The following is a 576,716-nucleotide window of genomic DNA, read 5'->3' on the forward strand; positions in this document are numbered from 1 at the left end:
GGGTTCCATGGGTTGAAAAGAACAACTTATCATCGATTCAGTCATTTCTAATCAAGCATATTCCAAAAAGAGGAACTTATTTACTGCCTTCATTGATTACAAGAAGGCCTTTGACTCAGTGCCGCATGAATGGCTTATAGATATTGAGAATATATAAAGTCGATGATAATATAGAGACCTTTTTACAGCATATAATGACAGAGTGGAAGACTAGAATTCTCCTTCAAATACCTGTTGAAAATAAGATCGAAACTGAAAATATCGCAATCAGTCGGGGCCTGTTCCAAGGAGATTCCTTAAGTCCACTGTGGTTCTGTCTAGCTATGAACCCACTATCTCAGCTATTGAACTCCACTGATGCAGGTTTTAGCATCAAAAATAACAACAATGTGGTGGCGAAGCTTAATCATCTCTTGTATATGGATGATCTGAAGTTAATGGCTTCCACTCGAAACCAACTAGATGAGATGCTAAGAACTGTAGAATCCTTTTCAAATGACATTAGTATGCATTTCGGACTAGACAAGTGCTGTGTTTTAAATATAGTCAGAGGAAAAGTACAGCCCGGAGGATTCGATATGCAAATTGACCATAAGCAAATGAAAACTGAGATAACTGCGGAGTTTGTGCGAAGGGTAAAACAGCTGCTTCGTTCACACCTTAACAGTAGATATTTGTTTAAGGCACTAAACACCTACGCAATGTTCGGCGCTTAGCTATTCGTTTGGCATTGTTAAGTGGACAAAAACGGACATAGAGAATCTTCAGCGAAAAGTAAGAAAACACACCTCACAAAGGCAGAAAAACACCATCCTAAAAGTGGAGTAGAAAGAACGACATTACCACGGAATCTAGGAGGAAGAGGACTTATGGATATAGGTGAGCAATTAGATAAACAAATTGCTAATTTAAGAAGTTATTTTCTACTCTACATCGCGCTATCTGTGCAGTAGATGACACAACACCGATCAAACTGAGGGAACCAGGAATGTGCATAAACCACCTCACTAAAGACGAAAAATGCGCACCTGGATGGGTAAACCTCTGCACGGGCGACATCCTAATGAGGTCAGCCAAGACTATGTCGACAATACAGCGTCAAACTATTGGTTGACATCAGGAAATCTGTTCCCTGGAACGGAGGGTTCATTACTAGCCATTCAGGATCAGGTTATACCAACCAGAAATTATCTGAAATATATCGTCAAAGACCATCAGGTTCAAAACAACAGATGCCGATATGGATGTCAAGCCCAAGAAACCATCCAACATATTACAGGGGACTGGCAGGCATTTGCTGCAATTGATTACAAGGAACGGCATGACGCAGTGGCAAAAATCCTTCATCAGGAGATAGCTATCAAGCTGGGACTTCTCCAAACGGACCATCTCCCATATTATCAATACGTCCCTGAGAGTATGTTTGAGGATGGTAACTACAAGCTATACTGGGACCGCACTGTGCTCACAAACCAAACAGTGGCACATAATACACCAGATCTCGTACTTGTTAATAAATTAACCAGACAACAACACTAATTGATGTGGCGATACCTAACAACAATAATCTACGTAGTAAATTTACTGAAAAGATCGCCAAGTACAGAGAGCTGGAAATTCAAATACGAAGACAATGGAGAATGCAAAGTACCCAGACGATACCTATTGTTATGTCTACTACTGGAGTCATTCCGAAGAATCTCCTCGAAAGTATAAAAAGGCTGGGTCTAAATGAACATCTTTAAAAGACCATGCAGAAAACTGTACTACTTGCAACGGCCAGATGTGTACGAAAATTTTTGGGAGATACACCTGCATACCAAGTCACCTAGGGCTCGATAACAAGGAAAGAGTCCCACCAGAGCTCAATCATTTTGATACCGTAGGTATCTGGGATGAGTCAATTTTCCTCTTAGAGAAAGTGTGAGCCGCATGGCTAAATCTGGATATTATTATTAAAAATAAAACTTTATTAGAACTGATCTTATTAGGGATAACCAAACGTGCAAAATAAAAAGAAGATTAACTCTTGCTTGGGCAGCCTCCTGAGTGCTGAGAGACATATTTAAGAGCAGTATACCGATCAGTTTAAAAAGACGAGTGTTTGATCGATGTGTGCTACCGTTAATGACATATGGAGCAGATACACTGACTCTAACCAAGGCAACAGCGTCGAAAAGGAGAGTTGCTCAAATGCGTATATAAAGATCCATGCGGGTCGTAACCCTACGGGATAAAATAAGAAATGAAGATATCAGACAAAGAACCTGTATCACAGATGTTAGAGAACGTATCGCCAAGGTCAAATGGAACTGAGCAGAACACGTCGCCAGGCTGAAGGACTCAAGATGGACACGAAAACTAATGGAATGGAGACCAAGAGAAGATAAACGCAGTGGAGAAAGGCTGCCACACGATGAATAGATGATATCAGGCGGATTAATAAAAACTGGCAACAATCAGCACAAAACATGGCCAGATTTAAGGGGTGGCAGGCTGGGCAGCTGTCCGGGACCCCCACATTCCGGGGGCCACCACAAAACCCGAAACTTAAAAGAAGTTGCACATTATTCAAATATAATAATTTTTGGCAATCAATTAACTCTGATATTTCGTTACATGGAAGGTTTCTCTCCTGTTGAAAATGTATTTTTGAGAAATCACGATCATAAAGCAGAAGATATATTTAATTCTCTAATTCTTCTCTTTCAAGAAGACGATATCGACTTGAAAAACTGCATGGGACAGTCCTATGACAACGCGTCAGTTATGAGTGGAAAATATTATGGTATTCAGGCTGAAATTAGATAACATAATATTTTGGAGTTGTGGATTCCGTGTGCCACCCACTCTCTAAATTTAGTTACAAAAGGTGCAACAATGTTGTCCTGCTGCCATAGCAGTCTTTGATTTCTTAGAAGCACTATATGGACTATATGTATTGTTCACTTCCTCTACATATAGATACAACTTTTTAATCGAATATTTTAAAGCTGCGTTTTTAAGCGAGAGCAACGGCGACCGTGGCAGACATATTATTGTTCCTACAGGAGTAAATACTACTAGATGGTCATCTAGAAGTGATGCTGCAGAAGCACGAGTTATACGTTATAATCAGATTAAAGGAGCATAATCCAAAATTTCAGAAGACGATGAGAAACAATTTAAAACTCGTAACAATGCGAATTGTTTGTATAATCGAATGTGTTTAGAGGAAACAGGAATATTTGCAATATTTTGGAATGAAATCTTAGAGAGGACAAACAGCACAATAAGTATTCTCCAATACCTATCCAAATGTTGACCTTAATTCAGGAGTGGCGGCACTTAGATCACTTAACGAATTTATGTTCTTTTAAGGAATATTCGATTGACTCCACTGGATTGTGGAACATCTCTAGAGGCTGAAATGACAAAATCAGAGAAATTTAGGACTCAAAATTTTATCGCTATTATAGATCACTTCATTTAGTCTTTAAGTCAGAGGCTTTCTGCATATGAATTCATTTATTCCAATTTTGGATTTGTACATCATTTGGAAAATTTCCCAATGAAATTGAAGCTCACTCACTGAAGCTTACCGACTCGTACAACAATGATTTAGTTGAACACCTAGGTGTCGAACTGGTATAATTTGTAAAATTTTCCAATTCATTTAAAGAGGAGGTTGGCTCATCAATAATAGGTAAGTAAAAAGCTTCAAATGTACCGACTGATAAAAGAAAAGAATGTGAATGATGCGTTTCCAAACGTTGAGGTGACACTTCGTTTATATTTAGTTCTGATGCTAACTAACTGCAGTGGAGAAAGATCATTCTCAAAACTTAAGTTAATTAAAAATCGACTTCGGTCTGTGATGAGCCAAGAGCGTTTGAATCATCTCTCTATAATAAGGAGCATTGAACACGATGTTTTAAGATATCTATAGACATGTTCGACATAATCAAGCCATTTTCAATTAAAAAATCTCGAAAAGTACCGTGACTTTAACCATGCATCTTAACTTGTTTATTTTTAATATTTTACTGTAACAAGATAAGGCCTTTGTATTTTTTATTATTTAGAAATATATTGATAAAAGTAGATCAACATTTTTTTAATATTGTTCTGAAGCTATTTGTTTGTGGCATTTATGTAATTTACTATTCTAACTGGGAAATAAGCCACAATTTAACTTGAAAAATGAATTTACTGACGTTTCGGCTTCCACTTCGGACGTCATTATCAAAATACAAAATATTAATTTTATGTAAATAAGTACATTAATATTTTGTATTTTGATAACGACATCCGAAGTGGAAGTCGAAATGTCAATAAAATCATTTTATCGTAGCTGAATGGGTCAAGCATTCCAAAGCCAATAAGAAAAGAAAAAAAATAATCTTTCAATTTAATTTGTGGTCTATTTCCCAGTTAGAATAGTATTTTTTTTAATTTCTAAAAGGGAAAACCCTGTAATTGACTATGTAGGTACCATATAACAACAATTTTTTTAATGGCAAGATGTAGGACCCCACTCCAATTCTACCCAGGGGCCCCGCACTGCCTTAAATCCGGCTCTGGCACAAAACCGTGAAGTGTGGAAACAATTGGGGGAGACCTATGTCCAGCAGTGGACATAAATTGGTTGAATGATGAGAACTAATCTTCTGGTTACACCATTCGTGGCTTCTGAAATTTGCAAGCCAATTAATTGTCGAAGATTAGAAGGCCGAGGGAGATCTATCAGGTTGTATCTCACTACACGCCTGTCAAGCACGGTAAAATTCCAACAAAGATTAGTTCCCAATATGTGTTCAGAACTTTTTTTATTTTTTTTATGCAGAATCGCTCCCTGGTGTGTGGCACTAATTTACTAACACCTTGTATAATAATTGGCATTGCATATAATTGACAAGAAAACTATGTATGTTTAAGAATGTTTAATAATAATAATAATGCATATATTTATCATTATTATTTCTTTATCCTTTCATTGATTAACTGACCGCGATATAATCAAATTTTGCACATCCCGTATGAACAGGAAGCACGCTGATTATATCGCTACATCTAATTAACTGAAAACATTAACCCATAAACAAAACACGTCTAGCATTAACAGTCAGTGAATTAAAAGTCAAATTGATCTGACAATTAAAAAGTGCACGACCTTTGAATACCAAAACCTAATTATTTTCAAATAAAACCGAAACCTGTTTGGTAGACGCCGTCGAAAAAAACTGCAACCATGCCTCTTCAGCGATATAACCCGGAAAATCCATATAATAGCCAAAGCTTCATCGCGCAACTGCGACAGCTAGCTTTGGAAAAGCTGCGAAAATATCGAAAACACTTTAGTTTGGATATTCGTCGAGTATGTTGCGTTGTTTCGCGCTAGTTTTAGCTCTCCTGTCAGCACAGAGCTTCCAGTTTGAGTTTAAACATCACAACAACGATGATCTGGTCGCTGTTTTGCAGGATGTGAACGCGAGATGTCCGAATATCACTAGGATCTACACTTTGAGTGAGAATTCAGTGTTGGGGTTGCCGCTTTATTTCATCGAGTTTTCCACTAACCCAGGGCGTCATGAAATTCGTAAGTAAATTAGATATTTCGAGTTAAATATGAATAAAACTATGTATGATGTAGCCTCTGCTACATCTTCAATAAATTAGTGATTAATGGTACACTTTATACAGTTTTTTTAATACAAGTACCAAAAGATTAATGGATCTTATAAAATTGAACTACAGTCAATTTATAGTAATAATGTCTTTGTGCCAATATGTTTTTTGCTTTAAAATTTGTTCTTTCCAGTTTAATTTAAAATCAAGATGAAGTCCCAAGTATTTGACGATATCCTGTTGGGGTATGTGGACTTTATTTGGGATATTTGGGCATAGGTCTTTCCTCAGTGTGAAAGTTATATGTGTTGACTTAGTTTCATCAGCTTTTATCTTTCATTTCTTTAACCACTGTCCGATTTGGTCTAGGTGTTCTTGAAGATTTAACACTAAAATTATTGGTTTCTCTTCCGTTGCAAATATTGCTGTGTCCTCAGCGAAAGTTCCTATGGTGGTTTGTGGAGAGGTTGGTAAATCTGACGTGTACAGCACATAACGTACTGGACTCAGTATATTACCTTGTGAGACTCCTGACTGAATTTGGTTACGATTTGATAGTTCAACGTCCACTTTAGTTTTAAATTCTCTTTGATTTTGATATGATTTTAATAAGTCAAAGTATTTGTTGGTAGAGATTTTTTGATTTTATAAAGTAATCCTGGGTACCATACCTTATCAAATGCCTGGCTGATGTCCAGAAAGGCTGCTGAGCAATACTGTTTAGTGTCCAAGGCTCTATTAATTACATTGATATGCGATGGCATTGTTACACTGTAGAATGAGCTTGTTGGAATGGTGTTCTGGACAAAGGCGCCCATATAAAAATTTTTAGGGGGGGGCCAAACGTGAAAATGTTGCACATTACATTTTGTATATTTCGGATGACAATATATACAGTAGACTCTCTCTATAACGAACACGGATATAACGAGGTTTCGCTTATAACGAGGTATATTAGGTGTCCCATGAAATTCCTATTGAACTATAACGCTCTATAACGAGGCATATTTGGTTACAACGAGGAAAATTGAAATCGAAGAATACGTGTCGTTACCTGTTTTTAGCGTTGTAATGGTCATAAATAAATAAATGCCCCAACTGCCTGTACATAGAAATTCCCAACATCTGTCTTATTATCGAGGCCAGTGCTGTAATAAACTCGGCCACCTGTAATAAACTTTTGCCATTCTGCCTGTTTATCGACCGATATGAATATTGTAGGAAATTTGCAATTTATGATGGCGAAGTCTCATTGTTCACTGTTCAGGTTGACCATCGATACCTAATAAACTACGTAAGAGGCATCAAAACATTTCAATATCATTGTTGTTTGATATAAACCCTCTTTAAAACCCGTTTGAAAAGAATACAATGCTTGCAAAGCGCTGCCTTCAACTTTGGCGAGTAGACTAACCATGAGTATGTGTCGAACCAAGTTTTTACTTTAAAATCTTAAAAAGGAGCCCCCTTTATTTTTGCAGATTTAAAATCCTTATGAAAAATAAGTCACATATATTCCAAACATTTTTAGAATCGTTGATAGATGGCGAAAATAAATCGCATTTTCCGATTATAGCGCCATCCTTCAACAATTCTAAAAAGAGTTTCGAATAAATGTTACTTATTTTTTGAGGAGGAAACTCAATCTGCAATAAAAAACGGGGGTTCCTATTTAAGATTTTAAAGTTAACTCTCACCCCATCTCCAGAGTGTGGAATGAAAAATCCTGTTTGGTGTCATTCTATAGATTTTTGAAAAATATTAAAAACGTGTTTTTTAGTTTTTCATTTGGAAGTATATTTCTCGAGATATTAGACCGTTTCTATAATTTTGCTATGGTATCACGATATATCGTTTTTTTCGAATATAGCGCTATCTATCCACAATTCGCAAAACGGCTCGAATAAAATTTGCTTATTTTTACAAGGAAAATTCAAATCTGCAACAAAAATTAGGGATTCCATTAAAGATTTTAAATTTACCCCCCGCTCCACACACAGGGGTTGAAGTGGTGAACTTGTTTAGTGTCATCGCACAGATTTTTGAGAAATATTTAACACATATTTTTCAGTTTTTCGATCCGATGTTCATTTCGCGAATTATTCGACCTTTCCGCTACTTTTGGGACACCCTGTATATAACACTCATTCATCATGAAAGATCACCTGTTTTTCATTTAAATAAAATTGTTCTGTTCATCATAATGTACACTTTAAAAATAATCTACTTACTAAAAAAATACTTTTGCAAACTAAAATTTGACTAACTATGTTCAATAAATTTTAAAAATTATTTTTCAATATGAATTTATTTCTGCTTATGAAGATGGTTCTGTTCGGTGTACACAAAACTTAATAGAAAACAAATATAATCACTTCACAGATTTTACACTTTATCTTTATAGTGCCAGTTCTCAAATACAAATGGCTCATTAGTGATTATCGGTCAGAGATCGGATTTCTTGCTGATATGAGTTTCTTTGCAGTATTATAAATGATAAAATGATTCATTTAATTTGTAATTTTGGGTGTCAATTACGGTATATATTATGTTCCCACGTTTCTAATCTCTTTTAATGTTTTTGTTAATAGCACACCGTGACTGTGCGAAATGTGTATTATGCACATTCCATATAGACCGCTGTCGCAGACACACAGACACACAGATTTTCTGTTAAACTATTAATTACCCAATATGTGAATTTTTTTATTAATAAATATGTTGTTTCCAATTTATCTCTCAAAATTATCCAATAATTTTTTGACAAAAATACGTTTATGTAATATAGGTTTAATTTTTGTTCTTTCCCGAAAAGCTAGGGGGGCCACGCCCCCCCCCCCCCTGCCCGTGTGTATGGGCGCCTATGGTTCTGGGATCCAGTTTTGGAATTCTAGGTCGCTTATAATTCTTTTAAGTAACAGCTGTTCAAGAAGTTTTGATATTATTGTTAGCAGACTAATAATAATTGATGCCTATTGGAAAAGCCGTGAGAGTATCGAAAACACTTTATTTTGGATATTTGTCGAGTATGTTGCGGTGTTTCGTGCTAGTTTTAGCTCTCCTGTCAGCACAGAGTTTCCAGTTTGAGTTTAAGCATCACAACAACGATGATATGGTCGCTGTTTTGCAGGATGTGAACGCAAGATGCCTGAATATCACCAGGATCTACACATTGAGTGAAAATTCCATTTTGGGGTTGGCTCTTTATTTCATCTAGTTCGCTACTAACCTAGGGCGTCATGAAATTTGTAAGTAAATTATATATTTGGAGCTAAATATTGAAAACTACTTATATGCTATTGCTTCTTCTATATATTCATTAAATTAGTGAGTGGTGATACAAGTTTACAAGTCATAAGATTAAAGGATCCTATAGAATTGAACAATCTATAATCCTAGGATCTTTCTGTATATATGTTTAGCCATATACAGGGTGTTTCATTAATAATTGTCCATATAGTAACTGGAGAAAGCTTAGCACAAAATACGAAGATTTAACCTAAAACTCTTAAATAAAATGTGGTTCCTTACTGAGTTACAGGGTGTTTTATCTAAAAATTTAAAAACTATTTTTGCTTTGCATTTTAAAACTATTCGACATATCCTTTTCATACTTGGCAGAAAGTATAGGTACTGTACAAACTACTAAATTATGTTAAGTCAACGTTTCTGGCTATTACCAGAGGCGTACGATGGGGGAAAGTGAATGGTTGACCCTTTCTATGCCACTGACGGAATTGCTATTTTAGTTCAATTATTGGATTCTCCAATACTTTCTATGAAAATAATATACTCTTTATTCGTAACGATGAAGTCATTAGTATTTGAGATCTTTGAAGTTAAAAATGAAATGACAGGGTTATTTTGATTAATGGATTGTGTCGCTTCATTTTTAATTTCAAATATCTCGAAAACTAATCATTTTATCGTTTCGAATGAAGAGATTATATTATTATTCACATAAAAAGTACTGGAAAATCAAAAAATTACACTAAAATAGCAATTTCGTCAGCAGCGTAGAATTTGGGAAGGGTCAGCCAGCCACTATCCCCTGTCGTACGCCTCTGGTAGTAGCTAGAAACGTTTATTTATCTTAATTTAGTAGGGTATACAGTACCTACACTTTCTGCCAAGTATGATAAGGATACGCCAAATAGTTTTAGTACTGGGTACAAATAATTTTTAAATTTTAATCATATGAATCATATCATAAATTAATCAAAATAACTGTGCCGTTTCATATTTAACTTAAAATATATCTAAAACTAATGACTTTGTCGTTACCAATGAAGAGTATATTATTTACGTAGAAAGTATTGGAAAATCTAAAAACGGCACTAAAATAGTAATTCCTCCAGTGGCGTAGATTTTGAGAAGGGTCAACCATTCACTATCCCCTGTCGTACGCCTCTGGTAGTAGCTAGAAACGTTTGTTTATCATAATTTAGTAGGGTGTATAGTAGTCGCACTTTCTGCCAAGTATGAAAAGGATACGTCGAATAGTTTTAAAATGCTGAGCAAAAATAGTTTTTAAATTTTTAGATAAAACACCCTGTAACTGAATAAGGGACCACATTTTATTTAAGTGTTTTAGGTTAAATCTTCGTATTTTACGCTAAGTTTTCTCTAGTTACTATATGGACAATTATTAATGAAACGCCCTGTATATTAAATACCATAAATTAAAAAGTGTTATACGAACGAGAAAACTCATTATATAAAGATATCAACATAATTGTTATCTACATTATATCAACCATTGAATTTTTAGTTTACTTTCTTTTGCCAAAAAATACTAGGAGAGATAAATCTGGTGACCGAGGTGTTTATTCGATGCTGCCTTTTCTCGCAATCCAATGCCGTGAAAAATTTTGGTCTACTGTGCTGACTGTACTTCTTACGGATACCCCTCTATAATTTTCACATCATTTTCTGTAGCTTTTTTTATATACTGGTGTTATATATGCCATTTTGCATTCATCTGAGATGGAATGTCAATTAATTTTCAGGTTGAATATTGTTTGTTATCCTACTAAATAATATTTAAGTTTAATTTTTCAGAAATTCATGTAATATCTTCAGGTACACAACTTTTTCATTTTTCGGACCCTTTTTAGGGTTTTTGGCTATATCTCCGGTAATTTCGCCTTCTAGAATATATCCTTCCTCTTTTTATGAACATAAGCATAATACCTATGTAAAATATAATGTCACTCAAATGAAATAAAAATTACATGAATAGATTGGTCTTGAAATTACACTAATTTAATATCATTGCGCCAACTCTGTATTTTGAATAATAAGAGCGTAAATTGATAAAAATAAATCTAAAATCAAATGTAGTGTACTTTTATTCAAAGAGAGAAAAAAGATTTTCAAAAGACTGACATTTCGAGACCAATCTCTTTACCTATGTAAATTTTATTTCATTTGAGTGATATATTTTCCATAAGATGTGTGCGGTGTCCTTTATTGCTCAATAAACTTTTTTGCATGTCATTTATAAATGATCGAATACACCTTTGAGAATTTATTGATTAAATAATTATTATATTATTATAAAAATTAACATTTTTATTATGCCATAATTTGCATCGATAATTATTATAAATTAATTAAAAAAAAGCTATACTTTTATTCTGAACTAAAATAATTGGTGAATATTAAAAACATTTTGCTTTAAGGGGATATGCGCAAAATTTTGGTTCTATGCTATTTAAATACATTCATTATTTCGAATCCTGAGAAAACTAATAAATCTTTTTGAAAAATTGAAACGCAGAATAAAAGATTACATTATAGGTCTGGATCCCGCGTATGAAAAAAAAAGTTGATTAATAGCAAGCTGAAAATTTGTTAATAGCTTAAGGGTCTCTAGTCGGACAAACTTTAATATATGGGAACACTGGAACAGGGGAAGTTTTAATTGTGGAACAGGTTAAAAATTTGGAACGGTCAGACCACGAAAACGTCACATGTATTTTGTCCGACAGAACTTCCAACTGATTTGTTACCCTTTCATTAAACTCTCATGCAAAAATCAGGCTGCTATTTATCACCAAAGGGCATTATAATGAGTGGAACACGTAGAACATGTCAAATGACAGGAATTATGACAGGTGATAAATAGCAGTCTGATTTTTGCATGAGAGTTTAATGAAAGGGTAACAAATCAAGTGGAAGTTCTGTCGGACAAAATACATGTGACGTTTTCGTGTTCTGACCGTTTCAAATTTTTAATCTGTTCCACAAATAAAACTTCCCCTGTTCCAGTGTTCCCATATATCAAAGTTTGTCAGACTAGACACTCTTAAGCTATTAACAAATTTTCAGCTTGCTATTAATCAACTTTTTTTTCAAACGCGGGATCCAAACCATTACCGAGGGCCGACAGTGCCTGAAAACTTTCATGTTTATTTACAGGAGTGAAAAAATAAAACAGAAAATTTAGTGTGATTTTTAATTTCAATAATTTCATAACAAAAACTTTTCGATTATTCTAAGAGACTTTCGACCCTTGGTAATAATGTAATCTTTTATTTGCGTTTAAATTTTTCAAAAATGTTTATTAGTTTTATTATTATTTATCCAATAGCATTGGAACATTTTACTTCTACCTCCTGTGATTCATATAATTTTTGTTATTAGATTGTATTTTCTGAGTGAATACTGTCGTTTTGTCTTTCTAATAATTATAAAATGTCTATTTTTATTTATGAGGTTTTATTTTTATTTTTTTTTATTATCTTTAGTAATGTATTGTTTCACTATTATACCATGACAGGTCTAAAAATAAACTTCGCTTCAAATTTTATTTGCATTTTTATTAGTGTTTTTATTTTTATTCTCAGACGGGCAGATGAGTTTATGTCATCGTAAAATATGTATTAATAAAAATATGTCATAACATTCATAACATTCTTTAAAGGGGCGGGGAGGCATATTAGGTCTTTGAACGCGGGCGTTCAATCCCCTTTATCAACATGTCCTGAATTAAGCATCTCCCCTCTGGTTTTCCTATCTTCCTCCTTTTTTTCCTCCTTTTCTTCCAGAAACGTTCAAATCAGCAATTTGTCATATTGGGTAATTAACGTTTTGATGTGGAACATATACGAGCTATCTTAACTCAAACTCTCTCATTTTTGAATCAATTTGTGCCACCCCTAGACTACCCCTATCCATTCTCTCTTTGCCTTATCCCTATGCGGAGTCGTCTTCCCTAATTGCATTTCTCCACACAATTCTATCTTGGGTCATATCAATGTTAATCCCCTTTACCAACATGTCCTGCCTTATCGTCTCCCCCCAGGTCTTCTTTGGTCTTCCTCTCCTACTCCTTCCAGGAGTCTGCACTTCAGCTATTCTTCGTATTGGGTGATTAACGTCTCGACGTTAAACATGACCAAACCATCTTAACCTATGCTCTCTCATTTTGGCATCAATTGGTGCCACACCTAGACTTCCCCTAATACCTACTCATTTCTAATTTTATCCTTCTTCGTCACTCCACTCATCCATCTAAGCATTCTAATTTCCGCCACATGCATTCGTTGTTCCTCTTTCTTTTTCACTGCCCAACATTCAGTTCCGTGCATCATAGCCGGTCTTATGGTTGTTTTATAGAATTTTCCCTTCAGCTTCATTGGAATTTTTCTGTCACACAACACACCACTATCGCTTCCTTCCACTTCATCCATCCAGCCCTAATTCTACTGCATGCATCTCCATCTATTTCTCCATCTATTCTCTAAAGAATATATTATTAGTGTTTTTAGTAAATATATTTATTATAATTTTTATGTCTGTGGGTTTGTCTTCCTCCTTATAAGTATTATTGAAAATGTTTATTTTCAATTAATGTATCTGTCACCGTGATTGTAATTATGTCCGAGAAATGATCGACTGAATACAAAAGCGGTGGAAGCTGATCGGTAGAGCATTCGCCTAGGGATCGAGAGGTCCCCTGTTCGAATCCTGACAAAGTCATACCTTTTTTTTAATCTTTGGTGTTCTTTTTGTTCTTTCTAAAATTAGTTTAATATTTAAATACAATACAAAAAAAACTGTTTAAAGTAGATAGGTATGTGGTACATTGATTTCGTTGAAATCATAATATGAAGCTAGATTATATTATAATAGAAGTATAACTTCTTACGTGCGTACAAAGTACACACATACATTCTTTTTTTCTTCTTGTTTCCCCGCTTCAAACCCAGTCTTTGCGGGTAATTCCAAGTAACAACTGTTCCATTCTCATTTGAGACACTCTGAGTTTGGTTGCTGTGGCCTGGGTTAAAGAAAGTGTTTCGGTTCCGTTTAAGAGCTTATCCAATATTGATTATTCTAGACAGTAAAAACGATCTCAAAGTTTATAGAAACCATTGCATAATCATTTAACGGAATAATATTTAGAATTTAGAACCTAGTTGATAATTTTAACATATTTGTGCGAAAACTAACAATGACATTCTTTGCATGCAAAATGACCACAAATAACTTAACTATCAGTAATTGTTATATTACTTTGCATTTTGCACAGTTTTGAAATAATTGAAGTACAAATACATCAACGCTACACTTATACAGGGTGTCCTAAAAGTAGCGAGACCGTCGAATATTTCGCGAAATGAACATCCGATCGAAAAACTGAAAAATACGTGTTCAATATTTTTCAAAAATCTATCGAATGATACCAAACACAGCCCCCACTCGACCCAATGGAGGTGGGGTGGGGGTAACTTTAAAATCTTAAATAGGAATCCCCATTTTTTATTGTAGATTTGGATTCCTTACGTAAAAATAAGTGGGCGCCGCCCGATTTATCAATGACTCTACCTTATCGACTCTACCTTATACAGAGTGGGCCAAAGAAAACAGTCCACCTCGATATTTGGCAGTATTTATTAGATTTTAAGGAAATGACGAAACAGGTCGATTTTTGATCTAAGGGGGACACATTTTTACGGTACACACATCTGTGATTTGTCAACCCCCTCCCTTCCACTTCCCCCACCCCTTATTTTTAAATAGGGGATGTGGGTCGTGTGCTAGCTCATTTAAAAAGTTATTCAATTCTCTATTCAATAATGTAAACATTAACATAATTATTTATACAGGGTGTCCAAGAAAAAATATTTTAATTAAATTAATTGACAAAAAAAGAAGAATGTATGTAATTTATTTAATTCAAAATACATTCTACTGCTGTCAAAAAACAGAAAAAAATCAACTAGTTTCAAAGGGAAATAAGCCACAATTTTACCAAAAAAAAAAAGATTTTATTAACGTTTGGACGCCTAAGTCGGGTCAAAATACAAAATATTACTAGTATTATTAATATATTATACAGTATTATTATATTTTGTATTTTGACAACGACACCCGACTTGGGCGTCGTCGAAACGTTAATAAAATAAATTTTTTTTTTTGGTAAAATTCCCATTGAAAATAGTTGATTATAAAAATGCCACAAGGAAATAGCTTCAGAACAAAACAGAAAAAAATGTTTTTTGATAAATAAACATTGCTTTTCGCTAAATTTCAATGTTCAAGCTGCCACCCATCTGCCTCTTGGTAGGTTGAATATTGAATTTAAGCAACAAACAATATTTATTTGTCAAAAAAAAACATTTTTCTCTGTTTTCTGTCGGTAGTAGATGTATTTTGAGTTAAATAAATTGCATACAATCTTCTTTTTGTCAATTAATTTAATTCAAAATAATTTTTTTGGGCACCCTTTATAAAAATAACTTTGTCAATGTTAGTATTACTGAATAGAGAATTGAATAAACTTACAAATGAGGTAGCACATGACCCCTATTCCCTATTTAAAAATAAGGGGTGGGGGAAATGGAAGGGAGGGGGTTGACAAATCACAGATGTATGTACCGTAAAAATGTGTCCCCCTTAGATCAAAAATCGACATGTTTCTGGTACATTCCATGTCAAATCACTCAGGCAAAAAATTTTGGATCTCCGATTTGTCTGAAAATTGGTATATAGCTTCTGCGGGACAGAATTTGTCTTTCTCTGTAGTAAGATAATAAAAAATAAGATATTTAAGGTCAAAAAATCTTCTTCTTTTTTTCTCAAAATGTTATTTTATGCGATTTTACAGTGATTTGGTGTTTATTTAAACAAATATGCATTTTCTGTCGTAAAGTATCATGAAAAACATAATATTTTAATAGAAAGGACTCAAAAATGTCATTATATGGCATTATAACAAGTTATTTTGAATCAAAACAAGGTTTTGATCAAATTTTTCCGCATTCCCAAAATACATCATCATCAATTTGGCTGAAAATTTGCCCACAGATAACCAAAAGATAGGATTGGTTTTATTTTATTTTTCTGATCTTTAGGGGAGTCAACAGTAGCCTAAATTTAAAATCACGAATGAATTCCTCGGTTACGTTAGCCGCCATCTTGATTTTAAAGGAGAACCTGTTTTGCTCAATATCTCCGCCATTTTTAACTTTTCGACAAAAATGGTAGGAACTGAAATTGTTCCAAATAAATCGTATTTACAATTACTACAATTTCTTTTTAACAATTTTTGTCGTGAGGTCGATATTTTCGAGTTAATTGTACTTACAGTAGACGCCTATATTTTTGACTATAATATTGCATGTAACTTTTTTGGTATTGTAATATAATTCAAATCCTTCTCACCACTTAAAGTCCTATGTTTTGTCTATCTGTGGGCAAATTTTCAGCCATATCGATTATGATGTATTTTGAGAATGGAGAAAAATGTAAAAAACAGTATTTTAACGTTTTCTACACTATAAAATTTGATCAAAAGCTTGTTTTGAATCAAAGTAACTTGTTATAATGCCATATAATGACATTTTTGAGTCCCTTCTATTAAAATATTATGTTTTCCATTGATACTTTACGATAGAAAATGCAAATTTGTATAAATAAACACCAAATAACTGTAAAATCACATAAAATAACATTTTGAGAAAAAAAGAAGAAGAAGATTTTTTGACCTTAAATATCTTATTTTTACGTCCCGCAGAAGCTATATACCAATTTTCAGACAAATCGGAGGTCCAAAATTTTTTTGTTCCCAAATTGAGTGATTTGAAATGGAATGACCCTTCTTTATTTCCTTAAAATCTAATAAATACTGCCAAATATCGAGGTAGACTCTTTGGCCACTCTGTATAAATATTATTACTATTGACTATTTTTCATTTCGTTCGAAGGAAACCATATATACCCCTCCGACGATCCCTAATAAGAGTGAAACCTACGTAAGGGCGTTTATGGTCCTCTCTGAACGAATTGAAATGTGAGATGTCTCTCATTTTCATTTTGCAGCGAATTATTTTATACCTTATCCCTTCATTAAATTTTAGGGGTTACTAGGCCATATTCATGTAAAATGCGTATCGAATTGTAAATTTTTAACTAATTATTAATCACCGTCATTAATTTTAATCTTATTTCCAGTTAAACCGGAGTTCAAATACATCGCTAATATGCACGGAAACGAGGTTTTGGGCAGGGAATTGCTGCTCAAGCTGGCAGATTTCCTCTGCGATGAGTACACGAAGGGAAATAAACAGATTAGGTCTCTAATCAGGACGACGAGGATCCATCTAATGCCGAGCATGAATCCTGATGGATGGCAACTGGCAACGGATACTGTAAGTTAATTATAATAATAAATGGTCTCATTATAGGATCAGTTTAATCCAAGTACATTATATTTTAATAGTTAATAATCATCTATAAAAAGGTATTGAATTTTATTTAATTAACTAAGTATAATTGAAATCTGGTTAAATATCTACAATATAATAAGTAATTTTAGTGTCTGTGTATATTACACAAGAATAAAAAACCGCTAAACGTCGTAAAAAAGAGTGGCGCATACAATATTCCAGCTACAAAAGATCTGATATGAATATTACGTGGCGCAAACATGTATTTTTGTTTTGACGGAAAATAAAATTCCAGTTTTATTTTGCAAGAATTTTCCATAGCATTTGCTAAATTTGAAGTGAAACTCGCCACAAACTGAAACTGAAAAAAGAGCCTTAAACTGAAAACTTTATCAAAGATACTCTTTTGTGGCGCGTTTTTGCTTCAAAATACAGCAAATACTATGGAAAAATCTTAGCTGGAATATTGTATGCGCCACTCCTTTTTACGGCGTTTAGCTGTTTTACCGTTGACTGATAAATTTACTGGAAGATACGAAACTAAATGAGCGTTTATGTACGACACCAGTGGTTTTAGAAATAGATGGCGTTAGCAGCTTTCTAGGTGCGAGATTGAATTTACCTGAGACAACGATGAGACGTATTCAGGTAGCTTTGGTTATAGGAATTTGGGGTCGGTCGGGTCGGTCGGGTCGATCGGATTATAATAAAAATTATTTAATTCTTTTGATGCTTTTAAATTTGAGTTCTCATTCAACGATAACAATGGCAATCTTTAAAATAATTATTGGAGTGTACCTATGTATTACTTTCTAAACTCGTTTTTAAATTAGTAAGAATAATTTTGTAGTTGTAATTTGTCTTCTAATTTGAATTCTTGAAACAAATCATTAAATATTATAAAGTTTATTTAATAATTTTATATAATATATATAATAATATAATTTATTTAATAAAAAAATTATTTAACGAGAAAAATACTCACTGGGTGATTTTAGATATTGTACATTTCTTATTTGCCTCATAATCTCGATAAAAAAAAAATAGGTAGTTATTTTCGTTAATTACAGTCTCTTCTGATAATTGTATATTTTGTTTGGATATATTGCAAACGTATTTACTTAAATGAAATTGACTTAGTAACCCGCTCGGGCACTTTAAACTCTTCGGGAGAAAAAGGGTAAGGACTCATGAATTGTTGCAATCGCGATTTCCAACAATTTCTTCCAAGTTTTTTCGTGCCGTCGATATTTTCCGAGTTAGGGGGAAAATAGTGACTAAGTATTGAATTATTTATTATTAACTTTACTTCTTAAAGGTGCCGTGTATTTCTGCGTAGGCATCCACTGTGCATTGTATTGTCAGGTGAGATATTAGATAGTGACGATTACATTATTCTATTACGAGTAATTTCATTAATATTATTTGGCGAATATTACCCAGCCATGACATCTTTTTCTAGACCTCTCTTACCCTCTATATTTCCTTCGAGTTCCAGTTGCCGACAACTATATCGTTGTCCTCGCAATATGTCCCTAAGTATGTCCATGATATTTTAGCACTCGGTGCAGGCACCTTATTTCAAAGACTTCAAGTTTGTTAGTGGAGCTGGTCTTTATTATCCATGCTTTCATTACATACAAGAGAACAAGCCAAACGTAACACTTTAGCGTATTGTACAGTAGAAAAAATGAAAGAATGAACCCATGAACGAACATATAAAACACGCTGTATTTTCCTGTCACCGTGTCAAAAAATTGGCCAGCACAGGTACACGTAATAATTATTATTACATGTACTTGCGCTGGGCAATTTTCTTTGCGACATGTTGACAGGAAAATACAGCGTGTTTTATATGTTCGTTCATGGGTATTCTTTGATTTTTCCGACTGTATCTCAGGTTGAAACCCAAATTTCAGTGAACAGTCATAAGAGTCTGGACGTCGACATCCCATTGTTTATGAGAGATATTTTTCATTAAGTTAAGCCCGTTTGAGCTGACAGTCGGAGTGAGTGTATATTGTCTTACCAAGATAGACGATTATCCAGTTTTATTCCCAAGAAGTTAATCAATTCTGAATAATTTATTGTAAACTCTTTAGGAACTACTTATTAACTTTTGCTCTCAGAACGAATTTCGAATAAACAATACGTTCTTCAGACACAAAGATCAAGAAAAATATACATTAAAAAATACAAGAGCACACATATCCGATATTGATTATATGTGTATTGACAAACAGAAACATCCATCATTCTCAAGTACTAGACATAAGATGTTTAAGTGCAGCTAATATCGGAAGTGATCACAACCTAGTACTTGGAAAAATCAGAATACATCTACAAAAAACAGGAAAAAAGACCCTATTGAATGTGAGACAAGAATAAAAGTAGAACAGCTACAAGACTTGTCAACACGAGATCTATACCAGACAAGACTGCAAAAAGTACTGAACGAAAACTACATAACACCAGATGAAGACATAGAAGAAAGTTGAAGGAAGATTAGAGATAATATCAAAATGGCAGCAACGGACGCACTTGGAGAACTTAAGATAAGTAAACATATACGAAAGAAAAGGAGAAACCCCATGGATCTGTGAAGAAATAAAAATAAAATGCCAAGAAAAAAAGAAAATCTAGCTAGAATACAAATTCAAAAGAACGAGACAAACATATGTGAAGAATCTAAAAGAGTTTGAAATGAGTTAAACTCAATAGTAAGAAGGAAGAAAACAGAACATTGGTAAGCATTTTCAAAAGAGATGAATCACGACTTATACGGGATGCAAAAGGAAATGTGGAAAATGATAAGAGGTCAAACAGCAGAGATGAAGGAATTGATAGAAGTAAAACATATTGATACAAATACATGGACAACTTAACTAGAAAACCTGTATCAAACAGCTAATCATGAAGAACTGGAAAACCAGGATTAGAATCGGATGAGCAAACAGAAATTAAAGAGGAAGATATAACGAACGCCTTAAAACAGATGAAAAATCGAAAAGCACCAGGGAAAGATGGAATAGCTAATGAACTTTTAAAATACGGAGGAGAGAGACGTCACAAAGAACTGAATATCCTGATAAGTAAAATAATAAATACAGGAAGAATTCCAGAAGAATGGAATACCACTCAGATGATAGCGTTATTAAGAAAAGTGATAGGGCAGACCCCAGTAATTTTAGAGGGATAAATTTACGGAGCACTATACTGAAACTCCCAACAAAAATACTGATGAAGAAAATAATGGCGTGCATAAATATATCGGTTGAACAACAAGGATTTAGAAGGGGAAGATCATAACGATGCAGTTTTTGTGATAAGACAAATAGCGGAGAAATTATTAGAGTATAACAAGCGAGGGTTTTTCTGTTTTATATACCTAGAGAAAGCGTTTGATAGAATACAATTAAAAGACGTGATACACCTACTATATGACAAAAATTTACCACTGGATATTATAAAACTGATAGAAAACATTTATGTACGAAATAAAATAGAAATGAAAGTCAATGGAATAATAACAGAACCCATATTATAGAAGCAAACACAGGAATCAAGCAAGGAGATTCACTAATCCCTCCACTTTTTAACATAACGCTGGATGCAATAATAAAACAAGTGAAGAAAAAAAGAGGGTAAAAAATGGGCGATAAAGAGATAAAAATACTCTGTTACGCTGATGACACCGTGTTAGTAGCAGAGTGCGAAGACGACCTACAAAGATTACTGCACGAATTCAACATTAACGCAAATGAAATGAATATGAAAATATCAGCTTAAAAAACAAAAAGCTTAGTAATATCCAAAGAACCAATAAGATGCAAATTGAACTTAGACAATAAAAGTAAATACCTGGGAATTAATCTATCAGCCGACAATAATATCGAAGAAGAGGTTAAAGACTAATAATTATTAAAGCCAGTAGAACGGCCGGATGCCTAAACGACACAATTTGGAAAAACAAATACCTTAGAGTGGAAACAAAGCACCGAATATATAAGTCATTTGACTGAAGTTATTAGACCAGTTATGACTTACACTGCCTAAACAAGATCAGATGCAAGCAAAATACAAAGACGTCTGGATACCAACAAAATGAAGATCTTAAGAAGGATTGCTGGAAAAGGACTACGGGACAGGGTAAGAAGTGAGGAAATCAGATGCATATGTGGGGTAGACAATATAAATACCTGGGTAAAGAATAGAAAAGAAGAGTGGAATCAACACATAAGCAGGATGTCTGAATCAAGGATAGTAAGAATAGCCAGGGACAAGTCACCGTTAGGCCGAAGAAGTATAGGACACCCAAGGAAAAGATGGAATGACAATTTAGGGACAGAATGAAAGGCACCGTTGAATAAAAACAGGCAGTACTGCCTATATAAAAGAAAAAGTAGAAGAAGAAATTCTTTAGGTAGATTTTTGGTAGTATAATGTGCTTCTTTGGAGTTTTACTGAAGATTATTGTTTTCGTTTTAGTGGGAGAAAATTCTAGGCCAGTAGTGTTTGACCAATTCTCTAATTTCTAAATGACTAGTGGGTTAAGTGATTTAGCGATGTCATTGATGGCAATAAGGAAAAGTGCAACGAGTAGACCATTGAGGAATGTCGTTTAATTGGATTTTTGAGTCTAAAAGAACGTTATTTATTCGAATAAGTTTCGTCTATATAGGAAATTATTAATAAATTTTATATTTCCTGGAATTGACCAACTTAATAGAATTTTTATGTCTAATCCCCAAAGGGCACGCGTTATAAAATATAATAAAAGATAGCCATAAGCCAAACATACTTTATCACATCCAAATGACCCATGAATTACAGATTCAATATCCACTAGGTTGTCTAATGTAGATGTGGACTTTCTAAATCCACTTTGTATAAGGCTAGGTAGCTATAATATCAATAAGTCTAATACTATCTAGTATCTATCAAGTAGATAAACTGATTAATTTTTTTTGTGAATTTGATGGCCTTGGCCAAGCCAATTAGCCAGACATTTTGTTATTTTAAAAACAAACAAATTTGATTTTTCAATCAGAGGAATTTTTTCTGTACTTACTAACTCTAAATACATAACAAACTAACATTATTATCTACAATTATCTAAATAATACTCTGTTTTGGTTGTTCATTTTTTTTGTAAATTTTTTTTTTGTATTTTTTGTTGTATTTTTTTTTGTATTGTTAATTTGTTTTTTTTTTATTATTTTTTTAAAATTTTTTTTACTGTTATTTTTTATTAATTGTGGCAAGTTTTGTTCCATCGAGTTTTTTCAATAAGCTAATATTTTTCGAGTTATTTGAGAGTGAATATGTTCGTTTTTTAACAAAAAAAAACACGTTTTTAGACGGTTTTACGCAAATAACACAATAAGCAAGTATTTTATCGAAAAGAGTATTCAATAAAAATATACTTTATAAAAAATTAAAAAAAAATGTCTGTATAAAGTCTTTATACTCAGTAGAAGCAGAGTTGTAGCTAAAAAAGTAAGTTCTTATTCGTCAAATTCCAAATCGAATATTTCAACGTGAAATAACCAAAAAATAAAGCACATTTCTGGGAAAACTCATCGCAACTTTTTTAAAGTGTTTAAAAAAACTTTGTTTTGGTTTTTAAAAAAGTTTCTAGCATTAAAGTAAGCACATTACGCTGAAAATAAAGTTGGTCCTTTTTTGTAAAAGATAGTTTTAAAAAAGCGTGAAAATCACCCTCTAAAAAGGAACTTGCATAACATTTTCATTTCGAAAGAGATGCTATAAATTTGCTAACTCTTTTGCTGTTTCTAGCATTAAAGTAAGCACGTTACGCTGAAAATAAAGTTATTTACCTCCCTCTAAAAGGGAACTTGCATAAAATTTTTATTTCGAAAGAGATGCTATAAATTTGCTATAAATCACAACAGAACACGATTTAAAAAGAAAAAAAGTACCTAGTTTGTGTTTTTCGTTTGGCCCCTCAAGACGAATAAAATCAAATTATTGTTACCGCTTCACAAGTGACTTTACTTATGTATTGTTTATAATACATATGATCTGTAAGTTTAATCGTAAATTTAGTTTTAAAGTACTTTTTTTATTTTGAAAAAAAATGCCTTTTTTTTAAATAATTTTTTAATTATCAGTGATACGAAATATCCCAAAGTGTAAAGGTTTTGGTTTTCTGAATATTTTGTTTTACTGTAATACAAAAATTGGTTAAGATATGGCTGTTCCGAATTTGCATATACTCGTGTTTAGTGACTCATTGAAGTCCTTTCAACTACAGCCTTTCAAAAATAAGCACTTTGAACCGATGAAACTTACAGATCCTCTATAATAAGCATACATACGTAAAGTAACTTATGAAGCGCTACTGATTAATTTCATTTGAGATGCTAATTAGGAGGTGATTTTTAGATTTTTTTACAAAAAAAGGGATCAACTTTATTTTGTGCGCAACTTGTTTACTTCTGATACTAGAAACTCAAAAAAAAAATAAAGCTGTTTTTAAACTTTTTAAAAAAGTTATGATGAGTTTTCCCCGAAAAGTTCTTAATTTTTTGTTATTTCATGTAGAAATATTCAATTTTGAATTTGACAAATAATAAGAACCTACTTTTCATTAGCTACAACTCTGCTTTTACTGGGTCTACGACTTCATAATATGTCATATTTATATAAAACATTTTTTTCACTTTTTGATAAGCTGTATTTTTGCTATGAATGTTTTTTTGGTGAAATACTTCCTGTTTTAGTTATTTGCGAACATCCGTCTAAAAACGTACTATTTTTTGAGAAATGAATATATTCACTCGCAAATAACTCGAAAAGTATTTACTTGTGAGGTCAAGACTAGTGAAAAAAACTCTATAGTCAATTTATATTTCCAACATTTTTGCAGAAACAAAAATAAAAAAAATAATACAGATTAATATGATAGTGACTGCTGCGTTAAAATTTTGAATACGGGCCATGCAAAATAACCGCGTGTTCTTGGCTAGTTCCTTGAGTAGGGGGAATTTTACACTTCCCTCTAAGGCTAGTTCCAACAAATTTAAGCTAGGCGCGCCACTATACAGGCAGGTTTTAAAGACAACAAAATAATACATAGGCTTTCGTATCTTTCCGTATTTATCAATCAACGGTTTTACTTTATCGTACTATATACGTAGTATAATATAATAGATAAAGTTATAGGATCGTGCAAAAAAAATTTTTTCAGATTTCACTTTTTTTCGACGTTTTGAGTCCCCCTGAGTCTAAAAAGCAAATAAAAAAAACATGTCGGAAGTATGTACGTACGTACGTACGTATGTCGCTACCGCACAGCAAAAACTACTGGACCGATTTTGATGAAATTCGGTATGAGTAAGTTTAAGAGAATTTTGTCGAGAAACTAAGCTTTTAAAAAAAACCTCTCAAAGGGGGGCCGAAATAGGGGGGTTATTTTGGGCCCATTTTTGCAAATTTTGACCGAAATGAATGAAATTCAACTCAAAGTAAGCTCATCGATAGGTAAATAAAAATACGGAATTTGACATTTCCAAATTCAAAATGGCGGCCAAAATGGCCGACCGCCCACCCGACACATTTCCCTATCTATCTAAAAACTTGTTGAAGATAAGTTTAATTTGAAAAAGTGGTTATATAGTCTAAAGATGGGGCTATAAGAAGGATGTTATCGTTTTTCAGAAAAAGTTACGGGTTGCCTATATTTAAGGGGTCACATTTTGACATAAATTTGAACTAGATTTTCTCAAAAATGGCTCCAAGGAATTTTTTTATTTTTTGATATATCTTTGATATCCTATCAGTAAATTGAATGACATTAGTCATATATCTTAACTTCCCATAGGAGGGGAGTTATGAATTTTTTATAAAAAAATATTCGAGTGCCAGTAACTTCCTTCTTAATAGAAACTAAAATTTGAAATTTTGCAAACATATATGGTACTTTATTATCTATTATCACAATAAATTTTAACAAAAATATGGCTTCCGGTTGAACCGGAAATGAATAAAAAATCTTAATTTTTTTAGATACGCCCTGTATATTTTAATGTATTTTGAAAGAATGCAAAATTACCTTTCAAATGACATAAAACTCATTGCTGTAGCTCAAAAACTCGAAAAGTTACGGTAAATAGAAATTTTGCTATAATCTTATGTGTGTCCTCTCTCACGCGTTCATAGCAGAGCATTATTGTAGGGCAGTCAATGAGGGTATTTGGCTCCGAATTCCATCCTACTACATTGATGTACTTGATATTTTCACAGTAAGTAGGGAATAGCTCAAGAAACATAATCTACCCTATATACTATGGCGCTTTTATCTTGGGGCGGTTCCCACTTCTTCAAGGGGGTGGAAAATTTGTTGGTCAAAATAAGCACGAAAGTGGCTAAAGAACCTATTTCTAAGCAAAAATTGGTCTATACTTTTTTTTTTGGAACTCAATACTTTTTGAGTTATGCGTAGTTGAAAATTGGCCATTTTCATTCAAAAATGACACCTTTTCGGACGGATTTTTTGTGAATACCTTAAAAACTATGCATCTAACTAAAAACACTATATAAAACATTTTTTAGATTATAAATAATAAAGAGATTCGTTCCTTCGTAAATGTTCTATTTATAATACAAAAAGAGATATGGTAGGTGAAAATAGTTTGTTTTTTGGTGCATGCTCAAATTGGTGTATTCAACTTGAAATAACAGAGGAACGGTAGGTTTTAGGTGTATAATGCTACCAACACCTTTTGTAGTGTTTGAAAAGGCCTTTAAAACGAGCACCGTTAAATGTCGGTTACTTACAAACTAAGCGAGATATGGTGCAAAAAAATATATGACTAATGTACTTTAAGGAAAAATGAAAAGTATATACATTTAACTCCCCATCTACCATAATTTAAATGCATTGTTTTCCTTCTACAATACCTTTTAATATATATATATATTAGTGTTATTTCTACTTTCAAAATGTTGAACGGGTTTAAAATGAATGGTTTTTGTAAAAAATGTGATCAAATTATAGAATGAATTTTTAAATTTTCTTAAAAATCTTCCTTTTTCTCCATGTAATTCGAAAATAAAAATATTTCACCCCTGAGAAGTGGTGGGAACTTCCCCCATGATAAAAGCGCCATAGTATATAGGATAGACTTTGAATTAGGAGATTGGGCTACTCCCAAAATTTCATTAAAATCCATGCAGTAGGATAGAATTTGGAGATAATATCTTGTTCTTAATCTCGCGCATTGACTGGCGTAATCGAAATAGAATGAAATGCAAATATTGTACACTATTAATTTCTCAGAAAAATGAACTAATTTGAAATGAAAGTATGACTATAATATTCTATTGATTTATGCAATAATCTACACATCTATAGTGTGTCCCCGAAATATGGCATCGAACATTTTCTCAAATGCAGGAATTAATGATGCGTAGAACCATAAAATACTTTTAAGTACAGTAGGTGTTTCTAAAATATCAAAATAACGAGTAACTTTGTTATTTTTATAGAATTCCAGTATCTAGTACCATAACGATAATAGATCGGTACGATAAAGTTCTCGGGCGGCCCTTCCGTCCAGCGTTTTTTATTCTGGTAACAGGATTTTTTCAAAGTTTTTTATAAATTAAATGTTTGAACTTGAACGTAATATTTTTCTATTACACGATAAGTGTTATAAATGCCTATGCATGCCACATTATCGCACTAATGACCTAGTAGTAATAACACTAAACTTGTGATAGGGATAGGGCAATCCAAGTTCATATCCCAGCCATCCCAATATTTATTTTTTCAATATGATTCTTTGTCTCTCTCTGGTCGTTTCCCCATTACTGAGGATCGTGATTTCTTCCAATATTCCTAACAATGTTTCTCCATTGGTCTCTATCTTCAGCTGCTCTAAGAGCTTCGCAGAATGAGTTTCCAGCTGAATTCATAATTTGGTCGGACTATTTAGTTGGTGATCGTCCTCTTAACCTTCTCCCCGGAACGTTTCCAGAAACAATTAATGTCTCCAAACTATCGTCAACTCTGCAAACCACGTGATCGAAGAATTGTAGAATTCGTTGCAGACATATTGTGGACAGCCTCTTTTTAATCTCGAGTTGGTTTAGAATGGAAACGCTTCTCCCATGAGCTGTCCAAGGTATACGCAGCATTCTTCTCCACCACCACATATCAAAGGCATCAATTTTTTGGCGTTCGCGCGAAGAGTCCAAGTCTCTGCCCCGTAAAAGAAATATTGAGAATCCAAGGGCATGATTCTTTGTGTCCATCGAATATTTTTTTTCTATTCGGAAAAGATTAAAAAACAATATGGGGATGGATGGAAAATGAACCCGGATTGCCCGATAAGTTTAGCGTCGTAACCCCTATAACCTTATAGACCATTTCGGTGATAATGGTTAAATGGGTTATGCTTTGGAGCTCGATGACTTCTAAACGGTTTAACCTATTTTGATTACTAAACATGAGTTTGACAGGTATTTACAAGTAGTATCTGATGTACCCAAGATCGAATATGATATCTGAGGGTATTATAGGATTTAGGAAACCGTCTTTCCCATCGGAAATGGATTTAATCATACTTTTGAGGCCTATAACTTAAAAATTCGAATTTTCCCAAATATGAGGTATACATCGTTAGACGCGTCTGGAGTCCTCCTACAAACGCTTAGTTATTGGCGTAATTCGTAAGTGGAAATTTTGAGTAGTTGTTGAAAAACAAAAATTTCCAAAGTTCAATTGCCCAGATTTTCGACTATACTGAGCCTTGTTTATGTCCGATCCTGACCATTCATGCGCCATTTAAAAGCTAAACTCAGGCGCTACCGATTTGGTGTATTTACGGTTTTCCTATCTGTCTTTGAACCTGTCAAATCCGTTTTATTTATCTTCAGCAAAAATCCACGATTCACGATTTCAAACTTACAAACCCCAGAAAGATCTAGACTTTTAGGGTGTGGTCTAGGTTTATAGTGTGTGACCTTATGCTGTCATAGACTGGACCATTGGCTATCCATTGGGTATACGAGATGAAAATAATAAAATACTAATTCACGAAAAGGATGTCAAAAAGAGATGGAGAAAGTATTTTGACAGTTTATTAAATGAAGAATTTGACAGACAGCCTGTGGAGTTAACGGAGACAGTAACAGCAATGGTTACCAGAATAACAAACGAGGAAGTGGCTTAATCGCTTTAAAAAATAAAGAAAGGAAAAGCAGTCGGACCAGATGATATTCCTGGGGAAGTATGGAGAGCATTAGGAGAGACAGGAATAAGTTGGCTAGCAGGTCTATTTAATATAATTATGGAAGTTGGACAAATGCGAGACGAATGGAGAAGCAGTATATTAGTACCTGTCTACAAAAACAAGGGAGACATACAACAATGTACAAACTACAGGGCTATAAAACTACTTAGCCACACCATGAAGATATGGGAGAGAGTAATTGATAGACGGATACGTGAAGAAACCGAAATATCCGCTAATCAATTTGGCTTTATGCAGGGCAGATCAACAACAGATGCAATTTTCATTGTAAGGCAACTGATGGAAAAATACAGGAATAAAGAGACCAACGCTCATATGGTATTCATTGATCTTGAGAAAGCATATGATGATAGAGTTCCTCGAGAGATTCTGTGGTGGGCACTCAATAAGAAAGGAGTCCCTGGCGAATATGTAAAGATTGTGAGAGATGTGCATGGGGGAGTAACGACTAGTGTTAGGACAGGTGGTGTGGGGGAGACTGATAAATTTCAGGTGAAAGTAGGATTGCACCAAGGCTCGGTGCTTAGTCCTTATTTATTCTCATTAGTTTTGGACCAGATAACAGCAAAACTACAGGGTAGCATTCCATGGTGCCTAATGTATGCTGATGATGTATTGTTAATAGGAAAGAGTAAAAAAGACTTAGAACAAAAACTGGTACAGTGGAGACAAGCTCTGGAGGAAAAAGGTTTAATACTTAGAAGGACAAAAACAGAGTATTTGGAATGTTCATTTAAATATGGAGTTACTACAAATAAAATGGTATCTTTGCATGCAGTAGAATTAGGGATGGATGGATGAAGTGGAAAGAAGCGAGTGGTGTGTTGTGTGACAGAAATATTCCAATGAAGCTGAAGGGAAAATTCTATAAAACAGCCATAAGACCAGCTATGATGTACGGAACTGAATTTTGGGCAGTGAAAAAGAAAGAGGAACAACGAATGCATGTGGCGGAAATGAGAATGCTTAGATGGATGAGTGGAGTGACAAAGAAGGATAAAATTAGAAATGAGTATATTAGGGGAAGTCTAGGTGTGGCACCAATTGATGCCAAAATGAGGGAGCATAGGTTAAGATGGTTTGGTCATGTTCAACGTCGAGACGTTAATCACCCAATACAAAGAATAGCTGAAGTGCAGATTCCTGGAAGGAGTAGGAGAGGAAGACCAAAGAAGACCTGGGGGAGACGATAGGGCAGGACATGTTGGTAAAGGGGGGGGATTAATATTGATATGACCCAAGATAGAATTGTGTGGAGAAATGCAATTAGGGAAGCCGACGCCGCATAGAGATAAGGCAAAGAGAATGATGATGAGGAGACTGGACCATTGGCTGTCGAGTATATATATATATATATATATATATATATATATATATATATATATATATATATATATATATATTGGCGATAATCCAAAACAGTCGCAAATTCTTAAAATAAATTATACACAATCTATATCATTCGTAGATCACTCTTTATAGTTAACTTGTATAGTTTATACAGGGTGTCCAAAAACTCTACCGACAAACGAAGACAGGAGATTCCTTGGATAATTTTAAGACAATTTAACCAAATTCACCTAGTCCGAACATGCTTCCTAAGGGAGCTAGAGCTCTTTGAAGATGGCGTCTTTGAACTAGTTTTTCTTAAATACCTCCAGAACGCTTCTAGTTAGAAAAACGAAAATTGGTACACACATTTATCTTCCAGAGCTAAATCGATTCCATCTATTGTGAATTTCTAGTACCAGTCATAGGCGTCCGTTTTTGGTGGGGCAACGGATATTTTATCGCATAACTTTTTTGTCTTTAACTTTAAAGCATTTTTGATACTGGATTATTAAATTGTGAGATATTCTAGTACTAAAAGGTACTCTTGCTTTAAATCGGTAGGACACACCGTTTTCTAGAAAAATCAATTTGAAATTTTTCGTTTCTTGAATTTGATAAAAAAATTGAAAAATCTTTTCAAAAAATAACGGTGTATTTTACCAATTTAAAGCAAGAGTAACTTTTAGAGCTAAATAACCGTTGGCCTACCCAAAACGGGCGCATATGACCGGTATTAGAAATTCGCAATTAATGAAATCGATTCATCTTTGGAATATAAATAAACGTACCAGTTTTCGTTTTTCTAAATAGTTTTTTTTTTAATTTTTTTTTGATATTCACAAAACAAAAAGTTTTCAAATCGATTTTTCTAGAAAACGGTGTGTCCTACCGACTTAAAGCAAGAGTACCTTTTAGTACTAGAATACCTCACAATTTAATAATCCAGTATCAGAAATGCTTAAAAGTTAAAGACAAAAAAGTTATGCGATAAAGTAACCGTTGCCCCACCCAAAACGGACGCCTATGACTGGTACTAGAAATTCACAATAGATGAAATCGATTTAACTCTGGAAGATAAATATGTGCACCAATTTTCGTTTTTCTAACTAGAAGCGTTCTGGAGGTATTTAAGAAAAACTAGTTCGCCATCTTCAAAGAGCTCTAGCTCCCTTAGGAAGCATTTTCGGACTAGGTAAATTGGGTTAAATTGACTTAAAATTATCTGAGGAATCTCCTGTCTTCGTTTGTCGGTAGAGTTTCTGGACACCCTGTATATGCAGTAAACCATTCTCCTTCTAGTTTATTGACCGTTACTAATCGTTGGATATCATGTTGGCTACCATACTCGCTATCGTGACTTTATTGATAACAACTCTGAATAATGTAGGTAATCGATTTTCCGTGCCATTGTCTTAGATATTTTAGCCATGATGTTCTTCTTCTACCAACACCACATTTACCTGGAATCTTTCCCTGAATGATCAGATGTATAAGTTCATATTTTACAGGGTGTCTTTATAATGTTACCGAAGTATTCCAGCTGTAAACCATTAGTATTTAGATTTAAAATGCTACATCACGCATATCAAATGCAAACTTGGAAATTTTTGAGATACCTACATAGTAACCACAACAAACTTACAAATTATTATGTAAAATATTATGCAATATGGTTATGATAATGAAATTTGCTATCTGGACAGTGTGAAAATAATCTATATGAGACCATTAAGCAAGTTTTAATTTATGAAATCGGTGAATATATCAAGATAAGATAATGAATGACATGAACTGCACAAATACTATAACAGTTTCAGTTGGGATTGTAGATTTTTACTAAAATGAAAATGAAACACATGAAATAATAACAGTGTGAAATTGATCATATTGTCATATTTGACCACAAAGTTTGATTTTTGCAGACCAATATTCGGCATAGAAAGAGAACGGTCAAAAACCTCAAAACTGTAACATGGAATATAAAAATAATAAAGATGCTATGCCATATAATCTGCAAATCGAAAAACGACAAAATAAACATATTTTCAACTGAAATTGTGGTTTATTCCCATCACAGATAGTACGTAATAAAATTCCTAAAGCGCCTTAGTTATTTTTATTTATGGTTTTTCTTTCATAGTCAATAGCCTAAGTAGAAAAATGGGATTTTCATTATTCAAAATAAAATTATTTTTCACTTAAACAAACCTCTTGTGACATACCAAAAACTATACTGCAATCACAATAAAGATGCACTAGAAATAAACAAACCAATACAAGTTGAATGTTACGAGGAGTACTCCCAAATCATGATTTACCATGTTTATACACTATTGATTTTGGAGTGCTCCTCGTAACATTCAACTTGTCTTGGTTTGTTTATTTCTGGTGAATCTTTATTGTGATTTTATATAAAGCCTTATATATCTTGACCTATTTCTAGATTTTTCGTAGTTTTGTCAATTACCGTGTTGAAACTAATTAGTATTTAATACTTAATTCTTAAGTTCTTAATATTAATTTAATTTTTATATCCAGCTATTAAAAATGATTTACTATCTTCGAAATGCCTATTAGTATATTTTAGGTATTTCTCCGATTGGGTCACAAGATACCCTGGTTACCCTGATATCCTGTTTATCAATTTATATAAATACATATAGCTACAGTGCATACGCATCTCAATATAAAAAATTATTTTTTGTATGCTGGATTGGCCCATTCTAAATTTACTTCTAATATTGTTGCGTTTTCGTTTTGTCAACCTATTTCTCCATTTTTTCTCCTTCTCTTGATGTTGCATCTAATACAAAACTTGCATTCACAATAAATATATTTTTAATTATATGTACTACAAAAAAGTTGGGGGAGAAAAGGTTTGAAGACGCCCTCTAAATATCTAGAAAATTCGAGAAAAAAATATTTTCGTTACTTCGGTTTTATTGGATACAATAGATATGTGTTAAACATTTTACAACTTTGTAACATATCGACAAAACACATTTTCAAGAGGCAACAGTAGCGATCAACTTGTAGCAACAAACGCGGTCCAAGATTGAGGCTGTAATTTTGAATATTTTGTCGAGATATTTGGCACACAATATTCGTAATAAAATAAACAATGGCGGTACAGAGCCCAATGAGAAATATGTTAGTATGTGGAAATTACTCTATAACTAAATAAAATATTGCAAAAAGAAGCCTGTACCGCCATTAAGAAGAACAAAAAAATAAACTTTCTTCAAATAAACTTTTTTATCCCATGCCTAGATTTTGTGTCATATTGGACCTAATCAAATTTTTTATCTTATCCATCTTATTCACCAATGTCTGTAGCTCTTCAAGTGTTTGTGCGATCAGAACGGTGTCATCGGCAAATCTCAGATTGTTTAATCTAACACCATTTATTTTCATTCCTATGGATTGCTCAGAGAGTGTTCTATTCATTACGTCTTCGGAATAGAGATTAAACAGGTTTGGTGACAGTATACACCCTTGTCTCACACCTCGCTTTATTTCAATTTCTTCATCTTTTAAATTTTTATTATTATTCCAAATGTTTCAGGGTGGCCAGGATTATTTGACTGGAAGAACAAACAACAACTCAGTGGATTTAAATAGGAACTTTCCCAATTTAGATAGGATCATTTTCACGAACGAAGAGCAGCACCTTAACCATAACAACCATTTGCTAGAAGATCTCACACACCTGGATCAACCAGTAAGAAATATTTTATTACATTCACTATATAGGTCATTTAGGTCTGGATCCCGCGTATGAAAAAAAAAGTTGATTAATAGCAAGCTGAAAATTTGTTAATAGCTTAAGGGTGTCTAGTCGGACAAACTTTGATATATGGGAACACTGGAACAGGGGAAGTTTTAATTGTGGAACACGTTAAAAATTTGGAACGGTCAGACCACGAAAACGGCACATGTATTTTGTCCGACAGAACAGACTTAAACTCTCCGAACAGATATTAAACTCTTATGCAAAAATCAGACTGCTATTTATCACCAAATGGGCGTTTTAATGACTGGAACATGTAGAATATGTCAAATAACAGGAATTATGACAGGTGATAAATAGCAGTCTGATTTTTGCACGAGAGTTTAATCTCTGTTCGGAGAGTTTAAGTCTGCTCTGTCGGACAAAATAAATGTGCCGTTTTTGTGGTCTGACCGTTCCAAATTTTTAACCTGTTCCACAATTAAAACTGCCCTTGTTACAGTGTTCCCGTATATCAAAGTTTATCCGACTAGACACCCTTAAGCTATTAACAAATTTTCAGCTTGCTATTAATCAACTTTTTTTTCATACGCGGGATCCAGACCTAATTATACAGTTCAAAAAAATTTCTAAATCATGTTTTTTTGAAAATGTTGGTTGGTTCCGTGAGTACACGGAACCAACTTTCTTTGGAATTTTTACCTAGGAGCTAGACTCTAGACGGAAGCACTAGTACGGAAGACTAGTACGGAATGTGAGTGCATATTGTAGAGTCCATTTCGTATCCTTTATTCGTCGTATTCTCGCCATGTAAATTGTAGGATTCAGAGATTAGGGTTGTACCAAGAAATTGGTTCCACAGTACAGGTCTTCACATTTTTAGATCTCAGACTGTTCATTTCACGTTTTTTTTTTATTTAAATGAATGATGAATCTCTCGGTGGTGAGATGAAATATACACTATAATTGTATATGTATTAAGTATTGAGAAGATACAAGAGCAAGACAAAAGTTTTTTAACATTCTTGTCATAGGATGATAATGCTATCAATAAAAATACTCTTTGTTATGCGAGTAGGGATGCTTCAAAACTGTATGAGCCGTATTAGTAAACAATCATTTTATTACTCTTTGAGATTTTTGGTATTACTAATAATTTTTAAGTTATTTTGAACAAAAATTGGAATTTTTTTCAAAACTAAAAAAAATTTTAAATTCAAAACCAATTTTTTTCAAAAAGGAGCACTTTGAACCAATGCAACTTATAGATCATATAAACAATACATAAGTACAGTAATCTGTGAAGCGGTAACGATTAACTTTATTTGGGATGCTAATTAGGGGGTGATTTTCGCGATTCTTTTTACCAAAAAATAAAAGTGAATAACAATATTTTGAGCGTAACTCACTTACTTTTAATGTTCTAAGTTTTTTTAAAAAAAACAAAAATAAACATTTTTTTTAACACTTTAAAAAAGTTGCAATGAGTTTTCCCGAAAAGTGCTCCGTTTTTTGGTTATTTTACGCTGAAATATTCGTTTTGAAATTTGACGAAGAAGAACTTACTTTTCATTAGCCACAACTCTGCTTCTACTGAGTCTACAGACTTTATGCATACACCATTATTTTACTTTTTTATAAGCTATATTTTTATTAAGAATATTTTTCGATAAAATATTAGCTTTTTGAGTTATTTACGAAAAACCGTCCAAAAACATGTTTTTCTTTGTTGTTGTTGTTTGTTTGGGTTTATATGACTGCGGACACTAAATCCATTCGCCAATTTTACTATTTTTTATTTTATTAGTAATTTTTTCGTACCTATGTTATCCTAAAACTAATACTAATATTAATCTCTAATAAACAATTCTACTAATAAATAATTATTTTTGTATTTTTTTTAATAATTTTTTGTAATATATATTTTTTTTATTTATTTTTTTTTTCTAAATGATGTTCTCAGAGTTCCACAGCAAAAAGTGCAACATTGTTCTTTGTTAAAAATGAACATATTCACTCGCAAATAACTCGGAAAATATTAACCTACTGAAAAAACTGTATAGAACAGAAGTTGCTTAGAATTAGTCATTTTATCCAATTCCGGACTTATTTTGAATGTATATTTTTCACCCCCGAGAAGGGGGCACATCCCCTTCATTTCTGTAAAATGCAGGGGATGTAGAATTGTAAACTTTTTTTATATAATAATATACAATTTCAACTACATATTCCCAAATTTTCATCCCTCCTTTATTTTTTTGGGTCAGATTGTTATTTGATCGGGCTATAAAGAATATTTTATGTTTTAGCTCCAGCCAGAAACAAAAGCTGTGATTCGTCTTATAATGCAAGTTCCCTTCGTACTATCTGCTAATTTACATGGAGGGGATCTTGTAGCTAATTACCCCTATGATGATAGCAGATCTGGCAGACAAAATGGAGAATATACTGCCACGCCTGATGATGAAACCTTTAGGTAGATATATTCGAAATTTTATTGACATAAATTAATAATGATTATGGAAGTTGGAATTTGAGGTTAAGTACTTCTGTATTTTTAGACACTTAGCATTATCGTATTCCTCTTACCATGCCGATATGGCAAACCCAAAAAGAAAAGGCTGCGGTGACTACGAAAGCCAAGATTTTCCTAAACAAGGTGGTATAACAAACGGTGCCAAATGGTACGCACTACAAGGAGGTTAGTATACTTTAACTATAAAATTTATGAGAAAATGAAAGATAGTTTATCGATGACCTATAAGCAATACCTCGTAAGTACCAAAAATTCAAAAATCACGCTTTTGGTCCGCAATACTAATATAAACTTTTTCTACCAATCACCGAAAGTATAAAGGCCCAAAGCAATGCATATCCTACTTTTCATCATGTGCCAAAACCTCGCCTAAATATTTTGCGTGCAATACCTCGTGTGTTTATTTTGCTGTGGTAGTTAATGGCGATTATAATGTAAAAGATTGTTAATGGTGATTACTAGACGGGAAAGACTGGTGATTGCTTGAAAAGGTGTATATCAGTATTGCGGCGTCAAAAGCGTGACTCTTGAATTTTTGGTACTTACGAGGTATTGTTTCTAGGCCATCGATAAAAAGTTTTTTGCTAAATACCACAAATTATAACAGATGCACTTACGAGGTATTGCTTCTCGGCCAGTGTTATATTTCATTCTGTTTCAGAGGCGACCATCACCCTCTTACGTACATTTCACTCTCTTTTGCTCTTCAGATAGGCCTATGGTCTGTTTTAATTCAAAAAGAAAATAAACTGTCTCTCCCTAAGCAAAATTATACAAATAGGTAATTCGCTTTCAGACGCTGTAGCGATATCTATATTAACACAACGAGAAGTCCTAGATGCGAACATCTAAAGACTTCTACCGTGAAACCAACTTTAAATCAAATTATTTGTATCATTTTGCTTATGAAAACAATTTTTTTTTATTTAGAGTAGACCGTAGTCCTCTCTGAAGAGTGAAAAGAGGGTAAAAATACGTAAGAGGATGATTTTCGTCTCTATAATAGAATGAAATATAAACTCTCTTTCATTTCTGTTAATTTACTCATATTGTGAGAAAACTGAATCAACTCTCGATGGAATTTTACCACGATAAATTGACTGGAAGTGACTGCATATTGTAAGGCCCCTTTCGTCTGCTTGATTTATCATTCGTTTGCTTTGTAAATTGTATAAAGCACGGATTTAGGTGGTCACCTGTTGGCGAAAGTTGATTCCACGGTAGAAGTCTAGATTTTCGGACTCATTGTGGAAAATTTATGTTATTAACTATCTTTAATGGAAATTAACCACAATTTAGATTTACAATAAATTTATTTATTTCGATTTCCATTTCGGAAATTTTTTATGGGGGAATGGAAATTTATCTGTCTTAAATTCATATTTTTTTATTTTTAGGTATGCAAGATTTTAATTATCTTTCAAGTAATGATATGGAAATTACTTTGGAGTTAGGCTGTGAAAAATATCCACCAGCATCTGAATTAGAACCTGAATGGGAGAGAAATAAAGATGCTCTCATTAACTTCATATGGCAGGTAACTATTTTAATATAATTCTGGAGCTGATAACATTACAGTAAAATTGAAAAGCTCTTAGAAGATGAAAACCTAGATCTCCTTGCAAACATTTTCAATAATATAATATATTATATTATATGAAAATTGGAAAATTCCTCAAGGTTGGATGAATTGAACGAATTATAACATCTACGTTTGTACCACTTCTTAAATTCAAAACGCTAAAAAATGTAAAGGCCTTTTATTGAAAGTCTCATGTGCCAATATGTTAAAGTTATTTCCGAAAATAATTCATAACAGAATTTATAATAATGTGAAGGGGATATGGGCCCAGAACAATTTGGTTTCATGGACTATAGGGAACCCGAGAGGCCTACTAACTGACACTAGCAGAGTTAAAAAAAGAATGTGTGTGTACTATGTACGCACGTAAGAAGATATTCTTCTATTATATAATAGGTAATTTAAACGAAGTAAATATACTTAGAGACAAAAGAAGGTGGGCTGAAGAACTGGCAAAACAAGCAGAAACAGCTGCACAACACAACAGGACTAGAGAGCTGTACCAAATTACCAGACGATTAACAAAAAATGGGCCCAACTGTTCGAACATTGTAAGATCCAAGACAGGTGAATTACTTACTACAACGGATGATCAAGTAGAGAGATGGAAAGAGCACTTTCAGGAGATGCTAGGCACGCCCAGGGATAACGCGGATGAAATTGTCGAAAACCCGCAGAATGTAGACTTGCATATATCTTGCGAGTCCCCTTCCAAAATGGAGATAATAACAGCTATCAAATCTCTGAGAAATAACAGGTCCCCGGGAATCGATAACATTGCTGCCGAACTACTTAAAACTGACCCGCATCTAACCGCTGAACTTTTGCTCCCCATAATCCGAGAGGTGTGGGAAACAAACCGCATTCCAGCGGGCTGGAAAAAGGTAATATTATTAAGCTTCCAAAAAAGGGCAACCTCACACTGTGCAAAAATTGGAGAGGAATAACCTTGCTTACCGTCATAAATAAAATTTTTACGATCATCATACATAAAAGATTAACAAACAAGGTTGAATTTCGAGCGAATCAAGCAGGTTTTAGACCAGAATCTTCCTGCATAGATCACATTAATACAGTGAGGGTAATAATGGAACAATCGGTTGAATGGAACACACCTCTATACATGGTCTTTGTCGATTTCGAACGTGCCTTTGACAGCCTGTCTCATGCTGCTATATGGAAAATTTTAGAGCTAAGAAACATTCCTCATAAAATAATTTCCATTATAAAGTCACTGTACACTGAGGCGACGTGCAGCGTGACACACAATGGGGTCAACAGTGACGAATTTGACGTACTTACTGGAGTCAGACAGGGATGTGTGCTTTCTCCGTTTCTGTTTAACATAGCTCTGGACTATGTTCTCTCCAAACTAGACTTCGACACAAAAGGGATACAATGGACGTTAACCACACGCCTAAGTGATCTGGAATACGCCGACGATATCTGCCTGTTAGGACAAAGGTTCCAGGATGTGGCCAACCAATTGGAAACACTATCCACTGAGGCCAATAAAATAGGTTTAAAAATCAATATTGGTAAAACCAAGTCGATGAGAATAAATGCAAGGAGCAACACGCTATTTAATATCGACAACAAGCAGATTGAAAATGTGGAGAACTTCACCCCTAACAACACACAACATTCCAGGAATGTACTACCAAAGTTCTATCAATATTTGAATGTCCTGGACATTTAGGGAACATTCGGTGAACATCTGTTTAAATTATTCCTGGAATGTTACCATAAGACATTCTGTGAACATACTACCAATGTTCCTATATTTTAAGTTGCGAAATAATACATACGTGTAACAGATACAACATTACTTATAACATACCAGACAAACTAAGTGACACTTTAGGCCTACAGTGCAATAATATGTCAAATTTAAAGAGTTTCCCAAGTTCAATTAATACAATATTATAAACATACAAATGTAATAAAAATTATTGTTCGCGAATATTCAATTTGGAATGCGATTTTGTTAATAAAAAAAATACTTATAACTTATGCAAAACCCAAGAGAGGCATTTATATTTATTTCTTTTGCGTTCATTGTTCATTTTCAAATTCGCCGTGCATATATTTTTGTGCATGGCGCTTGAGAGGGCATCACGTGACTAAAAACGACCAACCAACGACCTCGCTTCGGCCATCTTCCATCTTGGCATCTTCATCTTCTCCACCTTGACCTTGCTTTGCCGTGGGTGGATCGTTGTTTCTATTATTTGTGCTTTTTAAGAATATTTTTTTAATTCGGATACTTTTATAATAGCTTTAATAGTATTATTAACATAGTGAATAAAATGGTGTCCTGTTTTTAACGCAGTTGGAGTAGCAGAAACAAATGTAGATAAAAAAATCTGCAGGAATAACGTTTCAATTATGACAGAAGCTCCAAACAAATGACTGAATGAAAAGCCCTATTAAAAGGTTAGTATGCAAATATGTAAACGAAGGCATGCCCTGTATTTCAGAAAATAAATTAATACTATTAATACCCTAATAATACTATTCATAAAAAATCTTTTAAGTAACCTAGATATAACAAAGTGAATAAAAGGCATAAATCAGAAGAATTATTATTTTATTTTATAAGTTAATAATTGGTCATATCCATTTATTATTTTAATAATAATTGTGAATAAGCCACAAACTTCGCTTATTCCTAACTAAAATAGTAAATAGAGATAATAACAATAGGATTTGTAAAACTAAAGTAATTCTTTTTGCGTTTTTGCTAATGTATGCCTTTATAAATAGGATGGTAGACCACACACTATAATATGCAGTACCAACTAATGAATACACAGAATATTATAGTCGATTTGCTAAACTCAGTCTCAGTACTACTGAGTCTCAGACACAACTGGCTAGTGATTTTAGTAAATAATTTTGCCAATTTGGTAAAATTGGCAAAAAAAAATAATAACTAAATAGTTAATAATTACTGTAATTTTGGCAAAATTGGTCAAAAACAAAAAAAATTACCTACTAAAATCACTAGCCAGTTGTGTCAGAGTTTGGGGAACCGACTATACTAATAAACAATTTCTAAGCTGTTTTATAATATTTTGTGAGTCCATTAATCATATTTTTTATTTAAAACTAAAATTTGTTAATAATGCTTAGTAATGCATATATTTTGTATTTTTAGCTTTCCAGAAGATCCTGCGAAGAAGACATGAAGTATAGATCAGATTTGTTAATAGAGGAGTATGTTCAAAACACTTTTTAGAAAAAGATATTGACAGAACTTCACTTTCATCTGTTCGTTTAAGAGACTGTGCTGTTCCAATAGCTTATGTCACACAGGTATATGCATTTTTTTTCTTGGTTTTAACATCTTTAAACGCGAAATACGCAATAGCTTATCGAATTGATGCCATGTTATTTTTCTTTATTAAGGTCTTTGTTTATTATTGTGTATGTGTATTAACAACAGAAACACTTTTGGTTATTCTTTTATTTTATTTTATATTTTGTCATCAAGTGTTCAGTCAATGTATGTAGTTTTCTTATGTACACCTTTATGGGTTTATACCTGGTGGATGTATATTTCAATAAATAAATAAATAAATAACCTAATTAATAATACAGTCTGTACAATATAGATACTGTTGTAATTCATTATCTACATCGGAGATCTAAGTTGACATTGTTGCCCAACTGCAAAAAATTTTTGAATTCATTTTAAGTCAAATATATCACATAATTATTGCGAAGTAGATTATACAACAAAACAGATTAATATTCAATGTAAATAAATAAAAACATCAGAAATAGAAAACAAGAATTAAGGTATAATCTTATGTTACAGTTATTAAGGTACCAAGGGTATTATAAGGATAATAACGCTTGAGGTCAATGGTGTTTTTAACAAGGGCCTGAGAGATATACGTTGACCGAAAGCGTTATTATTATAATACCTGTGGTGCCTTCAACGTTTAATGTCTGACTAAATTATTCTTTATATGCGAAAAATTTGAATGAATTTTGAATTGATTAGTTTTTAAATAAGTACATTTACCAGTAACAGTAGTAACATAATTGTGGTAACCATAGTTTTACTTAGGTTGATATTTGTCAACTTGACAGTATCTAAGTCGTTATTTAAATTTAATGCCCAAGGGCGTTATATCATACTTAACAGACTTCGAAATGTCATTATTTGTCAAATAATGTACCAGTAGGACATTAAAGTAAATAATAAAAACAATAAATATAATGAATACTAAATACTTATTTGTTTGTGAAAAATCTATTTCTTTGTGGCTTTTTTGTAATTAACTATTCTAATGAGGAAATAAGCCACAATTTACTTGAAAAAATAATTTTATTAAGGTTTCTACTTCCACGTCGGATGTCGTTGTCAAAATACAAAATGTTCATTATTATTATTTTATTTATTAAATATTATTTATTATTTATTTAAATATTATTTAATATTTATTTTTTTATTATTATTATTTATGCGTATTATTACCTGTAAATAATATTTCTTCTGATTGTTAATTGTAAAGGATAGAAAAATTACCTTTTATTTTATTTTCTTTTAGAATCAGCTGAGAGAAGTGGTCTACAAAAAACCAGAAAGGAAACGGAATATGTGGCTACGAAAAGCAAAAGAAAGGTTTACAAAGCAAATGTGACACATTTTTTTATAATATTTAGGAATGTCAGTAAATTACATTAAAAAATGTATGTAAAGATTTTTTGCAATAAAAATGTTTATATTTATCAAGCATGTATTATTTGGTATGGCCACATATCGTCAGTGATGTGACAATACCTCCTATCTGTTTTTTTCAAGAGATTTGTAAGATAGACTAAAAACTTGTTTCGGCCACCTCCTGTTTTCATATATTTTTTGACTTGTTTTGCAGTAAATTCAACTATCTATTTACTACAAAAAAGTCAGAATACGTACGAAAACAGAAAGTGACCTTAAAAAATGTTTTTCGTCTCCTGCAAACCTCATGAAAAAACATATAGGAGGTATTGTCACATTACTGACGATATATTTCAGTGAATGTCTAAAAAATATTCTGTGAATGTTCAAAGAACGTTCGTAGACATTCATGGAATGTTCTAACAAGACATTCAGTCTAAAAATATACTGTGAATGTCCAAAGAACATTCATGGAATGTTCCAACAAGACATTCAGTCTAAAAAATAGACTGTGAATGTCCAAAGAACATTCGTAGACATTCATGGAATGTTCCAACAGAACATTCTAAGAATATTTAAAATGCTGACACAGCACTTTCCTGGGACTTTCCAGGGACATTCGTGTGCATTTGGGGACATTCCAGGAATGTTTTCAATGTCCTGTGTGTACATTCTAGGAACATTCATGGAATGTTTTGTGTTATTAGGGACGTACCTTGGAAGTGTCATAACAGAAAGCGGAGGTACAGAAGACGATATTCGTATGAGGATACGAAAAGCTCAACAAGCTTTGAGCATGCTTAACCCTGTTTGGAGGTCTGGAGAATATACTACAAGGACAAAGATCCGAATATTCCAGTCAAATGTTATGTCTGTTCTACTCTATGGATGTGAAACCTGGAAAGTGACAAAATACCTTACAGACAAATTGCAGGTCTTTGTTAACAAATGTCTACGAAGAATTGTCGTATTTTCTGGCCAAACACCATCAGAAACGAAGATCTGCTACACCTGACCCAACAAAAGAGGGTAGAAAATGAAATAAAATACAGAAAGTGGGGGTGGATAGGTCACACACTCCGAAAAGATAGTTCCAGTATTGCAAAAAATGCCCTAGAGTGGAATCCCCAAGGAAAGAGAAAAAGAGGTCGCCCAGCACAAACTTGGAGAAGATCCATCATGGACGAGATAAGAAGTCAAGGAAAGTCTTGGAATGAGGTGAAGGCCCTAGCGCAAAATAGAACCCGATGGCGCGTTTTCACTGAAGCTCTATGCTCCACTTAGGAGTTCAAGAACATTATATATATATATATATATATATATATATATATATATATATATATATATATATATATAAATATACTTAAAAGGTTATTTGTATTTTATTTAAAATTAAAACTAACTTTCTTATCTACCACTTTCAAAAAATTTTTATTAAAACAACCAAAAATAAAAAAAAATATGAATCGCCCGGGAATTGAACCCGCAACCTTCCAATCTCATTGCTAACGCATTTCTAACTACGCCATCGAGGCACTAGAAATAAGTATGTAAGTTTCGGATATAATTAACAACACGGCGACATATAGTGTAAAAATGTTATGCTTACATAACGATGCTTAAGATGTGATACCGCGTATCTGCAATTTTTGACAAAATGAGTTTTATTGCTTATTGCATGTAAAAAATACTCTGTCATATTGTGGTGAAAGCGCTAATTTGACCTATACAGTTTGAATGAGTAACGTGATTAGTAGTGACATCTGGTATAGGTAAGCTGAATATCTTTTAATGTGACAGCGCGTATCTGAATTAGTTGACATAGTAACGTGCTGTGGTAACATTGTGTTGATAAAGGTATGTACTTACAAAACCATAATTTATTTATAAAGAAACAAAAAGCATCATAAAATATGTTCAAAGTTGCAGACAGATGTTGTCGAATTGTGGTATTATTTAAAAACCTTTGTTATTTGCATCATAAATCAATAAACTTCGGCGTTAGAACAGGAAAACAGATACGCGATATCACAGTAACCACTTTTTTGATAAATAGGTATACCTTCAGATACCTGAAATCACTAAAGCAGTAGGTATACGAGTATAATATTTTTTATAAATAGTAAATTATTGTCCAAAGACTTCTGTTTATTTTAAATTTATTTCATTATAATTCGATTAAATATTTTAGATTACTGTTTTGTTCCAGATTAAAATGAGTACCTCTAGAGGTCGTCAAATGGTAACAAATGCAAGAAATGACGTAATAGTTCACGTTTTAAACAATAATATCAAGGACACCATTAAGTGTGCCATAAAAACAAACAATGAAGAAGCCACAGTATTGGAAAATACCGATGCGGATGAGCTGGGACTTACATTATTATCTTTGGAACAAGAGGTTGCCGCAGCCAATCTGCTTTTATTGGGGGAGTCTGCAGTAACAAACGAAACGTTTTCGACAGACATAAACAATGTTACTGATGGATTGCCAAAGGAATCTGATTTTGAAAAAGTGAGTAACTGGCTAAGGAATATTGACAATGAACGTTTAGATTGTGACGCAATATTAGAAACGGTTTCCAATGAAATTTCGACAAATGAGCTCTCCAGGGACAAAACACATCTAGAAGAATTAAGAAATGACGTTGCACTAAACCACGAAGGTATTTTAAATGAAGTGATGTCGAGCTCATCGTCTGTAATTGCTGATCAGATTGATGAATCGTGGTTGCCAGAAAACGAAAATAAGTCAGATTACTCAACTAGTTCGGAAGAAGGCAAACAACAAGAAGGGGAAGAACCAGTAGCAAGAGCCGATAATGACGGTAACAACGAAAATAAAAAAGCTCGAAAAAGAATAGCAGATATCAACGAATGGCACGATATTAAAAATAAAAGACTAAGACAACACGGAAAAAAATATATTGGCTGGACAAGGGTTGGAAAGACAGCGAAAAGAGGAACACCTAGAAATGAAAAACAAATGGGACCAGTCTGCTTATCCTCCGTATGTAAAAAATCCACAGTAAGGCAGTGTCAAGATTTAAATGAAGAGGACCGAAAAGAACTTTTCAACAACTTTTGGAACAATCTCACATGGGACCAGAAAAAAATCTATATCGCTTCACTGGTTTGCAAAAAAGAAAAAAACAGAAATACAAAGAAAGAGACTGAAGAATCAAGGAGGAAAAATACATTAACCTACACACTTAAAACATTAGATGGTAAGATTTTGACTGTTTGCAAAAAGTTATTTTTGTCAACGTTTGCTCTTACAGAACATTATGTATTTAACTGTTTGACATCAGAAACAAAGCATGGAATGATAGCAGCAACAGAGTTAAATAATGAGAGAAGAAGAGAGAAGAGAAAAATAGCAGAGATCCAAAAAGAAACTCAATGCAATAAGTCCAGTAACAGCGCCAAAGATGTATTGCGTAATTTTTTAGATTCTCTTCCGAAACTCCCTGCTCACTATTGTCGCAAATCTACAAGTAAATTATATATTGAGCCTATTTTTGGAGACAATATGAGCAAAGTATACCAGGAATATTCCAGAATGTGCCGTGAACAAAATAAGGAATTGAAACCAGTTTCAAGATACACTTTTGATTTAATGGTAAAAGAAAAACATATTTCCTTCCACATACCAAAAAAAGATCGTTGTGATACATGCTGCAGTTATGAAACAAATAATCTAGATGAGAATGTCTATAAGAAGCACATTAACAACAAAGAAAAAGCAAGGCAAGAAAAGGAGAACGACAAACAGGCAGGGCATGTAAAACAATGCATTGTCCTAACACAAGATCTTCAGGCAGTAAAAGTATGTCCCATGTTAAATGCATCGGCTTTATACTATAAAACAAAACTTTGCTGTCACAACTTTACCATATTTAATGTTAATACTCATCATGTAAGATGCTACTGGTTTACAGAAACAGAAGCTGACCTATCCGCCAATACCTTTGCAACTTGTATCACTGATTACTTGTTAGACCTCTGTCCTGTAAATATTCCTATTATTATTTGGAGCGATGGTTGCACCTATCAGAATAGGAATGCTACATTGTCAAATGCGCTTCTATCTTTTAGTGTCGAAAACAATGTTATTATCTACCAAAAGTATCTTGAGCGTGGCCACACACAAATGGAGGCCGATTCCGTTCACGCTCAAATAGAAAAGACAGTAAAATATAAGTCTATTTATCTTCCAAGTGATTATATCAGACTCACAAAGGAGTCGAGGAAACAAACACCATACCAGACAAAAGAGGTCACTTATGACTTTATCAAAAATTTTTCCGAAACTTTAGTATACCCTTCCATTAGACCAGGTCGAAAAGTGAACGATCCAACCGTAACTGATATTAAAGTCATCAAGTATACGCCTGATGGAATCATCCAAGTAAAATTAGATTATTGTGGTGAGTTTATAGATCTACCTACAAGAAAACCTAGAAGTGCAAAAACCAATGTTTCACAACTAGGCCAGTTTAAACCATTACGTAACGCTCCTATCAAAATAACCAACACAAAATATAATCACTTACAGCAACTTAAAAGTGTAATTCCTAAAGACTGCCATGGTTTCTACGACACCTTGCCTTACGAGAGTAAACAGAAGAATTAACAACGTATTTGTTGTTTTATTGATTTTTGTGTTTTCTGCATTTTTTAAATAAATATTTTAAGTCAATAAATTTCTTTCTCCCACACAAATAACAAATTGCAATATTTACATTTGGTAGTGATTACACGTAATCCTCCTCTAACCAACAATTAAACAATAGTGATTCTACGTATCTGCAGCTTTTTGTTAATGAGATTATATTAAAAGAAATGATATACAAAATATTAAAAGAAATGATATATGATGATGAAAAATATATAAAATAGTATTAAAATATTTAATTCTCACACAACAGAACGTTTTTGCGTCTCCTGTAAAAAGGGGTTTTTGCAGATACGCGGTATCACATCTTAAGCATCGATAATATTTTATTAATCCAAAAACACAAGAAATATAATAAATAATACATTTCCTAAAACCACTAATTATATTCTTTTAATGACTTATTTGCACGGTTACAGATACATACATACCTATCTTGAAAGATTAGCAATGAACTACATACTGTCAGTGTGCGCAGGCGCGCGGTAAATGTACAATTTTACCCTCAATAGATTCGCCGCTAAAGAAGAATATCTTCAAAAACAACAAATACCTACATCAATATTTCATATTCAACTTATACAGGGTGTCCAGAAAATCTACCAACAAACGAAAACAGGAGATTCCTCAGATAATTTTAAGATATTTTAACCCAAACCACTTAGTCCGAAAATGCTTCCTAACGGAGCTAGAGCTCTTTGAAAATAGAGAGCGTCTTGTAATTAGTTTTTCTTAAATAACTCCAGAATGCTTCAATTTAGAAAAACGAAAATCGGTGTGTATATTTATCTTCTAGAGATAAATCGATTCCACCCATTGCAAATTTTTAGTACCGATCATAGACGTCCGTTTTGGGTAGGGCAGCGTTTATTTTATCACATAACTTTTTTGTCTTTAACTTTTTCTAGAAAAATCGATTTGAAAATTTTTCGTTTTCTGAATTTGAAAAAAAAAATATAAAAAAACGGTTTATTTTACCAACTTAAAGCAAGAGTAACTTTTAGTACTAGAATACCTCATAACTTAATAATCTAGAGTCAAAAGTGCTTAAAAATTAAAGACAAAAATGTTATGCGATAAAATAACCGTTGACCTACCCAAAACGGACGCATATGACCCGTACTAGAAATTCGATTTATCTCTGAAAAATAAATAAACGTACCAGTTTTTGGATTTCTTAATAGTTTTTTTTTTTAATTTTTTTTGGAAACTCAAAAAAGAAAAATTTTCAAATCGATTTTTCTAGAAAATGGTGTATCCTATCGACTTACAACAAAAGTACCTTTTAGTTGTAGAATACCTCACAATTTATTAATCCAAAGTCAAAATGCTTAAAAATTAAAGATAAAAAAGTTATACGATAAAATAAGTCCTACCCAAAACGGACGCCTATGACCGGTACTAGAAAATCGCAATGAATAGAATCGATTTATGTCTTGAAGATAAAATATGTGTACCAATTTTCGTTTTTCTCAATAAAAGCGGTCTGGAATTACTTAAGAAAAACTAATTACAAAACGCCATCTTCAAAGAGCTCTAGGTCACTGAAGCATTTTCGAACTAGGTGAATTGGGTTAAAATATCTTAAAATTATCTGAGAAATCTTCTGTCTTCGTTTGATGGTAGAGTTTCTGGACACCATATATTATAAAATCGTCTAAAATATGTCCCTTTTTTAGGCTCATATTGGTGTAAAGGGAGTAGTATACGACAACCAATCAAAGCGTGGCATTCCCGGAGCAGTAATACATGTTAGAAACATTACAGATTTAGAAAAATCATATGATATAGAACACGACGTAACTTCAGGTAAGAACGTCATCATCATCAATGGTTTTACAACTCTTCGTGATTCTTTGCCGCGTTTACTATTGCCTTCCATGTTTGTCGGTCCTGTGCCACTAATTCCCATTGTCTCACTCCCATTTTCTCCAGATCTTCGTTGACTGTATCTTTCCACCTTTTTCTAGGTGATCCTAAAGACCTTCTCCCATCTGGTCTTTTCCAAAATACATTGTTTTCCCTTCATATAAGATACCATTTTAATTATATGAAGTTTAAATGTGATCACCAGTTTTTTATGATTTGCATACTTACTTCTCTGCGTGGCTGTCTTCAACAACCACCTAGCTAGACCTTGACTAGATGATCTATCAGTTTATGGGTTTCATAATGTATCCTCTGTACTCTGTTTCTAGCGAGAATATATCTGGTCTTAAGGAGTTTACTTGTGAAATGGTGAAATAATTTTCTGGTCCTGTCACAGCTACCTCCCTAGTGGTGTGTACTGAAGGTTTTAATTGGACGGTCTGAAATTCTATCTAGTTATGACGATCCACCTATTAACCTGTAACATGCCATTTCTGTTCTTACAGGCTTCTTCCAGTTGGTCTCCGCTGTTGACCTCCAAACTGGGACTACATAAAACATGATCGCTCTAACCCAGGCATTTTTGGCCTGTGCTAGAGGAGTTGCCTTGTACAACTTGAGAGTTGAACCATTCTCTTTGTCACTGATGCTTTTTTTCTTGCCTTCCTGGATGTGTTTTGTAAAGATGTTCTTCTGCTGAGGTGGACTCCTATAGGTATTTGACGACCCCTTATAACTGAATTCTATTTCATCTCATCGTTAATTCTTCTCTGGGTGGTAAGGTTCACTGTGTAAAATGAGGAAATGAATCTTGACTTCGTTGATCTTTATCTTCCATTTGCCTGTGTAGTCTGCAATTCTCTTTGGGTGGTTTTCAAGTTTCTCTACGATCCTCCTGTTTTTGGTTGAGGTGTAGATTGCTATGTATGTAGTCTGTATTTGTTCGGGCATTATTATGGCGTGATAAAGTGCTGCCCAGAGGCATCCCTTCTTAAACTGCTTGCATCCTGGACATCTTTTTGTCTGCTGAAAACTCAAAAATTATATTAGACAAATATGTATCTCATATGTTGACTAAGTAATAAGGTAGACTAGATCTTTTCATCTTGTAGATGGCTATTCCTGTTCTTTTGTTTCTATTAAAGTCAATTTTTGCGAGACTAACCAGTCTTATTAGTTGTAGTTCACAATTTCTTCCTTTTCTTAAACCGAATTGATCTTTCTCAATGACTCTTCTGCTTTTTGAATGTTTGTAAAGTCTTCTGTTGATGATCCTTTCCATTATTTTTCCAAATCTTTCCAGTAGTTATATTGGCCTGTAACTTTCTGGTCTTCTTCCGTTCTTCTTCGAACATTTTTAACTTATTTTGTTATAATATAAAACTATCAGTCCTATGTATTTTTTAGTTCATGATGGAGATTACTACAGACTGCTGACACCAGGCAAATACAAGCTCACAGCCTACCGAGACGGATTCTTGCCCCGATCGAAAATAGTGACTGTTCTGAATAAACCCTTCGAAGAAGCACCCAGGGTGGATTTCCCTCTGAAACCAATCACGGTAAGTCCGGAAAATGTTGAACCTGATGTCTTTATTGTTGAAGTTGACACTTTTTACGACGAATTTCAAGTACAGCCAGTACCAGAAGTAGGGATGTCTTATGATGGCTTTACAAACGATAACTATAACGAAATGAATGACTATAATGTTAATTATGATGGCTATTTTCGGGATTATCCTGATTGGGGACAAAATTATGAGCCGTATCCTAATTATCGTTACTATTAGAATCACATGTGGTAATTTGTTTACTTGTTCCTTATTTTAACTCGTAGTGTTGTTGTAGATATATTAACTAATTACAAAATTATTAATATTTAGGTGTTTTAATCAGGTTCTCATAATTAAAAAAAAATTAATGTCTGTGTGTGTGTCAGTAAGATTATACAATGCGTAATGCGTCCATAAAGTAACGCATAAATTAATTATTAGCTAAATAAACAACATTATTAGAAATTTTCGAAACAGGTCGATTTTGGATTTTAATTTATGATTTTTTGCCATGTATCTCGGCCTGGACGTGATGACGTAATCGATGATTTTTTAAATGATAATAGGGGTTGTGTGCTAGATTATTTGAAAGGTAATTCAATTTTCCATTCGGTAATATAAACATTAAGATAATTATTTATACAGGGTGTCCAAAAAAATTTGTGTTAATTAAATTAATTGACACAAAAATAAGAATGTGCGTAATTTATTTAATTCAAGATATATTTTACTGCTCTCAGAAAATAGAAATAAAATGTTTATTTGATAAATAAACATTGCTTTTCGCTTAAATTAAATTTTCAAACTGCCAAGAGGCAGGTGGGTGGCAGCTATGTCCATCTGGGACATATATCTAGTGAGGAAAAATCGATATAAAATATTACAACTGATCCTTAAAGGCAAAAAAGGGGGCCGTAGAGGTGTAGGAAGGAAATAATTTTATTGGTTAAAAGCATTCATGAATGGACTCAGATATCAAATGTACGACAATTTATTCCTAATTTCAGAAGATCGAGAAGCCTTTGCAATGATGATCGCCAACGTCGTATAAATACTAATATTGGTACATGAAGAAGAAGAAGAAGGTTCCATCTCTAATCATGTTGTGTAATTCAGAACATTTTAAAAATATCTGATAATAATAAGATGGCAGCACTGATACTGTTTAAAAATTCTAAATCCCATCGTTCATAAAACTAATATTATATATAGTGGGGATATATTTTCCACCGCCTATGAAAGGTTTAACTAAATTTGTTATTATAAAAACTGTTGAGTTAGTTAATAATATTTAATGTTAATGTTTTAGTGTTTTGTAAATCTTTCATATTATTTACTTAATACGTAGCGTTGTTCACACCATCACAAAGGAAGAAAAGGGAAGAAGCGCAGGTATCACTAATTTTATTTTATTTAGGGGGCTTTTGTTTGTGTTCTAACAACTGTCTCATTGCTATGTTTTGATTTACTAACTAAATATTCAACATTTAATAAAATAGTGTAAACAATTGAATAGTTTTGGTTCTGAGTAATAAATTTTTTCGTTAAAATACACGGGTGTTTTTGATATACCTTTGCATGCATGGTTTAGCTAAGATGGTGTTGTTAGATCGTGCCAAATGCTCTCTTGAAATCCACAAAGCATATGGAGAGAGAAGAGTTGAATTCCTACGACTGTACTTTTCACAACTGGTTGGTGGGTACACTAGTTATAGTGGGCAGAAGTACGAGATACATGGTGCAGTGTTCTACAAGGCTTGCGAACGCGGCAAGTGAATTAGGTCTTGTGGTAAACGAGAAAAAAACCAAATATATGTTGGTTTCTAAAACCTCCCGAAATATCCAACAGAGAATTCAAATTAACAATGACACCTTTGAGCAAGTCAAAGAATTCACATATCTTGGATCGCTAGTAAACTCAATAAACACGACAAGCGATGAAATAAAAAGACGCATAGCATCATACCAATAGCAAACAGAACTATTCACGGTCTCCAGAAACATTTAAAAAATAAAAATATAAAACGTTCAGTAAAGCTCACTATATACAAGGCCCTAATAAGACCGGTTTTGATATGGGGCTGAAACATGGACCTTATCTCAAAAGGATGAAAAACTTCTTGGTATTTTTGAGAGAAAATTCTTAGAAAGATTTTTGGGGCCGTAAGTGAAAATGGGCTATATGGCGTCGAATATACAACTTTGAACTATATCAGTTATACACCGATCCAGATATTGTTAAATTCGTTAAAGTGTAGAGACTTATATCGTTCTGAACACATTGCTAGGATCACAGATCACGAATACAAGAAGACATTAACATTTTCAACTTCTTGCCTTCAACTACCTTCTTGACAACTTTATGTGCTTCTCTATAACCTTCTCTTCGTAGGCTGATTTATCTTATGACGGGACGGGCTGATTAATCATCGGCTAGTTTATAGTACAACGGAACGGGCGACAACGGGGACGTGAGCCGTTTATTGTTCTACGACCCGTGCTGTCCACGTCCCGTCGTAAAAAAATTAGCCTTAAGTCGATTCTTCTCTGCTTCTGTTCTGGGATTTAGTAGTTCTAGATATTGTGTTTGCGACTTTCTATTTTGTTCCACGATTCTCTGGTAATCCACTCCCTCTTTTCTTTATTTACCTAGCAAATATTTTATCTAAAGAAGAAATGCAGCTGATGGCAATCAAATCGATTATAGCTCACGCTGTGGGAATAACGTGAAATATCATGATAGACCTGGATCCCGTGTACCAAAAAAAGTTGATTAATAGCAGGCTGAAAACTTGTTAATAGCTTAACGGTGTCTAGTCGGGCAAACTTTGATGTATTGGAACACTGGAACAGGGGAAGTTTTAATTGTGGAACAGGTTAAAAATTTGGAATGTCAGACTACGAAAACGTTGCATGTATTTTGTCGGACAGAACTTCCAATTGATTTGTTACCATTTCATTAATATCTCATGCAAAAATCAGACTAGTGTTTATCACCAACTGGGCATTTTAATGAGTGGAACACGAAGAATATGTCAAATGGCAGGAATCATGTTGGTTAGTAATAGCAGTCTGATTTTTGCATGAGAGTTTAATGAACGAGTAACAAATCAATTGGTTGTTCTGTCCGACAAAATACATGGGACGTTTTCGTAATCTGACGTTCCAAATTTTTAAACTGTTCCACAATTAAAACTTATCCTGTTCTAGTGTTCCTGTACATCAAAGTTTGTCCGACTAGACACCGATAAGCTATTAACAAATTTTCAGCTTACTATTAATCAACTTTTTTTTGGTACGCTGGATCCAGGGCTATGAGTGGCATATTGTCAATTAGAACAAAGCGGAGAGACAAATATTTATGCTTTCAACACCTGCCAATGTTTGGTTTTTCATTTGTTCAACTCATAAATATTATAAATATCATTTATACAGGGTGTTAACGTATGTAACTGTCATAACATCATTAAACTAACTGGACTAACTACGGTTTTAATATCTTCGTCACTTACTTGATAATCACACAATTATTGCTTTTTTAGATGCCACCATATATCAGAATCCAAACGAACAACTACATCAACTCTAAGCTAGATGACGAGTTCGACAACCAGCAGATCTCCAATTGGGCCGAAGAAAACGAGCCCATCCCTGAACCGATAGCGGTGCAATAAAAAATTCCAGTGAACAATATTTTTGTGTCAAACTGTATTTATTTCATTAGAGCACAACATAGAAACTGAAAAGGTTATTTTAAATTAAGAAAAATACTGTGTGGGAAAAGTAATAGGATAATCTTGTCAGTAAAGTACATCTAAACTGCTTATGATCTTGTTCATTTTTTCACATTCTTGTTCATTTGGTAAAATAACTGTACAAACCTGATGGTGTGTGTGGCCATCAGGTTATTCCATTGTGACGATTATTAAAGACAGTTAAGTGCTGCTGTAGTTTTCTTAATTTAGAATTACGTTTTATACAACATAATATAACATGTCTTCTTTCTCTAGACTTTTGCACGTACATAATTAGAAAAACAACATTTTTTAGAAACCTGCAACTACTGATAAGTTGTTGATAGTTATCCTGTAACCAAAAATCTGTAAGTTAAGAAATAAATTTTTGTTTTAAAATATTGTTATACTTTTTCTTGTATCCATCCATTCTTTTATCCATACAAATCCATCAAAAATAATCGTCGTAAGATGCCTCAGGTCAGCAGATCTAGACAGCGACCTTTGCCTAATATTATGTAAAATAAAAACCATTATCAAATACTTCGTACCCAAGAGAGAGGCATCAACAGAAACAAAAATCAGAGTTGAAGGACTACATACGGAATCCACGAAATACTTACACAGACAAAGAATATCAAAGAAGATTGTTGAGAATTAAATATTAGAGAAAAGAAAAAATAACATAATTAACGCAGCACCAGAATCACTTGGAGATAAGAAAGCAACGAACACTAACAGTTTCAAAAAGAAAATCCCGTGGTTTAGAGAGGAAGTGAAGATAAAATGTGCAGAAAAGAAGAAAGACTTTTACAATACAGAACACAACAAACACACTAGGCACACAACCACTATAAACGAATCAGAGATGAAACGAATACAGACAAATATACTTTAGTCAGACAAATAAACATGAGACCATGGTAGAGTTTCCCAAAACAGACTCAGACAGAATCAGAAAGAAAAATATTGAGAATGATCAGAGGACAAAGAAGAGAGATAAACGAAGTCACAAAAACTAAACACATTCAAAAGGAAACGGGACAGACTACTTTAAATCCCTATTTGCTAAAGGTGACGATAATGAACCACCACAACCAAGAAGTAACGACAAACGAAGAATAAGCATTAATGAGGGAGCGGTAAAGGAGATATTAAAGAAAATACAAAATAGAAAATCACAAGGAGAGGAAAGAATACCGAATGAACTCCTAAACTACGGAGGACAAGATCTGACTAAACAACTATTAAAACTGATCCAAAAATATAATAAAACAAAACAGAATACTAAAAGAATGAAGATAGCATCCTAATACATCTCTTCAAAAAGGGAGATAAATAGGACCTGGAAATTACAGAGCAATTAATTTATTACGCACAACTCTAAAATTAGCAAGAAACATGGTAACAAATAAACTGAATGAAATTATAACACTAGCAGAAGAACAACAAGGTTTTAGGTCGGGAAGATCATTGACCGACGATATATTTATCATGAGGCAAGTGCGATAGAAACCATTAGAATACAACAAACCGGCATATTTATCTTTCGTGGACCTTAAAAAGGCATTTAACAGGGTCAAATTAAAGGACGTTATCCACTTATTTTACGCAAGAGAGATACCTTTAGGAAAAATCAAAACGATCGAAAATATCTACCAAAACAACACAATAAAAGTAAAAGAAGAACTAACTGACCCAATTGAATTAAGCTGAAAATGGCAAAAGACAGGGGGATTTCCTGAATCCTCTATTGTTCAGCCTGATAATGGATGAAACAACAGTAAAGTGACAATTACAAGAGCATACCAAATAGGAGAAATACAACTTAAAACAATCTGCTATGCAGACGATGCAATACTAATACAATATAACCGCCAGAAAATTCAACACATTAATTTCCTCCAAAAAAACACCAAATGCATGGTTATAACAGCAAATCTACTAAGGTGTAAATTAAAGCTGGACGGCCATGTAATAGAACAAGTCATGGAGTTTAAATATCCGGTCATCACACACACTATCTAACTACGGAAAGCTCGAAACAGAAGTGGAAGATCAAGTGAATAGAGCAAACAGAGCCGCAGGTTGCCTGAATGAAACAATACGGAGAAATAAAAATATCGCGAAAGGAATGAAAGGCAGAATTTACAAAGCAGTCATCAGACCAATAATGAAATACGCGGCAGAAACAGGACGTTACACAGAGAGAAGAAAATTAATGCTAGAAACAGCAAAGACGAAAACCCTTAGAAAAATCGATGGTAAGACGCTATGACAACAAACAGAGTAGTAAAGACGACGGTGCCCCGTGAGGCTGGGGACCTGTGGCATTTTTCCAGTCCTGCCTCCCTATAGGTATGCCACTACGTCTAACATTTCGACGGCTAGGAATGGGTTTTTAATTGATGACTTGTCTGCTCTATTTTCCAGAATTTTGCTTCCAGCGATTACCAATTGCCATCAAACTAAAAATTTTCCCGATGATGCATATTTTGAACATGTTTATCAAACAAATAATTAACATATTTATTCAATAGATACATTTCCTTTTATCAAATACGGTACTGTTTTCTTAAAATTTACACTCCCCCCAGTCCAATATTTGTTTCTATTATTTATTACATCAACTGTTACCTAACATTAACTTAACACCGAGTTTAACACCTTCAACAAAGTGTGACTGATTTGGTACATAGTAAAGGTCTTCCCCATACATGCTTACTAGTTACTAGTTATAAATACATGTATATGTTTATCAGACGTCTGATAAAAATACATGTTGCGTATGGTTAACTCATTGATAGATAGCTAATAATAACGCGGCATTTTGTATTATCTGTTTAGTTCAAATCTGGAGAACTCGTTGACCGTGAGTTTCGCGTTGTTTGTTGTAAATTAAATCAACCAGGTACGTATGTTAAACAAATAAAAAATATAAATCATTGTAGATAAGGAAATAGTAATTTTTCATTTTATTTGTATAAAGATTAATAACATTAATTAATATTTTTTCGATTTATTGGCGAGTTTCAATTTTTATTAAATGTTTATTTTTTCTTTTTTGTACATACTCTCTCTCCTACGGCGCTACAACACAAGTTGGGCCCTGGCCTCCCCTAGCATCAGCCTCCACTCCAAATATCTCTATACCTGATTGCTCTCCTCCGGTTATGCACCTTCGATATCTCTTTAGTATCGGTTATCACTTCGTCTATCCACCTCTTTCTTGGTATTCCTACTGGCCGACGTCCCACCATAGTTCCTCTAAGCGTTCTACTAGGTGTTCTGTCAATATCCATTCTTATAAGGTGACATGCCTAGCGCAATTTTTGTATTTTTGCATAATTTGCTATAGAGGGTTGTTTGTAATATTTGTATAACTGGCGGTCAAACGTTATTTTCCATCTACAATAATTGTCGCATATGAGTCCAAATATTCTCCTTAACATCTCTCTTTCAAAATTGAAGAGCTTATTGTATAAACGGTATAAGTCCACAGTACTTAGTTTTGAGAAAAACGAAAAAAACTATTTAGTTTAGAAACTTGATTATCTATCACATTTTGTTCTACAGATGAAATGTAGAAAGAAGTCGTTTTTAAAGGCTGGGACTTGATTCCTTTATACAATCAATGAATAACAGACGAAATAGTGCTGCTTCTCTACAGTTAAATTATTAATTTATTTATAAAAAAGGTTTATTATTACAAACAAGACCTAAAATACATTGTTAGACCAACTAACGTAAGCTAACCGAAGTAATAAAATAAACGACAAAGTGCCACAAACGATGGTGACGCCACAAGAATTATTGTATAAAGGTAATCAGTCCCGGACTAGATTCCCTTTATACGCTCAACAAACATTTTATCATGAGATATTTCGCGTACTCTGAGAGATACAAATTTCCTTTATAGACTTGTCGATCCGTCGACGTTGGTTTAACAAAATGTATATCTCACTTTAATTTCGTACGGAAGTGGACTTATTCCCTTTATACAATAAGCGATTCAATTATTAATAAGGTTTATTGTAATCTTGAATGGGTTGCATGTGAGAGTTCATTTTAAATGAAGTAAAAGTCAGACTTAGAGAGTAAGTCTGACTTTTACTTCATTTAAGGTTTATTGTCTTTTCAATCATGATCCATGTTTCTATTCTACACCATAATGTTGCTATTGGTCGGATGATGGTTTTATATATTTTAATCTTTACTTCCCTATGGATGTCTTTGAATCCAAACTATTTGGAGAGAAATATGCTTCGTTTGCAAGCACTATCCGTTTCCTTATATTTTCCTCTTCGCTGTCGTTCTCAGTTATCTGTTCACCTAGATATGCAAGCTGTTTTACTACTACAATGTTAGTGTCAAGTGTGAAGTACAAAAACAAGTGAACATGACGAACAAGAGCAGCAGGATGTCTCAACAACACAATCTCTAGAAACAAATACCTCACAATGGAAACGAAAACCAGGATATATAAATCAACAATAAAACCGATAATGACGTATACAGCGGAAACAAGATCAGATACGGCGAAAACACAAAGACTGCTGGAAACAGCAGAAATGTAAGTCTTACGAAAAATAACAAACCAAACTCTAAGAGACAGAGTAAGAAGTGAGGAAATACGAGCGAGATGTGGTATAGAAGAAATAAACATGTGGACCAAAAGAAAAAATAGAATGGAATCAACACATAGAAAGAATGACAGAAAATAGAATAGTACGAATAGCAAGAGACAAATCGCCAAATGGAAGAAGATCATTGGGACGACCGAGGAAAAGATGGTCGGCCAATATCAATTGAGGCTAAAAACCGAAGTAAAACAGGCAATGAGCCTATATATAAAGTAGAAAGAAGAAGAACAATGTTAGTGTCGTCTATTGTCAAATTCTGCAAGTTTCATTGTTGCCTTGCTCGTATGGGTGTTCTTCTTCTTCTTCTTGGATCTCACTTTTCAAATATTTTTTCTTGCATTTTGGCTTGTAGGAGGGCATATCTAGATTCATTTCGCATAATGTGTCCGAAGATCTATTTACTTTACTGCCTTCTATCTCTCTACATTCTTACATCCTCGCTACCAGACTTCGTTTTTCTTTTGTAACGCCATTCTTTTGGTTGTTCGGTTCAGTAATACATAGGTTTTTCTATCTTCTGAATATTTTGTTCTTAGCCAAGTTATATATCCCTTTTTCTTTCGATTTGCTGTTTCTTTAATCTCATCTGTAATCTATTCAGGACTTTCTTTTTTGCTTTTGTTCAAATATCTCAAAGCCTCCCCTTCTGCTTGGTATATGCATTTATGCACTGGTATTTCTCTTATGGCTATAGTTCCTAGCTTTGGAGCCAGTCTTACTTTGTAGAGGAATTGTGTAGATTTTATCTTTTTAGCTATCGATTTTATATTTTATTGCTTTAGGTTCGAATTTTTGGATTTTAAATTGTTCACAAACCTCTTCATTGGAATTGCACCATCAGAAAATTTCGATAATTTTGTACATACTGTATGTATTTATAACATTTTCGTTTAATTGCAGCTAGTAACAAATTATGACTTCCCCAACAGAAAAATCTTATAAAATAAGAGACGCAACTAAAGCCGATAGGGATGCTATTGTGGAGTTTTTGAGGATTAGTTTTTTCAGAGACGAACCTTTAAATGCTTTTTTAGAATTAGTCACGGAAGAAAATCCAACTTGTGAAACCTTAGAAGAGTTCACAGTGGGACATATTCCGAATGGGATAAATTTGGTAGCAATTCATAATGATCAAATCGTAGGTAAGTGTACATTGATTCTCTATCTCACAGAATCTTACATATTTTCACGATATTAAACCACAAAATGGTTCATCAACGTCACAGATATTTATGTCAGGTTGCTAAACTTAAATTGAACTGGGACAGTCATGTGGCCCGTCTGACAGATGGGAAATGGACAAAGAGGTTGCTTGAGTTGAGACCAAGAACCAATAATAGAAGTAGAGGAAGACTATCCACGCGATGTACGGACGATACAAAAATAATGACCACAAATTGGATTCAAAGCGCCCAGGATAAAAGATAGTGGACGGAAATAGGGGAGGTCTATTCATGATGATGATGAAACCATAAAATATGAACAGTTGAATTGGACTTTATGAAAAGATGAGTACAAATCACCAGAGAGGATAGAATAAGAACAGACGAAATATGGAAGAATGAAAATAGAATGCTCAATTACAATAAAGTTGGAAAACAGGGCCCTGCAGTGGTACGAGCATGTACGAAGAATTCCAGAGCACAGGCGGCTAAAAAGAATATTGGACTGGGACCCACCGGAAAGAAGCAGATGAAGACCTGCTATGAGATGGAAAACTTTCATAGAAAATGCTATGATAGATGGAGACCTTATACAAGGTCACTAGGAGAATAAAGTGCTATGGAGGACGAAAATGGCGAACTAATAATTAGAAAAAGCCGAAGAAGGAAACCTTTATGTTAAAGACATTCTTCTTCTTCTTCTTCATGTATCGTACTCGATTGTCGAGCGTTGGCTACCAAATTGGCTATAGTAATTTTGTTGACGGCTGCTCGGAAAAGGGATGCAGAGGATCTATTAAACCATTCTCACAGGTCTTTAAGCCATTGAAGTTCTTCTTCGACCTGACCCTCTTTTTTTGTCTACCTTGCCTTGTATTATTCCTCCTCCTAAGTGCCTTCTCTATTGAGGTTGGCGATCAATATGGCAAATTTCTCTCTGTTATAGGCTTGATGGATTAAGTCATTCCCTGTTGTGTGGGTCCAATCTCTGATGTTTCGGAGCCAGGATTTTTCTTTCTTCCTATACCCTTTTACCTTCGATTTTGCCTTCTAATATTACCTGGAGCTGCTCAAATTCCCTATGGCTCATTATGGGTCCTAGATATGACATCTATTTAATTTTGATTGTATTGACCAGATGAGGACAGGTGTTCATTATTTCCAGTACTTCTTCATTTGTAGTTTTGCTGGTGCAGCTTATTCTTAGCATTCGACAGTACATCCACATTTCGAATGAATTCAGTTTGTTGAAGTCATACTGTTTTAATATCCAGGTCTCACAGCCATATAGTAATAGAGACCACACATACCACTTTGTATTATTAAATGGAGTATATTATATCTCTCTGGGTGTCACATATCATGGCCAAAATATTTAAAGTTTTCGATTTTTAATTGTTCTGACGACTTCCGCGACTCTTCCCATCCGAAGCAAAATAACTTTGTCACCCAACTTATTCGTAAGATTCTCCGATACACTCAGATTTCCTGACTTCAAAGGCTTTCAGTTTCTTAAGAAGTTTATCCATTAAAGTCCAACCTTCGACACCGTACAAAAGAGTAGAGAACACATAACATCTCTTTAACATAATTTTCAGATTCAAAGTAATGTTGTTTCCACATAAAAGTTTCTTTATCTTAAATAATGCAGCTCTGGCCTTCTCTATACGTATTTTAATTTCTTTGCTCATGTCCCAGTTCTCATTTAGATTACAAACAAGGTAGGTGATACTGTTAGTTCTCTCCAGTTGTTCACCATAAGCTGTTACTACTTCCAGTGGTATTGGCGTTATACTGACAACCATCACCTTGATTTTTGCGGTGTTTAGCTTGAGTCCGTATTCATCTCACGTTGTGGTAATCATATTAATCACATGTTGAAATTATTCGTAATTGATTGCAATTAACACCGTGTCATCCGCTTATTTCAAATTTTATTTTTTTAGACCAAGTTTTCACTCTAATGGCATATAAAACAACATAATGCTATTCTACACCCCACCAGAATGAAAACAATGGGAACCTTCTCTGGTTACACCTCCGAGGCTTCTACAATTTGCAAGCCATACGGATGCTGAGACTAAGGAAGATGAGGGAATTCTACAATTTGCAATTCACGTCCCATCTGCTCAGCGCGGTAAAGTTCCAACGAGAATGGTTCCCTTCATACTCCACACAGAGTAAATGTAAATCAAAAATGAATAACCATTTTCAATTTCGTTGCAAAACGAAAATACAGCCGAACCATATTCTAGTCCAATCAGAGAGTGCTGCAAGCACCTCTACCGGTTTCGAAACTTATTAGTCTCTCATCAGGAGGCACATATGCTGCTCTCCCTGATCCAACCAAAACAAACCCCAGCGTGCAGTCCCGGATTGCAACGAACGAAATGGCATAGATGCCCTAGCGGCAACTGCTACAAAAAGACCAAGTTTTCTCTCTAATGGCATATAAAACAACATAATGCTATTCTACACCCCACCAGAATGAAAACAATGGGAACCTTCTCTGGTTACACCTCCGAGGCTTCTACAATTTGCAAGCCATACGGATGCTGAGACTAAGGAAGATGAGGGAATTCTACAATTTGCAATTCACGTCCCATCTGCTCAGCGCGGTAAAGTTCCAACGAGAATGGTTCCCTTCATACTCCACACAGAGTAAATGTAAATCAAAAATGAATAACCATTTTCAATTTCGTTGCAAAACGAAAATACAGCCGAACCATATTCTAGTCCAATCAGAGAGTGCTGCAAGCACCTCTACCGGTTTCGAAACTTATTAGTCTCTCATCTCTCATTGAAAATGGTTATTCATTTTTATTTTTTTTATTTATTTTTTATTTATCGTATGGCATAGATACAATAAGAACACAATTTAAAAAAAGTATATAAAACATTACATGAAGTATCACAAACGAACATCTAATGTATTAATATAATGTAAAACATTTTCGGTCGCATTCAGGAACTCATCGAAAACTCCAGGGTACCGCCTTCGGGGGCATTCCTCAATAATGTGGCGGACGGTCTGCCGTTGCGCACCACAGTCACACGCAGGAGTAAGGGCCTTTCCCCATCTATGCAAGCTGTCAGCACATCTACCGGTACCTGTTCTTATTCTGTTCAGCGCCGTCCATGTATTGCGGGGCAGTTCAAAGCCTGGCGGTTTCTGATCGATACAGGCCATTTGGTGTGATTCCTGTGGTGAGTCGCTCTCCCATTGTCTTCTCCAAGCGTTGGTGAGGTCGAAATGTTCCTGATGTACGGAGGTGGCCCTTAACAATGGGGGATATCTGGAGCGCAGTCTGTTCATTTCAATATCAAGCTTATCATGGTGGATGGGTAGTTGATGGTTAGCCTCGATTTTTCGAGATTCTCTGAGAAGAGAATGACTTCTTCATTAACGGGGCCCAGTCACTAAAAGAAGGAAAAAAAGACCCAGACAAAGATCGTTGGACAGCGTACAGGAAGATCCTTGAAATCAGGAAATTATTGGTTGGGAAGAAAGAGTAACAAACAGGGAAGAATGAAGAAGAGTAAGTCAATTTGGTAAGAGGAGAAGAGTAAGTCAATGGGGGTGTAAAGCTAGTTCGCGTCCGTAGTAGAATACTACACGTGCACCCTGGGTAATGCTAAATGAACTAGCACAATAGGCAGCCAGACAATCTAGAATCTCTAGATCTCCTGGCAAGAACACATTACAATAATAAGATTATTTCAAATTATTAATATTGATGCCATTCATTTTGATACCACATTGAACATTATCCACTGCTTTATTGAAAACAAACTCAGAATATATGTTAAGTATTAGTGGGGACAAATGCAGCCCTGCCTTACTCCTCTTCGTATTTGAAGTTCTTCAGAATTGTCCCGGACAATCCTGATGTTTGCGCGTTTATGCCAGTAAAGATTTTTAATACTGCGTAGGTCTTTATCATCAATACCCACCTACTGAAGCAATCATTTCAGTATGTTTTACTCGATCAAAGGCCTTCTCAAAGTCAATGAAACACATATAAACCGGATGTCCGATATCTCTGCATCTCATGAAAGACATTCAGTTACTATTATATCTTTTATTGATACTCTCTGCCTCATAATCAATTTAATATTATCAACTATTTCTCAGGTTTAATATTGAGTACACCTTTAGAAAAAGTCCAAGAGGAACAATATGACTGCAAAAACGAAAAGTACAATAAATTGGTTAGGTTACTGGACTATGCTGCAAAACATGCTGATCCATTTGTTATATATCCATCAAGTACCAAAGGTATATCAGTACAAGTAATATCAGTTAGAAAAGATTTTACCGGAAGAGGATTAGCTGTTGAATTATTACAAAAGACATGGTAAGTACCTTTACAGTAATTTGAATGTACAGAGCGTTTACATTTTAAGTAGATATACCAAGGTGGAGGAAGCCCTAAAACCGGCAACATTGCTTATTATTCCACTGACTATATAATCGTTGCATAATCGTCCATCAGCAGATTCAAACAAACTGCCACATTTAGTCCAGACCCTCCCTCCAGATTCTTCTCGGCCTTCGTCCAATGTGGCAAAAAATGTGACCTGATTTGAAGGTGTTCACAACTTTATTCTTTTCTTCTGACTTCACTTACTCCTATTATTTCCCAGTTATAAGAGGCTTCTGGCGTTATATAATGCTATTTGCAAAGGGATAGACTTCTTGATTCGTCTGATGCTGATTCTGCTTTTATTCAATGAATTTTTACCTCCATAATTCTTCTTGTTTAAGTACCGTGTCCCAATCGTAGGTTGGATATCATCATCACTATCTTTACTCTATCTACCACTGCTCTGAAGAGTTCTATAGAGTTCTATATTTAAACCAGTCCCTTAAATTATTCAACCATGACACTCTCCTTCTTCCTATACTCCTTCCTCTTCTTATATTTCTCTGTATTATCAGTCTAAGCATAATTTCATATCGGTGTCCCCTCATTACGTGTCACAGATATTATAACTTTCTTATTTTATTGTGTTAATGATTTCGTATTATTTGCCACTTCTCGCAATACTTCCGTGTTCATGTTCTTCCGTGTCCATGATATTCGAAGCATCCTTCTGTAATACCACATTTCAAATGACTGTAGCTAATTTCCCAGCAAACAGACCGACGTGTTAAAGACGTGAATTTTGGGTACATTTGTCACCAATATACGTAAATTGCTTACGTGAATTTCACGTGCAAATTTCGTTGGAATGTCACATTGAAAATACGTCTTTAAATTACGTGAATAACTCGTCTTCAACAGACGTGTTATTTACCTTAAACAGCAATAAAATGTTTCGGGAAATTCACTTTGCAAACACGTGTTGATTAACGTATCTTTTAGGGAACGTATATACCCAGATAGCACAAGTACGTTTTATGGACATCCAATGGACGTACATCTGTGTACATTGGAACGTCCAATGGACGTCCCGCTAAGGTACAATGGACATCCGATGGACGTCCAACGAACGTCCAGAGTTCACAAAATTGGACGTCCATAGAACGTCCGCTACAAACGTACAGTGTACGTTGTTGAAGCTTTCAATGTATATTTTATGTACATTCAATGTACGTTTCATGGACATTTTTGTAGGGCACTTTTCAGAAAGCAATCTAGTGTCCATAATTTTTTGAATACATACATAGCAAGAAGCCTTTAGGTATAGGAAATAGTTCCTATAATACTAAACTTATACTTTAAAATATTACACAAAATACCTTTTTTATTTATCTTTATTATAACTTTATTATGTATACTTTATTATAGGAACTTCATTTGCACGACTGCACTTATTGCACGATAAACAATAAACACAAAGATATTACAGGATGTATTATATTGTATGTAATAACTTAATAAAGACAAAATTCAGATAATGGCGCCCTATGATGCATGCACATTAAAAGAGGTTTATTTCTGTTCTGTTCCTTCCAAACATTTCTTAGAAAGTACGGTTGTATATTGCAAGCGGGTTTGCTATTCTGTGAATTATCATAAATAAATCCTCCTTCAGTATCCTACAACAATTAACAGCGATAATCCCCTAAAAGTACCTGCCTGGTACTACCTTTTACGACCGATAGCGTGAAGAGCGACAACGTTGTCAAGAATTCATTTTCATTTAGTTTGGAGGGAAATTTAACAATTTAACAAGTTACAAAATGCACATTTAAGATTTAAATTGGTAGTGTCTAATTATTGTAAGTTTTATAATTACCGATGCGCGATGTAGCTCCGTTATTCTGAAAAAGTTTACCATCGTTTTATCATCATCTAATATTATATAGGTTTAATTAAAATAATTTTAGTGGTTTAGTGTTTTAATTCGATGATGAAAAAATATGTGACTACATTTATTAGAAGCTTCTTGTATTCTACTAATAATATTGCTTTGATTAAAACAAGAAGCTATATATAATTACTCATAATAATAGTCGCATTTTATGTAAAATCTCCATGGACCACAAATGGATGTCCAATGTACGTTGAAATCAAACGTCCAATGGACGTCGCGTAATGGACGTACATAGTACGTCCAGTTTTGGTCCATGGACGTTTGTGCTTTAAATGTACGTTATATGGACGTCCATCGGACGTTGTGTGCTATATGGGTATTAGTTTTCACGTGAAAGATACGTCCTAGTTTCACGTAAATAATTCGACCTTAATTAACTTATGATTCACGTAATTATTATCCTCATATAATATGATATAAATAAAACAAGCATAATATAAAGTATTGACAATGTATTTATTTAGTAGAATTTAGAGACTTTAAAAACATTTATCTTGTATAATTATTATACAAGATAATGCACCAAAAATGGTACCGACCTAAAGACACATTATAAAATATGCAAAAACAACACAGGTCAATTTTTATTTCGAGGACACTTCTTGTTTTTTCTAATTGCACCATCGACACTTCAACCCTCGAGCAGTGAGGTAAAAATTAATACGAAAGACATTATTATAAATAAACCCGCCTAAAATAAAACGAGGGAAAGAAAGCACTTCACGTTTCACTTTTTTTTTTGAGAACTGTGAGAAGCGGATAGCTGATTTTGAGGTTATGATCATCGATTATAAAAATCGATTATTTTTAAATTAAAATTTTTTCTACATATATTATCTTTTTATTTTAAAATTTCTTCTACTATTAACCAATTGGTCTTACTAAAAATCAATTTCAATACCAGAATAATATAAAAAAATAATCCTATCGAAACGTGTTGTTCGATAAATCGATTAATTTAGTTTTCAAACCAACTATGTTAGTCACGTGATGGTATTTAAAGGTGGAGAAAGGCTTGGTAGTACGCCATCACCGCGCGCGATTTGAAAATTAGACTCAACATCATTTTAGCTCCTGTGATATTTTTAAAGAAAACAATAGCAAAAATAGCTTTAAATCAAGCTTGGATTGAAATAGTTATGCCAAATGATCTTAAAAGCGAAATCATAAACTTTTTGTTTAAATATTGGTATTATTTTCATTACTTTTAAGTGAAATACATCTAATTTTTAGACGTCCATAAAATACAGTGAGTAAAATTCAAGCGATACGTATTTAACCAACACCGTTGTAAAATTTTGTTTTCCAAAATATTTCTCAAAATTTAACCAAAGGAAGTTATTTCTGTTTCGTGATTATTACGTGAAATAAACGTACATTTGCGATTTAACCGACATTCACAACTATTATAAAAAAACATGTACTATATTTGTCATTATATGATTTTATATTATTCTAATGACAAACACGTATAAAGGAAGCACTAATATATAGGTGAATGATTTGGCACTGAAATACGTTTTTTTCCCGTCATAAATCACCGAGTTACGTATTCTTTAAAATTTACCGTAAATTTAACGTAGGTAATCATCACGTAACTGGGCTCAAGTCTGTTTGCTGGGTTATGTGTTCTTGCTTCAACTTCAACGTCCAACTTTCAAGTCCATATTGTAATATCGAGAACACGTAGCATCCAAAGATCTTACTCTTAGTTCTAATCTAAGGTCTTTGTTGCAAAGAATTCATTATTTCTGTTGTTTGATCATTATTGTTTGAAATTCAGGTTCCTAGGTATTTGTATTAATTTATCGACCCTTTCTATCAGTACATTTCCCAAATGTATGCATTTGTTTTCTTAGTAATTATCATGTATTTGATCTTTTTATATTCATTTTTCTTGTCGTTTTAAAACTCATTTGGGGGTTAGACATAACTCACCACGCTGGCAAGACGGGTTGGCGAGTGTGAGGGGGATATAGGGAAGAAATTTGGGATTTGGGTAGGATAATACCTGGGGTTTGGGCCTGGTTACCTCTAAGTATGGAAAGACCAGGAGCTCGCGTGGGCAGAGACGCTACCTCCCTGAAGTAAGTCTACCCTTTATCGGGATCATAGAGGGGTACCTATCCGCTACCACTTGGGGAGAAACCGGCACCAAATAGCAAAAAACAGAGAAGAATGGAGAACTCATAGGGAGGCCTTTGTCCAGAGTGAATGCAAACACGCTGAAGAAGAAGAAGAAGATATTCATTTTTAGTCCATATTCTTCACATAAACTTTTTTTCTGTTTAATGGTAATTAGTAATTAATGTTCAGCAGAGATAATTAGTAATTAATATTTGTATTGTATAACAAAGAAGTTAACTTTAAAGAAGCCGTTATAGGGAGGCATTTTGTCGTATTCCGTATATTGTATACGATAAGCCCACCCTTTAAAGGTAGAAGACGTCGAAATTGAAGTTGTTGACAGCTACATATACCTTGTGAAATATGGTAAAAATTAGCAGAGACAATCAAACTGCTGAGCTGCTAAAGAATAACTCTGGGATGAGCAGCAGATGGAAGACTGCGTGATATTTTTAAAGGTGTTATACCTATCAGCTTAAAAAGAAGAGACTTTAATCAATGTGGCCTGCCTGTTCTTACATATGGCACAGAGACACTTAGGTAATGTCACAAGGACATCTGTACGACAACTACAAGTCACAAGTCACGCAACGAAACAAAGAAATTCGTAGAAGAAGTGGTGCAGAAGACATTATAAAGCACATAGACAAAACTAAATGCAAGTGGGCAGGACACGTCGCTAGAATGAAAGATGATAGATCGACCAAAAAAATCTTGGAGTAGAGACCGAGAGAGGATAGACGAAACCCGGGAAGACCACCCACAAGATGGGCTGATGACATAAAGAGGATTTGTACCAACTGGATTGCAGCAGCGCAAGATAGATCTGAATGGAAGTTTTTCGATGAGGCCTATGTTCAGCAGTGGATGACTGTGGGCTGATGATTATGATACGATAAGGAACCTAACTTAGTTTATTTAATATCCTCTTGGCAATTTTCGAGTTGGCAATTAAAATGTCACTTAACAAGCTGTTTTTCGCTTCAACCTTATCAAAGAATCATACAAATAAATATTGAAACAGTTCTTTAAATAATTTATACTTATTTTTTACTCCAATGTGGTTGGTTCATTAATATTTAAAAGGTCACATTGGTTAAATTCAATCAGACAATGTTGTGAAGTGTTTTTTGTTTTAGAAATCAACTCGTATTTTTTATAATTTGCTTCAGTAATTGAGATCGTATCGTTTCTTATCTAATTAACAACTTTTACCAAGAATATATTAACATCGTTTTATTAATATTTATTTTACAATATGCGACAAAAGAGAATAAATAATCAAATAGGTCACGCCTCACAGAGAGGGTACCTTTCTGACTCCCCTACCCCCAAACCCCTTTCCAATCACAGACATAAAATTGGGGAGATTTTACTTGCTTTTGATCTTGGCTGCCTTGGAAAATGGGGAAATTAATGCCTTGCTGTAGGTACGTTGGCTCATTTTGTGAATAAGCCATTCGTGGTACACTTTATCAAATGCCTTACTGATATCTAAGAATGCAGTAGCAGCATATTTCTTCTTGTTGAATCCCTCTGTGATGTATTCGGTCAACATTAACACTTGTATCTTGCTGGAGTGTTCAGTACTAAAGCCAAATTGTACTTCTTGTACCGTTTCTATTGTGTCAGACTCTTCTTTTAACCTAGCTAATATTACCCCATCTAAATCCTTGCTTATTGATGATAGTAGGCTGATTCGTCTCTAGTTTTGGAGAAGTGTTCCATTTTTTCCTGCTTCTCGAATCATTTACTTGTGCTTGTTCCAATTTCTTAGGAAATCTTCTTAGTCTGAGCATCACATTTATGATTTAGGTAATGTTTATGATAACTTTCCTTGGAAGATTTTTAAGCTCCTGATTATATCTGGTTCTGGTGCTTTTTTGCTAGGTATTTATTTATCCTTTTGCCTTTACTTCTTCTGGTAGATACGGTGTGAGTTTCCTATTTTTCCTGAAATTCTTGATAATCTTCAGTTCTACTTCTTGTATGAAATCTGTATCTTTCCCATTTTTCTCCGTGTAGTGATGGAAAAGGTTTGTTTTCATTTCTTAGGTTCTTTGAGATCTTCGCTATAGCCTTGGAGTCGCTAGTAAGCTTAGACATGTTTGGGTCTAAATGTTGAAGTCTTATGTCGAATGAAAAAAAATATCTAACAAGTTTTTTCTAATCCTGAAATATGTAGACATTTTTAGCTTTTCGTGTCTTCCTACGTTGTAATTCGCCTATCCAAAAATATATTGTACTCCGTGGTTACTACAATATAAAATAGATGCATTGCTTATAAAAAAAAAGATTTATTGTGTTCTAAACGGCCAGGAATATTTCATTTTTCCCTCGTACAATAAGTACAATTTAATATATTGGAAAAAACTTTAAATCTATAAACAAAACTTTTATCTTTACGAAAAAGTATTGCAATTAGAAGTTCTAAAGCTATCATTAAAAAAAGAGGCACTTTGTAAAATTTAAGCACTCATTTTGGTGGAAAAGCACTCATTTTATTAGCATTGATACAAATGTAGCAGATTCATCAATACCAAGAAGGTCAAATGAGTTAAATTCAATCAAACGATAATGTGAAGTATTTTGCTAAAAATTAATCATTATCTGATTTGTCTAAGCGATTGTAAATTAATTTGTTATCTTGTAACAAGCTATTATTTACAGTCCACAACTGGCCTTGAAAGCATCGAGTACACAGTGACATGTAAAATACTTAATGTCATTTTTTTATTAAAGTCTGTCACCTTCTTCTAAGTCATTCTCAACCTTTTCTATCTATCTTGTTCTCTTCTACGACTTCCTGTGGGTCTGCTACATTAAGGGCTCTATTAGTCTAGGTAAGGCAGCGCAACTAGTGGCGCAACTAGTGGGCCCACCAAATGGTGAGTACGGGCAACTGGTGGCCGAGAATAGCCACCAGCAAAAATAATAAAATGAATTGGAATTGGAAAAATAATCAAATGCAATTGGAAACTTGTTTGTTATCAATTTTACGAAAAAATTTATTCTTCATAAAATGCTCTTAATAGTATAAAATATAAGATGCAACCATCAGATTCAAATTTTGTGAATTTTTTACGAGGTATGTCAAAAAAGATGAATTTCGCTCAAGAGTAAAGTATGCTTATATTAAACAATATCGAAAAATGTTTTATAAAAAGTTGTTCGGAATTAAAAGCTATGTTTGAATATGCAATTACATTCTTCTAATTGAAATATTGTGAACTGTAAAGGTACTTTACTCTTGGACGAAATTCATATTTTTTAACATACCTCGTATAAAATTGATAAAAGTTTATATATTATGATTGCATCTTAGATTTTAGACCATATAAAGCTTTTTGTAAAAAATAACTTTTTTCGTAAAATTAATAATAAAATACTTACAGATATTTGTAATAAAATGATGTTGGGTATCCATAATTTAAAAAAAAATTGCATTTTTTTTCAATTAGAATGATGTAATAAAATTAATGCGTCCCAAAACATAGTTTTTTTAATTCTTAACAACTTTTCATAATAACAATTTTCGATGTTGTGAAATCTAAAGGTACATTACATACAATTTTTTTGACATACCTCGTATAACATAGAGACATAGACTACACTTTTTCCAGAATACGTGATTTAATTTATGACCTGTATTTTTGTTACACCCTGTATTTTTATAGTGTATTATGAAGACTTACTACTATTAGTACTATATTTAATTTTTATTGAGTTTTGTGTACCACCGCAAGTAATCAAATGTACCACCAGTGGCACATGTACCACAGATTGAGAATCGCTGACATAGACTATGCAGAGCATTTTATAAAGAATATTTTTTTTTTCGTAAAATTGATAAGAAAAAAGTTTCCCATATGGGTCCAAGTTACGCAGACATACTGTACCTATATATAAAAGCTCAATTTTTTTAAATTTTCCAATTAACGTCACATTCGGATTCAGCATAATTAAAAACAAAATAGAAACATTTTTGATCAAGGTAAAGTGATGAATTCACCGTTATTTCTAAAATATAAAAAGAGCTTTTATTGTTTAAACAATGAATAAACAATTAACGGCTAAATCTGCGAGAAAAACTTTTTAATATAGCATATTTATAAATCAACAAAAAAGGTTTTAGAAAAATATACACTTGTTAATAGAAAATATTATAGAAGTTAATAGAAAAGAAATACGAAGCACTCGATTACAAAACAAATGAACTAGTGGTGGCCGACACCAGTTGCTCAGTCTAATAGGGTCCATATAACATAATGCCCCGGCTTGGTGGCGCCACCAGACCCGGTTACCCTGCTGGTGGACTGGTTCGGCCACCAGATCGACAACAGTTTCTGGTGGCGCAACCAGTTGCCGTAGTCTAATAGGTCTCATTTACTTAAATGCCCCGTGACGTCATGAGTCACTGGTGGAGCAACTTGGTGGCGTCACCAGTGGCCTAATATAATAGCGGCATGTTTTGCATTCTGTATCACAGGCCTTTTTCGCCACCCTGTGGATCCACCGAGTAGCGCTGCAGAGTGGCCCGTCTGGTTTGGCCCTTATAGGAAACTAACCGGCTAAGGCCACACGGGCGATACTTTACGGCGCCGTAAGAGCAGTAAACCTGACCAGGCATTGGTTGACTAACTCCTATTTCATCTACAATTGGTGGAGGAGTTAGTCAACCAATGGGTTTACTGCTCTTACGGCGCCGTAAATTATCCCCCGTGTGGCCAGGGGGAATTTTAAACTGTTCCTAATTATTTTACACCAAAAGTCATGAGATAGGTAAGGTACTATTTGTAGAGGACTGAAATATATAGTGTTATTGTTGAGTGTTCTTTAAGCCTTGAATTGTGTCCATTATTTCTTTTTCTGTTAGTCTGTCGTATCTAATGTTGTTATCTTAAATCTTAGGGCACTTAAGGGGTCGCGTATTCAATTTTTTTGAAGATATTCTTCTTTAGGCGCGATTCGATTGAGGGTAAAATTGTACATAAATCTGCGCGCCTACGCACACAGACAGTATGTAGTTCCTTGCTAATCTTTCAAGATAGGTGTTTATATATCTGTATCCGTGCAAATAAGTCATTAAAAGAATATATTAGTGTTTTTAGTAAATGTATTATTTATTATAATTCTTGTGTTTTTGTATTTGTGTTTCTCCGAAATAATTATATCCGAAACTTACATGTCAATTAGAAGGACCTCGCTGGTGTAGTTGATAGGGCGTTAGCTCCGAGATTGGAACGACGCGGGTTCGAATCCTGGGCGATTCATATTTATTTTTATTTTTGGTTGTTTTAATAAAAAATTTTTGAAAGTGGTAGACAAGAAAGTTAGTTCAATTTTTAAATAAAATACAATAACCTTTTCAAGTATATTTACTTCGTTGAAATCACCTATATAATAGAAGAATATCTTCTTACGTGCGTACAAAGTACACACACATTCTTTTTTAAAAATGTTGCAATGAAACATATTCAATAAAATAATAATTCAAATAATATTCAATTATGTTTAAAGTCAAAAACTCTTGAGTTAGGTAGACCAGAGGTTGTCAATCTGTAGTACATGTACCGCTGGTGGTACATATCATTATTGGCGGTGGTACACAAAACACAGGAAAAATTAAAATAGTAGTACTTAGTAAGTATTGATAATACAATTTAAAAATATAGGTGGTACCAAAAATAATAAAAATAACTGTAGGTGGTACCTACATCACTCAAAAAGGTTGAGAACCGCTGAGGTAGACGATAATGTGAAGTGTATTTTTTTTAATTCGTTTATAAATATCTAATTTTTCTAAATGGTTAAGGTTTATTTTATTGTTTCTTATCTTGAATAGCCATATATCAGTACGATAATAAACATATGAACTACTTATAGGTATAGTATTTATTTTATCTAAGGACAATAAATGTACTACACTTTTTGTAACAATTTTACTTCTTAGCTTACACATTAAGATCTGTCAGTACACGCTTATGTACATAATTTTGGTGTTTAATTTGAAGAGTGTTTTCCTGTTAAAAAAATCTTCGAAAGGATACATTTCAACATAATTATAATACTGTCAATTTCCTCTTCTTCTAGAAAATACATTGAACTAAATGAGACCACAATGAGAAAAACGTATGATATGCCGATGACATTGTTCTGATAACAGACGACTTTGGAGAAGCAAGAGTTATGCTACAAGCTACAAAAACTACAGCAAGTAACACAGAGAGTCGGTTTAAAAATAAAATATGGGAAAACAAATGGCTGCTCTACTGCATGCATCTCCATCTATTTCTCCATTACTCTGTAATACCGATCCCAGATACTTAAAACTATTGCTTTTTACAATCAGTTCACTATCCAAAGGTACCATTTTATTTGTAGTAACTCCATCTTTAAATGAACATTCCAAATACTCTGTCTTTGTCCTACTAAGTTTTAAACCTTTTTCCTCCAGAGCTCGTGTCCACTGTTCCAGTTTTTGTTCTAAGTCTCTTTCACTATTTCCTACTAACACAACATCATCATCATACATTAAGCACCATGGAATGTTACCCTGTAGTTTCGCTGTTATCTGGTCCAAAACTAATGAGAATAAATAAGGATTAAGCATCGAGCCTTTTTGCAATCCTACTTTCGCCTGAAATTTATCAGTCTCTCCCACACCTGTCCTAACACTAGTCATTACTCCCTCATACATATCCCTCACAATCTTTACATATGCACCAGGGACTCCCTTCTTATTGAGTGCCCACCACAGAATCTCTCGAGGAACTCTATCATATGCTTTCTCAAGATCAATGAATACCATATGAGCGTTTGTTTCTTTACTCCTGTATTTTTCCATCAACTGCCTTATAATGAAAATTGCGTCTGTTGTTGATCTGCCCTGCATAAAGCCAAATTGATTCTCGGATATGTCGGTCTCTTCACGTATCCGTCTATCAATTACTCTCTCCCATATTTTCATGGTGTGGCTAAGCAGTTTTATAGCCCTGTAGTTTGTACACTGCTGTATATCTCCCTTGTTTTTGTAGACAGGTACTAGTATACTGCTTCTCCATTCGTCTGGCATTTGTCGAACTTCCATAATTCTATTAAATAAACCTGCTAGCCACCTTGTTCCTGCCTCTCCCAATGCTTCCCATACTTCCCCAGGAACATCATCTGGTCCTACCGCTTTTCCTTTCTTTATTTTTTGAAGCGCTTAGTCACTTCCTCGTTTGTTATTTTGGTGACCATTGCTGCTACTGTCTCCGTTGACTCCACAGGCTGTCTGTCAAATTCTTCATTTAATAAGCTGTCAAAGTACTTTCTCCATCTCTTTTTGACATCCTTTTCGTGAACTAGTATTTTATTATTTTCATCTCGGATACATCTAATCTGGTTAAAATCTTTTGCTTTCTTTGCTCTCTGTTTGGCTATTTTATATATCTTCGTTTCGCCTTCCCTGGTATCAAGTTGATCGTATAGGTTTGAATACGCTTCTGCTTTAGCTTTTGCTACTGCTACTTTCGCTTCCTTTTTCGCGACCATATAGTTTTGAAGATCTGTGTTGGATCTGGTTTCTTGCCATTTTTTATATAATTTTCCCTTCTCTTTTATTTTCCCTTGAACTTCGTTTGACCACCACCAAGTCTTCTTATCCTCAAACTTTTTTCCTGAAGTTTTCCCCAGTATTTCAATAGCAGTCTGTCTAATACTACTGGCCATTTTGAAGACCCCAACGCCACCAACGACCTCAAAAAAATTGTAATAAATTGGGTAGCAGAGGCGCACAATAAGTTATTCAAATGTCATGATTTATCATTGCCCATAAAAGTCAGGTTACTGCGATGTTATATCTTTCCTATACTGTTGTACGGAGTTGAGTCGTTAACTCTCACAGAAGCCACCTGCAAGAAAATTGAGGCTGAAGGTATCTTATACCGACCACGTTACTAATGAGGGTGTTTTGCTGAGAATGCAAAAAGAAAACGAGCTGTTAACCACAATAAAAAAGCCGAAATCGAATAACTCGGTCACATTATGAGAAATAGCGAAATATATGGACGACTGCAACTAATTTTGCAAGGAAAAGTGGAGGGAAAACGAGGACCAGGAAGGCGAAGGATTTCCTGACTGAAGAATCTACGCACATTGTTCAACACAACAATGCAAAGGTTAAACACCTTTGGGCCGTGGGGTCGCCACATCCCTACGCCAAGGAAAACGGATTGACAAAAGTTGGATGCAAACAGCACAATATAGGAATACATGAAAAATACTGAGGGAGACCTGTATCCAACAGTGGATAGATCCGGGTTGAATGAAGATAATATAACGCGTTCTATTTATACAGTGCTAGTCAAAAGTCCGTACCCCCCCTCGTATCTTTTGAACGGTTATACCTATAATAGTGAAATTTGGAGGGAGGAAATAAACGGACGTAAGCTTCTTAATTAGTCATGACAGATGACGTAATAGTTACAGATGACGTTGCAGCACCACCATGACAGATAATTTTAAATGGGACCTTATGGCAAGTGATACCTCGTTTGAAAGGTATTGAAAATACCTATTCAGTCATACTAATTTTGTTTGAGTTTAAGCTAATTTTGATGAATGAATGAAATAATATAAAATTGTAGTTTCGAATTTAATTAATAAAAATTCAAACCTCCGCCTATGATTACTTGTCAAAAAGGTTGACATTGACGTAAAAACTATTAGAGAACTGAAAAACGTGAACTTTTTTGACAAAAAAACCATAGGCGGACATTTGAATTTTTATTAATTAAATGCGAAACTACAATTTTATATTTATTTCATTTATTCACCAAAATCAAAATCAATTTATATCCAAAAAAATTAGTATGACTGAATAGGTATTTTGAATATCTTTCAAACGAGGTATTACTTGCCATAAGATCCCATTTAAAATTATCTGTCACAGTGGCGCTGTAAAGTCATCTGTCACTATTACGTCACCTGTCATAACTAGTTAAGAAGCCTACGTCCGTTAATTTCCTCCCTCTAAATTTCACTATTATAAGTATAACCGTTCAAAAGATACGAGGGAGGGTACGGACTTTTGACTAGCACTGTATATGCCCTATTTATGTGCTTGCGATGGAAATTATTCGTTCGGAAGTACCTATTAGTATTAGAAGACAATAAGAAACATAAATTAATAATAAAAAAATATGAAAAAAATATTTTTAACAAACGCGTTTCTTTAGTTACGAGTGACTAAAATTAAACATATTATAAAAAAATCAAATAAAAAGCAAAAAATAAAAAAAATTGAAAAAATCTAACACATTCGCCAAAGAAAAGCGTGGCGCGTCTTCATCGAATAAACGGTTTTCGCCCCACGCTTTTCTTTAACGAATGTGTTGGATTTTTTCAATTTTTTTTATTTTTTACTTTTTAGTTGATTTTTTTATATGTTTAATTTTAATCACTCGTAACTAAAGTAAAGCGTTTCTTAAAAATACTTTTTTCATATTTTTTTTATTTTTTACTTTTTAGTCTTACACTTTTCAAACATTAAAATATATCGTCATGTTTATTAAAATATGTATAAAGCATGTGATGTACCGGGTGTCCCAATAAGAATGGCTCTCGGCCATATCTCAGGAACCGTTTATAGTAGAGCTTTGAAATAAAAAATTTTATAACAAAAGTTGCCTCAGGAAAAGCCTGGAAATTATTTTCATAATTGTGGGACCACCGCTAGAGGGCGTAATTGAATATCAAAAATTAAAAAATCTAAATTTTACAAAATTTTCCTAATGAAGGGGCACTGGAATTCCGATCGTCGTATTCTTCATAAAATTCTAAGCATATTTGATTTGACAAGTTTAGGTCTACCTTTGGAAATAAGAGGTGGGGGTGAGTGGGAACCTTGTTATGAAAAACTGGCTGTGAGTCCGGTTCTGCTTAATCAAATTTTGCAAACTTGGTCTTGTTGAAGACAGATCTTTTTCATCAATGTAAAAGTTATGATTTCGAACCAACTTACTGAGTAATATGCCAGCTAGAAGGCGTTATTTAATTTTTTTCAGAAATCTAGTGTTCCTTGGAAAATATTAAATACAAACATGCATTTTTAATACCATATTACAAAATTAGACAAAATTAGCAACAGAATAGCGAAAACCGCATGTTAATACCTTTTTTCTATCTCGAGATATCTTACAAAACGTGTAAATTTAAAAACATAACTGTTACTGTCACCGGTAAACGAAATAATTCATTAAAAGTAGTGTGCTATGGAAACAACAAAGAAACATTTTCCAGCTGTCAACGTATATTAGGTCTTTTCAACGCTTCTCATTTGTTTCGAGCCCCGTTCATATCTCGTATATTAATATTATACACGGATTATACGGCATATGACAGAGGCTCGAAACAAATGAGAAGCGTTGAAAAGCCCTATTACAAAGAAATAAAAACAACTATTTAGTGATGACATAAACTTTCAAATTTTTGCGCATCATTTTCGTTGCAAACATTTACTCTTTCAAGAGTAGATTGAACAGCAGTCTCAATTTCTGCTCTCGATATGCTTTGAATGGCGTTTAGTATTCTCTGGATAATGTATTCTAGAGTAGTGTATGATGGGCAACAATTTGAATATTTAGGTCGTCACTAAGTAGTTCTTTTTTTTCTGTGTTATATTTAATTTTAATAGTATTGTTTTTCTTTATATTGTTGTTTTAATTAATTATATTTTTATACGTTGACATCTGGAAAATGTTATTTTGTTTTTTTCCACAGCACACTACTTTTCATTAACTTAGTTTACCGGTGATAGTAACAGTTATGTATAAAATTTACACGTTTCTCGAGATATCTTGAGATAGAAAAAAGGTATCGACATGCGGTTTTCGCTATTCTATTGCTAATTTAATCTAATTTTATAAAGTATGATTAAAAATGCATACTTGTATTTAATATTTTCCAAAGAAAACTAGATTTCTGAAAAAAATTAAATAACGCCTCCCAGCTGGCTTATTACTTATTAGGATGGTTCAAAATTATCACGCTTACATTGAAGATAAAGATCTGTCTTCAACAAGACCCAGTTTTCAAAATTTGATTTAGCAGAACCGGACTTACAGCCATTTTTTCATAACAAGGTTCCCACTCACCCCCACCTCTTATTTGCAAAGGTAGAGTTAAACTTGTTAAATCAAATATGCGCAGAATTTGATAAAGAATACAATAATCGGATTTCCAGTGCCCCTTCATTAGGAAAATTTTGTAAAATTTAGATTTTTTTATTTTTGATATTCAATTACGCCCTCTAGCGGTGGACCCACAATTATGAAAATAATTTCCAGGCTTTTCCTGAGGCAACTTTTGTTACAAAATTTTTTATTTCAAAGCTCTACTATAAACGGTTCCTGAGATATGGCCGAGAGCCATTCTTATTGGGACACCCGGTACAAACATGAAAAGTAGTCGGAATCGCAAAAAATTTGAAACTTTATTGTTTATTTATGAAGCATAACGTCAAAAATTAACGTAAAAAATGAAATTATGTATAGTTTATATAATTAGCTACAATCTGTAAAAGTTTCAAGTTTCTTCATTGTAAAAAACAAAAGAATTTAAGCATTTTCCGTTAAAATCGTTTTTTTATTTAAACAATTAATAAACAAAAAAATTTTTATTGACTATTCGTGTATTGTTCCCGCGAATGCATATGTCTGCAAATTTTTAGTCATTTGCATTGAAGAAAAGGCAGTCAAATTAACATCCAAAGATTTGACCCAAACGATTGAACTATACCCTATTCCACGAACATACGACTGTTGTGGATTATCTCGACAACGAATATTTTACTGTGCAAATTACGAAGAACGAAAGTAAATTGCAAAATACATTGTTGTTTATTGGAACAAATATTGGAGCCATTTACTTTCGCACTTCTTATGTTGCACAATAAAATATTCGTTGTCGCGATAATCCAAGACAGTCGTATATTCGTGGAATAGCCCATAAAGAAAAGCGTTTAATTAATTAATACGACAAAACGAATTCTAATGTTAATTGTAGTATAAAACGTCTCTACCGGTGGTTTTTCTAAGACTACGATAAAAACACGAATTTTTTTAATTCGAGTTTTGGTTGAAGTTTTGTTTCGTATCCTATTGAAATTTGACACGAATAAACGCCGATTTATATATAAACAAATATATGAGCGTTCAAAATTTGAAACGTTATTGTTTATTTATGAAGCATAACGTAAAAATTGAAATTATGTATAGTTCATATCATTAGCTACAATCCGTAAAAGTTTCAAGTTTCTACATTGTAAAAAACAAAAGAATTTAAGCATTTTCCATTAAAATCGTTTTTTTTTATTTAAACAATTTCTAAACATAATTTTTTTTATTGACTATTCGTGTATTGTTCTCGCGAATGCATATGTCTGCAAATTTTTAGGTCTGGATCCCGTGTATGAAAAAAAAGTTGATTAATAGCAAGCTGAAATTTTGTTAATAGCTTAAGGGTGTCTAGTCGAGCAAACTTTGATATATAGGAACACTGGAACAGGGGAAGTTATAATTGTGGAACAAGTTAAAAATTTGGAACGGTCAGACCACGAAAACGTCACATGTATTTTGTCCGACAGAACTTCCAATTGATTTGTTACCCTTTCATTAAACTCTCATGCAAAAATCAGGCTGCTATTTTTCACCAAATCTAAATTATAATGAGTGGAACACGTAGAATATGTCAAATGACAGGAATTATGAATTATGACAGGTGAGAAATAGCAGTCTGATTTTTGCATGAGAGTTTAATGAAAGGGCAACAAATCAATCGGAAGTTCTGTCGGACAAAATACATGTGACGTTTTCGTGGTCTCACCGTTCCAAATTTTTAACCTGTTCCACAATTAAAACTTCCCCGTTCCAGTGTTCCTATTTATCAAAGTTTGTCCGACTAGACACTGTTAAGCTATTAACAAATTTTCAGCTTGCTATTAATCAACTTTTTTTTCATACGCGGGAGCTATTTCATTCATTTGCACTGAAGAAAAGTCAGTCAAATTGACGTCTAAAGATTTGATGCAAATGAAATAAAGAAAAGCGTTTAAAAACTTAGATAGGTACATACTTGTAATTTTTTACAATACTTTATGTTATAAGCTTATACTAATATTTACTTTCGACTCACATAAATTATTAAGTAAAATTAACAGTCTCACTGAATATAACTTAACAAGTTCTTATTGGAGAATTAAAACTTCTCCCCCCACTTACAGATGCTTATTTAGAAACTAACAACTTTAGCATTAACACTAAACAAATATTAGGTACCCATATAATATAACCTTTCTATTGACGAAATCGCAATCTTTCCAAATATCATAAAACCTACATACAGAAACTTATCATGCCAAAACAATAAAATTATAAAATTAATTTTATCTGAATTTTCTAATTATAAATACATCTATACAGATGGTTCAAAAACATGTAATAGTGTAGGTAGCGCTTATTATGTTTCTAATATAAAAAGTGGCAATTCTTTTAGACTACCTAACTTTACATCTATCTTTACTGCCTAACTTTATGCTATTGAAAGAGCTCTAACTTACGCAGTTGAACAGAACTTTGGAGACACGGTTATACTATCAGATTCTTTATCTGCTCTTGAGGCAATATCACAACCAATAACCAGAAAACACAACAATGAGTTGTTATGCCATATTAAAAAGACAATCTCTCGATTTAAAAATAATAGCAGTGACTTGGTCTTTATCTTTGTAAAAGGGCATGCCGGAATCAAAGAAAATGAGATAGTGGATGAAATGGCAAAGAATTCAGCAACTTTAAATGAAATAGTAGATTTAACAATCTCCAGCGATTAAATTCCAGAATTGCATAAAAAATTAAGAAAGAAATGGGAAACTATTTGGCTTAAGTTTGTACAAACTTCGAGGAATCCATACACTTACATATACACACAACTTCCGCAAAATATTCCACATATATTTGATTATCACGTTACTCGATTTTATTCCACATCCCTAAGTCGCTTAAGATTAAACCATGGCAATTTTCCTGCACATTTAGCTAAAATTGGAATGCGTATCAACTCTCTCTATTCATGTGATAACTACTCTACTGCAGATTTAAATCATATAATATTTAATTGTGAACTTTATTAAATAAACACCATATAAATAAATACCATACGAAAGCACTAATTGTTAGACTTCAGAAGACTTCAGACTTCAGTTTACCGCTGAATATTTCACACCTACTAAGCTTCAACACCAAAATTATTAATGATATTATCATACAATTTCTTAAAGATCCTAAAATAAAAATTTAATATGACATCTTCAATCTTCAACTTCCAAATATCTGTGGCAAAAAGTTCATCTAATGCCATCCCCTCTTTGTGAACACACACATTATACTAATATTTTGTTTTTTCCTATTTTAATCTGATTTTTTTTAGTGATTTGGCTCAACAACAAGGATATGATTTCGTTGAAATTGCATGCACGAGTTTATATTCAGCAAAACTATCAGAAAAATTAAACTTTGATCTAAAATATTCCTTGAAATATACGGACTACAAAGAAAATGGAGAAATAGTTTTCAAACCTGAGTCCCCGCACACCACCTTGAACGTATACTTGAAGAAATTATAAGTAATAGGTTTGCGTCAAATGGACCGTGATAGTGTGATGTCAAAACGTCAAAAAGGTTTCCAAATATTGATATAAAAGTACCAAACAAAGCAACTGTCAATTGATTATACACGTGATTTGTGTAATCATTTTTAATTTTATTTTGTTTTAACAATCATCTGCACATTTTTTCTAAAGATACAATCTTTGTTAGTCATATCAATCATATTTCTTTTAATTTTATAAATGTCCTTACACAAAATCAAGGATTTACACACTATATAGTACTTACTGTGTTTCTTCAGGTTTTTAACCAGTCCTATTTGGAAATGTAATGGGAAATATACTATGAGCATTGATTACAATCACGGGTACCCAACACATTACCTACCATTTTGTAAAAATTAAACATCCTACAAGCAATATATTCCAATTATAAAAAGCAAAACAAACACCATGTGTGAATTTCTGCTTTGTTTGGAAACCATTTCAGAGTAGCCAACATTGATTTGACGTCACGACTATCACGGTCCATTGCTCGTCCGGCAAAAGAGTGACACAACTCCAAAAATGCACAATTCCAGTTATCTTGTTAAGTTTACTCCAAAAATCCTATAGGTACTTTTACCAGAAAAGTGTCACATAGGTATGTATTTACAACTTCGTAAGAGAGCAGTAGTGTCATTATTCATTTGGCGCTAGAATGAATATTTTTATTCCCGAACAATGACACTTTTGAGTTATGCTCTGATATTCGACGTGAACGTTTCGTTATTTATCACGAAAACCGTTGCATTTCGAGAAGTGTCCTAGGTTTCTTCGTTAATGTTTAAAAAGTGACCAATATTTTAAAATAGAAGTGACATAACTCAAAATGTTTATGTTTTTTCTTTGTTAAATCAGATATCATAGTTTTTCTTCTTACACAATTAGAAGCATTCACTTACCGAAAAAGTTGTTTTTTGAGTTGTTGCAGTTTTATTCCGGATGGGCAAAATCCAGTGAAGCAATTCTAGTGAAAAATCATTAAGTTTGTAGCTAAACTTTTCAACAGAACTGATAAAAACTGGGGAGTTATTCATATTTTTTCTACTTTGAATAATAATTTCATATTAGTGAATCATTTTGGAAGCCTGTACATAATTGGATCAACCCTCGTATAGTTTATGTTGTATTAGGTAACAAATAAAGTAATAAATATATATGTATTATTTAAAAATGACTAAAAGTACAAACATTGAAGCTAATAATTTATAAAGTTTTTATACTATATTTTTAAATTGCTGATTAAAATTACGATAATCATACGAATCAAGCAAGTATGAAAATTTTCCAGTGTTTGTATGATTCATACATCTCAGGCTGTGATATAATATTGAAAATATTGTTAATTTTTTATTATAACAGTGAAAAATGATGTACTTACTTAATAAAAATTATTTAAGTAGAATTTTGTTCCTGTCAATGACTAACTTTCCTCACCTTCAACCGGATGCCACACATTCTCTCTTTGTATAAAAGTAAGAATGCTGTGATGTGTCTTCTCTGTCCTTTTTTATGATGTTGAATCGTGGACCTTGAACGAAGATATGTCCAGAGAATTGGAAGCGTTTGAGATGTGGCTATGTCGGAGAATACTTAAAGTTCCATTGACTGACCGACTCACTCATAATAGCCACTTTACACGATGCAACTAATTGCGCAATTAATTGCACAATTTCTTGCAGCAATAGAAATTCCATCGTGTCATACGCGAATTGCACAGAAAAGCTGCAACTTCTTGCAGCAATTTCTTGCAGCAAGTAGTTGCAGCTAAATAGAACATGTTCTATTTTTCATGCAATTTTTTCTGCAATTTGGTTATATTTTTAGCAACTTTTAAGGCTACACTGTTTGTTTTGACATTCTGTCATCCTAAATTTCAAACTAAACAATTTTTGACAAAACTAGAGGAACTTTTTACCAATTTCACGCTTCACAGATAACATTATTCTGGTGGATAACTTTAATTATGCAACATAGGGATTAAAGAAACTATTTTCTATTTCTTTCGTATTTAACAACTTGTTTCCTTTTGTAAATGAATAATGTCGTATTATAGGTATACTTGCATTAGGTATTAATTGATTTTGTTATACATAATACATATTATAATTTTCTCAAATTAAAATCTAACATTTTTAATTTAATATATCTGATAACTCTACTCAAAAAATTACATTTTTAATTTATAAAAACAACATAACCTAAAATTTATGGTATGTCAAAGTTTCTGTCCATTTCATGTCAATTTATGCAATTACTTGCACCGTGTAATCACTTTATTGCAGAAAGCTAGTTGCAACTTATTGCAGAAGTTCTTGCTGCAAGAACTTGTGCAATAAATTTCGCAATTACTTGCATCGTGTAAAGTGGCTATAAATAAGGAGGTCCTCACAACCGAGAAATGAAGAAGAACCTCAAGTCGTCAGAAATGAGGATGAACGGAGAGATACTTCTTCTTCTTCAGGTGCCGTCCTCGTTCCGAAGTTTGGCTATCATCAAGGCTATGCGTATTTTTGATACCGTAGATCTAAATAATTAGCAGCTGCTGCACTTGTACCAATCTCTTAAATTCTTCAACCATGAATGTTTTCTTCTGCCAATGGATCTTTTACCTATTATTTTTCCCTGAATAATTAATTGTAGTAGCTGGTACTTTTGTCCCCTCATTATATGTGCCAAGTATTGCAGTTTGCGCTTTTTAATAGTAAGCGCAAGTTCTTTTTCTTTCTGCATCCTTCGCAACACTTCCATGTTTGTCACTCTATCTGTCCACGATATTCTCAGTATCCTGCGGTACATCCACATCTCGAATGCTTCTATTTTCCTTGTATCGATCTTTTTCAGTGTCCAAGCTTCCATTCCATAGAAAAGAACTGACAGCACGTAACATCTCATCAGGCGAATTTTAAGATTTAAACTTAGCTCTCTTCCGCATAAAACTGTTTTCATTTTGGTAAAAGTAGCTCTAGCTTTTTCTATTCTGATCTTGATTTCTTCAGAGTTGTCGTTGTTTTCATTAATCACAGTTCCCAGGTAATTATATTTTCTAACACGCTTAATTCTTTGATCAGGTACGGTTATGTCAGAAAAATTTTGTGGAGATTTCGACACCATCATTATTTTTGTTTTTTTGATGTTAAGTGATAAACCGAACTTTTCGCTGCACTCTACTATTCTGTTTATCAGTGTTTGGAGATCTTCCGGGGTTTCTGCTATTAATACTGTGTCAACAGCGTATCTCAAATTGTTTATTAAAGTGCCATTTATTTTAACTCCTATATCTTGGTCAGCAAGGGCTCTGTTTATAATATCTTCTGAATATAAGTTAAACAAGGTTGGTGAAAGTATGCATCCCTGCCTTACGCCTTTTTTGATCTCGAGTTCCTCGGTTGTTTCCCGTTCTACTCTAATATTCGCCTTCTGGTTATAGTAAATATTGAAAATAATTCTGAGGTCCCTTTTATCCAAGTTTTTCTCTACCAACAGTCTCATCAGGTGTTCGTGGCGAACTTTATCGAACGCCTTGTTGTAGTCAATAAAGCACATATATATATATATATATATATATATATATATATATATATCCTGGTTAACATCCAGGCATCTTTGGCACATGCTATTAAGTGCAAATAGTGCTTCCATTGTTCCAAGCCCGTTTCGAAACCCGAACTGAGTATCACTGATGTCAGCGTCTAGTTTTTTGTGAATTCTTGTATGTATCACTTTAAGAAATACTTTTAGTGTGTGTCCTATTAAGCTTATTATGCGATGGTCGGTGCACAGTTTTGCGTTTGTTTTCTTTGGAATAGTCACAAAAGTTGACAGAAGGCATTCCTTAGGTATTTCTCCCGTTTTATAAATGCAGTTAAAGAGGTGAACCAAAACATTTACTGTTTCATCTTCCACAAGCTTAAGAAGTTCCGATGGAAGTCCATCTGGACCCGGTGATTTGCCATTTTTCATTGTTTTTATAGCATATAGTATTTCTTCTTTAGAGATTTTTGGTCCTTCCTCACCTTGTATGTTACCAATATCATGATCCTCTCTTTCATCGGCAAAGAGTTCTTGTATATAATTCTTCCAGGTCGTAAGCTTTTCTTGTAGGTCAGTTATTATTTGTCCATTTGCGTTGTATAGCACATTGGGATGCTTCCTTTTTTGTATACCTGCCAATTCTTTTACCTTTTTATGTAGGTTAAACGTATCATGTTTTAATTGCAGTTCTTCAATTTCTTCACATTTTCTTTTGTAAAAGTTTTCTTTCGCTGACCTTATTTCATCTCTAATTTGCTTATGTATCTCGTTGTATTTTTGTTTGCATTTTCCCTTAAACTGTCTTCGTTCCTCCATGAGACTTAAAATTTTCTCTGTCATCCATTCTTGTCTTTTTGTCGTATTTCCTCTGCTAAGGATATTCTGAGCGGGTTTTATTAGGGCTTCTTTTAAGTCTTGCCACTTGTTTTCCACGTGCGTGTTTGGTTCCTTTGTAGACAACATTCTTAGGTTACCATTTATCTGTTGCTTTAATTCTTCTTTGATTTTTGAGTTCTGTAAGCGGCTGGTATCTATGTAATCTGGTTTTACCCTTTGTGAAGGTTTCTTAAGTTTAATGCTTACACGCGCTATCAAGGGATTGTGGTCCGAGGAAACATCTGCGCCTGGGTACGCCTTAACCGATTTTATGCCGTTTTTGTATCTTTCATTTATCAACACAAAGTCTATTTGATTCCTAACTATTTTCTGTGCGTTATGTTGAGGTGATGTCCACGTACTGTACGTCCAGATACTGACCACCATTAAATCTCGAAGGTTACAATACTTCGAACACATTATGCGAAATGAATCCAGATATGCCCTCCTACAAGCTATTCTGCAATGAAAGATATTTGGAAAGCGATGTCCAGGAAGAAAAAGAACATCCTGGTTGAAGAACCTCAAAACCTGATTCAACACAACATCTGTGCAGCTTTTCCGCGCAGCTGCAGATAAGATAAAGATTGCCATGATGATCACCAACATTCGTCACAGATAGGCACATCAATAAGAAGAAGAATGGCTGACTATTTACGTTAATTCCATTATCCTTAGACAATAGATTATATCATATTCTATCCTATTAGATGAAAATCCCAAATGGCTGAGCAAATGACCTAACGACAGGAGACTCGGTATATACGTAAGGTACACATGTTTAAAAAAGAAGATAAACAGAATCCTTCCAATTAATTCTTATACTAACCACCTAACAAAGTACATTCTTTTACAACATAAGCAGAGGAAAAAAGGTTTAGATTTGGAAAATCATGTAGGTACATGCGCTGTATTAGAAAATTCTATCGAATGTAATAGACATAATTCCGTGTTTCGTAGACTCACGGAAAACCTTTGATAGAATACAACTCTTGATTGAATGGACTTGTGAGTCAGAGACGAGGGAGGAAACCTCCTACTAGAAAATTCGCTGAAGACTCAGAACTAGTTGTCACAAACACATTCTTCCTATTACCTCATTGAAAGCTGTACATGTGAAAATTCCCTTAAGAAAAACCCTGGAGATTCCTTTGAAATCAAATAGATTACATTTTAGAAAATATAAGATTCCGAAACAGCTTCATATCTGTCAAGACTTATCCGGGAGCAGACTTGGAGATGGACCAAGTTTCACTGATGGAAGTATGAGTCAAACTCAAAAGAGTGCAAAAGGAAACCGCAGTCTACGATATACGTATGCTCAAAAGCTTGAAAGATCTTCTAGCTTGAGTTTTACTCGGAATATTCGCACCAGTGAAACGTGGTCCATCTCCAAGTCTACTCCCCAAGGGAATTCCAAGACATACAGAGTAAAATAAGAACGTGTAAAGAATTCCTAGAGGAACTTTTTGAAGACCAAAGAGATAATCTCTTTGAGCTAGAAGAAGAAGTAAATGATGGATCAAGAATATTGCAGCAGGAAGTTTATTCTGCAATAACACAGCTAAAGAATGGTAAGGCAATTGGCTCCGGTAATATACAAGCAGAGCTACTCAAACTAATGGACAACGAATCAATAGCAATAATCACAAGGATACTCAACAACTTATACAACTCTGGAGAAATACCAACAGAATGGCTAAAGCCTGACTTTATTTCACTTCCAAAAAAAACAGGAGCAAAGAGATATAAAGTATACCGCACGATAAATCTCATGAGTCATCTCCTAATTCTGTTCCTAAAGATAATCCATAATTACAAGCTAGTTGAAAGTCATAACACCTGAATCATGAAAATTAATATGATAAACAAACTAAAAGCATTCGAGATGTGATCATATTGTAGAATGCTCAAAATATCATGCTTTTAACACATTTCAAACATAGAAGTCTTAAGGAGAATAGGTCAAGGCGAAGGACACTTGATGAAGATGATAAAAAAGAGAAAACTTGAATATCTCGAGCATATAATGAGAGGCAGCAGATACTGGATACTGCAGTTAATATTCAACGAAAGATTGACGAAAAAGTGGAATTTGTAGGAAGAAATATTCATGGCTCCGACACCTTCGTCAATGGACTGGCTTATCAGCAGATGAATTGTTACATGGCGCGCAATTTCGAGAACGATATCGGCAAATTGTCATGAAGCTACCCACGCCTTAAATTTTGGCTAGGTACTCAAAGAAGAAAAAGCTGTGAAAGTCAAATTGCTCCCAACAAGTCTTCATAAATGCTGTTGATACGAGAGAGGCCTTGTTTTCATTCCAAGTCTTATTCCAGAGATACAGTGACGTAAATTGTGATATATACTGTTAAATAATTTTTATGGGAAAAATTTAGAGAATTAATTTTGTGTCAAAGGCCACGAGATCGTAAATTTTCATCGCCCTGTATATAGCCAAAAATTTGTAAATAAAATAATTTAGCCGTAAGCAGTGTTCGTGGAAGTGTAAAAGTTTTGTGGTAAAGTTTCTACGAACGGATTAATACATTTCAAAACAATGAACTAGAAAACGGTAGTTTTAGAAAGTTAATGTGCCGCTTTGGAATGGACAATAGACCATGTTTCTAAATGGTTTCATAGAACGAAACGATTGTAAACAATTTTGTTTAGTTTAGAAAAGAGGGTTTTTTTTAGAATGTAAGTAAAATTTAATTATAATATCTCCTGGAAATTGACAAGACATAAAATTTGTATAAAATACTATTTGTTCTTAAGAAAAAAAAAGTAGGGATATGATGTATGGAGAATGCTTGTGATTGGCGAGGAGGCCGATGGAGGCAGAATAGAGTGGTTGATTTTCGGATTGATGAGGGAAAAAGAATTCACTGTGTAATTGAGATCGGAAGTAACCAGTCCAGTTCGAAAGTAGTATTTTTGTGTAAAGTGGTTAATTGGTGGCCGTGGAAGCAGATTCGTGTTGAGACGAAATCGTGATTAAGTCGAGAAGTACAAGCTCCTTGTGTTCGAATAGATTCCACTTTCTGTCTGGAACGACTAGCCAGTTTATATCAACTTGCACGAGATATCGAGCTGAGAGAAGAAATCTTGGAATTATAAAGATTGATATTGTTTATATCGAGTCAGAGATTTAATTGAGGAGAGAATTCGAGCGAGTGCCGTTTTTTGTTTGTGAAACAGTTTGAAGGAGAAGGACAGTAGCAGCATCCGAGGAGCACGTTGTGGGAGAACCGAGGACAACACAATCCATGAGAAGAAGTAAAGAAGATAGAAAAGGTTAGTCAGATTATTTGTGAAAAGAGAGAGTTGTTTTATTTTACATACCTTATTTGTTTTTTGTCAACTTTACAGTTTTACAGCATAATTTATTCATTCATAAATTCATAGAAGGTATAAGTAATCTATTTAAAAGGTGAAAATTAAATTTTGTTTTTTTATATAATAATAAGAACAGTCTACCGAATAATTTGAATAAATTTTAGTTAAAAAAAAAGGAGATAGTAGAATTAAAGTTTTTTTATTAGATAAGAAATTTTTACAACAGAATAAAGTTTAGCATACTTTTTGAATCTTATATTATTATGGTACCTATAGTATATAAATAAATAATAGTTAGGTATAAAATTTATATGATTTTGAGTATATTTATTTGCCCTGTTTTGTCCTGGATAAAGTAAGCAACAAAAAATACTAGAAGCCACAAACTAAAGGTAATACATTAAAAATCAATGTATGTAATTATTAGCCCTAAGAATATTTTTTATTGGAAAGTTTTATTAAATTTGGTTTTGTTTTCATGAGTAACAATTAAAATAATTAATTAATTAATCTAATTAATGAGATGCTGATCAATCTCATAACAGAGAGAAAATACAGAGCATAATAATACATAATATGTGGTTATGAGTAAGTTTTTTTGTCTTGTGGGTAAGTCTTAAAGAAGCTACTTGATTATACTGGTAAAAAATTTAATGGTAAAACAAATACTACTTAATACATGTTTTGTTATCTGCACAAAGCCAAAAAATATTTACTTTTACGCTTTTATCTTTTCTGTATACTGATTTCGAGCCATGAAAGCCACCCTTTGGGCTTTTTTGATGACCTGAGGACATCTTGAAGAGGTCTTCATCTGACAGTCGTGGAAAAATCCTTCGTTTCTCGGGAACCCGTTGGTATTATCTGAGAAAGTAGTCAAACCAAGGCCCCATATTTTTCCTGCTCTAAATTCACCCTCATGCTTCATACCATCTGATCGCCAAAATATGCCATAGCCGTGGAACCAACCATCGAAAAACTCCCCTTCATATCTAAAAATTAAAAAGTATATATTTTTTACAATTAAATAAAGAACATCAAAAATCAGGATATATAAAATAGTTATTAGACCGGTGCTCACGTATGGGAGTGAGACGTGTATACCGACAAAAGCAATGGAAAGAAAACTCAGATGTTTTGAAAGACAAATCAAGCAAGCAAGCAAGCAAGCAATACTGATTTAACCCAGCCTGAGAGACAGCAAAGTGCTTATCGTATGGGAGTCCTGGATATACGGACTCCCACACAAAATTTGATCCCCGATCAATGCAGGCCAGCGTGAGGCGCTCTATTCCCGCTATCTCTAGTGACTTATCTTCGATCTGTATTGAGAGACAAATCCTTAGAAGAGTCTTTGGACCCTATCACGACACGAATACTAACCAATACCGAATGAGAACAAATGCCGAGGACAAACAGATGTACCTATAGGGTACCTAGTAGTCCAAAAGGTTAAATCCCAACGTCTAAGATCATGTCCATAGACTGCCTAATAACCGCCTTACTAAGTTAATCTGGGAGGAAGCCCTGACCGGAAGAAGGCCCTTAGGCCTTGTATTGTGAGGTGTAAACGATTATACATTTTTGGATGTCTTGTTACATGGTCGAAGTATTCCACCTTACGAATTTTTATTGTTTTTGTCAATTATTAAAGAAAATATCATAAAGTTATAAATCTTTACCGTGTCGAGCATAAAAGTGCTGAAAAAAAAAATAGAAAAAATCAGGAAAATGAATACCAAGTACTTACTTTGCTCCATCGGGAAACCTTAAAACTCCAATTCCATGGAATAATCCATTTTCAAACATTCCATCATATCTAGTACCATCAGGAAGTTGCAAATGTCCCTCCCCTTGTCGTTTTCCTTCTGTATTCCATGTTCCTACGTAAGAAGTACCATCGTTATATCTATGGCCACCATCTGCAGCAATTGGAACTAAAAATAAACCAACGTTTTCATATAAACAGTAGAAACTCATAGGTGTACAGTTTCTTAAAAATACTACATTAAAGTACAGTTTCTAAAAAATAATACATCAAAGATTATACAAAAAATGTGAATGGTATATCAGTGATTCTCAATTCGGGTTTAGGCAAGGCTTAGGAACCAGAGAAGCAATAGTAGCAACACAGGTGCTGGTCCAAAATTGTTACGACCAGAGAAAGGACGTGTTCCTATGCTTTTTACATTACGAAAAAGCGTTTGATCGTGTCCAACACCACATGTTAATGCAGATCCTCAAGAAACTTGATATAGACCAAAAAGACATAACCCACATAACAACTTCATGTTCTTAGTAGATTCATAGAACATACTTTTCAGAGAAAGTATATACTACCATTGCGAATATGCAGAGCAGATACTGAGTGTATACTACATTACAATACTTAAACGTTCTATGTATATACTTAGAATGTACTACCGCACTTCTTTTCAGTATATACCAAGAATGTACTTTTTAGAACATTCCAAGGAAGTGCTATAAACCTTCTATTTATATACTTAGAACGTACTACCGCACATCTTTGTATGGGAAGAATATATATTTTAAGAATATTCTAAGAAAGTGTTATATTGCTCAGAAGTATGTTTTCAGCATCACATAATCTCATCTTCTTAGGTTCTACTGGTTCTACCAAATACCTATTATATTTACATATTCTATTTGCATATGAGAATGTAGTTAGTACCTACATTCTACAATATTACTTAAAAAGTAAGTACATATTTATAAATTTTAGTTATTTATTTATATACAGTGCTAGTCAAAAGTCCGTACCCCCCCTCGTATCTTTTGAATGGTTATACCTATAACAGTGAAATTTGGAGGAAGAAAATAAACGGATGTAAGCTTCTTAACTAGTCATGACAGGTGACGTAATAGTGACAGATGACGTTACAGAGCCACTGTGACCGATAATTTTAAATGGGACCTTATGGCAAGTGATACCTCGTTTGAAAGGTATTGAAAATACCTATTCAGTCATACTAATTTTGTTTGAGTTTAAGCTAATTTTGATGAACAAATGAAATAAATATAAGATTGTAGTTTCGCATTTAATTAATAAAAATTCAAAATTCCGCCTATGATTACTTGTCAAACAGGTTGACGTTGACGTAAAAACTACTAGAGAATTAAAAAACATCAACTTTTTTGCCAAAAAATTCATAGGCGGACATTTGAATTTTTATTAATTAAATTCGAAACTACAATATTATATTTATTCACCAAAATCAAAATCAACCTAAACTCAAAAAAATTAGTATGACTGAATAGGTATTCTAAATACCTTTCAAACGAGGTATCACTTATCATAAGGTCCTATTTAAAATTATCGGCCACAGTGGCTCTGTAACGTCATCTGTCACTATTACGTCACCTGTCATAACTAGTTAAGAAGCTTACGTCCGTTTATTTCCTTCCTCCAAATTTCACTATTATAGGTATAACCGTTCAAAAGATACGAGGGGGGGTACGGACTTTTGACTAGCACTGTATATTATTATACAGTGAGGACGTTTGAGTTGGAATAAATTCATTATCTCGAGAATGGCTGAATTTGGAAAAAATCCTGAGACAGGTCGATTTTTATTTTTAAATTAGGACTTTTTGGCATATATATCATACAAGTGACGTCATCCATCTGGGCGTGATGACCTAATCGATGATTTTTTTAAATGAGAGGAGGGGTTGTGTGATAGCTCATTTGAAAAGCTGTTCAATTCCCTATTCACTAATATAAACAATAACCTAATTATTTATACGGGGGGCCAAAAATATTTTTTTGATTAAATTATTTGATACAAAAAGAAGAATGAAAGCAATTTATTTAATTCAAAATACATTTTACTGCTGTCAGAAAACAGGTAAAAATATTTATTTCACAAATGAACATTGCTTTTCGCTTAAATTCGATGTTCAAACTGCTAAGAGAACAAGTGGGTGGCAGCTTTAACATTGAATTTAATCGAAAAGCAATGTTTATTTGTGAAATCAACATTTCTTTCTGTTTTCTGATAGCACTAAAATGTATTTTAAATTAAATGAATTATATACCTTCTTCTTTTTGTCTCAATAAATTTAATTCAAAATTAATTTTTCTTGACACCCTGTACAAAGAATTATGTTAAGGTTTATATTCCTGAATAGAGAATTAAATAACCTTTCAAATGAGCTATCACACAATCCCTACTCTCATTTAAAAAATTCATCGATTACATCATCAGGCCCAGATGGATGACGTCACTATTATGAGATATACCAAAAAGTCATAATTTAAAAGTAAAAATCGACCTGTCTCAGGATTTCTCTCTAGATTCGCCCATTCTCGAGATAATGAATTTATTTAAACTCAAACGTCCCCACTGTATAATATTTAGCTAAACTAAACTATGTATAAGTAACTATAAAATTTGTATACTTACAATATACATATGTACTTACCTATAGATACCTACTATTTAAGTAATATTGAGTTACCAAAATAGATTGTATTTTGAAATACCGCAAACAAAATAAAGAGATTATAATATGTATGTTCTTTAGTCCTAATATACTTTATCATTCGTCTTCATCTTTAACACTGCATAGATAGAGACACCCTCTTATCTATGGATACAGATACAAATAATGCCTGGAAATTTACCCTTTTTGCGGGAATTTTCAACATAAAAGGTGATAAAACGAAAAAGTTAACTCAAAAGGGAATTTTTGCTTCAGTCCAAATTGTAAATTATTTAAAAAACATCAAAATATTTGAAAATAATTAAACATATCTTCTCAGATTTTCTAAACAGGAGGGAATTTTTTTTTATAAAAGTGGGAATTTTTAAGGTAAGTTGGTGGGAAAAGCTTACTCGACGGTTGGCAACACCAAAGCCTTTGGTTGTGGGTTTTGGCACGTTTTGGTGCTTGATGGCCCATATTGAATTGAATGTACCTAAATTCAAATTCCAACTATCTAAAAATACTCATGATAAACTCATCGAAACGGTAAAGTCATTTCAATTATTATCATTTCAATTAACGTTAACACAATCAATGTTTAAACTTTTTTATCATACAACAATTTTGAAATGAATATATTTTAAAAGTATCTACTTATAAGTATGTGTTGAGAATATACGATAAAGGTATATTCTAAGAATAAACTTTTACGAATATTCCGAGATACTACGTACACGAATGTACTCAGTATATTCGGTGCGAGAATATTCTTTGAAGTATATGCAAAGAACATCAAATTTAGAATGTTTTTAAGGTACATGCTATGATTGTACTACGCATATACTAAAAAGAATATACTCCGACGAATGTTGGTAGTATTATGCTTTGGACATGATGCGAACATCATTGTTATGTGGTAAGATGCATTGAAAACTTGTACTGGTATCAAACGGCACAATTAAAAATAGACAATTCTATATCCAAATCGATACATATAAGAAGGGGTATTTGACAGGGATGTGTGCTTTCCCCTCTTTTATTTAACATTTATTCGGAAGCCATATTTCAATAGTCTTTGGAAGATGGAGAGATAGGAATCAAGGTGAATGGATTATTGATCAACAACATACGATATGCTGACGACGGTATCTTAATTTGTGACATCATAGTCAATCTTCAACAACTTGTCACTATAATCGTAGAATACAGTAAGCGAATGGAATTAGAGATTAATACAAAAAAGACCTAATTCATGATCATCTCCAGAAACTTGGATGCACTTGAAAACTCCACCATAACACTGAATACCAAGTCTATTAAAAGAGTGAGCAAATCTAAATACCTGGGAACATGGCTTTTTGAAGACTGGGCATCAGATAGGAAAGTAAAATGTCGCATTGGGCAAGGTCGACAAGCTTTCGTAAAATTCAGGAAGGTATTGACTTCAACTGAGACTATAAGGTTTACTAAATGCTACGTATGGTCGTTGCTACTACATGGCGTAGAACGGCTGGACACTCAAAACGAGGGATATAAATAAATAAGAAGCCTTCGAAATGTGGCTTTATCGCCGTATCCTAAAGACACCATGGATGGCGACAGTCACAAATGTAGATGTCCTTAAAAGAATCAACCAAGAACGCCAACTTTTTGAAACCATCAAGAAAACGAAAACAGCGTGTCTGGGTCACATCATGCGAAACGAAAAATGCCAGTTTCTTCAACTTATAATCGAGGGTAAAATTGAAGGCAAGAGAGGAATAGGACGCAAGAAAATGTCCTGGCTTCGAAACATAAGGCAATATTGCGTTCCATATGGACAGATATTAACGACATTCAATCTATGATACACGTACATTGCAAGAAACAGAAAGTTAATGGAAAATGTGATCGCTAACATCCATTAATGGATTTGAATCTGAAGAAGAAGAAGTAAAATTTCTATTTTATGTAGCGTTTACTAGTTCTAGCCCAAAAATGCTAGGAACAACAGAAAGGTATATTTTTATGGTTCATAGACTTCGAAACAGCATTTGATAGAGTAAGACACGATCTACTATTAGAATGTTTAAAGGAAGTCGGTTTAGATGGGAAAGACATCAAATTATCAAAAAGTCTTAGACTGGAACCAAAACGCCAGAATTAGGATCGAAGGTTCCACGTCCGCAGAAGTAGAAATTGGGAGGGGAGTTAGACAAGGATATTTTTTGTCATCCCTGCTATTTAATATTTATTCTGAGTTTCTCTTTAAAGAGGTAATGAAGGATTCCAAGGAAGGAGAATGAGTCAAGGTGAATAGCGTAAATATCAACAATATCAGATATGGGCACATTTTAGAACAGGTCGATAAATTTAAATATCTGGGATGTTCAATCGATAGCAGCCTAAATCCTGATCTAGAAATAAGATCGAGGGTAGGACAGACTATAGGATACGATAGGACAGGCGGTAGGATAGAATAGGACAGAATTATATCTACTATACAGGGTGTCCAGAAACTCTACCGACAAACGAAGACAGGAGATTTTTTAGATAATTTTAAGATAATTTAACCCAATTCACCTAGTCCGAAAATGCTTCCTAAGGGAGCTAGAGCTCTTTGAAGATGGCGTCATGTAATCAGTTTTTCTTAAATAACTCCAGAACGCTTTTATTTAGAAAAACGAAAATTGGTATGCTTATTTAATTTCCAGAAATGAATCGATTCCATCCATTGTAAATTTATAGTACCGGTCATAGGCGTCCGTTTTGGGTAGGGCAACGGTTATTTTATCGCATAACTTTTTTGTATTTAACTTCTAAGCATTTCTGACACTGGATTATTAAATTGTGAGCTATTCTAGTACTAAAAGGTACTCTTGTTTTAAGCCGGTAGGACGCATCGTTTTCTAGAAAAATCGATTTGAAAATTTTTCGTTCTTTAAATGTCAAAGAAAAATTTCAAAAAAAACCTATTTAGAAAGACGAAAACTGGTACATTTATTTATATTCCAGAGATAAATCGTTTTCATTAATTGCGAATTTCTAGTACCGGTCATAGGCGTCCGTTATGGGTAGGTCAACAATTATTTTATAGCGTAACTTTTTTGTCCTTAATTTTTAAGCATTTTTGACACTAGATTATTAAATTATGAGGTAATCGAGTACTAAAAGTTAGTCTTGCTTTAATTTAGTAAAATACATCGATTTTTTTGAAAATATTTTTCATAGGTCATAGGCGTCCGTTTTGGGTAGGTCAACAGTTATTTTATAGCATAACTTTATTGTCTTTAATTTTTAAGTATTTTTGACATTAGATTATTCCATTATGAGATATTCGAGTACTAAAAGTTACTCTTGCTTTAAGTTGGTAAAATACATCGTTTTTTTTTAATTTTTTTTAACTTTTTTTTCAAATTCCCAAAACGAAAAACATTCAAATCGATTTTTTTAGAAAACGGTGTGTCCTACCGACTTAAAGCAAGAGTACCTTTTAGTACTAGAATACCTCACAATTTAATAATCCAGTGTCAGAAGTGCTTAAAAGTTAAAGACAAAAAAGTTATGCGATAAAATAACCGTTGCCCTACCCCAAACGGACGCCTATGACCGGTACTAGAAATTCGCAATGGATGGAATCGATTCATTTCTGGAAAGTAAATAAGCATGCCAATTTTTGTTTTTCTAAATAGAAGCGTTCTGGAGTTATTTAAGAAAAACTAATAACATGACGCCATCTTCAAAGAGCTCTAGCTCCCTTAGGAAGCATTTTCGGACTAGGTGAATTGTGTTAAATTATCTTAAAATTATCTAAAAAATCTCCTGTCTTCGTTTGTCGGTAGAGTTTCTGGACACCCTGTATAATGTAAAGAGTGATAAATAAAGATAAATTAGTTATATTGATACGTACGCCTTTCGTAAACGAGGATATGGTGTTGATTGCAGATTCCCACATGGGTCTACAATTACAACGACTCATCGATCGGACAAACTCAGTCTGTGAGCAATTCGACATGAAAATAAACATTAAGAAAACTAAAGCGATGCCAATCTGAAAAAACCAGGATATACCTCAACCTTGCACAATAAACGGGCACATTTTAGAACAGGTCGATAAATTTAAATATCTGGGATGTTCAATCCATAGCAGCCTAAATCCTGATCTAGAAATAAGATCGAGGATAGGACAGACTATAGGATACGATAGGACAGGCGGTAGGATAGAATAGGACAGAATTGTATCTACTATATAATGTAAAGAGTGATAAATAAAGATAAATAAATTAGTTATATTGATACATACGCCTTTCGTAAACCATATTCACCATGCATTGATCTTGTACTACTAAAACTATGTGTCCATTACAGTAATGTAATTAGACTAATCCAATTTGGTGATAAAAATAATTAGGTCAGAAGCATTGAAAATTATATAGTTACGTATCTAGTTACATTAGGGTGCAAAATGCCAACAAGTTACAAACAAATTTTGAATACTGCGATTTTAAAAAGGTTTTTTAATTTATTTTCTATGAATGTTGTTCATTGCTATTGTTAAACGGTCGAATTTAAAGAGAGGATGCTTTAGAAGTGTCGAAATCGACTAAGTCCTTGCTCCAGCACAGTGCGCTTCAAATTGGAAAAAAAATATTTATCCAAAATTGGCAACATTGCCTAATCAATAACTAATTACCGAAGGACGACGTTCAATTGTTTCGTAACTAATGTGAAGTTAGTTGCATAAAGGAAATTCCAAAAATATTTTTATTTTTATATTTTACTTTTTTTTATTTTTTTAGTCATTTTTGTTGGATAAACATTTACAAAAACGATCCATAGCTATAATTGTAGGTACAGCTAAGATATTATTTTATATGAGAATAAACCACAAAATTGAAAATTGATTGTATTCAGAATTAAATGTTACATTGACGTTTCTATTTTCATTGCGGAAATCCTTTTCAAAAAAGTTGTGAAACAAAAGCAAAAATTATGAATTTATGAATGATCTTGTTTGTTTATGTTTTATTACAGCGTTGCACGATTTTCAATAAAATGATGCATTACAAGGCATACCAGGTAGAAGGTAGCACTTTCGAATCCTGGGCCCGGATTACGTACACTCGATACGCATCGTATCCGCCATGTTTTACCGTAGCGCCTTATGGGAAAACATGGAGGATACGATTCGTATCGAGTGTTCGTAATCCGGGCCCATTTATTCTACATTTATCATCAGGAATGTCATACAGTTACATAAAATAAAATTAATTATGTACATTATAATCTAATCGAAAAAAAAGAGTCCAAGACGTTAGAGTGTTGAATAATATGTATTTCAGTAGATAGTAGTGTATGGCTAACGACGATGGAGAAGAAAAGTAGAAGGCTACAGTGTTAAGGGGGGGAAATGTAACAAGGAAGAAACAAATGAAGTCAAAATTCCCAGAAAACTTTTCTAAATACCCAGAACATGTGAAGCATATCTTTCAAAACCTAAAATAAACAAATATCAAACTTGATAAAGAAGTATGTATGAAAATACAGTAAAGTGTATTTTGGATAGAACAGAAAAAAAACTAAAAAAAATTGCACACGGAGAGTGCCGATCGAAGTGAAAAGTTCTTATTCCACTAAGATTTGAATTTAATATTCTGACGTGGATGTTTCAGAACGTCGAAACTGACATGCGGTATGTCATACCGTTGCTATTCTGGTTTGTTTTCAATATGAATTTGTCTTATAGCACTGTATTTATTTTTTACATCAAATATACGGAATCATTCTTCACACTGCTGTATAATAAAATACTACTCCAACTTAAATAATAGTTATTTATGATATAAGTGTTAAAAGTACACGTTTAAGGCACGCATGTGAAAGTTTGCAGAATGAGCGATAGCGAGTTCTGCAATTCACATGAGTGCCTTAAAAATGTACTTTTTAACACGCATACCATACAATATTTTTTCTACAAACGTAATTACAGGACAATATCTACAAAAACTTTTACTTGAACTTGACTGACATTCCATTTTTATATTTTTTTTAAATTACATCAAAATTGCCTATACGGTCAATACGAACTGCAGTGCCATAAAAATTTTAAAGCACTACGTTTGTAGAAAGACTTTATTTTTTAAAGAAAAAGTGGTTTAGGTTCTTACAAAATTCTTTAGAACTCAATTACACAACACTAGCAATATTAACTAAAAAAGAATGTGTGCGTACTTTGTACGCACGTAGGAAGTTATATGAACGTCTATTATATGATTCCAACGAAATAAATATGTACTTTAAACAGTTTATGTATATTTTATTTACATATTAAACTAATTTTAATACTTACTACTTTCCAAAAACTTTTATTACAACAATACCAAAAATTAAAAAATAAAAGAATAAAACACACACAAACACATTGAGAAATGCCACAAAGAAATGATTTTTGAACAATAATTGTTGACAAAAATTTTAACTAAATACACATTTTCTGAAAAAAAAATTATATAACAAATACAGGGTGAGGCAGATAAAGGGCCTATTAGAAATATCTTGAGAACTAAAGGTAACAGACTCATGAAAATTGGCACGAAGGGGTTTTGAAGAGTGATCTATTTAATGAAAATATTCTTACCTATTTGCTACTTCCGGTTATACCGGAAGTTGCCTATAACTTCGTTTTTTAAAATGGGACACCCTATATATTTTTACATTTTTGGATTCTACTCGAAGTCTTATTTCTTAAAATATGAGGTTTTGTATTGTTATACAGGGTAGTTTAAAAGATAATTACGTTCTTTTATTAATTTCGTAGCAACTTTCACACCCTGTAGAATTAAAGTAGTTTGACATCAAAAACTTTATTTATGTTCATGTGATTTTTAATATAATCTACTATTGTCATAAATTATTAGTATAGCTAATTGTTGAATTTTAGTATACAGGGTTGGTCGAAACTCGGAATGAGTATTTTCTGAGTTTTCTTAAATGGAACACCCTGTATTTTAGTATTGTATTGAAATGATATTTTATGGTACTTTTTTATTTCTTAAGCATTCCCTATACCTAACTGCTTTAATTTGTGCTTAATTGTTAATCGCACCAAGAATCTTAACTACGTAAGTATTTTGATAGCTCAACCATTATTGGGAATTTTAACGATCAGTCTAGATAAATATGTATTTATTTCCGAAAAATTATTTGTGACTGAATATTTTCAAGGCCAACCTAATAAAATTTCACGTATTTTTGTTGCAATTAATGTTTGGCTTAAATCACCAATAACTCACACACTAAAGCAGTTAGGTATAGGGTATGCTTATAAAATGAAAAAGTACCATAAAATATCATTTCATTACAATACTAAAATACAGACAATATTCATTCCGTGTTTTGACCAACCCTGTATACTAAAATTCAATATATAGCTATACTAATAATGTTTAACAATAGTAGACTATATTAAAAATCATATGAACGTAAATAGAGTTTTTGATGTCAAAGTACTATAATTCTACAGGGTGTGAAATCTGCTACGAAATTAATAAAAACACGTAATTATCTTTTAAACTACCCTGTATAATAATATAAAACCTCACATATTAAGAAAGGAGACATCGAGGAAAATCCAAAAATGTAAAAATATACAGGGTGTCCTATTTAAAAAAACGAAGTTATGAGCAACTTCCGGTATAATCGGAAGTAGAAAATAGATGAAAATATTTTCATTAAATAGATCACTCTTCAAAACCCCCTCATTCCAATTTTCATGATTCTGTTGCCTTTAGTTCTCGAGATATTTCTAATAGGCCCTTTATCTGCCTCACCCTATATACTTAAAATCATAAAATGTATAAAAAGATAAAAATAATAAAAACTTGCATTGGGATTCGAACCCGCGTTTATTAGGCTGCTTAGGATTTTAAAACGAAGGCTCTACTCATTTAGCCACTTAGACATACCTGTCATGTGCGGTCAACTGAACGTTTTGCTGTTTGACAGTTCTGAATTTAATCAAATTAGTTTGATTTTTGTGGAATTAAAATATTAAAATACAACAAAACATAGAGTAAGAAAACAATAATATATTAGATGAAGATTGTTATAAATTTTGTTGGTAATCAAATTATGTAAATCAAAGTATTCCCTACTATAGATAGGTACATACATTTTTCAAATAGGTAAGTACCTATGTAATTTTTTATTATAATACTGAAACATTTACAATTACGTACCTGTTGCTTTTAAAAACTATTTAAAAAGTCATTACAATTATAAACTTGCTTTTTTCTCTGTCCTCACAACAATAAAAACTAATATACAGTTGAGTCCGCGAGTCTTTACCCGTGCATCATCATTTAAAGCATACGAAATAAGTCGGAAATCTATTTCAGGCAACAAGTGACAGAAAGTGGCTACTGTTCCGATAGAATGTCAATTGTAAGTTTTGCTTCAAAATTTTTGGCAGAATTGCAGCTACATTTGAAGTACATTAATAAATTCTTTTAGGGCCGGTTGTTCGAACGCTAATCAAGAAGTTGATTATAATAAATAATTTATTGTAATCAATTTTCTTGATGGGAATCAAATCCCGACATGAAAAATACATGTAAAACACTAATCAGTTATTGATTGTAGGTAAAACAGTAATTAAAATATAGCCGCAGCTCTTAAATTATTAAAAATTGCTTATTATTATTATTGATTTGTAAGTAAAAACAAGAAATTAACATCAGAAAGAGTTTAATTATGTTTTATTTTAAATTAAAACCAAAATAATAAAATAAATCAGTCAACATAACCTCAAAATGCGACATCTGTCAGAAGTACGCTTAATCAAATATAATTGTAATTAAATATTTGATAATGATCAGTTTTGATTAGCGTTCGAACAACGGCCCCCAGTATCATTAGTGATTAATAAATAAACAATTTATAAAAAATAAAATTAAATATACAACAATGTTTACAGTGTGTTGATGTAATAGGTTTTTTATTATTTATTTAAAAGTATTTTGCAATATATATGTTGAGTGTCAAAAATTAACAAAAGTAATGCCATCGACTAAGGACAAGAAGGATTTTACCCACTGATAAAATCAAAGTACAATTTTTAAAAGAGTTTTATAGGAAATAATATTATATTTTATAACTACTTACTAATTAATTGTCATTTTATTCACTTTGACACCTTAAAATTGGTAAGTCCAATATAAAATTAGTTGTGAAAAGAACTGTTTGTGTATAATAGGGCTTTTCATTCACAGTCATTTGTTTCGAGCTTCCGTCATATGTCGTATAATCCGTGTATATTAATATTAAACACAGATTATACAACATATATATGACAGAAGCTCGAAACAAATGACAATCGATGAAAAGCCCTATAAAGAAACTTTATAAAAATTCAACTGACTGACAGCCCCAAAAAGTAAACAAAGCAGAAACGTCAAACAAATTGTGCTTAAAATATGAAAACATACCGAATCGTCTTTTTTTGTACCTATCTCTTTTCAATGCACTGAGTCTAGATGGTTCACAAAAATAACATGTGTTTTGACTTAATAACAAACGGCAGCTGGTTTGTCATGAGTTTCATGCGTGGAAGAGAATGATGCTAGATAAAAAGTATGTGTTTTATCTCGCCAGGTATTAATGACGCACGGGTAAAGACTCGCGGACTCAACTGTACACAACATTTGTTTATCCATAACCGACACATAGGGCTTTTCATCGATTGTCATTTGTTTCGAGCTTGTGTCATAGGTTGTATAATATGTGTATAATATTAATATGCACGGATTATACGACATATAGAAGCTCGAAACAAATGACTGTGAATGAAAAGCCCTATTGAACAATTGTTGACAGGTCATTGTAACATAATTACCCAATCAGAGCCCGTATAACGTTTGAGCTGCGCCCAGGACCAAGACTTTTGATAAATTGGCGCACATATAAATTTACTCCCAACGCGCCTAAAGAAGTATAACTTCAAAAATAGTAAATAAATATTTAATGTTGAAAGCACTTGCAAAGTAAATAGAAAACCTAGATGAACTTGCTGCCATACTATAATAGCTAAAGAATCCTAAATGTACATCAAGGCCGCGTCTCACCATCAAATAATTTGATCAAACAGTTTGAGCAAACTCCGGAAGTACGTCAAAGTGACATCACAATTGCAGTTTTTTTGAAATTCTAAAAATCTGTGCTCTCACTATCAGTCTAGTTTGATCAAATTTTTTGTATTGAGTTGTCTAACTTGTTTGTACTTTATTTAAAATTAAAATTTTTCATTATTATCCACAATGAACACTCAGGATGTGACGTCACTAACTGTCACTTTCAGTTTGCTCAAACCAGTTTGATCAAATTATTTGATGGTGGGACCACGTGGGACGTGGCTTTATGCTTTTAACTATGGAAACATTAACATTGACATGGGGTTCGGGAACCCGCAAGAAAACTTTACGTCAACGTAGTTCAAAGACTAAATCATACTAAAACTGCAGAAGTTGGTACAATTACACACCACTTGAAGAATACACAGATGGTTTTCTAGGAATCTTTTATAAAACAAGTGTTAGCACAAAATATATTTTCGGCGGGGTCTGGCATACCGCATACCGCATGTCAGTGGTTAAGGATATATTGGAACTCGGGCAACACTGCAACATGCCTGCAACATTGAAATGTAAGTTGCCTACGTTTGGCGATAAAATGAAAGTCAGAAAATATGTTGTTGCTGCCATAAAACCACCCTTACCTTGTTATATTAATTAAATATGCCTTATTAAACATAAAAACCTTGATTATTTAGGGAAACTCCACTTATTGACAAGTTTTGGACAAGTGGACGGCGGACGTTTTTTATGTGCAGCTAACTTCATGCTGGACAAAAGCGTTTTTATGGGAGCCAACCAGTGCGTTGTTTGTTTATAAATAAACATTTTTAAGTTAAGATATGGTCTCAACGCGAGGACTGAAACTAAAATTTTTTGAAGGCGAAAGGGTGTTGTGCTACGAACCAGATCCTACAAAGGCTAAAGTTTTGTATGATTCAAAGGTACGCATAACCTCAACTACGCCTTTCTGTTATTTGTCCGTTAATCAATACTTTTGTTTTAAATGTTTTATCAGGTACTGGATATTGTTATCAATAAGGACCATAGAGGAAGAAAGAACATAGAGTACTTGATTCACTTCCAAGTAAGTTTCGGTTATAAGTTTTTGTTTTCATTGATATTAAAATCTTTTTTGTAAGTGTCTACTTTTTATTTAATTTATGTAGAAACTTATATACATACAATAGACTTCTTCTTTTATGTATAGACATTGTTATAACTGTACAAAAATTGAGCTGTCCATATTTAACATGTAAAATAGTTTTAAAAGATTGAGTTTTAAAAGTTTTCAATGTTTGAAAGTACTGTGTTTTATGTTTTCATTATTTGTTTTAATTAGGGCTGGAATTCTTCCTGGGATAGGTGTGTTGGAGAGGAATATGTTTTAAAGGACACCCCAGAGAACAGACAGTTGCAAAAAGATCTGGCAGAAAAAGCACAATTACAACTGTAAAGTATCATTTTATTAGTTTATTTTATCTGTTATCAATTGATCCTCATGTTAGGTCTTTTTAGGGGAGCATATTTGTATAGAAAGGAGAGGAAAAAGAACAGAAAGCCTGGTGATAGAGCTTCTGCTTCAGAAGATGGTGGTAGTTCTAGTAGTCCAGGAAGAATGGATACAGATGATGGTCATGGTATGGAAAATGTTTATTTTGAGAGATTGTTTGAATATTTTTTTACATACAATTTATTTGTAGGTTAAACCGATATAATGAATAGCTTTGATAAATATAAATCCAATTAACATATTTTAATACAAAAATATTGCTTTCCACAATATATTTATGTTTATATTGATAATATACTTATTTCTGGAAATGGTTCACTTTGATGTTGATTGTTGTAAATATGAACTATCAATTCAAATCATGTTGTTTTACAAATTAAAGGCAAAATTTTTAGGATGCTTCAGTTCAGTAGGTTTTATTAATTTTATGATTTATTTTGTCTTTGAAGCATTTATGTGTACTGTGTTACAGTATACTCCCTCTATAACAAACACAGGTATTCTGAGATTTTGCTTATAACAAGGTACAGTAGGTGTTCCATAAAATTCCTATTGAACTGTAACACCTCTATAACGAGGCATATTTGGTTATAGCGAGGGAAAATGAGATTAAAGAACATGTTTCTTTACCTGTTTTTGGTGAGGTGATGGCTAGAATTATGGAAGTTGGACAAATGCCAGACGAATGGAGAAGCAGTATATTAGTACCTGTCTATAAAAACAAGGGAGACATACAACAATGCACAAACTACAGGGCTATAAAACTACTTAGCCACTCCATGAAAATATGGGAGAGAGTAATTGATAGACGGATACGTGAAGAAACCGAAATATCCGATAAATCAATTTGGCTTTATACAGGGCAGATCAACAACAGATGCAATTTTCATTGTAAGGCAACTGATGGAAAAATACAGGAATAAAGAGACCAACGCTCATATGGTATTCATTGATCTTGAGAAAGCATATGATAGAGTTCCTCGAGAGGTTCTGTGGTGAGCACTCAATAAGAAAGGAGTCCCCGGCGAATATGTAAAGATTGTGAGAGATATGTATAAGGGAGTAACGACTAGTGTTAGGACAGGTGTGTGAAAGACTGATAAATTTCAGGTGAAAGTAGGATTGCACCAAAGCTCGGTGATTAGTCCTTATTTATTCTCATTAGTTTTGGACCAGATAACAGCGAAACTACAGGGTAGTATTCCATAGTGCCTAATGTATGCTGATGATTAGTAGTGTTAATAGGAAATAGTGAAAGAGATTTAGAACAAAAACTGGAACAGTGGAGACAAGCTCTGGAGGAAAAAGGTTTAAAACTTAGTAGGACAAAAACAGAGTATTTGGAATGTTCATTTAAAGATGGAGTTACTACAAATAAAATGGTATCTTTGGATGGTGAAATGATTGTGAAAAGTAATAGTTTTAAGTACCTAGGATCGGTATTACAGAGTAATGGAGAAATAGATGGAGATGCATGCAGTAGAATTAGGGCTGGATGGATGAAGTGGAAAGAAACGAGTGGTGTGTTGTGTGACAGAAAAATTCCAATGAAGCTGAAGGGAAAATTCTATAAAACAGCCATAAGACCGGCTATGATGCACGGAACTGAATGTTGGGCAGTGAAAAAGAAAGAGGAACAACGAATGCATGTGGCGGAAATGAGAATGCTTAGATGGATGAGTGGAGTGACAAAGAATGATAAAATTAGAAATGAGTATATTAGGGGAAGTCTAGGTGTGGCACCAATTGATGCCAAAATGAGAGAGCATAGGTTAAGATGGTTTGGTCATGTTCAACATCGAGACGTTAATCACCCAATACGAAGAATAGCTGAAGTGCAGATCCCTGGAAGGAGTAGGAGAGGAAGACCAAAGAAGACCTGGGGGAGACGATAAGGCAGGACATGTTGGTAAAAGGGATTAACATTGATATGACCCAAGATAGAATTGTGTGGAGAAATTCAATTAGGGAAGCCGACCCCGCATAGGGATAAGGCAAAGAAAATGATGATGTTCTCTTGATGAGGAGGATGGCTATAAATAAATACCCGAGCTGCCTGAATACACAAAAGCCTAAAGTATTTGTGCTTATCGAGGTCAGTAATGTAAAAAGTCCACCTCCTGTCAACTTATTCCTGTTTATCTACTGACTCTTTTTCAAAAGCACTATTCAAACAATATTTAGAATCTTATATTGCTCGGAATGGCTTCGCTATAGGAAGTTGAAAGTTTTAGAAAACTGCATATTATTCTTGTGTATGCACAATATTATTGTTGTCTGATATAACAAGATCAGCTTATAATGAGGTAATTAGTCTGCCGTTTCAGTTCTCATTATAGAGGGAGTCTACTGTATGTGCTTTCAGTGTACATTTAGGTGTTTTTTAAAGTAATTATTTTTACACATTGTTGTATATTTTAAACCAGGGAAATAAGCAAAAAAAGACCCTGCTCGGGCCTGTGACAAATACAAGTATTTCAATTTTTTTTAGTTATTATAGGCCTATATCAAGAAAACATTATTTCTGTAGAGGTTTTGGTATCTTTTTTAATTATTAACAATTAGTGTAAAAAATGTCATTTCGCAAAACACATTCGCTGCGACTGCTGGCAAGAGTTGTTATCCAGAGGTGGCAAAAATATACCACCATCTCAAAAATTAATGGCTTACTTACTTTCCCCAATCGGAGTCATGTGCAGCGAATGTGCTAAAACATAAAACAAGCTTCAGAATGGCAGTTGCTAAACGTATATTTTTAAATCAAAACTAACCATAATTTTGTAGAAGGGACTAACTTTTGTGGTTAATGTTATTCCAACATAAAGGTCCCTGGGATAAACAAATTGAGTAACCTTTAAACTAATAATTGATGGATCAATCTGAAATTTTGAGAGTTTGTTAAGGATCACAATACACAACTTTGGTAAGAAATATCTTGATTTTTTACCATAGGTAACAATTAATGATTTTGTCTTCTTTTGCAGTTTTCAAAGCAACAAATCAATTTTACTACTTTAAGCAATTGACATTTTTAAGATTTTTTATGTTTTAAAAGTTAAAGTTTAATATTATAATATTATATAGTAAATAATTATTATAAAAATTTAATATTGTAATAGTAACTATTAAGCTTTTTAATGGCAAGCAAAAAATGAAGAGAATGGCGTTTTTACGCTAAATTATTGATAAAAAAAAGAGAAATAAGCGACAGAAATCTTATTTTACTGAGCTATTTTGTGGATTATGTATTTATGGTATTAACTAAAACCATTAAATGGTTTGGGTTAGTACTAATAACATTCTTCAGCCAGATTAACAAAGGTTTTTTGCAATTATAGGTATAACCAGCACTTCAGAAGATGATTCCTCTACTGAAGATGAAGCAATTTACATAGAATTAACTGCGGATCTTAGAAAAATAATAGAAAATGACTATTACCTGATTAAAGAAAAAAATAAGGTATTAAGATTTCTATAAGTGATGTATAGTCCGTCCACTATAACTTTTCCCATGCGGTACTATTCATTTTCAATCAAATTAAGTCAAAACATAAATTGAAACGAACGTCGATGTGTATATACATTTTGTATACTGTATACTATATACTACACACATCGGCGTACGTTTCACTTTCTGTTTTGACTTAATTTGATTGAAAATGAATCGTACTGCATTGGAAAAGTTATAGCGGACGGACTATATTTAAAGATCACTTATTCATTTGTATTCTCTTTTAGTTAATGAAGTTACCAGCAGAACCAAATATTGCAACTATTTTAGAATCTTATTATAGACATTATGCAACCAATCAGATCTGTGGACTTACAGAGAAGTCAACTGGGAGGTATAGAACTCAATCAATCAATCAGAATAGTGTGAAACCAAAGCCTGAAGATATACAAAGAAAGTAAGGAACTGTTTTGTTTAAATGTGTACTCTCAGGTGTTGACACATTCGCTGCTACTTTTGGCGAGAGTTGTTATCCAGGAAAAATTATACTGTCTTCAAAATCAACAGGTTACTGTCCCTGATCGTAGTCTTGTGCATATATTCTTTCTTTTTCTTGTGCATATTTACTATATACCCAAGAAAGTCACTAGAAAAATCACCAAATACTTCTTTTTTGGTTGATCATGTCGGCCTTTGACGGTAATCCTGAATATTATATTATACTAATATGTCGCTAAAGAGTTCTAAAAACAACTTTTTATATAAAAGCAGACTAGAAATCTAAAAATTAAAGGAATAACGCAGAAAACACAAAAAATCGCCGATATAACTTATAACCAATAACTTATAACGAAATGCCAAGAGTGTCAAAATTTCATAAATGTCAATAGTGGCAAAATTTCATAACAGTGGAGTAAACTTGCCTGCTGTTCTATTAATTACAAACAAGCATTTACAGCGCGGTAAATTTGAATTACTCCTGGTTTAAGACAGGGTTGTTTTGTTTTAAACATTTTGTTTTAATCAACTGTTTTAAACATGTTTAAAACACTTAAATTAAACAAGCGTTTTTTTCATTTTCTTTGTGAATATAGGCCTCTGAAGTTATAGGTACAGTGAGGACGTTTGAGTTGGAATAAATTCATTTTCTCGAGAATGAGCGACCGACTCTGGAAATAAATTACGAATCAGGTCGATTTTCATTTTTAAATTATAATTTTTTAGCATATATATCATACTAGTGACGTCATCCATCTGGGCGTGATCACGCAATCGATGATTTTTTTAAATAAAAATAGGGGTCATGTGACAGCTCATTTGAAAGGTTATTCAATTCTCTATTCACTGATATAAATATTAACATAATTATTTATACAGGGTGCCCAAAAAATTTTTTGAATAAAATTAGTTGAGACAAAAAGAAGAATCTATATAATTTATTTAATTCGAAATACATTTTACTGCTGTCAAAACGGAAAAAAATGTTTTATTTGAAAAATGAACATTGCTTTTCGCTTAAATTAAATGCTCAAACTGCTAAGAGGCAGGTGGGTGGCAGTTTTAATATTGAATTTAAGCGAAAAACAATATTTATTTATTAAATAAACATTTTTTTCCTGTTTGCGGACAACAGTAAAATGTATTTCGAGTTAAATAAATTACATATATACATTCTTCTTTTTGACTCAATTAATTTAATTAAAACAAAATTTTTGGGCAGCCTGTATAAATAATAATGTAACAGTTTATATTAATGGATAGAGAGTTGAATAACCCTTCAAATGAGCTATCACACGACCCCTATTCTTATTTAAAAAAATCATCGATTGCGTCATCACGCCCAGATGGATGACGTCACTAGTATGATATATATGCCAAAAAATTGTAATTTAAAAATAAAAATCGATCTGATTCGTAATTTATCTCCAGAGTCACCCGTTCTCGAGAAAATGAATTTATTTCAACTTACACGTCCTTACTGTACCTATAACTTCAGAGGCTTGTATTTTGAAACCATGATTTATTGGAGCTACGCGCCCATTGAGACTTTTATTCTACACATCAAGGACTACCAGAACCCAAAGTTTCAGAGCATTTGACAGCGAGCCATTTCCCATAAGGTTTCTGCGGGGTCCTTTGTCAAAAAATAAACCGGGATCAATGCCATTTCCATAAGCTCCTTCACTTTATTCGTAACATTTACCAAAAAGTCGCCATTTGCATGTTCAGGCTGAAATGCTTCCAGAAGCTCTAGTCATATCTCTGTAGCCTCTCAAAAGTGCAAGTATTTGGACTTTGTCCCTGCAATATACTTTATTTTTATAAATACCTAGTCTTAGGCATTTGTCTTTAAATTTTTATCATTTACAAGCTTTTTTACATCTTTATCAATACTGTTTGAGCAAACGTGAAATAATATTGGCCAGTTTTCCAACTAACTTTCTAAGCATTCCGATAAAGTATTCCAATGAACAACCTGGTGCAATACAAGAGCAGAATCACCAGCTACTCGGCATTTTGTGCTAGCAAAATGTATTTTTCATGTACATTTCTGAAATATTTGCAATTTCTTTTACTACTCTTTATTCCTGGCACTTCTATATCATGGGCAAGTAAGTTCAATATATGGGCCGAACAGTCATAAGTTATTATAATATGTATCTGTGCTGCCTAATTCCTCAAAAAGATCCTTCTAATTTTAAGAAAATATGATTTAAACAATGTTTTTTTTTACGTTTTATTTGTTTAAAACATGTAATATAAAAACAAAACAAAAACATGTTTAAAACAAAAAAAAACCGTTTAAAACGAAAAAAACGTTTGTTTTGTATAAAATAAAAAAAAAACATGTTTTTTTGCAACCCTGGTTTAAGAACAGGACTTAGTTAAGTATCACTTTGACTCCGATCAGAGTCATGCGTAGCGAATGTGTTAAGCGTACTCTTGAATTTGAATTTTAGCTTGTAGTTATAGACGGAGAGGCAGCGCTGAAAAATCTCTTTGAATTTACTAAAGCTAAATTTTTCACAGTTGATTACTGTGATTGTGTAGAGAAACATACTGCAGTCGGTCAAGCGAAACGTAGAACAGGGGTTACTGAGAGGGTATCAAAGTTGCTTTTCTAAGAAGGTAATTAAATCCATTTACTAAGACTGAAAATCAGTACACACATTCTAAATTGAATATAAATAAAAGTTATTTCAGTCGGTCAGCTGTATGACGGGACAGAGCCGGTCTGTCGGCCCCAATGAATGTACAGGATTATTCACTATATTTTGACCCCCTTGTAAACTGCTTTATTTACAGAATTAGAAAAAAATGTAAAATACAAAAGTTATTCGATTTTTAAATTATGATTTTTTGACATATATCGTACTAGTGACGTCATCCATCTGGGCGTGATGAGGTAATCGACTATTTTTTTTTAAATGAGAATAAGGGTCGTGTGCTAGCTCATTTGAAAGGTTATTCAATTCTCTATACAGTAGATACTATAAACGTTAATATCATTATTTATACAGGGTGTCCAAAAAAATTTTGAATTATTAATTAAACAATTAATTTAATTAAATTTTTTTGGACACCCTGTATAATTAATCATGTTAATGTATATATTACTGAATAGGGAATTGAATAACCTTTCAAATGAGCTAGCACTCGACCCCTATACACATTTAAAAAAATAGTCGATTACGTCATCACGCCCAAATGGATGACGTCACTAGTACGATATATATGTCAAAAAATCATAATTTAAAAATCGAATAACTTTTGTATTTTACATTTTTTTCTAATTCTGTAAATAAAGCAGTTTACAATTAGAAGGAGGTCAAAATATAGTGAATAACCCTGTACATTCGCTGGGGCCGACCGACCGGCTCTGTCCCGTCATACAGCTGACCGGCTATAATAACTTTTATTTATATTTAATTTAGAATGTGTGTACTGATTTTTAGCCTTAGTAAATGTATTTAATTACCTTCGTAGGAAAGCAACTTTGATACCGTCTCAGTAACCCCTGTTCTATGTTTTGCTTGACCGAGCGTAGTATGTTTCTCTACACAATCACAGTAATCAACTGTGAAAAATCTAGCTTTAGTAAATTCAAAGAGATTTTTCAGCGCTGCCTCTTGGACTATTATGTCTCATTATGGAAGCAGTAATAAAAGTTATACAAAAATTTTCTGCTTTCATTTTTTAAAGTGTTTATACAAATTTTGACTTACCCATTTTTGTATTTTTTTTTATAGTTTGGCCATATGTAGAGAAGTATTAGATGGTTTAAGGATTTATTTTGATTTCACATTGAGCGACTTATTATTGTATAAACAAGAAGTTGGTCAAATAGCATTCAAACAGGCTGTGTCTCAACTAGATAATGGTGATGTGAAGATGGAGTAAGTATATCTTATTTTTATATTTTATACAGGGTGTCCAGAAACTCTCCTAACAAACGAAGACTGGAGATTCCTCAGATAATTTTAAGACAATTTAAACCAATTTACCCACTCAGAAAATGCTTCCTAAGGGAGCTAGAGCTCTTTGAAGATGGCGTCTTGTAATTAGTTTTTATTAAATACCTTGCAACGTCGGAAAACAAATTATTTTAAGACAACTGGTTCCTTAATATATTATTCCCTATGCTTCCTCGAACACCGTACCGGCCATCTGGCTGCTGATACAGGTTGCGTTCATTACTGCGCATATTTGTACAGGTTAACATATCGAATTTAAAATTATTGTAAGACGAAAAATTATTTTGTCATTACTTTTTAAACATTATTAGAAATATGAACTATAATTGCCAGACATTTTTGTGGTTTAAAAAGTAATGACAAAAAAATATTTCGTCCTAAAATAATTTAAATTCAATATATAGGGTGATTGATGAGTGTGATAAAGCTCAGTAGATCTGCTATAGTAATATATAGCAATAAAGTTGATAACAAAAATTGTAGCCAACTTTCAGCTTTACATTACGAAATTAGTTAGAATGTTACAGGGTGTTCGATAACATAGTGGCTAACGAAACTTATGTTTTTTTAAATGGAACATCCTATATTTTATTTTATATTTGAAATTCCCTTAACTTTCCCATCACAAAAATATAAAGGTTTATTATGTTATATTCGCGGTGTGCAAGTACTTGGAAGGGAAACGAGAAACGACCGTGCGCGAGTCGCGGAGAAATATTGCAACTATCTTCAATAATTCATATTGTCAATTGAAATTGTCAAATTGACGTATATTTCATACCTTCCGTCATTGAAGCAGTAAAATTATATATTGCTCCACAATATTGATATGATATGCAATTATTATATAAAGGTAAATTTAATTAATTGTATTTTGCTTGCAGAACTGCATTTTAGTAACTAATTTTATTTACTACATACAATTGTTTACGTTTGCATAACATAACCTGTATCTTATTTTTTCTTCTTAATATTTTTTTGGACTATGGCCTTGACAATTATCTGGCAACCAGGACTAATATAATTGGCCAATATAATTAAAAGTGCGAATAAAAGTACAGAGCGTAGAAATAGAGGTCGCTTTGCCGAATTTGCACGGTCCCAATAGGGATTTTACAAAGTTATAACCAATTTTTTATGAAAAATGTAACAAGTTCAGCTCCCTGTATAAATAAAAATAAGACAACAGCAATGGTTTATTGGTGCTATATTTTTTTGTTGATTGTCAAAATTTATAATTGCTGATATTGCTAATTTTCCTTATATCGAATACAGGGTGAGGCAAAAGACAAATACATTCTTTTCTCAAAAATTTTAAATGGAACACCCTGTATTTTATATCTACATCGAAAAGTATCATTACCGTACTTTAATTTTTGTATGATATTCCCTATACCTAAATTTGTTAGTTTTCGAGATACTTTCATTTTTCAGAGCAAGTTATTAATTAAGATGTTCTATTTAAAATTACTGAGAAAAAAATGTACTTGCGTTTTGACTCATTCTGTATTCGATATAAAGAAAATTATCAATATCAACCATTTTTATAAATTTTGACAATCAACAAAAAATATGGCACCAATAAACCATTGCTGCTGTGCTTATTTTTATTTATACAGTGAGCTTAACTTATTACGATTTTCGTATAACATTGGTTATAACTTTGTAAATACCCTGTATATCATAACAAACCTTTATATTTTTGTGATGGAGAAGTTAACAGGATTTCGAATATAAAATAAAATATAGGGTGTTCCATTAAGAAAAACATAAGTTTGTTCTGTCACTATGATATCGAACACCCTGTAACATTCTAACTAATTTTGTAAGGTGAAGCTCAAAGTTGGCTACAAGTTTTGTTATTAACTTTTATTGTTATCTATTACTATAGCGGATCTACTAAGCTTTATCACACTAAAGTGTGTGCTGCGCAGTAATGAACGCAACCTGTATCAGCAGCCAGATGGCCGGTACGGTGTTCGAGGAAGCATAGGGAACAATATATGAAAGGATCAGCTGTCTTAAAATAGCTTTTCGAAAACCCAGTCTTAGACCACTACCATCCATAGATAAATCGATTCCATCAATTGTGAATTTCTAGTACCGGTCATAGGCAATTGTTTTTGGTAGGGGCAGCAGTTATTTTATCACATAACTTTTTTGTCAGGAAGACTAAGATGGGCAGTACATCTAACAAGATCACAGCAGAACAACCCTCCTAGAAGAATCCTATGTCACAACCTGTGGGAAGTAGAAATAGGGGTAGGCCAAAACTCAGATGGAAGGATGGTGTAGATGAGGACGGGAGAAAAATAGGCGCAGCAAACTGGTAACGGTTGGAAATGGATAGGACTGACCGGCGTAATAGACTTGGGAAGGTCGAGACTCTTTCATAGGGCTGTAGCACCATTGATGATGATGAACTTTTTTGTCTTTCACTTTTTAGCATTTTTGAAACTGGATTTGACAATTTTACGTTTTTTAATTTGAAAAGAATTTAAAAAAAAACTTATGGTTATAAAAAAAACTATATGGTTTTAGACCCCATAGATCTACTGAGCTTAACCTATTAACTTATGTAGATTTTTTGTTTGACTCCCTTGAGAGGGGGTATCAAGTGGATACAATTTACACTGATTTCTCCAAGGCGTTCAACAGGGTGTCTTCTGTTTAACATTTTTATAAACGATATTCACGAATGTTAAAGTAAAAAGTTCTACTCGCAGATTTGGCCGCTAATTGTTTATTAATTGTTTAAACAATAACAATTGTTTTGTATAAATAATTTTTAAAAATATCGTTAAATTGGTCATTTACCTTTGATCAAATATGTTTCTGTTTTGTTTTTGATTATGCTAAATCCGAATATGGCATTGCAATTTGAAAATTCTTATGCAGAAGCTCTTATACAGTATGTCTGCGTAGCTAGGAACCACATGGAAAACTTTTTTATTATCAATTTTACGAAAAAAAAATTATTCTTCATAAAATGCTCTGGATAGTCAAAAATCTAAAACTCAAGCATCAGATATCAAATTGTATCAATTTTATACGAGTTATGTCAAAAATATGAATTTCGTTAAAGAGTAAATTACCTTTATATTCCAGAATATCAAAAAATGATATTATGAAAAGTTGTTTGAAATTAAAAACTATATTTACATTATTCTAATTTACTCTGGGCTAATTAGCAAAATTCATGGAAAAGTTATTTACCAGCAATTTTATTGCTGGAATCGAATTATAAGATCCTATATATTAATAATATAGGTACGCAAAGTCCGCAGATAGTGTGCTACTTTTTTTATAAACAAAATGGCGCCGACAAATCGTATTTTTTTCAATTATTGCTCTATAACTCCGAAGATTTTAACTTTACAACAAAAACACCCAAATAAAAATTCACCGCAATTAAATTCTGCATAGAGATATGTTCTTCACGATTTGCTCCGACGAAAATTTTCCTCGGAAAATGCGGGTTTTCCTAACAAAAACTATAATTTTCAAATAAAGTTTTAGGTAAGTAATTATTAATCAATAATTAAATAACTTAGTGACATCAAAGATTTCTTGGTATAGATTGTAATTCCAGAAGCCGGTGAAAATTAAACGAATATTTTAGCAACAATTCAATTGTTAATTAACAATTTACGATCGCAATAATAACCAAAATAATCATGATACATTGATCAAACTTATAAAGATTATAAAGATGAGATGCTTGTTTAATTATTTATCGACAAAATATAAATTTTTCTTTTTTTTGCATAATCTTTGAATTTTGAAAAAAAAATAGTTATAATACGTTGGTCTAATTAGTAAAGTACAAAGAAAGGTTATTTACCAGCAATTTTATTGCTTTAATCGAATTATAAGATCCTATATATTATTAATATAGGTATGCAAAGTCCACAGATAGTGTGCTACTTTTTTTTATAAACAAAATGGCGCCGACAAATCGAATTTTTTTCAATTATTGCTCTATAACTCCGAAGATTTTAACTTTACACCAAAAATACTCAAATAAAAATTCACACCAATTTAATTCTACATAGAGGCATGTTTTTCCCGATTTGCTCAGACGAAAATTTTCCTCGGAAAATGTGGGTTTTCCCAACAAAATTTCGAATTTTCAAATAAATTTTTTGGGCCAGTAATTATTTATCAATAATTATATAGCTTGGTGAAATAAAAGCTTTCTTGGTATAGATTATAAATTCAGAAGCCGGTTAAAATGAAATGAATATTTTAGCAACAATTCAATTGTTAATTAACAATTTACAGTCGCAATAACAACCAAATTAATCATAAGACATTGATCAAACTTAGAAAGATTATAATGGTAGGGGAGCCCAAGCAGGGATTTTTGCAGTTACTCGAGCGCGTCAGATTATCATATGGGGAGAAACCTGGTACCCTGCACATGTACCTCTACCAAATATTGGCTCTTAACACAGGGGAGTTCGTTAGGGGGGGCCCGAAAAAAAAATCTATCCTTAAAAAAACTCGAAATTGTCAGATTAAGGTAAGGTAAGTTAAGTACATGCAAAAGAGTGTATATTTCAAAAATCTGACGATTTGAGCCGGGCGTAAGGAAATGGACGAGTACCAAAATTTCACAAGAAAAACGCGAATATTTCGCGAAATGAATGACAGATCGAAAAACTAAAAAATATGTGCTCAATATTTTTTAAAAATCTGTCGAATAAAACCAAACACTACTTCCCACGGAGAGGGGTGGGGGGTAAATTCAATATTTTAAATACGAATCCCGCGATATTTCGCGAAATGAACATCAGGTCGAAAAACTGTAAAATACACTTATTTAATATTTTAAAAAAATATATCGAATGGCACCAAACACGACTCCCCATGGAGGTGGGGTGGGGGGTTACTCTAAAATCTTAAATAGGAGCCCCCATTTTTTAATGCAGATTTGGATTCCTTACGAAAAAATAAGTAACTTTTATTCGAAACATTTTTTCGAATTATGCATAGATGGCGTTATGATCGGAAAAAACGATTGTTGGAAATGGAAAATTAAATTAAAAAATGGCAAGCGCCCACTAAAATGGAAAATGTTACTTAACTTTTTTTGGTTTTAGGACCTAATCTTCACAACCCAATAGGTCTCCAAAGCGCTCGAGTGACTGCACATTTAGCATACTTTGCTCCCCTACCAAAAGGTGTGATGCCTATTTAATATTTTGTCGACAAAATATAAATTTTTCATTTTTGTGCATAATCTTTAAATGTTTAAAAAAAATTGTTATAAACAAATTAACATTTCTTAGAAATTGTTTATTATATTCTAATTTTAAAAAATACTTAAAATGCGTATTTCATAGGTCTTGAAAATGAATGCTTTAAAAAAATTTTCCAACCATTTGCAAAAAAGTTAGGAAACAGCAAAATAAATATACGATATCTCCATTGTTTATAATTTGTTTTAATTGTTTCAAAGCTTAAAAGTGAGTCTATGGTACAATCTAATTACTCACAAAGAATGTCAAAAATTAGTGCAATGGTTATATTTTAATCAAAGATTAAAAATACTTTTTCTTGTAATTTTTAGCGCGAAAGTAGGCTTGATATGTGCCGGAGATAAAATGTTCACTCGAAGCGACTGACACGCTTAAACTCGCGCGAGTTGTGTATGTGGGCGGGTAGCTACGGTACTGTATTTTTCTACTTTCGCGCGTGTAAATTACAAAAAAATATATTTATAATCTTTAATTAAAATATAACCATAAGGCTGATATTCGATATTGTTTTACAAATAATTAGCTTGTACGTTAAACTCACTTCTACGCTTTGAAAGAATTAAAAAAATTATTAACACCGTAGTAATCGTATGTTTACTTTGCTGTTTCATAACTTTTTTGCAAATGGTTCCAAAAAAGTTTTAAAGCATTCATTTTCAAGATATTTGAAATGGGCATTTTAGCTATTTTTTAAAATTATAATATAATAAAAACTTTCTGAGAAACGTTAATTTGTTTATAACTATTTTTTTAAACATTTAAAGATTATGCAAAAAAATAAAAAATTTATATTTTGTCGACAAAATGTTAAATAGGCATCTCATATTTATAAGATTTCAAAGTTTGATCAGTGTATCATAATTATTTTGGTTATTATTGCGACCGTAAATTATTAATTAACAATTGAATTGTTGCTAAAATATTCGTTTAATTTTCACCAGCTTCTGGAACTATAATCTAAACCAAGAAGGCTTTTAAGTCACCAAATTATTTAATTATTGGTAAATAATTACTTATCTAAAACTTTATTTGAAAATTAAAGATTTGGTTGGGAAAATCCGCGTTTTCCGAGGAAAATTTTCGTCGGAGCAGATCGGGAAAAACACGTCTCTACGCAGAATTTAATCACGGTGAATTTTTATTTGAATGTTTTTTTTTGTAAAGGTAAAATCTTCGGAGTTCTAGAGCAATAATTGAAAAAAACACGATTTTCGGGCGCCGTTTTGTTTATAAAAAAAGTAGCACACTATCTGAGGACTTTGCATACCTATATTATTAATATATAGGATCTTATAATTCGATTCCAGCAATAAAATTGCTGGTAAATAACTTTTCCCAAAAACGGCCTATTCTGCGATAATCAGCCCAGACTAATTACAATTACATCATTCTAATCGAAAAAAAAATTTTCAATTTTTTCTCAAATTACGGATACTCATCATTTTATTACAATTATGAGAACTATTTTATTATCACTTTTACGAAAAAAAGTTATTCTTCATAAAATGCTGTCCCTGGTCTAAAATCTAAGATACAACCATCAGATATCAAAATTTTTTAATTTTATACGAGATATGTAAAAAATATGAATTTTTCTTAAGAGTTAAGTGCCTTTATTATTCACAATATTTTAATTAGAAGAATGTAATTGTCCCTTGAGAGGGGGTATCAAGTGGATACAATTTACACTGATTTCTCCAAGGCGTTCGACAGGGTGTCTTCTGTTTAACATTTTTAAATTGTTAAACAGAAGACACCCGCAAATGTTAAAGTAAAAAGTTCTTTTCGCAGATTTGGCCGCTAATTGTTTATTAATTGTTTAAACAATAACAATTGTTTTGTATAAATAATTTTTAAAAATATCGTTAAATTCGTCATTTAACTTTGATCAAATATGTTTCTATTTTGTTTTTGATTATGCTGAATCCGAATATGGCATTGCAATTTGAAAATTCTTATACAGAAGCTCTTATACAGTATGTTTGCGTAGCTAGGAACCACATGGAAAACTTTTTTATTATCAATTTTACGAAAAAAAGTTATTCATCATAAAATGCTCTGGATAGTCAAAAATCTAAAACTCAAGCATCAGATATCAAATTGTATCAATTTTATACGAGTTATGTCAAAAATATGAATTTCGTTAAAGAGTAAAGTACCTTTATATTCCAAAATATCAAAAAATGATATTATGAAAAGTTGTTTGAAATTAAAAACTATATTTACATTATTCTAATTACAATATTCATTCTAATCGAAAAAAAAATTTTAAATTTTTTCTCAAATTACGGATACTCATCATTTTATTACAATTATGAGAACTATTTTATTATCACTTTTACGAAAAAAAAGTTATTCTTCATAAAATGCTGTCCCTGGTCTAAAATCTAAGATACAACCATCTGATATCAAAATTTTTTAATTTTATACGAGGTATGTAAAAAATATGAATTTTTCTTAAGAGTTAAGTGCCTTTATTATTCACAATATTTTAATTAGAAGAATGTAATTGAACACTTAAACAAATTTTTTAATTCCAAACAACTTTTCTTAATAACAATTTTCGATATTGTGAAATGTATTTCACTCTTGAGTGAAATTCATAGTTTTTGACATATCTCGTATAAAATTAATTAAACTTAATATTTGATGATTGCATCTTAGATTATATACGATGCAGTATTTTATAAAGAATAACTTTTTTTCGTAAAACTGATAATAAAAAAGTTATCAATAGGTTCCAAGTTACGCAGACATACTGTATAAGAGCTAAAAAAAATAGTTTTTGCTGAACATTTATTATTGTTGAAGCTTATTATTAAATGTATTTGAGGTAAGTTTTACAGAAAAAAGTTTTGATCATTTTGCATAAACATTTTTTTAGCTGGTAATTATCGGTTTTTGTATTACATTTTTGTTATATTTCTTAATTTTCTCAAAAACAAATAGTGTATTTCATTTCTAAAGTAACATATATCGGTGCATTTTAAAGATTACATCGTAAGCTTTAAAAAAGCACTTATAAAACTGTAATAGATCTGTTCAAACTTGAGTAATACCGTCTTAAAGTGGTGGTAATTCTATAAAACTACGAAGATTTTAAAAATTACATTTTTTGAGACGTCATATCATTTGAATTAAATTTTTGAGATTTTTTTAATGAAACATCATTTAATAAGATGCCTGAAAGGTAAGTTGTGCAAAATTGAGAGTTTTATAAGAAAAATTGTATTAGTTACACATTTTATCATTTTTAAACGAAATTCATGATTCATGTAAGGCTCACTTTCCGCCCACACCGTAGTTATGCCCATACATTTTATTTCTTTTTATTATAAACATAAGATGGCTTAATTATTCTTCTTTCATGTTCAATTTGTAAAATTTCATTTGATCTATTAGTTAAAGAATTACATTAAAATAACTCAACCGTGCACTTCGCCGTACGCTAGTTTATAGTGCGCCAATGTTTGTGAGAAGGGTGACTTTAGCGTTATTTATAAATAAAGCATTATAGAAGATACAGATTTAATTTTAGAAAATTCTTTATATAAGGTTTTTTTGTAAAATTTTCTGAATTTTTCAATGGTCAAGTCAGTTTTTTTCTAAAATTTATATTTTCGGAAGTTATTTAAAAAACATCTAATTTCGTAGTTCATTTGTTTAATAAAAAATGAAGCACCCACTTCTCGAGTAGAACTTTTTGATATGTTGTTTATTAAACATTTCTTAATAAAATTACAAACAGTTCTGTCTTGTTTGATTTTTTCCGAAGTGAAAATCTATATGCACTCCCCTAAAAGGTGAATATCCATTGCGACTTTCTAGTATCAAAACATCCTGGCTCCGTCATCTCTGAGAGTGGTATCAAGAGATCACCACTAATTTGTTTTAAGCTGCCGTTAACAAAGTTATTATTGCCAATATGCTAGCCAACGTTCAATAATCGTACAGGGTACTGAAAGAATAAGATATTTCATTCGTCAATGTTAAAGATAGTAACTATGTACATCTCTGTTTTTAATTTAGTTTTGCTATTAATATAAAATATCGCCAAATTGCAGTAAATCTTCATCAACTTTTATAATTGTTACCAAAATTTTTTCTTTGTAGACTGAAAGCGGAAGATTTGAATAGCAATCTCAACAATGGTACCTACCTCACAGAAAATGGCAACGACAGTGATAAAATAACAGCCCGACGACGGACACTGAGATCCAACAGAAGCGATTCTCAAGCAAATGGAAACGCATCCCCAAGAGAAAATAATTGTAATAATAACACCCCCAAACCAGCTTCAAGGTACATTTTATCGTTAATGGCCTTATGAGATGACTATATATGGTATTTCTTTCTTTTTTCAGTGTCACCAGCAGCAATTCAGACGTTGCAGGTCCTTTATCCAAAACATTGACGTGGAAAATTCTTCCTGACCATGTATATCACCAGCAGCCTCCTGCTCCTTGTTTGGTGTACGGAGCGACGCATTTGCTCAGGCTTTTTGTGAAGTTACCGGACCTACTTACTTCCACAAACATTCCAGATGAAAAATTGAAGGTTCTGCTTAGACATTTCGATTTGATAATAGGGTATGTATTATAAACCTTTTTATTCTTTCTTTTAGATAGAATTATTGTTATATTACCGTTTTAAACGCATTGAATCTGGAGGGACCTCATAAACCGGGAGATATTAACAGAACTTCAACCACGATTTTCTGAGTCCTGCCCTTTGCAATACTGGAAGGGTAGAAAAAGTACTTACAATTTATGGAAAAATCCACAGGTTTCCTGTGACATTTTCCTGTGAAAATTAAATTTTCCATGAGGAAAAAAATGGGGAGTTGCGATGAATTTCTGAGTCCTGCCATGTCCATAGAATGACAGGATAATATTAATTTTATGAAGAAAATTTTTTGGGCAGGAGGGTTGCAAACGGACTAAGGGAGTATGTAGATATACAAACATGTAATGAAAATAATGAAATTTTCATAGTTTTCTGAGTCCTGCCAACTTAATAAATTAAACATAATTATTTGAAAATGATCGAAAAAAATGTTGGCATGACGTCTCCTAATGTTTAACTGCACTTGTGTCTTTTAAAATTCTGTGGAAAACTTTCACCCTGGTTCTGTGATTTTCTGAGTCATAAAATAAATTGATTATAAAATAAATAATTTAAATAGATATTATTCAAAATGGCAGGATGTTTAATTACACTTTTTTTACTATACATAGTTAAAAAATGTGTAAGAAAATTCGTGGAAAGTTACACGATTTTCTGAGTCATGCCATTTTGCACATATCTCAAGAATGTTAATATAAAGCTATTTACAAAGAGGCAGGATGGTTGTGTAGTTATTTCGTATATAAAAATAAAATTTTAAGTCTGTAAAATTATTGGAGGTTGTTATAAAAACATATTCATATTACCACAATTTTCTGAGTCATGGCATGTCAAGTATGCTTAAAAACACTAATATAAAACCGTTTACAACGTGGCAGGATAATCGAAAAGATATTTAATACATAAAAAATAATTTTTATATCGTTAAAAGAATCGTACGGTATTAAATATTATTTTCCTGAGTAATGTCTCGAATTTTTACACACCTTTCAAATCTAATACTAAACTGTAAGATCTTTATTTTAGGCGATTAGATCATATTTATATCTAAGTAAACGTAATAAAAGTAATAGGAAAAAAATCAATCATTTTACGATTAATTGGTTATAGTGGGGATTGTACCTATTATACAGGGTGTCCAGAAACTCTTCTAACAAACGAAGCCCGGAGATTCCTTAAATAATTTTCAGAAAATTTAACTCAATTCACCTAGTCCGAAAATGCTTCCGAAGGAAGCTAGAGCTCTTTAAAGATGGTGTATTGTAATTAGTTTTTTTTAAATAGCTCCAGAACACTTCTATTTAGAAAAAAACGAAAACTGGTACACCTATTTATCTTCCAGAGATAAATTGATTCCATCAATAATTGTCGATTTTTTGTACCGGTCATAGGCGTCCGTTTAGTGTAGGGAAACGAATATTTTATCGCATAACTTTTCTGTATTTAACTTTTATGCATTTTTGACACTGGATTTTTAAACTATGGGGTATTCTTGTACTAAAAGGTACTCTTGCTTAAAGTCGGTACGATACGCCATGTTCTAGAAAAATCGATTTGAAAAATTTTTCGGTTTTTGAAATTGAAAAAAAAAATGAAAAAAAAAAACTAGAAAAACTAAAAATGGTACGTTTATTTCTCTTCCAGATATGATTCGATTTTATCAATTGTAAATTTCTAGTGTCGATCATAGGCCTCCGTCTTGTGTAGATCAATGAAATCTCATAACTTGCTTTAATTTTTAAGCATTTTTGACAGTAAAGTATTAAATTATGAGGTATTCTAGTACTAAAAGTTACTCTTGCTTTAAGTCGATAAATACACCGTTTTTTTTATTTTTTTTTTTCAAATTTTTCTTAAATTCAAAATACGAAAAATTTTGAAGTTGATTTTTCTAGAAAACAGTGCATCCTACCGACTTAAAGCAAGAGTACCTTTGAGTACTAGAATACCCCACAATTTAGTAATATAGTGTCAAAAATGCTTAAAAGCTAAAGACAAAAAAGTTATGCGATAAAATAACCATTGCCCTACCCAAAACGCACTCCTATGACCGGTACTAAAGATTCGCAATTGATGGAATCGATTTATTCCTGGAAGATAAAAAAGCGGATCAGTTTTTGTCTATCGAAATGGAAGCGTTCCGGAGATATAAAAAAACTAATTACAAGGCGCCATCTTCAAAGAGCTCTAGCTCCTTTAGGAAACATTTTTGGATTAGATGAATTGTGTTAAATTGTCTTAGGAATCTTAAAATTATTTACAGGGTGGTCCATTAAAAAAACATAAGTTTGTGTCGCCCTGTCAATACGGGTAGCCCTGTATATTAGAAAATATTTTTAAATTATGATCCTGTCTTTGCCCCACGTTTTACCTAAATAACTTTTTTTCGTATCTCTTACGACAAACGAATAATTGGACTTTGTCACACTAATGCCCCACCCTGTTTACGAAATAACTATAAAACCATCCTGCTTCTTTGTAAATAGACTTATATTAAGATTCTTCAAACATATGCAAAATGGCATGACTCCGAACATCGTGAAATTTTTCACGAATTTTCTTACAAATCTAGGACTCCTGCCGTCTTACAAGAACCGTTTAACCTTCCTGCCGAGTACCGAAAGAGTATTGATTGCATTTGAGTATTATAACTTTTTAAAGGCAGGACTCAGAAAATCACGGAATTAGGGTGAAAATTTTCGGCAGAATTTTCCAAGTGACAAGTATACTTAAACATTAGGAGACGTCATGCCAATATTTTTTTGATCATTTTGAAATATGTAAATATGTTTAATTTATTTAGTTGGCAGGACCCAGAAAATCATGAAAATTTCATTATTTTCCTTACATGTTTGTATACATATATAATCCGTTAGCCCGTTTGCAACCCTCCTGCCCAAAAAATTATCTTCATAAAATCGATAGTATCCTATCATTCTACGGATATGGCAGGAGAAATTCATCGCAAAACCCTATTTTTATTTTTTTTTGGGAAAATCTAGTTTTTACAGGAAAATGCCACAGGAAATTTGTGGATGTTGCCATAGATTGTAAGTACTTCGTCTACCCTTTCAGTATTGCAAAATGCTGGACTCAGAAAATCGTGGCTGAACTTCTGTATAATATCTCCCGGTCTCTCAGAGAGAGACAAGCTTCTTTGCAAATTATTCACACTCTTTCCTTTCCCTTTCCAACCTAGATACTTTATCATTTTTGGTGAAATTTCATTCTCCCCACATGCTTTTCCTGTTGTTTTGATTCTATTTATGGCTTCGTCCATTTCCTCTCCTGTTATCACTGGGAAGCTTTCCACTACTTAGTCTTCCTCTAATGTTCTTCTGTCAGTTCGCTCCCAAATATTTCTGTACAATGTTATTTCAAAGCTTCTAATATTTCTATTTTGCCCATTTTTAGTCAACTGTTTTTGTCTTTCATTTCTTGTCTTTTGCAGCCACTTTATGCGAGTCCAGAATAGTCTTCCGTACACCTCTGGCTGTTGAGAGTAGTACAGCTTTCTGCATGGTCTTACAGAGATGTTCATTCAGACCCAGCCTTTTTTATATTTTCTATTAGGTTCTTCGAAGTGATTACAGGAGCAGAGACTATAATAGGTATTATCTGGGTACTTTGCATTCTCCATTGTCTTCGGATTTGAATTTACAGATCTCTGTACTTGGCGAACTTTTCAGAGTATTTAGTACGCAAGTTATTGTTGTTAGGTATCCCCACATCAATGCGTGTTATACCAATACGAGATCAATGTTGTATTAATACGAGATCTGGTCTGTTATGTGCCACTGTTTGGTCTGTGAGTACATTGTGGTCCCATTGTGGCTTGTAGTTGTCATTCTCAAGCATATTCTCCGGAATGTATTGATAGTATGGGTGATAGCTTGTTTGGAGAAGTCCCAGTTTGATGGCTATCTCTTGATGAATGATCTTTCGTACTAAGTCATGCCGTTTCTTATACCCACTTGTAGTAAATGCCTGGCAATCGTAAATCGGTGGTTAAATTGGACAGTGCAGGAAAAGTCTATACCGGTTTCGGAGGTCTTTTCCCCCTCATCAGTAGCCCCATATCATCTTCTCTCCGATTTCCCCAGGCATCACACTTTGGGCCCTTCCATATTGCAAAGAAAGAAATGTCACGGATGAACTAGAGCCATCTACCGAAAATCAAAGTAAGTTATCAATCGAAGTAGCACAAAAAACGACAATAAATATCGTTCCCATACCACCAGATTGACAACAGGTGGAATACTTTCTTTGGTTACACACAGGACTGCCGAGGAAATTAAGAGAGAATTTTAAATAATTCACAACTCATCTGCTCAGCGTGGTAAAAGTTCCAACAAGAAAGATTCCTTAATACTCCTACAAAAGAGTAAATGAATTAAAAATGTATAAACATTTTCAATTTCTTTGCAACACGAAAATGCAGCAGCTGCATAATGCTCTGTTTAAATCGGAGAGTGCAGGAAGAGTCTATACCGGTTTCGGAGGTCTTTTCCCCCTCATCACTACTCCCATATCCTTTTCTCTCCGATTTCCCCAGGCATCACACTTTGGGCCTTTCCAAGCTCCAAACCAAAGCAATATGCAGCTGCTTCGTGTTGTAAAGAAATTGAAAATGTTTATTAATTTTTAATTCATTTACTCTTTTGTAGGAGTATTAAGGAATCTTTCTTGTTGGAACTTTTACCACGCTGAGCTGTGAATTATTTAAAATTCTCTCATCTTAATTTCCTCGGCATCCTGTATAATTTATAAATTTTGAAAATCTCAGGAGGTGTAACCAAAGAAAGTATTCCACCTGTTGTCAATCTGGTTGTATTGGAACGATATTTATTGTCGTTTTCTGTGCTACTTCGATTGATAACTTACTTTGTTTTTCGGTAGCTGGCTTTAGTTGATCCGTGACATTTCTTTCCTTGCAATACGGAAAGGCCCAAAGTGTGATGCCTGGGGAAATCGGAGAGAAGATGATATGGGGCTACTGATGAGGGGGAAAAGACCTCCGAAACCGGTATAGACCCTTCCTGCACTCTCCGATTTAACCAGAGCATTATGCAGCTGCTGCATTTTCGTGTTACAAAGAAATTGAAAATCTTGAATGGGTTGCATGTGAGAGTTCATTTTAAATGAAGTAAAAGTCAGACTTACTCTCAATCTTTATTATAACTTCCGACGACCGGTTTCGCTCTTTAAAATTTTGTAAAATTTGTAGAGCATCTTCAGGTCAAAGGTAACAAGTTACAAAATGATTCGGATACAAGGTGCTATCAAATCAGTTTTCATTATCATGATGTTTCTTTTAAAGTTATGTTAACGGGATATGGTGGAATAGACGGACGATGCAGTAAAGGTAAACAAATCTATGGGACTTAGGAGTTCTTGAGGGTGATGAGATAGTTGGTGTAAGTTAACCAGCAAATCTATGTCTGTTATTATGTTTGTGTAAATCAAATTAGTGAATGACTTATTTACAATTTTAATGTGTGTTGATTTTAAAGATTTTGTTTTTATTTTATTTTAATTTTATTTATATTTATATATATATATATATATATATATATATATATATATATATATATATATATATTAAAGAATTCTATTTATTATTAATGTAAGATTGACAACGTTTGGATCGTAAATGTATTGAGTAATTATTGTGTATGTTAGAACTTGATTGTGCAGTTGCAAACTGATTATTTAAGGTCAATACCTGATCTGTGACGTGTACTGCTCGTGTGGGACTATTGTTCTAATAAGAGTAGGGTGATCGAAAGCTTTTAAATTGTAATTAAAATGCCATATCGGCAGTCATATAATAAATAGCAATACAAAGTAAAAAGGTGGATTTAAATTAAAACAGCAATGTAGGTAAACAAAACATTACAAATTTAAGGGTGGAGAATTGGAATAGAAATTAAATAGAAATGTAAATGTATTAAGAAGTAATTGTTTGTGAATAGCAACTATGTTTTAAGTGATATAAGCTATGGATAGATATTAATAAACTATTGAACCAGATAATGGAAATTAGTAGTAAATTATATTTTCTTGGTATACCTACATTGTGTTATAAAATTTTGTCAATAAATAAATACTTGCTAGTTATGTAAATTCACCTCACATAGAAACACAAAGGACGATACAACAAAAATGAGGGATTGGTTAGGTCTGGAGCACTACATTTGATTATTTTACTACATTGATTCTTAATTTCTTAAATTCTTTCTTAAGGTGTCAGTTTTTTAAACTTTGTGTCAAATTTTTAAAGAGCGAAACCGGTCGTCGGAAGTTATAATAAAGATTGAGAGTAAGTCTGACTTTTACTTCATTTGAAATTGAAAATGTTTATACATTTTTTATTCATTTACTTTTTTGTAGGAGTATTAAGCAATCTTTCTTGTTGGAACTTTTACCACGCTGAGCAGATGAGTTATGAATTATTTAAAATTCTCTCATCTTAATTTCCTCGGCATCCTGTGTGATTTATAAATTTTGAAAATCTCGGGAGGTTGTAACCAAAGAAAGTATTCCACCTGTTGTCAATCTGGTGGGATGGGAACGATATTTAATGTCGTTTTCTGTGCTACTTCGATTGATAACTTACTTTGTTTCCTCTAGTTCATTTTGTAATCTGTTGTAAAATTCTATTACTTCTAAGTTATTTGCCAGCTTCCTTTTTCCTTCTTTTTGTTTTACTCATACCTAATATTTTTACCTTATTTTCTTCCATTTCCTCTGTCAGTTCAATCCCTTTTCCTATTAGTTATGTTCCATGTTTCTATTCCTGTCCCCTTCTATTATTACATTGCTTACATCTTTATTAGTGATTGGATTTGATATAATTTGTTTATATTTTTTAAGGTATTTAAATGAACACACCGATTGGTATGGAGAACAACACTACATTGACGCCTTCTAAACATTTTAGATCTTAGAAACTACAAGAAAACGTTAACGTGTGATATTATTTTCGAATTATTTATTAGGTATACGTTATAGTATTAGTAGTTAAATAGTCCTTAACGATTTGAGAGGAATTAGTTAGTTTTGAGCAAAATGATTTATTAAAATTACGTCAAGAGCCGGATAACTCAGGCGGTAGGATGTCTTACTTTCACGCAGGTAGACCGGGGATCGAATCCCAGCACCGGCGAGAACATCTAAAACATTTTAAAAAATGTCTATAGTTCCCAGGTCGACTCAGCCTGAATAGAATGAGTACGTTTTTCAATACCTGAATAAAATTAGTACATAAATAAAACTACATTAAGTCAGATATAATAAAATGGATCCAACAAAAACCGCTGGTGTTGCTATAAATTATGGCATTCTGTGAACGGCCGTAGCTCAACGGCATGATCACTGTTCTCATACGCAAGAGCACGCGGGTTGGAGCCCTGCCAGCGACAATCAATTTTTCATTTCTAAAAATGATACGAGCCGTTTCACCGTGCCTCGGAGAGTACGTTAAGCCGTCGGTCCCCCTGGGCTAGTGTTCATTGACACTAGTTACTTAAAACAGGGTTATAGATGTAAATGGCGCCGGAACAATCCGAAAGGATTTCCTCGGCAAAAATGCCATACGATATTATTATTATGGCATTAGGTACAAAAAGGCGAGTAAAACGTAAAGTGTATATTTGAGACCAAAAAGGTTTCGGAGAAAAAGAGCGTAAGTGTATATTTTGAGACGCCCGAGTAATAAATCGTCTAATACAATAGCAATAGAAATTAAATTTTCGTTTTTGGTGAAGCATGTGGTGTCTTTGAAAGGTACTACTGTTAGATGTATCTTTTGTTAAAGGCAGCATGCTTTTCTGTTTGAATATCTACCCAAGTTATGGAAAAAAGCCAGTGTTAACTATGAAAACAGGTCAATTTACTGAGAACTATGGTTTACCGCACAGAAAACGATCATTAGTAATGACAATGACAGTATCTCCTCCCGCTTACAGTAATGATGTGCCGAAATCAGAAAATCCGGATTCGTATCATTACTGTTCGTCATTCCAACTTTCTCTTCTCAACCTTACACAATCATTATTAATGTCATTCTGATAAACTCATGTCATTATTAATGACCGTGTAAGGCCCCTTTTATATAACTTCAGCTTTGAAATAAACCAAAAGATCATAAATACTCAAAACTTATTACTTCCTATCAGATTTTAGCTACGTAAGTCGACAGTGTGTTTATATTTTCATATTAAGAAAGTTCATATCAAGCGTTTATTATTAATTTCCTTTGAAGATGGAAAAGCTGGCTATATTCCATTCAAATGTGCAGGTATGTATTATGTAAATAGATTTTTAGCTTTCTGCAAAAGCTGTTTGATTTTTTTGATGACATTAACGCCGCACATTATAATGCACAAATTGTTGCTATGTTTGGTATTACACTCACTGGCAAAATTAACCGCCCACCTTAAAAATGGGTCATGTTTGATGCCTCGAATTTCCTAAGCCTGTTTTAGGATTTAAGTGATTTTTTAATATGTTATAGTCTTATTCTTTAAGAATATCGCTGTAATAATGCTGCTAGACAGGTAAATTGTCTTTGTATATCGGGTATACCAATCAAACTGTATTTTTTTTAAGTTCGCATCACCCTGTGGAATATTCTAGCATTTACAAAACACTGAAATTTAAACCCAACTATAGCCTCAACATTCTGTTTTTTTATTCATTCACTTATTGGACCACAAAAAAGTTAGGTACGTTAACAACTAGCCATGTATTGAATCAATACAGGTTGTTTTTAAATAAGTATGGCAAACTTTTAGGGGTAATTTTGCATGAAAAAATAAAGACAGTTTTCTTTATAAACGTATTTCCGCAAATGCTTCATTTCCGAGATAGGGGATGTTGAAATTTTTCTTACAAACTGACAATTTATTTATTGCTCTAAAACCGGTTGAGATATGCAAATGAAATTTGGTAGGTTTTAAGACGTAGGTAATATGACCAGTATGCACGCCAATGGCGGATATAAAGTTCTTAATTGTATATCAAAAAATGCACAATAACTACAGTATTTCTCATGATCATCTTTCAGTGCGTCACAGTTTTTCGATTTCTTTCTAACGCATTCAATTGTATGTGACAGAAAAAAAGGCACGTCGGTGATTACATTTCGTCGGTGACATTTTTATAACATTTATTCTAGTTATTCTAGTTGTCGATAGATGGCGCCATAATAAAATAATTTTTATTTTAATTAGATAATAATATTACAAATATAATCTGTATAATTTATAAGACTATACAAATCAAAGAAAATACCATTTTATAAATGCAAGAAACATATTTGATTTGTTTTTATTCCAAATTGAAAATAGAATGTGACAACTGTCAGATTTAACTAAAATGTCATGTTAGAATAAATGTCATAAATGTGTATTATCACGGACTTACCCTTTTTCCTATCATTTGTTACGCACTGAAAAATGATCATGAAAAGGACAATACGTCTAAAGCCCACCAAATTTCATTTGCATATCTCAACCGGTTTTAGAGCAATAAATAAATCGTCAGTTTGTAAGAATAATTTCAACATCCCCATCTCAGAAGCGTTTGCGGACATACGTTTATAAAGCAAATTCATTATTTTTTCATGTAGAATTACCCCTTAAAGTTTGCCATACTTATTTAAAAACACCCTCTGTTGATAAAAAACATGGCTAGTTGTTAAAGTACGTAACTTTTTTATGGTCCAACATAAGCGAATGAATCAAAAAAGAGAATGTTAAGAAAACATGAGGCTATAGTTGGGTTTTAATTTCAGTATTTCATAAATGCTAGAATATTCCACAGGGTGATGCGAACTTTGAGAAAAAACTCAGTTTGATTGGCACACCCGGTGACCATGTACCTGTTTAGCAACAATATTATTACAGCTATGTTAAATAATGCTATAACATATTAAAAAATAACTTAGATCGGACAACAGGTTTAGGAAATTCGAGATTTCGAGAAAATCGTATTTTGTGCTAAAAAAAACTTACTAATGGTAATAAATAATGTTATACATTATGAAAAATTATCTGCATCGTTTGTTTGAGTGAAATATTATGTTATTTCTTTTTTTATTTTTATTTTTATAAGAAAATATAAACACATAATATAAATGTGATATGCATAGTTTATGATTGTGTCATAGACTTAAATGTGTAAGTCTTGAAATAAAGAAAGTATTTTGATAATAGTAATGGGTCTTTATTATTCATATTTTACCATTTCCTTATTTTTCTGACTAAACTATCCATATAGTACTTTTTTCTTTGTCTGGCATACGCAGATTAAAAAAGATGTAAAGAGAAATAGCGAGGACCAAGCCGTTCTAGCTGAAGATGAGATGACGAGAATGGTATAGATTGTATGCTTAGAAAACTGAAAGAGAAGTATGTAGGTACACCAAGTGGGGTCTTACAATAGGGAACTTGCATAAAATTTTAAATTCGAAAAAAATGTTATAAATCACAACAGAACATAATTTATAACGTGTATCAAAGATAAAAAAGTTTTGTTTGGCTTTCGTTTGGCCCCTAAAGACGATTAAAACTTCAAATTATTCCAGCCAGGCCAAAACGCGTCGTGAAGTCATCCGTTTATATGTTTTCCACCTACCTCTACCGAAAGTATACTTTTCCGGACCTGATTGTAGGGAGCAAACTTATACTTTTCCTCCCTAGGGAGGAAAAGTAAAAGTGGCGTCATGGTATTTCATTCATGAAATATAACTTATTGACGCCCTGTATAATATCTATTTTCTACTACGTAAGTATCAATCGCAAGGCTGATTGGCGCCCGCGTGCGGGACATATTTTAGCGCCCTTTAAATCTACTATACATGGTGAGTGGGGAGGAACGCACCAAACTTTAAGATTATATAATATACGTAAAAATAATCAAAATTAACTCATATGTTGTTATTCGATTTTCATTTGTTTCTGAGATACGGGGTATTAAAATTTTTCTGTTTGTTGCGTTCCTCCCCACTAATCCTGTATAAAACTAATAGATATTTTTGAAAAATTTAAACCCAGAATGAAAAACTACATTATTACTGAGGCCGAAAGTCACTGAAAACTTCTATAATGTTTATTTTAATAAGTTACAGGGGTCAAAATAAAAGAGAAAATTTGGTGTGATTTTTAATAATTGCAAATATTTAATTCAAAAGAAACTTTTTATTTATTTTAAGGGACTGTCGGCCCTCGGCAGTAACGTTATCTTTCATTCTGCGTTTAAATTTTTTAAAAATACTTATTAGTTTTCTCAGGATTCGAAAAAAAAAATGAATACATTTAAAACACATTGAAAATTTTGACAGGCGACATTTTGCGCCTTTCCCCGTTTCCCCTTAAATTTTTTGCGACATTAATGAAGCACCCTGCATATTAAATTAAAAATATACATTTAAGTAAATAAACAATAATATTTTGTCATTTCAAAGTTTTCAAACAAATTTTATACAGGGTGTCTACATAACTAGGAACCATATGGGAAACTGTTTTATTATTAATTTTATGAGAAAAAGTTATTCTTCATAAAAAGTTCTGCATTGTCTAGAACTCAGAATGCAACCATTAAATATCAAATTTTATGAATCTTATACGAGGTATGTCAAAAAATATGAATTTCGGTCAAGAGCAAAGTACGTTTAGTTTTCACAATATTGAAAAGTTGTTCAGCATTAAAAACTATGTTTCTATATGAAATTACATCCTTCTAATTGAAATATATTGTGATCTAGAAAGGCACTTTACTTTTGATCGAAACTCATATTTTTTACATATATCTCGTTTAAAATTAAAAAAATTTGATGGTTGCAACTTAGATTTTAGACCATGCAAAGCTTTTTAGAAAGAACTATTTATCGTACATTAATTGTACTTTTCAACAACGCCCTTTTCATTTATTAGAAATAATGTGATAAGTCTTTTATTATTAATAATTAGACCTTTTCAGTTATTACAAATAATGTGATAACTCTTTTGTTATTATTAATTAATTAATCAATAACAATGAAAGAGTTATCGCATTATTCCTAATAAATAAAAAGGGCGTTGGGTATTTGTAATTTGAGAAAAAAAATTTCAATTAAAAGGATGTAATTGCATATTAAAACATAGTTTTTAATTAATTCCAAACAACTTTTCATAATAATAATTTTCGATATTGTGAAATATAAGGTACTCTTGATCGAAATTCATATTTTTGATACTCATAAGATTGACACAATTTTATATTTGGTTGCATTTTAGTTTTTAGACTATGCAAAGCATTTTATGAAGAATCAATGGTTTCCATAAAATTAATAATAAAAAAGTTTCCCATATGGTTCCAAGTTACGCAGACACAATGTATTAATTATTTTCTTTTTTTTTTCAAAATCTAAATTGTGGATTTTATTAGAGGAAACCCGATTATAACTATTTAAAATTAATTATTATTATTCTATGCAATAATTATATTAGGTTTGTTCCAACTCGATACAAAACCGTTCTTGAATCGTTACGCGCATACGCAATAACGAATAATTAAGCGCAGTAACACATTTTTCGTTACTGCGCGGTTCACGAACCGTTCAAGAACGGTTTTGTATCGAGTTGGAACAAACCTGATACTTACCATTTGCACAATTAATTTAATTTCCACACCTCTTAAAATGACAACAAATAAAAAAGATTGTCCAATATTTTTTACACGAAAAGAAAAGTTTAAAATCAGGGCAGAACAAACCCAACGGATATTGCAATAATAGTCGTAGGTAATTATTAACACCAATCTTTCACTGCAGGAAACCACCCGTTCACCAGTAACAGTAAATAATGTTTGTGCCTAATAAACCCATAGATGAGAAGGGAAAACATACTCTGACTAAAAGTCAAATACATAATCATAATTCATTGAGTATTTGATTACTTAAGGGTCATTATCATAAATTCGAGTAAAAGACTCACTTTATACGAGTAAAACTGCTTGATCCAGCAAGTTGTGTTTTAGTTGGAGTAAAACTGCTAAGTTGCGTTTTATGGGTGTTAATTTATGTTTCTACTCGTCAAGGAGTGTGATTTGATGTTTATTTGACTATTTTGATTGTCGCTTTAGTTTACAACATAAAATAGATTGGATGGTATGCCAAGCGTAATTCAATCTACTTCAAAGAAAAAAATTAGGAAGGAACAACAACATGTAATATATTTTTGAGGGAGTAAGTTCAACATTTCAGGACGGGAATAACTATTTTTTCAGTAATAAATATAACACCCTGTATTTTGCAGAATGGTAAAAACAGTAAATTGTTATTTTGATTTAAGAATGTTTACATTAATAATTTACTTATATTTGACAGTTGACAGTTATATTGTACCTACTTGTTAGTTTTAGTTTTAATAAATTTTGTTGGTTATTTACATAAATAAATTAAGTAAAAATGAAAAATGACTTGTTATTAATTTGAGGAAGGTGGAAAAACCATATGTAAAGCATGGGAGTAAAGTGCCTTTTCCTCCCTTGAATGATTACTGCCCTCCGCTACGCGTCGGGCAGTAAACTTCATTCTCGGGAGGAAAAGTAGCACTTTCCTCCCTTGTTATACAAATAGCTATTACATTCTTCCAACAAAGTAAACAGAATTTTAAATTAGACGTTATAAACGTCAGTAGAAAATACAGTTATATGACGTTACAAGTGTTTTTGATCGTTTGAACTATTCATAGAAAACTTGTACTCTTACAAAATGGTTTTATTTTCCGTAGTAAACCTTCTTTCCTTTCCTTCAATAACTTATATTATCAAACTCCAATGTCAATGTCAACAAACTGGTATATATTATTACAATGACATACGATAAATGTTAATAGAATATAAATATTTTTCCTTTATTCCGCGACGAGGTATACCCAAGTAGGTGGAGGCCAATAAACTAAAGAAGAAGAAGAAGAATATACCTAATTATAACCATATAGATAAACTATGTGACGTAACGGGCCGTTTGAACTATTTGAAAATACAGAAGACTTTAAATTTGTACTGTAACTTTAAGTTATTATGAGTTTTTGAAGCGTAAAATTTTGGAAATCTCATTTTTATACAAAACTGAACATTATTATGTGGGTAATAAAAAAATGTGCAAGTTCCCTATTAGTATATAAAAAAAAGAGTAGGTACTTAATTAATTGAGGCGCTCAGATCAACAGTGATCTAACCCAAAATCTGACAGTGACCTGACCAATTTGGTCAGTTAGTTCTTCTACTTTTACTTTTATTGTGTTGTTCTGGTAGATATTTTCGATAGTTTTAATCATTCCTAGAGATAAAAGGAAAGTCATGGAACTTAATTCGTTTACCACTTTGACTAAGTTTGGAGTACCTACGTACTTTACTTAATTTATTAATTATTTATTTCATTCAACTCTGCTACTTCCTTGTATTACCAAAGAGATTTTAGAATGACTTGCGTTTATAATGTATTACATTACACGATCAGACATCCTTCAACTTCCTAAATCACAGCGTGAGTCATACTAGATATCCTCTACACAGAATCCGCTGAAAAAACTAAGTTCCGGAATTCCATGCGAACTTTCGAGAAATCAGTAAAATTACCTTTTACAGAGTATGGTATCTTTTTTAAACATGTATTACTAATCCTGTGAATAATAATAGATTTATTCTGGGCTGATACAATTTAATAAATATATTTCAACGTATTATAAAGTGATAATTGCGTTTAAAGAAAATTATCTCATAAAAAATTACATAAAATCGTGACATTGAGAATAATAATATTCAATTTATCTACGTAATATTAAACAACAAAATAAGAATAAATTTTAGTGATTGAAAAATAATAACACAAATTACTCAGTTTTTAAATGTATCACCTAGAGACTTTTTGCATTGAGTTCAGGATGACGTCAGGAAAAAAGTCTACATAAATAGGAAAATGGGTGGAAATGCATAATTACATTTTTAAATGCGCATAACATGCATCCAAAAGTGCATAAACATGTTAAAATCAGTATATTGAGGGCCAGGTTTTGCTATTCGGGGGTTTTTGGGGTCGCTGAACACGAATATGCAATCAGAACCGACCTCTGAAGCACCTGCATTGGGTCCAGTCCAGGGATACTGCTCAGGTACGTCATCTAAATGAGTTTCTAGGATTTTTGGCACTTAATCGATGCAAACAGATTACTCAAGGGTTTTTGGGATCGCTGAACACGAATACATCATTAGAACCGACCACTGGAGCACCTTTTGTCCAGTGTCACGCTTGGCCACGTCATCTTCTGGAGTTCCGAAGATTTTCGGTACTAAATTGATACACACTAATTACTGGGGAGTTTTTTGGGGTTGATGAACACGAATATGACATCACAACTGACCCTCGGAGCACCTAGTGCCCAAGGCGACTGGTATGCACCTTATCTTCTGGAATTTCGAGGCTTTCCGACACTACATTGATGTTGTTCTGAAGCTATTTTCTTGTGGCATTTTTATAATCAAGTATATTCAAATGGGAAATAAGCCACAATTTTACCTAAAAATGATTTTATTAACGTTTCGACGCCCAAGTCGGGTGTCGTTGTCAAAATACAAAATAATACTAAATAAACAAAAATGTTGTTGCTTAGTAAAAAAATTCTTCTAATAATTTATTTAATCTGACTCATTTATATCGGCAATTCAGACACGTATTTAAAGTAGACGACTTTAAAATGATATTGCCAATATTGATGAGTTGCGTTCCTGGGACGACTTTACTAAAAGATAGTTCATTCGATTACATGAAATCAATCCCAACTCAAGAATATCCGCCACAAAAAATCATAGCATGTGATCTGTCTTTAAAAAGACAACCAAATGCAACGGTGGCACTGAAATTCTCGCGTTAGAGATTCCATAGTAAATTACATTGATGCAAATAGATTACTTGGGTAATTTTTGGGGTTGCTGAACAGGAATAGGTATGCCATCAGAACATTTTAAATTATAATTTTTTGGCGTATATTCCATATTAGTGACGTCATTCATCAGACCGTGATGACGTAATCGATGATTTTTTAAATAGGAATAGGGGTCGTGGGGCACCTCATTTGAAAGAGTGTTCAATTCTCTATTCAGTAATATAAACAGTAATATCATTATTTATACAGGGTGACCAAAAAAATAATTTTTGAATTAAATTAATTGACGCAAAAAGAAGAATGTATGTAATTTACTTAACTCAAAATACATTGTACTGCTGTCAGTAAATAGAAAAAAATGTTTATTTCACAAATAAACATTTCTTTTCACTTAAATTAAATCACAAACAGCCTCCCACCTACCTCTTGACAGTTTGAACATTTAATTTAATCGAAAAGCAATGTTTATTTGTCAAATAAACATTTTAAAAAAATTATTTACACGTTACATTTGTTACCAACTTTATAACTGAACTCATCATATATCATCTATGACGGAACCACAGATTATTCTGTGCTATTTGTTTCATTATATTTACTGTTTTTATTATGTACTTTAACGTAAGATTATAACTTAATCCTAGTTTTCTATTTCTAAAGTTTTTATTTATTTATATTGAATATTAATTTGTTTTACTGTATAATCTACTTCCTCAAAAATTGTGTGATGTATTTGATTTAAAATGAATTTAAGAATTTTTTGTAATAGGGCTTTTCATCGATTGTCATTTGTTTCGAGCTTCTGTCATATGTTGTATAATCTGTGTATAATATTAATATACACGGATTATACGACCTTTGACAGACAGGAGCTCGAAACAAATGACTGTGAATGAAAAGCCCTATTGGGCAACAATGACGTGCAACGGTAAGTAAATTAGACGGACTGTAGCCAACTTTCATTAGTGGAGTCGGCACTAGAAGATGATCTCCCTCATGAGACTTTTTTATTAAGTTGTTCATGTCGAGTCACTCAACTTTTCTATTTTTCGGAAAATTTTTCCTATCGAGGCGGCCGGCGACCTTATAATACGAAATACGATATATAAAATCCTATAGGATATAGGATTCTAGGTAATTCGAGGTAATAATTTTTTTAAATGGTGGACCCAAGAACTATTATTCAACAAGAATATCCAGTAAACAATAAAATAGGGTCGACATGAAACTGTTATTATTAAATATATGTACCTAATAAACAAAGTCAGGAAATTTGCCCGATACTTATAATCTTTTTATTGAAAGGACATTGAAAATAATACGACAAAAATTTTACTACAATCTGAAATATTTATGGAAAATTTTTCTTTAAATTTAAACAAATTATTAAGAGTGAAAAAAAAATTTAATTTTCAGTGATCTATAAATAGGATGCTGGGCTTTTAGTCCAAGGCGCATCTGTTTTGAGGTGGACGTTGAGAGGTGACTCAAATTTTTTGCAGAAATTGCTTAAAAATAACTCAAATAATAATATTTAAGTTATCCTCCCACTCAAAATGGTCCGGAGCATTGTTTAAATAATCAAAATGTCAAAATATGAACCAAAAATTCGATTTTTTTGTTGGTTTTTTTGAATATAACTTTAAAACTATTCATTTCTGAAAAAAGTTGTACAGTGGAACCCCGATAAGTCGGCCTCCGATAACCCGGAAGTCCGACTAACCAGGATCGATTTTCATCAGATAAAATAAAAATGTTTTCGCTTTGACTGAGTTTTTTTACCAAGAAATAAACAATAATGTATACACTGTACGTAATTTAGATGTACTGGACATAAGTATTTCATTTTTTTGGCAATTATAATTAAGTTTATCTGTAAGAGTACCGTATTTTATTAATTTTTATCATATTCTCCGGCTAACCCGGATCGGCCGCGGTCCCGATTAATCCGACTTATCGAGGTTCCACTGTACTAACATAAAAGTTGCGTAATTAAATTTCCTACAATATAGAATTGGTAAAACGTTTAAAAAATAGTCACCCTTGTTGCAAAATAGTAATAATTGCGAAAAAAAGCATACAAAAACAAGTATTCTCATTTTACGTTTTTAAACCATTTATGCTACACTTAGGACCTTCATATTTTACCCAGAAAAACTTTATGATATAGTAAAAGAACCTGTAAATTTCATTAAGATCGGTTTAACAGATTTTGCAAAATAAATTTTGCAATCCAGCTTTCGCAAAAAAATTCATTATTTAGAATGTTGTAGGACTGAAAATACAGCAGATAGCAAGTTGATTTTTTTTTGCTTATAGAAGTGTACTGTACCTTTCATTTACAATTTACAAAATTAAAATCGATTAATTACCACGGCGTCAGGAAATTTTTTAAATAAACAATAATTTTTGGTGCTACGCGCAGGACAGCGGTGTTCGATTCACACAAGTTGATTTCCACCAAAAATTTTTTCAATCTTTATCTAATATATTATTTTCTTACTCTATATTTTGTTGTATTTTAATAATATTTTAATTTCACAAAAATCAAACTAATTTTATTATTGATTATGAAATATTGTTTAAACAATTGCATATGTTTAAAAATAATAAACTTTTATTCTCTAAGTTAAAAAATATGAACAAAGAAAGTATTTGCTAAAAAAGTGTTATTTCAAAAGATAGAACATGTGTTTTTATTTTGCAATAAACAAATTTATTTATTTATATCGAAATGTAATAAAAATTAAAATGTATCAATCATTATCAAAGGTCATTGGAATGCCCAATCAGAGCAAACTATCCGCTGTCCTGCGCGTAGCACCAATAATTAATGTTTATTTAAAAAAATTCCTGACGACGACGTGGTAGTTAATAGATTTTAGTTTTGCAAATTGCAAATGAAAGGTACAGTACACTTCTATAAGCAAAAAAAATTTCAACCTGCTATCTGCTTTATCTTCAGTCCTGTAACAGTTTGAAAAAATTAATTTTTTTTTGCGAAAGCTGGATTGCAAAATTTATTGTGCAAAATCTTTTAAACCGATCTTAATGAAATTTACAGTATTGTTTTACTGTATCATAAAGTTTTTCTGGGTGAAATATGAAGGTTAAGTGTAGCATAAATGGTTGAAAAACGTAAAATGCGAATACTTGTTTTTGTATGGTTTTTTCGCAATTATTGCTATTTTGCAACAAGGGTGACTATTTTTTAAATTTTCAACCAATTCTATATTGTAGAAAATTTAATTACGCAACTTTTATGTTGGTACAACTTTTCTCGGAAATGAATATTTTTAAAGTTATAATCAAAAAAACGAAGAAAAAAATCGAATTTTTCCTTCATTTTTTGACATTTTGATTATTTAAACAATGTTCCGGGCCTTTTTGAGAGGGAGGATAACTCAAATATTATTATTTGAGTTATTTTCAAGCAATTTCTGCAAAAAAAATTGAGTCTCCTCTCAACGTCCAAATGTACCTACTAATATTTTTACAGATGCGCCCTGGTCTATTTATAAGCCACAATTTATCTTACGACGGGGACGTGTGTACGATACGGCTATCTTGGGGAACGTTGAAGAATCGTCTGATAGTCTGATATGAAAAGCATTGGCTAGTTTATCGTATAACGGAACGGGGAGACACCGGGGACGTGCGCCTCTATTATTCCATGGCACGTGCCGTCCACGTCCTGCCTTAACTGTGGTAAGATAAATTGGGCTTAATGGGTTAGTATAAAGGGTTTTAAAGCACACAGCACACTTACTTAGGGTGATGATATTGTCGCGATATAATTGGAGACAGAGGCGGCTCTAGCCCATGTAGCGCCCGTGTGCAGTCGATGCCCTGGCGCCCTTTGGTGGACGCGCAGTCAAAATGGAATAGTCGAATAGGTACCTTACCTACCTAGTACTAGTACATGGGATATTAGAGGGTATTAGGCATGATACTATAAATAACAAGATAAGACATTGCACATCCTGAAGTCGTGACGTAACTGGAGACCGGCAAGTTCGTAATGGTTCGTAATCATTCGTCCGATTAGTTTGAATTTTTCGCTGTTGTAAGCTAGTGTATTTTATATTTTATTTTGGACAGTTATTTTGACAGAAATCTCGACACTAAATTTTTTTCGAATACATTGAAGTTTAATGTTATTTTGCTAATTGAATAATTGCATCACAGAATGCATACAAATCCCATTTAACTTTAACATTATTCAAATTCAACTTCCGCTCTCCAGTTACATCATCATGCGCGAACTCGGACGTATTTGCGCTACGGGAAGATACTATTTATAGTATTATAGTATTAGGTACCTACGCTTATAATGTAAACAAAAATCCAGATACAAATATTGCAATATTAAATGATACCGGGAGCCAATAGGAATTCACGGCGTCAGAACAACCTACCCAAATCTGTTAAAAAGAGGAAACAGTAGCGATCAACAGGTAGCGAAACAGGTAGATATTTGGAACACGTATTCGTAATATAATAAAGAATGGCGGTACAGAGCCCAATTTGAAAAATATATTAATATGTGGAAATTGCTCTGTAATTAAATATAATATTAAAAAACGAGCCTGTACCGCCATTAAGAAGAACAAAAAAATACACTTTCTTCAAATAAACTTTTTTATTCGATGCCTAGATTTTGTGTCATTTTGGAACTACTAATGAAATAAAAAATTTTAGTAGTTCCAAAATGACACAAAATCTAGGCATCGGATAAAAAAGTTTATTTGAAGAAAGTGTATTTTTTTGTTCTTCTTAATGGCGGTACAGGCTCGTTTTCTTAATATTGTATTTAATTACAGAGTAATTTCCACATATTAATATATTTTTCAAATTGGGCTCTATACCGCCATTTTTTATTATATTACGTATATGTGTGTCAAATATCTCGAAAAAATATTCAAAATTACAGCCGCAATCTTGGAACACGTTTTTGCTACCTGTTGATCGCTACTGTTTCCTCTTAATAATTAAAAATGAACTTTTTTATCGATATGAGGTAAGGTTAAAAATTGGTTGAGGAAATTTGACAGGTTTGAGTACACAATACACAAGTAAATAGTACTTTTATGAAGGAATTGGTTGGATGAATAAAAATGAACAACGTTGTGATTATTTAAAAAACAATAATAATTTATTAACGAATTATTACAGGACGCACATCACATACTACAACATATAATTATAAAAAAGATACTTTTCGTGCTTTTACATTAGCAAAATCTTGAATGATATCACTCACTTCAGTTTTTATTTCATGTTCAATACTTATATACTAGTGATAAATTTGTCAATCGACTTTGCGATAATGTTGACCTTAGATCATTTTTAATTTAGAAAATGATCTTTCACTGTGCGCTACTGCCACTGGCAATGTGAGGTAAATTCTAAGAGCAGTGAACAAATTTGGGAACACTGGAAGTAATTTATTTGTATACAAGTAATTTAAAATATCCAAAGGTATTGTAGAATCCAATGTAATTTTCATTAATCGTTTTAAAGCATATTTTATGTTGAAAAACAAAGTAAAGGACCCGCTCTTTGGCGCTCGGCGCCCCCCAACACCCCGGCGCCCGTGTGCACCGCACACCCTGCACAATAGGTAAAGCCGCCCCTGATGGAGATAGGGTTTTACATTACACAACGATCCATTATTAACAACCACCAATTTTTCCAAAAATAAAAACACATACCGCTCGGAAATTTGCAATACATAATACTTACTATAAATAAAAATAAAATCATTTAAACTTAATCATGTAATTAATATCAAATGTTCAGAATTTCCCACGGAAATAAACCGATAGCAATTCCGGATCATGAATGAAAAAGAAAAATTTCACACTAACGAGATTTTTTATACTTCAAATTTCCCCAATACTATGATCTCTATTAAATGTGTTTATTTACGAATGTGTCGTCATTCAAACCAGTTATTGACGTCACTTCGAGTGATTTCTTATTTTTCATTCATGAGTCGTAGACGTAAGGCAACGTTGCCAGATTTAGAGAGAATGTTTTTGTTATAAATAATTCATGTATAGTAGGTATTATGTAATTTCGGGTGATTTTATTATCGGTTTGGCGTAATTGATTAAAGTTATGTAAAATAAATACGGTTGAAATTATGTGAAGATTTCTAGAATTCTGGTTAAATGATTATTTACAAAACAATTTGATACCTATGTATTAACATTACAGGGAAAGTAGAAGAAAAACCACAAATCTTTTCAGAGCAACTCTTTTCCACTTTTTCACTTGTCCGATTTCTTGCTATGCCAATCTGGACGGCATCAAACCACTTTCTTCGTGGTCTCCCTCTTCTTTATTTCCTTGCTCCCCTGTTTGTAAAACTATTAGCAACGTTTCTTTCTTTTGGCATTCGTAAACCATGTCCCAACCATCTAACTCTCTGTACCCTGATTTTCTGTGTTATTTTGGATCTCTTATACATCTTCATTAGCTCCTGGTTTGTTTTTCTACATTATTCCCCATTAGACTCCTTTATACTACCAAAAACTTTTGTCAAGATTTACTCTCCCAACCAAATCTCTAAATTTTCTTCTTCTTTCTGTTTCATTGTTCAAGTTTCATACTCATGCAATACCGTGTCTATCTCGCTATTGTTTCATACGTTCGAATCTGGCTACCCTGTACACAGTGTACACGTTTTTTGCCTTCAGCAATAGGTTTAATGATCCTATCAGGGATCCATTTTGTTTTCTATTAATAGGAACATGGTTTATTTGGTTTCTCGTTCTCCCATCAGGAGAAATCCAGTTTATTTTATGTATGTATATCTTTATGGATCGTGGGCCCAAAATCTGCGGAAGTGAATCGGACTCACATCAGTCGAATTATTCAGAAGTGTCCCAAGCAAGATCAGAATTGCCATGTTAATAGCCAACCAACGTTCGCAATGGACAGGGCTCTTGAAGAAGAAGACGAAGAAGAAGAAGAAGAAGAAGAAGTCTTTGTGATCAAGTTGTCTACTTGCCATCTAGGTTATGTTCCATTGAAAATTTTATTATTTTTTTTCATTGTCATTACTTTCTGTATGCAGATTTTTCCACCTATTATATTCATATTTATAAATATCTTTTCTTCCTACTTTCGCATTCACAGTATCTCCCTCAATTATTTTTATGTCATATTTTGGTACTTTTTTATTTAGCTCACCGAGTTGTTCATATAATTATTTTTTTTATTTCCATGCTTTTCTCTTCTGTAGGAGCAGTGCATTAATTATTCTGATTTTCTATATTTCTTGCGCAATCTTAAATAGAATAGTTCCACAATTAAAACTTTCACTCTTCCAGTGTTTACATACATCAAAGTTTGTCCGACTAGACACCGTTAAGCTATTAACAAATTTTCAGCTTGCTATTAATCAACTTTGTTTTCGTACGCGGTATCCAGGCCTATTGGTGTTCATATTTCAATTAGAAATCTTTAATTTTTAATTCGTTTGCACAATTTCAGTTTTATAAAAAATTTAAATATAATATACCATTATACATTAGTTGTTTACTTCATTAAAAGTGACGTACAAGTCGTTGAATTCAAGGCTGCATTGTGATATTAGTAAAATCTATAAACCAAATCAGCAAGTTCATATTCAGAGTAAAGTTGCATAAGAGATTTCCCATATAGTTCAAGGAACTAAATAAAAGAAGACCATGTTTGGATCTTTGGTATCTAGCCAACATACAAAAGATTTTGCATTAAAAAACTGTTTCTCCCTTTTTTAAAACTATTTCTTTAATTTTTTTTTTAACATTTGTTCAACACCTGTAGCAATTTATCATATGCAAACTTTACATACTAACGGTATTTACCTGTTTTATTGACGGTTGACTCACTTTCTTTCGCAATATATAGTAGGAATAATATGTAAAATATGTTTTTGGTATAAAATTCTCAGAACACAGATTTGCGTAAACATATTTCTCAACAAACTTTTTATCCTTGTTTATCTTTTAAGATTGCCTTCGAGATGACAAGAGGTTTTGGACGTGACTATCATCACATCCCAAATATCCGAATTCGGGTAATACCTTGATTTTAAAGAAATATTGGTACATACGTGCAATATGTATCATATTTTCTGAGATTAATCCATTAGAAGTTTAAGTTAGTTTATATTCATTCATTCATTAAACATTACAATCCCTAGGGATTATAGATAACGTCATGGCGTTCAAAATTCTTGAGTCAAGTTGATTATTCTTTTACGTCATTTATAGCCCGCTGTATGTATTTGCTGCTGTCATGACTCTTTTCCATTTCTTCCTGTACTTGCACTAAAGTTTCTAGTCTTTAACGTTCATTGCTTGTATATCTTCTTCTATATCATTCAGCCATCTTCTTCTAGGCCTTCCTCTACACCTGAGCCATAGTGATGTCCAGTTAGTTATCTTTCTCAACATATCTGAGTATGGGCGTCTCTGAATATGTCCTATCCATTTTAAGCGAAGAGATTTTATGTATCTGACTATATTTAATTAATTTAATCCCTTTAATTCTTCTTCAATTTCGGCATTTGTTCTCATTCGTATTTGTTCCTCTCTTGTTACATTGTGACCCAGTATCGTTCTCATTATTTTTATTTTTATTTCAGTAATTCATGGTTTCCGCCCCATATGTAACAACAGATGAACCTATAATATAAGACCCTATTAAGGTCTTATTTACGTTGAGGATCAGGGGCGTAACAAAGGCCCCCGCAGCATGAAGCTTTCGGGGGGGGGCAATATGTCAGGGGCCCCATTTTGTCGTCTAATATAAATATGTAAAAATGTATTATTGTTATATTATTTTACGCATACGTACGCAACGTTTTTTAAACAATGCAGTATTGAAAATGAAGTTGCCCATCAGATAGATACAATGTATCGTATGTATGTATTAATAAAATGATATGTAGATATCTATATTCGATTATTATTGAAAAAATTTGGTTTTATAGTAAAAAAAGTTTTTTATTGTAGAAAAATGCCATTTTTTCAAAATAACTTAAAAAATAATAGCAAGGGCGGATCCAGAGAGCCCCCCCTCGAGAAATTAAAATAATATAAATTTAAATATTTGCAGTTCAATTGTTTTTAGTTTCAAACACATATCCCGCTTGCTAAAAGAAAAATTTTTTTAGCTCTGCGCTGAACGGTAGTAAAGGTTGTGCTTAACGAGGTAAAGTGTGAGTAACCTAAGCTATGCATGTATCATAAAAAAAGTTCTTGGCCCCCTCGAAAATCGGTCTTGAGTATTAGTGGTACGAAAAATCTCAAAGAGTAAAGAAATGTAGGTTTTGCTTTTCTAAATTTTTTGGTTTTATTTTGTTTTTTTTTTGTAAGACAAAAATTGTTTAAGATATGGCTAATTTGAATACACTCGTGATTAATGACTCGTTAGAGCCCTTTCAAATAAAATCATTCAAAAATAAGCAATTTGTACCGGTGAAACTAACAGGTCATATAAAAAAAGTTAAGTAATTTGTAAAGCGGTAATGATTAGTTTCATTTGGGGTGCTAAATAGGGGGAGATTGTCACAATTTTTTTGTACCAAAAAAGGCTTTAACTGTATTTTGAGCGTAACTCGCGTAGTTTTGACGATAGAAAGTTTATAAGACGTAAAAAATACCTAAAACTTTTTTTAAACAGTTTAAAAAAGTTTTATTGGGTTTTCCCCGAAAAGTGCTTCATCTTTTGGTTATTTCACGTTGAAATATTCGATTTGGAATTTGACGAATAAGAACAATTTTTCATGAGCTACAAATTTGCATTTACTGGGTCGATTGACTTAATTTTTGTATAAGCTACACAATTTTGCTACTTACTTACGAATACTTACTTTTTGAGTTATTTGCGAAAAACCGCCTGAAATCGTGTTTTTTTTTGTTGAACATTTTCACTCGTAATTAACTCGAAAAGTATTGACTGGACCACTTTGGTAGTGACATTGATAATTACACGGTATCGCCGTATTTCACGTTCATTTACTGGGCTATAACTAAGTTTTTGTTACACATGTCGCATTTAGTAATTTTTAAAGGGGGCCCCATTGCCAATTCTGCGTAAGGGCCCCATTGCCACTTCTGCGGGAGGGCCCCGACAGATTTTGTTACGCCACTGTTGAGGATCCAGGGGACCTTGTATATTATAAACCGTACAAATATATCATTATCATCATCAATTAGAGTGCTGTCCACTGCTGCAATCGCGTCAACTGCTGGACATAGTCCTCCCTTAGTTATTTCCAGTGTTCCCTACACTGAGCCGCTTGTAGCCAGTTTCCCGGTACTCCTTTTATATCATCGGTCCATCTAGTCGGTGGTCGTCCACGGCTTCTTTTCTAGTTTCTGGACCTCCATTCCATGATTCGTCTTGTCCACAGTCCATCTTGTGTTTTAGCTAAGCGACCTGCCCAGTTCCACTTAAGCGTCGTAGCTCTTTTGATGATATAGTGCGGCTGCGTTGGGGAGGGAATGCCCAACATTGGGGGACCCAAATCCGAAAGGAGTAATGCCTTGTACGGTGTTGTGCAGTTGAACGTCCTCTACGCGGCACCCGTCTGGAGTGGGGCGGTAGAGATACAGGCCTACAGGGGGCTCATGACACGAGTGGACAAAACAAGTCTGCTGCGAGTGGCATGCGCCTGCAGGACTGTGTCTGCCGCAGACTTATCAGCCATCACTGGATGTGTTCCGCTGCATGTGTTGGTAGTGGAAAATAAAGAACTATATGAGAAAATAGGCCTAGAGCTTATTGTGACCGAGAGAAGACAGGAAAGGGAAAGATCAATTGAAAGATGGCAAGAAGAATGGAATAACACGAAGGATGTGGCGCAGTGGACAACAATGTTGCTCTCGAACCTAAAAGATTGGGTGGACTGTGGTCACAGGCGACTGGATTATTTCCTAACGCAGGCGCTCACAGAACACGGGTGTTTTAGAGCCTAGAGGAAAGTCGCCAATTATGGAATACCATTTTGTTTTGGGGATATAAAATAATACCATTATCGAAATGAAAACAAATACCCATTCTAAATAGTTAAAATAACAAAAATAGACATAAACATCTGAGATCAAATAAATTTAAGAAGAAATAAGTAGCTTAATGCACTTGCAGCAGACATCACAGATCCATGTACCATATTTGGATTTGTACATTAGTTCAAACTAGTATCAACATTTTTTCAAGTCGTAATGTTTTAATTACAGAAGGTCATAAAATATCAAAATAAAGGTACCATTGATATACGCAATAGCATAACAAGTCTGTATTCATATATATGATAACCAATAATACTCGTAGAATATATTTACCTTCGAAATTTTCTGCGAGACGATAAAACAAAACGCGCCTGCCAAACACGTATCATTCGCGCATCTGACACAGAGGTGTGAATACGATAATAAAGAGAGCGACTGAAACAGAGGATGGTCTTGTAGTGCGCTTCCAACTTATATGTGCGCTTCCATATTTGGTTACTTTCCTCTACCTCTCTAAGTTCGGAAAGATTGACACTGATGAATGCCTATACTGAAGACACCCTGACACGGTTACTTGCTGTTACACATTCGATGCTAGAGTGCAACAGATGGATAGTAGAATAGTAGAAAGGAACAGAATGGAAAGAGAGACAGGTGTGAACTTATTGACAGTGAGAGAAATAATTGAGAGAATGATTTTAAATAAATCTGGTTGGACTATTATAGACAACTATAACCGTGCAGTGATCAAAAAGAAAAAAGAGGAAGAAAACAGCTGTACCAACGACAAATCTTCAATTTATAATCTTTAATTAAAATATAACCATTAAACTTATAATCGATATTTTTTTGTAAATAATTAGCTTGTACTTTAAACTCTCTTCTACGCTTTGAAAGAATTAAAAAAAATTATAAACACCGTAGTAATCGTATGTTTATTTTGCTGTTTCATAACTTTTTTGCAAATGGTTGCAAAAAAGTTTTAAAGCATTCATTTTCAAGATATTTGAAATGCACATTTTAGCTATTTTTTAAAATTATAATATAATAAAAACTTTCTGAAAAACGTTAATTTGTTTATAACTATTTTTTTAAAACATTTAAAGATTATGCAAAAAAATAAAAAATTTATATTTTGTCGACAAAATGTTAAATAGGCATCTCATCTTTATAAGATTTCAAAGTTTAATCAGTGTATCATAATTATTTTGGTTATTATTGCGACCATAATTTATTAATTAACAATTGAATTGTGGCTAAAATATTCGTTTAATTTTCACCAGCTTCTGGAACTATAATCTTAACCAAGAAGGCTTTTAAGTCACCAAATTATTTAATTATTGGTAGATAATTACTTATCTAAAACTTTATTTGAAAATTAAAGATTTTGTTGGTAAAACCCGCATTTTCCGAGGAAAACTTTCGTCGGAGCAGATCGGGAGAAACACGTCTCTATGCAGAATTTAATCACAGTGAAATTTTATTTGAGTGTTTTTGTTGTAAAATTAAAATTTTCGGAGTTATAGAGCAATAATTGAAAAAACACGATTTTCGTGCGCCATTTTGTTTATAAAAAAAGTAGCACACTATCTGATATGAGGACTTTGCATACCTATATTATTAATATATAGGATCTTATACCTAATTCGATTCCAGCAATAAAATTGCTGGTAAATAACTTTTCCCAAAAATGGCCTATTCTCCGATAATCAGCCCAGACTACATATAAACATAGATAAGATAAGTTATAGTAAACTATTGATAAATAATATAATATAATATAGTATGTATTATTTTATTTAAAAATCGAAATCCTAGAAATTTCTCACAACCGGCAACGTTGCGTACCATGTGCTCACAGCTACAAGTGGTAGGGACACTGGGGATCCCGATCAACTTCACCTCTTACGTCTCACTGCATGGTAAATAGTATTTCCCCAAACTATGACGTCAATCCAAGATTGGCGTACTCTGTGACCTATAAAATTCTCTTCTAGAATGTTCTCTCGCTGTTCGATGCACAGATTTCCCAATAGTCTGTTTCCGTCGAAATGTCGAGATTTAGGATTTCACGTGTGATCGAGTGCGAAATGTAGGACATGCGCTTGACTCAGCCCGGCAACGATTTAGAATTGGAAAGTTCATTTAATCATTTACGGTTCATTTTAACAAATTATCAGAATCGGGAAGAATTATCATGATATATCAATGTGGTGTTTGTCTGAAACATGAGTCAGTCGGTCTAGTAAGCCTCACAGGACAAGAAAGAGTTCTAGCACTTAAATTACTAGAAAACGATAGAAGATACCTATGTAATACAGCTAATATTTTAGTAGTATTTATAGCAAGTGCGCGATTTTTTAAAAAATATTCAAAAATTTTTGATCTAATAGGAAAGTGTTTGTGTTCTTGTGGTTTTAACTCAAGGTTTCAAGTGCTGCCGAATATTGTGGATTATCAACATCTAACAAGTTTGTATCCATTGTAAGTACCTAGTATTAATTTTTTACATAAGTTTTATAAAACATAGTAAATCAGATTCTACTGTAACTAGTTCCGAAACCTTCTTTTTAGTTCTGGCCCAATTAGTAAAATGAGTCCTCAGTCCCGCCGGCGCTAGGGTATAAGGTGCCGGCCCCGCCTGCAAAACTTATAGGCGCCCTTCGGTTTTTTTATTAATTAGTATTTTGTATAACACCAACAAAAAAAGCTCGTTTTGGCGCTCCTCAAACAGGGGCGCCCGCCTGCAGTGCATCCTTGCAGGCCCGTTATCGCCGGCCCTGACTAGTCTTTTTACATATTGTCATTATTGTCACCTAGACCTAGGAGGAAACTATAGGGTATTTAAGTTGCTAGTAAAACTTTTTTAAAAGATGAGTTAAGAGAGTTGAGTTTCAAGATGATCACTACAAATTTGTTTAATCAGTTGCACACGTTTTTCTGAAAGGACAAACAGTTTTCCACTTTTTTTTGTTATGAGGGTTATTGCAATCTTCCTCAAAGTTTTTGATAAATTCTGGCGATTGATGACCTTGGATATCCAAGGTCCATTGTACAGATTGCCGTGATGGTCGCCAACATTCAAAACGGATAGGCACTATATAAGAAGAAGATGACCTTGGATGTGTATGGTCCTTAATGGTGATAAATTCATTATTCATTCATCAAAGACAGAAATTGAAAGACAAAGAACGTTGGTCTTTTCTTCCTTTCAGTTGATCCTTTCAGAACGTTGCTTATATACCTTCATAGCTATCTTAATACAGGGTGAGTCATGAGGAACTGTACATACTCCTACCTTGTATAGAGTAGAGGGCCCTATGGGGAATAACAAATGACCATTAAAAAGTGTCTGCTCCCATTGTTTAATAATATACAGGGCGAGTTTCGCATTTTGACAGAAATTTGTATTCGTCATAATTTTTGAACGGTCAGATCGATGTGTCTCTTATTTTGGTCAATTATTACACTATTACCACCTAATCAACTGATTTATTCAAACTAGAAAAAAATCAGGTCCGGCTTTAAAAAATTAGTTCGTTTAGGTCTTAGAAAAAATTTCACCCTGTATACGCTTTTTGAAAACTCTAATATTAATTTTACAAATTAGACAAATAGGCAATTAAAATTACATATTTATTTTTTCCCCCACACGATTACTTAATTTTTTATAAAAAAATCAAATTTGCCTATGAATTAAAAATTTGGTAAAGTGAACCATAGATTTAAAAAAAATTAACTTTTATTACAAAAATTAATTTTTTTAAACAAATATTTGATTTATTTTACCACCCAATCAACTGATTTATTCAAACTAGAAAAAATCAGGTCCGGCTTTAAAAATTAATTTGTTTGGGTCTTAGAAAAAATTTCACCCTGTATACGCTTTTTGAAAACTCAAATATGAATTTTACAAATTAGACAAATAGGCAATTAAAATGCCATATTTATTTTTTCCCCACATGATTACTTAATTTTTTATAAAAAAATCAAATTTGACTATAAATAATAATTAAAAGTTTGGTAAAGTAAACCATAGATTTTAAAAAATTTACTTTTATTACAAAAATTAACTTTTTTTGAACAAATATTTAATTTATGTTACCACCCGATCAACTGATTTATTCAAACTAGAAAAAATCAGGCCCGGATTTAAAAAATTATTTCGTTTTGGTCTTAGAAAAAATTTCACCCTGTGTACGCTTTTTGAAAACTCTAATATGAATTTTACAAATTAGACAAATAGGCAAATAAAATGGCATATTTATTTTTTCCCCACACGATTACTTAATTTTTTATTAAATAATCAAATTTGTCAAAATCGGAATTTTTACCTAAAAATGAAAAAAAAAAGATGAAATCACGGTTTAACTCGCTACAACGTTCCATTTAAAATTTTTTTTCTGAAATTTTTACAGCACATATCTCTTACCATTGTGAAGACTATGACAATTGTTGTAGACTTTCAGTCTTGTTCTCGTAAAAGTTATAAATTTTTAAAAATAAAAGGTGCAGCTTCGTGAATTGCAAAGTTAGATCGCAAAAATTAAGTGAAAAAATTTAAAATTTATCTATTTGATCACGTCTATGTTAAACTATAGAGTCCAAAGAGAAGTGTTATGGGGAGTTTTAGATCTAGACGTGTTATAGAAAAAAAGAATGGTGAAACTTTTAATTTTAAGAAAAACGTTTAATGTTTTTTAATTTTCTGGTAAAATTGCGATTTTGACAAATTTGATTTTTTAATAAAAAATTAAGTAATGGTGTGGGGAAAAAATAAATATGCCATTTTAATTGCCTATTTGTCTAATTTGTAAAATTCATATTAGAGTTTTCAAAAAACGTATACAGGGTGAAATTTTTTTAAGACCTAAACGAACTAATTTTTTAAAGCCGGACCTGATTTTTTTCTAGTTTGAATAAATCAGTTGATTGGGTGGTAACATAAATCAAATATTTGTTTAAAAAAATTAATTTTTGTAATAAAAGTTATTTTTTTTAAATCTATGGTTCACTTTACCAAATTTTTAATTCATAGTCAAATTTGATTTTTTTATAAAAAATTAAGTAATCGTGTGGGGAAAAAATAAATATGTCATTTTAATTGCCTATTTGTCTAATTTGTAAAATTAATATTAGAGTTTTTAAAAAGCGTATACAGGGTGAAATTTTTTCTAAGACCCAAACGAACTAATTTTTTAAAGCCGGACCTGATTTTTTTCTAGTTTGAATAAATCAGTTGATTAGGTGGTAATAGTGTAACGATTGACCAAAATAAGAGACACATCGATCTGACCGTTCAAAAATTATGACGAATATAAATTTCTGTCAAAATGCGAAACTCGCCCTGTATATTATTAAACAATGGGAGCAGACACTTTTTAATGGTCATTTGTTATTCCCCATAGGGGCCTCTATACGAGGTAGGAGTATGTACAGTTCCTCATGACTCACCCTGTATATTCTTGTTTCAACACAATACCAATCTCCCAAGTTCTTCAACCATGAAGTTCTTCTTCGTCCTGGACTGCGTTTGCTTGCTATTTTCCCTTGAATAATATTTTGTAGCAACCTATATTTGGGACCTCTCATTACCTACATGTCAGAAATACTCCAGCTTTATCTTTATTGATGCTTTTTATTTGTTTAAATGCTTGTAACTAGCAAACTAGCAAACTAATAAAGATATATTCTTTTTCGGTCGGTTTATATCTTTCGGAAATGCGAATCATCAATCATATAATACCAAGTTTAGACGTTTATAAGCAGACTTAAATAGACGAGGGCATTTAGCACAAAATAAATAAATTTTTAAATACAGCATTTAGAGACTTGAAGTTTATTTCTTGCATTATGTTCAGGATGACGTCAGGAAAAAAGTCTATAGTATTCAAAAATGGGTGGAAATGCATAATTGCACTGTAAAGTGCATAAATTGCATCCAAAATTGCATAAATATAAAAATAAAGTCAAAATCAGTAGGTATATTAAGAAACAAAATTGATTATTTGGGGGTTTTTGGGGTCACTGAATACGATTACGCCATCAGAACTGATTCCCGGATTACCTGGTGCCCAAGGTCACGGCAAGAGACGTCATCTTCTGGAGTTTCGATGGTTTTCGGCATTAAATCGATGCAAACGGATTACTCACGGGCTTTAGGGGTCACTAAGTACATACTAATATGCCATCAGAATTGACCACCGGAGTACCTGGTGCCCAGGGTCGCTACTAAGGCACGTTATCTTCGGGAGTTTCGAAGGATTTCGGCACTAAATTCATGCAACTGAACTATTCGGGGGATTTTGAGGTGGTTAAACACGAATATGCCATCAGAACAGACCTCTGGATCACCTGGCGCCCAAGGTCACTGCAAGAGACGCCATCTTCTGGACCTTCGAGGGCTTTCGGTATTAAATTGCTGCAAACAGATTACTTACGGGTTTTTGGGGTCGCTAAACACGAATATGCCATCAGAATTGAATTCCTGAGTACATTGTGCCCAGGATCGCTACTATAAGGCACGTAATCTTCTGGAGTTTCGACTGTTTTTGGCATTAAATTGATGTAAACGGATTATTCACGGGTTTTTTGGGACCGGTAAAGACGAATATGCCATCAGAACTGAACTCCGGAGTACCTGGTGCCCAGAGTCGCTACTAGGGCACGTCATCTTCTGGGGTTTCGAGGGTTTTCGGCATTTAATTGATGCAAATGGATTACTGGAGTGTTTTCGAGGTACCGTCAGAACCGACACCCTGTGCACCTGGTGCCCAAGATCACTGCAAGAGACTTCATCTTCTGAAGTTTTGAGGGATTTCGACATTAAATTTATGAAAATGGATTACTCGGGGATTTTTAAAGTCGTTAAATACGAACATGCGATCAAAACACACCATTGTCGCACCTTGCAGTGACCTTGGGCACCAGGTTATCCGGTGGTCTGTTCTTATGGCATATTCGTGTTTACCGACTCAAAAACCCCCCGAGTAATCCATTTTTATCAATTTAATGCCAAAATCTCTTAAACTCCATAAGAGGACGCCCCTTGCAGTGAGCTTGGGCTCCAGGTGCACAGAGAGTCGGTTTTGATGGCATATTCGTGTTTAGTGACCTCAAAAACCCGTAAGTAATCCGTTTGCATCAATTTGATACCAAAAGCCCTCGAAACTCCAGAAGAAGACGTCCCTTACAGTGGCCTTGGGCACCAGGTGATCCTAAGGTCTGTCCTGATGGCATCTTCGTGTTAAACCACGTCAAAAACCCCCCGAGTAGTCCAGTTATGTAAATTTAGTGCCGAGATCCCTCGAAACTCCAGACGATGACGTGTCTTTGTAGCGACCCAGGACCAGGTACTCCAGAGGTCAATTTTGATAACATATTCGTATTTAGCGACCCCAAAAACCCGCGAGTAATCTATTTGCATCAATTAAATGCCGAGAATCCCCGCCGAAACCCCAGAAGATGACGTGCATTAGTAGCGACCCTGGGCACCAGGTACCCCAGAGGCCAATTCTGATAGCATATTCGTGTTTAGCGACCTCAAAAATCCGTAAGTACCAGACCAGGTGATCTAAAGGTCTGTTCTGATGGCATATTCGTGTATAACCACCTCAAAAACCCCCCGAATAAATTTAGTGCCGAAATCCCTCGAAAATCCAGAAAATGACGTGCCTTAGTAGCGACCCTGGGCACTAGGTACTTCGGAGGTCAATTCTGATATCATATTGGTATTTACCGACCCCTAAAAGCCGTAAGTAATCCGTTTGCATCGATTTAACTCCGAAAACCATCGAAACTCCGGAAGAATGTGTCTCTTGCCGTGACCTTGGACACCAGGTGATCCGGGGGTCAGTTCTGATGGCGTAATCGTATTCAGTGACCCCAAAACCCCCAAATAATAAATTTCGTTCCTTAGTATACTGATTTTGACTTTATTTTTATATTTATGCAATTTTGGATGCATTTTATGCACTTGTTGTTTGTTTGGGTTTATATGACTGCGGACACTAAATCCATTCGGCAATTTTACTATTTTTTATTTTATTAGTCATTTTTTCGTATCTTATCCTAAAACTAATACTAATATTAATCTCTAATAAACGATTCTACTAATAAATAATTATTTTTATATTTTTTTTAATATATTTTTTTTATTTATTTTTTTTTCTAAATGATGTTCTCAGAGTTCCACAGCAAAAACTGCAACATTCTTCTTTAGCCCTCTACTTAATTCGAAAGCTATTTACTATGGACTGTCCAAAATCGTCATTCATTTTTATCTACATATTTTTTTTATATATTTTTTTAATTATTATATATTTTTTTCTATTATTTTTTTTATATTATTTTTTTTATATTTTTTTGTTTATATTTTTATATATTTTTTCCTTCTTTTTTTTTTAATTTTTTTTTTATTTTTTTTTTATTTTTTTTATTTATATTTTTTTTTCTTTTCTTTTTTCTTTTAACACTTTATTTATGCACTTTTCAGTGCAATTATGCATTTCCACCCATTTTTGAATAGTAGACTTTTTCCCTGACGTCATCCTGAACATAATGCAAAAACTGCAAGTCTCTAGGTGCTGTATTTAAAAATCTATTTGTTCGGGTGTTTTTAGTGCTAAATGCCCTGGTCTAAAAGTAGTACCAGCTATCTAAGAGACTCACTAATCAGCTCAGCGGGGTGCTAACTGTTCGAGATCTGAAATTCCACAAACAAGGGATCTGCCTGTTTAATGAGAAGATCCATTGTTTATGGAATTCCACACATCGAACAATAGCATCCCGCTCAGCTCAATACTAAGGAGTCTCAGATAGCTGGTACGAGTATACAACTTCTGATGTAGATTTTGTATAAGTTGATCGTAGAACCTTTTTAAACATCGTTGACAATCAATTTCCATAAATATTTATGAAACAAATCAATTTATTTTAGGTACTGATGCTCGCAGCACCAATAGAAGCTTACCAACAGTGTTACCCAAAAATACAACACCCTCAGTACTTTTTATTATACGAAATAGCCAACAACGAGGACTACCCTTCAACCATGCATTACCCAGGTTTTCCACCGTTGTCTAGAGAACAGCAATACGAAGACGAACCATTCAAAGGTGAACCATTCAAAGGCGAACCATTCAGAGAAGAACCATTCAAAGACGATCCATTTAACCCTTCAAACTTAGACTATGCGACGACTTTCCCACCTGTTACAGTTGAAGAACAGTTTCAAAAGCAATATTACGAATTTCCCTGGCAGACTCAACCCATGCATTCGGTTGTTCCTCAGCCTTTACCAGAAATACCTCAACCTTTGGATCCTTGCATAGAACCCTGTACGGATGACTATAATTGCAAGTGTGACAGCTGTCAAAATAAATATGGAAGTCTGCCGATACTGCTACAAGGTAAAATTATGTTTTTTTGTCATGTTGTGCTTCTTCTAGGGAAAGGAGTGGTAGGAAAGAATCTAGCTCTTTATCGTGCTATGTTCTCACCTCCCATTTCTTGTTGAATTTCTTTATTGGTCTTCATTTTTATTTCTCCGTCGCTTCTTGTTTTTGGTCCCAATATTGATCTCAATATTTTTCTTTCTACTATTCTTAGATCTTCTTCATCTTTTTTTGACAGTCGTGGTTTCCATTTCATACGTGATAACTGTGTCTTATACATTCTGATTTATGTTTGTCTGCTGACGTTTCTGGATCTGAGTTTTTGCTTATTCCTTCTGGATTATCACATGTCTTCTCTCTTTGTTGCTTTTTCCTATTGTTACTCTTAGGTAGCAGGTAGTTGAACTGGGTTACTTCTTCAAATTTACATTTTCTCGTTATTATTAGTCCCCTTCCAGCTTTCCCGTCCAGTTTCATGTATTTTGTTTTGTTTTCATTAATTATATATCCCACCTTTTTTGCTTCTACATCCATGTTGTTTATGGCATTTATTAAGTCTTGTCTTTTCTTTGCTACAACTGTTAAATCATTCGCGTAGGCATAAGCGATAATTTGTGTTACATTCAGTATTATATCCTTTCCGTTTAGTTTTGCATCTCTCAAGAGATGCTCCAAAACTAGGTTAAAGAAGGTGGGAGAGATGGGTCTCCTTGCTTCACATCTCTAATGATATTAACTTCGTCTAAAATTTTATTTTTGCTTTGGAGTTCTGCAGGCAGATCTGCTGTAGTTTTATCAGTTTGTTTGGGATTCCTATTTGCTTTATTGCTCTTCCCATTTGGGTTCTATTTATGGAGTCAAAGGCACTTCTGAAGTGAATAAAAGTTATACATATGTAGGTTTGTATATATATTCCCTGCATTTTTGTATTATTTGTTCTACTGTGTAATGCGTTTATCGTTGATCTTCCTATACGGAAACCGTTCTGATATCTTCTATTATATTATAGGTATCGAACAAAAAGCCTTTGGAGAAAAATCCGAACCAGAGCCATCAACATCTAGTCATTCTCACACTCCCAGGCGAATCCTAACCTGCGAATACTGCAAGAAGACGTTCACACACAAAGGAGACTTCAAGAAGCATCTGAGAAAGCACACCAAAGAAAAGCCCTATTCGTGTCGGTACTGCAATAAGTGTTTCGGCAACACCTCGAACCTCCTCAGACATCAAAAACTGCACACGGGAGAAAAGCCTTTTGCGTGTGAACATTGTGATAAGAGATTTAGCAGAAAAGATAAGTTGGATTGCCATAGGAGGAGCAGGACTTGCCAGGAAGCTAGTACTTCCAGAAGTTATCTGGAATAGCTCGAGATCTATCCTTTTTTTTGTGAGATTTTTATATAGTTTTTTATCGTACTTTTAGGTTAAGAATGCAATGACTTCGAATAGTGATATGTCATTTGTAATTAAAGATCTGTAATCACCGTCCTTAGTAATAATTTAAATATTTTAAATACATATTTTTCTGGAATTCGACAAGTTATTTGATATAATACTCTATGAGGTAAACTCATATTTGTAGCCATTATTTCTCAAAAAAAGTACCCTTCGAAGGCCCTTATTTCACCATGAAGAATATGTCTAGTAGCGCTCCTCTGGACTTAGTCGTTCGAATCCTCTTTTTTTTAACGAAGACGTTACACTGTCGGTTCAGTATTACCAAGTCTATCTGCCGTCCAATTCCTGGTTGTACCAACAAATCTTAAGCTCCAGCTTAGCCGCTAAACTTAGCTATCAGCTTATAGATAGGACCGCTTAAGTCTTACTTACGTTACACCATAATTTTCGATTATTTTCTAAGCACGTCTTAACTGAGACGAAGTTTAAGATGCAATCCACATGGCAATCTGAAAAGTAATCTAAGACTCAATAGTGCAACGTGTATGTTTCGTAAGCTGAGCTTAAGGCACGCCTTAAGCTAAAAATCTGTTGGTACAACCAGGCATAAACGGTATATGAGGCATAGCTGATAAATCCTTAAAGACGTACAGCTAGCTGATTCTGCTTTGTTTCTTAAACAATCGCAAAAAGTGAAAAGGGAACATCCATAAATTACGTCGTAAAAATTTTGGAGTTTTTATTACCCTTCCCCCTTCCGTCGTAAAGCGTCGTTTACAGTTGACCCCCCCTCATACCGACGTCGCAATTGCAATTCATGACCCCCCCCCTTTTTAGAGATTTTTTTTTAAATTCAATGTTATTTCTGGATTTTTTAAAGTTAGCTCTTCAAGTTTATTTACGAATGTATCCAAATCAGTATTACTATGTAGCTCATTAATATCCGCCTACTTTTTTCTCTCAATTCACTGTACAACTAATAATTAGCTTTATTGGGACAAAAGAAAACACTTTTATCGGAGTTCCTATGCTTTCTTAACTGCATCATATAAATCTTAATATTTATTTTGTTTTGATTCCAATGCTATTTCTTTTATTAAGTATAAATATATACAATGTACTAACTAAATAGAATAGAATATTTTATTTCTATTCATTCTTGTAGAATTGTCTCACACAGAGTATTTAGTAAATAAGTGAACAGTTTAATATTTATTCCTTCCAGACGTTGTTCTGAAAAGAAGCGTTTGTGTAAAAACATAGAACAATGTTTTATTGTTTGTGAGTCTGTATAAAACTGCTAGCAATATTATTAAGGCTGTGAGTGATAAAAACAAAATGAAAAGTATGCGATAAAAGTAATATACCTACTAATTTTTTTAAAAATTCTAAAATAGGATATATTTTTTATATTCTTGAACTTCAAACGACGTCGGATGTGGACTCATGGCCCCCTCCCCCCTGTCGTATACCGTCGTAATAAGCAAAGTCCCCCCTCCCCCTTTTCAACGACGTAGTTTATGGATGTTCTCAAACATCATTAATTTTTTTACTTAGAACGTTTCTTATACATGTTATGGTTGGTTGCACAAACAAATTTTAAGCTTCAGCTTAGCTAAGCTCAGCTTATGGATAGGGCCGTTTTAAATCTCGCGTTTACGTTTACGTTGAACCAAAATTTTCGATTCTTATCTATGCAATGGCAACATGGCAATCCATTGTGGCAAGCTGAAAATTGATCTAAGACTCAATAGTGCAACGCGTATGTTTCGTAAGGTGAGCTTAAGGCACGTTTTAAGCTTAAGATCTGTTCTAGTGCAGTCATTGAAGCGTAAAATAGGTTTTTACCTCCGAAATGTTTTACTATAAACCGATTTACATGAAATTTTGGAATTATGCTTATCTTACCCTTAACTTCAAAAGTGATATTGATCTAAACTCCGTTTTTTATTTTTAGGGGGTGAAAACAACCCCTTAATGGGAAAATTGACATTGAGCCATTTTATCGCCAGAAAACGTGTTTAATAATAAATAGTGACATTGTGATGTGTTTTCTAACATAATACCCTCATGTTTCATCCCCTTGAAAACCGTACAACCCTTGCAAACAACCCCTAAATCGAAAAAATTTACAAAAAATTAATTTAGTATGACTAATAATAATAAGTATAGATTTAAATATAGAGTAAATAATATTTTACGTTCTCTATCTTAACTATTTAATTGTTAACCCCTTTCAACCCCTAAAATCAACCCCTCGATTAAAAATTGTATAAAAAAATTTCTTTTGATAAACTAAAAAGGATTTAAATATCGTTCCACGTTCTCGAAAAAGCTATGCTGGAAAATCATATGCTCAAGTTCTTTAACCCTTATAACTACCCCTAAATTAAAACTTGAAAATGTATGATTATACATTATTAGTTTTTGGACCATAACTACTTCAATTTTGAAGCTATCACAACTTATAAACAACCATTTTGAAGGTAATTAAAAGAGCTACAACTTTTTTCATTATAATATGTAGTGAAAAACCTTTTATTTTGAAACGGTGAAGGGTCAAAGGGCTCGAGAGAGACTGTGGTTGCGCTACCGCGCGCTCTATAATCAGTCATATCTTCGTCAATTTTTGTGTGATAGAAAAAACAAACAAACCAAAATTTTGGTCAAAAAGAAACCTATTTTTTTTATTATTGCACTTTTTGGCGTATCTTTCATTATTTTTGAGATATTATGAAAAGAAGGTAGTTATTTTAAAAATACTAAAATATTTTTTTCTTAAAATCGTGATTTTTCCAAAAAATATGTATTCCAAAGCAGCGAAACTGCTAGAATCCATCAAACTCTTTATATTAAAGTTGATTCTAGATGGAATAAGATTAATTTTAATTTTGGTGGAAATGGCACTTATGAAATCCATTGATTTAAAAAAAAAACATTAGATATTCCTTTTTTTTCATTACAGCTCACTTATTTTACCTACAAAATACTTTTAACAGTGCCCCTTTTTAAAGCTTATTTTAAGCACTATAAAATCCTTTCTAATTAGCATGCATAAAATTTATTCGCTCTCCGCTAGATGGCATTGAATACATCGATAAAATTTCACACAAAATAAAAAACGGCTTTGATCCTTAATATCTCTCTTAATATTGCACTTAGGGCACTCTTAAAAAAAACAATTTGTTCATTTTTTTACCTGCTACAATTTTGTTCAGTATAATATTATCGTTAAAATGCATATTTTTGGAGATATTTGCAAAAAAACTGTTGAAAATTGTGAGAAAATTCCGAATTTTCAATTGCCAATAACTTAAAAAGTATTAGATTTTTGAAAAAACTTTATACAACGTTTTTTGCTTAAAATTAGGTCTTCTATCGATATCTGATGTTATTTTGAAAAAAATAAATTCCACCACCGAAAAGGGGTGGCAACCACCCCCAGGGTGAAAACGGAGTTCGGGTCAATATCACTTTTGAAGCTAAGGGTAGGATAAGCCTAATTCCAAAATTTCATGTAAATCGGTTCATTGTAAAAATTTTCTGAGCTAAAAAGCTTCAATGACTGTACTATTCGTGCAACCAGAATCTTTAAAAACCCGTATAAAATTTTAAATGTCAGTGTACATTGAATGAACACAAACAAATATACGAAGAGAAGTTGCCTAGTAGTCCAGGGCGCATCTGTTTTGAGATGGACGTTGAGAGGTGACTCAAATTTTTTTGCAGAAATTGCTTGAAAATAAATCAAATAATAATATTTGAGTTATCCTCCCTCTCAAAAAGGTCCGGAACATTGTTTAAATAATCAAAATGTCAAAAATTGAAGGAAAAATTCGATTTTTTTCTTCGTTTTTTGATTATAACTTTAAAAGTATTCATTTCCGAGAAAAGTTGTACTGACATAAAAGTTGCGTAATTAAATTTCCTACAATATAGAATTGGTTAAAAATTTAAAAAATAGTCACTCTAGTTGCAAAATAGCAATTAATTGCAAAAAAAACATACAAAAACAAGTATTCGCATTTTACGTTTTTCAACCATTTATGCTACACTTAGGACCTTCATATTTCACCCAAAAAAACTTTATGATACATTAAAACAATACTGTAAATTTAATTAAGATCGGTTCAACAGATTTTCCAAAATAAATTTTGCAATCCAGCTTTCGCAAAAAAATTCATTTTTTCAAAATGTTACAGGACTGAAAATAAAGCAGGTAGCAAGTTGAATTTCTTTTTGCTTATAGAAGTGTACTGTACCTTTCATTTGCAATTTGCAAAATTAAAATCGATTAGTTACCACGGCGTCAGGAAATTTTTTAAATAAACATTAATTTTTGGTGCTACGCGCAGGACAGCGGTGTTGGATTCACACAAGTTGATTTCCACCAAAATTTCTTCCGATCTTTATTTACTATATTATTTTCTTACTCTATATTTTGTTGTATTTTAATATTTTAATTCCACAAAAATCAAACTAATTTTATTATTGTTTATGAAATATTGTTGAAACAATTGCATATGCTTAAAAATAAAAACTTTTATTCTCTAAGTTAAAATATATGAACAAAGAAAGTTTTTGCTAATAAAAGTGTTATTTTAAAGGATAGAGTATGTGTTTTTATTTTGCAATAAACAAATGTATTTATTTATAACGAAATGTAATAAAAATTAAAATGTATCAATCATTATTAAAGGTCATTGGAATGCCCAATCAGAGCAAACTATCCGCTGTCCTGCGCGTAGCACCAATAAATAATATTTATTTAAAAAAATTCCTGACGCGGTGGTGTTAATCGATTTTAATTTTGCAAAATTGCAAATGAAAGGTACAATACAGTATATGCAAAAAAAATTCAACTTGCTATCTGCTTTATTTTCAGTCCTGTAACATTTTGAAAAAATGAATTTTTTTTGCGAAAGCTGGATTGCAAAATTTATTTTGCAAAATCTATTGAACCGATCTTAATGAAATTTACAGTAATGTTTTACTGTATCATAAAGTTTTTCTGGGTGAAAATATGAAGGTCCTAAGTTTAGCATAAATGGTTGAAAAACGTAAAATGCGAATACTTGTTTTTGTATGGTTTTTTCGCAATTATTGCTATTTTGCAACAAGGGTGACTATTTTTTTTAATTTTTAACTATTTCTATGTTGTAGGAAATTTAATTAGGCAACTTTTATGTTAGTACAACTTTTCTCGAAAATGAATACTTTTAAAGTTATAATCAAAAAACGAAGAAAAAAATCGAATTTTTCCTTAATTTTTTGACATTTTGATTATTTAAACAATGTTCCGGACCTTTTTGAGAGGGAGGATAACCCAAATATTATTATTTGATTTATTTTCAAGCAATTTCTGCAAAAAAATTTGTGTCACCTCTCAACGTCCAAATGTACTAATATTTTTACAGATGGGCCCTGGTCTATAGGTATATTAAGAAGAAGAAAACTGTTTAAAAGCAGATACAACATGAATAATTATTAAAATAAACCAAATATAAAAAAAGGATTCTTCCTAAAGCATTTTCTGCTAGAAAATTTGTGGCTCCAAACAATAGTGCCTTTTTGGTATATTCTAAGGTAATATAGTTAAACGTTGCTGAATTTATTAGCCTACAGATTTTGTAATAAACCCTTTCTACTAAACAAGCTGTTAAATTTCCTGCGTAATTAAAGTCTGAGACTTCTCTGACGAATCCCCTTCTTAATGACATCTTCCAGGATATACAACATAGTACCAAAAGTTCCAAATTATATAATTAAATATTCCCATGTAATAATCACTTGCATTCGTTTATAAGTTCCTCTTATGATGATAAGTTAGTGATCTCATTTTATGGTAGTTCTGAGATTAAAAATAAATTCTTTATGTATTCTAGTAATATGTTATTTTACGTACGTAAATTTAAAATAATTAATTTTTATTATAAAATTGTTCGTTTTATTATAAAAAATATTTTTAGATATTACGTGTACTGTATGGCTGTTATTTTCCGTAGGTCTGTTATTAACCTTTATTTGATTTTTAAATAGATATTTTTAAATACCTAGTATTTATTTTGTATATATTTATAAATAAAGTTTTTATTAGTACCTAAACGTTATTCATTTTATTTAAGTTAGACCTGACAAAGGCTTTCGATCGCATTCAAGTCGAAGACGTCTTACATTTACTGTATAGAAGAAACATACCAATCAATATTATACAAACCATCGAAAACATCTATTTTCATAATCGAATACAGGCAAAGATAAATGGAAAACTAACACAGTTTATACCAGTACAAAGCGGAGTCAGACAAGGTGACTCATTAAGCCCACTGCTCTTTAATATAATAATGGACGAAATAATAGAAGCAGTACGTAAGGTCATGGTTACAGAATGGCGAATAAAGAAATCCAAATATTATGTTATGCAGACGACGCCGCAATAATCGCCGAAACAGAAGACGATCTCGAAAGATTAACACACATCTTCAATAGGTACAACAGCCAAGAAATACAATATGATAATATCAGCAGGAAAAACCAAATGTATGACAATATCTAAATACCCACTACGATGTAAAATCGAAATTGATGGGAAAATAATAAAGCAGGAAGTAAGGTTTAGATATCTGGGAATAGATATAACCAGTTACGGAGATGTTGAAGAGGAAGTACAACAAAGCTTAAAAGCAAGTAAAGCGGCGGGATCTCTTAATGACACAATCTGGAAGAACAAACACCTAAGACAAGACACAAAAGCAAGAATCTATAAAGCAGCAATTAGACTTATATTGACATACACGGCGGAGACAAGACCTGACACATTTAAAACGAGACGACTACTAGAAACAACAGAGATGAAAATACTCCGACGAATATCAGGGAAAATCTGTTGGATAGGGAGAGAAGCGAAAACATAAGAAGATCATGCAATGTAGAAGACATAAATGGATGGGTGACAAAACGGAAACAGAAGTAGAACGAACACATTAGTAGAATGGCAGAGGATAGGATAGTACGAATAGCACGAGATAAGTCACCAAATGGACAAAGAAGTATTGGCAGACCAAGAAAAAGTTGGTGCGTTAACTTAAACAATTTAGTAGGCTAATATTAAAGAAGAAACAGGCTTTAAAGCCTACATACAAGAAGGAAGAAGAAGAAGAAGAAGATTTAAGTTATCTTTGATAATCTGTGAATTTGAATGCCTGGTTCTAGATCTAGATACGATGGCCTATTTTTAGTAAAGAGATTAGAGAAGTGATCATCATAATTTTTCTAGCGTAACTGGTGATACTATATCCTCTTTATTTTTCTAGGCAAGCAATAGCACTAGAATCGAACCCAGCCTGTGACACATGCACACCGATTAGAAAATGTCATTCTCCCTGGAAGCCGTCTTTTATGAACCGGTATTACTGCAGCCACTTGGCGTATTCATATTGTACCTACATCTTCCATTCCTTTATAAAATCAATTTCAGAATTCTTGAACCCTGCACTAGGTTATACACATACACGTCTAGTGGGTGGATGCCATATATATTTTAAGTCACTTCGATGTCTTCAAAAAGTGTTTGCTGCCTTCGATCCAATGCGTCGTAGCCATGCAAGATATGGTTGACTATTTCAGTTACATAGTCTGCAGAAGTCTCCATGAAACAACCCCATTGTATGCAGGTGACCCTTAACTGGCGTATGCCCAGTGAGGAAACCTGTTATGACTCTGAGTCGATTCCTGCTTGTTTTCAGCAGTAATTCAGCCCTACTAGCACATGTCCGTCCAATATACATCTTGCCATGTATTTGACCGGGTATACACTCCCAGTGTGAGTTGTGTTGGTTTCGGATCCAGGCTTTTTTACGTTCGCGGACGGTGCTTTTTGGCACCGTCCGCGACGTTGCTTTTTTTGATGCAAGTGCATCATGCAGCTCTTTCTTTACCGTATACGCTCTGATGACCTGGAATCCATACCAGTATAACACTGTTATGTAGCGTCAGTCTGTCAAGTTCTTGTTTAAATTTCCATACTAACCTATAAAATGACATGTAGGTGCTATATAATTCATTCGGGTTATAGGGGATGATCCGCATAAATCAAAAACCACTATACCTCGCCTCAATGCTTCACACCATCCTCCATCACCCGATATCATTCTGATGTGATATATAGGCTACTAATAGACAAAATGCTCGTCACATGGGAGTCGTGGGTACAAGGACTCCACATGAAATACTACTCCTAGTTAAGCTGGAGAGCGTGAGGTGATATAACCTTTGATATAACCTTGATATCTTAATTGACTATATTATCATCACTGTGCTTTTGCTTGTGCCGTTTTGTTAGAATCTTTTTGGTTGGCCGGGTCCGGTTTTTTGTTTGTTTTTTATATTTCTTTGAAGGGGGTGTCTAAATCTATTTATCTTCCTGATCCCTAACTTTGGTTAGTGTTTATCTCCTTGCAGTTTGAAGTTCATGGATTCTTCAGATAGAGCTACGTGGTTATTTTGTCACCTTATTATTTGATTAAGTATTTGGTATTATTTGTTGCTTTGGTCTTATCTGTTTCCATCTACGGAAAATATCATACCCTATTGATTCGCGCAGGATATGGTTTGGATGAATTTCAAGCTCAGCGAATTCTTCCCTGGCTTTTGCTTCCGTTATCTCCAGTACCCTTATTTGCTTAGGTCTCTGAACAGGAAGCACTCAGCTGGGCACTCTCATTATTTCTCTCAATCGTTTATAGTGGGCTGCTTTTGTCTACTTTATGTTTGTTATGCACGCCTCTCCCCATGCGAGTGATTCGTATGTGGCCATAGATAGTGATGCTATTTAATATTGTGACCTTTGTTTTTGTTGATAATTCTGTGGGTCCTCTGATGGCAGTTCCTGTTGCTTCTGTCTTTGGATTGATGCGTTTACATATGGTGTAAATATTAGGTCTTTATCTAATGATGTGACTCCTAGATAATTGACTCCCCGTTAGATGGGTCTGTCTTCATGTAAGTACTATTAGTCTCTCTTTGAAGATAACCGTTTGGGTCTTCTCTTGATTTATTGATATTTTCCATTGGATACACGTCTTCTATTGTATCCATTGTCGTCTGTAGGATTCCCAGGGCTACATCAAGGTTTATTTGTTTCGCCACTATAGCAGTGTCGTCTGATTATAGGCTGAGTAAAGTTATTGGTGTTCTCCGAACGTCAGCTGTGTATGTGCTGTACAGTAGGGGTGACAATATTGCTCCTCTGGTACTCCGGTGTGGCTCTCAGCAGTGTTCTTCTTCTTCTTCAGGTGCCATCTCCTCTACGGAGGTTGGCAATCATCATAGCTATTTTAATTTTAGAGGCCGTAGCTCTCAATAGTTGTTTTGAGCTGCATCCAAACCATTCTCTCAGGTTCTTCAGCCATGAAATTCGTCTCCTTCCTATGCTTCTTCTGCCATCTATCTTTCCTTGCATTATGAGTCGCAGGACGCCATACTTCTCGCACCGCATCACATGTCCGAGATACTGTAGCTTTCTTTCTTTAATTGTAAGTTCAACTTCCTTCTCTTTACTTATTCTTATCAGTTCTTCATTGTTCGTAACTCTATCTACCCAGGAAACCCTCAAAACTCTTCTATAGGTCCACATTTCAAAGGCGTTAAGTCGTCTCATTGTCTCTACATTTAACGTCCATGATTCCACTCCATAGTATAGTACACTGTATACGTAATATGTTGTTAGGCGTACTTTAAGAGCTAATGTTAAATCTTTGCTACATAGAACCTTTTTAATTTTCATAAAATTAGAACGTGCTTTTTCAATTCTGACTTTGATTTCTGCAGTGTAGTAATTATTTTCTGTTATAAGTGTTCCTAGGTAAGTGTACTTTTTTACTCTTTCAATCTGCTGGCCCTCTACTATCAAGATTTTGTTAGTATTGTGGTTGTTTCTACTAATTTTCATAAACTTCATCTTTTTGATATTGAGAGAGAGAGAGTCCGTACTCCTTACTACACCTTAGTATTTCACTCATGAGTCTTTGCAGATATTGGAAACTATCGGCTATTATTACTGTATCATCTGCATATCTGATGTTGTTAACTAAGACTCCATTTACTCTTATGCTGACTGTTTCATCTTCCAGAGTTTCTCGCATTACCTTTTAAGAATAAGCGTTAAATAATAGAGGTGATAGTACGCAGTCTTGCCTGACTCCTCTCTTTATTTCCATTTCTTCAAATGTTTCTTTTTCAATTCTTACTATTGCTCGCTGATTGTAATAGAGCTGTGTTACTAGTCTTAAATCTCTTTCATCTAGGTTTTTAGTTTTTAGAATTTCCATGAGTCGATCATGTTTTACTTTACCAAACGCTTTATTGTAGTCTATAAAACAGACGTAAAGAGGACGGTTAACATCCAAGCATCTCTGTGTCAGCACGTTGAAGGAGAATAATGCCTCTCTGGTACCCATACCATTGCGGAACCCATATTGAGTGTCACTAATATCCAGCTCCAGTTTAGAGTGTATTCTGGCGTGGACAATTTTCAGCAGAATTTTCAGCTAGGTAATTCATCTGGACCAACAGATTTATTGGTTTTCATAGAGTTTATTGCGTGACTAACCTCCGATTTGGTTATCTCTGGGCCTGCATCTCCGGTTTGGCTATCTACGGATGTACTAGCTTCTCTCTGGTCATGAAATATAGTTCCTCCATGTACACTTTCCAACGTCGTAGTTTTCGTTCTGTCTCCATTATAATATTTCCACTTTTGTCGAGCAATATATTTGAGGTTCTTCTATTTCCTATTCCGGCTAGTTCTTTGACTTTTTTATGTAGATTGAAGTTGTCATATCTGTTTTGCAGTTCTTACATATTTCTTTACATTTTTCAGAGAAGTAGGTTTCTTTAGCCTCTCTAACTTTTCTTCTCATTTGGTTTTGAAACCGTTTATAGCGGGTTTAATTGATGGTATTGTTTTTTCTTCTTTCATTCGTCAACTCTAGAATTTCCTCCGTAATTCATTCTTCTTTCTTACATTTAGTTGTTATAAGTACTTTCTTACTTGGCACTAATATAGAGGTTTTGAAGAATTGCCACTGCTGTTCTACGTTACAATTATTTCCTGGGTTTCTGTCTAGATTTGTGTTGATTTCGTGTTCCAGATTTTCTTTTGTTTCTTCTTACTTTAGTTTCTGTATGTTAAGTTTATTGTTGTTGCGGCTTTTTTGCATCTTTTTTAGTTAAAGTTGAAACCTAGCTATAAGAAGACTGATCAGAAGATACGTCCGCTCCTGGATATGCCTTTACTGCCTGAATTGAGTTTCGACATCTGTGCTTTATTAAGATGTAGTTAATTTGATTTCTGACGATTTTGTTGTCTTTGTCAGCTGGCGATTTCCATGTATAAAGGCAGTGTTATTGCTTGCCAATTCTCGCATCCACCTAAATCGCCCTTTTTAGTATATTAATGATTACACCCTCGCTCCATTCCTTAGGTAGCTCCTCGTCGGCTATATCTTGCTAAAGAGTTTGTAACATTTGCTTCGGACTTTATTTAAATATATTGGTAGGTTGTCACTTCCAGCGACTTCGCCATTTTTTAGCTCTTTCAGCGTTTTGTATTTCTTCTTTCGTAATTTCATCTGTACTAACGTTTAACTCATGTATTTCATTTTCTTCGTCTATATCTGTTTTGCCTCGTATTTGGAGTATATTTCTTGAAAGTGTTTATCTTTGATTTGTTTACTACTTTTTAGTATTTTCTCTGTTATATTTCGTATGCTTGAATATTGTGTTCTCAAGTCGTTTTATTGTACAGCCTTTTATGACATTTTTAACATGTTATGCTTAATTCCTTTTTTCTCTTCTGACTTGTTTTTTAACTGTTATAACAATATCAATAATTCTTTTAAAATAAAATTCACATTGAAAATTGTCTTTTTTTATTCTAACATTTTCTCTATATAGTACACAAATTGACTACTTTTACATATGATTGAGATTAAAGACTTTTTTGATTATTATCAGTTTAATGACAGAATTTGTCTTGCACAATAAAAATATAATGTATTCAACAAGGATTTAGTAACGATTTATAGAAAAGAAATTAGTGAAAAGTAAATTTCACGTTATTTCCATAGTTCATGACAAATATTTGAGGATAAACTTTTAATTCTCGCCTTCGGTGGGTATGTATCCAGAGACCTAAAATATAAAAAAATTATATTAGTATTATGCATCTAAACACTATCAAAATACTAAGTTTTCAATCTAATAGCAGATAAAACAACATCCAAAAATGTTATTCTACATTCTACCAGACTGAAAACAATGGGAACCTTCTCTGGTAACACCTCCGAGGCTTCTACAATTTGCAAGCCATAACGGATGCTGAGACTAAGTAAGATGAGGGAATTTTATGGACGTGAATTATAAATTGAAAAATTCCTTCATCTTCCTTAGTCTCAGCATCCGTTATGGCTTGCAAATTGTAGAAGCCTCGTAGGTGTTGCCAGAGAAGGTTCCCATTGTTTTCAGTCTGGTAGAATGTAAAATAACATTTTTGGATGTTGTTTTACCTGCTATTAGATTGAAAACTTAGTTTTTTGATATCAGTTGCCGCTAGGGCATCCCTGCCATTTCGTTCGTTGCAATACGTGACAACACGCCGGGGTTTGTCCTAGTTGGGTCAGAGAGAGCAGCATATGTGCCTCCTGATGAGAGACTAATAAGTTTTGAAACCGGTAGAGGTGCTTGCAGGACTCTCTGATTGAACTAGAATATGATGCGGCTTGTAATTTCGTGTTGCAACGAAATTGAAAATGGATATTCATTTTTGACTATCAAAATAATTATGACTTTCTTTTCAACTCGGGCCGGAACCAGTGGCGTAGCGTAGTGGGGGCGGCAGGGGCGGCCCGCTTTTTAGGGGGCGGCAAAATTTAACAATAAATCATAAAAATATTTTGTAAATATTTGAACTATTTTATATTTTTATCGCAATTACAAATTCGGACCGATTGAAAGGAGCACGGAATTTTTCATTACATACTTATTTTGTGACGAATTCGAGGAAATCCTTGTCTTTGAATGATATTTTGTAGCGATTGGCAACAACGTCTATACTGACTTGTGGGAATTCCCCGTTTATGATTAACAATCAGCATAACTTTTTTCGGCAATTTAGAACATTGCTATTCTTTTTTTTTTCTCTCTCACGAGGCAGTTCTGATAGCAGCTACAGGCAAAAGAAGGATTCAAAACACGCGGTGGAGTGCAAGAGGCGATGCCGTAAATGTGACATGGGATCATTACAGACATTCTCGTCACTTTGGAAAAACTTACAGAGGCAGGTGAAAGCTTAAACGCTAGGACAGATGCAGGCAGGTGCTTTACTAGTTTCGATGCAATCATTTTCCTTTCTTTGTTTTTTGGGCCTATGGCAACCGGTGCTACATGAAGTGAATGATGCATAAAAATATTTACAGACAAGAGGACTTGACATAAGATTGTGCGCTCAGAAAGTAAATGCTTTGCAGATGATATTGACAGAGAAAAGAGAGGAATGGGCAAATGGCGCTGTAGGATATGCAAAAATATGTGTGAAGAACTTGGAATTTCCATAAAACCTCGGAGGCGCATAACAAATTTTTTTCAGCATATTTTTGATGACGGAACTATGTAGAGGTGCTAACTTGTCTTGTGAAAATTAGTTAAGATGAAATCTGTTTTCTTCGTTAGATAGAGTTATTGTAGAAATTCGTGAGCGTTTTCAACAGCTACATAATTTAACGGATAAGTTTGTTTATCTAACGCCCGCTATATTATTAGATCCAGACAACACTGAATGATGTAGACTACGCATCTGACGAAATTGACGAGCAGGGTTTCAAGCTATAAAAACTCCGACTGCGGACTTTCGTTGCTGCTGCTACAGGCACCGAAATTGATTAATGCAGACTCACTTGAATTATTTAAATTTATTGTTAAATCCAAGCTGGAAGATACTCTGCCCAATATTTTAATTATATTACAAATATTTTTCACAGTTGCTATAAGCAATGCCAGCTGTGAGAGTAGTTTTTCAAAATTGAAATTGATTAAAAATTATTTAAGATCGACAATGAGTACTCTAAAACTAACTAATTTGGCTATTTTGTCTATTGAGCAAGAGGTGTGTGATGCCATAGACATTGACGGTGCGATAAAAGACTTTGCTCTTAAAAAAGTAGAAGTATAAATTTTTAATTGAAGACGGAAGTTTTGTTTTTAATTTTAACAAATACTCGTATTACTTTTCAATAAAGATAAAAATATAACATTATAGTAACGTTCTAGTTCTAATTAAAAATTGATTTTATTTAATTTTGTCGATCGTTAAGGTGTACTTAATCTTAAGTGATAGGTACCTAACCTAAGTCATATCAATATATCTAATTGGTTAAAGTAAAAGAATTTTTGTATTAATAAACGTGATTGTAAAACTTAGATAAACTTTATTTATTTAAAATCCAACCTGTATAATGCAAAATAATGATGACTGTTCTCGCCGAAAAGTTCTCTATAATTAATGTATGTAATGTATAGTACACAATAAATTAAAATACCTAAATAAGAGGGCGGCAAAATTGTCTTCCGCCCCGGGCGGCCGACACTCACGCTACGCCACTGGCCGGAACAACGAAATTTGACAAACAGCGTAGATAGGACCTAACAAATGTCAAAAAGTGTAATGTATGCTGCCTGAAGCGTTTTTCCCTGATCAGAACAAGTGACAAACCAATTCTGTTTTATAAACAGTTGTAAACACCTTGTATGTTCAGTTACAAGAATAAAAAACCGCTAAACGCCGTAAAAATGAGTGGCGCATAAAATATTCCAGCTACAAAAGATCTGATATGAATATTACGTGGCGCGAAAATGGATTTTCATTTGATGCAAAACAAAATTCTAGTTTTATTTTAAAATATTTTTCCATAATATTTGCTAAATTTGATGTAAACGCGCCACAAAAGAGTAACTTTGATACAGTTTGAATTTTGAAACTCTTTTGTGGCGCGTTTACTTCAAATTTAGCAAATATTATGGAAAAATCTTTTAAAATAAAACTAGAATTTTGTTTTGCATCAAATGAAAATCCATTTTCGCGCCACGTAATATTCATATCAGATCTTTTGTAGCTGGAATATTTTATGCGCCACTCATTTTTACGGCGTTTAGCGGTTTTTTATTCTTGTATCAGGAGTTTTTCAAAGTTATTTATAAATTAAATGTATGAAGTTGAATACAATGTTCCTCTATTACACGTCAAGCTTTATAAATGGTCACCTTTGTTGCATTATCTCCCAAATGATCTAGTGTCCATCGAATGTACACTAGATTTTTTTTATTCGAAATAGATTGAAAAAAAAAATATTGAGATGGCCGGTAAATGAAGTCGGACTGCCCGTTGCCAGATCAAATTTAGCGTCGTAACCACTACAACTACATAAACCATTTCGGGAATAATCGTTAATTGGATTATACTTTTGTAGCTTAATAACTTCTAAACGGCTTAACCGATTTTGATTAGTAAACATGAGTTTGAAACGTATTGACCAGTAATATCTGATGGATCTAAGGTCAAGTATGATAACTGAAGCTATTACAGGAATTATTGAGCTTGAGAAACCGTTTTTCCCACAGGAAATAGATTTTATCATACTTATGAAGCCTATAACCTAAAAATTTCAAATTTTCCGGGATATGAGGTATACATCGTTAAATTCGTCTTGAGTCCTTCTACAAACGGTAAGTTATTGGCGCAATTCGTAGGTTGAAATGTTGAGTAATTGTCGAAAAACCAAAATTTTCAAAGTTTAGTTTTTCAGTTTTTCAGCTATACTGAGCCGTGTGTATGTCTGATCCTGACGGCTTAAACACCATTTGAAAGCTTAAGTCAACACTATTAATTTGATGTATTTGCGGTTCTCCTGGCTCTTCTTGATCCGAATATATATACCCCCAAAACATATGCCGTTTTGTACCTACTAAGTCCCATAGCTGGCTTATGGGTGGTCAAAAGTCACAAACTACACCGGTTCTAAATCGGCCCTGACCCCCTCTTCAAACACAGAGGAAAAATATCAAATCGGTTTAACTTTCAAACACACATACATATATATCCACAAACATTTTCCCTTTTTTAAATAAAAATTAAGTCACATTTCTAAGCTCTATAACTTTTGAATGGTATAACCGATTTTCAAAATTAGACATGCGTTGGAAAGGTAATGATCAGTTTTATTAGAAGCCGCAAAGGTTGGATTTAAATTTTTAAAGTTTTTGGGAGTTGTGGGGACGAGAACGAAAAACAGACCCTAAAGAGGAAGGGCCGTAAAATCTACACTCTTTGACCAAAATCGATGGTTGACATATAAATGGGTGACTTTTTTTTCTGAACTTTAAGATGGGAGTTGGCCCAATTTTCAATTCAGTCAGATTTAGAAAATCGAAAATTTCGTGTATATATAGTGTTACGTGTAGGGGGTGTGGGTGTGCGCTACTGGCGAGAACTGCCGTTCTCTGGTAATGTTCAAAATTAGACATGCGTTGGAAAAGTAATGATCAGTACTGTTAGAAGCCGCAAAGGTCGGACTTAAATTTTCGAAGTTTTTGGGAGTTGTGGGGACGAGAACGAAAAACAGACCCTAAATAGGAAGGGCCGTAAAATCGACACCCTTGGACCAAAATGGATGGTTGACATATGAATAGGTGAGTCTTTTTCTGAACTTGAAGATGGGAGTTGGCACAATTTTCAATTCAGTCAGATTTAGAAAATTGAAAATTTCGTGTATATAATAGTGTCGCGTGTAGGGGGGTGTATTTCTGCGCCACTGGCGAGAACTGCCGTTCTCTGGTAATTTTTTCGATATAAAACTAACAGCTTCGATAACCAATAAATCGAAAACTATTAATTTTATCAAAAAAGTGTATAATGAAAATTTTTTGCTTATAATTAATATTTTTACCAGCATTTGCGGTCAAAATATAATAAAAAATTTCCACCCTCGAGATGAGGTGGCAACCACCCCATGGTAAAAGCGTCTTTCGGCATCATATAGATTTTGATCCTTGGACTATCCACTACTTGTTGTCAAATTTTCAAGCAAATCTATCCATTCTGTAAAAATTGCGAAGTGAAAAATTTCAGTTCCTGGACTAATTATACTTTTGGAGCTCTATAACTTCTGAACGGTTTACCTGATGTTGATCACTAAACATGAATTTGAAACGTATTGACAAGCAGTATCTGACGCATCCAAGATCGAGTATGATAACTGAACGTATTACAGGAATTATTGAGCTTGAAAAACCGTTTTTCCCATAAGAAATAGATTTGATTATACTTATGAAGCCTATAACTTAAAAATTCGAATTTTCCCAGATATGAGGTATACACCGTTAGACGCGTCCTGAGTTTTTCTATGAACGCTCAGTTATTGGCGCAATTCGTAGGTTGAAATTTTGAGTAATTGTCGAAAAGCCAAAATTTTTAAAGTTTAATTTTTCAGTTTTTTGGCTCTGGTGAGCAGTGTGTATGTCTCAGCTTGATCGATTAGGCGCCATTTGAAAGCTTAACTCAACCCTATTGATTTGGTGTATTTGCGGTTTTCCTGTCTTTCCTTGAACCTAAGATATATACGCCCAAAAAATATGCTATTTTGTATCTACCTAGTCCTCTAGCTGGCTTACGGGTAGTCAGAAGTCAAAAATTAGACCGGTTCTGAATCGGCCCTCACACCTTCTTGAAACACAGAAAAAAAAATTCAGATCGGTTTAACTTTTCCACACACATACATACATACATACATACATACATACATACATACATACATACATACATACATACATATCCACAAACATTTTCCATTTTTTAAATAAAAATTAAGTCATATTTCTGAGCTCGATAACTTTTGAATGGATTAACCGATTTTCAAAATTAAACATGCGTTGGAAAGGAAATGATCTGTGCTATCAGAAGCCGTAAAGATCGGGCTTAAATTTTTGAAATTTTTGGGAGTTTTGGGGACGAGAACGAAAAACAGGCTTTAAATGGGAAGGGCCGTAAAATCCACACCCTTGGACCAAAATGGAGAGGTAGCATATGGATGGACGAGTCTTTTCCTAAACTTTAAGATGGGATTTGGCCCAATTTTCAATTCAGTCAGGTTTAGAAAATCGAAACTTTCGTGTATATATAGTGTCGCTTGTAGGGGTGTTGTGCGCCACTGGTGAGAACTGTCGTTCTCTGTGGATAATAAACTTAAAATGAAGTACAAACTGCTAATTTCTTCTTCTGCAGATGCTGTGCGTTTCTACGTAGACGTCAACCGTACATTGTCTTCTTTTTTAAGTGCCGTCTGCCGTCTCCCAATCGGAGGTTGGATATTATCATCACTATCTTTACTGTATTTACTGCTGCTCTGAAAAGTTCAATAGAACTGCATTTAAACCAGTCTCTTAAATTCTTTAACCATGACACTCTCCTTCTTCCTGTATACTCCTTCCTCGTCTTATCTTTTTCTGTATTATCAGTCTTAACATTTCTTATTGTTGTCCGCTCATTAGGTGTCCCAGATATTGTAACTTTCTTATTTGTATTGTGTTTATTATTTCGTATTCTTTGCGGATTTCTCGCAATACTTCAGTGTTCGTTTTTTTCTGTATCCATGCTATTCTAAGCATTCTTCTGTAATACCATATTTCAAATGACATAGCATATCTATGTGTTGTTGCTTCAATGTCGAGTTTTTAATTTTAATAAGTCCATATTGCAGTATCTAGAACACATAGTATATGAAAGCTCTTACTTACTCTCAGTTCTAATCTAAGGTCTTTGTTGCAGAGAATTATTTTCATTTTTACAAACGCCTTTCTTGCTATTTCTATTCTGCCCCTTATTTTTGTTGTTTGATTATTAGTTTCTGAAATACAGGTTCCCAGGTATCTGTATTTATCAGCCCTTTCTATCGGCATATCTCCCAAATGTGTCTTTGTTTGGATATTTGTTTTCTTTGTTGTTATCCTACCTTTAGTCTTTTTTATATTCACTTTTATTCCATATTTTTCACAGAAACTGCTTGCCTGACTTAGTAGTAGTTGGAGTTGTTCAGCAGAGCTTGCCGTAATCACAGTGTTATCTGCATATCTTATGTTGTTAATAGTTCTTCCGTTAACTATTATTTCTTCACTTTCAGATAGTAAGGCTTCCTTAAAAATGGATTCACTATATACATTGAATAGTAGTGGATACAGAATACATCCCTGTCCAACTCCTCTCCTGATTTCAATCTAAACTGAATTCGTCATCTATTACAATTTGTGTTCTTTGATTCGAGTAACGGTTTGTTTTTATTCTTGTCCCTTTTGACTTTAGAATTTGGACTAATATTTTATGTTTCACTTTGTAAAATAGATAATATAATAAAATAGATAGAGACTGAATCATCGTTGACCTTTCTAAGTCACAATAATGCCCTGTCTATTTTTATTCTTTTCGTTTTAAATCATGCTGTACTGAATTATAGTTTTGCTTCATTTTTTTTCTGTCGGTACATGTTGTCGATATTCTCCCTTATTGCACTTTTGAGTTTCATAAAGAAAACATCAACTTTTGCCAATGTCACACGAAAACATCAATAACTTCATCAGTTACTTCAAGTATTCTGTCACTCTGCCTCCACTTAACCTTTATTATATACTCATAGTGCTGAAACTGTATCCACTATAGCGTAATGGATACATCTAAGAAAAGCTTGCAGTCATTTTCGTGTAATTTTTCTCTTCTTGGGTTTCGATGCCAAAAAATAATATCAATTTCAATAATCTTCAGATATGTAATACTAGGCGAGGGGAGTATAGAATAATATTTCTAAAAACGTCTCTTGTTGGATTTTTAGATGGATTTTTGCCCCCAGGGGCCCCAGGGATGTGGAAAATCGGCTTATGACATAGGCGCATCTTGCTGAATATTATTGTTGTGTAACGGACTAATTATAATGAATCTTAGAATTAAATTTTTGTTGTGGTGTCAATAATTATACAGGGTGTCCAGAAACTCTACCGACAAACGAAGACAGGAGATTCTTCAGATAATTTTAAGATAATTTAACCCAATTCACTTAGTCCGAAAATGCTTCCTAAGGGAGCTAGAGCTCTTTGAAGATGGCGTCTTGTAATTAGTTTTTCTTAAATACCTCCAGAACGCTTCTATTTAGAAAAACAAAAATTGGTACGCGTATTTATCTACAAGATATAAATCTAATCCATCCATTGCAAATTTCTGGTACCGATCATAGGCGTCCGTTTTGGGTTGGGCAACGGTTATTTTATCGCATAACATTTTTATCTTTAACTTTTATGCATTTCTGACACTGGATTATTAAATTGTAAAGTATTCTAGTACTAAAAAGTGCTCTTGTTTTAAATCGGTAGGACACACCGTTTTCTAGAAAAATCGATTTGAAATTTTTTTTGGTTTTTTGAATTAAAAAAAAATTTAAAAAAAAACTGTTTAGAAAGACGAAAGCTGGTACATTTATTTATATTCCAGAGATAAAGCGATTTCATTAATAGCGAATTTCTAGTACTGGCCATAGGCGTCCGTTTTGGGTAGGTTCACAGTTATATTATAGCATAACTTTTTGTCTTAAATTTTTGAGCATTTTTGACACTAGATTATTGTATTATGAGGTATTCGAGTACTAAAAGTTATTCTTACTTTATGTTGGTAAAATACTTCGTTTTTTGTTGAAAAGTTCTTTCAATTTTTTTTCAAATTCCAAAAACGAAAAACCTTCAAATCGATTTTTCTAGAAAACGGTGAGTCCTACCGACTTAAATCAAGAGTACCTTTTAGTACTAGAATACCTCATAATTTAATAATCCGGTGTCAAAAATGCATTAAAGTTAAGGACAAAAAAGGTATGCGATAAAATACCCGTTGCTCTACCCAAAGCGGACGCCTATGACCGGTACTAGAAATTTGAAATGGACGGAATCGATTCATCTCTGAAAAGAAAATATGCATACCAATTTTCGTTTTTCAAAACGGAAGCGTTCTGGAGGCATTTAAGAAAAACTAATTTCATGACGCCATCTTCAAAGAGCTCTAGCTCCCTTAAGAAGCATTTTCTGACTAGGTGAATTGGGTTAAATTGTCTTAAAATTATCTGAGGAATCTCCTGTCTTCGTTTGTCGGTAGAGTTTCTGGACACCCTGTATACAGTATGTCCCTGTAAGTTGTATCCATATGGAAAACTTTTTTATTATTAATTTTACGGAAATAAGTTATTCTTTATAAAAAGCTCTGCATGGTCCAAAACCTAAGATTTAACCATCAAATATCAAATTTTTTGTATATTATACGAGGTATGTCAAAAAGTTTGAATTTCACTTAAGAGTAAAGTAGCTTTATTTTTCGTAATATTGGAAATTGCTATTATGAAACGTTGTTTGGAATTAAAAACTATATTCTAATATGCAATTACATCCTTCTAATTAATTTTTTTTAATAATGAATCTCTCATTATTTTTTCAGTTATTTGAATTCTAGTAACTCTTTTATTATTAATTTTTCGAAAAAAGTGTTTCTTAATAAAAAGTTCTGGATGGTCTAAAACTTAAAATACAACCATCTTATATCAAATTTTAATAATTTTATACGAGGTATGTCAAAAAAATAAATTTAGATCAAATGTAAAGTACCTTTATAGTTCAGAATATTTCAATTAGAAGGATGTAATTACATACTGAAACATAGTTTTTAATTCTAAATAACTTTTCATAATAACAATTTTCGATATTGTGAAAAATAAACGTATTTTACTCTTAAGCGAAATTCATATTTTTTTACATACCTCGTATAAAATTGATAAAATTTGACAAAAGATGGTTGTATTTTAGATTTTAGACCATGCAGAACTTTTTATTAAGAATCACTTTTTTTCGTAAAATTAATAATAAAAAAGTTTTCCATATGGATAAAACTTACAGGGACATACTGTATATGCGTAAAAAATAGGTATACCAGCTAAGCTAACACAAGCAATCAAGAACATACACAGGGGAAATGAAGTATATATAAAAATCAAAAACAAGATAGTTACCAACTTCAAAACAACCAAAGGACTACTACAGGGATGCCCAATGTCACCAATTCTATTGAAAATATTTTTAGAACACGCACTAATAGTCCATATGGGAGGTCCAAGGTGTAATAAGATCCAAATAGGAGGTCAAAATGTACCCATCTGCTTGCTGAATGAAACATTTTTTTTTATTAAATTTCATACATAGACAAATATTTCTAGCATGGGTTGCCTACCAAAATCGTATCATAGCTATCATTAAAGGGGGGCCGAAGGAGTTGAAATCAATATTCCAAACACATTTTTTTTTGAAAGTATGGTACAATAATTTTATTTTTAAATTAAATGGGCATATTCAGTACAATTCATAGCTTACTCAAGAAAAAAATCAAGGAAAAATACTGAAAAAAAGGGTGGCAAATTTTTAAAAGACACCTCAAAATATAATGAATTTTGCGGTGGACATCAGAACCCATCATTGAATCGTGGTAAACAAAAAATGCAAAATGATTTTATTAGCTTATAAATTTCTCGAGGTAACGATGTTAAGTTTTTTTAGTTTTATCGAATTTTGACTTTTTGGTACCACTCAGAAGTTAAAACAACGATTTTTTTTGTAAAAAAGGGTGAAAATTAAATATTTATTATTGTTAAACAAAAAATAAGCATACAACAAAAAATAACTCGACAGCTTTACCTCAAGGAATGTCTAAAGAAAATATATACAAAATTCCAGTCAAGTACTTGTTGAGTTACAACGTATACAGCCTTTGAAAAAAAAAGGAGTTTTGAGGAAAACGCGTTTAAAGTATTGTCAACTTTTATTTTTAATTTCTTTTTTGTCTTTCAAATCGTAAAATGATGCACACCGGAATATCTTCTTGAATCGCGGAGTAATTTACAAAAGAAAATAAAAACAGCTGTTGGCCGTTGTTCACTACGTTCAAGCTTGCTGGCGCGAAACTGTTGCGAATCGAGTCGAAGCTCCTATTTAACACTATCTCCCTACCTACTACTTTCGACTCGTTTTATAGCAAGTTCGTGCCAACGCGCTTGAGCGTAGTGAGAAACGGTCAACAGCTGTTCTTATTTTCTTTTGTAAATTACTCCGCGATTTAAAAACATATTCCAGTGTGCATCACTTTACGATTTGACAGACAAAAAGAAATTAAAAATAAAAGTTAACAATACTTTAAACGCGTTTTGATTAAAACTGCTTTTTTCAGGCTGTAGACATTGTAACTCAAAAACTACTTGACCAACTCGCCTGGAGATTTGTATATATTTTCTTTAGACATTCCTTGAGGTAATCTGTAAAGATATTTTTGTTTTTTGCTTATTTTTTGTTTAACAATAATAAATATGTTGATTTTCACCCTTTTTTGCAAAAAAAAATCTTTGTTTAGATTTCTGAGTGATATCAAAAAGTCAAAATTAAATAAAACTAAAAAAACTTGACAGCGTTACCTCGAAAAACTCATAAGCTAATGACATCTTTTTGAATTTTTTGTTTACCATGATTCAATGATGAGTTCTTATGTCCACCGCAAAATTCACTATATTTTGAGGTGTCTTTTAAAAATTTGCCACCGTTGACTTATTTTTCAGCATTTTTCCTTGAATTTTTTCTTGAGTAATCTATGAATTGTACTGAATATGCCTATTTAATTTAAAAATAAAATAATTCTACCATACTTTAAAAAAAATGTGTTTGGAATATTAATTTCAACCCCTTCGGCCCCCCTTTAATGATAGCTATGACACGATTTTGATAGGCAACCCATGCTAGAAATATTTGTCTATGTATGAAATTTAATAAAAAAAATGTTTCCTCCTATGGTGACCTCCTATTCGGATCTTGTACTATAACAACTTGGAAGTCAAAATGTAGGGGTATGGGAATACTGATAAGGGACGATTATCTCTACGCATTGTATTTTTGAAAACGACCAGGTGGTGATGGCTCAAGATGTGGAAGATATCAGTTACATGGTAAGAAAACTAAAAGAGGAATACAGAAAGGTGGACCTAGAAATAAATATGAATGAAACGGGAAACCTAGCAATATCGGAAGGAGAATTCAAAAATTTGGAAATAGAACACGTAGAAATAAAAGGAATGAAGAATTTTAAATATTTGGGTATAATGTCGAAAAACGGAACAACAGAAGAAGAGATAAAAAATAGTTTGGGACAAACAAGATCTTATGTAAGACAACCCCATAGTGTGATATGGAATAAAACCATCAAGAAAATGCAAAAAAATGGTATACTAAAACAATGGTACGAAGTATCATGACATATGCAGCAGAAATTTGGGTCATATACAGAAAACCGAAGAAGCATTCTGGCGACCGAAATGGAATACTGGAGAAGATGCTGTGGCCTGACCAGAAGAGACAGCATATCGAATGAAGATATAAGGAAAAGAACGAAAGTGGAAAACTGCTCCGCAGTATATAGATGAGAGAAGACTAAAATGCTAGCGCCAAGTACGCAGAGCAGAAGGTATATGAATACACAAGGTTGCAAAATGGAGCCCCAGAGGAACAAGAAGAGAAGGATGACCGAGACCATTGAAGAATGAAGTCGACGAAGCCATGTCAAAGAAAGGATTGCAGGACGGAAACTAGGAAGATCTTAAAAAATGGAAGAAACGGAGCTGTAGACAACCCTTTATACACACATCGGAAAAGTTTAAGGTAATTTTTAGGAAGAGACGTAATTTCTTCTTTAATTGTTTTGGATAAGTAATTTGTGATTATTCTTCTTTCTTCTGTTCCGTTGTGCGGAATCAATTAAATGAAATTAAAATAAGTGTAAAACAACGAACAGTAATATATTTATTTATTTAGGGTAAACAAGCGTGCTTCGCTTATATCTCGTAAGGGTTTGTTATTTTTGTGAGGGTGTGACTGCATCGCGTGCCCGCTGTGACGATACTGGCCGAGACCACAAACGCATTTATGTCATCATGTGGTTCTACCATGTGACCAGAAAAGGCGATGAATTACTAAATCTGGCGTTTTAAAAGCTGAGAACCTTTCTGTAGTTTTTAAAAAGTTGACATAAAAAGCGTGGTTAATCTGGCATCGTAATCTATTACGCAATTTGTGTTTCCCTGAAAAAATCATTAATTTTATACAATCTGGTTTTGTATTTTAGGAACGAAAACACATGTGAAATTAACATGAGACGTACTCTTACGTTTTGAGAAAAGTTAATATTTAAAATTAGCAATTAAAAAATAATAAATGAAGCGTGTCGCTATACTTCTTTAAGTACCGTGCCCAAATTTTAGGCGTGGGTAGATTCCATAACAATTTGCCGATATCGTTCTCGATCTTATGGTTATTAGTAGTATTTAATGTACAACAAAAATTGTTAAGAATGCTTTTAATTAAAATTAATATGGCCTGGTGGACGCTATACGGCTGGTGTCTAGCTGGGCCAAGACTGGTGGTTACGGCTCTACATCTACCGTTCATAGACAAAATGAGATTCTTCTATCAGACGCTCTAGGAAACGAAATGGCTTGTATATATTACCATACCGTATAGTTTATCGTAAAGATCGAAGTTTTGGCAAGTTTGGAGGAGGAGTGATTTTTGCCGTAAATAATAACGTGTGTCATTCAGAACAACATAGTGTAGTGTTTCCTATAGAAAAAATTGATGTTTTATGTGTTAAAGTTTTCAAAACCAATAGCAAACCAATCTTCTTTATAACAGTTTATATCCCACCTAACGTGACATTTAGTGAGTATTCTGATTTTTTTGACTATATTGAAACTTTCCATGAAACTCATGAGTTCGTTTTAATTGGAGATTTTAATTTAACAGATCTTGCGGCATGTTATGTTAATAATAGTCAAATAACTCCTTTAATTAATAGATTTGTTCAACTATTAAACTATACAGATTCTGTACAATGTAAAAAAATAAAAAATATACATGGAAAGATATTAGATTTGATTGTAACACCGTCAGTTTTTAGTTGCGAAGTTACACCTGAAGTCAATGCCTTAGTTCCTATTGATTATCATCATCCTGCTTTAACTTGTTATTTTCCGTATGAAGTCAAAGAAGATGAATATTTTGTTCCGAATCAGAAACGTCTTAATTTTAGAAAATATAACGTAAATAAATTTAACAAACTTTTAACCGAAATGGACTGGAGTCATTTAAAACATTTTTCAGATGTAGATTCTGCTGTAGATTCGTTTAGTTTGTCTCTCCAAGAAATTATAGATAAATGTGTTCCACTTAGTTCAACTAGATCTCAAAAATATCCAGCATGGTTTACATCTGAAATAATCGCCAAAGTTAAACGTAAATATCATTATCTGAGAATGTATAGACGAAGTAAATATTGTTTTTACCTCCAACGAGCTAAAGATCTCAGGAGAACTATTAAATTAGAAATACAACTAGAATATAAAAAATTTGTTGAAAGATCCCAAAATTCTTTTAAGTCAGATGCGAGACAATTTTGGAACTTTGTTAATGCCAAAAATAATAAAAATCACGGATACCTGGTCTGATGAAATACGGTAGTGATAAGTTTACCACGAGTCAAGATATAGTAAACGCATTTGCAAACTTCTTTAAGAGTGTTTATATTTCTGATAGTAATAGCTCTCCTTCTATTACATCTGATTTTAATTATAATCCAAGTTCTTACTTTAATATCGGTAAAATTACCAGTAACGATATTATAGAAGGTGCAAAGAAATTAAAAAATAAATTTTCCTGCGGTCCTGAAAATTTTCCTGTTTCGATACTTAAATTTCACGTCGAGTCATTCATAGAACCACTTGTTGTAATTTTTAACCTCATTCTTAAGACAACAACATTTCCAACTGCGTGGAAAAATACAAGAGTTTGCCCTATTTTTAAATCAGGTTCAAACTCTGATATATCTAACCATCGACCTATCGCTCTTATATCAGCATTCTCTAAATTGTTCGAAATTATCTTGACAGATTACTTGTATGCTCATGTGCGTTGTTTGATTACCAGCAGTCAACATGGTTTTGTGAAAGCTCGGAGTAAGTACGGCAACAAATCTTTGTATATTTACAGAATATGTTTCGTCAGCTTTAGATTCAAGACAACAGGTGGACGTCATATACACTGATTTCAGTAAAGCATTTGACCGAGTCTCACACAATAAATTGCTAACAAAATTAGATCAGTTTGGAATTTCCAATAACTTTCAAATATTACTGAAATCATATTTAACTGATAGGAGTTTGTTCGTAGAATATCAAGGCTTTCGATCTTTTCGTTTTGTTGCCACGTCTGGAGTACCTCAGGGGTCAAATCTGGGTCCCTTATTATTTCTCCTTTTTGTTAATGATATCTGCTCCATCGTAGACTCTGAAACACTGTTGTACGCGGACGATATGAAAATATTTCGCAAAATTATCCATATTTCCGACTGAGTTAAACTTCAACAGGATATCTCTGCCATTAATGAATGGTGTTTCGTGGTTTAATCAACTATCCTTAAATATAAAGAAATGTAAAGTAATGTCCTATACCGGAAAGATCAATAACATACATTTCGATTATAAGGTCAACAACATTTTACTGTCTTCTACCTCAGAGTTTAAAGATCTTGGTGTTATATTTGACAGTAAATTAACATTCTCAACTCATATTAATACCGTGGTCTCTAAAGCAACCAAATCTTTAGGATATATTATTAGAAGCTGCAGAGATGTAACGTCTGTGGAAACTTTGCGTAGTTTATATTTTGGACTAGTTAGTAGTAAACTTAATTACTGCAGCGTGGTATGGAATCCTAATCATGCAGAACTTGTCTCTAATCTTGAATCTGTTCAAAAAAGATTCTTAAGATATTGTTACCTCAAAAAATATAACAGATATCCGGTTAGAGGCTATAGCTATAATTTACTCCTTTCTGAGTTTGGATTCCATTCACTGCGTAAGCAGCGTGAAATAAACGGCCTAATATTCATCTTCAAAATTGTCAATTGCCTAATTAATAGCGTTGTTTTGCTTAGTCTTGTAGACTTTAATGTACCACGAGCTGTGTCACGTTCAGGTGTAACTTTTCATATTTCGGTGCCTAATTCGCAACATAATTTCTATTGTCCGATAAAAAGTATGTGCAGAAGTGTAAATAACTTAAGATCTGTGGACATTTTTTTCTTAGTTTTAACATCTTTAAACGCGAAATACGCAATAGCTTATCAAATTGATGCCATGTTATTTTTCTTTATTAAGGTCTTTGTTTATTATTGTGTATGTGTATTAACAACAGAAACATTTTTGGTTATTCTTTATTTTATTTTATATTATGTCATCAAGTGTTCAGTCAATGTATGTAGTTTGCTTATGTACACCTTTATGGGTTTATACCTGGTGGATGTATATTTAAGTAAATAAATATGTTGACTAATTCCCATACATGCTCTTCGTTGAAGCATGTACCATACATGTTCGATGGGGTTCAGGTCGGGAAATTGTGCTGGTCAAGGCAACACGTCAATACCTTCGTTGGCAATCCAGTATGTCACTAGGCGTGCGACTTGTGGACGAGTATTATCATGCATGAGGTGAAAATTTTGACCAACAGCATCAGAAGACGAACGAACGATAGGTTGAATAATGGTGTCGAGGTACCGCTGAACTGTAAGGAAGCGATCTGTAAAAACGAAGTCCACTCTGCCAACGATTATTATTCTACCCCACACCATAACTGCACCACCTCATATGTGTAAACTTCCTTGATATGTTTGACATATGGAAAATCTGGCAACATTGCAAGCATATAATTTGAAATCTTCATATTGAAGAATAAGCGCATCTCGGTTTTGTACAATTCATTTAAGATATAATTAGGCGTTTCCAGGGTTTTAGTCCACTCTGTATATCTGTATTTAATTAAAATTAGAAAACATCCTCTGAAATGCCCCCGTTTTCCGTTTTATACAACGTCAATGGCTAAATTAGCCCAACTTACCGGTACTGGGACGTCATCAAATCTTTTGCCGAATCGGAGCCTCAAAGAAGGAGATCTTTCGTTTGTTCCCTAAAAGAAAAAAAAATCAGAATTAAGAACTAAGATCTAATTTGAAAGCTGCAAGAACTTAATAGTAGGGTATCCAATATAAGGTCTATCTTCAACGATCTGTTTAATGGATAAAAATTATTTTATAGGTAATTTAGTGCGATAAAAATTATAAAAAACAAGGGGTATCCGATACAAGTTTGTTCTATAATAATTAATTATTAAAAAGTTTTAAAAAGTTTTTTTCGGCCAGAGCAGAAATTATTTTAGAATTTTTGGATTATTCGAGACCAAAAGGTCTTTTGTAATTTTTCTTAAGTTGATAGTTTTCGAGTTCCATCGATGACCATTTTCAAGGCTCAAAAACATAAGTAAAAAATATCTCAATAATAAAAATAACTCAACTGCGTAAGTCATTGTTTGAAGTTACGTCGAAGTTACAAAAGTGTAATTATCAGTAGCTGTCAATTTAGGGCAGTATATCATAAAATTTAACCTAACCAACAACTGTAATGTAATAATTCAGTAGCTGTCAATAAAACCATTTTTTTACATCACGATTTATTTATGATCGTCCATCTAGAAGAAACGGACACGGGGAATTAGAAACAATTTTAAACTTATATTACATCGAATTGTCCAGTTCTTGATAAGTATTTTGGACTTGTTTCATTTTAAAACATTGTTATTTAGTTCTTAATGCAGCACGATCGCCCGTCTTTCCATAAGGAACCTTCCTCATTAACAATTAAAAAATATATTTTAGAATAAAACACCATAAAAATTCTTATCGGGACCTGATAGAAGAAGGTTTTAACTTGAATTTAGTTGCTTGATGATTACAAAAATTTATATTTTTTACTTGTGTTTTGAGCCTTGAAAATCGTAATTTTTCGTTTTTTTTTTAGTTTTAAATTGTTTATAACTCGAAAATGATAAACTTGAGAGCAAAATTACAAGAGACTTTTTTTTCGAATGATCTAAAAAATCTAAAATAATATCTAATAAAAATAGTCTCCCGTTTTATACCGCTCACGTGGCTTTGGGAGTATAGCAGGGTAGTCTGCTATATACAGGGTGTAACAAAAATACAGGTCATAAATTTAATCGCATATTCTGGGACAAAAATAGTTCGATTGAACCAAACTTACCCTAGTACAAATGTACACAGAAAAAAGTTACAACCCTTTCAAGTTACAAAATAAAAATCGATTTTTTCCAATATGTATATCGAAAACTATTAGAGATTTTTTATTGAAAATGGACATGTGGCATTCTTATGGCAGTAGTATCTTAAGAAAAAATTATAGTGAAATTTGGACACCCCTTAAAAATTTTATGGGGGTTTTGTTCCTTTAAACCCCCCCCCCCCAAACTTTTGTGTACGTTCCAATTTAATTATTATTGTAGTACCGTTAGTTAAACACAATGTTTCAAAAATTTTTTTGCCTCTTAGTACTTTTTCGAAAAGTTATTTTTTATCGAGATATTTTGAATATTTTTCAAATCCACCACATATTTGTATATGGTTAAGTACGATTATGGAGACTTGGTAAAAATATGAAAATTTATTTATGTTTTACATTTTTAGGTATATTTTGAACCATATTAAAAAAGAAGACATCTCGATAAAAGGTAACTTATCGAAAAAATACAAAGAGGCAAAAAAGTTTTAAAAACACTGTGTTTAACTAATGGTATCGCAGTAATAGTTTAATGGGAAAAACACAAACATTTGGGGGGTTTAAAGGCACAAAACCCCCATAATTTTTTTATGTAAACATATTAAAAAAGAAGCCGCATCTCGATAAAAACTGCCTTATCGAAAAAATATTAAGAGGCGAAAAAGTTTTGAAAATATTGAATTTAACTAATGGTACCACAATAATAATTTAATTGGCACGTTCACAAAAGTTTGGGGGGGTTTAAGGGAACCAAACCCCATAAAATTTTTAGGGGGTGCACAAATTTCACTATAATTTTTCTTTAAAATGTTCCTGGCATAAGAATGCCACATGTCTATTTTTAATAAAAAAATCTCTAATAGTTTTCGATATATTCGAGAAAATCGATTTTCATTTTGTAACTTCAAAGGTCTATAACTTTTTTTATGTGCATATTTGTACTAAGGTAAGTTAGGTTCATTCGAACTATTTTTGGTCCCAGAATATGTACTTTAATTTATGACCTGTATTTTTGTTACACCCTGTATAGGGCCTACGGTATACAAGGAAGATAACAGGGCCAGTGCTACGCTTCAACTGCCTATTTTATAATATCTGCCGGGTCTTATTTTTTGAAGTTATACTTCTTTAGGCGCGATTGAGAGTAAAATTTCATAGTACTGCGCGCATGCGCACACAGACAGTATGGCGTTTAGTTTAGTTGCTGAATCTTTCAAGTTATGTATAAATATATCAGTGCAAGAAAAGGTCTGAAAAGAATATATTAGTGTTTGTAGTAAATATATTTATTATAATTTTTGTGTCTTTGGATTTGTCTTCCTCAGGAGTAAGATGAGTATTATTAAAACATTTTATTGTATATTTATTTTACTTCACCTTCCAGTCTGTTTGTTACCGTGAATTGTCATTAGGTACGTCCAAACCGATACAGACACAGTTCTCGTAGCTTATTTGGTATAGCATTCGACCAGAGATCGAGAGGTCTTGAGTTCGAGTCCGGAGCAATCCTATACTTTTTTTTTTATTTTTTTTTGAAAGCGGTAAGCACAAAATTAGTTTGGTGTTTAAAAAAATTAAAACAAACTGTTTAAAATATATTTATTTTTAAGAGATCATATAATAGAAGTATAACTTCTTACGTGCGTACAAATTACACACACATACACTCTTTTTTAAAAAAAAAGATATTTTTTAATTATTAATTAATTATAGTCAGAACAAAATTATATCGGGCCCTGTTTTTTATAATTTTATTGTTAACATACTAAATTACATACCTACATATTAAATATTTTTTATCCATTAAACAGATCGGTGCAGATCGACTTTATATCGGATCCTCTACTATAATTAAAAATCAACTCTAATATAATTTTTTTTTCCAAAAAAGGTCGATTGAATGGAGAAAAGGTCGTATTATCCTAAAAGAACCTAGATAAACATTGCAAGTATCTCCCTTTGTTTGGGTAAGCGATTAAATGTTATGAAAAATATTGAAGCTAAAATGGAAATAATCTGGACATAACATCGGGACGTTTTTCATCCTTTGGAATTTAAAATTAAGTGCAAATAATATTATTACATTGGGGTTGTTGGCCAACATAATCCACAATTTATATAATTATTAAGAAGCTATTTGTTCATTTTTAGAAATTTGTCTTTTGAACTCCTGGACAAACCAAATTTGGTGTCCTTTCATACAAGAATATCAAATTTTCTTGCAAATTAAAAAGAAAATAGTAAAAAAGGCAAAAATCAAAATTACAAAATAAAGAACTGTGTAAAAATGTATTTATTTAAAAAAATACAGTAGTTATTTACTTAATCGTAAAAATCCTTCGAATGATATATGGCCCTTTCAGAGACAGCGTGACAAACGAATGGAGTTGAAGATGCAACAGCGAGTTCTCTCTTTGGAAAGGAAAATCTAGTCAGAAAAAGGCAAATAGACTCAGATTGGCAGGTCACGTGATACGCAGTAAAGACAATCGCCTTATGTGTGTTGTGGAAAAGGCCAGATGTGAGAAGGTCTATAGGACGGCCTAGAAAATGGTGGAAAGATGCAGTCAGAGAAGATCTGGAGAAAATGGGAGTGAGACAATGGATATGTAATAGTGGCACAGGACCGACAAATATGAAAGGCAATAGTGAACGCGGCAAAGACTCACGAAGAGTTGTAAAGCCATTGATGATGGTGATGAGGATATTTACTTACAAGTGATGCAACATATGGACTAGTTTAATGAGCACATTGGAAGGTCGAGCGACGAAGGAGCTTTGATGGAGAGAACTTTGAAAAGTGATTTATTCTATTCCTGTTGCATACGAGACTACGTGTGACATACAATTTACAGTTAAATATCATTACAAAAACTAACCAAAAATATAGTTTACTTACTGTGGTATCATCACCTCGTTTTCCGAATCGTAGACGTAGAGACGGAGGTCTTTCGTTGCCGTTCTGGAAAAGATAAAATTTTACATTATTTTTACAAATAATAATAATAATAATCATCATCTTCATTATTCTATTGGTCTTTATTCCTCTGCGGGGTCGGTTCCCTAATTACGTTTCTCCGTAAGTTTCTATCTTCGGTCCTATCATCAATATCGTTCTCATTCACCGACATGTTCTGCCTAAGCGTGTCCTCCATGTCTTCCCCTCCTACTCCTCACAAGAACCCGCAGATAAGCAATTGTTCGTATTGGGTGGTAGACTTATCGACGTTAAACATGACCAAACCATCTTAACCTACGCTCCTTCATTTTGGCATCAGTTGGTGCCACCCCTGGGCTTCCTCTAATATACTCATTCATAGTTTCATCCTTTTTTGTCACTACACTCATCCATCTATGCATTCTCACTTCCGCAACAAGCATTCGTTTCCGCAAAGTTTGATAAACGGATAAGCGCGTGTTCATCATTCTCTTTGCCTTATCCCTATGCGGGGTCGGCTTCCCTAATTGCATTTCTCCACACAATTCTATCTTGGGTCATATCAATGTTAATCCCCTTTACCAACATGTCCTGCCTTATCGTCTCCCCCAGGTCTTCTTTGGTCTTCCTCTCCTACTCCTTCCAGGAATCTGCACTTCAGCTATTCTTCGTATTGGGTGATTAACGTCTCGACGTTGAACATGACCAAACCATCTTAACCTATGCTCTCTCATTGTGGCATCAATTGGTGCCACACCTAGACTTCCCCTAATATACTCATTTCTAATTTTATCCTTCTTTGTCACTCCACTGATCTATCTAAGCATTCTCATTTCCGCCACATGCATTCGTTGTTCCTCTTTCTTTTTCACTGCCGAACATTTAGTTCCGTGCATCATAGCCGGTCTTATGGCTGTTTTATATAATTTTCCCTTCAGCTTCATTGGAATTTTTCTGTCACACAACACAACACACCACTCGCTTCTTTCCACTTCATCCATCCAGCCCTAATTCTACTGCATGCATCTCCATCTATTTCTCCATTACTCTGTAATACCGATCCTAGGTACTTAAAACTATTGCTTTTCACAATCATTTTACCATCCAAAGATACCATTTTATTTGTAGTAACTCCATCTTTAAATGAACATTCCAAATACTCTGTTTTTGTCCTACTAAGTTTTAAACCTTTTTCCTCCAGAGCTTGTCTCCACTGTTCCAGTTTTTGTTCTAAGTCTCTTTCACAAGCGGATAAGCGCGTGTTATTTTCTGGAAATAAACTTTGTAGGTAAATTATGTTTAGCGTTAATAGTGATTCGTAAAAATAAATTAAATTAATAAGTGTAAATAAATTGAAATAAAAATTAAGTAAATTAATTGTTAAAATCATTGCAGTACTTACAGCATGAGACATGTAAGCATCAAAGTCATCGGCGCGTTTTCCAAATCTGAGACGAAGTTGAGGTTGTCTACGTCTTTCTACCTGGTGCAGACCAAGTTGGTCGTCAATGTCCTTTTGCATAAGAATCTCAACCAGATCGTGGATATTGTCTGTAAAAAAGAATATTGTTTATACTATTATTGAATTAAATTGGATTTTGTAGTTACTTTTGTATATGCCGTATAGCATAAAACATTATTAGAAAAACTAAGAAAACTTGTAATAAAAAAATGATTCAGACCTAGAAATTTTTGAATTAAACCAAGTTGAATTTTGTGACTCATGTGTTAAGGGTAAAATGACAAGGTTAAAATTTAATACAAAGTCTGATGCTAAAAGATTATTAGAAATATTTCATATAAGTAGACATTGCAGGACCAATTACTTAATGGGAGAGAATATACACTCACCGGCACAAAATTCCGCCACCCAAAATTTTTGATTAACTTTGACAATCTATAACTTTATTATTTTTGTGCTCCGATTTTCAAGATTCTTGCATCAAAATGAAGTAAAGAAACACAGACTTACTCACAATCATTTAATAATACTGTCGAAGTATTATTAAATGATTGTGAGTAAGTCTGTGTTACTTTACTTCATTTAAAATGAACTCACATATGCAACCCATTCAACATTCTTGCATCAGTTTGTAGGTACATGTATTGATGTCGTTTGTTATTATTCCGGTAACAAAAATTTTTTGCTTAGATGGCATTATACGGGGGTGAATAAAAGCGTTGTTTTTTCTCCTAACTTTAAAAAATTCTGTGGAAAAATTGGAATCCTGGAAGTATCGTTAAGGTTTTGTTTTTTGAATTATCCGAATATCTCTTTTCTTGTAAGAGCTGTAAAAAACACTGCTTTGAAGGTTTATTTAATTAAAAATATCAAACGCATTAAAATTAACAAAACAAAACAAAATTAACAACAAAACAAAACAACTCAATAGCGGGTATGTCCACGTCCACCTCTTGCAGCAACGACTGCTCGCAATCTGTTTAGCATCGAATAAAGATGTGTTATCCTTGTCTGAGGAATAGCCCGATATTCCTCTACCAGGGCCATAACTGTACCAAATTTTCTGGAGGGCTAGGATGACGGCGAATAGCTTTTTTTAGTTCATCTTGTAAATGCTTAATAGGATTGAGATCTGGGCTGCATGCCGGCCATTCGGATCTTATCAATCCAACCTCTATTTTATGAGTCAATCAGTGTTTTTATTTACAAAAAATAATACAGCTCTTACAAGAATAGAGATATTCGGATAATTCAAAAATCACAATTTTAGTGATGCTTCCGGGATAATATGACAGGGCTATGAAACAAAATCAGCCCTCCAATTTTTCCACAGAATTTTTTAAAATTAGGAGAAAAAACAACGTTTTCATTCACCCCCGTATAATGCCATCTAAGCAAAAAATTTGTATTATCGGAATAATACCAAACGATACCAATACATGAACCTACAAATTAGTGCAAGACTCTTGAAAATTGGAGTACAAATAATAAAGTTATAAATTGTCGAACTTAATCAAAAATTTTGGGTGGAGGAATTTTGTGCCGGTGAGTATATTTCAAATGAGATTAGACAGAAAAGCAAAGCGCTTCAATAGAAATTTAATTGATAAATCAAGAGTAATGGTAGAAGTTAATATGCCAAAAGCATTCTGGAATCAAGCGATAAGGGCTGAAGCATTATATTTTGACACAAACTCCGAAAAACCATCGTTTAGATAATGTGACATCTGCAGAATTATTGAATGATAGGAAACCTGATATTAAAATTATAAAAATATGCAAATGGACTTCATAAGTCCTAGTTTTTAACTCAACGTGATCGGAAAGATAGAACCGCAAGTCGATATTTATTCTTTGTGTAACCTTGCGTCGATTGATATACGATTTCACTAATTTTGAGTCATTTTTGAAATACTTCTGGTCATAACTTTTTAACCGCAAATGAAATCACAGCAAGAACTAAATATTTAACCCTTATCCGGGCAACACATTTTACTTACGTAACCGGCAACTCGGGTCCATTGGGCCCACCACTGTTCTTTAATGTACTATTCATATTTACCCATATATTATGTCTAATATTCATTTTTGATTCTTTATTAAAGTTAAATTTAAATTCTCTAGATTAAAAAAAGGTGCTACTATACCTAGTACCTATGCGGTCTACCTCGAGGGTGCGATCTACCTGAAGGATTTGCACAAAATAATGAAATGCAAAAAAACTTTTGTAAAAAAAATATTTTTTTACAAGTAATAAAGATTTGGAGCCAAAGAAGACTTAATTAATAAATAAATAAAATCTTTTGTAAATCTAATAGGCCATTTTATTTGAAAAGAGGGATTGGTATTTACGCATACCCTGGAAAAAGATTACGATGTTGTTGCCTTTGATTATTGTGTGAAAACCCTTCTGAGGAAAGAGTATAAAAGAGAAAATATAGTAGGGCCATTAAACTTACTCCAAAGTATATCTACATTATGATTGTTGACACTCAGGTGCCCTGAAGTTAGCAGGAGTCCAATAAAGGCATATATCTCTGTAGAGTCGCAATATATCTAGTTCTCTATCCCCAGGACTTTTTCGGCTTCTTTATTTGTACACTTCACTATTTCGTTCACAATTTTTTCGTCCACAAACAAACAAAAGGAATCAACAGGATCATCCACACTTTGACCAGGGGCTAACACTACTTTGTGCACTTTGCTTTTTATTATGTCGCAGGATCGCATACGTCCTGTCGGTTGTGGTTTACTCTTCCAGTTAGTTCCATCCTTAGTTTAAAAAATGACACACTCTGAAATCTGGGAACTGGTGGCTACACATTATTCTTCATTATCACTCAATACTACTTGCTGATCATCCTCTTCACTTGCTTCCGAAAGATGATCTTCAATTTCAGAGTCACTTTCAATGCCAACTACTTCAGGAGATTCTTCATAATCGGAATCCCATAAATTACTAGCAATATATTGCAGTTCTGCAGCTGATAATGGTTTTCGGGATATTTTATTCGCACTATCTACTTTCACTGTAATTCAATATAATTTTACTGGCTTAGTAGTTGTCGACACTAACATCGGTATCAAACGACTGATAGCAGATGCATTATTTATATCAAAATTAGTATATGTACCTACCTAAAAATACTATTACATTCTAACAATCATTATCAGTTTTTACAATTTATTTAGAATAGATATAACACCTATTGTAAGCACCTCTTTGATGTTCACATCAAAGAGATGTTTAAATTGTTTGTTGCACGTTTAGACTTTGTTATTGGATTTCCGGAATCATAAAAGTCTTTTACATAATCCACAAAAATATTACCTGACTGCCAGATTAACTGCTGTAACAAAGATTTAGACTTTAGGTATAAATACAAGTAAGGCCCGACAGGCCCGTATTGCCTCTTTACGTGACAAAATTCTTTCGACGCAATAATTTCAAAAATGATAATGAATATTTTAAATAGCTCATGACTATGTTGAAGGAAACACACTTCTAAACAAATTCAGTGAGGCATAAAATTCAATAAAATTTTTTTAGCAGTTTATGATAAAAGGATTGGCGTCTCGGGCCCGCCAGGCCTACCTTGCCCGGATAAGGGTTAAGCTTGACTTTTTAGTACGCGTCGATTGATACATTATATAATATGTGCGACTATAATGTGGCACTTCCGGCAACTTCTTAATTAAAAGTAATATAAAAACTGGAAGTATATATTTATTCTCGTCGCCGAATAATATATCGCTTGTACTATTTCGATGACTTCAAAACAGTACTTCCGTTTGAAACTCTGGAACCGAAAATCCGACACGTCAAATTTTTCACCTTTAATACAATCTTTCGGTTATAAGCTCTCATTCGGCAATTCATTTGTCATTCCATCTGTTCTAATAAAGGAGTTGTGTTTACGGACAGACAGATAGACATGCACAATTCAAGGTTTGCACAATTTAACGTTAGACTTAGATGGTGATAGGGAAAATGGCATGGAAAATGATAGCCAAAAAAATATTGAGAGTCGTGATATGAAAATGATATCTAATATATATTGAAATCAAACTGCCAAGGTAAGAGTTGACAACCGGGACACCCAAGATATTAAAATATAGAGAAGAGTACGTGAGGGTTGCGTGCTGCCCCACTACTCTTCAATGTCTACAGTGAAGTTGTATTTCAAGAAGAGCTCTCAGATTCAATAGAAGGTATATCTATCAATGGAGAAGTTTTTAACAAGTAACGTTTTGCAGACGATACAGTAATAATAACGAATAACAACAATGATTTACAGAACGTAATTCAACGCCTTAATGAATGCTGTGATGAGTACGGACGGAAGATGAATTTAAAGAAAACTAAATACATGATCATGACTAAATCAGCACACGCAAACATCCAATTGACTATTGAAGATACTGTAATTGAGAGTGTGGATAACCACAAATACTTAGGAACATGGATAACATCAAATGTAGACCAAACCAAAGAAATTAAGACACGTATTGAAATAGCACGTGCATCATTCATTAAACTTAAAACGTTTCTTTGTTGTCGGGATATAAGGTTAGAACTACGCCTAAGGATGCTTCGGTGTTCTCTACTCTTCTTTATGACTTGGAAGTGTGGACATTAAAACAAGTACATCTGAATAAGTTGGCCGCCGAATATCATAGATTCAAAGAATGTCAAACGTGGAAGTAACTAGAAGGATAGGAAATAAAGCGGAAATAATATTACCTATAAAAAGTCGAAAATTTGAGTACTTGGAACATATGATGAGAGGGCAAAAATACTCATTACTACAACTTATTAATGATACAAGGCAAAATCCGAGGAAAGCGAAATGTGGGAAGACGAAAAACATCCTGGCTTAAGAACTTAAGAGTCCAGAAGTGCCGAACTATTTAGAGCAGCAGTCAACATATTCCACATTGCCACGATCATTTCTACAACTTAAAGAAGAAAAGGGAAAATGATAATTATGTTAACAAAAGGTGATATACCACTCTTTTTTGGAACACCCAATTAACATTATTTTTAAAATATAGTGTTAATGGCCGTATATATTTCTATAAAGAAAAAAACTTTAAATATATGTATAAGTAGGTAGTAGTTTTTCCTACAGAGAGCGACGCGTATATAATAGACCACACTGTATATATTTATACAGTACCGACTATAGTTATTTGTAGTGTGCACAACACGGCATTAGTAATCACCAGCAGTCGATACAAATTACGAATAGATCCAAATAATGAAAAAACATTACTCCAATTAATGGTCATCAATCAACAACTCATCCGTAATATGGTAATAGACAGACAAAGCAAATATGGCTCCATTATTTTAATGGCAGCGGAGGAATTAAACGAAAATAGAAGTAGTCTACTTCGGATTCACACAGAATTTGAATGTTTTTACAAGCCCTATCAAATCAGAAATCGACGTTTCAAACGGTGTGAAGTTAAAGGTGAACCCTATCTAAATATTTTCAATATGTTATACTGGCTTCGATTACGTCTGTCTGCGATATAAAAATCTTTCAAGCAGTAGTTCGTTTATGCTTAAATGAATTTATTAATTTGTGATTGTTTTCTGTAGAATTTCCTCTTAGGTTTTGTGAAAATACACTCTACAAATCTACATAGTCCCCTGTATACCGTCATTTTTTAAAAATGATTACAAAAGTCTTCTTCTTCTTTTATATAGGCAGTACTGACTGTTTTTCTTCAACGATGCCTTTCATTCTGCCCCTAAATTGTCATTCCATCTTTTCCTTGGGCGTCCTATACTTCTCCTGCCTAACGGTGACTTGTCCATGACTATTCTTACTATCCTCGATTAACACATCCTGCTTATGTGCTCATTCCGCTCTTCTTTTCTGTTCTTTACCCAGGTATTTATATTGTCTCCCCACATATGCGTCTGATTTCCTCACTTCTTACCCTATCCTGTAATTCTTTTCCAGCAATCCTTCTTAAGATCTTCATTTCGTTGGTTTCCAGATGTCTTGTTCGTGTTTTGCTTGTATCTGGTGTTGTTTGGGCCGTGTAAGTCATAACTGGCCTAATAACTGACTTATATATTCGGGTCTTTGTTTCCAATCTTAGGTGTTTGTTTTTCCAAATTGTGTCGCTTAGGCATCCGGCTGTTTAGTCCTGTCGCCAGGGGGGGTACAACGGCCTACTGTATTCAGATGGACTTACCCAAGTTTTTTTTATGTATTTTGGCCCGTAGAACACGAATTTTTTGGGTAACAGTTGATCCGGATGTCGATAAGATTGTTATAAACCAAGAAGTTGAGGAATCACATAACAGCTATTTCTCGCAAAACAAAACATTTTTTTGTATTTTTTGGGCCATTCTAACCAAAAAATGTTCCTACAAATTTTTTCGTAGGATGCATAGTTTTCGAGATAAACGCGGTTGAACTTTCAAAAAATCGAAAAATTACAATTTTTGAACCCGAATAACTTTTGATTAAAAAATAAAATAGCAATTCTGCTTACCGCATTTGAAAGTTCAAGTCAAATTATACCGGTTTTAATTATTTGTATTGCTAAAAAATTATTATTTTATTGTCCAACAAAGCTATTAACACCTAGTGCTTGATTGATGTTTTCAATGATTTCTCATTTAAAATCGAACGAGTAGGTAGAGTAGGTAAAAGTGCAAGCGGGGCTATTTCTACGGAGCATTCATTAAAACGCATGTATTAAGCACGGGAAACACTATGTGTTTATAGCTTTTTTTAACGATCAAAAAATAAATTTTTAGCAATGCAAATATTCAAAACAGATATAATTTGACTCAAACTTTTAAAGGCGGTAAGCAGAATTGCTATTTTATTTTTTATTCAAAGGTTATTCGGGTTCAAAAATTGCAATTTTTTGATTTTTTGAAAGTTCAACCGAGTTTATCTCGAAAACTATGCATCCTACGAAAAAACTTGTAGGAACATTTTTTGGTTAGAATGGCCCAAAAAATACAAAAAAATGTTTTGTTTTGCGAGAAATCGCTGTTATGTAATTCCTCAACTTCTTGGTTTATAACAATCTTATCGACATCCGGATCAACTGTTACCCAAAAAATTCGTGTTCTACGGGCCAAAATACATAAAAAAAACTTGGGTAAGTCCATCTGAATTAAGAAGGCCGTTGTACCCCCCCTGGCGACAGGACTAGTTCTACTGACTTTAATTATTTGGTCTCTTGCCTCTTCTTCGATATTGTTGTCGGCTAATAGATTAATTTCCATATATTTGAAAGTAATTACTTGTTGTATAATTTGATTGTCTAACTCCAATTTGCATCTTATTGGTTCTTAGGCAATTACTAAGCTTTTTGTTTTTTGCGTTAATGTTGAACTCGTGCAATAATCTTTGTAGGTCGTCTTCGCACTCTGCTACTTACACGGTGTCATCAGCGTAACAGGGTATTTTTATCTCTCTATTGCCCATTTTGTACCCTCTTTTTTTCTTCACTTGTTTTATTATTGCATCCAACATAATGTTAAACAGTAGAGGGCTTAGTGAATCTCTTTGCCTGATTCCTGTGTTTGTTTCTATGGGTTCTGTTATTATTCCATTGACTTTCATTTCTATTTTATTTCTTACATAAATGTTTTCTATCAGTTTTATGATATCCAGTGGACAAAAGTCTTAAAAATGGTTTTAACTGCTGCGTTTGAACGAGTCTACTACTTTCGAAAATTTTCAGAGCGCAGGTTGCTTTGTAGCTCTTACGTTTTGTTATTAGGTAAAAAACTCTTAATTTTCAATTGAAAGCATGTTTAATTAATTGCGAAAGATAGTTGATCTCTTGTCCGACAAATTTACAGCCTCGTTTCTTTAGTATGTAAAGAGATCTCACGAATAGTTTTTACAAAATCTTAGTTTTACAATTTTTTTAAAATACGAACTACGATATTTTTTTAAAGATTGGTAAGGAATAATGACCAAACAACATATGATCACTTGTTTACTTGCGAAAGTAGAGCACAACGATGTGCATTTGATGACGTAGTGGTTTTCTGCTATGTAAGCAATAACATATATTATATCATTAAACTTGACACAGTAATGAAAAAGTAAATACAAACATATTACATATTGATGTAATAAATAACCAAATGTATTTGACAACCAACAAAATAGTGATAAGTAAATAATGTAGATAAGTAATATATTATAAGAGGTACAAGCGGCTCGATAGATGAGGAATCATTACATAAATATATTGATTAACCGAACACTTACATGCAATGTTACTAATAATAGCTAATCTCAGGTTTAGTGTTGTTTATAATGAAAATCACGATAAATGATCAATCGTTATATTCCGTCTTTGCCATACAAAATCTGAAAGCTAACTAACTAAGAAAAGAAACTAATAATGTTGTCTGTTTGTCTATTCACATCTGCAAACCTTAAAATATAAACAACGGTCAGAGAAGACCACACACGATATATAGGTCACTTCACAGAATACAGGGCTTTTGCAAAACCATGTGTTGGGGTTTGACGATCATAATATTACAGTTTTAACAACCCCGTTCTATAGGAATCCTGACTATTTCTTTATAATTGGTATTGTTCAATTACCAAAACTAACAACAATAAAACAACATAACAAGAATAAAACAAGTCATGTCAACAAACAGATTTGAACTTCTTCTGAATAATTAGCATTTCACTGATAACGAAAATGCAGATTTTTCTCAAGAATGTATAAGATAAAACCGCTTTTAGATCATATCCGACAAAAATTCCAAACCGATAAAAATTTAACGAACTTTTTACGGGACACAAGATTGCTGTAGTACATGTAAGTTCTACTGTATCTTTGAAATTTTATATCTATATTTAATATATATGTAAAAATTAAAAGACAAAAATAATTAAAGTTTCTAAAGTTTTATCAGCAAACTTGCGAGACATTTCTAACAAAGATAAACACGAATTTTGCTCCATCGTAAACACTTGTTTATTCCAGCATCTTTATGGCATTTAATATACCAGCAGGAGCAGAGTCTGGCGTACACATCCACAGGATTAAATAATTTCGTTCGTGCGCGCGCTTGAAAAAACTTTTTCAGACAATAAAGACACACCAACTATCCGAATATCTTCCTCGCATGTCCTTAATCCTGACTGGAGATCCGTGAAATGTGTAGGTGATTAGACCAAGCTGTGTGCGAAAAAGTTGAAACTACGGAATATGCTGCGGACGGTTGGGGTCTGTGTACCTTAGTCCTCTTTATCAAGGTATTATTCTCCACATAAAATGGATATATAAAAATAAATGAAAAACGAGTTTTTTTTTATTTACAAAATTAAAGTATTTCAAAAGGCCATTAATAGAGGATAACAAATGTTCATTATTTAATGCGGAAGCACATAAAAATAATAAATAATACATCTTCAAACTTTCTGCATCATTGCGAAATCAGAATCCCAAGAAGTATAGAAGTCACAAAGAGTAAAGATCTCAAGCCACTCAAAATCTTATTGCGATTATTTCATTCATATAGGTTCTGACCAATAGAAACCTACAAGAATAAAAATTACAGCGATTATTTCATTCATAGAGATTCTGACTAATAGAAACCTACAAGAATAAAAATTACAGCGATTTTTTTCACACGTAGAGATTCTGACCAATAAAAAGCTACAGAAATAAAAATTACAGCTATCATTTTTGCTAATTTCCCGTCGTCAAGTATTTTACGTCAGACGCTTTTCGTTGCTACGCAAAAATACATTCAGTGACGTTGATGAAAATTAATGTTTTACAACTTGCCACAGAGAACACCAAGAAACAGCTTTAGTAAATATTCAGACGAAGATATCAATATAATATTAGTTAAAATGATTTAAAAGATATAGTGTAGGAAACAGAGGTTGAACCTTGCAAAATGGACACAAGTCCGGTTTTATTTTTTTTTTCTGGTTTATCAAGGAGTGCCTATTATGAGACTAAATTTTTCTTAAAAAATTTCGCCCCGGAACCCCCCTTTTCACCCCTTTAAAGGGGGTAATTTGTGGTTTTTGCGGAACTTAGCCCTTCCTGTACCTTTTGCAAAAAAATTATTTTATAGAAATATGAAGAGGACTATATTTTTTACGATTTATTTCCCAACAGCATATGTCTATCACCCACCAGTTAGTGGGGGTGGGGCCACAAAGTTGACAAGTTTTTAAAAAGATGTTTTTAAAAACAAATTATTTTTCATCGTTAAGAGGGGGGTGCCAATTGGCTAAATTTTTATAAAAATAAATGAATATTTTTATAATCTTTAAATATAATATCACTTGGTTTGAAAGGGTGGGGGGTGATCGCTACCATCACCCCTCCCTGGATCCGCCACTGCTTAGTGACGACTTAAGGGTGAATATTGTGCTATTAAGGTAGCAATAATGCAATAAAATGCGTGTAGGTGGCGAAAATATGCAAAAATTGATTTTGGGCCACCACTGTGGCTTTGGGGCGCAAAGAATGTAAAATGTGCATAGGTCATAATTTGTAGGTTACACTGTGTTGTTTTATTTTACATAAGTATTTTATCAATAAAACGAACAGGTGACGAAAAAAAAAAAACAAAAACTGGAGCCCGCCAAAGCATATCTGAGGTTTACGGCGCCACTATGCCGTAACGGTTGCTTATACAAAAAAAAATGAATAGGACCTAATTTTTAGAGTAAATAGTGGTCTTTAACCTTGTATAAGTTTTGTTTAAAAAGAGTGCATAGGTAATGATAAAATCGTAAAAACATGCTCGCCCAGGAATAGGGGTAGTTTCTGCAGTATATTTTCAAAGATAGGGGTGGTTTCCGCAGGGATGTTGTAATAAACATATATATTTTTGAAAACCACTATTGATGAAGCATATGGCCATATGGATCAAAAAGAAAACAAACAAATTTTTTTTCAACCCCCCATTTTATTTATTTTTTTTTGGCTACAGGGGTTGAACTAGGAAATCGCTTTTGGTGTCCATGCATGGGTAATAATAACGTGCACAAAATGAAATGATATATGAAGTATATTAATAAAGGGCATTGTGTGTGAAGGATTCCAAGAAAATCACTTTTTTTATTAATTCTTCTTTTTTTGGGGTGGTTCCGGGGAAGAAATGGGGGTGCATTATACAAATTTGTAAATGGCACCAGTACATGGATAATCGCTGAAAGTCTTTTTACTCTAGCATAAACGGTTCAGATGGTATAAAAAGGGGTTTTTTAAAATGTAACACCCTGTAATTAAAAAAAGGGCAATTATCCCTAAGTGAAACCTATACCAAAAAGTCAGTCACTTATTTGTGAATAATTGCCGCAGGATTTCTTCTTAATTTCCATTACAGTTAGGGAAAAATAATTTGTTTTTAAAAAACATCTTTTTTAAAAACTTGTCAACTTTGGGGCCCCACCCCCCTAAACGGTGGGTGATAGCCATATGCTGTTGGGAAAAATCGTAGAAAATATAGTCCTCCTCATATTTCTATAAAAGAAATTTTTTGCAAAAGGTACAGGAAGGGCTACGTTCCGCAAAAACCACAAATTACCCCCTTTAAAGGGGTGAAAAGGGGGGTTCCGGGGCGAAATTTTTTAAGAAAAAGTTAGTCTCATAATAAGCACCCCTTGATATAGCAGAAAAAAAAATAAAACCGGACTTGTGTCCATTTTGCAAGGTTTAACCTCTGTTTCCTACACTTATAGTTTTATTCATGAAATAATCGTACCGAATTACTCTCCAGCTCTTAAATGATCGATTTGTTTAGCCCTCGTGACACTTTGACATAACATTAAAACTGTTAAAGTGTCACTCGGGATACAAAATTTGTACATTATACATTTAGGGCCGGTTGTTCGAACGCTAATCAACAATGATCACTATCAAATATTTAATTACTGTCACAACTGTCAATGTCAACTTTGGATGGGTTGCTGAAAACATAATTGATTATAATTATGAGATTAGTTAATCAATTAACATAACAATTATTAACATAATTGATTAACTAATTTTATAATTGTAATCAAAAATTATGTTTTCAGCAACCCAATCAAAGTTGACATTGACAGTTGTGACAGTAATTAAATATTTGATAATGATCATTTTTGATTAGCGTTCGAACAACGGGCGCTTAATGTATAATTTTAGAGCTTTCGTTTAATTATTACTGATAATTTTCCGTCGTCAAGTATTTTACGTCAAATGCCCTTCGTTGCTAAGCAAAAATACATTCAGTGACATTAATGACAATTAATGTTTTACAACTTGTCATAGAGAACAACAAGAAACAGGTTTAGCAAATATTCAGGCAAAGATATCAATAAAATGTTAGTTAAAATGATTTAAAAAGGCAGTTTTATTCATGAAATAATCTTACCGAATTACTCTCGAGCTCGAATTATCGATTTGTTTTGCCCTCGTGACAGTTTGACATAATTTCACTCCCCTCCGGGTCGTGAATTTAAAACTGTCAAAGTATCACTCGGGAAGCAAATCGATAATTTTAGAGCTTTCGTGTAATTACTACTGAAAATCCGCTTGATTATATCAAATCTACTGGGCACCTTATGGGTAGAACATGTATCTAGCACATTGTTCTTCAATAAATAAAATAATACAGATGTATAACACGCTAATACAGTCTTTGGGATATTATTGATATAACAAAAATTCATTTAAAACAAAATTCTATTTTAGAACCAACATTCTGTTAAAACTGATATGATTTTATTGCAAAAATGCGCCCTTTCTTCACAATTCATGTGCATGTAACGATGTACATTTTTGTTTTCAAACTTTTTATGAGTCCACGCAGACTAGTTTCTTACACAGTAAATGTATTTTGTGCCGTCTGTTGCTCGGGAGCTATTTGCTACGAATAAATAGAAAAAGGCCTTTTGTATGGAATTGGCATTTTATATTCATAACAAAGTATATCATGCAGTTTAATGATATAAAATGCTTTTATTTTTATCACTTTTGGAAATATATTATATGGAAACAAATGTTTATACACGGTGTTTTATGACAAACTCACACTATCTATACCGAGTGGTGAATTGGAAAACAGGCCATAGGAAACTCGATGTAAAATTCTAAACTGTTGAATTCCTGCTTCCCTAATTATTTTACATCAAAAGACATTAGAAAATATTTGTAGAGGATTGAAATCTGTATTGAAAACAACTGTTAAAATTGTTCTACGAATTAAACATATTCCAAAATTTTGAAAAAATGTAATACATTTTTCAGTTTTTCAGCCCAAAATTAGGCCACACACAGTGCAATAATGGGTCACAATGAAGTTATTATTTTCACATTTTTGAACTGTCAATATTTTTATTTTATCATTTATTGTTTAAAACAATACTGTTGGTAAGATACCCTCAGTTGCGGAGAAATTTTGTAATGCGTTTAAATCGTAGAACAATTTTAACTTTTGATTTTAAAGCTATCGGTACATAATTCGCAAATATTTTACGGGTATTCCTACTTTTTCTGTCTTTACACGGCAAATTACGTGTAGTAAAATTCACACTGGTATGGATATGTAAACATTACTAGAATGTCATTCTATTTGAAAATGTCATCATTAATTTAAAGAGATGGCTTTTGAATGTTCTTGGATAACTGTTATTTTTATAATTGCAAATTATTAATTCAGTTAATAAATGTGATTATTTCATTCATAGGAGATTCTGACCAATAGAAAGCTATATAAATCAGGTGCCCTTCGTTGCTACGAAAAAATACATTCAGTGACATTAATGACAATTAATGTTTTAAAAATTATAAAAGTGATGACTTTCAACCGTAAAATATTTATAACAACTGTGTGTTTAATTGTACTAATTTGTACTTACATAAATGAATTATAATAAAATTTTGGTTTTGAACAGTTTTATTCATGAAATAATCGCAACAGATTGCACTCGATCTCTAAAATTAATATAGAATTTTTGCACTCGTGACACTTTTGACATAATTTCACTCGCCTTCGGCTCGTGAAATTAAAACTGTCAAAGTGTCACTCGGGAAAAATTCAATACTTTTAGAGCTCTTGTGCAATTACTTCTGATAATTTTTTCACTAACTATGTATTCAGTGATTGTAATAATTTATATGTACAACAAAAACTAATACTCAATTGAGAAAAAAGGAAAGTGTTTAAGTGATTTTTTAATAACTAATGTATTGTTACTATGGAACACTTACAATTTTGAACATCTTTAACAACAAATTACTTGGATCACAGAATATTTTATCCTGATGTATTCTCTGCTTGGATCTTCCACAAATAATACACAATAAATAACTTTTTATTAAGTTTCGCGTCTTAAATCAATTATTTATCAAATACACTATACAGGGTGTCCCGAAAAGAATGGTCATAAATTATACCACACGTTCTGGGGTCAAAAATAGTTCGGTTGAACCTAACTTATCTTAGTACAAATGTGCTCATAAAAAAAGTTACAGCCCTTTGAAGTTACAAAATGCAAATCGATTTTTTTCAATATATCGAAAACTCTCAAAGATTTTTTATTGAAAACGGGCGTGTATAATTCTTATTACAGGCCCACCTTAAAACCAAATTATAGTGCAATTTGTCCACCCCATAAAAAATTTATGGCGATTTTGTTCCCTTGAACCCACCCAAACTTTTGTGTACGTTCCAATTAATTCATTATTGTGCTACCATTAGCTGAACACAACGTTTTTAAAACTTTTTTTGCCTCTTAGTATTTTTTCGATAAGCCAGTTTTTATCGAGATGCGGCTACTTTTTTACTATATTTACATAAAAAATTTATGGGGGTTTTGTTGTCAAAAATTTGGGAAAAACCCCCAAATGTTTGTGTACGTTCCAATTAAACTATTATTGTGGTACCATTAGTTAAACACAGTGTTTTTAAAACTTTTTTGTCTCTTAGTCTTTTTTTGATAAGTCAACTTCTATCGAGATGTGGCTTCTTTTTCAAAATATACCTAAAAATGTAAATTATAAAATACATTTTCAGATTATTAACAGGTCTCTATAATCGTACGTAACCATATACAAATATGTGGTGGATTCGTCAAATATTTAAAATATCTCGACACACACTGGCTTATCAAAAAAGTACTAAGAGGCAAAAAAGTTTTAAAAATATTGTGTTTAACTAATGGTGCCACAATAATAATTTAATTGGAACGTACATAAAAGTTTGGGGGGGTTTAAGGGAACAAAACCCACATAAAATTTTTATGGGGCACACAAATTTCACTAAAATTTTTTTTTAAGATGTTGCTACGATAAAGATTCCTCATGTCCATTTTCAATAAAAAAACCTTTAGGAGTTTTCGATATATTAAAAAAAATCAAATTTCATTTTGTAACTTCAAAGGGCTGTAACTTTTTTGTGTGCACTATTGTATATAGGTAAGTGAGGTTTAATCAACCTATTTTTGACCACAGAATCTGTGGTATAATTTATGACCAATCTTTTCGGGACACTCTGTATATCAATATTATTTAATCAACAACTCAAAATATTCCCGATGCCATATCAAATATTTAAACTTGTCACTGGTTGTCACTGTCTGACTGACAGTATGCTGACAAATATTTTATTCGACTGAGTGCGTTGTATGACTAAGATAGATTTGGAAATATTACCACGGACATTGTGTTACTTTTTTTCGAATCCTGAAAAAACCAATAAATATTTTTGAAAAATCTAAACGCAGAATGAAAGACTAAATTATTACCGAGGGCCGAAAGTCCCTTAGAATAAATTAAAAGTTTATTTTGTAAGTAAAAGTGGTTTGTAAAATTCCGAGGCAGTTTCGGTTCTGTGCGCCAAAAATATATGTTCCTCCAGGAAGGGGGCTAACCTAACCTGGAGACCACTCCTCTTTTATCCGGGCTTGGGAACAGCAACATGACACTGTGCTACTCAATCCACCCAATATCATGCAGGCAGAGTTTTTGTCTGCATGATATTTATAAAACTTGCATCATACCTGTTATGACCTATGGTACTGAATCAAGAGAAGACACCAATAATACCAAAAGCATGCTACGAACAGCCAAAATGAAGACACTAAGAGAAATAGCAGGGAAGACAAGAAGGGATAGAATAAGAAACAACATCACCAGGGAACAATGTGGCGTGCAAGATGTAGTAAGATGGGATAGGCAAAGACGAAGATAATGGTTCAGTCATGTAAAAAGAATGGAAGAGCACAGACTACCAAGAATTGCGCTAGAAGGAAAACCATCTGGCAAGCGCCCACCGGGGAGACCACCAAAAAGATGGAGAGATAACTGGCAGTCTACCCCTAAAGAAATACTTTAACGTCGGAATTAACAGATCGACAGAATTAAAACAAGTATAAGAAGCAGAAGAAGAAAGTTTGTAAGGATTACAAGTTATTACGGACAAGGAAAATACTTTGGCAGATATAACATGCCACTTTCGGTTATACCGTAAATGAACAACTTTGGTATTTTGATAAACCCACTTTTAGATGAGACATTTGAAGATAGGTTTATATCCAATAATAGTCCTTTTCAGTGATCTCCTCGACCGCCAAACATAACACCTTTAGATTTTTTATAAAAGGCTACATAAAAATAAAGTAATATTCCTATCCACTTACAACAAAGGAAGATTGTAATCTTAGAGCTGTATACCTGTATTTCCACACATTGTTCTCTCAGCCGTGTATATTTAGCTATTCTGATTGCTATTTTCATCTCTTTGTCTATCCTTTTATGCAAGGTCTTGTACTGATCATTTAACTTTCGCTTCTCCTCCACCATATAATTCTTAGCGACACAAAAATATCTAACTAGTACTAAACAATAATGTTGCATATACACTTGAATATGGGATTAATCAAAAAATTACTCGATATTGTAGAAAACTGGTGAGGAAAATACTTTACAGAAAGAAAAAAAATAAGCAAAAAAGGATACGGGCAAACATTCTGGAAGTCATACAACATATGCATAATAACTTCTTCTTCTTGATGTGCATATCCGTGACGAATGTTGGCGATCATCATGACAATCTTCACTTTTTCTGCAGCAACACGGAAAAGCTGCACATATGTTGTGTTGAACCAGGTTCTGAGGTTCTTTAACCAGGATGTTCTTCTTCTTCCTGGACCTCGATTTCCCAATATTTTTCCTTGCAGGATGGCTTGTAGGAGGGCATATCTGGATTCATTTCGCATAATGTGTCCAAAGTATTCCAACTTTCGAGATTTGATGGTGGTTAGTACTTCTCGGTTCTCCCCCATTCTTCTAAGAACCTCCTCATTTGTGACACGATCAGTTCATGGGATTTTAAGAATTCTCCGATATAGCCACATCTCAAATGCTTCCAATTTTCGGCACATATCCTCGTTCAAGGTCCATGATTCAACACCATAAAAAAGGACAGAGAAGACGTAACATCTCAGCATTCTTACTTTTATATCAAGAGAAAGGTTGTGGCTCTTGAAAAACACCCCCATACGGTTGAAGATTGATCTAGCTTTTCCGATGCGCGCTCTTATTTCTTGGTTATTGGTCCATTCTTCATTTATTATGGTGCCGAGGTAGTTGTAGTGCCTCACTCTTTCTACAGCGGATCACTTGAGAAATGCAATCTGCCGAAACAGCTGTAGTCACATAGGTAGTTGTAATAAATTTTGTGGAAGTATAGAAAAGAAACGTTTTCAGTGTTTTATTGTTAGATAAAATGAATCTCCATCCAGGGCCTATTTTACCACTAGGCCAGTGAAGCAACTGCCTCGGGCCCGCATTTTAATGGGGCGCGGAAAGATCACTAAAAAAAAATTTTTATTGCAATAACAAATATATTTTCAAAATGCTTTCATTTTACGAACAGGAAATGATAAACGATGACAATATTGATTTCCAAGCGACTTCACCTGCCACAAGTACATGTCCGTCATCTCCTATAGAAAACGAAATTGTCAATAACCCTTTCCCAAGCGATATAGGGGATCGACCAAAACATTTAAATCTGTAATCTCAACAATATTTTATAAATAATCGACCGAATCAATATATTGATAAAATTAGTGAATGTGTTACAAAACTGGATAAAAAACCCAGGCATTTGCAAAGTGCGATTTTTTTACAAAATGAAAGCTATAGTCCATTCTTTCACGGTTTTTGCTTTAAATTTTAAAGAACCGCTTGGATTGACATGAAATTTGGCATACGTATAGCTTACATGTCAAAGAAAAAAAGTGATATTGTGCCGATGTGTGCTTTTACCCTGGGGGTGACTTTCACCCCCTCTTGGGGGTGAAAAAATATATATGTCCAAAATAAGTCCAGAAATGGATAAACTGACTAATTTTAAGTAACTTTTGTTCTATAGAGCTTTTTCGCCAAGTCAACACTTTTCGAGTTATTTTCGAGTGAATATGTTCATTTTTCAACAAAATAACCACATTTTTAGACGGTTTTTCGCAAATAACTCAAAAAGTAAGTATTTTGTTGAAAAAAAAGTTCTTATTAAAAATATAGCCTATAAAAAAGTAAAAAAATGGTGTACACGTTAGGTCTCTGGATCTCGTAGAACCAGAGTTATAGCCAATGAAAAATAGATTCATATTCACCAAATTTCAAATAGAATATTTCGACGTGAAATATCCAAAAAATTTAAACACTTTTTAGGAAAACCCATTATAACTTTTTTAAAGTGTTTAAAAATGTCTTTATTTCTGTCTTTTCAAAAAGTTTCTAGCAATAAATTTAAGCAAGTTACGCTCAAAATAAAGTTGGTCCCTTTTGTTTTTGCAAAAACAAATCGGGAAGACCACCCCCTAATTAGCAACTTAAATGAAATTAATCGTTACCGCTCCACAAATTATTTTACTTATGTTGTGTTTATATGATCGATTCAAAGTGCTTATTTTTGAAAAAATTTGGTTTCAAATTAAAATTTTTAAAAATGTAAATTTTGAAAAAAATGTTTTTTTCAAAATAACTTAAAAATTGTTAGAGATATCAAAAAATCTTAACTATTTAGAATGGGAAATAAGCCACAATATTATTAAAAAATGATTTTTATTAACGTTTCGACGCCCAAATCGGGTGCCGTTGTCAAAATACAAAATACTATTAATATAAACAAAAATGTTGTTGCTTAGTAAAAAAATTCTTCTAAAAATTTATTTAATTTGACTCATTTATATCGGCAATTCAGATACATATGATACATTTTAAAGTAGAAGACTTTAAAATGATATTGCCAATATTTATGAGTTGCGTTCCTGGGACGACTTTACTGAAAGATAGTTCATTCGATTACATGAAATCAACCCCAACTCAAGAATATCCGTCACAAAAAAATCATAGCATGTGATCTGTCTTTAAAAAGACAACCACATGCAACGGTGACATTAAAATTCTCGCGTTAGAGATCTCATAGTAAATCACATTTAATGTCACCGTTGCATGTGGTTGTCTTTTTAAAGACAGATCACATGCTATGATTTTTTTGTGACGGATATTCTTGAGTTGGGGTTGATTTCATGTAATCGAATGAACTATCTTTCAGTAAAGTCGTCCCAGGAACGCAACTCATAAATATTGGCAATATCATTTTAAAGTCTTCTACTTTAAAATGTATCATATGTATCTGAATTGCCGATATAAATGAGTCAAATTAAATAAATTTTTAGAAGAATTTTTTTACTAAGCAACAACATTTTTGTTTATATTAATAGTATTTTGTATTTTGACAACGGCACCCGATTTGGGCGTCGAAACGTTAATAAAAATCATTTTTTAATAATATTGTGGCTTATTTCCCATTCTAAATAGTTAAAATTGTAAAAATGCCACAAGAAAATAGCTTCAGAACAACATCAAAAAATCTCGAAAAACAAATAAAGTCAGATTTGCTTTTCTGAATATCATGTACTTTTTTTATTAGACAAAAATTTATTAAGATTTGGTGTTTCTAAATTTGCATACATTCGTGATCAGTGACTCGTTCAACCCCTTTTAACTACAGCCCTTTTAATAATAAGGACTTTGAACCGATGAAACTTACAGATCGTATAAACAATATATACACGAGTCAAGAAACTTGTGAAGTCGTACCTAACGAATAAGTTCATTTAAGATACTAATTAGGGGGTGATTTTCTCGATTTTTTTACCAAAGCCAAAAGGGACTAACTTTATTTTGAGCGTAACTTGTTTAATTTTGATACTAGAAATTTTTTTTATAAAACAAAAATGAAGCTCTCTTTAAACACTTTAAATAAGTTATAATGAGTTTTCCCCGAAATGTGCTTTATTTTTGGTTATTTCACGTTAACATATTCCATTTGGAATTTGAAGAATATGAACCTATTTTTCATTAGCTATAACTCTGTTTCTACTTCCATTTGGAATTTGAAGAATATGAACCTATTTTTCATTAGCTATAACTCTGTTTCTACTAGGTGTAGAGATGTGATGTATACACTTTTTTTAAATTTTTTACAGGCTTTATTTTTGCTAAGAATGTTTTTTCGACAAAATACTTACTATTTGAGTTATTTGCGAAAAACCGTCTAAAAGTGTGGTTATTTTGTTGAAAAAATGAACATATTCACTGCCAAATAGCTCGAAAAGTATTGACTTAGTGAAAAAACTATAGAACAAAAGTTACTTAAAATTAGCCAGTTTGTCCATTTCCTGACTTTCTTTGGACGAATATTTTTTCACCCCCAAGAGGGGGTGAAAACCACCCCCAGGGCAAAAGCACATATTGGCACAATATCACTTTTTTTCTTTGACTTGTTAGCTATGTGTATGCCAAATTTCATGTCAATCCAAGCGGTTCTTTAAAATTTAGAGGTTTTGCAATATTTTACCGGACTACTAATGGGGAAAAATTCTTTGCGAGTGGTTAGTGTACAGTCCTAAATGTAGCCGTGTTTGTTGTTACGTTTGTAAACTGATTTCCATGAAAATTATTGTTCTTCTAACTTTCGATGGGTATAATGACAGGAAAATATCAATAGAACAGTTATTCAACATGAGCGATCTCCTGAACATATTTCATCAATTGGTACGTTAGTCAGGAGAAGTAGTACAGCAGTACAAATTGTAACCTTAATGGAAAAAAGTTATTCAGAAGAAAAGGAACATTAGAGAAACGTTCTTCAATAAATAAAAGCAACCACTAAATTTTTGTCCAAGAACAGTCTATCATTTTATGGTTCAACAACCAAATTATTTACAAAAGGAAATGAAATATCATATACAGTGTGTCCCATCAGCCCTATGTTTTGGCTATCAAAATAAATACAGATTTGAAGTTTTGCATAGTCATACAGATTGATGGTTCACATTTTTTAAGATACTCAGCTGAAATTTAAATTTTAAACTCAGCCTCCTGTGACTACAAACAGGGTAAATTGTTGATATTTTGCTTTGCGTTAGAGAATATCACAAAAAGTTATTTGAAAAAGCTGTTCCAAATAAAGTTATTATTATTATTAAATCATATTTAGGGACCCGAAAATTATGTAGTGCTTCGGGCCTGATTTGAAGTAAAATAGGCTCTGTCTCCATCAAGAAACGGTCGAATCTATCGAATACTATTTTAATGATCATTGCTTTAACTGTGTTCGTTAAGTCGAAGGTAAATACACAAAACTGTAGGTCATTGTCTAAATTTTCCTTCTATAGATACACCATACCTCAGTCTTCACACTACCATTAAATGACCATATATTTAATGAACCGCCCCTTCGGAAGCGACCTCCTTTTCTTTTTGTGTCAGCCTCCTTGTTTATTAATTATTAACTCACTTGGAACTCTTCCGTGTGTTTCTGAAATAATGAATTTATTCCATACTTTTGCATCATACTGTATAAGTAGGTACATATAATAATATATGTTATACCTGTGATTATTATAATAATTTTGTCCATTCTATACTGACAAGATTCTATTCTATCCTATCCAGTTCTATCTTTATACAAGAACAAATAGACACCCACACTAGCAGAGAATATTCTTATTCAAGTCTGATAATCACCCTTAATGGATTCCCATGTTGTTTCATTTAAATCCAATCCTGCACCTGATGCGATTAAAAAACCCCGACATGACAGTGTAGACTCCCTATTGCTTCCTACAGCGTAGACCAGACCAATCCTTTTTGCGATGAGTATGAACACGCACAGTAACAGGTAGATGTTTCTGTCAGGAGCAGACGTTCTGAGACGAAAATAAGACTGAACACACTCCATTTGAGTGTTTTTGTGAATGCAGGATAACGTTAAATAGCATTGCGTGGATTATATTAGATAGTACATGTAATAACGAAACGGAAATGATATTAAATGCAACAGTTATCGATTTCATATCATTACCACAAATACGTAGCGACTATGACGAATATACAGGGGTCTTCTCTGAAAACAGTTTTTACATAATAAACTGCAAATTCCTAGTACAAATAAAGAGGGTTTTTTAAAAGTCCGCTACTATCGTCCTCCCTCTGAGTGTTACCCTTAAACTTTTCTTTGTAGCCCTATTGAGGATGTTTTTTCTCTTCGTCAGCTGTGCTTTGTTCTCTGGTCACTTCTATCACTTGATTTTGGAAATTTAGTAGTCAGAATTAGAAAAAATGTTCAGTTCTCTGTTCTAAAATGCTCATTCGGATGAATCAGTCATAATAATGTTCTTATTCTTCTTCTTTTTTTGTATTCTATCCCTTCTTGTCGTCCCTGCAATTACTCTTAGTGTCTGTATTTCGGCTGTTCGTAGCATGATTTTGGTTTTATTAGTGTCTTTGCTGTCCATTCTCATATATGGGTTATTCCAGACCACATCTCTCAAACATCCGGGCATGACTACGGCCTTGTTTATTTGTCCTTTTAGGTCGCTGGCTAGGTCCTTGCATCTCATTGGATACCACGAGCTTGCATCTCATTGGATCTTTCGCAATGGTAATGCATTTTGTTTTCTGCGTGGATATGCTAATGTTCAGTCGTTGACATGCTTGGTAGAATCGATAAAGTTATCTTTGTAGGTCATCCTCATCCTCTGCAATCAGGCCTGCACCACCAGCAGAGCACACCACAGATTCTACTGTGACCGAATCTGTAACCCAGTTGTAGCGATTCCAGATCTTCTATTTTTTCATCGTTTGTTTTAATTTTTGTCGGGTTGTTATTGTTCATATGAGAGGAAATCTAACTGATTCTGACGGAAACATCATCTTAGATAAACAGAGTAAAATTAGAACGTGGAAAGAATTATCTAGAAAAACTGTTTGAAGACCGAAGAGATAACACCTTTGAGCTAGAAGAAGAGGTAAATGATGGACCAAGAATATTACAGCAGGAAGTTTATTCTGCCATAACACAGCTAAAGGATGGCAAAACAGCAGGTCCCGATAATGTACAAGCAGAACTACTCAAACTGATGGACAACGAATCAATAGCAATAATCACAAAGATATTCAACAACATATACAACTCTGGACAAATACCAACAGAATGGCTGAAGTCTGAGTTTATTGCACTTCCAAAAAAACCAGGAGCCAAAAAGTGCGAAGAATACCGTACGATAAGCCTGATGAGTCATATACGCATTGCGACATATACGCAAGTTTGGTTGATTACGAGAAGGCGTTTGATCGAGTACAACACGCCAAGATGATGCAAATACTAAAAGAAGCAGTAATTAACAACCAAGATCTGAAAATAATTAGAAACCTTCACTGGAATCAGACTGCAAACCTCAGAGTTGACGGTGAACTCACCGAATATGTCAAAATCATGCATGGAGTGAGGCAAGGCTGCATTTTGTACCCCCTAATTATTTTCAATTTTTATTCTGAAAGAATATATATCGAAGCTTTGCTTCTGAAAAAGGTATTCTACTAAACGGGTACCGGCTAAATAATATCAGGTATGCAGATGACACCATAGTATTTGCCGACAACCTAGAAGACCTACAAGTCCTCATGGACAAAATCACGTATTACAGTCAACAATATGGACTCAATATAAACGTAAAGAAAACAAAGCTTATGATCGTCAGCAAGAAAAAGATAACAGAAGGTCAACTCTATATCAACCAAACCCCTGTAGAAAGAGTTAGGTACTAGAACTACCTCGGCACCATAATAAATGAAGAATGAATCAAGAACCAAGAAATAAGAGCGCGCTTCGGAAAAGCTAGATCAATCTTCAACCGTATGGGGGCGTTAGACGGAAGAGTTCCCAGTGAGTTAATAATTAATAAACAAGGAGGCTGACACAAAAAGAAAAAGAGGCCGCTTCCGAAGGGGCGGTTCATTAAATATATGGTCATCCAAGGGTAGTGTGAAGATTGAGGAATGGTGTATCTATAGAAGGAAAATTTAGACAATGACCTACAGTTTTGTGTATTTACCTTCGACTTAACGAACACAGTTAAAGCAATGATAATTAAAATATTATTCGATACATTCGACCGTTACTTGATGGAAGTTCATTTTATCTAACAATAAAACACTGAATATTCTATACTTCCACAAAATTTATTACAACTATGTGACTACAGCTGTTTCAACAGAGTGCCTTTCTCATGTGATGAAGGCACTCTGCCGAAACAGTTGTAGTCACATAGTTGTAATATAAATTTTGTTGAAGTATAGAAAACAAACGTTTTCAGTGTTTTATTGTTAAATAAAATAATATTCGAGGTTGTTTACGTGCTTCAAAAAATAGAGAAAGGTAAAGCAGTTCTACATCATTTGAAAAGTGGTATTGTAGAAGGATGCTTAGAATAGCATGGACACAGAATAAGATGAACACTGAACTATTGCCAGAAATGGGCAATAAATACGAAATAATAAATACAATCATAATAAGGGCACAGTGATATGAAATGCCAATATTGATAATACAGGGAAAGGTAAGAGGAGGAAAAAGTATAAGAAGAGGGAAAGTGTCATGGTTGAAAATTTTAAGGGACTGGTTTAAATGCAGCGCAATATAACTCATCAGAGCAGCGGTAGATAGAGTAAAGATGGTGATGATGATATCCAACCTACGATTAGAAGACGGCACTTAAAGAAGAAAAAAGATGGTTTTTACTTCTTGCCCTTGGTACATCAACTTTAATATCTCCTAATGTCAACCACACTTTGTTTTTATTATGTGAGTTTTAGTTCATTCTCACGATTTGGCAGTGCGTTTTCTGATATTTTTTTATTATCTGCTATTTTATCTTATTTTTCAGTAACAAAACAAGTGCCGTCAAATTGAAATATTTTGGAATTCTATCAAATAAAATTAGGTATATGCAAGTAACAGTAAACTTTTTCTTTGATTAACAAGTAATACAATTACCAAAGCATTCAACATTTATATTTTAAAACCCTTTCCCATCCCCCACGTCGTAAATGTGTTAAATTACGTGTGACAAGCAGTGGCATAATGGTTTTTGAAATAGAAATAAAGAGATTAATTAAATTTTTAAGGGTCAAATTTAGATACCGACGTTTTTTCAATGCGTTAGGATTTTCTGATTAAAAAAGTATCAAAGGGAAAATTGTAGGAAAAGTCAATAACGTTTCAAATTGTACATTTCGGAAACGACATAAATTCCAAAAATTCAATGTTTTCTAACGATTGATTATAAAATCCTAAAAAGAGAATCTTCATAAAAGCCTAAAGATACTAATGTTTTGTATTTTGATAACTACTTCCGAAGTGGAATTCGAAAAGTCAAATAAAATTAAATTCAAACTCAAATTGTGGCGTATATGGCTTTTCATCTATTGTCATTTGTTTCGAGCTTCTGTCATGTGTCACATAATATTAATATATCTACGTCATACGTCTTTGGTTTGTATCATTGTTATATACCAATAACGTATGGTGTAGATATATTAATATTATGTGACACATGACAGAAGCTCGAAACAAATGACTGTGAATGAAAAGCCCTATTCCCCAATAAAATAGTAAATAGCCTAAAGACTACAAAACCCGAATAAAATAAACATAAAGTGTATAGGTATAAAAGAAACGCAGTCAAAGAACAGATAATAACAAACAAACATTCCCATGAGAGACACAATATACAGAGGGTCTAAAATTTGTATGTTTTGCAGGTCACACCGAAACCTAGAGAAAATAGAAAAAAAAGTAGTGATGTCATGACTTCTTTTTTCGTTAAAGTAAGTTTTTTCGATTATTGAAAAATGTTAAAAACAACAGAGTTATAGATCTTCTTTATTAAGAAAAAATTTAAAAACGTTATTGGAACTTTACATAGAATAAATGAAAATAATTTTAATCCTTGTGGGATCGGTAGGTACCTACTCACCTGAGGAACCGCAGATGTTTGGGTTCAATAAGCATCTCTGTATAAAGACAATGAAGTTGACTTTCCTAAGTAACAAGACATTTACTCTCACATTTACTCAACGCATACACTACACATTACTCCCCTGAGCTAGTGATAGTATTTACGTGGCTTCTACAGTGGCGTACAAAAATTGATGTTGGGGGGTCTCACTGAGAATATATAATACCAATGTATGTTTTTTTTAAGGGACACCCTATATATTTTGGCATTTCTCGCTTATATTTTTGAATTTTCTTTTCCCTAAAATGACATAGGTACCTATTTTCACTCGTTGTAGCTACAACCTGTACGCACTCTCATGATAACTGTTATGTGTCCTCTATGTATACAGTGCTAGTCAAAAGTCCGTACCCCCCTCGTATCTTTTGAACGGTTATACCTATAATAGTGAAATTTGGAGGGAGGAAATAAACGGACGTAAGCTTCTTAACTAGTCATGACAGATGACGTAATAGTGACAGATGACTTTACAGCGCCACTGTGACAGATAATTTTAAATGGGACCTTATGGCAAGTGATACCTCGTTTGAAAGGTATTGAAAATACCTATTCATTTATACAAATTTTGTTTGAGTTTAAGCTAATTTTGATGAAAAAATGAAATAAATATAAAATTGTATTTTCGCATTTAATCAATAAAAATTCAAAATTCTGCCTATGATTACTTGTCAAAGGGTTGAAGTTTACGTAAAAACTACTAGAAAATTGAAAAAGTCAAATTTTTTGACAAAGAAACCATAGGCGGACCTTTGAATTTTTGTTAATTAAATGAGAAACTACAATATTATATTTATTTAATTTATTCACCAAAATAAAAATCCACCTACACCCAAAAAAATTAGTATGGCTGAATAGGTATTTTAAATACCTTTCAAACGAGGTATCACTTGCCATAAGGTCCCATTTAAAATTATCGGTCACAGTGGCTCTGTAACGTCATCTGTCACTATTACGTCACCTGTCATGACTAGTTAAGGAGCTTATGTCCGTTTATTTCCTCCCTCCAAATTTCACTTTTGTACGTATAACCGTTCAAAAGATAAGAGGGGGGGTACGGACTTTTGACTAGCACTGTATAAGGGACATATAGATAACAAGGACTATTTGAGAAACCTGGTTGTAGCTTTTCTTAAGAAATGCCTTTTTACTTATTCATCATTTTCAACTTTATGTTTACTAGGCAATTAAGACAACGACCTACTTTGGCAAGCGAATCAGCTAATATTCCCTAATACCCCAGAATGCCCAGGGATCCATGCAATAACAATATCTAAATTAATATTTTTTGACTCTAATATGAGTATTTTTGTCTTTCCTAAACAACCACTTTCTACCTTTAAAATTTTATTATTTTTTTTTGATAGCACTTTGAGAGTCTGCGAAGATGATTATTTTAATATATTTTTTTCTATGATACTGTCTTATTTATTGCGATTATTTTTTTAGTGGCATGGACTTTATGTCAATCAGCCAGTCACAACATGAGGTACTTAGTGTCATGTGTAGTGTGTGTGTTGAGTAAGTGTCTTGTTACTTTGCAAAGTCGACGTCATTGTCTTTGCAAAGAGACGCTAATTGTATCCGAACGTCTGCGGTACCTCCGGTGAGTACCGATCCCACAAGGACAGAAACTATCTTCATTTAGATATTGCGATTATTAAAGCATTATAAATTTGAGTATTATTGAATAATAAAACACTGAAAACGTTTGGTTTCTATACTTCCACAGAATTTATTATAACTAAGTGACTACAGCTGTTTCGGCAGAGTTGCAGCATGTGTTTGCATTTTTTAAGTCTTCAACTGAAGAGGTTGAGGAGTGGGGAGCTGTTTGTCTCGAGTTGGTCATTCAGAATTATATCTGTATTTTTCAGTTTATTAATTTCCATAGATTCTAAAAAAGATAGCTTAAGGCCTTTATTTTGAATATGCAGAATTTGAAACTCTTCATTGAAAGAATGATTATGATCTAGAAGGTGAAGTGCGTATGTAGAAGTGTCTGTTTTTCTATTGTTGAATGCCCTTTTGTGTTCTGCTATCCGTTTGTCAAAAGTTCTGCCAGTTTGACCGATGTACGTTTTCGGACAGTCACCACACGTTAGTTTGTACACACCACTCTGTAGTTGCTTTCTCTTTCGGCTTTTATTGTTCTTAATATATTTGCTTAAGTTGTTGTTAGTTCTGAAAGCTGGTGTTATTCCTTTCTTTTTTATGTATCTGGCTATTTTTGTTGTTATCTTGCCAGTATATGTGAGAGAGCAGAAGGTACTGGGTTCTTTCTGTGGTGGTGGATACATTAATTTCAGGGCTTTCTTATGGAGTTTTTGGTTTAAAATTTTGTTAACTGTTTGTTCGTTATAGCCGTTGTTTACTGCTATTTGTTTAATGATGGTTAGTTCTATCTCGAAGTTATTTTTTGTCATGGGAATTTCTCAGTCTATGTATCATGCTATGGTAGGCTGCTAATTTGTGTTGTGTAGGATGGGATGATGAATTGTGTATAGTTGTGTCAGTATGGGTAGGTTTATGATATACGGAGAACTCATGTGTGTTGTGTAGTCTGGAAATCGTTACATCTAGAAAGTTTATGGAGTTATTCTGTTCTGTTTCTATTGTAAACTCAATATTATTATGAAGATAATTAATATATGATCGAAATTGGTCAAGTTGTCTGTTAGTTCCTGTAAAGCATACTAGTATATCATCCACGTATCTCCACCAATATAAGAACTGTTTAAATATGGGATGTTTAGAAATTGTTGTTTCAAGTTGGTTCATAAATATATCTGATAGCAATGAGCTTAGAGGATTACCCATAATAAGTCCTGCACTGTTGTTTGTGTATATTTGATTATTGAATTCAAAATAGTCTTGATTTATGCAAATTTCAAGAAGGTGTAAAATTTCTGTGACAAAAAATAACTTCGAGATAGAACTAAACATCATTAAACAAATAGCAGTAAACAACGGCTATAACGAACAAACAGTTAACAAAATTTTAAACCAAAAACTCCATAAGAAAGCCCTGAAATTAATGTATCCACCACCACAGAAAGAACCCAGTACCTTCTGCTCTCTCACATATACTGGCAAGATAACAACAAAAATAGCCAGATACATAAAAAAGAAAGGAATAACACCAGCTTTCAGAACTAACAACAACTTAAGCAAATATATTAAGAACAATAAAAGCCGAAAGAGAAAGCAACTACAGAGTGGTGTGTACAAACTAACGTGTGGTGACTGTCCGAAAACGTACATCGGTCAAACTGGCAGAACTTTTGACAAACGGATAGCAGAACACAAAAGGGCATTCAACAATAGAAAAACAGACACTTCTACATACGCACTTCACCTTCTAGATCATAATCATTCTTTCAATGAAGAGTTTCAAATTCTGCATATTCAAAATAAAGGCCTTAAGCTATCTTTTTTAGAATCTATGGAAATTAATAAACTGAAAAATACAGATATAATTCTGAATGACCAACTCGAGACAAACAGCTCCCCACTCCTCAACCTCTTCAGTTGAAGACTTAAAAAGGCAAACACATTGTAAACTATATCACTTGAGAAAGGCACTCTGCCGAAACAGCTGTAGTCACTTAGTTATAATAAATTCTGTGGAAGTATAGAAAACAAACGTTTTCAGTGTTTTATTATTAGATAAAATGAACTTCCATCAAGTAACGGTCGAATCCATCAATTATTATTGAATAACTTCATTGAAAAATTATACGCTAAAGAAGAAATATGTACACCCATATTTGAAGTATTTAATATGAGGCCTACTGAACCACCTGTGTATATCCATGTATAATTTATGATATTTTCACAAAATTCTCTTGACAGTGAGGTTTGTTATCTCCAAGGTGGTTTGGGGTAATCGAAATGCCGTTTTCAGATTTGGATTAAGGAGACAAATCTACATCAGAATCCATCGATAGATCGGCTACAAGTATTGCAGGGGCGGTAACGCACAAACGATCGAACGAACAGCCTCTGCGAAGTTATAAACGAAAAAAGTTTTTCTTCAAAATTGGAGAAAAAAGCACGAAACAGATCAGAATGGGGAAGACTCCTTCGAGAAGTCAATACCAAAAAATGGTGGTCGTGCCAGTGATGATGTTGATAATGTACACGTTTCTTGTTACTATTTTATGCGTATAATTTAAATAATATAACCGTTTATAAATGGCCTAATTGCTACTTCGATAATAAAATTGAAATCGTAAAAAATAATCCAACTTTAATTGAATAATCATTATTTAAGAATTGCTTTTTCTATCTTTATAGATGTATAATTAAACTTAATGTTCGGAAAGCACTTCAATTATATGATCGTTTTTTAAACGGAAATAAAGCAGTAATGGAGCAATTCTTTCAAAGAAATATCTACCATTCATTACGACAATAAATATTGTTATTTTCTGCAGTGACTAAGCAACGATTTTGTTCTTTTAAGAGCAACACTGGCATTGTCTTTATATATATTTGTCACAATTTTTAATGGTTTTCAAATATATCACTATGGTTCACCATATTAAATGTTCCTTTAAGTATATAATCCTGTGTATGGGAATCCGAAATAAGTGTTAGTAATCAAAAAGTATTTTTCTGTTAAAAATTCGCCCAATAGGTCTCCTTGCTAATTTATTTCTCCAATTCTAAACTGTCCTATGATCCTAATTGGTGGCAGATTTTTAAGTTATCTAAGATTTGCCGATGACATAGACATAGTAGTCATAAGTAACAATACAGAAGAACTAATCTACATGTTAAAGGAGCTTACACAAAAATCTGAAAAGGTCGGTTTAAAAATGAACTTAAATAAAAAAAAAGTGATGACAAATCAATATATCACAATCGACTTATATGAAAGTGAGATCGAAAGTGTCAGTATATACCTAGGTCACACGATCAAACTAGGCAAACAGAATCAAACGGCAGAAATAACTAAAAGAGTCCGAATGACTTTGACAGTAGTAGGATGGATCAGTGACGTGTTTATAAACAAAAAGATACCAATAAATCTCAAGAAGAGGGTATTCAATATTTGTACTCTACAAGTTATGACCTATGGAATGGAGACGATGACACTTACAAAGATATCAGCCAATAGATTAAGATAATATCTCGCAAAACTCTACGAAACTACAAAGGATTTCTGACTAACAAGGTTAGTGAAATGTCTCCTCAAGAATAGACGCTTCTACTATTCTGGATACTTCTTCTTGATTTCCGACTAACAAGGTTAGTGAAATGTCTCCTCCAGAATAGACGCTTCTACATAACGCTCCAGTCCAAAACAGTCGGTGGGGGGACCAAAAAATGGGCTACCACAGGGAAGTGTCCTCGCGCCGATTCTATACAACATATATACCAACGATCAACCCATACACCAACAAACAAGGCAATTTATTTACGCTGATAATACAGCTGTGACAGCTCAGGGAAGAACCTTCAATGAAGTCGAAGTGAAACTGACAGATGCCGTGGGAGACTTAGCTCTATACTACGATAAAAACCATCTGAAACCCAATCCCACAAAAACCCAGGTATGTGATTTCCACCTTAGAAACAAGCATGCCTGAAGGCCGCTGGAGGTGGAATGGCGTGGTCAGATACTGGAACACAACGAGACGCCAAAATACCTTGGCGTCCGTCTGGATAGAACTCTGTCTTACCGATACCACTGTCAAGATGTCAAGAAGAAAGTAAGTGCCAGAAATAATATCATCCGCAAGCTAACTAATACAAAATGGGGAGCACAACCACACACTCTCCGCACTTCTGCCTTAGAATTATGTTTTTCGGCCGTGGAGTTTGGAACACCAGTAGGGGCAAACTCTGCTCACGCAAAGAACGTCGACGTGGCTCTAAATGAAACGGTTCGTATAATATCGGGTTGCCTGAAACCGACACCTATCGAAGAGGTATACACCATAGCTGGGATTGCTCCACCACCTATCAGGAGGAAGGTCACGTCAGAGGTAGAACTAAAAAAGCAGGAGATGGACCGAAGACAACCCTTATGACCACCAAACTCAGCCAAGCAGACTAAGATCTCGGAAAAGCTTCCTAAAAACATCAAGATCCATCCCCGAAGTAGGGGTCGACAAGACAATAATTCTTGTCTTGACAACAACTTCTTGTCTTGTCTTGAGAAAAAATCAAGAAATTTAAAAAATCTTGTCTTGACGTTTTCTTGATATCTTATAATCTTGTCTTTGCTCAAGAAATTTCAAGATCTTGAAATTTCTTGATTATCCCGTCGGGTGATTCCACGGCGACCTTTTTAATGCGTTGCGTACTCACACGGTCTTCACTGCCACTGGGGGGAGTCCCTGATCTGCATTTGTTTCCTGACGAACCCAAAATTGATGTGTAGTTGCATGCTTACAATAAACATTTTGCATGTTTCGCACATATTTCGCATCGAAAAGGATTTTGATTATTTGGAGGATGAGATCGAAGTAGAAAATACTATAAATACTGCTATTTTAGATTTTAACTCCTGTACGTAAAATGAAATACCTTGTAAAAAAAATCAAAACCTCAGGGCAAATACAACTTAGCTGCCACAGCTCAGATGTTACCTAGGGCATAATGGTAAAATATTTCTAACATCCATGTTTTAATTGGCATCTTTAACCGATGTTTCCTTAACGGACCACGTATATAGGGCTTTGACCCACATATTTTTGTAAAATTATATCTTGGTGGTTAGCATGTAAACTTCACGTAAGCACTGATGATGACTGGTAAACCAGTCGAAAACTAGTTCTGGTTGTGATGTAGCCCTTTTTAGGGATTTTAAATATACCTTTTATAAAGGATTTACTGTTTTTTGAATTTAATTTAGATATTACATAGTTACCTATTTAAGAAAGCTGATAATGATAAATTACAATCTTAGAAGTATGAAATTGAAAAATACTTAAATGAGCCTAGGTCAGAAGATTCTGTATTCTGGCGATTCGGATCGCCAGCAACATCTGTACCTGCGAAAAGACTATTTTCAAGAGCAACTTTAACAATAAAAAAGCCAAGAAATCAGCTAGGCGTTGACTCCATAAGAAGTGTTATCTTCCTTAACTCATGGCTTATCAATTCCGATTTAAAAATGTGCTAAATTTGTTATTTAAAATAAAATTTTAAGTAAGCTAAGTTTAGTTTTTATTATTAGGTATTTCAAGATATTTCAAGATTTCTTGTTTTCTTGAAAAGAAATCTTGGTATTGACATAAAATTTCTTGTCTTGTCTTGAAATCTAAAATTACTTCTTGTCTTGATCTTGTCTTGAAATCAAGACAAGATCAAGACAAGATCTTGAAACCTTCAAGAAGTTAACGACCCCTACCCCGAAGCGCCAGAGACGCGCCGAATACACCTATGGCAAGCCTCAGCTACCGCGACACATTTTACTCCGTTGAGGAAATGGCTGCTGGACACAATTTACCGTATCCGACTTGGAAAGCGCTAAACAGAAACGCGCTAAAAGAACAGGCGTTTCACGTTGTGCTAGTAACCTGAAAAAATGGGGATAACAGGAGGACGATACCTGCGACTGTGGCACGGTTCAGACCAGCCGGCATCTACTATCATGCACAGAGATGAGAGAGACCTGCACAGAAGAAGACTTAATTAGAACAAATGACAGGGCCATCTATGTGGCCAACCATTGGAAATACAGAATTTAAAGTTGTTGGTATTCCGGACACGGAAAGTAAGTAAGTAGCCAATAGATTGCGAACGACACAGATGGCGATCGAACGAGCTATGTTAGGAGTATCTCTGAGGAAACATAGGCGAAATGAGGACGTGCGAAGCAGGACGAAGATGGAAGATGTAATTGGAAGAATTGCGCTAATGAAATGAAACTGGTAGGACACATGGCACGACAAAACATCAAAAGGTGGACGAGAAACATTGTACATTGGAGACCCAGCGAGCACAGTCGTAGAAGAGGAAGACCATAAAAACGATGGATAGACGACATCAAAGCAAAAATGGGGAGAAACTAACATCAAATAGCACAAAACAGAGAAGAATTGAGAATTCATGGGAAGGTCTTTATCCAGGAGTGGATGCAAACATACTGAAGAAGAAGAAGAAGAAACTGTCCTATGAATTTGTCCGAATGTCCCCTATCAATCTTGGCATTTAGATCACTCATAATCAAAGTTAAATCCTTCCGGAGAAGACTGTTGAAAGTATATTCGATAATTTATTATAATATATTGCCTCCATTATGTCTCCGGGTTTGTCAGCTGTAGATGCATACACCAGGAAAATGTTAGTTGTAATTTCATCATAATCATGCAACCTCTTCTGTCCACTGCTGGACATAGGTCTATCCCATTCTTCGCCACTCTTCACGGTTCTGTGTTTCTTGTTGCCATTTCTTGGATATTCGATTAATGTCGTCCATCCAGCGTGTTGGTGGTCGTCCTCTGCTGCGTTTGTCTTCCCTTTTGCGCCAGTCAATTAGTTTTCTGGTCCATCTGGACCAGTTTTAATTTAATATGTATTAAATTAAAGGCGCAGCATTTTTTCCGCTATGGTACAAAGTTTTTAGCATACCTACTCTATTTCGTGTTACCTGAATAACATAAATGTGATCACTTAAGATGCGCAGCCGACACCGTTGTTCCTGCAGAAAGTGCTGAGGGTTTACAACGACTTTTGAATGTCATAACTAGAGAGGGAGATAGCTTGGAGCTGCATATAAACTCAAATAAAATCAAAGTAATGGCTGTTACAGTTGCACCAAATGTTGACATTAATATTCGTATCTATAACAAACAGATAGAACCTGTACAAAGATTCCAGTATCTTGGTTGCTGGATAACAAATGATCTTGACCACGAGGTCGAAATACGTGCTCGTATAGAGTATGCTACGTCCGCTTTTCAAAGAATGAAAAAATTGCTAATAAACTCTACCTTACCGTTAGATATCTGATACCAATTTGTAAAAACATTTGAAAAACAGTGGAAACATGGACTATCGGAATTACAAGTATGAGGCGTATATAAGCCTTTGAGATGTGGGTTTTTCGAAGAATGCTGAAGATCACGACAGAGTACGTGACCAACAACGAGGTGCTGAGAAGAATGGGGTCTGAGAGAGAACTCCTAAATATTGTAAAAAAACATAAAAATGAGCTATCTAGGACATATTAACAGAGGAGAAAGATACAACTTCTTATGACTCATAATGGAAGGAAAAGTGGAAGGATGAAGAAAATGCTCCTGGCTGAAAAACGTAAGAGACTGGACAGGCATGGACACACACAGAGCAGGACCACATCTTTTCAATATGATGCAAGTCTTCGAAATGCCGCCCCTTAAATATTATTGAAACTTACCTAACTTTTATTTTTATTAAAAAAACTACACAAAATCAACGAAAACTTCTATTTTAAAAACAAAACATACTTTAAATTAAATGAAATATTTATTAACACTACATTCAGTGGGTAGGCGCAAAATTTGCTTGCAATGCTTTTTAAATGCATTTATTTTTTTTTTCAAATCCTGAGAAAACTATTTAGTATTTTTGAAAAATTTAAATGCAGACTAAAAGATTACATTATTACAGAGAACCGAACGTCCCTCAAAACCTCTATAATTATTTGAATAAGTTACAGGGTGAAAAAAGACAAAATTAAGTGTAATTTTTAATTACAAATATCTTGTTCAAAAGAAACCTTTTGTTTATTCTAAGGGACTTTCGGCCCTCGGTAATAATGTAAGCTTTCAATCTGCGTTTCAATTTTTCAAAAATATTTGTTAGTTTTTTCAGGATTCGAAAAAAAGTAAAGGCATTTAAAAAGCATTGCAAGCAAATTTTTGCCCCTACACTCTTAAGTAACATTTACAAAAATTATAATGCTACCCTTCTGACTTTAATTTTGGTAAACTCGTCAATCAGATTGGTGTAGTCTAGTTGGGAGAGACAAGTGTAGCAGCTAGTGAGAGCTCTATTGAAATCAATTCAAAATTTTTTAGTTTTGTTTGTGTTATGGAGCTTCGTAAATAGTTTTGAATTTTGAAAAACTTCTTTCCCCACTAGTTGCTGAGACAGGGAGTGTTAATAAAATTCTTAGTTTACAACTACATTTGGGTATAAAGAAATTAGGTCATTTTGGCACAAATAGTTCAACACCTCTATAAAGGTCTCATGGAGTATGGTTTCATTTGAAATATATCACGCAGTTCTTCTATTAGAAGATCATTATATCATCAGATTTTTTCTTTTTCTATTGAAAGGATTGAATGAAGATTCATACAATATTTTTCCAGTGTTTCATCATCTATTTCCCTCAATTTAAAAATATCATATATAAAAATTTAAAATTTTTATTATGAGTTTCTAGAAGCGAAAATCGATCAATCAAAGAATTAACGGCAATGTTGAAAGTATAGATGAACAAATTTATTTTAAATTTAGCTTCATCTCTTAATAGCTCCTCCACATAATTTTCGTAGTCAAATAAACATTTTTTTCTCCTGGCTCTAATTTCATTTTCAGCTGGAAATTCGGAACTTATATCAAAATTTTCTGCAATTTCATTAAATTTTTATTTGGTCATTAGCCATATTGTCTCTAACTTTTAATTTTTTCTATAATTTCTGACAACATTTTTACACAATCTGACAATTTTTTTTTATTTTACTGATTATGCCGCCCCCCTTGTGATGCGACTGCCTCGCCGCATCATAGCACCGCACGTCCCTGGACACACATTCGATATTGAGCACCGCTCAAGATAGAGAGCGATTTGGTGTATACGTTCTCTTACGTCAAAAATTTTGACCTACGTAATAACGTTTTTGTAGTAAAAATACTATAGTTATAGCCAACCTTCAGTAATGGAGAAGGCATCTTAAGAAGAAGATGATTACTAATTTCACATTGTCCAAAGTTCGTTCATCTCATTTCGCTTATCCTCATTATGTCCATTGCTAGTTTATCATATGAATAAAGGTAGGTTTAAAAAAATGGAAATATATACACTATTTTTCAGTTTTATGTATATTGAGTTAATTCATTTAAAGAGAATGTGCCATTGCACATATCGCTTGCCCAATCCAATTTTAATATAGTGCTGTTGCAGCGACAAAATGCATTCAATAATGGGATAATAAAGGGAAACGAGACCTAATTAACTTCCGGTCTCTCCCGGATCATTTGTTGACACCTAGTTACCTCACAAGACCCGTCTGGCTCGCCTTTCCTGAGGGAATTGAATTAAACAGAGCAGCAGTCTCTCGGTGGTTTATAGCAACGACGGTTTACGATGGAGATCTCATTCGAGTCGAAATGGACAATGGACACGTTGAAAAGCGTATGATTGTAGATAATATTTACAAAAGTCAGTAAATTGCTTTAGAGATGATAGTCATTTATGTTACAAGGCAGACATTTTAAGGGAGCATTTATATTTAAGTATACCACTGATTTTCAAATTAATTATAGGGAAATACTCATAAAATAATACGAATAGAAAATTATTCAACAGTAGTCACTAGTAGTATGTTTTTAACGGTAAAATATTGCAAAACCTCTAAATTTTAAAGAACCGCTTGGATTGACATGAAATTTGACATACACATAGCTAACAAGTCAAAGAAAAAAGTGATATTGTGCCGATGTGGGCTTTTGCCTGGGGGTGGGTTTCACCCCTTCTCGGGGGTGAAAAAATATACGTACAAAGTAATTCCGGAAACGGATAAATTGACTAATTTTAAGTAACATATGTTCTATAGAGTTTTTCCACTAAGTCAATATTTTTCGAGTTATTTGCGAATGAATATGTTCATTTTTCAACAAAATAACCACTCTTTTAGACGGTTTTTCGCACATCACTCAAAAAGCAATTATTTTTTCGAAAAAAACATTCTTAGCAAAAATATAGCCCGTAAAAAATTGAAAAAAAAAATATCTATATATTAGGTCTCTATGCCTAGTAGTAGCAGAGTTGTGTTGGGATACACAGCATCTCAGTAAACATCTTCTTAAGACAAACTCTTTAATAATTAAATGCCCGTGGTAAAAACAAATATGTTTGTTTTTAATAAATACGATTAACCTAGATTACCACATCGATACATGCTAGTATTTGATACAAGGTCAAGTTGCAATAATAATCAACGTATGTTTGTTAGCAGTCAGCAGTTTTGAATCACTCTCACTTTTGCTTACCAAAACATAAAACAAAACAATCGACCTTTAACTATACTTTCACGGGGAACAGATAAATCAATGAGTAGTTGAGATTCCAGCGAGTAACATCACATTAAGCAAATAATATACCACCAGCTACTTACCGTTAAATACTCCACGTATAAATAAATGTATTAACTGTGAGAGTTATTTACTACATCAACCCTTATGGTCGGGGGTAACCAACCCCTAATTATCTAAGGTGGCTCAGAAGTCAGGAGCCACCATAGAGTTATAGCCAATGAAAAATAGGTTCATATTCGTCAAATTCCAAATGGAATACTTTAACGTGAAATAACCAAAAAATTAAGCACTTTTTGCAGAAAACGTATTACAACTTATTTAAACTGTTTAAAAAAGCTTCATTTTATAAAAAAATTTCTAGCATCAAAAGTAAACAAGTTATGCTCAAAATAAAGTTAGTCCCTTTTTTGGTAAAAAAATCGGGAAAATCACCTCCTAATTAGTATCTCAAATGAACTTAATCGTTACCACTTCACAAGTTTCTTTACTCGCGTATGTATTGTGTAACATGATCTGTAAGTTTCATCGGATCAAAGTCCGTATTTTTGAAAGGGATGTAGTTAAAAGGGCTTGAACGAGTCACTGACCACGAGTGTATGCAAATTTAGAAACACCAAATCTTAATCAATTTTTGTCTTACAGAAAAGCAACAAAATACAAGATATTCAGAAAGGCAATGCTGACTTTTTAGTTTTTTGAGATTTTTGGTATCTCTAACAATTTTTAAGATATTTTGAAAAAGAACATTTTTTTCAAAATTAAAAATGTTAGAGATGTTCAGAAAGGCAATGCTGACTTTTTTGTTTTTTGAGATTTTTAGTATCTCTAACAATTTTTAAGTTATTCTGAAAAACAACATTTTTTTCAAAATTAAAAATGTTAAAAATTTTACTTTAAAACCAATTTTTTTCAAAAATAAGCACTTTGAGTCGATGAGACTTACAAATCATATAAACACAACATAATTAAAATAATTTGTGAAGCGGTAACGATTAATTTCATTTAAGTTGTTAATTAGGGGGTGATCTTCCTGATCTTTTATTGCCAAAACAAAAAGGACCAACTTTATTTTGAGCGTAACTTGCTTACAATTGATGTTATAAACTTGTTATAAAAACATAAATAAAGCCTTTTTCAAACACTTTAAAAAAGTTATAATGAGTTTTTCCCAAAAGGTGCTTCGTTTTTGGATATTTCACGTTGAAATATTCCATTCCAAATTTGGCGAATATGAACATATTTTTCATTGGCTGTAACTCTGGTTCTACGAGGTCCGGAGACCTCAAGCGTATACCATTTTTTTTTTACTTTTTTACAGGCTATATTTTTGCTAAAAACATTTTTTCGACATAATACTTATTTTTTGAGTTATTTTCGAAGAACCGTCCAAAAACGTGGTTATTTTGTTGAAAAATGAACATATTCGCTTGCAAATAACTCGAAAACTGTTGACTTGGAGAAAAAGCTCTATAGAACAAAAGTTACTTAAAATTAGTAAGTTTATCCATTTCCGGTCTTATTTTGGACATATACACTTTCACCCCCAAGAGGGGGTGAAAGTCACCCCCAGGGCAAAAGCACACATCGGCACAATATCACTTTTTTTCTTTGACATGTTAGCTAAGCTATGTCAATCCAAGCGGTTTTTTAAAATTTACAGCAAAAACCGTGAAAGAATGTACTATAGTAAAAACAGTAGTAATAGAAGAATATAGTTCTAAAATATCCCATAAAGAATCTTATCCGAGATTATAACTGCAAGAGAACTTAAAAAAAAGCACATGACCATTTCATCAAAACGCGTAAAAAAACATCTATAGTAACCCAATAGCTGGATTCAATTGACGAAAACTTAAAGAATTACGACACAAACGATTTCTATAAAATCTTCGCCAACCAGATCAAAGAATAAACACCATACACCACACAACCTGTGTTTTCGAAAAGAGTACGGAAAATTGGCTTTAAAGAACAAACAAAATTGTAAAACACTACTTACATATTTTGAGCAACTATTAAACTGTCTGGAAACAAAACAAAGGCTTCAAAAAATAAATCGTACCCAAGCCAGGAAGAAATTTATGAGTTTTGGAGAAATCAGCTTTCAACGCCAGCTACTCTTATCGCTATTGCCGGATGGATTGAAAATACGACGAAAAATTTTGAACACTATAGTAATATTCTTACGAACCCTTCACCACTGAAAAGGTCTCGAACATTATCTTCATAACTGGAAATCTCGTGGATCAGGCTGAGTTCAAAACTTTTGACTAAAGAAGTTTTGAAGTGTTCATCAGTGTTATTCATCTTATTTCCAGTTCGCAGGAAATACTATCATTCCTTACTCATAGAACCACTTAATTTATACCGAAGGATCAAAATAACTCCCAAGATCCAGCCAAATTCTACCTAATTGTTTGTCTTCCAACTTTGTACAAATTGGTCACATCCTGTGTCGCCTTTGTCTTTGTATAAATATGTATTGAAAACACCTGAAAATAATTTAATATTGTATCTCTTCAGTATTGAAAGATAAAGACATCACTTTCACAGAATGTTATCCAAACCTATACTAAATTTACATTTAAGATGCAGTAGAAATAAACAAACCAAGACACGTTAAATGCTACTAGGAGCACTCCCGAATCATAATTTACAATGTATAAACTTTGGAAATCATGATTTGGGATTTACAATGTATATACAATAAACATTGTAAATTATGATTCGGGAGTGCTCTTAGTAGCATTTAACGTGTCTTGGTTTGTTTATTTCTACTGCATATTGATTGTAAATTTAGTATAGAGTAGTTTGTGATAAAAAAAGAATGTACTTTGTAAGCACGTAAGAAGTTATACTTCTATTATATGATTTTCAACGAAATAAATATACTTAAAAGTTTATTTGTATTTTATTTAATTAATAAACTAATTTTGATATTACCACTTTCAAAATATTTTTATTAAATCAACACCAAAAATTAAAAAAAGGATAACAATGGTCCGTGTCAGGATTTGAACCCGGTACCTTCGCGTTATGTAATCGAATGCTCTTCCAATAATCCATTAGGGTTTTGTTTTTACAGCTTCTGGGACGCAATTACAAACGACGGTGACAAATAGATCAAGTGAAGTATTAAATATAAAAATGTTTAAAATACTTATTATCATACTCCCAAGGAAGACAAATCCAAAGACACAAAAATTATAATAAATATATTTACCAAAAACATTAATATGTTATTTTCAAACTTAGTTGCGCTGATAAATACATACAATAATTGGATGATTTAGCAACTAACAACATACTGTCGGTGTGCGAATTCTCCAGGGAATGTAAAAATTCACCATCGTGCCTAAAGAAGTATAACTTCAAAAACGTTTAAGATATCCTTCTTTGTCTAGATAATAACTGTAGAAGTTGTATAGAAAAATATATCTTAATAAAAAGAATAGTTTAATTTTTATATACCAACATCTTGGTCATTCATTTTCGAAACCAAAAGCAACGTAATAAACATTTTCCACAACCTTCTATAAAGACTTAAGACTTTCATTAAACCTCCCAACAATAAAATAAAACATTTTTACGCTTAATAAAGTAGGGGTAAGTACGCGACCAAACAAATGGATTTGGCTAATTAGATATCATGTTACTTGGCTGTCGTTCTATCCTTTTTTGCTGCTTTTATAGATAATGGTCCGAGAGCTGGAAGACATGTTTGGGTATAATAGATATTTGAGGCAATTTAAAATTTTTTTAGGTATAATCTAAATGGAAATCGGTCAGAATGCGCAACAAAGTGGCGGTATCAATGTTTGATATAAATGTTTGAAATTCTAAAAACCGTTTTGATTTTTTATTTATTTTAGCACCCCATTAATTATTGCAAATTAGTCATTTTAACACTTACAGTCAACAGTTAGGTATTAGTTAAAATAATTAGACAATAAATATTACGAAAGAGAAATTAAACGTTTTTTCTACCTTTAAGGACCAGAAAAATTAAGTTCATCAGCTGAACCCAATTCAAACTTATTTTGCACATCATATTTGAAACTTTATTTGATTAAAACATCTCATTTTTGTCGGTGAAAAAATTTTTCTGGAGTAAATTACGGTTCTGTTGATATCCTAGAACACTTGGTATTCACACAATGTTGCCAAACTGAAATTTGTTATATTCGGTTTAAATTTTCTAGCAGATTTTCGAGCCTACTATAACTCTTCCATAATAACCTAATACAAAAATGCAGCTCTGGCTGGATGGTAGAGGTCATTTACACCAAAAATTTACCCCCAAATTAAAAAAAAATTCTTAAAGTACATTTAAATTAAAAGGGGTAGTTCCAAAAGAGGACAGACCTCGTTGGCCCAAGATGGTGGTCAGGGTTCTCGTTTAGAGTCTCACCATGTTACCGGAGGTATTCTTATAACATCGGAGTTTAGCCTATCCAATTTCACGATACTGTAATGTAGATTGAATTTTAAGTAAAACCATTGTTTGGTTCTGGAGCTAGTTAGCAAGTATTCACGAATTCACTGATGATGGACTGATAGGTCCGAAAACGTTCTGAATGAACCTATTTTACTTAATCCATTTTGATTTTTAAAATTTTCTTAAATATACCTTTTACATAGAAGTGGTTTTACTTGATGTTACGAGTTTTTTATATATATATATATATATATATAATCTAAACCTTTCTACCTAACGGTGTAAGGTGTTTAAAAATACATTTCATACATCTACATCATATACAAATCGTCTCCAATCTTGCTTATTCTTGGCCCTTCGTTTCGCTTCAGTCCACGTTGTATTTTTCGTCCTCAGAATTTCTACCACTTCATCGTTCCAGGTTTTCTTTGGTCTCCCTCTTCCTCTCTTGTTTCGTACTTTTGCCTCCCATATGCGTTTTACCTGTCTATCATCGTTCATTCTACACAAATGTCCAAACCATTTAAGTTTATTCCTATCTAATATTTGTGTTATTGGTTCGACTTGTAGTTCTTCTCGCACACTGCTGTTTCTTATTCTATCACGTCTTGTAATTCCTTTTACTTTTCTTAGGTACTTCATGTCCATGGAGTTTATTCTGCTTTTCGATGATGGTGTTAGCACCCAGCTCTCACTACCATAGGTAAGGATTGGCCTGAAGATTGTTTTATATACCATCATCTTTGTCCTGCTGCTTACTTCTCTCTTTCCAATGAATGTTCTGTTTAAGCTGTGGTACATTCTGGACGCCATGGTTATCCTTTCGTTGACTTCTTCTTCTGATCTTCCTCCATTCTCTATTTTCACACCCAAGTATTTATATGTTGTTACTTGTTCTAGTTTCTTGTTATTTATCTCTATATTTACTTGTTTATCTTCATTCCCCATGACCATTATCTTTGTTTTCTCCATGTTTATTTTCATATTTCTCTCTTCCAGCTCCTCTTTCCACATTATTAGGTTCCTTTTGAGGTCCTTTTTATATATAAATATTAAAATAAAAAAGAAAATCAACAATCCATGTGATTTGCGAGGAATTTCAACTCTGCAAGTTGTTTGCATGGGCGCCCCCAGGATTATTTTCAGGGGGTCCATCTGAACTTCAAGGGGTTGTATCTGATCTATGCATACCAGGTAATTAAAAAAATTACGCGTGCATGTGAATGAAAAACACTATAAGTAAGCTGTAGTGTGAGAGGGTGTACATAGATAGCTGTTTGCGTCCTCGATCGCAGCGATTCCATTCGCTCGAGCAAAATCACGTGACCTGATTATACTCATGTTGTTGTGCCTCAAAATTTTATTTTATTAATATCTCAGATATTTTATTATTTAATAAAAAACGTCTTATAAAAATAAAAACGTCTTAAAATAATAAAAAAGACGTCTCTACCCAAGTAGCAAAGCTTAAATGGAAGTTCGCCGGACACACCCTACGGCAGAAGGATGAAAGATGGACTAAGATGGTAATACATTGGAGACCATGGAACCACAAACGAAAAAGGGGAAGGCCACAGATGCGATGGTCAGATGACCTGAAGAAACACACTGGGTCAAAATGGATGCAAATTGCCCAAGATAGAGAGGCATGGAAGAAGGAAGAGAAGGCCTATATCCAAGGATGGATGTTTAGGGCTGATTAGATAGATAGATAGAATAAAAAAAAACGTACTATAAAATAAATTTTGCAAATATGAATAGAAATAGTTAATTATTTACTTATAAAGTTACTAAAAATGAAAATTCGCTTGCCATTGGTTCGAGAGAGATTGTTTGCAGTAATCAGTTTTTGATGCTATCGTTCATGAGAGAACCAAAGAGAATTTTAGAAATATTGCTGAAGGTAAGCTTACATGTTCTATATTAATAAATTTAGCTTGTTCTATTAATATTTTCAAAATTTATATTATAGTACGTATTTTCTCCTTTTAATTAATAAAAAAAATATCAAAGAAATCTAAAATATATAATAATCACTCCAAAATTTCGAGACACGACAACATGAATATCGTCAGGCCACGTGATTTTGCTCGAGCGGATGGAATCGCTGCGATGGAGGACGCAAACAGCTATCGATATACACTTGTTCTTGTTCACACACTGCAGCTTACCTATAGCGCTTTTCATTCACATGGACGCGTAATTTTTTGATCACCTAGTAGGTAAAAAATCTCACTAAAAAACCTGTCTTATTTAGAATATTTATTTTTAATATTAACAAATACCCTGTTAAAATATCAATTGCACCTCATGTTTTGAAATAATGTACGTAGCCATACATAGTCTAGCAATTTTTAAAGAATGGATCGATTTGCTTGAAAATTTAAGAAAAAGTAGTGGATAGTCCAAGGATCAAAATCTATATGATGCCGAAAGGCGCTTTTACCATGGGGGTGGTTGCCGCTCCATCTCGGGGGTGGAAATTTTTTATTATATTTTGACCGTAAAAGTAGATAAAAATGTTCATTCTAAGCAAAAAATGTTCTATATATTTTTTTGATAAAGTTAATAGTTTTCGATTTATTCGCTATCGAAAGTGTTAGTTTTATATCGAAAAAATCAATATTTTTCGATACATTTACGATTCACTCATTTTTTGCCGTAGAAAAATTTTTTTCAAAAAAAATTCTTGGGAATTAGTACCCTACAATTTCATATTAAACATTTTTTGTATCTCTGATGCTAATCTTTTTATTCTGAAGAAAATGGCATTTTTTATTAAACTGCAAAATTTCCTTATTCGCTTTTAATTCCAGTTTTTTAAAAACTAATCAGTCTAAGCCAGTCAAACTTCTAGAATCTATTACTATTACATAAATAAAGAAGAATAAATAAGGCCAATGACTAAAAACACCGTTAACTTACATTATTATGATTCCAATTGGATCTCTCCTTTATTAAAAAAAAAATATTGATTTTTTAACCGTAACTTTGTTATTTTTTATTCTAGAAGGTTTGTCAAAAAAGAATTTTGTAGGCTTTTACAAGAGACATAAGGCTATTAATATTAATTCTTTTTAAAATCCTCAGTCGCAAAAAGAGGTGACTTTGAAAGGGTTGGTAAAGGTGGTTTTTGCATGTTAATACAAGATTTAATTATTGTCAATAACTCACCCAATTTTTGCCGTAGAAAAAAATTTGCAAATCAGTTTCTTGGAAATTAAATAAACTACAATTTCATATTTAAACATTTTTTTGTATCGCTGACGCTAATCTTTCTATTCTGAAGAAAAGGCCATTTTTCCCAACTACAAAAATTCGTTATCCGCTTGTAACTCCATTTTTTTTAAACTAATCACTTCTAGAAGTCCGTCAAACTTCTAGAACCTATTAATAGTACATAAATAAAGAAGACCAAATAAGGTCAATGACTAATTTTTTAATTAGGAGGGTGATTAGGGGGTTGCTTTCGATCACTTTTCCGCTGAAAAAAAAAAAATAGGAACTGACATAATTTTCATTATAGTTAACTTAATTTTTGAGCTAGATACTTTTTTTTATTTCTTGAGATAGATATTTTTGTATACTTTAAATTAGTTTGAACAAGTTATTTTCGAGAAATGCGTTTTTCCGTCTTTTGACTTTGAAAGTATAGCTCGATTATTATTGGTCTTAAAAATAAAAAAAAACAGTTCTGTTTATTTTTTAAAAGGTACATTTTTGTTAAGTAAAGTTGTTTAAATAAAACGAAAACTTTTTGAGTTATTTATTAGCAGAAAACTTATTAAAAACATTGATTTTTTTCGATATAAAACTATTCGATTGCGAATAAATCGAAAACAAAAATTTATGAAAAAAATGTGTAGAACATTTTTTACTTAGAATGATCGTTTTTGCCAACTTTTGTGATTAAAATATAATAAAAAATTTCCATCCCCCGAGGTCGGGTGGCAACCACCCAGATAAAAGCGCCTTTCGGCATCATATAGATTATGATCGTTGGACTATCTACTACTTATTCAAAAATTTTCAAGCAAATCCATTCATTCTGTAAAAATTGTGAGGTTTTGTCCTATTTTAAGCTTCATTACTTGGACTATGAAAAATTATCAGATTGTCTCAAATACATATGTACCTATCTAAATACGTCAGCTCTCGGACCATTGGCTGTTGTTCTATTATCTTTTTTTACTCTTTTTATAAGCAATACTCCAGGGAGTTAGGAATGTGATGAAGTAATGAAATTTCGGTATCATGCTAATATTATGAGTTGTTAGATAGTGAAGGAAAGTTTCAATTGTCACGAAAGTCGACTATGTGTATGTACATGTTGTTTATTAATATTGATAAAATACAGTTTTTGGCTATTATTTTAAAATAACTTTACATAACATAAAGGTTTCAGTATTATTGATTTTTTTAATTCACTTGAAATTTATATTTTTAATTTTAATTTTTAACATAAACATAATTTGTTTAAGGTGAAACAGTTGAGATCAACAGGTAGCGAAAACGCGTTCCAAGATTGCGGCTGTAATTTTGAATATTTTTCGAGATATTTGGCACACGTATTCGTAATATAATAAAGAATGGCGATACAAAGCCCAATTTGAAAAATATATTAATATGTGGAAATTACTCTGTAACTAAATACTTACTTACTTACTTAGTCCTAAGCCTTTCTACCTTTAGGTGTAAGGCTGGTGGAATTGAGTTTGGCATTGTAGTCTCCATGCTTTCCGATCTTGCGTTAGGTTTTTGCACTTTCCAATGTCAATCCCTTCTTCTCGATTTCTTTCCTGATTTCATCTACCCACATAACTCTTGGTCTCCCTCTTTTGTTTTTCCCCTGCACTCTCGTTTCGTGTCATTTTGGAACTACTAATGAAATAAAAAAATTTAGTAGTTCCAAAATGACACAAAATTTAGGCATCGGATAAAAAAGTTTATTTGAAGAAAGTGTACTTTTTTGTTCTTCTTAATGGCGGTACAGGCTCGTTTTTTTAATATTGTATTTAATTACAGAGTAATTTCCACATATTAATATATTTTTCGAATTGGGCTCTGTACCCCCATTCTTTATTATATTACGAATACGTGTGCCAAATATCTCGAAAAAATATTCAAAATTACAGCCGCAATCTTGGAACGCGTTTTTGCTACCTGTTGATCGCTACTGTTTCCTCTTAAGGAAAGAGAGCTTTAGATTAAATTTGATTCGGGGCCACCATCATCGGCTGATTTATAAAGACACATGCCAATAAATACACAGGCCTGTGTCTTAGTTCAGAGAAATAAGAAAAAAAATATCCTGTTGGTGACATAGTCCCCTACAGGCCGAAACCAAATTTGTGTAGTATGAACATCTATAATAATAACCTATATGTTTCCTGCAGCTGATTTTGATGATATACACAAATAAAGATAAAAAACGGTAAATTTTCGCTTTTTTCGTCTATTACCAAAATGTTAAGCATTTTAAACAAATTTGAGAAAAAGAAACTCATAAAACGTATAAAAAACTTCAATATGGCGTTCGCTGAATATGTCTATCCTTATTGGTTGCTTATAAAATTGCGAAATAAATCATTAATTGTGAGTTTTTATAAATATTCATAATTTATGTAAAAATTAACTTAGAACCTTCTTATTACACGGAATACTGAGACTTCTGGTACTTAAACCATACCCTAAATTTCAAAGCAATTGGTCAAATAGTTTAAATGTTATTTAATTTGTTTGTCCCAAATTAATTTTTTTGCAACACTATAAGTCAGAAAATGATGAAGTTACAGTAATACTTTGGATAGTTTATGAAAGAAGAAGATTTACACTATTAATTTATTATTTACACTATTATATTATTATGAATTTCAATTATTTTAATTGTATAAAATTAGTAAACTTTGTATCTAGGGCTTTTCGTTGTTTTCCTCGTAATACGAGAGATGTCGCTAGATTGCGTCTCAAAAGGTGGAAACATTGCATCGCGATGTTTTCCCTTAAATAGGCAGGATTGTTGATATTCGTTTCAGTGTTGTGACTGCCATAGAAAAAAGTGTTTTGTGATTTGGTAGAATGCGATCTTACTCTTTAAAAAACATGTCACGTATTTCAGCGCCATCTCAGCACCTGGTTAAATGGAAGGATACTACAAATCTGGCCTCCACATAAGTGGTCTGCAGCTTCGACATGATAGGTGTGAAATTTTAAACGTTCTTGTTGTTGATTGGATAGGAAGGGTGCCATTAGCCTCCATGCTAGGTACATAGCCTCCATACGGTACTTCCAATATTTAATATTTTATTCAAGTGGACAATAAAGGTAAAACACAAACAACTTTTGTTTCTTACTTATTTATTTATAAAATAATGTGACATTTTACATAGAAATATGAGTATTTAATTTGGATTAAATAAATGTTTACTTGTTGAACTTTTCCACCGTCTGCATACAACAGCTGAACGGAGCCATTAGACCCAACAACAAAACGCGAAATAAAGTGTGTATTTTAAAACTGTTGGATAAACAGTACCTACAATCAGAAAATCTCTACCTTACAATCAGAAAAACTTACCTTTAAAAAGGTACTCGATTACAAAATATCAAAAAACACGACTGAATATCAGCTTTTTATGGTGACACAAACACATCACATAACCGACCATATAAAAATAACTGAACGACAACGAACGAACGAACACGAACACTGAGCACAGATTCACAGATAGCGCAGGATTTGTCAAAAGTCATGTTCCACCAATCACAATGCCAACATCAGCGCCTCTGACAAAATGGAAGGAAAATAAATACGATTACATGTTTTTTATTAGAGTGCGCGGGGCATGGTGACTGCATAGCTTAATTGAGGATGCATAGATGCTGAAATAGCTATATGGAGATGGTGGTCCAACTCTGAATCAAATAAAAACAAAAACTGCCTTTATCTTTTTCATCTTTACTCAGATTTGAGTACCTGAAACTGTCTTTCGGTCCTTTTCCTAGAGAAAGTAAATACATGGCCAAAGTATCCCTTATTTGCTTTCTTCTATATTCGTCGTCTCTTGTGCTTATATATTGTAAAAGCCGGAGATACAGGATGCAGCCAGAAAGCAGTTTCTTAACAAAAAGTCTTGGATTTAAAATATTGTTTACTATTTTTATTTCAATTATTCTAATTGTATAAAAGTAGTAAACTTTGTATCTAGGGCTTTTCGTCTTCCTCCTATTACGAGAGATGTCGCTGTTTTGCATCTCAAAAGTGGAAACATTGCATCGCAATGTTTTCTCTTAAATAGGCAGGATTATTGATATTCGTTTCAGAGTTGTGACTGCATAGCTTCACTGAGGATGCATAGCTGCTGAAATAGCTGTATAGAGATGGTGGTCCAACTCTCAATCAAATAAAAACAAAAACTGCCTTTATCTTTAACTATTAATTTAATTAAAAAAAAAATGAAAAAAATAACTCTAAATATTGCAAAATTGTTCTGCAAGAACATGTGAATTAAAAAAGGGGGCTAACTTCGTCCCTAATTGTCCTAGAACAATTGTTTTTCTTTTTGAATATGTATAAAAATTCAGACTTTCTAATTATGAAAAAATAATTTTTCTACGGGAAACGATTAAAAAGTTATTTTAATTGTTTTTAAGTAACCAAAAAATCGACAAGTTTGCAAAATAATTTTACAATGTTTAAAAAACTTCTTGTCATTTTTTTTTAATTAAGTTTTTTTTTCTCTCTGATTTTGGCCTTGGTTTAGAACTAGAACCTTTAGCCACGTAATTGTATAACTTATCACTAAGTCAGGGGAATAATGTGTAGTGTGTGTGTTGAGTAAGTGTCTTGTTACTTTGCAAAGTCGACGTCATTGTCTTTGCAAAGAGACGCTAATTGTATCCGAACGTCTGCGGTCCCTCCGGTGAGTACCGATTTTTTAAATTAAATTAACAGTATAAATGTTCTTCTTTCAAAAACTGTCAGAAGTATTACTGTAACCTCATAATTTTCTGACTTATAGTGTTGAAAAAAAAATGAATTTTGGGATAAACAAATTAAATAACTTTTGTTTGACCAATTGCTCTGAAATTTAAAATATAATTTAAGCACAAGAAGTCTCAGAATTCCGTGTAATAAGAAGATTCTAACTTAATTATTACATAAGTTATGAACATTTATAAAATCTCAAATTTTATGATTTATTTTGCAATTTTCTAAGCAACAAATAAGGATAGAGATACTCAGCGAACGCCATATTGAAGTTTTTTATGTGATTTATGATATCTTAAGATTATCTCTTCAAGTAAACTGTAAGCTGTTAAAAGGTCCAAAGATTTTAACTACAGTGTTTTCGAGACTATGTTGAGGATTTTCAGGATTTTATTTTGCACAACTAGTAACAAAACAAATTTGAATGATTCTAGTTTCTTTTTTTCAGTTTTGTTGCTTCGTCTCTTTCATTTCTTTTGTTACTTGTCAGAATTAGACTTGAAAGGCACTTCAAAACATCGCAAAATCTGTGTTACAATGTATTGACTGCATCAAGTCTTCCAGCCCAGCATGTTGGATTGAGAAGTTTTAGAGTCACTTTCGAGGAACATCTTTCAGATTGTTATGAGGACTTCAGTGCCTCCCAACGAACGATACTGTTCGTTGGGAGTTGGAAAATATGAAGATATGAAGGTTTATTTAAAGAAAATGCAGGGAGAGGTAAATCAGATTGCTGAGAAGATACAGAAAATTGAAAAGATGGAAGAAAAATTCGAGAATGTGTTAAAATTCGATATGGAAAAAGTGGAAAAAAAAATTAAAGGAGATAGGAAAATGTCAAAAAGGAAGAGACTGTCGGGAAGTAATTTTATACAGCTCTAATGAGAGCAGAATCTAATTTGGCGCGGATATTAGAAAACGACATCGGGTACCTTTCATTAAAATCTTAAAAAACAAATTCCAACATATTCAGAGACTTCGACAAATTCGAAGACTGCAAAAAAAATATAAGATGCCATCTAAAAGACGGAGCTGCTTTGTGGTTTAAAAGCAAAGAAAAGGTGACTTCATGGAGAGACAAAATTTTTATAACGGTGCAGGTAAAACAGGTTAAAATCGATCATTGAAGTTGTTAGAATTAATATGCCGTGTACTTATTACAATCGGCCAACTCGAAGTAGAACTTGACTGAAAGTACTTTAAAAAGTTTATTTGACCTCCTTACAATCTATGCACGGCCAACCAAACGGGGGCCCCTGTGGGAGCTCTCTTGGCCGGGGGCCCCGGGGCACTGCCCCGGTTGCCCCAATGGTAGTTGCCGGTTGCGGCCCTGACTCTGACTTATAGAGAATTTTCTCTGTGTCCATAATTTGTTTAATTTATTATACTATTTTGTAATTAACTAGTTTTGATGGGAAATAAGCCACAATTTTACTAAAAAAATGATTTTATTAACGTTTCGACGCCCAAAGCGACCCCAAATCGGCACCCGATTTGGGCGTCGAAAAGTTAATAAAGGTTGGCGAACGTCGGTTAATAAAGGCGTCAGTCAAAGGTTGCGAAAGTTCCAACGAAAATTTCGTATTAATTTAATGACTTTTCTCATATTCGAGTTGGTTGGAAACTGCAAGGGACAGATGGCCGAATATGTCGTGTGCTCATTTAAGGTGTAGTCGAAAATGCGATAAATTATATCTTGAGACCGTATAAATAAAGAAATATAATTATCGATATGCTACAAGGTTTCAACATTCTGATTTGCAAATAAATTGGATCCAGATACACAAAACCAGTTTTCACATAGTAAAAAAAAACAGGAAGTAGTTTTTATTTTCATTTTCTCCGAAACGTCTTAAACATTCTAATACGCCCTTTATCTGAAGATGGACGACTTGCTTCAAACTAAGATACAAGAAAAATGTCTGAGAATTGAATTATATATAGCTTGTTTCTCGTTAAAAAAATGGTTTTCCGATCCCAATTTAACACTGAGTCACCGTCATCAATTTTATTAAGTGAAACGTTTATATTGCCAACAAAACGATTAATTTAAATAATTCACCAAAAGAGCACTTTTTCTCTGTTTCCCTCTCACAATTTCATACAACTTTTAATACCACAATCGATTGTTGAAGTGTTTTGTGCCTAATCTCATTAAAATTTTAAACTTATCGATTCGTTCTATGCCAACGATGGGTTGAAAAACATTTCTCAGTAAAACTATGATGTAAAACAGGTGTTTTTGTAATCTGCGAAAAGTAGCGAATATGCCTTTCAGAGCTCAAAGATTTGCTAAACTTAAATAAAATGTAAAACAATTACAAAAAACTCGAAGATGTTTAAAATGTAAAAGTTCTTTGTTGGTATTTTTTGTTATAGATGTAACCCTTGGACCCACACTAAAAAAAAAATTATTAACTCGCCATGAAACTTTTTTTATTCAGTTATTCATGTCGAATCCGAAAACTTTTCTAATATGGAAAATTTTCGGATGGGAGGCGTTTTGTAAATATAGGAGTTTCTAAACTGTATATTTTTGGTGCTTCCGACAACTTCAGTACCCTTAAAAATTTGTCGGACAATATTACCAGCTAATTTTCAGTATTTTTATCAGAAAATCCTGCAGAAAAAAAGCAAACATTGTTCCGTGTCTTTGGAGAACAAAATTTTCTAACATTTTAACACCTGTCAAACAACTGACTGGGACTTCCGCTCTGTTGATGTCGACATCGAGTTTTCTAGATTCATAAAGATATTGTCTGGTCTGGCATACGAATCCTTTCCTCTTAGGCCCATCAAAACTAAACATCGTAAACCCTGGTCAACTAGAGGTCTACGTATATCTGCAAAGAACATGCGCTCATTATCGTACCTAAAAAAATTCTTGGACAACATATCCTTCCATGATAACGTTAGGCTTTACAAGAAAAATTACCATAAAGCCATAAAGGCCGCCAAGGAAATTTATTACAATGCAAGGCTGGCTAAATCAGGTAATGTTGATAAGGAAACGTGGTCTATCGTAAATGAACTGAGAGATAAGACTTCTCCCACCACAATCCCGACTTCTCCTGAGACCCTGAACAATAACTTTGTAAATGTGGCTAAAAATTTAACAAATACTATACCTCCTTCTCAGGATCCGATTTCATATCTTTCTCATAAGAATGTAAATAGTTTCTTTTTTTACACCCATAGTATTAGGGTGCTAGGTTAACTAAGCTCTACAATAAATGACATTAAAAACAAATCGTCATCTGGGACTAATGGCCTCACTCTTAAAATGTTTTCTGCTCTACCTGATTGCACTTTAAACCATCTTACTACCTTAATAAACAAGTCATTGGAAACTGGAGTTTTTCCAAGCTGCCTTAAGACAGCGATAATTATTCCTATACACAAAGGAGGCGATAAAGATCTTGCTTCGAATTATCACCCTATTGCACTCCTGCCCACGTTGTCGAAGATAATTGAAAGTCTGGTAAAAAAAGAATCTTATCTTTTCTGTTGAAATACAAATTGCTTACTCCATATCAATTTGGATTCCTGAGTGACAAATGCACGAATGATGCTATGTTCTTCCTTTTCGATCATGTTTACTCCAGTCTAAACAACCATCACTCTACAGCAACAATTTTCTGTGATTTCTCGAAAGCATTCGATTGTGTAAACCATAACATCTTGACTGACAAATTACAGCACTATGGATTTAGGGGAAAGGCTCTTAAATGGCTTAAATCATATCTTAATAAAAGAAGTCAGTTTGTAAGGGTTGACACGAAGACGTCTTCTTGCATGCCATTAGAATGTGGGGTACCTCAGGGTTCAGTTCTAGGCCCTTTATTGTTTCTGATATACATAAATGACATCTCTAGTCTGAACATTAAAGGTAAAATATATGTCTCTTTGCAGATGATACTAGTATTACTTGGAGTAACACGGATATCATGGATCTTCGTAATACCATAGCTACAGACCTAGTCACCATTAAATCGTGGTGCAACTCGAATCTCCTGTTATTTAACGTTTCTAAAATCAAAGTCCTACTTTACAACAGTATGATGCAACCTTTAGTACTTAATAACAACAGTCTAGAGGTAGTTGAATCGGTGAAGTTCTTAGGGCTTATTGTGGATAAGTCTCTAAAATGGAACTTGCACATTGATGCCTTACACAAAAAATTAAGTTTTGCTTGTTTTGCGCTAAGATCAGTTGCTACGGAAATGAATGTGTCAACGTCTAGGACCGTTTATTATGCCCTTTTTGAGTTTCATCTTCGGTACGCCCTTCCATTCTGGGGTTCGTGTTGTGCGACTCAATTTGAGCGTATTTTTAAACTACAAAAGAGAGCTCTTCGTTACTCCCTGAGACTCAATAGCAGAGTTCATTGCCAAGAATTCTTTAAAAAATTTAAAATATTAACTCTTCCTTCTTTGTTTGTTTTTGAATCCGTTTGTTTAATCCGCAAACATGCATCAGAAGTTCTAGAGAGACCCACGCACAACTATCCCCTTAGAAACGTGGAGCATAATCTTTATCTGCCAACCCCACGGTCTGAGCTGGTTAAGTGCTCTATACTATACAATTCGAGAAAAATACACAATCACCTGCCATCTAACATCAAATCTATTGCAGCATTTCCCGCTTTTCGCAAGACCTTGAAAGCTTATTTGCTTGAGAGAGCTTTTTATACAGTGAATGACTTTTTTATAAACGATTTGAATTCAGCAAATTGACTTGCAGGATTATTACTTTCGAGTACTTTTGTACATATTTACAGCGACATAGATCTTTTGATTTACTTTCCCTTTCCCTTTTCCTCGTTCGCCTTCTTTTTGCTCTGACGTTGTATTTTTAAAAATTTTTAATGTGTACTTAATAACTATAAAATTGTATTGAAGTAGTATAACTCACGCCATTTATTTGGTGTCCGTTTCTGTTTTTGTTTTGTTTGTAGTTTTTATTATTTTTTGTTTTTTATTGTATTTTTTTTTGTATAAGCGTTGTCCACAAATTGGAAAAATTTTTTGACAATAAAGCATACCTACATTATTTATGACTTCATAGTGCGCAGAGGTGCATAACTAATGGTAAGGGGATTTTTGCAGTTAGTCGAGCGTGTCAGATTACCATATGGTGAAAAACCTGGTACCCTGCAGATGTACCTCTACCATATATTGGCTCTTAACACAGAGAAGTTCGTTAAGGGAGACCCGAAAAAAAATCTATCCTTAAAAATACTCACATTGTCAGATTAAGATAAGGTAAGTTAAGTACATACAAAAGAGTGAATATTTCCAAAAACTGACTGATTTGAGCAGGGCGTAAGTAAATGGGTGAGTCAAAAATTTCAGAAAAAAGCGAATATTTCGCGAAATGAACATCAGACCGAAAAACTAAAAAATACTTCTTCAATATTATTCAAAAATCTATGGAGTGGTACTAAACATGACCCCCTACGGAGTGGGGTGGGTGGTAAATTTAAAATTTTAAATACAAACCCCGCGATATTTCGCAAAATGAACATCAGATCGAAAAACTGCAAAATACATACAGTCCATCTAATTTACTTACCGTTGCACGTCATTACAGTTGAGTCCGCGAGTCTTTACCTGTGCGTCATCATTTAAAGCATACGAAATAAGTCGTAAATTTACTAAACGCAACGGCAAGTGGATATTATTCCGATCACGGGTTATAGTATAAAATTTGACGTTATCAAATAAATAGAATGTCAAAATTAAGTTGTGCTTTAAAATTTTGGTGCATAATTACAGCTACATTTAAAGTAGCTTAATAAATTATTTTATTATCATTGATTAATTAATAAATAAACAATTTATAAAAAAATTCAATAACATATTTTCTTTTTGATATTATATTCACTTTGGAGGAACCTTAAACACAAGCATTTAACTGTGCCAACAATGAGGTTAGCTTTGTACGTTGTCAAAATTTATCGTAAAATAACATACACTTATCAAAAAATTTCTAACTCCAATATAAAATTTGTTGTGAAAACAACTGTTTGTATACTATAAAAAACCTCAAAATGCAAAAACTCGACAGAATAACAGCAAAAAATTCAACAAACTGACAGCCACAAAAGTAAACAGACCAAAACGTCAGAAATTGTACTTAAAATATGTGAAGACATCCCAATCGTCTTTCTTTGTACCTATCTCTTTTCAATGTACTGAGTCTAAATCATTCATAAAAATAACATGTGTTTTTACTTAATAACAGACGGCAGCTGGTTTGTCATTAATTTCATGCGTGGAAGAGAATGATGCTAAATAAAAAGTATGTGTTTTATCTCGCCAGGTATTAATGACGCACGGGTAAAGACTCGCGGACTCAAATGTATCTACGTTAGATATCTAAGTTGACATTGTCAAAAAAGTTGACATTGTCGCACAAAAAATTCTTGAATTCATTTTAAATCAAATACATGACACAACTTTTGCGGAAGTGGATTATACAGCAAAACAAATTAATATTCAATGTAAATTAATAAAAATTTTAGAAATAGAAAACAAGAATTAAGTTATAATCTTACGTTAAAGTACATAATAAAAACAGTAAATATAATGAAACAAATACTTATAGTAAAGAATATAAACAAATATGAAGTGTCATCACCGCAACTGTCAAATAAATGTTACCAATTTACACGGTTATTAGACTTTATTACGGTTGTCTTGTCCGACGGTGGTGGGGAGACTCCTATTTTTGACTTTACGTCACAAGAGTTTACAATCCCATATTTTTAAATGATTTTCGATCATTGAATGTGTGTTATTGTGTATATATGTGTATTATTTGTGTTATTATGAAATAATTAGACAAATAGTACACATTTTATCTTATACCGGGTGGTGAATCGTAAAAAGGGCCATAGGAAACTCAATGTAAAATTCTGAATTGTTGAATTCCTGCTTCCCTAATTATTTTACATCAAAAGTCATGAAAGAATACTTGTAGAGAATAAAAATCTGTATTAAAATCAAAAGTTAAAATTGTTCTACGATTTAAATGCATTCCAAAATTTTGAAAAATATGATACATTTGCCACAATAGGTATGCGTGTAAAAGTAAGGCAACACATTGCTATTTAACTGACAGAGTGCTCACACCATTGACTGAATAAAAAAATCTTTATTATTAATCCTTTCTACGCAACTGAGGGTATTATATCTTATCAACTGTATTGTTTTTAAACAATAGATGATAAAATAAAAATATTGACAGTTCAAAAATGTGAACATTATTGCATTGTGTGTGGCCTAAGTTTGGGCTGAAAACTAAAATGTATTACATTTTTACAAAATTTTGGAATATGTTTAATTACGTAGACCAATTTTAACAGTTATTTCCAATACAGATTTCAATCCTCTACAAATAGTTTCTAATGTCTTTTGATGTACAATAATTATTAGGGAAGCTGGAATTCAACAGCTCAGAATTTTACATTGAGTTAATGCAAAATTTTGACGCATGTCAAAATTCTCAATGTGTTTTAATTGTATTAATTTTTTTCGAATCCTGAGAAAACTAATAAATATTTTAAAAAAATTTAAACTCAGAATGAAAGACTACATTATTACCGAGGGCTGAAAGTCCCTGAAAACTTCTATAATGTTTATTTTAATAAGTTACAGGGCAGAAAATAAAAGAGAAGTGTGATATTTAATTTCAAATATTTCATTCAATAGAATCTGCTTGTTTATTCTAAGGGGCTTTCCGCCCTCGGTAATAATGTAATCTTGCATCCTGCGTTTAAATTTTTCTAAAATACTTGGTTTTCTCAGGATTCGAAAAAAATCATATTACGATTCAAATGACAGTAAACTCTCGTGACGTAATCTCACCCTTAATGTTCATTGGTTAGTCGATTTAGGCAACCGTAGTAATGTCTAAGAACCGTGACCAATTTATGCCAAAATATCACCTACGTTCGATTATAGTTACAGTGTATTCCGAACAAATGTGCTTCATAAAAACGCTTTATAATCCATTTATACAAATTAAATGAAACATATTATTGTGTATTTCTTTAAGTTGACATTAATAGAAATATTTAAATATTATTTCTAAGCGTATATAATAAAATATGTCTAGTGGCTGTAATGCCAGTGTACTCGGCAAAGTGATTCTAAAAAAGAACACACCTACCGCCTAAATATTTCGTGTTGGTATCATGTGACGTCACGGGCTATGACGCGGATGACGTGCAACGGTAAGTAAGTTAGATGGAGTATACATAGACTCCATACATGGTGGTGCGTACGCATCATAAATAGTCTTAAAATTTATACCCTACAGCTTATTTTTGGAAGATTGTTTGATAAAAATATTTACAATTAACTGGTAATATTGTTCGACAACTTTTTAAGGGTACTCCAGTTGCATGGTCCGGTTGCTGAAGATGAGGAAGGAATGCGAAGTCATAAAAACCATACCAACGAGAAAACTGGAATATCTCGACCACATAATCAGAGGGGAAAAGTACTCCCTGCTAAGGTTCATAATCCAAGGAAAATCTCGGGAAAGAGAAATGTGGGACGTAGGAGGATTTCCTGGTTGCGAAATTTAAGGGAGTGATACGGATGCAGCTCAATACAATTGTTCAGAGCTGCAGCCAATAAAGTTAAGATTGCTGTGATGGTAGCCAACCTCCCATAGAAGACGGTACTGCAAGAAGAAGCTGTAGGGTGTACCAACTTTTAGAAACATCTATGTATATTAACGAAACTCCCCTTCCACTCCCGAAAATTTTCCTTATTAGAAAAGTGGTTCGACTCAACATGAGAAACTGAATAAAAAAATCTCGTGAGGAAGATAATATTTTTTTAAGTGTGAGCCCAATACCCATTATGTTTTCTGATGATTTTTGTTGGTCGTTTATTTCTTATTCTTTTGACCCTGATGGTTTTTCAGGTTTATATTTAATTTGGTAAACCACCGCATACTCGATTATGTACAACAAAAATTGATTTATAGAAGAAAAATTATTGAACAAATAATAATAGATTTAATATCTTTCTTATCTGATATTAAGTTGTCATCATTTTTCCTTAGACGAGAAAAAAAATTCTAAGATTATATATAATTTCGGAATTATTTCTTTAAATATAAATATAGCCTGTAAATGAAAAACAATGGTGAAAAGTTTTTCTTTTGTTTGTATTACGCTCTTTTTTGAGTGGTATAATTAAAACTATATAGAAAATATTTGAAGAGATTTTAGAACAGATCCACTAGACAAAAACAAAGTAAAACCAATCAGTGTGGACGAGATAGATAACCTTAAATGAAATGAAAAATGGGAAATCTACAGGACCTGGAAGCATCCCCATTGAATTAATAATACTCTGGCCGTCATTATTACTAGAATTGTTTACGGAGATCTTTAATAGATGTCTAATCAAACAAGAAACTATTCCACAAAATTGGAGCTTGGCGTGTATAAGCTCTATCCACAAAAATAGAGACAAAAATAAATGTAAAAATTACATAGGTATAAGCGTTATTAGATCATTGGGGAGGTTGTAGTAGTCCAAGTAATGAAGCTTAAAATAGGACAAAACCTCGCAATTTTTACAGAATGGATCGATTTGCTTGAAAATTTGAGACTAAGTAGTGGATAGTCCAAGGATCAAAATCTATATCATGCCAAAAGGCGCTTTTACCATGGGGGTGGTAGCGACCCCATCTCGGGGGTGGAAATTTTTATTATATTTTGACCGCAAGGGTAGGTAAAAACATTCATTATAAGCAAAAAACGTTCTATACATTTTTTTGATAAAATTAATAGTTTTCGATTTATTCGCTATCGAATGTGTTAGTTTTATATCAAAAAATCAATGTTTTTAATCAGTTTTGTACTAATAACTCAAAAAGTTTTCGTTTTATCAAAACAACTTTACTTAACAAAAATGTACCTTTTGAAAAAATAAACAAAACCGTTTTTTTTATTTTCTTTAAGACCAATAGTAATCGAGGTATACTTTATTATATGTTAGCTCTTCTTCGTCAAATGCTAAATATTGTAGTTTCAAAGTCAAAGGACGGGATAACTATGCACTTTTCGAGGATAATTTGTTGAAACTAATTTAAAGTATTTAAAAATATGTATCTCCAGAAATAAAAAAATCTCTAGCTAAAAAAATTAAGTGACTTATAATGAAATGAATGTTAGTCCCTATTTTTTTTTTCAGTAAAAAAGTAATTGTAAACAACCCCCTAATCACCGCCCTAATTAAAATTTGTCATTGACCTGATTTGTTTTTCTTGATTTATGTATTGTTAATAGGTTATAGAAGTTTGATCGGCTTAGAATGATTAGTTTAAAAAAAAATGGAGTCAAAAGCGAATAACGCATTTTTTCTTCAAACGTCAAATAACGATGACATTACTTATCTAACTTGATCCTGTCAAAGTTTGATGTCTCCGCCGGCAGCAGTTTTTTTCCCATTTCTTTACGGCGGAGGGAAAAATGTTGTCATGGCAACAATATGAAACATGTCACAAAGCAACAATACAAATGTCATTAACAACAATTAAACATCATTTTTATTTATAGTAATATTAAAAGTACAATTAGTTAATGAGGCATTTTCAAAATTGAAACCGTGCAAAAATGTTCCCGACTCTTGATACGCATTGGTAATTGTTGATGATACTGATGGTCGAGCACAACTTTCAGCAATCATTCCCGATGTTGGCGAATCATGAGGGTTTAAAATTTTTTGAGCATTATCGTTCTTATTCAATCCTCTATATATCCTTCGGCAACCGTGCTTGATTTCCAGCCCCCATGTCGTTTGAGGCATTCTAGATTTCCGCCTCCATCAATTAAAAGTGTTGCTGAAGTTCGTCGTAAAGAGTGACCCGTGTATGCGCTTGCATCGTTTAAATTTAAATAACTAGCTACTTTTTGGGCTACTGCGCTGATCGAATGTATTCCCATGACGCTTCGGTAACACTTTCCATTTTGGTACTTGATAAAAAATTATTTTTCTGTGAAATTTTCAGGCCGCAGTGATGCATACTTATTATGAATTGTACTATTTACGGTTGAAAATTGCTACGTTTGAAGAAAAAATAGTATACTTTATTCGGCAAAGAAGCGACTTTTCTTGACTTGCCCTCTATTACGCGCCTCACTTCGCTCGGCGCGTAATATCGGGAGCGTCAAGAAAAGTCATGCTTCTCCGCCTCATAAAGTAATATACTATTAGATAGAGCAGAACGCGCAGAATAGAAATATTAGCATCAGAGATACGAAAAATATTTAAATGAGATTGTAGCTTATTTAATTCTCAAGAACCTGGTTTGCAAAAATTTTTTTACAGCAAAAATTGAATGAGCTATTGACAATTAAAACTTGTAATATCATGCAAAAACCACCTTTACCAATCCTTTCAATGCCACCTATTTTTGTGACTGAGAATTATACAAGGAGTTAATATTAATTGCCTTATAGATCTTGTAAAAACCTACAAAATTCTGTTTTAACGAACATTATAAGTTAAAAAATAAAAAAGTTACGGTTAAAAAATCAATATTTTGAAAAAAAAAAAGGAGAAATCCTATTGGGAGCATAATAATGCAAGTTAGCGGTGTCTTTATTCATTAAGCTTATTTATTCTTTCTCATTTATGTATTGTTAATAAATTCTAGAAGTTTTACTGGCATAGAATTATTAGTTTCTAAAAAACTGAAGTTTAAAGCGAATAACGAATGTTTGCAATTTGGTAGAAAATGCCATTTTCTTCAGAATAGAAAGATTAGCATCAGAGATGCGAAAAAATGTTTAAATATGAAATTGTAGGTAATTTAATTCCCAAGAACATGGTTTGATAAAATTTGTTCTACGGCAAAAATTGAGTGAACCGTAAATGAGTACATATACCATCGAAAAACATTGATTTTTTAGATATAAAACTAACACATTCGATAGCGAATAAATCAGAAACTATTAATTTCATCAAAAAAATGTATAGAACATTTTTTGCTTAGAATGAATGTTTTTATCAACTTTTGCGGTCAAAATATAATAAAAAATTTCCAACCCCGAGATGGGGCGGCAACCACCCCCACGGTAAAAGCGCCTTTCGGAATCATATAGATTTTGATCCTTGGACTATCCACTACTTATTCTCAAATTTTCAAGCAAATCGATCCATTCTGTAAAAATTGCGAGGTGAAAAGCTTTGGTTCCTGGACTATAGGTCGACAGAATGGATTCCGTGCTAGCAGATCTTGTGTTGATAATTATATTTGCCCTTCAACAAATTATAGAGAAAAGAACAGCCATAAATTTAGCGGCTTGTTTAGTGTTCGTTGAATTAGAGAAGGCCTAAGATACAGTACCCTTAAAAAGATTATTTTAAATGTTGACGAAGACAGACCTAAGTAACGCATACATCAACGCTACAGTGAACATGTACCCACATAAATGCAAAAAGTGCTCTCAAAATGGAGAATAAAATTTCAGACGCATTTCTTGTCTCTTCTGCAACTCATTTCAAAATCTGTATTCAGAAAGCGTTACACAACTGGATGAAAAAAATGCATACAGATGTAAAGTTGGAAACACGAGACAAGAGACAACAAGCCATATAACATACCTATGATTCGAAAGTTAACCGAAGAATACGAAAATTGGGGGCTCACCATAAATATTAACAAAACGGAATATCTTGGAATAAAGGGCGAATAGAGAGACCCACAACTCGAGATTAGAAAAATAAAAAATGCTAAAAATTTAAATATCCAGGGGGCAGTGTTAGCGAAGGAAGGTACTTGGAAACGGGACATTCAGCAGAAAATATAACAGGATCGAAATTTGGTCCAAATACTGAACTCATTTTGCTCTCCTAAAATTAGTTTACGAACAAAAATGACAATCTACAAGTCGGTTATAGTAATAGTACTAATATATGTAATACATTATTTGACGATTTTTGCTGTAAATTTTAAAGAACCGTTTGGATTGACATGAAATTTGGCATACGCATAGCAAACATGTCAGAGAAAAAAAGTGATATTGTGTTGATGTGTGCTTTTGCCCTGGGGGTGAGTTTCGCCCCTTCTCGGGGGTGAAAAACATACGTTCAAAATAAGTCCGGAATTCGATAAACTGACTAATTCTAAGCAACTTTTATTCGATACAGCTTTTTCACTAAGCCAATACTTTTCGAGTTATTTGCGAGTGAATTATGTTCATTTTTCAACAAATCAAACACGTTTTTATACAATTTTTCCCAAATAATTCAAAGAGTAAGTATTTTATCGAAAAATCTATTGTTGGCAAAAATATAGCCTATGAAAAAGTGAGAAAAATGGTGTACACACGGAGTATCTAGACCTAGTAGAAGCAGAGTTGTAGCTAAAGAAAAATATGTTCATATTCGCCAAATTTCAAATAAATATAATTCAACGTGAAATAACCAAAAAATGAAGCACTTTCTGCAAAAAAACTCATTGCAACTTTTTTAATGAGTTTAAAAAGTTTTATTTCTATTTTTATAAAAAAATATTCTAGTATCAAATGTAAGCAAGTTACGCTCAAAATACAGTTGGTCCCTTATGATTTCGCAAAAAAAATCGGGAAAATCACCCACTAATTAACAACTTAAATAAAATTAATCGTTACCGTTTCACAAGTTGCTTTATTTATGTTGTGTTTATATGATCTGTAAGTTTCATAGACTAAACGTGCTTATTTTTGAAAAAAAAATTTGGTTTTGGAATCACATATTTAAAATTTTTAATTTTGAAAAAAATGCTTTTCTTCAAAATAACTTAAAAATTATTAGCAATACCAAAAATCTTAAGGAGTAATAAAATGTACGTTTTGCTTTTCTGGATATTTTGGATTTCTTGTTTTCCTGTTAGACAAAAATTGGTTATGCTATGGCTCTTCAAAGTTTGCATACACTCGAGATTAGTGACTCGTTCAAGCCATTTTAACTAGAGCCTTTTCAAAAATAAGCACTTTGAACCGATGAAACTTACAGATCGTATAAATAATAAATAAACAAAGTAACTTGTGAAGCGGTAACGATTAATTTTATTTGGGATGCTAAATAGGGGGTGCTTTTCGCGATTTTTTTTCCAAAAAACCAAAGGGACCAACAATATTTTGATCGTAACTCACTTACTTTTAATGTTATAAGTTTAAAAAAAAAAACAGAAATAAACCTTTTTTAAACACTTTAAAAAAGTTGTATAGAGTGTTCCCCGAAAAGTGTTCCGTTTTTTCTCGATGAAATATTCGATTTGGAATTTGACGAATAAGAACCTACTTTTCAGTAGATACAACGTTGCTTCTACTAGGTTTACAGACTTCTTATATGCACCATTTTTTTTTCACTCTTTTTTAAGTTATATTCTTATTAAAAATATTTTTTCAACAAAATACTTGCTTTTTGAGTTATTGGCGAAAACCATCTAAAAACGTGGTTATTTTGTTGAAAAATGAACATATTCACTCGCAAATAACTCAAAAAGTGTTGACTTGGTGAAGAAACTCTATCGAGCAAAATTCGCTTAGAATTAGTCAGTTTATCGAATTCCGAACTTATTTTGGACATATATTTCTTCACGCCCGAGAAGGGGTGAAAGTCACCCCCAGGGCAATAGCACACATTGGCACAATATCAGTTTTTTTCTTTAACTTATTAGCTATGTGTATGCCAAATTTCATGTCAATTCAATCGGTTCTTTAAAATTTAGAGGTTTTGAAATATTTTACCGTTAAAGAACGTACTATAAGAGTATCTAGACGAGCGTGTCGGAAAGCCAGATTTGATCACATCCCAAATTCAGAAATAAGAAGAGCAGGAAAGATTTACATTACTATAGATACAATAGAATGCAAACAACTTTATGGTACACGCCTGCAATGTAAATGAAAGACGAACGATGGCTAAAACAGGCCATAAACTATGATCCATGGAATAAAATAAAGAGAGGAACAACAGCATTAGAATGGAGAGAAGGAATCACAGGAATAATGAGAGATATAACCATAAGTGAGGTGGAGTGGACTGACTCTGCGATGAATAATTTTGGTTTTTAAGAACCAGTGTTTTGACGACGTTTTTGCCAGGCCACACTTGCCATTGTGATTGCCACACTTGCCACATAGATTAGTTCTTCTTCTTCTTTCTGATGCTCGAGAAACACTTATACAGTAGAACCTCCGTTATCCGGGGTAATGACGGGTTTGGAGGTGCACGGATAATCGAAAACACCGGATAATGGAAATACATTATTTTATTGACTTAACGTGATAGATAAGAAGGATAATTAAAAAAATGTATCCGAAAAATCACTTTTATTAAAAAACAAACGTTTTGTCACAGAGGTATGTACTAACATGTGTATATTAAATTATGGTATGTATGTATATATTGTATAAAACACTTAAAAAATAAATACATAAATAAAAAATAACATAAAAGATTTGCTTTTTGACACCCCGGTTAATTGGAACCCCGGTTAATATAACCCTGGATAATGGGGTTCCTACTGTATTAAAATAAATATTTACAAGCTTTAAATTTTAATGAAATGACTCACGTGACCTCTAAAAGTGTCTTATTATTTAATTTTATAGTACCTTTTGATTTAATTTGATAATGTTTTGAATTTATTCATTTTTATGAACAGAGGTAGCACCCAGCAACCCCTATATTCGTCGGCATTCGAATGGTTTTGTTTTCTTCGGATTTTTTTATCGCATATTATGATGTTTTGATCATGGTTTATTTTTATTTCTTTCTAAATTATTAAAGTGCATGTAACACAAACAACTTTCAATCAATATACACTTCAATACAACTTTCCAAAAATAATTCTATAACCAGCGTCATTAAAGTCACTCATTAATAAATAAAAATGCCAGCTGCAGAGTGAAAAATTTGAAAATAGAGGGCAGAAAACAAGACAAACAAGGTGAAGTGGATATGTTCAATTATATAGAAGTATAAAAAGGGTGCTCTCCCTTTTGTTCTTGTTGTGATTTAATACCTTTGTCATGGTATATGCTAGTCTGGTGTACCGACGCTTAACAAAGGGTTTAAGACATACTTCGAAGATGGCTTTGGTCCGCAATTACAGTAATATATAGGATAGATTAGACAATATTTTATTATATCAATAATTTTCTATAGAAAAATATATGTTGTTTTAAGATATTCAGTGATCAAAATACAATAAAAAAAGAGGGGAAAATTACATTACAAACCTATTCGAAGACGATAGAATTAGTTCACCTCGAGATATTATTAACTGCGACGGACCCTTAGTACGAACATCTGAGGTAATACAAGCCATACAATCTTCATGAAATGGCAAAGCGAAAGGTTCTGATGAAATTCCAAGTGAAATATATAAGCTTATAGACGATAGCAATGTTTTAGAGGCTATAATAGTCATTTTTGAATACCATTTATATGTACTAGCGGACACCTACTTAATTCATTGTTCATAGCTCTACCTAAGAAGAACACAGCAAAAATCTGTGCTGACTGTAGAACCTTCAGCTTATTAAAGCATTTATTCAAGAAGATAAACCATGGCCGCACTTATCTATAATAAATACAAGGAATACCTAAGTTACACGTAGTTTGGTTTCCATAACGGGTTTGAACGAGAGATGCATTGTTTGGGATGAATGTATTTTCTCAACGTTGTCGTGATATATCTGTAGACATGTACTGTTGTTTCATTGACCTCCAAAAGGCATTTGATCGTAATAAGAACTCTATATTAATCGAAGTTTTAAAAAAGATTGGCTTGGATGGCAGAGCCATTCGCATAACTGCAAAATTTGTATTGGAATCAAACATCAGCTTTAGTAGATGGTTTGGAATCACGAACTCTTAATATTAAAATAGGAATATGGCAGGGATGCATCCTGTCGTCTCTGCTTTTCAACGTTTACTCCGAAAGAATTTTCAGAAATACACTTTTTGAAAAAGAAGAAGGAGTAATTGTGAACGGTGAAGTCCTAATCAATAAGATCTGCAAACATTACTTGACAGTGTCTTTGACAGCTGTAAGGAAGCAGATCTGGATCTGAACATAACGGAAAACGAAAATACTCGTAATAGGAATATAAAACCGTTTATATTTGTAAAAAGGACCAAATTTGGGCAAGTTGATAAATTTTTTTACATTTGATATTAATTAAATTATAATGCGGAGAGTCACGGTGAAATTAGATCCAGAACTGAGCAGGCCAGAGCCGTTTTAAGAAGGACATCCAAGGTACTATGTAACAGAGACCTAAAACTGGCATTGAGAATCCGGGTACTTCTCTCCAACGTGTTCTCGGTCTTACTTTATGGTGTTGAGTAGAGATTGTAATTGCAGCTGGATCCAGAGCTTTTTTTACATGATGGATCCAACAAACCGTGCTGCATCCAGCAGCGCAGACCCGCAAACATTGCTCTTTATTCAAAGCCGTGAGTCGGCAACTACTAGCAGTAGCTCAGTATGCTGGAAAGTTTCTACAGCTTAAAAGTTTATATCGATAAAGCGTTGATAGACATTTATTCTGCGATAATATTCTCTGCCGGTGAGTGGTCAATAATCAATGAGTTGATCGCCACTTTTTAACCGGTGAAACTGGCTGTAAAAGCTCTTGGTAGAAGAGGGTCCACTTTGATAACGACCGACACAACCACGAAATTTGTTTTAGACAAACTAAGTAGCCAGGACTCTAGCCTTAGTGCCGATCCATCGTAAGTGTACATTATACATACATTAGTGTACTTAAACAAAATCCAAAAAAGTATGACGAAGGACTAAACAATACTGGTTATTTCCCCATGCCAAAAAAAGAATGCAATGCGACAAAATATGAAAAATTTGTTGAGTCGTATAAATAAACGAGTGATTGTAGAACTAGTTCAAGAGGACATAATGGAAGAAGATGGGCCAACTAATTCGGAGCCCGTGAATTTTAATTTGGAATAAGAACTTGAGATTGAATTGAAACGAGAAAAAGAAAACTTTTATAACCAAAAAAAAACTGGTTCTCTAAAAGATTACGAAAAGATTTTGGAAAAGAAAATGGTCATTTATGAGACAGAAGGAGTGAAAGGCGATCATTTGTGCATGGTCTATGACTATTTGATGTCCCTAAAACCGACCAACAGAGGCCGAAAGGGCTTTCTCCGCAACCGGCTATATTTGTAATTCTGTGCGAAGTACAGATATTCTGCAATAATTAATTCATGTTTCTGTTTAGAAATTTAGAATACAGACAAAAAAACATTAAAATCGTGTTTTTATTTTGATTCCACATTTTGCTTGATCCGCGCTGGATCCAGCTGGATTTAGGCCAATCTTGCAAAAATCCAGCTGGACTGAAAATGCTGCTGGATTACAATCCCTAGTGTCGAGTCTTGGACTGTGAATAAAAAGTGGTCTATGCCGCCTTGAGACTTTCGAAATGTGGGTGCTATAGAAGAATTGTAAAAGTTTCTTGGGTTGAGAAGATTTGAAACTCAACAATACTAGAACGTCTCAGCAATACTACTTACTGAGATTATAAAAAATATCAAGAAGAGAAAGCTGGAGCACTTTTGACATGTAATGAGACTCCCAAGTATAGGCTGCTACAAAATATTATGCCAGAGAAAATAGCAGGCAAACGCAGTCCAAGGCGAAGAAAAACTTTATGATTGAAGAACTTGCGAACATTCGCGAGATTGGTATGGTAGTTAGTGATACAAGCATGCTATTTAGGACAGCAGTGAATAAAATTAATATAGTTACGACTACATGAGAATGAAAGAAATTATATAAGAGGAAGACTTGATGATCATCAATGTAAATATTATAGAACGTAAAGTTTATATTGCACAAGGCGCTTTTTATGATTAACAAAAAATATCTATGTAAAACTTAGTTTAATAAATTCGTGTTTACTTACTATCATAATCAGCATAAGGGGCTGTAGACACCACTGCTAAAATGACGAGAAATGAAAAGATAGCACAGAAGAATCTGACGGTGGTAGAAGTGTTCATTCTTTGCAGAAATCAACCTAGAAATAAAAAAAAAAATAAAACTATTATTAAACCAATAAATACAAACCGACTGTTCGTATCTTGTTTTTATTTAATTCAAGCTTTATTTCGTAAATATCTTTTTTGTTTTCGAAAAGTCAAATAATGAAGAATGTATTCCCTTTAATAATACTTAACTCACAAAGAATTTGTGTTTTAAAATAACTAAAAAAAATTCTACAAGAATATAGATTTAGAATAATATTTTCACAAAATTATTTTGTTTATTGCTTATTTTGATTATTTCATTCATAGGAGATTCTGACCAATAAGAAGCTACAGAAATAAAAATTAAAGTGTTTATTTTTTAACGATTTTAACTTCCAATTGTATAGTAAGATTTTTGATCACGTGTTTAATTCTGTCGAATCAGATTATAATTATACTGGGAATAATCTACTGTAGAAAATTACCGTGAGAATTTGTTTAAGTAGATTGTTTCTGTTTAATTGCAACCAGTTTCCTAGTTTTGACAACTGTCACATTTAAAAAAATATCCATAATATACTTTTAGTTCTGCATCTAATGTCAAATTGTCACGAGGAGAACACAAATAGGCAAATTTAAGAGCACACAGTAGCGATCAACAGGTCGCACCAAACGCGGTCCAAGATTGCGAAAGTTCTGCAAACTTTCAAAAGTGAGGCAACAGTGCGTCGGTAATTCGACACTGACAGTGACGTTTATACTATCAAAAACAATAATTTTTATACACATAGGCGCGAAATGTTGCCAAGTCAGTGACGTTCGATTTCTTGTTATAAAAAAAATCGATTTTTAGTAGTTCCAATGTGACACAAAATCTAGGCACGGGATAAAAAAGTTTATTTGAAGAAAGTGTACTTTTTTGTCTTTCTTAATGGCGGTACAGGCTCCTTTTTTCAATATTTTATTTAGTTATAGAGTAATTTCCCCATAATAACATATTTCTGAAATTGGGCTCTGTACCGCTATTCATTATTATATTACGAATATTGTGCCAAATATCTCGACAAAATATTCAAAATTAGAGCCGCAATCTTGGAACGCGTTTGTTGCTACCTGTTGGTCGCTACTGTTTGATCTTAAGGGCTCGATTTACTTCGGTAAGGTTATTTCATGAATAAAACTGTATTTATAAATAAATTAACTAATATTTTATTAATATCTTTATCTAAATATTTGCTAAACTGTGCTTTTCACTTTGACAAGTTGAAAAATGTGTGTCACATTAATTGGGATCAATGTCACTGACTGTTTTTGTATAAAGGCTTGAATTTTATATGTAAGTATTAAAAAATAATTTTACGAATATGACACGACAGTAAGAATAAATAAGAAAATAATGCTTAATTTTTTCTCAAATTTGTTGTCATTGGGCAATAGCCACTCGAGCCCTGCGGGCTCTCGTTTTTATTGGCAGACAACAAATTTTCGAAAAACTGTCGCATTATTTTCAATTTATTCTCACTCTCTTGTGATATTATACCTGATTATTTTTTATTGATTTTAACTTCCAATCGTATAGTAAGATTTGTGATTACGTGTTTAATTCTGTCCAATCAGATTATTATTTCATCGGTAATTTTCTACTGTAGAAAATAACAGTGAGAATTTTTTTATGTAGATTGTTTCTGTTTAATTGCAACCACTTTCCTAGTTTTGACAACTGTCACATTTAAGAAAATATCTATACGCTCTGAGCTTCGCTGGTGTCGCTCCTGGCGGATTACTTATTCAACTTTCGCCGGTAATTTTTAAATTTATTATTTAAATTGTTATCGCTTAATATTTACAACGCAAAAAAGTAATTAAATTGTAATCAATTTTTTGAGGATTTTGCTAATCATTTTGACGTTCTATTGATAAAATATGAATTTCTTACTTCGGATACTTACACAATTATCGTGTAGATGGCGCTAAGATTAATAGATTAATTTATAATTACATATTACGGAACATTGAAAAAACTTAAATTCAGTATTTAAAACGTAAGTATATTTAAGGTAAAAATGTATACCACAGCTTTGACCAACTAATATTTTTTATAATTAATGTTTTTAATTGTAATTTTAAATTAATCACTTGACATTTATGTCAAATTTCCGGTAAACGTTTACAGACTTGCCACTACTGGCGCTCGCGAATTTGTAAATATCCCCTCTACGTACGAGCTAACAGCGTATAGTATACTTTTAGTTCTGCATCTAATGTCAAATTGTCACGAGAACACAAATAGGCAAATTTAAGCGCTCGATTTACTTCGGTAAGATTATTTCATGAATAAAACTGTAGTTATAAATAAATTAACTAATATTTTATTAATATCTTTATCTAAATATTTGCTAAACTGTGCTTTTCACTTTGACAAGTTGAAAAATGTGTCATTTTATATATAAGTATTAAAAAATAATTTTACGAATATGAAACGATAGTAAAAATAAATAAGAAAATAATGCTTCATTTTTTCTCAAATTTGTTGTCATTGGGCAAAAGCCACTCGAGCCCTGTGGGCTCTCGTGTCTATTGCCAGACAACAAATTTTCGAAAAACTGTCGCATTATTGTCAATTTTTTCTAACTCTCTTGTGTTATTATACCCGATAATTTTTGATAATATCCCGTCGTCAAGCATTACGTCACATGCCCTTCGTTACTACGCAAAAATGAACATTCAGTGACATTAATGACAATCTCAGCGAATTGCCCTCGATCTCTAAAATTATTATCGAATTGTTGCCCTCGTGACACTTTGACATAATATCGATAATTTTAGAGCCCTCGTGCAATTACTGCTGATTATTTCATTGATAGGAGATTCTGACCAATAGAAACCTACAGAAATAAAAATTAAAGTGATAATTTTTGATAATATCCCGTCGTCAAGTATATTACGTGAAAAAATACATTCAGTGACAATAATGACAATTAATGTTTAAAAAATTATAAAAGTGATGACTTTCAACCGTCAAATATTTATAACAACTGTGTGTTTAATTGTACTAATTAATTTGTACTTACATAAAGAAATTACAATAAAATTTTGCAGTTTTATTCATGAAATAATCGTAGCAAATTGCACTCGATCTCTAAAATTACTATCGAATTGTTGCCCTCGTTACACTTTGACATAATTTCACTCCCAATCGGGTCGTAAAATTAAAACTGTCAAAGTGTCACTCGGAAAAAATTCGATAATTTTAGAGCTCTTGTGCAATTACTACTGATTATTTCATTCAAAGGAGATTCTGACCAATAGAAAGCTACAAAAATCTGAATTAAATCGATAATTTTTGATAATTGCCCGTCGTTAAGTATATTACGTCAGATGCCCTTCGTTGCTACGAAAAAATACATTCGGTGATATTAATGACAATTAATGTTTTAAAAATTATAAAAGTGATGACTTTCAATCGTCAAATATTTATAAAAACTTTTTGTTTAATTGTACTAATTTGTACTTACATAAATAAATTACAATAAAATTTTGGTTTTGAACAGTTTTATTCATGAAATAATCGCAACAAATTGCACTCGAACTCTAAAATTAATATAGAATTTTAGAGCTCTTGTGCAATTACTACTGATAATTTTTGATAATATCCCGTCGTCAAGCATTACGTCACATGCCCTTCGTTAATAGTCAAAAATGAACATTCAGTCACATTAATGACAATTCATATTTTACAACTTATAGTTACAGAGAATCCCAAGAAACAGGCTTAGCAAATATTCAGATGAAGATAGTCAAATAGATAGATATAGTTAAAATGATTTAAAAAGACAGTTTTATTTATGAAATAATCTCAGCGAATTACCGTCGATCTCTAAAATTATTATCGACTTTATGCCCTCGGGCCACTTTGACATAATTTCACTCCCCTTCGGGTCGTGAAATTAAAACTGTCAAAGTGTCACTCGGGCAACATATCGATAATTTTAGAGCCCTCGTGCAATTACTACTGAAAACATTTTTCAAATGGTTTACATATTGAAGTTTACATAGGTTTACTACAAAACGATTTCGAAAACTGTTTGTTCAGCTTTAATATCCATGTAGTCCAGTCTAAATAAATGGTAAATAAATAAAGTAAATAAATGTTTCTTGACTTTTAATTACAATAATTCGGTATAAAAAATTACAAAAGTTTAAAATATACACTCCTGAAAATTTATGTTCTGTACGGAATCAATAAATTTAAAAAGAAGAAGCCCTGACGTTTTTATGATTGTTTTAACAAATATTTAATTATCGTTCGTCTGGATCTTACAGCTTTGAAAAAGCTCCGTAATTTTATGCAATTACACGCACGGCAAAAATTCAAATTTATTTCGAATCTCATTCTGCAGTAGTAGCTATTATTTACCTCCAGGGGCGTAGCTACCGACGTATCAGCCGTATTAATTATACAGGACCCCCAACATACAGGGGTCCTCGACAAGTCGAAACAAAAATTTAATTTCAAAAAAATTTAAAAAATTATTCCGTAGTTTGTAACGATTCAGGAAGAATAAAACTGGAACAAGAATATACAAAGAATGGGATGGAAAAAAACCTAAAGTAAACTAAATACCTAACAAAGGAGAATATAGAAATTAAACAGCTGGAAACCGATGAAGGTAAATAAAAGTAACAGACCAGTACGAGTATTTAGGTTTTATAATGTCAAACAAAGAAACAACGGAAGAAGATGTAAAAATAGACTAGGACAAATAAGAGACTACATACGAAAATTGAACCCGGTACCGTGAAATGGGGTAAGATTGATCAATTTTAACTTTATTTGATTTATATTTTAAACGTTTTTGTGTATGTTCTGTATTCAAACACTTCGCGTGTTATATTAATATCTAAAGAGTAGTGATTTAACATTAGTTTTGTTTTAATTATTAAGAAAATCCACTTCTCTCATAAAAAAAGGGTGATCAATCTTACACCCGTGACTGGGGTGAGATTGATCATGATGATTTTATAGCATGGAACAGTAGTGCTTTTAAATAGAATTTGATCAATCTTAATCCTGACTAATTCGGTCAGATAATTTTTCGAATTTTTACAAAGGGGTGAGATTGATCATGCGGGGTGAGAATGATCACACTATTTTTATTGTAATATTTTTTCTTTATACAAAAAAAAACATATTTTAACAACTAAAAATGTAATTTAGAACAATCTATAGAAAAAGAAAATTGGGTTTAACATTCTTTTATATTAATTTCTCCGCGAATATGATATTTTTGTATCCTATCAGAAATCGTCTTAAGTGTCGGATCTGGCAACTACTTCCTTAAAGGGAACAGTGAATATGTCATTTTCAATTATTTTGAAAATCTTCCTCGATCCTGCTGATTTAAGGCCTTGAACTTCGATTTCTTCTCCTTCTAAAACTCCTTTTATCTGACATACCTAGCGAAATTCCGTCTTTTTCCGAGAACCAGACAAAAATCTCACTAACAGTAAGCATGTTATATTATTTTCTTCACATTGTTTTAGAACATCTGGATTAAAATGCGATGCTAGGTTATCCCCTATTAACACCTTTTTCCATCGAGTCGCCTAGCATTTGGTAACAAGCAAGTGACAAACCAATCATTGAATGTTGACATATCAATCCAACCATGGCAGGTTCGATTATATCGTGTCCCCAGTGAGCAACATGGCTGTTCGCAGCATGGGCTGCCCTTGGGACCATTTTCTGTCCAAGTATCCCATAAATTTTCCGCCTTGTATATGACGTAAGGTGGCAGAAGTACACCTGAGGCGGATCCACAAATCATTTTCGATGTAGCAGATTTTGAATGGTTGCATATTTTTTGGGATATTTAGTACATCTTCGGTAGATGCACAATTTTTTTCCGGGGTCATCTGAGACGTTGGACTCGTCATAATTAAAAATATTTTCAACTGGAACATTTTCAATCGTTTGTTGTAAATTGTCAAAGTATTTTTTAATCAGGTCCGAAGATACTTCTGCTCGGCTTTTTTTAATATTAGTTGCTAATCTTTTACCAGCAATACCTCCATGTCTCTTCAACAAGCTATTTGCCCAGTCAATTCCAGGAATATTCTCTTTAAATCTAGATACACTTCTACCAGTTTTGTCCAAAAAACTTTTGACGAACATTCTCAAATCCATTGCACTTAGAAGATATCCCCAATCTGCAAATGAACTCAGATATAATAGACTACATCGAACAGTATATATACTAAGGATTTCCACAGTTTTCACTGTATTCCTTCACTCAACCGTTCTCTCCAGCTCTTTCTGTCTTGCCAGTCCCCTTCCTGTAGATTTCTTCTCTCCATTGCTTCGTCTACTTCATCTCTGAAGGATCTTCGGGGTCTACCTCTCTTCCTTTTGGTCTGCTCTTCTGACATGTCCGTACCAGGTTAATCTCTTCTGTTCGATGTAGTCTATTATGTCTGAGTTCACTACCATTCTTCTCTTAATCTCTATGTTATTTATTCTATCTCTCCTTGTTACTCTGCAGCTTCTCCTTAAAAATTCCATCTCTGTCGCTCTTATTTTATTTTTGGTTTTCTTATTTATTGTCCAATTTTCACACCCATAAGTGAGGATTCTTCTTGTCATGGTATTATATATTCTTCTTTTTGTTTTTATGCTGATTGCTCTTGTTTGTCCTAGTCTATTTTATATATCTTCCTCAGTTGTTCCTTTGTTTGATATTATAAAACCTAAATACTTGTACTTATCTGTTCCTCTGATTTGTTTACCTTCGTCTATTTCCAGTTGTTTTATTTCTGTATTCTCCGTTGTTAGGTATTCAGTTTTCTTTAGGTTTATTTCCATCCCATTCTTTGTTTATTCCTGTTCCAGTTTCCTCATCATAAAACTGACGTCATCTTCATCTTGTGCGATCACTATTTGGTCGTCAGCAAAACTTAGGGTATATAGATACTCATTCCTTACTGGTATACCCATTCCCTCGCACTTTCTTTTCCATGGTTTCAGGGTCTTTTACAGGAATATTTTGAATATGGTAGGGGATGTGGAGCAGCCCTGTGGTAGTCCCTTTGTCGTCTTAAATGGACTGCTTATTCGATTGCCCATTTTGATAGCTACTGTGTTATTTTTGTAGAGTGCCTTTACTGCTTTTATTAATCTTCGTGGGATTTCGATGTCTTCCATTGCTTCCCATAGCTTGGTTCTAGGTATGAGTCATCGAACATGAACATAAAAAGAGATTAACCTGGTACGGACATGTCAGAAGAGCAGACCAAAATCGTTGGATAAATAAAATAACAGAGTGGAGCACAATTGGAAGAAGGAAGAAGGAAGAGAGGCAGACCCCGAAGATCTTTCAGAGATGAAATTTTGACTGCTAAATACGGTAAAAACATTTAATTTTATCTTTATGAACAGTTCTTCTTCTTAAAGTTCCATCTCCTAGCGGAGGTTGGATATCATAATGGCTATGGTCACTTTGTTGGCTGCTGCTCTGAACAGTTGTAATGAACTACAGTTAAACCATTCTCTAAGGTTCCTCAGCCAGGAGATGCGTCTTCTTCCTATGCTTCTTTTTCCTTGGATCCTTCCTTGCATAATAACTCTCAGCAGCTCATATTTCTCTCCTCTGGTAATGTGACCCAAATATTCTAGTTTTCTTGTTTTTATATTGTTCATAATTTCTAACTCCTTATTTAAACGTCGTAGCACTTCAACATTGGTAATCCTTTGAACCATATGAACAGTTACTTGCTTTCAAAATCTACTTGCAAACTGAGATTCAGAAAATTAAATCTGTTAAAGAGCTTATACTAACTTTGCATCCAGTTTTTCGGAGGTAACAACAGCATGTTTTCTGTTTTTAACCCTTTCGGCAACGATGGCCGTAGCTGAAAGTGGTTTTCAAAATTAAAATTGATTAAAAACCACCTCAGAATTTCTATGGGACTATGTGGTGCGGGAGCACGCCAAATAGAATTATATTTTAGTGACGTCACGTTGCCTAGCAACCGTCGATTCTCCCATTATGAAATTCTATTTTGTAACGTCAGCAAAATAGAATTCTATTTGTCGCTACTGTCTATAAATAATAAAAATCTAGAGAAATTTAAATTTTCTTAGCTTCTTCTTCTTGCAGTACCGTCTCCTATCGGAGGTTGGCTACCATCACAGCAATCTTAACTTTGTTGGCTGCAGCTCTGAACAACTGTATTGAACTGCACCCATACCACTCCCTTAAATTTCCCAACCAGGAAATCCTCCTACGTCCCACATTTCTCTTTACCGAGATTTTTCCTTGGAGTATGAGTCTTAGCAGAGAGTACTTCTCTCCTCTCATTATGTAGCCTAGATATTTCAGTTTTTTCGTTTGTATGGTTTTTATGACTTCGCCATTCCTTTCCCATCTTCAGCAAAACATCTTGATTTGTTACTCTTTCTGTCCATTGTATTTTACACATTCTCCTGTAGCACCTCATCTCGAATGCCTCACTGTTTTTGATGTTTATCTTTTTCAGTGTCCAAGCTTCCATGGCGTACAGCAGAACGGAGAAAACATAGCACCTTAACATTCTCGTTCTTAAGTTTATATTTATGTCCCGGCTGCATCGGAACTTTTTCATTTCGACAAACGATTGTCTCGTTATTTCTATTCGCCTCTTGATTTCTCCTGTCTGGTCATTAGTATCAGTGAACCAAACCCCTAAATATTTGTAGGACGTAACTCTTTCAACTGGCTGATTATTTATGGTTAAATTCACATTGGTGTATAGCTTCTTTGTTACAATCATGAATTTAGTCTTTTTGATGTTCAGTTTTAGACCATACTTATTGCCATCTTCTTAGCTATGGACGCTTTAATAAATAAGTTTTGCCGAACAAAAGGCGAGAAAAGTTCATTTTTAAATTTTTTTGGATAACACTATATTGGCTCGCAGAAGCATTTGTATTTGTAATTCTATTTGTATACTTTATAACTATATTTAGTAAATATTTTGTTCAATACAAGGGTTTTCGCTTCTTTTTTTATAAGGGTTTTAGCACTATTTCATAGCAGTCGTGAAAAACTTTCACCGACAAACTTTGATAAACTTTGTGGGGCTAGTAGTACGCCACTGTTTACCTCGTATTTATCACGTAACGATAAGGGATGAATATTTTAGAACTGACTGGTTGTTGTTTCATAATGTATGTAGGCAGTAAAATGATATTATCGAAACGGTAGGTAACTGCTGAAGGGAGTTTTTGCTTAGAATTCAGACAATGGAAAATAATATATTGGTAACAATAGTTCTCACATAGTCTCCACTTTACAGAATATGCATCAGGCAAATTAGCAAAAAAGATGAACAAAATTAGGAAAATATTTATATTTTCATTAAAGTCATTTTGAAAAAGAGTTATTGAAAAAATTATTTTTTCAATTATACAGGGTGGGCCAATGCAAACAATCCACTTCGATATTTGGCAGTATTTATTAGATTTTAAGGAAATAAGGAAAGAGGTCGATTTTTTCCTTATATTCCTTTTCACCAATTCCTTATTTTTAAAAAACCTGGTTATTCATGGAAAATGGTTATTCATTTTTGATCCTTATTTTAACTAGGGAATATATCATATGCGGTATATCATTAGAAAATCATTTAGATGGAGTATTTAGACATTACGATTGTCCACGATTTGTATTTTTTGATATTTGCACCGCCTGTCTACAAAAATCTTAATTCATTTAAAGTACCCGTAACACCTGTGCTTTGCTGATATGTCATTTTTTCTGTTGAACGACATAATATGTCATGACATAAATGATATATTAGCAAACCATTAGGTCTTACGTTTCATTTCTAAGAGGTGTTGTATGTACTTTAAATAAATTAAGAATTTTTTTGCAAAGACCCTCTAGAACAAAAATCTACCTGTTTCCTCATTTCCTTAAAATCTAATAATTACTGCCAACTATTAATGGGGACTGTTTTCATTGGTCCACCCTGTATAATATGTACTTTTATCTTAACTTTAAAAATCTAGTTCCCATTTATACATAGACCAACAAAATTAGCTCAATTTTAAATTAAAAAAAGGCTATCTAAAGTTTCATGCTGAAAGTGGTATTTGGGGTATAATGCACAAAATAAAACTAAATAATTCAACAACTGAATCGTCCCGGGGGTAATTTGGGAGGGTTAAAAGGGGATGAAAAACTTTTAATTTAAAAAGGAAATTTTAATTTCCGTGGAAGTTTGACATCCTATGAAAAAAATTTAAGTGCAAAAATTGTAAATAATATGAAAATCTACAACTTTTCTTATGTAATCTTTTCAAGGTAATCTAAAAATTACCAAAATTACCAAAAAATTAAGAAAATTCTCTTTCCTTCGATGTTTCTGTTTTTTATTTTTCATTTCTGTTAAAAAATGGTTATGAAATAACAACAATTTATTATGAAAATAAAATTAAAACTAAAAGTTTGATCAAATTTGCTAAAAATGTACTTATAATAATATAGTAATAAACATTGTAAATGTTTTTAGAGAAAAATTAAATCCAAAATTTTCGAATATTTGTATTTTTTTCTAAAAAAACACTTCTTTCGCCCCAACATTTGTTAATGGCAATAGGGGTGAAATAATATAGCGTTTTGAAACCCGTCCAATTCCCTGTACATTAGTGTTTAAATTTTTAAAGTCGGTCCAGTACTTCATTTTATTTATTTAAAAAGTTTCTTAATAAGAGCATAGTAATTGAATTATTTCGTTTATTATTAGTTTCACGACAAAAATGTTCCTATACAAAAATAGATAGAATAAAATTTTACAAAATTTTGATTTCTTTCATTTTTTTGCTAAAATTAATATTTAAGGTAGTACGGATGCGGTAATTCCACTAAAATTGTTCAAAATATAATTTCCTACAATTTATTTTTAACAATTTTTTTCATTCGGTTGATATTTTCCGAGTTACATGGAAGAATATTAAAAGTGGTGGAGGGAACATAATTATTGAATTAAATCTTGCTTCCGAGCTGCCCCAAATTTTATAATTCTATCCTTTAGGAGAGATCAATAGTAGTGTAAATTTAAAATCTCAACGGAATTCCTCGGTTGCATTAGCCGCCATACTGATTTTAAATGATAACTGTTGTTGCTTAATATCTCCGCCATTTTCAACTTTTCGACAAAAATGGTGGGAGAGAAAATTGGAAATGCAATTTCCTACAATTTCTTTTGCACAATGTTTTATGTGATCAATATTCTCCGAGTTAAGGGGGAAATAGTGGAAGCGGAGGGGAACCAAAATTATTGAATTGTCTCATTTATTATTAACTTTACAACATAATTGTACATAAACAAAAATAAAGAGAATTTTATTTTATACGATTTTTAAAACTTCAATGAAACATCAACCAAACTAAGTATATAAAAGACATAAATAATAACTTATATGCATTAAGTTTACCTAATTTTTTTAACTAGCGGGTTTTATTGGTTGAATTTGTCTGTTGATATTTTAAGTTTCGTGTCAGCTAATATATATTAATATTTCAACACTTTTTTTTTTATTTTGGGCCCTGTTGGGGGATATTTTCCCAACCCCCTCTTGTAGATCCGCCACTGGTTCTCTCGAAAAATTGTAGTAAATCGTAATTGCAACAATTTCAGTTCTTACACTTTTTGTCGAAAAGTTGAAAATGGCGGAGATATTGAACAAAAACCATTGCTATAAAATCAATCAGGTCTTACGCTCGCACCTTTACCGCATACGTATTACCTTAAATATTGATTTTATCAAAAAAATGAACATCAAAATTGTATAAAATTTAGTTCTCTTCATTTTTGTATAGGTACAATTTTGTTATAGAATTAATAATAAACGAGATAATTCAATAATTCAATAATTATGCTCCACTTGCACTATTTTCCCCCCATGACTCGGAAAATATCAACCGCACGAAAAAAATTATAATAAACGAAATTATAGAAAATCGCATTTTCAGCAATTTCAGTTTCCACACTTTTTGTCGAGAAATTGAAAATGGCGTAGATATTGAGCAAAAACGGTTTTCGTTTAAAATCAAGATGGCGGCTAACGCAACGGTGGAATTCAGTGGAGATTTTAAATTTATACTAATATTGACCCTCCCTAAAGATTAGAAAAATAAAATTTGGGGCAGCACGTAATGCAAGGTTAAATGCTATCCCGACTATGCTATAAACCCATCAGCAAAATGCAGCAATATTGCCAATACTAAAAGAATAAGTCAACAACAAGAACGTACCAACAATAGCGGAGTAAAGGAAGTAGGAGAACCAATCAGTAACAAACGTCAAACGTGAGTTAATTAAAAGTGTACCTAATTTTCGTTACCCCAATAATTGTGCCGCAATCCCATATGAACACAATACTTCAGTTAGACTTCCCAAAACAAAGAAGTTTCAGAACGTTGTTGAAAACCATTGTTGTTGTTTTTATTTTCACCAATATCTTTTTACTTTATTATTTAAAGTCTTCAAAGAAAAGCCTGCTATGTATGTATCTTTAATTTACTCTTCGATAAATTGTTTTTCATCCCTTTGATGGTAAAAAATGTAACCAAACCGTTTCCGTATCACACTCCCTCAAATTGCTCTCACTTGCGACCTTCCACCTGTTTACTGTATTCAAGAGTGTTAGTCAAATAAAAGAAATCCGAATATATGTCAGTCAATAAAGAAATAATTATTTTTATATAAGTCTTCCTTTATACTTTTTAATAAAAGCACAAATGTAGCGACGGAGGTGCTGACTTCTATTGTGATTTTTCTTACAGATTTCTAAAAAGTTAGAGCTTTAATAACAGGTGTGTGGGTATTGTGTCGATTAACAATGGGCTGCAAAAAGTAAAAAAAAACTATTTTAATTTTAAAATTGAAAGAAGACATTTCAGTGCATTGTTTACAGTCGCAATAGTTAAATAAATACAGTAAATGAAAGAATATTGAAGTTTGTCTCGTTGAAGATACACATAAACAAGAAAATATATTCAATTTACATTTTTAAGTACTATTTGGGAAATATACAAATTATACTGAATATTTTTTTATTAATAGAAATAACCCGCATTAACCATAAAAGGTTATTAGCGGTGGTACAATACATATTTAATTAATATAATATACAAACTATAGAGTTTTTACAAAGTTAATTTTAATTTATAATTGTTCTTAAAGCACTCATATTTGGTTTAGTGTAGGAAACAAAGGTTGAACCTTGCAAAATGGACACAAGTCCGGTTTTATTTTTTTTCTGGTATATCAAGGGGTGCTTATTATAAGACTAACTTTTTCTGAAAAAAATTTCGCCCCGGAACCCCCCTTTTCACCCCTTTAAAGGGGGTAATTTGTGGTTTTTGCGGAACGTAGCCCTTCCTGTACCTTTTACAAAAAATTTCTTTTATAGAAATATGAAGAAGACTATATTTTCTACGATTTATTTCCAACAGTATATGTCTATCATCCACCGTTTAGCAAGGGTGGTGCCCCAAAGTTGACAAGTTTTAAAAAAAGATGTTTTAAAAAAATATATATTTTTCCCTAACTGTAACGGAAATTAAGAAGAAATCCTACCCCAATTATTCACAAATAATTGATTGATTTTTTGGTATAGGTTTCACTTAAGGGTAATTGCTGATTTTTTAATTACAGGGTGTTACATTTTAAAAAAACCCCTCTTTATACCATCTGAACTGTTTATGCTAGAGTAAAAAGATTTTCAGCGATTACCCATGTACTGATGCTATTTACAAATTTGTATAATGCACCCCCATTTTTTCCCCGAAACCACCCCAAAAAAAAGAAAAATTAATAAATAAAGTGATTTTCTTGGAATCCTTCACACACAATGCCCTTTATTAATATGCTCCATACATCATTTTGTGCACGTTATTATTACCCATACATGGACATCAAAATCGATTTCCTAGTGCAACCCCTGTAGCCAAAAAAATAAATAAAGCGGGGGGTTGAAATTTTTTTTTGTTTTTTGCCTTTTGATCCATATCGGCATACGCTTCATCAATAGTGCTTTTCAAAAATATATATGGTTATTGCAACCTCCCTGCGGAAACCACCCCTATCCTTGAAAATATACTGCATAAACTACCCCTACCCCTTGGCGAGCATGTTTTTACGATTTTCTCATTACCTATGCATTATTTTTAAACAAAACTTATACAATGTTAAAGACCACTATTTACTCTAAAAATTAGGTCCTATTCATTTTTTTGGTATAAGCAACCGTTACGGCACAGTGGCGCCGTAAACCTCATATATGCTTTGGCGGGCTCCAGTTTTTGTTTTTTTTTTCGTCATGTGTTCGTTTTATTAATAAAGTACTTATGTAAAATAAAACAACACAGTGTAACCTACAAATTATGACTTATCCACGTTTTACAATCTTTGCGCCCCAAAGCCACAGTGGTGGCCCAAAATCAATTTTTGCATATTTTCGCTACCTACACGCATTTTATTGCATTAATGCTACCTTAATAGCACAATATTCACCCCTAAGTGGTCGTTAAGCAGTGGCGGATCCAGGGAGGGAAGCTGGGGGTGATCACCCCCCACCCTCTCAAACCAAGTGATATTATATTTAAAGATTATAAAAATATTCATTTATTTTTATAGAAATTTAACCAATTGGCACCCCCTCTTAACGATGCTGGATCCGCCACTGTCGCTAAAGAATAAAAAGTACGCCATTTTTATAAAAATAATAATATAATATAAGTATTTCTATACAAATAAATGAATATTTTTATAATCTTTAAATATAATATCACTTGGTTTGAGAGGGGGGGTGATCACCCCCATCAACCCTTCCTGGATACTCCAGTAATTAGCGACCACTTAAGGGTGAATATTGTGCTATTAAGGTAGCATTAATGCAATAAAATACGTGTAGGTGGCGAAAATATGCAAAAATTAATTTTGGGCCACCACTATGGCTTTGGGGCGCAAAGACCGTAAAATGTGCATAGGTCATAATTTGTAGGTTACACTGTGTTGTTTTATTTTACATAAGTACTTTATCAATAAAACAAACAGATGACGAAAAAGAAAACAAAAAATGGAGCCTGCCAAAGCATATATGAGGTTTACGGCGCCACTGTGCCGTAACGGTTGCTTATACGAAAAAAATGAATAGGACCTAATTTTTAGAGTAAATAGTGGTCTTTATTCTTGTACAACTTTTGTTTAAAAGGAATGCATAGGTAATGAGAAAATCGTAAAAACATCCTCGCCAAGGGATAGGGGTAGTTTTTGCAGTATATTTTCAAGGATAGGGGTGGTTTCCTCAGGGATGTTGCAATAACCATATATATTTTTGAAAAGCACTATTGATGAAGCATATGCCCATATGGATCAAAAAGCAAAAAACAAAAAAAAATTTCAACCCCCCATTTTATTTATTTTTTTTTGGCTGCAGGGGTTGCAGTAGGAAATCGCTTTTGGTGTCCATGCATGGGTAATAATAACGTGCACAAAATGATATATGAAGCATATTAATAAAGGGCATAGTGTGCGAAGGATTCCAAGAAAATCACTTTATTTATTAATTCTTATTTTTTTTGGGGTGGTTCCGGAGAAAAAATGGGGGTGCATTATACAAATTTGTAAATAGCACCAGTACATGGGTAATCGTTGAAAATCTTTAAACTCTAGCATAAACGGTTCAGATGGTATAAAAAGGGGTTTTTTAAAATATAACACCCTGTAATTAAAAAAAGGGCAATTACCCTTAAGTTAAACCTATACCAAAAAATCAATCAATTATTTGCAAATAATTGCGGTTAGATTTCTTCTTAATTTCCGTTACAGTTAAGGAAAAATATATTTTTTTTTAAAACATCTTTTTTAAAAACTTGTCAAATTTGGGGCGCTACCCCCGCTAAACGGTGGATGATAGACATGTGCTGTTGAAAACAAATCGTAGAAAATATAGTCCTCTTTATATTTCTATAACAGAAATTTTTTGTAAAAGGTACAGGAAGGGCTACGTTCCGCAAAAACCACAAATTACCTCCTTTAAAGGGGTGAAAAGTGGGATTCCGGGGCGAAATTTTTTCAGAAAAAGTTAGTCCTATAATAAGCACCCCTTGATACACCAGAAAAAAAATTAAACCGGACTTGTGTCCATTTTGCAAGGTTCAACCTCTGTTTCCTACACTAGTTATAGACTTTAGTTTCTTTTAAAAACCGAATGATTTTGTCAGAATCACAGTCTAATGCACACTTAATATCACAGGGTAGTCCAGTAGCTTGTCTTTCCAGTTGATATAGTGGACAGTCTATAACAATTAAAATTTGTGGTAGGAATCAAAATGTTTTTAAGTTATATTTTTTGTTGTTTTTAAAGTTTCTTTCTTGTCGATATATACTTTCTGGGTTTATTTCTTTTATTAGAAGTTGTTTCGATGTGTGTAAATAATCGTTGTATATTCCACTAAATAATATCCATTTGTTGTTAATGTTTATTTTATTGATTTTTTTTTAATTGGGGTTTCCTTGAGAAACATCTATATCTTCGGAGTTGTCATCATTTTCAATTTGTTCTAGATTTAGTTGACGACGTATTTTCTTCTTTATTCATGTAATTCTAGATTTAATGCGTCTGTCTTCGAGTTTGGTAGATTTTTGTTAGTATTGTTAATATTCCTGTTATGGTTTTCGTGTATTCTTGTGTGATATTTAATGGATTGGGGGAACCATGTGCATCATGGTTGAAGCTTCATCAATAAATTCCTTTGCAGGTTGGATAAGTGATTCTGTAGAAACTGTTTCTTCTGTTTTTGTATCAGATTTATTGGCTTTTTTATTGATATTGTTTTGGTTTCGTAAAAACTACTTCTGTGTTTTCAACCGGTTTTGTACTAAGTGGAGTCGATATTTCAGAATGAGAACGTTTTGGTCTAGTAATTTCTGTATGGAGTTCTTGGGACTCCATTACTTCACAAGTGTTTTCCATTTAATTCTGAACAGAGTGATTTTTGTTTTCTGCTATTGCATTAAAGGAAGGAATAGAGTCTTGGTCAGTTTGGGATGTAGGTACGGACGGGTTTGGCTGTATGGCCGTATTGGTACATGTTGAGGCTATATTACCAGATTAATGACAGAGATAGCAGGTGAGTCTATCAGAAAGAAAGATTCGGTAAGACGTATTATCGAAGTCAATGAGAATTGATTCAGGAATGACAATATTGTCGACAGGTGTATAAGTACACCTGTCTACGGAAGCTTAATACGTTACTATATTGAGGGTCTTGAATTCTCGCTCTTAAGAAAGACATCGGTGAAAGAAGATGAAAACCCTTCTAAGCAAGATATTTTTCGACGATGTGATGAGGAATAGTCGGACAGACATTATACTGAATTCTTTTTGCTACTCTGTTATATTATAAGAATTACAGAAGTAGTCAATAGTTGTAAACTTCATATTCGGTTCTTTTTTTCTTACTTTTTTAAAGATATTATGTCAAGAGTTGTAGCAGCTGACGTAAACAATTTTCAACTGTCAAATAAGTTCTATGTGCTATGTTTAAAGAGGAAGAAGAATACGAAGAAGATGATGACACGCTTCTGCTTCCTATACTCCTATTTTTTATCTTTCTGTGTATTATCAGTCTTAGACTTTCATATCGCTGTCCCCTCATTATGTGTCCCAGACACTGTAACGTTCTTATTTTTATTTTGTTTATATTTCGCATTCTTTGCCCGTTTCTCGCAATACTTCCGTGTTCGTTTTCTTCTCTGTCCATGCTGTTTTAAGCATCTTCTTGTAATACCGCATTTCAAGTGACTGTAGCCAGTCCCGGATTAAGAATCTTGAGGCCCCTAGGCAACCCAAATTAGGAGGCTCTTAAGAAACTTTTTCTTTTCCATCCAAAACCTCGGATAACTCCTTTATCTCCGAATGGTACCTATTCTTTTAATATATTATTGAACATTTTATAGATTTAAACTTAAATTTTTGTTTCATTTGTTGTTTGAAGAGATAAAACAAAGAGAGTCAAGAAACTGTTTATTTTTATAATTTTGCTAAAATTTTGTAATAAAAAATTATTTTAGAAATTTTTTTGTTATAGTTATCAATAAACGAACGACTCATTTTAAAGTATAATAATTTTTATGATAATGAAAAAAAAGAAGGTCGTAGAAAAACTACCTATAGTATTCTACTCACATGTAATGGCTATTACTCACCTGATGAATAACGACACTCGCCTTCGGCTCGTGTCGCAAACTTCATCATCGTGAGTAATACCCATCATTACATGCTCTTTGAATAATATACTTCCACTTATTACATAATTATGTAATATGTAATAAATAATTACGGATTAAATTTAGTTTGAGTTTTCAAAGCCTTATAATTATTATAAAGCAACCTATCTGAGTTTCATAGAAATAAAACTACTTAAAATATCTTCAACTTCCAAATTTTCGAGCACATCATTCTCAATAGCCATAATTGAGGGAAATGCTAGTCTATTTTGTACCACTGTCGAACGGTAAAAATGACAGTTCGCCCATTGCATTTGTAATCATTAGTGTAGGATAAACCTTACAATCTACTGACAAATTTCGAAACTTGGACTCTAATTTGTTCTCATAAATAGCCCAAAAAACTATAAAGCAGGAATAAATTGTTTTCGCTACAAGTCCTGAAGATGGACTATAAAATATTTGAACTGCATTAGTTTTCATGTAGTTTTGAAGCACACTCCTTTATTTGAGTATCACTCAGTTTTGGAAAAACACACAAAACACCAAATACTGGAGTTACTGACTCGTACGCTGTACAGAGTATTGTAGATCGCTGACCTTCTGCTCTTAGTAAGTAAAATTATCTCTTTGGGATTTTAAGAACTCCAAAAGACGTTTTAGAAGCTGAATTGCCGTTTGAAGTTCAATCTCTTCTCTCTGTAATGATTTACTGACAGCGTTGATCAGTTCTAAAATTGTAGCACAAAACTCATTAATTGTGAAAGTTTCTTCTTTTGACATTTCTCTTAACAAACACTTAGCTTCATGAACTGTTTCAGCTTTCTGATTAGGGTCATCAGCAAGAGTATAAAGGGCACATTTAAAGGCATTGTAACCTTTGTTGCTCTTGTTTCATCATTTCTTGCAGTCCATCTAGTGCAGCTTGTTCTTTTAAGGACAAGGTTAAGATCGTGGCGAATGGGATCGCTTAGTTGAGTTTCATTTAAGCATTTGAGCGTTGCTTCCCAACGGTGGGTAGTGGCTAAAGAAAAGTTGTACACGGACTTAATACGATATTGCTCCAACGGGTCCAACGCAACTTTTAGCAGCACTTACTCTAACTAAAGCGAGTGTGCGGCACAAAAAATGTAAATTGAAAGTTTGTTAATCTTAGATAAATGAGCCTCGAGATTCTTGTATTTGCCTGACATGTAGTAAAAAGCATGGTAATGAAGGAGAGGGTAGTGAGGGGCCACTGATTCATTTATTGCTCTTGCTCTTAATACTTGTCTACGAAACCGTGCAGACTGATAGGCAGTACTGTTCGTTCTACCAAACGGCATACATTAGCGACATGCGACATATTCTCGCAACATAGGCTTTCCATGTGAACAAAAGTGTGCATTGTAAAGTAGTTTTATAATATGTCCACCATCACTTTTATGGTATTGCGCGATATTTGAATTTTTCAACATAAAAAGATTTATAATTTTTATTTAAATCCAATTATTATTTTTTGATTTTGGGCCCGGCGAGGCCCCCTTTGGGACCGAGGCCCCTATAGGCAACTGCCTACTTTGCCTATTGGTTAATCCGACACTGACTGTAGCTTTTTTATCTGTTCTTGCTTCAATGTCCAGCTTTCAAATCCACATTGCAGTATCGAAAACATGTAGCATCTAAGAACTCTTACTCTCAGTTCTAATCTAAGGTCTTTGTTGAGAGAATTGTTTTCATTTTTACAAACGCATTTCTTGCTATGTCTGTCCTGGTCCTTATTTCTATTTTTTGTTCATTATTTTCGTAAATCCAGGTTCCTACTTTATAAAAACGAAAAGAAAATTAGAATAACACTAATTGTGAGTAAATATTTTCCTTTTACCTATTACTTGATGTTAATTTAATGAAGTAGACATAGATATTCATACAGTGGCGACTTTAACTTTTTTAAGAATTTATGGGGCTGCCTTAAGAGGCTACAGTAGCGATCAACAGGTAGCAACAAACGCGGTCAAGGATTGCGGCTGAAATTTTGAATATTTTGTCGAGATATTTGGCATACATATTCGTAATATAATAAAGAATGGCGGTACAGAGCCCAATTTGAGAAATATATTAGTATGTGGAAATTACTCTGTAATTAAATACAATATTAAAAAACGAGCCTGTACCGCCATTAAGAAGAACAAAAAAATACACTTTCTTCAAATAAACTTTTTTATCCCATGCCTAGATTTTGTGTCATTTTGGACCTACTAAAATTTTTTATTTCTAAAAAGAAATCGAACATATTATACCTAAAAACTAACTAGGCAACATAGAGAAATTCTCACTGTCATTTTGACAAACCTGCGTCAGATTTTCTCTGCTGATAGAATTTTTTTTTTATTTGTTCTGTTATCTTATTCTGTTAAAGTAGTGTTTATTTACAGTTAATTTATTATATTTTTGTGTAATAGAACGAAGTTGTTGGCCTATTTGAAAAAATAGATTATTGTTAATTGTGAGTTTTAGTTATATGTAGGTAGGTAAGTATATTTTACATAAAAATATTTCGAATTCTAATGAAAGTATATAAAGTTCCTTATTCGCGGTGTGCAAGTACTTGGAGGGGATACGAGAAACGATCGTGCGAAAATAGCGGAGAAATATTGCACCTTTCTTAAATAATTCATATGGTCAATTGAAATTGTCAAATTGACGTATATTTCATTCCAACTGTCATTGAAGAAGAAAAATTATATATTGCTCCACAATATTGATATGATATGCTATTATTATATAAAATTAAATTTAATTAATTGTATTTTACTTGCAGTACTGCATTTTAATAACTAATTTTATTTACTACATACAATTGTTTACGTTTTGATAACATAACCTGAATCTTATTTTTTCTTATTATTATTTTTTTGGACTATGGCCTTGACAATTATCCAGTAACCAGGACTAATATAATTGGTCAATATAATTAAAAGTGCGAATAATGTTGCTGAGCGTAGAAACCAGGTGTCGCTTTGTCAAACTTTCACGGTCCCAATATATAAAGTGCCTTTGGCGCTCTATGAACTAAATATAATAAGACGGCTCTTATTTCGCTTCACAACGAAATGATTATTTATTATTATTATTTCGTGCAAATACCTATGTCAACATAAAATTTTCACCCATTTTGGTTTATTTTTACATACAATAAATAATAACAAAATTTTGTTTTATAAATAATAACAAAATTGTTTTTTATTACTTCCATTTAGAGCGCCTATGAGTATAATTGTCAAAATATTGATCTTAGATAATGTCAAAGATTACCTCTGTTGCCAAAGTTTCGCAGATCTTACGAAAAAAGATATGAGACTATAATATAAAAGATATGATTGGAAAAACCAATTTTTTAACCAATATGGTTGATGTCACGTGATGCCAGGGGTTAATCTGGAAATGTTTTTAACATCTTTTAAAATCAAATAATATAATGTAACCCCAACTGTCCAAAAACAACTTAAGGGTTTTTACCCGTATATTTTGGTGGCTTAAAGCATGTAAACCTGTGATAACACTGATGATGGAATATTGGTTCCGAAAACGTTTTGTTGTGATACAGCCCTTTTTAGGGTTTTTAAATATACCTTTTTAAGGTTTTTATTTTTTGTGATTTATGGTATACAGCCAGTTACAGGAATTTATCCTTGTGATATTATTGTATGATACTATCTCCCGAAGTTATATTGATGACGCGCTACTGTATGCTCTTAAAAAATAGATACTTAATGACAACCAGATGATATTTCTTGAAGGACATCGCACACATCTTATGGAAAATATAATGTCACTCAAATTCAATAAAATTTATACGAATAGATTCGTTTTAAATCAACGGTCAAATCTTATCATTGCGCCAACTCTATATTTTCAATAATAAGAGCAGAAATTGATATAAATAAATCTGAAATCAAATGGATACGTACATAAGTTAGAGAGAGAAAAAATATTTTAAAACACCCAAATTGTCGGTACTCCATAAATCAGAGGATTAGTTTCACTAATTCGCTTAGGCCCAGCGGGGGGTTTAAGCTCTTTTGAATAGCACCCAGAGCAATAATGATGGTAACTGACACTTTTACTGACTAAAAAAATGTGATTTCGATAAACTTTAATTGCAATTTGCGCCGTAATTAATTATAATTAAGAGTTGGCGTAATGATAAGATTTGACAGTTAATTTAAAACGAATCTATTCGTATAAATTTTATTGAATTTGAGTGACATTATATTTTCCATAAGATGTGTGCGATGTCCTTTATACATTTTTCGATACATTATACTACTAAACATATTTTACCAACACCGTATAAAATAAAATATTGTCAAAATAAAAACATATTTCGTGCCAAATATATTGTTTACACTACACACTTATCCAAAGAACAAATAAAAGGGAGATTGGAAATCTCTGGTATTATTGGAAAATGCCTTAAAAGAGCAACAAAATTGAATCGCAGACTGGAATCACGAAAAAATACCTTTTTATGATATTTTATTTTTTTACACACAAAGGGCTCAAAGAAATTATATTTAGGATGAACTTGGAAGGGTACACTAGACTAGATCGAAGAAGAAACGGTAAATAAACACACCATTTATACAGAATATTTCACAAATTTGCGACTACTTTTGGATGAAAGCTTTGACTCAGGTCCGCTGTGTTGAGAAAGTTGTTCTCTCAATATTAATTTGAAGCACTGTCGACTATTACCAGCATTATTGCAAGCAAGAATGCGGATTAACTTTTTTTTTTGGAAATAAGCCACAATATTAGTTAGAAATTAAATTTATTTGACGTTTCGACCTCCACTTCGAAAGTCGTTAACAAAATACAAAATATTAATAAATTAAATAAATTTTGAGTAAAATTAATGTCGACAACGAATAAAGTAATCTGTTAACCCAGCTACTAAAGTACCAAACGGGCGCGGCGACGCTATGAAAATTTTCCAACAATGCATCGCAGATTACCTATATGAAACGCTGTCCTTTTGTACTCTAATAAATACAGAGTATGGTATAAAATAAAAATGAAAACGATCGGTTTCGTTTTAATTTAAGTCATAATGGCTTGTCACACTGGGAAGGCCAAGGACATTGGGAAGCCACTCACTATAAAGTTTTCATGTCAGGAGCTAACAAATCAGGACAAAAAGTCGTAGCAATATTAATTCAAAAACGTTGGGCAAAATACATACATGAATACCTTCCAGTAAATGATCGTATAATAAAAATAACCCTAAACGCTAAACCAGTCAAAATGCACTTAATGCAGGTATATATGCCAACATCCGAAGCGACAGAAGATTTAGTAGAAGAAACATACCATCTGATACATGAAACCATCTCTAATATACCTAAGAAAGAACCAATGATGATAATAGGAGATTGGAACGCAAAAATAGGAAGAACGAAAGTAGACGAACATTTGAAAGGAACGATAGGTGAGCATGGCTTAGGCGAGCGAAATGACAGAGGTGAACGGCTCCTTCAATTTGCCATCGATATGGATCTCAGTACAGTAAACACAATGTTTAAACATCATCCGCGAAGATTATCAACATGGTCTTCGCCTGGAGGACGATACAAGAGCCAAATAGATTATATTCTTATCACTAAACGATGGAGGAGCTCTGTAACCAATGTGAAGATAAAACCAGCTGCAGACTGTGGTTAGGACCATAAAATGCTACAAGCAGAATTTCGCATTAAGTTGTACAGTAAAACAATTGCAAAAAAAGACAAAAATTGGTTCCAAAACACCCGGAAAAGTTTAGAGAGGCACTATCAAAAGATGACTTACCAGTGAGTACCGGAGACCCTGACAAAACGTGGGAATACACAAAGAAGTTGATCACCGAAACCATCAACAACACAAATCCCAAAGAAAAAATAGATAGGAAAAAACATTGGATGACTGAAGAGACTCTCAACCTTGTAGAAGAAAGACGAAAACTTAGAAACGGCACGTCAAATTCAATACAAAAAGAAATAGAGATAAGCACCATAAATACAACTATAAAACACTTGTGCAGAAGGGACAAAAATAATTATATAAAAAGCATATGTGAACATGCTGACCGCCAAGAATCTAGAGAACTTTTCTCCAAAGTCAAATATCTAGGGAGAGAATTCAAACCACAGACACAGATCATCAAAGATAATAGTGGAAATACCATAACAAACCCAGACGGTATCGCAGAGGTGTGGAAACAATATTGTGAAATACTATTCTCTAACAACGACCCAGACCATAATACAGAGAAAAGAAGTTATGAAAAAGAACCTCAAATAATGAAATCTGAAATTGAGTCGGCAATAAAAAAGCTAAAATGTAGAAAAGCACAAGGAGAGGATGGAATAACAGCTGAAATACTCAAAGAAATGGGAGAATTAGGGACGGAAGTAATGCTTAGAATTTGCAATGAGATCTGGAATACCGGAAAGTGGCCAAATGACTGGGGTAAACTCACGTTTATTCCCATATACAAAAAAGGTTCTCCGACAGATTGCAGTAATTACCATACAGTAGCGTTAATATCTCACGCGAGCAAAGTACTTCTAACAATAGATCAATGAAAGATTAAAATCCATTCTCTTACCACAAATTCCACAAGAACAGTGCGGGTCCATCCCATGTAGGGGAACAAGAGAACACATTCTTAATATTCGTCAAATTATCGAAAAATCTCGAGAGTTTAACATAGAAACATATTTGTGCTTTGTTGACTACTCCAAGGTCTTCGATAACGTAAAATGGGATAAAATGTTGCATATACTTAGAGAAATGGGTACGCCAGAACATCTAATCTATCTATTACAAGCACTTTATGTAAATTACACCGCTAATGTAAAGGCGGAGATACATATCCGCTCTGCTCGGTGTGCGAGCCGCTCGCGCGCAGCGTATTCGTCAGATTAGTACGTGTTTTCAAGTGACGCACAAACGGCACGCACACGGCGCACCACGATCTAAATTCTGTCGGTTTTTCAACAAACGCTTTGATGGTTCGCAATACGTATTTGGACGGGTTTGCGAGTGGTTTGTTGGTTTTGGCGCGCATGAGTTGAATATTTGTTAGTAATGGAATAGTCGGAACTGTCGGAAGGAAATTGATGTTTACCGTGGAAAATCATTATTGTGGGATCCTCAATAAAGAACCATTTAATTTAAAGAAACAACTTAAATCCGATCTGAACGGAAATAGAAGCTGAAATAAAAAAATGTACATGCGGACCTTTTTAAAAAATGTTAGTTCATTGTTGTACTAAAAATAACATGTATTAAAAATAAGATTTACTATTTTATTTGGGCATAAGCCACAACTCGAGTTTGAAATCAAGTTTACTTGACCTTTCGACTTTCACTTCGGAAATAGTTATCAATATCAAAAAAACATTCATAAGCAGATATATATTATGTGTCACCGGAAAGCGAAATAGGTAATGCACGACTTGGAGAACCTATAGTTTTCCAACTTCGTGTCTGGTGAAGCAACGCAGTTGAAACAGGCGGATATATTATAATTGTGTCACCGGAAAGCGAAAAAGGTAAGGCACAACTTGGAAGATCCAATAGTTTTCTAACTTCGCCTCTGGTGAAACAACAGAGTTGGAACAAGCAGATATATTATAATTGGGTCACCGGAAAGCCAAAAAGGTAACGCACAACTTGGAAGACCCAATAGTTTTCTAACTTCGCTTCTGGTGAAGCAACGGAGTTGGAACAAGCAGATATATTATAATTGGGTCACCGGAAAACGAAAGAGGTAACGCACAACTTGGAAGACCCAATAGTTTTCTAACTTCGCTTCTGGTGAAGCAAATGAGTTGGAACAAGCAGATATATTATAATTGGGTCACCGGAAAGCCAAAAAGGTAACGCACAACTTGGAAGACCCAATAGTTTTCTAACTTCGCTTCTGGTGAAGCAACGGAGTTGGAACAAGCAGATATATTATAATTATGTCACCGGAAAACGAAAAAGGTAACGCACAACTTGGAAGAGCCTATAGTTTCCCAACTTCGCTTCTGGTGAAGCAACGGAGTTGGAACAAGTAGATATGTTATAATTGGGTCGTCGGAAAGCGAAAAAGGTAACGCACATCTTGGAAGAGCCTATAGTTTCCTAACTTCGCTTCTGGTGAAGCAACTAAGTTGGAACAAGCAGATATATTATAATTGGGTCACCGGAAAGCCAAAAAGGTAACGCACAACTTGGAAGACCCAATAGTTTTCTAACTTCGCTTCTGGTGAAGCAACGGAGTTGGAACAAGCAGATATATTATAATTGGGTCACCGGAAAGCCAAAAAGGTAACGCACAACTTGGAAGACCCAATAGTTTTCTAACTTCGCTTCTGGTGAAGCAACGTAGTTGGAACAAGCATATATATTATAATTGGGTCACCGGAAAACGAAAAAGGTAACGCACAACTTGGAAGAGCCTATAGTTTCCTAACTTCGCTTCTGGTGAAGCAACGGAGTTGGAACAAGTAGATATATTATAATTGTGTCGTCGGAAAGCGAAAAAGGTAACGCACATCTTGGAAGAGCCTATAGTTTTCTAACTTCGCTTCTGGTGAAGCAACTGAGTTGGAACAAGCAGATATATTATAATTGGGTCACCGGAAAGCGAAAAAGTTAACACAGGGCTTGGAAGAACCTATAGTTCTCTAATTTCGTTTCTAGTGAAGCTACGCAGTTGAAACAAGCAGATACATTACAATTGTGTCACCGGAAAACGAAAAAGGTATCGCATGACTTGGAAGTACCTATAGTTCTCTAATTTTGTTTCTGGTTGTAGGAACAAGCGGATATATTATGGTAGGGGAGCAAAGTATGCTAAATGTGCAGTCACTCGAGCGCTTTGGGGACCTATTGGGTTGTGATTATTAGGTCCTAAAACCAAAAAAGTTAAGTAAAATTTTCCATTTTAGTGGGGACTTCCCATTTTTTAATTTAATTTTCCATTTCCAACAATCTTTTTTCCGATTATAGCTCCATCTATCCATAATTCAAAAAAATGTTTCGAATAAAAGTCGTTTATTTTTATACAAACAATCCAAATCTGCAATAAGAAACGGGGTCTACCATTTAAGATTTTAAAGTAACCCCCCCCCTCACCTCCGTGGGGGTCGTGTTTGGAACCATTCGATAGATTTTTCAAAAACATTGATAAAGTGTATTTTGCAGTTTTTCGATATGATGTTTATTTTGCGAAAGATGGCGGGATTTGTATTTAAAATTTTAAATTTACCCCCCACCCCTCTCCGTGGGGGGTCAAGTTTGGTATTTTTCGATAGATTTTTGAAAAATATTGAACACGTAGTTTTTAGTTTTTCAATCTGACGTTCATTTCGCGAAATATTCGCTTTTTTTTGTGAAACTTTTTGACTCACCCATTTCCGTACGCCCCGCTCAAATCGTCATATTTTTGAAATATAGACTCTTTTGCATGTACTTAACTTACCTTATCTTAATCTGACAATTTCGAGTATTTTAAGGATAGATTTTTTTCGGGCCCCCCTGAACGAACTCCCCTGTGTTAAGAGCCAATATATGGTGGAGGTACATCTGCAGGGTACCACGTTTCTCCCCATATGATAATCTGACGCGCTCGAGTAACTGCAAAAATCCCCGCTTGGGCTCCCCTACCATTATATTTGTGTTGCCAGGAAGCGAAAAAGGTAGTTCCCGAAATGTTCCCAAACTGTGGCTTATTCCACATAAAATAGTAAATTGCATAAGATGACACAAGAAAATAGTTTCAGAACAATACCAAAATAAGATGTAGTAGAAGTACAGGACAGAGACATGATTATCTACAATTACTAAACGTTCGTAAGTTTCCTCTGGATCGTCAAAATGAAAAATTTTAACGAACAATAACCGCGCCACGAACGCGCGGCGCACACACGGCGCGGAGTTCGCGGCGCGGATATCTGTGTCCGCCTTAAGAGTTAATAATGTGGTTTCGAAAAACTTCAAATTAAAATCTGGAGTGCGGCAGGGATGTACAATATCCCCCATTCCATTCAATATATATTGAACACATTATGCGTCAAGTTTTTGAGGAATGGCAAGGTGGAGCAACGATAGGAGGAAGAAAAATAAAAAAAACCTACGTTATGCTGATGACACTGTTATATTGGCGTCTTCACCAGAAGAACTGGAAGAAATTATGAATAGGCTAGGAACGGTGAGTACAGAATATGGTTTGAAAATAAATATAGAGAAAACCAAAGTAATGATCATCGATAGAATCAGAAACAACCAACCGGAGATAAGAGACTTGGCAGGTTACGAAGTGGTCAGACAATTTAATTACTTAGGCTCTGTTATTACTAACAGTGGAGTATGCGAAGACGAGATCCGTAGGCGCATCATAATGGCCAGATCGGCAACAGCCAAACTCACAAAAATATGGAAGAATACTGACATTACAAAAACACAAAATTACGCCTTGTTCGAGCGTTAATATTTCCTATCGCCACCTACGCTTCAGAGACTTGGACCATCAAAAAAGCAGATTCAAAACGTATAATGGCATTTGAAATGTGGGTCTACCGGAGAATGTTGCGCATCCATGGACCGCATATCGCACAAATAATTCAATATTAGCCGAACTTAACATAAAAACTAGACTCAGCACAACAATCAACTAAAATATACTGAGATATTTTGGACATATAACTAGAAGAAGAGAAGGCATGGAACGAATGATAGTTGAAGGCAACGTAGAGGGCAGAAGATCCAGAGGAAGATATCCATTACGATGGTCGGACCAAATAAGGGACATGACTGGTTACTCGTTCTCCGAAGCAAAACAACACGCAGAGGAGAGAGAGGATTGGATAGAAATAGTCAAACGACTTACATGACGCCACTACATCCTTACGAAGGAGAACAGATAGAGGAGGAGGAGGAGGTTTGTCAGACATTCGTGACCCAAGATGGTTGGTTAATGTTTTCGATTAGGGTTTCACCATGTTTCCAGAGGTAATCTACTAACATCGGCGTTAAGCTTTTAGTCTAGTAAAATAAAATTACACTACATGTAAATCAAAATGTAAATTCGTACAGGTTGAAACAAATTTTATATCAAAGTTTAGGTGGGTACAAAAGATATTTTCAAAAAAGTATCCAAATCATGCAGGGGGATCATTGTTTAAATAATTAAAAAGAGGTCATTTTTGCAAAAAAATTACTTTTTTAACTGCTGAGGTCATTCAATTACTAATGAAGATTTATAGGATTATTTTCTACAAAGTTGAAGGGTAAATCCTTTACATAAGACTTACTAGATTAAATTTGACCCCCTATTAATTTAAATAATTCTACATAAAAGTTTAAAAACAAATTTGCAAAATATTATTTTTAGCGTTTTAAATAAGCACTATAAAATATCTTATTTTACAGACTAAGTTGCGCTATGTTACCAATATTAAGGAAAAAATAAATTGGTCAAAAAATATTTAATATTTTTTGAGATATTGAATTTGTTTATTAAATGTTACTATATTTTCAATTGCAAAAACGTGGTTGTTGCCAAAGACATATTCACCTGTATTGAATCTTATTATTTTTATTTTTATGTATGTTTTCGATAAATGTATTGATAAATTCAAATTTCAATTAAAATTCCCCCTAAAATGGCATTTGAAAATTATTCAAATTTGTTTATAATTTGTTTTTTTAATAACGTCGCGGGGATTAAATATTTTGAAATGCCGTTTCGATAATTGAGTTCCTGGGAATTTTTCACTAATTAACAAATTTTTTTGTCTTTTTTCCTCTTCTTTTTTTTTCTTGGAGTTATATTACTACGGGCCCTTTTAGGGTTAAGTTTCATTAAGCATGTCGATTCTCTAAGTTGTAGATTCTAGACATAAAAATATTAAGATTTAACTAAAATCTCTTTAATAAAATGTGGCTACTTACTGAGTTACAGGGTGTTTCATTAAAAATTTTTAAAATTATTGTTACCAAGTACTTTAAAACTATTTGACGTATCCTTATCATACTTGGCAGAAAGTGTGGGTACTATACAGTCTACTAAATTGTGATAAATAAAAGTTTCTAGCTACTACCAGAGGCGTACGACAGGGGACAGTGAATGATTGACCCTTCCCAAATTCTACGCCACTGAGGGAATTACTATTTTAGCGAAATTTTTCGATTCTCCAATACTTTCTATGTAAATAATATACTCTTTACTGGTAACGATTAAGTCATTAGTTTTTGAGATATTGGACGTTAAAAATTAAATGGCATAGTTATTTTGATTTATTCATTCATTTATTTTAAACTTCCAATATCTCTCAAACTGATGACTTTATCGATAGCAATAAAGTTATTTACATACAAAGTATTGGAGAATCGAAAAATTTCGCTAAAATAGTAATTCACTCAGTGGCGTAGAATTTGGGAAGGGTCAATCATTCACTATCCCCTGTCGTACGCCTCTGGCACTAGATAGAAACGTTTATTAATCACAATTTGGTAGGGTGTATAATAGCCACACTTTCTGCCAAGTATGATAAGGATACGTCAAATTGTTTTAAAGTACTTGGTAACAAAGATTTTTAATTTTTTAAATAAAACACCCTGTAACTCAGTAAGTAGCCACATTTTATTCAAGAGATTTTAGTTAAATATTAATATTTTTAGATCTAGAATCTACAACTCAGAGATTCGACATTCTTAAAAAATTTAACCCTAAAAGGGCCAGTAGTAATATAACTCCAAGAAAAAAAGAAGAAGAAAAAAACGACAAAAAAATTTTGTTAATTAGTAAAAAATTTCCAGGAACGCAATTATCGAAACGGCATTTCAAAATACTTAATCCCCGCGACGTTATTAAAAAAACAAATTATAAACAAATTTGAATAATTTTTAAATGCCATTTTAGGGGGGGAGTTTAATTGAAATTTGAATTTATCAATATATTTATCGAAAACATACATAAAACTAAAAATAATGAGATCTTAAGCAGGTGAATATTTCTTTGGCAACAACCGAATTTTTGCAATTGAAAATATTTAATAAACAAATTCAATATCTCAAAAAATATTAAATATTTTTTGACCAATTTTTTTTATTTTTTTTTTACTTAATACTGATAACATAGCGCAACTTCGTCTGTAAAATAAGATATTTTATAGTATTTATTTAAAACGCTAAAAATAATTTTTTGCAAATTTGTTTTTAAAGTTTTATATACAATTATTTAAATAAACAGGGGGTCAAATTTAATTCAGTAAATCACATGTGAGAAATTTACCCTTAAACTTTGCAGGAAAAATCCCATAGACCTTCATTAATAAGTGAATTACCTCAGCAGTTTAAAAAGTATTTTTTTTGCAAAAATGACCCCTTTTTAATTATTTAAACAATGATCCCCTTGTATGATTTGGATACTTTCTTGAAAATATCTTTTGTACCCACCTAAACTTTGATATAAAATTTGTTTTAACCTGTACGAATTTACATTTTGACTTTTTTTTATTTTATTGGGCTATTTTTCAATTTCACCACCTTAGAATGTAGATTGATTTATAATTACAACCATTGTTTGATTCTGGGGCTAGTTAGCAAGTATTTGAATTCACTAATGATGGACTGATAGGTCCGAAAAGGTTCTGAACATATTTTATACAATCCATTGGTATTTATTAGGATTTTAGTAAATTATACCTATTACGTAGAAGTTATTTACTTCGATGTTAAACTGTACGGTATACGGCCAACCCAGGGAACTACACTTTTTAGTTTAAAAAATAAATTAGCGGAATCTCGTTTCGAAAAAATCAACTATGCAAATGAGCATGAGCATAATTTTCTATATCCCTAACTTATGCGTCGCAGTGTAGTTTCCTCAAACACATTTAAATAATAGCTATAATAATTTATTTCTTAACAATTATGGACCTTTCCTTAACAAGTAACTCAAACGGTTTATTTTACGGTAAATTATCCGCAAACGGCGGCATTTCGCACGTGTAGGAAATTGTAAGGAAGCAGTTAGGAATTAATTTAATGGATATAAGCTACAATTTTCCGACCACGCTTCATTTTACACTACGTTTTCCGCAAACTTTTCTGTGTATTGTTGAATTCTACTACGAATATTGTCTTGAATATTTGTGAAAATTTACCGGTTTTTATATATCTATTATATTTATACGGACCCAGAAAAAATTTATAGTTAGTATTACAAAAGCATAAAACTATCTTATCTGAACAACAAACAAATAAAATCTGTGTACATAAAGAAGTACGGCAAGGAGACACCATCTCACCAAAGCTATTCACAACCCTTTTAGAACAACTTTTAAGAAGGCAGATCTGAACGAATATGGTATCAACATAAATGGAGAGAAGCTCAGTTATTTGAAATTCGCCGATGACATACTCTTTATACCGGATCAATATGATGATGCAATAAAAACGTTGAACAAGATGCAAATAATGGGTGGAATGCATAAAACGTAGTGGATACTATTGCTTCAGCAAATAGTATCTATTTTGTAGCATTTTCTTTTACATAAAAGTAGGTGCTTTTGTCGAGAGGAACATACTACACAACAGAAGTATTTACCTACTACTAAACTGAAGTATCTACTACAAAGCGTAGCGCCAGCCGTGTCTGCATTACACCAATCGTATCGTGATGGAACTAGTTTTCCATGTGCTTGCGACTTGTGAATTCACAGTTTTACGTACCAATTTATTAGAATTGTACCTACATAAGTAAAAATGAGTGACTCGGATTCCGAAGCGACAAAAGAGTTTTACGCGAGGATAAAAATGAACAATTGTGTTTTGTTAATCTTCTTGAGAATTATTAAATTTTATTTGATAAAAGAATGACCCCAAAAATTAAGAATATTCTTCCTAGTTTGTAGATTTTTCTATGACATAAATTTCTAAATGCTGCCATATTTTAATAAAAAAATACGTATGTCGAAGTCCATCCACCAACTTCACTTAAACTGAAGTAAATAAAAGCGTAATACATTCTTCTATGTATCTGGTAAATAGTAGCAGATGCTACGGAGGAAAGCAAATGCATGTAAGTGTAGTAAATTCTTCAAAAATCTAGTACCTACGTACTTGAAGCATTAGCAGGTATTACGTTTTATGCATTCCACCCAATGACTAGTCTGGTGCTTTCAAATGGCAAAACAGGATCTTCTAAAATTCAATGTACATATCAGTTGGCATTCGATTAATCAGCTTCACGTGTTCGGTATGTCCTTTCAAAGCAATACCGTTCCGTAACACTATGCCGCCACCACCAAAACTAACCCTCTGTATGAGGTTACAACTGACCTACTGTTCGCCAACTCTTCTGCAGACGAAGTTTTGTAAATTTTGCTTCCATATTTATAGTGAACGGTATGCCAGGTATAACCTCGTACAGAGTGTTAATTTTGGTGGTGGTGGAATAGTGCTCTGGAGTGGTATTTCTTGGAAAAAGATACTGAACTTGTGGAGATGATTGGGTGAATGACAGCTGATATGTACATTAAAAAATTTTAGAAGATCATGTTTTGCCATTTGCCAGCCATATTGAATAACAAATTCGTGTTAACCCATTAATGCCCACCGTATTTTATGTAATACGCAAGACGCTGCTACATATTTCGCCATCTAATTATCAGAAAAAAAAGTAAACAATAGTTGTTGTCCTAATATACGGCACAGAATAGATATTAGAAGGTAAGTGTTTATCGTATTATTAAAAATTTATTATCGTTTGGCAGTAAAGCGCGATTATATTTGTGCTAAGCTTTCTTAGGTTACATTATAGTGCACCAGTTGCATTTCAAATGAGTTTGTAGGACTTTTTCGACTTATTTTGAGAAAAATTTTGTAGTACTCAACTAATAAGGCTTCTAAATATCAAATAGTGATATAAATATTGTTGAAATTTATACCGGTGAGTATTTTGAAGACTATTGATTTTTGCGTATGATATACAGGGTGTCCCGAAAAGATTGGTCATAAATTATACTACAGATTCTGGGGTCAAAAATAGGTTGATTGAACCTCACTTACCTATATACAATAGTGCACAGAAAAAAAGTTACAGCCCTTTGAAGTTACAAAATGAAAATCGATTTTTTTTCATATATCGAAAACTCTCAGAGATTTTTTATTGAAAATTGACATGTGGTATTTTTACGACAGCAATATCTTAAAAAAAAAATTAAGTAAACTTTGTGCACCCCATACAAATTTTATGGGGGTTTTGTTCCCTTAAACCCCCCCAAACTTTTGTGTACGTTCCAATTAAATTATTATTGTGGCACTATTAGTTAAACACATTATTTTTAAAACTTTTTGGCCTCTTAGTACTTTTTCGATAAACCAGTGTTTATCGAGATATTTTGAATATTTGTCGAATCCACCACATATTTGTATATGGTTAAGTACGGTTATAGAGACCTGTTAATAATCTGAAAATTTATTTATAATTTACATTTTTAGGTATATTTTGAAAAAGAAGCTACATCTCGATAAAAGGTGACTTATGAACAAAAGACTAAGAGACAAAAGTTTTAAAAACACTGTGTTTAACTAATGGTACCACAATAATAGTTTAATTGGAACGTACACAAACATTAGGGGGGTTTAAAGGAACAAAACCCCCATAAAGTTTTTACGTAAATATATTGAAAAAGAAGCCGCATCTCAATAAAAACTGGCTTATCGAAAAAATACTAAGAGGCAAAAAAGTTTTAAAAACGTTGTGTTTAACTAATGGTACCACAATACTGAATTAATTGGAACGTACACAAAAGTTTGGGGGGGTTTAAGGGAACAAAATCCCCATAAATTTTTTATGGGGTGGACAAATTTCACTATAATTTTGTTTTAAGATGTTCCTGACATAAGAATTATACATGTCCATTTTCAATAAAAAATCTCTAATATTTTTCGATATATTGAAAAAAACCGATTTTCATTTTGTAACTTCAAAGGGCTGTAACTTTTTTTGTGAGCACATTTGTACTAAGGTAAGTTAGGTTCAATCGAACTCTTTTTGACCCCAGAATGTGTGGTATAATTTATGACCATTCTTTTCGGGACACCCTGTATAATACGCTGGGCACTCGTGGTAACTAATCAACATTGTTTCGATTTTAGAAAAAAATTACGAAAAAGTATGATCCTAACAATCCCAAGGATGTGTTGAATTGTTAAAAATGTAGTTTAATGTAGAATGTAATGTAGAAATGAGTTTAATAGATGACGATACTTTGGAACAGAAAATTTACCAGTTTAACGAAGTTCAACTCACTTTGCATTGTCCAAACAACGGAAATCTAAATTAAAGGTTTCGTTATTACCGCCAATAGTGACTGGAAGTTGTTCAGTAGAAGAAGCGAAGGAGCCGTATTATGGACATAATTTAACGCAGCCGTCTACTGGGGGAAACCTATCCATTATGGATATAAATTCCGGTGTATTGCAACCAGTAAAGGTTACCTTGCACAATTTCATCCCTATACTCAAAGTGGAGATAAATTACAGGGTAACTCGTTAGGAAGCTTCGTCACAGAAAAGCTGCGTAGGCTTTTTATTATACCAGAGGAATCTGTCTACATTGGTATTCTTTAATTTTTTTACATCTTTACTTTTACTGACAAGTTTGAGGGATCAAGAGATTTAGTGTACCGGCAAAATTAGATAAGGCAGGATTTGAAGAACCCCACTCAAAGAAATAAAAAAATTCGTGGACCTTTTCATGCTCTACATACCAAAAAACATTAGCTCATTTTTATTCGGTGGAATGATAAATAATACCGAAGTTACTATGGCAACTAACATTTCAATTTCAGAAATATGTATTTACTATAGGAAGCTGTAACCGATGTAATGGTCCAGAAACAGACGGTGGTTCCTAAACCAAACGTTGTGCAAATATATAACAAGGGAATGGGTGGTGTAGATTTATTCGATAAGTTAAGAGCTTTGTATAGAATTTGCATTCAATATAGAAAATATATTGAGCGATATTCAGATTTTGTTTGAATGGGGCAATACTGAACATATGGCTTCTTTACCGCAAAATAAGGCAATTTATTTATTAGAATTTTCCCAGAGAATTGTGGAGGCCCTGCTGACAGCTTCAGATCATATATTTCAACGCTACGTGGTGTACGTCAAAACTCCTCAAAACATGCTGGTGAGGAAATTCGCTTGGATAATATGGGGCATTTGGTGGATAAAATTGAAAAACAATGAAGGTGTGGCAAATGTGGCAAGTGCACCTAATATCGGTGCATTAAATGTAATGTAGGACTTCATCCCGAGCAATGTTTCGTTAAATATCACAAGTTGTAAAAACTTTAAAATAAATTAATGCCTTATGATAATTTGTTTCCTTCATTGCCCAGCGTATGATATAGCATACGTCAAAAAAAAGACAGTTGCAAAGAAAAAAAAGTAAATTTTACACATTGCTATTAAAAAAAACCTCTATTTATTTAATTCTGAAGTTTTGTTTTCATTTTGATACAATTTTAATTTTGGGCATTAATGGGTTAATGCACCATGGCACAGGTCTTCATGTCGGTAGAATAGTGAATACTTACTTTGATGAGATCCAATTTAAAAATTATATTGGCCATCACATAGCCCATATAGTCCAGAGTAATGAAGATTTTCTCGGACACTCAAAGATCCAGGTAGCTGACTACTTTTTTAGTTATTGTAAACCTATAAGAAGAAAACCTACCTGTTTTCTGCCTAGAGTTCGCGTCCGTTTTTTAATTATTAACAATTTAGTGCAAAAATCGCGATTTTTTAGATTTTTTGCACCCCATTCAAAAGCTAGATAGTTGATATAAAATTACAAAATTAAGTTTTTAGAACATTAAAAAACCTTCAAAATGTCGATTTTTAAAAGTTCAAAAGTTAATTTGTTGCTACGCAAACTGCAAAATAAGTGAAAATCGTTATTTGTTAAAAACTTTTACTAAAACTACCTTAAGGCTGTATGACACTATACATTTTCTTGTATCATTTCTAATATCGTTTCTGATATACATTTTCTTGTATCGTTTCTTGTACGTCATTTGTGTCATGTATGACACTATGCAAGTTCTTGTATCGAAAATTGTATGAAATTCGGCACGTGATTGGTCGAAATTTTGTTTGTCATCCTGTTTCACGTTACATTGGTATGGTAGTGCTGCGTCTACAGCTGATTTTATAAAATTTATAAACTTTTAAAAACAAATATTTTAATGTTAACTAGAATTTTTACGTTGACTGTTGATTATTTGTGTTTTTTATTTTGTTTTGATATTTGTGCTAAAATATTTGCATTAGAATTATCTTCAGTTTGATCCAAATTAGGAACTATTGTATTTTCCTCTATTAAAAAATTATGCAATATGAAACCGAAAGTTATACATACTTTGAACTTTATTAGGAGCTAAATATATGGTTATTAGTAGAACAGTAGTCCATACCAAACGGTATATTAAGTAACAATAAAAGATTTATAAATAATACCTACAAAAACACAAATAAACTCATCAAGACATAAATCATATGATCTCATTTTCAGCCGCCATTATGACATTAGAAATTTTACCAGAAGGATTTACGTTTTTGCTCTTTGCGCAGAAATTGGCGCAGTTCTTGTACAAGAATCTGTGCCTGACACAAATTCTTGTATCGTTTCTGATATCGTTTCTTGTATCTGTGTATGACACTATGCATTTTTTTGACATATCAGAAACGATATTAGAAATGATACAAGAAAATGCATAGTGTCATACAGCCATTAGAACTTTATTGTTTCACTCAAACTTGGGTATTGGCATACTTAACAAACCTTCAAAATTTGAGACCGATCCGTTAATTAGTTTAAGAGTTATTCTATTTGTTTATCCCAGAGACCTTTATTTTGCAATAAGATAAGACAGAAAATAATAAAGATAGGGCAATTCTGAATATGCCAAATGAAAGTAGAAGAGTGATAGTATCAAAATGTATTAAAAAAGATAAAAAATAATTAACCTAGTCAAAAATCCTAATGCCAAATTTTTGAAATTTTGTGGTTTATAAACATTTAGAATAGGTTTAAAAATGTTGTCCGTAAAAACAATCTTTATTCAATTCTATATTCGAAAAGAAAGTATTTTTACACGAATTTTCAAATAAAAAAAATTAGCCTGGGTTCATTTGGGACAAAGTTAGCCGTATGTTTTTTTAATTCACAGCTAATTTGTTTATAATAATTAAGGAATCGCATTAATACCATTTTAAAGAATGGGATTTGTATGTTTTCTTAAAAAATTTGCACAAACATTGTACCTTCACAGCACCCTCTACGATTTTTCAAAAATGTAGTTCAAACGATTACTTGGGGGAACCTACAAATCCACCGAGTTAAAATACCGAAAAAGCAATTTCAAACGAATATAATTTTCAGTATCTCCGGATCAACTCAATGGATTTTTATCTTTCTTTTTTAATTTGTATGTAATTTCTACGTACATTACAAATATGCAATTTTTTTTATAAATTTATTAATTAATAAACTGTCTAATTTGTTTAAACAATGCTTGAAAAAATATTTCTTTTACAAAAATCTATTTTTTTAAATTATAGTATCATTAATGATCATAAAAAAAGTTAAATTACACTTTAATAAATAAACGATTTTTATTTGATAATTATTTATTGAAGATAATTTATTTATTAAAATATACCTTAACTTTTTCTATGATTAATAACGATAGTATAATTAAAATCATGGATTTTTGGGAAAAATTATTTTTTCAAAAATTGTTTAAACAAATTTTACTGTTTATTAATTATTAAATGTCTACAGTCCGTCTAATTTACTTACCGTTGTACGTCATTATTTACGTTAGAGATCTAACTTGACATTGTTGCCCAATTACAAAAAATTCCTGAATTCATTTTAAATCAAATACATCACACAATTTTTGCGGAAGTGGATTATACAGCAAAACAAATTAATATTCAATGTAAATAAATAAAAACTTTAGAAATAGAAAACAAGAATTAAGTTATAATCTTATATTAAAGTACATAATAAAAACAGTAAATATAATGAAACAAATACTTATTGTAAAGAGTATAAACAAATATGAAGTGTCATCACCGAAATTGTCAAATAAATGTCACCAATTTATGCCAAAATATCACCTTCGTTTGATTACAGTTACAGTGTATTCCGAACAAATGTGCTTCATAAAAACGCTTTATAATCCATTTATACAAATTAAATGAAACATATTATTGTGTATTTCTTTAAGTCAACATTAATAGAAATCTTTATATATTATTTCTACGCGTATATAATAAAATATGCATAGTGGCTGTAACGCCAGTGTACTCGGCAAAGTGATTCTAAAAAAGAACACAGCTATCGCCTAAATATTTCGTGTTGGTATCATGTGACGTCTCGGGCTATGACGCGGATGACGTGCAACGGTAAGTAAATTAGATGGAGTATAGACAAATTGCATATTTATAATGTACAGAAAAATTACATACAAATTAAAAAAGAACGATCAAAATATATTCAGTACATCCCGAGATATAGAAAATAGTAGTTTTAAGTTGCCTTTTTAGTTTTTGAACTCGTGCATTTTTCGTCTCCCAGTTTCCCTTTCACTTACCACGACTCATCACCAATTGAACTACATTTTTAAAAATTCGTGTAAAATACCAGCTTTTATAATATGTAAAATTATTTTTTCTACGGACAATATCTTTATAGTTATTCTAAATGTTTATAAACTACAAAATTTCACAAATTTGGCACTGGGATTTTTGACTATATTAGATAATTTTTTATCTTTTTTAGTACATTTTGATAGCATCAGTTTTCTACTTTCCCCGAGGAAGACAAATCCAAAGACACAAAAATTATAATAAATAATACATTTACTAAAAACACTAATATATCCTTTTAATGACTTATTTGCGCTAACAGCGCTGATACATACCTATCTTGAAAGATTAGCAACGAACTACATACTGTCTGTGTGCGCATGCGCCCGGTATGGTGCTTTTTGATGGCGCTTTCTGTTATGAAATTTCACTCTCGATCGTAAAGAAGTATAACTTCAAAAAGTATTCAACTACTTGGATCTTTGAGTGTCCCGAACATGGTCTATTTCTAGCTATATACCATTTATATGATACATTAATTAAAACATCGCATTCGGAAAAGAAGTACTATTTGTATGACACTGGGACAGCACAAAAAATTTTATTTCACGTGTTATGTGTGTGTGTGTGTGTGTGAAAAAATGGCTTGGATGCGAGTCCGTTAGCCACAGATTTTTATTTTATTTTTACCTCAATTTATTAGTTTTGTTATATTTATACGTATTTCACTTAAATGATTATATTTTTTTCTTTCAAGTAGTTTATGAGTAATTTAAATATTTCCATTTTATGACAACTTAGTAGATATTCTATACTAATTGGAAAATGAACTTGTGTTTGTCGTAAATTGTAATATAATTGATTTATATATATCTCGTTAATTTTGCATTCCAAGAAAATATGGTTTAAATCTCTAATCGAAACATTATCACAAAAACAGACTGATGAATTAATTATTCCTAATTATTTCACATGTTAATTTCAAAATATGGAATATTTTTTTCAGTGAGTGTACATAACTAATATATTAGCACTTTTTAGGTGAACATTAGTTTGTAATAACTTATGAAATCAAGCATGAAAGCAAGCGTGATTTTTATATTCAATTACCTATTTATTATCATCTCTTCTGCTTACATAATACCTACATCATAATTAACTAAAATGTTTAGAAACATTATCTAAATGTTCTGTAATGTATACATAAATGTAAACGTCACATTACTCAAGGGTAAAAACTCCCGAATGATATCAAGTCGACATGTCAAAACGTGTTTAGGTGGATCCGGGCCAGATAAGGGTATTTTTTTAAAAAAGCAATTAGACTGTGCAATCTCAAGGGATTGTCACGTGAAATGAAATATTAGAAAAAATTGTATTGGGATAATAAGTACAGAGTGAGTCGGAGGTGAAAGTAACTTTTTAAGTAATTTAAGACAACAAAGTTATGTCGCATATGTTTTAGGATTAAACCTTGTTAAAAAAATCTCCTTTAGGTGCAGGGAATGCTTCATAAAAATGAAAGAGTATCATAAATGAAAGCTTTTGAAAAAATAAAATATATGGTTTTAAATTTAAAAAATATGAGAAAATTGTCTATACAATATTACATGACTTGTGATAAAGCTCTTATTAGTATTTTTAAGCAATTGCCTAACATTTGCAGTACAACACTGGTGCAGAATTATATTTCATAACTTCTTGAAACTCATATTTCCATTTTATATAACAAATATGTATTTATCGTTCCCTGCGGAGCGACTACTGTATTGTAAAAGTTTAAAAGGAGCTAGTTACAGAAAATTCTATAGATCAATTTTATATAGATCTATAAATTGAATACCTAACTATCTATTTGAGTTTATTTAAATGCAGACTTACGCATTACTGACAATTCAACAAGAGTAACTTAATATAAAACGAGGATAATGGCAGTTATTGGAGATTTTTAATAACAGATTACTTGTAGCGGAGAAATCTAAATTGCAATAAGAGATAAAATGGAAACAGTAAAAAATAACTAACAGTCCCACTGCAAAATCATTACTTTTTAATGTAGTTATGGTAGGGGAGTCCAAGCGGGGATTTTTGCAGTTACTCGAGCGCGTCAGATTAGCATATGGGGAGAAACCGGGTACCCTGCAGATGTACCTCTACCATATATTGGCTCTTAATACAGGGGAGTTCGTTAAGGGGGGCCCGAAAAAAAAATCTATCCGTAAAAAAACTCGAAATTGTCAGATTAAGATAAGGTAAGTTAACTACAGTGGAACCTCGATAACTCGGATTAATCGGGACCGCGGCCGATCCGGGTTATCGAAAATCCGGGTAAGCCGGAGAGCATTGTAAAAATTAATAAAATACGGTATACTTATAGATAAAGTCCGTTATAATTAAAATAACATGAAATATATATGCACAGTACACATCTAACTTACCTATTATAGTTGTATATTGTATAGAGTATAGTATAGACAGTATATATAGAGTATTGTTCATTTCTAGGTAAAAAAACTCGGTCAGTTTCGGTTGTGTCAATTTCGTCTGCCATCGGAACGATGTTATGTTATTTAAGAACCGTGGCTCTTTAACTGTTTAAAGTTTAAACGACCATTGTTCTAAAAATAATTTTTTAAAAGACAGTTGAGAATAAATAAACGAATAAAAGGTGCCTGTTGTTTGCGATAGCCCGATAATGGATAATGAACGTCGCTCTGCCGCTGTGTGCCATGAGTCATTTTTACCGTATAGTTCAAATTACACAAATACCCATTATCTCTCAAATATTATATTATGGCCGAAGCAAAGTTTTATCAATGAAACTCGATATTTTTAAGACATTCCAGAAGCGGCTACAGATAAAATGATTTAACATAATGCATACATTTTTATTGTTGAAATGTTTATCTGACGAAAATCGGTCCGGGTTAGCCGGACTTCCGGGTTATCGGGGGCCGACTTATCGAGGTTCCACTGTACATCCAAAAGAGTGTATATTTTAAAATCTGACAATTTGAGCCGGGCATAAGGAAATGGGTGAGGCCCAAAATTTCACAAGATAAAAGCGAATATTTCGCGAAATGAATGACAGATCGAAAAACTAAGAAATATGTGCTCAATATTTTTTAAAAATCTATCGAATGATACCAAACATGACTTGCCACGGAGAGGGGTGGGGGGTAAATTAAATATGTTAAATACGAATCCCGCGATATTTCGCGAAATGAACATCAGATCGAAAAACTGTAAAATACACTTATTCAATATTTTTGAAAAATCTATCGAATGGCACCAAACACGACTCCCCACGGAGGTGGGGTGTGAGGTTACTTTAAAATCTTAAATAGGAGCCCCCATTTTTTATTGCAGACTTGGATTCCTTAAGTAAAAATAAGTAACTTTAATTCGAAACATTTGCAAGATAAAATAACAAATTCACTGAAGACCTTCTCTGATTGGTCCAGTAATCAGTCGCTTCTGTTTAATGTTGAAAAAACTAAATTAGTGTATCCACCACCACAGAAAGAACCCAGTACCGTCTGCTCTCTCACATATACTGGCAAGATAACAACAAAAATAGCCAGATACATAAAAAAGAAAGGAATAATACCAGCTTTCAGAACTAACAACAACTTAAGCAAATATATTAAGAACAATAAAAGCCGAAAGAGAAAGCAACTACAGAGTGGTGTGTACAAACTAACTTGTGGTGACTGTCCCAAAACGTACATCGGCCAAACTGGCAGAACTTTTGACAAACGGATAGCAGAACACAAAAGGGCTTTCAACAATAGAAAAACAGACACTCCTACATACGCACTTCACCTTCTAGATCATAATCATTCTTTCAATGAAGAGTTTCAAATCCTGCATATTCAAAACAAAGGCCTTAAGCTATCTTGTTTAGAATCTATGGAAATTAATAAACTGAAAAATACAGATATAATTCTGAATGACCAACTCGAGACAAACAGCTCCCCACTCCTCAACCTCTTCAGTTAGAGACTTAAAAAGGCAAACACATTGTAAATTATATCACTTGAGAAAGGCACTCTGCCGAAACAGCTGTAGTCACATAGTTGTAAATAATAAATTTTGTGGAAGTATAGAAAACAAAAGTTTTCAGTGTTTTATTGTGAGATAAATTAGTATCATTTACATGCCGTGCAAACTCTACTAAACCTGATTTAAGTGTTGCCATCAATTGTGAGAGTATTTTATTTTGTAGTGATGTGAAGTTTTTGGGAGTGACTTTTGACTCTCATTTATCGTTTAAGACTCATTGTTGGAATGTATGTAAAAAACTCAACTCTAAGTGTTATCAATTGAGAAATTTGAGTAGAACACTTGGTCAGTACCATCTTCGTCTTTTTTATTTTGCTGAAATACAGTCCATAATGAGTTATGGTATAACTGTCTGGGGTGGCTCTGCTAGTCTAAAGGATGTTTTCAAAGCCCAAAAGCGTATTGTGAGATGTCTTGGGGGTGTTTCGTATGTTTGGTCATGCAGAGACCTATTTAAGGAATTAAATATATTAACAGTGTATGGAATCCACATTTTCGAGTTACTGATACTGATTCATAAGAATAAAACAACTCTTTTATGTAACAGTGATATTCTTTCACATAATACACGAAATAAGAGACAATACGTTGTACCATACCGACATCTAGAATTAAGCAGGAAGTCTTCCACTGTTTGTGGTTTACAATTCTATAATAAATTACCTCAAAAATTTCAAAATATAAAAAATTTCAAAATATAAAGTCAACTACGGGGTTTGAAACCCAAGTTAAAGATTACTTAGTCACCATGTGTCCTTATGCAGTGGGTGAGTATTATGATGGTGTGAATGCCCAAGCTGTAACACAATGACCACAATTATTTTACGTTTTCTGTTTATATTGTATGTTTTTGTATGTAATTCTAATGTTTTAAATGCTTAATTTTATTTGTTCTATAGTTTTATATATTTACTGACTTGCTATAAACATTATTATGTAACTTATCGCCAAATAAACTATCTAAAAAAAAAATTCGTCTTACATGGTTGTACCACTTTCCCATCTTACAATTATGTTGAATTTTGCATTGCTCTCTAATTTCTGTATTTCTCACTCTGTATCTTCTTGTTTTCCCCACTATTGTTCTCAGGGTTTTCATTTCGGCAACTCTTAGCATTTGTTTCGTTTTGTTGGTGTCTTCGCGCACTTCTATGCCATATGTCATCATTGGTCGTATGCAAGTCTTGTAGATTCTAATTTTACTATCTGTGCGCATATACGGATTTGACCAGACTATCTCCCGCAGACATCCTGACAATGCAGATGCTTTGTTAATCTGACTCCTCAGGTCCTTTACTCGGTCTATGCCCAGATATCTAAAGTGCATCACTTGTTCTATGGGGTTATACTCAACCACTAACTTATATCCGAGCGGATCTTTTGCTATGCTTTATTGGTGGAAACGTTCATATTTAGTTGGCGGCTTATTTGAAAGAACTGAACGAGCTGTCTCTGAAAATCATCTTCTGATTCGGCAATAATTGCTGCATCATCTGCGTAACACACCATACCAACTCTTTTGTTGCCCATTCTATATCCGAGATTAAGAGATGTTACTTTGTTTATAATTTTACCCATGAGTAGGATAAACAAGGAGTGGCTTAAACTGTCGCCTTGTCTAATTCCTGTCTTCGTTGGAATATTTTCAGTGAACTGGTCTTCTGCTCTAGCTTTGGTTACGTTGTTGTTATTTAGGTTATGGACTATCTTTGTTATGCTATTCGGTGTTTTAATTTCTAATAATATATGTAGAATGTCTCCCAGGCGAACTCTGTCAAACGCCTTCGTCAGATCAATGAAGCAAATATACGCTGGCATGCCGAACCCTATAGCTTTCTCTTTTATTTGTTTTATTAGTATCGTTCGCGGTAACGATTCCGTACTTGTCCAGGACAACTTCGCATGCGCACTTTAAAAATCGCATGAGCACTTTAAAAAAGAGAACGCTCTTTTTTAAAGTGCGCATGCGAAGTTGTCCTGGACAAGTACGGAATCGTTACCGCGAACGATACTATTATAAATACTGCGTCGGTTATGCCTCCACAGGAATGCACGGCACCCTAAGAAGAAGAACATTTTTTTAATTAGACTATGATTTTCAAAATTATGTTTGTTTAAATTTTCTTCGAAAATTTTTAAAAACTGAATTTTTCCTAAGCATCCCTTGATAAACGACTTTTTTCAATAATTTGTTTTATTGCTTTTTTCTCTCAAAGTTAGTTTTCACCGTACCTTTTATAAAATGTGTTCCAAGATTGACCATTTCTGCAAATTGAAAGAAATATAAGGTAGGCGGTTAATTTTTCCGGTGAGTGTACATCTTGAAATGATAGTAAATACGAAATTTTTAAATAATAGTAAATAATAAGAAACATTTGCATTTTATTTCTCACATTCGTTTAATCTTCACTATCAAATCGCCCTTATGAAACATGGTATTATATCCTGTATGGAACAATTAAATGATTACGTTTAAGCTGAGCATACAAGTGTCACGTCGAAAAGTGTGAATGCTGTTTTTTTCCTCTCATTCCAATCGAAATTTATTACTACAACTACATGACATCTCTGGCTGATATATTTCCGTATTTCAAACGATTTAATAATTCTGTGTCGTCCAGTGTGCAGTTGAGATTTGGATTTTTTACAGATTTTAAAATATAAACGCCAAATAGGATGTGCCTTGCCCAAAGGCTAGCTCGTAACGAGGACACTGCAGCAACGGGAAGAGAATACAGTACAATGTAAAACGCCGTTTATGCGAAAGCTTTAAATAAACGGTTATGTTTATAAAAAAGATCTTTCCTCAAAAATAAAAAAAAGAATAACATATTTTTTGCTTGTAAATTGAACGACTTTTATTGAAACTATAGATACTAATGGTCAAAAAAAGTGCTACACCTAGAAGGACAAAATATCTTTTATTTATAGTCTGGGCAGATTATCTGAGAATAGGCCATTTTTGGGAAAAGTTATTTACCAGCAATTTTATTGCTGGAATCGAATCTTATGATTGTATATATTAATAATATAGGTAGGCAAAGTCCGCAGATAGTGTGCTACTTTTTTTATAAACAAAATGGCGCCCGAAAGTTGTGTTTTTTTCATTTTTGCTCTATAACTCCTAAGAGTTTAACTGTACACCAAAAACACTCAAATTAAAATTCACCGTAATTAAATTCTGCATAGGGACGTGTTTTTTCCAATTTACTTCGACGACAATTTTCCCCTGAAAATGCGGGTTTTTCCAACAAAATCTTTAATTTTCAACCAAAATTTTAGATACGTAATTGTTTATCAATAATTAAATAACTTGGCAATATAGAAGCCATTTTGGTATAGATTATAATTCCAGAAGCCGATGGAAATTGGCTGAACAGTTTATCAACAATTGAATTGTTATTTAAAAATTTACGGTCGCTATAATACCCACAATAATTATGATACATAAGAATAACTATGATTTTAGTATAAAAATATATTGTACCTATAGAATATACTTTACAAAATAGAAATATAACTATTTAAGCGGCCTCAGGAATATTTTAAAATTATAAACAATTTTTTGGCTTATAAACAATTAGAATATCTCGGGAAATTTTAAATTAAATTAAATCATGAAAACGGTATTTGAAAAAAGCGGCAGGACGCTTCATTTAAAACAAAAAAACGTTTAATTGTAATGAGTGACTCCTGAGATACAATCGGTCAAAATTGACCGGCAAAGATATAAACAATAGGATCATACTTTTTGAACTATTACCTTTTTATTTTTATCCTCTTTCTCCGCACCAATTTTCATATATTTAAAATACTCATAACATATATTATTATAATAAAAACTATCGATATTACTTGTGAAAATTGCCAAAAATAGCAAAATTCTCAAAGTTCAAAATCGGTATACGTTAAAAAAATTCATTTTCTTAGCTTCCCATGGAGCAATTTTCTTCATTATTTTTTTGTTCTCAAATAACTCGAGTAGAGCCATCTAACTAACGCATTATTAAATGTCAAACTTGCTTTTGTTTTGTTATAATAGATTAATTTATTTATAATAGCCCGGGAGGTATTGTCAAATTTGACCGGAGCATTTTAGCATGGCTGGTTTCTTTTTATTTAGGTAAGTGTTCCAAAGCTTATTAACAAATGATGTGTCATCTGGCCCAAAACCGGGGATTTTAGACAAGAAAAGGTAAAATATGAAAGTTGATGGACAAACGCTACAACTTAAATGTTAAATATTTATATACGTTGCTCAGAACATTTGATAGCCTTGCTTACTTGGCTCCCATGATACTATGACAGGAGTCATAGTATCATTGTCATAGTATCATGCTTGGCTCCTACCTTTCACTCAGGAGATCCGGGTTCAAATCCTGGCGCGGAAAATTCTTTTTTTTTTAAATTGACATTTTATTTTGAAAAATAATTATTTTTATAATACCACGTCTTTATTATTTATACGAGACAATATAAAAAAATCTATGTCTTTTATAGAATCGCAAACTATGCATTTTTGGTCATAATATTATTATTAATCTTAATAAGCAAATTTCTTGTACATGAACCCCTGAAGGTTACTGAGTTGGTAAGACCAACAATCTAAGTAAAAAGGGAGACATTATTTGTTATTTTTTTGGACAAACTCTTTTTTCTTAATTTTATATGTTGTAGAACCAAAAGATACAACCATAAATTTTCACTTTTTTCTCACCAACTCCCATTTTTTAATAGCGATCTAAATATTTCCCTATTCTCCATAATATATAAAAATGAATGTTTGTACCTATGTTCCTTACAGAATCGTAAACTATACATTTGGTAGAAAAAAGTATAGGTACGCAATATTTTTTAGTATTTTTTTGGCTTTCTGGTAATTTTTAGGTATTAAACGTTCAAACATTATTTAGTTTTAAGGCGGTACGAAGTTTGCCGGGTCAGCTAGTTAATAATAGAAAAATATTCTTGGACTAGTGTGGCAAAGATTAAAAAGTATAAACCATTAATTTATGAATTTTAAATTGTAATAAAAAAGCGTCAGCTGCATCATGTACGTTGCAAAAAATGTTAGCTGGCCAAGTGGACATGCCGTGGTATTATAAAAATAATTATATTTCAAAATAAAATATCAATTTAAAAAACAAAAAGAATTTTCCGCGCCAGGATTTGAACCCGGATCTCCTGAGTGGAAAGTAGGAGCCAAGTAAGCAAAGCTATCAAATGTTCTGAGTAACGTATATAAATATTTGACATTTAAGTTGTAGCGTTTGTCCATCAACTTTCATATTTTACCTTTTCTTGTCTAAAATCCCCAGTTTTAGGCCAGCTGACACATCATTTGTTAATAAGCTTTGGAACACCTACCTAAATAAAAAGAAAACAGCCATGCTAAAATGCTCCGGTCAAATTTGACACTATACCTCCCTCGCTATAAAAACATAAAACTACATATTTTTTCCCGTTGTAGACTTTTTTATATAAACTTACTACAAGTGTACTTTTTAACGTTAAAAACACAAATAATCTCATTTGAAAGCTCTATAATTATTTAAACAATCTTTATTTAAACAAATTAAAAATTTTTGTTATAATTAATAAATTAATTTATTATAACAAAAACAGAAGCAACTTTGACATTTAATAATGCGTTAGTTAGATGGCTCTACTCGAGTAACTTAGAACAAAAAAAGAATGAAGAAAATTGCTCCATGGGAAGCCGAGAAAATGCATTTTTTGTATGTATTAGTATACCGATTTTGAACTTTGAGATTACATGTTCCCCAACCTAATTTTTGATTGAAATTCTGCTATTTTTGGCAATTTTCACTCGTAATGTCGATAGTTTTTATTATAATAATATATGTTATGAGTATTTTAAAGATATGAAAATTGGTATGAAGAAAGAGGACAAAAATTAAAAGGCGATGGTTTGAAAATTATGATCCTATTGTTTATATCTTTGCCGTAAATGCCGGTCAAATTTGAACGGTTGTATCTCAGGAACCACTTATCACAAACGTTTTTCTTTTAGTAGAAGCGTCCTGCCACTTTTTTCCAATGCCGTTTTCATGATTTAATTTAATTGAATATTTACCGAGATATTCTAATTGTTTATAAGCCAAAAAATTGTTTATAATTTTAAAATATTCTCGAGGCCGCTTAAATAGTCCAATGTCAATTCTGTAATATACATTAGATAGGTACAGTGTCTTTTTATACAAAAATCATAGTTATTCTTATGTATCATAATTATTGTGGATATTATAGCGACCGTAAATTTTTGATTAACAATTTAATTGTTGCTGAACTGTTCATTCAGTTTCCATGGGCTTGTAGAATTATTATCTACACGAAAACAGCTTTTATATTACCAACTTATTTAATTTGTGATAAACAATTACTTATTTAAAATTTTAGTTGAAAATTAAAGATTTTGTTGAAAAAGCCCGCATTTTCCGTGGAAAATTTTCGTCAAAATAAATCGGAAAGAACACGTCTCTATGCAGAATTTAATTACGGTGAATTTTTATTTGGGTGTTTTGGTGTAAAGTTAAAATCTTTGGAGTTATAGAGCCATGTCTGATTAAAAATCATGGCCTGTTCAACTCTCAAATATTAAAATCTCTTTTTTATTCAGTAGATATATAAATTCTTTAGATATTTCTATACAACTTTGACATTGCCATCATCTTTCGCCACATTTCTTAAGAACATCACGAATTTACCGAATATTTAAGATCCATTTCTCCCACACTGCCTCCCAAGATATATTTCCGATCTATTAAGCATCCCCTACAGCTTTATTGTAGCAATCTTTTTTATTAAAGACGACGAAGAGGCTTCACCATTAAAGCAAAATTAATGAAGGTGCGTAAGCGTATAAAATAGCAAAGCTTCTATTAATCAAAATTTATAAATATGTTTAGGGCGCAATTTTTATGAATCCATCAAGTTGGCTGTTATTGGATACATTGAAGGGAATTTATTAAAATCTTGCGAGGTTTTATGTATAGATACCGTTAAGATGAAGTAATTTTCTGAAATAAATGAGCTGTTTTGGTTAAATTACTATTCATTGAATTGGTTATATCTACACCTGGTCTTGAAAATGAAAAATAAAAAAAATATTTAAAAAATAAATCTCTGACACCTCTCTTTTTAAAGCTAATAGTATGGTGTAACTAGACCCAAACCCAGAAGTCGGTAAATTAGTATTATTTTTAGGTTTTTCCTCATTTCTAAAACTATGCTTTAGCGTAAACAATGTTCGCTACACAAATGTTCTACATAAAATTTAAAACAAAAAAGGTTCTATACATAATTGTTATAAAATCAACGGTTCCAGATTTATGGAGGGTGAAAAGTGGATGTTTTCGTTTTTTTAGTATAAGAGTTTTTAATATATTATTATTTTAAATCCATTATTTAAATATATTATTATTTTAAACCTGACGTTATCTAAATCAATTGTTTGGGTTTGGTTTTACAGTTTCTGGTGTGACTTCGCTTTTCCGCTACTTCTCTACATTCTTCTCTAGCTTTGTTTGTCTTCCTTGTATTTCTTATTTTGATACTCCTTAAGTCTTCTTCCACTTGTTGTCTCCATCTCAGTTTAAGTTTATCTCTGTTTTTTACCTGGTGGTATCCATTCCGTTATAACTTTAAACGTATTGCTCTTCTCTCTTCTCATTATGTATCCATACCATGTAATTCTCTGTGCTTTTATTGCTCTAACTATATTCTCTTAACCCATCCATTCTTGTATTTCGTGATTAATCCATTGTCTAGCGTCCTTTTCGTTTTTCTTCTTTGGTCCCAGTATATGTTTCATAATTTTTCTCCCAAAAACTTTCAGTCGTTCTTCTTCTCTTAATGTTAATGTAAATATCTCTAAAATATATACCACTATTGGCCTTATGGTCGTTTTTTAGATTTTCATTTATGTGTGAGTCTCTTGTCAGTTCTGTCATTTGCGTTTTCTTTTCCTTGCTTACGATTATGTATTTGGTTTGGTTTTCCATTTCTTGGAAGTTTTTTTTAATGGCATTTTATATGTTGCTGCAATGGTTATATCGTCCGCATATCCAATTATTTGTACTGCATTCTTATTTTAGTTCCTGCGTTTGACAGCTTTTTTATTATTTTGTCTAGTGATAAGATAGAGTTTTGTCTTCGTTGACAGCGAATCTACTTGTCGTATTAAATTTTTTATTTTTATTATTTCTATTCTTTCTCTTCCGGTGTATATTCTTGCTTGAGAACTCGCATTGTCATTTCTATCATTCTTATAATGGTCCAAGAGCTGTAAGATATTTTTGAGTAGGTATTTTAGGCAACCTGAAAATCTTTCAGGTGACTCTTCCATGATAACCTAATACAAAAATGCCGGTCTGGCTGGAGGGTAGCGGTTATTTTCCCCAAAAATCCCCCCAAAATTAAACAAAAGGTTAAAAATTGTTATTACAAAAAATATCATTGACGTGCCTTTAAAGTAAATTTAAATATTCAAATATAAAGAAAATAAACAGGCCAGGCGATTTGAGGGCGAGTTTAACTCTGCAAGATACTTGCATGGGCGCCCCAGGATTATTTTCAGGGGATGCATCTGAACTTCAGAAGATTTCATCTGAATCTGTACATACTATTAACGAGTATAAAATATACAACTAAAATATGATAGCCATGTACATTCCTTCCGGACAGGCAGGTGCAATTGTTGTTTTGACAGGGTAATTTTTGCAATTACGCGTGCATACAAATGAAAAGCGCTATAGGTAATCAGCAGTGTGAGAAAGAGCGTGTACCGATAGCTGTTTGCGTCCTCTGTTGTAGCTGAGCGAGTCTGTTCGCTCGAGAAAAATCACGTAATCTGGCGATATTCATGTTGTTGTTCCTCGAAACGTTAGAGTAATTATTATGTATTATAGTTTTTAAGTAACTTTTTCTTAATTAAAGAAAAATAATACGTACTATGTACTATACAATAGATTTTGCAAATATGCTGGGAAAAAACAAATTTATTATTATAAATATATAGGTAGAAAAGTATAAAACTATAAACTAAATTAATTCTGTGTCCGAATCTTGTACTTCTTCTTCAAACTCCTCATTTGAGCTTAAATATTCCTCTCGAGACTCAGATTCCTCTTCTACATGATCTGTAAATAGCTGTAGTATGTATTTAGAATTAATTAAAAATTAATTAGTGATTAATTAGTTGAGTTGCAAGTGACTTGCTACCATACGGCCATGATGTGAACAAGTCAAATTCGAGCTCAATGGTACCTAGAGCAGGAAACATTGGATATTTTAAATATTCATGTTTAAATTCACATCATTTTTCTATGTTCCTATGACGGATTATTTGTAAAGGGTTTTTACCCAAATATTTTTTACTTTGGTGGTTAGCATGTTGGATTCTGAGCAAACACTGATGATGATCGGTCAACCGATTGAAAACTAGTTATGTTCTTGATATAGCCCTGTATAGAGATTTTAACAAATATACCTTTTATAAAGGATTTTATGGTTTTTTGTAATAAATGGTATACAGCCAACTACAGGAATTTTTTACTCGTGGAATTTTTTTTAGTTCTAAATACATATTACAACTATTTACAGATCATGTAGAAGAGGAATCTGAGTCTCGAGGGAAGTCTGACGAAGAGGAAGAGAATGAACATTTAAGCTCAGATGAGGAGTTTGAAGAAGAAGTACAAGATTCCGACACAGAATTAATTTACTTTATAGTTTTATACATACTTTTCTACCTATATATTTATAATAATAAATTTGTCATTTTCTGTCATATTTGCAAAATCTATTGTATAGTACGTATTATTTTCCTTTAATTAAGAAAAATTACTTAAAAAACTATATTATATATAATAATTACTCTAACGTTTCGAGGCACAACAACATGGTTATCGCCAGGTCACGTGATTTTCTGGAGCGAACGGACTCGCTCAGCTACAACAGAGGATGCAAACAGCTATCGGTATAGACTCTTTCTCACACTGCTGCTTTTCTATAGCGGTTTCCATTTATATGCACGAGTAATTCGTTTGATCAAATGGCAATTGGAAAATGTCACCTAAAAAAAACCTGTCTTTTTTAGAATATTTATTTTTAAAATTAAAAAATATCCTGTAAAAACTAACAATTGCACCTCTCTGTCCGGAAGGAATGTACATATCTATGCATATATAGTTGTATATTTTATACTCGTTAATAGTATGTACAGATTCAAATGAAATCTTCTGAAGTTCAGATGCACCCACTGAAAATAATCCTGGGGCGCCCATGCAAGTATCTTGCAGAGTTAAAATCGCCCTCAAATCGCCTGGCTTGTTTATTTTCTTTATATTTGAATATTTAAATTTACTTTCAAGTCATATCAATGATATTTTCTGTAATAACAATTTTTACCCTTTTTTTTAACTTTGGGGGGATTTTTGGGGAAAATAACCGCTACCTTCCAGCCAGATCGGCATTTTTGTATTAGGCTATCATAGAAGAGTCACCTGAAAAATTTTCAAGTTGCCTAAAATACCTACTCAAAAACGCCTCACAGCTCTTATACTATAATTTTATGTGTTATTTTATTCTCTTGTAAGTCTTGGATCATTTTTGTTGTGTTTAGTTTGTCAAACGCCTGTTTCCTTGATTTAATATGCTGTTTCTCATTTAAATAGAAATTAGAAAATAAAAATGCTACTTTTTCTACAGAAACCTGCAGTTTATATGATGTTGATATAAAAACAGTATCAAAAGTATCAATACAGCCTGTTATTAATTAAAAATCATCAAAACATTTTTGAGACCCCAAAGTTCGCCGCCACTCTTTTAATACACACATTCAAAACTTTTACGAAACACTGGATTTATGAAAATCTGATTTATGAAACCTCAAAATATTTTACACTGTACTTGACAAGAGATAAAGACAGAAAGTATCAGAATAAAGAGCCTCGGTTTTACGTAATACCCATAATTCCGGTATTACTGATTGATGATATACTAAAATCCATCGTAAAAAATGTAACAAAATGTTTTATATTGTCCTATTAGCTGTTGAAAGATACACGTCAGTAGCTATAATAGAGATTTTTCATGATAAAAATATACGGGTGGGTAAATCTGACAATGCAATGAGTTTTATAGACAGTAATATTTTTATTGTTTGGATTATACTGCTTGATTGACCTTTGAATTTGAATTATAATATCGATCAATCGAGAATAAAAAAGGGAAATTAGGGGAGGCTATGAAATTGACTTTAACTAATGAAATTGGGCAATTTGGCAATCCATTAATTTTCATTACTTAATGATAAATACCATCATCAATAGCGTTATATAAATTCTTAAATAAGATTTGTTGAGAACGATTTTCTGAGTGGATATCAAAACGTCAAATTGTTATTGAAAAATGTAATTCTCGTTAAAATTAGTTGTGGCTTAATCCCATATAAACACAACATTACACTTCTATAGGTTTCTATTGATAATAAACTTTCAGTGGTCTACATATTTTGTCAGTTTCAGTTCTTTTTTCTCTAGCTCTTTTCCTAATTTTCTTTCTCTTTTTAATTAATTATTTCATCGCCTGTATTAATATTTCCTTCCTTATAAACTTTGTCTATCTACTCTATCCTGTTTTTCCGTTCTTTTCCTTTCATTAGTTGTGTGTTAATTTTGCTTACTTTTTCTGTTTTTGAAAAAACAAAAGATGTAGATCTTTGAAACACACTCAGTGATCAAAAGATCCACAGGTACTGGTTTGGACGACCACTCGTACGAAAACAAACAAATGAAATAGAGAATGCGGAAAAATCCCCTTATGAACAATTCACACATCCACTACTTCGGGCTGGGAAAAATTTTTTGAATAGAATCGAAGATCTAAACACCAGCTCTTAGAAATGTGTTTCGCCCTCTTCAACCTCTATGGGCTCATCGGTGAATTTTGTTTTTTGATTGGAATGTGTCTGAAGATATTCAACCTCTCATCTTCACCGATGAGCCCATAGAGGTTGAAGAGGGCGAAACACATTTCTAAGAGCTGGTGTTTAGATCTTCGATTCTATTCAAAAAATTTTTCCCAGCCCGAAGTAGTGGATGTGTGAATTGTTCGTAAGGGGATTTTTCCGCATTCTCTATTTCATTTTTCTGTTTTCTTGTCTAATTTATTTATATAATTATATTTCTGAATTTTTCGAGTATGTATCATTAGAATTGTTTGTCCTATTTTTTCTCATCTTCTTGCTATCCTCTGATATATCTCTATCCATTCTCATGTTATTATAAATTTACTTTTTTGGATTATTTTTAATTTCTTTAAACACTTTAAGGTAGATATCATACAGTTTAAACGTCCCGTATACCTTTGCCTCAAACTTCTATAACATAATAAAACTCTCGATCAGTTACTCTCAATCAGTTACCCAGGCTGGCTTTCTTTATACCCGTAATCCATCTTATTAGTCCCTTATTTAATTATTAATTACTTTGGATCTTAAAAGTTAATTTATTTATTTTAAATAATAAATTGAATTTGAATACATATCTGAAGATTTCTAAAATCGGTCCTCTCTCTTGTTTCCAGTTATTGTTAGCAATTGAGTATCCTGTAATGGTAGGGGAGCAAAGTATGCTAAATTTGCAGTCACTCGAGCGTTATGGGGAAATATTGGGTTGTGATTATTAGGTCCTAAAACCAAAAAAAAAAAACAAAAAAAGTTAAGTAAAATTTTCCATTTTAGTGGGGACTTTTCACTTTTTAATTAAATTTTCCATTTCCAACATTCGTTTTTTCCGAATATAGCGCCATCTATCCATAATTCTAAAAAATATCTCGAATAAAAGTTGCTTATTTTTACGTAAAGAATCCTTATCTGAAATAAAAATTTGGAGGTCCCATTTGGGATTTTAAAGTAACCCCCACCCCACCTCCGTGGGGTGTCGTGTTTGGTACCATTCGATAGATTTTTCAAAAACATTTTGAAAGTGTATTGTGCAGTTTTTCAATGTGATGTTCATTTTTTGAAATATCGCGGGGTTTGTATTTAAAATTTTAAATTTACCCCCCACCCCTCTCCAGGGGGTCATGTTTAGTACCATTCGATAAATTTTTGAAAAATATTGAAAACGTATTTTTTAGTTCTTCGATCTGACGTTTATTTCGCCAAATATTCGCTTTTTTTGTGAAACTTTTTGACTCGCCCATTTCCTTACGCCCCGCTCAAATCGTCAGATTTTTGAAATATACACTATTGTGCATGTACTTAACTTACCTTATCTTAATCTGACAATTTCCAGTATTTTTAAGGATAGATTTTTTCGGGCCCCCCTTAACGAACTTCCCTGTGTTAAGAGCCAATATATGGTAGAGGTACATTTGCAGGGTACCAGGTTTCTCCCCATATGATAATCGGACGTGCTCGAGTAACTACAAAAATCCCGGCTTGGGCTTCCCTACCATAATGTGTGTCCCTAACTATTTCTGCGGAAAATTCAATTTTTTTCATTCTTGTTGATGATTTATTTTTTGTATGAATTTTTAAATAAGAAAGCGGATGAAATGCCTTACAATTATTTTCAATTGATATTTGCCTCTTTTCACTATCCAGAGGTTTTCCCTCCATTATTATGGCATAAGTAACCCTGGTTTCAGTCCGTAGATCTTAGATTGTTATCTTGTCATTCAAATTGAAATTAATAAACAAATAAACAATAATAGAAAACTGCCAATCAATCATGGCCCACTCAGTACCTATGTACTTATTTAATACTTCATGCATATAAAAATGAAACTGTCGAAAAGCTAATAATTTTAGGCATAGGGAATGCTTTTAACAATTGAAGGATGGTAATAAAGTCGAGCCCGCTTGTTAGAGTACCGGTTATAGGAATATCCCGGTTTATGGAATATAAATTCAAGGTCCCGAAACGTTTCCATTTATTCCTTAATAAATTTATCCGTTTATTGGAATACGTATTTTTCAGATCAACGAATAAATTTTTACCTACAATTTCGAATTCCCTAAAAATTTAAATTATGTCCTTGTATTATGGTTTCTCGCCAAGGGCTTCGAAGGCCTGTAGTGCTGTTTTATTTATATCATTTGGGTTTGTCAGATAGGTAATAAATATTTTATTGCGTTGTTATGAGTACCAATTCAATCACTTACCGACAAATTCAGTCGTAAAATAATTTCCTTTGTCTACAAGCAATATATATTGCCATTCACTTGCTTGTCATAAATTTTTTAAGAAACAGTCTGCCCATCCTAATAGCTTGTAAAGTTATAAAAAGTTTTGGGGATGGCCAAACCATTGTAAATTTTTCTAATTTTTATAATTCAGAGCACCAAAAGTGACTAGTATTTTATGTAACAAAAAAACAAGCTACAATTTTCGATTATTTTTCAAGACAAATAATAAGTAATTGACTAATAATAAGACTAATAATAAATAATACAAGTTGTAAATGTAATATGTACCTACTAACTAGGTATAATTTGTTAATGTGGTGAAAAAATTAAAAAGAAAAAAAATATATATAAAAAACACATAGTAAAATAATAAAAACAAAAAAAATAAAAATAAAAAAAATGAAACAAAAAAATGAAAAGAAAAATTAAAAAAGAAATTAAAAAAAGTGTTTAGCACAAATTAATATATATTTTAAAAAACACAGTCAAAAAATTAAAAAACAAAATAAAAAAAGCAACACAATGTGCCTATGTATCTAAAAATAATGTATAGGTCTGTATCCCGCGTATGAAAAAAAAGTTGATTAATAGCAAGCTGAAAATTTGTTAATAGCTTAAGGGTGTCTAGTCGGATAAACTTTGATATATGGGAACACTGTAACAGGGGCAGTTTTAATTGTGGAACAGGTTAAAAATTTGGAACGGTCAGAACACGAAAATGGCACATTTATTTTGTCCGACAGAACAGACATAAACTCTCCGAACAGAGATTAAACTCTCAAGCAAAAATCAGACTGCTATTTATCACCTGTCATAATTCCTGTCATTTGACATATTCTACATGTTCCACTCATTAAAACGCCAATTTGGTGATAAATAGCAGTCTGATTTTTGCATGAGAGTTTAATCTCTGTTCGGAGAGTTTATGTCTGTTCTGTCGGACAAAATAAATGTGCCATTTTCGTGTTCTGACCGTTCCAAATTTTTAACCTGTTCCACAATTAAAACTGCCCCTGTTACAGTGTTCCCATATATCAAAGTTTATCCGACTAGACACCCTTAAGCTATTAACAAATTTTCAGCTTGCTATTAATCAACTTTTTTTTCATACGCGGGATCCAGACCTAGTAGTATGTAGTTATGTTATGAAATAAGAAACTTATGACTACGAATCTGCAATCAATCACAAACAAGTCTGGCTAATTGTCTCTTCCAAAGCCATTTTTCAAAAAAAAAAAGTAATTTTCTTATTAAGTACCTACATTACGTATTTTAATACGACAATATTTACATAATCTATATATTGCATACATTTCATATTAATTACTGTATGCATCCATATAATATAATGTAATTTAGTTTTTTAATATGTAAATACGTTACGCTATTGTATTATTGACATAAAAGGACCTAAAACCATAAACATATACAATACATATTACCATAGTATGTACTATTATTACGTATATTCGGTGCACATATTACGGCTAGCCACCAATGATCGTTTATTAGAATATCCCGGTTATAAGAATATTTTTGCTTGGCACAAAGGCTATTCCAATAAGCGGGTTCGACGTAGTACTTTTTATAGTCATATAAAATAGGGGTGATCAATTTAGAATTTCCAGCAAAAAATGTACTTGAGTATTGATTTACCATGTATTCGATTCAATCAATCTAATCAAAATTAAGAAGTTTTATAATATTGACAATTATTTTAAAACTATGTCCACAACAGGTTGTTGGTTTTGTAGCTCATGTCGATTATACAAGGTGTTGAAGTTGTTGCGATTTTAATTGAAATTTGGTTATAACTTTTTTAATAACTACTCTGTATAACTTAAAACAGCTTTATATTCTTGTAACGTAGAATATAAAGGGAAATGAATTTTTTTAAGTTCTAGGCAACTTTGTCTCAAAAATGGGTCACTCTGTTTAATATAATCATGAAAAATTCCTGAGAGTTCTCTCAAACTGTATTTTATATAAAATTCATACTTAATAATAACACCGGATCAAACCTATTTTCATCTTAAGTCTTAGGATATTCAAACATACGTTTTCATTAGCAAGGATGTAACTTGGTAAAGTTAGCAAGGTAAAAACGGCGTATGAATTTTAATTATAGATAATGGAGAAGTAAAAGCGTATTGTCGAAAATGAAGATGGTTTTTAGTTGGGTATTTCTTGCAAAATACTAGATTTTAGAAAAAAACACGATCTTAAATACTAAATTGAAAGGGAAGTTCATTTTCATACAACTTGTAAGTCCATTTTCATACAACTTATATTAATATGAGTAAAAAAGAGTTTTCGTTGATTATTTGCATCTTTGTTGGTGCATAAACCAACAACACTAACCCATAAACCAACACATAAGAAAATTAATTCACGCTGTTGATACAGTTGTGGCGGCTCAGAAAGGAACCTTCAATGAAGTCGAAGTAAAACTGACAAAAGCCCTAAGAGACTTCTGCACCTTTTAGCCCATAACATTGGACATAGGCCTTCCCCAAATCTTTCCATTTGCGTCTGTCCTTGGCTGCGCTTTTCGAGTTAGTTCCTACAGCTTTTACAATATCGTGCTTCCATCGCATATGAGGTCTTCCTCTTCCTCTTCTTCCTGTCCAAGGTCTCCAGTTTTGTATTTCAGCATTCCATCTTTTAACCCTGTTATATGTATGTTCAGTTACATTTTTTACTTTTGTTTTCTGTCTTATCCATTTGTTTGTTTTTCTACCTTGTAGCTTTATTCCCAACATGGATCTTTCCATTTTTCTCTGAGTTATTTTAATTTTGTTTACGTTGGCCTTTGTTAATGTCCATGTTTCTGAGTCATACATCAGAACAGGAAGTATGCACTGGTCAAACACACGAGTTTTTACGTACTGTTGTTTCTTTGTGCTTTTCAGTATCCATCTTACTTTTCCAAATGCTGCCCACGCCAGTCGGATTCTTCTCTGTACTTCAATTGTTTGGTTCTTTTATTAGCTTTGATTATTTGACCCAGGTATATATATTCGTCAACAATTCTGTCGATTGTATTTATCATGATTTTGGTTTTACTCATGTTCATTTTTAATCCTATCTCCTCTGGTGCGTGTGCTAGTTGAGTCAGCATTGTGGCTAGTTCTTCTTGGTTGGTTGAAATAAGGACAACATTATCGCAATATCTAAGGTGATTGAGATTCTTCTCGTTTATGTTGATACCCATGTCTTCCCGTTCCAGTTCTTTAAAGACGTCTTCCAGAGCTAAAATGAAGAGTTTTGGGTATATTACATCTCCTTGTCTTACTCCTTTACGTATTTCTATGGGATTAGTTTTGTTTGTTTTATTTTCCCATTCAACTATCATAGTTGCTGTTTTATAGATGTTATGTAAGAGTTGCCTGTACCTGGAGTATATTCTGCTGTTATTTAGAGCGCTTTTTCTATCGCCCATATCTTAACATTGAACGCTTTTTCATAGTCTACAAAGGCTAAACATAAATCTAGCTGTATTCGTTTGCCTTCTCTATCAATATTTTCATAGTGACGAGATGATCTATGGTGCTAAACCTTTTTCTGAAACCTGCTTGTTCAACTGGCTGATAACTGTCCATTTTATTTGTTAGTCTATTGGTTATACCTAATTCTAATAAAGAGTTTGTACATTTGTGAGAGTAGTGAGATAGGTCTGTAGTTTTTTAAGGCTCTTTTGTCTCCTTTTTTGAATATCGAGTCTACCACTTTCTGAAAAATTTTAGAGTTCAGGTTGGACGCATTTATGCGTCCCGGGTCATTAACATATTTGCGTTGTCGGAATAACGAAACGCGGCTGTAAATTTGTCGGACAAGAGATCGACAATCTTTATTAATTAAATAAAGTACTTTAACCCTTAAACGCCCAAGGGTGGGTAAAAAATGTCCACCTAATGCGTATTCCCTTGTAACATATTTATTACGTGTTTAAATTTTTTTTTAAATTATTTATTGTTAAAAAGACAGCCCATTATCGAATGTTAATTTAGTTCTACCAATATTTTTGAAAATAAAAGCAGCACCTTGAGTTAAATATGGATGGGCATAAAAAGTACACCCTTGGCAAGACTTGTTACTAAAGGTTTCTGTATAATTTCTCGTTGGTAGGAAGATAATTCATATAATTATCGATGTATAATTACATAATCTAGATAATTATCCGCCAATGAGGAGGCTGATAGAAAGAATATGGAGAAAATCGACAAATCTGAATTACTGGTATGTTAATTTTGATGTACGTTGTAATTTTGTTGTAAGGTTTGTAAATTGTTTATATTAATATTTTAGAAGATGCTGTGTTTACTAAGCATAAGATTCTTAAGTTTAATCCATTTTCAACAACTCTCAATAAATATATTAGCTATTCTCGAGGTGGACATTTTTTACCCACCCTTGGGCGTACATGATACCTAAAAAGTTGGGCGTTTAATCGAAAATTAAGAGTTTTGTAATAAAAAAAGTACCGCACTGGAGTCACATCTTGCGGGTGTCGAACTCTACGAGTTTGCTATTACAAAACTCTCAATTTTCAATTTAAAGTACCTATATTTAATTAATAAATATTGTCCACCTTTCATTAGTTCGACAAGGTAAATATGTTAATGACGCGGGACGCGGAAACGAGTCCAACCTGCACTCTGAAATTTTTCAGAAAGTGGTAAACTCACTCAAAGTGAGTGGACTCACTCAAACGAAGCAGTTAAGACCATTTGTAAGACTTTTGTAATCATCTTCCAAAAAGGACGATGTACTGTGGACTATATGGCAAACGTCAGCTACCACAACATATTTGCCCCTTGCAGAAGAAATGGCGGCTGGACACAATTTGCCGTCTCCGACATGGAAAGCGTTAAACAGACTAAGAACCGGTGTTTTACGTTGTACTATTTGTAACCTGAAAAATGGGGATATCTGCGACTGTGGCGCTGTTCAGGATAGTCACCATCTACATTAGAGAGACCTGTACCATTAAAAGTACAGAATTAAAATTGTTGGTGTTCCGGATATGGAAAGTAAGTAAGTATGGACCATATCCATATCATAGAATTTATATTTATATGAAATAGTTTTAAATTTTTTAGTAAAATGTGCCCTATGTGCTTAACAGTTTATTACAAAAAAACAGTTTAATAAGAAATACATTACTTTTATCATTTGGTACTTTCAATGATAGCATACATACTAAAACGTAAAATTGACAACAGTGTTTATCCCAGAGACACACAACTTTGACCTTACGGAATAAAATTAACAAGAGAACTTAAGAAATACTAGACCCCTTAGCAATGAGTCACAGGACAATAGGATAGGCCTAATTCAAAGTGTTTCTGAACAATAGAACTCGCGGTATTCGAGGAAAAATATACTACGGTTCTCGGTGAGAGTTTTTCATTGCTCTCTTTGGGACAGAAAGATTCAGAGAAAACTTGGCAAGGAAAATATCTTTTATATTTATCTAAGTAATAAGTTGACGATATTTGTGTTTTCTTTAAAATTAACAAGCTAATTATTTATATAATGTTGATAAAAAGATTTAAGGCTAATAACACACCTCTATTACAATCAGCGAGCAATAGTAAGAATTGAAAGAGAAATATCTGAAAAAATGGAAACAAAAAGAGGTGTCAGGCAAGGCTGCATTACTATCACCTCTATTTATTTAACGCTTATTCTGAAGAGGTAATTTAAGAAACTCTGGAAGATAAAACAATCGGCATAAAAGTAAATGGAGCCTTAGTTAACAACATCAGATATACAGATGATACAGTAATAATACTCGATAGTTTACAAGACCTAAAAGAATCATAAGTAAAATAGTAAGGTGTAGTGGGAATACGGAATCTATCTCTCAACATCAAAAAGACGAAGTTTATGAAAATTAGTACAAACAACCATAATACTAACGAAATCTTGATAGTAGAGGGCCAGCAGATCGAAAGAGTAAAAAAGTACACTTACCTAGGAACACGTATAACAGAAAATATTGACTACATTGCAGAAATCAATGTCAGAATCGAAAAAGCACGTTCTAATTTTATGAAAATGAAAAAGGTCCTATGTAGCAAAGATTTAACATTAGCTTTCAAAGTATGTACGCCTAACAAAATGTTACGTATAGAGTGTACTATACTATGGAGTGGAGTCATGGACGTTAAATCTAGAGACAATGAGACGACTTAAGGTCTTTGAAATGTTGACCTATAGAAGAATTATGAGGGTTTCCTAGGTAGATATAGTTACGAATAATGAAGTACTGAGAAGATTAGGCAAAGAGAAGAAAGTTGAACTTAGAAGTTAAATAAAGAAAGCTACACTATCTCGGACATGTGATGGGGGGCGACAAGTATGGCATCCTGCGACTCATAATCCAAGGAAAGATATATGGCAGAAGAAGCATCTGAAGAAGACGAATTTCATGGCTGATGAACCTGAGAGAATGGTTTGGATGCAGCTCAAAGCAACTATTTAGAGTTACTGTCTCAAAAATGAAAATATCTATGATGATTGCCAACCTCCGCAGCGGAGATGGCAGCTGAAAAAGAATAAGGTAAATAGACTTTTACTACAGTCATTCAAAAATTTGACTACCAATTTTCAGACGGTATGGATTGACGTGAAATTTAAACTGTAGCTAGGGAGTAGCCCAAGAAATAAAATGTCTATAGAGGCGATGTGTTTGTTCTCTTAATTTTAAGTTCAATAGAGGGACAAATTCTAAGAAAGATATGTTCTATAAATATCTTTTGTACAGTCAATACTTTTTGACTGATATGTCTTATGGAGAGACTGATGTATACCACGTGAGCATATAGAGAGCAAAAAGAACTTGTGTCTAAAATATTCTGATCTTGAGCTCTTAGTAGGGAATACTGTTTGGCGAATGCGCTATTACCAATGGCGCATTCGCCATTATTTGTAGTTTTGTTTTAGATTTTTTATCAGAAACATATTGAAAAATGTCATACCTATAAAATATTCCTATTAAGATTACTGTGACGGTAGGCCACCTCCGATAGGAGACGGTACTGACAGAAGAATGATATTATACTGATATTTCTATAAGAAATACAACCGGAATATTCTGAATAGCTGTAAGCAAAGTTAAGACATTTATGCTGATAGCCTACATCTGGAACGGATAGCTACCGTTAGAAGGAAAAGAAATATTATCGCCCAAATTTAGTCCTCGCTAAAGAGTAAAACGATTATTTTGAAGATATTGAAGGAATAAACGAAATATTAAACTTCGATATAATAATATTAATTAGGTTAGATATGCTATTGTTGTAAGTAGTGCATCATTTTATTGATCACATGACATTTCCTATTTCTACGATTAATCTAAATTGAAGCTAAATTAAAACTAAATAGGAATCACTGTGTGTTCGTGTAATACATTTTAACTTTTCGTTGAATAATTTAAAAATATTGTGGTAGGGGAGCAAAATATGTTAAATGTGCAGTCACTCGAGAGTTATGGGGACCTATTGGGTTGTGAAGATTAGGTCCTAAAACCAAAAAAGTTAAGTAAAGTTTTCCATTTTAGTGGGGATTTTCCATTTTTAATTAATTTTTCATTTCCAACAATCGTTTTTTTTTTAGATTATAGCGCCATTTATTCATAATTCGAAAAAATGTCTTGAATAAAAGTTACTTATTTTTACCTAAGGAATCCATATCTGCAATAAAAAATGGGGGCTTCCATTTAAGATTTTAAAGTAACCCCCCACCCCACCTCTGTGGGGGTCGTGTTTGGTGCCATTCGATAGATTTTTCAAAAATATTAAGCAAGTATTTTTTAGTTTTTCGATCTGTCATTCATTTCGCGAAATATTTGCTTTTTTTGTGAAACTTTTTAACTCGCCCATTTTTCATTGACTGGCCAGTTGGTTGCTTAAACCAGTGCCAATAAAACATAAACACACACAACTCGCCCATTAGTTCAGAGAAATAAGGAAAAAAATATCGTGTTGGTGACACATCCCCCTCCAGGCTGAAACCAAATTTTTCGAGTAATATGGTCATCTATAATAATAACCTATATGTTTCCCGCAGCCGATTTTGATGATATACATAGTTATAAACAAATGAAGATCAAAAAACGGTAAATTTTCGCTTTTTTCGTCTCTTACTAAAAAATTGGGCATTTTAAACAAATTTAAGAGTAATAAACTCATAAACCGTATAAAAAACTTCAATATGGCGTTAGCTGAATATGTCTATCCTTATTGGTTACTTAGAAAATTGCCAAAAACATCATAAATTTTGAGTTTTTATAAATATTCATAACTTATGTAAAAATTAACTTAGAACCTTCTTATTACATGGAATGCTGAGACTTATGGTGCTTAAATTACACCCTAAATTCCAAAGCAATTGGTCAAATAGTTTAAAAGTTATTTAATTTGTTTATCCAAAATTATTTTTTTTTTGCAACACTGTAAGTCAGAAAATGATGAAGTTACAGTAATATTTTGGATAGTTTATGAAAGAAGAAAATTTACAGTATTAATTTAATTTAAAAAAATGACAAAAAATAATTATAGATATTGCAAAATAATTTTGCAAAAACATGTGAATTAAAAAAATGGGGGGGCTAACTTTGTCCCTAAATGTCCTAGAACAGTTGTTTTTCTTTCTAAATGTGTATAAAAATTCAGTCTTTCTAAATATGAAAAAATAATTTTTCTACGGGTAACGGTTAAAAAGTTATTCTAATTGTTTATAAGTAAGCAAAAAATGGACATGTTTTTGCAAAATAATTTTACACTGTTTAAAATTATTTTTTGTCATTTATTTTTTAATTAAGGTAATAGTATAAATGTTCTTCTTTCATAAACTGTCCGAAGTATTATTTTAACCTCATAATTTTCTGACTTATAGTGTTGCAAAAAAAATGAATTTGGGAAAAATAAATTAAATAACTTTTAAACTATTTGACCAATTGCTTTGAAATTTAAAATATAATTTAAGTACAAGAAGTCTCGGAATTCCGGGTAATAAGAAGATTCTAAGTTAATTTTTACCTAAGTTACGAATATTTATATAAACTCAATATTTATGATTTTTTTTGCAATTTTCTAAGCAACCAATAAGGTTGGACATATTCAGCGAATGCCATATTTAAGTTTTTTATACGATTTATGAGTTTCTTACTCTCAAATTTGTTTAAAGTGCTTAACTTTTTGGTAATAGACGAAAAAAGCGATAATTTACCGTTTTCAGATCTTCATTTGTTTATAACTATGTATATCATCAAAATCGGCTGCAGGAAACATATAGGTTAATAATATAGATGTCCATACTACTCAAAAAATTTGGTTTCGGCCTGGAGGGTGATGTGTCACGAGAAAAACCTTATTTCTCTGGACTACATTTCCTTACCTCCGCTCAAATCGTCAGATTTTTGAAATATACACTGTTTTGCATGTCCTTAACTTACCTTGTCTGAATCTGACAATTTCGAGTATTTTTAAGAATATATTTTTTTTTTCGGGCCCCTCTTAACGAACTCCCCTGTGCTAAAAGCCAATATATGGTAGAGGTACATCTGCAGGGCACCAGGTTTCTCCCCATATGATAATCTGACGCGCTCGAGTAACTGCAAAAATACCCGCTTGGGCTTCCCTACCATTATATATTTTCATTCCATAAACTTACATAACATCTGACAATCTGCCAACAATGTACACTTATTATTTTTCTAATTGTAAATTGTCTTGTCAGTTTCTTACTTCAAAATAACGAGCTTTAAAGTAAACATGAAAAATAATAAAACAAATAAAAGACATTTGCAAAATGCTACCAAGCTTTTGTCTCATACATGTTGTAACATTTTATAATATGTTTATCCCAGAAACAAAAAAAGTTCAAATAATTTTAAAAAAATGTGTAGTATGTTGACCGTTGGAGCTAACCTTTAAATAAATAAATAAATAAATAATTAAATAGTAAATAAATAATTTAGTGAGGAAATAGTTATAATTATCAAAATGTAGCTTCTGATATTCACAAGATTTTGATTAATTTTAGTAATACGACCATTATTTATTATATAATTAGCTTCAAATTGTAAATTATAGCATCCTATCTTTAATGGGAAAATTCACATAAATATTTATTCCGGATAAAATCATACGTCAATTTATTAAATTGAAATTATTTATGTTAGGTACTAAAATAATTATAATAAACACAATGTTTAAAACGAAAACAGAATTGTAAATCCTACTCTTTTATTTTTAATTACTTAGAAAACATTTTTATTTTTCTAATAAATGTTTATTTTTATTTTGCTCTTCTTTATTGAATTATTAACGCTCAAAAGTTTTGTTTTCTTTTGTAATTTTACCTATATTTTTCATGATGATTCCCTTTCGTTATACTTTTGGTAGGGGAGCCCAAGCGGGGATTTTTGCAGTTACTCGAGCGCGTCAGATTATCATATGGGGAGAAACCTGGTACCCTGCAGATGTACCTCTACTATATATGGCTCTTAACAGAGGGAAGTTCGTTAAGGGGGATCCGAAAAAAAAACCAACCCTTAAAAATACTCAAAATTGTCAGATTAAGATAAGGTAAGTTATGTAAATGCAAAAGAGTTTATATTTCAAAAATCTGACGCTTTGGGCAGGGCGTAAGGAAACAGGTGAGTTAAGAAGTTTCAAAAAAACAGCAAATATTTCGCGAAATGAACGTCAGATCTTTTCTTTCTCCCCTTCTTCTTCTTAAAGTTCCGCTCCTATCGGAGATTGGAAATCATTCTGGCAGTTATAATTTTGTTGGTTACGCGCCGGAACAGTTCAATTGAGCTGCATCCAAACCATTCACGGAGATTGCGTAGCCACGAGATTTTACATCTTCCTACGCTTCTTCTGCCTTTGACTTTGCCCTGCATTATATTTCTTAATAGTTCGTATTTTTCACCTCTCATGATGTGCCCCAAGTACTCCAACTTCCTGATTTTTATGGAATTTAAAACTTCGCATTGTTTTCCTAGTTGTTCGAGCACTTGTGCGTTTGTTTTACGATCTGTCCATGATATTTTCAGAATACGTCTATAACACCACATTTCGAATGCTTCCAGGTTTTTAATGTGGGATTGTTTTAGTGTTCATGCCTCAACCCCATACAAAAGGGTGGAGAAAATATAACAACGAAGCATTCTTATCCGGAGAGTTATATTGATATTGCGATTACAGAAAAGTTTCCTCATTCTGTTAAAAATGGATCGTGCAATTTCAATGCGGCATCTTATTTCTTTTGTCTGATCAGTATCTTCTGTGATCCATGTTCCAAGGTATTTGTACGAAGATATTTGCTCAATTTCTGTATTATCCAGTACTAGTCTAACTCTGATATTTTGTGCTTTTGTAAATACCATGAACTTGGTTTTCTTCAAATTTATTTTTAGTCCATAATCGTTGCAATGTACCGGGTGTCCCAATAAGAATGGCTCTCGGCCATATCTCAGGAACGGTTTATAGTAGAGCTTTGAAATAAAAAATTTTATAACAAAAGTTGCCTCAGGAAAAGCCTGGAAATTATTTTCATAATTGTGGGTCCACCGCTAGAGGGCGTAATTGAATATCAAAAATAAAAAAATCTAAATTTTACAAAATTTTTATAATGAAGGGGCACTGGAAATCCGATTATTGTATTCTTCATCAAATTCTGCGCATATTTGATTTAACAAGTTTAACTCTACCTTTGCAAATAAGAGGTGGGGGTGAGTGGGAACCTTGTTATGAAAAAATGGCTGTAAGTCCGGTTCTGCTAAATAAAATTTTGAAAACTGGGTCTTGTTGAAGACAGATCTTTTTCTTCAATGTAAGCGTGATAATTTTGAACCATCCTAATAAGTAATAAGCCAGCTGGGAGGCGTTATTTAATTTTTTTCAGAAATCTAGTTTTCTTTGGAAAATATTAAATACAAGTATGCATTTTTAATCATACTTTATAAAATTAGATTAAATTAGCAATAGAATAGCGAAAACCGCATGTCGATACCTTTTGTCTATCTCAAGATATCTCGAGAAACGTGTAAATTTTATACATAACCGTTACTATCACCGGTAAACTAAGTTAATGAAAAGTAGTGTGCTGTGGAAAAAAACAAAATAACATTTTCCAGATGTCAACGTATAAAAATATAATTAATTAAAACAACAATATAAAGAGAAACAATACTATTAAAATTAAATATAGCACAGAACAAAAAGAACTACTTAGTGATGACCTAAATATTCAAATTGTTGCCCATCATACACTACTCTAGAATACATTATCCAGAGAATACTAAACGCCATTCAAAGCATATCGAGAGCAGAAATTGAGACTGCTGTTCAATCTACTCTTGAAAGAGTAAATGTTTGCAACGAAAATGATGGGCAAAAATTTGAACGTTTATGTCATCACTAAATAGTTGTTTTTATTTCTTTGTAATAGGGCTTTTCAACGCTTCTCATTTGTTTCGAGCCTCTGTCATATGCCGTATAATCCGTGTATAATATTAATATACGAGATATGAACGAGGCTCGAAACAAATGAGAAGCGTTGAAAAGACCTAATATACGTTGACAGCTGGAAAATGTTTCTTTGTTGTTTCCATAGCAACCTACTTTTAATGAATTATTTCGTTTACCGGTGACAGTAACAGTTATGTTTTTAATTTTACACGTTTTGTAAGATATCTCGAGATAGAAAAAAGGTATTAACATGCGGTTTTCGCTATTCTGTTGCTACTTTTGTCTAATTTTGTAACATGGTATTAAAAATGCATGTTTGTATTTAATATTTTCCAAGGAACACTAGATTTCTGAAAAAAATTAAATATTGCCTTCTAGCTGGCATATTACTCAGTAAGTTGGTTCGAAATCATAACTTTTACATTGACGAAAAAGATCTGTCTTCAACAAGACCAAGTTTGCAAAATTTGATTAAGCAGAACCGGACTCACAGCCAGTTTTTCATAACAAGCTTCCCACTCACCCCCACCTCTTATTTCCAAAGGTAGACCTAAACTTGTCAAATCAAATATGCGTAGAATTTTATGAAGAATACGACGATCGGATTTCCAGTGCCCCTTCATTAGGAAAATTTTGTAAAATTTAGATTTTTTAATTTTTGATTTTCAATTACGCCCTCTAGCGGTGGTCCCACAATTATGAAAATAATTTCCAGGCTTTTCCTGAGGCGACTTTTGTTATAATTTTTTTTTTTCAAAGCTCTACTATAAACGGTTCCTGAGATATGGCCGAGAGCCATTCTTATTGGGACACCCGGTATATTTAGTTGTTGAGCAAGGTGTTGCAATTCTTCTAGTGTTCCCGCTAAAAGTACGGTATCGTCAGCATATCTTATATTATTAAGTGGCTCACCGTTTATTATTAGGCCCTCATTGACTTCGGCCAACGCTAATTCTGAGATGGCTTCACTATATAAATTAAATAACAATGGTGATAAAATACACCCTTGGCGCACCCCACGACGAATCTGGATATCCTCAGTCAGTTCATTTTCAACTTTCACTTTTGCTGTCTGATTCCAATAGAGGTTACATATAATTCTAATATCTCTACTGTCTATGTTTTTATTTAACAAAATTTCTTTAAGACGATTATGCTGCACTTTGTCAAATGCCTTCTCAAAATCAATGAAACAGGCATATACTTCCTGATTCATGTCTAGGCATCTCTGCGAAAGAACACTTACTGTAAACAGTGCGTCCCGTGTTCCCAGACCTTTCCTAAATCCCATTTACCCATATACCCTCTCATGGTGTCGGATGAACGTCAGATCAAATAACTAAAATATACGTCTTCAATATTTTTCAAAAATCTATCGAATGGTACTAAGCCTGACTCCCCACGGAGAGGAGTGGTGGCTAAATTTAAAATTCTAAATACAAACCCCTCGGTATTTCGCAAAATGAACATCAGATCGAAAACTGCAAAATACATTTTCAAAATGTTATTGAAAAATCTATCGAATGGTACCAAACACGACACCCCACGGAGGTGGGGTGGGAGGTTACTTTAAAATCTTAAATGAGACCCACAAATTTTATTGCAGATTTGGATTCTTTATGTAAAAATAAGTAACTTTTATTCGAGACATTTTATCGAATTATGGATAGATGGCGCTATAATCGGAAAAAACAATTGTTGGAAATGGAAATTTTAATTAAAAAGTGGAAAGTCCCCACTAAAATCGAAAATTTTACTTAACTTTGTTTGGTTTTAGGACCTAATAATCACATCCCAACAGGTCCCCATAACGCTCGAGTGACTGCAAATTTATAGTATTTTTACTACAAAAGCGATATTACGTAGGTCAAAATTTTTGACGTAAGAGAACTGTCAAAACATTAGAATGTGACTTTTCATTATTGCCATATTTATAACATTCAGTCACATTCTAATGTTTTGACAGTTCTCTTACGTCAAAAATTTTGACCTACGTAATATCGCTTTTGTAGTAAAAATACTATACGCTCTGAGCTTCGCTGGTGGCGCTCCTAGCGGATTACTAATTCAACTTTCACCGGTAATTTTTAAATTTATTATTTAATTGTTATCGCTTAACATTTACAACGCAAAAAAGTAATTAAATTGTAATAGATTTTTTTAAGATTTTGGTAATCATTTTGACGTTCTATTGATAAAATATGAATTTCTGACTTCGGATACTTTCACAATTATCGTGTAGATGGCGCTAAGATTTTTAGATTAAATTATAATTACATATTACGGAACATTAAAAAAACTTAAATTCAGTATTTAAAACGTAAGTATATTTAAGGTAAAAATATATACCACAGCTTTGACCAACTAATATTTTTTATAATTATTGTTTTTAATTTTAATTTTAAATTAATCACTTTGACATTTATGTCAAATTTCCGGTAAAATTTTACAGACTTGCCACTACTGGCGCTCGCGAATTTGTAAATATCCCCTCTACGTACGAGCTCAGAGCGTATAGCATACTTTGCTCCCTACCATTTTCAATTGTTAGATATGTAGTTAAAGATCTTGGTGCAGATATACTAAAAGTAACACATTCTGGGATAAACAAATAAACTACGACTTCTGCAAATCAAACACTTCCCTTATTGATAATACGATCTTGACGTATGCTTGGGAATGACAACTTGTTATCATAAGCCACACTAGAGCTCTGCACTGTACTCGCATAGTCGCTTACCAACAAGTGGCACATAATCGACCAGATCTCATAATGATTACTTAATTATTTGGTTTAATAACATCAGACATAATGTTATTTGTCTAGTTATTTTATTAACTATATCTTATATATTTTGAGTAGTTAAACGGTAAATTTTAATAGGTAACTATTTTGTTCAATTTTCTGAGAAAATTCGCCACAGTACTTTATATTTTTACACTATCAGAAAGCAAAAATTTCATGCAACAAAAATCAAACTAACTTTTTAAAAAAGCAGATAATTTGATGTGAGAATTTTCAATTGAAAATTAGTGTCTTTATAAGTATTTAATACATGCTTTGTGAGAAATAGAAAAGTATGTTTTCAGAATATTTCGTAAAAATGTTGTTTCTGGAAGATAAAAATAAAAAACTAAAACTTATTTGCATTTTTCGCATAAATTTTAAGGTTATATGAAAAACGTGTAAATGCAAAAGTTGTGGATCTTTTTATTACCGATAACTTCGCCGCTTAAATTTATTTCATCGAACGTATAGTTTTTGCGGAAAACCGGTTTACACCCTTAAAAACTTATTCTCTACAACTTTCCGACCTCTTATCACCTGTAAACTGTTTTCCTTTTATTTTTATTATATTGTCTTCGGTGCTATTTTTTGTTTCAAAAATTATCAGATCTGACCTATTTGTGAATTTAATTAGAAGTTTGTTTTACATAAAATACATGTTAATTTTTGATGTTATACTTCTTTAGGCGCGATTGAGAGTAAACTTTCATAATACTGCGCGCATGCGCACACAGACAGTATGGCGTTTAGTTGATAAATCTTTCAAGTTATGTGTAAATATATCAGTGCCAGAAAAGGTGTGAAAAGATAACTAGTGTTTTTAGTAAATATATTTATTATAATTTTTGTGTCTTTGGATTTGTCTTCCTCAGGAGTAAGATATTATTAAAACATTTTATTGTATATTTATTATAATTCACCTTGTCTGTTTGTTACCGTGAATTGTCATTAGGTACGTCCGAACCGATACAGACACAGCCCTCGTAGCGTATTTGGTATAGCATTCGGCCAGAGATCGAGAGGTCTTGAGTTCGAATCCGGAGCAATCTTATTCTTTTTTTTTATTTTTGTGAAAGCGGTAAGCACAAAATTAGTTTGGTGTTTAAAACTGTTTAAAGTATATTTATTTTTAAGAAATCATATAATAGAAGTACAACTTCTTACGTGCGTACAAAGTACACACACATTCTTTTTTATATATTTGTTATATTTTAAATAAAATAAAAATAAGTTAAACTTTCCTTTTTATATTTTATTACTCTAATAGTAGGAGAGCCTAACCGAGGACAATATATTATACCCTAACCTTCCCGTGGCCCAGTTGTAAGAGAGCCTGCATCCCGGCTAGGTAGAAATTTTTCTTTTATGTATTCAATAAGCGTCTCTTTGTAAATGCAATGAAATCGAGTTTACTAAGTAACAAGACATTTACTCAACATGTACTACACATTACTCGCTCTAATTATGTGGCTAAATGTTTCAAACCAAGGCATAAAAACAAAACAAAAATATATATTCTGTGTATAAATAATGCTTTTGTCGATTTCAGCACGATTTGTTACGTAAAAATACGTAGCACATTTTAAATTTTAGCCATACTCTTTTAAAAACTAAATATACATCTCAAATTCGCCCAAACAAAGAACTTCACTATAACTGACGAATTTTAGCATTAACTTCCAAATTACTCGTCCAGTTTCCAGATAAATTGGTTAAATCGTGCAGCTGATATTAAGATCCGTTTACCAGCTGCATTTGGATATGATAAATTACATTCATTTAGGAAACGGGCATTCTAAGCAATTCATACTGTATTCTGGCTGGATTCGCAATTGACTGCTACTTGGAATTCCAAATTGCCTGTCATCGAGTAATCACGGAATACAATAGTCTGCTCGTCAGTTTTGAATAAATTCGAAATTTGGGGCCGAAAAGATAGGTATTTTTTATGGATTTATGGATCAATGGGTGAATATATTTTCAATATGTTTGGATTTTACGATGCCTAAAAAAAGTGCTGTATTTTATAGAAATATTGTTTTAAAACTTAATTGTTGATTTCTAGCAAATACTTCTTTAAAGACATCTGAAAGATTAGTAGGCAAGAATAGAACAAAACAAGCAAAATAAGTTAGAGTAGTAACTTTCGTTAATCCTCCGGCGGGCGCGCTATTGATATTTTATGCAGCCTTTTTAGTAATTTCAAGATTTCGTAAAGTATTTTTATTTACTTCCACTTGTCCGTTTCGTTATTCTCAAATGACCATATTAGATAACTTACGACGCATATATCACGTCAGTTTATGATTTTTTTAATTGTAAGTACGACGCTGGACAGCGTAACGGGTAATATGACACTTATATGCACCAATGGTGAACACAAAATTCTTAATTGTATGTCAAAAAATGCAAAATACCTACATCTTAAAACTCACCAAATTTCATTTGCATGTATCAACCGGTTTAAAGCAATAAATGTCAGTTACACCCCAGTTACGAAAATTATCTACACCCCATATCTTGGAAACGAAGCATTTGCGCTCGGAACGAAGCATTTATAAAGCAAACTGTCATTATTTTTTAATGCAGAATTACCCCGTAAAATTCGCCATACTTATTCAAAAACACCATGTATTGATGAAAAACAATACAAGTTGTTAAAATACTTAACTTCTTTATTATCCAACATAAGCGAATGAATCAAAAAACAGAAAAAAACATAAAGCAATCTAGAATTCGGTTTTAATTTCAGTATTTTAGACTAGAATATTCCGCGAACTTTAAGAAAAAATCACAGTTTGATTGGTACACCTATCATCTATCATACATAAAATGACATAGTACACATAAAATGCCAATTTACCTGTCTAGTAACACTATTATAGCAGTGATACTGTTATGCTGGGGCCACACTAGCGTCTAATACCATTAATTATCGCATTATTTGCCATCTCTGTAATGCAAATAATGGGTTAATTAACGGCATTAGACGTCACTGTGGCCCCAGCATTAAGGAGAACGGAGCAAAATGCAAAATTTTGACGCATGTCAAAATTTTCAATGTGTTTTAAATGTATTCATTTTTTTCGAACCCTGAGAATACTAATAGTAGGGGAGCAAAGTTATCTAAATGTGCAGTCACTCGAGCGCTTTGGGGGCCTATTGGGTTGGGAAGAGTAGGTCCTAAAACCAAAAAAAGTCAAGTAGAGTTTTCGAATAAATGTTTCAAAATAAATAATTCGAAAAAATGTTTCGAATAAAAGTTACTTATCTTTACGTAAGGAATCCAAATCTGCAATAAAAAATGGAGCTCATATTTAAGATAAAAGTGTATTTTACAATTTTTCGATCTAATGTTCATTTCGCGAAATATTGCGGGATTCGTATTTAAAATATTAAATTTACCTCCACCCCTCTCCGTGGGAAGTCGTGTTTGATATCATTCGATAGATTTTTAAAAAATATTGAGCACATATTTTTTAGTTTTTGATCTGTCATTCATTTCGCGAAATATTCGCTTTTTTCTTGTGAAACTTTGGGACTCACCCATTTCCTTATGCCCGGCTCAAATCGTCAGATTTTTAAAAGATACACTCTTTTGCATGTACTTAACTTACCTTATCTTAATCTTAAAATTTCGAGTATTTTTAAGAATATATTTTTTTCGAGCCCTCCTTAACGAACTCCCCTGTGTTAAGAGCCAATATATGGTAGAGGAACATCTGCAGGGTACCAGGTTTCTCCCCATATGATAATCTGACGCGCTCGTGTAACTGCAAGAATCCTCGCTTGGGCTCCCCTACCATAATAAATATTTTTGAAAAATTTAAAAGCAGAATGAAAAACTACATTATTACCGAGGGCACAAAGTCCCTGAAAACTTCTATAATATTTATTTTAATAAGTTACAGGGGTGAAAATATATATATACACCGTTCTTAGGCGTCAACGCCCTTCGGTAGGGATCTATGGAGGAGTATCACCAAGCCGGAAGCCCTTATCCCTTCCCGTACCGCTCCTCCATAGGCCGATCAGACGCCAGTTTATTCCAGGGGTGAAAATAAAAGAGAAAATTACTTATAGGTTATTTGTTATCAGATTACTTATATGAAACGTGTCATTTTGTACTCTAATACAGAGTATGTTATGACAAAAAAGAAAATAATCGTTTTGATTCAGTTCGAGTCTCTTGCTATCCTCTGACACCTGATGTTTTGGAATCTACTTCTTTTCAAAGAGGCTTTGCAAGAAGACTGAATTAGACCATAAAGAAACGAGAAGATGGTGCAAATATTAAAATATTTGCACCGGAGTATGGTTAGACTGTCCTCTAACGGGGAACGTTGAAATAAGTGAAAAGAATTTCGACAACGAATCAAGTAATCTGTTAACCGAGGTACACAGTACCAAACGGCGCCGCCAGGAAAATATTCCAATAATGCGTCGCAGATTACTTATAGTCCGTCCGCTATAACTTTTCCCATGCAGTACGATTCATTTTCAATCAAATTAAGTCAAAACATAAATTGAAACGAACGTCGATGTGTATATACATTTTGTATACTGTATACTATATACTACACACATTGGCGTACGTTTCACTTTCTGTTTTGATTTATTTTGATTGAAAATGAGTCGTACCGGATGGGAAAATTATAGCGGGCGGATTATATATGAAAATTGTCATTTTGTACTCTAATACAGAGTATGGTGTGACAAAAAGAAGACCATACTCTGTATTATAGTACAAAATGACACGTTTTATGTAAGTAATCTGCGACGTATTATTGGAATATTTTCCTGGCGGCGTCGTTTATTACTGTGTACCTCGATTAACAGATTACTTAATTCGTTGTCGAAATTTTTTCACTCATTTCATCGTTCCCCGTTAGGTGGTATGACAAAAAGAAGACCATACTCTGTATTAGAGTACAAAATGACACGATTCATATAAATAATCTGTGACGCATTATTGGAATATTTTCCTGGCGGCGCCGTTTGGTACTGTGTACCTCGGTTAACATACATATTACTAAATTCGTTGTCGAAATTCTTTTCACTCATTTCATCGTTCCCCGTTAGAGGACAGTCTAACCATACGCCCCGGTGCAAATATTTTAATATTTGCACCATCTTCTCGTTTCTTTATGGTTCAATTCAGTCTTCTTGCGAAGCCTCTTTGAAAAGAAATAGATTCCGAAACATCAGGTGTCAGAGGATGGCAAGAGACTCGAATTGAATCAAAACGAAACGATTATTTTCTTTTTTGATTTTTAATTGCAAATATTTCATTCAAACGAAATATTTTATTTATTCTAAGGGACTTTCAGTCCTCGGTAATATAGTAGTCTTTCATTCTGCGTTTAAATTTTTCAAAAATACTTATTAGTTTTCTCAGGATTCGAAAAAAAATGTATACATTTAAAACACATTAAAAATTTTGACATGCGTCAAAATTTTGCATTTTGCTCCGTTCCCCTTTAAAAATAAGCTCTAAAAAAGGTACTGTATTGTATATAAATACTTTTTAACTAACTGTTTATGTCCAGCAAATATTTGAAAAGTAAAGTTAAAAATAGAACTAAGTAATGGGCCGGTATTTCAACAGCTACTTAAGCTTTTGCTTAGCTAAGCCTCTGTCAAAAGTTAAGGAGAAGCTTAAGCTGGGTGCCGTATTTCATCATTTCCTTAACTAAACTCGTCCTCAACTGTCAAGTTAATTGGTTTGGTACCTCTGAATTCGTCAAAATGCCAGATCTGACTGTTCTGAGGTAAAAACCACTACTCTTGACATTTAATTTTATCTTGTCATCTGTGACAGTCTTATTTTTACTTCACTTAATTTTGTGTACAGACATGGTAAATGTGTTGTTAGTATAGTGTGTACATATTGTATATTTTCTCTGGTTATATTTTTTATTGGTATTCTGCATAAACAATAGATCCGTCTTTGTAACTTTGTTTATTGGATTTATATTCCTTAAAATGTCAAATTGGAATGTAAGTTTACTTTTGTAAAATAAATATACCAAAACCAAGCATTGTAGAAATAAATAATTTTCATGTGCCTACACCTTCCAAGTTGAGTAAGAATTATATTTTAATAATCGTTAATATTCCAATAATAACGTTATTACGCAAAAGATGGTTTTCAAAATAACTCTAATAGAATTATTAATCTATAGAAATAACCTCAAAAAACAGAAAACAAATTTTAAGCAAAGGCTTAAACCAACTCCCGCGCGGGCTTAAAATTATTTAGATTAAGCCTATGCTTAAGCCTCAAATTGAAGTGGAAATACAGGCATCGAGGCTTAAGCTCAGGCTTAAAGTAAGCTTTGGCTTAAGTACGGTTGGAAATACCGGCCCTAAGTAGTAGTAATTTTATTCAAGAATTTATACATCAAAACAATAAGTGAAAACATTTCCCTGCTACGAACAAAAAAAAAGAAAAAAATAAAAGTAATTGCGTATGCACCCACTGAACTTGCTGACTAGAAGAAAAAAATGAATCCTAAAAACATTAACTGTTTTAATTTCATAGTGAATTCAATATAAAATATTACAAACAACTGTTTTTAATATGAAGAAAAAGTGGAAATGTAGGCGGTATTAGAGACAAGCAAGAAGCTTCATAGTTTTTCCTCATTTTTAAATTTAAATTATGAACTCTTCAGTATTTAGTTCAGTGATCAGGGCTGTTCCGTGGCTGATGAAAGTACAAGAAGTTTCAAGTGGTTCTTATGTATTTTGACTCACTGAATTCGAATTTCAAACATGTTTTTTCCTCGAAAATGACAGGAATATATTAAAAACAATTTATTTGTTTTAACGATTATAATTCAACAAAAAGGCAATTTTTGTTACTTAAAAAAACGTAGAAAACCCCATTTATCAAATATTTGGGATTGCATTTGGATGAAAAACTCATATGGAAAACGCACATTAAAACGAAACGAAAACAATAAGATTTTAAACTAAAAACTATGAACTGGCTATTTAACAAAAGTTCTCAGTTATCTCTTGAAATTAAACTACTTATGTACAATGCTTTACTCATACTAGTTTGGGCATACGGAATAGAACTACTGGGCTGCAGTAAACCTTCAAATACGAAGATACTCCAAACATTCCAATGCAAAATACTCCGTATGATAAGTAAAGCTTCATGGTACCTAACTAACCAGACATTAATAATTAGTAAATAATTATGTATGATAAACAATTATTAATTCACTCAACCACTTGCTGAAGAGAGTATGACTAGAAGACCTACCACAATAATACCTAGAGAACCTCACTTAACGATACCTAACTCACCTTAATTGACTTACTTACAGACTATTTACTTATTACTTTGTATATAGAAAAGATTTTAAAAATTCAGTGTATCACTAAAAAAATAAAAAAAAAACATTCAGCACGACAGAATACATAAAGGAAACACTTTGCATCTCCGTAGACTTTGATTGGTCACGAAATACCCCTGTCCCATAAACTAATTGTCTGTATACTGTATTGTTTTTTATTGGCTATGCTATACCACTTTATATTGAAAATCTGCCCCTATTTACTAATACATTGTTCACAAATTCATTTATATAATGAATGATATCTAAATCTACAATTAAAGTTTAAGTAAATTTTTTTGGAAGTTGACCTTTAATAAAAAGTTAATTTCGCTCGTCACCTATTTAGGGTAATAAAAAGAGGACGAAAAACACCGATTTGGATACATATACAATATGTGATGTCACACATATAAAACCATATATCGATCACGTGCGGAAAAACCTTTTTAGACGCCCATATTTAGAGTAATTTATTCAGTTCAATTAGCTTAACGCTCAGATGATTTTGAGAGACTGCCGGTGAGGGGTGAGGGGAGGATACGACATTATGGTGTGCATCTTCTGCCATCTGATTGAATTAGCTACATGTCTTGGTAAACCTGTTAACAGGCTCTTTCTAGATAATTAACTATTATGGACTGTGACACTAAGGCAGATCGTGTGGTGTCCTAGAGGTGTTAGTCGGTTATACGATCCGCTGTTTGCTTTCTACGATAATTACGACAGAGTGTACGGAAAACAGAATTAGACTTTAATTAAATTATAATAATGAGTTCATTTGTTAGTAAATTATTTCACGGTTTTTGCTGTAAATTTAAAAGAACTGCTTGGATTGACATGAAATTTAGCATATATATAGCTAATATGTCATAGAAAAAAAGTGACATCGTGCCGATGTGTGCTTTTGCCCTGGGGGTGATTTTCACCCCCTCTTGGGGGTGAAAAATTATATGTCGAAAATATGTCCTAAAAGGGATTAACTGACTAATTTTAAGCAACTCTTGTTCTATAGAGATGTTTCTCCAAGTCAATACTTTTCGAGTTATTTGTGAGTAATGTTCATTTTTCAACCAAATAACCACGTTTTTGGACGGTTTTTCGCAAATAGTTCAAAAAGTAAATATTTTATCGAAGAAGCGTTCTTAGAAAAAATATAGCCCGTAAACATTTTATGTATGCATAGCCCGTATGCTTAAGTTATCTAGACCTAGCAGAACCAGAGCTATAGCTAGTGAAAAATAGGTTTATATTCGCCAAATTCAAAACAGAATACTTCAACGTGAAATATTTAAAAAATGAAGCACTTTTTGGAGAAAACTTATTTCAACTTTTTTAAATAGTTTAAAATAATCTTTATTTCTGTTTTAAAACAATGTTTCTAGCATCAAATGTAAGCAAGTTGCACTCAAAATAAAGTTGGTCACTTTTGTTTTGGCAAATAAAATCGGGAAGATCATCCCCTAATTAGCAACTTGAAAGAAATTTATCGTCACCGCTTCACAAGTTACTTTACTTATGTTTTGTTTATATGATCTGTAAGTTTCATCGATTCAAAATGCTTATTGTTGAAAAAAATTGGTTTTAAATAAAATTTTTAATTTTGAAAAAAATGCTTTTTTCAAAATAACTTAAAAATTGTTAGAGATACTAAAAATCTCATAAAATAAAAAATGTCGGCCTTGCTTTTCTGAATATGTTGTGATTTTTTCTTTTTCTGTAAGACAAAAATTGGTTAAGATTTGGTGTTTCTAATTTTGCATACACTCTTGATTAGTAACTAGTTCAAGCCCTTTTAACTAGAGCCCTTTCAAAAATAAGGACTTTAAAGCGACTAAACTTACAGATCATATAAACAATACGGACACGAGTAAGGACACTTGTGAAGTGGTAACGATTAAGTTCATTTGAGATGCTAATTAGGGGGTGATTTTCCCGATTTTTTTACCGAAGTAGGACCAACTTTACTTTAAGCGTAACTTATTTACTTTTGATGCTTGAATTTTTTTATAAAATCAAAATAAAGATTTTTTTAAACCCTTTAAAAAAGTTGTAATAAGCTTTCGCAAAAAATTTGACGAATATGAACCTATTTTTCATTAGCTGTAACTCTGCTTTTGCTAGGTATAGAGACCTAATATACACACTAATTATTTGTAGGCTATATTTTTGCTAAGAATGTTTTTTTCTCGACAAAATACTTACTTTTTGAGTTATTTACGGAAAAAACGTCTAAAACGTGGTTATTTTGTTGAAAAATGGACATATTCACTCGCAAATAACTCGAAAACTATTGATTTGGTGAAAAAATTCTATAGAACAAAAGTTGCTTATAATTAGTAATTTTATCCATTTCCGGACTTATTTTGGAAATATGTTTCCACCTTAGAGAGGGGGTGAACCTGACCCCCAGGGCAAAAGCACAAGTCGGCACAATATCACTTTTTTTCTTTGACTTATTAGCTATGTGTATGCCAAATTTCATGCCAATCCAAGCGGTTCTTTAAAATTTTAGAGGTTTTGCAATATTTTACCGTTAAAGAACGTACTGGATATTTCACTATTTTTAAACGTTTTTAAAAGTTTTCCTTTTAAACTAAAAGTTAAAGTTAAAACAAGTTAAACAAGTTTAAACAAATAGGAATAGGTCTGGATCCCGCGTACCAAATAAAGTTTATTCTTAGCAAGCTGAAAATTTGTTAATAATAGCTTAACGGTGTCTAGTCGGACAAACTTTGATACACGGAAAGTTTTAATTATGGAACGTGATTTTACTTGTGGAACGTGTCATTGTGACAAGTTTACGATTGTGAAAACTAGCAGGTTGTAAAATCTACATAATCTGCTAAAAAACAACCTAATTATGACTGTACATGTCAATTATTTGCCCACTTGTTAAATAAAGAAATGAAACATAGACTCTACATCGGTGGGAAATAAATAATCTGCTGTTATTCGCTCAGTGCATGACTGACGCGACACCTAGCGTAGTCGCCTGACAATTTTGGCGACCACAATTTGACGTTGAACATATGATACACACATGACATATTTGACGTTGATATGTAATATTTATTTACTATTTTTGTAAAATTTATTACACAAACAATAAGTTCGAGTGTCAAATAAACGTTAAATTAAAAAGCAGATATTTGGAAGTTCTCTGAAGAAAATATCAATTTTAAGGGTTTTTCTTCACTTTTTCGATACATCAAAAATGAATAACCATTTTCAATTTCCTTGCAACCCGAAACTACAGCCGCATCATTATTCCAGTTCAATCAGAGAGTGCAGCAAGCACCTCTACCGGTTTAGAAATTTATTAGTCTCCCATCAGGAGGCACATATGTTGCTCTCTCTGACCCAACTAGGACAAACCCCAGCGTGCAGTCACGGATTGCAACGAACGAAATGACAGGGATGCCCTAGCGGCAACTGCTAGCAAAGAACTAAGGTTTCAATCTAATAGCACATAAAACAACATCCAAAAATGTTACTTTACATCCTACCAGATTGAAAACAATGGGAACCTTCTCTGGTAACACCTCCGAGGCTTCTACAATTTGCAAGCCATAATGGATGCTGAGACTAAGGAAGAAGAGGGAATTTTACAATTTATAATTCACGTGATTACTAATAACAACAATTGATAATTCACTAATAATGAGTTAGTTTTTTTCGATATAGTTTAGTTGTCGATGTTAATATTAATTAAGTGTACATTGAAAGCAAAAATTAGGATGTGTGAATTATTAGTACCAGATATTTACATTAGCTGGGTCTATTGAACTATTAATTTTGTGTAAGTAACACAAAATGGAAATAGATGACGATAGGAATATACCACCAGGTCGGGGAAGGAAAGAAAGTCAGTATGAAAATATAAATAAAAAAATCAAAACGGCAATAATAAGAAAAGCGAAATATCTATTGAAAAAATAGCTATTTGTATAACAAGGGAGGAAAGTGCTACTTTTCCTCCCGAGAATGAAGTTTACTGCCCGACGCGTAGCGGAAGGCAGTAATCATTCAAGGGAGGAAAAGGCACTTTACTCCCATGTTATACATATGGTTTTTCCACCTTCCTCAAATAACAAGTCATTTTTTCATTTTTACTTAATTTATTTATGTAACTAACCAACAAAATTTATTAGAACTAAAACTAACAAGTAGGTACAATATAACTGTCAACTGTCAAATATAAGTCAAATTATTAATGTAAACATTGTTAAATCAAAATAACAATTTACTGTTTTTTACCATTCTGCAAAATACAGGGTGTTTTATAAATAAACGTTAAAATGTATAGATACTAACGTAATAGAAAATAGATATTGTTATATTTCATGAATGAAATACCATGACGTCACTTTTACTTTTCCTCCCTAGGGAGGAAAAGTACAACTTTGCTCCCTACAATCAGGTCCGGAAAAGTATACTTTCGGTAGAGGTAGGTGGAAAAAATATAATTCAATCATTACTCGTCAATATTGTCATATTTCGCCGCTACGGACACTGGCGTAGTTTCGTGTATCCCCACCATGGTCACGCACGGTGCGAATATGGACAATTTAAATTTTTGAATTTAGTCAGGAAATTTAATATTATCGCATTAGTAAAACAGAATGTAATTATAGAGATATTGCTTATGTTGCATTAGTTTATTAATGTCAGCTTTTTTATGACACAATTCCCTTTTGTTTAATTTGTTTTCGTGTCTTAATATCTTGGTTTCATTGAAATTAATCTATTTAACGATGAGACCAATTATATCATCAATTAATTAGCCCAACAGTAAATTGGAGAAATTTTTGAATGATATTCTTACAAAATTATATAACTTACGACTTAGACAAGAGTTTCTCTATACAAGATTCTTTAGATCTAAGTAATTTTATCAATAACTATCAAGTACCAAACAATTTGATATAGGTTTCAAAATAAATTATTAAATCAGCATTTCCTTAAATTAATGAGGTCATTAAATGAGAAAGAAATGAGAAAGATCATTTGGCAGTTGTCTATATGTAATATGATGTATACGGAATGTTGATGTATGCAGATGTAAATAACGTTCATCTGCGAGGATGGTGCACCTTGGTAGTTCTGAAACGGGTCTTCTTGTGTATCCTCCACTTTCTCAATACTTACCTTCTTAAAGCACTTGAAACTCAGGATTGGTGGTTTCCCATAACACCAGCAAGTTGTTATTGCTGCGAACGTCAGCGTGGAAAAATATTTACAAACTGAGTAATGGTGGCGATTATTATGTCTGCAATCTCCTCTAAACCTTCAGCATATTTCAAATTCTTTTGACATAAATGCATGTTATCCACACACACACACTGGACAGGTGAAAGAAATTTACAAGATAACCGCTCGTTTTGTTTTCATAATTCCTGTCTGAAAAGTTTGCAGCGGAAGATAACATGTTTACAGCAGTTTGGTAGACAAGCCGTTTCGTTTTCATTTTCGACGTATATTTTCAATATAAATAATGAGAAATAAATTAGGTAGCGCGATATAAGAGTTCTTTTATGTTGAGTAATGTCAGTAAGGGTTTTCAATTTTTTAGAGGTATATATGCGTCTACGTATATAATTTTCGGCTCAAAATTTTAATGGTTTCTGTAACAAAATGGATGAAAAGGGAATAATATTTAATTATTTAAAGTTAAATAAATTGAAAATGACCCATCCATCATTATTATCTCTGTTTCTGTGGCTTTATCAAACATAACATATACAGTATGATGCAAATCGATGGAATATTGAGTGGTAGGGGAGAGTTGGACAAAACCGGGTAGGTTGATTAAACCGGGTACCCCTTAATTCTTCTAACTGTCTGCTGTTATCTATTAGACAATGTTAAAATTAGTGTCCCTTTACCACCAACAGTCGTGTGTATTCATGTCTACCTCATTTGAGTAATCTGTGCCGGAGCAGGAAGACCTCACCTGTTTTTTGATGCAGGAAACTCGATTTTGAAGGTAAGTTTATAGCTGTTTTCTCCTCTAATGAATAACTAATGGCCATTTCAAAATTTAATACATGTAACCTAGTATATTACCTTTAATTTGACCAAAAATTTTGAATATTATTTCATAACTTAAAAATTTAAATAACATTTAATGTCTTGTTTACGAGTTTGACAAAACCGGGTAGGCCGAAAATTGATAAAACCGGGTACCCGATTTTATCAGACCTGTTGTTACTTCCAGTTTCTGCAGTGGTTTTTTTGCTTTTAGTTAACTACAACATGTGGTTTCTTCTGTTGAAGAAACTAGTAAGAAAGCTAGTAGGAAAATTTAAAAAAAATCTCCAGTCGTAAAAAAATTAAAATTAAATGAACTGGACATAAAAAAACGTGGTAAAAAGGGCTGCACCAAAAACAAAATTTTGAAGAGTTTGGAGGAAGAAGATAATAATGACGATGCGTATCTATATTACAATTAACTATTTTCAAATTATAATGCGAAGGAAGGCTGGATAAATTTGTGTCCTGCACCAAATGGGCTTATGACGCCTGTAGTGCCTATGATGATTAGGTCTGGATCCCGCGTATGAAAAAAAAGTTGATTAATAGCAAGCTGAAAATTTGTTAATAGCTTAAGGGTGTCTAGTCGAATAAACTTTGATATATGGGAACACTGAAACAGGGGTACTTTTAATTGTGGAACAGGTTAAAAATTTGGAACGGTTACAGCACGAAAACGGCACATTTATTTTGTCCGACAGAACAGACTTAAACTCTCCGAACAGAGATTAAACTCTCATGAAAAAATCAGACTGCTATTTATTACCTGTCATAATTCCTGTCATTTGACATATTCTACATGTTCCACTCATTAAAACGCCCATTTGGTGATAAATAGCAGTCTGATTTTTGCATGAGAGTTTAATCTCTGTTCGAAGAGTTTAAGTCTGTTCTGTCGGACAAAATAAATGTGCCGTTTTCGTGCTGTGACCGTTCCAAATTTTTAACCTGTTCCACAATTAAAACTACCCCTGTTCCAGTGTTCACACATATCAAAGTTTATTCGACTAGACACCCTTAAGCTATTAACAAATTTTCAGCTTGCTATTAATCAACTTTTTTTTCATACGCGGGATCCAGACCTAGATGTAGATGCAGTTTTTATTTGTGACTTCTGTTCATATATTTTCGATTTTTGTTCACACACTTTTATTAAATATTTTATTTTCTGCCCATTAGGCTTTTTACATGGTAATTAAGTTACTACCCGGTTTTATCATACCGGTTGGACAAAACCGGGTATTTTGCAATATTTTCATAAAAATAAAAAAAAAATTAAATCTAAGAATATTTTTAAAAATTGACATTGGCATATTAAACTTAAGTTATTTGAGAATATTTCAATCTGCAGCAAACATTTGCTACTCTCACATAGCAAAAGATACAGACGGTTTTTTTGAGTGGTACCCGGTTTTGTCCAACTCTCCCCTACAGTTCCAAAGACCGCTTTATCCTCAAAAATAGAAAATTGAGTTATTACCACCATACCATTGTGCTTACTGAACTTGATATGTTTATAAACATTGAGTTGCAGAAAAATCTTTTCTAGTTTAAAATGGTCTTTTGGTTTTTCAAAATATTATTTCACTATTGTTAATGTTTTAAAGTTTGGGCATCCTGTCAAAGTTAGTTGATCAGCTGGTTTAGCAGTAAAATCGTAGTTATTGTCGCTATTGTATTGCACACCGACTTCGTTATTCTTTATTCGATCAATCCAACTTATCCGCAATAGTCACATAGTGAGTATAGTTACCAATCACATCTCAAAAGCCTCCAATTTTTTAATAAGTGTCTCTATAAGAGTCCAGCTCTCCATACCATACAGCAATGTGAAGAATATGTAGCAGCGTCATCAACTCTATAGAAATAAATATTCGAATTATACAATTATACATCTTTGCAAAATCGACCTTTCAAATGAGGTGCCTCGTGATTTCGGTTTTGTATTTTAAACAATTGTCGATTACGTCATTACACCAACACTGATGACGTAATCTCCAAAACCATAGCAATTGATAGTCATTCAAAAATTAAAATTGAGGTGTTTTAATATTTTTTTAAGTCGTCTGTTTCTAAAATAATAATTTTTTTCTATGGATGCTATACATTGTGCAACTTCTCTCACTACTTACATACATTCAAAACGAACAATTTCTCACGCAGTAAGAAAAGTCGGCCATTGCAGTGAGAAATATTTTTTCTCACGGGTTCGCCTACGGTTTTCCATACATATGATCGCATTTTCCATGGTAACATGCACAATACAAACACAATTAATGTTGTCAAACAAAATATGTTGACGCACAACTTATCAGGATTTACCTTTCAAAAATGTTGAAAAATAACTGTTAAATAGAATTTTAAATAAATAACGTATTTATATATGTATTTTATTTCAATTTATATATATAATAGACCTAAAAGCATCTAAATTATTTAATTTTGAAGTTTGAACCATTGACAAAACCGCATCCATAGAAAAAGTACAGTGTACAATAAGTGGGAAAAAAGACATATTTGTCCCTCGCTTGATTTGCTCAAACAAACTTCTGCGCTCATGAGAAAAATGTTTTTTTTTCTCACTTGTTGTACAATATACTATATTCCATACATTTGCATCATATTGTTTATAGTAATAGCTTTCTATCTTATCCGTATATCATAAACCTACCCATACTGACACAACTATACACAATTCATCATCCCATCCTATACAACACAAATTAGCAGCCTACCATAGCATGATACATAGACTGACAGAAATTCTCATGACAAAAAATAACTTCGAGATAGAACTAAACATAATTAAACAAATAGCAGTAAACAACGGCTATAACGAACAAACAGTTAACAAAACTTTAAACCAAAAACTCCATAAGAAAGCCCTGAAATTAGTGTATCCACCACCACAGAAAGAACCCAGTACCTTCTGCTCTCTCACATATACTGGCAAGATAACAACAAAAATAGCCAGATACATAAAAAAGAAAGGAATAACACCAGCTTTCAGAACTAACAACAACTTAAGCAAATATATTAAGAACAATAAAAGCCGAAAGAGAAAGCAACTACAGAGTGGTGTGTACAAACTAACGTGTGGTGACTGTCCGAAAACGTACATCGGTCAAACTGGCAGAAGTTTTGACAAACGGATAGCAGAACACAAAAGGGCATTCAACAATAGAAAAACAGTGCATACGCACTTCACCTTCTAGATCATAATCATTCTTTCAATGAAGAGTTTCAAATTCTGCATATTCAAAATAAAGGCCTTAAGCTATCTTTTTTAGAATCTATGGAAATTAATAAACTGAAAAATACAGATATAATTCTGAATGACCAACTCGAGACAAACAGCTCCCCACTCCTCAACCTCTTTAGTTGAAGACTTAAAAAGGCAAACACATTGTAAACTATATCACTTGAGAAAGGCACTCTGCCGAAACAGCTGTAGTTACTTAGTTAGTACTAATAAATTCTGTGGAAGTATAGAAAACAAACGTTTTCAGTGTTTTATTATTAGATAATAGTTTTCTATTGGAAAAGTTCAAAAATTACAAAAAATCACACGAAAGTGACTTGCCAGTTAAAATTGTGTTATTTTATATTCCATGTTATCAAGAAAAATCACTAGTATGACAAAATTTTTTAAGTACATATGATATTATTCGCAGTGTGCAAGTACTTGGAGGGAATACGAGAAACGATCGTGCGCGAATAGCGGAGAAATCTTGCAACTTTCTTAAATAATTCATTGTCAATTGAAATTGTCAAATTGATGTATATTTCATACCTACTGTCATTGAAGAAGAAAAATTATGTTACTCCACAATATTGAGATGATATGCAATTATTATATAAAATTAATTTTAATTAATTGTATTTTGCTTGCAGTGCTGCATTTTAATAATTAATTTTATTTACTACATACAATTGTTTACCTTTTAATAATATAACCTCAGTCTTACTTTTTCTTCTTATAAATTTTTTGAACTATGGTCTTGACAATTATATCAGAGGATATTGTATCCTCTGATATAATTGTCCAATTATAACCAGAACTAATATCAGAGGAGTATGTCAACTAAAACTGTCACTGTGACAGTGGTAGTTGCCAAACTCGTCCGATACATCTTAAGGTGGGAAACAATCAATATAATGTAAATTTATAGGTTAATATTGCTAAATCTCCCAGATCGACTAGTTTCATTTCTTTTTATCTCACAACTTAATACATTTTCTATCCTTTGTGCTATTTTGCCGGTTATTAGCGCGCTCATCACTGTATACCCGAAGAAAAAGTTTACCACGTAATGTCATATTTGACATTGTTATATCAGTATTATGATACGCTACAATGGATACAGCAATTCCTGTAGTATTTATTAAAAGCTACGTGTCTTCTTACAATACTCAAACCCAAAGAAAGCCCTGCTCGAAATCCATTTTACCTGCAAAATAAGCGATTAGGGACATTTATACCTATTCCCTAATTGTCTCATTCATATCTATCCCTTAATTAAGCGAGATTAGGTTTATTAATTCCTGTTTCCTTTAGTTCAACCCTTTGTTAATCTTTTAAATATGTAATTAAATAAATTTGAAGATATGCTTTCTGAATGTTGCGATATGGGGTTTCTAATTTAGTGATATTTCGTTTTAAATGCGAATTTCAAGAAAATTGCTTATCTTTTGATTATTTTGGACGTTTTAAAAGCAGTCAAAGGTAAATAGTGGGTGCGTAAATATCTTTATGACGTATTTCAATATTTCGTATTTAGTTTTTATCAAATATTTGGTTAGAAATAATTAATTAATCTGGCATTTATTAGACTTAATTTGAAATAAGGGCGAACATTCGAGGGCAAGAGAGGATATGACTGAATTTTAAACAGCTAATAAGAACAGCTGAAGACAGAGAAGAGCTTGCAATTGTAGTAGCCAACCTCCATTGAGATGAGGGCACTTTAAAAAGAAGAAGAATTTGAAACATTTCCAAAGTTTGTTACTTATTTCTTGTGGTTAAACGGTTACAAATAGGCGATAAACTGTTCCGTGATGCACTTAATAATAGTGCATTGATTGATGTTAATTCTTAAGTTGCCAGGAGGAAGTCTTCTGGGAAAGGTGTGCCAAGTTGCTTGTTTACTCACCGTCCTATAAAAGTGAGTAAGAGTAAAAGACATAGACTTTAAAAGAATATAAAAACTGTTCTGCAAAAAAGTGAAACACATACAAGATGGCACAGTGCATTAACCATTTTATTACACAAAACAGCGATCCAACAGACCCAGAAAATTACTGACTCATAAGTCACCTTTACATATTATAATTCACTTCTTCTTCTTTCTTCTTCTTTCTCATAATCCTTAGTGCCCTTCAGGGCGTCGGATGTCGGGTTCCGCCTTTTATCCACTTCTTCCAATTGCTTCTATTGGTGGCCAGGTTCTTCATATCCCTCATACTGATGTGTCTCCTTTCACCTATATCTTGGATCTGGTCCATCCATGTCTTCCTCGGCCTTCCCTTTTTTCTTTTGTTTCCCATTTTGGCTTCATGTACCTTCTTTGTAAGTCTATTTTGCTCCATTCGTTTTATGTGTCCAAACCAGCTTAATTGTTTGTTTTCGATCTTCCTAATTATCGGTTCTTGTTCCAACTCTCTTCTTATATCTTCATTTCTGAATCTGTCAAACTTCGTAACTCCGGCTATTTTTCTCATGTATTTCATCTCCGTCGCGTTTATCATTGATTCATGTTTCTTTTGGACAATCCATGTTTCCGCCCCATATGTCATTATCGGATTTACTATGCTGTTATATACTCTGAGTTTAGTTTTGTTGCTTATTTCTGACTTTCCAAAAATTGTATTATTTAAAGAGTAATACACGCTAGTTGCCTTCTTCAGTTTATTACTTATTGCCAAGTCCGTTTTCCCATCATCTGTTATTATATTTCCCAGATATTCAAAAGCAGATACATGTTCTATTACTTTTTCCCTTACTATTATATTAGTATTCCTTTCTCTTTTCTCATCTTCATTTATTATCATAAGTTTTGTTTTGTTTAGGTTCATTTCCATTTTTAATTTATGTATCTCTTTTTGCCAAATATCTATTAGTTTCTGCATTTTCTCTACTGTGTCTGTGATTAGAACTATATCATCAGCGTATAGAAGGGAGTTGATCTTTATTGCATTTAAGTTTTTATATCCTACTATGTATTGAAGGTTTCTTGTTTGATCTTTGGTATTTTTGATTAGAGTATCCATGACTATTATAAACAAGAGGGGGCTTAGTCCATCTCCTTGTTTATTATAATTCACAAGAACCATAACAAATAGAATGGAAATAAATTTAGATTTTTACCAACCTATGGAACAGGCAAGTTTTAGGGAAAACTTGATACTAATGACCACCTTCACTGCATAGGTAAAATGGCTTTGAAAAATCGATCGAATACAACCAACCATTAGTCTATTGACTTTCGTAGACTTTTGTCAAATATTCGGTATGATAGAAATTAACAGCGTAATAGACCGATCAAATAAAAGTACAATACATGTAAATCAAAATGTAATTCCGTACAGGTTGGAATAATTTTTTTATCAAAGTTTCGGTCCAAGCAAAAGATATTTTCAAGAAAGTATATGATTCATATGAGGGGATCATTGTTTAAGTAATTAAAAATAGGTAATTTTTGCACAAAATTTACTTTTTTTAGCTGCTGCGATAAATTGTGTTTTTGTTAAGGATTTTACAATTTATTTCTGCAAAGATGATAAATCAGTCTTTTATATGAGACTTGCTAAATTAATTTTGACCCTTAATTTATTTAAATAATTTTAAATCAAAATTGAAAAACATATTTTCAAAAAAATATTATTTGCAGTATAAATAAGCACAATTAAATTTTTTATTTTGCAGAAAAAGTTGCACTATGATATTACTACAAATCGACAAAAAAATTGGTTGATAAATATTAAGTAGTTTATGAGATATTTAATTTGTTTATAAAAAATTAACATTTTTTCAATTGCAAAAACGCGGTTGTTGCCGATACAATATACAAGTCTTTAAAGTCTCATTTGTTTTGCTTTTATGTATGTTTTCGATAAATGTATTGATAAATAAAAATTTCAATTAAACACCCTTTCAAAATGGCGTTTGAAAATTGGTGTAATTTGCTGAAAATTTATTTTTTTAATAACATCGCCGGGATTAAAAATTTTGAATTTTTTTCGATATTCGTATTCTTGGTAATTTTTGACATATTCACAAAAGCATAAAAATTTTCTAGATGCATTTTTGGCTGAGATAGCTTTTTCCAGTTTAAAAATTCATAATTTGTTTATTTATTAATGCTGACATTTAAAAGTACGTGAGTACATCTATTATCCTTACTACTTAACTACGTCATTTACAAACATAATAAAAATTGTAGAATATTTTGAAAAATGATGATTTTCGTAGCGCCTAAAATGAAAACTTTTTGTCTGAAAATTGGCGGAGGAGTAGTTTCCAATATCTCCGTTAATAATGGGCCAATTCCAATGTTTTCAACATTTTTTCTGTTTTGTGACAGCAGCAGAATCTATTTTGAGTTAAATAAATTACATACATTCTTCTTTTTGTGTCAATTAATTTAATTCAAAATAATTTTTCTTGGACACCCTGTATAAATAAGTATGTCAATGTTAATATTACCGAATGGTAAATTGAATAAATTTTCAAATGAACTAGCCCACGATCCCTATTCGCTATTTAAAAATAAGGGGTGGGGGATGTGGAAGGGAGGGGGTTGACAAATGACAGATGTATGTACCGTAAAAATGTGTCCCCCTTAGATCAAAAATCGACCTCTTTCGTCATTTTCTTAAAATCTAATAAATACTGCCAAATATCAAGGTGGATTGTTTTATTTGGCTCATACTGTATATATTTTAATGTTCTACACAGAAAAAAGTATTTAACAAATTTTTAATGCTATTTCAGTATTATTTTTTTATTTTTTTTTTTATAAAAAATCTTTTGTCTCAATTTTTATTTATCACATCTAGAGAAAAAAAATTGAAAGAAAATTGTTTATAACAAATTGACGAATATTTTTAGTGTTAAAAGTGTCATTTACTGTACCAGTTACTATTTTTATAAGCTACCATAAACTAAAAGAAAAACATTGAAATTGGTCCATTATAATTATTAACGAAGGTATTGCAAAGTACTACTGCACCACTCTTCATGTAGAAAGTTTTCAGTTTAAGTCGCTACGAAAAACATTATTTTTTGAAATATTCTAAAATTTTAACTCTATGTATAAATGACATTTTTAAGTAGTAGGGTTGATAGATGTACTCACGCACTTAAATGTTAATATTGATAAATAAATAAATTATGAATTTTTAAACTTGGAAAAGCTATCTAGAAAAACTTGTCAAAAAATGGATCTAGAAATTTTTTCTTTTTTAAAATGTGTCAAAAACTACCAGGAACACGGATATCAAAAAACAATTTCAAAATTTTTCATCCCGGTGATGTTATTAAAAAAACAAGTTCTAAACAAATTACACCAATTTTCAAACGCCATTTTGAAAGAGTGTTTAATTAAAATTTTAATTAGTCAATACATTTATCGAAAATATACATAAAAGCAAAAAAAAGAGACCTTCAAAAGTTGAATACTCTGTCGGCAACAACCGCGTTTTTGCAATTGAAAAAATGGTAATTTTTTATAAACAAATTAAATATCTCATAAACTACTTAATATTTATCAACCAATTTTTTTTACAATTTATAGTAATATCTTAGAGCAACTTTTTGTGCAAAACAAAATATGTTATAGTGTTTATTTATATTGCAAATAATATTTTTTTTTTAAATTTGTTTTTTAATTTTGATTTAAAATTATTTAAATAAATTAAGGGTCAAATTAATTCAGTAAGTCTCCTGTAAAAGACTGTGTCTTCATATTTGCAGAAAAAAATTGTAAAATCCTTAATAAAAACAAGAACTGCCGCAGCAGTTAAAAAAGTAAATTTTCTGCAAAAATTACCAATTGTTAATTATTTAAACAATGATCCCCTCATATGAATCATATACTTTCTTGAAAATATCTTTTGTTTTGACCTAAACTTTAATAAAAAATTTATTCCAACCTGTACGGAATTACATTTTGATTTTATTTTATTTTATTGGGCTATAATGAGAGCGTTAGAGGAAAGTTGTACATATTATCGGTACTCCAAATTGATCGAAAACAAATGCCAAACTGCAATCATGACCATGACCCTAAGATAACACAAAGATACACACAAGATAACATAAATAAAAATCAAAAGAGGAATCCGAAAAGGAGACACAATATCTCTCAAACTCTTTACAGCAGTTCTAAAACATGCTTTCAAACAATTGGAATGGGACGCTAAAGAAATTAGTGTCGACGGCAAAATGCTCTCCCACCCACAATATGAGGACGGCAGCATCTTCTTCTTCTTCTTTTTCTTCTTCTTCTTCTTCTTCTTCTTCTTCTTCTTTTAGCCCATTTCTATCCAACTTTGGATATAGGCCTTCCCCAAATCTTTCCATCCCCATCTGTCCTTGGCTAGGTTTTTCCAGTTAGTTCCTTGCTTTTACAATATCGTCCTTCCATCGCATCTGAGGTCTTCCTCTTCCTCTTCTTCCTGTCCACGGTCTCCAGTTTTGTATTTCAGCATTCCATCTTTTATCTTCCTGTCTCGCATTGTGGCCTGCAAACCTCCATTTTAACCCTGTTATATGTTCAGTTACATTTTTTACTTTTGTTTTCTCTCTTATGCATTTGTTTGATTTTCTGTCTTGTAGTTTTATTCCCAACATAGATCTTTCCATTTTTCTCTGAGTTATTTCAATTTTGTTTATGTTGGCCTTTGTTAATGTCCATGTTTCTGAGCCATACGTCAGAACAGGAAGGATGCACTGGTCAAATACACGGATTTTTAGGTACTGTTGTATCTTTGCGCTTTTTAGTATCCATCTTAACTTTCCAAATGCTGCCTAAGCCAATTGGATTCTTCTCTGTACTTCAATTGTTTGGTTCTCTTTATTAGCTTTGATTATTTGAGCCAGGTATACAGGGTGTTTCATTAATAATTGTCCATATAGTAACTGGAGAAACCTTAGCACAAAATACGAAGATTTAACCTAAAACACTTAAATAAAATGTGGTTCTTTACAGAGGGTGTTTTATCTAAAAATTTAAAATTTTTGCTCAGAATTTTAAAACTATTTGACGTACCCTTTTCATACATGGCAATAAGTATAGGTACTGTATAAACTACTAAATTATGTTAAACAAACGTTTGTGGCTATTACCAGAGGCGTACGACGGGGGAAAGTGAATGGTTGACCCTTTCCAAATTCTATGCCACTGTCGAAATTGCTATTTTAGTTAAATTTTTGGATTCTCCAATACTTTCTATGAAAATAATATACTCTTCATTCGTAACGATAAAGTCATTAGTTTTTGAGATCTTTGAAGTTAAAAATGAAACGACACGGTTATTTTGATTAATGTTTTGTGTCGCTTCATTTTTAATTTTAAATATCTCGAAAACTAATAATTTTATCGTTACGAATGAAGAGTATATTATTTACAAAAAAAGTATTGCGAATTAAAAAAATTACACTAAAATAGCAATTTCGTCAGTGACGTAGAATTTGGGAAGGGTCAACCAGCCACTATCCCCTGTCGTACGCCTCTGGTAGTAGCTAGAAACGTTTATTTATCTTAATTTAGTAGGGTGTACAGTACCTACACTTTCTGCCAAGTATGATAAGGATACCCCAAATAGTTTTAAAGTACTGGGTACAAATAATTTTTAAATTTTAATCATAATAATTATTTATCTATCATAAATTAATCAAAATATCTGTAGCGTTTCATATTTAACTTCAAATATCTCGAAAACTAATAACTTTATCGTTACCAATGAAGAGCATATTATTTACGTAGAAAGTACTGGAGAATCTAAAAATGGCACTAAAATAGTAATTCCTCCAGTGGCGTAGAATTTGCGAAGGGTCAACCATTCACCATCCCCTGTCGTGCGCCTCTGGTAGTAGCTAGAAACGTTTGTTTATGATAATTTAGTAGGGTGTCTAGTAGTCGCACTTTCTGCCAAGTATGAAAAGGATACGTCGAATAGTCTTAAAATGCTGAGCAAAAATAATTTTTAAATTTTTAGATATAACACCCTGTAACTTAGTAAAAGGAACCATATTTTATTTAAGTGTTTTAGGTTAAATCATCGTATTTTGTGCTAAGGTTTCTCTAGTTACTATATGGACAATTATTAATGAAACACCCTGTATATATTCGTCAACAACCTCAATATTGACATTATTTATATTTACATTTATTCTGTCGTTTGTATTTGTTATGATTTTGGGTTTACTCATGTTCATTTTTAACCCTATCTTCTCCGATGCGTGTGCTAGTTGAGTCAACATTGCGGCTAGTTCTTCTTGGTTGGTTGTAATAAGGACAACATCATCGCAATATCTGAGGTGATTGAGATTCTTCCCGTTTATGTTGATACCCATGTCTTCCCATTCCAGTTCTTTAAAGACGTCTTCCAGAGCTAAGGTGAAGAGTTTTGGGATATAGACGACATCGTTCTGATAAAAGATAACTTAAAACAGACTGGCACTATGCTCACTGAGTTAGATGCCGTCTGCAATGAAGTTGGTTCGAATATAAATTTTGGAGAGACACAATACATGAAAAATCTGGTAAAATGCGAGAATTCAAAAGTCGACTGCAACGAAATAGCATTATCCCTAAAATATTTTTGTTATTATATATATTTCTAAAGGGTGGAAGTAAACGATATTCATTTTTTTCTTTTTGCTCTAGCTTTTCCTATAAATAAAATCTTTGTTTTTGATCTTTGAAATAAAAGTTATTACGTAGGAACATTACTGAACGAATAAAAAAATCTCTTTTATTGCATTATACATAATTGATCTCCTAATTGGTGCATTTTGTCTTGAATGTTGTATCTACCTTATTCAATACAGTTCATTAATTTTTATATTTCTCTTTCGATTCCGAGAACAATAGAAATACATCGAGAAGACTTAACATAATTAGCAAAACGTTTTAGATACGCTTGATCCACCCCATCTTATTTATTCACCAGCTTAAGTACAAAAAACGCAATCCCCACCCAATTAGCATTATAGTTCAGAGAAATAAGGAAAAAACATATCGTGTTGGTGACACATCCCCCTCCAGGCTGAAACCAAATTTTTCGAGTAATATGGTCATCTATAATAATAACCTATATGTTTCCTGCAGCCGATTTTGATGATATACATAGTTATAAACAAATGAAGATCAAAAAACGCTAAATTTTAGCTTTTTTCGTATCTTACTAAAAAATTGGGCATTTTAAACAAATTTGAGAGTAATAAACTCATAAACCGTATAAAAAGCTTCAATATGGCGTTCGCTGAATATGTCTATCCTTATTGGTTACTTAGAAAATTGCCAAATAAATCATAAATTTTGAGTTTTTATAAATATTCATAACTTATGTAAAAATTAACTTAGAACCTTCTTATTACATGGAATGCTGAGACTTATTGTGCTTAAATTATACCCTAAATTCCAAAGCAATTGGTCAAATAGTTTAAAAGTTATTTAATTTGTTTATCCAAAATTAATTTTTTTTGCAACACTGTAAGTCAGAAAATGATGAAGTTACAGTAATATTTTGGATAGTTTATGAAAGAAGAAAATTTACAGTTTTAATTTAATTTAAAAAAAATGACAAAAAATAATTATAGATATTGCAAAATAATTTTGCAAAAACATGTGAATTAAAAAAATGGGGGGGCTAACTTTGTCCCTAAATGTCCTAGAACAGTTGTTTTTCTTTCTAAATGTGTATAAAAATTCAGTCTTTCTAAATATGAAAAAATAATTTTTCTACGGGTAACGGTTAAAAAGTTATTCTAATTGTTTATAAATAAGCAAAAAATGGACATGTTTTTGCAAAATAATTTTACATTGTTTAAAATTATTTTTTGTCATTTATTTTTAATTAAGGTAATAGTATAAATGTTCTTCTTTCATAAACTGTCCGAAGTATAATTGTAACCTCATAATTTTTTGGCTTATAGTGTTGCAAAAAAAATGAATTTGGGAAAAATAAATTAAATAACTTTTAAACTATTTGACCAATTGCTTTGAAATTTAAAATATAATTTAAGTACAAGAAGTCTCGGCATTCCGTGTAATAAGAAGATTTTAAGTTAATTTTTACCTAAGTTACGAATATTTATAAAAACTCAATATTTATGATTTATTTTGCAATTTTCTAAGCAACCAATAAGGTTGGACATATTTAGCAAATGCCATATTGAAGTTTTTTATACGATTTATGAGTTTCTTACTCTCAAATTTGCTTAAAGTGCTTAACTTTTTGGTAATAGACGAAAAAAGCGAAAATTTACCGTTTTTCGATCTTCATTTGTTTATAACTATGTATATCATCAAAATCCGCTGCAGGAAACATATAGGTTAATAATATAGATGTCCATACTACTCAAAAAATTTGGTTTCGGCCTGGAGGGGGATGTGTCACGAGAAAAACCTTATTTCTCTGGACTATTAAAAAAATGTTGCCTGCTGTTAATATATAACTAAATTAAAAAGAGGGCGGCTGTTTTTCAATCAAGCAAGAAGAATTAGGGAGCGCAACGGGAATTTTTTTGGAAAACATCCAATTTTAAGTTTAAATTTTGATGTTGTAAAATCCCCTTATACTCCCCAAGGGAGTGCTCCCGGAGTTGGTCCCCATTGATTGCCGTAAACGACATATGCTGTAGGTTTTATAATTTATCTTGCGGCTTTTATTATATAAAAACCATAAATAAGGAAAATTAAAGCAATAAAATATGGTTTGTGTACACCATAATGACTTTTCAGGAAATTATATACAGTGCTAGCCAAAAGTCCTCTCCCCCTCGTATGTTTGGAACGGTTCTACTTATAAATCCACAAGGAAAAAGTTTTCATGTACAGCTGGCAGTATACCATATATCACAAAATATTAATGAAAATCCTTTATAAAAGGTACATAATTTATAAAAATTGCCTGAAAGGGCTGCATCACATATGCCGAACGTTTTCGATCTTAATACAGATCATCATCAGTGTTGAACAGGATGTTCATCCAAAATTGAAAATATATGGGTAAAGACCCTTTAAAATGATACAGTCAGGGAAACGTTGACAAAAATTGTTTTAGAGAGTGCAGTACTAAACTTAGTTAATTAAGTACACCTAAAAGTCTCCAAGTTTTTCATCATTTTTCTATAGTAAATTTGTAAATTAATTATAAGAAACATAACCAGTAGTTTAGTTATTAGTGGTGATTTGATTGCCGTAAGTACTTTTATCAATATATTTACGGTTTCATCAAAATATTACATAATTACGAATTTCAATCCAGTCATACAGTTTTGTAAATTTGAAAGCGATTAACAAAAACTTGTTTTTTGGCTTATATTCAAGTTAAATACTCTGTAAGTACAGAGTCGTACCGACCCAATTACAATATAATGAGACGAAATAAGAAAATTTAAATAAAAAGTATTTAACAATTTTATTCGATGGCTGGTACTTCTGACTACAGGAGTCCTCCAATTTTATTCTATCAACAAACACCATCTTACTCTACAATTACCCAACAGAAATCAGCTACATTCCCTACCAAAGAACAAGCCATTATTATACCAGCAGTGGACACACTAATATTAGATGACTACGTTACAGCAATAGGATGACTAGTACAGCCCAAAAACGTACTCTTTTCATCACGAATCTCTAATGGCAGAATCCGCATCTACCTCTCAAGCAAAGAAGTTGTTAACAATTTTTTAACAGACCACGGAGGTCTCAACGGTTTTCTCAACGGTCGATGGCAACTCAAGTTGACACTCTCCTCATTTTGTTCAAATTTGCTCTACCCTTTTGTATTCTGATTTTGATTTCCTGGAAGGAATCGTTTGTGGAGTTATGCCAAGATATGCATATTGATCTACTCGTTCGACATTGCTTCCGATTATCAAAAGATTCTCGTTATTACTTTGAGTTTTCGATATTCTCATAAATATGTTGTCTTCTTGACGTTTATTGTTAGATCGTATTCTTGTCCATACTCCGCTACTCTGGTCACGAGCCTCTGAAGGTACTCAATATTTTTAGCACAAGATGGCAGTATCATCCAGTATAACTAATGTTGTTAATGGGAACACCATTTACATTTATTGCAGCTGTTTCACCCTCAAGAGATTTTTTTAAATCTCTTCCGAGTGGCATTAAAAAGAATTAGCGACAACATGCAACCCTGTCTCACCCCACATCTGATTTTAATTTCCTCTGACAGCTGTTCGTTAACACGTACTTTTGCTCGCTGCTTATAGCAGCAATTATATCAATTCGCAATAATTCTGAGGGCATTGTAGTATATCTTCTTTGATTGAAGGACATGCATTAATTATTGTTCATGTCGTACTTTAAATAAATTATTAGAAGAATTTTTTACTAAGCAACAACATTTTTGTTTAATTTAGTAGTAGTTTGTATTTTGACAACGACACCCTACTTGGGTGTCAAAACGTTAATAAAATCATTTTTTGGTAAAATTGTGGCTTATTTCCCATTGAAAATAGTTGATTATAAAAATGCCACAAGAAAATAGCTTCAGAACAACATGTGGTGCTTTGTCAAATGCTTTATTATAGTCAATAAAACAGGCATATATATCTTGATTGACATCCATTCACCTCTGTATTAGTATATTAAGTGAGAAAAAGCTCCATGAATTCCTAGGCCTTTGCAAAACCCAAATTGCGTATCATTAACGCCTTTGTTCAGTTTATGATATATTGGATTATGGATGACTTTCAGTTGCAACTTTTAGCATAATATGTAACATCAAGCTAATGGTACGGTAATCGCTACATCCTCTTGCGTTTTTATTTTTAGGGAATTGATGGATTCGACGTTACTTGATGGAAGTTCATTTTATCTAACAATAAAACACTGAAAACTTTTGTTTTCTATACTTCCACAAAATTTATTATAACTATATGACTACAGCTGTTTCGGTAGAGTGCCTTTCTTAAGTGACTTAGTTTACTATGGATTTGCCTTTTTAAAAGTCTTTTACTGAACAGGTTGAAGAGTGGGGAGCTGTTTGTCTCGAGTTGGTCATTCAGAATTATATCTGTGTTGTTTAATTTATTAATATCCATAGATTCTAATTAAGATAACTTAAGGCCTTTATTTTGAATATGCATAATTTGGAACTCTTCATTAAAAGAGTGATTATGATCTAGAAGGTGAAGTGCTTATGTAGAAGTGTCTGTTTTTCTATTGTTGAAAGCACAGGTTCTGTCAGTTTGACCGATGTAAGTTTTCGGAGAGTCACCACAAGTTAGTTTGTAAACACCACTCTGTAGTTGTTTTCTCTTTCGGCTCTTATTGTTCTTAATATATTTGCTTAAGTTAATGTTAGTTGTGAAATCTGGTGTTATTCCTTTCTTTTTTATGTATCTGGCTATTTTTGTTGTTATCTTGCCAGTATATGTGATAGAGCAGAAGGTACTGGGTTCTTTCTGTGGTGGTGGATAGACTAATTTCAGGGCTTTTTTATGGAGTGTCTGGTTTAAAATTTTATTAATTGTTTGTTCGTTACAGCCATTGTTTACTGCTATTTGTTTAATGATGTTCAGTTCCATTTCGAAGTTATTTTTTGACATGGGAATTTCTGTCAATCTATGTATCATGCTGTGGTAGGCTGCTAATTTATGTTGTGTAGGATGAGATGATGAATTGTGTATAGTTGTGTCATTATGTGTAGGTTTATCATATACGGAGAACTCATGTTTGTTGTGTAGTCTGGCAATTGTTACATCTAGAAAGTTTATGGACATATTCTGTTCTGTTTCTATTGTAAACTCAATATTACTATGAAGTGAATTAATGTATGATAGAAATTGGTCAAGTTGCCTGTTAGTTCCTGTAAAGCATACTAGTATATTCTCCACGTATCTCCACCAATATAAGAACTGTTTAAATACGGGATGTTTAGAAATTGTTGTTACGGTTTTCTTGTTGATATGGGTTTCAACCAGCTTGAAACAACAATTTCTAAATATCCCGTATTTAAACAGTGGTGTATATCTAAATATCCCATATATTGGTGGAGATACGTGGATGATATACTAGTATGCTTTACAGGAACTAACAGGCAACTTGACCAATTTCTATCATACATTAATTCACTTCATAATAATATTGAGTTTACAATAGAAACAGAACAGCATAAGTCCATAAACTTTCTAGATGTAAAAATTACCAGACTACACAACAAACATGATTTCTTACTATATCATAAACCTACCCATACTGACACAACTATACACAATTCATCATCCCATCCTACACAACACAAATTAGCAGCCTACCATAGCATGATACATAGACTGACAAAAATTCCCATTTCAAAAAAATAACTTCGAAATAGAACTGAACATCATTAAACAAATAGCAGTAAACAATGGCTATAACGAACAAACAATTAATAAAATTTTAAACCAAAAACTCCATAAGAAAGCCTTGAAATTAGTCTATCCACCACCACAGAAAGAACCCAGTATTTTCTGCTCTATCACAGATACTGGCAAGATAACAACAAAAATAGCCAGATACATAAAAAAGAAAAGAATAACACCAGTTTTCAGAACTAACAACAACTTAAGCAAATATTAAGAACAATAAGAGCGGAAAGAGAAAACAACTACAGAGTGGTGTCTACAAACTAACTTGTGGTGACTGTCCGAAAACTTACATCGGTCAAACTGGCAGAATCTTTGACAAACGGATAGCAGAACACAAAAGGGCTTTCAACAATAGAAAAACAGACACTTCTACATACGCACTTCACCTTCTAGATCAAAATCATTCTTTTAATGAAGCGTTTCAAATTCTGCATATTCGAAATAAAGGCCTTAAGTTAGCTTTATTAGAATCTATGGAAATTAATAAATTAAAAAATACAGATATAATTCTGAATGACCAAATCGAGACAAACAGCTCCCCACTCCTACCTGTTCAGTTAAAGACTTTTATGAAGTCAAACCCATAGTAAACTAAATCACTTGAGAAAGGCACTCTGCCGAAGCAGCTGTAGTCACATAGTTATAATAAATTTTGGGAAAGTATAGAAAACAAACGTTTTCATTTTTTCAATGGCTTCATGAAAAGTCTTTCAAAATCCTAATAATTTCAACTCCTAACTTTCTCGATGACTTAACACTCCACAAACGGTTTCAAGCACCGATATAACTAAAACTTCCTCCACATTCGACACCCCCGAATGAATCTGTTGATAATTAAATTAGCAAATATAAAGAACAACGCAGTGAAGAAGTAATTAAATCAGATGTACTCGTTAACTTTCGAACGAATTGTCTAAAGTTTGTCGAAAGGGGAAGAACGGAATGAAGAATGAATACATTTTAAAGGAAAACCACGAGTTTTGAGTTGCTTAACTAATTTGGCGTAGTCGTTGTTAATGTTTATTTTCGTTCGGCTGGAGAGTAATCGAAAAGGAAGGCAATGAGGCTTTAAATGTTTAATTTTATTTTAAACACATCTCTGTTAAGAGGTATATACAGGGTAGCGAAAAGGTATGGAACACGATCATTTCTCGGAAGCCGCTAAAATGACTTTTATATATTTTGGTGGGTAGGGGTCTCCTAATACGGCCGCGGAGGATCTTATAGTGGTAATTACATTGTTGTCAAATCTTCCGTTTTTCTGGAAATCTAATGAACTTTCGTATTTCAAATTGAATACCCCGTATATTTTTTGCGTTTTGACGTCCTTAAGAATTATTTTTTATGTTATATTCCCTAAATGATAAAAATTTTGGAGTTACATATTGCTACATTTAATAAAAAAAAATTTAAACAAATTATGAAAATCATTTTTTTTCAGTCCGTGTAAATATTATTTTAGGTTCTTTGGATCATTGTAAACGAAAATGATCTTTGGTAATTTTTCTCTAAAATTCTTCGTTTCCGAGTTATAAACAATTTAAAACTAAAAAAGAAAATCGAAAAATTACGATATTCTAGGTTCAAAAACACAAGTAACAAATATTATTTTTGAAAGTACGACGTACCTAAATTCAAGTTCAAACATTATTTTATGAGTTACCTATAAGTAATTTGAGCTTATTTCATTTTGAAATACTATTTTTTAGTTGTTAATGCAGCCCAATCGCCCGTCCTCTCATATGCGCTTCAATAACAATTAAACCTATTGTCTAATATGTGCAGAGAACATGGTGTCGATGTTCTACTGGTTCAAGAAACCCATAGAGGTACTGCAAGAAGCAGACCAAGGATTCGGGGTATGAAGCTCATACTGGAGAGACCACACGACCAATATGGTAGCGCAGTCTTCGTCAGACCAGATATCGACGTAGCATCCACATCTCTAACAGATCAAAATGACATCGAAATCCTCACAGTGGAGATAAACTCCTGTACAGTAACGTCAATCTACAAACCACCAAACGCTGACTTTACTTTTGAGGAACCGAATAACTTTCAATCACAGCAAATCAAATTCGTACTGGGTGACTTCAACGGTCACAGTGTCGCGTGGGGTTACAACGAAACAGATTCCAATGGCGAAGAACTAGAAAAATGGGCTGAAAGCATGAACCTAAAACTTATTCACGATCGAAAGCAGCCTGCGTCGTTCAACAGCGGAAGATGGCGCAGAGGTTACAACCCAGACAATATATTTTTCAGCGACAGAATTGGAGACCAGGTGACAAAAATCGTTGGAAGCGCCCTCCCAAAGACACAGCACAGACCAATAATTTGTCTTTCCAACGCGGCAATCAGATACGAAATTGTTCCTTTCAAGAGAAGGTTCAACTTTACTAAAGCAAAATGGGAAAAATTCTCTGAAACATTGGATCAAGAAGTTTCCCAGCTAGAACCTTGCCCTGATTCATACGATAAATTTGTAAAAATCGTAAAGCAAGTATCACGGAAATTTATCCCTAGAGGTTGTCGAACTGAGTACATAGCGGGGCTCAATGAAGAATCTAAACACCTACTTAAAAGATACGAACAGCTATATGAAGAAGACCCTTTCTCGGAAGCGACAATACAGGCTGGGAAGGAAATGTTACATGCGATATCCGCCAACAGAACGGAAAGGTGGTGCAAGCTGGTCACGAGTCTGGACATGAAACAAAACAGCAGACGTGCCTGGAAGCTGATTCGGAATCTTGGCAACGATCCCGCTGCTCCGGCAGTCAACATGACAGAAGTCACACCCGATCAGATAGCCCATCATCTGCTAATGAACGGTAAGACGACATCAAGAAAGAACAAGGTGAGAGCTCAACGGAATATCGACGAAGAAAGAGATGTTCTAGGTACCTCTTTTTGTCTAGAGGAGATGAGAGGCGCGATCCATCAAATGAAAGATAATAAACGGCTGGCCTGGACGACATACGAACAGAGCAAATAAAGAACTTTGGACTAAAAACCGTAGAGTGGCTCGTAAAAATGATGAATTGCTGCATCCGTACATTACAAATCCCCAAAATCTGGAGAAAAGCTAGAGTGGTAGCCCTCTTAAAACCAGGGAAGGATCCGGCGGATACAAAGAGTTTTAGACCTGTATCTCTCTTGTGCCACCTTTTCAAGGCCTTTGAAAGAATGATACTGAACCGGATCGCAGAATATGTGGAGACTAAAATTATTCCAGAACAAGCAGGATTCAGGCCCGGAAAGTGCTGCTGCAGTCAAATTCTTAATCTCACCCAACATATTGAAGATGGTTTTGAACGGAAGGAAATAACAGGATTAGCGTTCATAGACCTAACTGCCGCCTATGATACAGTTAACCATTAACGGCTACTCGCAAAACTCTACGAAACTACAAAGGATTCCCGACTAACAAGGTTAGTGAAATGTCTCCTCCAGAATAGACGCTTCTACGTAACGCTCCAGTCCAAGAACAGTCGGTGGAGGGACCAAAAAAATGGGCTACCACAGGGAAGTGTCCTCGCGCCGATTCTATACAACATATACACCAACAACCAACCCATACACCAACAAGCAAGGCAATTTATTTACGCTGATGATACAGCGGTGAAAGCTCAGGGAAGAACCTTCAAGGAAGTCGAAGTGAAACTGACAGATGCCCTGGGAGACTTAGCTCTATACTATGATAAAAACCATCTGACACCCAATCCCACAAAAACCCAGGTATGTGCTTTCCACCTGAGAAACAAGCATTCCCGAAGGTCGCTGGAGGTGGAATGGCGTGGTCAGATGCTGGAACACAACAAGACGCCAAAATACCTTGGCGTCCGTCTGGATAGAACTCTGTCTTACCGATACCACTGTCAAGATGTCAAGAAGAAAGTAAGTGCCAGAAATAATATCATCCGCAAGCTAACTAATACAAAATGGGGAGCACAACCACACACTCTCCGCACTTCTGCCTTGGCATTATGTTTTTCGGCCACGGAGTTTGGAGCATCAGTATGGGCAAACTCTGCTCACGCAAAGAACGTCGACGTGGCTCTAAATGAAACGGTCCGTATAATATCGGGTTGCCTGAAACCGACACCTATCGAAGAGGTATACCCCATTGCTGGAATTGCTCCACCACCTATCAGGAGGAAGGTCACGTCAGAGGTAGAACGGAAAAAGCAGGAGACGGACCGAAGACACCCCTTATATGACCACCAAACTCAGCCAAGCAGACTAAGATCTCGGAAAAGCTTCCTGAAAACATCAAGATCCATCCCCGAAGCGCCAGAGACGCGCCGAATACACCTATGGCAAGTGTCAGCTACCGCGACACATTTTCCTCCCTCGGAGGAAATGGCTGCTGGACACAATTTACCGTATCCGACTTGGAAAGCGCTAAACAGACTAAGAACCGGCGTTTCACGTTGTGCCAGTAACCTGAAAAAATGGGGATACCAGGAGGACGATACCTGCGACTGTGGCGCGGTTCAGACCAGCCGGCATCTACTATCATGCACAGAGATGAGAGAGACCTGCACAGAACAAGACTTAATTATAGCAAGTGACAGGGCCATCTATGTGGCCAACCATTGGAAATACAGAATTTAAAGTTGTTGGTGTTCCGGACACGGAAAGTAAGTAAGTAAGTACAATTAAAAAACGATGTTTTAGAATCAAATGTGCCAAAAATTCTTATAGGAAGCTGATAGAAGAAGGTTTGAGCTTGAATTTAGGTACATCATAATTTTAAAAATCATTTTTTTTTTACTTGTGTTTTTAAACCTTGAAAATCGTCATTTTTCTACTTTTTTCAGTTTTAAATTGTTTATAACTCGGAAACAGTTAACTTTGAAGAAAAATTACAGAAGACCTTTTTTGTTCCCAATGATCCAAAGAACCTAAAATAATGGCTATCTGGGCCGAAAAAATTGATTTTTATAATTTGTTTATTTTTTTTATAAATGTAGCAATAACTCCGAAATTATGGCATTTAGGTATAGAGAATATCACGTAAACAATAATCAGTATAAAAATACCAAGTTTTTTGTAAAAGGTATATATTATTAAAATACCCTAAATAAGGGTCATAATACAAAACGTTTTCGGATTAAGGAATCCATCATCAGTGTTTAAAAGCCAAAAATTGCATGCCTGAGCCACCAAAATATATTGGGTAAAAACCCTTTAAATGTAAATGATATGGTTGTCTTACATATTTATAAAAAGATCATCTGATGTTAAAGATATGCCTGGATGTTACCCAGGGCAACACAGGACTCTTCCCACGTGGTTGGAATTTTTTTTTGGAGAAAACCTCACATATTGGATTTCAAAGGGTTTTCTCCAAAAAAAATTCCAACCACGTGGGAAGAGTCCTGTGTTGCCCTGGGTAACATCCAGGCATATCTTTAACATCAGATGATCTTTTTATAAATATGTAAGACAACCATATCATTTACATTTAAAGGGTTTTTACCCAATACATTTTGGTGGCTCAGGCATGCAATTTTTTGCTTTTAAACACTGATGATGGATTCCTTAATCTGAAAACGTTTTGTATTGTAACCCTTATTTGGGGTATTTTAATATATACCTTTTACAAAAAACTTGGTATTTTTGTGAATTATGGTATACAGCCAGCTAGAGGAAGTTTATTTTCCTCGTGGATTTAATAATCACTATATCTTAAGGACTTCAAAACGTAAAAAATATACAGGCTGTATATGAACAATGTGTTGAATATAACATACCAATTTACAACTTATATATCGATTTGAAACAGGCGTTTGATTGAGTAGATATACAAAAGATGTTAAAGCAACTATCTATGTTAGAGATAACCAATAAGATAGTTAAAGTTATACAAATGACTTTGGAGTGTTCCAAAGCCATGTTGAGAATAGATGGAGATATGACAGAGCCATTTGATACTGAAAATGGAGTTAGGCAAGGAGATGCCTTATCAACAAGACTTTTTAATCTAATTTAGGAAGCTGTTGAATTAGATATGAACGGCTGTATTCATAATAAGCTGCAACAAAAGGGTATTAAGTGAAAAAGCTATAGAGCTGAAATAGGAAGCTGCTACATTTGGTTTATATATAAATGGAAAGTAAAACAAAATACACGGAGTGCACAAAGTCGGATCTACATGAGAATCTGAAGGTAAACAACCATACCTACGAATATAACCCTACTTTTCGCTGGGAGAGATTAAATGTCCAGCAAACGACGGCAATGTTGCCAGATTCCTTTTAGCGGGAATTTTAAAATTTTATAGCAGTTTGGTTTTAAATTTGACAGTTCTGTTTTCTCAAGTCAAAAATCTTAACCTTACTTTTACAAGTGATTAAGATTATTATTATTTTATTTACACGTAAATTGAAACAATAAATATCGTTCTTTGTCATAATTTAAAACTCATTATGTTGCAGTCTTTTCCAGTTGATAAAATTGCAATTCAAAAACTTTTAGGTAGGTATGTGTAACTTCCACATTATTATTGATTTTTTAAGTATTAAGGTTGATGTTGATATCAAAAATTTAGATTTCAAAGATAGTTTTATGTAGGTAGATCATGGACCTATAAATAAAGATAGGTTCTTTATTTATAGGTCCATGAGGTAGATACTAATAGAGTAATACTAGATAATAGATTAGATACAAAGTAAGCTGTAAGTAGTATAACTGCCCATGTAATCACCTGTTATGTTGTTTTTTTTAGATTTCCACTGTATGGATGGCACAGGAAAAGAGAACAAGAGTACAAGAACATGAAACATCTTATTATGAATGTATATGTATGTGATCCTCAAAAAATTATTTTACAAAACAAGATAGATAAAGAGCTTTAAAATCCCAAGGATCCTGCAAAATGTTTATTTGGTGTACTAGTCGAATAAGAGTATCTAAAAATATTGAAACTATTTTAAAACACATTACGGGCATGAGGATGATATAGAGCACTTACATAAATACCAAAATCAGATAAATATCTCTTCAAAGTTTATTTCGAGACTTTCTTCAAAAATGTAAGTAAAATATTTGCATATCGACGGCGGAAAGGCAGGACTTCGTAACTGAAAAAATTTTATAATATGAGGTACTTCAGTTTTCGCTTTAGAATAAGTGTATCGGCAGCTATTAAACAGCGATTACAGCTGGGAAAGTTTCTGGAAGGCTTCCAAAAGGCTTTCCCAGCTCTAAAAGCTGTTTAATAGGTGCTGATACACTTATTCTAAAGTGAAAACCGAAGTAACTCATTTTATACAAATTTTTCAGTTATGAGGTCCTGCCTTTCCGCCGTCGATATACACAATATAATTTAGAACAAGAATGTTACCACTAAACCACTTTTTAAATATTAATCATGAATATTTACTAGAGTTTACAATTTCAAACTAGTGTGTTTCAGTAGTATTTCAAACTACCTATATTTTACTTTTTTAGTAAACTTCAGACTGTTCAGGATAGCATAGGAGGCGAATTAAAAAGAATTGATTTACTTACAAGAAAAGATATCACAAACATTAAACTCTCTTATGGCATTGATTTGAAAGATGGGTATATGTACAATGATGATGCAACCAGTGTTTATTTTTGGGTTGAATGCTTACAGACTCATGTCCAATATTATTTTACAAACAACGGGGCATACTAATGGATATTCATTCTGAATTTAACATTTATTTCTTATTTTCCTTAATACTGTGCCAAAAGGAAATGTTAATTAAGTTTGGTAAATCCTTTATCGCAATCGATGGAACTCATGGGCTCAATTCCTATGACTTTGAACTTATAACAGTATTAGTAAAAGATGAATTTGGGAATGGATTTTGTATTGCGTTCTTATTTTCAAATAGAAAAGATACCTACTTTAATTTACCAATTTTTTTAAATACATGTCTGTGTTGGTATTATATGTATAGTCAAATGTTTTCATATCAGGCATAAGCGACACCTTTTACAATGCCTCGTCAAATGTAATGGGTATTGCTCCTAATAGACTGTTAAGTGCCTGGCACATAGATAGGGCATGGTAAGTAAATCTTAATAAAATATCTGATTCTGAAAAAATCCTATTATGTATACAAGATGTATTAATGATGGTTTAGAGAGTATTAATAGCTTTTTGGGTAGACTTCTAAGTGATGCAGATACATACAATTTTAGTAAGTATTTCCAGTAGAACTACTGCAATAACATCCAACAATGGGCCTATTGTTATAGGAAGGGGTTGTGCAATTAATACCAATATGACCATTCAAAATTTTCATAAAATTTTGGATAAAAGGGTATCCATTAGTTGTTATCAGTTAAGTTTAAAACTTGGCACTCATGGAGAGCTATACCATAATATATAATAGGTATATCTCATAATATTACATCTCATATTGTTCACTACAGTAGTAATGAGTAAGCCTGCATACACAGAACCATAATAATATATTATAGTTCGTGTATGCAGACTCACTCATTACAATAGTGAGCAATATGAGATATAACATATTATAGTATAAGTCTCTGTGCATGACCAGATTAACATGTTTGGTGCCCATCTCGAACAAGCTCCACTTGGCTGGTACCACATACTTAAATCATTTATTTAGTTACACAGTACTACTCACATAACTTATGTGTCGTCAGTACTTTCCGTAAAACCTTCGTGATGCTACCCATACGTCATGGCCACTGAATGTGTTAAAGCTTGTTAATGTAGGAGAGTTATACTAAAATATATATCTTATATTATATTGCCTTAAATAGAAAAAATATCTTATTTAAATTGTATCCATGTAAGTTTTGATTTAATGAAATAAACCTTTTAATCAAAAAAGTGTTGTTTACTTGTGTACACCCAGCAATATCCTGATCATAGATAAATAATATAGTATTACCGGATCCTGATATGCAGACGCCAATAGGGCTTTTCATCGATTGTCATTTGTTTCGAGCTTCTGTCATGAGTCACATAATATTAATGTATCTACGTCATACGTCTTTGGTTTGTATCATTGGTATATACCAATAACGTACGACGTAGATATATTAATATTATGTGACACATGATAGAAGCTCGAAACAAATGACTGAGTGAAAAGCCCTATAATACAGGCAAATTAAGCCGTAAATCATCAAATAAACAAAAAAATTGCGAAGTGGCTGTAACTTTCTACACTCATAAACCAACACATTATTTTGAAAAATCCGATGAGTCCCGAGCATTAAATGTTGTGCTCGACCCGAAATTCAGGTATAAAGACCCCGGCGCTCCCCTCCCCAACTACGTAACGGTCACCGGCAGTCAGTCGACCAAATGCTTGCGTACTCGGCGTATTGGTTAGTTGTCTTTTAAACAGTGTGCGTCTAGTATTATTTGTTGTAAGATATTTCGGTTGAGCAGTATTAGAAAAACTTGACAATCAACAATTATTATTGTGCATTTTAAACATTCTGTGGGTGGGTTTGTATGTGCATGAACACTTTTCAATAAGACTGAAAACAATGAGTGTTTTATTTGTGAAAAACCCATTTCAGATGATGCTGTAACGGTTGGTCTAGAAGCCATACAAACTTTAATCAATTGCAGCATAGAACGAGGAGATGGCAAACACCAGTTACTCAGCGAAAGTGATTTGATAGTTGTCCACAGAAATTGTAGGAAAGATTATACAAGACCAAGCAACGTGAAAGCGGCGAAGAAGATATTTTTTGATGATGAAGCATCTACGTCAAAATTGTCACCAACAAAAAAAAATTAAGATCTGAATCATCATTTGATTTGAAAAGTACATGCTTTTTTGTACTGAAAAAATAGATGAAGCTTTTAAAGAAAAACAGAAAAAATTACCGGTAAGCAGAAGAATGTCAATCACTACTGTCGACAATGTAAGTACCCAAAACAGTATGATAAAACACGCTAATGAGAGAAATGACAAATGGGGAAGAGATGTCAAGGGGCGTATAAGTAACGCAATAGATTTGGTCTCAGAAAAAGCTGTATAGCACGATAAATGCTACCGAGAATCCTTTCGAGTAAAACGAGAGAAAAGTATCAAGTCTGGGCGCCCCTTGTCAGAAGACGTAACATCTGCTATGGAAACGATTTATAATTATTTATAAAATAGTGACGATTGTCAATTCTCATTACACGAGTTAATAAAACAAATCGAAGGTTATGTACCGCATGAAACAACTATAAAATATAAGTTGATAAAAAAGCAGCCGAAATCATAAAATCTGACATCATTGATTGTATTTATAAGAACACATCTTATCCTCGGAGCACCGAATTTTTGAGTAACATTGAAGACAACGTTCCTGATTCCCTAATGTTTTTTTTTTTGGAAAAAGTCATCATGGATAAACGAAAATCTAATTCACAGTTACTAAAAAAAATGTGTTATGATAGGACATTCTATAATATCTGCAGTTAAGCCCCGTTCTTTTAATTCTCCTTTACAACTAAGTATTGCGTCATTTATTTATAAAAAGATGGGTTCCAAAAATTTAGTGCCAATGCTATCCAAGCTGGGTATTTGCTCCAGTTATAATGACGTGCAAATCCTCGAAGCATCACTAATAATGGCTCCACCAGAAGTAATTAAGCCTAGAGCATTCTGCCAATTTGTTTTTGGTAACTGCGATTTCAACGTTAATTCAATTGATGGTTACAATACGTTCCATAACATGGCTGGTGTTCAATGCATAACCCCGGCTACCTCGATAGCATACTCTTCAGATGTAATTGAGCGACGCAAAAAGTTAAAGAAGTTTGCAATTGTCGGTAAAAAAGGTATTGTTGAACTTCGTGTGTCTGAAAAAAAAGACGGAATGGGATTGAAGAACCTTCTTTTTCAGAATTTAGATGATCTGTTTCCTTTTAAAAAATACGATGAAGTTCCAAGTGTGTATGATGTATTGTGGATGTGCGGAAAATGGAAAACATTCGAAAATATTGCTGGATGGCAAGGACATATGGAAACAATCACGTCTACTGAATCTTTTTATCAGGCGAAAATACAATTATTGCCGTTTATAATAGATCCACCAAGTGATTACAACACCGTTTACACGTCCCTAATGATGACTGTTGAAAACTCCAAGGAACTGCAAATTCAGACCACGTTTGATCAACCCTTGTACATGACTGCTGTTGACGTAGTGCTTTCCGCGGAGCTGGACTCTGAATAATGTTATAATCTGACTTGGAGGATTTCATTTGGTAATGTCATTTATAGGCTGCATTGGTTTGATAATGAAGGGTAGTGGATTGAAAGAATTACTGAGTACTATCTACGCATCCAATTCAGTTGACAAAATGTTAACAGGATATGCTTATGCTAGAGCTATTAGAGGGCATTTATTAGTGCAATTGTCTCTTGCAAAATGTGTATTAAATGACATAAATTTCAACGACGAAGCATGTAATGTTATCGCAGATATATTTTTGAATTTCGGAGACAACCCTCCAGTAAGAAAAACGATCGAAGAAATAGATTTACTACACAACATTACGAATAAATTCAAACAACAGTTGGATAAAGTGGAAGAGAATAGTCCGACTGCAAAGTTGTGGGTACAGTACCTCAATATGGTAACCTTGCTGAAAAAATTCATCGAAGCTGAAAGAATTGGAGACTGGGAAAAACACATGTACACCATAAAGTTAATGATACCTTATTTCCACGCTAGTGGGCAAATTTATCTGCAGAGCGTGGCAAACTTGAAAGAGAAAATGGACATATCTGAGTATAACAAATTTGTTACAAACGGATACTTTACGATAAGGCGCAAAGAAAAATTTTTTTTAACAGAAATATTATTAACAGAAACAAAATTATGGTACTATATCTTTATTTATTATTTTAGATCTTAGGATGCTAAATTTACCAATCTTGTCAATATTGATAGTGATTTACTTGAAAAAAAAATCAAAAAATTATATTACTTCTTATTATTTTAGATCTTAGGATGCTAAATTTACCAAACTTGTCTATATTCATAGAGATTTACATGAAAAAAAATCAAAATATTGTACTATTTACTTGTGGGTCTCTGAGAGGCCCGTTGTACTGCAAAAGGTTAAGCGTGGCCAATCCAGCACAGCCTTTATGGCTAGGGACTCTTTGGTTTCTTGAAATATATACATTTTCAAAGGTCTATACCAAGTTACAGCCACTTCGCAATTTTTTTGTTTATTTTGGACAATTTTATTGGACTACTATATCATGTAAATACAAGTCATAAAGATGTCTTTCTACGGTTAAAATTTCACAGCCTAAAGACATCATTTATGTAACTTCTTAAGCCGTCACAAAATGACTGCAGTAAGAAAATAGAATTTATTAACTCACCTCGCCCCCAGGCAAAGTAAAGGTGCTAGGCCACTAAGAATGTTTTTTTCAATTTTTTTTATTTTGTGGCTTTAGCGCTTAGCTATTTAGCCAGATACATGATGAGAATTAATACTATTATAATACATATTAAAACTAATTCAAATTACTAGTAATTTTATTAATATTCTGAATAATTATGTAACCATGCAAGTGCACTTAATACTAAAATAAAAAAAGTGTCCATCTATACTCTATACTATCCCAACACATTTTCACCTTTGAAATCGTAAATTTCCATTCCCATTAAAAAATAATTTTGTACTGTATAAGTATATTTCTATTGAGCTTCATTTTTTTTTTTTCAAAATACTGCAACATGAGTTTTAAATTATGGCACAGTACAATACTTGTTCCAATATTTACATGTAAATAAAATAATCCTAATTACTTGTAACAGTAAGGTTATATTAAAATTTAAGAATACAGAACTGTTTTAAAACCAAAGTGGCATTAGACTAATTTTAAAATTCCCGCTAAAAGGAAAAAGGTAAATCTGGCAACGGTGCCGTCGTTTGCTGGACATTTAATCTCTCCCCTTTTCGCTACCTAGGCTCAATAATTAATGACAAAAACAACGTTACTATACCACTTAGCGGTAATAAGTGCTTTTATGCATACAAAGACTTAATGACAAGTAAGTTACTAAATCGTGAGTCTAAGCTAAGCTTAAAATCTACAAGACAGCAATTAGACATATGGATGTGAAACGTGGACTGATGAAAATCAACTGAGAATATTTGACGGCAAAATACTAAAAAAGATATTTGGACCAACCCATTGCAGCGATGGTTCGTGGAGAATTAAAATGAACTACGAACTCGATATACTAATGCAGAGCGCAGATATTAGATTTATAAAGTCACAAAGACTAAAGTGGCTTGTTCACTTAAAAATAATGCCAAATAATCGGGCTGTAAAAGTAATCCAGAGATGGAAGACCAAAGGAATAAACACATCTGTGCGAGTCTAAAGATAAGATTTTAGCTATTTGTTTAACGTGGACTACAATATTTGTTAAAAAAATGATTTAGATATAATTCATATTGGCATTTGTTTAGCCATTCTCTCTTGGCATTTTCTGTAGTTGTTTGACTTCGAAGGTTACTCATAATCTTGCAATAATGTCAGATCATCTCATATCTCTTTCACTATTTTTATTTTTTTTTACAATTTTTGCAGAATTTATTAGTGTTAGTTTTTTCCGATAGACTAGTGATATTTTTATAAAAAGTATGCAAGTTTGGACATATTCTTCCTCCAATTAATTCACTCCAGTGTTTTCTATTTTGCACCACTTGCTTCCAAAACGCTTCCAGCTACCTATTGGAAGTTATCAGTAGTAATTGCACAAGAGCTCTGAAATTATTGAATTTTTCCCGAGTGACACTTTGACAGTTTTAATTTCACGACCCGAAGGCGAGTGAAATTATGTCAAAGTGTCACGAGAGCAAAAATTCTATATTAATTTCAGAGGTCGAGTGCAATTTGTTGCGATTATTTCATGAATAAAACTGCTCAAAACCAAAATTTTATTGTAATTTATTTATGTAAGTACCATTAAACACACAGTTTTTATAAATATTTGACGATTGAAAGTCATATACTTAACGACGGGAGATTATCAAAAATTATCGATTTAATTCAGATTTCTGTAGCTTTCTATTGGTCAGAATCTCCTATGAATGAAATAATCTAAAATATATTCGCTATAATTCTATTTTTTTATAATGAATGGTTTTTTTAGGAAAATCAATTTTAATTCGATATTTTCCTTTTAAAAACAATCTAGAAATGTGGTAATACCATTATAATACCTTTTAAAATGCACTTAAGCATTCCTCGGTTATATTAAATTTTCATCGATTGAAATATTATGTTTAATATAATTCAAAATAAGCGTAGACAAACAAATAATACAAACTCAGTATCAAATACCACCACTAGTATTGCTATATACTAATATATCTATATCCGAACCTCACGATTTTGCACATCGGTTGATGTACTAAATTTTACTTGTTATATTAAATACTACAATGTGCATCTGAAGTTCGCCCCCCCTCAAATTACCTTTTGAAGCCTAAAACATAATACATTTTTTCAGTAACTAAACTGAAAAGAAAAAATGTATAAAAATTTTCAGTTTCTTTGCAACACGAAAATGCAGCAGCTGCATAATACTCCGGTTAAATCGGAGAGTGCAGGAAGTGTTTATACCGGTTTCGGAGGTTTTTTCCCCCTCATCAGTAGTCACATATCCTCCTAAGAGGATATCCCACTCTCCGATTTAACCAGAGTATTATGCAGCTGCTGCATTTTCGTGTTGCAAAGAAATTGAAAATGTTTATACATTTTTAATTCATTTACTCTTTTGTTGAGTACTAAGGAATCTTTCTTGTTTGAACTTTTACCAATCTGAGCAGATTAGTTGTGAATTATTGAAAATTATCTCATCTTAATTTCCTCGGCATCCTGTTTGATTTATAAATTTTAAAAATCTGAGGAGGTGTAACCAAAGAAAATATTCCACCTGTTGTTAATCTGGTGGTATGGAAACGATATTTATCGTCGTTTTCTGTGTTACTTAGATTGATAACTTACTTTGTTAAACTGAAAAGGTTTATGCCCATTGGTTTAATTGTATTTTAGTCTCCTTTTTCTATGATGCGTATCGAATCCAAATTCAAGAATTGATCTGGCAAGATATAACATCTTGAGACTCATAATTCAAGGAAAAATAGAAAGTAGGAGAAGCTTAGGAAGGAGACGCGTTTCCTGGTTGAAGAAACCTGAGAGAATGGATTGGTTGCGGCCCAAGGCAACAACTGTTCAGAGCAGCTACCCCAAAGGTCAAAATAGCCACGATGATTGCCAAACCTTCGTCGCAGAGATAGCACTTAAAGAAGAAGAATTTTTACCCATCTCTCTAAGTACTAATTCCGAAGTACTGACGAAGCCAAGAGAAATCAAATCTAAGACGAACGATCTCAAAAGTCAAGCCTTCCAAAGAATCTAAACCAGACACACTAACTTAGGAAATCTCAATCCTTAGAAGACATATACAAGACCTAACAATACAGAGACAAGTTTCAGAATTGTATTTTAAAAATTAATGCTTTTGCAAGTAGAATTGCTCTGCTTACATCCTTTCTTTAACATACGCATGGCTATACTTAACCTGCAGCTATTTGGGAGTCTATTATGTTCAATTTACAGATTTCCCCTATCGAAACACCTCCACCACATTTTATCAGAAATTGGACCATATTTTATCATAATTTAATACATTTGGTTATTCATAGTAGTTTCAATAAATAACTATTTACAAACTACAATTTTTTAGTCTACAAATCGCTCAATCCATCCTCGGATATTAGCTTTGCTTTGATGAAATAATTACCAATAAAGTCAATACAATATAATTGATTTGCACTATATTTAACATACTAAAAGGCAATAATATACAATACAAATCTAATTAAAACGTTGATCTAAAACATTTTAAGTCAATTATGTGTTCCATGAAAACATTATTTTTGATTTACTAATGCATCTTTTGTTATAATGTGAGCTTTAACAATGACGTATTGACATCAAAACAACAAAAGACCAATATAAATTTGGATCAAACAACCCAGTTTTATGTAAAAATCAAACAACTATGCCGGTAGAAGAGATTTATATGAACAATAATTATATCCGCTGGGAGAGTTGGCACGGAGGGGATATGACATTTCGACAGTGCTTCTCATGGTGGGATAATTTGTAGGCCCTCCCCCACGGGCGATAAATTCAGTTCTTTTTTTCCCTATTTTCTTACCTTAGTAATGAAATCCACGTCTTTTTTTCAACCAGCTTCTTTAGAAACACGAAGAACCTACGTATACCTCTTTCACTATAGTGTTTACAATCCGGGGAAAAACACATTTACGATTTTTTATTATACAAAACACAATGGTTCGCAAAAGTTCCCAACCTTTGCTTGGTGAATATAAAGGCTGTATGACACTATGCATTTTCTTGCATCATTTCTAATATCGTTTCTGATATTAGAAAGTTATATACATTTTCTTGTATCGTTTCTTGTACGTACATTTGTGCCTTGTATGACACTATGCAAGTTATGGTATCAAAAATTGTATGTAATTCGGCACGTGATTGGTCGAAATTTTGTTCGCCACCCTGTGTCACGTTACATTGGTATGGTACTACTGCGTCTACAGCTGATTTTAAGGATTTTATAAAGTTTATAAAATTTTAAAAACTTATAAATTTAACATTTTAATGTTAACCAGAATTTTTACGTTGACTGTTTGAGGTTGATTATTTGTCAAAAATGAGTAACCATTTTCAATTTCGTTACAGAACGAAAATACAGCCGCATCATATTCTAGTCCAATCAGAGAGTGCAGCAAGCACCTCTACCGGTTTCGAAACTTATTAGTCTCTCATCAGAAGGCACATATGCTGCTCTCTCTGATCCAACCAAAACAAATCCATGCCAAATCTATGTCATTTCGTTCGTTGCAATCCGTGACTGTACGCCGGGGTTTGTTTTGGTTGGATCAGAGAGAGCAGCATATGTGCCTCCTGATGAGAGACTAATAAGTTTCGAAACCGGTAGAGGTGGTTGCTGCACTCTCTGATTGGACTAGAATATGATACGGCTGTATTTTCGTTTTGCAACGAAATTGAAAATGGTTACTCATTTTTGATTTACATGTTTACTCTGATTGGAGTATAAAGGGAACCATTCTCGTTGGAACTTTACTGCGCTGAGCAGATGGGACGTGAATTATAAATTGTAATATTCCCTCATCTTCCTTAGTCTCAGCATCCGTTATGGCTTGCAAATTGTAAAAGCCTCGGAGGTGTAACCAGAGAAGGTTCCCACTGTTTTCAGTCTGGTGGGGTGTAGAGTAACATTATGTTGTTTTATATGCCATTAGATTGAAAACTTAGTCTTTTGCTAGCAGTCGCCGCTAGGGCACCTATGCCATTTCGTTCGTTGCAATCCGTGACTGCACGCCGGGGTTTGTTTTGGTTGGATCAGAGAGAGCAGCATATGTGCCTCCTGATGAGAGACTAATAAGTTTCAAAACCGGTAGAGGTGCTTGCTGCACTCTCTGTTTTGAAAATGGTTACTCATTTTCGTAAAACTCGCGTTTTGCAACGAAATTGAAAATGGTTACTCATTTTTGATTTACCAGTTTACTCTGATTGGAGTATGAAGGAAACCATTCTCGTTGGAACTTTACCGCGCTGAGCAGATGGGACGTGAATTATAAATTGTAAAATTCCCTCATCTTCCTTAGTCTCAGCATCCATTCTGGCTTGCAAATTGTAGAAGCCTCGGAGGTGTAACCAGAGAAGGTTCCCATTGTTTTCAGTCTGGTGGGGTGTAGAGTAACATTATGTTGTTTTATATGCCATTAGATTGAAAACTTAGTCTTTTGAATATTTGTATCTATATTTTGTTTTGATATTTCTGCTTAAATATTTGCATTAGAATTATCTTCAGTTTGATCCAAATTAGGAACTATTGTATTTTCCTCTATTAAAAAATTATGCACCACAATGAAAGCCAAAGTTATATTTTGAGCTTTATCAGGAGCTAAATATATGGTTATTAGTAGAATAGTAGTCCATATATTAAGTAACAATAAAAGACTTATAAATAATACCTACAAAAACACAAATAAATTCATCAAGACATAAATCATTATGACATTTAGATTTAAATGTTTTACCAACACCAACAGGTTTTACGTTTTTGCTCTTTGCGCAGAAATTGGCGCAGTTGTTGACGTTGTACAAGAATCTGTGTCTGACACAAATTCTTAAATCGTTTCTGATATCGTTTCTTGTATCTGTGTATGACACTATGCATTTTTTTGACATATCAGAAACGATATCAGAAATAATACAAGAAAATGCATAATGTCATACAGCCTTAACTAAAAAACTATATTTTGTAGAAATTTAAGACCGAATAATGGTGGTATTTTTTGAAAAAAACCCTACACTTAGACTAAGGCCACAGGGGCGATAATTTACGGCGCCGTAAGAGCAGTAAACCTGACGAGGCATTGGTTGACTAAGGCTACGGCTCCACGGGCGAGAAATTGACGCTAGCAGTAGCCGGCAAACGAACTTAAGGTTCCGCGGAACGGAATAGGAATAGCCGAACTGAACCGACTACGCACAAGTCCTGTAGTCGGTACAGTTCGGCCATTCCTATTCCGTTTCGCGGAACCTTAAGTTCGTTTTACGGCTACTGCTAGCGTCAATTTCTCGCCCGTGGAGCCGTAGCCTAAATACCACACATCACAAAAGAGCACCAGGAACTGAGATCTAGAAATTCTCCAATCAGAACTGCCCGAAAAATTGGTGATATTTTTGATATACATTGGCAAAAAAACCTGCTAACAAAGGTTCTAACAAAAAATGCTTGCCTATTTTCCCTGCAGATTGTAGCAGGTTTTGGTTACCAATACGAAAGGTAGAAGTCAGCAACAAGAATATATCAAAAACTATTAGTCTAGTAAAATAAAATTTCACTACATGTAAAACAAAATGTAAATTCGTACAGGTTGAAACAAATTTTATATCAAAGTTTAGGTGGGTACAAAAGATATTTTCAAGAAAGTATCCAAATCACACAAGGGGATCATTCTTTAAATAATTAAAAAGGGTCATTTTTGCAAAAAAATTACTTTTTTAACTGCTGAGGTCATTCAATTACTAATGAAGGTCTATAGGATTATTTTCTGCAAAGTTAAAGCGTTAATCTTTCACATATAACTTACTAAATTAAATTTGACCCCCTATTTATTTAAATAATTATACATGAAACTTTAAAAACAAATTTGCAAAAAATTATTTTTAGCGTTTTAAATAAGCACTATAAAATATCTTATTTTACAGAAAAAGTTGTGCTATGTTATCAGTATTAAACAAAAAAAAATTAGTCCAAAAATATTTAATATTTTTTGAGATATTGAATTTGTTTATTAAATGTTACTCTATTTTCAATTGCAAAAACGCGGTTGTTGCCAAAGAAATATTCACCTGTATTAAATCTTATTAGTTTTATTTTTATGTATATTTTCGATAAATGTATTGATAAATTCAAATTTCAATTAAACTTCCCCCTAAAATGACATTTGAAAATTATTCAAATTTGTTTATAATTTGTTTTTTTAATAACGTCGCGGGGATTAAATATTTTGAAATGCCGTTTCGATAATTGAGTTTCTAGGAATTTTTCACTAATTAACAAATTTTTTTGTCTTTTTTTCCTCTTCTTTTTTTTTCATGGAGTTATATTACTACGGGCCCTTTTAAGGTTAAGTTTCATTAAGAATGTCGAATCTCTAAGTTATAGATTCTAGACCTAAAAATATTAAGATTGGTCTAAAATCACTTAAATAAAATGTGGCTGGTTACTGAGTTACAGAGTGTTTAATTTAAAAATTTAAAATTATTTTTACCAAGTACTTTTAAACTATTTGACGCATCCTTATTATACTTGCACTAGATACAGTCTACTAAATTGTGACAAATAAAAGTTTCTAGCTACTACCAGAGGCGTACGACAGGGGATAGCTAATGGTTGACCCGTTCCAAATTCTACGCCACTGAGGGAATTACTATTTTAGCGAAATTTTTCGATTCTCCAATACTTTATATGTAAATAATATACTCTTTACTGGTAACGATTAAGTCATTAGTTTTCGAGATATTGGACGTTAAAAATGAAACGGCATAGTTATTTTGATTCATTCATTCATTCATTTTAAACTTCCAATATCTCTCAAACTGATGACTTTATCGATACCAATAAAGTTATTTACATACAAAGTATTGGAGAATCGAAAAATTTCGTTAAAATAGTAATTCACTCAGTGGCGTAGAATTTGGAAAGAGTCAATCATTCACTATCCCCTGTCGTACGCCTCTGGCACTAGCTAGAAACGTTTATTAATCACAATTTAGTAGGGCGTATAATAGCCACATTTTCTGCCAAGTATGATAAGGATACGTTAAATAGTTTTAAAGTACTTGGTAACAATAATTTTTAAATTTTTAAATAAAACTCAGTAAGTAGCCACATTTTATTTAAGAGATTTTAGTTAAATCTTAATATTTTTAGGTCTACAATCTAGATCTCATAGACTCGACATTCTTAATAAAATTTAACCTTAAAAGGGCCCGTAGTAATGTAACTCCAAGGAAAAAAAGAAGAAGAAAAAACGACAAAAAATTGTGTTAATTAGTAAAAAATTCCCAGGAACCCAATTATCGAAACGGCATTTTAAAATACTTAATCCCCGCGACGTTATTAAAAAAACAATTTATAAACAAATTTGTATGATTTTCAAATGCCATTTTAGGGGGGAGTTTAATTGAAATTTGAATGTATCCATACAATTATCGACAATATACATAAAAATAAAAATAATGAGATCTTAAGCAGGTGAACATTTCTTTGGCAACAACCGCGTTTTTGCAATTGAAAATATAGTAACATTTAAAAACAACTTCAATATCTCAAAAAATATTAAATATTTTTTGACCAATTTTTTTTTGCTTAATACTGGTAACATAGCGCAACTTAGTCTATAAAATAAGATATTTTATAGTGCTTATTTAAAACGCTAAAAATAATTATTTGCGAATTTGTTTTTTAAGGTTTATATACAATTATTTAAATAAATAGGGGGTCAAATTTAATTTAGTAAGTCTTATGTGAAAGATTTACCCTTCAGCTTTGTAGAAAAAAATCCCATAGACCTCCATTGATAAGTGAATTACCTCAGCAGTTAAAAAAGTATTTTTTTTGCAAAAATGACCCCTTTTTAATTATTTAAACAATGATCCCCTTGTATGATTTGGATACTTTCTTGAAAATATCTTTTGTACCCACCTAAACTTTGATATAAAATTTGTTTTAACCTGTACGAATTTACATTTTGACTTTTTTTTTATTTTATTAGGCTATATGGATTAATAGAAAGTCAGCTGTAAGTTATAATAACCACTCTCTAATTTAAAACAAGAGATAAAATTATTAAATAATTGCTCTTGAAATATTAGTATAATTTTATCTTAATATTTCAAGAGCACATGTTCATTAATTTTCTCTCTCGTTCTGAGAAGTTTTAAAAGCGTTTTGAAAACGATTTCCGTAGTGGAAATCAAAACATCAAAACAATTATAAAATGTAATTTTTGATACAACCGACTTCGGAACCTTTTTAATTAAAATTATATCAAAATCAAAAACATATTCTCCAAGTTAACCATAACATGTCGTGTATTAAAACAAAGCATATATTTTATTAGCTACATAAAATTCATTTGGACTGCAGGATTGTAATTTCCTGAAATTTGATGGATCTAATTAAGAGACACGTAACCATATTAAAATTAATGATTCTCAGAATTGCCAGAGTATTATTCGTAAGTAGAAATACCTGTACTATATGAATATTGGGCTGATTCTCATTGTACATCATAATCGTAAGATAAACAGTAATGTTACTACAGGTCCGTAAGATTTATTCCATATAGAAAAAGTCACTTGAAAAAGACTCGAAGAAAATCTAGAATGGTCTAGATGTCATTGAAATATTAGTTGTTTGTATTTGTCCCATGCCAACTCAAAATTTCTACTAACTCAAAGAAGAAAAAGATGATTGTGTATTGATAGACAGTTGCCCCTGGCGTGAAATTTTTTTATCTTGTCATGTTTGTCCCACACCAACCAAAATTGCCAGTTAACTAAAGAAGAAGAAGAAGAAGGTGAAGAAGAAGAAGCAAATTGTACAATGTACTAACTCCAAATTTTAAGTGAATAAGGGATTTTTCCCTTATTCCGCGACGATGAGCTAGCCAAATACCCAAGTAGGTGGAGGCCAATAAACTGAAGAAGAAGAAGAAGAATATCCGGAAATGTCTCGTCAAGTCTAGATCGTCAGAAACTGTATACAGGGTGTTTCATTAATAATTGTCCATATGGTAACTGGAGAAACCTTAGCACAAAATACGAAGATTTAACCTAAAACACTTAAATAAAATGTGGTTCCTTACTGAGTTACAGGGTGTTTTATCTAAAAATTTAAAAACTATTTTTGCTCAGCATTTTAAAACTATTTGACGTATCCTTTTTATAAGTGGCAGAAAGTATAGGCACTATACAAACTAATAAATTATGTTAAACAAACGTTTCTGGCTATTACCAGAGGCGTACGACGGGAGAAACTGAATGGTTGACCCTTTCCAAATTCTACGCCACTGGCGAAATTGCTATTTTAGTTCAATTTTTGGATTCTCCGATACTTTCTATAAAAATAACATACTCTTCATTCGTAACGATAAAGTCATTAGTTTTCGAGATCTTTGAAGTTAAAATTGAAACGACACAGTTATTTTGATTAATATATTGTGTCGCTTCATTTTAATTTCAAATAACTCGAAAACTCATCATTTTATCGTTACGAATGTAAAGTATATTATTTACATAAAAAGTGTTGGAGAATCAAAAAATTACACTAAAATGGAAATTTCGTCAGTGGCGTAGAATTTGGGAAGGTTCAGCCAGCAACTATCCCCTGTCGTATGCCTCTGTTAGTAGCTAGAAACGTTAGATTGTCTTAATTTAGTAGAGTGTACAGTACCTACACTTTCTGCCACGTATGATAAGAATACGCCAAATAGTTTTAAAGTACTGGGTAGAAATAATTTTTAAATTTGATTCATATGAATAATATAATAAATTAATTAAAATAACTGTGCCGTTTCATATTTAACTTCAAATATCTCGAAAACTAATGACTTCATCGTTACCAATGAAGAGTATATTATTTACGTAGAATGTATTGTAGAATCTAAAAATAGCACTAAAACAGTAATTCCTATAGTGGCGTAGAATTTCAGAAGGGTCAACCATTCACTATCCCCTGTCGTACGCCTCTGGTAGTAGCTAGAGACGTTTGTTTATCACAATTTAGTAGGGTGTATTGTAGTCGCACATTCTACCAAGTATGAAAAGGATACGTCGAATAGTTTTAAAATGCAGAGCAAAAATAATTTTAAAATTTTTAGATAAAACACCCTGTAATTCAGTAAGGAACCACATTTTATTTAAGTGTTTTAGGTTAAACCTTCGTATTTTGTGCTAAGGTTTCTCCAGTTACTATATGGACAATTAATAATGAAACACCCTGTATAAACAGGAAGTTGACAGTTCAAGTAGTAGTACTACAGAGTTTTTGAATAGTTCTGTCATTCAGCTAGTCTTCATCAAAAATATTGCAATAGTGTTTGTTACACATAGATAAGGAAAACGGCGGGTTCGTTAGAAAAAATATTCCCATGAGATTTTTTTGCATAATCACATTCGTGAAACATCCCAGAATAAGGTTCAAGAAGTCGCCCACGTGAAAAGTGGTCCAATTTCTTTTAACAATTTTTTTTAATCAAATTGCAAAATCCATATTTTTGGCCCGTACAAATTTTTGTTATGTTTTTTGGACCACTCTGGACAAAAAAGGTCTCTTGTAGTTTTTCTCTAAAGTTGATCGTTTTCGAGTTATAAACAATTTAAAATTGAATAAGACGAAAAATGGCGATTTTCAAGGCTCAATAAATTGGTTAAAAAGTTATTATTATGAAAGTCAGAAAGTGACTAAATCAAAGTTTTAAGACCCCCCTACAAAATCCTGAAGAAATTTTTGTCATATTATTACTAAGCTGTTATTCTTAAGTAATAATAATGAGCACCAGCACGTATTAGGCGGCCGTCTATGGTGAGTGCGAGAGAGATGCCATTCCGGCAGTCCAATGGGGCATCTTACTCGCACTCACATTTACAGCCGCGTCAATACGCTCTTACGGCTTATCGTTAATAATTAAAAATAACAGCTTAATAATAAATTAATGACATAAATTTCTTCAGGATCATGTAGGGGGGGCTTTAAACTTTGAATTAGTCACTTTCTGACTTTTATAATAATACCTTTTACAATTTTTAACCGAGTTATTAAATCTTAAAAATAGCCATTTTAGCGTTTTTCAAATTTTAAATTGCTTACAACTCGAAAATCATCAACTTTAGAGAAAAATTACAAGAGATCTTTTTTGTCCAGAATGGTCTAAGAAACCTGAAAAAAAATTATTCAGACTAAAAATAATAATTTTTGCAAATTTCGACCACTTTTCTCGTGGGCGACTTCTTGAACCTTATTCTGGGGTGTATTACAAATGTGATTAGGCAAAAAAATCTCATGGGAATATTGTTTCCAACGAACCCGCCGTTTTCGCCTTGTCTAACAATGTTTGTATGTAAATAGTATGATATTAGTGATAGCGGTGGATTCAAAGAGTTATTAAGTAATTGTTGATGGATAATACAAGATCTACTGAAATTAATAAAGAACTGGATATGTCCAGAACCCCCCTTTGTTTTTAAAAATGGAACAGGAAAAGGAAAATCGTGGACAAGAGGAGGAAGAGAAATAGGAGCAGAGACGTAGAAAAGTACAGCTAGAAATCATAAGTATTTTTACTCAAATTCACGAAAAATTTAATGTAGAGGCAAGTCAAATTAAACCAAGCTTACGTATCTAATATTGTTTCAGTAGATAATGTCGAATCTAAACAAACAGCCTCATCATCTTCCATAGTTAAAACAGATACAATAGATCTGGTAATATTTTAAAATTACCCACATTCGATGGTCAAACAGCATAAGAAACTTATCGTGTTGAATTCTAAGCTGCAGCTAACAGGCCCAATTAGATCTAGTATTATTTTAAAAGCACCCACATTCGATGATAAAACAGCATGAGAAACTTATCGTGCTCAATTTGAAGCTGCAGCTAACAGCTGCAAAATAAAAACTTCCCTGGTAGTGTCGCATGTCGCTTTAAAAACAAGTAGCAGCCCTCCTGAAATTTCATTTAGGATGCTCCCAGTTATACTCTCTTGTTCAAGCCTTAGAAACATGATAAAGCGATTGTGTGTTAGACTTTAACTTTACTTTTAAATATTTGAAACAGTGTGTATTTCCCTGTATGGGTCTTTCGACGAAATTAAATTTATTCGAATTTATTCAAAAATCGTGACGCAAGTGGTATCCTTGCGATAAGTATACCGTAATATGTATGTACACTTACTTTAAATTTCTTTATAAACTTAGTACAGATCTTTTTTATTTAACCCCCCAATTAATTTACAATCTGTAAAACAAGTTACAATGACCAATGTTGTGACCACTAGTGTAGGTGACTTGGAGAAAATGATTCTTCAATCATTTTCTTTACAAATATTTTACGTAGCTATGTATAAAATTGTTTGTCTCTGAGATTGTTTGACTGGTTTTAGGGTAATTTCCAGTATAGAACCCGTATTTTATATAATTGACAGGGTTTGGGATGGTGTCATTCCTATAGGAGTTGATTTATTCAGTTTTTTTGTAAAATATAAGGTGACACATTTTTGTGGTAAAACTAAATATAAATTCAGACTTTTCTCTTGTTGACTGGGTTCGGATGGTTTCAACCCTATAGGTGTTGATTAAATAAAATTTAATGAAATTTAATAAAATTAAATTAGAATTAACAAAAATTAAATAAAATTAAATAAACTTGAATAAAATTAAATAAAATAAATAAAATTAAATAAAATTAAATAAAAATAAATAAAATTAAATAAAATCGAAGAGGATCGAATCATATCGAATAAATTCGGATCGTATAGAATGGAATCGAATAGAATCTAATGGAATAAATAAAATTTCATTAGCCTATTTTTATTAATTAATAATTAAGAAGCTTTTTACATAAAAAATGTTTTACATACAGAAATTTAACTGGAACGACACGCAATGTGTTAATTTCGATTAATCATTATATTTACCGCATATTTAAAAACAATTTGAATCTTCTCTATATCTATTTTATATTTATTTAATGAAATACTTAGTAAGTTCTACAATTCACTAGTCGTTTTATTATTTAACTGAATATTAAAGTTAAACCGCTTTACCGATGTACTAACACACTAAATCCATATAGAAATCCTGCCTATTCTGGGCAAACGGAATATGTTATCACCAATGCAATTTACCTAACAGTTTTCAACGTATGTCAACAAAGATTTTTAACACCATGTCAATTTAAAAAATAACAGCACATTTTTCCCTCCACATTTTCCAAATTTGTGTAACAAATTAAATGGTAGGTTTGTTTTGACATATGTAATACATAAATCAAAAGTGATATATACTGCTCAGTGAATAATAAAGGAGTGTTGAATAATATTTTGTGAGATCAGGTGTTGAAAAAAAAAATAATATCTTTTTCATAATTCTTTGTGTCGAGTTCAGGAGACAGTAAAATTATCTGATTGCCATCATAGTATTTCATTTCGAATTTCCCACATTAATGTAGAAAACATAAGCAACTAAAGAGTTCTTCTGCTTCCATAGTAGGCCAGGAACCGAAGCTTTTCACCTCGCAATTTTTACAGAATGGATCGATTTGCTTGAAAATTTGAGAATATTTAGTGGATAGTCCAAGGATCAAAATCTATATGATTCCGAAAGGCGCTTTTACCATGGGGGTGGTTGCCACCCCATCTCGGGGGTGGAAATTTTTTATTATGTTTTGACCACAAAAGTTGATAAAAACATTCATTCTAAGCAAAAAATGTTTTATACATTTTTTTGACAAAATTAATAGTTTTCGATTTATTCGCTATCGAAAGTGTTAGTTTTGTATACAAAAATTATTGTTTTTCGATATACTCATTTATGATTCACTCAATTTTTGCCGTAGAAAAAATTTTTTCAAACCAAATTCTTGGGAATCAAATAACCTGCTATTTTATATTGAAACATTTTTTCGTATCTCTGATGCTAATCTTTCTATTCTGAAAAGAATGGCCATATTTACCAAACTACAAAAATTCGTTGGTATTCGATTTTAACTAGTTTTTTAAAAACTAATCATTCTAAGCCAGTTAAACTTCTACAATCTATTAATAGTACATACATAAATAAGAATGAATAAGGCCAATGACTAAAAACATCGCTAACTTACATTAACATGCTTCGAATTGGATTTCTCCTTTTTTTTTTTCAAAAAAATATATTGATTTTTTAACCGTAACTATCTTATTTTTCATTTTAGAAAGTTTGGTGAAAAACAATTGTATAGGTTTTTATAAGATCTATAAGCCAATTAATATTAAATTATTTAAAAATCATCATTCGCAAGAAGAGGTGACTTTGAAAGGGGTGGTAAAGGTGGTTTTTGAATGTTATTACAAGATTATTTCTCAATAGCTCACTCAATTTTTACCATAGAAAAAATTTTTGCGAACCCTTTCCTTGGTAATTAAATAAGCTATAATTTCACATTTAAACATTTTTTCGTATCTATGATGCTAATCTTGCTGTTCTGAAGAAAAGGCTATTTTTTTCCAAACTACAAAAATTAGTTATTCGCTTTTAACTCCATTTTTTTTTAAACTAATCATTCTAAGCCGGTCAAACTTCTAGAACCTATTAATAATACATAAGTAAAATGACCAAATAAGGTCAATGACAAATTTTAATTAGGGTAGTGATTAGGGGGTTGCTTGCGATCACTTTTTCGCTGAAAAAATTTGGGACTGACATTCTGTTCATTATAAGTCACTTAATATTTTAGCTAGAGAATTTTTTTATTTCTGCAGATAGATATTTTTAAATACTTTAAATTAGTTTAAACAAGTTGTCCTCGAAAATTGCATATTTTCCCGTCTTTTGACTTTTAAACTACCATATTTAGCATTTGACGAAGAAGAGCCAACGTATATTGAAGTATAGCTCAATTAATATTGGTCTTAAAGAAAATTTAAAACAACGGTTTTGTTTATTTTTTCAAAAGGTACATTTTTGTTAAGTAAAGTTGTTTTAATAAAACGAAAATTTTTTGAGTTATTAGCAGAAAACTTATTAAAAACATTGATTTTTTCGATATAAAACTAACACTTTCGATAGCGAATAAATTGAAAACTATCAATTTTATCAAAATATGATGAATGAACGTTTTTACCAACTTTTGTGATCAAAATATAATAAGAAATTTCCACCCCCGAGATGTGGTGGCAACCACCCCCATGATAAAAGCGCCTTTCGGCATGATATAAATTTTGATCCATGGACTATCCACTACTTATTCTCAAATTTTCAAGCAAATCGATCCATTCTGTAAAAATTGCGAGATTTTGTCCTATTTTAAGATTCATTACTTGGACTATAGATCTTTGAGCAGCTTTCGAAACAGCCTGGCGAGAAGGAATGATTTTTAAACTCTTACGCACTATTCCTTGCAAATTCACCGCCAGGTTAGAATAGAAAATATGCTCACCTACAGAGTATTTCAAGTTCTCCATTATCATCATGCAACCTCTTCTGTACACTGCTAGACATGGGTCTCTCCCATTTTTCGCCACTCTCCACGATTCTGTGCGTCGTGTTGTCATTTCTTGGATAATCGTTTAATGTCGTCCATCCAGCGTGTTGTAAGTCGTCCTCTGCTGCGTTTGTTTTCTCTTGGGCTCCAGTCAATTAGTTTTCTGGTCCATCTTTTAGTCTCGCTTCGTGAGCTGCCCAATTCCATTTCAGCTTGGCTATACGTTCGACATCAGTGATTCTTGTTCTTTTCCTTAGGTCTTGGTTCCTTATTTTATCTTTTTTGTCACGCCGAGAATCGATCTTTCCATGCGCCTTTGTGCCACTCTCATTTTTAGTGCTGTTGTTTTTGTGAGCGTGAGTGTTTCTGCTCCGTTTGTCATAATAGGAAGAACGCATTGGTTAAATATCTTCCGTTTCATAGCTATCGGGATGTTCTTCCGTTTCATAGCTATCTTAAAGATGTCTCTTAGTGAACCATACACCGACCAAGCAAGTGTTATTCGTTAGGTGTTCGCTGGGAACTAAATTTGTCATAAATTTAAACTTACTGATGTTCATTTTTAGACCTATTGTTGAAGATCCGTTTTCTAATTCTTCTAGCATTTGTTGTGCTTCACCCAGATCTCCAGTAATAAGTACTATATCGTCGGCAAAACGCAGACGATCGATCATTTCCCCATATATTTTTATTCCTCTATTTTCCCACTTTAGCATTTTAAAGTCGTATTCGAGGACCGTTATAAATAATATAGGTGAGAGAGTGTCACCTTGTCTCACACCTCGCTTGATATGGATTTCTCTGGTGGTATCATGTAGTTTTACACGCATTGTAGCGTTTTGGTACAATGTTTGTACTAGCTTTGTAAACTGGTAGTATATTCTACTATTGTTCGGAGCAGTTACAATGCTGTCTAATTCCACAGTGTCGAAGGCTTTGTGAAAGTCTACGAAGATAAGTACCAGTGATCTGTTATATTCTATCGATGTTTCTATTAACGTTTTTACTGTTTGTAGGTGATCGTTTGTTCCGAATTTTGAGTGAAAGCCAGCTTGTTCTCGGGGCTGGTAGAAATCCAACTTTTTTTAGTTTTGTCGTAATTATTGGGGTAAACATTTTATAGATGTAGTTCAATAACCTGATTTGTCTATAGTTTTCTAGGTGCGCCTTGTCTCCTTTATTGTGCATAAAAATTGTTACTGCATTGTTCCATTTTCAGGTATGCGACAATCTGTTAGACAGAGGTTAAACAAAATTTTTATTTGGTTGAGAAGGCAACTTCCGCCCATCTTTATAGCTTCTATTACGACTCCATCTTCTCCTGGCGCTTTGGTGTTTTTCATCTTTTTCATTGCGTCCTGGATTTCGCTTAGTGTGATCTCTATCAAGTTAATATGGGACCAGAAATCTCACCAATAGCCTTCCACAAGGCTAGGTACTTGCAATACTGTTTTCAGGCTTTACATTTCAGACATGGCGATAACAACAATTTGGCTTCAAGAGCTTTTTGATAATAAACTTTTTGATAAGAGCACTTTGATAATACACCACTCAACCACAATAAACCTATACGTGACTTTGGACAGAACGTTAAGCTTTAGACAACATTTGAGTACAGTTGCTGAGAAGCTAAAAAGCAGAAATAACATAATTTACAAACTCTGTGGCCCAACATGGAGAGCATTGGAGTCCACACTCAGATCTTTAAACGTAACTCTTATTTATTCTGCAAATGAATATTGCGAATAATACATGGATCAACAGTGCTCACGTTCAAAAGATTGAGTTCCAGCTAAATAACACCAAGAGAATGTTTGTTGGGGTAACCAAATCCACACCAATCCATTGGCTACTAGTGCTGAGCTACATTCCACCACCACACCTGCGCCCACTTAATCTTCTGACCAAAGAATATAAAAAGATCCTTAAAAATACCGCGCTGCCGTTACATAACTATATAGAAGATGCAACCAAAAGTCAACTGCACTCGAATAACTACATAAACAATCTAGATGTTTGCCTATTGTTATTTATTGTTTATTGTAAACTCATAAATGTATCGAAATGTCATCCATAAATAAATAAATTATCTTTTTGAGTTTATCTCTGTTACGAAGATTAGAAACCAACTACCTTTTAAAGTAGCTGTTTTAAGTAGTTGAACTGCAACCATTCTCTTATATTCCTCAATCAAGGATACGCCTTTTTGTGACCCTTTTGTGTTTTTGACATCCTTTTCGAGAACTATTATTTCATTATTTTCGTCTCGCTTACATCTAATCTGATTAAAATCTTTTGCTCTATTTTTGCTTTATTCTTGGTTATTTTATAAATCTCTTTTTCACCCTCCCTGGTATCAAGTTGCACTTATAGATTTTTATACGATAATGTTTCAGCTGCTTTTGATACTGCTACTGTCTATATGGTCAACGAGATATTAAATGTAACTAGGTGCTTTAATATTTGCTACATATACTTTTAGATAAATTGGAGTTTGCTCTTAAATATACATATTTTTATAAACCCTCGAATCGAATAATTTTTGCTAATTATTTCAAAAAGGATAATATCTGCAAAGTTTGAATGTTTAAGCGAATACACAGTAAAATCATTCAACCATTAACGATCAAATAAAAGGCCCCTCAATTGGCAAACATTCCTCAAAAGTTAATCCAAATTACCGCGCCATTACATTACCATAATTCTTAAATAAATTCTATTATTATTTCATTAGCTTCAAACTTTTAAGCGTTTGTGTGTTGTTTTTTGTTTCAAAGGATTCCAAGAAGTTTTACTTTCAGCTTAAATTATTTACAAACAAGTGAATTACGCTCTGAAAAGTATTACGCTCGGAAAAATAGCTTTCACTGTTGTAAATACCTGGATATTACTTGTAAGAATGTTATTGACATGATTAAATTATTCAAGAAATGTTTTGTATAACAGAAAATATTATTTAAGAAAAAATAATATATAAAATTTTACCTATACGTAAAAGGCATCGATAAAAGTAGACACGTTGTACAGTGCCCAAGATAGTGAAGAGATGCAAGTTCTGGGTGCGCAGTGATAAAATTCGAAAGAGTTACAGAGGGTTGCCTTTGATCACAATGAAGTTAGATATTAACCATATTTAAGTTGTTTTTTTTTTACTTGTTACAAGAAGAGATGTTGCAGAAGTAACTCCAGATGAAGAAAAATTTGGTTTCAGATTGATGGGTACCCAGTGCTTAAAGCAATGAACGTTTTTTTTTCTTTAAATCATAAGGACGATATTCTTGCGCACTATTATATTGTGTTTTTCTTTATTAAGCTTATATCAACGTATATTGCTTTACCATAAGTTTATCATATATTTTTATGATTATAAAAACATGACATTGATTTTTATTATTTGTATATTGGCTGTTAAAAAAACAAATTACCTATAAAATCAACTATAATATATTCTCTTTCCGTGTACACAAATAATAAATATATAATGAGATACTTTTAATGACGATATTCCATTAAAGTGTATAAATACAGAAATATAATAAATAATAAAAGCAATATTATTTTCACGTGTTGAAATTTCTTACAATAGATCCGTAAAGCCAGAGGCGGCTTTACCTATTGTGCAGGGTGTGCGGTGCACACGGGCGCCGGCATGTTGGGGGCGCCGAGCGCCAAAGAGCGGGTCCTTTACTATGTTTCAACATAAAATAGGCTTTAAAACGATTTTTGGACGGCGGCAATCTTTTGAATCGTTTGAAGACATATCGACAATGATTTCGAAATAGGTTGTGGAATCTATAAAGGTCAAATTGCTTGGGACTTGCCGGGCATTTTCAAATGCGTTTGTACACGTGTCGCGGGGTAATTTTGCGAAATAAGCGTTGACGAATGGATTATCTATTATATTTAAGTTAACATGTAAATATAAAATACAGCGGCTTTTCTTTTGATTAAAATTATTTAAAAGGAAGATTTTCTTTTATTACTACCACAATTATTGTGACTTTCAGCGGAGTCAGAGCTTATCAAAAATTATCCGTATTAACAACTTGTTGTTAGTTTTTTTAGTAATACTGAAAATACGTAGTTCATCGTAGATTAGATTCGGGTAGGTTGTTCTGACGCTGTAAATACCTATTGGCTCCCGCCCTTTTAGTCCTTGGGCCCACATATAAAATTATTATTAATGACCACATCGTTGAAACTTTTTCTACTTGTTATTTGGGTGGAGTCGGACAAATTTGGAGCTTGGCACATTATGGTAGTGGGGCGTTTGTCTGTCAAGCTGTCACGAAGTTGTCAATTTTGTGCAAGAAAAAAATTTATAACTACATAGGTCATTTTGTTTTAATCAATGGTTTTTATCATATCAACAGCGAAAATAATTTTGTCGGACAAAAATATTGGGCCATATGACGCGTCGGACACGCTTAATATGTCGGACATCGCACACATCTTATGGAAAATATAATGTCACTCAAATTCAATAAAATTTATACGAATAGATTCGTTGTAAATTAACGGTCAAATCTTATCATTGCGCCAACTCTTAATTATGATTAATTACGGCACAAATTGCAATTAAAGTTTATCGAAATCACATTTTTGGAGTCAGTAAAAATGTCAGTTACAATCACTATTGCTCTGGGTGCTATTCAAAAGAGCTTAAACCCCGCTGGGCCTAAGCGGATTAGTGAAACTAATCCGCTGATTTATGGAGTACCGACAATTTGGGTATTATAAAATATTTTTTCTCTCTCTAACTTATGTACGTATCCATTTGATTTCAGATTTATTTATATCAATTTCTGCTCTTATTATTGAAAATATGGAGTTGGCGCAATGATAAGATTTGACCGTTAATTTAAAACGAATCTATTCGTATAAATTTTATTGAATTTGAGTGACATTATATTTTCCATAAGATGTGTGCGATGTCCTTTATGAAAATAATGAATTTATTACCATATGACTAATTCTAACAGAATCTAGCATAAAACATTTTTACAATAATGTGGTAACCTTGTCGGACAATTTTCAGGGGCTTTATGCGCAGTCGCATGCGCCGAAGATGTAAATTTCCTGGAATTTTTTTATTTACAACCGTTTTTCCGACAAAAATAGGAGGTTAAAAGTAATTATATTCTAAATCAAAAAATCTAAGTGTACGACAAATTTATTAGGGCAAGTCGGACAACACAGTCGGACAAAAAATTTAATTTTTATTAGTAAACTATACTCTTAAACTATGCTGGGTTCGTGCATCCTTTATTTTCACAACCATTTTTCCGACAAAATTAGTAGGTTACAAGTAATTATATTCTTAAACAAAAAATGTAATTGTCTGACAAAAATGTTAAGGCAAACGAACAGAAAACTTAATTATTTTAGGTTATCGACGCCCTTAAGAGGAGGCATTGTCAAAAAAAATTTTAAAACAGTTTTTCTCGGTTACTTTTGAATCGATTTAGCTGAAAATTGGTACACACACTAAGTACAACATTTAAAAGAGCGTGACGTAGAGTTGTACCCAAAATTTTCCAACAAATTTTCCGACAAGAGGGAAAATTTTGGAAAAATTTTGATCTGAAAATTTGTGTACATATTCCTTGAACAATGACGAACATCGTTCTGTAGTTTCTTTTCTCGAATTTTCAAAAAAAATTTTCCGACAAGGGGGAAAATTTCGGAAAATTTTTTGAAAATTTTGGACCCATTATTTTTGTCCGACAAGTGATCTAATATGCATTACACATGTAAAAAAACAGTACAAAATAAAAATGACATCTGTGGTACTAAATAAAAAAATTCCAGGAAATTGACATCTTCGGTGCATCCGACTGCGCATATGCTCCGTGAAAATTGTCCGACAATTTTACCACATTATTGTAAAAATTTTTTATAGTAGATTTGGTCAAAATTAGCCATGTGGTAATAAATTTATTATTTTCATAAATTTGACATTCAGGGTGTCCAACGCGTCATATTGCCCAATATTCTTGTCCGACAAAATTGTTTTCGCAGTATATATGATAAAAACCATTGAATAAAATAAAATGACCAATGTGGTTATAATTTTTTTTCTTGCATAAAATTGATAACTTCGTGACAGCTTAACAGACAAACGCTCCGCTACCATAATGCGCCAAGCTCCAAATTTGTCCGACTCCACCCAAATAACAAGAACAAAAAGTTTCGACGGTGTGGTCATTAATAATAATTTTATATGTGGGCCCAAGGACTAAAAGGGCGCCAGGGCATCAACTGCACACGGGCGCTACATGGGCTAGAGCCGCCTCTGCGTAAAGCAAAAAATCTGTACAATATGTACAGATCTTTTGTTGTATGTATGTATATTTTCAACTGTGCGTGCCTCTGTGTCTTTATATTATATAAAAGCCACTGATGTAATGTCAGTATAAAATTTTAACCATAATAATATATGTGTTACAAAAAGATCCATTGTGTATGAAATTGCGTAAATGTATTTGAATTTTGGGCTTGTGGACTGTTGTTGGAGAAAATGTACATGGTGTAACAAAAAGGGAGATAATAAATCACATATTCTGGGATAAAAAATAGTTCGATTGAACCTAACTTACCTTAGTACAACTATGCACATAAAAAAGTTACAGCTCTTTAAAGTTACAAAATGAAAATCGATTATTTCCCATATATCAAAAACTGTTAGAGATTTATGGAGACTTATGGCAGAAACATCTTAAAAAATAACAGTGAAATTTGTACACCTCATAAAAATTTTATGCGGGTTTTGTTTCCTTAACCCCCATAAGTATTTGTGTACATTCCAATTGAATGTTTGTAAAATCCACCATATACCTATTTGTAAATGGGTAAGTCAGAATATAGAATATTATTTGCATAATATCACCAGGTCTCTATTAGCCAACTTCAAAAATCTAACTGACTGGTTTTTTAGGAGTTTTTGGGTATTTTCCTCATTTTATAGACTTTAAAATAGATCAAATTAAGGTTTTCATTTATAGATTATATATAATTTAAAGTAATTGATTCCTTTAGGATATCCAAAAAGGGGAGAAACACATTCAGATCCCCCAAAAACGCGGGGGTTTTGGGGTTGTCTTTTTGGTTTCGCCAAATTTTTGAATGTGCTAAAGGACTCGTTTAATTCAAAAATTATGTATAACCTAGAAAAAAAACCTTGATTTGATCTATTTTGAAGTCTATAAAATGGTAAAAAATACCCAAAATCCTAACAAAAACAGTTTTTCGGGTTTTTGAAAGTGGCACCCCTTAGGCAAAAATTAGAGATATAGTTTTTAAGCAAATACACAAAAACAAAAAAATAGACCTTCAGCCATCTCCAAAACAAACTTATACGTTTTAAAAAAATGCATTTTGAGGTTATTTACACTCAATCTACGGATCTATAAAAAATAGACATGTTTCGTAAAAGTCCAAATTACCTATGTCTGTAAATTTTTTGAACTTTTTAAATTTATTGCATCCCATCTAAAAAATATATTATGTACAGGGTGTCCCGAAAAGATTGGTAATAAATTATACCACGGATTCTGAGTTCAAAAATAGGTTGACTGAACCTTACTTACTTTAGTACAAATGTGCACATAAAAAAAGTTACAGCCTTTTGAAGTTACAAAATGAAAATAATTTTTTTCCAATATATCGAAAAATTGTTATCCAATATATAGAGATTTTTTACTGTAAATGGACATGTGTCATTCTTATGGTAGGAGCATTCTGAAAAAATATTATATTAAAATTTGTGCACCCCATAAAAATTTTATGGGGGTTTGGTTCCCTTAAACCTCCCTAAACTTTTGTGTATGTTCCTATTAAACAATTATTGTAGTACTATTAGTTAAACATATTGATTTTAAAACTTTTTGCCTGTTATCACTTTCTCGAAAAGCCAGTTTTTATCGAGATATTTTGAATATTTGTCGATTATTTGTCGATATATTAAGTACGATTATAGAGACCTGGTAATAATATGGAAAATTTATAATTTACATTTTTATAATATAAAAAAATACTAAGAGGCAAAAAGTTTTAAAAACACTGTGTTTAACTAATGGTACCGCAATAAATGTTTAATTTTAACGTACACAAACATTTGGGAGATTTAAAGGAACGAAACCCCCATAAAATTTTTATGTAAATATAGTAAAAAAGAAGCCGCGTCTCGGTAAAAACTTTCTTATCGAAAATATACTAAGAGGCAAAAAAGTTTTAAAAATATTTTGTTTAACTAATGGTACCACAATAATAATTCAATTGGAACGTACACAAAAGTTTGGGGGGTTTAAGGAAACAAAACCCCATACAATTTTTATAAAGTGTACAAATTTCATTGTTGTTTTTTTAAGATAATGCTGCCATAAGAATGCCACATGTCCATTTTCAATAAAAAATTTCTAAGAATTTTCGATATATGAAAAAAATCGATTTCCATTTTGTAACTTGCTGTAACTTTTTTGTGTGCATTATTGTACATAGGTAAGTGAGGTCAATCAACCTATTTTTGACCCCAGAATCTGTAGTATAATTTATGACCAATCTTTTCGGGACGCTCTGTATAATTTGGATAAAATAATATTTTGATAAAATAAAAATATGACGTTTTGCAGCGGGGAAGGGGGCTGTCTTATTTTTAATCACATATCAAACCCGTAAAAACTGAAAAACAAAATAAATTCTGGAAGTCAGAATTCCAGAATTCATTCGTTTTGCCCATCTTAACGGGCGACACCCTTTGTACATACGGGTATATTCTTGCATTAAAAGACAGCAAATTTTTTGCACGGGGCGCTCAAGACCCTACATCCGACCCTGTGCTCCGGTAGTAATTTATGTTTTAAAAAATGGCTGATCTCTTTGTAATCTAAAAAAAATCTTAATGTGTGTTTATGATCAAAATATTCTAGTATTGCTTTCATATAATTTTCAAGTAAACGACCATTTGCAAACGAAACTCATCACAATTTGTGGCAGTTGCAATAACTCTATTCGCCATCAGGTTGACACTTTTCAGCGTCGTGTCGTTTTATTCGAAATCCATTACATAAAACTTTTTAATAACACCTTTTTTCACAACCTTTCCGAAGTAAACGAAAAATGAAAATAAACGCCTTTTTCAAATGTTTAAACATGAAGTAATGCATACTAAAGTTTTTAATTAAAATGTCACGATTTTTTTTTTGTTTTTCCAAGTTTTGAATGTTGCAAAAACTTTTAATAGGTTTTTAAATAGAATTCAAAATACGAGAATAGCGAAGAATGCTTAAGTAATGTTTTGTTATTTTATATGTATTTTTGTGTGGGTTGGAGTCAAAGTCTTATTCAGCTTTGATTATAATATACACTTCTCCAAGAAATTAACGCACCACCACCTTAAAAATGGGTAATTTTTGATGTCTCGAATTTCCTAAACCTGTTGTCCGGTTTAAGTGATTTTTGAAGTTATACTTCTTTAGGCGCGTTGGGAGTAAATTTATATGTGCGCGAATTCATCAAAAGTCTTGGCCCTGAGCGCAGCTCAAACGTTATACGGGCTCTGATTGGGTAATCGTTACAATGACCTGTCAACAATTGTTCAATATGTCGGTTATGGTTAAACAAATGCTGTGTATATTAGTTTTTATTGTTGTGAGAACAAAGACAAAAGCAAGTTTATAATTGTAGTGACTTTTTAAATAGTTTTTAAAATCAACAGGTACGTAGGTAATTGTAAAAGTTTCAGTGTTGTAATAAAAAATTACATACCTATTTGTAAAATGTACCTAGCTAGTAGGTAATGCTATGATTTATATAATTTGATTACCAAGAAAATGTCTACCAATCTTCACCTAATATATTGTTCTTTTAGTCTTTGTTTTGTTGTATTTTAATATTTTGATTCCACAAAAATCAAACTAATTTGATTAAACTAAGAAAATAAGCAACTGTCAAAAAATAAAACTTTCACTTGGTGTATCTTCCCACGTCACTCATAATGTCTCGGTGGATAAATTCTGCGTGCGTTGATCTAACAACCTGATATAAGCAGGTTCGATCCCCAATGCAAATTTAAATTTTTTATTTTTTTATACATTTTGTGATTGTAAATATATTTATTATTTTTGTTTTCAGAAAATGCGTATTTAGTTAAAATTTTTGCCAACAATTATTGTTCAGAAATCATTTCTTTGTTTCATTTTTAATGTGTTTGCGTCTGTTTTATTTTTTTATTTTTTTAATTTTTGGTATTGTTTTAATAAAAATGTTTGGAAAGTAGTAAGTATTAAAATTAGTTTAATATTTAAATAAAACATAAATAAACTGTTTAAAGAATATTGATTTCAAGTATATTCAAATGGGAAATAAGCCACAATTTTACCTAAAAAGGTAAAAGTTTTTAGGTCTTTCTGACATACTAAATTTCAAATTAAATTGTCAAATTATTTTTCTCTTTTTAAATTAACTAAAATTAAGGCATTGTAGAAGATTAGGAATTGATTAAGAATTTTATATATTTTTTTGTTATGTATGCCAAAAATTTAATGGATTAACCTCACGTTCATATCTTGAAGAAGCAAATAAATTTTGCGAAAGCTTGATAATAACTAAGAGTTTTACTTATCCTGCCCCCTGAAATTTATGACTGCAACCTCAAAATTAACAAGATTTTACATAGTGTCAGTCAATATTACCTAACTGCTTTAATTTCGTTGAAATCATATAATAGAAGTATAACTTCTTACGTGCGTACAAAGTACACACACACATTATTTTTTTTATTGTGTTATAGCCCTATTCTTTATCAATATCGCTGTAATAATATTGTTGCTAGATAGGTAAATTGTCATTCTATATCGGGTGTACCAACTACCAATAAAACTGTGTTTTTCTCAAAGTTTGCATCACATTGTGGAATATACTAGCATTTATAAAATACTGAAATTAAAACCCAACTATTTCTTAATATTCTGTTTTTTAATTTATTTGCTTGTGTTGGATAATAAAAAAGTTAGGTACTTTAACAACTAGCCATGTTTTTCATCAATACAGGGTGCTTTTAAATAAGCATGGAAAACTTTAAGAGGTAATTCTGCATGAAAAAATAATGACAGTTTGCTTCATAAACGTATGTCCGGAAATGCTTCGTTTCCGAGATAGGGGGTGTTGATTTTTTTTTATAAATTGACGATTTATTTATTACTCTAAACGCGGTTGAGATGTGCAAATGAAATTTGGTGGGTTTTAAGAGGTAGTTATGTCGCATTTTTTGATCTACAATTAAGGATTTAATATTCCCCATTAGCGCGCATACGAGTAATATGACGTTGGTGGTGCGTTATTTTGTTAGATAATTGTACTAACCTATTTTTGTATCTTGATATGTTACCCCTTTAAATTAGTATGAGATCCCACTGCAAAATCACTACTTTCATAACGTAGTTAATTCAAATCTCATTTTTATATGAATTTAAGAATAGAAGAATCCATTGATAACAGGCTGCCAGTGAAGAAGTGGCCCCAAAAAGTTTTAGTTAAAATAAAAGTAATTCATCTTTGAAAAAAACATCGTTCATGACGCTGTTCCATGTTTTTTATTGGGACCGTGCAAGTTAGGAAAAGCGACACCTGGTTTCATAGCTCAGCAACATTTTTCGCCCTTTTAATTGTATTGGCCAATTATATTATTCCTGGTTGCTGGATAATTGTCAAGGCCACAGCCAAAAATATAATAAGAAGAAAAAGTAAGACTGAGGTTATGTTACTAAAAGGTAAACAATTGTATATAGTAAAGAAAATTAATTATTTAAATGCAGTACTGCAGGAGTCGGCAACCTTTTTCGGGTAGCGGGCCATATTCAAAATAAAACTTTTTATGCGGGCCACATATTCAAATCTAGTCTTCTTCTTCAGTCTGTTTGCATCCACTCCTGGACAAAGGCCTCCCCATGAGTTCTCCACTTCTCTCTGTTTTGTGCTATTTAGTGCCAGTTTCTCCAATGTATACAGGTATAATGTTTCTGGCCCACATTTCCTTGTTTTGTCATGCCACGTGTCCTACCCAGTTCATATAAACACACTGCATATTACTATACTATATTATTATTACGTAATATGTTCTGTCAGAGATACTCCTATCATAGCTCATTCGATGGACTTCTGTGTTGTTCTTAATTTTCATCTGTCTTAACCCTTTCAGTCATCGTGTCCACACCGATGGACATCGATTTTCAAAGCATTCTCTTAAAACATCGATGGTTATTATCGCCCAAATCATTTTGTCCATGTGTGGGTACATGCATAAGAAAAGCATTGAATACATTGATAGCCATCTGTTAGTCGATTTGTGAAGCTATATAAAACGCAAAACAGGTTGCATTTAGCACGCTGTCGTGGTGGTAAAAACACCTGTTTGTTATTGGAACGATTTCTATTGAATAATCTTGTTTTTTCGTACAAATACCTGCTGATTTGGGTAAGTAAAGAGCATTAGTAAGTGTGTTTATATTATGTATCAAACTGTTGACTGAAAATATCTTATAAAGTGGTGTATATTTATATGTCCATGTAGATGGACAAAATGACTTAGGTATACTTATGCATATAAAAATTAGCAAGGTCGTGTTGTTTTAGATATCCATAAAATGGAAAGTTTACCGTCAACTAGTAAAGAAAAGAGATGGTCACGACCCTTGACTGAGGATGAACTTCTGGATTTACTCATGAAAGACGATGACTCAGAAATATTACGTTTGTCAGATGCTGATGACGCCAACAGTATTGCGGATCTAAATGACGTTTCCTCAGAATTTGGCGATGATATCCAAGATATTGAGGAAACTATTTTTGACGGATTGATCCAAGAACAGAAGTCAACAGAAAGAGGTGAGTTAGAAAATCTAGAATATCCCAATGAAGTGACTACAGAACAACCAATGTCTAAGGACATGAAAACCAAAGAAAATTCCAACCAAACCACTGAAAAACAAACAACTGCAAAGGAGAGACTGCAAGAGTTTTGTAAAGAGTTCAAACTCACAAATAAGAAAGATGTTTGTTGGAAAAAAAATATTACCTATCTTACCAGGCCAGTACAGTGGTTTGTTCCAGAAGAAGTACAAGTTGATGAATTACCTGCTCCTATTGAATATTTTATGAAATACATACCTGATGCTCTGTTTGAGAAGATTTCAGAAATGACTAACTTATATGCCGTACAAAAAAATATTGCTCGGTTTTCTCCATCAGATAAAGAAGAAATAAAGCGATTTGTAGGCATTCACATTATTATGGGAAATCTAAAATTCCCAAGAGCAAGACTATTGGTCCCAGCTTACAGGTATTTCAATTGTAAAAGATAATATGACATTCAATCGCTTCTCTAAGTTGCGCAATACCATTCACTTAGTAGATGTAACAGCAAGAGGTGACGAAACAGATCGCATGTGGAAAGTCCGAGAAATATATAATTCCATTAGAAATCGTTGTAGGGAACTTCAAACCGAAACAAATTTGTGCATTGACGAGCAAATTGTTCCATTCAAGGGACAGATCAATGTCAAGCAGTACCTCCCAAATAAACCGAAAAAATGGTGGATCAAATTATGGATATTAATAATAATGGAAATAAAAGAAAATTATGCACAGTTTGGACAAGGAGCTGGAACTGTGATGCAGCTAGTTGAGAGAATTGAAGAAACTCATCACGGTTTGTACTTTGATAATTTCTTTAGTTCTTATCACCTCTTTCAATGGTTGAACAATAAATCTATTATGGCTGTCGGAACAATTAGAATAAACCGATTTTTTGGACCAGAACTAACATCTGATAAAGATCTAAAAAAAAATGGTAGAGGTAGTTTTGATGTAGCGGTTAGTGAAGATGGAATTGTGATTACAAAATGGTTCGACAATAAACCAGTTTTAGTGGCTTCAAATTTTGTTGCAGCGGGAAAAATGGATTTGTGCCAGAGATGGGATAAGACTTCGAAAGAGTATATAAATGTATCTAGACCGGAAGCCATATCGCTTTACAATTCCAACATGGGTGGTGTTGATAAGTTAGATTTTTTATTGAGCGTTTACAGATCCTACAGACGATCCAGAAAATGGACTGTACGTATGATAACACATGCTATAGATATGGCGATAGTAAATTCGTGGTTGGAATATAGAAAACAAGCTGAACTGCTAGGCGTACAACACAATAAAATCCTGGATTTGTGGGACTTTAGAATGAGTATTGGGCAACACCTCATTTTACATAAGGTTCCACCAAAGAGAGGCAGACCATCTGGTCAAGAAAATACTGGTACAACAAATAATAAAAAAACCAAAACTGAAGCAAGGCCATATATTGAATTACGGTTCGACAGCTATGGACATTTTCCGAAAATAGATGAAAAAAAAGATAGTACACGTTGCAAAATGGAGAACTGTAAGGGAAAATCACATACATTTTGCGTGAAATGTAATGTTCACTTATGTTTTGTAAGCGGTCGTAACTGTTTTTTTAAATTTCATGTAAAATGATTAATTCGTTATTTACAAAGAATATTGTTTATTTCGTCATTCTAATGATATTCAAATAAATTTCTAAAATCTTCAGGTTTATTTTATTTTGCTTCAAGTCATAATGTCCATCAACATGGACATGTCATATGCCAAGTGACATATGACATATCAAAAAAAAATGATGTTAAAATTATCAACAAAAATAGTTTATTTTATATACCAAATATGAGAATTTTCCCATAGCTCAAAAAAAGTTGTGACTGAAAGGGTTAAGGCATTTATAGCTTATAACTTCCTCGTTAGTAATTTTGGTAATATTTCAGATCCTACATTTAATAATTCCATACCGTGGTTTTCTAGTCTTGCTGCGCGACACGAGTATAATTCTGTAGGTATAAACTGTAGTATAGACAGGAACGCAACTCATAAATATTGGCGCTATCATTTTAAAGTCTTCTACTTTAAAATGTATAATATACGTCTGAATTGCCAATATAAATGAGTCAGAATAAATAAATTATTAGAAGAATTTTTTTACTTTGTTTAATTTAGTAGTATTTTGTATTTTGACAGCGACACCCGATTTGGGCGTCGAAACGTTAATAAAATTATTTTTTTCAATTTAATTTGTTTCTTATTTCCCATATACATAGTTAATAATAAAAATGCCACAAGGAAAAAGCTTCAGAACAACGTATAAATAGTAATCTTCAACAATATTTATTATCTTATTTTTGTTGTTTATACTAATTCCATTTTTATCTTTTATCTGGTGTATTTGTTATTTAATATTTAGAGTTTTTAACACTTTCATACTCTTGTTCTTTTCTATATTTTCGATTTCTTCAGTATTATTGTCGCCCTTATTGTTTTGTCCTATTCTCTTTCTTATCGCTTGATTAAGTTCCTTATATTCTAGTGAATTTCGGTCCATGCAACTTCCCTCCTTAATGATCTGTTTCTGTCTTTAATTTATTATTTTTCATAAGTTTGTTGATTTTTCGATTCTTCCTAAAATTATATTAGTGCTTTGGCGGGCTGCACAAAATATTGCAAAGGGCCGCATGCGGCCCGCGGGCCGCAGGTTGCCGACTCCTGCCATACTGCAAGCAAAATACAATTAATTAAATTTAATTTTATATAATATTTGCATATCATATCAACATTGTGGAGCAACATATAATTTTTCCTCTTCAATGACAGTAGGTATGAAATATACGTCAATTTGACAATTTCAATTGACAATATGAATTATTTAAGAAAGTTTCAAGATTTCTCCGATATTTGCGCACGATCGTTTCTCGTATCCCCTCCAAGTACTTGCACACCACGAATACCAAATTAAAGCAAATTTTTTTATAATACGATTATATAATGTTGCCTGTGAAAAAATGGCCGCAAGTTAGGGTTGCCAGCTGTTAAAAAGACGAGGTCAGGGCAGCTTTATCCATTAGGCAATATAGGCAGTTGTCTAGGGCGGCACATTATGAGAGGGCGGCAAAAATACTGTACAAAAAATATTTGTATATAAAAATTATGGATCTGGGTTGTATCATTAGAGTATGAAGCTCTTTCAAATTACTTTACCGCAAAGAAAGCCAAAAAATTGTGCCCAAATAAAACATATAAAGAAATAAGAAAGAAAAAAAGAAAAATTCAGACCGACGAGGCCGATGATGAACTAAACTTTTCAGCTAGTGATGAGATGAAAATCAACACATTCTATATTATAATCGACACTCTGATAAGACACCTGAATAGACGTCTGGAATCTTATCGACTTATTTATCAACGTTTTCGTGTTATTAACAGATTTGCCAAAATTCAGAAATGAAGAAATTATTAAGGAAGCTGAAAATCTGATACAAAATAAAGACGACCAAGATACATCATTCATACTTGAATGCATTCACTTAAAGGGTCATTTGGATATCACAATAAAATCACTAATTGACAAAAGAAGCGTTAGTGCAGTCACTGAATGTGGATATGAGCTATTACCTCCGATTTCGTTGAACCTCCATCGATTTGTATGAAAATTGGTGAGTGGTTAGATAATATCTCAAGGAACAAAGGTGACATGGTATCAACTTGCGCTTTTACTTTGGGGGTGGATGAAACCCCTTCTCGGGGATGAAAATTATTTTATTAAAAATATCCCCAAAATTAGATAGAGGGACAAATTCTAAGCAAAATTTTTTACATAAAGTTATTAAAATAAATCAAAACTTTTTGAATTATTAAAGATCAAAGATTTTAAATTTTTGTGAGAAAAATACATGTTTTTAACCGATTTTTCATAAATAACTCAAAAACTATAAGATTTCACCAAAAAGTTATTATTACCAAAATTGAAGCTAATAAAAAATAAAGTAAACTCCTTACTGGAAAAACCTTTTAATGTTAACTAAAAGTGAGTTGTAATAGGTTATTAAATGTATATTTTTTTCGGCGAATACACAAATATAAGTACCTATTCAAGCTTAAAAAACGGGAAAATGATACATTTTATAACATAACCTTATTAAACATTTGTCAAAGTACTTAGAAATATCTATAAGATAAGCCCTCGAACAAGTTGATAGCATTAAAATTTATAAAACAAATATTTTTCAAAATATATCTTTTAAAAAAATTTTCCAAAAAAGTTATTGTTTTTTTTTAATACCTCCGTTAATTTTTACGATACCATGTTTGCCTAAAAACCATTTGAGAGTTAATTTTAATGGCTATTAAACCACGTTGAATATAATTTTTTAAACCCCTTACTTTTTTTTAATAAAAGGTTAAATGGCCCCGGTTACATGGTCCTCGCAGCAAAATTTAAGCTTTAAACGTTTTTATCTCGGTTAATTTTTACTCTACAGAAATACTAAAAAGGTAAAATATTTGATAAAGAAAAAATTAAAATTTGGTTATACATATATCACTTTTTACGTATTTTGAGTATTTTTAGAGTTATTATCAAAAGAAAATGAAAATTACGATAATTTTAAAAATTCTGATTTTTTTAAATTATATCTTTTTTTTTAAATATAAATCCTAAACCCGTCAAAATTATTGAAATCATATTTTACAGGTATATTTTATAAAATGCATCGTTTTCCCGTTATTTAAGCTTGAATACTTAGATTTGCGTAGTTACTCGTCGAAAAAAATATACATTCAATTACCAATAACTCACTTTGAATTAACATTAGTTTAGTTCTTTAAGTGAGAAGTGTATTCGGATGTTTATTATCTTTAATTTTGGTAATAATAACTTTTTGGAAAAGCTTATAGTTTTTTAGTTATACGTGAAAAACAGCTTTAAAACATGCATTTTTTATGAAAAAATAAAATCTTTGATCTTTAATAACTCAAAAAGTATTGATTTATAATAATAACCTTATATAACAAATTTTACTTGGAATTTGACTCTCTATCGATTTATGGTATTATTTAAAAAATAATAATTTTCACCCTTGAAAAGGGGTGGCATCCACCACCACGGTAAAAGCGCAAGTCTGCATCATGCCACCTTTGTTCTTTGAGCTATCCTCTAACTACTCACCAATTTTCATGAAAATCGATGGAGGTTTAACGAAATTGGAGGTGAAAACCTTCAGTGACTGCACTAAGTGGATTGAAAGATATTTTCTCTAATTTTGAGATTGCTTTGCACATTTATTTGTGCATCCCAGTTGCCAACGTGTCCACTGAGAGGTCATTTTCGAAAATATCAAGAATTAAAAATAATTTCCCATCAAGTATGACGCAAGAACGTGTTAACACTTTGTCGATTTTGTTAAGAAAAAAAAATTTTTTAAAGTCTTTGTTTGAAAAGAATTCTCTGATGTGGTTAGGCCAGGGCAATAAGACAAAAATATACCCTGTTCGTGACACTTCAGCAGCCAGGATACTGAAGCGTTTTTTCGACAAGTAATACCTATAGGAACGAATTGTAACTATTTCCTGCGTAGGAACTGGCGGCCATTTTTATTTATAAACAACTAACTGTCAAAAAATGGCATTTTTCTCTTTTTTTTTCAAATCAATGGAAAACAGTGAAACTTATGATATTTTTAGTACAAATATCTTTGAGATTATGGAAAAGCTTTAAAATGACATATTACAAAGTTTGATATACTTATTTATTGTTAATATAATTGCAAAAAAAGGTCGGAATTGCAAAAAAAATTATTTTCGCAATAACTGGTGTAAAAATTAGTGTACAGGTTTGAACTTTTGCCAAATGAGGGTTCTTTGGTGCTTAATATATGACAAAAATTTCAAAGCGATTCATTCAATTGTTTAAATTTTATTCGAATTGTTTATCTCAGAGAGCATTTTTTTTGCAATAACATAAGTCAGAAAAAAATGACGTTAGAGCCATTCCACAGGTGTTAAATGGAAGAGCATGAGCTATATTTTCAACTTGCTTTAAAAAAAGCAAATAAAAAATGCATTTATTAATAAAAAATAATTATGCAAAAGTATCGTAAATTGTTCCTTATGAACTTTTTGAATAACTTTTTCCAAAAAAATTAACTTTTTTACCCTGTTTTAAGTGCTCAACTACCAAGTAATGTTATTTATATTATAATTGATAAAAAATTGTAATAAATATATATAATTTCTTATATAACAAAATAAAAAGTTTATAAGGAAAGATTTACGATACTTTTGCATAATTATTTATTACTAATAAATGCATTTCTTATTCGCTTTTTTAAACCAAGTTGAAAATATAGCTCATGCTCTTTCATTTGATACCTGTGGAATGGTTCTAACGTCATTTTTTTCTGACTTATGTTATTGCAAAAAAAGCTCTCTGGGATAAACAATTTGAATAAAATTTAAACAATTGAATGAATCGCTTTGAAATATTTATCACATATTAAGCACCAAAGAACCCTTATATGACAAAAATTTCAAAGCTGTACACTAATTTTTACAATAGATATTGCGCAATTATTTTTTTGCAATTCCGACCTTTTTTCGCAATTATATTAACAATAAATGAGTATATGAAACTTTATAATACGTCATTTTAAAGCTTTTTCCATAATCTCAAAGATATTTGTACAAATAAAACCATAAGTTTCACTGTTTTCCATTTATTTGAAAAAAAAGGGAAAAATGTCATTTTTTGACACTTAATTGTTTATAAATAAAAATGGCCGCCAGATCCTACGCAGGAAATAGTTATAATTTGCTCTTATAGGTATTACCTGTCGAAAAAACGCTTCAGTACCCTGGCTGCTCGAGTGTCATTGAAAAAACCTTATTACCCTGGACTAGATCTGTTATAGGTATATAAACATCGTAGTTTAAATCCATTTTTAGTGTATTCTTATTTAAATAAAAATTTCTGCAATTTTTTTCGCAAAAATAGTAGGTACATGTTTGAAGGGCGGCTACTAGAGAATTGACTAGGGCGTCAATTGATCTAAACGCGGCCATGGGCGAGGTATCAGAGATAAAGCGAAAGAAAGCTAGCGCGCAACGCCACTGTTTTGACAAGATGACTGCTTTAACAACTCACATTCGAAATCAAACATTGTCAACCTTGTCAAACCAGTGTAAGGCCCACTAAAGTTTTTAAGTCAATTGTCACGAATATTTTTGTTTTTCAAAATTTTGAATGTTGCAAAACTTTTAATAGGTTTTTCAATAGAATTCAAAATCCGAGAATAGCGAAGAACAGCTAATTTTATGTTATTTTATATTTATGTGGATTGGTTAGACAAACTCTCATTCATTTTATATTATAATAATATTAATTTATTTTTGTGCCCTGATGTTTTTTAATGACGTAGACGTTAATCATTCAGCCAGTAGAACTCAGATTATAGTTTATCATTAGCTCAGGAGAGTAATGTGTAGTGTATGTGTTGAGTAAATGTCTTGTTACTTAGTAAAGTTGAGTTCATCGACTTTACAAAGAAACGCTCATTGTATCCGAACGTCTGCGGTCCCTCCGATGAGTACTGATCCCACAAGGATAGAAACTATTTTTATTTATTAAATTTTTAATAAAGTAAAATTCTCTACACAGCTGATGTTACGCCTATGTGTCATGTCCATCCTATGTGATACATTCGTAATCAAAGTTTCTATAAACTTGTCATATACGTTGCTTTGTTATGGCAACTTTCCCAAGTAACATACTGATTTTTCTAACTGTAACCCACACTGAAACATGTTGAATATTATAGGGCAAATAAGCCTTATTCGGTGAAACTTCATCAAAACCAAGATGTGTGACCACTACAGCCTTTTCAGACTCCCCCTTCATTTTAAACAATGTAGTTGAGAAACTGTTTGGTTTATAAGTTGACCAAGTAATGGTCAAGATATGTAGCTATACAGTGTGTCAATTTGAAAAGGTACTACCCTCTGTAATTTGGTCTCTATAGAAAATCTAAAAATATGCAAACACACGTCAAATTCATTTGTGAGGGGGAAATTTTGTAGACCAGTTTTCAACTAAATTACATTAATCCGCTATTGTGGGCGGATACAACTCACAAAATCTTTTCAAAAATACCACATACAGTAATTTTGGAAAAATCTTAGACTCAATACTCCAAATAATGTTGGAGTTCTGAACTCGATACTTAATATATTAACGGTTTTATTTGATGTTTCCAAGAACACTTCAAAAAATACTCAAAATACTCCAATACTCCAAAAAAAGAATTTCAATACTCCAAAAAAAATTTGGCGTTTTGAACTTGATACTTAATACCTGTGTAGTGCTTCTACACAGGTGGTCCGAGGACCAAGTTAAAGCACATAGTAGAGGCCCAGGAACTCGATTTTTGACCCTTCGCTTCGTTATCAAACGTATTCGCTTCGTATCTGTTTAGTGTACAGATAGCGAATGATTGATAACGAAGCGAAGGGTCAAAAATCGAGGTCCTGTTCTGTAGTCAAATCTGAATCATCTTTCTTCTAAAGGTGTATATCTTCTAGAGATGTTGGCGGCCACATTGACCCTATTAGTGCAGTCACCGAAGGTTTTCACCTCCGATTTCGTTGAACCTCTATCGATTTGAATGAAAATTGGTGAGTAGGTAGAGGATACCTCAAGAAACAAAGGTGACATGATGCTAACTTGCGCTTTTACCCTGGGGGTGGATGCCACCCCTTCTGGGGGTGAAAATTATTTTATCAAAAATAATACCATAAATCGATAGAGAGATAAATTCCAAACAAAATTTGTTATATAAAGTTATTAACAAAAATCAATACTTTTTGAGTTATTAAAGATCAAAGATTTTATTTTCTCGTAAAAAAAATACATGCTTCAAAGCTGTTTTTCACGTATAATTCAAAAACTATAGGCTTTTACGAAAAAGTTATTATTACCAAAATTGAAGATAATAAAAATAAAATCAAAAACCTATCAAATAAGCCCAAAAAGAATAGCATCAAAATTAGCAAGTTATCATGAAAATAAAAGAACCCTTTCGAATTTTTTAGGAAAAAGTGAAAAATAAAGCATACGCCATTTCCACAAAAATTAAAATTTATAGTAATTCTTACAATAATTTCTTTATATTAGCATAAGTAATGATTTCAACCATTTTAAATAGTTTAGAATGCATATTTTTGAAAAAAAGATATAATTAAAAAAAACAAAATCTTTAAAATCATCCTAATTTTCGTTTCCTTTTGATAATAACTCCAAAATTACACAATATACGGAAAAATGATATATAACCCAATTCTACTTTTTTTGTATCAAACATTTTACCTGTTTTACAATTTATTTAAGGTAAAAATTAACCGAGATAGAAACGTTTAAAGATTAAATTTTGCTGCGAGAACCGTGTAACCGGGGACATTTAACCTTTTATTTTTAAAAATGTAAGGGGTTTAAAAGATTAATTTTAACGTGGTTTAATAGAACCTGGAATTAGATTTCAAATGGTATTTAAGAAAACCTGATATCATAAAAATTAATGGAGTTTAAAAAAAACAATAAAATTTTTGGAAAAATTTTTAAAAGATAAATTTTGAAAAAATTTTGAACCCTGAATTTTAATGCTATCAACTTGTTCGGGGACTCATTTGATATTTCTAAGTACTTTGACAAATGTTTATTAAGTTTATGTTATGAAATGCATTATTTAATATATAAGCTTAAATACTTAGATTTCGGTATTCGCCGAAAACAAATATACATTAAATTACCTATAACTCACTTATTTTTAACATAATAAGGTTTTTATACTAAGGAGTTTATTTAGTTTTATTAGCTTCAATTTTGTTAATAATAACTTTTTTGAAAAAACTTCTAGTTGTTGAGTTATTTATGAAAAATCGGTTAAAAACATGCATTTTTCTCACGAAAAATTACAATCTTTTTTCTTTAGTAACTCAAAAAGTTTTGATTTATTTTATTAACTTTATTTAACAAATTTTGCTTAGAATATGTCGCTCTATCAAATTATGGGAATATTTTTAATAAAACAATTTTCACCCCCGAGAGGGGGTGGCATCCACCCCCAGGGTAAAAGCTCAAATTGGCACCATGTCACCTGTGTTACTTGAGATATCCTCTAACCACTAACCAATTTTTATGCATGAATGGAGGTTCAACGAAATTGGAGGTAATAGCTCATATCCACCTTCAGTGACTGCACTGTATTCTAATCATCTTTACTTTCATTTTGTTTGTATTCACCTTTGTGGGTATAAAAGAAACTAGTTCACTAAAGGTTGTTATCACGGTAAACGAAGGGTCGTGGATGCAATTATAGATCCTCTTGTAAACTAATTCATCACTCTGTTTTGCTTTATATATATATATATATATATATATATATATATATATATATATATATATATATATATGTACGTCTTAAAAGACAGCAGAGGATAACAATTCGAGTTTTAATTCCTGCATCTTTTGACTGAATATTGAATATAAATATGTTTATTATAATTTTATTTATAATTTCTCCCTTAAGGAAGAAAAACAGAAATAAATAAATAAGTAGTAACAATCACAATAAGGCTTAAGCCCTTTTCGATTTGTGTTCTACGTAACTTTGTTTATATTTAGAAATATTTACAAAAATATTCTCAAATAGATAGGAGATATTTTTGCAAATGTACTTATTCAAATAAACTAAAAAGATTTATACCAGTTCGCTGGAGTTAGTTAACTAACTCGCAAAGCAGAATATAGCCCGTAGAGGATGTTTCTTTGAACGGGATGCACTCCAGTTGTGGAGATTATCCTCTAGAGATGGTGGGAGGTGCGATAAATTCATTAGGATCTGTTAGATCTGTAAATAGACACGGTGCAGCTATTGTGGAGCATCGGTGTTGACTCTGCGGTTGTTTTGTAGTCACTTTTATTGAGACGAATACATAGGTATAACTAATTTAGAAGGAAATCGAGTGGTAATAAAATTTGTGAAGGTTGTGTGTTTGATTTGTATTTATATCGTTCATTAAAAATATCAATACCTCCCCTCTGTGGCTAAGTGGTAAGAGAGTCTACCTTTGGATCCAAGGGTTGTGAGTTCGAATTCCAACTGAGTAGAAAATTGTTCTTTATTAAAAAATTAATAAATAAGAATAATTTCTATCCTTGTGGGATCAGTACACACCGAAGGGAACGCAGACGTTGACGTCTCTTTATAAAGACAATGAAGTCGATTTTACTAAGTAACAAGGCATTTACTCAACACACACACTACACTTCACACTATACTTTAATTGGAAAATCAACCGTGCCATGCCAATAGCCTTAGTTGTCTAGGCATTTAAGCTAAATAAAAAAAATCAATGATACAAATCGAGATATTTCTTCGTAATATCTCTAACTTTTCTTAATTCAGGCGTTAGGTACTTGAACCCGCAATCTCGCGATTTTTTGATCTCTGGTCCAATGCTCTACCAACAAGGCCATCAAGCCGCATGCTAGTTACCTTTCAGATATATATAATTATACATCACGGTGACAAGTGAAATATAAAAATAGATGTTTTATTATTTTACGCCCAAGGAAGACAAATCCAAAGACACAAAATTATAATAAAAAACCTTTTAAACCACCTTTTTCAAATTGCGCAAGTTGTATTATTAATATTAATGTTAATAAATGAAATAAAATATTTTGACGTTTCACAATTTGACAATTCACGTTTAACTGCAGTGCCTTAAAAATTTTAAAGCACTAGTGCCTTAAAGTAGCATTTTTAAAGCTCCTATGGAGTCCTAAAAATTGCATTTTTAACACGTTTGTAGAAAAATATATTTAAAAACACTAATATATTCTTTCCACACTTTTCTGGACTGATACATACATAAATTAAAACATTTTGAAGTATAACTTCAAAATATAATATTAAAACTATTTAAAAAGGCAGTATAACTATTAACTAACCTTTGTTGTTTCTCTTCCCACAAATTTTAAAACGCAACAACCATACATAACCAAACCGTCAACCGTCCAAACCACAGCTGCGCTACAACTGCCATATTGGATAATTTTTGACATGTCATTTGAACATCCAATCAGAACAAAGTTATAATGCGCATGCGCCGGTATCGTAGGTTTTAACATATAAAAATTTACCCTCATATCGCGCGTAAAGAAGTATAACTTCAAAAACTTTTACAAAACCATCACAGAAATCTTTCGGAAAAAAGAATAAAACAAAAAAAAACGATGAATGCGAAAAGCCCTAGAAGAAGTAAACAAAGGAAGAATGGATTATCTGGCAAACCCATCAGACGAAAAACGTATACAATTTAACAGAAAAAAAGAAAGCCGCTGCTAGAACAGTGAGGCCAAAAGAGGGACAATATCTTAAACAGCATATGGAAAGGTAGAAGAAGAACATAGACATAATCAAAGTAAAGCATTCTACAGAAAGGTAAGACAAACATAAGAGAGCCTCTTATATAAGAATACCCAATTACTCGTAATTAACATACCTACTTTAAAACAGGGATGTGTGTTGTCACCACTACTGTTCAACGTATATTCTGAAGAACTTATGGAAATAGCTCTTAAGAGAGATTATCCTCTAGAGATGGTGGGAGGAGCGATAAATACATTAAGATCTGTTAGATCTGTAAATAAACACGGTGCAGCTATTGTGAAGCATCTGTGTTGACTCTGCGGTTGTTTTGTAGTCACTTTTATTGAGATTAATACATAGGTGTAACTAATTTAGAAGGAAACCGAACAGTAATAAAATTTGTTAGGGGTGTTTGATCTCTACTTATTTATATACAGGCACGACAGACCGTTAAGTCCTAGGGCATTTTTATAAAACATAATCATAAAGGCCGGTTTTCACGCTATTATTCTACGTTTTGTTGGATAGGACAAATCGCTTATTGCTAGGACCGTTAGATCATCAGCAAATGCCAAGCACTTGTTGTCACAGGTTTCTACTAGCCTGATCAGTTTTTTAGCCTGATCAGTTTATATATTTTGTCTTGATATAGGATGCGAAAGTGATCAACGGCATCGAGAGAGTCGAAAAGCATAAATATTACATATTTAAATACCCGATAGGTATCGAATGAACAAAAGGGAACAAAGGGTCCAAAACAAAAGAAAGTTGCCTAAAGTATAACGGAGAGTAATATATTTGTATATATTATTTTGATTCGTTTAACGAGCAAAAGCATAATATTATAAGGTAGATTTTTTTATTATAATATATAACTTTCTATTAATATCTAGAAGCTGTTTATTTAGGTCGGTACATAATATATTATAAATGTAACTACTATATATCTTTAGACCCCTAATTTGAGAAAATTATAATAATATCTCTCATAAGTTTTACCTAAAAAATATGTTCGCCCAAACCCAAAACTAAACAAGTAAACATAATAATAATACATACACCTTGTTTCATAACGTAAACAATATTATAATAATGTATACAAGTATAAATTTAATAATTTTAAAGCACAACGAAAAGATCGCCAAGTATAGAGATCTCGAAATACAAATAAGGAGACAATGGAGAATGGAAAGTACCCAGACAATACCTATTATTCTTTCTACTACTGGAGTCATTCCAAAGAACCTCATAGAAAACATCAAAAAGCTGGGTCTAAATGAACATCTTTACCAGACCATGCAGAAAGCTATCGACCTCCAGATGCGTGCGAAAATTTTTGGGAGATACTCCGGCGTACCAAGTCACCTAGGGCTCGTTAACACGGAAAGAGTCCCACCAGAGCTCAATCCTGTTGATACCCTAGGTATCTAGGATGAGTGAATTTTTCCCTTAAAGGGAGTGCTAAGTAAGCTTAAAGTATGGCTAAATCTGGATGTTAAAGATTTGTTAACAAATTAAGAAACTACGACAAAATTTTTGAAAACCCAACGACATTTCAATTTTTAATTAAAGAGGGCACATTTTTCTGGTATTTTCGATTATTTTACTTTCACTCCTAAGCCACGGTAAGAATCACCCTAACATTTTTTAATGGCAATGGGGTTCAAATAATATGTCGTTTAAAGCCCTTACAATTCCCTGTACACTAGTCTTTAAATTTTTATTCGGTTCAATGCTTTATTTTATTTATCTAGAAAGATTTCAACTTTAAATAAAGTATTAGACCGAATTTAAAAATTTAAAGACCAATGTATAAAGAATTGCAAGGGCTTTTAAATTAAATGGAATTTTTCTGTGTCTTCTAAGTGCATGGAAAAATTAATTCATTTCACCTACAACTTCTTTATATATAGTGCTGAAGCTTTAGCTATTTATGGAAATTTAGCATATTTCAAAGAATCCGATGTTGTCTCAGCAGTTAGTTTACCTGACTCGCTTTCTGTTTTATTGGATAAGTACTCTAACAACTTTCTAGTTAGTAACAAATTCTTACATCTTTATCGTAAAGGGAGAAAAAAAAAGTTCTACTATGTCAGACTTCAACCTTTGATCCCAAAAGGGAGTTATTCAGAAATCCTATTTTTAACGTGGAAAGATTTACCACAATAATAATTGGGTTACAGCTTGGACGTATATGTTACGGTTCGAATTTGCATACAATTTAAATCGTCGATTCGCATCTATGTGTAGAGCTGTGGAATAACAAAAAGAGCAAGGTTTTAATAATATTTTCTCGTAGTATGCAAAATTTCAACGATACGGTAAAAATGTATTACTATATTTGATAAAGTGCAACATTTTTCCTTTATTTAGAAGGTGACGATGATATACTTATATCATCTAGGGCAGCGGTGCTCAAACGGTCGATCGCGATCGACCGGTCGATCGCCAAAGTTTTTGAAGTCGATCGCGATTTACGGAAAAAATACACATGGAAAAAGTGAAGACTACGCTAACTTGTTGATGACATGAAGTGCGATGAACTTCATGAAGTGCATTAACATCCAAGTAAAATTAAGATGAAAACATCTCTAATTACAACTCTCTGTAGTTACAACGTTCTATCAAATAGAAATGTGAAATAAAGCTTTATATTTTCTAATTTTTTTTACTAGCAGTCGATTGCTGGACGCTTGCAGTTTATGTGGTAGATCATATGCAGTGTAAGTCTGAGCACCACTGATCTAGGGTTATGTTACATATTCAACAATATATGTTCTTATTCCCACTCTGACAGTATAAAACAGAAATCCATTAGTGGTCATTATTGGTGAGTTGAACGAAGAAAATACTACCTACCCATTGGAACAGGTGACCTAAACATGTTACGAAGCCCATCGATTTGATGTGTTGAACGAAATCGATATATCCTCATCCTACTCAACGACCACGTGTGTTAAACGTGGATATCGTTCATTTCTGTCTGACGTATTGCGTTGGACACCTTTTTCCGTACCCATTTATTTTGAGTTGATAAATAAATGTGACTTCTGATTAGTTCCTCTATTCGTCGTTTTATTAGAAATGTATCAATATATATCTTTAAATAACGAAGTCTCCTTTTACTTCTTGTAGATCTTTCGATCTGTTTAAGTCTGAAGCTGCCGTTGATTAATTTCTTGGGAGGTAGATTTCCAACTGTCCCTCTATCTTTTAGGTGGTATTCCGGGTGTCTTGAATCGGGCGGGTTGTTTTTTCTAGGGCAATTTTTGGGAGTCTGTTCTCATCCATTTGTTTTACATGATTATACCACCTCCTCTTGCGCTGCCTTCCCCATCTTACAATATCTTGAATTTTGCATTGCTCTCTAATGTTTGTATTTCTCACCCTGTCTGTTATTGTTTTCCCCACTACTGTTTTTATTAAAGTTTTCATTTCGCCAACCCTTAACATTTGTTTTATTTTATTGGTGTCTTCGCTCACTTATATGCCATATCTTATGATCGGTCGTATGCAAGTCTTGTAGATTCGAATTTTACTATCTGTTTGCATAATATACGGATTTCACCAGGCTATCTCCCTCAGACATCGTGACAATGCAGATGCTTTGTTGATCTGACTCCTCAGGTTCTCTACTGGGTCATGGTTGCTTGATACATATATACCCAGATATCTGAATTGCATCACCTGTTCTATGGGATTGTTCTCAACCACTAATTAACTCTTACATTTGAGCGTATCGTTTGCTATTGTCACACATTTAGTTTTGTTGGTAGAAATGTTCGTATTATGTTGGCTGCTTATTTGAAAGAGCTGTCTCTGAAGATCATCTTCTGATTCAGCAATAATTGCTGCATCATCTGCGTAACACACCATACCAATTCTCTTGTTGCCCATTCTATAGCCGAGATTAAGATATGTTACTTTGTTTATAATTTTGCCCATGAGTAGGTTAAACAAGAAGGGGCTTAAACTGTCGCCTTGGCTAATTCCTCCCGATGTTGGAATATTTTCAGTGAATTGGTCTCCTGTTCTAACTTTGGTGACGTTGTTGCTATTTAGGTTTTGAGCTATCTTAGTTATGCTGGTCGGTGTTTTATTGTGTATTAATATATTTAGAATGACTCCCAGATGAACCCTATCAAACGCCTTCGTCAGTTCAATGAAGCAAATATACGCTGGTATGCCGAACTCTATAGCTTCGAGTAATAACGAATTTTTTTTCTTTGTTTGGATCAAAATAAATGTCTTTAATATAAACGAATTCTGTATCCGACTTTTATTTACTACCCGAGATTATCACAAGCACGATCTACAGTGCCGGAATAACCATTAGGCGGACTAGGCGGCCGCCTAGGGCCCGGGTACTTGATGGGGCCCGCATCCCACACAAATGCATTAATTAATATCGAATTATTTAAGCAGTAATTAAAAAAAAATTAAAATGTTAAAAAAATCAAATAGCGCCAACAGAGACAAAAAAAGAGAATGGTTAATTTATGATTTCCAATCAAACTCAGTTTTTTGCTTTGTCTTCTGTCAAATATCAGGAAAATACAACCGACTTCAAGACAATTTTAAGCAGTTATCTTCAAAGCCATTTTTATGTTCCATGTTCTAATCATTCCCTCAATTTGGTAATCAATTTTGCAAGCAAATTTTGCTTAGAAGCTGGTAATTATTTTGGTATGGTACGTTTCTTTTTCAATTTCTACCCACCGATGGACCTTATAGTCCATTCACTCACGGTAAAATATTGCAAAACCTCCGGATTTTAAAGAACCTTTGAATTTGAAACAAGAGCTTGGATTGACATGAAATTTGGTATAAGCATAGCTAACATGTCAAAGAAAAAAGTGATATTGTGCAAATATGTGCTATTGCTCTACGGTTGAGTCCACCCCTTCTCGGGGGTGAAAAAATATACCGTCAAAATACGTCCGGAAGTGGATAAACTCTAAGCAACTTTTGTTCAATAGAATTTTTCATCAGGTCAATACATTTCGAGTTATTTGCAAGTGAATATCTTCATTTTTCAACAAAAAAAAAACACGTTTTTAGACGGTTTTTCGCAAATAACTCAAAAAGTAAGTATTTTATCGAAAAAATATTCTTAGCAAAAATATAGCTTTTGAAAAAATGGTATATGTGTGCAGTCTGTAGACCCAGTAGAATCAGAGTTGTAGCTAATGAAAAGTAGGTTCTTATTCGTCAAATTTCAAATCGAATATTTCAACGTGAAATAATCAAAAAGTGAAGCACTATTCATGGAAAACTCATCATAACTTTTTTAAATGTTTAAAAAAGGCATTATTCTTGTTTTTTCAAAAAATTTCTAGCATAAAAAGTAAGCAAGATACGCTCAGAATAAAGTTGATCCAATTTTTTGAGTAAATAAAACTGGTGTAAATAACCCCCTAATTAGCATACCAAATAAAATTAATCCTTACCTCTTCACAAGCTATTTTTACTTATGTATTGTTTATATGCTCTGTGAGATTTATCGGTATAAAATGCTTATTTATAAAAGGGCTGTAGTAGAAAGGGATTGAACAAGTCACTAATCACGAGTGTATCCAATTTTTTATTTGGCTTAATGCCTCAACAACAGCTAGGCCATTGACATGGTTCAGTGGATTTTTCCAATCAGGAACCTAGTGTAATCATAATGGGTAGTGTGTGTGTTGAGTAAATGTCTTGTTACTTAGCAAAGTCGTCATTGTTTTTGCAAAGAGACGCTAATTGTATCCGAACGTCTGCGGTCCCTCCGGTGAGTACCGGTCCCATAAGGATAGAAACTATTTTCATTTATTAATTTTTAATAAATGAAAAATTCTCTACCCAAGGTATGCAAATTTTGAACAGTCATATCTTAACCAATTTTTATCTTCCAAAAAGCCAAAATCTGAAATATTCAGAAAAGCAAAACCTACATTTTTTTACTCATTAAGATTTTTGGTACCACTAATAATTTTTAAGTTATTTAAAAAAAAAGACATTTTATTTTCAAAATATCAAAAAATTTGTTTTACTTTAATTCCTTTAAATTTGTTTTGAAATATAAGCACTGTGAACCAGTGAACAGTGAAACTGACAGATCATATAAATAATATACTTAAAACTTTTTTAAGATTTTCATAAATTTTCAAAATTTTTTTGCCAAAAAAGGAATCAACATTATCTTAAGCTTTACTTGCTTAATTTTGATACTTGAAACTTGTTTAAAAAAAAACAAAAATTAAACTTTTTTAACACTTTAAAAAGTTTTGATGATTTTTCACCGAAAAGTGCTTCATTTTTTTGGTTATTTACGTTGAAATATTTGATTTGGAATTTATTGAATAATAATTTACTTAGCTCCAGTTTTGCTTATACTGGGTCTACATACTTCATACATACACCATCTTTTTAAATTTTGTATACGCTATATTTTTCCTAAGAATATTTTTTTGATAAAATACTTAATTTTGGAGTTATTTGCGAAAAACCGTCTAAAAACGTGTTTTTTTTTTGTTGAAAAATGAACATATTCACTCGCAAATAACTCAAAAAGTATTGATTTAGTGAAAAAACTCGATAGAACAAAAGTTAGAATTAATCAGTTTATCCATTTCCGCACTCTTATTTTGTATGCTTTTTCAATGTATGTTTTTTCACCCTCGAAGGGGTGGCACTCATACCCAGGGCAAAACCACATATCGGCACAATATCCCTTTTTTCTTTAGCATATTAGCCATGGACTATTAATGAGAAGTTGTTGCGAAATGTAAAAAAGAAGAAAAATGATATTTTTTACATTGTCGTAATTTATTTTTGGAGTAACTACTTCCCAAAACAACATAAATATCTGTAAATTTGTTTTAAATAAATGGTCACTATAAAGGGCCTACTTCTTATGGCCGCCTAGGGCCCCATGATCCCTTAAACCGTCACTGACGATCTATCTCTGATTAAAAAATAGTGGGGTCTAAAATTGGCTCTGAAAACTCATAGTGTGTATTGTGTATGTATTAAAATTAATTATATAATGATTTTTTTTTAATTGAAATGATCAAAATGGAAATCAAACAAGAACTAACGCGAATCAATTTACTTGTTAAATGTTTGTATAATACTTATGTTCGATATGATTGCTATTTATTTTAGTTGGCCTCAATTCATGGATCGTCCATTAATCCAAGTAATATTTTAATTATCAAAGTTTAAATTGTGGGAAAATATTCCTGGAAAATTATCTTTTGTTGAGGGAAAATTATTTCCTGGGAACATTTATTTTTTATTTATTATTTATACATATGACCTGGCCTCTAGTGACTAATCCAGGTCGTTTTTTCCTGATGGGATTACAGATATTTTTTTTTATATTTTTACATTTTTTACTCAACTATTAAATCTATTTTTACAATTAACAATTTGCCATAATCTATTAATTACGTTTAACAAACAAATTTAAATAAACAATTTAAAATATTTTTGGTACTATCAACTCCCTTCTAAGTTCCCTCTATTCCCTAAAAACAGTCCCTCTATTTTCAGAAGAGAGTTGGTAGTTTTTTTTTTTTAATTTCATGAATTATGTATTGAATTATTATTTTTATTTATTTATTTTATATTGAATTATTATTATTATAATTGTAAATATCTATTTTTGAATTTATATTTTATTTTATTTATTTTAACTTTATCTTACTCAACTTCATCAGGGTTGGATTATTGGTTGTCTTCTTCTATTATTATAGATTTCTTGTTGTTTTTTAGATATTATTTGTGTGAGATTGTTTAATATTTCAAAATATTCTTCATTTTGTAATATATCTCTTATTTCAATTCTTTCTAATCTTCTTCTCATTTCTCTATGTTCTTCATTTTCTATAGTATTTTCACAATGTAACACTATATGTTCTGGTGTACCTAGTTCTCCACATTCACAATATGCATCATTTACTTTCATCACAATATTTCCTGGGAACAATGTTTTACATGTTATAAACATCCAAAATTAAAAAAAACACCCAGTAAGAATGTTTTAAAATACGAAATTCTAGGTTGAGCTTGAGGCCAATTTATATAAATATCAAATAACTTATATTTATCTACCGCTGAAAGTGGACGGCCATAAATATTTCCACTTATTTTTATCTTCACCTTCTTGCGTCCAATTGGTGGTGATAGGTTTAATCAATTTCTTTGCAGGTGGCGTCTGTAAGAGTCCACGGCTCAACTCCGTACAACAGTATAGGAAAGACATAACATCATAGTAACCTGATTTTTATGGGGATTGATAAATTATGACATTTGAACAGCTTAGCCATTTTTTTAAATGCAGATCTTGCTTTCTCTGGAAATATCTCCGACCCAACTTCATTTGACCATGGCTGTTCGTTCAACTGCATCCATAACTCCTACTGTTCTACTTATTTTTATGTTTGGTACTGCATCTGTGATGATAATGCCCGCTATGCGTGTTGTGTAACTCCTATTTTATTTATTGTTAAAATTAAAACAATACTAATTCCTTCCATTGTGTTCTATGTGTTGCTCTGTTTTTGACTTAACCCTTAGTCCAATTTTTTGGTTTTTTCTCGTTGTAGTTCTGTTCAGCTGCTGTTTGGTCTCCCCCTCTCTCTTTTTACCTCTGGTTGGTATTCAAGTATTTGTCTCAATTATAGTTTTGATGTTTCTTCAAAGTATTCAATTGCCATTTTTTCCTGGCTTCCGTGATTTTGCTCCGTGAGGTAGAATAATTTTGAGGCAGCTATTAAAATTTTTAATTTTTGTAGTTTCCGATATTTCGTTTGCTTGCCAAATTTTATATAAACCATTAGATGAATGTTGAGCCTTTGTTATCCTCGTCTGTATTATATCCTTTTTACACCCCCCCCCCCCCCTTCCTTTTCATAGTTAATAAAATATGTGAACTTTTCAACTTCAACTTCCGTACCGTCTATCATCCTTTTATTATTTGGTGGATTATTATTTTGTAAGAGTTTGGATTTCTCTGCATTTATTGAGTCCAATAAAGTCGGAGTACTTATATACTTATTAGTCCAGGAACCAAAGCTTTTCACCTCGCAATTTTTACAGAACGGATCAATTTGCTTGAAAATTTTGAGAATAAGTAGTGGATAGTCCATGGATCAAAATCTATATGATGCCGATAGGCCCTTTTACCATGGGGTGGTTGCCACCCCGTGTTGGGGGTGGAAATTTTTTATTATATTTTGATCGCAAAGGTTAATAAAAAAACGTTCATTCTAAGCAAAAAGTGTTCTATATATTTTTTTGATAAAATTAATAGCGTTTGATTTATTCCCTATCGAAAGTGTTAGTTTTATATCTAAAAAATCATTGTTTTTCGATGGTTTACTCATTTACGATTCACTCAATTTTTGCCGTAGAACAAACTTTATCAAACCAAATTCTTGGGAATTAAATTACCTATAATTATATATTTTAACATTTTTTCGTATCTCTGATGATAATCTTTCTATTCTAAAGAAAATTGCATTTTTGAAGTTATACTTCTTTACCGGCGATAGAGGGTAAATTTTTATATGGGAAAACCTAGCGACCGGGCGCATGCGCATTATAACTTTGTTCTGATTGGATGTTCAAATGACATGTCAAAAATTATTCAATATGGCGGCTGTGGCACAGCTGTAGTTAGATTATTTATGGTTGTTGCGTTTTAAAATTTGTGTGAAAAGAAACAACAAACAAAAGTTAGTTAATAGTTATACTGCCTTTTTAAATAGTTTTCATATACCTATATTTTTGGACTTTTGGACTATTTTGGACAAGAAAAACTCATTCTAATTTGGTAAGTAGTTTTTATTATAATCATATTGTAATTATACATTTGGATTAGGTTGAAATACATACATTTATTTTCTCAAGAATGCGGATTTTAGAGAGAAATCCCAAATTAGGTTCGATTTTTATTTTTAAATTATGATTTTTTGGCGTAGATTTATTTATCTAGTAGGTATGTAATGCTTTGATTATTTACATACTTAATTTGATTACCAACAAAAGTTCTACCAATCTTCATCTAATATATTGTTTTCTTACTGTTTTGTTATATTTTTATATTTTCTTCCACAAAAAACTACATAATTTAATTTTCAAAACCACTGTCAAACAGTAAAACGTTCAGTTACCGTATTTTTCCACATGATAAATAATGTGGGATTGGACGAGTGAGTCTACGCTTCGGTTACGAGTCAAAGCGGCACGAAATTCAAGGGTTCAATTCCCGATGCAAGTTTTATTTTTTTATTTTTTTATGCATGTTATGATTGTAAGTATATTTGTTGTGTAAGCAAAAATTTTTGCTAACAATTATTATCGTTCAGAAATCATTTTTTCTTTGTGGCATTTTTCAATGTGTTTGTGTGCGTTTTATTCTTTTATTTTTTTAAATTTTTGGTATTGTCTTAAAAATCACATAATATGTAGTAGAAGTATAACTTCTTACGTGCGTACAAAGTACGCACATATTCTTTTATTTACCAAATTGCAGACATTCGTTATTGCTTTAAACTTCAGTTTTTTAAAAACTAATCATTATAAACCAGTCAAACTTCTAAAATCTATTAATATTACATAAATAAAGAAGAATAAATAAGTCCAATGACTAATTACACCGCTAACTTACATTATTATGCTTCCAATTGGATTTTTCATTTTTTTTTTCAAAAAAATATATTGATTTCTTAACCGTAACTTTTTATTTTTTATCTTAGAAAGTTCGTTAAAAAATAATTTTATAGGTTTTTACAAGATCTATAAGGTTATCATGACAATTAAATAAGCTACAATTTCATATTAAATATTTGTTCATATCTCTGATGCTAATCTTTCTATTCTGAAGAAAATGACATTTTTTACCAAACTACAAAAACTCGTTATTCGCTTTTAACTCATTTTTTTTTAAAAACTAATTATTCTAAGCCGATCAAACTTCTAGAACCTATTAACAATACATAAATCAAGAAAACCAAATCAGATCAATGACCAATTTTAATTAGGGTGGTGCTTAGGGGGTTGTTTGCGATCACTTTTTTGCTGAAATAAATAGGGACTGACATTCTTTTTATTATAAGTCACTTAATTTTTTTAGCTAGAGATTTTTTCTATTTCTGGAGATACTTACATATTTTTAAATACTTTAAATAGTTTCAACAAGTTATCCTCGAAAAATGCATAGTTTTCCCGTCCTTTGACTTTGAAACTACAATATTTGACGAAAAAGAGCCAAAATACCTATAATAAAGTATAGTTCGATTACTCTTGATCTTAAAGAAAATAAAGCAAAAGGGTTTTGTTTATTTTTTCAAAAGGTACATTTTTGTTAAGTAAAGTTGTTTTGATAAAACTAAAACTTTTTTAGTTATTAGCAGAAAACTGATTAAAAACATTGATTTTTTCGATATAAAACTAACACTTTCGATAGCGAATAAATCGAAAACTATTAATTTTATCAAAAAAATGTATAGAACGTTTTTTGCTTATAATGAATGTTTTTACTAACTCTTGCGGTCAAAATATAATAAAAATTTCCACCTCCAAGATGGGGTGGCAACCACCTCCATGGTAAAAACGTCTTTTGGGATGATATTCTCAAATTATTCTCAAATTTTCAAGCAAATCGATCCATTCTGTAAAAATTGCGAGGTTTTGTCCTGTTTTAAGCTTCATTACTTGGACTGTATACCAACTTATCAATTTTTTGTTTGAATATAATTCATAATATTCAATTAGCAGGCAGATGTCATCCACAAATTCAATATCTTCTATTTGAATAAGTGTCGTCTGATGTATGTTCTATCGTCATTTACTTTTTTCATTATCCAATTTATCATTATAAGGACAGTTTAGACCTAACGTTTCAATTTTATGAATTTTGAGTCTGACGTCTGGAAAGGCAAAAGGATATGTAACGAGAAACTGAGACATATAATATACTTCTACATTTTTGGCAGATACATTTTCTGTAGTGTAAATATTCGACCTTTATAATATAAAAAGCTGAGTAAAGCCGAAATATTTTTTCTTTTTCAGGGATTCTCAAGAGATTTGGAATAAATTTTATAAGCAGTCCGGTGGGTATTGAAGTATCTCACTTTTGTTGTAAACACCAGAGACTGTGGTGAAATTTATATCTATCTATGGTTTATTCAAATCCAGACTTTATTACAATTTCGTTAATTTTGAATTGCGTAATATTCTTAAAATAAACTTCAGTTTTAAAAACACAAAATACAAAAATTTGCAGAATTTTATTAAAAAACAGAGGAAATATTAAAAATATATTCATCAAGTAGTAAAAAAATATATGTATGATTTAAAGCATGCGTAATTTTTCTTTTGAATGAGAATTTTAACACGGATTTATAGTCCAAGTTAATAATAATCTAGAACACTCAAAGATTCAGGTAGCTGCCTACTTTTTTAGTTATTGTAGACCTATAGGAAGAAAGCCTACCTGTTTCCTGCCTAGAGTTCGCGTCCGTTTTTTAATTATTAACAATGTATTGCAAAAATAGCGATTTTTCGATTTTTTGCACCCTATTCAAAAGCTAAAAAATTGACATAAAACTACAAAATTTAATTTTTTAGAATATTAAAAACCTTCAAAATACCGATTTTTTAAAGTTAAAAAGTTAATTTGTTTCTTCACAAATTGCAAAAAAATGAAAATCGATATTTGCTACAGTATTTCTCATAATCATCTTTCAGTGCGTCACAGTTTTTCGATTCCTTTCTAACGCATTAAATTGTATGTGACAGAAAAAAAGGCACGTCGGTGATTACATTTCGTCGGTGACATTTTTATAACATTTATTCTAGTTGTCGATAGATGGCGCCATAATAAAAAAATAATTTTTTTTTAATTAGATAATAATATTACAAATATAATCTGTATAATTTATAAGACTATACAAATCAAAGAAAATACCATTTATAAATGCAAGAAACACATTTGATTTGTTTTTATTCCAAATTGAAAATAAAATGTGACAACTGTCAGATTTAACTAAAATGTCATGTTAGAATAAATGTCATAAATGTGTATTATCACGGACTTACCCTTTTTCCTATCATTTGTTACGCACTGAAAAATGATCATGAAAAGGACAATAATAACTTTTTTGCACAATTGATCATTTTTGACTGTTTACCATGACAGATTTTACGTCAGTAGGTGACATTTACCAGCAACTCGACGGTAAGTAATCCAACTCGACGGTAAGTACTCCAACTCGACGGTAAGTAATTCACTTACCGTCGAGTTAGAAAATCTCTTAATTTTAATTTATTTTTTGAAAGAATAAAGAAAACTAACGAATTATTTATTAATATTGACTCTTATGGTACAATTTGTTAAATTATTTAATGAAATCCCACTTGTTTGGGCTGTGGTTTCACTTCTAACAGAAACTCCTGCAGAATCGCATACATTAGTAGTATTACTAGTATTGCACAATATTTTTTCGGCAAAATCTATTTTATTTTGAAGAGGATCTTCTACATAGCTTTCTGCCACTGTCGATGAACGCCAACCTCCATGACGCTTTAATCCGAGGACATCAACACCTTTATTAGCCAAAAGCGTTGCTGATGTTCTCCTGAACGAATGACCAGTATAGTTCTCGGGATTAGGCAAATTTAAGAATTTGGCAATTTGAGAAGGCCAGCCCCCGATTGTCCCTTTCCCTATTACTTGAGCACAACATTTTCCTTTGGCGTATCTTAAGAACAAATGATTTGATTTTACTTGTAATGGACGAAGTTTTATATACTTTTGCAGAATTTCTAAATATGGAATTTTATCGTCTGGTTTATTAACGACTGTAAAAGTACGCTGGATGTTCGTTTTTGTATTGGGTACTTTTACAATCATTAAACCATCGGTTTGTTGGATGTCATTCATAGTAATATTATATAATTCTTCTCTTCTACAGGCACCAGATATTCCCAATATCATTGCGACCTACAAATTATGGAAAAATCTTCATTAGAGTATTTCTTTTACCTAAACTAGCTTATATTACCTTGTGAACTAGAAATTCTTCATCCGGTGCTTCCATCAGAAATTTTTCAAATTGCTCCCGTGTAAAAATTCTCGCTTTCTTAGGCCTATAGCCAACATTTTTTCTCTTCAAATACGCGATCAAAGTTGAAAACTTGGAAATATCAATGCCATCATAAAGAAAATCGGTGGATTTAATCATTGAATATTCTGCCCAGAGGCTTCCAGGAGTTTTCAACTGCATATGTCTTTGAACGAAATATGCCAATAGAGTCTTTTCTTCGATTCTTAAATTCTTGCCTTCGCACCATTTTTTAAAACTTTGTTAGGTATTTTGATAACGGATTTTGAATTTTTCGGGAATAATTGCGGAACACCCTTCTTCCCAAGCCCGTTCAATTTCTTCAAATTCACTTTCGCTCATATTTTAATTTATAATAATCAAAATTGTACTTAAAATTATTGACAACTAAATAAAAACTCAATTCTCCATTGTTGTTATGCACCCTAGTTACTACCAAACAACCAAAGTATCTATCTTGATAAAATGAATGAAACTAGTCAATATGACGAAAATGTTTAATTTTATAATTTATAATTGTATCAATCGTGCAAAAAACGTTATAAGCATGTCGAACGTTAAGGGTAACCGATCTCAGACAATAATTGGAGTCGTCGCTCCGCTCCTCCTCCAAACAATTGTCTTAGATCGGTATAAAACCCTTACCGTTCTCCATACTTAATATACTATTACTAAATTTAGCTTAGAATTTTAGGGTTTCACCCAAAGTAACCCTCAAAATTTGAGACCGATCGATTAATTAGTTTAAAGTTATTCTATTTGTTTATCCCAGAGACATTTATTTTGCCATAACATAAGACAGAAATCAATAAACATTGGGTAATTCTGAGTATGCCAAACGAAAGTAGAAGACTGATAGTATCAAAATATATTAAAAAAAGATTAAAAAATTAATCAATATAATCAAAAATCCTAATGCCAATTTTTTGAAATTTTGTAGTTTATAAACATTTAGAATAACTTGACAAATATTGTCCATGGGAAAAATCTTCTTATATATTCGGATAGCCAGTATTTTAACACGAATTTTCATATAAAAAAAATTTAGCCTGGGTTCATTAGGGACAAAGTTCGCCATTTGCTTTTTTTTAATTCACAGCTAATTTGTTTATAATAATTAAGGAATTTCATTGATGCCATTTTAAATAATGGAATTTGTAATTTTTGATAAAAAAAATTGCATAAACATTGTATCTTCACAGCACCCTCTACGATTTTTCAAAATTGTAGTTCAGACGGTTACTAGGGGGAACCTATGAATCCACCGAGTTAAAATACCGAAAAAGCAATTTCAAACTAATACAATTTTCTGTATCTCTAGATCAACTCAATGAATTTTCATCTTTCTTTTTTTTAATTTGTATGTAATTTCTACGTAAGTTACAAATATGCAATTTGTTTATAAATTTATTAATTAATAATCAGTCTAATTTGTTTAAACAATTCTTGAAAAAATATTTTTTTACAAAAATCTATTTTTTTAATTATAGTATCATTAATGATCATACAAGACGTTAAAGCTCACTTTAATAAATAAATTATTTTATTTATTAAAGTATAACTTAAAAATTTTCTATGATTAATAATGATAGTCTGATTAAAAACATGGATTTTTGGGGAAAATTATTTATTCAAAAATTGTTTAAACAAATTAGACTGTTTATTAGTTAATAAATGTCAAATTGCAACTCGACAAATTACATATTTGTAATGTACAGAAAAATTACATACAAATTAAAAAAAGAAAGATCAAAATATATTCAGTAGATCCCGAGATATTCGCGGTGTGCGAGTACTTGGAGGGGATACATAATTCATTGTCAATTGAAATTGTCAAATTGACATATATTTCATATCTACTGTCATTGAAGAAGAAGAATTATATATTGCTCCACAATATTGGTATGATATGCAATTAATACATAAAGGTAAATTTAATTAAATGTATTTTGCTTGCAGTACTGCATTTTAATAACTAATTTTATTTACTACATACAATTGTTTACGTTTTAATAACATAACCTGAATCTTATTTTTTCTTCTTATTATCTTTTGGACTTTGGCCTTGATAATTATCCAGTAACCAGGACTAATATAATTTGCCAATATAATTAAAAGTGCGAATAATTTTGCAGAGCGTAGAAACCAGGTGTCGCTTTGCCGAACTTGCACGGTCCCAATAGAAAATGATAGTAGTTTTAAGTTGCCTTTTTTAGTTTTTGAACTCGTGCATTTGTCGGCTCCCAGCTCCCCCTTCACTTACCACGACTAGTCACCAGCTGAACAACATTTTTAAAAATTCGTGTAGAATACCAACTTTTAAAATATGTAAAATGATTGAAAATGAAAATATTTTTAAAGTTGTTCTAAATGTTTATAAACTACATAATTTTAAAAATTATCTATATTAGATAATTTTTTTAGCATTTTTTAGTACATTTTGATACTATCGCTCTTCTACTTTCATTTGACATACGCAGAATTGCCTTACCTTCATTATTTTCTGTCTTATGTTATTGCAAAATAAAGGTCTCTGGGATAAACAAATAGAATAACTTTTAAACTCATTAACGGATCGGTCTCAAATTTTGAGGGTTTGCTATGTACCCCAATACATAACTTTGGGTGAAACACTAAAGTTCTAAAGTTATTTTAGTAAAAGTTATTAACAAATAACGATTTTCACTTATTTTGCAGTTTACGTAGCAAGAAATTAACTTTTTAACTTTCAAAAATCGGCATTTTGAAGGTTTTTCAATGTTCTAAAAAATTAAATTTTGTAAGTTTTATGTCAACTGTTTAGCTTTTGAATGGGGTAAAAAAAATCGAAAAAAATCGCGATTTTTGCCTAAATTGTTAATAATTAAAAAACAGACGCGAACTCTACGCAGGAAACAGGCAGGTTTGCTTATTACCCTGGAGGGACTTGAAAGCTGGGCACTGAAGCAAGAACACATAAATAAATTACAGTCATTTGAAATGTGGTGTTATAGAAGGATGCTTAGAATAGCATGGACAAAATAAAAATAAGAAAGTTGCAATATCTGGGACAAGTAATAAGGGGACAAAGATATCAAATGCTAAGATTGATAATACAGGGAAAAATAAGAGGAAGAAGGAGTGTAGGAAGAAGGAAAGTGTCATGGTTGAAAATTTTTAGGAACTTTTTTAAATGCAGTTTAATATAACTCTTAAAAGCAGCTAAATATAAAGGTAGTTGATGATGATATCCAACCTCTGATTGAAGGTTGGATATTAGCATTCGGAGGAAGACGGACTTAAAGAAAAGAAAGAGAAAGGTAAGAAGTGAAATTATAACCGGATACTAAAATAATTAATTACTAAAATAATTAACCGCATATTAAAAGAAATTTTAAACTTGTCTTGTGGCGAAGCAGATTATAAAGCTAATAAGATGTTATGTTGAAGATATTTTAAGGAAGTTAAGAGTGGTGAATTTTATTTTTATTTCTCACAATATGGCACCGAAAAGTATCTAAATAAATTTTTCTACAACCGTGTTAAAAATGCAATTTTTAGCACTCCATAGGAGCTTTAAAATTGCTACTTTAAAGCACTAGTGCTTTAACATTTTTAAAGCACTGCAGTTAAAAGCGAATTGTTAAATTGTGAAAAGTCAAAATATTTATATTTCATTTATTAACATTAATATTAATAATACAATTTGCGCAATTTGAAAAAGGTGGTTTAAAATGTTTTTTAAAATTTAATTTAAACTGTATTATTGCATTTTTAACACGTTTGTAGAAAAAAACTATTAAAATTTGTTAGAATATACAACAATAAAAGTAGATGTTATTCTATAGTTGTTATGATTTACGTATTAACAGTATAGGCAGTTTTGATGTAATGTCAAGAAAATTTTAAAAATGGAATGTCAGTCAAGTTCAAGTAAAAGTTTTTGTAGGTATAGTCCTGTAATTGAGAATGAATAAATTATAATTGTTAAGGTGATACAGTAGCGATCAACAGGTGGCCAAAACCCGTTCCAAGATTGCGGCTGTAGTTTTGAATATTTTTTTGAGATATTTGGCACACGTATTCGTAATATAATAAAGAATGGCGGTACAGAGCCCAATTTGAAATATATATTAATATGTGGAAATTACTCTGTAATTAAATACAATATTAAAAAAACGAGCTTGTACCGCCATTAAGAATAACAAAAAAATACACTTTCTTCAAACAAACTTTTTTATCCGATGCCTAGATTTTGTGTCATTTTGGAACTACTAATGAAATAAAAAAATTTAGTAGTTCCAAAATGACACAAAATCTAGGCATCGGATAAAAAAGTTTATTTGAAGAAAGTGTATTTTTTTGTTCTTCTTAATGGCGGTACAGGCTCGTTTTTTTAATATTGTATTTAATTACAGAGTAATTTCCACATATTAATATATTTTTCAAATCGGGCTCTGTACCGCCATTCTTTATTATATTACGAATACGTGTGCCAAATATCTCGAAAAAATATTCAAAATTACAGCCGCAATCTTGGAACGCGTTTTGGCTACCTGTTGATCGCTACTGTTTCCTCTTAATATATAAGACGTTTGTAGAAAAAATATTGTATGATATACGTGTTAAAAAGTATATTTTTAAGGCACTCATGTGAATTGCAAAATTCGCTTCGCTCATTCTGCAAACTTTCACATGCTTGCCTTAAAATTGTACTTTTAACACGTATATCATAAATAACTATTAACAAAACAATTTCTAATATGTGTATTATTCGTCACTTTATTTAATAGGTATTTAAAAATGTCGAAAATGAAAATTCTCTTAAAATTCTTAATTTAGTAAAATGTAGATAATAATATATTATGAATATATTATATTGAAAAAAACTCTTAAATTTGCAATATATTTAATGGAAAAATGTACGTAACTATATTTTCCAACTTGTTTAATTGAAAAACAAAAAATTAACAGTACACTATAATTTAAATATGACACAAAATATTTTAAAAATAATTTCAGAAGCTTCCCAAACTTCGATAGAATTATTGAAAACATGAATGAAAAACTTACCCTGTATATACAAGAAAAACAATACACCTGTTGATGGAACTCACCACGAACAATGAATATACACTATTTCCTCTAAACTCTTATATATATCTAAATATTCTTCAATCAATTTTAGCGCCCTCTGTGTTGCGCTTGCCCGCCAACTCTTCAAATACGCGCCAGGAGAAGACCCCGAAGGAGAGGTTCGGGACAGCGAATGACGCGACGTGTCGGGACGGTGTTCCAAGGGGAAAATGGATTCTAAAAAGTACGTTTGGAGAGCGTGGTGGACGAGTGAGGACAGGGGTTGGTTTTTCGCGGATGGGTTGTTGGATTACGTGTTTCACAGAGAAGTTAGGCTTGTTTAAATTACTTTTGGAAGTTACATCAGAGATACCTGTTTCTGTTTATGCTGGGAAAGTTCCGATTTTGTTTAATTTAAAAAAAATCGATTTTGGACTTTGGTTATTGTTTCTGTGGCATATTTTGATATGTACAAATGTTGACAAACAAATCCTATACATTTTTTAAAGATATATACAGCTAAACGGGAAAATAATATGATTATAGGTAAAATAATTTTTTATTCTTTTTTGTATATTCTTTTTTTTTACCTGATTCATCATCATTCTCTTTGCCTTATCCCTATGCAGGGTCGGCTTCCCTAATTGCATTTCTCCACACAATTCTATCTTTGGTCATATCAATGCTAATCCCCTTTACCAACATGTCCTGCCTTATTGTCTCCGCCCAGGTCTTCTGTGGTCTTCCTCTCCTACTCCTACCAGGAATCTGCACTTCAGCTATTCTTCGTATTGGGTAATTAACGTCTCGACGTTGAACATGACCAAACCATCTTAACCTATGCTCTCTCATTTTGGCATCAATTGGTGCCACATCTAGACTTCCCCTAATATACTCATTTCTAATTTTATCCTTCTTTGTCACTCCACTCATCCATCTAACAATTCTCATTTCCGCCACATGCATTCGTTGTTCCTCTTTCATCCTCTATATCATAGCCGGTCTTATGGCTGTTCTATAGAATTTTCCCTTCAGCTTCATTGGATTTTTTCTGTCACACAACACACCACTCGCTTCTTTTCACTTCATCCATCCAGCCCAAATTCTACTGCATGCATCTCCATCTATTTCTCCATTACTCAGTAATACCGATCCTAGGTACTTAAAACTATTGCTTTTCACAATCATTTCACCATCCAAAGATACCATTTTATTTGTAGTAACTCCATCTTTAAATGTACATTCCAAATACTCTGTTTTTGTCCTACTAAATTTTAAACCTTTTCCATCGAGAGCTTGTCTCCACTGTTCCAGTTTTTGTTCTAAGTCTCTTTCATTATTTCCTATTAACACTACATCATCAGCATACATTAGGCACCATGGAATGCTACCCTGTAGTTTCGCTGTTATCTGGTCCAAAACTAATAAAAATAAATAAGGACTAAGTACCGAGTCTTGGTGCAATCCTACTTCCACCTGAAATTTATCAGTCTCTCCCACACCTGTCCTAACACTAGTCGTTACTCCCTCATACATATCTCTCACAATCTTTACATAATCGCCAGGGACTCCTTTCTTATTGAGTGCCCACCACAGAATCTCTCGAGGTACTCTATCATATGCTTTCTCAAGATCAATGAATACCATATGAGCGTTGGTCTCTTTATTCCTGTATTTTGCCATCAGTTGCCTTGCAATGAAAATTGCATCTGTTGTTGATCTGCCCTGCATAAAGCCAAATTGATTATCGGATATTTCGGTTTCTTCACGTATCCGTCTATCAATTACTTTTTCCCATATTTTCATAGTGTGGCTAAGTAGTTTTATAGCCCTGTAGTTTGTACATTGTTGTATGTCTCCCTTGTTTTTGTAGACAGGTACTAATATACTGCTTCTCCATTCGTCTGGCATGTGTCCAACTTCCATAATTCTGTATAATATTGTAAAATCCGGAGATATGGGATGCAGCCAGAAAGCAGTTTAGTAGTGAAAAGTCTTGGATTTAAAATATTGTTTATTATATTTTTATTTCAATTATTCTAATTGTTTAAAAAGTAGTAAACTTTGTATCTAGGGCTTTTCGTTTTCGCAGAATGTTTGTATTCCCTTCAGAGTTGTGACTGCATAATCTTCACTGATAATGCATAAGGATGCTGAAATAGTTACTATATGGAGATGGTAGTCCAACTCTGAATCGAATATAAACAAAACCTGCCTTGAACCCTTTTTTATCTTTTTCATTTTTACTCAATTTGTGAGTTTTAGAAACTGTCTTTCGGTCCTTTTCCTAGACGAAGAGAAGGTAAATGCGTGGCCTAAGTGTCCTCTATTTGCTTTCTCCTATTTCGTCGTCTCTATGTGATTATATATTGTAAAATCCGGAGATATGGGATGCAGCCAGAAAGCAGTTTATTAGCGAAAAGTCTTGGATTTAAAATATTGTTTATTATATTTTTATTTCAATTATTCTAATTGTTTAAAAAGTAGTAAACTTTGTATCTAGGGCTTTTCGTTTTCCTCGTAATACGAGAGATGTCGCTGTATTGCGTCTCAAAAGGCGGGTTCATCGCATCGCGATGGTTTGCTTTAAAAGAGGCAGAATGTTTGTATTCCCTTCAGAGTTGTGACTGCATAATCTTCACTGATGATGCATAAGGATGCTGAAATAGTTACTATATGGAGATGGTAGTCCAACTCTGAATCGAATATAAACAAAACCTGCCTTGAACCCTTTTTTATCTTTTTCATTTTTACTCAATTTGTGAGTATTTAGAAACTGTCTTTCGGTCCTTTTCCTAGACGAAGAGAAGGTAAATGCGTGGCCTAAGTGTCCTCTATTTGCTTTCTCCTATTTCGTCGTCTCTATGTGATTATATATTGTAAAATCCGGAGATATGGGATGCAGCCAGAAAGCAGTTTATTAGCGAAAAGTCTTGGATTTAAAATATTGTTTATTATATTTTTATTTCAATTATTCTAATTGTTTAAAAAGTAGTAAACTTTGTATCTAGGGCTTTTCGTTTTCCTCGTAATACGAGAGATGTCGCTGTATTGCGTCTCAAAAGGCGGGTTCATCGCATCGCGATGGTTTGCTTTAAAAGAGGCAGAATGTTTGTATTCCCTTCAGAGTTGTGACTGCATAATCTTCACTGATGATGCATAAGGATGCTGAAATAGTTACTATATGGAGATGGTAGTCCAACTCTGAATCGAATATAAACAAAACCTGCCTTGAACCCTTTTTTATCTTTTCCATAATTATATTACATAGACCTGCTAGCCAACTTATTCGTGTCTCTCCCAATGCTCTCTATACTTCCCCAGGAATATCATCTGGTCCGACTGCTTTTCCTTTCTTTATTTTTTGAAGCGCTTGAGCCACTTCCTCGTTTGTTATTCTGGTAACCGTTGCTGTTACTGTCTCCGTTAACTCCACAGGCTGTCTCTCAAATTCTTCATTTAATAAACTGTCAAAATACTTTCTCCATCTCTTTTTGACATCCTTTTCGTGAATTAGTATTTTATTATTTTCATCTCGGATACATCTAATCTGATTAAAATCTCTTGCTTTCTTTGCTCTCTGTTTAGCTATTTTATATATCTTTGCTTCGCCTTCCCTGGTATCAAGTTGATCATATAGGTTTGAATACGCTTCTGCTTTAGCTTTTGCTACTGCTACTTTCGCTTCCTTTTTGGTGACCATATAGTTTTGAAGATCTATGTCCGATCTGGTTTCTTGCCACTTTTTATATAATTTTCCCTTCTCTTTTATTTTTCCTTGCACTTCATTTAACCACCACCAAGTCTCTTTATCCTTAAACTGTATTCCTGACGTTTTCCCAAGTATTTCAATAGCCGTCTCTCTAATAATATAGGCTATTTTTCTCTAAATTTTGTTAGAGCTTCCTTTCACGTTCCAATATATTTTTTCTACTAGTCTTTCCCTGAATAGACCTTCTTTCTCATCTTTTAGCATCCACCAATTGATTTTTTTGTGGTCCTCTCCTTTTTTTACCTGATTGTATTCTATAAAAGACAGAAAATATTGCATAATACAAAATATCAAGTGGTTTTAAAGAACTGCTTCGATTAACATGAAATTTGAAATTTGCATAGTAAACATGTCAAAGAAAAAAAGGTATATTGTGCCGATGTGTGCTTTTACCCCAGAGATGAGTGCCACCCCTTCTCGGGAATGAAAATATTTAACCTTTAAACAAATCCCGAAATCGATAGAGAATTCAATTTATAGCAAAAAATGTTATACAGACTTTCCTCGTTAAGTCAATATTTTTCAAAAATTATTTACGCTTGAATTTTCTGATTTTTTGAATAAATATGTAACATGGAATCTCATTTCTCGTGTAAATTCATTTCTCGTGTAATTTCTCTACCTAATTAAACACTAATTTTTTATAAATACACTTGCGAGCAAAAAATCGACTAAAAAGTAAAATAAGTTATATTTTTTTACTATGTTGTTTGGCAAGTGTCTGTCCACGTGTGTATAAGTAAAATTAAATGTGAAATATTTTGAACAGAAGTAATTTTTATTGCAATGACACCAATAGTTTTAGTAACTAAAGAACATAACAAAGATAACTTAATATTGTATTTGAGAAAATATGTTATGAATAAAATGCAGAGTATTTCCTCTTTTGCGTTGTGTTACACTTTCCATGTGAGATCTTAAGGACCTTATTAAGTTTCTGACTGATTCCTGAAGAATCGATTCCCACTCTTGATCTAATGAAGTTTGCAGTTGGCTCCGCCACTGTCGCTGGTACTGGATTACGGATACGAACCTTGCGTTTGAACTCATCCCATAGGTATTCGATGGAATTTATAGTGCGATGCCACATTATGCGTGGCAAAACGCATAGTGTGACAGGTCGGTCCGGTTGCGTTGGAAACGGATGCGTTTTGAGACATCGTTACATACTTACAAACTGCACCAGACTAAACGCATAGTGTTTCAGGTCGGTCCGGTTGCGTTGGAAACGGATGCGTATCCACCGCATCCGGTCAAAACGCATAATCAGTGGTGTCATGGTGTGGGAACGCGTGGGAACACCGTTCCCACACTGGTTAAGAAAAGAAAAAAAAATAAATAGAGAATTTAGGTTTTGTAAACAAAAATTAGCAGTGCGTTCCGGCACTGCTAATTTTGCCATGACACCACTGCGCATAATGTAACATCGCACATATTCGGACTCAATGGAGGCCAGTCCATTGTTCTTATATTGGTGTTGGCCAGGTAATATTTCGTAATCCGCGCTGTATGACATCGAGCGTTATCAGGCATTAGTATGAAGCCTTCGTCTAAGTAGCAAGTGTAAGAAACAACATGGTGTTTAAGAATACCCGTAATATAACAATACGCTGTCAAAACTCCTCCCCGACTACAATCGGGCACGAAAATAAGCTCTATTTAGCACTTTAGCGCATTCTAAATATATACCACACCAAAACATATACGAACCTCCTTCATATCTCACTGTTTTGACACTGCAGCACTGGACAAATGGTTCTCCGGGTCTTCGATAGACTTCTGTCATTGCTCTCCACATTCAACTCTCATCAGAGAACAAAACTCCATTCAATGAAGAAGAAAGCTACATTGGCCATGGTCCTAATTGACGAGTTCTCTGGCAGACTGAAGTCGAGCTTATTTCTGACGCAATTCAATTTGGGCCCTGTTAGCTTGTCTAGGAGTCAAAGTGGTAGCCTTAAGTCTTATTCTAACTATCCACTGAGTGACAGTGACACCTCCAACATTACTCAAGGATTCTTGAAGCTCAACTCCTGTCGCGTGCTGATTCCGCATGGCATTTAGGACGATGAATCGCTCATTTCTCTCTGTTATTACACGTCATCGACCAGAACCTGGTCGTCTAATTAAGCTACCGGTCTTCTGGTATCGACGGTAAGCCCTTGAGACTGCAGAATGCGTCATAAGGAGGATAGGCGACAGTCCTCTGAGCATAACCCTCTCGTAATTATGCAATTCCATGGCGACTACCAAAGCGGATTCAGACTGGGAAGGTCGACCATAGACCAGATCTTCGTCCTACGCCAGGTGTTGGAAAAAAACTGGGAATTCAACTGCGATGTACACCAAATCTTCGTGGATTTTAAACAAGCTTACGATTCTGTTAGCAGAGAAGCATTCCCAGCAAACAGGTTTGATCCCAGTTACGTGATGATTACGTTAAATTTACGGCGAATTTCAACGAATACGTAACTTGGTGATTTATGACGGGAAAAAAACGTATTTCAGTGCCAAATCATTCACCTATATATTAGTGCTTCCTTTATACATGTTTGACATTGGAATAATATAAAATCATAATGACGAATATGGTACATGTTTTTTATAATAGGTGTTACATCGCAAAGGTACGTTTATTTCACGTAATAATCACGAAACAGAAATAACTTCCTTTGGTTAAATTTTGAGAAATATTTTGGAAAACAAAATTTTACAACGGTGTTGGTTAAATTGTTAAATACGTATCGCTTGAATTTTACTCACTGTATTTTATGGACGTCGAAAAATTAGATGTATTTCACGTAAAAGTAATGTAAATAATAGCAATATTTAAACGTATAAGTTTATGATTTCACTTTTAAAATTATTTAGCACAACTATTTCAATCCATTTGCTATTTTTTTCTTTAAAAATATCACAGAAGCTAAAATAATGTTGACCCTAATTTTCAAATCGCGCGCGGTGATGACGTACTACCAAGCCTTTCTCCTCTTTTCAATACTATCACGTGACCACGGTACGTGATTAACATAGTTGGTTCGAAAACTAAATTAATCGATTTATCGAATAATAAATACGTTTCGATAGGATTATTTTATTTTTATATTATTCTGGTATTGAAATAGATTTTTAGTAAGACCAATTAGTTAAAAGTAGAAGAAATTTAAAAACAAAAAGAAAATACGTAATACTAATTTAAAGTAAGTAGAATAGTTTAACTGTAATTTGAAAATAATCGATTTTTATAATCGATGATCATAACCTCTAAAATATCAGCTTCTCACATTCTCACATTTCTCACGACCAAAAGTGAAGTGAAAGTGAACCGTGAAGAGCTTTATTTCCCTAGTTTTATTTTAGGCGGGTTTATTTATAATAATGTCTTTCATATTAACGTTTACCTCGCTGCTCGAGGGTTGAAGTGCCGATGATGCAATTAGAAAAAACAAGAAAGTGTCCTCCTCGAAATAAAAAGTGACCTGTGTTGTGTTTTCTGTTGGCAAATTTTTTAATGTGTCTTTAGCTCGGTACCATTTTTGGTTCATTATCTTGTATAATAATTATACAAGACAAATGTTTTAAAGTCTCTAAATTTTACTAAATGAATACATTGTTAATACTTTATATGCTTGTTTTATTTATATCATATGAGGATAATAATGACGTGATTCATAAGTTAATTAAGGTCGAATTATTTACGTGAACCGGGGACGTATCTTTCACGGGAATACTAATATATACATTCCCTAAAATATACGTTAATCAACACGTATTTGCAACGTGATTTTCCCGAAACATTTTATTGCTATTTAAGGTAAATAACACGTCTATTGAAGACGAGTTATTCACGTAATTTAAAGACGTGTTTTCAATGTGACATTTCAACCAAATTTTCACGTGAAATTCACGTAAGCAATTTACGTATATTGGTGACAAATGTACCCAAAATTCACGTAATTAACACGTAGGTCTGTTTGCTGGGTTGTTTTATTTTATTTTATTTTTTATTTTATTTATCAACGGGCAAGCCCAACACAATAATGTTAAACTATAAATTCATAACTGAGTATATCTACGGTTACAATACAAAAAGTTAATCTGTATTATTATACAAAGCAATACGAAAAGTTATCTATATCAAATGCAATACAAATAGTTATCTATACAAAAAGTTAATCTGTATTATTATGCAATGCAATACAAAAAGTTATCTATATCCATTACTCAAGTAAAGAGTACACAAAACTTGACGCAATAATGAGCGAAAGGTTGAAAAGAAATCTATGTTGTCATATTGATTGGCTAGTCTGGCAGTTCTTGAAATGAAGTTGTTAAATCCATAGTTAGTGCGGTGTATAGGGTAATGGAAACTAGCTATAGATCTGGTATGTCTAGATGAAACATGTATATTAAGTTTATTGAGCAAAGAAGAAGCAGCAGATCTACCATTGTGGAAGACTATGGTAGAAATGGGAGTAACTGGAAAGCTGGTACGATTAGCACAGGTGAGCACGGAGAACGCTTCTGCACGAACCAAAATTGGCAGCACTAAGGAAAGCTCAGCCACAACTAACAAACGCATTTCCCGCCCAAGGATCAAAAATACTATTGGCCTTTGCGGATGACGTGGACATAATTGAACAATCCACCAGAGATGCAAAAGAAGTTTTCACCCTATTCGAGAACGGAGCCAAGGAAGTTGGTCTTAAGGTCAACGAGGACAAGACCAAATACATGGTGGTTATGAAGAACCTAAGACCAAGGGTGAGATAAAACGTAACAATTAATGAATACAACTTTGAAGTCGTCAAAGAATTTAAGTACCTGGGAGCGATCATAACATCTGAAAATAAATACGAAAAAGACGTGGCAGCCAGGATCATTGCAGGAAACAGGGCATACCACTCATTAATGACCCTACTTAAATAAAAATGCTCCCAAGACCAGCAAAAATAAGAGTATATAAGACAATAATTCGTCCCACAATAACGTATGAATGCGAAACATGGACTCTGAACCAGCGAGAAACGACAAAATTACTGGTACTTGAAAGAAAGATACTGCGGACTATCTATGGGCCTTGCAGAGAAGAGACAACAGGATAATGGAGAAGACACAATGATGAACTCCAGATAATATATGGAGATGAAAACATAGTACGCTACATTAAAGCAAACCGAATACGATGGGCCGGTCACGTGCTAAGATCGAGTGACGAAAGACATCTGAACGCCACATTCTGGGATAGGCCCGAAGGCAAAAGGTCAGTTGGTCGACCAAGAAAGAGATGGAAGGACGCAGTGGCCAGTGATCTACGCAAAATGGGAGTACAGCAATGGGAAATAGCTGCTCAGGACCGACAACAATGGAGGGAAATAGTAAACGCGGCCAAGACTCACATAGAGTTGTAAGGCCAAATGATTATGATGATGATGGGCCGCCTGCACTGGTGAAGTATCCATTTATAAAATATTCACTTACTGTACTTGGAATTGCACATAGAGATTAACGTTTTAAAAGTGACTGAGACGACCACTGACAAATTCATAGAGGTCTGCATTGCGTAGAATATGGCCGTTATAATATTTGCTGCATTCTCTATGCCATACAAAAGTAGACTAAATTTTATAACACGTTGCCAATTTGCATAAAACAATTATTTTTCGAAGCTCTATAATAGTGAATATTTTAGAGAAGTAATTCATTTTTGAAAAAACAAATCGTTCATGACGTATATCAAATTAAAGCTAATTTTTTTAATGCGATGATATAAGGATGTCTGTGAAAAAATCGCCGCAAATTAGGGTTGCCAGCTGTTAAAAATGCGAGGTATCAGATATAAAGCAAAAAAAAGCTAGCGTGCAACGCCACTAGTTTAACAAAGTTGACAATGTTTGATGGCGAGCGCGAGTTGTTAAAGCAGTCATCTTGTCAAATCAGTGGCGTCGCTCGCTAGCTTTCTTTCGCTTTATATCTGATACCTTGCATTTTTAACATCTGGCAACCCTAATTTGCGGTGATTTTTTCACAAACATCCTTACATTATCGTATTAAAAAAATAGCTTTAATTTGATATAAAAGACCAACGACACCAACGTCATGAAAGAAATTTTGTTTCAAAAATGAATTACTATTAATTTAATTTATTAAAACTATTTGCGGCCACTTTTTGGCTGGTAAGGTATTATCAATGTATTCTCCTATTCTTAAATTTATATAAAAATGTATTTTTCATTAACTAACTTATATAGTGATTCTGCAGTGGGATCTCGTACTATTACGTAAACATTTTAAATTAAAAAATTAGGTCAAAAACCACAGTTCGTACATCAGGAGCTAGTAGACAAAAGCTGAAGTAATTTAAAAATGCGGTCGACTATTTAATGATAACTTTATAAAGAGCAGGGTATTTATAAAGCCAGAAGAAAGATAATACTTTGCCACATCCGAAAAATAAGCAAAAATTTGTATGACGGAGGGAAAATGTCTGTTTAATATAAAAAATTATATAAAAAAATCGAAATACTCGACTTAAACTCGTAAACGAAAGTATTTCCTGGCGATGCCAAATTACTGCAACGTGAATAGAGTTCAAAATGATACTGTAACCAATAGAAATGCAGAATAAAAAGCAAAAAAAAATAGAAGATGTAGAGACGAAGGAAAATCTTATGAATAGTGGCACGAAAAAAGGGCTGAAAATATATTTTTTTAAATCTAAACAACTTTTGAAGTTATGTTTTCACAGTATCTAATTGAATGAAAACGCCATAATGATTCTTATCCGCGCAAAAGAGAAAAACTACGAAGTATTGGTCAGTCTCTTCTTGCGGCCTTACAATATCCATCCCTCTATTACGCGTTCACCTTCCTCCTTCTAATTAACAATTAACAATATAAACTGGCCTAGATCTAAAGCTTACGTGCGTGCGTGAATTGATGACAAATATAGAGGCTGCTTGTGCCTTGGTTTTATTAATAATACAATTATATAATTAGATATGCAATTCAGGGGTTGCATGTTGGTGTTGTTGATAACTTATTTACGAAATGTTTTCCACAACAACATATTGGACATTAATAATTTGTTTGCACATTTGATCAAATAGCAACAATGTGAATAATTTATGAGATGGATTATAATGAATTAAATCTGCAAAATTACATTTAAAAAAGTAGAAAAAAAATTGACCAAGTTTGAAAAACTCTATGGGTGTAATAAATCCAGATAAAGAGGGTATGTAGAGGTAAACATGGAAAAGTAGATACATGATCAGAACATTTGCTAACTTCTTCTTCTTAAAGTGCCGTCTCCTCAATGGAGGTTGGCTACTATAATTGCAAACTCTTCTCTGTCTTCAGCTGTTCAAAATTTAGCCCTGTCCATTGTCGGATGTATCTGAGCCACGATAGTATTTTCCTTCCTAGTCCTCTCTCTCCCTCCATCATTCCTTTCACTATAAGTTGAGCATATTGGTGCTTATTATTTCTCAGTATGTGGCCTTATACAATGATTTGTTTTTCTAACTTTAACTGTGTTAAAAATTTCTCTTTCAGTTCAATATTTTTATTTGGGGGTTTTGAAGGTCACCGAACACGAATTTCATGACGGCGATGGTCTCAGAGGTACCTGGTACCCAGGGTGGAACTCGTCGCCTGGGACGCCTGGGAAGATTGAATCGAAAAATTGAAAAATACGTTTTGAGTATTTTCAAAGGTCTATCAAATGACACTAAACATGACCCCCACCCTCTCCCACTCCAGGCCCTGGAGGTGGTTTGGGGGTAACTTTAAAACCTTAAATAGAAACCCCCATTTGTTATTGCAGATTTGGTTTGTCTACGTAAAAATGAGCAAATTTTATTCGAGACATTTTTTCGAATTGTGGATAGGTGGCGCTATAATCGGAAAAAACGATTTATCGTGATACCAAAGGTAAATTATAGAAACGGTCTAATATCTCGAGAAATACACTTCCAAATAAAAAATCGAAAAATACTTGTTTAATATTTTTCAAGAACCTATCGAATAACATCAAACTCGACTCTCCACTCCACCTCCTGGAGGAGGGGTGGGGGCTAAATTTAAAATTTTAAATAGCAGCCCCATTTTTTATTGCAGATTTGGATTCCTAACGTAAAAATAAATAACTTTTATTCGAGATACTTTTTCGAATTATTGATAGATAGTGCTATAATCGGAAAAACACTATTTATTAGCGCCATCTATCAACAATTTTAAAACAGGAATCCAAATCTGCAATTAAACATGGGGATTTATATTTGATTTTAAAGTTACCCTCCACCCCACATTCAGGGTGTGGAGTGGAGGGTCGTGTTTGATGCCTATTCGATAGATTCTTGAAAAATATTAAACACGTATTTTTTTGGTTTTTTATTTGGAAGTATATTTTTCGAGATATCAGACCGTTTGTATAATTTACCTATTGGCTCCGTGCGTCTCCCCTCTATTTACAGAAATTTACAATCACGTGACACGCTGTCAGTTTTGTAAGGACGTTTTAGTATTGACTCTTATGGGATTATTTTGTTAAACTTGAATATTTTATTTTCTAGTGATAATAAACGAATACAAATTGTTAGAATTCATTAGTTATTATTTTATAAAGTCATTTATAGTTCAACAAAAATATTCTTTGTCGTTATTAAAGATTTATTGACATAATTTGCGATAGTGAGGTTATATAGGACATACCGTATCCGTACTTTTTGGAGTCAATTCGGATTTATCAGAGCTAAAAAGTGTATGTAAATAGAACATCCCATATTTTATTTTACATTCGAAATCTTTTTAACTTCCCCATCACAAAAATATAAAGTTTTGTTATGTTATACAGGGTATTTATAAAGTTATAACCAATGTTCTATGAAAATCGTAATAAGTTCAGCTCCCTGTATAAATAAAAATAAGCACAACAACAATAGTTTATTGGTGCCATATTTTTTTGTTGATTGTCCAAATTTATAAAGATGGTTGATATTGCTAATTTTCTTGATATCGAATACAGGGTAAGTCAAAACGCGAGTACATTATTTTCTCAGTAATTTTAAGTAGAACACCCTAATTAATAACTTGCTCTGAAAAATGAAAATATCTCGAAAACTAACAAATTTAGGCATTGAGAATATTATACAAGAATTAAAGTACGGTAATGATACTTTAGTGATCGAGTACAACATCATAAACTCGTACATATACTGAAACAACTCGACATAGATCAAAAAGACATTCGTTGCATAGAGGCTCTTTACTGGAATCAAACAGCTGTCGTCAAGGTGGACAATGAAACAACGCAAGCTCAAAAAATTCTCAGAGGTGTAAGACAGGGATGCATTCTCTCCCCACTACTGTTCAATCTATATTCAGAAAGTATCTTCCAGGAAGCTCTTGAGGAATGCGAAAGCGGCATCAAAGTGAATGGTACCTGGGTCAATAATATACGATATGCGGATGATTCGGTCTTAATAGCAGACAATATAGAAGACCTCCAAAACCTTCTTAATAAAATTGGAGAGCATAGCGAGAACATGGGACTTAGCATCAACATAAAAAAGACAAAGTTCCTTATAATCAGCCGTCAATTATGTCAACATCAAAATGCAAGACTAGCATATAACAACCAAGATGTAGAGCGCGTAAGAAAGTTTAAGTACCTGGGAACCTGGCTATGTGAAGACTGGATGTCGGATATGGAAATTAAATGTCGGATAGAAAGAGCCAGAAGTGCATTCATGAAATTCAGAAACGTCTTTACGAACTCTGACTTTGACCTAAACCTAAGATTAAGATTCACAAAATGCTATATATGGTCGGTGCTCCTATATGGCATGGAAGGATGGACTTTAAAAATAAACACAATGAATAAGCTAGAGGCATTTGAGATGTGGATCTATCGACGAATCCTTAAAGTTCCCTGGACCGCAAGAATAACAAATGAAGAAATCCTGAGAAGAATTGGTACAGAACGACAACTGATGTGCACAATTAAACAGAGAAAAACGGCATACCTGGGACACATAATTAGAAATGAAAGATATCAGTTTCTGCAAACCTTAATTGAAGGAAAGATCGAAGGAAGAAGGGGAGTGGGCAGGAAGAAAATGTCATGGCTCCGTAATGTCAAACAATGGACAGGACTAAAAAACATAGGAGACCTAATACATACTGCAAGGGATAGAGAAAAATGGTCAAACGTGATCGCGAACATCCATTAGTGGATTGCATGAGAAGAAGAAGAATGATACTTTTCGTTGGTGATATAAAATACAGGGTGTTCCATTTTAAATTTCTGAGAAACGAATGTACTTGCGTTTTGACTCACCCTGTATTCGATATAAGGAAAATTAGCAATATCAAGAATTCTTAAAAATTTTCACAGTCAACAAAAAATATGGTACCAATAAACCATTGCTGTTGTGCTTATTTTTATTTATACAGGAAGCTGAACTTGTTAAGATTTTCATAAAAAATTGGTTATAACTTTTTAAAGGTCATAAAAAGTAGGTTAAAACATATCAAACCTTTATATTTTTGTGATGGGGAAGTTAAGAGAATTTCGAATATAAAATAAAATATAGGGTGTTCCATTTAAAAAAACATAAGTTTGGTCTGCCACTATGTTATCGAACACCCTGTAACATTCTAACTAATTTCATAATGTGTAGCTAAAAGTTGGCTACAATTTTTATTATTATACTTTTATTGCTATCTATTACTATAACGGATCTACTGAGCTTTATCGCACTCATCAATCACCCTGTATATTGAATTTAAATTATTTTAGGACCAAAAATTGTTTGTCATTACTTTTTAAACCACAGAAATGTCTGGCAATTATAGTTCATATTTCTAATAATGTCTAAAAAGTAATGACAAAAAAATTTTTCGCCTTTTTACAATAATTTTAAGTTTGATATATTTACCTGTACAAGTGTGCTGCGCAGTCATGAACGCGTACCTGTAGCAGTAGCCAGATGGCCGGTACGGTGTTCGAGAAAGCATAGGGAATAATATATTAAAGAACCAGTTGTCTTAAAATACTTTTTTTTTCGACGTTGCTAGCTCTTGGTCCACAACGTCTTGTCCAAATTTGGAATAAACTGGATGAGAATACTCTAAGACCGTTTATTTCGAGTATGAATCGTCGATGCCAAGCTGTCATTCGTAGCAAAAGTCGAAATACGTCTTATTAAGCAAAAAAATTTGAGCTCAATTTCTAGAAGTAGAAATTTTGTTGCTCATTGTTTTAAGGTTGTGTTAAGTTTATGAATATTGAAGATGGTTAGCGACAACATCACTAACTCTGTTTTACAAAATAAAGTGATACGAAATAAAAAAATATGAAAAAAATATTTTTAAGAAACGCTTTTCTTTAGTTACGAGTGACTAAAATTAAACATATTATAAAAAAATCAACTAAAAAGCAAAAAAATAAAAAAAAAATAAAAATCTAACACATTCGTCAAAGAAAAGCGTGGCTCGTCTTCATCAAATGAACGGTTTTCGCACCACGCTTTTCTTTAACGAATGTGTTAGATTTTTTCAATTTTTTTTATTTTTTGCTTTTAGTTCATTTTTTATAATATGTTTAATTTTAGTCACCCGTAACTAAAGAAAAGCGTTTCTTAAAAATATTTTTTCATATTTTTTTATTTTTCACTTTTTAGTCTTACACTTTTCAAACATTAAAATATATCGTCATGTTTATTAAAATATGTATAGAACATATGATATACAAACATGAAAAGTAGTCGGAATCGGCAAAAAATTTAAAACTTTATTGTTTATTTATGAAGCATAACGTTAACAATTAACGTAAAAAGTGAAATTATGTATAGTTTATAGAATTAGCTACAATCTGTAAAAGTTTTAAGTTTCTTCATTGTAAAAAACAAGAGAATTTAAGCATTTTTATTGACTATTTGTGTATTGTTCCCACGAATGCATATGTCTGCAAATTTTTAGTCATTTGCCTTAAAGAAAAGGCAGTCAAATTAACGTCCATAGATTTGACCCAAACGATTGAACTAAAGAAAAGCGTTTAATTAATTAATACGACAAAACGAATTCTATTGTTAATTGTAGCACAAAACGTCTCTGCAAGTGGTTTTTCTAAGACTACGATAAAAACACGAATTTTTTGAATTCGAGTTTTGGTTAAAGTTTTGTTTCGTATCGTATTGAAATTTGACACGACTAAACGCCGATTTATATATAAACAAATACATGAGCGTTCAAAACTTGGAACTTTATTGTTTATTTAGAAGCATAACGTAAACAATTAACGTAAAAATTGAATTTATGTACAGTTCATATCACTAGCTACAATCCGTAAAAGTTTCAAGTTTCTACATTGTAAAAAACAAGAGAATTTTAGCATTTTCCGTTAAAATCTTTTTTTTATTTAAACAAATAAAAACGTAAAAAAAGGGAATGTGTGTGTACTTTGTACGCACGTAAGAAGTTATACTTCTACTGCATATTATGTGATTTTTAAGACAATACCAAAAATTTAAAAAAATCAAAAAATAAAACGCACACAAACACATTGAAAAATTCCACAAAGAAAAAATTATTTCTGAACGATAATAATTGTTGGCAAAAATTTTAAATACGCATTTTCTGAAAAAAAAATTATATAACAAATATACTTACAATCATAAAATGCATAAAAAAATAAAAAAATAAAAACTTGCATCGGGAATCGAACCCGTGAATTTCGGGGCGCTTTGATTCGTAATCGAAGCCTAGACTCACTCGTCCAATTCCACATTATTTGTCATGTGGAAAAATAGGGTAACTGAACGTTTTACTGTTTGACAGTTGTTTTGAATATAATTAAATTATGTAGTTTAAATTTTGTGGAAGAGAATATTAAAATATAAAAAAACAGTAAGAAAACAATATATTAGATGAAGATTGGTAGAACTTTTGTTGGTAATCAAATTAAGTATGTAAATCAAAGCATTACATACCTATTAGATAAATAAATCTACGCCAAAAAATCATAATTTAAAAATAAAAATCGGACCTAATTTGGGATTTCTCTCTAAAATCCCCATTCTTGAGAAAATAAATGTATAGTAGAGCGTCGATTATCCGAACGTCAATCAACCGAACGACCGCTTATTCGAACTATCGACTCCCGCGTCCCGCACTCGAATACCGAGCAAGCGTTAGTAATTGACGTTTAAATTATCTTCAATTTTCTTCAATATTGTATCCAAAAATAATTATGTTGTTGCAAAGACTGCACTTTTTTGTTTAGTTGCTAGTTGTCATTATCAAGATATAAATAAATATGTAGGTATATAAATATGGCTTTTATTCACTTGTGGATAAATATGTATGACTATAAATATGTATCAATATATTGTAGTTCGATTATCCGAACAAATCGGTTTTCCGAACACCTATGTCCTCCAATTAGTTCGGATAATCGACGCTCTACTCTATTTCAACCTAATCCAAATGTATAATTACAATATGATTATAATAAAAACTACTTACCAAATTAGAATGAGTTTTCCTTGTTCAAAATAGTCCAAAAGTCCAAAAATATAGGTATATGAAAACTATTTAAAAAGGCAGTATAACTATTAACTAACTTTTGTTTGTTGTTTCTTTTCACACAAATTTTAAAACGCAACAACCATAAATAATCTAACTACAGCTGTGCCACAGCCGCCATATTGAATAATTTTTGACATGTCATTTGAACATCCAATCAGAACAAAGTTATAATGCGCATGCGCCAGGATCATAGGTTTTAACATATAAAAATTCACCCTCATATCGCCGGTAAAGAAGTATAACTTTAAAAATATTTTTATTGACTATTCGTGTATTGTTCCCGCGAATGCATATGTCTGCAAATTTTCATTCACTTGCATTGAAGAAAAGTCAGTCAAATTAACGTCTAAAGATTTGATGCTAACTATTGAAGTAAAGAAAAGCGTTTAATTAATAAAATGCGTTTCATTTCAGTTAATATTGTCATGTTATATGGTGGGTTTTAAAATAATGCGTTAATTTCTTGGGGCAGTGTAATTAAAATCGAGGTATACTCATATTTAATATATAAAAAAGTACTTAAACATTTTTTATAACGTATAAAGCAAATTTTTAAAGCCGTGACAACTTTCCTGCCGATGCGGATGTCTAGCTACATCTATTCTAAAAACCCGCAAGCCAAGCACTGACTCTTTATTGGCCGCCTTTTTAGAAAAATTATCATCTTTTATAATTTCAAAAGCCATAATTTTTCACTAAAGTGTCGAGTGAAGTTGATTTTTGTTCTGAGGTCTTTTCATGTCATACACATAATAATTTATAATGCGTTGCTGAGGAGGAAATTTTTGTGTGGAGAATTTTGCTACACAAATATTTTCGGCTGGGATTTTTCACCGACTATCTAAGATCTGAAGACTTAATTTTCTAAGAAAACAGAAAAATTAATAGTTACAGTTTGCTGTATATTTGGATTTTTTTTTTCATACGATAATTTAATTAAGAGGATGAGTACGTATTTTCGGCTGCAATGCTATTCAAATGGGGATTCATTTTTTTCGAATCCTGAAAAAACTAATAGGTAAGTATTTTTGAAAAAAAAAGTATTTTTGAAATAAACGCAGAATGAAAGATTACGTTATTAGCGAGGGCCGAAAGTCCCTGAGAACTTCTATAATGTTTATTTTAATAAGTTACAGGGGTGAAAAACTAAGAGAAAATTTAGTGTGATTTTAATTTCAAATATCTCATTCAAAATAAACTTTTTATTTATTCTAAGGAACTTTCGGCCCTCGGTAATAATTTAGTCTTTCATTCGGCTTTTAAATTTTTCAAAAATATTTATTGGTTTTTTCAGGATTCGAAAAAAATGAACACAATGTCCGTGGTAATATTTTCCAAATCTATCTTTGTCTTACAACACACTCAGTCGAATAGAATATTGTCAGCATATTGTCAGTCAGACAGTGACAATCAGTGACAATTTTAAATATTTGACATGGCATCGGGAATCAGTGACAATTTTAAATATTTGACATGGCATCGGGACTATTTTGAGTTATTGATTAAATAATCGATGAGAACGCTGAGGTCAATAACTATGAAAACACTGAGAGACTGAATACCGAACGACAGAATAAGAGACCTCTGTAACATACAAGATATAGTACGGTGGGAAAGACAGAGACGACGAGAGTGGAATCAGCATGTGACGAGAATGGACTATGGACAGCGAGAGAATAGCCCGTATAGCCAGGGATTCGAAGCCAACAGGCAGAAGACCAATAGGAAGGCCCTTTGGAAGGTGGCGAAATAGCTGGCAGTCAACATCACAGCTACGAATACAAGCTCAAAATCGGTAAGGAACAGGACAAGAGGCCTATTATAAGAAGAAGAAGAAGATTAAATAATATTGATATACAGTGTATTTGATTAATAATTGATTTAAGACGGAACTAAATAAAAATTTATTTAGTGTTCATTATTTATGGAAGATCCAAGCACGGAATACATCAGCATATATTCCGGGATCCAAGTATTTTGTTGTTAAAGATGTTCAAAATTGTAAGCGTTCAGTGGTAACAATTTATTATTAAAAAATCACATAGTGAAAAAATTATCACATTTATTAACTGAATTAATAATTTGCAATTATACAAATAACAGTTATCCAAGAACATTCAAAAGCCACCTCTTTAAGTTAATCAAGACATTTTCAAGTAGAATGACATTCTAGTAATGTTTACATATCCATATCAGTGTGAATTTTACTACACGTAATTTGCCGTGTAAAGACAGAAAAAGTTGGCATAGCCGTAAAATATTTGCGAATTATGTACCTACCCATGGCCTTAATTAAATTATAAGTTAATTTGAATTTTACTAAAATACCCCAAGAAGGAAACCATTTAAAAATCAAAAAATTTCTGGCTGCTGTTTTTTAAGTGGAATATGTGAGAGAAATCAATAGAAAAGGCGAACCATCTCGTGATTATGGAAATTTTTACTGCATCATGGTTATGTGTTAACATTTTATCAAGAAAAGGGACTTTTTTTTTCAATCATTTTAATATTTAAATTTGGCTAAAAGTTCTGGGTAAAGGATACTTGGGATCATAGCTACGAAATAAAAACTCGTATTGAAAAAGCCAGAAGCTCTTTTAACAGTCTTAAGAAAATTCTCTACAACTTGTCTTTAAGTATCAATATACGCATAAGAATTCTTAGATGTTACGTCTTTAGTGTCCTCCTATACGGAGTTGAAAGCTGGAGCCTGACAGAAGATGCCATAAAACGGTTAGAGGCGTTTGAAATGTGGTGCTACCGACGTATGTTGAGGGTCTCATATATACACCACACAACTAATATAACTATTCTCCAGAGGCTAGGAAAAGACAAAGAAATAATTAACACCGTAAAGAACACAAAACTGGCTTACTTCGGCAACATTAAGCGTAATGAAAAATACCGACTGCTGCAGTTGATTTTACAAGGCAAGATTGAGGGCAGGAGAGGCCCTGGACGTAGACGTATATCCTGGCTGGCCAATCTTAGGAAGTGGACTGGTCTAACGTCAACTGATCTATTTCGAGCTGCCGTAAATAGAATACGATGGGTCAATGTGGTCGCCAACATCTCCAGAAGATAGGCACTTTTAGAAGAAAGGTTCTGAACCAAGGCCAGAATAAAATTAAAAAAAATATATTTAAATTAAATTTTAATGATAAATTTATTTCAATATTTAAAATAAGATCCTCTAAATTACTAAACAAAAAACTGGAATATTTGGGTCACATTTTTTTAACAGATATTTTTCGGTTTTTGTATTATATTTTTTTATCTTTCTCAATTTTCTCAAAAAGAAGTTGTTTATTTTAAGTTTACTTTATTGTAACAGTTTATTTCAAAGATTACATCTTAAGCTTTAAAAAACCCTATAATATTGTAATATATCTGTTCAAATATGAGTAATACCTTCTTAAAGTGGTAGTATTCTGTAAAACTACGAAGTTTTCAAAAATTATATCATTTGAATTAAATTTTGGAGATTTTTTTGAATAAAACATCATTTAGTACTTAACCCTATATTGCATGAATTTTAAATATGCAAACTAAAAATGTTTTTTTCATTTTACCTGGCTTTAATTATGAACATAAATGATCCCATAATTTAATTTTTGAGTCGGTCCCCCTTTTTTGGGAAATTCGGAATGTGTACTGTAAGCAACAATATGCAATTAAACTACATTTATCAGATAAAACAAAAATTTTGTATCCCCACTTTTTTGTTTTTTTTTTATTACACTGCTTTATATTGCTTGTTCCTTTGAAAGGAACAATTTGTTCATCTATTGACAAGAACTCTCCAAGGGGAATTGTAGAACATACTTCGTTCACTTTAGTGATCAACGGTCTTATTTTGTACGAATAGTCATAATATGAAGATTATTTAGATAGTTGTCTAGTATTGTCGCTCATAATAATTTTTTTATAGCCTCAAATTGATTCACAGACATTACATCGGCTACTTGGGTAATCCTCGTTTTTGCATTCCAAACATTGGTTGTTGCGGTAGTTTTTATATAGGTAGACATGTTGCATGACATACCAATAAATTGTTCAATTTCATTTTTTGTTACACCAAGTGGCTTATTTGAACTTTGTTGAATACTATGTAAATTTGACTGCTCTATAAGAGTTCCAATCAACTCGTCATCAAAAAATTTCATAAAGTATTCTATTGGTTGTTTTGTTTCATTTGTGGTAGGTACATTATCTTTCCACTTCGGAATAGGTAATGCAATTTTTGTTTTACAAAAATAGGTTTTGTACAAGCAGGTTTTGTTATAACAACCTTTTCATTTCTGTTATTCGATTTCCACAGAATCGATTTACACTATTTTCAGCTACTTCCATGATTCAATTGCATAAAGTTGCCTCAAAGCAGCACCTGCTTACAACTTGATTTGTGATTCTTGTTTTATATTTACAATTATAAAATTACTAGGAATTACTTCCCTCACATAAGCTTATTACAAAAAGTATCCAATTTTACGTTCAAAAATGGTATACAACAAGAAAACAAGTTGAAAATTTTTCTACTTCTCGCTTATAACACACGACGGCAACTCCTGCCAACTTTTGGCGCGAAAACTTGGCTTGACATAATGATGTAGGAGTTTGCGTGATTACATAGATAGAATGTATCTTTCAGAACACAATATGCAGTTTAAATTCACTTAATAATTAAAGGTTAGTTTTCTAACGGAAGTTAGTTTTGGTGTTGCCTTAAAGCAACGCTATGCAATATAGGGTTAAGATGGTAGAAAAGTAAGTTGTGCAAATTTGAGAGTTATATAAGTAAATTTACATTAGTTACACATTTTTAAATCATTTTTAAACAAAATTCTTGTACCTAAGTCTCATGTTCCGCCCCCTGCTTATGCCTTTTTCATGTAAAATTTGTAAAATTTCATTTGATCCTTTAATTAAAGAGCTATATTAAAATAACTCAAACGTGCGCTTCGCCGAACGCTAGTATACAGTGCGTCAATGTTTGTGATAATGGTGACTTTAGCGTTATAAATAAAAAATTATAGAGGCTATTGATTTAATTTTAGAAAAATCTTTATACAGGGTGTAATAAAAATACAGGTCATAAATTAACCCACATATTCTGGGACTAAAAATAGTTCGAATGAACCTAACTTACCTTAGTACAAATATGCTCGTAAAAAAAGTTACAGCCCTTTGAAGTTACAAAATGAAAATCGATTTTTTCGAATATATCGAAAGCTGTTAGAGATTTTTTGTTGAAAATGGACATGTGGCATTCTTATGGCAAGAACATCTTAAAGAAAAACTATAGTGAAATTTGTGCACCCCATAAAAATTTTATGGGGGTTTTGTTCCCTTAAATCCCCCCAAACTTTTGTGTCCGTTTCAAATAAATTATTATTCTGGTGCCATTAGTTAAATTAAATATTTTTAAAACTTTTTTGCCTCTCAGTATTTTTTCGATAAGGCAGTTTTTATCGAGTTGCGGCTTCTTTTTTAATATGTTTACATAAAAATTTTATGAGGGTTTTGTTCCTTTAAACCCCCCAAATGTTTGTGTACGTTCCAATTAAACTATTACTGCGGTACCATTAGTTAAACACAGTGTTTTTAAAACTTTTTTGCCTCTTTGTATTTTTTTGATAAAGCATATTTTATGGAGATGTGGCTTCTTTTTTAATATGGTTCAAAATATACCTAAAAATGTAAATAATAAATAAATTTTCATATTATTACCAAGTCTCCATAATCGTACTTTACCATATACAAATATGTGGTGGATTTGACAAATATTCAAATATCTCGATAAAAACTGACTTTTGGAAAAAGTACTAAGAGACAAAAAAGTTTTTAAAAACTTGTGTTTAACTAATGGCGCTACAATAATAATTAAATTGAAACGTACACAAAAGTTTGGGGGGTTTAAAGAACCAAACCCCCATAAAATTTTTATGGTGTGTCCAAATTTCATTATAATTTTTTCTTAAAATACTACCGCCATAGCAATACCACATGTCCATTTTTAATAAAAAATCTCTAATAGTTTTCGATATATTGGAAAAAATCGATTTTCATTTGGTAACTTCAAAGGGCTGTAACTTTTTTTCCGTGCACATTTGTACTAAGGTAAGTTATGTTCAATCGAACTATTTTAGGTCCCAGAATACGCGATTAAATTTATGACCTGTATTTTTGTTACACCCTGTATATAAGTTTCTTGTGTAAAATTTTCTGAATTTTTCAATAGTCAGTTTTTTCAAAAATTTATATTTTCGGAGTTATTTAAAAAAACATCTAATTTCGCAGTTCATTTGTTTACTAAAAAATTAAGTACCCACTTCTCGAGTAGAACTTTTTGATGTGTTGTTGGTTAAACATTTCTTAGTCAAATTACAAAAAGGTCTATCTTGTTTGATATTTTCTGAAGTCAAAATCTCTATTGACTCCCCTATAAACTCTTTTTAAAAGTTTACCGAAAAGTTCCAATGGTAACATATTTATTTATAATAATGTTGAAAAAAAATGATAAACAATTGCTTTTTCGCTTCGAAAGTACTGTATCATTTGGTTTATTTAAGACAAAGCTTATTATTGTATTTTTTTTTTCGCAAAACTGCTTATTACTTTAATCGTAAAATGCAAATATGTACACAACCAAAAAAACCGAAAAAAGCCAATATCAGCGTTTTTTAGTTAGCGGCCTTTTATTTTTCGATTTTTCAAATGCTTTTTCAGTTTTGTTTCCTGGGATATAACTGGTGTTATTTAACTATTTATTAAAAAATTCCATTTGGAAACTTTTTTTGGTAAATATAGCAAATGGTAATAGCATTTATCCTGGCAGAAATTTGCGGCATTACAGAGCTTTATAGTAATTATTGCTATGCAGTATATTTGGAAGCAAATTTAACGCTTATTTTCATTTTAATTTTTATACAGGTTTCACTAATCGCATATGTCTAGCATTATTTAATTTACTAAGTGGTTTTAACGGTTTTTTAGGCGATAATTTCCGGCGGTGTTTATTATACAGGGACAAAATTACTTTTGTTGATAATAGGTCTTGAGTATGGTTTTATCTTAAGAGCGTAGTCGTATTTATGACATTAGCTGTCAACTGTAAGTCAACTGTAAGTCAACTGTAAGTCAACTGTCAAATGGGCTACCATAAAGCTCCAATTAATAAACAACTACAGGTTAACATCATTTCTTACAACGAGAAATCTAAATAACAGAAGAACTAAAATTCTAGTAACACCTGAATCACGATTCTTCTACATTTTAAAAGGCATACGAAACGATAAATGAATAGACATGTGGAATATACAATATGCATTCCAGTCATTCCACACACGTCTATTTATCTAGGTAAACACCCAACTACTTTTGATTCTTAGTGAATAGAAGTAAGGTAGAAATAACAACTAATTTGTGAGTAGAACCACAGTATAAAGAGGGACAGTAGAACCACTCTCCGAAAAATTGGAAGTAATATCTTTAGTCGCTCATGGCGACCGCGAAATGTTCCCAGGCGCTTTTGCCCCACTCTCGCATTGCTAGTCGGATAGAAACGTACAGGTTTCAACAGGGAAAACCCGCATCCACCACTGGTGAATTACCAATTGGCTGTGAGTTTCGACGGTAGCGCTCTCTCGCGGTTTGAGACTTGTACTTTTCTGATAAAATTGGTATATGTGAAATATACAAAACGAGAAAAACAGATATTTATCTATAAAAACACAAATTATGAACTTAAATATTGTTGTATCCTGATTACTGAACGAATACACAGAATTAATAGTAAAAGTAATTATGTTTTTTTATTTTATTTATTATAATTTTAATACTTATTTAATAGAGAGATATCGCAAATTCATTTTTATCACACGCTAATAGCGGGATACGCTATTTTGACATGTACGCAAGCGCAGAGTGAATGTTACGCTAATACCGGATAATCGAGAGTTATCAAGTAACTCTATGAGAATACTTAACTATTTAGAATGGGAAATAAGCCACAATATTATTAAAAAATGATTATTATTAACGTTTCGACGCCCAAATCGGGTGCTGTTGTCAAAATACAAAATACTATTAATATAAACAAAAACGTTGTTGCTTAGTAAAAAAATTCTTCTAATAATTTATTTAATTTGACTCATTTATATCGGCAATTCAGATACATATGATACATTTTAAAGTAGAAGACTTTAAAATGATATTGCCAATATTTATGAGTTGCGTTCCTGGGACGACTTTACTGAAAGATAGTTCATTCGATTACATGAAATCAACCCCAACTCAAGAATATCCGTCACAAAAAAATCATAGCATGTGATCTGTCTTTAAAAAGACAACCACATGCAACGGTGACATTAAAATTCTCGCGTTAGAGATCTCATAGTAAATCACGAGGGAAAACCAGGAAAAACCTCGTGATACTATCCCGACATCGTAAGTATTTGGTCTTACATTTAATTTACTCTCAAAATTAATACCAAATTCTGACTTTACTATAATTTTGTTTAAATTATAAATAATATCAATAATACATGGGTATATAAGTAATACTAAAATATAAAATATGTACTAACTCGACTATTGACTTACTAATTGTGGTATTTTCTTTCTATTGACTTCCTCTTTCAGTATGGGTATCCACATCCTACTGCATTCCACCGAGGAATTTGCGACACAATTGGTTTCGTTTAGCATAATTAGAGCCGCTTCTTTGATTTTTCTCTTTTTACTATCTGTTTCTTTCAGGACTATACTTGAATCTCTCCACTGAACTCTATGTTCATTATCCCATGCGTGTTGACATATTTGAGATCTATCAAATTCTCTATTTTTAATATAAATTCTCTATTTTTAATATTTTCCCTCGTGATTTACTATGAGATCTCTAACGCGAGAATTTTAATGTCACCGTTGCATGTGGTTGTCTTTTTAAAGACAGATCACATGCTATGATTTTTTTGTGACGGATATTCTTGAGTTGGGGTTGATTTCATGTAATCGAATGAACTATCTTTCAGTAAAGTCGTCCCAGGAACGCAACTCATAAATATTGGCAATATCATTTTAAAGTCTTCTACTTTAAAATGTATCATATGTATCTGAATTGCCGATATAAATGAGTCAAATTAAATAAATTATTAGAAGAATTTTTTTACTAAGCAACAACGTTTTTGTTTATATTAATAGTATTTTGTATTTTGACAACGGCACCCGATTTGGGCGTCGAAACGTTAATAAAAATCATTTTTTAATAATATTGTGGCTTATTTCCCATTCTAAATAGTTAAGATTGTAAAAATGCCACAAGAAAATAGCTTCAGAACAACATCTATGAGAATACGGTAACGTTATAAATAACATGTAAAGTATACAGTAAAATAGCGTTACCGTATTCTCCTAGGGTTACTTGATAACTCTCTATTGTGTCTCGCTATTTAGGTTGAAATAAGGGACGTTAATAACGTTAACGCTAATTTGACATTTGAGATGAAACATAAAAATAATTTATAGAATACAAATTCTATAAACTAAAAACTGTGAATCATCTTGTTTCTTGTGTTGAGAAACACGTTGCGTTCTCATTTTGTCTACAACAGACTACTTTTTGTGGTTAGGATATTAGTTATTGAGATATTTTACATTATTTTGATACTGATTATTTATTATTGTTGGTTATATCATTAAAATTAAAGTGCATGTCATGTCAACCTGCTCAATATCCAAATTCATTTTTCAATAAAAAACAGGTACAGTATTCCTCAACATTAATTTCTAGGTTAGATCTTACTCCCAAAAGTCGGTTGTCATAATAACGTTAAGCCCCGCCCCCAGAACATTTGCGATAACTATCTTGATGCCTGTGTTGGAATAGTCCGTTATCCCTTATTTACGTCTGGAAACGCTAATAAAGTTTGCATTTGCGATATCTCTCTATTATATAAATTCGTGCGACTGGATGACTGCTTACGCAAGAGGCCATTTAGAAAAAGAAGAAGTTTATGTAAAATTTAGAGGTTACCTCTGTTTTTTATTGGCTGTGGGTTTCGTCGGTAGCGCTCTCTCGCGGTTTGAAACTTGTACTTTTCTGATAAAATTGTTCAAAATTAATACACAAAACTGCCACTAACAGCACTGGCTAAAGCTGTCAAATCCCTTCTACTCACCGGCTTACAGTGAATTGCGTACTGCCGGTATTACTTCTTGAGATCAAAGTGCCGACATAGAAGAGGGTTTACTGTCCCTCTTTATACCTACTGTGGTAGAACTAAGGTAATGAAATATAGTTTAAAATTTAATTTAGTTACAGAGACCGCCATCATCTGGTTACGTACGTTTCATCCTTTTGGATTCCTCAGAACTGCCCGTGGTATGCTCTAAATCGAAACCCAATCTAACTGTCGTGTAAACAAATTAATAAGAAATAATCTGCGGAAGGACACAATAGCGACATCTATTAGAACAACGAGAAATCTAAAAAACAAGAGAACTAAAGATTTCTTACGCTGGAAAGCAAAATTCTGGTATCTGACAAAACACCTGAATTAGAGCTCCATTTCCCGGCCCCTTTTGATTTCCCGGGAATCAGGAGTCAATAATTTAGATTTCCCGGGAATTCCCGGAAATCGGAAAATTTAAAAAAAAAAGTAGATTTTTTTTAATTTTTGATTTTTTTCAATGCAATTGCTTAGTATAAAAACGTATAAATTTGACGATATATTAAAAGTTTTTATAAAAATTCAAAAATTGAAAAGAAAATTCAAAATTAAAGAAAATTTTAAAAATAGGAAAATTATAGATTTGTGTTTAATTTAAATTTTCGTTGTTTTTATTATAGAAATATATTTTAAGAAAACATAAATTGTTCAGTGTTTGATCTTTCAGGCTGGTTCTTTTTTTTTGTACAGATATTTGCTGAAGTTGAAAACGCACGTTTGCTTTCTGTTGATGTAGGTCTGATGGTTTTAAGTACAGTGGAACACCGATAAGTCGGCCCCCGATAACCCGGAAGTCCGGCTAACCCAGACCGATTTTTATCAGACCAACATTTCAACAATAAAAATGTATGTAATATAATATTTGAGAGATAATGGGTATTTGTGTAATTTGAACTACATATATGATAGTAAAAATGACTCATGGCACACGACGTTTTAAGTCGTGTTATCTGAAATAACAGGCACCTGTAGTATCCTTTATTTATTTCAAACTGTCTTAGCATTGTTTAAAAAAGACTAAAAGACTATTAAAAAATTCTTTTTTAAACAATGGTCTTAGTCTTCAGTGTTATTAAATAACATACATCGTTGCGATTGAGACCGTATTGTGTGTAGTACAGTCATATTGTTCGCTTCCGTTCTGTAATCGTTCGTAAATCTATTCAGATTTTGTGTTTGCGTGTTTTTTTTGTCTACGTAATGGCAAGAAAACGTAAAAATGTTGTAGTGACAATGGAAAAGAAACTAGAAGCATTAGGTATAATTGATAAAGACGTAATTGATACGTAATTTAGATGTGTACTGTGCATATATTTCATGTTATTTCAATTATAAGGGAGTTTATCTGTAAGTATACCGTATTTTATTAATTTTTACCATTTTCTCCGGATAACCCGGATTTTCGATAACCCGCATCGGCCGCGGTCCCGATTAATCTGAGTTAACGAGGTTCCACTGTACTGTGAATAATTTTTTTAAATGTCTGGTCAGCTTATTTGAATTGTCGTACAGTGAGAGCTCTTGTTAATGACCTTTTATAATTCTTCATAGACATAGTGTTAATTGAAAATAAATATTTGTTATAATTCTGGATGCTTCAAAATTAATCAGGTCCTTCGCATAAACAATAGAGTGTCGATATGGTACATTCTGATTTAACGCCAAAAAAGGTTTAAAATATAATTGAAACAGAAATATTTCAGGCGATCAAAGGGTTGATAAGGAGTCCTGGGGGTGGTTAAGGTTGCCGAAGCCTTGGCCACACAAAAAGCCTTGGGAGATGCTCACAGTATCAGGAGAAAAATCAACAAATCCTACTTCCACGTCCTTGTCGTGATTGCTGGGCAATGCATAGCGTACAATGGGTGTGCGTTATGTAGCAGACGGAAGAGGGTGAAAGGCGAATTTCCAGCGCCTGAAAAAATGGAATATCTCGGCTAAGGGAAAAAACCCTAACAGAAAATTCTAGCCCTCCAGGTTGGGGGTTGGGCGATGGGCTAACAACTCATTCCCGTAAAATACTAAAGTTGTTACAAATCCACGCGCTATGCCTCGGATCCAGGATGGAACTTACGGAAAACGAAACAGGCTACGGAAACGGACGATGATTTTCGGAACATGGAATATTCAAGGAATCTCTACAAAACATAATATTTTTGAAGAACTAAAAATGAATCGCATAGATATCTGCGCTCTGACAGAAACAAAAAAGAAAGGAACTGGAATGGAACAAAAGGAAAACTACATTCATATCTACAGCGGAGTGAAGAAGGAGAACAGAGCAAAGTCAGGAGTATCATTTGCAATACGCAAGAAATATAAGAAAAGTATAAAAGATTGGGAATACGTAAATGAACGAATTTTAAGAGTAGGTCTAAAACTCTATAACAGAGAATTAGAAATATTTGTTGTATATGCTCCTACCGATGATTCAAACCAGGATGTAAAAGATAAATTTGAGGAAAGCCTAGCGGACACCATCTCAAAAATCAGCAACCGAAAAGAGATTATCATGATGGGCGACTTCAATGCCAGAACTGGGTCAAAGATCAATGACGACATTGTGGGAAGATTTGGCGAAGAAACTGTTAACAACAACGGAACAAGACTTGTGGGACTATGTGAAGCGTATTCCTTACGGATAACGAATGGATTTTTTCAACACAGATCCATCCATAAATACACATGGACGCAGCCAACCCGACAATTGAAATCGATTATAGATTACGTCATCATGAAGCAGAAATCATCAATTGTGACGAAAGATGTACGAGTCTATAGAGGTGCAGAATGTGGAACTGACCACTTTTTACTCAGAGCAGATCTATACTTTCCATATATCTTGAACAACAAAATTGAAGAGACCCAGGAAGAGATTACAGAAGAACACCCGCCTCAGTACAAATACAACATCGACGCACTGAAAGATAATTCAATCTCCTTTCTTTTTAAATTAAGACTGAGCCAAAAGATAACCAATACACAGTTTAATACAAGAACAGCAGATGAAAAATATGATCGGCTAAAAAAGTGCTTACATGAAGCTGCATTCGAAGCGTTAGGGGAAAAATCCTCAAATAACACTAATCACCCTTGGTTTACAGATTCTTTAAAAGAAAAGACGAGGGAAAAAAAAAGAAGCATATCAAAAATGGCTCAGTACCAATTGCCCAGAAGACCGAAAAACCTACGCAAGAATAAGAATGGAAACAAAAAAAGAAGTGATTAAAACCAAAGAAAATATGTGGCTGAAGAAATGTGAAGAAATAGACACTCTTATGGGAGGAACAAAAAGCAGAGAAGCTTGGAGAACAATATCAAATACAAGACAAAACGTACAAGAAAGATGCCAGATATCCCTTATAAGTGTAAACGAGTGGGAAACATACTTTAGAAACCTATTGCAAGAGAATAGACAGGAATATGTAAGGCAAACCATCATCGCCCCAAACAACCTGGAACAACTAGAAGATATAACTATTCGAGAACTAGAACTAACGTTAAGAGAAATGAAAAACAATAAAGCTCCTGGTCCCGGAGGTATTCCAATTGAACTCATTAAGCACAGCACGACACAGGCAAAAGAAATTTTAGTTGAAATATTCAACGGATGCCTTTCAGGCAATAGTGGCGTGCCCTCTGAGTGGAAAAACTCCATAACTACCCCTATATACAAAAAGGGTGGTAGAAAAAATTGTAATAATTACAGAGGCATTAGTGTGACCAGCTCAGTTGGAAGACTGTACGGACGAATAATAAAGAAACGGATAGAAAAGGAGTGGCAAGATTCCGAAGAACAAAGTGGATTTAGGGCAGGTAGATCATGCACAGATAACATTTTCTGCATAAGGCAATTACTAGAAAAACGTTCTGCTAGAAATCTAGAAACTCACATGGTATTTGTAGACTTAAAAAAAGCATACGATACCGTTCCCAGAGGAAAAATGTTTGAGGTATTACAACAAACCACTTTAAATAGAAAATACATCCAAACAATAAAAGATCTCTATGCTAATGCAACAACAGCAATTAAAATTGGAACGAAACTTTCAAATACCTTTGAAACTTCGAAAGGCCTTTTGCAGGGATGCTGTCTGTCGCCCACTTTATTTAAAATTTACCTTACACATGTGTTAAAATATTGGACTAGGAAATGCCAAACAATGGGGATACCAGTAGGAGATTCTTATTTGTATACGTTGCTATTTGCTGACGACCAAGTTGTGATTGCTGCTGATAAAGATGACGCCAGTTACATGATTAGAAAATTGAAAGAGGAGTACCAAAAATGGGGTTTGGAAATGAGCATGGAGAAAACTGAATACCTTGTAGTCGGAGGTGATACTGAAGACTTAGAATTAGAAGGGGAATACATAAAAGGATGTGATGAATTTAAATATCTAGGTTCAATTTTTGACAAAAACTCCACATGCGATCAAGATATAGAATATCGAATAAGCCAAGGAAGAAAAGCTATAAAACAGCTAAATGGCATTTGGTGGAGTACAGGACTGCAAAATCAGACAAAGAAAAAAATCTACCAAACTATCGTGGAAGGAATTGTCCTGTACAACTCGGAAGTGTGGGAAGTAAAAGACCGACAAAATAAAAGACTTCAAGCTTTAGAAATGGATGCGCTTAGAAGAAGCTGCAGAATATCTAAACTGCAGCATATCCCAAACGAAGAAATAAAAGAAAGAATGGAAGTAGAAAAGGATATTATAGACAGAATAGAACAAAAAAGATTAATATGGTACGGGCATGTCCAGAGAATGGGACCAACAAGATGGCCCAAGAAAATGATCCAGTATGTACCACCCGAGAGAAGAAAAAGAGGCAGACCGAAGAGAACATGGATACAAGATGTAGAGAAAGCAATGAACAGTAGACAACTCAACGAGGAAGATATTCGTGACCGAAAAGCATGGCGAATAGGATGCGGGAAACGGCGAATGCTGTAGAACACCCGATATATATATAAATATTTCAAGTGGAATAGTTGAAAATGATTATTAAGCAGACAGAGATAATTGTATCAGAATCCTTTATTAATTTTGAGTTAGTAATATCTCCGCTCATAATTTAAAATTACATATTAAAAAAAATCCCGGGAAATCTGTAAGAATTCCCGGGAATCGGGACTTCCATTTTTTTACTGATTTCCCGGGAAATTTGTCCCGGGAATCTCCCAGAAATGGAGCTCTAACCTGGATCCGATCATTCGCAATGATAATAAATAATTTTTAAGGCAAAGTAAGTTTTCAAGCTAATAGAAAATAATTAATAATATTGAAAAATATTAAAAATATTACTAAAAGATTTTTTAATTGAAAACTTATTATATCCTATTACATCTATTTACTTTCTATTTTCAGTAGTAATAACCCAAGGACATTGATAATTGTTCGAAAAAATTTTATAACAGATTTCGAAAGCTTGTTGCTTGGAAACAGACCGACGCCGTAGGCGGAGGTCTGTTGCCTGTAAGCAACAAGCTTGAGAAAGTTGTTAAAAAATTTTTGAGCATTTATCAATGTTCGAGGGTTATTCGGATAGAAAATTTTTTGCTGGTTATGAAAAAAAAATACACAGCAGAAACAATTTATTTAAATGTGCAATTAACAATTCTTCCACCGTCCGATTTCCATCTAATTCATATTTTCTATCATTGCAAAAGTCCATAAACGCTTTCCATACAAATTTTTTACTGTAAACAGTATTCTTTGGTATATTTGATTCGATAATTTCATTAATATTCTCATCAGTATTACAACCAAATCGTGACATTTTGAAATATTGAATATTTGAAATGTCAAAATCGAAATGAAACAAAATGTAGTTATCCATAGCTACATGATTGAGTGAAAACAGCCCATGGGATCTGTTTTCAGTATAATGTTGGTTTTATTGGTTGTATTCAATCAGATGACCACAAATTAATTGATTTCATTGGATTTCTAATTGAGCAAAAAATTTTCACAGTAAGTAGGGAATATCTCAAGAAACAAAGTCTACCCTATGCGGATGTGCGCTTTTATCTTGGGGATGGTTTCCACCCCTTCTCGGGGGTGGAAAATTTTTTGGATAAAATAGCCACGAAAGTGGCTAGATAATTTAATTCTAAGCAAAAACTGTTCCATATTTTTTTTTGAGAACTCAATACTTTTTGAGTTATTCGTGGTTGAAAATTTTCTATTTTCATCGAAACATAACACCTTTTCGAACGGTTTTTTGCGAAACCTTAAAAACTATGCGTCTAATTAAAAAAAACTATATTATAACATTTTTGTAGCTTATAAAAAAACAAAGAGACTCGTTTCTTCACAAATCTTCTAGTTAGAAAAGAGAGATATGGTAGGTGAAAAGAGTATGTTTTTTGGTGAATGCTCAAATTGGTGTTTTCAACTAGAAATAATAGAGAAACGGTCGATTTTAGGTGTATAATTCCTACCAATTCCTTCTGTAGTGCTTGAAAACGCCTTTAAAATGAGCAATGTTAAATGTTGATTGTATTCAAACTAAGCGAGATCTGCTGCAAAAAAAATTGATGACTAATGTATTTTAAGAAGAACTGAGAAGTATATTTAACCCCCCGTCCATCAGAATTTAAATGCATGATTTTCCTTTTAGAATACTTTTTATTATAGTGTTATTTCTATGTTTGAAAACTTGGACTAGTTTAAAATGAATGGTTTTTGAAAAAAATAAGATCAAATTATAGAGCGCGTTTTTAAATTTACTTAAAAATCTTCATTTTTCTCCATGTAACTCGAAAATGATAAGAGATACGAAATAAAGATACACACAAAAATGTAGGGTTTTTTAGGTAAACAATTTGTTTTTATTTTTCATTACTGTATCACTTTGGAGAAAAAGGAAGATTTTAAAAAAAATTTAAAAATGCGCTCTATAATTTGATCTTATTTTTTCAAAAACCATCCATTTTTAACATAGAAATAACACTATAATAAAAGTTATTGTAGAAGGAAAACGATGTATTTAAATTCTGGTAGGTGGGGGTTACATATACTTCTCATTTTTTCTTAAAATACATCATACATCAATTTTTTTCAGCATATCTCGCTTAGTTTGAATGTAATCGACCTTTACGATTGCTCATTTTAAAGGTCTTTTCAAGCACTACAAAAGGAATTGGTAGCATCATACACCTAAAATCAACCGTTTATCTATTATTTCAAGTTGAATACACCAATTTGAGCATGCACCAAAAAAACATACTCTTTTCACCTACCATATCTCTTTTTTTATTATAACTAGAAGATTTATGAAGGAACGAGTCTCTTTGTTTTTTATAAGCTACAAAAACGTTATATAGAGTTTTTTTAGTTAGATGCATAGTTTTTAAGGTATTCGCAAAAAACCGTTTGAAAAGGTGCTATGTTTCAATGAAAATGGCCAATTTTTAACCACGAATAACTCAAAAAGTATTGAGTATACAAAAAAAAATTTTAGAACAGACACTGACAGAATCGCTTTTAAAAAACCTAGAAGCATTTGAAATGTGGGTCTACCGCCGTATTCTGAAGATCAGTTGGGTAGAAAGAGTCACAAACGAAAGAGTTTTGCAACGTTTGAATAAAAGTTGCGAAGTAGTGAACACGGTTAAAAGGCGCAAATTGGAATATCTTGGTCATATAATGTGTCACCCAGAAAAATATGACATACTTCACCTTGTCATGCAAGGTAAAATAATGGGAAAAAGAAGTGTGGGCCTCCGTACAACTTCTTGGCTTAAAAACCTACGCCAATGGTTTGGGAAAACTAGCACTGAACTATTTCGTGCGGCTGTAAATAAGACAATGATTGTTAATATGCTGCGCAACATGAGAGCCAACGATCGACAAGCGGTCTCGGCACCTTAAGAATAAGAAGGTTCTCTAGCCAATTCCGTTGTTAGCTTTAAAACAATTTCCACCCCCGAGAAGGGGTGGGAACCACCCCTCAAGGTAAAAACGCACATTGACATAGGGTAGACTTTGAATAAGGAGATAAGTCAGCCAAAATTTCATTAAAATCCATGCAGTAGGATAGAATTCGGAGGTAATATCCTATTCTTGCTACCATTGACTGTCGTAAATATTAAAATATTAAATTTAATATTAGTTGTACATTTCATTTTCCACATCTTTACAATTCTCACACGTTTGCTTCCTCTTTTTATTTGACTTTTGTTCCAGCCAAGTCGGTATGTATGTACAATACACACAGCATGGCAAACAGAACTTTAAATGTTTCAGTCGAAGATACTTCATAAATTTCATTCATGATCGATTTTTGATGCCGTTGCTTTTATTCCATTTGTTTTACGTAGTTTAGGGGATATAATAAAAAATGAAATATATTGTCACAAAAACTACGTATTTAATATGAGCAAAAGTTCGAGAAAGAAAAGACTTCTACAGTTATGTATTTTAGGTCAGTATAACATACAAATTGGTCCCATGCGTCTGGAGTATTTTTTAATCAGAAAAAACTGATTTCCTAAAAAATCGCTTTTTGCGCAATATTAGAGCTTTTATCGCAGGGCACGATGGTATAAAAATAAATGGAATACGAATTAGCGGTCAAGAAATGCGACGAATATCATCTTCGAAAGCAATCTCCTAAAACTCTTCTCAAATACCTATAATCCATAAAAGAATTGACAAGCTGTGTGAAAGTCGAATTTCATCCAACCAGTTCGGCTTTGTCAAAACTTATACAAAAACTAATATTGCACTGCAAAATACCAGACACATGGAGAAACAGCATAATGATACCAATGTTCAAGAAAGGAGACAAAAAAGACCCCAACAATTATAGAGGTATAAATCTACTGAACACCGCACTTAAGCTAACCACAAAAGTGCTAACCAACAAAATCAATAAACTAACAACTTTATCAGATGAACAACAAGGATTCAGATCCGGAAGATCCTGCGTGGACGCCGTATTTGTACTGAGACAAATCACAGAAAAGGCCATTGAGTACAATAAACCAGCATATCTATGTTTTATAGACCTGACAAAGACTTTTGATCGCATCCAAGTCGAAGACGTCTTACATTTACTGTATAGAAGAGACATACCAATCAATATTATACAAACCATCGAAAACATTTATTTTCATAATAGAATACTGGCAAAGATAAATGGAAAACTAACGCAGTTTATACCAGTACAAAGCGGAGTCAGACAAGGTGACTCATTAAGCCCACTGCTCTTTAATATAATAATGGACGAAATAATAGAAGCAGTACGTAAAGGTCATGGTTACAGAATGGGGAACAAAGAAATCCAAATATTATGTTATGCAGACGACGCCGCAATAATCGCCGAGACAGAAGACGATCCCTAAAGATTAACACACATCTTCAATACAACAGCCAAGAAATACAATATGATAATATCAGCAGAAAAAAACACATGTATGACAACATCTAAATACCCACTACGATGTATAATCGAAATTGATGGGAAAATAATAAAGCAGGAAGCAAGGTTTAGATATCTGGGAATAGATATAACCAGTTACGGAGATGTTGAAGAGGAAGTACGACAACAAAGCTTAAAAGCAAGTAAATCGGCGGGATCCCTTAATGACACAATCTGGAAGAACAAACACCTAAGACAAGACACAAAAGCAAGAATCTATAATGCAGCAATTGGACCTATATTGACATACACGGCGGAGACAAGACCTGACACATCTAAAACGAGACGACTACTAGAAACAACAGAGATGAAAATACTCCGACGAATATCAGGGAAAAGCATGTTGGATAGGGAGATAAGCGAAAACATTAGAAGATCAAACGGCAAAAATAAAAGTTGATTTTATTGAAAATAGGCTAAATGAATATTACGTTAATCAAAACATTACTAAATTAGACTTCATTAAGTCAGTTTGCAATTGAAGACTCGAGTGAATAAAGGAGATAACTAACATTTTTTGAAAAATAGACTTTTCCACACGGTTGAAAGGGGCAAGTGACAATCTAGCATATAGCACCGACTTCAACGCAAAAATATAAAGAAATAGAAAACTTTCAAAATCATAAAAGGGGTAAGAGACATTATTTTAATTAAAGCACACGCATAAAAAGGTAACTGCAGTAGGTGCCTCCTTAATTCACTTAAATTTGTAGATACCTCTCTTATCCACTAGATGACACTATGTTTTTTTCAACATTTTTTTATTGAAAACTTGTTACCACTTGACGTTTTAAACAGAAACTTATTTGTTTTACAAAGAGAATTAACTTTTTTTAATAAAATGTATGTATTTGGCTCGTTTATTTTATTTTACCTTGACTTAACACCTTTTAAAAAAACTAGTAGTTATAGTACAAAAATTTCAATGGATAAAGGAGATAAGTGTAGTTTTTTCAAAATTTTGGGTTTTTAAAACAAAAAGCGAATTAACAAAGTTGCACAAATAAACTGGAAGACTAATATCTACTCACCGAAAACATTTAAAACAAAACGCACAATTACATAATGCAACTTCAACATGTTTAAAAATTAAAATTTTAATCTGCTTTTTCTCCATTGTATAATTTTGTTAGTTACCTCCTTTATCCACTCGAGTCTTCAATTATTATGCAGCTAACTTTTAAAATCTAAAATATAGTGTTCACTTCTACTTATTTTAATCACTAATCAGACATTATAATTAAACATTGTTATTGTTTAACTGTAGTTTTTGTTATTGTATATAATAGGTCTGGATCCCGCGTATGAAAAAAAAGTTGATTAATAGCAAGCTGAAAATTTGTTAATAGCTTAAGGGTGTCTAGTCGGACAAACTTTGATATATGGGAACACTGGAACAGGGGAAGTTTTAATTGTGGAACAGGTTAAAAATTTGGAACGGTCAGACCACGAAAACGGCACATGTATTTTGTCCGACAGAACAGACTTAAACTCTCCGAACAGAGATTAAACTCTCATGCAAAAATCAGACTGCTATTTATCACCAAATGGGCGTTTTAATGAGTGGAACATGTAGAATATGTCAAATGACAGGAATTATGACAGGTGATAAATAGCGGTCTGATTTTTGCATGAGAGTTTAATCTCTGTTCGGACAGTTTAAGTCTATTCTGTCGGACAAAATAAATGGCCGTTTTCGTGGTCTGACCGTTTCAAATTTTTAACCTGTTCCACAATTAAAACTGCCCCTGTTCCAGTGTTCCCATATATCAAAGTTTATCCGACTAGACAACCTTAAGCTATTAACAAATTTTCAGCTTATATGCGGGATCCAGACCTATAAGTTAATGTAGATTTATAAATAAACTTTATTCGATTATATTGTTATAGTTTCATTATTTAATAATTTAAAATTTTCGCACGTGCTTTGGGAATTGGGTTCCTTTTTGAATACAATAAAGTAAAATAAAAACTATACAGGGTGTTTCATTAATAATTGTCCATATAGTAACTGGAGAAACCTTAGAACAAAATACGAAGATTTAACCTAAAACATTTAAATAAAATGTGGTTCCTTACTGAGTTACAGTTTAAGTTTAGAGTTTTATCTAAAAATTTAAAAACTATTTTTGCTCAGCCTTTTAAAACTATTCGACGTATCCTTTTCATACTTGGCAGAAAGTGCGACTACTATACAACCTACTAAATTATGATAAACAAACGTTTCTAGCTACTACCAGAGGCGTGCGACGGGGGATAGTGAATGGTTGACCCTTCTCAAATTTTACGCCACTGGAGGAATTACTATTTTAGTGCCATTTTTAGAGTCTCCAATACTTTCTACGTAAATAATATACTCTTCATTGGTAACGATAAAGTCATTAGTTTTCGAGATATTTAAAGTTAAATATGAAACGGCACAGTTATTTTGATTAATTTATGATATATAAATATACAGGGTGAGCAAATAAGGGGCCTATTAGAAATATCTCGAGAACTAAAGGCAACAGAATCATGAAAATTGGAATAAGGGGGTTTTGAAGGATGATCTATTAAATGAAAATATTTTCATCTCTTTGCAACTTCCGGTTATACCGGAAGTTGCCTATAACTTCGTTTTTTTAAATAGGACACCCTGTATATTTTTACATTTTTGGATTCTCTTCGATGTCTTCTTTCTTAAAATATGAGGTTTTGTAATATTATACAGGGTATTTTAAAAGATAATTACGTTTTTTTATTAATTTCGTAGCAAAATTAACACCCTGTAGAATTGTAATAGTTTGACATCTAAAACTCTACTTACGTTTAAACGATTTTTAATATACTCTACTATTGTTATGAATCATTAGTATAGCCAAATTTTTAATTTTAGTATACAGGGCTGGTCGAAACTCGGAATGAGTATTTTCTGAGTTTTCTTAAATGGAACACCCTGTATTTTAGTATTGTAATGAAATGATATTTTATGGTACATTTTTATTTCTTAAGCATTCCCTATACCTAATTGCTTTAATTTGTGCTTAATTGTTAATCGCAACAACAATCTTAACTACGTAGGTATTTTGATAGCTAAACCATTATTGGTAATTTTAAGGACCAGTCTGGATTAATATGTATTTATTTCTGAAAAATTATTTGGGATTGAGTATTTTCACGGCCAACCTAATAAAATTTTACGTATTTTTTGTTGCAATTAATGTTTAGCTTGAATCACCAATAACTCACAAATTAAAGCAGTTAGGTATAGGGAATGCTTAAGAAATAAAAAAGTACTATAAAATATCATTTCACTACAATACAAAAATACAGGGTGTTCTATTTAAGAAAAATCAGAAAATACTTATTCCGAGTTTAGACCAACCATGTATACTAAAATTAAAAATTTAGCTATACTAATGATTCTTAACAATAGTAGAGTATATTAAAAATCATTTGAACGTAAGTAGAGTTTTAGATGTCAAACTACTGCAATTCTACAGGGTGTGAATATTCCTACGAAATTAATACAAAAACGTACTTATCTCTTAAAATACCCTGTATAGTATTACAAAATCTTATATTTTAAGAAAGAAGATATTGAGGAGAATCCAAAAATGTAAAAATATACAGGGTGTCCCATTTAAAAAAAACAAGTTATAAGCAACTTCCGGTATAACCGGAAGTAGCAAAGAGACCAAAATATTTTCATTAAATAGTTCATACCTCAAAACCCCTGTATACCAATTTTCATTATTCTCTTACCTTTAGTTCTCGAGATATTTCTAATAGGCCAGTTATCTGCCTCACCCTATATACAGGGTGAGTCATGAGGATCTGTACATACTCCTACCTCGTATAGAGGCCCCTATGAGGAATAACAAATGACCATTAAAAAGTGTCTGCTCCCATTGTTTAATACTATACAGGGCGAGTTTCGCATTTTGACAGAAATTTGTATTCGTCATAATTTTTGAACGGTCAGATCGATGTGTCTCTTATTTTGGTCAATGATTACACTATTACCACCTAATCAACTGATTTATTCAAACTAGAAAAAAAATCAGGTCCGGCTTTAAAAAATTAGTTCGTTTGGTTCTTAGAAAAAATTCCACCCTGTATATGCTTTTTGAAAACTCTAATATGAATTTTACAAATTAAACAAATAGGCAATTAAAATGGCATACTTATTTTTTCCCCACACGATTACTTAATTTTTTATTAAAAAATCAAATTTGTCAAAATCGCAATTTTACCATAAAAATAAAATAAATTAAACAACGTTTCTCTTAAAATTAAATGTTTCACCATTTTTTTTTCTATAACACGTCTAGATCTATAACTCCAAATAACACTTCTCTTTGGACTCTATAGTTTAACATAGACGTGATCAAATAGATAACGTTTAAAGTTTTTCACTTAATTTCTGCGATTTAACTTTGCAATTTACGAATCTGCATCTTTTATTTGTAAAAAATTCATAACTTTTACGAGAAGAAGACTGAAAGTCTACAACAATTTTCATAGTCTTCACAATGGTAAGAGATATGTGCTGTAAACTTTCAGAAAAAAAAATATTAAAATGGAACAGAGTTGTAGCGAGTTAAACCGTGATTTAATTTTTTTCATTTTTAGGTTAAAATTCCGATTTTGACAAATTTGATTTTTTAATAAAAAATTAAGTAATCTTGTGGGGAAAAAATAAATAAGCCATTTTAATTGCTTATTTGTCTAATTTGTAAAATTCATATTAGAGTTTTCAAAAAGATATACAGGGTGAAATTTTTTCTAAGACCAAAACGAACAATTTTTTTAAATCCGGGCCTGATTTTTTTCTAGTCAGAATAAATCAGTTGATTGGGTGGTAACATAAATTAAATATTTGTTCAAAAAAAATTAATTTTTGTAATAAAAGTTAATTTTTTTAAATCTATGGTTCACTTTACCAAACTTTTAATTTATAGTCAAATTTAATTTTTTTTTATAAAAAATTAAGTAATCGTGTGGGGAAAAAATAAATATGCCATTTTAATTGCCTATTTGTCTAATTTGTAAAATTCATATTAGAGTTTTCGAAAAGCGTATACAGAGTGAAATTTTTTCTAAGACCCAAACGAACTAATTTTTTTTTAGTTTGAATAAATCAGTTGATTGGGTGGTAACACAAATTAAATATTTGTTAAAAAAAATTAATTTTTGTTATAAAATTTATTTTCTTTTAAATCTATGGTTCACTTTACCAAACTTTTAATTTATAGTCAAATTTAATTTTTTTTTATAAAAAATTAAGTAATCGTGTGGGGAAAAAATAAATATGCCATTTTAATTGCCTATTTGTCTAATTTGTAAAATTCATATTAGAGTTTTCGAAAAGCGTATACAGAGTGAAATTTTTTCTAAGACACAAACGAACTAATTTTTTAAAGCCGGACCTGATTTTTTTCTAGTTTGAATAAATTAGTTGATTAGATGGTAATAGGGTAACGATTGACCAAAATAAGAGACACATCGATCTGACCGTTCAAAAATTATAACGAATACAAATTTCTGTCGAAATGCGAAACTCACCCTGTATATTATTAAACAATGGGAGCAGACACTTTTTAATGGTCATTTGTTATTCCCCAAAGGAGCCTCTATACGAGGTAGAAGTATGTACAGTTCCTCATGACTCACCCTGTATGATTAATATGATTAAAATTTAAAAATTATTTGTACCCAGTACTTTAAAACTATTTGGCGTATCCTTATCATACTTGGCAGAAAGTGTAAGTACTGTACATCCTACTAAAGTAAGATAAGTAAACGTTTCTAGCTACTACCAGAGGCGTACGATAGGGGATAGTGTCTGGTTGACCCTTCCCAAATTCTACGCCACTGACGAAATTGTTATTTTAGTGTAATTTTTTGATTTTTCAATACTTTTTATGTAAATAATATACTCTTCATTCGTAACGATAAAATGATTAGTTTTCGAGATATTTGAAATTAAAAATGAAGCGACACAATACATTAATCAAAATAACCGTGTCGTTACATTTTTAACTTCAAAGATCTCGAAAACTAATGACTTTATCGTTACGAATGAAGAGGATATTATTTTCATATAAAGTATTGGAAAAAACAAAAATTGAACTAAAACAGAAATTTCGCCAGTGGCGTAAAATTTGGAAAGGGTCAACCATTCACTTTACCCCGTTGTACGCCTCTGGTAATAGCCAGAAACGTTTGTTTAACATAATTTAGTAGTTTGTGCAGTACCTATACTTCCTGCTAAGTATGAAAAGGATACGTCGAATCGTTTTAAAATTCTGAGCAAAAATAGTTGTTATATTTTTAGATAAAACACCCTGTAACTCAGTCAGGAACCATATTTTATTTAAGTGTTTTAGGTTAAATCTGTTGAATACCCAGTAAAAATAAGCAACGGCAAATCTAGGGGATTTTTGTTATTGTATGATGTAGTTGGAAACAATGTTATATAAGTGTCAGATGTCAACTAAAAGTAAAACATGTGTCAAAAAGAAAAATAAATGTTGAGTTTGATGTTTAAGTTATTTGTAGAATTATTGAGTTTTCTTTTAAAATAAAACTGACTAGAAGTACTTCGGTGTTTAATTAACATCCACGCAATTCTGCAAAACATCAGGTTATGGCCCAGATCACTTGTTTTCGTGAGTATTTCGCCAGTAAAAAAAGTCAGTGTTGAAGAGCCTGTGTCGGTAGTTTGCCGCGGCCAACGAAAATAAAAAAGAAAAGCTGAAAAAAAGGTGAAAAAGAAGCTCGAGTATATATACATAAAAAAAAGAAAAACATAAATCCGAAAAATGGAAAATTCATCGGCTGCGTTGAAACTTAGTGGTGGTGACAACTGGGTAGCCTGGAAATTTCAAACAAGGGTAGTGCTAAAAAGCCGTGGTTATTATGACATAGTAATAGGAAAGTCTGTGAGACCGAGCACTACTGGAGATGACCAAAAGAAATGGGATGCTGGTGATTCAAAAGCACAAGAATTTATAGTAACCAGAATAGAGCAAGGCCCTATGACACAAATTTTATCCTGTGAGACCTCGAAAGATATGTGGACAAAGTTGAAGTCTGTCTACGACAAAGAGTCAGAGGTGAGCATTCATTTAATGCAACAAAAGTTTTTTCTCTTGGAGTTTTCATCAGGTAAAAATGTTGCCTCATTCATATCACAGCTTGAAGAGATAAAAAATAAGCTAAAGCAAGCTGGTGAAGAGCTGTCCGATAAAATGATCATGACAAAAATACTTATGGCATTGCCAGAGGAATATAAGCATTTTCGGTCCGCATGGGAATCCGTACCATCTGATAAACAAACCCTAGATGAACTTACATCAAGACTACTTATCGAAGAAGAAAGAAGTAAGTCAGCACAGGGCAGCACAGCATTGGCGATGAAAAGTGATACAAGCAGAGAATTTAAAGGGCAAAAGAAAACCAGGTTAAAGTGCCATTTTTGTGGCAGAGGTGGCCATATTGCGAAAAATTGCTTTTTCAAGAAGAAAGAGAGAGATAATAATAGCCAGAAAGACATAAAAGTATACAGTCAATGTAAAAGACGAGGACACAACTTACAAGAGTGTTGGTTTAATAAAAATAAAAATGAAAAACAACAGACAAGCAGAGAAGAAAATAAAATTGACAGTAATGCATTCATGGTATATACTGGGAGTAAGAAAAATAAAAATGAATGGTGCTTGGACACAGGAGCTAGCGAACATATGTGCTGGAATCAAGATCTGTTTGAAGAATTGATAGAGATAAGCTATAAAAAACAAGTAAAAGTCGGAAATGGAGAAAAATTACCAGTTAAAGGTATTGGAAAAATAACTCTATGGGCATTTAATGGTAAGAAATTTATAAAGTCAACCCTGTCAGATGTATTATTTGTGCCAGATTTAAAATTTAATTTATTCTCAGCTGGATGTGCCTTAGATAAAGGTTATAAGATGTTTTCAAACAATGAAAAATGTGAATTTTATAATGACAAAGGAGAAATAAGAGCATTGGCAACACGGGATAACAAATTATACAAAATGTTATTCTCACAAGAACAAAACACTGAAACCTTTGCAAATATTTTAATTTCGGAACGCACCCCTAACGAAAACTTGTCTGACGGTCAAGTTCAAGAAAACAGCTGTTTAGTAGATGTATTTTTATCAGAGTGTAATTCTGCAAAAACAACAGAAAGTTTGAGAGTTTGGCACTGCAGACTAGCACATCAAAATACTACATATGTGAGAAACTTTTTAAGGCAAAATAACATTGATTTTATAGACGAAAAATTCGTGTGTGAACAGTGTTTAACAGGTAAACAACACAGAATACCATTCAAGTTAAGTGAATCAAGAGCAAGTGAGCCATTACAATTAGTGCATACAGACGTATGTGGCCCTATGGAAGAAGAGTCTTTAGGGGGAAATAGGTATTTCCTGTTGTTAAAGGATGACTATACAAATTATAGGTACGCGTATTTCATGAAAAATAAATCAGAAGTTAAGAAACACCTTAAAAATTTTATATCATTAGCCGAGAGAGAGACAGGCTACAAGATGAAAACTTTACGATCAGATAACGGTTTAGAGTTTATGAACCAAGAAATAAAGGAGATGCTTGACTATCAAGGCATAAAACATCAGAGATCAGTAGTGTATACGCCTCAGCAGAACGGTAGGGCTGAGAGGGAAAATAGAACCCTAGTTGAATCAGCCCGAACTATGATACAAGGGCAAAAGTTGAATAAAAACTTGTGGGCAGAGGCCATACATACAGCAGTGTATGTTTTAAACCGAACAGGCCCTAGTAGCATAAAAAATGTGACACCTTATGAATTATGGTACAAAAAGAAAGTCAATAATATTTCTACACTCAAGAGTTTTGGTTCTAGAGTATCAGTGCATGTCCCAAAAGAGAAGAGATTAAAATGGGATGCAAAAAATATGTTTGGTTTCTTTATTGGCTACAGTGAGGATGTAAAAGGTTACAAAATATTTGTCCCAGACAAAAATAAAGTTGAAATTCATCGAGATGTCATATTTTTGCCCGAGAAAACCATAGAAATAAAAAATGGGGAGACAGACATGAATAAAAACATACAGATGATATGTGAGGAGATAAAGTCAGAAGAAGATGACAGTGAAGCAGAAGAACCTCAAAATAATAGAGAAGAAAGCAGTGAGAGTGACCTCGAAACTGATAGCAGTATTGAAGATGTGAATGAAATAGAGCAGGAGCATGGATATGACCTGAGAAGACATATAAAAAGACCCTCAAGATATGATGATTATGTTCTGGATGATGACGAAATGAGTTTGTTGACTTTTAGTGATGATGAAGAACCCCAGACGTATGATGATGCAGTGGCCAGTAGTGAGTGTAAAAATTGGAAGAAAGCTATGCAATCAGAAATAAATGCGTTGCTAGAAAATGAAACATGGGAGTTTGTGCAAAGTAGTGATGGTCAAAAAGTCATTGAGTGCAAGTGGGTGTTCAAGAAAAAGAAAAATGAAAATGGTAAAGTAGTGAAATATAAAGCTCGTTTGGTAGCTAGAGGTTTTCAACAAATTGGTATGTGTTTTAATGATATTTATAGTCCAGTAGCAAAATTACCATCAATAAGGATTTTCTTAGCCATGTGTAATACTTTTGATATGAAAATTCATCAAGTAGATGTTTGTAGTGCATTTCTAAATGGGGATATTAAAGAAAATGTTTTTATTTCACTCCCAAAGGGATTTAAAGAAAAAGAGGGCACTATTTGCAAATTAAGAAAATCCTTATATGGTTTGAAAAGTTCACCTAAAAATTGGAATGACAAATTTCATAATTTGATGCAAAATTTGAGTTTTTCAAGATCTGAATATGAATATTGTCTTTATATTAAAGTAAATGAAAAAGGTAGGATATACATTTTGCTGTATGTTGATGATTTGCTGTTGGCAGGTACAAATGATCAAGAAGTTGAGAAAATAAAATACATTTTAAACAAAAACTTCAAAATGAACGACTTAGGTCAAATAAAACATTTTTTGGGTATGTGCATAACTCAAAATTTGTCTGAAGGCAAAATAAAAATTAATCAAACTGTTTACTTAAAAAATGTTTTGAAGAAATTTGACATGTCAAGCTGCAAGCCATCAACAACACCAATGGATAATAATTTTCACCACGATTTTCTCAAACGAGAAAAATCTGAGAGCATAGAGATAGAAAAGAAATGTAGAGTTGCTATAGGATGTTTGATGTATGCAATGTTATGCTCAAGACCAGATTTGTGTATAGCTATAGGTATATTAAGCAGGTATCAAACATGTGCAAGTAACGATTTGTGGGTAGCAATAAAAAGAGTATTGAGATATATTCAAAGCACAGTTACTATGAGTTTGATATACTATAAACATAAATATAAACAGGAAAATTTGATAGTAGGGTACTCAGATTCAGATTGGGCAGGTGACCGTACTGATAGAAAATCTACATCAGGATATGTATTCAAAGTTTTTAATTGCACGGTGTCATGGGCATCACGGAAACAGTCTACAGTCAGTTTGTCCTCTACTGAAGCTGAATATGTTGCACTAAGTGTATGTGTGAGTGAAGCATGTTGGCTAAGATACTTAATGTATGATTTAAAAATAAAACCTGATTATGTAGCGGTTCTAATTCATGCAGACAATCAAAGCGCTATAAGGGTTAGTAGAAATCCGGAATTTCATAAAAGACTAAAACATGTTGATATTAGATTTCATTTTGTACGAGATAAAATTAAGGAAAATATTGTTGTATTAAAATATCTTAATACAAGTGACCAACAGGCTGACATATGTACAAAACCATTAGGTTTAACTCTGTTTAAAAAATTTAGAGAGTTGCTAGGTTTAGAATAAAAAAATTAATTTAGATCTAGGAGATTTACCGTTGAGGGGGGGTGTTGAATACCCAGTAAAAATAAGCAACGGCAAATCTAGGGGATTTTTGTTATTGTATGATGTAGTTGGAAACAATGTTATATAAGTGTCAGATGTCAACTAAAAGTAAAACATGTGTCAAAAAGAAAAATAAATGTTGAGTTTGATGTTTAAGTTATTTGTAGAATTATTGAGTTTTCTTTTAAAATAAAACTGACTAGAAGTACTTCGGTGTTTAATTAACATCCACGCAATTCTGCAAAACATCAAAATCTTCGTATTTTGTGCTAAGGTTTCTTCACTTACTATATGGACAATTATTAATGAAACACCCTGTATATGATCACAAAAATATTATCTAAGTACCTAGGTAGCGTGGGGGAATTCGTAGTCGCCCATGATAGGAAGGGTACCTGTATCAAAAACCTTTTGGATCTTTTATAATAAAGCTTAGTTTACCTACTTCTATCCAAGTCATTATTATTCTTTTGGTCATTTCTGCCGTTTGGTTTTCTTTGTCTTGTTTTATTTTATGCCCCAAATACGCATAGTCTTCAACCAGTAAAGGTTACAAAAAAAGTGGGATAAAATTTGAAATTTTTCTTATTAAACAATTTTTCTTTTTCCCTGATTTTTACTTGACCAGCATCCGTGAAATATTCAGTTTTTTATAAAGTATCTCTCACAAATTATATATTCTATTTTATCACAAATGCGTAAAGGGCGCGTACAGGTTTCAACCCTCGCTCTCCTTTCCCGAGCTCCCATTTCATAAGTAAATATTCCCTCAACTGTTAGTCACAAACAGAGTCCCTAAATATGATAAACATCAATAGCACTTTAAATTGTTTATGTTTGATGCTATATTAATGTTGATTTGGTTAGTTTGAAGTTATCTTTTAGTTAATATTGCCGCTGTTTGCGGACTGAATTTTTCCTGAGTTAAAACCAGGAACACGTACAATGATGTTGGGAAAATCTAGCCGGATGGGTAATCCATAATCCTGGGGAAATCTTTTAAAGAAATTGGATTGTGATTACAGCGATTTATAAAATAAAATAAAAGAATGTTTTAATGCTAGCAGATGGTTTGGAATTTGGTACGGTAGAGAAATGCAAAATTTGTTTTTATTTAAATATATCTAATCATAAATTAAAGACTATTTTATCTGTGTACATGATATGCAAGGAAAAACTTTATATCTTTATTATATATCATCTTCTTTTTCGAGTACCTTCTCTTAGCGAAAATTGGAAACATTTTTTGCAAAAATATCTAAAAATTTCAGATTTTGAACTTTTTATGAATTCTGTTTAGCTTTATTAGGGTGAACTGAGTAGCTTTACAACAGATACAGCCGGTCCCAAGCCCAGAAAAAGAAGAGGAATAGAGGAAGTGCTATAAAAGACCAGAGTTCAGCTGGTCCGGCTGATAATATTATGTGACATGTGGCTATATCGAAGAATCTCAAAATCCCGTGGACTGACCGGGTCACAAATCAGAAGGTCCTCAGAAGAATGAAGAAAATATTGAGGTACTGACCACAATCAAATCTCGAAAGTTAGAATAATCGGACACACTATGCGAAAAAGATCCAGATATGCCTTCCTACAAGCTATCCTGCAAGAAAGAATATTTATAAAGAACAATAAAATCCTTTATAAATGTATGTATTTAAAATCCCTAAAAAGGTCTACATCACGATCACAGAACTAGTTTTCGATTATTATTGATTGACCAATCACCATCAATACATACCTAAAATGAATATAACCTGGTAAAATAATGCGAACATTTTAAAATTTTGACTACGATTACGAAAAGTTGTAGTAGGTTATACTCACGTGAAATTTACATAGTAACCACCAAGATATATTTTTACAAAAATATGTGGGTCATAGCCCTTTACAAGTGATCCGTCAAGGAAACATCGGATAAAAATCCCGTAAAGGCATCCGTTTCCTTGACGGATCACTTGTAAAGGGCTATGGCCCACATATTTTTGTAAAAAGATATCTTGGTGGTTAGCATGTACATTTCACGTGAGTATAACCTACAACTTTTCGTAATCGTAGTAAAAATTTCAAAATCTTTGCATTATTTTACCCGGTTATATTCATTTTAGGTAAGCACTGATGATGATTGGTCAACCAATCGAAAACTAGTTCTGTGATGTAGCCCTTTTTAGGGATTTTAAATAAACTTACGTGCATACATCGTCCCACTTAAAAATTTGGTCATTTTTGATGTCTAATATTTCCTAAACCTGTTGGCCGATTTAAGTGATTTTTTTAACATGTTATAGCCTGATTGTTGCTAAACAGGTAAATTTTCATTATATACCGGGTGTACCAATTGAACTCTGTTTTTTTCTCAAAGTTCGCATCACCCTGTGCAATATTCTAGCATTTATAAAAATACTGAAATTAAAACTCAACTATAGCCTCAGGTCTTCTTAATATTCTGCTTTTTGATTTATTCGTTTATGTTGGATAATAAAAAGTTAGGTACTTTAACAACTAGACATGTTCTTCATCAATACACGGTGTTTCTAAATAAGTACGACAAACTTTAAGAGGTAATTCTACATGAAAAAATAATGACAGTTGGCTTTGTAAACGTATGTTCGCAAATATTTCGTTTATTTATTACATATTACAATTAAGAATATTAAATTCTTAATTGTATGTCAAAAAATGTGCAATAACTACGTCTTAAAACCCACCAAATTTCATTTGCATATCTCAACTGGTTTTAAAACAATAAATAAATCGTCAGTTTGTAAGAAACAATTCAACATCCCGTATCTCGTAAACGAAACATTTGCGAACATACGTTTGTGATGTAAACGGTCATTACTTTTTCATTCAGAATTACGTCTTAAAGTTTGTCGCACTTATTTAGAAACACCGTGTATTGATGAAGAGCATGTCTAGTTGTTAAAGTACCTAACTTTTTTATTATCCAACATATGCGAATGAATCTAAAAACAGAATGTTAAGAAAAGCTGAGGCTATAGTTTGGTTTTAATTTCGCTATTTTATAAATGCTAGAATATTCCACAAGGTGATGCGAACTTTGAGAAAAAGTCACAGTTTAATTTGTACACCCGGTATACAATGAAAATATACCTCTTTAGCAACAATATTATTACAGTGGTGTTGTTAAAGAATCAGGCTATAACATGTTTAAAAAATCACTTAAATCGGCCAACAGGTTTAGGAAATATGACCAAAAATGGCCAAATTTTTAAGTGGGCCGATTTCTATGCAGGTAAGTTTATGCAAGAATAAAAAATACTTCATTTGAAAGCTTAACTCAACGCTATTGATTTGGTGTACATATTTACTGTTCTCCTGTCTCTTCTTGAACCGAAGATATATATGTATACCGCCAAAAAATATGCCGTTTTGTACCTACCAAGTCCTATAGCTGGCTTATGGGTAGTCAAAACTCACAAACTATACCGGTTCTGAATCGGCCCTCACCCCCTCTTCAAACACAGAAAAAAATACCATTCAAATATCAAAATATCAAATATCAAAAATATCAAATACATACATATCCACAAACATTTTCTCTTTTTTAAATAAAAATTGACTCATATTTCTGAGCTCGGTAACTTTTGAACGGTATAACCGATTTTCAAAATTAGACATGCGTTGGAAAGGTAATGATCGCTTCTATTAGAAGCCGCAAAGGTCGGAGTTAAATTTTCGAAGTTATTGGGAGTTGTTATAATTATTCATCTACATATTCTACTGGCAAGGATCACCGTGTCATATAATTGTACATACTCAAATTAAATCATAAACATTTACAAAGATAATTTACAAATATTAGTTTGCGTTTAAGAAAACACTGGAGGATATTCTAATGGAAATGATTGCAAGCAAACAAATATTTTCATTGACGCAATAACTCCACTTTGACGGTGTAGGTTTACAAATATATTCTGCCGTATTTGCGAATATGTCAAGTTTTACTTCATTTCAATTAGTGAAATGCGATGCTAGTTAAATTTAGAATCTATTTAGAGGATTGCAGGGATATGCCCTTGTCTTCATAAGTGTGACTAGATGATGATAACGAGTGATTCATTTAGAGCTACTTTTAAAAAAAAAAGAATGTGTGTGTACTTTGTACGCACTTAAGAAGTTATATTTCTATTATATGATTTCAACGAGATAAATATATTTTAAACAGTTTATTTTTATTTTATTTAAATGTTAAACTAATTTTAGTGCTTACCACTTTCCAAAAAAAAGAATGAATGGTCCGAATTTAAACCCAAGACCTCTAGATCTGTAGCCGAATGCTCTACCAATAACACCACGAGCTCTCTGTTTATATAGTTTCTCGGACATAATGACAATTCACGGTAACAAACAGACGAAGTGAAGTATAATAAAATAAAAATGTTTTATTAATACTTATCTTACTCCCAAGGAAGACAAATCCCAAAGACACAAAAATTATAATAAATATATTTACTAAAAATATTAATATATTCTTTTCACACTTTTTGGAAACTGATATACAGGGTGGGGCATTAGTGTGACAAAGTCCAATTACTCGTTTGTCGTAAGAGATACGAAAAAAAGTTATTTAGGTAAAAGTTGGAGCACACATAGTATCATAATATAAAAATATTTTAAACTATACAGGAGCGTCCGTATTGACAGGGTGACACAAACTTATGTTTTTTTAAACGGAACACCCTGTATATTTTTACTATTTTGGATTCTCGTCAATGTTCCCTTTCTTAAAATATATGAGTTTGTAATATTATACGAGGTATTTTAAAAGTTAATAACGTTTTTTTGTTAATTTCGTAGCAACATCTACACCCTGTAGAATTGTAGTGATTTTACATAAAATTTTCTATTTATATTCAAACGATTATATAGTCTACTAGTGTTAATCAATAACAGTATAGTGAAATGTTTAATTTTAGTATACAGGGTGGGTCGAAACTCGGAATGAGTATTTTCTGAGTTATCTCAAATGGAACATCCTGTATTTTAGTATTGTAATGAAATAATATTTTATGGTACTTTTTTATTTCTTAAGCGTGCCCTATACCTAACGGCTTTAATTTCTAAGTTATTCGTGATTCTTTAGGCCAAACATTAATTGCAACAAAAATTACGTGAAATTTTATTAGGTGGCCGTGAAAATATATGTATGTATAATCAAAAATAATTTTTCGAAAAAAAATATATAATAATCTAGCCTGATTCTTAATTTATTAATATTGGATGAGATATCCAAATACATCGTAGTTAAGGTTGTTGGTGCTTAAAATATTAATCAAACATACAAAATTCTCCCTAGTTGGCTATGACACAAAATCTGCATAAACATTTGACATTATACTATTTATATAGTTCTAGTTGATTTGTTACCATTACTAATATTAATTTTTCTAATGAGGAACTGATTAAAATGGCTTTGTGCTAGGATAGTATAACAAAAATGAGCTACTTGCAATAAAAATTTATCATCAGCAATTCCCTGATAGACGACAACCAAAACGAGAAACTTTTGAAAGTTGACTAAAACGGTTTCAACAGACTATATACTTAGATTGTAAGAATGGTTGTACTAATATGCAGATCCTCAGTGACACTAAGGATTACATTTAATTCCTGTTTTCTTCACTTACAATAGTTTTTGTTCGATCAGATTTATCATAATCTAAGTGTCTAGTCCGTTGAAACCGTTCTAGTATATTTTTAATCGTTTCTCTTCTTAGCTGTCGTCTATCAGGGAATTTCTGATGAAAAATTCTTATTGCTAGTAGCACATTTTTGTTAAAATCCACTAGCATAAAAATCTTATTAGTCAGTTCCTTATTAGAAAAATTTATATTAGTAATGGTAACAAAGCAACTGGAACTATAAAAATAGTATAATGTCAAATTTTTAAGGAAATTTAGTGTCATAACCGACTAGGTAGAATATTGTATGTTTTTAAATATTTTGCGCACCAACAATCTTAACTACGAATTTATTTGGAAATCTCATCCAATATTAATAAATTAAGGATCAGGCTAGATCATGATGTATTTTTTTTTAGAAAAATTATTTTTGATTAAATATTTTCACGGCCACCTAATAAAATTTCACGAAATTTTTCTTGCAATTAATGTCTGGCTTAAAGAATCACGAATAAATTACAGATTAAAGCACTTAGGTATAGGGAATCCTTAATAAATAAAAAAGTACCATAAAATATCATTTAATTACAATACTAAAATACAGGGTATTCCATTTAAGAAAAAACTCATTCCGAGTTTCGACCAACCCTGTATACTAAAATTTAACATTTTGCTATACTGTTAATGTTTAACAATAGTAGACTATATTAAAAATCGTTTAAACATAAAATAAAAATCTGATGTCAAATCACTACAATTCTACAGGGTGTAAATTTTGCTACGAAATTAACAAAAAAAAACGTAATTAACTTTTAAACTACCTCGTATAATATTACAAAACCATATATTTTAAGAAAGGGAACATTGAGGAGAATCCAAAATAGTAAAAATATACAGGGTGTTCCATTTAAAAAAACATAAGTTTGTGTCACCCTGTCAATACGGACGAACCTGTATATTTGAGAATATTTTTAAATTATGGTACTGTGTGTACCCCAACTTTTACCTTAATAACTTTCTTTCGTATCTCTTACGACAAACGAGTAATTGGACTTTGTCACACTAATGCCCTACCCTGTATACATAACTTGAAAGATTTAGCAACTAACGCCATACTGTCTGTGTGAGCATGCGCGCAGAATAATAAAAATTCACTCCCAATCGCGCCTAAAGAAGTATAACTTAAAAAAAAACGCAATGAGAAAAAATTTAAAAATTTTTATTATCATACAAAAGAACCGACAAACTGCGACCGTACAGGGCCGGATTTAAGGGAGGGCAGGCTGGGCAGCTGCCCGGGGCCCCCACATTTCGGGGGCCCCCACAAAGTCCCAAACATAAGAGATTCATTTAAACAGATATTGGCAGGAGATACAGGAACAATGTATGACAAGTATAAAATGAAGGATCGAAGGAGTGATAATATTGCATTGTTCATGGTTAATGTTTTTGACCTTCCACCGGGTGGGTGTATTGCTTCGTTTATAAATTTTTATGAAGTGATGAGAAGAGAATTTTGTGATAGGAAACATGTAGATGCAGATAGTAGGCTTATGGATCACGAAATGTCTAAAGCATACGAAAGAATTGGGCGTATTGATACTGAAGTAGCAAAACAGACCGAAGAAATAAAGAATTATTGGAAAATGTTAACTCAAGGACTAATTTTAGAGTTATAAAGTTTATTTGTGAACGAGATTTAGAATTTCGCAGCGAAAAGGAGTTGTCGAGTTCATCACAAAATGAAAATTATTTGAAAATACTCCAGTTATTAGCTAAATATGATCAATTTTTGAAGCACCATATTTTAATAAATATTCAAATCCTGGAAGCGGACATGTCAACTATCTTTCATCAACCATATGTGAGGGAATTGTACATCTGATGGGTCAAAACGTATTAAATGAAGTAGTTTCAAGGATTAAGAAGTCAAAATATTATTCAGTTCATACAAATCAATTAACTGTGACATTTCGTTACATAGAAGGTTTCACTCCTGTTGAAAGGTTTACCATATTTTTGCCAAATCGCCGTCATAAAGCAGAAGATATATTTAATTATCTAATGACATTTTTGCAAGAACATGATATCGATCTGAAAAACTGCAGGAGACCGTTCTACGTTAATGCGTCAGATATCAATGGAAAATACAATGTTGTTCAGGCTGAAATTATAGAACAAAAAGGTACATATCCATATGTGGGTGCTCCGTGCTCGCTGTAGCTGCTTAAATGGATACGGCATGCGCTCCCCTACATATAAACAGCAAACCGGTTAAATCACTGGTTGGCGATCACCAACGTATCTACTATGTGGAGCTGCTACACCGAGCACGGAGCACCCACATATGGATACGTACCTTAACATCTTGGAGTTGTGGATTCCTTGTGTCGCCCACTCTCTAAATTTAGTTTCAAAAGCTGCAACTGAGTGTTATCATGCATTAGCATAGCACCGCATTCTTTAATTTCTTAGAAGAACTAGCTTATATATATTTTTCACTTCCTCTACATATAGATACAACTTAACAGAATGTTTTAAAGCTGCGTCTTAAAGCGACAGCAATACAGACCGTGCCAAAAATATTATTGTTCCTAAAAGAGCAAATACTACTAGATGGTCATCGAGGTAATGCCGCAAAAGAACTAGTTAAAGGTTATATTCAGATTAAAGGAGCAATATCCAAAATTTCGGAAGACTGTGAGCAACAATCTAAAACTCATTGCAAATGGTTTGTTGTACCTATAATCGAATGTGTTTACTGGAAACAGAAAGGATATCAGGGAGGACAAACAGCACAAGTCGTATTCTTCAAGATCCAAATATTGACCTTAAATCAGGAGTGGCAGCACTTAGATCACTATACAAATTTTACAGTCAAGAAGTGACAATTTCGAAAGATATGAGAACATCGGGGAAGTTTAGAACTCAAAATTTTGTCAGAGGCTTTCTGCATAGGATTCCATCCATTCCAATTTTGGATTTTTACATCATTTTGGAAAATTGGAAAATTTAACTCTGAATGAAATTGAAGCTCACTCACTAAAGCTTACCAACATTTATAGCAATGATTTAGATGAAAACTTATGTGTCCATCTAGTACAGTTTGTAAGATTCTTTAATTCATTTAAAGAGGAAATCAGCTCATCAAATATAAGTAAAGAATTTCAAATCTACCAACTGCTAAAAAAAAAAGAATATGAATGATGCTTTTCCGAATGTTGAGGTGACACTTTGTTAATATTTAGGTCTGATGCTAACTAACTGCAGTGGTTAGAGATCATTCTTAAAATTTAAGTTAATTAAAAATCGACTTCGGTTTATGATAGGCCAAGAGTGTTACACTCATCTCTCTACAATGAGCATTGGCCACGATGTCTAAATGCAACTTACGTCCCACATAATCAAGAAATTTTTAATTAAAATATCTCGAAAAGTTCCCGGACTTTAACCATACATCTTACTATTATTTTTAGTATTTTACTGTAACAAGTTACAGCTCTTGTACTTTTTATTATTTAAAATTATATTTATAAACGTAGATCAATATTTTTTTAATGGTAGGAGGTAGGGCCCCCACACCAATTCTGCCCAGGGGCCCCACAGGCTTAAATCCGGCTCTGCGACCGTAACACTGCGATGAATTACGTCAGATTACGGTGAAAAAATCAAGGTTCTTCACTCTTCACTGCGGCAATGGAACGTGCAAACTCAGCTAGCAGTGGCTTCCAACGCATCCTTGGAAACCACCGCTATTATTTTGCATGGTACAGTTTTTTATGACGTTATTCATCGCAGTGTTACGCTCGCAGTTTGTCGGTGTCGCTTTAGAGGAAACCGAGGCTTTAAGGGCATGGGCGCAAATATTTTACGGCTATCCCTCCTTTTTCTGTCTTTACACGGCAAATTACGTGTAGTAAAATTCTCACTGGTATAGATATGTAAACATTACTTGACAAATGTCATCATTACTTTAAAGAGATGGCTTTTGAATGTTCTTGGATAACTGTTACTTGTATAATTGCATCATTAATTCAGTTAATTAATATGGTTCATTCCACCAACATACGCCTGTTTTGGATTATCGCGACAACGAATATTTCAGTGTGCAACATAAGAAGTACGAAAGTATATGGCTCTAATAATTATTCCATTAAACAGCAATGTAATTTGCAATTTACTTTCGTTCTTATTATTTTCCACAGTAAAATATTCGTTGTCGAAATAATCCAACACAGGCGTATATTCGTGGAATAGGGTATATGATAATTTTTTCACTAACTATGTATTCAGTGATTGTAATAATTTATATATTTAATGTACAACAAAAAATAATACTCAATCGAGGAAAGAGGAAAAGTGATAAGTGATTTTTTAATATTATATTGTTACTATGGAACGCTTAAAATTTTGAACATCTTTAACAACAAAATACTTGGATTACAGAATATATCCTACTGTATTCTCTGCTTGGATCTTCCATAAATAATAAACAATAAATAAATTTTTATTAAGTTCACGTCTTAAATCAATTATTTATCAAATACACTATCAATATTATTTAATCAACAACTCAAAATATTCCCGATGCCATGTCAAATATTTAAAATTGTCACTGTCTTGTCACCATATTATATTCGACTCAGTGCGTTGTATGACAAAGATAGCGAATGTTCGATTTGGAAAATATCACCACGGACATGGTGTCATTTTTTTCGAATCCTGAAAAAACTAATAAATATTTTTAAAAAATTTAAACGAAGAATCAAAGACTAAATTATTATCCAGGGCGGAAAGTTCCTTAGAATAAATAAAAAGTTTCTTTTGAATGAGATATTTAAAAGCAAAAATCACACTATATTTTCTCTTAGTTTTTCACCCCTGTAACTTATTAAAATAAACATTAAGGAAGTTTTCAGGGACTTTCGGCCCTCGGTAAGAACGTAATTTTTCTTTCAGCGTTTAAATTTTTCAAAAACATTTAATAGTTTGCTCAGGATTCGAAAAAAATTAATCCCATTTAAATAGCATTGGAGCCGAAACTACATACTCATCCCCTTAAAACGACCATTTTTGTAATACAGCTAAATAATTTCCAGACTCTGAACTTGGCTGTCTTTCCATGATGATATATCAAACAATATTGAACAAAAAAGCAATGTCAGGTGACACGATTCATGCACGATCTTCCGTTAAATCTCCACCGAGAGCAGTACCTCTAAACTCTAACTGACCTATTACTAAAATACTGTTTAACGCATTGGTACCCAGATTATTTTCTTTTGATTTTTTTTGTGAAATTAATTTTATTTTGGGTTAAAGATGCTAATAATTTAAGAAATAGCATGAAATTAAGCAAATATCATTTTTAGATAAGTCAGAATGCGTTACATTCAAGTAACATTAGGAACTATTGGCCTCAAAAAAATATGTGTGCCCAGTGATTAACATTTTTTATTAATTTACATATATAACATTTATATGTATGATCTTCTGTTTCTTCCTGGACCTCGTTGGCCATGCACTTCACCTTGAAGTATGGTCCAAAGTAGGTCTTATCGTTGTTCATTAGATATTAGGTATATGGCCCAGGTACTCATTTACAAGAAAATTTGACAAAAATATAAATTATCGAAAATACACATTTAAAAAAATCAACGGCGGATTCAGCAACCTTGCAAGGAGGGGGCAATGAAATTAAAATTTTCTCGTCACTCGCGTACGCAGGATTCTTTTTCGGTATGGGCTCTTACTTTATTTTTCTTTATGTGCCATGTTTTTTCAGAACGTTGGTTACTATCATAGTTATCTTAATTTTATTCACTGCCACCCTAAATCAACCACGAAGTGCTTTTTCGTCCTGGACTGCGTTTGCCTTATATTTTCACTTGCATAATATTTTGTAGCACCCTATATTTGAAACTTCTCATTACATGTCCAAAATACTCCACTTTTCTCTTCTTGATGCCTTCTATAATCTCAGTAGTCTTGCTGAGACGTTCTAGTATTGTGGAGTTTCGAATCTTCTTCACCCAAGATACTTTTAAAATTCTTCTATAGAACCACATGTCGAAAGCCTCAAGGCGATTTAGCTAAGTAGATCGATTTTATTCATAGTCCAAGACTCGACACCATACAGTAAGACCGAGAACACTTACTTTGGAGAAGGAATTCTGTTTTATGTTTCATTCCGTTATTCAGTTGTCAACAGGACACAAAACTCACTATTTATTTTCAATCGTAATTATCTCTTTCTTAAAAAAAGGCGACACCAGGCGAAGTCTCAAGGAGGGGACAATTGACCCCATTGACCCCCCCTTGGATCCGCGCCTGAAAAAAATAGGTAAATTTCAAGAAAAGCATTTATTTGCATATTTTTTAGATAAATATAAATAGTTAATATCACATCTTGTATCACTTTTAAGCTTTTAGCTCAATCTTATTCCTAAACTAAAAAATATCTTTAAAAAATATGGTAACTAATATCGAGAAAAATCCTAATGTGAAAAGTTAAAGTTTTTGTTCTTCAGTCATTTTGTTGTTTTCATTGGGTACCTATGTTGATCTAATACATTTGTTAACACACAAATAACTTAACAACCGGACAATCCTATTTTCTTGGTGTTTAATGATACATATTTTTTCTGTCAAAGTTAGTATGAAAAAATCAAGATCTTAATTACAGCTTCCATTCTTTTCTCTTGCCTGCCATCTCTTTTAGTTTGTACAACGATTTTTCTATATTGGCTAGTTCTAACAGCTGGTCTTCCAGGTCGTCACTATCCTTCAGGTCTTCTAAAATTTAATACAACAATATTTTAAATTTTAGTACTGAAGCTACGATAAAATAAAACATAGAGCACAAAATAAAAAGCAATAAGCTAAGATATACAAAAGCAAAGAAATGTGTGCCAAGAAAAGCAGCAACAATGTAAGGTAAATGTTAATAATGTTTCGACTGACAACATTTTTACCCAATGATATATCACCTAATTATACCTTAATTAAAAAAGCTATGTATTAAAAAGAAAAACTAAACTTACTTGGTTATTGAACTTTTTAATCAGAATCGTTGTTTTTCTGAACAGATATTTCCTTCTGAACCATTCTGAAGATGCTAAGGTGTTACATTTAGACTGTTGTCTTGTACGGAATGGAAGCATGGACGTTATAGGCCAGATCCATTGCCTGTGCTGGATGCTTGGAATATCAAGGAAAGACAGAGTCAGAAATGAGGAATTATTTAGAACAGCGGGCCTCCAGGATATGAAACTTTATGTTTATGTAAAATGTAAGAGCACATATTTAAGGGACGAACTACGAGGAGAATTATGCACTTTTCAGCAGCTAGTACTAGAAGGAATAATAAAGTGTAAGATAGGTCTATGACGTAAACAGATGTCATGGCTGCCTAATATTCGCCAATGGACAAATTGTGAAATGCTTCTCAATGCTGCTAAAAACAGAATTATTTAATCCTGACTATCTAACACCTCACCTGGCAAGACAATGTTCAATGGATGCCTACGTAAAAATTCACGGCACCTTAAAGAAGAAGAAGAAGAAGAAGAAGAAGGAGAAGACGAAGAAGAAGAAGAAGAAGAAGAAGAAGAAGAAGAAGAAGAAGAAGAAGAAGAAGAAGAATCAAAGGCTATTATTTTAGCATTATTTAGCTGGTGTAATTAATTATAAAATTTTACTTGGCTAACTCAAACTTAAGTAGCATGGTTCCATAATTGTCCACCCTATCCTTTTAAATAAAATAGTATTGTTTCACGGTTTTTGCTGTAAATTTTAAAGAACCGCTTGGATTGACATTAAATTTGGCATACGCATAGCTAACATATCAAAGAAAAAAAGTGATATGGTGCCGATGTGTGCCTTTACCCTGGGGGTGAGTTTTACCCCATGTCGGGGGTGAAAAAATATACGTCCAAGATAAGTCCCGAAATAGATAAACTGACTAATTTTAAGCAACTTTTGTTCAATAGAGTTTTCCACCAAATCAATACTTTTCGAGATATTTGCAGGTGAATATTATGTTCATTTTTCAACGAAATGTCCAAGTTTTTAGACGGTTTTTCGCAAATAGCTCAAAACGTAAGCATTTTGTCGAAAAAAATATTCTTAGCAAAACTATATCCTACCAAAAAGTGAAAAAAACGGTGTATATATTTGGTCTCTATACCTAGCGAAAGCAGAGTTATAGCTAATGAAAAATAGGTTTATATTCGAAAAATTACAAATAGAATAATTCAATGTGAAATATCCAAATAATGAAGCATTCTTGGGGAAAACACATTACAACTTTTTTAGTGTTTAAAAAAAGCTTTATTTCTGTTTTTATAAAAAAATTTCTAGCATCAAACGTAGGCAAGTTACGCTCAAAATAAAGTTGGTCCCTTTTGTTTTGGCAAAATAACATCAGGAAAATCACCCCCTAATTAGCAACTTAAATGAAATTAATCGTTACCGCTTCACAAGTTACTTTACTTATGTTGTGTTTATACGATCTGTAAGTTTCATCGATTCAAAGTGCTTATTTTTGAAAAAATTTGGTTTTAAAGTAAAATTTTTAAAAAATTTAATTTTGAAAAAAATGCTTTTTTTCAAAATAACTTAAAAATTGTCAGAGATACCAAAAATATTAAAGAATAAAAAAGTCAGCTTTACTTTTGTAAATATTTTGTATTTTTGTGTTTTTCTGCAAGACAAAAATTGGTTAAGATTCGGTGTTTTTAAATTTGCATACACTCGTGACAAGTGACTCGTTCAAGCCTTTTTAACTACAGCTCTTTCAAAAGTAAGGACTTTGAACCGATGAAACTTACAGATCATATGATCAATACTTACGCGAGTAAAATACTTGTGAAGTGGTAACAATTATGTTCATTTGAAATGCTAATTAGGGGGTGATTTTCCAGATTTCTTACCAAAAAAAAAGGGACCAACTTTATTTTGAGCGTAACTTGGTTACTTTTGATGCTAAAAAAAATAAGCATTTTTTTAAACACTTTAAAAAAGTTCAAATGAGTTTTCCCCAAAAAAGTGCTTCGTTTTTTGGTTATGGTACGTTAAAATATTCGATTTGGAATTTGACGAATATGTACCTATTTTTAATTAGCTATAACTCTGCTTCTACTAGGTATAGTGATCTAATATATACACCATGTTTTTCACTTTGATAAGAATTTTTTTCTCAACCAAATACTTACTTTTTGAGTTATTTGCGGAAAACCGTCTGAAAACGTGGTTATTTTGTAGAAAAATGAACATATTCACTCGCAAATAACTCTAAAAGTATTATTTTGGTGAAAAAACTTACTATTGAACAAAAGTTGCTTAGAATTAGTCATTTTATCCATTTCCGGACTTATTTCGAACATATATTTTTCACCCCCAAAAAGGGGTGAAACTCACCTCTAGGGCAAAAGCACACATCGGCACAATATCACTTTTTCTTTTTGACTTGTTAGCTATGTGTATGTTAAATTTCATGTCAATCCAAACGGTTCTTTAATATTTAGAGGTTTTGCAATATTTTAAGTTTAAAGAACGTACTAAAGTAAGAATTACAGAATCTTAACAAAACAGTTTATTTTTAACATTATCGTATCAACACTTATAAACCTATAATTATCACACTTATAATATCACTTGGTCATTACTAAGAATACGTCACCTAAATCAAAAGTATTTTCTAGGAACATAGAAGATCACTCCTAATTTTGTACTAAGTTTAAAATACATTTTATGAGCAAAGTCTTTGATAAAGAAAATAAAGAATATAGCAAATTTTGATACAAAAATTTTTACAGTCAATGATACAGAGTATGTCAAACTTTTATTAAGACATTTTAAAACATTTTACATTTTATATGGATATTTTTTCTTATTTTTCAACATTTTTATTTATGATATTGTTACAATTTTTTTTTATTTTTGTATCAAAATTTGCACATGCAACCTTCTGCAAACTCATATTAGTTTGGTTTTTTAACTGAGAATCAAAGCCAGCTGTTTTCTGAAAGACAAGTCTATAAAATACTTCAAATTTAAATAATAAGGTGAAATCTTATTTGAACCTCAATATCGTAAGCATTTTTCTTTGCCATGCCATACTTGCCATTTTGGCCATAACAATAACCTTGAAACAAGGTCCCAAATCTACCATGAAATACAACTGCCCATCATTTATGTGAATACAAAATTCAAATCATTAATGTTTTACATTTTGAGAACGATTTCCAAATTATAAATTGAAAGGTCAAGTATCTAAGCTTATTTTAAACTAAAATTGTGGCTTATTATCAAAAAAAATAGTAAATTGCGTTAAGATGCCACCAAGAACAGTACGAATTAAATACATTCCAAATTTTGCATAAATATATTAATTTTTCCAGAGTATTAATGCAAAAGTTAGGATACCCATAATACATAATGTGTATAACGGGTTGCGTTTGAAGGAAGTTAGATATTTTTTATTATATGATTTATTAATTAAAAAACAATAAAGTTGGTAAATGTACTCCACAGTAGACCAATTCCAAGTCATTCAACAATTCAAAGATTTTAAAAAGTTTGAGAATTGTTTTCCTATATTCTTATTATAGATTTTAATAAAATACAAAGTGTTTACATGTTATATAGCGGACTCCCTTGTCGCGTAAATGAACCCTTCCAACTATTTCGTGACGCTACTTTCGTGACGATATCCTCAGCATTTTATTATAGAGACAAGTTAATTCAATGCCACTAAAGAAGCTTGGCTTCAAAAATGTTAAGGTTTGAAAGGTTTTTCATTTTATTGATTCATGTTTTATTAGCCTTGAAATACTCCTTTAATAAACCAAACTAAGTAAGTTTTGAATAAAAGATGCCTTGTTAAAGAACTTAAATTAATACATTTCGTAACCCTACTAATAGTTCATGAATGCACTAAATGAGGTATAGATATTAGGAAACCCATTCACCATCGCCTGTACTCTAGGTACCACCACCGAAAAGAAGAATCCGATGATCGCATTCGAAAATAAGCCAGTAGGCAATAAAGTAGTTAACGCACCTGCACTTTTGTAAGTAATATCCCTGACTAGAGGATCTGGTAGATAATTCCCGCATTTGGGAAAATTTTCTGGAACCGGCAACATTTCCTCCTTTTCTCCCACTTGGACGATCATGGCCATGCCGATTTCGGAGTGGAATTCCAGGTGGCAGTGGAGTATCCAGTAACCTATAAAAAATAGGACATTTACAAAAAAGAATCAAATGTTTCAAAAAACATGTATCTAAATTTATGTATTAGATTGTATCGCTTAACTTTATATTAAATGTATATGTGGACCATTATATGTGTGGCCTGGTGTGTCCCATGTGCTCATTAAGACTGAAAGGAAAATGGTGAATCTAACTCTTTTATCAGTGCATGCACCACTGAAGAAGCAGATGCAGAGGAAAAAGATATATTCTATGAACTTCTAGAACAACAGTAAGTAACCTAACCTAACTAACCTTCTGGTGGTATTTAGTAATCGAAAGGTTCGATGACAAAAGGTTATTTGGTCGCCCAAGAAAAAAAATTAAAGGTGTAACAAATGATCTACGTAAGATGGGGGTCAGACAATGGGAGATTGCTGCACAAGTCCGGCAAGAGTGGAGGAAAATAGTAAACGTGGCGAATAGCTGAGTTGTAAATCCAAGAAAGAAGAAAAAGAACAAGTGAAGTGAGAGTCAAATTTTAGCCAGATATTCGTGATCGGGAGAGAGAAACTGTTCTCAAGCTTTGCCTCGCCACTGTCTATAGCCCTTTTTGGATCTAACAAATCCAAAGAATCTCAAAAGCACAAATATAATGATCGATGTGTACTTCAAGTTTTTTTAGTTTTATAAAATGACTTTCAATTTGCAAAAAAAGTGAAATAAAGATATTTTATAATCAATTCTGCAACTATAATAAATCTTACAGCCTAGGTCAATATACATAATGTATTTCAGGCTGAAGTTTTTCCTTTGGTGGCCTGCATTGATTAAATCATAGATAAAGACCCTAAAGTAAGAGAATCAAAGCTTACACAGACAGTATACCCACTCGCGAAATCAAAACTTCAGAGATCTACTCAACAACTGGCAAAGGACATAAAAGTGTCTTTAATACGGGTGCCATGTCATGAAGGGGTGGATGGAAATGATCGAGCAGATATGTTGGTAAAACAAGGCTAGAGATAAATTTTTGAAGTCCCAGAACCTTTATGTGGCATCACTAAGGATGTTACGAAAAACAAGGTTAAAAAATGGCTGATAATGAACCATCAACAGAAATTGAGAGCAGCTCAAGGGCAAATTCAGACTAATAAAATAATTAAGAACATTGATTAAAAACTCTCGAACAATTTGATGAACCTCAATAAACAAGAGATCAAAATTGTCACTGAAATGGTGACTGAACATTTCCGTTTAAGAAAGCACCTATACAAACTAGGTAAGATTAATAACCCATGGTGAAGTGCGAAATGGAAGAAGAGACTGCCATGCACATAGTATTCCACATACACTAAATGATGTAAGACAGGAGTTCACTGGTCAACTGAGCTTTGAACCAAAAGATATTTTAAAACTACCAATAAGAAGACTGTTGGCCTTCGTTGAGTCACATAACTTATTAGAGTTTAAGGAAAAAACTTGGTAGGTATGGTACAAACGCCTTACGATCAAGTGTCAGAGATTTAAGAAGAGGAAGAGATACAAAAATAATCTTATGTATTAAAACACCTACCTGGATTATCAGCCTTGAACCTAACGATGGTATATCCTCCATCTGGGACAGTTACTGTATCCTTCAATGGAGCGTCTACTAAATTCCTTTTAATCATTCCATCAGCTTCTCTTTGCTGTACTTGTTCAACAGTCACATTTTTACCCATCCTTTCCATCGCAACCACTCTAAAAGCGTAACCGTGTAGATGGATTGGGTGATTAGCGTCATAAGCGAAACCTTCGTCAATAAATATGAATTCTGCCACGGCACCTAATGGGATCTGCAAAATTATTTCGGTAAATATTGTGTTTATGAAAAAATCATGAAAACAGAAGCAAAAGAAAAATAGTCATGATTTCTAAAGACATACTGGAAATTTTTTAATTAATTTCACAAATCTTTTTGATTTCCATTTTTTTATTTATATTTCTCAGAACCTCTTTGTTTGTGATGTGTTCTGTCCACGATATTTTCATAATTCTTCTGTGCACCCACAGCTCGAATGATTCTAGTTTTTTAATTGATGCCGCATGCAAGGTCCTAGCTTCCATTTCATAAAACAGAGTCGAGAAAACATAGCATCTAGTCGATCTAACTCTTAGCTCCAACTTAAAATCTCTTGTGCAGAGCACTTTTCTCATTTTGTTAAAATTTGCTCTAGCATTTTCGATTCTGATTTTGATTTCCTGGAAGTAATCACCTGTGGAGTTATTCATTGTCCAAAGATATGCATATTGGTCTACTCGCTCGACATGGGTTCCGTTTATGAAGAGATTCTCGTTATTTCTTTGAGTTTTCGATATTCTCATAAATTTTGTTTTCTTCACGTTCATTGCTAGACCGTATTCTTGTCCAAACTCCGCTATTCTGATCACCAGCCTCTGAAGACCCTCAATATTTTCGGCTACAATGACAGTGTCATCCTCATATACAATATTGTTAATGGGAACTCCATTTACCTTTATTCCTTGTCTTATCGCCTGCATATTGCTTAATGATGTACTGATTAGAGATTTATATGGCCGGTTAAATTGGATTTTCTGATAACTGGTTTGGAAGAAAGATACCGAGAGTGAATATATATGTTTATAATAATATACTGAGATTCTTAAAGAATTGTTTAACACACAGACATGTTTGACCATTTTATTAGCTCACCTTTATTCCATGGGGGCACTGGCAATGCGTCTCTGTGCAATTCTGCTCCTTCATAGTTTCCTTATTACAGAAAAGGTCGTCTGTAATTTCGTCCCTCTGGGATAATAGTGGAAACGTGGGCATGGTCATTGAAATGTGATTTAATTGTGGGGTTAAAACTCTTTGCTTCGGGTTATTAACTGAAAATAAAAGAGAGCATATAAATAAATAGAGAGCAACAAAAGAGTTATCAAAAATACAAAATTTTGATGAAAACAATGATGAAAAATAATATCTTTCCCATCCAAACACTACGCTTATTTAAAAAACCGAAAGTAGCTTTATATACTAATTTCTGTGACACATAATTTCTGCTGATTGTATAAATCCGAGTACAGATATTTATATTGTAAATTTACGTATTTGTTATCATAATGTCTATTTAGAGAAGTGAAAACAGCGGGTTCGTTGGGAAAAATATTCCCATGAGATTTTTTTGCATAATTACATTCGTGAGACATCCCAGAATAAGGTTCAAGAAGTCGCCCACGTGAAAAGTGGGCCAAATTTTTTTTAAAAATTTTTTTTAATCAAATTGCAAAAATCAATATTTTTGGCCGGGACAATTTTTTTGTAGATTTTTTGGACCATTCTGGATAAAAAAGGTCTTCTATAATTGTTCTTTAAAGTTGATCGTTTTCGAGTTATAAGCAATATAAAAATTGAAAAAAAACGAAAAATGGTGATTTTTAAGGCTTAATAACTCGGTTAAAAGTTATTATTATGAAAGTCAGAAAGGGACTAAATCAAAGCTTAATGCCCCCCTACAAGATCCCGAAGAAATTTTTGTCATTATTTTATTACTAAGCTGTTATTTTTAAGTAATAATATTGAGCGCCATGCACATGGTAGGCGGCCGTAAATGTGAGTCCAAGTAAGATGCAGAATTGGACTGCCGGAGTGGCATCTCTCTCGCACTCAGCATTTACAGCCGGCTACCACGTGTATGGCGCTCAATATTATTACTTAAAAATAACAGCTTAGTAATAAAATAATGACAAAAATTTCTTCGGGATCTTGTAGGGGGTTCATTAAACTTTGATTTAGTCACTTTCTGACTTTCATAATAATAATAACTTTTAACCGAGTTATTAAGCCTTGAAAATCGCAATTTTTTGTTTTTTTTTCAATTTTAAATTGCTTATAACTCGAAAACGATCCACTTTAGAGAAAAATTATGAGACCTTTTTTTATCCAGAATGGTCCAAAAAACCTAAAAATTTTCCGGGGCAAAAATTCTGATTTTTGAAATTTGATTAAAAAAAATTGTTAAAAAAAATTTGGCCCACTTTTTAAGTGGGCGACTTCTTGAACCTTATTCTGGGATGTCTCACGAATGTAATTGTGCAAAAAAATATCATGGGAATATTTTTCGAAACGAATACGCGGTTTTCACCTTGTCTAGTTTTGATTCACGTATCTGATATATAATATTGAACTAAAACACGAAAGATGCTTATTTTCAAGCTTCTATTTTATTAATTAAATTTAATCTCAATATTCAAGAACCTTGTGCGAGATATTCCACACATGGTGTTGCACTTACCGGCGTAAAATCCATAATGAGGGGGTCTGTGAAACTCTTGGTTACTTATTTTGTAGAAGTCATAAGCTATATAGTACTGGAAGTCAGGCTTTTCTTTTAATGACTCATCCCACCCCTTAAGGGACTCCATTTGAGGCATTACTACAAATGAGTCATTATTCTCTTCTGTACCTATGTTGAGTGGATTTATTTGCTGAAAATTAATAAAATTTACATATTCAAATAAAATAACAAAAGACACTAGGTACGTAAAATTGTTTAATAAAGCATATTTACCAGTCCATCAATGTGAGAGTTATCGTAGCTAACATTCTGTGGAGGATAACTGTAAGGAGGTAGATCGTTATTCTCGTATTCCAAGACAGCTACTTGAAAGGCTTTAGTGAACCTTTCATCACAGTCCATTAGTCCTTTGAATCGAATCCAGTACACATCTTTGGGCTGGTCTGCTTTCAGGATAAAATCGAACCTCTCACCGGCATAAGTAACAAGAGAGGTTGCTGAAACAGAAATAAGAAAAGATTATAATAAAATCAAAGTTTTACGTACATTTTGGACATTTCTTCATCAAGTTTCATGTGCTTATTTATGTTCTTAATGTAATTTCCTATTATTTCTACGCTATTCTCGGTTGAGCATTGTGCACTAAGAACATCTTTAATTATTCTTCTGTTCTTTTGAGTTTAGTCTTTTGAAGTTACAACAGGATTTAGGCGTAGAGAATAAAAGGTTATAATAATATTTTTGCTGGTTCTTGCCTGGAATAGTTTTACAGTATCACACGAAGTTGCTTTTCCCATTTTCCAACATCCTTTACTATGTGGGCTTTTGTAGACCGCAGAATGAGTCCAATTCCTTAAAACTAGTATTAGCTCCTTCTTTAGCAAGACTCTTAGCAATGTTATAGCCAACAATTCCTTTATTCTTTGACATCATCATCATCATCACGTAGCGCTACAACCTTGAGTGGGTCCCGGCTGACTATACAAATTTCTTCCAAATTGTTCGGTCTTCCATCAACATAGGGTTAAATGGAATGTTCATTTTTCGGAGATCTGATTTAGTGTTATCTCTCCATTACATTCTGGGACGTTCGAGTGGTCTTTTGCCTGTAGGAATCTCTCTTCTTTGACACCTACAGCTAAATTACTTTGTCGTGTCATCTACTAGCTTCAGTGACTGTTTGCAGTTCTATACTGCTATCGATTCATAAGTTGTAAACTTCAGAGTCTTCATTAAAAATTGGCTGTCTGCGTTAATAAATAGTTTGGCTTAAACGAGGAGTTTTTGGACTAGCAGTAGTCCAAAATTGTCTACGATATTACCAGCCAATCGGCTTCGGTAGACGAAGTAAGTGCGCTGCGCTAATTCAGTAATTGTAAGTACACATATTAAGTGTTCATTGGCTCGACTGAGGGATTGAGAATGTCCTTGTTATGTAGTTAAAGCTGTCAGTGATAACGATAATACTTAAATTTCTTTGTTAACTTAAATATATGTGCAGTTATTCAGTATGTACTTACTTTCAATTGGCTTTATATCTCCTCCGTCTGTGCTTATAACAGTTATTGTGTGATTATCCACAGTCATTTCTATCGGACAATTGAGGAATCCTGCATTTATCACTCGGAATCTGTATCTATATCCCTGCAAAATAAAGTACTTGATTAGTGTCGATAGATATGAAAGGGTCTTTAAGGTAATACAATTTTAGAGATTTATGAAGTAAAAAAAGTTAAAGACATTTAACAAACATCTCGACTTTTTTTTGCGCTGAAGATATATTTACAAAGAAATATAGTAGAGGCGTATTTAATAAAGAAATATGTTTGTCGAGAAAGAAATATATACAGAGTAATATTAAGAAAGAAATATTTTTTGTCGATATCCTACAAAGTTTGTAGCAATATTTTCTATATGACGCTCACCTGTTCCACATTAAACCGCGCAGTTGCCATAAAAAATGGTTCTCCAGCTTCGCTTTCATTGTCAAACTTCTTGTATCTACCAAGTCCGTTGATCAACAAGGTAGGTGGTTTATTGGCGCCATCGTTGTGAAGATGAGCTAATAATACTTCAGTACCAAGCTGAGTCACCCAATCGATGATGGTCATTGTATGTGATGACAAGTCATAATCATAGAGATTGGAATGTGGATCTTCTTCTGCTGGAACATGCACGATCAAGGGACCATAGCATCCATCTGCTCTTTGCATACCTGAAGATAAACAAGAAATAAAGGTTTTGGAGAATTGTTGCATTATAAGATGTAAAAATATTAAAATGAAATAAATACTCAAAAATCAAACACTATAAATCAAAAAATCCAGAAATAAGAAAAAAAAAGAAATAACATCAACGATAAAAGATCAAGTAATAAATGAAAACAGTATCAGATAAGTAAATTTGATATATAAAAGAATACCAATCTATGTGCTTTAATATTTCTGACACAATACATAATTTGTGAAATCGTTGATTGTTGATTAGTCATATAGTAAAAACTGAAAATATATTGACAACATAGAGAATATCTAACTAGAAAAGTGATTAAAAGTTTTGACTGGAAACAGTAAAGGTGCATAGAGCAAAAATTTGGTATTTATTGTTTTATCATTACCTATATGTGAATGCCAGAAATGCGTTCCAGCTTGAGATGCCTTGAAAGTATATCTAAAAGTGTCCTGCGGCAAAATGGGACATTGTGTTACGTATGGAACACCGTCCATGTATGGTGTTGCTTGCATATGTTGCCCATGCCAGTGGATTGTGGTTGCCTCACTGGTCATCTTATTGGTAACATCTACTACAACAGTATCATTCTGACAAACCTGAAAAAAGATAGGTAGATGTAATTTAAATCTAAAGAAATTTAAATGTAAGGAAAAATATTTGAAAAACGAGGTTCAGCAATAAGAACTTCCTGGTTAAAGAACCCCAGAACCTGGTGATTTAACACATCAGCTTTTCCGTGCTGTTGCGGATAAGATAAAGATGGCCATGATGATCGCCATTTTTCGTCAAAGATAGGCACATCAAGAAGAAGAATTTAAATCATTTTGAAATTGTATAAAGATAAAGTCATACAATAAACTCATACGATAAATCCTTACCATCCAATCCTTACCAATCTTGAAAAGATATGACTGAGTGAGATGAAAGAAATTATCTAAAGCATCCAAAACAAAGCTTCCTACTGTCATATTGGCCCATATATTATCATGGAATAAACCATGATGATACATTTCCAAACGAAGACAAAATAAGCGTTGGAACAAAACGGTTGATGGAAAAGAGACGCCTATTTCTAAGCGAAGGAAAGCGAAACACCGACGGTTTCAAAGAATTGAATAAGCAAATAAAACAGGGAGTAAAGGAAGACTTAAGGATCTACAATGAAAACAAGGTAGAAAAAATTATAGAAAAGAATCGAGGCCTAAAATGCTTAAGACCAAACATAGGAAAGCCTCTAATAATCTCATTAAAATATAAAAATGGAAAAGAAACAAGAGAAAAGAACACCATCCTAAAAGTTACACAAACATTCTACCGTAATTTATATTCCTGAAACAAAGACCCAGATAACACTGCAAAGGAAAATCTTAAGAAAAAGATAATAAATGTCAACTCAGAAGTACTCCCTAATATAGAATCCTTCGAAATAAAACAAGCTATGGCACAACTAAAGAACAATAAGGCTCCGGGCCCAGATGGAATACTTGCCGAAATGTTAAAGGAGGGGAGTGAAATTATTTATTCTCGAAGAATTGAAAAATCTTTTCAACGAATGCCTTCACAAAGGAGAAGTCCCAGATGATTGGAAAGAAAGCTTGACAATAATTCTCTTCAAAAAAGGAGACAGGGGAGGTCTGAAGAACTATAGGCCAATTTCCCTGTTGTCCCAAATGTACAAACTGTTTATGAGAGTAATAACTAATAGGCTATCGTCGAAGCTTGATAGCTATCAACAGGTAGAGCAGGCAGGATTCCCAAAAGGTTACAGTACAGCGGATCATCTTCTTACAGTCAGAACGCTAATAGAGAAAGCCAATGAATATCACTTAAACTTATACATTGGCTTCGTTGATTATGAAAAGGCATTCGACTCTGGGCAGAATTTCGGGCAATGAAGAGAACTATGAACAACTGCAGGATAGATTCCCGATACAGAATGCTCATACATAATATTTATAAGAAAGCTAAAATGAAAATACAAATAGATGAGAAACCCAAAGCTATACCAATCAACAGAGGAGTTCGCCAGGGAGACGTTATTTCACCAAAGCTATTCACACTGGAACTTGAAGACGTGTTCAAAGATATTAACTGGGTAGATAAAGGAATACATGTTAATGGAAGAAAACTGAGTCATTTGAGATATGCTGACAATATTGTTATATTCGCTACAAGTTTCGAAGAATTACAGACCATGATGACGCAACTATTTCAAGCTTCGGAAAAAGTAGGTCTTAAGATGAACTTGGAAAAAACAAAAGTAATGACGAATACACCGAACATTACAAAAATAACGTTGAATGACATAGATTTAGAAGCAGTAAGCGAATACATCTACCTGGGACAGATAATGAAAGTTAGCAAAGAAAATCAAACTACCGAAATTACTAGAAGAATAAGGTTAGCGTGGGCAGGATTTGGAAAACTGAGAAAAACACTAAAATAGAACAATATTTGAGAACCAGAGTTTACGATCAGTGTATCCTCCCTATACTTACGTATGGTTCACAGACGTGGACACTCACCAAGGCCAATATGGATAAAATAGTAAAGGCACAGAGAGCGATGGAAAGATCAATGCTCGGGGTGAGGCTTAAAAAAAACAAATGCATGGATTAGAAGCAAAACCAAAGTAAAAGACGCAGTAGAACATGCTACCAAATTAAAATGGAGCTTCGCAGGACACAATGCCCGACTGAAGGATAAAAGATGGAATCACGAAATACAACAATGGACACCGTGATTAGGAAGAAGAAGTAGAGGAAGGCCACAAATGAGATGGGCCGATGACATAAAGAAGTTTGGAGGACACAACTGGAAACAGGTGGCGCAAAATAGACAACACTGGATTGAATTTGGGGAGGCCTACGGCCAAAGTTGGATTACTGACGGCTGAATAAGAAGAAGAAGAAGAAGAAGAAGAAGAAGAAGAAGATACATTTCCAAAGACTACAGAATGAATACTTACAACTGATATGCACAAGAGAATTATTTAATTTCATGTTCTTTATGTGTTTATATGTGTTTTTAGTGTGACAAATGAGACAAATAAAACAAAAGCTGTGCGAAGAAAAAAATTAAATTCTAAACCATTGGCGCACCAAATCAACTAATTCAGAGGGTAAATTTAAATAAAAAATTGAGTTTTACCTCTATGGCTGGCCCCGGTATTTGCCTATTGACAGCTACAATCCCCCTTTTGGTACCATCGCCAGGAATGCAGTCTTTTCTATAACAGTCGGTCATGTTGTATGGACAATTATGACAAGCCTTGCTTAATGTATGGTAATGTTCTACCTCCCAATGGAATCTGCAGAGCATGGGTGGAGCTCCTGCTATGCAATTTCTTTTGCAAGGATTGCTGCCGTCCAGAAGAACATACTCTATGTGGACATCTTCTGTGGAGTTTTTGTCTAGTTCTGAAAACGAAAATTGTGAAAGAAATTACATTGAAAAAAAAATAAATTTGGTTTTAAATATACAAATTTGACAAAACAAAGACGAACAAGAAAAAAATTAAATTTGAATGATTATTTTTGGATGATTTGAATTTCCAATCGTGTAGTAAGATTTTTCATCACGTGTTTAATTGTCCAATTGGATTATTATTATACTGGGAATAATCTACTTACATTATTATACGTAGAATAAATTTTTAAGGATTTTGTTTCTGTATAATTACAACGAGTTTTCTAGTTTTGATAACTGTCACATTTAAGAAAATTAACCAAAATAAACTATGAGTTCTGGATCTAATGTCAAATTGTCCCAAGGACAATACAAGTCGGCAATTTTAAGTGCCCGAGTGAAATTCGGTAAGATTATTTCATGAATAAAACTGTATTTATAAAATTTATATTATTTAATAATTTTAACCAATATTTTATTGATATCTTCGTTTGAAAATTTGCTAAACCTGCTCAAGCTGCACACTTTAACAAGCTGTAAAACATTAATTGGGATCAATGTCACTGAATGTTTATTTACAAAGACTTGAATTGTGTATGTAAGTATTATTAATAAATAAGAAAATAATGCTCCAATTTGTTTCTCAAACTTGTTTCCGTTCGGCAATAGTCACTCGAGCCCTGCAGGCTATGGTATCCATTGCCATATAACAAGTTTTCGAAAAATTGTCGCATTATTTTCAATTTATTCTCACTCTCTTGTGATATTAATCTTGAAAATTCGTTGTTTTTCTATATTAATATTTATATGACTATATTAACATTTATTAACTAATTATATAGTTGTTGTAGATTATCTCTAAAAACGAGTAAATATTATCCACAGTTCAAAAGAATTTGCATAATCCTATCATAAAATAAAATAATTCGTTCACTATCTTTATTTTAATTTATAGCTTGCATTAAAAATATTTTTTTGTTTTGTTAAATCACTCAGTTTATTACTCAACATCTTTAATCACAATGTATTTTGAATTTGAAAGTTTCGTTTAAAAAAAGTATCAATAGTATTCAGGTTTGCTTACCATTTGCTGGATTTTCTCTGTAGATAATATTTCCTTTTACAAGAGCTGCAAGGCAAATTATCACAGTAGTTGAAAACAACATTTTATCTGAAACAATACAAAAACTTAAATATGCATCTCTTAGTGTACCTAGAAAAAGAAAAACCATACAACTATTGAGCAAATATATAGAATCACTAGCATCATGTGTAACGTTATAACGTTTCTTTTAGTTATTTTCTATTTTCATACATTTTTATTACAGTTAGTCACAATTTAGTCTAACAAATTTTTCGTTGTGAATAAAGCATATTCTTATACTGTTTCAAACTTTTAATTTTCAACTAAAGAAACATCTTTTATTTAAAGATACGCTAGCCGTAAAGCAGTGTATGATATAATGCATTATAGCCTGTAGCACAATTGGCGCCCAACGTGGAGCACGAACTCACGACTGATTAAGAGTCTCGTGCTCTACCGACTGGGCTATCCGGATAAAAATGTACTGGAGCTCTTGCTCAGTGCAATAAATATATAGAAAAATAAACGTGTCGGCTATTTCTAATGGTCCTAGTGTTATGTTATATTGGAGCTCCAAAGGTGGTTACAATTGGTTTGAAAAGCTCCAAAGGTGGTTACTGTATGGTCGAGCTACCATGAATAGACTTTTTACTGCTTCATATAGTAGTGGACTAAGTGGACTATCACATTAATTTTGTATTTTGTTTGTTCATGGACTAAATATGGTTTAAATATAAGCAGATTTCATTTTTTTGCTGAATTTATCTAGCATATATTCTTAGTATTGTTTTCGTGTTCCTTTTTTGTCAATGATAAAAACAGTATATACATTTGACATGATTTTAAGCATAAAACAGCGATTTATTAAGTCATATTTTGGTTTAACGATATGTTCTGTCTTGTAAAGACAGATTCTGCTGATTTGGTGAGTGATAAATCCAATCCGTTCTTCAAGAGTCACAAAAAAAGATTTTTTCATGTTTCCTATGATTACAATCTAATAAATAGAAACAAAAACTATCCTTGTACATTTCTGATGTCAAAAACGTAGGAACTTTGTAAAATTGTGTTAAAAAAATATGCAAAAATAAAAAAAGAAACAATGCCAACCTTGAAGACACAATTCTGTGATTCTTACTATTTTTAACATTGCTCATTTATATAATACCTTATATTAAAATAATTCAAGGGTAAAAAAATATAATGTCTATTAAAGTATTAATATTAAATCTAAAAGTCCTTGCAAATGTTGTTAATGTGATATCAATGCAACTTGACGCACACAGGTGATGGTACAACAACAAAAGAAGCCGATTATTTCACAACATCGGCTAATTATCGGTGATTACATAACATTTGCATAATTTCTGATTGATTGCGTAGCGAGGTAAATAGAGTATGTGTCTCGGTTGTACACAAGGTCTCAAGAATACTGAATACGAGAGCTATACAAAGAATATAATATATGAACCGATCAAGTAACCGTGAGCTCTTTTAGATCAGACTTTGGACTGCTTTGATAAGACCATGTTTAATGTTGGCTTGATGTAGGGTTGAACATAGTTTGCTGAGGGGTACACTGTCATATGCTTTTTGTAAGTCTACGGCTTGACGGCTTTTTTTTCTCAATAACTTGCCTAATAGAGTACAGGTGGTCTACTGTGGACCGCCCAGCTCTAAAGCCAGCTTGCTCCTCTGTTTCGTAATCTCTATAGTCATTTTCTATTTTGTTCTTAATAAGTTTCCCATACATCCTACTTATTGTGCTGTTTTGGTTATTTCTTCCATCTCTGATTTACTTGTTTGTAATGGTGATGAATTTATATGTATACCTATCGTGTTTTCTTCTCTGTTAACAAATTCTGGTCTTTGTTCTGTTAGTAATTTTTTGAAATATTCTTCCCATTTTTCCGTTGTTATTGGTGATATGACGTCTTTTTTCTTATAGTCCAGGGCGCATCTGTTTTGAGATGGACGTTGAGAGGTGACTCAAATTTTTTTGCAGAAATTGCTTGAAAATAAATCAAATAATAATACTTGAGTTATCATCCCTCTCAAAAAGGTCCGGAACATTGTTTAAATAATCAAAATGTCAAAAATTGAAGGAAAAATTCGATTTTTTTCTTCGTTTTTTAATTATAGCTTTAAAAGTATTCATTTCCGAGAAAAGTTGTACTAACATAAAAGTTGTGTAATTAAATTTCCTACAATATAGAATTGGTTAAAAATTTAAAAAATAGTCATCCTAATTGCAAAATAGCAATAATTGCGAAAAAACCATACAAAAACAAGTATTCGCATTATACGTTTTTCAACCATTTATGTTACACTTAGGACCTTCATATTTCACCCAGAAAAACTTTATGATACAGTACAACAATACTGTAAATTTCGTTAAGATCGGTTCAATAGATTTTGCAAAATAAATTTTGCAATCCAGCTTTCGCAAAAAAAATTCATTTTTTCAAAATGTTACAGGACTGAAAATAAAGCAGATAGCAAGTTGAATTTTTTTTTTGCTTATAGAAGTGTACTGTACCTTTCATTTGCAATTTAAAATTAAAATCGATTAATTACCACGGCGTCAGAAAATTTTTGAAATAAATAATAATTTTTGGTGCTACGCGCAGGACCGCGGTGTTCGATTCACACAAGTTGATTTCCACCAAAATTTCTTCCAATCTTTATCTAATATATTATTTTCTTACTCTATATTTTGTTGTATTTTAATATTTTAATTCCACAAAAATCAAACTTATTTTATTATTGTTTGTGAAATATTGTTTAAACAATTGCATATGTTTAAAAATAATAAACTTTTATTATTTAAGTTAAAATATATGAACAAAAAAAAGTGTTTGCTAATATAAGTGTTATTTCAAAGGATAGAGTATGAGTTTTTATTTTGCAATAAACAAATTTATTTATTTATATCGAAATGTAATAAAAATTAAAATGTATCAATCATTATCAAAGGTCATTGGAATGCCCAATCAGAGCAAACTCTCCGCTGCCCTGCGCGTAGCACCAATAATTAATGTTTATTTAAAAAAATTCCTGACGCCGTGGTGTTAATCGATTTTAATTTTGCAAAATTGCAAATGAAAAGTACAGTACACTTCTATATGCAAAAAAATTTTCAACTTGCTATCTGCTTTATTTTCAGTCCTGTAACATTTTGAAAAAATGAATTTTTTTTACGAAAGCTGGATTGCACAATTTATTTTGCAAAATCTATTGCACCGATCTTAATGAAATTTACAATATTGTTTTAGTGTATCATAAAGTTTTTCAGGGTGAAATATGAAGGTCCTAAGTGTAGCACAAATGGTTGAAAAACGTAAAATGCGAATACTTGTTTTTGTATGTTTTTTTCACAATTATTGCTATTTTGCAACAAGGGTGACTATTTTTTAAATTTTTAACCAATTTTGTGTTATAGCAAATTTAATTACGCAACTTTTATGTTAGTACAACTTTCCTCGGAAATGAATACTTTTAAAGTTATAATCAAAAAACCAAGAAAAAAATCGATTTTTTCCTTAATTTTTTGACATTTTGATTATTTAAACAATGTTCCGGACCTTTTTGAGAGGGAGGATAACTCAAATATTATTATTTGATTTATTTTGAAGCAATTTCTGCAAACAAATTTGAGTCACCCCTCAACGTCCAAATGTACTAATATTTTTACAGATGCGCCCTGGTCTATTATTAGTTCTCATATTTTTAATTAATCTCTAACTCTCTGTGCTTCTTCTACCTCCTATGTAAGTGTTGATTTTTTGGCAGTTATTTTCCCATGATTCGTTCTTTTTTTGAGTTATCTTCTTTCTTACTTTGGCTTGGGCTTCTTTGTAAATTATTTTATCGTTGTCTGTTTTTGTTGATAGGAACGTTTGGCATTTCGGACGTTTATCTGAAATTTCCTTTTCTACTTCTTCATCCCACCAGTACGGTTTTATTCCTTTATGGTTTTCGTCACATTTCCCCAGGGCTTCTTCTGCTGCCAAATGAATGGACTTTTTGATGTGTTCGTAGTGTTCTTCGGTATTTTTAAAACTACTACTTTCTAATTTTTCGTCTAAATGTTTTTTTAACGTTTTTTATACAATAGCTTTACACTCTCATGGTTTAGAGTTTAGATATATAGATTGTACCGTACCTACTTGTTTTATTAACTGATTTGACTCGATGTGCTCTTTTTCTTTTTCATATCTGTTTGGGAGTACCGCTTTCACTAGTACTGCGATATTTTACTTATTGCATATTCTAAGGAAAAATTGAATAGTAACGGTAATAAGGTGTCAGGTTGTCTAAGTCCTAATGTTATACTAAATGGCATGCATCGATGTTATGTTTTCTATCTTTACCTGTGCATATATATGAATCTGTCACTCACATTTGAGTTATCTTCACTAGACGAAAACGAAGTATTAGAAGAAGACGCATCTCTTGGCTCAACGATCTGAGAAAGTGGTATAATTGAATAAGAGTCTTTTCTTTCCAGTGTGCAATTTGCATATTTGATGATATCCTCTAGTAATTTTGAATTAAATTAAATAAAATTAATATATTCACGCAAGGTATTGTGGCAAAAAACTTAACAACGCCTCAAAACATTATTAGATTTAAATTAAATCTATTACACTTGTTAACTATGTGTACATAAGTTTGAGAAAATAAATTTTATAGGGAAGTTTTTTTTTTTTTTTTTTATTTACACACATAAACCCGCATCAACCACTAAGGGTTATTAGCGGGGGGACATACACAAACAGTAAGATACATATTATTATATAAACATGCTTTACAATCTGGTGTATTGTTTAGTCATTTTGAGATAATTTAATAAGGAGTTTAGGTTTGAAGTCAGTACACTTTTAATATTGTCACTAAGAGCACACGCGATCCTTTCTTTCTGGTACACTGGACACTCGATAATTATATGTTTCACTGTCAGTTGCGTGTTGCAATTGGTACACATCGGAGCGGCCTCCTTGTTGAAGATATGCTTGTGTGTTAGTAACGTATGTCCTATTCGGAGTCGGTTGATGATGACTTGGTCTTTTCTATTTCTTGGTAACATGAGTTTAGTTCCTACTTGACTTAGGCATTCTTTTAGTTTGTTGTTAGTCTGATCCCAAGTAGTTTGCCACGTTCTGTGGACATGACCTTTGATATTTACTTTGTGATCAGTCCAAGGTATTTGATCTGTGATAGAAATACTTTGGTCGGTAGTTGCATTGCTTGCTAGAGAGTCCACTTCCTCGTTGCCAGTTATTCCCATATGGGAAGGTACCCAGATGAAGAGAATATCTTTCTGTTGATTCTGTAGATAAGATAATTCTTCTTTGATTTTGAGAAGAATAGCGTGAGTTGTATATAGCTGTTTTATCCCAAGTAATGCGCTCATTGAATCGGTGATAATCACAAATTTGCTTTCATGGATAGAACCACATTTTTTCATTGCCTGGTGAATTGCTGTAAGTTCTCCGGTATATATACAACAATTTGTTGGGATTCGTACGGTAGACTTGATGTTTCCGCAGATATAAGCTGCAGCATGTCCTTCATCACATTTGGAAGCATCAGTGAAGATTCGATGAGTTGTTGGGTATTTGGAAATTAAATTTTTAAAAGCTTGCTGGATAAGGAAAGGATGTGTGGAATGTTTAGGGAGATCTTTTAGAGACATATCTATTTTTGGAGGATTGATCATCCAGGGAGGAAAATTTACATGAATGGGTATAGTGAGACTGAACTGTTCTAAATTAAAACCAATACGTTTTGTTCGCTCAGGAAATGGTAGCATATTTCTTGCAATGTTTTCGTAATGATCAGAAGATATATTTGTTCTGTAGAATATTGTTGAGTAGGTTACGTTGCTTTTGTTTGCTGAAATTCTGGCAACGTAATTCAGTGATAGAAGTTGCCTTCGTTGGCTTAAAGGGAGTTCATTAGCCAGAACTTGTAAACTACTTACTGGACTAGTTCGTGTGGCACCTAAAACCAATCTCAAGCACGTATTTTGAATGTAGTCAAGTTTTTTTAAAGATGTTTTGTTAGCAGTATCGTAGCATAAACAGCCGTAATCTAATTTACTTCTTATTAATGATCTATATAGATTAAGTAAAGTTGTTGTATCAGCCCCCCAAGAGGTATTTGACAGCATTTTTAGTAGGTTAATTCTGGATTGGCAAGAACGTTGCAGATTCGTTACGTGGTTTTTCCATTTTAAGTCACGTTCAAAAGAAAGTCCTAAGAAATTTATTTCTTCTGACTGCTTCAGCATAACTCCGTTAAGTGTTAATTGAATATTAGGATAGTCTTTCCTTTTGCTAAAAATTAAATAACGTGTCTTTTCGCCAGAAAATATAAAACCCGTGTTTTGCGACCAGTTTTCAATTGTATGTAAGGCCGTTTGCAATATATGTGATCCCAGAGTTACATTATTTGTTTTTAGATAAATGACTAAGTCGTCTGCATATAGGCTAGTAAATACAGGCAGCTTTATTTGATGTATAATACTATTTATTGCAATCAGAAAGAGTGTAGGACTTAGAGTAGATCCTTGTGGAGTGCCATTTTGCAGTACTCGTCTGGAAGATGTGAATCCATTGGCTCTAACTCGAAAAGTTCGTGTTTCTAGAAAATTTTTAATAAACGACAACATATGCCCTTGGACATTCCATTCTTGAAGTGTTTTTAGTATAAGATGTCTCCATGTTGTGTCAAAAGCTTTTCTTATATCAAAAAATACGGCAATAAGTTTTTGATTGTGCAGAAAAGATTCATGTACAGCTGATTCAAGGGTTATTAGATTGTCTGTTGTGGATCTACCCGTACGAAATCCACTTTGTCTGATACTTATTAGGTTATTGTTTTCGAGATACCATTTAAGACGATAATTAAGGATTTTTTCTAAAAGTTTGCAGGTACAGCAAGTAAGTGAGATTGGACGATAGGAATTTGGATCGTCTTTTGGTTTATTATATTTAAGGATTGGAATTATAGTTGCTTGCGACCATAGATCAGGAAAGTAGTGCTGAATGAAAATATTATTAAAAATATCAACTAATATTAGTTTTGCATTTAGAGGAAGATTTCGTAAGAAAAGAGGGTGGATATCATCAGGTCCTGGCGTCGAATTTTTTGCGCTTAAACAAAATTCTAATTCTTGAAGACTTATGGGTTTGTTTATTGGATTGTCGCTCTCGGTGATTTGTATATTTGACGATTCCATTAGATTTTTATATTCTAAAAAAGATATGCTATAGTTGGAATCACTAGAATTAAGTTCATATATATCTGCTAGTATTTCTGGAATAGCTACCTTGTTTGAATGCATTTGGTTATTGTATGATAGCGTATCTATGCCTCGGAAGTATTTTGTTCCTTTTATTCTGCGTACTTTGTTCCATATGTCGCCTATGGGAGTGGAAGGATTTATTGAAGCCACATACTTTTTCCAACTGTCTCGTTTTCCTTTCTTGATCAATTGTCTGCTTTTTGCTCTGAGATTTTTAAAAATTATAAGGTTATCGATAGTTTTATGTTTCTTATAAACGTTGAAAGCGTGTTTAGACAAAGTAAGTGCTTGCGCAATTTCGTTATTCCACCAAGGAACTGGCTGCCTTTTACTTGATTTTGTTTTTCCCACTGCGATTGTTGCTGCAGAAATAATAATATTATTAAATAGTTCCAGATTTTTGTTTGCGGTATTGGTTAAATTAAAGTTGTTTGTTTGTCCTTCTATAAGTGTTCGATACAAATCCCAGTCAGCTGACTTTATTTTCCATGTTTGGTGAATTGGAAAAGTCAATATATCATTAGTATCTATGTTTATTGTGATAGGGAAATGATCACTATCATATAAATACCCCAATGTGTCCCAGTATAATAAAGTAGCTAGCGACGGACTGCATAAAGAGAGATCTATAGCTGAAAATGTACCATTGTATGAATTGAACCTAGTAGATTTGCCAGTGTTCAGTAACACTAAATTTAAATTGTCGATGAGATTGTTTAAGAGATTACCACATTTGTCGGTTTTGTTACTTCCCCAGGTACTGTTGTGACAGTTAAAATCGCCTAATATTATTTTTGGGTGTGGAATTTGGTTTAAAACATTGCTTAGTTCAGTTATATCTAAATCAGTAGGATGAGGTAAGTATACGTTGCAAATATTGATTTTCATTTTGTGGGTGACTGACACTGCAACTATTTCCAGGTTTGTTTGCAGTTGTATTTCGGTTGACTCTATGTCATCCCTTACGAAAATTGCTGTTCCGCCGCTTGAATGATCTGTAACTCGGTTTCTTAGAAAAGGAACATAATTTTTTAATGTTACATTTTGATGTTTGAAATGGGTTTCTTCTATGCATATGACTAAAGGAAGATAATCGTTTATAAGAAGCTTGATGGATTCTATATGGGTAAAATAACCATTGAGGTTCCACTGTAATATGAATGTATTATTGGCCATTTTAACTATTTACTTGAGAACTTGATTCGTAGTCAGTTTCGTCAGTAGAAGAAAGACTGCTTAGAAGTAGTTTCTTCTTCAATCTGGTAATATTGTTTTTTAAACTTTTATTTTGTGTTTGAGAATATATAAAGTTTAGAATTTCTTTGATTTCATCGCTTTCATTTGAATAATTTTTAGCAATAAGTTCAGGATGTTTTGAGTGAAGGGAATTTGACAGAAAATCACATATTTCATGAAATGAAAGTGTGAAGGAAGGGATTCTATTTTCAATTTTTTCTTTAATTTCATTGAGAATATCTGGAATAGAATCTTGAGTTTTAGGCTTTTTATTTTTTTGTTTTTCAGTAGTGGGAGGAGGTAGGTCATTTTCAAGGATTTCGGGAGAAGTGGAAATTTGTCTTTTAGTAACATGAATAGCTTCAGAGATTTTTCTATCGCTTTCAATTACTGAATCTTGGGATATTTGTGGTTGTGACGAAATCTGTAGTTCTTTGTTTGTTTGTATGGAAGTGGTTTGGTCGTTTGTTGCTGATGTTAATTCGTGATTTTTTGTGATGTTAAGTTTCGGTTCCTTTAATGTCTGGGTACCTTCTTCGTGTTCTTTCCGTGGTTGTTCTTCTGGCTGGCTATATTCTTTATTGGCAGAGTTGAGTACGTTCACTTGATGGTCAGTTTCCGTTTGATTAATTGGACTACTTAATGATGATAAAGAAGGACAGTCAGAATCTTGATGTCCGACCGTCTTGCATCTGGAGCAGTTTAAACCGTCTATGGAAATGTATAATCTATATGATGTATTGTCGAATGAAATTAGGAATGAGTCAGGAATCGATGCATTTTCTAAAGGACTTATGAAGATTTGCCTTCTAAAGCTAAGCACGTGGCTATATTCCGGGTCTTGCATGCCTACTCGTAGAAACGTCATGTTGGAGACGGATTTTATTCCCATAGTTTTTAGATGGTCTTCAATTATGCTATTAGGTATAGTAGGACATACACTTGATATGATTAATCTCTGGGCAGGAGTTATTAATCTTCTTACTTCAATTTGGTTGCCGTCAATAATTACATGTTTGTGGGAGCTAAGAAATTGGTCAACTATATATTTAGACGAGAGGTAGATGCAGATGCGGTTGTTTGCGATTCTGGATGCCCAAATAACGTTTTTGGGCTGTACTATTGATCCAACAGCTTTTACATATTCGAAAACTTGTATTCCTTGTATGGTTGAAAGTATGATACCTTGGTCTTTTGAAGGATGTTTAAAACTGTTTAATGCATGAGAGTAAGAGATATGTGACGTAGTCGGTGTATTTCGTGAAGTAGTAGCTAATTCCGGTTCAGCCATCGTCCCGTTGAAAATTTACATGCATTGGAACAGCGGATCTCAAGCCGGACCTGGCCTCTTAACAAAATTAGACGGCAGCCTAATTACTTGAATCAGCAAAAAGTTGTTGTCGATAATCGATAATTTGGATTGAAATCGATAAAATATTGCCTTTTAACTTCTGATTTTATGGTTAGATATAAATAATGCAATTTTGTACTCACAGAATCGTTGGTTTTTTAACACACTGTCACATTTAAACTTTATCTTGCAAACAATGTAAAAATTAAATTATATTTCAACTTTTAACTACTTGAATTTATAAATTTGTCAGGAGTGATATAAAGCTGTAAGATTTGCTTGCTATCAGGACCGGACTCCATAGGGAAGTTTGTACTTGAATTTTGTACCTTTTGAGTATGTAAAGACAAAAACCTCAGCAAATAAGAAGGGAAAAGTAATGTGTCTTACGAAAAAAGATGAAGAAAAACTAAGAGTAATTAAAAGAAAAATTATGAGAAGAATACACGGCCCAATAAAGGGAGAACAAGTAGAATATATAAAACTGATTGCTATGACCTAATAAATATAATCGAAGGGAAAGATATAGTAAAATCTTTTAAAGCACAAAGACTGAGATGGTTTGTATACATACAAAGAAGAGAAGAAGGCACTAATTAGGAAGATAACAAACTGGAAAGAGACCAAGAGGAAGACCAAAAATAAGATGGAAAGACCAACTATAGTTGGTCTTTCCATCTTATTTTTGGTCTTCCTCTTGGTCTCTTTCCAGTTTGTTATCTTCCTAATTAGTGCCTTCTTCTCTTCTTTGTATGTATACAAACCATCTCAGTCTTTGTGCTTTAAAAGATTTTACTATATCTTTCCCTTCGATTATATTTATTAGGTCATAGCAATCAGTTTTATATATTCTACTTGTTCTCCCTTTATTGGGCCGTGTATTCTTCTCATAATTTTTCTTTTAATTACTCTTAGTTTTTCTTCATCTTTTTTCGTAAGACACATTACTTTTCCCTTCTTATTTGCTGAGGTTTTTGTCTTTACATACTCAAAAGGTACAAAATTCAAGTACAAACTTCCCTATAAAATTTATTTTCTCAAACTTATGTACACATAGTTAACAAGTGTAATAGATTTAATTTAAATCTAATAATGTTTTGAGGCGTTGTTAAGTTTTTTGCCACAATACCTTGCGTGAATATATTAATTTTATTTAATTTAATTCAAAATTAATGATTTGCGTTTTTTTTATCATTTAATTAAGGCAATTTTTGTTATATAAACCATCTATTCTATATTAATTATTATTGTTATTATTGCCAAAAAATAAGCACTTCGTACATCCTTCTCGCCGATGGACTATAATTAAGCAAAAATTTTAGATGTAGTGATATAATTGGGTTAATTATCAAAATAATACATGTTCGTAGAAATAGCTAGCAAATTCGAACATTGCTAGCAGAATTATGGCTAATAAAACTGAAGGACTACAAGAAATTTGTTAGTTGCTTCGTTGAGATGACGTCATGTTATCTTGTACTTTTTAGTGTTCATGAGTTCATGGTGGAAATCCCAAAATGTCTTAATTGCTTATTTAGAAATAAAATCCCTTGTATTATGTTTGATGTTTGTAATAGGCAGTGTTGAAATCTTAAACCGCAAAAAATTTACAACAAAAATTAATATTTGGATTGACGTAATGTTATTAAGAGACTAAGAAAAAATTTAAGAAGTTAATTGTTTAAAAATAAGAGGTATATTTCAAAGTATTTCACTTTTGAACGTACACCCACCATCTGAGGAAAAGAATGCAGAAATCAAAGAGGAATTTTACGGTGATTTGGATAAAGCATATCGAAAGATTCCTAAATACGATCAGTGGACCGATTCTATAAGATCAACGCGAAACAATTACGTTCGTTATCCGACGGTTTGCTATTCTGTAAGCTCATTCGGGAAGAATCGGAGAAGCAGATCACGAAGCCGATTACAAAGCGAAAGCGATAACTTTTGACTTGCGTTTCGTTTCGCTTTCGATAGTGATTGGTCGATCATTTTCACGTGGTAAACAAGCGCAGGCGCTAAGCAGGTTGTTCGTTGTGTTGATTTCACAATAATTCTGTGTTCTTTGTTTTGTTGATAATGAATTATGAATTAGTGATGCTCTTACACCACCTTCCCAATCTTCCGTAAGTTCCTGTAGCTCATCAAAAAGGAATCAAACTAGTTCTTTGCTTAAGCGAAAAATATCAATAAACCTTATATCTGTTAAACCAAATGGGTCACTTCCACTTCTATCTCGAAGGAACCTGCTTTCCTCTGGCGTTAACCGCAGATCGCAGATGGTTTCTTCGCTCGAGTTCTCCTTCTCCATATAGAACAAATTGCACCGGCAACATTTTTATTAAAATATAATAAAAATTTAATCAAACTTGTGATTATAAGGTTATATAGGTACGTCATGTAACTCTCTAGTTACTCTTCTTCTTTCTTTACTTCTTCTTTTTTTACTTCCTGCACATATATTTGCAATGTTGCCGTAATTATTTATTCATAGATCGTTTAAACTCGTATATTATCGTATGCCGCTATGATAACGAAGCCAAAGCGAAAACTAACCTTATAGAATATAAACATAAATCAACTTCGCTATCGTTTAGCTTAGCTTTCGCGGTAATAACGAAAATTATAGAATTCGCCTACTGAAATTGGTACTGGGGACGTAAACTCAAAAATTTGCAGGGACGAAATCTATACACCTAAAATATACAGTTTGCACCAAAAAATAAATAACACTTGCTTCTCACTTCCTAATGGTGACTTACTTTCAATGCAAAGATATACATAAAGGCACATGGAAATTTCCACATGGAAAAGTATCCAATCAGATTGACCATATACTTATTAAAAAGGATGAAGAAAACTGTATTATTAACATCAGAACATATAGAGAACACAGACTTTAACCACTTTATGGTAGAAGCGACATGGAAACAGACCATACCAGTTCTGAAGAACTTAAATACAGAAATACGAAGAATGAATAGGTAGGGATACAAGATTAATGCAAAAAAAAGAAATTACGAACAAGCATTATATAGTAAACAAGAGAAGAGATGAAGAAGAACCAAGAGGTACTGACCACCATCAAATCTCGAAAGAATACTTCGGACCTCAGACACATTATGCGAAATGCCAGATCCAGATACGTCCTCCTACAAGCCATCATGCAAGGAAAAATATTTGGAACGCGATGTTCAGGAAGAAGCAAAACATTCTGGTTAAAGAATCTCAGACCTGGTTCTACACAACATGCAGCTCTCTCGCCCCCTGCAGATAATATATAGATTGCCGTGATGATCGCCAACATTCGTCAAAAAGACACATCAAGAAAAAGAAGAATAAAAAAGATCTTTGGTTATTTTTATTCTACATGTTTTGTATATCTTTCCATATTTCTAACATTCACAAGAAACAGAAAATGAAGATTGCGTTATACATACAGACACTTACCATTTGAATGTAAAAACTCACTTTAAATTTATGATAACAAAAATACTAATACGTAAACATTGTACTCGTATATATGTATATGTTTCTCCTAAAAATATCCATAATGAGTTTTTTCATAATTATTATTTGTTCAAACACATGTACAGCTGAAAAATTGTAACAAGCGGTTTAAATCATTTTAAAATATCCAATGTTTTTCCTTTAATTGTCAGGCAACACTTCAAAAGATAAATATAGAACAAGGACATGAAGATAGATTGATATTTTTCTGATAACAATCAAAAAATTAGACAAGAACAGAGAGAGAGAGAGAGGGAAATAAGTAGATCTCTAACTATGCTACAATAGCTTATATAATATAACAATTAAAAAATTTTGATAAAAAATGTGATAAAATGTGAGTGAAAATTTGAATTGTTAAAATGTAATAGAAGAGTTTTAGATATACCTATTAACAAATTCTTCTATATTTTAACAATCCAATGTAATCGTTTTTTAATCTGAAGTTAGAATAAAATAGCTTATTAATTTAAATAACCAAAACTATATGGTCGCCAAAAGGGAAGCGAAAATAGCACTAGCAAAAGTTAAAGCAGAAGCGTATTCAATCCTATACGATCAACTTGATACCAGGGAACGCGAAGCAAAGATATACATATAAAATAGCCAAACAGAGAGCAAAGAAAGCAAGAGATTTTAAACAGATTAGATGTATCCGAGATGAAAATAGTAAAATACTAATTCACGAAAAGGATTTCAAAAAGAGATGGAGAAAGTATTTTGACAGTTGACTAAATGAAGAATTTGACAGACAGCCTGTGGAGTTAACGGAGACAGTAACAGCAATGGTTACCAGAATAACAAACGAGGAAGTGGCTCAAGCGCTTCAAAAAATGAAGAAAGGAAAAGCAGTCGGACCAGATGACATTCCTGGGGAAGTATGGAGAGCATTGGGAGAGACAGGAATAAGTTGGCTAGCAGGTCGATTTAATAGAATTATGGAAGTTGGACAAATGCCAGACGAATGGAGGAGCAGTATATTAGTACCTGTCTACAAAAACAAGGGAGACATACAACAATGTACAAACTACAGGGCTATAAAACTACTTAGTCACACCATGAAAATATGGGAGAGAGTAATTGATAGACGGATACGTGAAGAAACCGAAATATCCGATAATCAATTTGGCTTTATGCAGAGCCGATCAACAACAGATGCAATTTAATTTTCATTGTAAGGCAACTGATGGAAAAATACAGAAATAAAGAGACCAACGCTCATATGGTATTCATTGATCTTGAGAAAGCGTATGATAGAGTACCTCGAGAGATTCTGTGGTGGGCACTCAATAAGAAAGGAGTCTCTGGCGAATATGTAAAGATTGTGAGAGATATGTATGAGGGAGTAACGACTAGTGTTAGGACAGGTGTGGGAGAGACTGATAAATTTCAGGTGAAAGTAGGATTGCACCAAGGCTCGGTGCTTAGTCCTTATTTATTCTCATTAGTTTTGGACCAGATAAGAGCGAAACTACAGGGTAACATTCCATGGTGCCTAATGTATGCTGATGATGTAGTGTTAATAAGAAATAGTGAAGGAGACTTAGAACAAAAACTGGAACCGTGGAGAGAAGCTCTGGAGGAAAAAGGTTTAAAACTTAGTAGGACAAAAACAGAGTATTTGGAATGTTCATTTAAAGATGGAGTTACTACAAATAAAATGGTATCATTGGATGGTGAATTGATTGTGAAAAGCAATAGTTTTAAGTACCTAGGATCGGTATTAAAGAGTAATGGAGAAATAGATGGAGATGCATGCAGTAGAATTAGGGCTAGATGGATGAAGTGGAAAGAAGCGAGTGGTGTGTTGTGTGACAGAAAAATTCTAATGAAGCTGAAGGGAAAATTCTATAAAACAGCCATAAGACCGGCTGTGAGGTACGGAACTGAATGTTGGGCAGTGAAAAAGAAAGAGGAACAACGAATGCATGTGGCGGAAATGAGAATGCTTAGATGGATGAGTGGAGTGACAAAGAAGGATAAAGAAGACCTGGGGGAGACGATAAGGCAGGACATGTTGGTAAAGGGGATTAACATTGATATGACCCAAGATAGAATTGTGTGGAGAAATGCAATTAGGGAAGCCGATGATGATGATGAATCAATGAGTCGTGTGACAATACCCAAGAGACTAGATGTCGCATCGGAAAGGTAAAAAGTGCATTCTTCACTATGAGCTCTGTGTTCAAGAGCCATGACCTCACCCTAGAAACAAAAATAAGGCTTCTTAAATGTTACGTGTACTCAGTGCTTCTATACGGAGTAGACACGTGGACATTGAAGGCGGAAACTCTTTCGAAACTTCAGGCTTTTGAGCTATGGTTGTACAGAGGGATCCTGAAGATACCATGGACAGACAAATCACCAATGAAGAAGTACTACGGAGGATGACCACAACCGCAGATTTGGTCAACATCGTGAAAGGCCGTAAGCTGCAGTACTTGGGACATATAATGAGAAATATGAAGGCAGATACGAGCTACTTCAATACATTTTGCTAGGTTAAATTGAAGGAAAAAGGTCCAGGACGAAGAAGAATATCCTGGCTTGCTAACCTGGGAGCATGGAATAGAAAGACCTCAACATAACTATTCCGTATAGCAAAAAACAAAATCATCATAGCCAGAATGATCGCCAACGTTCGGGGCGGACAGGCACCCTAAGAAGAAGAATTGATTTAAAAGAAGACCAGACAAGGAGGTTTGGATGGGAGCACACAAAATAATTTATTAATGCTCAAAAAATTATGTGTTCTTACCGCCTTTGGAAGACTTGCCCCTAGTTGCTCTGATGGAACGGACTCGAAAAAAATAGCTATGTTTGTCAAAAAAATCTCCAAGAAGAGACTAGTTTCAGCAGTAAAATGCATTTAAAAAAATTGTAGTATGTACTCATATCAATATAATGTCGTGACAATAATAATTTAATGTCGTGATTTGTGTAAATCACATTTTGACATTTTGATAAAAAAAACTAAAATTCTACGTAATTCGAGGTATTTCTTTGAATGGGTTTCAATCTTACTTGGATAATAGGAAACAACTGGTTAGAGCAAATGATACTAACTCTAGTCTCAAAAATATTATATGTGGAGTACCACAAGGTTCAGTATTCGGTCTTCTGCGTTTTCTTAACTTTAGTAATGACATCGCTAACTTAAAAATCGGTGGAAAAAAATTTTGTTTGCTGATGATGCCAGTATCATTTATAGCAAATCAATTATTACTACTCTTCATGCAACTATAACTTCTGATCTACTTACAGTACAAACCTGATCCGACTCTAATTTACTCTTTTTTAATGTAGATAAGATAATAGCATTATCCTATAAAGGGGCTCTTCAATCCTTGGTTCTTAATAAGAGTTGATTCTGTAAAATTTCGTGGTATTTTTTAGACTGCAACCTTGAACGGTTCCTTCATATCGGTTTTGTTAAATAAGAAACTAGCCTCAGCTTGCTAGGCAATAAGATTTGTTGCGAAAGAAATCTATTTAGCATCTTCCAAAATATAATATTTTCCTTTGTTCGAATCTCATCTTCGATATGGTTTTCCTTTTTGGGGTTCAAATAGCTGGTACAGCTTGGTGCAGCTGCCCAAACCTATGTTATTTTTTAATTACAAAAAAGGCCATTGGCATAGTACAGTTGATTTCGCAATCACAATATAGTGTAATGTGTAGTGTGTGAGTGGGTGTTGAGTAAATGTCTTGTTACTTAGTAAAGTCGACTTCATTGACGCTAATTGTATCCGATCGTCTGCGGTCCTTCAGGTGAGTACCGATCCCACAAGGATATAGATTATTTTTATTTATTAATTTTTAATAAAGAAAAATTTTGTATCTAGCTGAGATTCGAACTCACAACCCTTGTATCCAAAGGTAGGTTCTCTTACCAGTGAGCCACAGAGCGGATATTCCACAAATTAAAATATTAGTCCTACCTGCATATTTCAAACACTGTTTCTTTGTGTATATGTGTATAAGTTGTTGACATTATTGTAGGTCATGTACAATGCTAAATCATACCCGAAGACACATTAGTACCATATTGCAGCTATTAATTACTTCAGAACGTAACCTTTAGACAATATATCGCAATTCTAGAATAATATTAAGAAATTTTACGCAAAGCTTATTTTCATCGATATTTAATGGCGACAAACATTGGAGACATAAATTGAAAAAATAAAAATCTTATTTACGACTATGCATCGCGTTACCTAGTTTTATTGTAGTTTTGTTATTTCTGTTATAGGGGTAGGCGCAAAATCTTGGCTCAACGCTATTTGAATGCATTTTTTACTCGAATCCTGAGAAAACTAATAAATATTTTTGAAAAATTTAAAGGCAGAATGAAAAATTACATTATTAATTGTATTAAGATTCGAAAAAAAAATCAATTAAATAACATTGTACCAAAATTTTGCGCCACCATATGTGGACATATCGAAGAATGCTGAGAATCTCCTGTACATACAGAATAACCAATGAAGAAGAATAGAGAACAACAGGGAAATACTGGATTCCATCAAAATAAGAAAAATACAATATTTGGGTCGTATGACACGTGGGCCGCATAATATGGAGCTCTATCAGACATCTTCAAGAGCAACTTGCCAAATTATTTGAAAATGAAGACGTTCAACCAATGTGTGCTTCCAGTCATGACTTATTATTAAATAAAAAAATTAAAATGATATATAAAAATATGGATTAAAATAAATATTTAACCTAACTAAATAAATATTTACATAATAAAAAATTAAAAATTAAAAATTAATATTAAATATAAAATAAAATAAATAAGTCAAAAATAAAAAATTCAATGGATATTTTCGGCTAAGGGTCTGAGGCTCACCGAAATACCATTGGGAATATTATACAAGTCAAATAGATCTACACTTACAATTATTTCTGACTATTTTTAGATTAATAGTGCTGGCATTTCTCATCTGAGAATGAGAAGTGGAATCACTATAAAAATTATTTTCACAAAAAAAATAAAATTTAAAATAACAAAAAAAATAAATTAAAAATTATATTTTTATTATTAAAATTGTTTAGAATTGTTTATTAAAATTGTTTATTAGAATTATTTATAATTTATAATTTTCAGAATTAGTAATAGATTAGGGCCATTATTAATTAGTTAAATTAAATTAAAAAATTGTTCAAATAAAAATTATATGTATCAATTATTGTAATCCCATCAGGAAACGACCTGGATTAGTCTCAAGAGGCCAGGTCATTTGTATTTACTATAAATAAATAAATAAATAAATAAAAAGTCATGACTTACTGCTGTCTCACAAACAAGTACATTAACCATGAAGTTTAAAGCAAAGACGAAGACACCATTGTAATAATTTTTAATCTGTGAACATTGACTTAGTGTCGCCTCTAATTAAGCCCAAATGGCTCAAATGTTTTAATTAAAAGGTCATGTGACCAAAGTCTGTGGCTAGTTTCAACTACTTGGATCTGGAGTTTTACCTGATAATGGTCTGATAAGCCCGAAAACGTTTGTGATGTCTATCTATCTATAAGCGAGGTTCCTACAGCCTCTGCCGCTTCTCGCATTTCGACCGCCATCGTTTTCTGTCCATCCATTCGTCTTCTTTGATGGCTCTATCTTTCATGATGTGCCGTACATTTTCTTCCCAGGCAACTGAAGGTCTTCTCCTTCTTCTTCTTTGGTGTGGTATGTAATTCAAAGCTTTATTTGGCCATCTATCTTCATTCATTCGTTTCACGTGACCATACTCACTAGTTGTCTAGTTTCAATTCTATCTACACTGGAATATACAGTATGTGTCCTCCTTCTAATATCTTCATTCCTGATGTGATCTTTTTTAGATATACCACACGCTCTCCTTAGATAATCCATTTCTACTACTTCTATTCTTTTTCTATCTTTTTTTGTCATCTGCCAAACTTCTGCCCCATAAGTCATAATAGGCTCTACCAAAGTATGATAGATTGTCAATTTCGTTTTTTGTCTTATATCTTTAGAGCACAGTAGAGAGCTTAGAATGTTTACCGCTTTTTTGCCCTGCTGCGTTCTCTTTTCAATGTCTCTTTTGGTAGTGCCTTCTTTAGATATTATAGATCCGAGATATTTATATTCATTACATCTTTTTGTGGTTCTAATTTCTAACTCTGGATCTTCTTCATCATCCCCTATTTTAAGATACTCTGTCTTTGACATATTCATATTGAAGCTCCATTTTTCATATTCTTTCTTTAGTTTTCTAAGCAAGTAGTCCATATCTTCCTCATCATTCGCTACAACTACCTGATCATCTGCAAAAAACAAAGTTGTTAGACATTTACCACTGCCTATGTCTATTCCCATTCCGGATACTTGTTTCCTCCACTGCTCTAGCGATGATTGAATATATATTTTAAATAAAGTCGGAGACAGACAACATCCTTGTTTAAGCCCCTTTGATATAGGGAATGATTCAGATATAAAGTTTCCTTCTTTAACGACACTTCTTGCATTTTTGTATATATTTGCGATAGTAACCACATACTCTCTACTGAGACCTACCTTCGTCAATGTTTGAAACAGTTTTTTCAAAGGACCGTATCGTATGCCATCTCCAAATCTACAAACAATAGGTGGGTAGATAGATTCCTTGCCTTCCGTTTTTCTATTACCTGCTGCAGAACGAATATATTATCATGCACGTTTGCGATGTACTTTGTGATACACATACTTCGATTCCAACTTGGATCTTTTTTAGAAAAATTTTTAATAAAATTAAAATTATCTAAAGAGGAAGATTTTTTCTTCTTAAGTAATTATTTTATTTTAACGTATGTATAATCTTTTGATTGAAATTAAAAATTATAGTTTTGCAATAACAAAACCTAACGGCGCAAGAGCTACAGGTTTAGACGTGGGGCGTGTGGAAATTCGTCCAACCTGCACTCTAAAAATTTTCAGAAAGTGGTAGACTCGATCAAACTAAGCAGCTAAAACTGCTTGTACTGGAGACTATTCTTTAATATTCTTTAAATCTAATCATAAGATCTAAAAGGACGATATATAAAATACAATTAAAATTTCACCGCCATCACGTTGCCTCGTAAATAATTCCAAACATAAAGATAATATTGACGCAATATTCTTAAATAATTTCCTTTTTATTTATCACGGTGCATCGGTAATTAGGATTTTTGTCGTCACCGTAAGATACTGTATGCACACTGATAAAGGATTTTCCATTTGAAGCAACTTTTATTATCCTTTTCTTAGAAGAAGCTTGCCGTAATAACGAAAAATTATTGTGACAAAAGAAGTAAAGTGGGTAGTGGAAATTTTAGTAATTCACATGGAAAATATACCGAAAAGTTTAAATAGGCTAATTTGTCAGGGTATAATCGAAAATATATCAGGAAAAATATATCGAAAGTTAGAAATAGTATAAAAAAATCTATTTTTATTATTTTTATGGGTATCGACAAGTCATGACATTTGAATAACTTTGCCATTTTTTGAAATGCAGATCTTGCTTTCTCCATCATACATTTAATTTTTATGGAATGGTCCCAATTTTCATTGACGTTCGTACGAAGGTAGGTGTATGTTTTTACTCTTTCTATTTGTTGACCGTTCACACTGATTCGTCCAAATTGCTGTTCCTTCTTAGAGATCATCATACATTTTGTTTTCTTAGTGTTTAGCGAAAGACCGTATCTCTGACTGACTTCTGCGATTCTGTTCATTAACTCTTAGAGGGCTTCAGCACTGTCAGCGAGTACCACTCTGTCGTCTGCGCATCTTATGTTATTGATGCATTCTCCGTTAATTCGAATTCCGGCTTCAACATCGTCCACTGCTTCTTGAAAGATTTTCTGAGAGTAGATGTTAAACAGCAGTGGTGATAGTATACATCCCTGACGGACCCCACTTTTGATTTTGATATCATCGGATTCTCCTGCCTCTATCCGGATAGATGATGTTTGATTCCAGTACAGATTGCTGATAATCCTTAAATCACAGGTGTTTATTCCAATATTGTTTAGTATCTCCATCAGCTTGTCGTGCTTTACAGTATCGAACGCTTTATGGTAATCAATAAAGCATCAATAAACGTCTTTACATCGTTGCAATAGCACTTGTATACTAATAGTAGAGGAGTAAAGTATGCTAAATGTGCAGTCACTCTAGCGCTTTGGGGACCTATTGGGTTGTGAAGAGTAGGTCCTAAAACCAAAAAAAGTTAAGTAAAATTTTCCATTTTATTGGGGCTTGCCATTTTTTAATTTAATTTTCCATTTCCAACAATCGTTTTTTCCGATTATAACGCCATCTATCCATAATTCGAAAAAATGTTTCGAATAAAAGTTGCTTACTTTTACGTAAGGAATCCAAATCTGCAATAAAAAATGGGGGCTCCTATTTAGGATTTTAAAGTAACCCCGTACCCCACCTCCGTGGGGGGTCGTGTTTGGTGCCATTCGATAGATTTTTTTAAAATATCGAATAAGTGTATTTTGCAGTTTTTCGATCTGATGTTCATTTCGCGAAATATCGCGAGATTCGTACTTAAATTATTAAATTTACCCCCCACCCCTCTCCGTGGGAAGTCCTGTTTGGTATCATTCGATAGATTTTAAAAAAATATTGAGCAAATATTTTTTAGTTTTTCGATCTGTAATTCAGTTCGCGAAATATTCGCTTTTTTCTTGTGAAACTTTGGGACTCACCCATTTCATTACGCCCGACTCAAATCGTTAGATTTTTGAAATATACACTCTTTTGCATGTACTTAACTTACTTTATCTTAATCTGACAATTTCGAGTTTTTTAAGGATATATTTTTTTTCGGGCCCCCCTTAACGAACTCCCCTGTGTTAAGAGCCAATATATGGTAGAGGTACATCTGCAGGGTACCATTTTTCTCCCCATATGCTAATCTGACGCGCTCGAGTAACTGCAAAAATCCCCTCTTGGGCTCCCCTACCATAAATAGAGCCTCTCTTGTACCCACTGCATTTCGAAAACCAAACTGTATACTAGGGTGGGTCGAAAAACAATAATGTTTCGTTTTTTAACCGCTATACCGCGGAAAACTTGCCTTTGGGGTATATAAGTAAAATGCAAAATGAAATAAAGATATATATTGAACCCCCAGTTAGCGCATTACACTTAAAATTTAGTTTTTTTCAGAAATCAAGACATTTTTCAATTATTTTTAAAATCTTTAGCCAATAATATTTAAACGTGCTATAGTGAAAACTGTTTAGTTAGTAGTTTAAAAAATAGGAGATAAATTTGAAACAGACAATACCTTTTAATTTGCAATAGCGCAAGATACTCAAAAATTGTTAAAATTCACATATTAGCACCTTAAAACAAGGTGTGGTCTAGTATGTTGTGTTGGGTGTTATTAGCACAATCCATTTTGTGTTCTTTTATTTTACTCTCCATTTAATTGGAAGAAAATTATTATAGTGTGTTTAAAGTTATAAAGGATATAAATAAAACAACTTATAATTTTAATAACATGTTTGATTGAAACAAAAAAGAAACCAAATTATTGCCAAACAATATCAACAAGTTCAATGAAATTTTGACTTTAGAAAGAGTCGTTTACTCACTATTTCTGAGAGGGTACGTTGAAGCTGCACTTGCTGTCAAACTTTGGCATCGAAGCTCTGGATGATACGGCAGATTTTATGAAACCATCTCATTACTTAGCACCGACGACATTTTTAGATGCTTCAGTCATTAACTTGACGCAACGTTCCACGGCTTGAGTATGACATAGAAATTTTCCAAAGTTCCAATCCTCGGGTGTTTCACCAGCAGTGATTTTAGCCCAAACTTCATCATCGGAGACTCTCCGTAACAGTGACGGTGGTGTAATTTCAGTGGTGTTCCAATTAAATAATTCAGTAGAGTCAGTCGCATGAAAGGTGATATTTGGAGATCGAAAAACCCTAACTGTTTCTGTTTCTGTAGCTAACATCCTTGCTTTGATTATTCTTCGGAATCCTAATTCTCTTATGTACTTCCTTTTATCCACTATCATCCTCAGTAGCAAATTTTCTGGGTGAAAAAATGCATTTCTTTAGATTACAAGATCAACTACTTTAATCAAATTCTCTGGTAGAAATCTGGTTGATTTGATAGCCTCAAAAACGTGTTCAGGTCCATCTGTTATGTATTTGCTGTACTTTATTTTGAACCATACCGGCATGTATGATTTAAAAATGAAGGACACTAACAATTTATGTTCAACTGAAGACGTTTCAACACTTATATACAGTCTCAAAACTCTGTTAGCTGTAGTCAACCATCGAGAGTGGGAAAGTGGACCCGGTTCTCGAACAGATAAGTCCACAGGGCAGTTGCCTGATTTTATCGCACAACTTATGTCTAGAAGATACTATTCATCTTTACTCAAAAGATTGCGATTTACTAGTCCTCCTAGTGGTTAGGAACGAGATGGTTTCATAAGATCTGTCGTAGCATCCAGAGCTTCAATGTCAAAGTTTGACAGCAAGCGCAGCTTCAACGTACCCACTCAGAAATAATAAGTAAAATACTTTTCCTAAAGTCAAAATTTCATTTAATTTGTTGACATTGTTTGGCTATAATTTGGTTTCTTATTTGTTTTAATTAAATATGTTATTAAAATTATAAGTTGTTTTATTTATATCCTTTATAACTTTAAACATACTATAATAATTCTATTCCAATTAAATGGGGTGTAAAGTAAAAGAAGAAAAAATGGATTGTGCTATTAACACTCAACACAACATACTAGACCACACCGTCTTTTAAGGTGCTAATATGTGAATTTTAACAATATTTTAGTATTTTGCGCTACCGTAAATGAAAAGATATTGTCTGTTTCAAATTTATTTCCTATTTTTTAAACTATTAACTAAACAGTTTTCACCATAGCACGTTTAAATATTATTGGCTAAAGATTGTAAAATTAATTGAAAAATGTCTTGATTTCTAAAAAAATCTAAATTTTAAGTATGATGCGCTAGCTGGTGGTTCAATATATAATTTTATTTTACTTTGCATTTTACTTATATACCCCAAAGGCAAGTTTTCCGCGGTATAGCGATTAAAAAATGAAACAATATTGTTTTTCGACCCACCCTACTGTATACGGCTAATTTTTTCTTCGCACAGTCTATAAATAATATCCTTTGATGTATAATTTTTAGAAACAATTTTGAAATATGGCTCATTACGCTGATGGTTCGGAAATCACTGCAGGATACGGATTTTGTTTTCTTTGGTAAAGCAATAAACGTTGACTTCAGCCATGTTCTTGGTATTACTCCGCTTAAATATATTTCATTAAATATTTTGGTAAGGCGTTGAATACCGTCGGCGTTAAATAGTTTTATTAATTCAGCATATTATGCATTGTCAGGTCCAGGAGCTTTGCCATCTTTTAGTTGTGAAATTGCTCTTTCCACTTCATCCGATGTGATTGGTAAGTGGTCATCTCATAATATGTAGGATGGAGTTCGGATCTAGTATGTATCATCAAAGAGTTCCTGGATGTATTTTGTCCATATGCAGATTTCTTGATTTCTGCTATTCATATGCTATCTCGTTAAAATTTTCCACTTGGTTTTTTTAGTGTATTCCTTTATTGAATTTTTGTGTGTCATCAATTGAATAAAAAACTTGATATCCTCCGTGTGTCTTCCTTCTTTAGACAGTGACAAGGGCGCCCATATAAAAATTTTTAGGGGGGGGCCAAACGTGAAGATGTTGCCCATTACATTTTGTATATTTCGGATGACAATATATACAGTAGACTCTCTCTATAACGAACACGGATATAACGAGGTTTCGCTTATAACGAGGTACATTAGGTGTCCCATGAAATTCCTATTGAACTATAACGCTCTATAACGAGGCATATTTGGTTATAACGAGGAAAATTTAAATCGAAGAATACTTGTCTTTACCTGTTTTTAGCGTTATAATGGTCATAAATAAATAAATGCCCCAACTACCTGTACATAGAAATGCCCAACATCTGTCTTATTATCGAGGCCAGTGCTATAATAAACTCGGCCACCTGTAATAAACATCTGCCTGTTTATAGACCGATATTGAATACTATAGGAAATTTACAATTTATGGCGGCGAAGTCTCATTGTTCACTGTTCAGGTTGACCATCGACACATAATAAACTACGTAAGAGGCATCAAAAGATTTCAATATTATTATTGTTTGATATAACGAGATCAGCTTATAACGAGATAATTAATTCACCATTTCAGTTCTCGTTATAGAGGGAGTCTACTGTAGTTTAAACCACCTAAAAAACCTAGTTTGAACCCTGTTGTGAGGAATTATTCATACATTTAAACACTAGACCAAGTTTTTAAATGGAAATGTCATGGGTACCACAAAAGTTGAGCCTCTCTTTAAAACCCGTTTGAAAAGAATACAATGCTTACAAAGCCTTCCCTTCAACTTTTGCGAGCAGACTAACCAAGAGTATGTGTCGAACCAAGTTTTTACTTTAAAATCTTAAAAAGGAGCCCCCTTTATTTTTGCAGATATAGAATCCTTATGAAAAATAAAGCACACATATTCCAAACATTTTTAGAATTGTTGATAGATGGCGCAAATAAATTGCATTTTCCGAATATAGCGCCATCCGTCAACAATTCTAAAAAAGTTCGAATAAATGTTACTTATTTTTTGAGGAGGAAACTCAATCTGCAAGAAAAAACGGGGGTTCCTATTTAAGATTTTAAAGTTAACTCTCACTCCACCTCCAGAGTGTGGAATGAAAAATCCTGTTTGGTGTCATTCTATAGATTTTTGAAAAATATTAAACACGTGTTTTTTAGTTTTATTTGGAAGTACATATATTTCTCGAGATATTAGACCGTTTCTATAATTTTGCTGTGGTATCACGATATACCGTTTTCTCCGATTATAGCGCTATCTAGGGGAATGGGGGGCATGACGGGGTCTCGAGGTAAGACGGGGTACCGCACACAAACAAGAAACTACACGTTGGTGAATAGCATGCAGTAACTCAATATGAAGAGTCATTCGACTAACGATCCCTGCAAGAGAAACCGTGAATGAGAGTGCACGCGTTTTTTGTTTACAAACGGAAAACTGTTTTAGCGATCCGTTGATCTAATTTTGTGCAAGGACAACTATCGTTATTTTAAGGTAATTATGATCACCTTATTAATGTCTTTTTTATCGTTGTTTACTAGTATTCTTATTTTGATAATGGCATATTGTTTGTGTGAATACGTTAAACATTTAATTAGTGAATTTTTTTTTGTTCAAAGTTACCTTTTGAGGCAAGATGGGGTATTGGGTGCGGGGTATGATGGGACATTGGTGGTAAGTCTGGGTTAATTTAAATTTCTTAATAAATAACATTGGATTATTATTTTAGATAATACCATGGTACGTACTTACAAGAAAAAAACAAAAAGAGGAGAGTGGTCGAGAGATGCTATGAAAACAGCCATAGATAAAGTGACATCGTCAGAACCCTGGGTAGGCTGCCAGATCTGTGGATGTTGAGCTCACAATGCTTGTGCTAGGGTGGACAATGAAGATCTGGAGCAAATACACATTTTTGTTTGTTTTGTGAGAATTGATTAGCATCACCATCATGCCCCAATTCCATTACCCCATCATACCCCATAGTATGGGGCAAGATGGTTTTTCATAATGTTCTTATTAATGGCTAATTGTTGAAAAATGTGATAGGTTGATTTTCCAAAGATTGTACCAAATCATAGTTAGATTAATTAAGTAACGTGCCATCAATTAGTAATAGTAATAAACGTAGTAATTATGTTGTATTTTTGTTATTTTCCTTAGCTACCCCATCATACCCCCCCTTCCGCTATCCACAATTCGCAAAATGGCTCGAATAAAATTTGCTTCTTTTTACAAGGAAAATCCAAATCTGCAACAAAAATTAGGGGTTCCATTTAAGATTTTAAAGTTACCCCCCGCTCCACACCCAGGGGTTGAAGTGGTGGACTTGTTTAGTGTCATCGCATAGATTTTTGAAAATTATTGAACACGTATTTTTCAGTTTTTCGATCCGATGTTCATTTCGCGAATTATTCGGCCTTTCCACTACTTTTGGGACACCCTGTATATAACACTCATTCATCATGAAAGATCACCTGTTTTTCATTTAAATAAAATTGTTCTGTTCATCATAATGCACACTTTAAAAATAATCTACTTACTAAAAAAATACTTTTGCAAACTAAAATTTGACTATGTTCAATAAATTTTAAAAATTATTTTTCAGTATGAATTTTTTCAAAATATAAAATATAATTACTTTATACCAGTTGTTAAAGACAAATGGCTCATTAGTGATTTATCGATCAGAGATCGGAATTCTTGCTGATATGGTTTTTTTGCAGTATAAATGATTCATTTAATTTGTAATTTTGGGTGTCAATTACAGTGTATATGTTTCTCACGACTCTAATCTCTGTCAATGTTTTCGTTAGTAGCATACCGTGATTGTGGGAAATGTGTATTATGCACATTACATACAGACCACTGTCGCAGACACAAAGATTTTCTGTTAAACTGTTAATAACTACCCAATATGTGAATTTTTTTTATTAATAAATATGTTGTTTCCAATTTATCTCTCAAAATTATCCAATAATGTTTTGACAAAAATGCGTTTATGTAATATAAATTTAATTTTTTTCTTTCCCGAAAAGCTAGGGGGGGGCCACGGCCCCCCCCTGCCCGTGTGTATGGGCGCCTATGGACAGTGATATCATAATAGCAAATAATACAGTTTTGCAATAATAAAAATGTTCTAATTATATTAGATTCATTCAGGATCTTTTTTTTTTTCATTGATCAAGGCCACCTCCAATAGCTCTCGCACGAGAAAATATTTTTTAATAGATTATTCGTCGTACGTCAAGAGAAATTCCTGTTGCAGATATTATAGTCCAGGTAAATAAGGATTTTTCCTACAATATTCCTACATAATAAATAGGTACATTAAAAATACAAAAATGCCCGTCACACTTCGGAGACATGTAATAGTTCTGTATTAACAAATTAGGGTCAAAAATTGAAGTTTTTTCGTTTAAATCGCTACAGGTAAAAATAGGGTAAATAAATATATTAATTAAAGTAGTCTTTTAGTAAATACGCAAAGATTTAAAATGGCGGTTTTTGAATTTTGTTCCGACCATTTGTTGCTTCGAAAATTGCAAAACAAAGCTGAAATTTCGAAAATCAACAATTTGCTATAACTTTTGCAAAACTGACCTTAGGACTTTGATATTGCTTGAAAAGTTAAGTCAGGTAGTTCATATAATGCTGAAAAAATTTCAAGGAGTTTCGTTAATCAGTTTAAATTTTATGCAATTTGTTTATCCCACAGAGCTTTTCTCTGCAATGTCTGTGGAAACCGCATGAAAACAGAAAAAAAAAGATTATGTTTTCAATATATTAAAAAAATCAATATACAGTGCTAGTCAAAAGTCCGTACCCCCCCTCGTATCTTTTGAACGGTTATACCTATAATAGTGAAATTTGGAGTGAGGAAATAAACGGACGTAAGCTTCTTAACTAGTTATGACAGGTGACGTAATAGTGACAGATGACGTTACAGAGCCACTGTGACCGATAATTTTAAATGGGACCTTATAGCAAGTGATACCTCGTTTGAAAGGTATTTAAAATACCTATTCAGTCATACTAATTTTTTTTGGGTTTAAGTTGATTTTGATTTTGGTGAATAAATTAAATAAATATAATATTGTAGTTTCGAATTTAATTAATAAAAATTCAAATGTCCGCCTATGGATTTTTTGTCAAAAAAGTTGACGTTTTTTAATTCTCTAGTAGTTTTTACGTCAACGTCAACCTGTTTGACAAGTAATCATAGGCGGAATTTTGAATTTTTATTAATTAAATGCGAAACTACAATTTTATATTTATTTCATTTATTCATCAAAATTTGCTTAAACTCAAACAGAATTAGTATGACTGAATAGGTATTTTAAATACCTTTCATACGAGGTATCACTTGCCATAAGGTCCCATTTAAAATTATCGGTCACAGTGGCTCTGTAACGTCATCTGTCACTATGACGTCACCTGTCATAACTAGTTAAGAAGCTTACGTCCGTTTATTTTCTCCCTCCAAATTTCACTATTATAGGTATAACCGTTCAAAAGATACGAGGGGGGTACGGACTTTTGACTAGCACTGTATATCATTTTTACCAATGCAAAAACATTTTACTAAAGTAGAGGCTTTTTGGCTCATAAATAATTTAAATACCTTTTTTAATATTGACTGTAGACTTTGTCAATTTTATAAAAATTGGTCAATCTACTAAAAGATGAATATTCTAAATAAGAAATTAAATTGTCCCCTTTTTACCTATAGCGATTTAAACGGAAAACCTGCCATTTTAGGCCTTAATTTGTTAATAACTATTATAAATAGGGGAAGGGTGGGCAAGTCGACATACTCGAAGGTAAAATCGATTTATTTTGAAAAATGTAAAAGGTAACATGAATTAAAAAGCGCCATAATACAAACAAAACATTCTTTTTTAATATATATTAAGTGAAAAACAAAATCAGAACTCCATTTTAAAACTGTAAATGTAAAACAAAAAAGAGACAAATTGTCATCTTGCCCTACCCTAGAGGGCAAGACGGCATATACGTGGATTTATACATAAAGTGATCAATTATCAAAACATAATTCGCAAATAAAGTTCTTAGCCTTCATTGATAGTCCTGCACACTCTGCATGAGCCCACATTTTACACATTTGGCAACGTAACCAGCCTTCTTGACATTTGGATAGGCTATATAACTCACTGCAATAGAGGCATGCGCAATCATCGTCGTCGTCCTCATTAAAGGGCTCTTCATAGTCTGATTTATTCTCATAGATTTTAACTGCCGCACTTCGTTACAGAACAATTAGCCTAATGAGCCACTTACTCAAAACGTTTCTGAAGGTGATACATGGCAGAATATATAAAAAATGCGAACAACAGATATCATGGACGCAGTTTGGATTCCGCGATGCCTTAGGCACCCGAGAGGCTCTATTCGCTGTCCAAGTGCTTATGCAAAGATGCAGGGATGTTGACTGTGAAGTGTATATTTGTTTTATCGACTACAAAAAGGCGTTTGATAGAGTAAAACATGATAAACTCATAAACATCTTGAAAGAAGCGGGAGTAGATGATAGAGACTTGAGAATCATATATAATTTGTATTACAACCAAACTGCCAATATTAAAGTGGAAGACCAATTAACAGAGGCAGTCTCCATAGATAGAGGAGTGAGGCAAGGATGCATCCTGTCCCCGGTGCTGTTTAATATATACTCTGAATGTATCTTCGAGCAAGCGCTGGGAGAACTACAGGAAGGCGTATTAGTCAACGGAGTGCGTCTGAACAACATTAGATATGCCGACGACGCTGTAGTTTTTGCAGACAGTCTAGATGGTTTGCAAAGAATAATGTCGCGCATATCAGATATAAGTAGAGAATACCGACTTGATCTCAATACGAAAAAAATAAAGTATATGGTAGTCAGTAAGCGCGAAATATTAAATACACAGCTTTTGGTTAACCAACAACTAATTGACAGGGTCGACAGCTACGCATACCTTGGTACCAACATAAACAGCCAGTGGGACCACTCAAGTGAAATAAAACAACGCATAGGAAAAGCGAGATCAGCGTTCATAATGATGAAGTCTCTTTTCAGAAGCCACGATTTACCTCTTGCTACCAAAATCTCTATCATCAGATGCTATGTATTTTCTACGTTATTATACGGAGTAGAGGCCTGGACACTTTCCGAGGCTTCTTTGAGAAAACTCGAGGCATTTGAGATGTGGTGTTACAGGCGCATTTTGAGAATTTCGTGGGTGGATCGTGTGACTAATATTGAGGTTCTACGTAGAATAGGCAAGGAATGCGAGATTATTAACATAATCAAAGAGCGCAAACTAGAATATCTTGGCCATGTTATGAGGAATGAACAGAGATATGGCTTGTTGCAACTCATTCTTCAAGGCAAGGTATTTGGAAAGAGAGGACCAGGGAGAAGAAGAATATCTTGGCTTCAAAACCTGAGAAAGTGGTTTAATACATCGACAACCGGACTATTCAGAATAGCAGCAAGCAAAGTTAGGATAGCCATGCTGGTCGCCAACATCCGGAACGGATAGGCACCTTAAGAAGAAGAAGAAGCACTTCGTTAACGTTTTCTTAATTTTCCGGTTCTCTTATCTCGACAATCTTTTTGAGTGTCTTTATCTCCACATCCTAAGGTACCATCAAACACATTTTTCTTTACTGAGTTTTGCTTATTCCCTCTTACCTCTCTCGCTTTCTTAATATTCTGTTGTTCGCGAAGACTCTGGAGGTATGGACTCGTGGTAAGAACATCTTGATAACTATTGGCCTTTCTTCTTCTGGACTTTCTTGCATTTCCCTGAGGAAGAGGTGAAATTTGCAACAAAACGTTTGTGACGTTATTAGCTGAAGACTCTACACGTTCATGTGGCTTTGTATTTACTGTTGTAGATGACTGCGGATCTTCTTCATTCAAATGTTCTGCTGCAGCGAAACATGCACCCGGATTAAGGGATTCAGTGTTTGCATTATCGGCCTCAAGTGGTACGTCAGTTACTGTGCTGGGCAAATACATGTGTTCTGGAAATATATCCGGGTTGAAAGGTGAGATCCCTGTTGCTTTGAATCCGCTTAAAGCTATCGTTGGTATTGCGGTTTTATTGTAGGCGGAAGAAAAAAGCGAGGCGACTGATAAAGAGTGATGACACGACTCGGATTTTCCTTCAACCATTGAGTTGCTGCTGCATCGTAGTAGTTACTTAGTGGCCCGAAAAAGCACACATCGAGAGGTTGGAGACGATGTGTGCAATGTGAAGGCAAGCAAAATAGCACCACTGAATTGTTTTTTGTAAGTTTCAATGCTTCTAAATTTTTATGGCTGACATGCCCGTCTAAAATTAGCAGGGCTTTGTTTTTGGTGTTCGGTCGAACATGTTTAATAAAGTGTTCCATCCACTTTAAAAATAGTTCCCCGGTCATGTAACCTGATTCATTGTACAAACATAAAGTCCCAAGGGGCGCTCCGTCGTATAATGTTGGATTGAATTTCTTCCGAGGAAAAATTATAGCAGGTGGAATATAAGTTCCCCTGAACTCATGCACGCTACTACAGTTGAATGTACTCCCCTTTCCCCGCTGGTGATAGCACCCACTTGTTTCTTTCCTTTTAGCGCAAAAATTTTAGAAGTATTTTGTACAGTTGTCAACCCTGACTCGTCCATGTTAAAAATCATACTTTTGTCGATGTCTTCATTATTTATTACGTTACGTAGATTTTTAAAAAAGGTCTTTACTTGTGGTTTGTTAAAACTTTCAGCGCGTGCCATTGATGTTGCCTCTGGCTGACGTAAAGATATATTCGGATGCCTTAGTCGAAAAGAGCGTAGGTAGCCAACCTTTGCCTGCAATTTTTTTCGTGTTATTGAATTGATGTTTTAACTTCATTCTCACTGCAAATTTATATGCCAAAATGCGGACATCTACGGTCGTTAAGCCAAAAAATCTGGCTTCCAGTGCTAGCATATGCTCCACTAGAGCCTCTTCTAGTTCTCGATTTAAGGTTGTTTCATGTCTGCCAAGATGCTTTCTTGTACCAACTGCTATTTTATTTCGATTCATGGCACGGCGGCGAAGTGTTGCCTGGGGCACTTGGTAATGCCTACTAGCCTTTAACCAACCCATGCGCTTTTCCGCTACAGCCTGCAACGCTCGCTCCATGTTCTTCTCATTCCATGTCCCTCTATTGGTTTTTCTTTTATAATTAGAAACCATCTGTAAATAAAAACAGCAGTTGCAAATTTTAGGTCATAAAGGCCAAGAGCGGATCTATGGTAGGACGGGGGAGGAGCAATGGGGATAATTATTCCCCCAGACAGGTCCCACCATAATTTAAATGAATTGAAAAAACTGGATATAAATACTATAGGTAAGAGCTTAAAAATATACTAAAAAATATATAGGTACCCATGTTTTTACTTCTATATTAATAGCAAGTGCCCAAAACATTAGTTGAGCATTTTATTTTAAAGGAGTTTTGGATAAAAGTTGGGCCCAGAGTTTTTTTACCCTCCCCCAGAAATATTTCATAGATCCGTCCTTTAGAGGGCAAGATGACACAGCTATATTTCAACTTGCCCGCTAGCTCGGTGATCATAACATGAAAGCATGGTCGGATAAAATATAACCCTAAGAGCAGTTGCAATATCCTAAGGTAAAGATTAGGAACGCCCTTTTTATCTCCAAAATAAATCACGACAAGAAATGCTACGATGGCATAAATATATTAACGAAACATATGGTACTTACATTGGACCAAGATACAACAATGACACAAAAACGTAAATATTTTTTTAAACGTACGGAGCATCCCCACCCAAAGACTATCAAACGATTACTGTGAAGGAGTAGATTCTAACGAGCGTACGGACTGAACGAATAATAGACTAGGTTTCGTGGTGGGGGCAGTGTGTCGTCTTGCCCGGCTATGTCAACTTGCCCACCCTTCCCCTATGCCACCGAAATGTAAGGAGCATGTATTTATAAAGTATTTGGTATTAGTCAAGGAGGCACAATGTCACCGAAGTTTTTCACGACTGTCTTAGAATATGTCTTTTAAAAAACTGGACTGGTCCAACAAGGGAATACGCATAGACGGAAAGCAACTCAACAATCTTCGGTTCACTGATAATATTGTCATAATCGCTGAAGACGCTGTTCAGTGTCCTGAACATGGTTTTTTTCCTTATTTCCCTGGCTATACTGATTGTTTAATCAAAAGAATTATGGCAAATCCTGAAACGATTAACAGTTTCATGTTTAGCTTCTTGGAACTGTGTTTAATTTAGATTTTAGATTAATTTCCGGTAGGTCTAGCATCCTATTATTTGTTTTAATCGAAATTGAACCTTGAAGGTGAATTCTCCAAAATAAATAAAATTTACATACTAAAAGTAAAATTGTTCTGAATGAACTACCTCGGATACAAAATAAACGAAACGGGTTAATATTTGCCAAAATGGAGTTGAATTTTTGATTTTATTTTTAGTCCAAATTTAATAATTTTTTGAGCAAACTGTAGACAAGATAACCAATTTTAACGTCCACGTACAGTATTTATTTAAGCAGTTGCATTTTAATCATCATACAGGGTTAGTTAAAAAAAGTTTTCCATGAAAAAGACCGTTATATCTAAAAAAAAAAAAAGTAAAAGATGGACTGTGTTAGTAAACAGATTTCAAATATTGTTTTTTTTTTGTATGATAACGTCATAAACTTTATGCCTATGGTTCTCTGATGCAGAAGTGTGTTATTCTTGTTCGAAAAGTGGGTTCGACACATTACATAATAATGTCATGTCTAGGAAACACAATAAGACTGTCCAATACTTTCTGTGAAGAATGCGACATTATTTTGAGTTGTGTCAGTCTTTTAAAGAAGTTGATGTTATTTTAAAATGAGTTGTTTGACACTTCAGATTTGTTTTTGTTATTATTACTATATTGTTTTGACACTTCAAATTTGTTTTATTATTTTCTATATTGAATATTTTATATATATTGTTTTAAAGTTTATTGTATTTAAAATAAAATTGTATAGGTACCATTTTTTTTTTATATTAGTATTACTCCTATAGAGTAACTAGGTCCATTTTCCGTTGGAACTTTACCAAGCTGCAGACGGGGGGTTGTGAATTGCATAGTGTAGAATTCCTTCCCTTTTGTCTTCACTGCAGCATCAATTTGGCTTGCATATTGTAGAAGCCTTGGAGGTGTCACCAGGAAAATGGGCCAATAAGTTTTTCAATTAAAAATCTTTTAAAAATATTTAATTTACAAATATTTTTATTGGGTTGAAAAACTTAGTCTTTTATTGTATTTATTTATTACATTGAATCTTAATTGGTTTTGTTGTATAATCCAGTTTAGCAATAATTATGTGATACATTTGACTTAATCGGTACATAATTTGCAAATATTTTACGGCTATCCCTACTTTTTCTGTCTTTATACGGCAAATTACGTGTAGTAAAATTCTCACTGGTATGGATATGTAAACATTACTTGACAATGTCATCATTAACTTTAAAAATGGCTTTTGGATGTTCTTGGATAACTGTTACTTGTATAATTAATTGCCTTATTTATTAATTCAGTTAATTATTATGATAATTTTTTCGCTAACTATGTATTCAGTGATTGTAATAATTTATCTACTGAACAACAAAAACTAATAATAAATCGAGAATAGAGGAAAAGTGATAAAGTGATTTTTTATTAATATATTGTTTCTATGAAACGCTTACAATTTTGAACATCTTTAGCAACAAAATACTTGGATCACTGAATATATCCTGGTGTATTCTCTGCTTGGATATTCCATAAATAATAAACAATAAATAACTTTCTTTATTAAGTTCACGTCTTAAATCAATTATTTATCAAATACACTATCCATATTATTTAATCGACAACTCAAAATATTCTCGATGCCATGTCAAACATTTAAAATTGTCACTGCTGACTGACAATATGCTGACAATACTCTATTCGACTGAGTGCGTTGTATGATAAAAATAGATTTGTAAAATATTACCACCGACATTGTGTTCATTTTTTTCGAATCCTGAAAAAACTAATAAATATTTTTGAAAAATTTAAACGCAGAATGAAAGACTGAATTATTACCGAGGGTCCCTTAGAATAAATAAAAAGTTTGTTTTGAATGAGATATTTGTATTACCATTATTTTTTCAATGCTAAGTCCATCGACTTAAAGTTTACATTATTTATTTATTTATTTTGTTATTTAATGGAATATCTAAATAAAAAAATATACAGAATACACAAACGAAACAACAGAAAAATGAAGTCAAATTGAACAGGCTATTTTTACGAAAAAAGAATGGATGACTGAAGATATCCTGGATATGACTGAAGAAAGAATGAAACATGAAACAAGGGACGAACTAAAATATCGAGTAAGTAATACAAACAAGGATAAGGACAAAAATAACATTATTCATTATTTTTCGACAAATTCTTGAAGATTGTCAAAAGTACATTATTTATATATCTTTTCCAAATCGCATTTACACTAATCACTTTAGTTATTTAACAAACATTTAAAAATGTTTATTTTACCTGTAAGACAATGTTTTTTACTATTTTTAACGTAAGTTCTGTAAGATCGAGGTGAAGGTTGCATTTTGCAATGGATAGTGACCACGAAAATAACATCACAGTAAAAAATACTTACATGACATTGTCTATTAAATTATTATAATTGTAAATGTATTTTACTTCATAATATGATAACGCTTTTACTCTTCAGATAATTTTGTGAATGTCAAGTAGGCAATTTTCATAAATACGTATAAAATAATTGTAAAATATGATAATTTTACACGAGTTCGTCGAGTTTTTTGGAGATAAGGAAGTTCTTTGTCGTTTATATTTCTTTATTACCATTCTTCTAAATGAATATTTTTCTTAAAAATTCGAAGATTTTTAATTACACAAGCCTATCTGGGAAAAAATAATTAAATCTTTCACGTAAAATTCATAGTTATTTGAAGGTTCTAAAAGGTATATTAGGGTTATTCTTCTTCTACGACACTACAGCCCAAATTGAGCTTGGGTTTCCTTTATTTTTTGCCTCCACTATTGTTTGTCTGTGGCTGCTCTTATCCACAAACGGACTAAGAAAAGTGCTTGTGCGTTGCTGCTTACTCTGACTTCCCAGCGCTTTCGTAGCTTTCCAACCGGTCTCTTTCCCTGCATTCTCGCGTTTAGTGCTCTTTTTGGTAGCCTATCCTCTCCCATTCTTATCACATGTACGGCCCATTGCAATATTTTTATGATCTAAAACTTTTACTTCAACCACTTTTCTCTACAATGTATAAGGAACGTTTAATAGGCAAACAAGCTGAGAATGCGAGCATTATTATAACTAAAACTTTGTTTATTTACTTATTTAAATTCACCAAATACGTAATAGTACAAAAATAACGTCATGAAATAACATACATCCTGTTATAAATTACGTCATTTTAAAAAATATATTAATTAACATGCAATATATAACCTGAATTTCGTATTCTAATTGAAAAGTAAGATTGTTTTGCCTTCGCATTGCAACTGAATTAAAAGTAAAATTTTATTTTATTTTTATATTGGTCTTTACTCCTTCGAGTAACTAGGTCCATTTTCTGTTGGAATTTACCAGCTGAACAGACGGAGTCGTGAATTGTAAGTTTTTTGAATTCCCTCTTGTCTTCTTCGCTTCAGCATTCATTTGGCTTGCAAATTTTAGAAGCCTTGAAGGTGTTACCAAGGAAATGGACCAATAAGTTTTCAATTTAAAAATCTTTTAGTAATATTTTAATATTTTTTAAATACTATTAATAATGCTATTAGGATCGAAAATTTCATATTTTGAAAATAACTTTGTTTTTTGCACAATGATATGGGTAACTACTTAAAATAATGCCTGGTTGCACCAACAGATCTTCAGCTTAAGACGTGCCTTATGCTTATAGATCAAAAAATCAAAAAGTTTTATACATTTTTTAAAAGATTTTTCAATTAAATTTTTTTGTGATTGATGGTATACAGCCAGCTATAGGAAAATTCTTTCCTTGTGGATTTTTTATTTTAAATTCTTAAAGTATAAGCTGAGCTGGGCTAAGCTGGACTTAAGATCTGTTGGTGTATATCCCTTGTTTATGGAATTTCATTCCCCGAGCATCGATCAGCTGAATATTAGCGAGTCTCTAAGATAGCTTGTTAGACTATTACTGAAATGTTATATCATATTTACGCAAAATTTAAAAAAAAACAGCTATATATTGTTTTTCACTTATTATACTAATTATATAATTCTTTGTCTCCTTACAAGATTTCCGTATACCTATCTCATAAATTATTACAATTTTACTAATAAATTTATTCATTCAACAATAATTCACTCAATGGTTTCCACGATCAATAATAAACATTCATCGCATAATAAATATACCGTCTAGCAATATTAAGATTCTATTACATTAGCAAGATTTTAAATCGTTATCTATTTCCTAGATTTCACTTATTGAAACTTTGTATCTATCAGATAGAGGTGAGAAGAATTTTCGCCTTTCTTCTTAACGGTCTATCGATTTCTGTAATAATATGTTAGATAGGTAGTGTACAAATATTTTATCTTTCAAATGTTTGGCAAAATTAAATAACAGATATATATTGCGTAAAAAAGTATATAAATAAATAATAATTTTGATGTAAACCGAAAACTAAAGACGTCCTATATTTCAATTCATTCAGAGAGTGCCATAAACACCCTAAATGGTTTCAAGCTCCTAAGCTATCAGAGAGTTTATACAGGGTGTTTGGTAAAGAATGTGCCATAGCTTAACCCAAGATTCCCGAGCTTAAAATAGGTCGATTTAAGCGAACTTACCTTAGTACGAAAGTTGATAACCGAAATAAGGGTGTCAAAATTAAACTTTTATTTCATTTATTCTTGAATGCTTCCTGACAGGCATGGTATAACAAAACGAAATTTGGTAGGCGGGGGTTTTTTGGGACGAAAAATCTAAATTCGCCACCAAAAATGATGTATTACCCAGAGGGCGCCACCTACGTCTTTCAGCGCTCATTTAATACGTTCAATTTTTTTATCCCCCACTCTACATACTTTTTGAATCGAAACTTTTATTTTTACTTAAAAAAGGTATACTACATTCATCTCGCTAAACTTAATCGTTTTCGAGATAACGCAATTTTGAAAAATGTATCGCAAATTTCTTTAAATGGGATTTGCGATGCAATGACATAAATACGAGAGCTTGCACAATTATTATGGTTTCAAGTTTATTTTTCGGGTATAATTACAATGATATTGTGCAAAAAATATGTTGCACCGCAGAAATAAAATGCGTTTATCTCGAAAACAGTTGAGTTTAGAGAGATGAATGTAGTATACATTTTTTAAGTAAAAATATTAATAGAATAAAACTTTTGATTTAAACAGTATGTAGAGTGGGGGATAAAAAAAATTGAACGTATTAAATGAGCGCTGAAAGACGTATGTGGCGTCCTCTTGGTAATACATCATTTTTGGTGGCAAATTCAGATTTCTAGTCCCAAAAAATCTCCACCTACCAAATTTCGTGTTGTATCCCATGCCTGTCAGGAAACATTCAAGAATAAATGAAATAAAAGTTTAACTTTGACACCCTGTATTTCGGTTAATATCAACTTTTGTACTAAGGTAAGTTAGCTTAAATCGACCTATTTTAAGCTCAGGAATCTAAGGTTAAGCTATGGCCCATTCTTTACCAAACACCCTGTATAATATGACTTTCCCTGAATGAACTAATAAAACAGATCCTACTGCTATTTTAGTACCGACTTAAAGCTAAATAACACGATACGGGTGCCGTGGTGGCATCTGCTTACAACAATCTATATAGAAACATGAAAACCTATATACGGACATCTAGCAGCTAAAGAAGCCATTAGAAATGAAAATGGCCAGATAAATTATAAAAACAAAAAATCATATCGGTGGACAACAAAGATAGAAAACAAAATAGGAATAAGAGAAAAATAAAGCTTGCCAAAGGTGGGCTTGGGCTGGGGTTTGGAAATGAATTATGATGCACAGCTTGCTTGAGAATGGAGAATGCTTAACAGTAAGCTCAGTGATCGAAAATCCAATGAAGAGATAAGAAGGCGATCAAAAGTAACAGATGTGATCCAGAAGATTGCCATGTTAAAATGAAACTGAGCAGGACACATTGAAAGAATGGAAGACAACGTTGGAAGAAGCGAGTTCTTGAATGGCGACCGAGAGCAAGTAAGATAGGTAGAGGCAGACCTGAAACCAGATGGACTGATGATATTAAATAAATGGCTGGCCACGAAGAGATGCAAAAAAACAACGAACGGACATGAATGGACCCACCTAAGGGAGGCTTACATCCGCGATAGATGGAATAGCTGTTGATGATGATGATGACAGCTTGCTTTTAAAGTCAATGATGTTAGGCTCATGTGTCTTAGAGATTTTGGATATTTTGTATCGATTTTTTTATACTTTAGGGATAAATACATATTTTAAAATTGTATTGTAAAAACTGTGTCTCATGTGGAAGCGAAACCGCCAAGAAAAAACTACAACACTTCCTAGCAGAGGCGTGCGGTCCATGGAAGCGAGGGAAGCGTCGCTTCCCTATTTATTCGTCGATATAAGAAAATATATTATTAATTAATATTTAATAATAAAATTTTTCCCTAATCCAAATAATCTACATATTACCTAGCCAATAGGCATTGAAAAATATTAAAAATTAATCGCGTACGAACGAACTCAATATGCACACAATTCAACTATTTGGTCCACTCCTGGCAGAAGCGCATCTCAAAATCGCCGCTTGTCATGCAGTTGTCCCTTTTAAAATTGGTCAGGGTTCAATGACCGCAGCCACTAGTCGCGCGAATTTTGGTATGCCATGGAAGCACTCGTCGTATCGCCTTCCCGAAAGTGAGATGCTCCGACTGTTACTGCTGCTAAGGGGTGTTTAGGTATTACATACATTCGCTTAAAGAATATTTCGATTTAAATTTTTTGCAGAGATATTTCCTTTTACTGATATTTTATTTGACATTTTATAGAAATCAAATGGTTTTTTTGGCAATCAAATGGCATTTTGTATAAGACAAATTGATGACTTTATTAATACGATAATTAAAAAAACGAGAGCAGTTTAAAAATATTTGGGATAAAACTGAACATACGGGGTTTGAACATGAAAGAAAAATAATGAAGATTGATAATTTCGGAGGCAGAGAGACAGAGAAAACAGAAGAAACAAAGAGACCTTTTGATAATATTCTACAACAAATGAATTCTAGCTTTCAAAATTTTAACGATTTAAAATTTGTAGAATTATATATAATCTTAATATTTCTAATTATCATTCATCAAAATTTCCCACAGAGGAATTTATGTCATTACGATTAAATAATGAAAATTTTTTGATATCCCAGCTTTGCATTCTCAGTTAAGTATCATTTATGAAACAACTGACATCAATGATAAAGAAATACCCAGAAATCTGGGATTTCTTTATAACTACTGGTTTAAAAAAGTCGCTGTGTGAAGTGGTCAAGTTGTGTGAATTAGTACTACTAACTATCCCAGCCACAAGTGCATCAGTTGAACGAAGTTTTGCAGTATTAAGATGCATTAAAAGTTTCAAATTAAGAGTTTAAAAGAAATTCAACAAGCGAAGACAGACTTTGAAAGTTAGCCCTATTATCCATTAAAAAAGACTGCATTCAACAATTATCAGAAGTTAATAGGAGAATAGACCTCGAGTATAAATAAGTGTCATTTTAGTGAAAGTTGTGTGTTGTGGAAAATGCCTCGGAGTATATATATTTTTTAATATGATTCTTCTTTAGAAAACCAAGCCCGGCGCGAGGACTCAAGGCCCGAGCTAGCAATACAGATCAATGATATGTCACTAGTCACTAGAAATAGCGGGAATAGAGTGCCTCACGCATTCACGCGTCATGGATTTAGTGTGTGAGTCCTTGTACGCAGGACGTCTCACATAATTAAGTACTTTGCTGATAGAGAGCCCCTGCGCATCAGAGTGTTATCAGGTGGAAAGTTGCTCGACCCTCGACCCTTAAGAAAATATTTTTATATCCTTATTGAATTGCTTCCCCTTTCGAAAAAGTCACCGCACGCCACTGCTTCCTAGAATTATTTTTCTAGTTTGCTGCAATATCTTGATCATTACAATTATTTCTTTATTAGATAAACGGTTTAGTACCATCCTTGCACCTGATTCTAAATAAAAGTCCTGTCGCCAGTGGGGGTACAACGGCCTCCTTAATTCAGATGGACTTACCCAAGTTTTTTTATGGATTTTGACCCGTAGAACACGAATTTTTTGGGTAACAGTCGATCCGGATGTCGATAAGATTGTTATAAACAAAGAACTTGAGGAATAACATAACAGCGATTTTTTGCAAAACAAAACATTTTTTTGTATTTTGTGGGCCATTCTAAGCAAAAAAATGTTTTTACAAGTTTTTTCATAGGATACATAGTTTTCGATATAAACGCGGTTAAACTTTCAAAAAATCGAAAAATTGTTATTTTTGAACCCGAATAACTTTTGATTGAAAAATAAAATAGCAATTCTGCTTACCGCATTTGAAATTTCAAGTCAAATTCTATCGGTTTTGATTACTTTCATTGCTAAAAATTAATTTTTTTATTGTTAAACAAAGCTCTAAATACATAGTGATTGAATGATGTTTTCAATGCATTTCTCATTTGAAATCGAACGAGTAGGCGCGCATACACACAATTTCTACGTAGATTATGTACATTAAAACGCATGCATTGGGCACGGGAAACACTCTGTGTTTATGACTTTGTTTAACAAATAAAAACTTAATTTTTAGCAATACAAATAATCAAAGCCGATAGAATTTGACTTGAACTTTCAAATGCAGTAAGCAGAATTGCTATTTTATTTTTTAATCAAAAGTTATTCGGGTTTAAATATTGCACTTTTTCGATTTTTTTAAAGTTAAACCGCGTTTATCTCGAAAACTATGCATCCTACGAAAAAACTTGTAAAACCATTTTTTGCTGAGAATTACTCAAAAAATACAAAAAAATATTTTGTTTTGCGAAAAATCGCTGCTATGTAATTCCTCAAGTTCTTTGTTTATAACAATCTTATCGACATCCGGATCAACTGTTACCCAAAAAATTCGTGTTCTACGGGTCAAAATACATAAACAAAACTTGAGTAAGTCCATCTGAATTAAGGAGGCCGTTGTACCCCCCCTGGCGACAGGAAAAATATTGTGACTCCCCAAACTACCTAATTAATATTTTTTACATTAAATACAAATTTACCAAAAAAGGTCAGTTATTGATGACTAGTTATATAAGTGGTTAATGATTTTTAAAAAATATAAAACGATTACGCTTTTTTATCACGTAGACAGTTTAAGGATGCATAGAACATCAAGGAGTAAATACACGAAAATAGTAAAAAACGATGGAGACTATGGAGAGTCAGGCAAAAAAACGCAACAACCCGTCAGAACAAAATGGGAAAGAATACAAAATAGCGAGAAACAAAACCAACGCAACAAATAAAAGAAGAAAAATTGCTGGTTACATGAAATATCATAAAATAAAACAATTTAACAAAAAAACTCAGACTAACAAAAAATAAGTCCAACATTAAAACATAAGGACTAAAAAACCAAAAATACGAAACCGTATTTGAACAGATCAGCAAAATATGGGAAGAATATTACGAAAACCCCTATAGAGGAAATACACTGCGATGAAGAAGTATGACCAATGGCGCAAGATAACGACGAAGTAGAAATTCTCACAGAAGTACAAAAAGAAATTAAAAACCTCCGAAACGGAAAAGCAACAGGAGAAGATGAAATAGCAGTGGAATTAATAAAATACGTAGGAAGCGAATTACAAAAATAAATAAACAAGCTAGTACAACAAATATCGACAAAAAACACACCAGATGATTGGAACAGACATTTATAGTGCTTATTTATAAAAAAAAGGAGATAGGGAAGAGTACGAAAATTACAGAGCAATAACCCTACTAAACACCACATATAAAATTCTAGCAAACATACTAAACTGAACAAATATGAAAATACCATAACGGATTCAGACCGGTCAAATCGACAATTAATTCCATTCATACAGTGGAGCAAATACTTAAAAAATCGAGAGAATACAACAGATAAACGCACGTAATATTCATAGATTTGAAAAGCGCTTTTGACACAATTAATCGGACGAAACTGATAAAGGAGCTAGATCATCTTGGAATACCAGAAAAATTAAAACATTATGCTAACAGTGAGTCTTAAGAACAACAAGATCAGTTTTAACAGAACAACTTCTAAGGAGATAAAAGTTTAACCCCCGACACTGGTTAACCTGATATTGGAAGTAATCAGATCAACTTTAAGTAATAGCATGTGCAAATGATCATCAAAGCAAAGATGAAAACAGACTTATAAGAGGAACTGAAAAATTAGATACGAAATCAAAGAGAATAAGGCTAGAGATAATCCAGAACAAAACAAAATACATATGACGTAATGGAAGGACGACACAATAACACAGAACCATAATTTTGAAACTGTATCCACCTTTAGCTACTTGGGAGTGATAATAGGAAAAACTGGAAAAAGAGAACAGACGAAAGAATTCTGAAAGGCAAAAAATATATGGAATGAACAACAAAACTCTAAGTCAGATTAACAAGAGAGAGGAAGATAGCTTTCTAAAATTTAAAAGAAAAATAACGAGAACGATACTGAGGCCCAACGATACTGAAAAAATAGAGTCAGATAGATAAAATCTCTTCGCTTATAATGAATAAGACATATGCAAAGACGCCCATATTCAGATATATGCTGAGAAGGATAACTAACTAGACATCACTAGACCCTTCTATGGTCTAGAAGAAGATGACTGGATGATGTAGAAGACGATATAGGAACGATGAATGTTAAAGACGGGAAAGTTCAGTGCAAAGACAGGAAGAAATGGAAAAGACACACGACAGCAGCAAAGATACAGAGCAATCTATAAATGACATAGAGGAATTTATCCACCTCGCCAAAGAATAGGATTTTGAACGCCATGGCATTAGCTATAATCCCTAGAGATTGTAACGCTTTATGAATGAATGAATTGAAAGAAACAAAAATTAGTGAAAAACGATGGAGAGGTAGACAAAAAAAGTTTAAGCCGAAGGTCTCACATGGGATCATACAAGTAAATAAAACAAAAAACAAATAGTATGTGAATACGAGTTTCCTTTTTAACGGCAATATTTTAAAATTAAAAAATTCTATTTATATGGGACTACTGATGAGGAGGAAAAACCTCCGAAACCGGTATAGACCGGTTTTGACCAAGTAACAAAAATAAAATTTGTTTAATTTATTAATGTTTTGAATGTTGAGAACGATTTCCAAAAAAGACAGTAAGTACAATAAACGCAGCGGAGATGAAGCAGTTGAGAAAAATAGCAGGAAAAACGAAATTGGACAGAATAATAAATGAGGATATTAGACAAAGACTGAAACAGGAATCGATAATAACAAACATCCAAAAAAGAAAATTAAAATGGTATGGACACATTAACAGAATGGACCAGGGAAGACTACCAAAGTAGGTGATGAAATGAAAAATATATGGTAAAAGAAGGAAAGGGGAGCCAAGGAAAAGATTGATCGATCATATTATAGAAATTGGACAGGAAAAAGGAAAAATACATCAACAAATACAAGAGTTAGCAAAGGACTGCAAGAAATGGAAGAGATGGATATAGGATGAATAAAACCTCCGACGCCCATGAGGTGAATAAGGAGTTTCGAGAAAGAAGAAGAAGAAGAAAAAAAAAAGAAACGTCGAATAAACTTATTTTCAAAGTAAAATTGTAGCTGACTCCCAACGAAAATATTAAATTGCATTGAGATGCCACAAGAAAATAGCTTCAGAACAAAATATGAATACATATAAGTTTCGTTTATAGCGGCAATATTTTAGAATTAAAAAAAATTGTTTAAATATTAATAAAAAATTTTATGTTAAAATTACGATAATGATAATATTTACTCACCAATTAAACTTTTTTCTAACAAATTAAATCCCAATTATCACCTCGCGAGTCGCGCTCACCTCCCATTCAACTATTCCCGCACTATCACACAACTTGGCATAAAATTCGTTAAGATATACCATCAAATATAACAGACAATAAACGAAGATGAAGAGGGGATAATCTAGTTAGACGTGTGTGAAAATTAACACGGGATTTACCAGAAGTAAACAACGCACGTAGCGCCGGGTGAGTAGGTGGTACCTCCCCATTCCGTCCCATCCGCAGAAAACCCAAAACCCGTCGGTGCTTCTGCTTCTGGTCTTGCAAACGGTGGATTCTTCTGCGGTTTCGTAAGGTTGAGAGATCACTTGTAATGCGGTAATATGTGGTTTTGACTCTACAGTCGATAATTTTGCGTAATATGGTAAAATTTGGAGATAAGCACTATAGAACGCTATTAAAGTGACACCATCGTAGTTAAAAATACAGATAGTCCATTCTTTCACGGTTTTTGCTCTAAATTTTAAAGAACCGCTTGGATTGTCATGAAATTTGGCATACGCATAGCTTACATGTCAAAGAAAAAAAGTGATATTGTGCCGATGTGTGCTTTTGCCCTGGGGGTGACTTTCACCCCCCATTGGGGGTGAAAAAATATAATTCCAAAATAAGTCCGGAAATGGATAAACTGACTAATTTTAAGTAACTTTTGTTCTATAGAGCTTTTTCGCCAAGTCAACACTTTTCGAGTTATTTGCGAGTGAATATGTTCATTTTTCAACAAAATAACTACATCTTTAGACGGTTTTTCGCAAATAACTAAAAAAGTAAGTATTTTGTCGAAAAAACGTTTTTTAGCAAAAATATAGCCTGTAAAAAAGTAAAAAAATGGTGTACGCTTTAGGTCTCTGGACCTCGTAAAACCAGAGTTATAGTTAATGAAAAATAGATTCATATTCACCAAATTTCAAATAGAATACTTCGAAGTGAAATATCCAAAAAATTAGCACTTTTTGGGAAACCCCATTATAACTTTTTTAAAGTGTTTAAAAAGAGTCTGTTTTTATAAAAAGTTTCTAGCGTTAAATTTAAGCAAGTTACATTCAAAATAAAGTTGGTCCCTTTTGTTTTGGCAAAAAAGAATCGGGAAGACCGCCCCCTAATAAGCAACTTAAATCAAATTAATCGTTACCGCTCCACAAATTATTTTATTTACTTATGTTGTGTTATGTATTTTTAAAAATTTTAATGTTGAAAAATATGCTTTTTTCAAAACAACTTAAAAATTGTTAGAGATAGCAAAAATCTCGAAAAACAAAAAAAATCAGCATTGCTTTTCTGAATATCATGTATTTTGTTGTTTTCTGTTAGACAAAAATTGATTAAGATTTGGTGTTTGTAAATTTGCATACATTCGTGATCAGTAACTCGTTCAACCCCTTTTAACTACAGCCCTTTCAAAAATAAGAACTTTGAACCGATGAAACTTACAGATCATATAAACAATACATACACGAGTCAAGAAACTTGCGAAGTCGTAACGATTAAGTTCATTTGAGATACTAATTAGGGGGTGATGTTCCCGATTTTTTTTACCAAAAAAAAAGGAACTAACTTTATTTTGAGCGTAACTTGTTTACTTTGGATGCTAGAAATTTTTTTTATAAAACAAAAATGAAGCTTTTCTTAAACACTTTAAGTTGTAATGAGTTTTCCCAAAAATGTGCTTCATTTTTGGTTATTTCACGTTAAAGTATTCCATTTGGAATTTGACGAATATGAACCTATGTTTAATTAGCTATAACTCTGCTTCTACTAGATACAGAAAGGTGATATATACACCATTTTTTTTTTTAATTTTTTACAGGCTATATTTTTGTTACGAATGGTTTTTCGACAAAATACTTACTATTTGAGTTATTTGCAAAAAACCGTCTAAAAGCGTGGTTATTTTGTTGAAAAAATGAACATATTCACTGGCAAATAACTCGAAAAGTATTGACAGTGAAAAAACTCTATGGAACAAAAGTTACTTAAAATTAGTCAGTTTATAAATTTCCGGACTTACTTTCGACGAAAAGCACCCCCGGGGCAAAAGCACATATCGGCACAATATCACTTTTTTCTATGACTTGTTAGCTATGTGTATGCCAAATTTCATGTCAATCCAAGCGGTTCTTTAAAATGTAGAGGTTTTGCAATATTTTACCGTTAAAGAACGTACTAAGAGAATAGTTAAAAATACAAAGGAATTAGTAGAGAGTTCAAAGAAAGTAAAAGGTTTATAGATATTTTCATATTTAAGCACATAATACCTTAATTTTTATACAATTACCTGAAAATAAGGTCCCACTGGAAACACATAATATAATGTTTACAGATTTATAAAAGAAATATAGGGGAGAGTAGGGTAAAGTGGAATAGCTAAACTTTGAAATTAAATAAATTTTACAATTTTCGAAATGGAATTTTGTAAAAACATATCTTATTACAGTAATGTTTAAGATCAATATGTCGAAATATAAATTAAATGGAGACAGTAAATTTTTTGTAATGCGAGGGTTTGTCAGGCATTGTCTTTTTTTCACTTTGCCCCGCATGGTTGGGTAAAGTGAAATAGTCTGGAGTACGATTTGAAATCGGCCTAGCTTCTTACTTGGCGCTTCTTCCTCATTTTTTTTCGGATTTAATCCTCCGATTTAACATAGCAACAGATATTCCGTGTTGCATAGCAGCTTGATTTTGGCAAAGGATGCCCGCTCGCAAAGATCTGATTCCAGATATCATTGACTCCACAGACTATTGTTGTTAGGTCGTTTTTCGTTTATAATTTCGCATTTTACACCTGGAAATACAGATATTCCTTTTTAATGGTGGCAATCAAGTATAATTACACGTGGGACAAAGTAAAACGATATTTCACTTTGCCCCATCTATTAGCATTTCACATTGCCCCAAATAGATTTAAAAGCAAACGTGTCCAGTAAAAATTTTTAACCCTATCCTAACAATCTATATTTTATATAAAAGAATGTTAAGTATGATTGCTTTTGTGTGTCGCTTTCAAAAATATGTTTAGTTAAATAAGATAAAATAATTATCAATTGCACACACCTACAGATTTTACAAACAGTCGCCCAAGAATCTATAAACAATGATATTTTCAATAATATCGACAAACGACCGGTACAAAATGGTTGATAAGCGCGTACTACTTCTAAACATCGATTGGATTGTAAACAGTGATGGCTTCGTTTGCGGAAGAATTTGAAAACGAGCTATTTCGCTTTACCCCACTATTTCACTTTACCCTTCCCTCCCCTAGTATACCAGTTGAAAAGCTAGTCTATCTATCTATCTAACTAGCCTTCTTAGGTCCAGCTTTGGACACCGGCCTTTCCAATCCTTTTCCATTCTTTTCTGTATATCGCTACAGTCATCCACCTAGAGCCCACGTGCTTCTTAATATCATCTGCCCCTCTCATTTGGGACCTTCTCCTCACTGGCGAAGCGTCCATGTAACCAGTGGCGTGCTGGCCATATAAATGAATCAGTGCAATCACCGAGAGGCCGCAGCCTCTTGAGGCCGGTTAGATAGGTTTTTTCTCAAAAATTTTTAGATGTAACAAAAAAATAGTTTTTAATTTCTAATCGAATTTTGATTTTGCTAATAATGTTAGTAATAAAACATTTCAAAAAAATTTAAATTTTTTTAATGGTAAAATACAGTTAAATAAATACAGTAAGTAAATGAATAAGACTCCATTATACATAAATAGATTGCTACAGATAATATTTATTTTCATACATATAAGTATATTTATGCCTTTCCAATTTCCTTAAAACATGTATGTACTCTGCAGAATAAAAAATGTCTTGCACATTTTTTCCAAATTATTGGGAGTATTGAAAAACGGTTTGATCAAGACAAATCGTTTTATGATGTTATAAGCACTCTACATCCTAGAAATTTTGACACAATAAAAAATGATATACCTTTAACGGCATTTAAATCATTTACTGAAAAATTAAGAAATTTTTATCCTACCATATCTGCGACTGCAATTAGAGAAAAACTCGTGGATTGTGCTGATAAATGGATTGTATTAAAAAATAGGATTTTGCAAAATACTGAAATTATAGAAGATCGAGTTAATGATGAATATGTGCAGTCTACAGAAATTATGAAGGATGATATTATTAATCTAAGTGATAATGAACATGAAGTAACAAATGACAATGTTGTTGATATCGTGAAAACTTTACCTCCGTGTGGTACTAAAAAGTATAAAGATTGTATAGCTTGCTGTTACGCTGTTTTGCATAAGTACAACTTATATCAGTGTACTTAAACCAAATTTAAATAGTATATAAGCATTTATTAACTCTTTCAGTAACACAGAAATCTTGCGAAAGAAGCTTTTCAACGTTGAAATACATAAAAAATCGGTTAAGAAGTACTTTAACGCAAGGTCACTTGAAACATTTTTGCTTATGGCTATAAAAAAAGAAGCTTTGTATGAGCTTAAAAATGATGAAATAATCGACGTATTTGCTCAAAAATATACAGTGGGTGATCATATTATTAGAGCCACCTAATAAACTTCAATGTTTTAGAGGGAGGGTATACAGGGTGAGTCATGAGGAAATGTACATACTCCTACCTTGTATAGAGGCTCCTATGGGGAATAACAAATGACCATTAAAAAGTGTCTGCTCTCATTGTTTTTTAATATACAGGGCGAGTTTCGCATTTTGAAAGAAAATTTGTATTCGTTATAATTTTTGAACGGTCAGATCGATGTGTGTCTTATTTTGATCAATCGTTACACTATTACCACCTAATCAACTGATGTATTCAAACTAGAAAAAAATCAAGTCCGGCTTTAAAAAATTAGTTCGTATGGGTCTATAAGTGGTACGATTATGTACAGTTCCTCATGACTCACCCTGTATAATTGAGCTGTATCATATATTATTTAATTTGTTTTTATTTGGCTGTCTTGTTACACTTTATGAAAGTGCAATAAATGGTCTGACAATAGTGGCAACACGCATGTGTGGCAATGCGTGACTCAGATGCCATTGTTCGTCAGTGCTGCCCAGCCTAGCTTGCAACTCGTGCGCCTATTATTTTGTATTCTTGGTGTTTAGAGTTATAGTAAACTTTGTGAATTTCCATTGCTCTCTAGTGATATTCTGACAGTCCTATACTATATTTTGTGAATTTGTACCAGAAGTTGTACCAGAACATCATGGGAAATCCAAAGACATCTCACCAAGGAAAATAGCAGAAATAAAAACTTTAATATTCAATACTAATCACTCCAACAGAAACATAGCATCCATTGCTAAAGTGTCAAAGGCAACGTGGACCGTATAAAGAAAAAACGTACATACCATTATTAAACAAAAGTAAAATTTTCTGAGGTGGCTCTAATAATATGATCACCCACTGTACTTTAATGCGGAAATTATTGGTCGAGAGTTAATATTATTTTACAAAATAATTGCAAAAGAATGTTTAGATTACTGCGTTGTATTAACATTTTAAATATTGTTGAATTAAAGTATTTGCACTGTACTTGTATATGTACTTTCTCGTATAATCGATTTACTAAAATTCAACTTAATACATGATTGAAAAATTCTCAAAATTTTATTTTACTTTTATCTTAATTACTACATCAAATTCATATTATATTTATTCAGGAAATCATGGTTTCGGCCTTACTGCATACAATATTGGCATACATGTCATTTATTATTTGTAAAATTATTGCTTATTCTTAAATAAAAAAATATATCAAATTTTAAAAAATCATTGAGTATATTTTTGTTTTTTTTTTATTTTATAAATAACAAAATAACAATAAAACATCCTGATAATAGAAGGTAAAATGATGGGAGGCCGCTTTTCTATAAAATCACCGGGCCGCTTGAAAAGTTCCAGCACGCCACTGCATGTAACCACTATTACCATTGGTAACAGTTAAAAATCTTGCAAAAAGTATTTTATGACGATGAATAATTATATTTACCAATATTTTTACCAATAGAAATATATTATTATATTATGTGGTAATAGTACCTAACTGGGTAAATAGCCAACTACTCATACACACAAAAATATTGGCGAGTTTATGTGACTCAGTTGCACGTTATTATACTCTGTTACCAGACTCATTTCTGGTTACAATGGTTATATACCCACGCTGGCGCTCGGGACCGGCTAGTGACTGAAAATTTTGAAGAAGCGACGGCATAAGGTTGGTGACAGTACCTATAAAAAGTGTGCGTGCAGTTAACCATGGATGAAACCATGGATCAACTACTTGAAAAGTAATTCTCCTTGTATAATTTTGAGAATTAAACTATTTAAAAAAGGAATCAACAAAAGTAGTTCATTTTAAATTTAGTTGGTACAGTGAAAATCCTTGGTTATATTATGGTTCCAAGAAAAATATACTGTATTGTTGGCCATGTCTTCTGGTTTCTACAGAAAAATGGGTGGACCAGGTTCACGATTTAAATAGTGTTAGATTTTTAAAAAGGAGACATGAAATTTCTTTGTTACCTACATGTAAGATGTATACCCAATTTGATTCAGTTTGGCAAAACAAAAATCAAAAGTTCTCTTAACCAAGCTTTAAAGCAAATATTGCTAAACATAATGAGTTTGTTAAAAAAATAGATAGGTATATCCTTAGCACACTTATAATAGATATTGTATGTTTTTGGGCCAAACAAGAACTAGCGTTTCGTGGTCATTTTGAGTGCGACGACTCTGACAATCCAGGCAATTACAGGGAATTGTTAACATTAATTGGCAAAAAAGATCAAAAATTTTGTCAATATCTAGAAACATCTGTTTTTTCGAGAGTTTCAAGTGATATACAAAATGATATTATTGAAGCTACACTCACCGGCACAAAATTCCGCCACCCAAAATTTTTGATTAAGTTTGACAATTTATAACTTTATTATTTGTGCTCCGATTTTCCAGTTTGTAGGCACATGTATTCATATTGTTTGGTATTATTCCGGTAACAAAAAATTTTGCTTGCATGTCATTGTACAGGGGTGAAAGAAAGCGTTGTATTTTCTCATAATTTTAAAAAATTCTGTGGAAAAATGGAATAAGCTGATTTTGCTTCATAGTCCTGTCATATTTTCCCGGAGGCATCACCAACATTTTGTTTTTTGAATTATCCGAATATCTTTTTTCTTGTAAGAGCTGTACCATTTTTTGTAAATAAAAACACTGATTGATTCATACAATTGAGGTTGGATTGATAAGATTAGAATGGCCCGCATGCAGCCCAGATCTCAATCATATTGAGCATTTATGGGATGAATAAAATATTCGCCTTCATCCTAGGCCTCCAGAAAATTTGGTACAATTATGGCCCTGGTAGAGGAATATCGGGCAATTCCCAGACAAGGAAAACACATCTTTATTAGATGCTAAACAGATTGGGAGCAGTCGTTGCTGCAAGAGGTGAACATAACCGCTATTGAATTGTTTTGTTTTGTTGTTAAATTTGTGTCGTTTTGTTAATTTTAGTGCGTTTGATATTTTTAATTAAATAAAACTTCAAAGCAGTGTTTTCAATTACAGCTCTTACAAGAAAAGAGATATTCAGATAATTCAAAAAACAAGACAGTGATACCTCGAGGATAATACAAAAAGAAATATGAAACAAAATCAGCCCTCCAATTTTTCCACAGAATTTTTTAAAATTAGGAGAAAAAACAACGCTTACATTTACCCCCCGTATAATTCCATTTAAGCAAAAAAATTTTGTTACCGGAATAATAGCAATTGACATCAATACATATACCTACAAACTCGTGCAAGGATCTTTAAAATCGAAGTACAAATAATAAAGTTATAGATTGTCAAATTTAATAAAAAATTTTGGGTGGCGGAATTTTGTGCCGGTGAGTGTATATTTACATTTAGCCATATCTTCATTTTTTTTTAAATAAGATTTTTCCATCTGGTTTTGGTAACACTTCAGAAAAAGTCACGCGTCGCCACTGCTTTCCCTGCTTCGTTTATATTCCCACGATCTCGAATTTATAATAATTTTGTTTCATCGGTCTTTTTTTGTCTTATACTGTGTCCGGAAAATCTACATTTCGATTTCGCAACTTTTGTTTTCTCTCTTATGCACTCGTTTCTCTTTTTATCCATTAGTCTTATGTGCAACATTGTCTTTCCATTGCTCTTTGCATTTCTATGATTTTGTCCATGTTTGCTTCTGTAAACGTCCAAGTTTGGGAACCACAAGTAAGAACAGGGAGTACGCATTGATTGCGTGACCCGTCAAAATGGCCCGGTCAAAACAGCCCCGTCAAAAAAGCCCCGTCAAAATAGCCCCGTCAAAATAGATCACACACAAAATAGCCCCGGTCAAGACAGCCCCAGCGAAAACACCCCAATAAAAAGTTTTACGTTTTAACGGAGTACCATTTATTTTAGATCACTATTCTAATTGGGAAATAAACCACAATTTAGCTTAAAAAATGATTTTATTAACATTTCGACTTCCACTTCGGACGTCGTTGCCAAAACACAAAATATTAATAAATTAAACAAAAATGTTATTGCTTAGTAAAAAAATTCTTCTAATAATTTAATTTAATCTGACTCATTCATATCGGCAATTCAGACATATATTATACATTTTAAAGTAGAAGAATTTAAAATTATATTGCCAATATTTATGAGTTGCGTTTCTGGGACGACTATTGAAAGATATTATTATTCATTCAATTAGATGAAATCAACTTTACCTTAAGAATATCCGTCACAAAAAAATCATAGCATGTGTTCTGTCTTTAAAAAGATAACCACATGCAACGGTGACAGTAAAATTCTCGTGTTAGTGATTCCATAGTAAATCACGAAGAAAAACCAGGAATTTTTGAAGATATTCTTCTTTAGCGGCGAATCGATTGAGGGTAAAATTTGATTGATCCGCGCGCATGCGCACACCGACAGTATGGTATTAGTTGTTATACGGGCTCTGATTGGGTGTTGAAATTTTGAAATGATCTGTCAATAATTGTTCAATATGGAGGTTATCGGTAAACAAAAATATTGTATAATATTAGTTTTTATTGATAGAACAGATATTTTATTGATATGGACAGAAATAAAATCAAATTTATAATTATAGTGACTTTTTAAATAGTTTTGAAAAGCCGCAGGTACGTAATTCTAAATGTTTCAGTTGGAAATACCTAATAGTTTCAATACCTATCTATTTGGAAAATGTAAAGAAAATAATGTAGTTACC

The 576,716-nt window shown here is 32.7% G+C and overlaps 9 protein-coding genes and 1 long non-coding RNA gene across 16 annotated transcripts; 7 read left to right on the forward strand and 3 right to left on the reverse strand.

Annotated features, from left to right (window-relative positions):
• The first annotated feature begins 5,266 nt into the window (after positions 1–5,266).
• LOC126884806 (carboxypeptidase E-like) lies at positions 5,267–54,657 on the forward strand. Of its 5 annotated transcripts, XM_050651049.1 has the most exons (10): positions 5,267–5,578; positions 17,071–17,267; positions 33,465–33,620; positions 35,939–36,105; positions 36,191–36,330; positions 37,563–37,702; positions 48,780–48,909; positions 50,377–50,531; positions 51,871–51,914; positions 54,065–54,657. In XM_050651049.1, the coding sequence occupies exons 1-10, from the start codon at positions 5,359–5,361 to the stop codon at positions 54,114–54,116; spliced, it is 1,401 nt and encodes a 466-aa protein (XP_050507006.1). In that variant the 5' UTR covers positions 5,267–5,358; the 3' UTR covers positions 54,117–54,657. The 5 variants fall into 5 exon arrangements, with proteins under 5 accessions (XP_050507006.1, XP_050507005.1, XP_050507007.1 ...); XM_050651048.1 differs by lacking the exon at positions 51,871–51,914; XM_050651050.1 differs by lacking the exon at positions 54,065–54,657 and having other exon boundaries at positions 51,832–51,885.
• On the forward strand, positions 39,737–42,551 carry LOC126884807 (uncharacterized). Its single transcript, XR_007698152.1, has 3 exons — positions 39,737–40,183; positions 40,908–41,065; positions 42,310–42,551. It is a non-coding gene; the product is annotated as an uncharacterized LOC126884807 (long non-coding RNA).
• Positions 44,074–47,262, forward strand: LOC126884805 (uncharacterized). The gene is made up of 2 exons (XM_050651046.1): positions 44,074–44,279; positions 44,632–47,262. The coding sequence occupies exon 2, from the start codon at positions 44,638–44,640 to the stop codon at positions 47,056–47,058; it is 2,421 nt and encodes an 806-aa protein (XP_050507003.1). The 5' UTR covers positions 44,074–44,279; positions 44,632–44,637; the 3' UTR covers positions 47,059–47,262.
• A 2,258-nt stretch (positions 54,658–56,915) lies between the features above and the next one.
• LOC126884808 (arylalkylamine N-acetyltransferase 1-like) lies at positions 56,916–84,607 on the forward strand. Its single transcript, XM_050651052.1, has 4 exons — positions 56,916–57,167; positions 59,800–60,041; positions 64,198–64,420; positions 82,983–84,607. The coding sequence occupies exons 2-4, from the start codon at positions 59,813–59,815 to the stop codon at positions 83,176–83,178; spliced, it is 648 nt and encodes a 215-aa protein (XP_050507009.1). The 5' UTR covers positions 56,916–57,167; positions 59,800–59,812; the 3' UTR covers positions 83,179–84,607.
• A 6,980-nt stretch (positions 84,608–91,587) lies between these two features.
• Positions 91,588–99,845, reverse strand: LOC126884809 (MORN repeat-containing protein 4 homolog). The gene is made up of 3 exons (XM_050651053.1): positions 99,686–99,845; positions 92,705–92,891; positions 91,588–91,946 (listed from the first exon to the last, which is right to left on the reverse strand). The coding sequence occupies exons 1-3, from the start codon at positions 99,708–99,710 to the stop codon at positions 91,673–91,675; spliced, it is 486 nt and encodes a 161-aa protein (XP_050507010.1). The 5' UTR covers positions 99,711–99,845; the 3' UTR covers positions 91,588–91,672.
• A 6,414-nt stretch (positions 99,846–106,259) lies between these two features.
• Positions 106,260–135,061, forward strand: LOC126884810 (male-specific lethal 3 homolog). Its single transcript, XM_050651054.1, has 10 exons — positions 106,260–106,453; positions 106,528–106,596; positions 106,852–106,961; positions 107,028–107,149; positions 110,361–110,482; positions 110,761–110,930; positions 114,724–114,870; positions 124,326–124,514; positions 124,577–124,801; positions 131,715–135,061. Exons 1-10 carry the CDS (start codon positions 106,352–106,354, stop codon positions 131,770–131,772), a joined length of 1,314 nt encoding a protein of 437 aa, XP_050507011.1. The 5' UTR covers positions 106,260–106,351; the 3' UTR covers positions 131,773–135,061.
• Positions 135,062–153,824: 18,763 nt separating this feature from the next.
• LOC126884811 (zinc finger protein 41 homolog) lies at positions 153,825–168,677 on the forward strand. The gene is made up of 3 exons (XM_050651055.1): positions 153,825–154,266; positions 160,721–161,192; positions 162,187–168,677. Exons 2-3 carry the CDS (start codon positions 160,727–160,729, stop codon positions 162,543–162,545), a joined length of 825 nt encoding a protein of 274 aa, XP_050507012.1. The 5' UTR covers positions 153,825–154,266; positions 160,721–160,726; the 3' UTR covers positions 162,546–168,677.
• A 5,814-nt stretch (positions 168,678–174,491) lies between these two features.
• On the reverse strand, positions 174,492–445,479 carry LOC126884812 (short neuropeptide F-like). Its single transcript, XM_050651056.1, has 6 exons — positions 445,324–445,479; positions 267,367–267,480; positions 197,261–197,409; positions 195,820–195,882; positions 191,689–191,757; positions 174,492–174,770 (listed from the first exon to the last, which is right to left on the reverse strand). Exons 2-6 carry the CDS (start codon positions 267,461–267,463, stop codon positions 174,735–174,737), a joined length of 414 nt encoding a protein of 137 aa, XP_050507013.1. The 5' UTR covers positions 267,464–267,480; positions 445,324–445,479; the 3' UTR covers positions 174,492–174,734.
• On the forward strand, positions 228,856–376,667 carry LOC126885603 (uncharacterized). Its single transcript, XM_050652206.1, has 3 exons — positions 228,856–228,901; positions 375,392–376,526; positions 376,641–376,667. The coding sequence occupies exons 2-3, from the start codon at positions 375,765–375,767 to the stop codon at positions 376,665–376,667; spliced, it is 789 nt and encodes a 262-aa protein (XP_050508163.1). The 5' UTR covers positions 228,856–228,901; positions 375,392–375,764.
• Positions 445,480–505,278: 59,799 nt separating the features above from the next.
• LOC114342854 (uncharacterized) lies at positions 505,279–567,541 on the reverse strand. 3 transcript variants are annotated; one of them, XM_028293658.2, is made up of 12 exons: positions 567,427–567,541; positions 521,159–521,245; positions 519,817–520,085; positions 517,052–517,262; positions 516,360–516,649; positions 515,955–516,078; positions 514,708–514,931; positions 514,432–514,624; positions 512,847–513,025; positions 511,707–511,968; positions 510,000–510,167; positions 505,279–505,729 (listed from the first exon to the last, which is right to left on the reverse strand). In XM_028293658.2, exons 2-12 carry the CDS (start codon positions 521,238–521,240, stop codon positions 505,614–505,616), a joined length of 2,118 nt encoding a protein of 705 aa, XP_028149459.1. In that variant the 5' UTR covers positions 521,241–521,245; positions 567,427–567,541; the 3' UTR covers positions 505,279–505,613. The 3 variants fall into 3 exon arrangements, with proteins under 3 accessions (XP_028149459.1, XP_050507014.1, XP_050507015.1); XM_050651057.1 differs by lacking the exon at positions 505,279–505,729 and having other exon boundaries at positions 508,515–510,167; XM_050651058.1 differs by lacking the exons at positions 505,279–505,729; positions 567,427–567,541 and adding an exon at positions 534,511–534,533 and having other exon boundaries at positions 508,515–510,167.
• Positions 567,542–576,716: the final 9,175 nt, after the last annotated feature.

Source organism: Diabrotica virgifera, chromosome 5 (genome assembly GCF_917563875.1).
Source record: "Diabrotica virgifera virgifera chromosome 5, PGI_DIABVI_V3a".
Classification (NCBI taxonomy): Eukaryota; Metazoa; Arthropoda; class Insecta; order Coleoptera; family Chrysomelidae; genus Diabrotica; species Diabrotica virgifera.

Coding starts and splice junctions, on each gene's coding strand:
- LOC126884808 (XM_050651052.1), top strand. CDS start 59,813: ATGACTTCCCCAACAGAAAAATCTTATAAAATAAGAGACGCAACTAAA. Junction 60,042..64,197: donor TCATAATGATCAAATCGTAG/GTAAGTGTACAT, acceptor ACTATTTCTCAG/GTTTAATATTGAGTACACCT. Junction 64,421..82,982: donor GAATTATTACAAAAGACATG/GTAAGTACCTTT, acceptor GATTTTTTTTAG/TGATTTGGCTCAACAACAAG.
- LOC126884812 (XM_050651056.1), bottom strand. CDS start 267,463: ATGAACACTTCTACCACCGTCAGATTCTTCTGTGCTATCTTTTCATTT. Junction 197,410..267,366: donor CCCTTATGCTGATTATGATA/GTAAGTAAACAC, acceptor TCTTTTTTACAG/ACAATATCCACGATCTGGTT. Junction 174,771..191,688: donor TTGATGACGTCCCAGTACCG/GTAAGTTGGGCT, acceptor TTTATATTTTAG/GTCTCTGGATACATACCCAC.
- LOC114342854 (XM_050651057.1), bottom strand. CDS start 521,240: ATGTTGTTTTCAACTACTGTGATAATTTGCCTTGCAGCTCTTGTAAAA. Junction 516,650..517,051: donor TTTCTGGCATTCACATATAG/GTAATGATAAAA, acceptor GTTTATCTTCAG/GTATGCAAAGAGCAGATGGA. Junction 510,168..511,706: donor GTTCAAGGCTGATAATCCAG/GTAGGTGTTTTA, acceptor TATTTTTTATAG/GTTACTGGATACTCCACTGC.
- LOC126884806 (XM_050651047.1), top strand. CDS start 5,359: ATGTTGCGTTGTTTCGCGCTAGTTTTAGCTCTCCTGTCAGCACAGAGC. Junction 5,579..17,070: donor CCCAGGGCGTCATGAAATTC/GTAAGTAAATTA, acceptor TCTTATTTCCAG/TTAAACCGGAGTTCAAATAC. Junction 37,703..48,779: donor TCATTAACTTCATATGGCAG/GTAACTATTTTA, acceptor TCCCTTTTTTAG/GCTCATATTGGTGTAAAGGG.
- LOC126884810 (XM_050651054.1), top strand. CDS start 106,352: ATGGTCTCAACGCGAGGACTGAAACTAAAATTTTTTGAAGGCGAAAGG. Junction 106,962..107,027: donor GAAAAAGCACAATTACAACT/GTAAAGTATCAT, acceptor AGGTCTTTTTAG/GGGAGCATATTTGTATAGAA. Junction 107,150..110,360: donor GGATACAGATGATGGTCATG/GTATGGAAAATG, acceptor TTGCAATTATAG/GTATAACCAGCACTTCAGAA.
- LOC126885603 (XM_050652206.1), top strand. CDS start 375,765: ATGCTGGAACACAACAAGACGCCAAAATACCTTGGCGTCCGTCTGGAT. Junction 376,527..376,640: donor CAGAACAAGACTTAATTATA/GCAAGTGACAGG, acceptor ACGATGTTTTAG/AATCAAATGTGCCAAAAATT.
- LOC126884805 (XM_050651046.1), top strand. CDS start 44,638: ATGAGTACCTCTAGAGGTCGTCAAATGGTAACAAATGCAAGAAATGAC.
- LOC126884811 (XM_050651055.1), top strand. CDS start 160,727: ATGCTCGCAGCACCAATAGAAGCTTACCAACAGTGTTACCCAAAAATA. Junction 161,193..162,186: donor TCTGCCGATACTGCTACAAG/GTAAAATTATGT, acceptor ATTATATTATAG/GTATCGAACAAAAAGCCTTT.
- LOC126884809 (XM_050651053.1), bottom strand. CDS start 99,710: ATGGTGAATATGGTTTACGAAAGGC. Junction 92,892..99,685: donor GAATATGGTTTACGAAAGGC/GTATGTATCAAT, acceptor GTTTATTTTTAG/TTCCAATTGCTGCAGATGGT. Junction 91,947..92,704: donor AGGTTTCCCGATGGAGCAAA/GTAAGTACTTGG, acceptor TTTAATTTTTAG/ATATGAAGGGGAGTTTTTCG.